The following is a 576716-nucleotide window of genomic DNA, read 5'->3' as shown; positions in this document are numbered from 1 at the left end:
ATTGCCTTCTTCTGGGCAGAGTCTTTACAAGACGGGTGACCCCAGCCATTATCGATACTCTTCAGAGATTGTCTGCCTGGTGTTAGTGGTTGCATAACCAGAATTTCTGAGATGCACCAGCTGCTCATACGGCCTTCCACCACCTGCTCCCATGGCTCATCAAGTCAAGTCAAGTTTATTGTCATCTTGACCATAAGCTGCTGGAACAGTACACAGTAAAAATGAAACAATGTTCCTCCAGGACCCTGGTGCTACATGAAACAACACAAAACTACACCAGACCATGTGAGACAGCACAAGGCTACACTAGACTACATAAAAACTGCACTAGACTACAGACCTGCGCAGGACTACATAAAATGCACAAAACAGTGCAGGGCAGTACAATACTTAATAAACAAGACAATAGGCACAGTAGAGGACAAATTACAATATAATAATAAATGATGTAGATGTCAGTCTAGACTCTGAGTATTGAGGAGTCTGATGGCTTGGGGGAAGAAACTGTTGCACAGTCTGGTCGTGAGAGCCCAAATGCTTTGGTACCTTTTGCCAGATGGCAGGAGGGAGAAGAGTTTGTGCGAGGGGTGCATGCATGTGACCCTAATTGGGGGGAGGGGCAAGCAAGTGCTACACCTTGCCCAAGGGTGACTTCCAGACCAGCGGAGGGCTCCACTCCGCCACCAACAAGCAAAAAAATAAGCCCCTTTCCTTCCTCCCAAGACACACCTCCAGCGGACTTGCCAACAATGGACTTCCAAACTGTCCTTGCTGTACAACACCCAAGTCCACTTTCCATATCTTGGCACCAACCTCACAATGAATGCAGATCAAATTCATCATTTCTAAACATTTGGCTAGCAAGACCTCAAACTAATAAAACCTGATGCTTTAAACAAGGGATTCCGCAGATGTGGGAAATCAGAGCAACACACACAAAATGCTGGGGGAACTCAGCAGGTCGGGCAGTGTCTATGGAGGGGAATAAACAGAATCAGGTTTAATATGACTGGCATATGTCATATGACATTTGCTGTTTTACGGCAATACATAATTAAAAACTAAATTCCAATAAGTATATATATAGAAACATAGAAAATAGGTGCAGGAGTAGGCCATTCGGCCCTTCGAGCCTGCACCGCCATTTATTATGATCATGGCTGATCATCCAACTCAGAACCCCACCCCAGCCTTCCCTCCATACCCCCTGACCCCCGTAGCCACAAGGGCCATATCTAACTCCCTCTTAAATATAGCCAATGAACTGGCCTCAACTGTTTCCTGTGGCAGAGAATTCCACAGATTCACCACTCTCTGTGTGAAGAAGTTTTTCCTCATCTCGGTCCTAAAAGGCTTCCCCTCTATCCTCAAACTGTGGCCCCTTGTTCTGGACTTCCCCAACATCGGGAACAATCTTCCTGCATCTAGCCTGTCCAATCCCTTTAGGATCTTATACGTTTCAATCAGATCCCCCCTCAATCTTCTAAATTCCAACGAGTACAAGCCCAGTTCATCCAGTCTTTCTTCATATGAAAGTCCTGCCATCCCAGGAATCAATCTGGTGAACCTTCTTTGTACTCCCTCTATGGCAAGGATGTCTTTCCTCAGATTAGGGGACCAAAACTGCACACAATACTCCAGGTGTGGTCTCACCAAGGCCTTGTACAACTGCAGTAGTACCTCCCTGCTCCTGTACTCGAATCCTCTTGCTATAAATGCCAGCATACCATTCGCCTTTTTCACCGCCTGCTGTACCTGCATGCCTACTTTCAATGACTGATGTATAATGACACCCAGGTCTCGTTGTACCTCCCCTTTTCCTAATCGGCCACCATTCAGATAATAATCCGTTTTCCTATTTTTGCCACCAAAGTGGATAACTTCACATTTATCCACATTAAATTGCATCTGCCATGAATTTGCCCACTCACCCAACCTATCCAAGTCACCCTGCATCCTCTTAGCATCCTCCTCACAGCTAACACTGCCACCCAGCTTCGTGTCATCCGCAAACTTGGAGATGCTGCATTTAATTCCCTCATCCAAGTCATTAATATATATTGTAAACAACTGGGGTCCCAGCACTGAGCCTTGCGGTACCCCACTAGTCACCGCCTGCCATTCTGAAAAGGTCCCGTTTATTCCCACTCTTTGCTTCCTGTCTGCTAACCAATTCTCCACCCACACCAATACCTTACCCCCAATACCGTGTGCTTTAAGTTTGCACACTAATCTCCTGTGTGGGACCTTGTCAAAAGCCTTTTGAAAATCCAAATATACCACATCCACTGGTTCTCCCCTATCCACTCTACTAGTTACATCCTCAAAAAATTCTATGAGATTCGTCAGACATGATTTTCCTTTCACAAATCCATGCTGACTTTGTCCGATGATTTCACCGCTTTCCAAATGTGCTGTTATCACATCCTTGATAACTGACTCCGGCAGTTTCCCCACCACCGACGTTAGGCTAACCGGCCTATAATTCCCCGGTTTCTCTCTCCCTCCTTTTTTAAAAAGTGGGGTTACATTAGCCACCCTCCAATCCTCAGGAACTAGTCCAGAATCTAACGAGTTTTGAAAAATTATCACTAATGCATCCACTATTTCTTGGGCTACTTCCTTAAGCACTCTAGGATGCAGACCATCTGGCCCTGGGGATTTATCTGCCTTCAATCCCTTCAATTTACCTAACACCACTTCCCTACTAACATGTATTTCGCTCAGTTCCTCCATCTCACTGGACCCTCTGTCCCCTACTATTTCTGGAAGATTATTTATGTCCTCCTTAGTGAAGACAGAACCAAAGTAATTATTCAATTGGTCTGCCATGTCCTTGCTCCCCATAATTTTCTGTCTGCAGGGGACTTACATTTGTCTTTACCAGTCTTTTCCTTTTTACATATCTATAAAAGCTTTTACAGTCCGTTTTTATGTTCCCTGCCAGTTCTCTCTCATAATCTTTTTTCCCCTTCCTAATTAAGCCCTTTGTCCTCCTCTGCTGAACTCTGAATTTCTCCCAGTCCTCAGGTGAGCCACTTTCTCTGGCTAATTTGTATGCTACTTCTTTGGAATTGATACTATCCCTAATTTCTCTTGTCAGCCACGGGTGCACTACCTTCCTTGATTTGTTCTTTTGCCAAACTGGGATGAACAATTGTTGTAGTTCATCCATGCAACCTTTAAATGCTTGCCATTGCATATCCACCGTCAATCCTTTAAGTGTCATTTGCCAGTCTATCTTAGCTAATTCACGTCTCATACCTTCAAAGTTACCCCTCTTTAAGTTCAGAACCTTTGTTTCTGAATTAACTACGTCACTCTCCATCTTAATGAAGAATTCCACCATATTATGGTCACTCTTACCCAAGGGGCCTCTCATGACAAGATCGCTAATTAACCCTTCCTCATTGCTCAAAACCCAGTCCAGAATAGCCTGCTCTCCAGTTGGTTCCTCGACATGTTGGTTCAAAAAACCATCCCGCATACATTCCAAGAAATCCTCTTTCTCAGCACCCTTACCAATTTGGTTCACCCAATCTACATGTAGATTGAAGTCACCCATTATAACTGCTGTTCCGTTATTGCACACATTTCTAATTTCCTGTTTAATGCCATCCCCGACCTCACTACTACTGTTAGGTGGCCTGTACACAACTCCCACCAGCATTTTCTGCCCCTTAGTGTTACGCAGCTCTACCCATATCGATTCCACATCTTCCCGGCTTATGTCCTTCCTTTCTATTGTGTTAATCTCATCTTTAACCAGCAACGCCACGCCACCTCCCCTTCCTTCATGTCTATCCCTCCTGAATATTGAATATGTATATATATATTGAATATATATATATAAATTAAATAACTGGTGCAAAAACAGTAAAAATAAAAGAATAGCGAGGTAGTGTGCACAGGTTCATTGTTCATTCAGAAATCTAATGGTGGACAGGAAGGAACTGTTCCAAAACGTTTTACCTTTTGATTCCTCTCCATTGATGCTGGCTGTCCTGCTGATATCTTGTAGCATTTTGTGTGAAAACCTGTGGTCTACAGGACTGCAGTGGTCCACACTCTTGGGCACTTGAGAAAGATTAAATACAAAATGCACTTCAAACACAGTGAGATACCACTGAGGCTGTCAGCATTACATCCTTCACAAGGGATTATTCCCTTATTGGAGAACATCTGTTTTAACTAGTTTGACTTTGCTTAATGTGGTGAGGCTGGTGTACGGGCAGCCACCACATCATGCTTAACAGATTGGGGTCAGTCAGGGTCCAGTGGAACAGAATGCAAGACCACTGGGGACCCTTCACTGCTGGATCCTTACTCCTCCTTCACTGCTGTTGTGATGTGTCATCATCTAATGCCGTTGAGGTCTTGGTTGGAACGCTCTTTGTCCAGAACCTCCCCCTGAACATTTCTGCTATGGGTCACCTTACCAGGAGCCGAGCTCCCAACAGCATCATTCTCGGGATCTCACGATCCCAGAAGCCTCTTCACCATAACAAGGTGACAATCCTCAGGGAAGAATGGCATCCCTACTCTTCTTTCAAGATATGGAATCTGAAGGCAAGGTGGAACGTAGAAGAGAATATCCTTACTGTGGGAAAAGACTGTGACCATCCATATAATCTATGTCCCTCGTGTTTATTAACCTTTCTATGGTCATTCCTCATCCTCCTACGCTGCAGGGAAAAATATCCAGCTTATGCAATCTCAGCTGGCATCAGATATCACCAGCCAGCTTGTACTCCATCCCTTCTCAGTCTGGCTTCTCCCCATTTCCTTTCCAGTCCTGACAAAGGGCTTTGGGTCCTCAATGCTGGGGAGTCCAGTGCCCATTATGGAGCCAGCTGAGTTTACAACCCTCTGCAGCTTCTCCTGATATTGTGCATTGGCCCCTCTGTATCGATAGGTGACGCAACCAGTCAGAATGATCTCTAAGGTATATCTGTAGAAATTTGCTATAGTCTTTGGTAACATATCAAATCTCCTCAGACTCCTAATGAAATATAGTCGTTGACGTGCCTTCCTCATAATTGCATCAATATGTTGAGCCTAGACAAATCTTCAGAGATGTTGACACCCAGGAACTTGAAGTTTGAAACATCTCTAAAATATACACAAAATACTGCACTCAGAGGGGACTGTCCACTTCCCTCCACAGATGATGTCTGACCTGCTGAGTTCCTCTGGCATTTTGTGTGCTGCTCTAGATTTACAGCATCAACAGATTCTCGTGTCAAACATATCTGCCTCCACCACCATGTCTGGCAGTATGTTCCAGGCACCCACCACTTACTGTATAAAAATCAAAAGTTCTTCATACAGATTTGCTTTAGCTCTATTTATCACATAGACTTCAAAGCATACAGTAAAATGCATCTTTTGGCTCAACAAAATGCTCTCTTCTCACTGCTGCTATCAGGAAGAAGGTACACGAGTCTCAGAACTCACACCACCAGGTTCAGGAATATTTATGACCCCTCAACCATCAGGCCCTTGAACCAGAGGGGAAAACCTCACTGCGATTCACTCATTCCAACCTGAACTGTTCTCACAACCAATTGACTCACTTTCAAGGACTCTTCATTCTCATTTTTAAAATATTTATTGCTTATTTATTTATTTATTTATTTATTATTATTTTGTTTTTCATTCTTTTTGTATTTTTACAGTTTGTTGTCTTTTGCACATTTTGGTCATTTGTCTTGTGTGTAGTCTTTTACTGATTCTATTGTGTTTCTTCGTATTTACTGTGAATGCGCACAAGAAAATGAATCTCGGGGTTGTAAATGGTGACATATATGTACTTTGATAATAAATTTACTTTGAACTTTGACCAGCAGTCCAAATACACTGTGCTGGGGGCAGCCGACACGTGTTGCCATGAGTTCAGCACTAACATAGCAGGTATACAACTTACTAACCTGAATATCCTTGGACTGTGGGAGGAAACTGTAGCAGCCTGAGGAAACCCACACAGCCATGGGGAGAATGTACAAACCCCTTACAGACAGAGGTGGGAATGGATCACTGATGACTGTGCCATAAATTACTATGTGAACTGCTACGCTACCATACTGCCCCGGAGGGAACTCTCTGGTAAACACTGATTAAGGATCTGTGGATGAGATACGGTGACAAATAGTGCAGAGACCGCAAAAATACAAAAGCATTCTTATAAATCTTGAAGTAAGTTATATACTGTTCCTTTACATTTGATTTCCCAAACTACAGTAGCTCACACTTGACTATGTTATGAAAACTAATGTCTTTTGGTAATTACAAAGCAGCACGTTCATTAGCAGTTTGAGAAGATTTAGTGTTGGTATTGATTTATTGGCCCTTCATGCTCTTTGAGCTGAGCAACCCCAGTTTAACCTTCACCTAATCACATGATAATTTACAATGAACACACATCAAAGTTGCTGGTGAACGCAGCAGGCCAGGCAGCATCTCTAGGAAGAGGTACAGTCGACGTTTCAGGCCGAGACCCTTCGTCAGGACTAACTAAAGGAAGAGTGAGTAAGGGATTTGAAAGCTGGAGGGGGAGGGGGAGATGCAAAATGATAGGAGAAGACAGGAGGGGGAGGGATGGAGCCAAGAGCTGGACAGGTGATTGGCAAAGGGGATATGAGAGGATCATGGGACAGGAGGTCTGGGGAGAAAGACAAGGTGGGGGGGGAAACCCAGAGGATGGGCAAGGGGTATAGTCAGAGGGACAGAGGGAGAAAGTGAGGGAAAGAATGTGTGTATAAAAATAAATAACAGATGGGGTACGAGGGGGTTCATGTACATCGACTTCTCTAACTTCTGCTAATGCCCCACCTCCCACTCGTACCCCATCCGTTATTTATTTTTATACACACATTCTTTCCCTCACTCTCCTTTTTCTCCTTCTGTCGCTCTGACTATACCCCTTGCCCATCCTCTGGGTTTACCCCTCCCTTGTCTTTCTTTCCAGGCCTTCTGTCCCATGATCCTCTCATATCCCTTTTGCCTATCACCTGTCCAGCTCTTGGCTCCATCCCTCCCCCTCCTGTCTTCTCCTATAATTTTGGATCTCCCCCTCCCCCTCCCACTTTCAAATCTCTTACTCACTCTTCCTTCAGTTAGTCCTGACGAAGGGTCTCGGCCTGAAACGTCGACTGTACCTCTTCCTAGAGATGCTGCCTGGCCTGTGTTGCTTGAATTTCCAGCATCTGCAGAATTCCTGTTGTTTGCATAATTTACAATGACTACATAACCTACCCGGTACATCTTCGAACTGTTGGAGGAAACAGGAGCATCCAGGGGAAAACCCATGCATTCCACAGGGAGGACATACAAACTCCTTACAGAGCACGTCGGGACTGAAATCCAAACTCCAGAGTCCCCAGCTGTAAAAGCATTGAGCTAACCACTACACTACCATAACGTGCAATTTCACGCATACCAAGAACCTAGAAAAGCTTATCTTGCATACAGTTCATATTTATCAAATCATTACACAGTGCATTGAGCTAGAATAAGATAAAACAATAGCAAAGCAGAACAAAGTGTAAAAGCTACCAAAAAAATCTGCAGTGCAGGTAAACGATAAATTGCAAGATTATATTGAGGTAGGTTGTGAGGCCAAGAGTCTATTGTATCGTTCATTCAAGATTCTGATAACAGAAGGATATAAACGATCCTTGAGCCTGGTGATATGTTCTTTCAGGCTTTTGTATCTCTGACCAATGGGATATTGGAGAAAAGAGAGTGTCCAGGATTATTGGGGTCTTTGATTACACTAGACAGCAAAAATTTTACTGAACACTTTTGGATATATCTTATAGATTTTGGGCTTGTGACGATATCCTTAATTATCCCTTATGGACTGTACCTTTAAAAAGAGAGAGAGGGTGCAACGAGCAGCTCGTGGGTCGCCATGGTGACCGAGGGCGGTGTTATGTGATGGACAGCTGGTGTTCAGCATGTCCGGATAAATACAAGGTCAGCTGGTTGTTAGCCAGACACACACAGATTCGGACACTGTTTGAGTTTTGTGTGCCCACAGAAAGGTGGGTTTTGGAGGATCGATCAGTTGCTCTTGCAGTGTGGAAAAGGGGTGACCGGCGGGAAGTTATCAGTGCGTCCAACCCTCGCCTGGGTTGATAACTCCACCACAGAAAACAGTCCCCTTGTTGTGGTCACATCTCCCCCTCCCCCTCCCACTTTCAAATCTCTTACTAGCTCTTCTTTCAGTTAGTCCTGACGAAGGGTCTCGGCCTGAAACGTCGACTGTACCTCTTCCTAGAGATGCTGCCTGGCCTGCTGCGTTCACTGGCAACTTTGATGTGTGTTGCTTGAATTTCCAGCATCTGCAGATTTCCTTGTGTGTGGTCACATTTGGTGACTTTAAAGGATTTTGGAGGACAACGGAGGATCAATGGCATTGGCTTACCTGGAGAACTGAACACCTCTCTCTCCCCTCAATTCTGCTCAACTAAATATCATGAAGTGAACTGACTTCGCTTACCTACCATCGTAATACTGTATCCAATTACCCCCTAAGCTTGAGGAAGTTTGGGTTCTATATTTACACACTTGTATATGCCAAAGTTTTGCTAACATGTTGGATTTCTCTGATATTTTTTATATTACTGTATTGTGGAGTTACTAATAAAATAGCTTTAGTTAACAGCAATACCAGACTCTAGGTGTTTTTCCATTTCTGCTGGTTCTTTAACCCGTGACGGGGTACGTAACGGGCTGAAGATCATGAAAATCACCATGAAATTTTCCTATCTCACACCATTTTATAAAAATTGCCTAGATTTGTTATTTCTATTCATAATTCAAGTCACAGTAATGGATGCCAAGATTAATGAAGGCTTTTCATTCCAGGATGAAGGAGACATCTTCCTTTTTTAAAGAAAGGGGCTTCCCTTCCTCCACCATCCCTCAAACGCATCTCCCCCATTTCACGCAAATCTGCTCTCACCCCATCCTCTAACCACCCTACTAGGAATAGGGTTCCTCTTGTCCTCACCTACCACCCCACCATCCTCCGTGTCGAACACGTAATTCTTCATAACTCCTGCCATCTCCAACAGGATCCCACCACCAAGCACATCTTTCCCTTTCCCCCACTTTCTGCTTTCTGCAAGGATCGCTCCCTACGTGACTCTCTTGTCCATTCGTCCCCCCCTTCCCTCCCCACCGATCTCCCTCCTGGCACTTATCCTTGTAAGCAGAACAAGTGCTACACATGCCCTTACACTTCCTCCCTTACCACCATTCAAGGCCCCAGACAGTCCTTCCAGGTGAGGCAACACTTCACCTGTGAGTCGGCTGGGGTGATATACTGTGTCCGGTGCTCCCGATATGGCCTTCTATATATTGGCAAGACCCGAAGCAGACTGGGAGATCGTTTCGCTGAATACCTACACTCTGTCCGCCAGAGAAAGCAGGATCTCCCAGTGGCCACACATTTTAATTCCACGTCCCATTCCCATTCTGACATGTCTATCCACGGCCTCCTCTACTGTGGAGATGAAGCCACACTCAGGTTGGAGGAACAACACCCTATATTCCGTCTGGGTAGCCTCCAACCTGATGGCATGAATGTTGATTTCTCTAACTTCCGTTAATGCCCTACTTCCCCTTTGTACCCCATCCTGTATTTATTTATTTATTCTCTCTCTCTCTCTTTCCCTCTCACAATCACTCATTGCCTGTTCTCCATCTTTCTCTGGTGTTCCCCTCCCCCTTTCTTTCTTCCAAGGCCTTCCATCCCATGATAGTCCCCCTTCTCCAGCCTTATATCCCTTTTGCCAATCAACTTCCCAGCTCTTAGCTTCATCCCTCCCCCTCCCACTTTCAAATCTCTTACTATCTCTTCTTTCAGTTAGTCCTGACGAAGGGTCCCGGCCTGAAACATCGACTGTACCTCCTCCTAGAGATGCTGCCTGGCCTGCTGCATTCCCCGGCATTTTGGGTGTGTTGTTTGAGGGCATTTTTGTTGGTCCACAAGTTGAACAGGTCATCAATGACAGGCAGTTTGAAGACCTTCTAGTGGGACTGGGGAAAATCACATGGAAGGCATTTGAGGACATTGTTGAAATTTTCTTGGCGACTATAGAGCACCTGACTATGTACAGCTGAATGACAATATGTTTCAAGCATACAAAACCATGGAGTACTACATGTCACTAAAGATTCATACCCTGCATGCCTCTTTAGACTTTTCCCTGCCAAGGTTGGCGCTGTCAGTGATGAGCATGGTGCAAGATTTCACTAGGGCATTGCTGTCATGGAGAAACAGTATCGGGGCAACTGGAATCCATCAATGCTGGCTGATTATTGCTGGACACTTAAGCGAGAAGCCTCAGACACTGAGTACAAACAAAAATCATCAACAAAATATTTTTAGCCTAGCTGAACTATTGCAAAGCATCAGCATGGTTATGCAGTTAAACACTAGATATTCAATAAAAGTTAATTTCTTTTTTCTCCAAATTCCAATGTGATACGAGTAGTCTGAAATTATATTTGTGTTCAGCTTCAAGCAAAAACATATTCTGAGGAAGCAACACTTTAAAAAAAATTGTGTTATGCTGACCGGTTAATTGCCAGAGTCGATGGAGGGCAGCTGGTTCCTGCATGTCTCTATAGACTCAGTAGATGTGGGGTGGGGAGCATTCTGTCTGGTGTGGAGGATCGCAAGAAGCAGCAGGAGGCTTGTAAACTCAGTGGAGGACTCGCTGGTGGGCTGCCGGGCGGCGCGGCTCGGTTCTGCGCTGGACCTCAGTAAATCAATAGGGAGGGACAGTACAGGAGTCTGAAGGCACACAGATTCTTCCCAGATTCCTATGCATTATTTATTTATTTTGTAATTTACATAAGTTTCATGTTTCAAACTTATTTGCCGCTTAAAACATTTGACGTCACCAACCCGGGTCCTGACGTCGAAGACACGTCACCGCGAATCAAAGAGAGCACGCGACTCAACGTTGTCACGGAGTGGGCGGGGCAGCCAAACGCCACGTGATCTTTATGTTCATGTGGCCAAAAGTTCCTCTGCCCACCTTAAAGCATCTCCAGAGCTCATTGGCCGGAATCTCTCGGCCAACAGGATGTGCTGTTCTTGGTTACCAGGCTAAAGATGGCGGCGGTGTTGGAAGTAGACGGGCCCGGGCCGCTCGGAGATCACAGACATGAGATGGAGGAGGAGCCGGTGAGGACAGCGCTGTCGTACGCTTAGTGAGCCGCTCTCGCCTTCCGCCGGGTCCCCAGCTCCTTCCTGGACTCAGACAGGCCACACAGTCCCTGGTCGGTTTCAAATGAGAACACGGCCAACCTGGCACCTCGTCCCCGCCCCGATCCCCGAGTCGGTCGCGCCCCTCACCGGGTCCCGGTCCCGATCCCTGTCCTACTCAGTTCCAGACCCTCCTCGTTGCCAAGGGGTCCTGGATCTCGTCTCCCCGCCCGACACCATGTCCCGTTCTCCTTCCCGCCCAGTCCCATACCCTTCCCGTCTGCCACGGTGTCCCGAATTCTGCCTCCGTCCTCGCATATCACCGTAAGGCATCGAGGTTTTCCGGTCGCCCGCCTAATGTTTGCTCGACGCCGGTTCCCGGTATCTGTGCCGTCCTAACTGCCGAGGCTTCGTATCTCCGCACGCGATCGGTCACATTCCCCGCCGTTGACCACCTTGGTCCCAATCCAAGTTCCATCGCCTTTGTGTACCTGATCCCTGTGCACGTCTCGCCCCCGCCCCAGCGGTGAGGGAACCTTACTTGTCCACATCCTTGAACTGTCCTCGTTCCCCTCCATCAAAAATTCCTAGCCATAATTGTGCGCAGAAAGGAATATCAGTGACCTCTGTTGTCCACCCCATTCCGTCCGGAGCATCCTCACTTTTACATTCAGTTAGCTCCAGAGCGAGTTTTTGCGGGTTTTCTGCTGAGCCCTGTGAGAGAGCAATCCATGCAGGACTTGAGGACATGAGTCACAGAGAAAGGTTAAATAGGATAGGACGTTATTCTCTGGTGTTTCGGAGAATGAAAGGAAATTTGATAGAGTTATACAAAATTGAGGAGTATAGATTGAGTGGATACACGCAGGCTTTTTCCACTGAGGTTGGATGAAATTAGAACTAAATGGGTTAAGGGTGAAAGGTGAAATGTTTAAGGTGAACCTGAGAGGAAATTTCTTCACTCAGGGGGTGGTGAGAGTGTGGAACGAGCTGTCAGTGTAAGTGGTGGATGTCGAATTGATTCTGACATTAAGAGAAATTTGGTTGAGTACATGGATGGGAGGGGTATGGAAGGCTTTGGTCCTGGTGCAGGTCGATGGGACTCGGCAGAATGACAGTTTAGCATGGACGAGGTGAGCTGAAGGACCTGTTTCTGTGCTGTAGTGTTCTATGACTTCCAGTCAACCGAGGACCGCCATTTAAATCGGTGTCATTCTATCCTTTTAATCCAATTTCCCCTGTCATGCTGTTATAAAATTGAAGCTAGATTAAGAATAGTGGAGAGAGATATTTTTTGCCATCCAAAGGATGACAATATTTGGAAGGAATGCACTGTTTGGGGTGGTGGTGGTGGAGGCAAGGGACTCATGACAGAAGTATCTACGGAATACATGAGGGACTCGGCAGGTCAGGCAACGTCAGACATTGCTGAGTTCCTCCAGCATTTTGTATGTCTGCACGTGTGGCTTTGGATCAGTTGCACCTGCTAACTTTTCATCAAAATCACCATTGCAATTCCATCTAACTGCTTTTTAATCCAATTTCCTCTACTGTGCTTTTCTAAAATAAAGCGTTTAAAGCTAGTTTAAGGGTAAGGGGTTTAGAGTGGATTGGCTTTTCCCCCCTTCGAAGCGTGATAAGATTTGGAATGCATTGCCTGTGGTGGTGGAGGCACGCAACTCAGAGCATTTAAGTATCTAGATGATCATTTCAGTCACCAAGGCTGGTAAACATCAAGTGCTGGTAAATGAGATTAGTGTGGACTGGTTCTTAAAGATTGGTATGGATCCTGAGGGGTTATAAGCCATTGGTGAGGCTGCACTTGGAGTACTGTGAGCAGTTTTAGGCCCCTCATCTAAGAAAAGATGTGCTGGCATCAGAGAGGTTCATGAGAAAGATTTTGGGACTGAAAGGGTTTATGAATGAGGATTATCTGATAGCTCTGGGTGTGTACTAGCTGGAGTTTAGAACAAAGAGGGGCAGATCTCACTGTAACCTAAAGAATGGATGTAGAGAAGATGGTTCCTATAGCAGGAGAGTCAAGGACCAGAGGCTCGGAATACAGTGATGTCCATTTAGAGAAGAGATGAAGAGGGATTTCTTTAGCTCAGAGGGTGGTGAATCTAGGGAAATGATTGCCACAACTGGCTGTAGAGGCCTAGTCATTGGGTGTATTTAAAGCGGAGTTTGATAGGTTCTCGATTAGTACGGGGAGAAGGCAGGAGAATGAGGCTGAGAGGGATAATAAATCAGCCATGGTGGAATGGTGGAGCACACTTGATGAGCCAAAGGGCCCAATTCTGCCCCCATGTCTCGGTGCACTTGACTCTGGTGTCAGGGATGAAGAGGAATTTATTTAGCCAGAGGGTGGTGAATCTCAACAACTGTGCCTGTCAGCTCTTCTCTCCATTGTTTTCTGTTTAATATGTGCAGCCTTGTTATAACAAGCTGTCTTCACTCACTGCACTGCTGCTCACCCGACGATTTTTGCACCAATCGCTGTGCGTGGGAAAAATCCCGGGAGAGTAGCAGTTTCGGATATACTCAAAGCATCCCTTCTGGCACCAACAATCATTCCACAGTCAATGTCACTTAGTTCGCGTTTCTTCCCCATTCTGATGTTTTGTCTGGACAACAGCTGAACCTCTTGACCATGTCTGCGTGCTTTTATGCATTGAGTTGCTGCCACATATGATTGGCTGATTAGACATTTGCATTAACAAGCAGGGGTACAGGTGTTGGTCTCTCTATCCATGTACTGGCAAAATGCTAAGAGAACGGCTGAAAATGTTACTTGCCAAGTTAAGGGCTGTGAACAATGAAGTCTGTCTGTATGTGATATCACAAGGTGTTTCCAGCTAAAATCAGCACACAGGCCAAACCACTATAACAATACAAGTAACTAAGCAGCAACCAACAGGAATTCTGCAGATGCTGGAAATTCAAGCAACATACATCAAAGTTGCTGGTGAACGCAGCAGGCCAAGCAGCATCTGTAGGAAGAGGTGCAGTCGACGTTTCAGGCCGAGATCCTTCGTCAGGACCTAAGCAGCAATACCTGTTAGACAACACTAATGCTGAGGGTGTTCCATAATCAAAAGACGTCACTTTTTTTGATCAGTTATTGAGGCCTGCCATCAACCAGGGATGTTGCATCAGAGTTTTCCTTCCATTAGATGAGCTGCCACCCACGGCTGATGAGCCCCATTACCCGAAGCAGCAACCTGCCTTTGCCCCTTCTCCTGTCAGAAACGGTTCTGCCGGGCTTAGTAACTAAGCCAGAGCACGCCGTGGTACTACGATGTACTTTCTCTGTAACGATAACATATTCTGCATTCTGTCAGTGTGTTTCCCTTGTACTGCCTCAGTGCACTGTTGTGGTGAAATGATTTCACTGGATTGCATGCAAAAGTTTTTCCACTGTAGATTCCCATTAGATGAGATTCAACTTCATTGTCATTGTGCCGAGTACAGATACAAAGCCAATGAAATGCAGTTAGCATCTGACCGGAAGTGCAGAAGATAACTGTGCCTTGGTGCATAGAAATTAGAGCATATTACAGGCCCTTTGGCTCACAAGGTTGTACCGAGCTTTTAAACTACTCTCCCATCAATCTAACCCTTCCTTCTCACAGAGCCCTTTATTTTTCTATCATCCATATATGCCTATCTAAAAGTCTGTTAAATGTCCCTAGTGGATCTGCCTGTACCACCACCCCTGGCAGCATGTTCCACATACCCACCACTCTCTCTGTGTGTATAAAAAAAACGACCTCTGACATTCCCCCTATACTTCCCTCCAATCACCTTAAAATTATGCATTCTTGTATTGGCCATTTCCACCCTGGGGGTTAAAGGTCTCTTTCCATTCTATAAATGAATCTTAACATCTTGTATAACTCAATCAAGTCTCCTCTCATTCTCACAAGGAATTCTGCAGATGCTGGAAATTCAAGCAACACACATCAAAGTTGCTGGTGAACGCAGCAGGCCAGGCAGCATCTCTAAGAGGTACAGTCGACGTTTTGGGTCGAGACTCTTCGTCAGGACACCTGACGAAGGGTCTTGGCCTGAAACGTCGACTGTACCTCTTCCTAGAGATGCTGCCTGGCCTGCTGCGTTCACCAGCAACTTTGATGTGTGTTGCTCCTCTCATTCTCCTTCACTCCAAAAAGCAAAGCCCTAACTTGCTCAACCTATCCTCATAAGACATTCTTTCCAATCCAGGCAGGGTTATAGAAACATAGAAAACCTACAGCACAATACAGGCCCTTCAGCCCACAAAGTTGTGCCAAACATATCCCTACCTTAGAAATTACTAGGCCCTCTATTTTTCTAAGTTCCACGTACCTATCCAAAAGTCTCTTAAAAGACCCTATCGTATCCGCCTCCACCACCGTCGCTGGCAGCCCATTCCACGCACTCACCACTCTCTGAGTGAAAAAACTTACCCCTGACATTTCCTCTGTACCTACTCCCAAGTACCTTAAAACTGTGCCCTCTTGTGGCAACCGTTTCAGCCCTGGGAAAAAGCCTCTGACTATCCACACAATCAATGCCTCTCATCATCTTATACACCTCTATCAGGTCCTGGTAAATCTCTCCAATCCAGACAGGCTCCTGGTAAATCTGCTCTCTATAGAAAGTTGTGGAAGCTTTCTATAAATGAGGTGACCAGGACTAAACATAATACTTCAATTGAGGTCTTACCCTGCTGCTCTTGAATTCAAGTCTGCTAATGTGCATTAGGTCCTGCTGAAGGATCTCAGCCCGAAACATCAACTGTTTATTCACCTCTGTAGATGCTGCCTGACCTGCTGAGCTCCGCCAGCATTTTGTGTGTGTGGCTCTGGGTTTCCAGCGTCTGCAGAAACTCTTGTGTTTATACATTACGGTAGACTAAGACTTGGTGCATCAGTTCGATTGAAGGTACTCTCTTCCCAGCTCTTTAGAACCCCTCAGCAGCTCATGACAATCTTAATCTAGGTAATAAGTTTCAGCCCACAGAAAAATTAAACTCCATATCCTTCAGACTCAGTGACAACTATGGCGATGAAGATTGTACATTCAATTATGTGGACGAGCAGCTTGCCTGAAGCAGGGGTGTAAATCACCAAACAGGATTAGCATAGCATCGATAGGAAGTGGAAACTATTTATACCCTTCCTTCAGTGAGATCATGGCTAACTAATATCTCCATACACCCATGCTTATTAATTATCCCAGGCCACTGACTGAACACAAATCTAACAATGTTGGAGACATAGGAGAGACAGCAGATGGTGGAGACTGAAGATTGCTTAATGTCATTTCCAGTGCACAGGTGTAAAGGAGAACAAAATAATTGTTACTCTGGATCCAATGCAGCCCAAAAACACACAGTAGGATAAAGAACACAATAGTAAAAAACACAATAAATATAATTACATACAAAAGCTTACATACATAATCTGGAGTAACACATGAAATGCTAGGGGTTATTTAGTGAAAGTGTTCAAGATGTGGAAGCTGTAGAAGGGTTGCAGAGGATGCTGTCTGCATTAGAGAATGTGTATCATGAGGATATGATGAGTAAGGTGGGGCTTTTCTCTTTGGAGTGAAGGAGGATGAGAGAAGACTTGTATAAGACCATAAGATATAGGAGTAGAATTATGCTATTTGGGCCCGTTGGGTCTGCTCCGCCATTTTGTCAGAGGTGATTTATTATTTCCCTCAACCCCGTTCTCCTGCTTTTGCCTCGTAACCTCTGATGAATTACTAATGAACAATCTATCTCCCTTCATTTTAAATATACCGCGAGGATAGGTTGACCCTCCACACCTGTCTGTGGCAATAACTTCCACAATTCACCATCCTCTGTCTAAAGAAATTCCTCCTCATCTCTGTTCTAAAGAGGTGTCTTTGTATTCTGAGGCTGTGCCCTCTGGTCCTAGACTCTCCCGCTATCGGAAACATCCTCTTCACGCCCACTCTATCTAGGTCTTTCATATGCAATAGGTTTCAATAAGGTTCTCCCTCATTCTAAACTCCAGTGAGTACAGGCCCAGAGCCATCAAGCATTCTTTATCCATTAACCCTTTCATTTCTGGTATAACTTGGGTGCCACACTGTTACAGCTCAGGGTGTAAGAGTTTGGAGTTCAATTCTGATGTCCTCTCTAAGCATGTTTGGATGTTCTTCCCCATGTGCCCACAGGTTTCCTTGCGCAGTCCAGAGATGTACTGGTTAGTAAGTTACTTGGTCGTTGTAATTGTCTGGTGACTAGGCTAGGGTTAAATAGGTGGGTTGCTGAGCAGCACAGCTTGAAAGGGTAGAGGGCCTGTTCTGTTCTGTATGTCTAAATAAATATATTCTCGTGAACATCGTCTGTATGCAGTTGAATGCCAGCACATTCTTTCTTAGAAAAATGGCCCATAACTGCTCACAATATTCCAATTGCAGCCTGACCACCAATGCCTTGTAAAGCCTCAGCTTTACATCCTTTATATCCTTATAAGATGATAAGACTCAGTAGATAACCAAAGGTTCATTTTATTGTCAAAGTATGAATGTATAATACAATTTTGAAATTTGTCTACTCTAGATGGCGATTAAATACCGAAAGACCATGGGTGTTGATGACAGAAAATACATCCCCTACCCCCCCCCCAACTCTGGCATGAGAAAGAAAAGAAACAAAACTTTTCCCAACATCACCCCCCCCCACCCACAGCAAAAAACAATCAACAATCCTCTACACGTAACAATCTCCGACCCCCCCATTCGCAGAGAAGAACAGCAACAGTAGCACCAAGCCCCCATCTCCCCCTATGACACACAAAATTAACAGATCACCCATCCGCCAATTGACCACAAGAAAAAACACCAATATAAAGTGCAGTTCAATAGTCACATAAATTTCAGGATCTAGGAAACGTCTTTTTGTCTGCATACGAGGAGAGCAGCTGCGTAAAGAGTCCTTTACATAAAGAGTGACTGCCCACCCGGGTCCTAATGCTATTGAGCAAGGGCTGAATGCCACCCACCTGGGGCCGAATGCACCAGTCCATGCCGAGCATTTGCTGACTCCCTCCTCATTCACGTCGATACTTCAATCTTCCTTGCTGCTTTGAGATGGAGTTATTCATGGCCCCGTGCCTCTTTTCCACAAGTCACCTCATGTTTTCGGACCTTTCCCCCCACCGTCCCCGTCTCTGGTCTGCATGAGGCAGCTGACCGGACACAACATAGCACTGGATCCTTCGATTGAGATTCAAACTGTATGTCACAAGCTGCAACAATTCCCGTAACACAAGACAAAAAGAACAAGCAGAAGGCATAGAAAATGTGGAATAATTGGAAACTTTTGCTATCTGGATGATGTCGCCAGTGGAATCGTTGTTTGCTGGTGACATCTTTTTCCCGGGGAGAAATGTCTGGTACAAAAGGGCCTAATTTTTAGCTATTTTGAGGGAAGTATGTGTGGTAGGGTTGTATTGATTGAACCCTGATCGGTAATCGCAGGCACTGTCGGTTATTGCTAACTTACCACCAACATGCCCCCTAAGTCAACCCTGTCTCGTGGTCCAAAAGGATATCCCAAGCAATTAATTGTGGATGGCATGGTAGTGGTAGAGGCTAGCGCTGCGCTTTACAGTATCAGCAATCGGGATTCAATTCCCACCGCTGACTGTCAGAAGTTTGTGTGTTCTCATGACTGCGTGTTTCCTCAGGGTGCTCCAGTTTCCTCCCACGTTCCAAAGATGTGTGGGTTAGGGTTAGCGAGTTTTGGGCATGCTATGTTGGCGCTGGAAGCATGGCCACACTTGTGCGCTGCCCAGCGTATCCTCAGACTGTGTTGGTCGTTGACGCAAAACGACACATTTCACTGTATATTTTGATGTCCATGTGACAAATAAACCTAATTTAACTTTAAAAGATATACAGGTGAGTAAGTTAACACACACAACTTGTAGGCTAGTGAGTTGTGGGCATGGTATGTTGGCACTGGAAGCATGACAAAACTTGCGAGCTGTCCCCCAGCACATCCTCGGAATGTGTTAATCGCTGACACAAAACAGCACATTTCACTTGTTTTCAATCTACGTGTGACAAAAACAATCAGCACAGTGCTATTGCAACTCAGGGCATCGGAGTTCAGGGTTTAATCCTGGCTTTCTCTGTGAGGAGTTTGTACATCCTCCACGTGGAATGTGTTGGGTTCCTCCCACAGTCCAAAGATGGACCAGTTAGTAGGTTAGTTTGTCATTGTAAATTGTCCTGTGGCTGGGCTGCTGTTAGATCGGTAGCTTGCTGGATGGTGTGGCTCGTTGACTGGAAAGGCCTGTTCAGTATCTCTAAATAAAAACTAATGATAATTAAATCATCTTGAATAAATTTGATAAACAGTGATTGTGCTTTGTAAGCAGAATGCCAATAATTTTCAGTTTGGTGCCATTAATAGAACTTAAGTAACTGGTTTGTTTATTTATGGCTTGTTTGAACTCTTTGCCTAGGACATGCTGCACTCTCTGTTGTTCGAATAATGTTTTGAAAGGTTTGCCATTGGACAGTAATGTGCCTAGAATGTCATCACTTGCATGTAGTGCATCCTACTGTACTGGGCTGTTGGCCTAAATCCTGACCAACGATGTTTGAATTGAAGATTAGAACTTTACTAGTAACATGCATGGAAACATACAGTGAAACTTGTCATTTGCATCAACAACCACATAGTCCAAGAATGTGCTGGGGGGCAGCCTGCAAGTGTCGCCATGCTTCTGGCGACAATGTAGTATGCCCACATCTTATTAGCCGTGACTCGTAAGTTATTAGAATGTGGGAGGAAACACACACAGTCATGGGGAGAGTGTGCAGACTCCTTATAGGCGGTGGTGAGATTGGAACCCTGATCAGAGAATGCTGGAGCTGTCGAGCTATTGTGCTAACCGCTACGCTACTGTGCACCAACCAACCCTCTTAAAAACAGGCAGAACTGTATATTTAAAGTTGTTAACTCTTTCTCAGTCTGAAAGAGCATCCCAAGCAATTAATTGTAAATGGCATTGGTAATGTAGCAGATAGTGCGATGCTTTACTGTGCCAGTGATCAGGGTTCAATTTCTGCCCACTGTCCATTGTTAATAGTTGGCCCATTATTTTGTTACCGATGCCTGATTCCAGAAACACCACATCTACCCTCAAGCTCTGTAAGAATTCTTTATGCTCCAACAATAACAAAAAGATTCCAGAAGATCTACCATTCTGAGTGACAAATCTGTGGTGCTGTCTACCCCAGAGTGAGCGCAGTCATTGAGTTTATTCAAACCGCTCAGTGGCCACTTTATTAGCTACAGGAATGGAACCTGGTATGGTCTTCTGCTGCTGAAGTCAATCCACTTCAAGGTTCGATGTGTTGTGCTTTTAGAGTTGTTTTTCTGCACACCGCTATTGTAATGAGTGCTTTATTCAGTTGTTGTTGCCTTCCCCTTAGCTTGAACCAGTCTGGCTATTTGCTGACCTCTCATTAACAAGGAATATTCACCCACAGTGCTACCACTCTCTGGTTTTCACACTATTCTCTGTAAACTCTAGAGACTGTTGTGTATGAAAATCGCAGGAGACCTGCAGTTTGAGATACTTAAACCACCCTGTCTGGCACCAACAATTATTCCACAGTCAAAGCCACTTTGATCATATTTCTTCCCCATTCTGGTGTTTGGTCTGAACAACCACTGAACCTCTTGACTGTCCCTGCGTGCTTTTATGCATTGAGTTGCTGCCACATGATTGGCTGATTAGATATTCACATTATCAAGTAGGTGTACAGGTGATCCTAATAAAGTGGCTACTGAGTGTTTGTACATGAGCTTTCATCTGTCTGTCCACGTACTGGCAAAATGCTAAGAGAACAGCAGAAATCATTACTTCCCAGGTTAGGGCAGTGAAACAATGAAGTAATTGTGACTCATAGAAGTACATCTGTGTGACATCACAAGATGTTTCCTGTTAACATCAGAAAACAAAGCTAAAGCACTATAACAACACAAGTAGCTAGTCAGCGATACCTGTTAGACAACTCTTGCCATCAAGCGCAGTGCTTCATGGTGTGTTACATTGTCAAAGACATCAATTTTTGCTCTTATGGCCACTGAATATATTCTCAATATTAGTGGAATCAGTAGATATGAGGGAAAATGGTGCTGAGCGGTACTCCTATCTCTTAGGTTATGAGAAGTGGAGAGAGTGAGCAATTTCCAGTTCCTGGGTGAAAGTATCTCTGAGGATCTAACCTGGACCCAACAAAGTGATGCAGCTACAAAGAAGGCACGGCAGAGGCTGTATTTCATTTGGGGTTTGAGAAGATTTGGTATGTCACCAAAAACACTCAAATTTCTACAGATGTTCTGCGGAGAGCATTCTGACTGGCTGTATCACTGTCTTACTGAAGGTTATTGGGTGATGAATTTAAAGCTGTGGATGTTGTCTGTGTGGATTTTAAGGCGTTTGACTGAGTCTGTCATGGGAGGCTCATCCAGAAGATTAAGATCCATGGGGGTCCATGGTGAATTGGCCATTTGGATTCAGAACTAGCTTGCCCACAGAAGATGGTGGTTAATGGGACTTATTCTGACTGGAGACCTGTGGTGTTCCACAAGAGCCCATACTGGGATCTGTGCAGGTTTTGATGCATGTATGTGACCTGGATGAAAGTGTGTGGATTTGTAAGTTTGCAAACAATACAAAGATTGTGGTGTGGACAGTGTAGAAGACTGGCAAAGGACACAGTGGGGCTTAGACCAGTTGCAGAGGTAGTCAGAGAAAAGCCTGACGGAGTTTAACCCTGCAAATATGAGGTGTTGTACTTTCGTATGTCAAACATTCAGAGATAGTATGCTATTAATGGTAAGATCCTTAACAGAGTTGATGAGCAGAGGGATCTTGGGGTCTAAGTTCATAGTTCCTTCAAACTGACAACTACGTAGGGTGGTTAGAAGGTGTAAGACATACTTGTCGTTATTAGTCATGGAATTGAATTCAAGAGTTGGGAAGTTATCTTGCAGTTGTGTAGAGATCTCCTTAGTCACATCTGGAGTATTGCATTCAGTTGTGGTTTCTCCATTACAGGAAGAATATTGAGGCTTTGGAGATGGTTTTACCAAGATGTTGACTGGATCAGGGCATGTGCTGTAGCGGCAGGTTGGACAGGTTGTCTACTGTGGAGCATCGGAGGCTGAGGGGAGTTTGAGATTGAGAGGTAGAGATAGAGTAGACAGTATCTTTTTCCCAGAGGACACACATTTAAGGAAAGGAGAGCAAGTTCAAAGGAGCAGTGTGGAGCAAATATTTTTAACACAAAATGTCAGCTGCCTGAGGTGCTGGTTGAGGCAAATAGGAAGGAGACTCTTAGTCATAGTCATAGTCATACTTTATTGATCCCGGGGGAAGTTGGGAAATAGGCACATAAATGTACAGGAACCGGAAGGATATGGACATTGTGCAAGCAGAAAGGATTAGTTTAGTTGGGCATTTAATCACTTGTTTAATTAGTTTGGCACAAGTTTGTAGGCTGAAAGGCCTGTTCCTGTCCTGATATGTTCTATGAGTGGTGGAGAAGGAGCAAGGGGACAGATGGCCTCCCCATCCCCACCACTACACAAAACACGAGTTAAAAGTTCTTAAGTGAGGTCAGATGACATTTCTTTCCAGTGAGGGATCGGTCTTGAAAGTCAGACTGTTCTTTTACAGTAGCTGATGGGAATAATTAATGACCATGGTTTGTAATGCTGCCTGATATGTCTGCTTGATTTGTTCTCACAATCCCTGTACTTGCTGAGTCCTTCCACAGATACGTGACCTTAACTGAATGCAGATAAACCCAAGCAATCTTTGCCTCTAATGATCTTTGTCTTTTCTTTCAGATCGACTTGACAGGCTTGTCACCAGAAGAAAGATGGAGGTGAGACACATGAACAGTAAGGTAGGAGATAGAGGCACTGGAGAAGGTGCTAAAGAAATTTACAAGGATGATTCCAGACCTGAACCTGATGAAGAAACTATTGAATCAACTCTTTCCTTTAAACTATCACTCGGAATTTATTTGTTAAAAAATGTCTTTGAAATTTATGGAGGACTTCAATAAAGTGGCCATCAAGATCGAGCATAGAACAGTACAGCCTAGGAACAGGGCCTTTGGCCCACAGTGTTGAGCCAAATCAAATAAATTAATATTCAGGTGGCCAACTAAAGTTGTGCCTACACAATGTCCATATTGTGGGATCTCTGTGATTTTTTTTCTGATCTCTGGATTCTTTTAAAGTCCAAGAATGAGTGGAAACTTGTTGCTTCACGATTGTTTATTTTAAAGTTTAAACAAAGGAGCAGATGCAGAGCACGTGAAGCTAATGGAAAGACAGAGAACAATGCCAAGGACAAGAACAAGATGATGCCTTTGCAAAAGCTAGTACTTTTGTTCTTCAGATAACACCACATTCTTGAGATTAAAAAGACCAATTAAGACAATAGCCGGAGCATGTGTGTCACGTGCTAATACACAGCAAATGAAACAGGTGATGAACTGTTATATAGCTGCTATACCACTTTTCCACCAGTAGGTAGAGGCAAAACACCACATAATGTGAAAATATACGAGTTTGTAGAAACACAAATTGTCGATAAGAATGACAATTTTAGACTTGCATTAATTCAACTAATATCTTATTAAAACATAAAAAACAATTGATAATAATATCCTTCCATATTCCTCATATACATGTGCCTATCTAAACATCTCTTAGAAGTGCCTGATGTATCTGCCTCTAGCCCCACCCCAGGCAGCGCATTGCAGACACCCACCACTCTCTGTGTAAATAAACTTGCTCCTCACATCTCCTTTGAAATTACCCCCTCTCACCTTAAATGCATACCCTCTGGTATTAGACATTTCAGTCTTGATAAAAAGATGCTGTCTGTCGACTCTTATCTGTGCCTCTCATAATCTTATAAACCTCTTATCGGATCTTTCAGCCTCTGCCTCTCCAGAGAAAACAACCCACCTTTCTCCAGCCTCTCCTCATAGCTCATACCCTTTAATCAGGCAGCATCCTGGTGAACCTCTTCTGCAGGAGAGCTGTGTCAGTTTCCAGGAGTCCAAATTCACTCGTAGAGCTGCTGCTAAATCAAATAAAGCTGAGATTATTCATCTGGAACAAAGTGAAACTACGGCTGAAGGCTGTGGTTACCTTATAAGGTAACTGGAGAATGCACCCTAACATTGAAATAGTCATGAACTTACTATTGAAATAGTCATGAACTTGTGATTCTAAGTTCAAAGTAAATTTATTATTAAAGTACACTACCCAAGATTCATTGTCTTGCAGGTATTCACAGTAGAACGAAGAGATACAATAGAATCAATGCAAAGTTGCACAGAAAGAAAAACCTGACAAACAATATGCAAAAGAAGACAAACTAATAATTATAATAATGATAATGAAGTATCTAAATGATAATTGCCGCTGTAAAAATAGATGGAGAAGGGAGTCAGTTTATGAAAATCAAGAGAGGCATTAGACAAGGGGTGTGTTTTGTAGACAATAGACAATAGGTACAGGAGTAGGCCATTCGGTCCTTCGAGCCAGCACCGCCATTCACTGTGATCATGGCTGATCATCCACAATCAGTATCCAGTTCCTGCCTTATCCCCATAACCTTTGATTCCGCTACCTTTAAGAGCTCTATCCATCTCTTTCTTGATCCATCTCTTTCTTGAAAGCATCCACAAAATTGGCCTCCACAGCCTTCTGGGACAGAGCATTCCATATATCCACCACTCTCTGGGTGAAAAAGTTTTTCCTCAACTCCGTTCTAAATGGCCTACCCCTTATTCGTAAACTGTGGCCCCTGGTTCTGGACTCACCCATCAGCAGGAACATGCTTCCTGCCTCCAGCGTGTCCAATCCCTTAATAATCATATGTTTCAATAAGATCCCCTCTCTGCCTTCTAAATTCCAGAGTATACAAGCCCAGTCGCTCCTATCTTTCAACGTATGACAGTCCCGCCATCTCGGGAATTAACCTTGTTAACCTACGCTGCACTCCCTCAATAGCAAGAATGTCCTTCCTCAAATTTTGAGACCAAAACTGCAAACAGTACTCCAGGTGTGGTCTTACCAGGGCCCTGTACAGCTGCAGAAGGACCTCTTTGCTCTTATACTCAATTCCCCTTGTTATGAAGGCCAGCATGCCATTAGCTTTCTTCACTGCCTGCTGTACCTGCATGCTTGTTTTCAGTGACTGATGTACAAGAACACCTAGATCTCGTTGTGCTTCCCCTTTTCCTAACTTGACTCCATTTAGATAATAATCTGTTCTTACCACCAAAGTGGATAACCTCACATTTATCCACATTAAACTGCATCTGCCAGTTTAGTGTGGACAGTTTTCTCCCCTGCTTTATTTAATGTGTACAGTGAAACAATATTACAAAAAATAAGAGACATCTTTGGAATCAAAGTTGGCGGTGAAAACATAAATAATTTCAGATATGCAGATGACACTTAATTGCAAGTATGGAGGAAGATCTACAAAAAGCTGATATAGTTGTTGAAGAAAGTGCAAAAATGGGTCTATCTATCAGTTGCAAAAAGACAGAATGTATGGTGATATCCAAAAAGAAAGAGAATCTGATCTGCAGGCTGGGAATAAACGGGTAAGACATAAAACAAGTACAGAACTTTTCCTGTTTAGGAAGCTGGGTGACATTAGATGGCAGGTGCGACATGGACATCAAAAGAAGAATAGGGATGGCAAAGGACACCTTTACGAGAATGAAGAGTATACTGACCAATACTAAACTAGGCATGGCAACCCGCCTCAGAGTACTGAAATGTTGCGTTTATCCAGTTGTGTTGTATGATTCTGAATGTTGGACAGTATCTAGTAACATGAGAAAACGAATTGAAGCAGCAGAGATGTGGCTTTTGAGGAGGATGCAAAGAATATCATGGATGAAACGAATATCTAATGAGGATGTCATGAACAGAGCAAACACAAAGAGAAATAATGTATGAGATCATGAAAAGGCAACATAACTTCATTGGACATATGATTAGGAAAGAGGAGTTAGAATGCATGGTAATTATAGGAAAGATTGAAAGGAAGAAAGCAAGAGGAAGACAAAGACCAATGATGATGAAGACAGCAGCCAGAGAACTTTAAAAGGGATGGAGAGGGCAGAAAAAGGGGAGGAGGGGTGGCATGACTGGCCAGGGATACCATTACAGCTACAGAAAGGGTGGGTAATGTAGCAGGATCCTCTTTTGAGTTAGTATGGGTGGAAGTCAGGAACAGGAAGGGAGCAGTTACTCTACTGGGGGTATTCTATAGGCCTCCTGGTAGCAGCAGAGATACCGAGGAGCAGATTGGGAGGCAGATTTTGGAAAGGTCCAAAATAACAGGGTTGTTATCATGGGTGACTTTAACTTCCCTAATATTGATTGGCACCTGATTATTTCCAAGGGTTTAGATAGGGCAGAGTTTGTTAAGTGTGTCCAGGACAGATTCCTGTCACAGTATGTGGACAGGCCGACTAGGGGGAATGCCATACTAGATCTAGTACTAGGTAATGAACCGGGTCAGGTCACAGATTTCTCAGTGGGTGAGCATCTGGGGGACAGTGACCACTGCTCCCTGGCCTTTAGCATTATCATGGAAAAGGATAGAATCAAAGAGGGCAGGAAAATTTTTAATTGGGGAAGGGCAAATTATGAGGCTATAAGGCTAGAACTTGTGGGTGTGAATTGGGATGATGTTTTTGCCGGGAAATGTACTGTGGACATGTGGTCGATGTTTAGAGATCTCTTGCAGGATGTTAGGGATAAATTTGTCCCAGTGAGGAAGATAAAGAATGGTAGGGTGAAGGAACCATGGGTGACAAGTGAGGTGGAAAATCTAGTCAGGTGGAAGAAGGCAGCATACATGAGGTTTAGGAAGCAGGGATCAGATGGGTCTATTGAAGAATAAAGGGAAGCAAGAAAGGAGTTTAAGAAGGGGCTGAGAAGAGCAAGAAGGGGGCATGAAGGCCTTGGCGAGTAGGGTAAAGGAAAACCCCAAGGCATTCTTCAATTATGTGAAGAAAAAAAGGATGACGGGAGTGAAGGTAGGACCGATTAGAGATAAAGGTGGGAAGATGTGCCTGGAGGCTGTGGAAGTGAGCGAGGTCCTCAATGAATACTTCTCTTCAGTATTCGCCAATGAGAGGGAACTTGATGATGGTGAGGACAATATGAGTGAGGTTGATGTTCTAGAGCATGTTGATATTAAGGGAGAGGAGGTGTTGGAGTTGTTAAAATGCATTAGGACGGATAAGTCCCCGGGGCCTGACGGAATATTCCCCAGGCTGCTCCACGAGGTGAGAGAAGAGATTGCTGAGCCTCTGGCTAGGATCTTTATGTTCTCGTTATCCACGGGAATGGTATCGGAGGATTGGAGGGAGGCAAATGTTGTCCCCTTGTTCAAAAAAGTTAGTAGGGATAGTCCAGGTAATTATAGACCAGTGAGCCTTGCGTCTTTTGGAAAAGTTTCTTAGAGATAGGATCTCTGGGCATTTAGAGAATCATGGTCTGATCAGGGACAGTCAGCATGGTTTTGTGAAGGGCAGTTCGTGTCTAACAAGCCTGATAGAGTTCTTTGAGGAGGTGACCAGGCATATAGATGAGGGTAGTGCAGTGGATGTGATCTATATGAATTTTAGTAAGGCATTTGACAAGGTTCCGCACGGTAGGCTTATTCAGAAAGTCAGAAGGCAAGGGATCCAGGGAAGTTTGGCCAGGTGGATTCAGAATTGGCTTGTCTGCAGAAGGCAGAGGGTCGTGGCGGAGGGAGCACATTCAGATTGGAGGATTGTGACTAGAGGTGTCCCACAAGGATCTGTTCTGGGACCTCTACTTTTCGTGATTTTTATTAATGACCTGGATGTGGGGGTAGAAGGGTGCGTTGGCAAGTTGCAGACAACACAAAAGCTGGTGGTGTTGTAGATGGTGTAGAGGATTGTCAAAGATTGCAGAGAGACATTGATAGGATGCAGAAGTGGGCTGAGAAGTGGCAGATGGAGTTCAACCTGGAGAAGTGTGAGGTGGTACACTTTGGAAGGATAAACTCCAAGGCAGAGTACAAAGTAAATGGCAGGATATTTGGTAGTGTGGAGGAGCAGAGGGATCTGGGGGTATATGTCCACAGATCCCTGAAAGTTGCCTCACAGATAGATAGGGTAGTTAAGAAAGCTTATGGGGTGTTAGCTTTCATAAGTCGAGGGATAGAGTTTAAGAGTCGCGATGTAATGATGCAGCTCTATAAAACTCTGGCTACTGTGGGAGGCGAGGGAGGAGATTGCTGAGCCTCTGGCGATGATCATTGCATCATCAATGGGGGCAGGGGAGGTTCTGGAGGATTGGAGGGTTGGAGGTGTTGTTCCCTTATTCAAGAAAGGGAGTAGAGATAGTCCAGGAAATTATAGACCAGTGAGTCTTACTTCAGTGGTTAGTAAGTTGATGGAAAAGATCCTGAGAGGCAGGATTTATGAACATTTGGAGAGGCATAATATGATTAGGAATAGTCAGCATGGCTTTGTCAAAGGCAGCTCGTGCCTTACGAGCCTGATTGAATTTTTTGAGAATGTGACTAAACACATTGATGAAGGTAAAGCAGTAGTGTAGTGTATGTGGATTTTAGCAAGGCATTTAATAAGGTACCCCATGCAAGGCTTATTGAGAAAGTAAGGAGGCATGGAATCCAAGGGGACATTGCTTTGTGGATCCAGAATTGTCCTGCCCACAGTAGGCAAAGAGTGGTTGTAGACAGGTCATATTCTGCCTGGAGGTCAGTGACCAGTGGTGTGCCTCAGGGATCTGTTCTGGGACTCCTTTGTGATTTTTATAAATGACCTGGATGAGGAAGTGGAGGGATGGGTTAGTAAATTTGCTCATGACACAAAGATTTGGTGGTGTTGTGGATAGTGTGGAGGGCTGTCAGGGGTTACAGTGGGACATTGATTGGATGCAAAACTGGGCTGAGAAGTGGCAGATGGAGTTCAACCCAGATAAGTGTGAGGTGGTTCATTTTGGTAGGTCAAATATGATGGCAGAATATAGTATTAATGGTAAGACTCTTGGCAGTGTGGAGGATCAGAGGGATCTTGGGGGTCTGTGTCCATAGGACACTCAAAGCTGCTACGCAAGTTGACTCTGTGGTTAAGAAGGTATACGGTACATTGGCCTTCATCAACCATGGGATTAAGTTTAAGAGCTGAGAGGTAGTGTTACAGCTATATAGGACCCTGGTCAGACCCCATTTGGAGTATTGTGCTCAGTTCTGGTCACCTCACTACAAGAAGGATGTGGAAACTATAGAAAGGGTGCAGAGGAGATTTACAAGGATGTTGCCCGGATTGAGCATGCCTTATGAGAATAGCTTGAGTGAACTTGGCCTTTTCCCCTTGGAGTGACGAAGGATGAGAGGGGACCTGATAGAGGTGTGTAAGATGATGAGAGGCATTGATCATGTGGATAGTCGGAGGCTTTTTCCCAGGGCTAAAGTGGCTATCATGAGAGGGCACAGTTTTAAGGTGCTTGGAAGTAGGTACAGAAGAGATGTCAGGGGTAAGTTTTTTTTTTACGCAGAGAGTGGTGAGTGCGTGGAATGGGCTGCTGGCGATGGCGGTTAAGGGGGATACGATAGGGTCTTTTAAGAGACTGCTGGATAGGTACATGGAGCTTGGAAAAATAGAGGGCTATTAGTAACCCTAGGTAATTTCTAAAGTAAGTACATGTTCAGCACAGCATTGTGGCTGAAGGGCCTATATTGTGGTTTTTCTATGTTTCTAAGTATTCACCCCACTTTAATATGACACACCAAATCATCACTGGTGTAGCCAATTGGTTTTAGAAGTCACATAATTAGTTAAAAGATCGATTTTGGAGGCCTGTGTGTGTTGCAGGCGTTGCAATAATCTGGAAGGTCCAGCTGCTGGTGAGTCAGTATCCTGGGGAAAAGCTGCACCATGAAGACAAGAGAACACTCCAAGCAACTCCATGAAAAAATTATTGAAAAGCACAAGTCAGGACATGGGTACAAGAAAACTTTGAAGTCACTGAATATCCCTTGGAGTACAGTTAAGTCAATCATCAAAAAATGGAATGAATATGGCAGAGCTGTAAATCTGCCTAGAGCAGGCCATCCTCAAAAGCTGAGTGACTGTGCGAGAAGGGAACTAGTGAGGGAGGCCACTAAAAGACCCATGACAACTCTGGAGGAGTTACAAACTTCAGTGGCTGAGATTGGGAGACTGCTGCCCAGGTGCTTCACCAGTTGTGGCTTTATGGGAAAGTGACAAAGAGAAAGGCACTGCTGAAATAAAACTCACATGAAATCTCCGCTAGAGTTTGCCTGAAGGCATGTGGGAGACTCTGAAGTCGGCTGGAAGAGGGTTCTATGGTGTGATGAAACCAAAATTGAGCTTTTTGGCCATCAGAATAAGTGGTATGTTTAGCGTAAGCCAAACACCGCACATCATCAAAAACACATCGCCCCGATCATGAAGCATGGTGGTGGCAGCATCGTGCTGTGGGGATGCTTCACTGCAGCAGGCCCTGGAAGGTAGAGGGTAAAATGAATGCAGGACAATACAGAGAAATCCTGGAGGAAAACCTGATACAGTCTGCAAGAGAACTGCAATTTGGGAGAAGGCTTGTTTTCCGGCAAGACAATCATCCCAAGCGTAAAGCCAAAGCTGCACAGGATTGGCTTAAAGGCAACAAAGTTAATGTCCTGAAGTGGCCAAGTCAGAAACCAGACCTCAACTGAATGGAGAATTTATGGCTGGACTGTTCACTCACAGTCCCCATGCAATCTGACAGAGCTTGAGCATTCTTTACAAGAAGAATGGGGAAAAATTACAGTGTCCAGATGTGCAAAGCTGATAGAGGCCGAGCCACACAGACTCGAGGCTGTATTTGCTGCCAAAGGTGCATCTACTAATTACTGACTTGAAGGGGGTGAATACTTATGCAATCAATTATTTTGCAACAGATGTGCAGAATTAGAAGAAAATGGAAAGAGAGGCAGCAACAACCAAAGCCCGATCTGCCATCTGGAACTACCTGTCCTGAATGCGGAAGAACTTTCAAAGCCAAGATTGGACTCATAAGCCACTTGAGAGCCCATAAGTAGATCAACAGAATGAAAACCATCATCCTCAACCTCGAGGGATAGCCACAATGACGACGATGTTTTATATTTGTAATTGATTTCGATCACTTTGTAGAGATCTGATTTCACTTTGACACCAAAGAGTCTTTTTCTGTTGATCAGTGTCAAAAAAGCCAAATTAAACCCACTGTGTTTCAATGTTGTAAAACAATAAAATATGAAAGCTTCCAAGGGGGTTGAATACTTTTATAAACACTGTAAGTCACCTGGACCAGAGGGTGTAGACCCGAGAGTTCTGAAAGGGGTGACTAAAGACATCGTAGAGGCACTAGTTAATGATCTTTCAAGAATAGCAGGTTCTGGAATGGTTCCAGAACACTGGAAAATTGCAAATGTCACTGCACTCTTCAAGAAGGGAGAGAGGCAGAAGAAAGGAAACTATAGGCCAGTTAGTCTGACCTCAGTGGTTGGGAAGATGTTGAAGTTGATTATTAAGAATGAGGTCTCGGGGTACTTGGAGGCACTGATAAAATAGGCCATAGTCAGCATGGTTTCCTCAAGGGGATATCTTGCCTGACAAATCTGTTGGAATTATTTGAAGAAATAACAAGCAGGATAGAAAAAGGAGAATCGGTTGATGTGTACTTGGATTTTCAGAAGGCCTTTGACAAGGTGCCACACGAGGCTGCTTAAAAAGCTACGAGCCCATGATATAGAAACATAGAAAACCTACAGCACAATACAGGCCCTTCGGCCCACAAAGCTGTGCTGAACATGTCCTTACTTTAGAACTACCTAGGCTTACCCATAGCCCCGAATTTTCTAAGCTCCATGTATCTATCCAGGAGTCTCTTAAAAGACCCTATCGTTACCGCCGCAGCCGGCAGCCCATTCCACGCACTCACCACTCTCTGTGTAAAAAAAACTTACCCCTGACATCTCCTCTGTACCTACTTCTAAGCACCTTAAAACTATGCCCTCTCACACTAGCCATTTCAACCCTGAGAAAAAGCCTCTGACTGTTCACACGATCAATGCCTCTCATGATCTTGTACACCTCTATCAGGTCACTTCTCATCCTCCATCGCTCCAAGGAGAAAGGGCTGGGTTCACTCAACCTATTCTCATAAGGCATGCTCCCCAATCCAGGCAACATCCTTGTAAATCTCCTCTGCACCCTTTCTATAGTTTCCACATCCTTCCTGTAGTGAGGCAACCAGAACTGAGCACAGTACTCCAAGTGGGGTCTGACCAGGGTCCTATATAGCTGCAACATTACCTCTCGGTATTAAGGAAAGATTCTGACATGGATAAAACAGTGGCTGATTGGCAGGAGGCAAAAGTGGGATGAAAGGAAACTTTTCTGATTGGCTGCTGTAGACGAGTGGTGTTCCACAGGGGTCTATGTTGGGATCAATTCTTTCTAAATTATTTGTCAATGATTTCAAAGGTGGAATTGATGGTTTGTTACGAAGCTTGCAAACAATATGAAGATAGGTGGAGGGGCAGCTAGTTTTGAGGAAGTAGGTTACAGACGGACTTGGACAGTTTAGGGGAATGGGCAAAGAAATGGCAGATGGAACATAGTGTCAGGCCCTTCGGTAGAAAGGGTTGACTATTTCCTAAGTGGAGAGAAAATACAAAAATCTGAGACACAGTGGGACTTGGGAGTCCTTGTGCAGGATTCCCTAAAGGTTAATTTGCAGGTTGAGACTGTTAGCATTCATTTCAAAAGCCAAGATGTAAAGTTGAAACTTTATAAAGCACTGGTGAGGCCTCAGTTGGAGTATTGTGAGCAGTTTTGGGCCCCTTAGAAAGGATGTGCTGAAACTGGAAAGGGTTCAAAGGAGATTCTTGAAAATGATTCCAGGATTGATTGGCTTGTCGCATGAAGAGCATTTGATGCTCTGGGCCTGTAATCACTAGAATTCAGAAGATGAGGGGTGACCTCATAGAAACATATAGAATGGTGATAGGCCTTGATAGAGTGGATGTGGGAAAGTCTAAAACCAGAGGATATGGCCTCAGAATAGAGGAGTGTCCTTTTAAAACAAAGGTGAGGAGGAATTTCTTTAGTCAGAGAGCTGTGAATCTGTGGAATTCTTTGCCACAGGCAGCTGTGGAGGCCAAATCTTTATGTATATTTAAGAGGTCGATAGATTCTTGATCGGTCAGGCATGAAGGGATATGGGTAGAAGGCAGGAGGTTGGCTCTGAGAGGAAAATTGGATTAGCTATGTTGAAATGACGGAGCAGACTGGATGGGTCAAATGCCTTAATTCTACTCCTGTTTGTTATGGTCTAAGTCAGGATGCACGGCGAGTGAATTAGATTGAGCAGTCTGAAGAGATAATGTCGATGAAACAGAACATGCGAAGAACTCTCAGCAGGTCAGGTAGCATTTGTGGAAAGAGAAGTGAGTAACATTTCAGATGTGAGCTCCTTCAGAGCTCAAAGTCGAGAAACGATTTAGTGCGGCTTAGAGAAAAGGTGTTGGAAGGCAGTGAGTAGAATAATGATAGTGTAGCAGTTAGCACAACACTATTACAGATCGGGGTGTCAGAGTTTGAAGGTCAGTTCTGGTGTCCTCTATAAGAACTTCCTGTGAGTGCAAGGGTTTCTTCCAGGCGCTCTGCTTTCCTCCACAATCCAAGGACATACTGGTTAGTAGGTTAATTGGTCATTGTAAATTGTCTTGTGATTAGGCTAGGGTTATACAGGTGGGTTATTGGGCAGTGCGGCTCAGCAGGCCAGAAGGGCTGGTTCCACATTTTATCTCGAATTCAATAAGTCAGAAACATTTCTCTGATGCAAGGAAATGATGCTGCTGGTGAGAGGTAGTAAAACTATGGAGTTGAGGTCATTGGCCCTTGCCCTTCAAGCCAGACTACACAAATGAAACGAAAGAGTGGGGCAAGCATAAATGACTGCAGTCATGTGAAGTTATGAAATTTGCTGATTTGTGGCAGAAGTAGAGGTGCAAGATGTAGACATTTCTAAGTTGCAAGAAAAAGTGCAAATAAGGAACAATGAGTTGGTGTTCATGGGTTCACAGACAGTTCAGAAATCTCGTGCCAGAGGGGAAGATGCTGTTTTTGAGTCACTGAGCGTGTCTTCAGGCTCCTGCATGTCGTAAGCAATTGTAGCAATGAGAAGACGTAGAACATTACATCACAATGTTGTGTGGACCTTTTAACCTGCTCTAAGATCAACCTAACCCTTCCCTCCCACATAGCCTTCAATTTTTATGATCATCCTATCTAAGAATCTGCCTCTATCACAAATAACAAGAACAATAAATGCTGGAAGCACCTGCAGGTCAGGTGGCATTGGACAGCAAGAGATACTGCCTCATTCTGTATCAGTTCTGTAATCTGGAACAGCAATATAAAATGTGCTGCAGGAATGCAGTGGGTGTGAGGGGGGCGTTGGTGGGGAGAGTAATTGTCGACGTTTTGAGTCAAGGCTTTATATCAGGCTGAGTGGAGAGGGAGTATGGATGGAGTAAAGAGGAGAGGTGATGGAGTGAAACCAAGGCCAGTAGGTGACTGGTGGACCAAGGAGGGGGTGAAGTATGATAGGCAGATGGAGGGGGAGGTGAGGGATGGAGTTGAGAGGAGGAGGAAGGATACTCAATGCAGTTCCCCAATCAATTCTAGATGCTCCGTTATAGAAAGGACGTGGAAACTTTGGAGAGAGTGCTGTTTAGGTTTACCAGATCAAAGGGCATCCTGGATCTAAGGTGGATGGAGAAATGGGTTGTTTTATCTACGGTGGCAGAGGCTGTGAGGAGGTAGGTATGAAAGTGACATTTGAGAGGCTCTTTGATGGGCAAATTAAAAAGCAAGAAATAGAAGGATGTGGACCATGTGCAGGCAGAGGAGATTAGTTAAATTAGAAGTCATTAGCTTAATTAGTACAGCACAACATTGTGGGCTAAAAGGCCTGTTCCTGTGTGATTCTAAACTGCTAGATGTGAATAAAAAAATCATCCCAGTCTCCCCCTCCCCTCTTCCCCTCCATTCATTGAATCTGAATCAGGTTTATTATCACTGACATTATCAAGTTCAAGTTTACTGTCAGTAAACCATTAATGAAACATCGTTCCTCTGGGGCCAAGGTACAAAGCACAGTACATCTGGTCATACACAGTTCATACAGTATAGTTATGTATGACTGTATGTCATGAAATCTGTTTGTGAAAGCAGTTCGGTGCAATACATTAAAAAAATACTTACCATAAGACTCTTTAAGCCCATCGCCCCTACTGGGGAATAGGCCTCCAACAGCAGCTTGCCAGGGTCCTTAGCCGTAGGCTGATAGAAGGTTGATTGGCCCTGAGGCTTCCACTTTCACCCCACAACTTCATACATCTTCTTGGTGAATCCTTCCTCTCCCAGGGATGAGGTTTTTGGAGCTTCTGTTGGTGTTTCTGGGTTTTTATGGGATGGGGTTGCTAACCCCATGTACAACCCTCCTCCTCTCACAGCCGGTCTTGGAAATCCATTGCGGAGTTACAGTAAGACTTGAATATAAAAAAAGAGTGAGATAGTATTCATGTGTTCATGAATCAGTCAGAAATCTAATGGCAGAGGGAAAGAAACTGTTGTGTGTTTTCAGGCTCCTTGGTGTTAAAGGACATGTAGTTTTCATCTCACTGAGATTCAAGGCAGTTTGGTGGGCTGGATAGACATTGATTGACCATGTTCTGCTTCATTTCAGGGTGGAACATGCACGGATGCATGCCAAGCACCGCGGGCATGAGGCGATGCATGCGGAGATGGTGCTCATCCTCATTGTTACTTTGGTGGTGGCACAGATTCTTCTGGTCCAGTGGAAACAAAGACATCCCAGATCCTACAATGTAAGGATAGATTTACTTCTGTTTCTCTGCTGTCTGCCTTCAGAAATAATCAGATTCAGAATTAAGTTTTTAGTACTGGCATATGTCGTGAAACTTGCTGCTTTGTGGCAGCAGTATATTGCATACGTAATTAAAAAACTAAATTACAATTGAAATGTGTATAAAAGCTTATATAAGTAATGCAAAAGGCGGCGGGGGGGGGGATACTGTGGTAGTGTTCATTGTTGATTGGTGGAGGGGAGGCAGCTGTTCCTGAAACGTTGATTGTGTGTGCTCGGGCTCCTGTACCTCCACCTTGATGGTAACACTGAGAAGTGGGCATGTCCTGGGCGATCAGCGTTCTTGGTGATGGATGCCACCTTCTTGAGGCATCACCTTCTGAAGGTGCCCTCAATGCTGGGGAGGCTAGTGCCCATGATGGTGGGTAATGACATTGGAGCAGAATTTGACCATTTACCCATCAAGACTGCTCTACTTTTCCATCATGGCTGATTCAATATACCCAATATGTGAATGCAAGCAGGCTTTTTCCACTGAGGCAAGGGGAGAAAAAAACCAGAGGACATGGGTTAAGGGTGAGGGGGGAAAAGTTTAAAGGGAACATTAGCGGGGGCTTCTTCACACAGAGAGTGGTGGGAGTATGGAATGAGCTGCCTGACAAGGTGGTAAATGCGGGTTCTTTTTTAACATTTAAGAATAAATTGGACAGATACATGGAAGGGAGGTGTATGGAGGGATATGGTTTGCGTGTAGGTCAGTGGGACTAGGCAGAAAATGGTTCGGCACAGCCAAGAAGGGCCAAAGGGCCTGTTTCTGTGCTGTAGTTTCTATGGTTCTATGGTTCTAATAACTTGGCCTCCACAACCATCTGTGGCAATGCATTCCACAGATTCACCATCCTCTCACTAAAAGAAAAAAATTCCTCATCTCTGCTCTAAATGGATGTTCCTCTATTCTGAGCTGTGTCCTCTGGTCCTAGTTTCCACCCACTATAAGAAACATCCACTCTCTAGGCCTCTCAATATTCAGTATGTTTCAATGAGTGTGGTCTGGATAATGCCTTATAAAATCTCTGTCATTTTCTTGCTTTTATATTCTAATCCTCTTGAAATGAACGCTAACAATGCATTTGCCTTTCTTATTACTGAACCTGCAAATTAATCTTTAGGGAAGCCTGCACAAAGATTCCCAAGTCCCTTTGCACCTCTGATTTCTGAATTTTTCCCTCTTTTTAAAAAAAATAGTCTACGCCTTTATTCCTTCTACCAAAGTGAATGACCATACACTTCCCCACACTATATTCCATCTGCCACTGTTTTGCCCAGTCTCCTAAGTCTTTCTGCAGACTCCCTGCATCTCAAACACCACCTGCCCCTCTACCTATCTTCGTAGTGTCCGCAGAATTAGCCACAAAGCTATCAATTTCTTCATCCAAATCGTTGACATGTAACGTGAAAAGAAGCAGTCCCAACACCAATCCCTGTGGCACACCACTAGTAACTGGCAGCCAACCAGAACAGGCCCCCTATATTCCCACTGCTTGCCTCCTGCCAATCAGCCAATTTTCTATCTATGATAGTATTCCCCGTAATACCGTGGGCTCTATCTTGTTAAGCAGCCTCGCGTGTGGTACCTTGTCTAGGACCTTCTTAAAATCCAAGTAAACAACATCTGCTGACTCCTTTGTCTATCCTGCCTGTATCATCTGCAGACTTGTCCATAAAGCCATCAATTCTGATTATTCACGTATAACATGAAAGGAAGTCCCAACACTGACTCCTGTGGAACACATTCTGGAAATATGGTTTTCTGCCACTACCTTTATAAATATGGCCACTGCTGCTAAGACACTTCTTTTGTTTAACTTGTACATGTCAGTGATAATATCAGTCTGTAGAGGGTTAAATCCCTCCAGGCACAAATTGAGGAAACAAGGCTCTGATGAAAATCTGCAGCAGATAGAGGGAGCAGATTTTTGCTTGGGAAACTGCTGAAAGTTTCTCTCAATCTCATGATATTTCCCCAGACTCTCACATAACAATGCTTTTCTTCACTGTAACACTTAAAAACCAAATTAGTCATCTTAGTCTTGATCCTGGACAAGTTAAATTTTTAGCCTTGTGAGGATAGGATGAGCAAGCTAGGGCTTTTCTCTTTGGAGTGAAGTAGAATGAGAGGTGTACAAGATGATAAGAGGCATAGATTGAGTGGATAACCAGAGACTTTTTCCGAGGACAGAAATGGCTAATATGAGGGGGCATAATTTTTAGGGAGGACGTCAGAGGTAAATTCTTTACACAGAGAGCAGTTAGTGCATGGAATGAGCTGCCATGGGTGGTGTACAGGAAAATACATTAGTGACATTCAACAGTTTCTTAGGTAGGCACATGGATGATAGCAAAATGGAGGGCTGTTTAGGAGGGAACATAGACCCAGGAGCAGAATTAGTCCCTGTGCTCTCTGAGTTTGCTCTGCAAGAAACATTTTCACGAAGGAGCATTTCAGCTCTAAAATTAAACTGAAGATTGCAGTGATCTGACTTCACATTGTCAATCAACACTGGCGCACATCAAGGATGCGTGCTCAGCCCACTACTCTATTCTTTCTACACCAACAATTGTGTAGCTAGGCACCGCTCAAATGGCGTCTGTAAATTTGCCAATAGCACAACTTCTGTTGGCAGAATTTCAAATGGTGACAAGAAGGCATGTAGGAGTGAGATATATCAGCTGGTTCAGGGGTATCACAACAACAACCTTGCACTCGACATCAGTAAGACCAAGGAATTGATAGTGGACTTCAGGAACGGGAAGTCGAGGGAATGCACACCAGTCCTCATCGAGGGATCAGCAGTGGAAAGAGAAAGCAGTTTCAAGTTCTTGGGTGTCAACAACTCTGAGCATCTATTCTGGGCCCTACATATTGATGCAGTTACAAAGAAGGCACAACAGTGGCTATATTTCATTAGAAATTTGAGAATCAGTATGTCACCAAAGACAATTGCAAATTTCTGTAGGTGTACCATGGAGAGAATTCTGACTGGTTGCATCGTCGTCTGGTACGGAGGCGCCAATACGCAGGACCAGAAGAAGCTGCAGAAAGTTGTAAACTCAGCCATCTCCATCATGGGCACTGGCCTCCCACCCCCCTCCCCCCACCAGATTGAGGACACTGTCAAAAGATGATGCCTCAAAAAGGCGACATCCATCATTAAGGATCATTAAGGACCCCCCTCACTCAGAACATGCCCTCTTCTCATTGCTACCATCAAAGAGGAGGTACAGGAGCATGAGGCCACGCACTCAACATTTCAGGAACCATTCCTTCCCCTCAGCCATCAGATTTCTGAAAGAAGATTTGTTTTCTTTTACACCCTATCTTTTTGCTCTACTTATTTAATTTAATTTGTATATTATTCTTTATATTATTATGTATTGCAACACACTGCTGCTGCAGAACAACAGATTTCACAACATATGCAGGTGATATTAAATCTGATTCTGATTCTTGAGGTGGCGAGTGATAGTGGCCGTGCTGGATCTGTAAATTTAGCATAACAAAGGTCCTGTACTGGTTTGTACTGTCCTATATTCTTTGTCAGTCTCTACTGTATAAAAGAAAACAACTACACTTCCTTGGGATTGCCTCTCAGCAATGTTCCCTCTAAGGTATGTGTGCGTGCGCGCGCGCGCACACACACACACACACACACACATCTTTTGCTACCAGCGCACAAAAGGTTGCCAGCCTCTACCTTGTTGGAATGTTATGTATATTTCACAATCTCTTACAATCAGATTTCCTTTTCTGGTTTCTGGTGCAGATGCTGTTGACAATGTGGAATTTGTCTGCAGATTTTAGAACTAGCTTACTTATATTGTTTTTCTTAAAGAAGTTATTCAGTGTGCATGTGTTGTCGTCTCTGGGCAAAAAATTGCACAGCACAAGATTTTTGCGCACACGTCATTACAAATTAGAGGGAACGTTGCCTTTCAATTGTCGTAGATTCTCTTGTTTGTATAACAGTTCTTCACAAGCAGGTGGATTAGAAATAATTGAGGAAAGAAGCGGCGTTGGTTAAGAAATCACTATTATCTGCACTGTTACTGTGATTTGAAGTTAGCTGCTAAAAGGGGGAAGGAAATGGATTTTCAAAAGGAAGTTGAAACTAGGAGGTCAAAATTCAAAGGCTTTTGGTGGGATAGGCTGAATGGCTACTGCAGTGTGAGGGTAATGCCTCATCAACACTTCTTATTTAATACTCTCACCCCAGAAACACAATCTTCAGCATCAACCTGGTTTAATAGGCTCCACTCATTCTGAATTTGTAATTGTTTTATCGGCAGATCATTGAAATTGAGAGGCGTTGGTAAAGTGGACATGGAGAGGCTGTTTCCTATAGTGGGGGAGGGGGATGTCCATTTAGTACAGAGATGAAGAGAAATTTCTTTAGCCAGAGGGTGACGAATCTGGAATTCATTGCCACCGACGGCTGTGGAGGTCAAATCATTGAGTATATTTAAAGCGGAGGTTGGTAGGTTCTTAATAAGTCAGGGCGTCAGAAGTTACAGAGAGAAGGCAGGAGAATGGGGTTGAGAGGGATAATAAATCAGTCATGATAGGATGGCAGAGCAGACACAAAGGGCCAAAAGGTCTAATTCTGCTCCTATGGGTGTTATGGTTTCATTGGCATGAGAATAGTTCGAGTTTCCTTGCTGTGCCTCTGGTTATTCTAATCTGCAGTTGTTGCTGGAGGGGGGTGCCTGCGTGTGACGGCCTCTCCTTCTCGCTCGCTGATCCCAGCGAAGTTCCGTGCCTTCGAATCACCTCTCTCTCCCTAGATGCTGTTGGAGCCAGGTTTAATCAACACAGTTTGTGGATTGTGGACTCTAATTCACGTTTATGATGTGTTCTTGTTTCTGGTTGCCCGTCTTTTTTTTTTGCTAGTTTTGCCGATTTTTGAATCGGGGTAGCCTGCAGATAACGAACTCTGAGCTGAACTGAAATATGCCTTTTGTTTTTGTGCTTTAGATCCCATTTTTTTTCTCATTCCTTTTTTGTTGCTGTTTGTGCAATTTGTTGTTTTTTTGTGTGTTAGGGAAAGGAGGGGGTTTAATGTGTTCTTCCAATGGGTTCCATGGTTGTTTGTTTCATGGCTGTCTGTGGGGAAGAGTTGTATACTGCATGCATACTTTGATAATAAATGTACTTTGAATCGGGGAGGGGAGGGAACGTCAACTTGGACCATGAGAGGCCTGCGTCGGGCATTTTCATGCCTTACAAGGCGCAGATTGGAAGTCCTACTTTGAATCCTTGTTACGTAAACAGGTGATTAGCAGCCCAAGTTATAAAAGTGTCCTTCATTGAGTCTGGGAACTGCTCAGGCTGGGGTGATGTGTCTCAACATGGATTCCTTATTGAGTATTGAGTTCAACAGATAAAGAAGGCTTATTACATTCGTGCCTTGATTGATCGAAGAAATGAGTTTAAGTCGGGAAGTTACGTTGCAGCTCTGTAAAACTCTCCTGGAGTATTGTATTCAGTTATGGGAAGGATGTAGAGGCTTTGGAGAGGGTGCAGAAGAGATTCACCAGGATGCTCCTGGATTGGTGTGCATGTGCTATGATGAGAGGTTGAACAAACTTGGGTTGTTTCTCTGGAGTGACAGAGGCTGAGCGGAGATCTGATAGAGGTTTGTAAGATTATGAGAGGTATAGATAGGGTAGACAGACAATACCTTTTTCCAAGGGTTGAAATGTCTAATACCAGAGGGCATGTATTTAGGTGAGAACAGGAGAGTTCACTGGAGATGTGTGGGGAAAGTTATATGACAGAGGAGTTCAAGAGGCTTTTGGATGAGGACATGAATGTGCAGGAGATGGAAGGATATGCACATTGTGTAAGCAGAAGGAATTAGTTAATTACTAATTTAATTGGTTGAGAACAACATTGTAGGCTATAGGGCCTGTTCCTGTGCTGTACCATATTGTATGAGATGACAAGAGGCATTGAACGAGTGGACAGCCAGAGACTTTTTCCCAGGGTGGAAATGACCAATATTAGGGGGCATAATTTTAAGGTGATTGGAGAAAAGAATAGGGAGGAATGTCAGAGGTAGTTTTTGTGTGGAATGCCCTGCTGGGATGGTAGAGGCAGATCGATTAGGGATATTTAAGAGGATCTTAGATAGGCACATGGATAAAAGGAAAATGGAGGGTTATGTGGCAGGCCAGGGTTAGATTGGTCTTGAAATAGGTTAAAAGGTCAGCACGATATTGTGCGCCAAAGGGTATGTACCATGCTGTACTGTTCTGTTCTATAATGCTAGAAGTGTGTATTTGATCTCCTGCAGCTAGTGACACTGTTCCAGATGTGGGTCGTGCCCCTCTACTTCACAGCGAAGCTACACTGGTGGAGGTTCCTAGTGATCTGGGTACTCTTCTCGGTTATCACCGCCTTCATTACTTTCCGAGCAACACGGAAGCCACTGGAGAGAACGACGCCCAGGTAATGTTTGGGTAACCTGCTGTTTCAGTCGTGTATCACTTGTCTGGGACCATCAAATGTCGATGAAGCACTAGTTGGCTGCAGATAAGGACTCCCAGGGCTCGAAGTACACATATGTCACCATATACAACCTTGAGATTAATTTTCTTGCAGACATTCACAGTAGATACAAAGAAACGAAAAAACAGCAATCAAAATAATAGTAGTAAATCAGCAATAAATGTTGAGGACATGGGTTTATAGGCAGTGGGAACAGTTCAGTGAAGGGGTGAGTGAAGTTATCCCCACTGGTTTAAAAGCCTGATGGTTGAGAGGTAGTAACTGCTCCTGAACCTGGTGGTGTGGGTCTTGAGGCTCCTCTTGGAGGGGCAGGTTGTGTTAAGGAATCAGGGAGTCTGCAGACGAGCTTAGACATTGGGAGAATAGGCTAAGAAGTGAAGATGGAATATAGTGTAGGGAAGTTATGGTCATGTACTTTGGTAGAAGGAATAAAGGCGAAGACTATTTTCTAATTGGGAGAAAATTCAGAAATCAGAGGTGCAAAGGAACCTGTGAGTCCTTGTGCAGGAATCCCTGAAGGTTAATTTGCAGGTTGAGTTGGTAAGGAGGGCAAATGCAATGTTTGTATTCATTTCAAAGATTCAAAGTATGTATATGGAATACAACTCTTTGAGATTTGTTCTCCTGCGGGCAACCACAAAACAAAGAAACAGCATGGAACCTGTTCAAAAAAACATCCAGCGCCCAATGCGGAAAAAAGAACAAATTGCGCAAATGACAGAAAGCAATTGAACAACACCTAGAATATCAAACATCAAACCATGAGTCCAGTAGTATTCACTTTAGTTCAGTTCAGCACTGCGCTGCTAGCCCACTGCAGGCTGCAAAGCCATTTATTGTGAAAGCACCCCAGTCCGCATTGATCGCCCCGATCAAACAGCTCAAAAAAGCAAAAAAAAAAGACCAGGATCCAGAAACACATGCAACATGAATCTCAAAGACTCCAACCTGACTTCACAGCTTTGCTGATCAATCCTTAGAACGTGGATCCTAATACTCCTGCAATTTCCTCTGACAGCAGCAAGCAAGAGGGAGAGGAAGACTGGTCAAACACGGGCAGAAGGTGCCGAACACCCGCCTGTTCTCTGCTCTCGTCCTAGTTGATTTCAACCTTGTTTGAAGCCTCAGTCGGAGACGAGAAAAGGAGTTGATCATGGGTTCGTGCCCTGTCTGCAGGCTTCCAGGCCTCCAAGCTGCACGATCCGCTCCAAACCTCACCGAAATCGCTCAGAGGTAGCAAAGCGCCAGATCCTTCAGTCAGCCCAAAAACACACCATCAAAATGTAAATCACATGTTCATTTCGAGAGAACTGAAATATAAAAGCAAGGATGTACAGATGAGGCTCTTGGAGTATTGAGCTGTTTTGTTCCCTTTATCTGAGGAAGGATGTGCTGCCACTGAAGTAGGTCTAGAGGAGGTTCACGAGAATCATCCCAGGAATGAAACGGTTAACAAAAGAGTAACGTTTGATGGTCCTGAGCCAGTACTCGCAAGAGTTTAGAATAATGGGGGAGGGACATCTAATTGAAACCTATCGGACCTAGATAGAGTGGACGTGGAGAGGATGTTTCCTATAGAGGTGAGTCTAGGACCAGGGGGTACAGCCTCAGAATAGAGAGACGCCCATTTAGAACAGAAACGGGGAGGAATTTCTTTAGCCCGAGGGTGTTGAATTTGTGGAATTCATTGTCACAGACAGCTGTGGAGGCCAAGTCATTTGATATATTTAAAGCAGATGTTGATAGGTTCAGGATAAGTCATGGTGTCAAATGTTACAGGGAGAGGGCAGGAGAATGGGGTTCAGAGCAGTAATAAATCAGTCATAGACTGGTGGAGCAGACTCAATGGGCTGAATATTCTGGTTCTATATCTCTTACACAGTCAGGTGGCTTTGTAGACCGACAGTTTAATCTGAGGTCCCATCTAACATCTTGACATCCTTGTTTTTTTTTAAAGTGTGTGTTATAAATTAAAAACACAAGATTCTGCAGATGCTGGAAATCCAAAGCAACACATGCAAAAAGAGTCTTCTGCCCACGTCTGCTAGAAAGCAGAATCTAGTTCATTTCACAATGAAAATTAGCTTTATTTGTCACATGTGCATCAAAACTTCAGTAAAATGCGTTGTGTTGTGTCAAATCAAATCAGCGAGGATTACGCTGGTTACCATACTTCCAGTGTCAACATAAGAGTGTACACAACTCAGTAACCCTAATTTGTACATCTTTGGAATGTGGGAGGAAAGCAGAGCACCAGGAGGAAACCCATGAGGTCACAAGGGGAACGCACAAACTTGCAGTGGCGGGAATCAGCTGGTTTTTCTGTGATTTTCCTGGGCATATTTTCATTGTTTGTTATTTGTCATTTGTTTCAGATTGGTTTATAAATGGTTTCTTCTACTTTACAAGCTGAGCTACACCACTGGAATTGTGGGATATATTGGCGTCATGCTAACCCTCTTTGGTATAAATTTATTATTTAGGTAAGTGCATTTACTTTAAAAATAATTTCACTTTTAAATCGTTTGGGATTGAACAGCAAGTATGGCTGAGGGATTTGTTCCTGTCAAAAGCGAGTATCAGATCACCAGAGGTACTGAGCCTAGAATGCTCGCTGCTGGTGACATCAAGGTGAGGTAAGACATGACCAACATCTGGCTGTTCAGCTCATCGAGTCTGCTGCACTGTCTGATCATGACTGATTTATAATTCCTCTCAGCTCCATTCAATAGTTAGTAGTTCCATTTAATAACAGAAAAATGTATGCTATATACATCCTGAAATTTTTGTTCTTCACAAGACGTTCACAAAAACAGAAGAGTGCCCCAAAGAATCAGTGGCAGTTAAAAAATGTCAGAAGCCCAAAGCACCGCGCCCCCCCCCACTCCTCCTTCCACGTACAGGCAGCAGCAAAGCAAGAACCCTCCCTCACCCCCACCCACTCGCAAAAAACATCAGCAAGCATGCAAAGGCAAAGCCCCCAGTAAGGACCATGATCTGCAGTACAACAAGGACCAATCATTCACCCAACAATTAGTCATTCCTCCTTTACTCTATTTTAAAAGGTCATCCCTCAATTACTGGAAATCCCCACCACAGGAAACATCCTCTCCACATCCACTCTGTCTAATCCTTTCAACATTCGGTAGGTTTCAATGAGATTCCCCCCCCCCGCCCCCCATTCTTCTAAATTCCAGTGAGTACAGGCCCAAAGCTGCCAAACGCTCCTCGTATATTAACCCCTGTATTCCCGGAATAATCCTTGTGAACCTCCTCTGGACTCTCTCCAATGACAACACACCCTTTCTGAGATATGGGGCCCAAAACTGTTGAAATATTCCAAGTAACCAACTTTAATCAATTTGTATTAGCTCCATATCTCGGAGTTCCCCAGTAAAGCTTTATTTTTAAGCACAGTTGGATTTCAAAGTTCAAAGTTAATTTATTATCAAAGTACATATATGTCACCATATTATGGCCCTGAGATTCATTTTCTTGCAGATATTCACAAAGAAGCACAATAGAACCGATGAAAAACCGCACACTACAAAGACAGACAAGCAAAAGACAAACTGTGCAAATACCAAATAAATAAATAAACAAGGAATAAGTAATTAGATGAATCCTTGAAAGTGAGTGCGTAGGTTGTGGAACAGTTCTGTATTGGGGTGAGTGAAGTTATCCCCTCAGGTTCAAAAGCTGGATTGTTGAAGGTTAATAATTGTTCCTGAAGCTACTCTACTACCTCCCTGATGGCAGCAGCGGAAAGAGAGCATTGCCTGGATGGTGATGGTCCTTGATGATGGATATTTTTTTTCCTGCAACAATACTCCATGTAGAAGTGCTCACTGGTTGATGGGGGGGGGGGGGCTTTACCTGTGACAGACTAGGCCGTATCCACTGCTTTTTGTAGGTTTTTATGTTCAAGGGCATTGGTGTTTCATACAGTCAATATACTGTCCACCATGCAGCTATAGAAGTTTTCCAAAGTTTTAAATGACTTGCCAAATGTGAGATTTGAACATGTATTAATCAGGATAAAAATTGTTTGCACCTAATTTTGGAGATTTAGAATAGCAATTATTTATAAATAGGACATTTACATGCCTACAGTGAAAGACTAAGCTGTTTATATGGATAATTACGGGTGCTGTGGTAGCGTAATAGCGCAGCGCTCCACCACTGGGAGTTCAGTTCCCATCACTGTCTACGGAACTTGTATGTGCCTCCGTGACAGCATGGGTTTCCTCTGGGTGCTCCAGTTTCCTCCCACATTCCAAAGGTGTTAGGGTTAGTGAGTTGTGGGTGTACTATGTTGGCGCTGGAAATGTGCTGGTGTTTGTGGGCTGCCCCAGCACATTCTCTGGCTGTTGGTCATTGACACAAATGATGCACCTTTCAATGTTTCGCTGCACATGTGACACAAAAATAATCTAATCCTATGAAGATTAGAAATAGCTAATCACAAGATCAGTAGTTTCCTAATGGGAAACCTGATTTAATTATTAAAAAGTCGATAGTTTAAGAAAAAGGATTAATTACAAGTTTAAACAAATCTAATTCTAAACTTTTGTGTTCAGTTAATCAGTTTTAAAGTTGCTTGTGATAGAAGGATTACAATCGAGTCACAGTAAGTCGCATTTAAATTTAGTCGTGATAAATAACTGTCAAACTAATCATTAGATTAAAGAGCAATACAAAATGGTACAAGAATGCAACAGGTCGGGGTCGTTGTTGAGCCATGAGCAAGTAGGACGCACCCTCCTGTAGCTCCGGCAGATTTGATATTCAAACTTCATTTACACAAAGTCAATCTGAGGTTTAGGGTGGCAAACGAAGGGAAGGTGCTCTTCAATACATACCAGAAGGCGTGCTCTACAAAATGCCGAGAAGAGGAACAGCTAAGGCAGGGATGAACGAAGAAACAGGCCTAATTGACACCGCGGAGCTCACGAGTGAGGACCACATGGAGCCACGTGCACAGAGTATGGACACCAATGCGGTATTGGTGGCCATAGAGTCGCTACATGCAGAACTAACTACGATGAAGTCAGACATCTGTAAGAAAATTGAAGAAAAAGTTGCAGAGGTAGCGGTCGCTTTGAGAAGTGAAATTGCTTCGTTGAAAGCGGAAAATGACACTGCGATTACCGCATTGAAAGCCCAGTTGAATACACGGATCAAACTCTGAAAGAGATAGCAGAGTCGGCTAATGGAGCTTCAGACATAGTTGTGGAGCTGGAAAGCAAGGTGAAACGACTTTGTGGGCAAGCTGAACAACTTTCTGAAAAATGCCTGGATTTAGAGGGCCGTTCGAAATGACAGAATCTGAGACTTGCGGGCCCACGAGAGGGGAAAATGGGCAGAAGACGAGATTTCGCGGTACAGATGCTAAAACAAGCTCTAAACCTGGGAGAAGCTCCAGTGATAGACCGAGCACATAGAGCTCAGAAGCGCCGGGGGACGACGAGCCGCCGCGACACCTGATCGTGAGGATGTATTGCCATGTATTTGAAGATACAATACGGAGGGCGATAGGTACCAAGAATCTACAATATCAAGAACAAAGGATTCAGATCGTCAGAGACCTTCTATCCACGGTGGCTAAACGACGTGCGGCTTTCACACCGGTCAGGAGGTTGCTGCAGGATAGAGCTGGAGTCAAGTTTGGCCTTCTCTATCCCGCGAAGCTACGAGTGACAATTAATGGAACCGAGGCGGTGTTTACAGATCCAGAAGAAGCTCGCCGGTATGCAGAACGTCATTTGGGAAATGCTGAGAAGTGACTGTGCACAGTGAGAAGGAACCCCTTACAGAATGAAGATGCCCCAAGTAAAACTCCGCGGTAGGAAATTGTGAACGTTTCGAACGTCAATGAGGCCCTGCCTCTAATCCCTGTAGAAAACAGGACTCTTTGAGTTATAGTTGGATTGTACTATGTTGGATTAAAGCCCTAGGAGTGCACAGATAGTAATAAGAGTTGGTCTAAACTGGTGTTGTATGAGGAATATCTTGTTAATGGTGCTAGACTTTCTGGTGCTAGAGTAAGTTATAGCTTTGAGAATCACACTTACTTTAACATCTCGATGATCTCTGCTAGTTTTTCTCGGTTTTTCATTCCAATGCCAGATTTGGCTTTGTGACTATCTGTATAACTGGGGAGCTACTAAATTGGTTCAGAGAAGTGTTAGAGATCAATAAGTTATTCCTAGAGTTTTGACTAAGTGTATTTGTGTATGGAGATATGGTTTTTTTTGTTGGTTATTTCGAGCTTTCAAGAGTGATGGGGGTTGTGGGGGGAGGGAGGGTCAGGGGTAAGGGAGTGCTGTTTAGGAGCCATTCATTTCTAATGACTGATAGATTTACAAGGTCCGTAACAGATCAAAAACATTACCATACAGATGTTAAATATTGAGATGGTAGGAGGTCAAGGGACAAGAAATCGTATTACTTTTTGTTCGTGGAATGTAAATGGGATTAATGAGCCATTGAAAAGGGGTAAAGTGCTGTCTCACCTAAAATCACTACAGGCCGATCTGATCTTCTTTCAGGAAACACATTTGAAGAATGAAGCTCACTGTAAGATTAGGGGCAAGTGGATAAGCCAAATATATTCCTCAAAGTCTAGGGGTGTGGCAATAATAATTCGCAGAAACGTTCCATTTCGACACCTAACAACAATAGCGGACAAGGATGGGAGATATGTTATAGTTACTGGGGAATTACAATCTATACCAGTTACCTTACTGAATATCTATGGACCAAACTGGGATGACCCGGAATTTTTTAGACATGTTCTAGGATTGATACCAGAGGTCTCCAGCACTAACCTGATTATTGGAGGAGATTTTAATTTTGTTCTGGATACATATTTAGACAGATCTTCCAACCAGAGGGCATTACAATCAAAGGCAAGTAACCTGCTGAGAACGTATATAGACAAGAAGGCAACAGGTCAAGCAGCATATATGGAGGAAAATAAACAGGCAATGTTTTGGGTTCAGACCCTTCATTTGGTCTGAAGGGTAGCGGGAGATGGCCAGTATGAAAAGGTGGAAGGAAGGGGTGGATCCAGATGAAGGTGGTTGATGAGTCAATGGAGGAGGCAAGAGAGGGAAAGGTAGCAGAAGCTAGGAGGAGATGGTGGAAGTGACAAAAGGCTTGTTCTGCAGCTCTGTAACAGTTGTCTTCCTATATCTCCATAAGATGCAGGGGAGATTTACTAGGATACAATCTGGATTAGAGAGCATGTCTAATGAGGAAAGGTTGAGCGAGCTGGGGCTTTTCTTTTTGGAGCAAAGGAGATGAGAAGTGTACAAGATGATAAGAGACATAGCTTGTTTGGATATTTGATGAATGCCAGAGACTTTTCCCTTGGGGTGGGAGGGGGGATGACTAATACAAGGGTGCATAATTGTTAAGTTGATTGGAGGAAAGTATAAGGGGGATTTCAGAGGTGGGTTTTTTTTTTACACAGGGTGGTGGGTGCAAGGCCTTTTGTCCATTACTTCTCTCCAGTGACTTTGTTCACTCACAACAGGCCCATGATGTGCCAACATTTTAAACTACTTTAAGATCAACCTAACCCTTCTGTCCCACATAGCCTTCTATATTTTTTTTATCATCCATATAGTTATCCAAGAGTTTCTTAAATGTATCTGTCTTTACCACCACACCTGGCAGTGTGCTTCCTGCACCCACCACTCTATATTGGACAAAATGAGATACAGCAGGCATCGTACTGTGACCCTTTCAGAGCAAAAGGTCTGCCTGACCCAACCTTACACAACATTTTATATAACGCAGACACGAGGAAATCTGCAGATGCTGGAAATTCAAGCAACACACACAAAAAATGCTGGTGAACACAGCATCTATAGGAAGAGGTACAGTCAATGTTTCGGGCCGAGACCCTTCATCAGGACTAAATGAAAGAAGAGATAGTAAGAGATTTGAGAGGGGGAGGGGGAGATCTGAAATAATAGAAGTCAGGAGGGGAGGGGTGGATCTAAGAGCTGGAGAAGGGAGAGGATCATGGGACGGGAAACTTGGAGAGAAAGAGAAGGGGGGAGGGGAGCCCAGAGGGTGGAGAGCAGGCAAGGAGTTATAGTGAGAGGGACAGAGGCAGAAAAAAGAGAGAAAAAAAGGGGGGAAAATAAAAAATATATAAAATAAATAAGGGATGGGGTACAAAGGGGAAGAGGGGCATTAACGGAAGTTAGAGAAGTCAGTATTCATGTCATCAGGTTGGAGGCTACCCAGACGGAATATAAGGTGTTGTTCCTCCAACCTGAGTGTGGCTTCATCTTGACAGTAGAGGAGGCCGTGGATAGACATATCAGAATGGGAATGGGACGCGGAATTAAAATGTGTGGCCGCTGGGAGATCTTGCTTTCTCTGGCGGACAGAGCGTAGGTGTTCAGTGAAACGGTCTCCCAGTCTGCGTCGGGTCTCGCCAATATATAGAAGGCCACATCGGGAGCACCGGACGCAGTATATCACTCCGGCTGACTCACAGGTGAAGTGTAGCCTCACCTGGAAGGACTGTCTGGGGCCCTGAATGGTGGTGAGGGAGGAAGTGTAAGGGCATGTGTAGCACTTTATATACTAAAGATCAAAGAAAATTTCAGAAACACAAAATAATCTGCAGATGCTGGGGTCAAAGCAACACTCACAACACACTGGAGGAACTCAGCAGGTCGGGCAGCATCCATGGAAAAGGTTACGGCCCGAAACGTCAACCAATCTTTTCCACGTTTGCTGCCCGACCTGCTGAGTTCCTCCAGCGTGTTGTGAGAAAATTTCAGGACAATTCCAGATTTACAATGGTTCCTTTGAACTACACACCACCTTCACACCTCCCTCTTCTCATTCACAGTACAGACACCCAAATACACACACACGATAAATTTAAATCAGCATTGTCTTGTCTTCCAATTAATTTGGTTCATGGTTCTTAGGAGCCCATTGTTCAGTGTTGCAGTTTGGATTTAATCCTCAATTGATATTCGAATCTGAAGACTGGTGACTGAAATCAGTTGCTGAAGTTATTTGCTATGTATGCTAAACCCAGAAGATTCTCAACAGCCCAAAGGCCTATACTGTGCTGTCCTTTGTTCTATTACTTGCAATTATTTGGAGGAGCAAAAATATTCTTGAGGTTAAGAAAGAATTTATTAGTTGTTGAGTTGTACAGCACAGAAACAGGCTCTTTGGCCCACCTTGTCTGTGCCAATTTTTACACCCAGCTACATGAATCCCATTTGCTCACATTAGAGTCATGTCCTTCTGTATCTTGTCTATTTAGTTGTCTGTCTAAGTGCCTCTTAGCAATTATTATCTGACTCCACCTCCTTTGGCAGCAAGTTCCAGTCATATCTATTTATCTATCCAAAAAAAACCCTCAAATCCTCTTTAAAACTCCTTAAAGGAGGAGGAGAACCAGGGTGAGGTGATGGGTGGCACGGTTAACCTATTAATGTTACAGTGCCACCGATCACAAGTTGTGGTTCATTTCCCCCCCACTGTCTGAGGAGTTTGTATGTTCTGATCGTGACTGCAGGGGGAAGGGGGTTTCCTCCCACATTCCAAAATGTGTTGTGGACGTGCTGTGTTGGCGTTGGAAGAATGGCAACACTTGTAGTCTGCCCAGCACAATCCTTGCTAATTTAATTTGACACAAACGACGCACTTCACTATGTTTCAATGTACATGTGACAAAGAAAGCTAATCCTTATCTTTAATTTTAATTTTACTTTAAATGTATGCCTCCCTGTCTTTTGATATCCCTTGTTTTTGATCATTTTTGTGATTTAAAAGCATTAGTTATAATTAGGTGGGTTACTGTAAATTGTCCTGTGTACAGTTAGTGATAGAATCAGTGAGAATGTGCAGAGCGTGAAATTGGTTTAGTATAAAAGTCTCGATCGCTCGTGTGAACATTGGGTTGAAGGACCTGTTTCCATGCCATGTGACTGACTATGATTAGATTTGTTATAATTAGTTACGCCAAAGACAAATCATCTGTGCTTAATTGAAGTTAAGTCTTAATTATGGAAGAAACATCTAATTATTATTAAGTCCAAGATGAGGGGATTGGATACAATTGCGATATTTAAAGATCATAGTTGAAAGCAAGATTTTCAATTAAGAGAAATTGTTTAATCATGAAATTTAAAATTCAGTTAAGTAAGTGAATTGTCATGAGATATTTGAAAGCAGAACTGTCAAATTAGGGTAAGGAATTGATGAGTTGAGATGTAATGACAGATATTTAAGGAGATGCCGCAGAATAGGCAGAATGGATTCATCTAATGAGGTAAAGATAGTTCCAAAGGGAGGACCCATTGCCTATGGTTCACTTTTTAAAAAAAAAATCAGTGGTATCAAACTTAAAGAAAAAGCATATTGCAAGATTCAAGGTAGATCACTGTTCCCTCTAAGCTGCTCAGGTGCACGGCCTCACAGTAACCAAAATGCTCCATGCACATAGTCTTTGTTGCTGCGCAGCTGGAATTAGATGCAGCAAGAAGTTTACGAAAGGTGATGGAAGGATTTTCTTTGCAACAGACACAAAATGCTGGATAAGATCAGCAGGCCAGGCAGCATCTATGGAAAAACAGTACAGTTGACGTTTCAGGCCGACGCCCTTCAGCAGGACTGGAGGGGAAAAAAATGAGGGTAGATTTAAAAGATGGGAGGGGAAGAGAGAAACACAGGGTGATAGATGAAACTGGGAGAGGGAGGATTGAAGTAAAGAGCTGGGAAGTTGATTGGTGAAAGAGGCACAGGGCTGGAGAAGGGGGGATCTGATAGGAGAGAACAGAAAGCCCTGGAAGAAAGAAAAGGGTGGAGGAGTACCAGAGGGAGGCGATGGGCAGACAAGATAACATGAGAGAGAAAAGGGGATGGAGAATGTTGGGGGGGAGGGGGTGAGGCATTACCAAAGATTTGGAAAATCGATGTTCCTCCAACCTGATGGCATGCTACCCAGATGGAATACAAGTTGCTGTTCCTTCAACCCCCACTTTTCCTTCCTGCACCCACGTGGAGCTCGTTGACTTCATCAACTTCGTCTCCAACTTCCACCACGTCCTCAAATTTATCTGGTCCATTTCCAACACCTCTCTCCCTTTTCTCAATCTCACTGCCTCTGTCTCTGGAGACAGCTTATTTGCTGATGTCTATTATAAACCCATGGACTCTCATAGCTACCTGCACTGTACCTGTTCCCACCCTGTTACTTGTAAAAATGGCATCCCCCTTCTCTCAATTCCTCCATCTTCACTGGATCTGCTTTCCGGTAATGCCCCCCCCCACCCCCTTTCCTTTACCATTCCCCATCCCCTTTTCCCTCTCTCACCTTATCGCCTGACCTGCCCATCGCCTCCCTCTGGTGCTCCTCCCTCTTTTCTCTCCTCCGTGGCCTGTCCTCTCCTATCAGACTCTCCCTCCCCCCTTCTCCAGCCCTGTATCTCTTTCACCAATCAACTTCCCAGCTCTTTATTTTACCCCTCCCCCACCTTTTAAATCTACTACTCATCTTTTTTTTCTCCAGTTCTGCTGAAGGATCTCAGCCCAAAATGTCGACTGTACTTTTTTCCATAGATGCTGCCTGGACTGTTGAGTTCCTCCAGCATTTTGCTTGGATTCCCAGCAGATTTTCTCTTGTTTGTGACAAGATTTTCTTTGGACTGAATTTCATTATACCCTTCAATTAATAAATGAAATTAAAAGTATGTGAGTTTTCAGTTTTTATTCTGAATATTCATAATATGTGTATTACAAAAAACCTTTTAAAATGCCGTGCAGTTTTCAGGCTGGGTAAAAATTTCCTGCTCTGATCAATGGTTGGTGTGTGTTGCTGAGGGAACTTTGACGCAGATCAAATTATTACATAGTGCATTAAGGGTATAATAGGGTAAAATAATAAGACAATGTAAAAATGAAAGAGTGCAGAAAAAATTTACAAGGATGTTGCTGGGACTTGAGGACCTGAGTTATAGGGAAAGTTTGAAGAGGTTAGGACTTTATTCCCTGGAGCGTAGGAGAATGAGGTGAGATTTGATAGAGTTATACAAAATTATGAAAGGTATAGATAGGGTAAAAAGATAAAAAGTAAGCTTTTTCCACTGAGGTTGTGTGAGACTACAACTAGAGGTCATGGTTAAAAGTGAAAGGTGAAATGTTTAAGGTAAATATGAGAGGGATCTTCTTCACTCCGAGGGTGATGAGAGTGTGGAACAAGCTCCCAGCAGAAGTGGTGAATGTGGGTTTAATTGCAGCATTTAAGAAAAGTTTGGACAGATATAAGCATAGAAGGGCTATAGTCCAGGTGCAGAATAGCAGTTTGGCATGGACTAAATAGGGCCTGTTTCTGTGCTGTAGTGTTCTCTAACTCAGTAACTAAAGTGTAAAAGCTTCTGAAATGATTAGTTCAAAGATCATAGCGTGGTAGATAATTAGGGTGAGGTAGCGGGAAGTGGTTTGTACAGAGGACAAACACCTGCACAGATGTGTTGAACTGAACGACTTGCATTCTTTTTGAGTGCTGAAGGCCATTTTTCAGAACAACACACACAATTCTGGAGGAACTCAGCAGATCAGGCAGCATCTTGGGAGAGGAATAAACAGTGGATGTTTTGGGCTGAGACCCTTATCCTTTTTTCCCACTGGAGTAGTAAAGATGCCACATTGCCTGCAGATGGAGCTGCTTGTGCTTTCTAAGAAAACCCTGGCTACGTGGCACAACTGTTTCACAGGCACCACTAATGGCTGCTAGGGAGCCAGCTGGGAGCTTTATTGCAGAACGTGGGGCAGTTGGCCTTCCAGTTCTACTTTTTCTAATCGATTCCACTGAAACTGCCGAAACCTGTGGAACTGCAGTCCCTGATACTTTACAGAGAGATGCAGAAACAAAGTACTAACTGTGTACTTGTACTCAAATTTCAAAGCACTTGCAAAAACATTTGCACCTCTGGTTGTTTTGGAATGACAACAGTTGAATTAAGATGCAAAAATTAACCTGAAAGTAGTTGGGTTTACATCTAAGGATTAGCTTTATTGGTCGTATGTATTTCAAAACATACAGTGAAATGCGTTGCTTACATCAGGGACAGCCTGCAAGTGTCACCACTTCCGGCACCAGCTTAGCATGCCCACTACTTACTAACCCTAACTTGTAGGTCTTTGGATTGTGGGAGGAAACTGGAGCATCCGGAGGAAATCCACACAGTCAAGGGGGAGAATGTGCAATGCTGTGCCGAGCATGTAACCTACTCTAGAAACTGCCTAGGATTTTCCTACCACATCACCATCTATTTTTTAAGCTCCACATACCTATCTAAGAGTCTCTTAAAAGACCCTACTTAATCTGCCTCATAATACTTTTTGCATTAAAATAGACCATTGGTCTGAGTGTGTCCCTTCTCTATCACCTGTCTATCCTCCCTCTCACACTGTCTCCAAGCTTTCTCTATTTGTGAGCCAACCAACTGCCTCTTCCTCCGTCTCTTCAGTTTCATTCCCACCCCCCAGCAATCCTAGTTTAAACTCTCCCAATAGCCTCAGCAAACCATCCTGCCAGGATATTAGTCCCCCTGGGATTCAAGCGCAACCTGTCCTTTTTGTACAGATCACTCCTTCCCCAAAGGAGGTCCCAATGTTGATTGTTTGTCAGTCTTTGATGATGTATATTTTCTCATAAATTCCATTGTAATTTCTCTATTTTTTCCTGTAAATTACGTGCATGAAAATGTATCTTGGGATTGTGTATGGTGACATATGAGTAATTTGTTAATAAATTTACTTTGAACTTTGAGCTATTGATCAGTTTAGCTCTGTGGAGAACTAGAGAAGCTGAGATAGAGGTCATTACAGGTGGACCGTGGGAAGATTTGCAAACTGTTCAAAATCTTGGAGGGTTTTGGTGAACAGCACAGGGGTCGGAAACCAGAAGATGGATTAAACATTGTTCAAAGTAAATTTATTATCAAGTACATATATGTCACCATATTTCATTTTCTTCATAGTCATAGTCATACTTTGTTGATCCCAGGGGAAATTGGTTGGAAAAAACTTGCAGGTGGTTGGAGCTGACCTGACGGTGAAGGGGGCAGTAGGCCGGTCACCCCGGCTACTGCCAGGTTTGATTTGTTTTGGGTGTCCGTTCTGACACGTGATGGCCGGGCTGAAGAACAGAATCCGGGTGGAGAGGATGGTGATGGTGAAGACAGAAGCTGTCTGTGACACTGAATGAGAGCAAAGCCGAGGAAGTGAAGCGGGAGCAGGAAAGGAATGACCATCTTCTGGCAGTCTGCCAGCGGAGCGCCTGTCCGAAACGTGCTTGCGCTTCTGCTTTCATTTTCTTGTGAGCAATCACAGGAAATACAAGAAAAACAATAGAATCAGTGAAAGGCGCACACAAGATGACAAACAGCCAATGTGCAAAAAACAACAAACTCTGCAAATACAAGAAGATAAAGGGGAAAAAAGAAATAAATAAAGTGATAAATATCAACAGCATGAGATGAAGAGTCCTTGAAAGTGAGTCCGTAGGTTATGGGGACAGTTCAGTGATTGGGTGAGTGAAGTTATCCACACTGGTTCAAGAGCCTGATGGTTGAGGGGTAATAACTGTTCCTGAACCTGGTGATGTGGGTTGTGAGGTTCCTGAAGCCCCTTCCTGATGGCAGCAGCGAGAAGAGAGCGTGGCCTGGGTGGTGGAGGTCCCTGCATTGCTTTCCTACGACAGTGCTCTGTGTAGAGCGCTGTCAGTGGTGGGAGGGCTATACTCGTGAGGGACTGCGCCATATCCACTACTTTTTGTAGGCTTTCCTGTACAAGAGTGTTGCTGTTTCCACATCAGTCTGTGATGTAACCAGTCAATATACTCTCCACCACACGTCTATAGAAGTTTGTCGAGGTTTAGATGATATGTCGAACCTTTGCAAACTTCTAAGAAAGTAGGGGTGCTGTCATACTTTCTTTGTAATTGCACTTTTGTGGTGGGCCCAGGAGAGATAAGATTGGGTAATTTAAAGTTGCTGATCCTCCTGTGTTCTCTTCCTCCTCGAAATCAATAGTCATCTGCTTGATCTTGCTGATAGTGAGTGAGAGGTTGTTGTTACGACAGCACTCAGCCAGATTTTCAGTCTTCCTCCAAATGCTGATTTGTCACCACCTTTGATTCAGAGGTGAGATGATAAACTTGAAGCAGTGAGTTCTGGAATGAGCAACCGGAAAGGATTGACTTTATTCGCCATATACATTTACATGTATTAGCAATTTGCTGCAGTTTGTTGGTCAGGGTGTAACATGCAACAAAAAATAATAATTATAAAAAATAATGAATTGTAAAAAAATTTAGTTTCAGTTCTATACAAAGTTATGAGTGGTCTATAAGAAGACTTTTGCACTGAGATTAAGTGAGATTAGAACTAAAAGTCATGGGTTAAGGGTGAAAGGTGAAATATTTATGCTGAACTTGAGGAGGACTTCTTTACTCAGAGGGTGTTGCAAGTGTGAAGTGAAGTGAGCTGCCAGCCGGCAGAAGGAGGTTCAGTTGCAACATTTAAGAGAAGTTTGGATGAGTACATGGATAGATTAGATTAGATTGGATTCAACTTTATTGTCATTGTGCCGAGTACAGATAAAAAGCCAATGAAATGCAGTTAAAATCTAACCAGAAATGCAAAGAATAGTGTTAATCACAAAATAACTGCAAATAAAAAGTAAGTGGCAAATATAAAAGTACTGAGACAGTACAATATGGGTGTAATACTGCTTAGTGCTGTGATGTGAGGTTCAGCAGGGTCACAGCCTCAGGGAAGAAGCTCTTCCTGTGCCTGCTGGTGCGGGAGCGGAGGCTCCTGTAGCGCCTACCGGATGGGAGGAGAGTAAAAAGTCCATGGTTAGGGTGAGATGCATCCTTGATAATGCTTTTCGCCCTGCCCAGGCAGCGTTTATGGTAGATGTTTTCGATGGTGGGCAACTGGGTGCTGATAATCCACTGGGCTGTTTTCACCACACGCTGGAGTGCTTTGCAGTCCGATACGGGACAATTGCCATACCACACTGAGATGTAGCTGGTGAGTATGTTCTCAATGGTACAGCGGTAAAAGTCCGTCAGTATCCTGGGACAGAGGCGAGCTTTCTTGATGCTCCGCAGGAAATAAAGGTGCTATTGTGCCTTTTTAATCAGGATGGAGGAGTTCAGGGACCAGGTGAGATCCTCGGAAATGTGGACACCAAGGAGTTTGAAGCTTGATACACGCTCCACGACAGCTCCGTTGATGTAGATGGGGATGTGAGTGTGGCTTCTAGCATGCCTGAAGTCCACAATGATCTCCTCGGTCTTCTGGGTGTTAAGAGCCAGGTTGTTGTCGGCACACCACATAGCCAGGGGCTGGACCTCATCCCTGTAGGCCGTCTCGTCATACCCATAGGAGGGGTATAGAGGGCTATGGTCCAGGTGTGGGTCAACGGGACTAGACAGAATAACGGTTCCACACAGACTAGATGGGCTGAAGGGCCTGGTAGTCGTGACTGGGTCCTTACTCATTTTCTGTCTGGTTGTATTGTAGATTTATTGATTACCATCCCGGCATGGTGGGGGGTGGGGGGGGGGGAACACTGCACAGAATCAGAAAAAGCTGCAGGAAGTTGTAAACTCAGTCACCTCCATCATGGCACTAGCTTTCTCAGCATTCAGAACCTCTTCAAGGAGCAATGCCTCAAAAAGGCACCATCCATCATTAAGGAACCCAGGACATTCCCTCTACTCATTGCTACCATCAAGGAGGAAGTACAGGAGCCTGAAGAAACACACTCAAGAATTCAGGAACTGATATTCCCCTCCACCATAAGATTTCTGAATGGATTATGAATCCATGAACACTACCTCGCTACTTTTTTCCTCTCTTGCACTATCTATTGAACTTTTCATATATATGCTTAATGCAATTTACATTGTGTATGTTTTATTGTTGTGTATCATACTGCTACCACATAACAACAAGTTTCATAATGTATGCCACCGATTCTGAAAGAGGAATAGACTTGTGTCTGATGTTACATATTAGTGTTTAAGGATGATATTTGGGCATAGTCACTAACCATAATGTTTGGGTTTATATTGTCCAGAATCATAACAAGTATTGCAAACATTCCAGTTTGTGGAAATTTTCAGGCTTTACCATTCTTGAGAAACTTCAACCAACTGAGAAATACTCATAGTAAGAGTTTCTGTTTGAGAGAGACAGAATGAGAATCTTCTTACTGAGGAACAAAACTCACTAAGTACAAACAATGGCCAGAATGCTGCCTGGATTAGAGAGCATCTTTTATTAGGATAAGTTGAGCAAGCTAGAGCTGTTCTCTTTGGAGTGGAGGGGGATGAGAGGCAACTTGATAGAGGTGTACGTTAATAAGATGCATAGATCAAATAGGCAGCCTAGACATTTTTCCCCAGGGCAGGAATGGCTAATATGAGAGAACATAACTTTAATGTGATTGAGGAAAGTATAGGAGTGAACATCAGAGGTTGGTTTTTTTTTGCACAGAGTGTTAACTACATGGAACACCCTACTAGAAGTTGGTAGAAGCAGATATGGTATTGGGTGCCTCAGAACCACAGAGCTACCACAGCTCGGGGGTTTCTAGAGTTCAGAGTTCAATTCTGACGTCATCTGTAAGGAGATTGTACATTTTCCCTTTAGACTATGTGGGTTTTCTGTGGGTGCTCCAGTCTCCTCCCACAGTCCAAGGACATAACAGTTAGTAGGTGAATTGGTCATTCTAAATTGTCCTGTGATTCGGCAGGTATTAAATAGTTGGCTTGCTGGGTGGCATGGCTGATTGGGACAGAACAGACTGTTCTGTGCCATAGATATAGCTGGGCATCCATTAGTCTCATGAGACCATGGATTTACGCCTTGGAAGGTTTCCGGAGTGCAGGCCTGGACAATGTTGTTTGGAAGACTGGCAGTTGCCATGCTGCAAGTCTCCCCTCTCCACGACACCGATGTTGTCCAAGGGAAGGGCATTAGGACCCATACAGCTTGGCACCGGTGTCGTCGCAGAGCAATGTGTGGTTAAGTGCTTTGCTCGAGGACACAACATGCTGCCTCAGCCAAGGCTCGAAGTAGTGACCTTCTGATCACTAGACGAACGCCTTAACCACTTGGCCACGCGCCAACACTGTGCCATATTGCTAAATAAAATTAATAAATAATCAATCCAAACCTTCTCTCCTTCATAACCCTCCATTTTACTTTCATCCTTATGCCTATCTAAGAGTCTATTAAATCTCCCAACTGTATCTGCCTCTACCACCATCCCTGGCAGTTCATTCCACTTATCTGAAACAAATGTCTTATTGTATTGGCCACTGCTGTCCTGAGAAAAAGGTGCTGGCTGTCCACTCTGTGCGTGTCATAATCTTTACATCTATCAAGAGGCCTCTCATCATCCTCCTCTCCAAAGAGGGAAAACCCTAGCTTCCTTAATCTTTCCAGCAATGGAATAAAGAAAATTACAGAGGCACGAGAGAGAAGCCTGTGCAGGTGCATTGGAGGGGGATACTGACAGGAATGACGGCAGATCACGTGGCTGATCAGAAATATATGGGAATAGTTCACAAGGCACAGGTTCTATGTCCCACAGAAGTTGTTCTCAAATGGCAGGACTGTGGCTAACAAGACAAGGATTGCTTAAAACCCAAGGAAAAGGCCTATAAGGTTGCAAAGGTGAGTGGGAAGTTGGATGATAGGGAAGCTTTTAACATCCAACAAAATGCAACTAAAAAAGCTATAAGAAGGGAAAAGATGAAATATGAGGGGAAACTAGCCAATAATATAAAGCAGGATACTAAAAGTTTTTTCAGTTATATAAAGAGTAAAATAATCCTGGGTATGACTCTAAACTGCAACCGGTGATGAGGCTCTGATTGGGGACTTTCAGAGCTTTGGGGAAAGTGGAGTTACCCCTTGGTCATTCATTGCTCCCAGGGCTGCTCTGACCCGGAACGGTAGCACCTGCAAGGGTTCCTGCTCAGGATACGAGCAAAGGCCAACGGCAGATCCGGCAGGTTCAGTAACTGAACTTACGACGGAGAAGGCGGATGAGCTAGGACCTCAAATGTCAATGGCTATAGCACAGGCGGATGAACATTTGGGAAGAGAAATGGCGATTTCTTTAGTTCTCCCAACGGCAGGCAACAGCAAACCACCGTTGCTAGATACTAGGTTTCCTAGAATCTATTTGCTAAGAAAACCATGGTCAAACTCACAAAATGTATCACACAACAACAGCGTCAAGAGGATCTTCAAGACAATTCTGAAGATGCTTTGCTCAGCAGGGTTGATTCTGGTCAGTGGGGGATCCCCGACCGTCATCAAGCTACTGCTCATAAAATTCAAGGAACACAAAAGAAAATTATTGCCATTTGGAATGTAAGAACTATATCAAGCAGGAAGATTGGACAATGTCATAAATGAAATTGAAAGACTAAAGATTAACATCATGGAAATTAGCGAAGTTCGTTGGATAGGTGCTGAAACATGTCAGAATAGAAATAAAACACCAATTTATTCTTGTACTAACGGAGTAGGAATGCTTATGGATGAAAACATGGCAAAAAGTGTTTTAGGACATTGGGCAATATCGGAAGGAGTTCTCCTTGTTAGATTCAGAGGACAACCATTTGATTTAGCAATTATACAGGTATATGCACCACCAACAGATGGAACAAATGAGGATATAGATAAATTCTATGAAGAGCTTGAACAAGCAAAGAATGGATGCAAATCTCAAGATATTGTTACTGTCATGGGAGATCTAAATGCTAAAGTAGGACAAGGTGCTGATGGAAATACCATAGGAAAATTTGGACTAGGGGAAAGAAATGAAAGAGGTGAGAAATGGGTAGAATGGTGCAAGATGAATAATCAGGTCATTATGAATACCTACTTTAAAAACCATCCAAGATACTTGTGGACCTGGAACAGTCCAGGTGATAACACTAGAAATCAAATTGACTTTATTACTATAAACCAAAGATTTAGAAACTCAGTGACTCAATGCAAAACATCCAGGTGCAGACTGTAATAGTGATTATAACCCAGTAGTATGTCATGTAAAAGTAAAACTTAAAAAACTAAAGCAGCAAAAAGCTGAACAATCCCTTGACTACTTGCAATTAATTACAGAAGAAAACATAAGACAAAAATTTACAATTGAAGTAAGGAATAGATTTCAAAGTCTAGAAATAGAATCTGTTGAAGATGATAGCAATCATGTAGAAATGAAGTTTAACTCTCTAAAGGATACCTTGGTAGAATCAGCAAAGTCAGTGATTCCTAAAACAAGAAAAAAGCACAAAGAATAAATGGATGAGGGCCAGCTGGTGGTGCAACGACATCGGCTCCGGACCCGGGAACCGAGGTTGCTGGGTTTGAAACTAGTCGGGTCCGCTCCCAAGTACGCTTTCCATCCGTGCTGGGCTGAGTATCGAAATCGCAACTCGACCTCGTAAAATAAAGGGAAAATACTGCAAAAATGTCTGTGTGAGGAATGGCTCGCCACACAGTCTCTCTCTCTCGTTCTGCGCCTTGTAAAAGCCATGAAAAACACATCATCACAGATGCATGCACGGACACACAGACACGCATGCACAGACTCGCGTGCACGCAGACACATGCCAACAAAAAAAGAATAAATAGATGATAGATGAAATCAAAAATCTAATGGAAGAAAGAAGAAGGAAGAAAGCAAATCCTATAGAATATAAGTCCTTAGATAAAAAAGTTAAAAGCTTATGTCAAAAAGCCAAAGAAGAATGATTAAACCAGGAATGTGAGCAAATAGAAAGAATCCCTTTAACTGATGCAAAAAGGTTACATCAACAAATCAAGAATATCACTGATAAAAAGTTCCTCTGTTCTTCAGTTGGATGTTTGAAAGCAAAAGACGGTACCATTATCATGGAAAAAGATGAGATTATGAACAGATGGATTGAGTATATTCAGGAATTGTTTGAAGACGATCGAGGTGAAAAACCAGAAATTAAGAAAAACATTGAAGATCCAAGTATTTTAAAATCTGAAGTTCGTAATGCAATAAATAAGATGAAGAAAGGAAAGGCAGCAGGTCCTGATGAATTAGTAATAGAACAAATTATCGCTCTTGAAGATTATGGATTTGGAAAAACTTGCTGATTTAATCAATGACATTTATGAGACTGGAATAATACCAGAAGAGATGAAAAAATCAGTATTTATCCCTCTTCCTAAGAAAGCTGGAGTGATGGAATGTGAATTACATAGGACCAAAAGTTTAATGAGTCATATCACCAAGATACTTCTAAGAATTTTGATGACAAGAGCTAAAAGTAAGATACAAGCTGAAATAGGTAAAGGACAATGTGGTTTTGTGAAAGACAAAGGTACAAGAAATGCAATGTTGATGTTAAGGATACTATCAGAACGAGCTATTCAAGTGCAAAAAGATTTGTTTGTTTTATCGACTACACCAAAGCATTTGATAAAGTGAAGCACAATAAGTTATTTGAAATATTACAAAAAACTCTAGATCTAGATTCGAAAGACCTCCGCCTAATCAGAAATCTGTACTGGGAACAAACTACCCCTGTAAGAATAGATGGAGAAGTGAGTTAGTTTATGAAAATCAAGAGAGATGTTAGGCAAGGGCTGATTTGTTTAATGTGTACAGTTAAACAATATTACAAAAAATAAGAGACATCTTGGGAATCAAAGTTGGTGGTGAAAACATCAATAATTTCAGATATGCTGATAACACTGTTAATTGCAAGTATGAAGAACTACAAAACTTAATTGATATAATTGTTGAAGAAAGTGCAAAAATGTCACAAGAAGGCAGCATCTATCAGCAAAGACCCTGATCATCCAGGCCATGCCTTTTCACTGCTGCCGTCAGGAGCATTAGGTCCCACAGCACCAGGCTTGGGAACAGTTATTACCCTACTACAGTCAGGCTCCTGAACCAGTGTGGAGGACTTCACTCATCACAACTTTGAACTTATAACACAACCTACAGATACACTTTTGAGGACTCTTTACAACTCATGTTCTCGGCTTTTATTTACACCACCTGTCTTCTTTTGCACATTTGTTGTTTGTTAGTTTTTGTTTATCTACAGTTTTTCATAAATTCTATTGCGTTTCTTTATTTTCCTGTGAATACCTGCAAGAAAGTGAATCTTGGGTACTGTATGGTGACATATAAGTATTTTGCTAATAAAAAATTACTTTGAGCTTTGATGTTCACTATAATGTGAGTGAAGTTGAAAACAATAGAATAAAATATCCTGGGATTACGTTTGATATGGGTTTTCTTTTCCCTGCAGGATAAAGCCTGAAGATGGAATGGATTTTGGAGTGTCGCTGCTGTTTTATGGGCTTTATTATGGAGTATTAAGCCGTGACTTTGCAGAGATGTGCGCGGACTACATGGCCTCTACAATAGGGGTAAAATGAGCCTAGAGGCACCTCCTGTTCCTACCATCTGTCTGACTGTAAAACTGTATGAATGATCTTTGACTCTCCTCTTTATAGTTAGGACGTGAAGTTGAATGCACTTATCTGAATTAAGTGCTATTTGCCATTCCTTGGCCGATAAAAAAATGTCTTTATAATTTTTGATAACCTTCTTCATTGTCCACTACACCACTATCCTAATGTCATCTACAAACTTATTAAACATGCCATCATTGTCAAACTATTGATATAGATGACAAGCCTCAATGGGCTCAGCTCCAACTGCAGGAGTGTCCCACAGGTCATGGCCTCCAATTGATGAAACAGCCTTCCACCATCGCCTTTTGCTTTCTATCATCTAGCCATCTGTATACCACCTGTTAGCCAATTGTCCCTAGATCGCATGTGATCTAACCTTCTAGAGCAGCCTACATGATCTCCTTGTCTACCCACTCTGCCATCATCGATTTTCTTGGTCCCCTCTTCAAAGAACTGTTTCGGGTCCATAAGTCATGATCTCCTTTGTGCAAAGCCATGCCGACTGCCTGTAACTGGAGTAGCAAGGTGGCGTAATGGTTAGCGCATCATTTTACAGCACCAACGATAACCGATCAGGGTTTGATTCCCGCCACTCTTTGTAAGGCGATTGCTCTGACTTCCTCCCATATTCCAAATACGTACAGTTAGAGGGTGGAGAGCACATTGGTGCTGGAAGTGTGGCAAAACCTGGGCTGCCCCCAGTACGACATTCAGACTGTGTTGGTCGTTGACGCAAAATGATGCATTTCACCACATGTTGCAAGTTTCAAAGGTACATTTAATGTCAGGGAAATATATACAATATACATCCTGAAATTCTTTTTCTTCACAAACATCCGTGAAAACAGAGAAGTGCCCTAAAGAATGAATGACGATTAAACGTTAGAACCCCAAAGCCCCCCCAGCTCCCCCCACCCATGCGTAAGCAGCAGCAAAGCAATGACCCACCAGCAAAAAAGCATCAGCGCCCCACCACCAAGCACTCAAGCATGCAACAAAGCATCAATAAAGACACAGAATTGCAGTACCCCAAAGACTACTCATTCACCCGGTATTCGACATACCATAGGCTCTGTCTCTCCCTAATAAGGGAAAAAGAAGTGTCCCTGTTTCACAGCGAGAGGGGAGACATAGCAAACAACTCACTGATTTATGATGTTAAGAGCCTGTTGTGTCATTTCTTCTGAGCTCTGTGCTCACAGAACTTAGGTTTCTGGCACACAGCCAACTTGCTGCTTTCAATCTTCCGTCTCCCATGACGCATCAGGTGGCGGCAGTACCAACCTCAAATCCTGAACCACGAAATCCCGGAACCCTCAAGGTGCGCTAGTCTTCTAGGCTGCATCCTTGGCATATCAAATAGCAGCCAGTCATGAGACCCCAAGGGTGGGTCCCATTCCCGCAAAGAACTGAAGTCAGCGTGTAACTCCAGGTGAGGGTCTTCAAAAGAACCTTGAAAGGGGAAAATAGAGATATTAAAGATGGAAATAGAGCTGTTTCCGAAGATGCGGGCAAAGGAGTTGCTGTTAGGCGCCGTCGTTCTCCTAAACTCAAGTGATAGAGATTGAGAAAAAGATTAGCTTAGTTTGTCCCGGGTACATCGAAGTATACAATGAAGTGTACCGTTTGTGCGAGGGTTGTGCTGGGCAGCCTGCAAGTGTCACCAAAGTTATAAGATCCAAACTCCTCATAGTGGCGGGAATCGTTGTGCTAACCACTACGTTACCATGCTGCCACATTTGGCACATTTTGATGTACGTGCAACAAATAAAGCTGATCTAATCTCAACCCCTGTCTTTTCAGATGTACTGTGCGTATATCTTATCCTTCAGAATCCTCTCCAGTAATTTACCTACCACACTTGGCCTGTGGTTCCCAAGTTTTTCTTTGCTACACTTCTTAAATATAGGCACACCACAATGCTCTTAAAAAGGGACCTTTATACTGTCTTGGAGGATTGGAAGGTGGGAGGGGAGGTAGAGGTGGGTGAGACTTTTGAGGGATTTGAGTAAGAGGAGGAACATTTTAAACTAGAGATACTGCTGGACTTGCAGCCAATATAGATCAACAAAGATAATGTTCAATACATTCAGAGCTATAAAGCACAGAAATTGCCCCTTTGCCCCAATTCCTCCATCTTGACCAAGGTGCCTTCCTGAGCTAACCTCAGTTGCTTGAAGGTGCAAAAGCCTGAAAACATGTACCACCATGTCCAAGGACAGTTTCTATCCCACTGTCATCAGACTATTAAGTGGTTCCCTAGTACATCAGGAACAACTCTTGAGCTCCCAATCTATATGTACCTCACCTGATCTTATAAGTCTCCATGAAGTCTCCCCTCACCCCGACACTCCAGAGAAAACAGCCCAAGTTTGACCAGCTTCTTATTCACCACCATCCTTATGTGCCGTGTCATATGAGGTGGGTGATCATGGTGACCGTGATTGTTCTTGGCAAAGTTTTCTACAGAAGTGGTTTGCCTTTGCCTTCTTCTGCGCAGTGTCTTTATAAGATGGGTGATGCCAGCCATTACCAATACTCTTCCGAGATTGTCTGCCTGGTGTCAGTGGTGGCATAATTGGGTCTTGTGATCAGCACCAGTTGTCATACAACCATCCACCACCTGCTCCCATGGCTTCAAGTGACCAGATTGGGGCAGGGGGTGGTGGGGGGGGGCTGCGAAGCAAGTTCTACACCTTCCTCAAGGGTGACCTGCAGGTTAGCAGAGGGAAGGAGTGCCTTACACTTCCTTTGGTAGAGTTATATCTCCACCCTGCCACCCAAGCTCGGAAGTCGCATTGCTCCTTGCAGAGTATATTTATCTTGGAGTCAAAATGGCGGGCAAGCATTTTAAGTGGTGGTGGGGGGAGAGGTTTAAAGAGGATGTGCAGGGCAGTCTCTTTTACACAGACAGAAGTGTTTGAGAAACTTTTAGACAAGTACATGAATTTGCAGGGAATGGAGGGGAATGGTTATTGTGTATGTATAAGGGATTAGTTTAGTTCGGCATGTAATTACTAGTTTATTGAGTTTAGCACAGCATTGTGGGCCAAAAGGCCTGTTCCTGTCCTGTTATTTATTATTTAGCGATACAGTGCAGAACAGACCCTTCCTGTCCACTGCCCAGCATCCCACCTATTTAACCCCAGCCCAACCACAGGACAATATACAGTGACCAATTAACCTACTAACTGCTACATCTTTGGACTTTGGGAGGAAACCCATGCGTTCATGGGGAGAAAATACAAAATCCTTACAGATTGTCAGAATTGAACTCTTAAAATGTTTGTGCTGTAAGAGCATCATGCTAACTGCTACACTACGCGATTGTGTTCTACCTTGTTATGATCTTGTACCTTACTGTTTACCTGCATTTTCCCTGTAGCTGTAACACTTGATTCTGCATCCTGTAACTGTTTTCCCTGTGTTACCTCAGTGCACAGTTGTGATGGAGTGATCTGTAGGAATGACGTGCAAAACAATTTGATCTTTGTACCTGTGACCAAAATCAAAATCAGGTTTATTATCACTGACATATGTTGGGAAATTTGTCATTTTGTGGCAGCAGTACAGTGCAAGATATTTAAAAAATCTGTAGGTTACAATAAGAAATATAAAAAACAGTAAAATAGTGAGCTATTGTTCATGGATCATTCAGAAATCTGAGGGCAGAGTTCCTGAAGTGTTGAGTGTGTATCTTCAGGCTCCTGTACCTCCTTCCAGATGGAGATTTGCAACTTGCAAGGACCTGTGTATGACCATAAGCTACAGAAGAAGAATTAGGGCATTTGGGCCATCGAGTCCACTTCGCCATTTCACCACGACTGATCCATTTTCCCCTCTCAGACTCAATTTTCTGCCTTCTCCCTGTATCCCTTCATGCCCTGACTAATCAAAAATCTATCAACCTCTGCCTTAAATATACCCAATGACTATGCCTCCAAATGCCTGAGGCAACAAATTCCACAGATTGCTTACTCTCTGGCTAAAGAAATTCTTCCTCATCTCCGTTCCTCATGGCCTTCCAACATTTGATAGGATTCAATGAGATCACCTCTCATTCTTCTGAATTCCAATGAGTAGAGGCCCAGAGCCATCACTTGGACCTCTAGGCTTCTCTGTTCTACAGCACTCTCCCTAGGGCCTTAAAATATTCATTAGTTTTCAATGAGAAGCACCCCCTCCCCATCACCACCGTTCTTCAAAACTCCAGTGAGTACAGGCCCAGAGCCATTAAATGCTCCTCATAGGTTAACCCTTTCTTTCCTGGGATCATTCTCTGGACCCTCTTCAATGTCAGCACATTCTTTCCGTGGATAAGGAGCCCAGAACAGCTCACAATACTCCAAGTGTGGTCTGACCAATGTCTTATAAAGCCTCAATATTAACACAGGGAAAATAGGGCTAGCTCAGTTCAGGAGCTTGATTAGTATGGAGCAACTGTTTCTTGTGCTGTACTATGATATTCTTTGTCTATATCAGCAGTATCTGTTGTTACTGCAATATTTTCAAATTATTTATTTACACTGCAGAAAACTGCCTTGACTTCAGGGCTTTCCCAACATTTTTCTTCTGCTTTCAGTTCTCTAAAACAGCTGTGTTCCTTTTTGCTTGCAATCTCTAACTAGAGACACGGTTTAGTCTGTAAACACTATTACAGCTCGGGGCATCGCACTTCAGGGTTTAGTTCGGGTGTCCTCTGTAAAATCGTTCATATGTCCTCCCCGTGAAGCACTCAGGACTCGGAGGGAAAAACTGATTCATTCTTCAATTACTTCTTTAAGAATCGCTCTAAACATACATCATACAGCAACCTTCTTTTAGAGAAAAAAAAAGATGAGTTTTCTTTGTCATCCGTACGTCGAAACGTACAGTGAAATGCATCACTTGCATCAGATCAAATCATCAAGGATTGTGCTGGGCAGACCGCAAGTCTTGCCATGCTTTGGGTGCCAACATAACATGCCCACAATTCACTAATCCTGACACATACGTCCTTGGATTCAAAGCTTCAAAGTACATTTATTATTGAAGTACGTATGCAGTATACAACCCACAGAAAGCCACAAAACAAAGAAACACCATGGAATCTATTCAAATAAAACATCATGCCCCCAAAGCATATATAAAAGGATAAATCATGCAAAAGGTAAAAAAAAATGAGCGAAAAACACACAGAATGTTAAACATAAAATCACAAGGTCCTTGAAACAGTTTAGGAATGTTCAGTGTAGTTCAGTTCAGTTGAATTTAGTGCTGCATCATTCATTGACTGCAGGCCATTGAGCCAATCCACGCTGAAGTGCCCCGATCAAAATCATGCAAAATAGCAATAAAAAAGGTGTAACCAGACAGACGTAACACACGAACCGCAGAGTCCTCTAAAAATGAGTCCAATCCAAAACCGCGCAAATCAAATGTAGCCAAAGAACCAAGTCTCCTGCACTTCCTCCGGCAGCATAGTGTGAGAGAAGGGTGGGGGGGGGGGGCTGGTGGGTGATAGACCGGTCAAGCACAGGCAGATGGTGCTCAGCACCCACTCACCTTCCACTCTCGACCTCAATTTCAATCTTGCACAACGCTTTGATCGGTAAAGTTGGTGAGTAATGGAGCTGATCAAGGGTTTGTGCTCCACCACTGGGCAGCACACTCCATTCTCAACCACGTCGAATACCCTCAGAGACAGCAAAAGTAGCAGATCCGTTCAGTCCGTCCAAAAACATATCAAAATGTAAATTACAGGCTCCAATCACTCACAGATTAGAAGTTGAAGTCTATTTAAAAGAAGAAGTAGTAGTAGTAATAGCAGTAGTTTCCTGAACTGTCTTCAGGACATTGCCATTAACCGCTTTGGTCAATGGCGCCATCTTGAACTGTAGGAGGAAACCAGAGCACCCAGAGGAAAACCACACAGTCACGGGGGTAACAGGCAATGGTGGGAACTGAACCCTGATCTTACAGGCTGGTGTAGTAAAGCCTTGCACTAACTGCCACTGTACCATGGTGCCTCAATGTGTCCCTCTATCTATCACTTGGCTCCCCATCGTGGGATGCCATGGTAGTGTAGTGACTTGCACAATGCTATTACATCGGAGTTTGGAGTTCGGAGTTCAGTTCCGGCGTCTTCTATCAGGAAGTTTGCACATCCTTCCTGTGAAGCATAAGAGTTTTCTCCGGGTGCCTTTGTTTCCTCCCACAGTCCAAAGGCATACCAGTTAGTCAGTTAATTGGTCATTGTAAATCATCCTGTGATTAGGCTGGGGTTAAATCAGTGGATTGCTGGGTGGTGCGGCCCAGTTGGAAGGACCTGTTCACACCACATCTCTGAATAAGTAAAACTAAATAACTGCCGTGCCAGCCCTGTACCAATGTGCTGCCTCTGTGATTAATATTCATTTATTATAATGTGGATGGCAAGGTAGCATAGTGGTTAACACAATCAGTTTACAGTGTTAGCGATCACCAGTTGGTGTTCAATTTCTGCCACTGTATGTAAGGATTTTGTACATTCTCACCGTGACCATGTGGGTTTTCTCCGGGTGCCCTGGTTTCCTCCCACACTCCAGAAACGTACAGGTTAAGGAAAGTAAGTTGTAGGCCTGCTGTGTTGGTACCAAAAATACAGCAACACCTGCAGGCTGTCTCCAGCACATCCTGGGATTGTGTTGGTTGTTACTTGGGATAGATAAAGCTAATCTCTTGCTTTCTATTAACCAGGCTACTTCCTGAACAGCGTATCAGTTTGGTAGCTTTGGCCTTGTCTTAACAGAAACATTCTCTTTATCCACTCCATCCCTGCTATCTCTGCAATTAGACTAGCTTAATTTTCACTTTTTTTACTTCACATGGAGGTTTGTTTGACCTGAAAAGCCAATTGTTTCTCTGTCTAATGTTGGATCTGATGATATCCAGAGGTTCTTCAGAAGTCAAGAATTATGCCTATATCTTGTAGTTATAACTATTTTATTAAGTGTTCATAACATTAGAAAAATAACAGCAACCATCTCACTTATTGCAAGGGGGGTGGGTGAGAGAGAGTAAAGGAGAAAGAAGAGGTTGTGATTGTCTCAGTTCAAGTTTAATTGTCATTCAACCACACATTTTCCTTCGTTATGTGCTGTTTCATATGACATGGACAATCATGGTCTTTCCATGACTGTGATTGTTCTTGGCAAATTTTTTTGCAAAAGTTGTTTGCTTTTGCCTTTTTCTGAGCAGTGTCTTTCCAAGACAGGTGACCCCAGCCATTCAGAGATTGTCTGCCTGGTGTCATTGGTCACATAACCAGGACTTGTCAGCTGCCCATATGGCCATCCACCACCTGCTCCTGTGGCTTCATGTGACCCTGATCAGGTGGCTGGGGGGGGCGGGGGCGGCGTGCTAAATAGATGCTGCACCTTGCCCAAGTGTGATCTGCAGGCTAGCAGAGGGAGGGACACTTTACACCTCCTTTGGTAGAGATGTATCTCCATCTATGAGCACATGTAATATATCCGTTAAATACAGTCACAAAAGTATGGTCCAAGATCCTGAGTCCATCATGTTGCAGCAGTCTGCAGTCAAACACGATGTAGCAAGGAGTCTGCTCTGCCTCTCCTTCACAGCTGATTCATTATCCCTCTCAACCCCACTTTCCTGCTTCTGAACCCTCTCCTATGCCAGCACATCTTTTCTTAGAAAAGGGCCCAAAACTGCTCTCAAACGTGTAGGACTTGTGTGCAAAATTTCAGATTGGACTTTCAATGCGATCCCCTTTATAACATAAAGTATATTCCAGTGATAAGATATGAGATAGGTTCAGTGGTGTGACACAGGCTGCAGAGAAACTTCTTAAACAAAATGCTGAATCAGCTATACTAAGAGAAAATTCACTGAATAATTACACACATACAGGTGATTGTATGAAATTCTAAACAAGGGCAAGAAAGTTAAACAAGAAAAATAACAATTCTGCACGCAACCTTGAAACCACATATCTAACTGCTGAGTGTTCACTACACTTTCAGTTCTCCTTTCAGCTTACCACATTTACAGAGTGTTTTTATTTTCAGAAAGTAAAGCAGTCCATGATCTGGACGAGCTCAGCTTGATGCGTAAACATGTTTGCCTGCATAACACTACTCTGACTCTTTCTGCCCCGAGCTACCGCTGTAAAACAACACATTTCACATCATCCAAGTCAGCGCTAACTATTCTTTGCTCTCTTTGCCTTGCTTATTTATTTTATATACTTATGATAATCAATAGTTTTTTTATTATTATGTATTGCAATGTAGCGCTGCCGCAAAATAACAAACTTCACAACATATGCCAGTGGTACAGCAGCGTAGTGGTTAGCACAACGCTTTCCAGCACCAGTGACGGGGATCAATTCCCACCACTGCCTGTAAGGAGTTTGTATGTTCTCCCTGGGACCAATATTCCCTCTAATTTGTAATGACCTGTGTGCACAAAAATCTTGTGCTGTGCAATTTTTTTGCCCAGTGACAATAACACGTGCTCACTGAATAATTTCTTCAATAAAAACAGCACAAATCTGTCCTAAATCAGTTCTAAAATCTGTAGACAGATCAATACAGTCTCCGCATTGTCAACACCGTTTGAATCAAAAACCAGAAAAGGAAATGTGATTATGTATAATTATGAAATATACTTAATATGCCAACGAGGTAGAGGGTGACAACCTTTTGTGTGCAGTTTAAATTCCTTTGGACCTGCTTCTCGGTTTTTTTGCACTACCTTACTTTCCATTTTCTATTTTCTATTTATGATTTATAATCTAAACTTTTAATATTTACTATCGATTTGTACTCCAGGGAGCGGGAAGCGCAGAATCAAATATCGCTGTGATGATTGTAGGTTCTAGCATCAATTGTTTGATGACAATATAAGTATAAAGTATACTCGTAGCAAAAGATGTGTGCGCACACAGCCATAGGTGAAATATTGCCAGTGACTGCGTGGGTTTCCTCCAGGTGTGCCAGTTTCCTCCCATTGTGTAATGATGTATTGTCCCGTGATTAGGTTAGGATTAAATCGGGGGATTGCAGGGCAGCTCAGCTCAAAGGGCCAGAAGGGCCTTTTCCAGGTTGTATCTCAATAAATAAATCATTCTGATTCCAGTGATCATTCAATGCCAATCAATGTAATTGTCTATCATTAAGAAGCTGTCTGTAAGGAGTTTTTATGTTCTTCCTGTGACCACATGGGTTTCCTCCCACAGTCTAAAGACATACAGTTTAGGTTAATTGGTCATGTGGGTGTAATTCGGTAGTGTGGGCTCATTGAGTCAGAAGGACCTATTAGATTATGAAGACACACAGTCCTCTTTTATTGTCATTTAGTAATGCATGCATTAAGAAATGATACAGTATTTCCTCCGGTGTGATATCACAAAACACAGGACAGACCAAGACTGAAAAAACTGACAAAACCACATAATTATAACATATAGTTACAACAGTGCAACAACACCATAACTTGATGAAGAAGTCCATGAGCACAGTAGAAGTTCAAAGTCTCTCAAATGTCCCACATCTCACGCAGACGGGAGAAGGAAGAAAAACTCTCCCTGCCATACCCGACCATGGTCCGACTCTGAGTCATCCGAAAACTTCGAGCTCTGATCAGCTCTCCAACACCGAGTACTGAGCGCCATCTCTATCTGAATGATTTGACCTCCATCTCGGTCGCCAACAGCAGGCAAAGCCGGGGGTTTTGAGGCCTTCCCTCCAAAAGATTCCCGACCACACAGTAACGACGGCAGCGAACGAGCGTTTCAGAAATTTTTCCAGATGTTCCTCTGTGCTTTCACGTCCGTCTCCATGAAATCAGAATTGTCCACGGCCCCTATTTAACGGATACGATATCATTTTTCACCGGAGGGCTGCGCACGCATGGTGCGCTGCTCTCTCTCCTCCCGCTGTATATACTGTATTAATATACTGTATCTCAAAATAAATAATAAAAGTTCTTGGTAAATTGGTTTATTATTGTAACATGTACCAAGCTACAGTGAAAACCTGTTTTGCATGCCATCCATACAGCTCATTTATTTGTCAAAGGTACATCGAAACATACACTGTGTACACAATACATTGTTTGCATCAACGCATCACGTCTGAGGATATGCTGGTAGCAGCCCGCAAGTGTTGCCGTATTTCTGATGATAGCATAGATGCCCACAATTTACTAACCCTAACCCATTCCCTCTAAGCTGCACAGGTTCGTGGCCACGCAGTAACTGAAATGCTCCCAAACACATAGCTTTTGTTGCCTCGCAGCTGGATTTTTCTTTTATATAACATGCTGGGCAGTTTTCAGGCCATGTAAAATTTTCCTCTTCAGAGCAATGGTTGGTCTGCGTAGCTGTAAAATAAATTAGAAGGAATGTTTGCAAGTGTCTTTGGAATGTAGGGGGACTAAGAATCCTTCTTTTAATCTTGTACTCTGCCTTCAAATTCGACCTTCCAAAGTGAATCATTTCACTTTTCTAGGTTGATCTTCATCTGCCACTTCTCATCCCAGCTCTGCATCACATCAGTGTCCCATAGCTACCTACGACAACGTTTTAAATTTTGGCCAAGTGTTACAGGATATTGACAGGATGGAGAGATGATTGGAGAAGTGGCAATGGAGTTCAACTGTTCTGTCTCTTTCAATATCGCTCTCTCTTTTTGACCTAGCTTTGCTCAAGCCCCAAATTTCTCAGCTCATCTCACTGTCAAATTTCATGTAATTACACTGGGCGACAAATGTTTTCAAAAGTGTTGCTTCCTCAGAATTTGTTTTGTTTATGACAGACTGCTTGAAGATGCACTCAAATATAATTTCAGACTACTTGTATCACGTAGGAATTTGGAGAAACAACAAATTAACTTACTGAATATAATGTGTTTAATTGCATAATGGTACTGATGCTTTGCAATAGTTCAACTAAGTTAAAAATATTTTATTAATGATTTTCATTTGTACTCCGTGTCTGAGGCTTCTCGCTTAAGTGTCCAACAATAATTCACCAGTAGTGATGGATTCCAGTTGCCCTGGTATCTTTTCTCCATAACCGCAATGCCCTGGTGAAACCTTTCACCATGCTCGTCACTAAGAACACCAAGATTTGCAGGGAAGAAGTCTAAATGGGGAATGAGAAAATGAATCTTTAGTGACATGTTGCATTTCATGGTTTTATATGTTTGAAGCATGCTTTCAACCAGCTGCATGTAGTTTGGTGCTTTGTAGATGCCGACAAAAATTTCAGCAACTTCCTTGAATGCCTTCCATGTGATTTTCTCCAGTCCCACTAGAAATTCTTCAAATTGCCTGTCATTGATGACCTGTTTGATTTGTGGACCAACAAAAATGCTTTTCTTAATCTTGGCATCAGTTATTCTGGGAAACATTTGTCTCAAATATCAAAATCCTTCATAGAAATTTTTGTGCCTGGTGATAGCAAATTCCATCCTTACAGTCCTGAACCCAGTAATTGTTACTAAAACCTGTCCTGCCATGCAGCAGCCATACTGCCTAAGCATGCCCAAGCTTAAATTGTAGGCAACATTTTAATTGACTTGAATTATGAATTGAAATAATAAACATAAGTGATTTTAAAAAATGGTGCGTGATAGGGAAATTTCATGGTGATTTTCATGATCAGTAGCCCAAAATTCATAAGATACACCTAAAGGTATTCAGGAAGCAAAACCTTTGTCCAGTGTTATTGTTACTATGAGATGTCTTGTAATATTTTGTTACATTATGAGATTAGCTTTTTGTTGCATCTACACCAAAACTTGAGTGAAATGCGTCATTTGCTTTGATGATCAAAACAGAGGACGTTCTGAGGGCAGCACGCAAGTGTCACTACGCTTCCAGTACCAACATAGCATGCCCACAACTTACTAACTCTAACATGTACATCTTTGAAATGCAAGAGGAAAGCAGAGGAAACCCAGGTGGTCACAGGAAGAAATAACAAACTCTTTACTGCAGCGGGAATTGAACCCTGATCACTGGTGCTGTAACACTTTACCCCAGCCACTATATCAATGCAAATTCTTTCTTCCGTACATAAATGTCTCCTAATACTTGTTTGTTAGTTGTTTTTAAGATTAAGAATGAAGTACAGCTGGTTTAGAAGTATTTTTTGTTCTTCCTGCCTTACAGTACTACAATGCATCAGGGATGCCAACCAAGCACCTCTCCAATGAGATCTGTGCAGTCTGTGGACAAAAGATCTTTGTGGATGTCAATGAGGAAGGCATCATAGAAAACACCTACAAGCTCTCCTGTAATCACGTGTATCCTTCTGGAGAGAGTCAGCGCAGGCTCCAAGTCTGACGCTGCACAAAGTAGTAACATCTGTCTTTCTTTGCACTGTCACAGGAACGCAGTACTGTTCCGTGGGTAAAAGGAGCTGCAGGTGACACAAACACGGGAGGTTCTGCAGATGCTGGAAGTCCAGAGGTTACACACGCAAAATGCTGGAGGAACTCAGCAGGTCCAGCAGCATCTATGGAGGGAAATAAACAACTGAGACCCTTCATCAGCCCGAACTGCTGAGTTCCTCCAGCATTTTGAGTGTGTTGCTCAGTAATTCAAGGCTAGTTTACTTTCTTACAACATTCCTCCAGATCAAGGTGTGCAACACAGTGTGTATAGCTCACACACAATGCATAAAGTGATATTACCATAAGTAAATTAACAGGTAACCAGATATATTCTTTGGTACATGGGAGGAAACAAGAGCATCCAGAGGAAATCCACACATTGACAAGGAGAGCATACAGTCCATCCTCCCTACAGGCAGCATGGGGATTAATCTCCGATTTACAGCATTGCACTAACCACTGCTCTACCATTATTTTTCCTTGATATTGAATCTGGGGTTTGTGGTCACTTTTAAGAGAACCGTAATCAGCTTTATTATCACTGACATGTGACATGAATTAGAATGCTTATTGCTGTCATGTGTACTGAGATACAGTGAAAAACTTGTCTTGCATTCTCTTAGAACCATAGAACACTACAGCACAGAAAACAGGCCATTCGGCCCTTCTGGTCTGCCTCCACTTCTCCGGGAACTTGGGGCTCACCTTGTAGGTGGTCACTGTTTCATACAGATATCTGTACAGGTTCTGGGGCGTTGAATTAATGATCCTGAGCTTGAAGAACCTACCATCCGGTAGCTTCTTGGGCGAGCAATGGTTCAGCTCCTCCAAGTTGCTGTTGGGGCTGGTTGACCAGTCCCACTTCACCAGCTCTGCCACCGAGGGAAGCATCAGCCGAGAGGCGCTTGTCGATGCTGAGCTGGGGCGGCTGTTTTCCGAGGAGGACAGGATGTTGAGCGCATTGGTGCCAAGGATCTGCGAAGGTCCCTGAAAGAAAAATGGTGAGAGAGGGAGATGTGAGAGGTCAGCCACAAATAAGTTCAAAGTCCCCCAGATCACTACAGAAATAATGGAATAATCTTCCTTCCAACCATCAACATGGGAAAGTGAAAAAAGGTAATAGTGATCATTACATGATAAAGTTGAGATTAGTAACAGAAGGAGAAAAGGAGCCATCTAAAGTTGGGCTTTGAAATTTGAATGGAGTGAACGACAGTGGAATGAATCCAAATCAGGTTTGATTTAATGTCATCTTCGACTTTAATGTCCTGAAGACAGAAGACAGCACAGTACGGGGTCCTTCAGCCCACATTTTAACCAACACCAAGATCAATCTAATCCTTCTCTTCAAGTTCAGTCTGTTGTCATTCAACTGTACACGTGTATACTGCCAAACGAGACATTTCTCGGACCAAGGTGCACAACAGGATAAGATGCACTCAGACATAGAGCACATAAAATAATATTACCACTAGTAAATTCACAAATAATAAGATGCATTTACAGTACAATTCCCAGAATTGGAAGGGTCTGAGAATACTGATCAATAATTTCTTGAAAGTGGCAGTACAGAAGGATAGGGTCATAAAGAGAGCTTTTTTGCACATTGACCTTCATAAATCAGAATAGAGAGTATACAGTTGGGATGTAATATTGAAGTTGTATAAGTAGTGAGGCAAAGTTTTGAATTATGGTGCATTAACTTATTTTGTGGTAATATTTGTTTTATGTGCTGTGTGATATCTGTTTTGTGAGTACACCATGGTCTGGAGGAAGCTTGTTTATATGTACAGTCAGAGGACTGTAACTTGGCTTGAGCTTCAAGGAAGGAGAGGTTAGATTGATCTTCAAGTACATTACAGGTTCAGCACAACACAGTGGGTCAAAGGGCTTGTAATGTTCTTGTGGTTTATTACATATTTTTCTATGATTTCTGGCTCATTGGCCTAAGTTGTGATTCTCAGCTGAGCTAGCCGCACTGATGTGGTTTTGTCTTTGTGTCTCGTGTAAAAGTGCAGACTCACTCTTGATCATGTTACACCACTTACTGACCTGCGACCTGCAGCCCTAGCTCTGTTCTCCTTAACCTCACTCCTGCAGATTCCACGAGTTCTGCATCCGAGGCTGGTGCATTGTGGGAAAGAAGCAGACATGTCCGTACTGTAAAGAGAAGGTGGATCTGAAGAGGATGTTCAGTAACCCGTATCCTTCCACAACACAGTGAGAAATGGTTAACACTTGTAACTCTGAAATATTTCGCTGCACATTGTTTGTTTTATTTAGCAGCTCAGCATGCCTTCCGGCCCAATCACCCAGCAACACACCTATTTAACCCCTAGCCTAATCTCATGACAATTTACAATCACCATTTAAAATAGCGGTCCCCAACCACCGGGCCGCAAAGCATGTGCTACGGGCCGTGGGAAATGATATGAGTCAGCTGCATCTTTCCTCATTCCTTGTCACGTACTGTTGAACTTGAACATAGGGTTGCAACTGTCCCGTATTTACTGGGACATCCCGTATATTGGGCTAAATTGGGTTTGTCCCGTATTTCCCCCGCTAAAGTAGAGCGTTCCTATGAAGCCTTTCATGCCGAAATGGCGTGAAGCGAAGTAGCAATTACCATTAATTTATATGGGAAAATTTTTTGAACGTTCCCAGACCCAAAAAATAACCTAACAAATCATACCGAATAACACATAAAACCGAAAATAAATAACACTAACATATAGTAAAAGCAGGAATGGTATGATAAATACACAGCCTATATAAAGTAGAAATAATGTATGTACAGTATAGTCGGGAAGATGAAGGTAAATCTGATTTGTGGGGGAAAAAATCGGCACGTACGCGCATGCACACGTCACGCATGCGCCCACGCAAGGCTTCATGGTCATGGTAGTCTTTCCTGGGGTAAAGTGTCCCAGGATTTGACTGCTACTTTTGTCCCTTATTTGGGAGTGAGAACGTTGGCAACCCTAACTGTAAAAGACATGTTGAGGTGAGTTCAACCCTACTTGAACAACACCAACCCCCCCCCCACCCCGGTCGGCTGGTCCGCAAGAATATTGTCAATATTAAACCAGTCTGCAGTGCAAAAAAGGTTTAGTCCCCTGATTTAAACTACTAGCTGGTACGACTTTGGACTATGGGAGGAAACTGGGGAATGCAGAAGAAAGTTGCACGGTTTACTGGTAGGACATACAAACTCCTTACAGGTGGCATTGGAATTGAATTCGAAACTCAGGAAAGCTAGGAGATGTAATAGTGTCATGCTAGCCACTGCACCACTGTGATGTCCATAGAAATATCTGATCTCTGTTGGTGAACCACAGCCCTATAAAACTCTAAATCTCTGGTTAGGCGGCATCTGGAATTTTGCATTCAGTTCTGTTCGCTTCATTACAGGAAGGAGGTTGAAGCTTTGGAGTTAACAAGGTAACGAGCCCACATTGCCCAATTACACCCACGTGACCAATTAACCTACTAACTCGTGCGTCTTTGGAGTGTGGGAGGAAACCAGAGCACCCGGAGGAAGCACGTGGTCACGGGGAGAACGTACAAATTCCTTACAGACAGGAGCGGGAGTTGAATCTGGGTTATGGGCACTAGAATGGCATTATGCTACTGTGCTGCCCAACTGCATTCGGGGCATTTAAGAGACTCTTAGGCACGTGGATGAAAGCAAAATGGAGGGCTATGCGGGAGAGAAGGGATAGATTTGCCCGAGAGAAGGTTAAAAGGTGGCACAACATTATGGACTGAAGTGTCCTGTGCCCTATAAAGCAATACAGTATGGTTCCCTCAGACACATTTCAAAAAGCAGCTCAAATACCTGAGAGCAGCTGATTTAACATCTCTGGCCACAAGAGGTACTGTAGATGCTGGAAGTCTGAAGGGAAACACACAATGTGCTGGAGAAACTTAGCAGGTCAGGCAGCATCTATGGATGGGAATAAGTGGTAACGTTTTGGGCTAAGCCTCTTCATCAGGACTGAAATTTGTTTTGCAGCAGCAGTACAATGCAATAAATTATAATTCAAAAAGCTATGTATTATATCAAAAAGCAAAAAAAAAACATGAGGTAGTTCATTGTCTGTTCATAAATCTGAGGGTGGAGGGGAAGAAGCTGTTGCTAAAACGTTGAGTGTGTGTCATCACACTCCTATACCTCCTCCTTGATGGTAGCAATGAGAAGAGGGCATGTCCTGGGTGATGGGGGTCCTGAATGATGGATGCCACCTTTCTGAGGCATCACCTTTTGAAGACGTCCTTGACAGTGGGAAGACTGATGCCAATGATGGAGCTGAATCTGCAACTTTCTGCAGCTTTATTGCAATCCTGTGCAGTTGCATCTCCACACCAGACAGTGATGCAACCAGTTAGAATGTGCTCCATGGTACATCTGTAGAGACTTGTGAGAAAGAAACCAAATCTCCCCAAGCTCCAAATGAATATAGCCACTGCAAATGTATCCATAAGACCATAAGACAAAGGAGCAGAAGTAGGCCATTCGGCCCATCGAGTCTGCTCCGCCATTTTATCATGAGCTGATCCATTCTCCTATTTAGTCCCACTCCCCCACCTTCTCACCATAACCTTTGATGCCCTGGCTACTCAGATACCTATCAATCTCTGCCTTAAATACACCCAATGAGTTGGCCTCCACTGCTGCCCTGTCAACAAATTCCATAGATTCACCACCCTCTGACTAAAAAAATTTCTTCGCATTTCTGTTCTGAATGGGCACCCTTCAATCTTTAAGTCATGCCCTCTCGTACTAGACTCCCCCATCATGGGAAACAACTTTGCCACATCCATTCTGTCCATGCCTTTTAACATTCAAAATGTTTCTATGAGGTCCCCCCTCATTCTTCTAAACTCCAAGGAATACAGTGCCTCAACATCACATCCCTGCTCCTATACTCTATTCCTCAAGAAATGAATGCCCAATACTTTGGGCCCAAAATAGATCTTCAGACATATTGACACTCAGGAACTTGAAACTTCATCCTTTCCTCTGTTGCTCCTTCAGTGAGGACAGCTGTGTGAGCGGTAACATCATCATGTCGGAATAATTTCATCGCCAATTAAATGATAAGCAGGTGAATAGTCAAAGGTTCAAGGATTTCACAAAAATCATATTATCCCTACCGAACGTGGTCAGAGGAAAGAGCTTGCAGATGGTGCTGAAATTACAACTCTCATGCAGAGAAAATTTACAAGGATGTTGCCAGGCCTTGAGGACCTGAGTTATAGACAAAGGTTGAATAGGTTCAGACTTCATTTCCCGATGTGTAAGAGAATGAGGGCAGATTTGATAGAGGTAGACAAAATTATGAAGGGGTATGGATAGCCTTTGAAACGGTGCTGCACATGAGGCTGCTAAACATGATGAGAGCCCAGGGTATTACAGGAAAGATGATAGCATGGATAGAGCATTGGATGATTGATAGGAGGAAAAGAGAGGGAATAAAGGGACCCTTTTCTGACTAGTGTTCTATAGGGGTCTGTGTTGGGACCGCTTCTTTTTACATTGTACGTCGACATTGTACGCGAGAGAGAGGGAGCGCCCGAGAGCAACCACGAGAGAGAGGGAGTGCCCGAGAGCAAGAGAGAGAGCGCGAGAGCAATCACAAGAGAGAGGGAGCGCCCGACAGAGAAGGAGCGCCCGAGAGCAACCACGAGAGAGAGGGAGTGCCCGAGAGCAACCACGAGAGAGAGGGAGTGCCCGAGAGCAAGAGAGAGAGCGCGAGAGCAATCACAAGAGAGAGGGAGCGCCCGACAGAGAAGGAGCGCCCGAGAGCAACCACGAGAGAGAGGGAGTGCCCGAGAGCAACCACGAGAGAGAGAGAGAGCACGCAAGAGAGAAGGAGCACCCGAGAGCAACCACGAGAGAGAGGGAGCGCCCGAGAGCAAGCGCGAGAGAGAGAGGGAGCGCCTGAGAGCAACCGCGCGAGAGAGAGGGAGCGCCCGAGAGCAAGAGCGCGAGAGAGAGAGCGCCCAAGAGCAAGCGCGCGATAGAGAGGGAGCGCCCGAGAGCAACCCGAGAGAGAGGGAGCGCCCGAGAGCAACCAGAGAGAGAGGGAGCGCCCGAGAGCAACCCGAGAGAGAGGGAGCGCCCGAGAGCAACCGCACGAGAGAGAGGGAGCGCCCGAGAGCAACCGCGAGAGAGAGTGGGAGCGCCCGAGAGCAACCGCGAGAGAGAGAGAGAGGGAGCGCGCGAGAGAGAGAGAGGGAGCGCCTGAGAGCAAGAGAGAGAGCGCGAGAGCAACCACGAGAGAGAGAGGGAGCGCCCGAGAGCAAGAGAGAGAGCGCAAGAGCAACCACGAGAGAGAGGGAGTGCCCGAGAGCAACCGCGCGAGAGAGAGGGAGCGCCCGAGAGCAACCGCGCGAGAGAGAGGGAGCGCCCGAGAGCAACCGCGCGAGAGAGAGGGAGCGCCCGAGAGCAACCGCGAGAGAGAGAGAGAGAGAGGGGAGCGCGCGAGAGAGAGAGAGGGAGCGCCTGAGAGCAAGAGAGAGAGCGCGAGAGCAACCACGAGAGAGAGGGAGCGCCCGAGAGCAACCACGAGAGAGAGAGAGGGAGCGCCCGAGAGCAAGAGAGAGAGCGCGATAGCAACCACGAGAGAGAGGGAGCGCCTGAGAGCAACCGCGCGAGAGAGAGGGAGCGCCCGAGAGCAACCGCGCGAGAGAGAGGGAGCGCCCGAGAGCAACCGCACGAGAGAGAGGGAGCACGCAAGAGAGAAGGAGCACCCGAGAGAGAGGGAGCGCCCGAGAGCAAGAGAGAGAGAGAGAGAGGGAGCGCCCGAGAGCAACCCGAGAAAGAGGGAGCGCCCGAGAGCAACCACGCGAGAGAGAGGGAGCACGCAAGAGAGAAGGAGCACCCGAGAGCAACCACGAGAGAGAGGGAGCGCCCGAGAGCAAGCGCGAGAGAGAGAGGGAGCGCCCGAGAGCAACCGTGAGAGAGAGAGGGAGCACGCAAGAGAGAAGGAGCGCCCGAGAGCAACCATGAGAGAGAGGGAGCACCCAAGAGCAAGCGTGTGCGCGCGAGAGAGGGAGCGCCCGAGAGCAAGAGAGAGAGAGAGCAACCACGAGAGAGAAGGAGCACCCGAGAGCAACCACGAGAGAGAGGGAGCGCCCGAGAGCAAGAGAGAGAGAGGGAGCGCCCGAGAGCAAGCACGAGAGAGAGAGAGGGAGCGCCCGAGAGCAAGCGCGAGAGAGAGAGGGAGCGCCCGAGAGCAAGCGAGAGAGTGAGAGAGAGAGAGAGCACGCAAGAGAGAAGGAGCACCCGAGAGCAACCACGAGAGAGAGGGAGCGCCTGAGAGCAAGTGCGCGAGAGAGAGGGAGTGCCCGAGAGCAACCCGAGAGAGAGGGAGCGCCCGAGAGCAACCGCGCGAGAGAGAGGGAGCGCCCGAGAGCAACCGCACGAGAGAGAGGGAGCGCCTGAGAGCAACCGCGCGAGAGAGAGGGAGCGCCTGAGAGCAACCGCGAGAGAGAGAGGGAGTGCCCGAGAGCAAGCGCGCGAGAGAGAGAGGGAGCGCCCAAGAGCAAGCGTGCGAGAGAGAGGGAGTGCCCGAGAGCAATCGCGCGAGAGAGAGGGAGCGCCCGAGAGCAATCGCGCGAGGGAGAGGGAGCGCCCGAGAGCAATCGCGCGAGAGAGAGGGAGCGCCCGAGAGCAAGCGCGCGAGAGAGAGGGAGCGCCCGAGAGCAACCCGAGAGAGAGGGAGCGCCCGAGAGCAAGCGTGTGCGTGAGAGAGAGAGCGCCCGAGAGCAAGAGAGAGAGTGAGGGAGCGCCTGAGAGCAAGAGAGAGAGCGCGAGAGCAACCACGAGAGGGAGCGCCCGAGAGCAAGTGCGCGAGAGAGAGGGAGCGCCTGAGAGCAAGCACGCGAGAGAGAGGGAGCACCCGAGAGCAACCGCGCGAGAGAGAGGGAGCGCCTGAGAGCAACCGCGCGCGAGAGAGGGAGCGCCCGAGAGCAACCACGAGAGAGAGGGAGCGCCCGAGAGCAAGCGCGCGAGAGAGAGCGACCAAGCGAAAGCGCCCCATGGGAGAGTGTTCCAAAAAAAAGAAAATATAAATCGTACGTCACCCCCGACTACACTAAAGTGTACCCCTGCCTAATAGGGGTTAAAAATAATGACAGTGTTACTCGCTGCACTGTTTGCAACAGTGACTTTTCTATTGCCCATGGTGGGTAAAGACTGTAAAAGACGTGTTGAGGTGAGTTTAACAGGCGTCATTTGTTCATTAGCATAGCTAACGTTATTTAAACTAGCTGGTTGCTACTAAGGAGCTACTCTATTGCAGACATCCCACCTCTTCCGGAAGTCTCTCACAAATTGATGGTGCTACCTCCCTGAAATGAGTTTTTCCAGGGTGGGATGTCTGGAATGGGCAAAGAGGTGGCAGATGGAAATCAGTGTTGGGAAGTGTATGGTCATGCATTGGTAAAAGACTATTCTCTAAACAGGGAGAAAATTCAAAAACATGAGGTGCAAAGGCACTTGGAAGTCCTTGTGCAGGATTCCCTAAAGGTTAATTTGCAGGTTGAGTCAGTGGCGAGGAAGGCAAATGCAATGTTAGCATTCATTTCAAGAGGACTAGAATATAGAAGTGTGGATGTAATGCCGAGGTTGATGAGGCCTCACCTGGAGTATTGTGAGCAGTTTCAGGCCTCTTATTTAAGAAAAGGTGCTGGCACCGGAGAGAGGCAGGAGGAGGTTCACGAGAGTTATTCTGGGAATGAAAGGGTTAACATGTACCAACTGAAACTGCTCAGCCCTTGCGGGAGCAGTCATTAGACCCTCCACATCAGACCACTCCTTCCACTCACTCCGCAGAAAGGAGAGCAACTTGTCTTTAAAGTCTACACCCCCAGCTATGGGAAACTTTACCTTCTGATTTGGCACACTTGCCTACACTCCTTTCCACCCGGAAAGTATGGACAGCCCACATCCCCCATTTCCCGGGTCCCCAATAGTACCAGACAGTTCTGCCACTATATCAGCACTAGTCTGAACTAGAACAAACTCTTTGCCCACCATTTTATCAAACCTCCATTCCACCCCTGCAGCATCCATAACCATGTATCGTAATCACTTATCGAACAATAGTTTAACACAGACTTAAACTGAACGATCAGGGCAATCACATAACCCACTGAATCAACACTCGGCAATCACACAGCATCCAATGAAATTGATCCCGGACGATACCCCCCGAATGAAACAGCCTGGTCTCCTCGGCTGCACAAGTCTAGGGAAGACAACTTCCAGCCCCCCCAAACTGGTGAGATCCCATCCCAAACCTCGGTGTGTGTGGATGCCATGAAATTACAGACGGTACACTGCATACAATTAAAGGAATTTATGAATCTTAACTGAAGGGCTAGTAAGGAATAACAAAAGGAAAAGGGCCCATTCTAATTAAACAGTCAAATGTGCACAATTTGGAACTCATCTTGAACTTCTTGGTCACTCACACACTGGGCCCTCGATCAACGTGAAAGCACGTACCACCTTCTGAATGTCACTCATAATCCATCTCGAACAAACGACTCTCCCACCTATCATATGCTATGACCAGTTCTCCCCAGCGTCTTCTCTCTTCATCTCCTCTTGAACAAAAAAAAAACCTGAAGCACAACCTTATTGTCCCTCACCAAGAAAACCTCCTGCTAATTGGATGGCGCCTCATTCCACATCATCCCTTATCTTCAACAATAACCCAAACAGGCTGAAAGCAGAACAGCAGCTCTTACAGAGCGGCTAAGGGAAATACCTATAGTGTAACAGTAAAGATGTGAGCCAGGGCATTACATATGGGAGCCCTAGATAGAGTGAATGTGAAGAAGATGTTTCCTATAGTGGAGGAGTCTAGGACCAGAGGACACAGCCTCAGAATTGAGGGGCACTCATTTACAACATAGATGAGGAGGAACTTTAGCCAGAATTATTCTGTGGAATTCATTGCCACAGACAGTGGTGGAGGCCAAGTCATTGAGTGAAATTTGATAGGTTCTTGATTAATAAGAAAGTCAAAGGTTATAGGGAGAAGGAAGGATAATGGGGATAAGAGGGAAATGGATCGACCATGATGAAATGGCAGAGCAGACTCAAAGGCCCAAGTGACATTATGCTTCTATGTTTTATGCTCTTATAGAAAGGGTAAATACAAGCAGGCTTTTTTCCACTGAGGGTGGCTGAGACTAGAACTAGTGGTTATGGGTTAAAGGTGAAAAGTGGAATGTTTAAGGGAACATGAGGGGAATTCCTTCAGTCAGAGGGTGGTGGGAGTGTGGAACGAGCTGCCAGCGGAAGTGGTGGTGTGGGGTCACCATTTCAACATTTAAGAGCAGTTTGGATGGGCAGGGCATGCAGGTGGATGAGACTATACCGATTAAAAGTTCAGCACAGACTAGGTGGGCTGAAGGATCTGTTTCTCTACAGAGGTCTTCTGCGACTCTCCGCATCAGCTGTGCATGCAAGTCATGCATTCATAAATGATGCAGCCCAAAGCATCGCCGACCGCTTGTTGCTCGCCTTATCAAACGTCACCTGCCTCATCTGTGGCAGTATCTGTGGGCTATAATTGATTTACTTATTTATTTATTTATTATTATTTTTCTTCTTTCTTCTATATAATGTATTGCATTGAACTGCTGCTGCTAATAAACCTGATTCTGATTCAGATCAGCACTGCAGAAGTGGAGTGGTTCACATAGGCTAAACTGTCTAAGAGATCAACTCCATTAGCACATTAGGAGTTTCAGCCAAGAACGTGCAGTGGGATTTGATCCCACTGACCCCAAACTCAGTTTGAATGGTACAGAGCACACAGCTTAGGTAACAGCTGAAAGTTACATCCAGTGTAGTCAAGATGGTGCCAGGCTGCGATGTCCATCATGGTCATGGTTGTTATGAGGGACCATTTTAGAAGACAGACCAATACAGCATATACACTGTCAGCTTAGTACCGTAATCAAATGGCTAACTAAACCAATCTCCTCTGCAGACACAATGTCCATATCCCGCAATTTTCCTCAAATTCATTTGCCTATCTAAATGTTTCTTAGAAGTCCCTAATGTATCTGCCTCTACCACCAACCCAGGCAGCACCATCCAATGACCCACCACTCTGTGTAAAAAAAAATTGCCCCTCTCATCTCCTTTGAAATTGCCTCCTCTCACCTTAAATACATGCCTTCTGGTTTTGGACGTTTTAACCCTATGAAAAATATAATCTCTCTACTCTATCTGTGTCTCTCATAATCATATAAAGAGCCATCAGATCTCCTTTTGGCCTCCGCTGCTCCAGAGAAATCAACCCCAGTTTGTCCACCCTTTTGTTATAACACATGCCCTCTAATCCACACTGCATCCTAGTAAACCTCCTTGGCACCCTCTCTAAAGCCTCAACATTCTTCCTGTAATGGGATGACCAGAACTAGGCAATACTTGGGGATTATCAGGACCTGAGTCAGGAGTTCGGTTAAGTTTTAAGGACAGGGATGTAGAGGAATTGAAATTTAGGCCAGAATCTAGGCCTCCACTACACAGTCGAAGGCCGGTGGCTCCCATGTACAGATATCAGGTTGGCAAGAGCCATGGACAAAGACCAGCGAGGATGAGAGCTGGTGACCACCAAGGGTGTATTCTCTCTTCTTCTTTTCCAGTCTTGGGCCAAAATATCGATTGTTTATTCCCCTCCATAGATGCTGCCTGACTTGCTGAGTTCCTCCAGTGTTTTGTGTGTGTTGCTCTGGCTTTCCAGCATGCAGAATCTTTTTTCTCTTTTTAAAATTTTTTTTTTAACCCCTAAATAAACCTCCCCTCACCCGCCCTCCCCGAACATACCATGGCAGCTAATGTATTTACAATACAAAAATTCACAAATACAAGTACAGACATTTCATAGCCATACCCCCACACTACTTCAAGACGAAGGCCCACACAAATCCACAGCATGTCAGATGATCCAAAATACACTCATATTACAATTCATCAACCACCCTGTGAGGTAAATTATAAGCGTGTTAAATGGGAGGCAACTTCCCAAGTACAATCAAATGCCCTCAACTAGTAGGTAATTTCTTAAGACTCCCAAAATATGATAAGAAAGGTCCCCATTTCGAATAAAACTTTTTCACAGACCCCCTCAAAGTGAATTTAATCTTTTCTAATTTCAGAAAAAACATTACGTCCTCTAACCAAGCAGCAGCAGATGGGGGAAGTGGCAGATTTCCAGACCAGCAAAATTCTCCTACAGGCCAATAGTGATGTAAATGCAATGATATCCGACTGGTTTTCATTTAAACCCAAAACAGCATCTGCCACACCAAATACAGCTATAAGCGGGCAAGGTCTCAGTGTCACCCCCAAAACCTCACTGATAATTTTAGAAACCAGTGCCCAATAGCCATCAGGCCGAGGGCATGACCAAAATTCATGTACTAAACCAGCTGGAGAGAAGGAACACCTGTCACAGCCAGTGTCTGTCCCAGGATATATGTCAGCAAGCCTGGCTTTACTTAGATATACCCTGTGTAAAACTTTAAATTGTATGAGCCCCAGTCTAGCACATGATGATGAGAAATGAACCCTATTCAATACTTTTGCCCAATATTCCTCAGCCAGATCCATACTGAGGTCATCCTCCCACCTAGTCTTAGTTTTGTTTAGATCTTGAACTCCCAAAGACATCAGCTGAGAGTATAGTAAAACTCACTCTTAGCTTTAATGATAAAGGGCTGATAGAGATCAGCCCTTTATCATTAAAGCTAAGAGTAAGTTTTTCCCACAACATAGGTGGTAGATCAGGAAAAGAGGGAAATTTTTCCTTGACAAAGTGGCGAATCTGCAGGTACTTAAAAAAAAAATGATTATGCGGAAGGCCATACTTACCGCGCAGGTTATCAAAACTGTCAAATGTGTTATCAGTGTACAAATCCTTAATGCGCATAAGACCGTTCAAACCCATTGTCTAAAAACTGAAGCTGATGTGAACTTACAGTGGCAGTGAAATTGATTAAAAATTTTGAGGGTGGAGAGCACGGCTGGGTTAGATGTGAATTGAGAGGATTTGAATGGTAAGGAAGGATACACTAAAGCTGGGAGAGACGAGGAGTGGCAAGACCGTGTCTCAAGCAGGCACCAGTTTCAGCATGCAGAGCCTTTTGTGTTAATATTAGTTTAGTGTGAGCAAGTGGTTGATGGTCAGTGCAGATAGGATACAACAGAGGATCTCTTTATCTCAACTCTGCCCATAATCTCATGACATCTGCTTTATGTAGAAGAGATCAGTGCCGTTTTGACCATGGACCCAATCCAAGTCCACAAGCCCTTCCTCTTTCTCCCACCCTCCTCTCCCTTCCAACAATTAACAGGACCAGACCATGGCGGAAGAAGAACACGTTTGGTCATCTCTTTGGTTCACTTATCAAAACACATATGTCACCGTGTACAACCCTAAGATTCATTTTCTTCAGACATTCACAGTAAATACAAAGAAACAGCATTTTAGATTTTCAGTATCTGTAGTTGTTTTTGTTTACTTTAATTTTACTGCAAAAAAAACCAAGCAAATTAATAATAATAAATAAATGAGAAACAACTATCGAGAACAGGAGATGAAGAGCCCTTAAAAGAGTCTGTAGGTTGTGTGAAAACAGTTCAGTGTTGGGGTGAGTGAAATTATCCCCTTTAGTTCATGAGCCTGATGGTTGAGGGGTAATAACTGTTCCAGAACCTGGTGGTGCAAGTCCTGAGGCTCCCATACCACCTTCTTGATGGCAGCAGCGAGAAGAGAGCCTGGCCTGGATGCCAGTGGTCTTTGAGGATGGATGCTGTTTTCCTGCGACAGTGTTCTGTGTTCATGTGCTCAGTGCTGTGGAGCGAGTTACCTTTGATGGACTAGACTGTTTCCACTATTTTTTGTAGGCTTTTCCATTCAGCGGCAGTGGCGTCTCTCTACCAGGCTGTGATGCAACCAATCAATATACTCCCCACTGCACATCTATAGAAGTTTATTAAAAGTTTTAGATGATATACTGAATCTTCACAAACTTCTAAGGTGGTGAGCCTAGGGTACAGCATTCTGGTCAATGGTTCCTTGGCTGGACTGAGAAAAGGTAGGTGGAAGGTTAATTCCCTATCTTTGTATCCCAGCAGTTATCACTTATCCTTACTGAAAAGCATGCTGCAGTTTACCCCTAATCCCAGTGCTTTAGTCATGCTCAAATGCCTCATTCGTGAGACTTGCCATTACATAGCAGTTTCACGTATGCTTCTCAGAACAGGACTGAAATTATGAGTAAATGCTTCTCTCCTTCAAGCATCTTGTTCCTGAAAGTCGCATGCAATATTCATGTGAAGGTCCAGAGTTTGTGGAATGTAACGCCCACATACAAGCCCACTAAACCTTTCCAATTCAACAGAGGAGTAAGGCTTCCTGGCCAAAAGACAGTCTCTCTCTCACTGCACAGACAAAGTAAGGAACCTATGAACTGAAACAGGAGCTAATATTTTAGACAAAAATTAAGCTGAAACCTTTTTTTTCATCCAGTAAAGAGGAACAAAGAACAAACAAGCAGGAAATTTTTAAATAAAGTTTCCCTTTAGTTGGAAGAGATTGACCAGACTCTGCAAACGAAGTTTTGCAGCAACATGCCTCACCAATCCTGTGTTGCTGCAGCTCACAATGTTGTGCTGATCTTTTAACATGGAGCATACACTCAGTGGCCATTTATTAAGAACACCTGTACGCCATAAGGCAAGCAGAATTAGGCCATTCAGCCCATCTAGTCTGTTCCACCATTCCAGCATGGTTGATCCCAGATCCCATTCAACCCCATACACCTGCCTTCTCGCCATAATCTTTGATGCCCTGACCAATCAGAAAACTATCAATTTTTGCTTTAAGTATACCCGGGGTCTCAACTTCCACACCCGTCTGCAGCAGACATTCCACAGATTCACTGCTCTTTGGCTAAAAAAGTTCCTTTTCAACTTTGTTCTAAAGGGTCTCCCCTCATTTTGAGGCTGTGCCCTCTAGTTCTGGACACCTTCACGATAGGAAACATCCTCTCCACATCCACCCTACGTAGTCCCTTCAACATTCCTCAAAGTTGCTGGTGAACGCAGCAAGCCAGGCAGCATCTCTAGGAAGGGGTACAGTCGAAGTTTCAGGCCGAGACCCTTCGTGACAAAGTATTTTTTTAAATTCCCGTGAGTATAGACCCAGACCTGCCAAACATTCCTCATATATTAAAGCCCTTCCCAAAATCACCCTCGTGACCCTTCTCTGGACCCTTTGCAATGACAACATATACTTTCTGAGATATGGGGCCCAAAACTGTTGACAATACTCCTTACTAATGGACTCTTAACACTTTCCCAACCACTGAGATTAGGCTAACTTGCTTATAATTTCCTTGCTTTTGCCTTCCTCCCTTCTTAAAGAGAGGAATGACATTTGCAACTTTCAAGTCTCTGGAACCATGCCAGAATCAAGTGATTCCGGAAAGACCATAACAAATGCATCTTCAATCTCTTCAGCATACTCTTACAGAACTGTGGGATGTAATCTATCTGGTCCAGGTAACTTATCCACCTTAAGACTTTTCGGTTTGCCTAGCACATTTTCCTTTGTAATAGCAATGGTGCTCACTCCTGCTCCCAGACATTCATAGACCTCTGGGACACTGTTAGTGTGGTCCACAGTGAAGATTGATGCAAAGTCCTTATTAAGTTAATTTGTCATTTCTTTGTCCCCCATTACTACCTCACCAGCAACATTTTCCAGTGGTCCAATATCAACTCTCACCTCCCTTTTAGAAACATAGAAAATAGGTTCAGGAGTAGGCCATTCGGCCCTTCAAGCCTGCACCGCCGTTCAGTATGATCATGGCTGATCATCCAACTCAGAACCCTGTACCTGCCTTCTCTCCATACCCCCTGATCCCTTTAGCCACAAGGGCCATATCTAACTCCCTCTTAAATATAGCCAATGAACTGGCCTCAACTGTTTCCTGTGGCAGAAAATTCCACAGATTCACCACTCTCTGTGTGAAGAAGTTTTTCCTCATCTCGGTCCTAAAAGGTTTCCCCTTTATCCTCAAACTGTGACCCCTCGTTCTGGACTTCCCCAACATCAGGAACAATCTTCCTGCATCTAGCCTGTCCAATCCCTTTAGAATTTTATACGTTTCAATCAGATGCCCCCTTAATCTTCTAAATTCCAGAGAGTATAAGCCTAGTCATTTGAAAGTCCTGCCAGCCCAGGAATCAATCTGGTGAACCTTCTTTGTACCCCCTCTATGGCAAGAATGTCTTTCCTCAGATTAGGGGACCAAAACTGCACACAAAACTCTAGGTGTGGTCTCACCAAGGCCTTGTACAACTGCAATAGTACCTCCCTGCTCCTGTACTCGAATCCTCTTGCTATGAATGCCTGCATACCATTCGCCTTTTTCACCGCCTACTGTACCTGCATGCCCACTTTCAATGACTGTTGTACAATGACACCCAGGTCTCGTTGCACCTCCCCTTTTCCTAATCAGCCACCGTTCAGATAATAATCTGTTTTCCTGTTCTTGCCACCAAAGTGGATAACCTCACATTTATCCACATTAAATTGCATCTGCCATGAATTTGCCCACTCACCTAACCTATCCAAGTCACCCTGCATCCTCTTAGCATCCTCCTCACAGCTAACACTGCCGCCCAGCTTCGTGTCATCCGCCAACTTAGAGATGCTGCATTTAATTCCCTCATCTAAGTCATTAATATATATTGTAAACAACTGGGGTCCCAGCACTGAGCCTTGCGGTACCCCACTAGTCACTGCCTGCCATTCTGAAAAGGTCCCGTTTATTCCCACTCTTTGCTTCCTGTCTGCCAACCAATTCTCTATCCACATCAATACCATACCCCCAATACCGTGTGCTTTAAGTTTGCACACTAATCTCCTGTGTGGGACCTTGTCAAAAGCCTTTTGAAAATCCAAATATACCACATCCACTGGTTCTCTTCTATCCACTCTACTAGTTACATCCTCAAAAAATGTCAGGCTTACCGGTCTATAATTCCCCCGTTTCTCTCTCCCTCCTTTTTTAAAAAGCGGGGATACATTGGCCACCCTCCAATCCTCAGGAACTAATCCAGAATCTAAAGAGTTTTGAAGAATTATCACTAATGCATCCACTATTTCTCAGGCTACTTCCTTAAGCACTCTGGGATGCAGACCATCTAGCCCTGGGGATTTATCTGCCTTCAATCCCTTCAATTTACCTAACACCACTTCCCTACTAACATGTATTTCTCGCAGTTCCTCCATCTCACTAGACCCTTGGTCTCCTACTATTTCCGGAAGATTGTTTATGTCCTCCTTAGTGAAGACAGAACCAAAGTAGTTATTCAATTGGTCTGCTATGTCCATGTTCCCCATGATCAATTCACCTGTTTCTGACTGTAAGGGACCTACATTTGTCTTAACCAATCTTTTTCTTTTCACATATCTATAAAAGCTTTTACAGTCAGTTTTTATGTTCCCTGCCAGCTTTCTGTCATAATCTTTTTTCCCTTTCCTAATTAAGCCCTTTGTCCTCCTCTGCTGGACTCTGAATTTCTCCCAGTCCTCAGGTGTGCTGCTTTTTCTGGCTAATTTGTATGTTTCTTCTTTGGAATTGATACTATCCCTAATTTCCCTTGTCAGCCACAGGTGCACTACCTTCCCTGGTTTGTTCTTTTGCCAAACTGGGATGAACAATTGTTGTAGTTCATCCATGTGAGCTTTAAATGTTTGCCATTGCATTCCCACCGTCAACCCTTTAAGTATCATTTGCCAGTCTATCTTAGCTAATTCACGTCTCATACCTTCAAAGTTACCCTTCTTTAAGTTCAGAACCTTTGTTTCTGAATTAACTATGTCACTCTCCATCTTAATGAAGAATTCCACCATATTATGGTCACTCTTACCCAAGGGGCCTCGCAGGACAAGATTGCTAACTAACCCTTCCTCATTGCTCAATACCCAGTCCAGAATGGCCTGCTCTCTAGTTTTACTCTTTATATAACTGAAAAACTTCTGGCTTTATATTATTGGCTAGTTTGCTCTCATCTTTCCCTTCTCTCAGCTCTCTTCGTTGCCTTTTGTTGGATTTTAAAAATTTCACAATCATCCAATTTCCCACTTACTTTTTTTTTACATTATATGCTCTTTCCTTGGATTTTATGCAGTCCTTAACTTCCCTTGTCAGCCACAGTTGCCTAGCCCTGCCATTAGAGAACAGCTTCTTCTGTGGGACATATCTATCCTGTGCCTTGTGAACTGTTCCCAGAAACTTCAGCCATCTCTGTTCTGCCATCATCCCTGCCAGTATCCTCCTCCAATCCACCTGGGCAAGCTCCTCTCTCATGCCTCTGTAATTCCCTTTATTCCATTGCTATACTAATACATCTGACTGAAAATTGCAGTATAAATTCAATCATATTATGATAACTGCCTCCTAAGGGTTCCTTTAGATTAAGCTCCCTAATAAAATCTGGATTATTACACAACACCTAATCTAAGATAGCCTTTCCCTGAGCAGGCTCAAGCACAAGTTGCTCTAAAAAGGCATCACTTAAAACCCGAAGGTCATTGAACTGCAGCTCCAGTTCCCTAACGCAGTCTCTAAGGAGCTGCATCTCAACACACCTGGTGCAGATGTGGCCATTAGGCAGGCTGGAAGTCTCCTGGAAATCCCACATCTGACACCCAGAACAGAATACTGACCCTGCAAACATACCCCCTATTGTTTCAAGAGTTAAATAGGAAAAAGAAATAAGCAGAAAGTATACCTTGCCTCTGCCTGTTCTTGCCGAAGCCTGTTGAGCCAAAGCCTTACCACTCTGACAATGACCATTCCACTCTGGACCTGCACGGGAATGTCTGCGCCGCAGTCCAATCCTGCTTGGTCATGCAAATATCTAATTAGCCAATCATGTGGCAACAACTCAATACATAAAAGCATGCAGACGTGGTGAAGAGGTTCAGTTGTTCAGACCAAACACCAGACTAGGGAGGAAATGTGATCTTAGTGACTTTGACTGTGAAATAATTGTTGGTGCCAGAGGGAGTGGTGTGAATGTCTCAGAAGCTGCTGATCTGGGATTTTCACGCACAACAATCTCTAGAGTTTACGGAGAATGGTGCAAAAACCCCAAAAAAAACATCCAGTGAGTGGCAGTTCTGTGAGTGAAAACACCTTGTTAATGAGAAGTCAGACTGGCTCAGGCTGTCTGTAGGTGACAGTAACTCACGTATTACAACAGTGGTGTGCAGAAGAGCATCTCTGAATGCACAGCACATCAAACCTTGACATGGATGGGCTACAAGCGTGCACACTCAGTGGCCATATAAGTACAGGGGGTACCTAATAAAGTGGCCACTGAGTGTGGAATGGCGCAGACCCTTTAGCTTTTTAACTTACTCCAAGATCAATCTTAACCCTTCCTTCCCACATGACCTTCCATTACACTTTCATCTATGTGCCTATCTAAGAGTTTCTTAAATGCTCTGCCTCTTGCACACCCCAGGCAGCACATTCCATGCACCCACCACTCTCTATGTAAAAAAAACTTACATTGCCACCAAAGGCTGTGGAGGCCAAGTCAGTGGGTATATGTAAAAGGGAGATTTGATGGAGTCTTGATTGGTCAGGGCGGGGGAGACTCAGTGGGTTGAATGGGCTAATTTTGCTCCTATGTCTTAGGTGCTTTCTAGGTTAATGACACCCTTTCTATACTTTTTTATTATTTAGAGATACAGTGTGAAACAGGCCTTCCCAGCCCACTGAGCCACACTGCCCAGCAACCCACCTATTTAACCTTAGCCTGCTTGCAGGACAACTTACAATGACCAGTTAACGTACTGACCAGTATGTCTTTGGAATGTGGGAGGAAATTGGAGTGCCCAGTGGAAACCCACTTGGTCACGGGGAGAGCATTCAAACTCCTACAGACAGCATTGGAAATGAACTCCAAACTCTGGACCTCCCCCCCACCCCCACCCCAAGCTGGTAGGGTCAGTGACATTGGAGAGGGTCCAGAGGAGGTTCGAGAGAATGATTCCAGGAGTGAAAGGATTAACATATGAGGAGTGTTTGATGGTTCTGAGCCTCTACTCACTGGAGTTAAGAAGAATGTAGAGGGTTCTCACTGAAACCTCTCATTATTGGGAGGCCTAGTTAGAGTGCATGTGGAGGATGTTTCCTATGGTGGGGGAGTCTAGGGCACAGCCTTAGAATAGAAGGACATCCCTTTAAAACAGAGGTGAGGAGGAATTTCCTTAGCTAGAAGAGTAGTGAACCTGTGGAATTCTTTGCCATAGTGGCTGTGGAGGCCAAGTCATTGGCATTGGGTATAGATTCTTCATTAGTCAGGTTGACAAGGGTTATGGGGAGAAGGCAGGAGAATGGGGTTGCGAAGGAAAATAAATCAGCCGTGATGGATGGACAGAGCAAAATGGCTTAATTCTGCTCCTAGGTCGTATGGCCTTTAGCATAATTCTGAATTCTTGCCCATTGCTTGAAGTTGTGTTCTACCTCTGTGGTTCCATAGAAATTTTAGAGTCAGCTGCAGCGGAAACCATGAGCTGTTCCACGCTGTATGTCGAATGAGCCATTTCACATGCATCACTGACCTTTACAACTGTGTGCCCTTTAAAATTCAGGAAGTTGGCTGTATCCCCTTCCTGTCGAATCTTGCTTGCTAATTTCCTTAACATCCCCCTTCCTCAGCTGGGAGCGACCTCATGTTATGTATGGCCAGTTGCTGGACTGGTTGCGTTACTTGGTTGCTTGGCAACCTGTGATCATCGGACTGGTACAGGGTATCAACTACAGTCTGGGACTGGAATAAGTGGCTACTTCTCCTGAGTTTTTAAACCCTCATCCACTCCCCCATCTCCTGAAACACCAATTCCATGGATTTGAACCAATCAGAATGTTTTGTTAAGTTGTGGGACGCCCCTGGCGGAGGAAGAGAAGGGAGTACTCACCTCCTGCCATTTGGACAAGAGGAGCAAGCAGGCTGGCTTTGCTGACCACCGTATCTCTCCCTCCTCCTCTCTCCTCCTAAAGGACGTGAAGATTTCCAACACCAACTTTGACATCTCCCATCTCCGAGTGGATCAGCCTGTGGGTCTGGACAACCTCCCAAGCCTGTGCTACATTTGTGGGGCCAGCAAGCCAGCTCTGTGTCTAACATCCTCAGCGGCCTCCTCCTCTTCCTGTTCCTGACCAGCAGTCTCAAGGGACTGGATGGCCTCTCCGGGCATGCAGGTTGTTGTGGTGACTAAATCCGAAATTGCAGGCCTGGATGCTGTTTCGTTTCTTCAGAAGATTCAACCTGCCTTCAGACTGGAAGTTGAGAATTTCTTTTTTAAAAAATGAATAAATGGGTTCCCAGCACTTTGCATGTTTCGGGTATCTACTGATTGGTTTGCGGGACCAGGCGTAACTTAAATCCTGGAATTGAGCAACAAACGTGGTGTTTCCCTCTTTGTGGTGTCAGGGTGTAAAATAGCAACATGAGGTAAGCAGTAATACTAGCTGCTGATGTAGGGTTAGGGCAGTCATCAGCTCTCTAGTAAATTCTGGGAATCCTGTGGTATCCACCGGCTCAGGGGTTGAATCATACTCACTCACACAATTCAGCAGGTCAGGCAGCATCAATGGAGGAGAATGAACAGTCCATGTTTCTGGCCAAGATTCTTCATTAGGACCAGAATGAGAAGGTGAGGGGTGGGGAAGAGGGAATACAAGCTGAAGTTGATAGTTGAGACCAGCTGGGTGGGGGAGGTGGGAGGTGGAAAAGGTAAAGGGCTGAGGAAGAACAAATCTGAGAGGAGAGGTCAGCGGTCCATGGGAGGAAGGGAAGGAAGTGAGAAGGGGTGAGGGAGGAATGGAAAAAGAGTGAAAGGGAATAGGGACAAGTTAGAGAAATCAATGTTCATGCTATCAGACTGAAGACTCCCCAGAAGGAATACAAGATACTGCTCCTGCAACCTGAGAGGGACCTCCTCATGGCAGTAGAGGAGGCCATCGACCAACGTCAGAATCAGAATGAGAAGTCGAATTGAAATGCGTGGCCACTGGAAGACTGGAGATTGAACAAAACTCTGCTGATTGGAGAGGGGAATAAGATCCCATTCACTGGCCTGCAAAAGAGAAGAGGAGGAGAGGACGGAGTGGGGGTAGGGAGGGTCAGGGTTCCAGTTACACAAGAAACAGAACATTCTCAAAAGGTTTAAACCCATCCTTTTTTACATCACAGATGTATATAGAGAAAAGGCTGTATTTTTACACTCTCTGATCTTTCGTATTGGATTACTTGGGCATTAATCATTGGGATTGCGTCCTCTCCTCTCCCTCCAGAGTCTACCTGCAGCCAGGTTTTCTCCAGGTGGAGGTGAACATAGGTGAAACAGGTAACTATCCGGTGTGCACTTCTTTACAGCCCGGTAACAGGTCCTTCCAGCCCAGTGAGTGCATGTCACCCAACTACACCCATATGGTCAGTTAACCCACAGATCTTTGGAATGTGCGAGGAAACCCACGTGGTTAAGGGGAGAACAGACTCATTACAGACAATGGCAGGAATTGAACCCGGGTCGCAGTGGCATGGTAGCATAGCACAGCACGATGCTTTACAGTACCAGCAACCCGGTTCAGTTCCTTCCACTGCCTGTAAGGAGTTTGTACTTTCTGCCTGTGACTGCGTGGGTTTCCTCCTATTGCCCAAAGATGGACCAGTTGGTAGGTTGTTATTTGCTCATTGTAAATTATCCCATGATTAGGATAGGATAAAGTCGGGTGGGGGGTTGCTGGAAGGTGCGGCTTGAAAGGCTGGAAGGACCTGTTCCGTGCTGAATTCCAGTAAATAAATAATAAATTTCTGACACTAATAGTGTTACACTGACCACTGAAATGGGAGCTTTTATGTGTGTGATGACAAGGATGTTTCTGAGGCAAGAGGGAGGATTGGACTTCACCGGAGGGAATATCTGCCAAGTGGTGTCAATTCAGCTGGATAAAGGAGAGACCAGGTTCCCCCACCTCATGTCTCCCCCTCAGTGAAGTAACTCCATGCCTTTGGGGTGGGCATGAACACACACGTGGGGAGGTAGATGCTCAAGATCATTCTGCAATCACTCACTGAGATGCCTGTTGTGACTGGCTGGATAGAAGCAACCAGACCAGTCAGCCCTTGGGGAACGCACGCAAAACACTGGAGGAACTCAGCAGGTTGGGTAGCATCTACGGAGGGAAATAACCAGTCAATGGTTTGGCCCTTATTTGAATAAACCCCACCGTGTGCTCTCTTTGGTATAGGGTTCACTTTCCTGTTACCTACTGATTTAGGCCAAACACCAACATCTAGTTTTTGTGCATTGACTGGACCTCCGCCAGAATCCTCAGGGTTGGTTGGATTAAAAAACATGCTTTTGGTCAATTAGAATATAGATTTCAACAATTTACTATAATTGTCCCCCTCCCTTCCCTTTTCTCCAATTCCCCACTCTGGACTTTCTTCCTCCTCGTGCCCTTCCTTTCCTTTCTGTACTCTCTCCTATTAGATTCCTTCTTCAGTCCTTTACCTTTTCCACCTATCACCTCCCAGCTTCTCACTTCATCCCCCTATCCACCTGTCTTCACCTTCTAACTTGTCTTCCCCTCCCTTCACCTTTTTATTCTGGCATCTCCCCACTTCCTTTCCAGTCCTGGTGAAAGGTCTTGGCCCGAAACATTGACTGTTTGCGTATTTCCCTCCACAGCTGCTGCCTGACCTGCTGAGTTCCTCCAGCATTTTGTGTGTGTTGCCCTGCTTTTGCTTTGTGCTGGCTCTGGTTTTTGTGATCACAATGTTTGCACCCGCTCTCCCAGAGGCAGGGAGGTCAGTACTGCCTCTGCTGAAACACACTGCACTGTTCTGGTCCTGTGAAAGAAGCTGATGCAATTCACATCAATAAACAACGTAGACGTTCTGTTGTATCTGTTGCATTCTGTCTGTGTCCATGAAACATAGAAAACCTACAGGACAATACAGGCCCTTTGGCCCACAAAGTTGAGCCAAACATGTCCCTACCTTAGAAATTACTAGGCTTTACCCATAACTCTCTATTTTACTAAGCTCCATGTACCTATCCAAAAGTCTCTTAAAAGACCCTATTGTATCCGCCTCCACCACCGTTGCCGGCAGCCCATTCCACACACCCACCACTCTCTGAGTAAAAAACTTACCCCTGACATCTCTGTACCTACTCCCCAGCACCTTAAACCTGTGTCCTCTTGTGGCAGCCATTTCAGCCCTGGGAAAAAGCCTCTGACTATCCACACGATCAATGCCTCTCATCATCTTATACACCTCTATCAGGTCACCTCTCATCCTCCGTCACTCCAAGGAGAAAAGGCCGAGTTCAGGACTAAAGGAACGAAATCCCCAGGCCAGGGAAACCCCAGAGTCTGACAGGCAGAGAGATGCATGGTTTCATCTTGCAGCGAGTCCTTTGCCAAGGCCATATAAATCCCTGAGAGTAGAGAGGCAAGGAGTTTTAAAACCTGGAACATTACTACACGGTTCAGGCCCTTCAGCCAATAATGTTGTGCTGACCCTTTAACCTACTCTTAAGATCAATCTAACCCTACCCTCCCGCATAGTCTTCCACTTTTCTATCATCTACATGCCTTTCTAAGAATATCTTAAATGTTCCTAATATATCTGCCTCAACCACTGCCCCTGGCCGTATGTTCCACACAGCCACCACTCTCCGCGTAAGAATCCTACCTCTGACATCCCCCTCTATAGTTTTCCCCAGTCACCTTAATATTATGCCCTTTCGTATTAGTCATTTCTGCCCTGGGATAAAGTCTCTGAACTGACCACTTCTTACATCTTTATCAAGTTACCTCCCGTTCTCCTATGCCTCAAAGAGAAAAGTCCTTGTTCGCTCAACTTATTCTCATAAGACATGCTCCCTAATCCAGGAAGCATCCTGGTAAATCTCTTCTACACCCTCTCGAAAGCTTCCACATCCTTTCTCTAATGAGGTGACCAGAACTGAACATAATACTCCAACCAAGGTCTAACCAGGATTTTGTAGAGCTGCAACATCACCTGGCGGTGCTGGAACTCAACCCTCCGACTAATGAAGGCTGACACACCAAGTACCGTACCTCCCTATCAACTGGCACAGCAACTTTGAGGGATGGTTAATCAAATTCCACCAGCCTTTAAAAATAAGACACAGGAGCAGAATTAGGCCATTCAGCACATGAAGTCTGTCCCTTCTTTCCATCGTGGCTGATTTATTATCCCTCTCAGCCCCATTTTCCTGTTTTCTCCCCATAACCTTTGACACCCTTACTAATCAAAAACTTATCAACCTTCAGTGCATCCGAATGTGATAAACTCTTTTACAAAGTGCAGACTGCAGAGGAGAACTAGTACCACAGGAGACTGTGGGGAGGGTGTGGTTGCTCTGATTGGAGTGACAGACAATTTGGTTCAAAGACAGGAAGTATTTCATCATGTAGTTTTGGATGTGACAAGTAGTACATCCCAAGGATCTGTACTTCGCCTTCAGTGACCTAGATAGAAAGCTGATCCGTGACTAAAGAAAATCATAAGGGACAGGGTTTAAAGATTGGCTTTACTTCTCACAGGTATTGAAACATACAGTGAAATGTATCACTTGCATCAGTGACCAACACGGTCCGAGGATGTGCTGGTGTTGTCAGACTTCTGGTGCCAACATAGCAGGGGATGTGGGAGGGACTTGGAGCTACCGCAGTAAACTCACGGGGGATATGTGCAAGCTCCTTACAGACAGAGGTGGGAATTGAACCCCAGTCGCTGGGACTGTGAAGCATTACGCTAACCACAATGCTCCGTGTGCTCTAACTTCACCTGCTTGACCATTGACCCACCTTCGACAGTGCGGTCAGAAAAAGGGATGTTCCCAAATTACACCATTCTGAATCATCTGTGGCTTCTAGGACAAGGAACCAGTCAACCTCAAAATGCAACTAAAAGAAGGTGATCTCCAGGACTTCACAGGGAGGTGGGAACTAACATTTGTACCGCATTGACAGTATCCAACAATGTAATCTATCTCTCACCCCCTGACAATCTATGGCCTCACTGTTGCTGGGTCACACACAGTCAGCACCCCAGGAGTTACCATTGACTAAGTCAATAGGTTGAGCGAGATAGAGCTTGTCTCTTTGGAGCAAGGGATGATTTGATAGAGATGTAGAAGGTAATAAGAGACAGAGACTCTTTCCCAAGGCAGAAATGGCTTATATGAGGGGGCACAATTTTAAGGTATTTGGAGGAAAGTACAGGAGGGGGTATCAGAGGTAGGTTTATCACACAGGGAGTGGTGGGTGCATGGAACACACCACCAGGGGTGGAGGTAGAGACAGTTACATTAGGGGCATTCAAGAGACTTTTAGATGGTTCCATGATGATAGAAAAATGGAGGGCTATGTGGGGCTAGATTATTCTTGGAGTAGGTTAAAAGGTCGGCACAACATCATTGGGCCGAAGGGCCTGTATGGTGCTGTGATATTCCACGTTCTATATACAAGTTCTAAAAGCATGGAGAACATCACTACCTGGAAGTTGCCCTCCAAGCCACATACCATTCTGATTTTGAAACATCACTGTTCCATCACTGGGTCAAAACCTTGGAACTTGCTCCCCAATGGCACCGTGGTTGTACCCAGCCCTCAGGACTGCAGTTGCCAGCTCACCACCATCGTCTCAAGGGCAATTCAGGATGGGCAAGGGCAATTAAATGCTGGTTCCACTGCAAAGCCCGCACCCTTCATGGGTAGGTACATGGATGAGAGAAAAATGGTTAGATTGATCTTCGAGCAGGTTGAAGGATCAGCATGACATTGTGGGCCAAAGGGTCTGTATTGTGCTGTACAGCTCTATGTCAGAATCAGAATCAGCTTCAACATCACTGGCATTTGTAGCAATACATAATAATAAAAACTGCCTAAATTACAATAAGAAGGATATATTAAAATTTAAATGTAGTGAGGGCATGTTTGTTCATGGGTTCATTATCCATTCTGAAATCTGATGGTGGAGGAAAAGAAGTTGTTCCTAAGATGTTCTGTGTTCTATGTTCTATACGCTAATGCGCTTTCTTGATCACTGGGTGAGATTACTGGTGATACTGATGCCTAAGAACTTGAACAGTTGACTATCCCTACAGCAACCCTCGATGAGGATGGGATAGTGTTCACTGCTCCCCCTTCCTCAGGTCAAAAACCATCCCATTCATCTTACTGACATTAAGGGATAAGACTCTCTCCTCCTTCCCATCTCATCATAGCTGTTCATCCAGCTGATAACTCTGCTGTCATCGGGGAACTCAAAGCTCGAGAAAATTTGGTGTGTCACTAAAGACTCTAGCAAATTTCTATAATGTACAGTGGGGAGCATTCTGTCTGGTATGGAGGCTCCAATGTGCAGGATTGGAAAAGGCTGCTGAGTGTTGCAGACACAGCCAGCTCCCTCATGGGCACAATCCTCCCAGCATCAAGGATGTTGTCTATTTAATATATCAGCAATATTGTAAATACATTGCTTGAATAAGCACTCTGTTGTTTACATAATTCATTATGGTTATATGTTAAAATGCACGGATTGCATAAGTTATGAAGCTACCACGTGATACGTGCATGCCTCGCTTCAAGTAAACATGGTTAGACTCACATTTCAGACTCCTGTGTCTTCTAATCAATTTAATATTTTGGAATTACAAAACATAACAGCAGACATCTTCAAAAGGAGACATCTCTCAGAAAGGCGGTGTCCAGCATTAAGGACCCTCACCGCCCAGGACATGCCCTCTTCTCGTTGCTACCATCAGGGAGGAGGTACAGGAGCCTGAAGACACACAGTCAGTGAGTCAGGAACAGCTTCTTCCCCTCCACCATTAAAATTCTGAATGGACAATGAACCCATGAACTTTCCTTTTGCTCCTTAGAAAAACATTTTCCATTATAATTTATAGTATATTTTTACGTATTGCGTCAAACTGCTTTCACAACCTATGTCAGTGGTAATAACTCTGATGCTGATGAGTTTATTAAATATTACGAAGGCTGAAACTGTAGTAAGTGACTAATCTCCAATCTCATTCTCCACTCCACACCTACTGTATGTCGAGGAGGATTCAGAGCTGAATACAGCACAAGAAGATCTTTGCAAAAGGATTCACTATTATGTAAGCCTTCATAGTTCCCACAGGTCCATCTCGCCCACGGTCAAATGTGCGCCATGGTCACCTCTCACAGATTGGAATCACTCAGCTTAATATAGAAGCCGTATATTTTTGTGCCAGCGTCAGAGAAAGCCCTCAGATTCTCCACATCCAGCTGTTGTTAAACAGGAAGTAAAAAACCCAAAAATAAATTTAGATATGAACATCAATTTTTCAACTTCTGGTAATTTTCCCTCTTCTTCAATTCCCCACACTGGCCCCCTCCTTACCTCTTCCTTTTTTTTCCTTTCCTGCCCATCACCTCCCACTGGTTGCCCTCTTCCTTCCCTTTTTCCCATGGTCCACTCTCCTTTCTTATGGGATTCCTTCTTCTCCAGTCCTTTTTGTTTTCCACCCATCACCTCCCAGCTTCTTACGTCATCCTCACACCACAGCAAATTCTTAATACACGTAAATGATTATGGCAAATGAGGACAATCCTTGATGCTGTCATCTTCATTTTATGGGGACTGGAAAATATTTTATCTTTACTTTCTTTTTAGGTTTTAGAGAAAAAGCTGCAGATCAGTCCAGTCCAGTCCAGTTTAGTCCAGTCCAATACATAATGATTTAGGGTAATTGTTAAGAAGCTGTGAATCAGTGACTCCAGTCCAGTCCGATCACAAACAAGAGAAAATCTGCAGATGCTGGAAATCCAGAGCAACACACTCAAAATGCTGGAGGAACTCAGCAGGCCAGGCAGCATCTATGGAAAAGAGTACAGTCAATGTTTCGGACTGAGAGTCTTGACCCGAAATGTCGACTGTACCTTTTTCCATAGATGCTGCCTGACCTGCTGAGCTCCTCCAGCATTTTGAGTGTGTTGTCCAGTGCAGTCCGATCCAGTCCAGTCCATACTGAGTTTGGGTGATTGGCAAGGAACTGTGAAACAGTAACTCCAGTCAAGTGTCATCTAGTCCAGTCCAGTCCAGTAAAATTCAGTTTGTTCTAAGTCTGGTTAACTATCATGAGTTATTGGTGAATGGTAAAAGGTTTAACTGTGAAACTCATGACCAACTGGGTCATACAAATATCTGAGTCAAAGAGGGAAAAAATCTCTCACATGACAATCATCATTCCAGATATTAAATCCCCAATATGTTTCATAATTTTTAACTTTCAAGGTTAATAGCCTTTGTGTTGAAAGGCAGGTGGTTCAGGGAAGTGAATACGCTGAAGTTACAGGATTCAAGCACATAGCCTTGGTGCCCAACTAGGCCAGTCCAATTTGGCCCATATCCCTCAAAACCATTCTTATCCTTGCACATATCTTTTAAGTCCTGTTATTGTACCTTCCTCAGCCACTTCCTTTGGCAGTTTGTTCTGGAAAGCCACCTCCCTCAGTCACTTCTCACTCCTCTAAGCATCAATTTGCTCTGCCTCTCCTCATAAGACACGCTCTCTAATCCAGGCAGCATCCTGGTAAATCTCCTCTGCATCCTCTCTAAAGCTTTCTCATCCTTCCTGTAGCGGGAGCAGGAGGAGGAGATAGCAACACGCCGCGCGTGCGCAGCCCTCCGGTGAAAATGATATCGTATCATTTAAATAGGGGCTGTGGACAATTCTGATTTGATGGAGTCAAATGTGAAAGCACAGAGGAACATCTGGAGAAATTTCTGAGATGTCAGTTCGCTGCCGTTGATCGAGAAATTTTCCGGAGGGAAGTCCCCAAAATCCCAGGCTTTGCCTGCTGCTGGCGACCGAGATTGAGGTCGAATCATTTGGATAGAGATGGTGCTCGGTACTCAGTGTCGGAGGGCTGGTCGGAGGCTCGAAGTTTTCGGACGACACAGAGTCCGACTGTGGTCAGGCATGGCAGGGAGAGTTTTCTTCCTTCTCTCGTCTGCATGAGATGTGGGACATTTGATAGACTTGAACTTTTTACTGTGCCATGGACTGTTCTTCATCAAGTTATAGTATTACATAGAAACATAGAAAATAGGTGCAGGAGTAGGCCATTCGGCCCTTCGAGCCTGCACTGCCATTCAGTATGATCATGGCTGATCATCCAACTCAGAACCCTGTACCAGCCTTCCCTCCATACCCCCTGATCCCTTTAGCCACAAGGGCCATATCTAACTCCCTCTTAAATATAGCCAATGAACTGGCCTCAACTGTTTCCAGTGGCAGAGAATTCCACAGATTCACCACTCTCTGTGTGAAGAAGTTTTTCCTAATCTCGGTCCTAAAAGGCTTCCCCTTTATCCTCAAACTGTGACCCCTCGTTCTGTTGCACTGTTGTAAGTATATGTTATAATTATGTGGTTTTTGTTCATTTTTTCAGTCTTGGTTTGTCCTGTGTTTTGTGATATCATCGGAGAAAATATTGTATCATTTCTTAATGCATGAATTACCAAATGACAATAAAAGAGGACTGTGTGTCCTCATAATCTAATGAGGTAACCAGAGTTGAACACAGCACTCCAAGTGTGGTCTAACCGGGGTTTCATTAGAAAATCATAGAGAGTTGTAAAAGAGCGCCTGAAGGCTTTGTGTGTCAATGCAAGGAGCATTCGTAATAAGGTGGATGAATTGAAAGTGCAGATTGTTATTAATGATTATGATATAGTTGGGATCACAGAGACATGGCTCCAGGGTGACCAGGGATGGGAGCTCAACGTTCAGGGATATTCAATATTCAGGAGGGATAGACATGAAGGAAGGGGAGGTGGGGTGGCGTTGCTGGTTAAAGAAGAGATTAACGCAATAGAAAGGAAGGACATAAGCCGGGAAGATGTGGAATCGATATGGGTAGAGCTGCGTAACACTAAGGGGCAGAAGACGCTGGTGGGAGTTGTATACAGGCCACCTAACAGTAGTAGTGAGGTCGGAGATGGTATTAAACAGGAAATTAGAAATGTGTGCAATAAAGGAACAGCAGTTATAATGGGTGACTTCAATCTACATGTAGATTGGGTGAACCAAATTGGTAAAGGTGCTGAGGAAGAGGATTTCTTGGAATGTATGCGGGATGGTTTTTTGAACCAACATGTCGAGGAACCAACTAGAGAGCAGGCTATTCTGGACTGGGTTTTGAGCAATGAGGAAGGGTTAATTAGCGATCTTGTCGTGAGAGGCCCCTTGGGTAAGAGTGACCATAATATGGTGGAATTCTTCATTAAGATGGAGAGTGACATAGTTAATTCAGAAACAAAGGTTCTGAACTTAAAGAGGGGTAACTTTGAAGGTATGAGATGTGAATTAGCTAAGATAGACTGGCAAATGACACTTAAAAGATTGACGGTGGATATGCAATGGCAAGCATTTAAAGGTTGCATGGATGAACTACAACAATCGTTCATCCCAGTTTGGCAAAAGAATAAATCAAGGAAGGTAGTGCACCCGTGGCTGACAAGAGAAATTAGGGATAGTATCAATTCCAAAGAAGAAGCATACAAATTAGCCAGAGAAAGTGGCTCACCTGAGGACTGGGAGAAATTCAGAGTTCAGCAGAGGAGGACAAAGGGCTTAATTAGGAAGGGGAAAAAAGATTATGAGAGAAAACTGGCAGGGAACATAAAAACGGACTGTAAAAGCTTTTATAGATATGTAAAAAGGAAAAGACTGGTAAAGACAAATGTAGGTCCCCTGCAGACAGAAACAGGTGAATTGATTATGGGGAGCAAGGACATGGCAGACCAATTGAATAATTACTTTGGTTCTGTCTTCACTAAGGAGGACATAAATAATCTTCCAGAAATAGTAGGGGACAGAGGGTCCAGTGAGATGGAGGAACTGAGCGAAATACATGTTAGTAGGGAAGTGGTGTTAGGTAAATTGAAGGGATTGAGGCAGATAAATCCCCAGGGCCAGATGGTCTGCATCCTAGAGTGCTTAAGGAAGTAGCCCAAGAAATAGTAGGTGCATTAGTGATAATTTTTCAAAACTCATTAGATTCTGGACTAGTTCCTGAGGATTGGAGGGTGGCTAATGTAACTCCACTTTTTAAAAAAGGAGGGAGAGAGAAACCGGGGAATTATAGACCGGTTAGACTAACGTCGGTGGTGGGGAAAATGCTGGAGTCAGTTATCAAGGATGTGATAACAGCACATTTGGAAAGCGGTGAAATGATCGGACAAAGTCAGCATGGATTTGTGAAAGGAAAATCATGTCTGACGAATCTCATAGAATTTTTTGAGAATGTAACTAGTAGAGTGGATGGGGAGAACCAGTGGATGTGGTATATTTGGATTTTCAAAAGGCTTTTGACAAGGTCCCACACAGGAGATTAGTGTGCAAACTTAAAGCACATGGTATTGGGGGTAAGGTATTGGTGTGGGTGGAGAATTGGTTAGCAGACAGGAAGCAAAGAGTGGGAATAAACGGGACCTTTTCAGAATGGCAGGCGGTGACTAGTGGGGTACCGCAAGGCTCAGTGCCGGGACCCCAGTTGTTTACAATATATATTAATGACTTGGATGAGGGAATTAAATGCAGCATCTCCAAGTTTGCGGATGACACGAAGCTGGGCGGCAGTGTTAGCTGTGAGGAGGATGCTAAGAGGATGCAGGGTAACTTGGATAGGTTGGGTGAGTGGGCAAATTCATGGCAGATGCAATTTAATGTGGATAAATGTGAAGTTATCCACTTTGGTGGCAAAAATAGGAAAACAGATTATTATTTGAATGGTGGCCGATTAGGAAAAGGGGAGGTGCAATGAGACCTGGGTGTCATTATACACCAGTCATTGAAAGTGGGCATGCAGGTACAGCAGGCGGTGAAAAAGGCGAATGGTATGCTGGCATTTATAGTGAGAGGATTCGAGTACAGGAGCAGGGAGGTACTACTGCAGTTGTACAAGGCCTTGGTGAGACCACACCTGGAGTATTGTGTGCAGTTTTGGTCCCCTAATCTGAGGAAAGACATCTTTGCCATAGAGGGAGTACAAAGAAGGTTCACCAGATTGATTCCTGGGATGGCAGGACTTTCATATGAAGAAAGACTGGATGAACTGGGCTTGTACTCGTTGGAATTTAGAAGATTGAGGGGATCTTATTGAAACGTATAAGATCCTAAAGGGATTGGACAGGCTAGATGCAGGAAGATTGTTCCCGATGTTGGGGAAGTCCAGAACGAGGGGCCACGGTTTGAGGATAGAGGGGAAGCCTTTTAGGACCGAGATGAGGAAAAACTTCTTCACACAGAGAGTGGTGAATCTGTGGAATTCTCTGCCACAGGAAACAGTTGAGGCCAGTTCATTGGCTATATTTAAGAGGGAGTTAGATATGGCCCTTGTGGCTACGGGGGTCAGGGGGTATGGAGGGAAGGCTGGGGCGGGGTTCTGAGTTGGATGATCAGCCATGATCATAATAAATGGCGGTGCAGGCTCGAAGGGCCGAATGGCCTACTCCTGCACCTATTTTCTATGTTTCTATGTTTCTATTACCTTGTGGATCTTGAACTCAGTTCTCCGACTCATGAAAACCAACATACCATACAGCTTCTTAACCACCCTATCAACCGTCAACTTCACCTATCACCCTACCAACTTCAGTGACAACATTGAGGAATCTGTAACGTGGACCCCTTTATTAGGTACCTCCTGACTGGTCCCCAGTCATCTTGCACCCCATGCCTCTGGACCCTGACCCCGACCTGGTGGTTGCCCACATGTCAGCCTCCCACTTTAAACAAAGTCACACACAGGCATTCTCTGTTAAGGGGGAGAAAGCCCTAAGAGAACATCATACCAGATCGAACTATTAATAGTGATGTGGGGTGGGGTGGGAATTGACCTACCGAGTTGGGCGGGTGGGGGGAACCACAGCAAACAGGTCTCTGGCATTGAGTCTGGTTCTGTGTCTCAGAAGGGAAGGGGGAAGAAGAAGGCTGCAGTAGTGATTAAGGCTCAATTTTCAGAGTAGACAGATACTCTGTGGATGTGGAAGAGACACGCAGATGGTAATTTGCCTCGCAGGTGCCAGGGTAAGGGACGTCTCAGATCAGGTCCACAGCGTTCTAAAAGGGGTGGGTGAACATCCAGAAGTTGTGATCCACGTTGGTACTGACGGTATACAGCAGGCAGGAAAAAGGATGATGTCCTGAAAAGAGAATATAGGATTTAGGTAGGAAGCTGAACAGCTGGACCTCAAGGGTAGTAGTCTCTGGACTGCTGACTGTGCCACGTACCAGTGAGGTTGATTTGGCAAGCAAATGTGTGGCTGATAATTTGGTGCAGGGGGCAGGGGTTCAGATTTGTGGATAATTGAGGTATCTTTTGGGGAAGATATGACCTGTACGGAATGGATAGTTCATCCTTTCCTTCGTTAGGAGTCTGAAGTAATTTGCTCTGTTGCTAGTGATACTAGCATATTTCTGCAGAGGTGTTGTGGAGAGCATTCTATCCGGCTGCATCACTGTCTGGTACGGAGGGGCCACTGCACAGGATCGGAAAAAGCTGTCGGGAGTTGTAAACTCAGCCAGCTCCATCACAACCACGAGCCCGCCCAGCATCGAGGCAAATGTCGTGAGATTTGTTGTTTGACAGGAGCAGTACATTACAATACATACTAGTAAAACTATAAATTACAATTATATATATATATACGGATTAAGTAGTGCTTTCTGACAGGCAAAGAAACAGTGAGGCAGTGATCATGGGTTCATTGTCCATTCAGAAATCTGATGGTGAAGTGGGAGAAGCTGTTCCTGAATCACTGAGTGTGTGTCTTCAGGCTCCTGTACCTCCTCCATGGTGATAGCAGTGAGAAAAGGGCCTGTCCTGGGTGATGGGGGTCCTTAATGCTGGATGCCGCCTTTTTGAGGTGTTTCCTTTTGAAGATGTCCTCAACGCTGGGGAGGCTGGTACTCATGATGGGGCTGGCTGAGGTTTCAACCCTCTGCAGCTTTTTCCAGACCTGTGCAGTGGCTCCTTCGTACCAGACAGTTACACAAAAGAAAATACCTCAGAAAGGCACCCATCACTAAGGACCCTCTTGGCATTATTACCACAATGGAGGCGGGACAGGAGCCTGAAGACACCCAATCAACATTTCAGGAACAGCTTCTCCCCCTCTACCATCAGATTTCTGAATGAACAATGAAGCCATGAACCATTTTGCTCACTTTTTGCACAATTTAGTTATTTTATATGTATATTTATTATATTTTATGGTAATTTATCTGTATTTATAAATATTTATTAATTTAGTATTGTTTTCTGTATTTCATTGTACTGCTGCTGCAAAACAACAAATTTCATGACATATGGCAGTGATAATAAACCTGATTTCAATTCTGGAAATGGACAAGTAACACCTGAACCCGAGTGAGACTGACACCTGAACCTCTGTGAGACTGACACTTGAACCTGTGAGACTGACACCTAAACTCGAGTGAGACTGACACATGATCCTGAGTGAGACTGACACCCGAACCTGTGAGACTGACACCTGAACCCGAAGGAGACTGACACATGATCCCGAGTGAGACTGACATCTGAACCTCAGTGAGACTGACACCTGAACTCGAGTTAGACTGACACCTGAACCTGAGACTGACACCTGAACCCGAGTGAGACTGACCCCTGAACCCCAGTGAGACTAACACCTGAACTCGAGTTAGACTGACACCTGAATCTGTGAGACTGACACCTAAACTCGAGTGAGACTGACACATGATCCCGAGTGAGACTGACACCAGAACCCCTGTGAGACTGACACCTGAACCTGTGAGACTGACACCTGAACCCCTGTGAGACTGACACCTGAACCCCTGTGAGACTGACATCTGAACCCGAATGAGACTGACACATGATCCCGAGTGAGACTGACATCTGAACCCCAGTGAGACTGACACCTGAACTCGAGTTAGACTGACACCTGAACCTGAGACTGACACCTGAACTCGAGTTAGACTGACACCTGAATCTGTGAGACTGACACCTGAACTCAAGTGAGACTGACACATGATCCCAAGTGAGACTGACATCTGAACCCCAGTGAGACTGACACCTGAACTCGAGTTAGACTGACACCTGAACCTGTGAGACTGATACCTGAACCCGAGTGAGACTGACACCTGAACTCGAGTGAGACTGACACCTGAACCTGTGAGACTGACACCCTTGTGGGAAAGTTTGCTCCAGTGGTTGGGGATGGATTAAACTGGATTGTCAGGGTATGGAAGCCAGAGGGATGGGTCAGAGGACGGGGCAGTTGGTGTGCAGGTGAATACAATGGCAGAGAGACTGTGAGGAAGGAGAGTCATAAATGCAGACAGTTTGATCCATTGAATGGGTTTTCTTTAATTTCAAGATTAAAGATTGTATCATGTCATTTTCTGTACACAAGTATAATGGAGAACAAGATAATTGTTACTCTGGAGCTAATGCAGCCCAAAAAAAAACCAGAATAAAATAAAGAACACAATAATAATAAAACCACACAATAAATATAAATACATAAGATCGCTTATATAAACAGATTGATTGTACGTCCATAAAGTGTCGTTGTGCACGGGAGTGTCTGTACATAAGGTGACTGACAGGAAATGATAAAGTAGTGGTGGTTGGGGGTGTGGAGGGCTGGGTTAGTGGGTGGAGGTGTTGATCAGCCTCACTGCTTGGGGAAAGGAACTGCTTTTGAGTCTGGTGGTCCTGGCGTGGGTCAAACAGTCCATGAGCAGAGTGGGTGGGATCCTTCATGACGTTACTGGCCTTTTCTGTATAGATGTCCTTGATGGGGGGGGTAGTCCGGTGCCAGTGATGCGTTGGGCAGTTTTGACGACCCGTTGTAGAGGCTTCCCGTCTGTCACAGAGCAGTTTCCATACCAGGCAGTGATGGGGTTTTTGTTAGGATGCTCTCTACTGTGCATCTGCACAAGGGCATGACTATGGATGTGCACAATGTGAGAAGTTTTAAGATTAAAGGTGATGAACTGAAAGCATGAGACAGTACATGGAACTACAATGTTGTGGCCATTACGTAGTCTTGGCTGTCACAAGGGCGGGAATGCTTAGTGGATGCTCTGCGGTTTAGATGTTTTAAAAGGAAAGGGAGGGAGATAAAAGAGGTGGGGGAATGACATTTTAAAAACGCAAACAACAGGAATTCTGCAGATGCTGGAAGTTCAAGCAACACAGTCGACGTTTCAGGCCCAGACCCTTCGTCCTGACGAGGGGTGTTGGCCTGAAACGTCGACTGTACCTCTTCCTAGAGATGCTGCCCGGCCTGCTGCGTTCACCAGCAACTTTGATGTGTGTTGTTGGGGGAATGACATTACTCATTTGGGATGGAGGCACAGTTGCCTAAACTAAGAACTGCATGTAGCAATTGTCCACTGTGACAGTGTGGGAGGAAGTCAGAAACCAGAAATGAGCAGTAACGTTATTTGGAGTATTCAATGGTGATCTCAGATAGCAACAGAGACACTGACAAACAGATCAAGAGGGAGATTTTGGAAACATCCAAAAATAACACAGTTGTTGTCCTGGCTGACTTCAACCTAAGACCATAAGATCATAAGATAGGAGCATAATTAGGTCGTTTGGCCCATCGAGTCTGCTCCACCATTCAATCATGACTGATCCTTTTTTCTGTCCTCAAACCCAGTCCCTGGCCTTCTCCCCGTTTCCTTCATGCTGTAGCCAATCAAGAACCTATCAATCTCTGCCTTAAGTACACCCAATGACCTGGCCTCCACAGTTGCATTGTGGCAACAAATTCCACAAATTCACCACCCTTTGGCTAAAGAAATTTCTCCGCATCTCTGTTTTAAATGGACGCCCCTCTAACCTGAGGCTGTGCCCTCTTGTCCTAGACTCCCCCACCATGGGAAACATCCTTTCCACATCTACTCTGCCTCAGTCTTTCAACATTCGAAAGGTTTCAATAAGATCTCCCCCCATCCTTCTAAATTCCAGCGAGTACAGACCCAGAGCCATCAAACGTTCCTCGTATGGTCACCCTTTCATTCCTGGAATCATCCTTGTGAACCTCCTCTGGACCCTCTCCAATGCCAACACATCTTTTCTAAGATGAGGAGCCTAAAACTGTTCACAATACTCAAGGTGAGACCTCACCAGTGCCTTATAAAGCCTCAACATCACATCCCTGCTCTTGTATTCTAGACCTCTTGAAATGAATGCTAACATGGCATTTGCCTTCCTCATCACTGACTCAATCTGCAAATTAACCTTTAGGGTGTTCTGCACAAGGTCTCCCAAGTCCCCTTGTATCTCAGATTTTTGGATTTTCTCCCCTTTAGAAAATAGTCCACACATTTATTTCTACTACTAAAGTGCATGACCATTATATTTCATTACATTATATTTCATTTGCCACTTTTTTGCCCATTCTCCTAACCTGTCTATATCCTTCTGCATGCAACCTGTTTCCTCAACACTACCTGTCCCTCCACCAATCTTCATATCATCTGCAAACTTGGCAACAAAGCCATCTATTTCATCATCTAAATCATTTATATACGGCATGAAAACACCGACCCCTGCGGAACACCACTAGTCACTGGCACTCAACCAGAAAAGGATCCTTTTATTCCCATACACTGCTTCCTTCCAATCAGCCAATGCTCTAACCATACCAGTAACTTTCCTGTAATACCATGGTAAGTAGCCTCACGTACAGCAGCTTGTCAAAGGCCTTCTGAAAGTCCAAATATACAACATCCACTGCATCCCCTTTATCTATCCTACTTGTAATCTCCTCAAGGAATTCCAACAGGTTTGTCAGGCAGGATTTTCCCTGAAGGAAACCATAATGACTTTAGCCTATCTTGTCCTCTGTCACCAAGTTCTCCATAACCTGATCCTTAACAATGGACTCTAACCAATCTTCCCAACCACTGAGGTCAGGCTAACTGGTCTATAATTTCTTTACTGCTGCCTCCTTCCTTTCTTAAAGAGTGGAGTGATATTTGCAATTTTCCAGTCCTCAGGAACCAGAGTCCAATGATTCTTGAAAGATCATTACTAAACACCCTTCAACATTTGGCACACTGCTAGTGTCTTCCACAGTGAAAACTGATACAAAATACCCATTCAGTTCATCTACCATCGCCTTGTCCCAGTTATGATTCTTCCGGCCTCATTTTCTAGCAGCTGTATATCTACTCTCATCTCTCTTTTATTTTTTATATACTTGAAAAAGTTTTTTCTATCCATCTTGATATTGTTTGTCAGTTTGCTTTCATATTTCATCTTTTCCCAACTACTGATTCTTTTAGTTGCTCTCTGCAGGTTTTTAAAAGCTTCCCAATCCACTATTTTCCAATCTTCTATCTTCTCGCTAATTTTTACTTTGTTGTATGCCCTCTCTTTTGCTTTTACGTCAGCTTTGACTTCGCTTGTCAGCCACAGTTGTACTATTTTGCCATTTGAGTATTTCTTTGTTTTTGGAGTGCATCTATCCTGCACCTTCCTCATTTTTTCCAGAAACTCACACCATTGCTACTCTGCTGACGTCCCTGCCAGCATCTCCTTCCAATTTACTTTGGCCAACTCCTCTTTCATACCACTGTAATCTCCCTTACTCCACTGAAATACTGCTATATCAGACTTTACTTTCTCCATATCAAATTGCAAGTTGAACTCAATCACATTGTGTTAATTGACTCCTAAGGGTTCCTTTACCTTCAGCTCCCTAGTTGCCACTGGTTCATTACATAACACCCAATCCAGTATAGCTGATCCCTTAGCAGGCTTAATGACAAACTGCTCTAAAAAGCCACCTCGTAGGCATTCAACAAGTTCACACTATTGGGATCCATTACAAACATAATTTTTCCAATCGACTACCCTGATTATCATAACATTGCCCTTTTGACTCACCTTTTCTATTGCCCATTGTAATCAGTGGTCCACATCCCAGCCACTGTTGGGAGGCCTGTATATAACTGCCATCGAGGTCATTTTACCCTTTCAGTTTCTTAACTCAACCCACAAGGATTCAACATCTTCTGATCCTATGTCACATCTTTCTACTAAGTTGATACCATTCCTTACCAGCAGAGCCACACCACCCCCTCTGCCTACCTTCCTATCCCTCCGATACCGTGTGTCACCTTGGAGATACAGCTTCCAACTACAACATCCTTCAGCCATAATTCAGTGATGACAACTGCCCTCATATTGATTGGCACCTCCTTTGTGCAAAATGTTTAGATGTGGTGGAATTTGCATGGTGTGTCCAGGAAGGTTGACCAGAGAAGAGGCCATACTGAATCTGGTACTCAGTAGTCAGCCTGCTCAAGCGACTGATACCTCGATGAGCGAACACTTCAGAGACAGTGATCACAACTCGCTTGCCATGGACAAGGATAGGAGCAGATGGCTGGAAGAAGTATCTTAACTGGGGAAGGGCTAATTATAATGGTCAGTATTAGCCATTTCCGTGCTGGGCAGATTGGAGGACAAAGTGCCCCCCTCTGTTACGCATCTGTTTCAGACTTTATCATGCAGGAAATGCGTTACAGCCTCACTGAGCTGATATCGCATTCCTAGAACTTCCTTCTGCATTACTCTGAACCTGGGTGGGAGCAGAATCAACTCAGAATCATATGGGGAGTTAAGTTCAGATGTTTCCATCAGGTTTGCTGTCAGTCCTGTTGAGTAACATTGAAATGTATACTTCTTTTAATGTCAAAGCGCTGCATGCACTGAGAAATCAACTTTTTTATCTTGAAGAGCTCAGTGATAAAACAGGTCTCAAACAACTCAGAATCATATGAGGGCTGACGATACAGCTACAGACAGGAATGTGCAAAGTCTTAAGGTTCATGGGTTAAGAGGGGGAAACATCTGCACCTGCCCCACTGAACTTGTGTCCACAAACCTCAACTCCATTTTATTGCCCTTGGTTCAGTCCCTTCCCACCCACATCTGCGAAACTTCACCTGCTCTCCAACTCATTTTCACGATGGATGCCCACTCTTCTTTATTTACCAGCTTATGAAAGGCATAGATAAATTAGACAGATACTATCTTTTTCCCAGGGTTGGAATATCTAATAGTCATAGTCATAGTCATACTTTATTGATCCTGGGGGAAATTGGTTAAAATTATTTGAATAATGAAGGACAGTTCTTGTCGGAACATTGCAGTCCACGCAGAAGTTGACGTAATCAGTGATGCACTCTGTGAGCCCATCAGTATCCTCTCCATGTGGCTCACAGAGTGCCTGCCAGTCTGTCACCTCAAAACAACCCTGGAGCGCCTCATAAGCCTCCTCCGACCATTTCCTCACTGTCCTCGAGGTTGCAGGTTTACTCTTCACCAGAGGCACGTAGCAGGGTTTTAGATGCACCAGGTTGTGATCTGACCTTCCCAGCGGGGGGAGGGGAGAGGAGCTGTATGCATCCTTAACGTTAGCGTACATCAAATCCAGAGTCCTCTCCCCTCTGGTTGTACAGCTCACATACTGCGTGAAGTTGGGCAGTGTTCTAGTCATGGTAACCTGGTTGAAGTCACCCGAGATGTTAATGAGGGCACTCGGGTGCTGGGTTTGTAGTCTGGCTATGACGGTGTAAATGATGTTACACGCCGACGTCGGGTTGGCAGAGGGAGGATGTACACAACAACCACAATTGCATGCGAGATTTCCCTTGGCAAATAATATGGCCGGAGTCCAACAGCAAAAAGTTCAATATCCGGGCTACAAACATGTTCCTTGATCGTAATACGCCCAGGATTGCACCATCTGTTATTTACCAGAACCACAAGCACCCCTCCTTTACGCTTACCGCTCTCAGTGCAATTCCGGTCAGCTCGAACGGTCTGGAAGCCAGAGGGCAGACATTTAAGGTGAGAGAGGGTAATTTCAAAGGAGATGTGAGGGGCATGTTTTTTCACACAGAGTGGTGGGTGTCTGGAGTGCTGTGCCTGGGGTGGAAAGCTCAAGGTGTGGCCTTGGGCACCCACATAGGCCCCAGCCCTGTCTGCCTTTTCATAGTCTGCCTGAAAAAGTCCATTTTCCAAGCCTACACCGGGTCTTGGTGAAGGGTCTCGTCCCAGAATGTTGACTAGATGCTGCCTGACCTGCTGAGTTTGTGATATTTTTAAGTGCCTTGGATGAGGAAGTGGAAGGGTGGGCTAGTAAATGTGTAGATGGCATGAAGGACATTGGCGTTAGAAACATAGAAAACCTACAGCACAACACAGGCCCTTTGGCCCACAAAGCTGTGCCAAACATGTCCCTACCTTCGAACTACCTAGGGTTACCCATGGCCCTCTATTTTTCTAAGCTCCATGTATCTATCCAGTAGTCTCTTAAAAGACCCTTTTGCTTCCGCCTCCACCACCGTCGCCGGCAGCCCATTCCACGCACTCACCACTCTCTGTGTAAAAAAACTTACCCCTGACATCTCCTCTGTATCTACTCCCAAGCACATTAAAACTGTGCCCTCTCGTGCTAGCTATTTCAGCCCTGGGGAAAAGCCTCTGACTTTCCACAGAGTTGTGGGTCGTAGGTTACATCGGGACATTGACAAGACGCAGAACTGGGCTGAGAAGTGGCAGATGGAGTTCAACACAGAAAAGTGTGAAGTGATTCACACTGGAGGTCGAACTTGAAGGGTTAATGACAGGAGTCTTAGGAGTGTGGAGGAACAGAGGGATCTATAAGTTGCTACAGGGGATAAATTACTAACAAAAAAAACAATAGAAAAACCAGTGGGAGAACTCATTATTGAATTGAATTGACTTTGTTACTTACTTCCTTCAAATACATGAGGAGTAAAAATCTTTACGTTACATCTCCGTTCAAATGTGCAATGTGCAATTATAGTAATTTATAATAAATATTATGTACAACAGGACAGTCAATATAACATAGAAATACAGTTGCATCACCATGAATTAAGCAATCTGGTGGTCTGGTGGAAGAAGCTGTCCCGGAGCCTGTCATTCCTGGCTTTTATGCTGTGGTACCGTTTCCCGGATGATAGCAGCTGGAACAGTTTGTGGTTGGGATGACTCAGTCCCCAGTGATTTTTCGGGACTTCTCATACCTGTCTTTGGAAATGTCCATGATGGTGAGATGTTCACATCATGCAGGGCTATGTGGGCGTGAAAACAGGAAGTTTAATGAACTATAAAAAGTCTCAGACACATCCAGCATAAACAGAGCAAGCGAGGCTCCGAAACAAAAGGTGACTGTAACCACCGATAACCAACTCCATCAAGGACTGGTGAGATTTCATTTTATCTTTGTTGTTTGAGTGAGAGAGAGAGAGTGTAAAGCAAGTAAACGTTTTAGTTTTATGAACTAAAATCTGAAATAACAAAGGACTTTGATAGATACAAAGGATAGGTTGAGTGAGCTAGGGCTTTTCACTTTGGAGCCAGCATTGGATGATAACAACACACACAAAGTGCTGGTGATGCTCAGCAGGTCAGGCAGCATCAATGGAGAAAAGCACAGTCGATGTTTCAGGCCAAAACCCTTTGCAGGGCTCAGCACCAGTATGGATTCTACCAAAAGTCATTTCTTCTACCAAAGTGCATAAAAGAGGTGACTATTTTCTAAACGGAGATAAAGTTCAAAAATCTGAGGCGCAAACAGATTTGGGAGTCTTTGTGCAGGGTTCCCTAAAGATTAACTTGCAGGTTGAGTGTGTGATGAGTAAGGCAAATGCAATGTTAGCATTCGTCTCGAGAGGACTGGAATATAAAAGCAAGGATGTAATGTTGAGGCTTTATAAAGTACTGGTGAGGCCTCACTTGGAGTATTGTGAGCAGTTTTCGGTCCCTTATCATGGAAAGGATGTGCTGAAACAGGGTTCAAAGGAGGCTCACAAAGATGATTCTGGGATTGAAAGGCTTGTCATATGAAGAGTGATGATGGATCTGGACCTGTATTCACTGGCATTTAGAAGAATGAGGGGCGACCTAATAGAAGACCTCGATAGAGTAGATATGAAGGAGGCGATTCCTATGGTGGGAGAGTCTAAGACCAGAGTACACAGCCACAGAATAGAGAAGCGTCCTTTTAGAACAGGAATTTCTTTAGCCAGAGAGGGGTGAATCTGTGGAATTCTTTGCCACAGGCAGCTGTGGAGGTCGAGTCTTTATGTATGCTTAAGGCAGAGGCTGACAGATTCTTGAATGGTCAGGGAATGACAGGATACGGGCAGAAGGCGGGAGATTGGGGCTGAGGGGGAAAATTGGATCAGCGTGATGGAGCACATTCGATGGGCCAAGTGGTCAAATAACAAAATGCAGAATAACGAGCCATGAGGGGCCAATAGGTTCAATAGGTTTCGGTGAGATTCCTCGCTCATTCTTCTAAACTCCAACAAGTACAGGCCCAGAGACAGCAAGCGCTCTTCTGATCTCTGGTGTGGTGATATCAATCACACTAATGTTGATAAGAGGCATAGATTGAGAGGACAGCCAGAGACTTTTTGCAACGGCAGAGAGAAATGGCTAATCGAGGAGGTATAATTTTATGGTGACTGGAGGAGAGTATAGGGGGATGTCTAGGTAGATATTCTACAGAGAGGGGCTGGGTGTGTGGAACACACTGCCAGGGATCGTGGCGGAGGAAATGTTGGATCTGGAGATATTGATCCAGAGTTTCTTCAGAAGTCAAGAATGAGGCTTAAAACTTGATGATTATGGCAAGAACAAAGAATGAACAAATAAAAAGCTGTTGTAATCATCTCATTCTCAAACTGGAGATAACAGCACTCCAGAAGTAACAATTAACCCATTAAATGGTGTGACACCTGCTGCAAGCTTCTAGAAAATACAGAATCAACTACAGTACAGTTACTGGAATATTTACAGAACAATTACACATATATCGATAATTGCAGAAAAATTATCAGCAAGCATAGTGACATTAAACTACAAGGAAAAGACTAGAAAAATAATAATTCTACTCATTATTTTTGAGTGAAGTTTCTTGAAGTAGTAGAAAGATGATCATTCTCCCTATTGCAACAGAACGTTGAAGAGACTCTTGCATAGGCACATGGATGCTTGAAAAATGGAGAATTATGTGGGAAGGAAGGATTAGATTGATGTTGGAGTAAGTTATATGGTTGGTACAACATTGTAGGCTGAAGAGTCTGTTCTGTGCTGTTCTGTATTCTGTTGTTGCCGCTAACAAAATAACTAAGATCACTGGGCCTAGAACATATGCATTCTTATGACTCAAGCATACCTTATCTTACTTGTGCGCAGGGATAATGGCATGGCCCCTGTCACCCATACTGTTTTGAACCCTGGGGAGAAAACAGTTATTTTTATACAGAAATGGCTTATCAGTTTGGGATATTGACCATTTGGAAAATTTTAACAACAGGGGTTTTAGAAGTCAATCAAAACCTCAAGATGACAACCGATGATATTTTGAAGTGAGGAAAGCAATTGTCCCTTAGTTGTTGGGTGTGTTTCACATCCTTCCGTTATTCTTATCTCATCCGTCTCCCGCATCCCCTATTGTGTAAAGGAAAGCTATGTTCTTCTAGGTTGATTACACACTGCCATAGTTGATCTGTCCTGTCAGTAAGCAAGATTGGCTCTGGCATCTTCAGTTCAAAAGTCTCCCTTGTCTGTGTTTAACTACTCACCGCCACCATTGCCTTCACCTGGATGTTGTCTTTAACCCTTGCCTAACCACAACTCCCACAATTCTGCGAATCTCCTCGGCACTCCTCCAGTATGGACCGCTCCCTCCTGCAGGGGTGGTGAGCAGTTCTCCAGCTGTGTCTGGAAAGCAGACTAGGCCATACCCTGTGTTCTGTGCTCTGAGAGTTTTAACTTCATGGAATGTTTAACGGGAGACACTTAGCATTGTAACTGACGGTGTATTTTTCCTGCTATCAGGTTTCAACATGCATTTCTGCATCAGCTTGACATTAATTTTGCTCCACTGCTTCACTGCGGTTCTGCCAAAGGACAGGAATAAAAACCAAGGTAGGAGCCGAATGAAGGAACCTTTGTGAGTTCAGGACAGCGCTGCAAACCCTCGACAGGTCAGGCAGAGGTTAACAGGGTTAGTGTTTCAGATCCATGACTGTTGAGTGGAACAGAAACCGTCCAAGAAGAGGATGCCACAGCAGTGTGATACTGTTATGGTTTCCTCCAGGCACTCCAGTTTCCTCCCACAGTCCAACAACATTCCAGTTAGTGGGAATTGGTCATTTTAAATTGTCCTGTGATTAGGCTGGGGTTAATTAGGTGGATGCTGGGATGTGCGGCTTGTTGGCCGGAAAAGGCCTGTTCCACACTAAACAAATGTGCTCCCTCATGCCCCTCCTGTCTCTCCGCAAGCCGATGGCGGACCCTGTGCCTCATTTTTCCCAATTATTGTGCTGCTAACTCACTGCTCCAGAGACTTGGGTTTAAATCTCACTTCCTGTGTTATCTGTGTGCAGTTTGCATGTTCTCCCTGAAAGTTCAAAGTAAACTTGTTATCAAAATACATGCATGTCACCATATACAACCCTGATATATGTCTTCCTGTGGGTCTCCATACTCAGTAAGTCCAAGAAACACAATAGAATCAATGAAAAATTGTACCCATCAGAACAAGCAGTTTGCAAAAGTCGACAAACTGTGCAAATACAAAAAATAAAGAAGGAAAAAAGAAATATATAAGCAATAAATATCAAGAATATAAAATAAAAAGTCCTTGAAAGTCAGTCCATATGTTGTGGGAACAGTTCAGTGATAGGGCGTGAGGTTAAGAGCCTGATGGTCGAGGGGTGATGACAGTTCCTGAACCTGCTGGTGTGGCTCTGGAGGCCCCTGTTCCTCCTTCCTGATGGCAGCAGTGAGAAGAGAGCATGGCCTGGGTGGTGGTGGCGGGTTTCCCTGGCCGATTTGTCCACTGAACCTGTTCCGTCTGCACCAGGTCACTCTCACTCTTCCCTGTCCATGCGTCTACGGCCAGGGTGGTATCTGAGGGGGACTTCTCCTTGGGCACCTCTAACCCAACTGCTTCTGTACCTGCAGGGTCTAAGAGGTTCTGCTCACCTATTATTGAGCCTTCGAAAGGAACGCTTACTGCCAAGATTGGTAAGTATGTCGGTCTGCAGCTCTTGTCTATGTCTGGCCACTAGTTGGAGCTTCCCTGTGTGTATCATTTGTACTGAAGGACTTTGCAGAGAGCGCTGCACTCCCTCCATACTGACCTGGTTCTGACTACCTGGATCAGCCTTAAAAATTCAGGACTGTTTAATGCCATTTCCAGTCATCGTCATTACGAGCTGAGTCATATGACGTGGGCAGTCACGGTCTTTCCATCACCATGATTGTTTTTGACACATTTTTCTACAGATGTGGTTTGCCTTCTTCTGGGCAGTGTCTTTACAAGACGGGTGACCCCAGCCGTTATCAACACTCTTCAGAGAGTGTCTGCCTGGTGTCAGTGGTCACATAACCAGGACTTGTGATCTGCACCGGCTGCTCGTACGACCATCCACCACCTGTCCCCATGGGTTCATGTGACCCTGATGGGGAGCTGGAGGGGTGGGGGAGCTAAGCAGGTGCTACACCTGCCCAAGGTGACAGCAGGCTGGCGGAGGGAAGGAGCTCCTTACACCTCCTTTGGTAGAGACACATCTCCACCCCACCACCCACATTTCCAGTACACAGGTGTAAAGCGGAACAAAGTAATTGTTACTCCGGATCTGATGCAACACAAAAAAACACAATAAGATAAAGTACACAATAATAAAAAAACACAATAAATAGAAATACATAAGTTAGCTTATATACACATGAGAAATGTCCATAAAGTGACACTGGGCACAGGAGTGTCTGTAGATACGGTGACTCTGACAGGAAATGATAAAGTAGTGGTGGTGGGGGTGTGGAGGGGTGGGTTAGTGGGTGGAGGTGTTGATCACCCTTGCTGCATGGGGAAAGTAATTGTTTTTGAGTCTGGTGGTCCTGGTGTGGATGCTACGTAGCCTCCTGATGGGAGTGGGACAAACAGTCCATGAGCAGGGTGGGTGGGATCCTTCTTGATGTTACTGGCCCTTTCCTGGCAGCTTTCTGTATAGGTGTCCTTGATGGTGGGTAGGCTGTTACCGGTGATGCTTTGGGCAGTTTTGACTGTCCATTGTAGAGGCTTCCCGTCTGTCACAGTGCAGTTTCCGTACCAGGCAGTGATGCAGCTTGTTCCGATGTTTTTCCTACTGTGCATCTGCAGAATGATGTGAGTACAGATGTGCACAGTCCAGCTCTCTTCATCCTCCTCAGAAAGTAAAGGCTTTGGTGAACATTCCCGATTGTGGTAGGATGCTTTCTGGGACCAGTTTTGTGCACTCCCAGGAATTTGAAACTGCTCAGTTTCCACTGCCGTGTCATCGACCAAAGGTCAGCATGAACAGTGTGAGTTCCTCTGAAGTTGATAACTGTGTTGACATCACCACCCTCTAGCTAAAGAAATTTCTCCCCATGTGAGACCATAAGAGGATGAGAGGTGACCTGATAGAGGTGTATAAGATGATGAGAGACATTGATCGTGTGGATAGTCAGAGGCTTTTTCCCAGGGCTGAAATGGTTGCCACAGGAGGACACAGGTTTAAGGTGCTCTCAACCCCAGGCAGGAGAATGGGCTTGACAGGGATGATAGATCAGGCATGAGGCCTGTTCTAAGTTGATGCTCCTCTATTCTGAAGCTGTGCCTTCTGGTCCTCATGGAGGAGTGTGGAACAGTGACTAATCTTCTTTCTTCATAGGGGAGCCTCTGGAGCTGACGTGTAAGGCCATCGTTGGAAGATTCAGGCACTACACCATCATGTACTGGCTGGCGAACGACCAGTTTATTGAGGAGAGGTACACAGATGGCAGAGTCTCAGAGGGAGAGGAAAGGTGAGTAACCGGTGCCAAACCCCAGAATAAGAATTCACAAACACAAGAGACGCTGGAGATCCAGAGCTGGGGGAACTCAGCTGGCCAGGCAGCATCTACGGAGAAGATGCTGAGACCCTTCATCAGGACTGGAAAGGAAGAGGGCAGAGGTGGTGGGGAATTAACCTGGCAGGTGATAGGTGAGACCAAGTGAGGGGGAAGGTAGGAATGAGCTAAGAGCTGGGAGATGATAGGTAAAGGGTTGGAGAAGAAGGAATCTGATAGGAAACAAGAGTGTACTCTGGGAGAAAGGGGAACCAAAGGGAGGTGATGGGCAGGTGAGGAGAAAGGAGGTGAGAAGGGAACCACAATGGAGAATGGAAAAAGAGAGGAGGGGGATTGGGTTGTAATTAGCAGAAGTTGCAGAAGTCAATGTTCAGGTTGGAGGCTACATGAAGTGTTGATCCTTCAACCGTAGAGGAGGCCTTGGACCAACATGTTGGAATGGGAACAGGAAGTTGAATTGAAGTAGGTGATCACTGCGAAATCCTGCCTTTTGTGGTGGACGTAGTGAAGGGGAGAGTTCAGCTGTTTTTGGTAGGACCACTCTGACTGTTCCCTATCACTGGCTCTGTGCTTCAAGTGTGCTGGGAAGACCGGCATTGTGGGATGGCTTCTTGGGACATAAGCGACATTCCTCAAGCCCCAAGATAGAATTCAGAAAATGTTGCAGCTCTATAAAACCACACTTGGAGTATCATGTTCCGTTTGGTCACCTCTTTATAAGAAGGATGTGCAAGCTTTAGAGAGGGCACAGAGAGATTTACCAAGATGCTGCCAAGATTAGAGAGGATAGCTTGAGCGAGCCAGAACTTTCCTCTTTGGAGTGAAGGAGGACGTGACACAACTTGATGAAGGTGTAAAAGATGATAAGAGGCATAGATTGAGTGGACAGCCAGAGACTTTTGAGACTAATTCAAGGGGGCATAATTTTAAGGTGATGGGAGGAAAGTATTGGGAGGAATGTCAGAGGGTGATTTTTATTCCTTGGATCATAGGAAAATCAAGGGCAACCATATAGAAATCTTTAACATTAAGTGAGACGTAGATAAGGTGGATGATAACAGTCTGTTCTCCAGGGTAGGGGAGTCCGAGGCTAGGAGACATAGATTTAGGTTGAAGGAGGTAAGATTAAGAGGGACCTGAGGGGAAATATTTTACCAACAGAGTGGTGAGTCTGTGGAACAAGCTGCTAGAGGAAGTAGTTGAGGCAGGTGAAATAGTATCATTTAAAAAGCACTTGGATAGGTACATGGAGAGGTCGGTCTTTGAGGAATGTGGGCCGAATGTGGGAAATTGGGACTAGGTGGGTGGGTACTGTGTTGGGCATTGACTGCTTGAGCTGTGATTTCTCTGTGATTCGAACTGTGGTCTCTGGGCACCTGGAGGAGGTATATCAAGTGAGAAGAGAGTCACTGTAGCAGCACAGAGGAGACCATTTGGCCCATCGTGTTCTGCCAGTCAAAGAGGTGGTGGGACAGAGATTGGAGGTGCTTTTGCTGTTGAAGCCCATGACCAGGAAAGGAGATTGTGATTTCAGCAGCAACACATACCAATACTCGCGGATCTCAGCAGATCAGGCAGTGTCTTATGGAGAGTAATAAACAGTCGACTTTCGGGGCCACGGACATTCATGCCTCTGCATGGATGCTCCCTGACCAGCTGAATTCCTCCAGCGTTTGTGTGTGTTGCTCTGGATTTCCAGCTTCTGCAGAATCCCTTGTGTTTTTGAGAATTCAAAGGCCCTAGTTGGGCACCATCCTCACACAGTAATGTTCTCTTTATCTGCAGCTGACGCCATGATGAGCTTTACTTGTCACTCGTTCATTGAAATATCGAAACGTACGGTGAAGTGTGTTGTTGGCGTCAACGACCAACATGGCCTGAGGATGCGCTGGGGGCACCATGCCTCCAGTGCCTCCAGTGCCAACATAGCACGGCCACAACTTACCGACCCTAACCGTACGTCCTTCCAATCTGGGAGGAAACTGGAGCTCCCAGAGAAATCCCTCACGGTCACATGGAGAGCGTACAGACCACAGAGGGTGTTGAACGCTGAGGTTCCTGACGAAGGGTCTCGGCCCAAAGCGCCAACTGTTTATTCATTTCCATAGATGCTCGCTGACCTGCTGAGTTCCTCCAGCGTTTGTGTGTGTTGCATTGAACACCAATTTTCTGATGTCTGACGCTGTAAAGCGCCACACTGACTGCTCTGGCATCATGCCACCCTTTGTCTGATGTTCAGGATTTCTGTTCCTTTACCCACAGTAGCCAGACTGAAAATGGAAGGAGAGTTATCAAGAAGGATCTGAAGTTCACACAGATGAAACAGGAAGATCTCAAAGTCAATTTCACGTGTGTGGTGCTGAATCCTGTTGGAACCAAAGTGAAAAGCATCACTTTAGGCAAGTCAGCTGATGGGGTAATCTTACTGTATAAAATAAACCAGATGCCTGGATTCATTCTGTGAACAGATAAACCAGACCTCAAAGACCCTCACTGTCCGGGTCATGCTCTCTCTTCATTACTACCATCGGGTAAGAGGTCCCACACCAGCAAGTTCAGGAACAGTTATTACCCCTCAACCATCAGGTCCCACACCACCAGGTTCAGGAACAGTTATTACCCCTCAACCATCAGGTCCCACACCACCAGGTTCAGGAACAGTTATTACCCCTCAACAATCAGGTCCCACACCACCAGGTTCAGGAACAGTTATTACCCCTCAACCGTCAGGTCCCACACCACCAGGTTCAGGAACAGTTATTACCCCTCAACCGTCAGGTCCCACACCACCAGGTTCAGGAACAGTTATTACCCCTCAACCGTCAGGTCCCACACCACCAGGTTCAGGAACAGTTATTACCCCTCAACCGTCAGGTCCCACACCACCAGGTTCAGGAACAGTTATTACCCCTCAACCATCAGGTCCCACACCACCAGGTTCAGGAACAGTTATTACCCCTCAACCATCAGGTCCCACACCACCAGGTTCAGGAACAGTTATTACCCTACAACCATCAGGTCCCACACCACCAGGTTCAGGAACAGTTATTACCCCTCAACCATCAGGTCCCACACCACCAGGTTCAGGAACAGTTATTACCCCTCAACCATCAGGTCCCACACCACCAGGTTCAGGAACAGTTATTACCACTCAACTATCAGGTCCCACACCACCAGGTTCAGGAACAGTTATTACCCTACAACCATCAGGTCCCACACCACCAGGTTCAGGAACAGTTATTACCCCTCAACCATCAGGTCCCACACCACCAGGTTCAGGAACAGTTATTACCCCTCAACCATCAGGTCCCACACCACCAGGTTCAGGAACAGTTATTACCCCTCAACTATCAGGTCCCACACCACCAGGTTCAGGAACAGTTATTACCCCTCAACCATCAGGTCCCACACCACCAGGTTCAGGAACAGTTATTACCCCTCAACCATCAGGTCCCACACCACCAGGTTCAGGAACAGTTATTACCCCTCAACCATCAGGTCCCACACCACCAGGCTCAGGAACAGTTATTACCCTTCAACCATCGGGTCTCACACCGAGGTTCAGGAACAGTAATTACCCCTCAACCATCAGGTCCCACACCACTAGGTGTTTACAACTTACTGCAACATTTTTTCAATCCTGTGCAGTCCTCCCCGTATCAGACCTACTTTCAAGGACTGTGTAGTGCCTCTATTCCCACATTACAGACAGTGATTGAGGGACCTAACGGACTCATTTTCAAGGACTCTGCAGAGTTAACCCCCCCCACCCCACCTCACCCCCCACAATACCAGACTCATTTTCAAGGACTCTACAAGTCAGATTCTCAGGATTATTATTTATTTATTTTTGTAATTGCACAATTTGTCTCATTTGTAATGGTTGTTTCATTTTTCATTGATTCTACTGTGTTTCTTGTATTTACTGTGAATGCCTGCAGGAAGGTGAATCACAGGGTTGTACATGGTGATATAAGAGTGTTTTGCAATTTATTTTGAACTTTGAAACAGGACATGCTGGGAACATTTCCCAGGTTGAGCAGCGTCTGTGGAGACACTGTTAATGTTTGAAGTTTATGTGGAGTTTTGGACTTCACACTACAGGAAGGATGTGGTAGCACTGGAGTGAGTGAAGAAGAGACTCACCAGGATGTTGCCTGGAAAGGCAGGCTGTGGTTATATGGAGAGGCAGCACGGCAGTGTAATGCTTTATAGCAGCAATGATCACCGATCAGGGTTCGATTCCCGGGGCTGCCTGTAGGGATCTTGTATGTTCTCCCCATGACTGCGTGGCTTCCTCCCACACACCAAAGATGTGGTTAGTGAGCTATGGGTGTGGTATCTTGACACAGGAAGTATGATGACACTTGCTGGCTGCCCCCATCACATCCTCAGCCCGTGTCGGTTGTTGACACAAGCAAAGTATTTCACTGCACAGTTCGATGTTACCTGTGACAAATAAAGCTCATCTTGATCCTTCTCACAGAAACATGGGAGTCTGCGGAGTGAGGTTACATGAAGGGCTGAGAAAGGATAGGTGGTCTTTTATCGAGAGCATTAGAGTCCAGAACGAGGGGGGCACAGGATGAGTGTGTGGGGGTGGGGGAAGAGGATCTGAGGGGTATGTTTTTCACACAGAGGATGGTAGGTGTGTGGATCCAGCCATCAGGGGAGGTGATACAATTACAATGTTATATTTGGACAGGTAAGGAGTAGAGGGCTTACTGCAGGCAAAGTAGGTTCATGTACGTAGACCTCATGGTCAGTGTGGGCCAGGTGGAGCAAAGGACATAGAACATTCCGGCACAGTACAGGCCCTCTTCGTAAGCAAGAACCTATCAACCGCCAACCTCCTTTAAATATACCCAGCGACTTGGCCTCCACAGCTGTCTGTGGCAATTCATTTCACAGATTCACTACCCTCTGGCTAAAGAAATTTCTCCTCATCTCTGTTCTAAATGGATGTCCCTCTATTCTGAGGCTCCCAGATTCTCCCACTATTGGAAACATCCTCTCCACATCCATTCTATATCTCAATACTCGATAGGTTTCAGTGAGATCCCCCCATTCTTTGAAACTCAGGCCCAGAGCTCCTCATACATTAACTCTTTCATTCCCAAAATAATTCTCATGAACCTCCTCCGGACCCTCTCCAATGCCAGTACATGCTTTCTTTGGGTAAGGGGCCTAAAACTGCTCACAATACTCCAAGTGTGGTCTGTCCAATGTTTTACAAAGCCTCAGCATTACATCCTTGCTCTTATATTCTAGTCCTCTCGAAATGAATGGTAACGTTGAATATACCTTCCTCACCACTGAATCAACCTGCAGATTCACCTTTAGGGAATTCTGAAAGAGTACTCCAAAGTCCCTTTGCAGGTCTGATTTTTGAATTTTCTCCATTTAGAAAATAATCCATGCTTTTATTCCTTCTACCAAAGTGCCTGACCACACCCCTCCTCACATTAAATACAATCACTACTCCTTTGCCCCCTCTCCCAATCTGTCCAAGACCTTCCTGAACAGTACCTGCTGCTGCCCCCACCTTCGTATCATCTGCAAACCTGGCCACTTAGTAATCGAGGTGAAGAGAATATGAAACACGCCCAGGTGGTACGAAGTGAGGTGGGAAAAAGAGGAACACGTAGGGGATTATGGACAGATTAAGCCAGTGAGACGGAATTAACCATGGACACCTACTGATTCCAAATTTTGTTTTCAAATCTAGTGGACGTGATGGAAGAAGTCACTGGTTCATCCACGTTGAAACCAGATGAATAACCCCATGAACGACACGATGATCCTGTGTCTCTTACCAACGCTATACTCACCTTCGGACGGCTGCACTCTGCAACCAAATACATGAAGAGCAATAGCTGAAGTTTCCGGAACTAGTAAACCTCAAGACACCCAACAACTGTTAATTGTCCTGTGATTGGGCGAGGGTTAAATCAGTGGGTTGCTGGACAGTATGGCTTGATAGGCCTGTCCATCGATTTAACCCTTGCCTAATCACAGGACATTTTACAATGACCAATTAACCTACCAGCTGGTATGTCTTTGGACTGTGGGAGGAAGCTGGAGCACCCGGAGGAAACCCACGCAGTCCCGTGCACAATGTACAAACTCGTTGCAGGTAGCGGAGGGATTTGAACCCGGGTCGCTGGTACTGTAAAGTGTTGCACTAACAACTACGCTACCATGCCTGCCCTGCTGAGCTCCTCCAGTGTTGTGAGTGTGTTGCTCTGATTTGCTCTCAGGTGGAAGGCTGCATTATTGTGTCAAGCTAACACTGGGCATCTTGGTTAACATTTCTCTCTCCACCATCTCGCTGCTTTGTGGACCTTGCTCTGTACCATTTGGCTCTTGCTTCCTACATTTCTGGTCAGATACTAAATATATTCCATTGGCTTTGTATCTGTACTCGGCATAATGACAATAAAGTTGAATCTAATCTAATTACAATGGCCTAAACACACCAGATTCTGCAGATGCTGGTAATCTGTTTCTCCCCCACCACAGATGCTGCTTGACCTGCTGAGTTCCTCCAAGCATGGTGTGTGTGTGTGTTACCATAATGTCTGTGCTGACTTCTTCAAGAGTACTTTGGGACAGCAGCCTTTATAGAGATGAAGTGTTTCAGGAAAATGAAACTTGTATATTATAAACACGTGTGATACATGCAGTCCTAACTGGAGCCTTTATCTTTATCAATTTCTTCCAATGCTCAAAAGGCATATGGTTTAGTAGGTTAATTGGTTACATGGGTTGTAATTGGTGCTACCTTGCTGTATCTCTAAAAAAAATATAAAATATTTATGCTATAATTCCAAATTGTCGATGTATAATACACACCTGGCGATATCAATGAAGATTCATTTGCTTCACCAAGAGATCCATTTCTTGCAGGCATTCACAATAGAATCAGTAAAAAGCACCACAGACTGACTAGTGTGCAAAAGACTACAAACTGATCAAATACAAAAAGGGAAAAAAAACCAACAAAAATAAATAAATCAGCAATAAATATTGAGAACATGAGATGAAGAGTCCTTGAAAGTGAATCCATAGGTTGTGGGAACAGTTCAGTGAAGTTATCCCTTTTGGGTCAAGAGCCTGACTGTTTCTGAACCTGGTGGTACAGGTCCTGAGGCTGCTATACCTTCTTAAGGGAGCATGACCTGGATGGTGGGTCCTTGGTGATGCATGCTGCTTTCCTGTGACACAGTGCTTCTTGCAGATGTGCTTAATGATGGGGAGGGCTTTACCTGTGATGGACTGGGCCTTTTTGATATTCTGCTCTGGAGATGGTTGCAGAAGATGATCCATCAAAAGTAGGCTGCAGTGGTCGAGTGGCTTGGCTGCACAGGAGGGCAGAGAAAACTAGCGGGGTCATTGTTGTCAGGAATTCCATCATACGGGGGATAGATTACCGGTTGGTGTGTTGCCTCCCAGGTGCAAGGCTCAGGGATGTCTCACAGTTGCTGCAGGACATTCTGGAAAGAGAGGGTGAACAGCCAGCTGTTGTGGTGTCCAGTGCCTCTGCTCCACCTGCAAAAAGCAGAATTTCCCACTGCCCAACCATTTTAATTCCAAATCCCATTCTCATTCTGACATGTCAGTCCACGGCCTCCTCTTTTGCCATGATGAGGCCACTCTTAGGGTGCAGGAGCAACACCTCATATTCCATCTGGGTGACCTTCAACCTGATGGCATGAACATTGAAATTCTCCAACTTCCAGTAACTTGTCCCTTCCCCTCTTCAATTCCCCACTCTGGCCCCTTACCTCCTCCACCTGGTGCTCCTCCTCTGTCCTCTCCTATCAGATTCCTTCTTCTTCAGCCCTTTATCTTTTCCACCCACCTAGCATGTCCTTCTTCCCTTCCCCTCACCTTTTTATTCTGGCATCTTCACCCTTCCTTTCCAGTCCTGATTAAGGGTCTCGGACCAAAACGTCAACTCTTTATGCATTTCCATAGATGCTGCCTGGCCTGCTGAGTTCCTCCAGCATTTTGTGTGTGTTGGTTTGGATTTCCAGCATCTGCAGAATCTCTTGTGTTATTGTGGTGCATGTAGGTACCGGTGATATAGGGGAAAAAGCAAGTGGAGGTCCTACTGCTGAATTTAGGGAGCCATCAGATAAATTTTAAAATGTAAGACTTCAAAGGCCACAATCTTAGGAAAGTCAGCCCTTTCATCAGGACAGACAACTTTCTTTTAGGTTTAGCTGAGATGGATCAAAGGGCGCATGCTACAGTGGGAGGTGTTGGACAAACTTGTTTTCTTTGAAGTGGCAGGGGCCGAGGGGAGATGTGATAGAGGTTTACAGTATCTGTTTCTCACGGTTGAAGTGTATAATACCAGAGGTGAGAGGGGGTAATTTCAAAGGAGATGTGAGGGGCAAGTTTTTTTTTCCACATAGAGTGGTGGGTGCCTGGAATGCACTGCCTGGGGTGGGGTACAGGCAGATATATTAGAGATTTTTAAGAGATATTTAGGTAGGCACATGGATATGAGTAAAATGGAGGGATATGGGCATTGTGTAGGCAGAAGGGATTAGTAAGCCATTTGATTACTAATTCATAATCATAAGACATAGGAGCAGAATTGGGCCATTCAGCCCATCGAGTCTGCTCTGCCATTCCATCATGGCTGATCCCGGATCCCATACACCTGCCCTCTCACCACATCCCTCGATGCCCAGACCAATCAGGAATATATCAACTTCCGCTTTAAATATACCCACAGACTTGGCCTCCACCACAGTCTGTAGCAGAGCATTCCACAGATTCACCTCTCTTTGGCTAAAAAAATTCCTTCTTACTTCTATCTTAAAAGGTTTCCACTTAATTTTGAGACAGTTCCCTCCAGCTCTGGACACCTCCACCATCCTCTCCACATCCTTATTTGGTCCTTTCAACATTCGGTAGGATTCAAGGAGATCCCCCCATTCTTCTAAATTCCAGTCAGTACAGACCCAAAGCTGCCAAACGCTCCTCATAGGTTAACCTCTTCATTTCCAGAATGATCCCCATGAACCTCCTCTAGACTCTCCTCAATGACCACACACCCTTTCTGAGATATAATGCCCAAAACTGTTGACAATCCTCCAAGTGTGGCCTGTCTAGTGTCCTGTAAAGCTCCAGCATTATCTCCTTGTTTCTATATTCTATTCCCCTTGAAATAAAATGCCAACATTGCATTTGCCTTCTTTACCACAGACTCAACTTGTGAATTAACCTTCTGGGAGCCTTGCACGAGGATTCCTAGGTCCCTCTGCACCTTTGATGTATGAATTTTCTCCTTATTTAGATAATAGTCCGCATTATTGTTCCTTTTACCTAAATGTATTATCATACATTTCCCAACACTATTCCATGTGCCACTGTTTTGCCCATTCTTCCAATTTGTCTAAGTCCTGCGACAATCGCATTGCTTCCTCAGCACTACCTACCCCTCCACCTATCTTCATATCATCCACAAACTTTGCCACAAAGCCATCAATTCCATTATCTAAATCATTGACAATGTAAAAAGTAGCGTCCCAATACTGACCCCTAAGGAACACACTAATCACTGTAGTCACAACCAGATTCATTGGGCCAAAGGGCCTGTTTCCTGCTGTACTGGCCTATGCTCTATGCAATAGTGGAAGGCATTTGCAGAAGAACATGGAGAGGGAAGGTTCCATTCCTTAAGGTTGTCAAAGGTGGGTGGAGGAGGAGGTGGTGGGGATAAGCTCCGACTACCTATAAATGCTCCCAGTGGCATGCATCTCAAATAGTCTCTGACAATCAGCTCCAGCTCCTGGCCTTCACACGGGGCTTAGCCGAACTGTTTCTACTGACAGAAGGTTACTGGGGCCTTAAAACCAGCCGCTTTGGACAGATGAGGCTCATCAGCTGTGGTTGGCAGCTCATCCAGAAGGAAAAATCTCTGATCTCAAACCTCCACTGCCTTGTGGCTATACCCACTCATGGGGAAGGCTTTGGGAGTAAACCCCGAGGGAAAAATCATGAGCTGGAGTCCCTACACTGAGTTCAACACTGACTGGCAACTCCTAGATCCACTCATTATCCAAAAGCTCTTTCCCTTCCCACAACCTGCTGAGTTCCTTCACCATTTTGTGTGTGCAACCCTGAACTTTTTAAACTGGCTACCTCCCCTCATCCTTTCCAGTGCTGACGAAGGGTTTCGACGTTGACTGTTAATTCATTTCCACAGTCACTGCCTGAGTTCCTGTAGCATTTGTGTGTGTTACTCTGGGTTTTCAGCACCTACACACCCTCTTGTTGTCTGAGTGTCTTCTATCTCTGCCACTTTGCCTCCCCAGCAGATTCACCAAGTCACAATTCAGAGCAAAGCAGTTCAACTAAAGGAAACTGATCCATATTTTATTAAGTTGAGAAAATATTAAAGATTACTGTGTACTCAGAAGGGCTGCATTAGAGACAGAGAAACAGTCCAGACATTTCGTATAAAAAGAAACTAATAGTTTTTAAAAGCCTGCTTCAGTCAGAAAACAGTACATCATTCCTGACAGTTCTGGAGCCAGTGATCAGACTCACTGGTGTCCCTGCAGCTAAATCCCCGGTGTTGCTTCCCACCTGCTGCTGATGGGAGGTTACCCGGTCAGCAGAACTTGGTGGGGTCAAGTGCTGGTGCTTCTGGCTGTGTTCGGGGTTTGAGAGGACACCAGTGAAGAATACCAACACCAGCGCTGAAAGGAAAGATGTCAAATGGCTGGGCATGGCTTCCCTCCATTCACCCCGCCCCTACCCTGCTTTCCCTTCCCAACCACAAGGAAAACTCTTTTCATTTCTACTGGTGGTCATTTGCAAGATTTGGGCAGAGTTAATTTGAGCTTTTTTTTACTGCCTTGGCAAGGTTACCATGACTGAACCCAGCGGAGAAGCAGTGGGTCAGACTCCGAACAAGCAACTGGAGAATACCCCCTCTCCATCCCATCCACCTGCTCAGCATCATGTAAATACACCTCTCACATATGAACAAAAACATCCTTACTCGAGTGTGGAGAAACACACATACACTCTCTCACAAACGCACACTCACACACGCATATGCAAACCTTCTCTCTCTCACACGCACTCACACTTTCCCTCTCAGACACACTCTTCCCTCTTTCACACACACACACACACTCTCTCCCACTCTCACACACAACTTCTTCACAGGCAGGCCAGGAACATGTACATTTCATTTCATTTCAGAAAGGAGCACATTTTGCAGATTTGCAAAAGGCAATGTAAAATAAAACTGACTGGGTCTTTGGCCACCCAGGCTCCGTCACAATTTTGCTGGCACAGGCCAGACCAAGACCAGCCATTTGACTTTAAACTCCAATCTTCACCTTCATATTACCGACGAGAGCATAAAACAGGCTTATAATATACGCACCATCACAGATTAATAAAAAGACTACATATACATATCACGGCTGTGAGACAGGAACCAACGCCTGCACGAAGTGGAGGTACTTGTAACCTGGGCAGACGGTGTTGGGTAACCCCAGCAGGAGAACACAATATCCGAGTAGCGATGGTCACCTTTGGAAAAACCAATGAATTTAATTCCTGCGAAAATCTTGTCATGGATGAATAACCAGCGGATGATTAGTGATTATGAAACTAACCGGACTTTGAGGTCAATCCAACACAGGTCTTCCTCGCTCATTATAGTCTCTTCTCTTCCCTTTCCCACCTCCAGCCAACACTGCCCAGCTCAGGGAAGTGCATACCAGCACTGGTGCTGAAGTGGGGACCCGATATGCTAGACTGAATCATGGCCTGTGTCAGCCTCTGGAGGACAGGGTGTGGACACGGTCTAAGCGGTGCTCGACGGGGACGGGCGTTTTGAGCAGGTGGTCAGAAAGCCACCGGGGAGGGAGGTGGGGAACAAGGGGCACAAATTGTGCAGTAGATGCTACAAGGTTAGAGTGTCACACAAACGGAGGGGAAGAGAGGTAGGGGAAAGGAAGGGGAGGAGGGGAGAGGAAGGAGGAGGGGGAGAGGGAAGGGGAGGGAGGGGGTAGAGGAGGAGGAGGGAGAGGGAGGGAGGATAGAAAGGAAAGGGGAGGGGAAGAGGTGAGCAGCAGGGGAGGGGACAGCAGGAGGCAAGGGGAGATGTGGAGAGGGGGAAACACACACACACACAGAGGTGGAGCTGCTGCAGCTGCTCAGAACGTGAATCTGCAAGTGACAGCAGACGTGGGGTTGTGTGCCATGGCCAGATGCTGGTTGGATCATCACACAGTTACGCACACAAAGTGGTAAATTTGTGCTATAGGATATTGAATCATGGGAGAACCCCCGTTGTTCTGAAGGGGTAGAACAGCACTGATGCAGTCAGGGCAGGGGCTTAACATGAGCAAGCCAACAAAGCATCTCTTTGCTACAGACACTGGCTAATTTAGCATGAGGTCAGAGCAAATATAAAATATGAAGAAGTGAGGAGAGATCTGCGTGGAGACATGGACACAGACATCTCCCACTGTGAGGCAGCTTCCCACTCCTAAACAGTCACAATGTAACAAACCATGGCTCAGCCAAGTGTCAACTAGGGATGGAGGATGGGTGGGGCTGGGGGGTGCACGAGCGTTTCACGTCAGCTAAAGGGGTGGGGAAGATAGGAACCAGCCAAGGCCATGTCACCTCTGTCCCCCTCCCCAACTGAGACACCCACCTACGAAGGCTGTGGGCTCTGTGGTGCCCTGTACACACGCAGTTTCTGCAGCCATCAAATGGCCATTCCCAATCAAGAGAAATTAGCTTCAAAAGCGTCAACTAGAAAATTTACAACAGCCGAGACTCGTGAGAGGAGGATGCAAAAAAAAATATTTGATAGTGAGTTTGAGCCGTGATTCTAACGCAAACAACCAGCATGAGTAACAGTGAGGAGGGGTAGGAGCTACAACCTCCTACACCCAGCGGTGTTCGGTCCAACTAGTTACTCGCGCTTAAGGCAAATTGTTTGTAAAAAGTAGAGTGAGCCAGCGCGTTGGCCGATTGTTTTGTGGGCGTGGTAGGTCTCAGCATAAATATCACCGGGGTCTTCTCTGTCACTCTGAGGCTGAGCTTACATCTTGTTCCTGGAGAATTTGCGTTTTCCAGCATCCTGGAAGAGAAAAGGAAACAAAGGTTAGTGTTGCATTAGGATGGAGAACTGTTATTTTCCTAGCACTTGTTTTCTTGGAGTTTAACGTTCCTATGCTTGAGTGAAGTTATGGCGCTAAACAGCGACTCCTTTGCCTGCATCCTTTGGAAACAGCTCGATTTCTATCTTCAATATCTCTTTTTCCTTTTCAAGGTTGTTTTGAAGGACCTGACCTGGAGTTACACCTCTGGGTTCGGTTCTTCGCAGGAATGGAACTGGCACCCAGGGCCGCCTTTCTGATATCCCGCGGATGGGCCCAGAAGACTAGCATGGCTTCAGGGTGCCAGGTTTTCGTGGCTCTGGAGACGGGCTGATTCTAGGCCGGTGCCCCTGAGGTGGCACAGGGGACCACGGAACATTGGGAGCAGTGGTTTGGCTGCTGGCTGTGTGTCCAGAGACCTGAGCCTTTCTGGGGCCGACTCTCTGGGTGCAGAGCTTGGAGAAAGCAACGCAGCAGACCTTTAACATCATAAATTAGCGAGTTATTTTTGTTGACTCCCCTCTTGCTGTGAAACGGGGACACCTCTTTTTCCCTTATTAGGGAGAGAGAGAGCATGTGGTATGTCGAATTACCGTGTGAACGAGTAGTCTTTGGGGTACAGCAAGTCTGTGTCTTTACTGTTGCTTTGCTGCACGCGTGAATGTTTGGTGGGGGGTGCGGATGCTTTTCTGTTGGTGCGGGGGGTTGGAGGGTCGTTGCCTTGCTGCTGCTTGTGTGTGGGAGGGTGGAGCTGGGGGGACTTTGGGGTTCTAATGTTTAACTGTCATTTATTCTTTGGGGCACTCCTCTGTTTTTGTGGACGTTTATGGAGAATAAGCATTTCAGGATGGATATTGTACGCATTTCTCTAACATTAAAAGTACCTATTGAAATTTTTACATTTACCAGATTCTGGTTAATTGGGGCAAGAGCCTGAAGAGGTGAGCTCAGGTAGGAGAACATTCTGGAAAGTGTAGAGCACTGACGTTGTCATTCTCCTTCACATTCACTTTGTAACATTGGCCACTTATTGCCATTACATACCCTATTGTATGACATCACCATTACGTGCCGTGTCATGTGACATCATCATTATGTGCCCTATCATATGATGGAGGTGAACATGCTCTTTCCATCACCATGATTGTTCTTGGCAAATTTTTCTACAGAAGTGGTTTACCATTGCCTTCTCCTGGGCATTGTCTTTACAAGATAGGTGACCCCAGCCATTATCAAAACTCTTCAGAGATTGTATGCCTGGCATCAGTGGTCAAATAATCAGGACTCGTGATGGCGGTGGACTTCAGGAAGGTGAAAACCCCCTGCATCCATCAAGGGAGCAGATGTGGAAGTCATCCGGGACTACAAATACCTGGTAACTCACCTCGACTGGATTAAAAGTACAGAGGCTCGGTACAAGAAGGGACAGAGCTGACTATACTTCCAGAGGAGGCTCTGGTCATTCAACATCTGTAGTGCTATGCTGCAGATGTTCTACGATTCGGTGGTGGCCAGCATTCTATTCTACGCTCTAGTCTGCCGGGGCAGCAGGGTGAGAGCAGCTGACACCAAGAAGATCGATAAGCTCCTCAGGAAGGCTAGTTCTGTTTAAGGTGGAGCAACACACATCAAAGTTGCTGGTGAACGCAGCAGGCCAGGCAGCATCTGTAGGAAGACAGCAAGTCCTGACGGAGGGTCTCGGCCTGAAGCGTCGACTGCACCTCTTCCTATAGATGCTGCCTGGCCTGCTGCGTTCACCAGCAACTTTGATGTGTGTTGCTTGAATTTCCAGCATCTGCAGAATTCCTGTTGTTTCTGTTTAAGGTGGAACTGGATTCCCTGGTGGTTGTGTCTGAGAGGAAGATGCTGCAGAAACTATGGAGCATTATGGACAACCCCTCCCACCCCCTCCATGGCATCCTGTAAACAGAGGAGCACCTTTAGTAACAGACTGATCCCTCCGAGGTTCACCACTGAACCCCACAGGGGATCCTTTCTCCCTGTGGCTACAAGACCCTACAACTCCTCCTCCTGAGTACATATTATATGGTTTCATTGCACATCTGTATTCTGCATTACTTTTTAATGCACATTTTATATTTTTTTTTGTATCTCAATGCCTACATATTGTATTTTAAAGTATATATTTCTGACTGAGCAACCTTACAACAATAATTTCTTTCTGGATAAATAAAGTTTGATCTGATCTTATTTAGGCTTTAACCACTTGTCTCACCTGGAGCACTGGACAGATCTGGTAGGGGTTCCCAATCTTTATGTCATCAACCCTTACCATCAACCAAGGGATCCCAGGTTGGGAACCCCTGATTTAAGGGGAGGGACATAGGAGATTCTGCAGATGCTGGAGGAACCCAGCAGGTCAGACAGCGTCAATGGAGAGGAATAAACAGTCAATATTTCAGGCAGAGACTCTTCATCAGGATTAGAATGGAAGGGAGAAGACGCTAGAATAAGAAGGTGGTGGGGAAAAGGTCAAACTAGAAGGTGATAGGAGATGCCAGGTAGATGTGGGAAGGGAGAATGAAGTAAGAAGCTGGGAGGTGATCGGTGGAAAAGGCATCGGGCTGAAGGAGGAGGAATCTAATAGGGGAGAAAGAGGAGGGGCGGGGACCCAGGGGGAGGTGATAGGCTGGTGAGGAGACACATGGTAGGCAGTTTGGAAAAGACTCACGAGGGAAATTCTTGGAAGAAGGGGTCCCTTATGACAAACTGTTGAGCAGGTTGGGTGCATACACCTTGGAGTTCAGAAAAATGATAGGTAACCTTATTAATGCGAGATTCTGAGGGACCTGAGAGTTAGGGAACATTTCTGGATGAATGTAGAAGTAGATGGTAAATCCAGAAGATCCCATCCAGCCCGGACACTCCCTCTTCTTCCCTGTCCCATTAGACTGAAGATACAGATGCTCGAAAGCACATACCACCAGGCTTAAGGACAGCTTCTATCCCACTGCTGACTCCTGAATAACCTCATAAACAGTAAAGATGAACTCTTGATCTCACAATCCACTCCATTATGATTTTGCACCTTATTGTCTACCAGTACTGCACTTTCTCTGTAGCTGTTACAAATACCAGACATCCCACCTCTCCCGGAAGTTCCGGGAGTCTCCTGCATGTGAATAGTGGCTCCCTCATGCCCGCAAATTATATACAATATCACGGAAATCAATTTTTTTAAGAGAGAGCGAGAGCAAGCAAGAGAGAGCACGCACGTGAGAAAGAGCGAGAGCAAGCGAGTGAGAGTGCGAGCGCGTGAGAAAGTGAGAGTGCATGAGCGAGAGCGAGACCAAGTGAGAGCGCGTGAGCGACGAGAGTGAGTGTGAGAGAGAGAGAGAGAGAGAGAGAGAGTGAGAGAGAGAGAGAGAGCGCGCGCGAGAGAGAGAGAGAGAGAGAGAGAGAGAGAGAGAGAGAGAGAGAGAGCGCGCGCGCCATGGCAGAGTGTTCTAAAAAATATATAAAACGTACGTCACCCCAGACTACACTAAAGTGTACCCCTGCCTAATAGGGGTCAAAAATAATGACAGTGTTGCTCGCTGCACTGTTTGCAACAGTGACTTTTCTATTGCCCATGGTGGGTTAAGATGTAAAAGACATGTTGAGGTGAGTTTAACAGGTGTCATTCGTTCATTAGCATAGCTAACGTTATTTAAACTAGCTGGCCAGCTGCTAAGGAGCTACTCTGTTGCAGACATCCCACCTCTCCCGGAAGTCTCCCGCAAATTGATGGTGCTACCTCCCTGAAATGAGTTTTTGCAGGGTGGGATGTCTGGAATATACTGCATTGTTTGGGGCAACACACACACAGTGCTGGAGGAACTCAGCAGGCCAGGGAGTATCAATGGAAAAGAGCAAACAGTCCATGCTTTGGGCCGAGACCCTTCATGAGTCCCGATGAAGGGTGTTGGCTTGAAACGTTGACTGTTTATTCCCCTCCATAGATGCTGCCTGACCTGCTGAGTTCCTCCAGCAGTTTGTGTGTGCTGCTTTGGATTTCCAGCATCTGCAGAATCTTTTGTGTCGTTCTGCTGTTAATGTTTTCCCTTGATGCACCATTGTAATGAAATGATCTGTTTAAGGTGAGAAGGGGTAATTTTAAAGGAGATGTGAGGGGCAGGTTGTGGTTATTTTTCACAGAGAGTGGTGGGAGCCTGGAGTGGTGGCAGAATCAGAAACATTAGTGACATTTAACAGACATTTAGACAGGCAGATGAATGTGAGGGAAATGGAGGGATATGGACATTGTGTAGGCAGAAGGGATTAGTTTAGTTGGATATTTGATTACTAATTTATTTGGCTTGGTACAACATTGTGGGACTTGGGGCATGTTCCTGCGCTGGACTGGTCTACGTTCTAAGTTTTAATTTACGAATTATACCAAATATGTGTCATGGTAGCAAGCTCTTAGCACAAGCTTTTCAGTGCCAGCTGTAAGATCGGTGGTTCAATTCTCGCTACTGCCTGTGAAGAATTTGTACATTCTCCTTGTGACCACATGGGTTTGCTCTGGGTGCTCTGGTTTCCTCCCACGTTCCAAATACACATGGGTTAAGGTTGTGGGCATGATATGTTGGTGCCAATTGCAGCTGCTCACTGCAATCCTTGCTGGTCTCATCAACGCCACCAGTGCATTTCGCTATATGTTTCAATGACCGTGAAATAGCCAGAGCAAGCTTGAAGGGCCACCACACCAAAATCTGTTTCAACCATCTCCAACTCCAACCAGATGACCCAACAACTCCATGTGAAGGAAGCCTAGTCTAAGCACAACAGGATTCTTGTCCCACAACCTGTCAACTTCCACCATTTCCTGGTTAACCAGGATGAATGAGACCATAAGACATAGGAGCAGAATCAGGCCAGTCAACCCATTGAGTCTGCTCTGACATTCCATCATGGCTGATCCATTTCCCTCTTACCCTCATTCTCTTGCCTTCTCCCCATAACCTTTGGCGAACCTATCAAACTCAGCTTTAGATATGCTGAATGACTTGGCCTCCACCACCGCCTGTGGCAAAGAATTCCACTCAGGTCCTCAAGTCCAGGCAACATGCTTGTAAATTTTCTCTGCATAGCAGTTGTAGTTTCAACACCACCTGAAAGCTCTTCCCTATAACCACATTCCTACGTGTCGGTAGGGGTAATATGATTTTTTAAGCAGATTTTTGAGAAATCCTCGAATCTTTGATTATTCACCTGGTTATCACTTCATTGGCGATGAAGCTGTGCCGACATGGTGATATTACCACTTACACCCCCAGAAGGGGCCCTAAACTGCTCTCAATACTCCGAGTGCGTCTGACCAATACCTTAGCATTACATCCTTGCTTTTACAGTCTAGTCCTCTCGAAATGAATGCTAACATTGCATTTGCCTTCCTCACCTCCGACTCAACCTGCAAACTGACCTTTGGGGAATCCTGTACAAGAGCTCCAAGTCCCTTCGCACCTCTGATTTTTGAATAGTCTGTGTAAACCGAAGCCTCCAGTTTACCCTGCAGCTTCCATGTTTCACCACCTGCCCCTGGTTGAATCATATATTTACCTTTTTAGAATTTGATCTGGGGGACTTCCTGGGTGACTTCTTTTGAGTTTTCTTGGGTGTTTTCCTGGGGGTTGCCCGCTTACTGATGCCACGCAGCAGGTTGCTGCCCAGCTTTCGAGGTGTGTTGAACACGGTGTAGGCGATGGTTTTCCGCCTATCATCCTGAGAGTGGCAGAGAGTGAGGGGGAGAGAGAGAAGCACGTTAACTACAGGATGTAGTAATAATGAAGAGTTCAACTTGGAAAAGTGTCAATTGATTCAAAGTATATTTATTATCATTTATTGTCACCATACACAACCCTGAAATTCATTTTCTTGCAGACATACTAGGTAAATCCAAGAACCATAAAAAAAATGAATGGAAGACCACACCCAGAAGAGACAAACAACCAATGAGCGAAAGACAAAAAAAAGAGTAAATACAAAAGAAACAAGAAATAATAATAAACAAACAATAAATATCAAGAACATCAGATATTGAGTCCATAGGTTGTGGGAACAGTTCAGTGACGGGCAAGTGAAGTTAACCCCTTTGGTTCAGGAGCCTGATGGTTGAGGTGCAGTAACTATTCCTGAACCTTGGGAGGTTGAATTTGAAGGCAGAATGCAGGGCTAATGGCAGGATTCTTAGCAGTGTTGAGGAACAAAGTATTTTGGGGTCCATGTCCACAGATTCCTCAAAGATGCTGCGCAGGTTGGCAAGACTTATGGTGTATTGGCCTTCATTATTCAGGGGGTTGAGTTCGAGAGTGCCGAGGTAATGTTACAGCTCTATGAAAGCCTGCTTAGACCAGTTCTGGTTGCCTCATTATGTAGAAGCTTTAAAGAGGGTGGAGAGTTGATTTATCAGGATGCTGCCTGGATTAAACAGCACATCATATGAGAACATGGTGTCTTCTCATCACTACCATCAGGGAGGAGGTACAGCAGCCTGAAGATCCATGCACGACAATTCTGGAACCATTTCTTTCCCTCCTTCACCACATTTCTGAACGGTCCATCAAAACTAGTTATTCCTTTTTGCAATTTACAGTAATTTTATGTCTTTGCACTGTACTGCTGCCACAAAACAACAAATTTGACGACATAGGGTTATGATCCAGGGCATGTTCGATAAGACTTGGCAGCATGGACTAGATGGGCCGACAGGCTAGTTTCTATGCGGTAGTGTTCCATGACACCACACTCAGTGACCTGGCCACTTCATCAGGAACACCTGCTCCTTAATGTAAATATCTGATCAGCCAATCATGTGGCAGCAACTCAATGCATAAAAACATGCCGACATGGTCAAGAGGTTCATTCAGTCCAAACATCAGAATGGGGAAGAAATGTGATCTAAGTGACTTTGACTGTGGAATGATTGTTGGTGCCAGACAGGGTGGTTTGAGTTTCTCAAACGGCTGATTTCCTGGGATTTTCACTCACAACTGTCTCTAGAATTAACAGAGAATGTTGCAAAAAAAAAATCCAGAGAGTGGTAGTTCTGTGAGCAAAAATGCCTTGTTAATGAGAGAGGGCAGAGGAGAATGGCCAGACAGGTTCAAACTGATAAGATGGTGACAATAACCATATGATACAACAGTGGTGTGCAGAAGTGTATCTGAGCGCACAGCACGTTGAACCTTGAAGTGGAAGGGCTACAACAGCAGAAGGCCAGGAAATACATTCAGTGGCCACTTTATTAGGTAGAGAAGATACCTCAAAGTGACCATTGGGAGCGTATATGAGTGATTCTGATAAACAGTGAATTCAGGACAGAGTTGAACCAGTTTCCCTGAGACAGTGATAGAACAACATAGAACATAGAACATGGAATAGTACAGCACAGTACAGGCCCTTCGGCCCACAATGTTGTGCCGACCCTCAAACCCTGCCTCCCATATAAGCCCCCATCTTAAATTCCTCCATATACCTGTCTAGTAGTCTCTCAAACTTCACTAGTGTATCTGCCTCCACCACTGACTCAGGCAGTGCATTCCACGCACGAACCACTCTCTGAGTAAAAAAACCTTCCTCTAATATCCCCCTTGAACTTCCCACCCCTTACCTTAAAGCCATGTCCTGTTGTATTGAGCAGTGGTGCCCTGGGGAAGAGGCGCTGGCTATCCACTCTATCTATTCCTCTTATTATCTTGTACACCTTTATCATTTCTCCTCTCATCCTCCTTCTCTCCAAAGAGTAAAGCCCTAGCTCCCTTAATCTCTGATCACAATGCATACTTTCTAAACCAGGCAGCATCCTGGTAAATCTCCTCTGTACCCCTTCCAATGCTTCCACATCCTTCCTATAGTGAGGCGACCAGAACTGGACACAGTACTCCAAGTGTGGCCTAACCAGAGTTTTACAGAACTGCATCATTACATCGCGACTCTTAAACTCTATCTCTCGACTTATGAAAGCTAACACCCCATAAGCTTTCTTAACTACCCTATCCACCTGTGAGGCAATTTTCAGGGATCTGTGGACATGTACCCCCAGATCCCTCTGCTCCTCCACACTACCAAGTATCCTGCCAGTTACTTTGTACTCTACCTTGGAGTTTGTCCTTCCAAAGTGTACCACCTCACACTTCCCCGGGTTGAACTCCATCTGCCACTTCTCAGCCCACTTCTGCATCCTAACAATGTCTCTCTGCAATCTTTGACAATCCTCTACACTATCTACAACACCACCAACCTTTGTGTCGTCTGCAAATTTGCCAACCCACCCTTCTACCCCCACATCCAGGTCGTTAATAAAAATCACGAAAAGTAGAGGTCCCAGAACAGATCCTTGTGGGACACCACTAGTCACAATCCTCCAATCTGAATGTACTCCCTCCACCACCACCCTCTGCCTTCTGCAGGCAAGCCAATTCTGAATCCACCTGGCCAAACTTCCCTGGATCCCATGCCTTCTAACTTTCTGAATAAGCCTACCGTGTGGAACCTTGTCAAATGCCTTACTAAAATTCATATAGATCACATCCACTGCACTACCCTCATCTATATGCCTGGTCACCTCCTCAAAGAACTCTATCAGGCTTGTTAGACACGATCACTTCCACAGCCTCCAGGCACATCTTCCCACCTTTATCTCTAATCGGTCCTACCTTCACTCCTGTCATCCTTTTGTTCTTCACATAATTGAAGAATGCCTTGGGGTTTTCCTTTACCCTACTCACCAAGGCCTTCTCATGCCCCCTTCTTGCTCTTCTCAGCCCCTTCTCAAGCTCCTTTCTTGCTTCCCTATATTCCTCAATAGACCCATGTGACCTTGCTTCCTAAACCTCATGTATGCTGCCTTCTTCCACCTGACTAGATTTTCCACCTCACTTGTCACTCATGGTTCCTTCACCCTACCATTCTTTATCTTCCTCAGCGGGACAAATTTATCCCTTACCTCCCGCAAGAGATCTCTAAACATTGACCACATGTCCATAGTACATTTCCCTGCAAAAACATCATCCCAATTCACACCCGCAAATTCTAGCCTTATAGCCTCATAATTTGCCTTTCCCCAATTAAAAATTTTCCTATCCTCTTTGATTCTATCCTTTTCCATGATAATTATAAAGGCCAGGGAGCGGTGGTCACTGTCCCCCAGATGCTCACCCACTGAGAGATCTGTGACCTGACCCGGTTCATTACCTAGTACTAGATCTAGTATGGCATTCCCCCTGGTCGACCTGTCCACATACTGTGACGGGAATCCATCCTGGACACACTTAACAAATTCTGCCCTATCTAAACCCTTGGAACTAATCAGGTGCCAATCAATATTAGGGAAGTTAAAGTCACCCATGATAACAACCCTATTATTTTTGCACCTTTCCAAAATCTGCCTCCCAATCTGCTCCTCTGTATCTCTGCTGCTACCAGGGGGCCTATAGAATACCCCCAGTAGAGTAACTGCTCCCTTCCTGTTCCTGACTTCCACCCTTTGACTCAAAAGAGGATCCTGCTACATTACCCACCCTTTCTGTAGCTGTAATAGTATCCCTGACCAGTAATGCCACCCCTCCTCCCCTTTTTCCGCCCTCTCTATCCCTTTTAAAGCACTGAAATCCAGGAATATTGATGGAGGAACCCACCTGATTGCGGCCCTTATTCTGAGCTGGGCGTTTGGATCGGCTGTCGTACTGAGAATGGTCTTGCTTGTCCTTTTCCTTTGGGCTTGAGGGGCGCGGAAAGCAGCTCAGTTGTTTCTTGGCCTGGGAAACAAGGGAAAAAAACAGTGGTGGTGAGATTGTAAAGAGTAATGCACCATGTGCGATCTGCAGTCATACCTGCAAGACTCGCTCACCGTCACTATACAAGTGGAGGAGTTAGCACCAGGTGCCTCAGACCTGTGCTGCCATCCTGCCTGATCCACTTTCTTGGCTGGCCAACAAATTATGAGGGGAAACTGGATTGTGCAGAGGGGCAGACAGGTCATCATGAATATGATAATACTGTGTTGGATAGCCCTGTTAACCTGCAGGTTCAGTCGGCAGTAAGGAAGGCAAATACAATGTTAGCACTCACTTCAAGGGAACTAGAAAATTAGAGCAAGCGGTGATGCTGAGGCTTTGTAGAGCACTGGTCAGATCACACTTGGGAATACTGTGAGCAGTTCAGAACAGTTTATCTACAAACCCCATTTCCAGAAAAGTTGGGATACTTTCCAAAATGCAATAAAAACAAAAATCTGTGATATGTTAATTCACGTGAACCTTTATTTAACTGACAAAAGTACAAAGAAAAGATTTTCAATAGTTTTACTGACCAACTTAATTGTATTTTGTAAACATACACAAATTTAGAATTTGATGGCTTCAACACACTCAACAAAAGTTGGGACAGAGGCATGTTTACCATTGTGTTACATCACCTTTCCTTTTAATAATACTTTTTAACCGTTTTGGAACTGAGGATACTAATTGTAGTAGATTTGCAATTGGAAATTTTGTCCATTCTTGCTCAACAGTCCGTGGTCTCCGTTGTCTGATTCTCCTCTTCATGATGCGCCATACATTTTCAATAGGAGATAGATCTGGACTGGCAGCAGGTCAGTCAAGCACACGCACTCTGTGTCTACAAAGCCATGCTGTTGTAGCCCGTGCAGAATGTGGTCTGGCATTGTCCTGCTGAAATAAGCATGGACGTCCCGGGAAGAGACGTTGCCTTGATGGCAACATGTCTCTCTAAAATCCTAATATACACCTCAGAGTCAATGGTACCTTCACATACATGCAACTCACCCATGCCGTGGGCACTGATGCACCCCCATATCATCACAGACGCTGGCTTTTGCACCTTTCGCTGATAACAATCTGGATGGTCGTTTTCATCTTTGGCACGGAGAACTCGACGCCCATTTTTTCCGAAAACTAGCTGAAATGTGGACTCATCCGACCACAGCACACGGTTCCACGGTCTTTTGGTCCATCTGAGATGAGCTTGGGCCCAGAGAACTCGCCAGCGTTTCTGCATAGAGTTGATGTATGGCTTCCTCCTTGCGTAATACAGTTTCAAGTTGCATTTCTGGATGCAGCGATGGACTGTGTTGAGTGACAATGGTTTTCCAAAGTACTCCCGAGCCCAGGTGGCTATAATTGTCACAGTAGCATGACGGTTTCTTAGGCAGTGCCGCCTGAGGGCTTGAAGATCACGCACATTCAACAGTGGTTTCCGACCTTGCCCTCTACGCACTGAGATGTCTCAGAATTCTCTGAATCTTTTCACAATATTATGTACTGTAGATGTTGAAAGACCTAAATTCTCTGCAATCTTGCATTGAGAAATGTTCCTTTTGAACTGACGAACAATTCTCTCATGAATTTTGGCACAAAGGGGTGAGCCACGACCCATCCTTGCTTGCAAAGACTGAGCCTTTGATGGACGCTACTTTTATACCCAGTCATGATACCTCACCTGCTACCAATTAGCCTGCTTAATGTGGAGTCTTCCAAACCGGTGTTACTTAAATATTCTGTGCACTTTTCAATCTCATTTTAACTCTGTCCCAACTTTTGTTGAGTGTGTTGCAGCCATCAAATTCTAAATTTGTGTATATTTACAAAATACAATTAAGTTGGTCAGTAAAACTATTGAAAATCTTTTCTTTGTACTTTTGTCAGTTAAATAAAGGTTCACGTGAATTAACGTATCACAGATTTTTGTTTTTATTGCATTTTGGAAAATATCCCAACTTTTCTGGAAATGGGGTTTGTAAGAAAAGATGTAGCAGCATTGGAGAAGGTCCAGAGGAGGTTCACGGGAATGAAAGAGTTAATGTACGAGGACTCTGGGGCTATATTACTGAAGCTTAGAAGAATGAGGGGACATTGCATTGAAAGCTATCAAGTGCTGAAAGGCCTAGACAGAGAGGATGTGGAGAGCATATAGTAGGAGTGTCAAGGACCAGAGGACACAACTTCAGAATAGAGGGATGTCCCTTTAGAACAGAGATGAGAAGGAATTTTGTATCTATGTACAGTCCGATGACAATAAATTTGAACTTGAAGTACATATGTTTGGAATGATCTGGTAAGCAAAACAAAGCTTTGCACTGTGTCTTGGTAGGCGGTGACTAGTGGGGTACCGCAAGGCTCAGTGCTGGGACCCCAGTTGTTTACAATATATATTAATGACTTGGATGAGGGAATTAAATGCAGCATCTCCAAGTTTGCGGATGACACGAAGCTGGGCGGCAGTGTTAGCTGTGAGAAGGATGCTAAGAGGATGCAGGGTGACTTGGATAGGTTGGGTGAGTGGGCAAATTCATGGCAGATGCAATTTAATGTGGATAAATGTGAACTTATCCACTTTGGTGGCAAAAATAGGAAAACAGATTATTATCTGAATGGTGGCCGATTAGGAAAAGGGGAGGTGCAACGAGACCTGGGTGTCATTATACACCAGTCATTGAAAGTGGGCATGCAGGTACAGCAGGCGGTGAAAAAGGCGAATGGTATGCTGGCATTTATAGCGAGAGGATTCGAGTACAGGAGCAGGGAGGTACTACTGCAGTTGTACAAGGCCTTGGTGAGACCACACCTGGAGTATTGTGTGCAGTTTTGGTCCCCTAATCTGAGGAAAGACATCCTTGCCATAGAGGGAGTACAAAGAAGGTTCACCAGATTGATTCCTGGGATGGCAGGACTTTCATATGAAGAAAGACTGGATGAACTGGGCTTGTACTCGTTGGAATTTAGAAGATTGAGGGGGGATCTGATTGAAACGTATAAAATCCTAAAGGGATTGGACAGGCTAGATGCAGGAAGATTGTTCCCGATGTTGGGGAAGTCCACAACGAGGGGTCACAGTTTGAGGATAAAGGGGAAGCCTTTTAGGACCGAGATTAGGAAAAACTTCTTCACACAGAGAGTGGTGAATCTGTGGAATTCTCTGCCACAGGAAACAGTTGAGGCCAGTTCATTGGCTATGTTTAAGAGGGAATTAGATATGGCCCTTGTGGCTACGGGGGTCAGGGGGTATGGAGAGAAGGCTGGTACAGGGTTCTGAGTTGGATGATCAGCCATGATCATAATAAATGGCGGTGCAGGCTCGAAGGGGCCGAATGGCCTACTCCTGCACCTATTTTCTATGTTTCTAGGTATAACAGTAATAAAAAACTAATTACTAATAATATTCAAAGTCTATGGTAGTGACACACTTCAAAAATAAATGACTAAATGAGATTTTAACAAAGATTTTAGCTTTACTTGTCACACGTACATTGAAACCTATGGTGAAATGCGCTACTTGTGCCAACACCCCCAAGGATGTGCTGGGGGCAGCCCGTAGGTGTTGCCATGCTTCTGGCGTCAACATTGCATGCCCACCACTTACTAACCCTAACCTGCATGTGCTTAGAAACCAGGGCACCTGGAGGAGACCTACACGGTCACTGGGAGAACATACAAACTCCTTGCAGACCACAGTGGGAATTGAACCCAGGCTGCTGGTGCGGTAAAGCATGCTCACCACTGAACATACTGAACCCATGAGGACAGGGGCGTGCATTTAGAACAGAGATGAGGAGGAATTTCTTCAGCCAGAGGGTGGTGAATCTGTGGAATTCATTGCCACAGACGGCTGTGGAGGGCAAGTCATTGAGCATATTTAAAACAGAGGCTGATAGATTCTTGATTAGACACTGTGTCAAAGATTATGGGAAGAAGGCAGGAGAGTGGGTTGAGAGGGATAATAAATCAGACACGATGGAATGGCGGAACAGACTCGATGCACTGAATGGTCTAATTCTGCTCCCATCTCTTACGATCTGAAGGTGTTATAAAACTGTAAGGTACAACCAGGAATTCAACTGGAGTTTACTGCAGGGAGCCAGCCACTTGCGACAGCAGTTTTACACTTCACAATAAGCCATGTCCAAACAGGAGAAGCAGGTGCGGCTACGCTCAACTATTCTTACCTCAGGGGTGCCCGATCCCTGGTGCGACTCCTCAGAGAGTCGCTTGCGTTGCCGGGTGGTGACTCCCTTCCAGTTGGGGTTGAGGGAGTCTGTGGCCAGGTTCCTTAGGCGGAGAGCACTGATCTCCTTGGGCAGCAGGGTGGCTCGGCGGAGGGTCTCGTTGGGGTCTCCGAGCTTCAGTTCGTCCTCGGTGATCACGGATTCAGTGATGGCAGTCTGATGGGGCGAGGTAGGGGTAAGAAACAAACCTTTAAATTACAATACAGGAGGCCTTGAGTACAACCACTGGATTCCTACCAAGTAGTCACTTACGTACAGGAGTGTTACCAATAATAGAAACATAGAAAACCTACAGCACAATACAGGCCCTTCGGCCCACAATGCTGTGCCGAACACATACTTACTTTAGAAATTATCTAGGAGTACTCACAGCCCTCTATTTCACTAAGCACCATGTATCTATCCAAGAGTCTGTTAAAAGACCCTATTGTATCCACCTCCACCACCGTCATTGGCAACCCATTCTACGCACTCACCACTCTCTGCGTAAAAAACATACCCCAGACATCTCCTCTGTACCTACTTCCAAGCACCTTAAAACTGTGCCCTCTCATATTAGCCATTTCAGCCTGGGAAAAATGCTCTATCCACACGATCAATGCCTCTCATCATCTTATACACCTCTATCAGGTCACCTCTCATCCTCCGTTGCTCCAAGGAGAAAAAGCCAAGTTCACTCAACCTATTCTCGTAAGGCATGCTCCCCAATCCAGGCAACATCCTTGTAAGTCTCCTCTGCACCCTTTCTATAGGTTCCACATCCTTCCTGTAGTGAGGTGACCAAAACTGAGCACAGTACTCCAAGTGGGGTCTAACCTGGGTCCTATACAGCTGTAACATTATCTTTCGGTTCTTAAACAATCCCACGGTTGATGAAGGCCAATGCACCGTATGCTTTCTTAATCACAGAGTCAACCTGTGTGGCAGCTTTGAGTGTCCTATGGACTCGGACCCCAAGGTCCCTCTGATCTTCCACACTGCCAAGAGTCTTACTATTAATGCTATATTCTGTCATATTTGACCTACCAAAATGAACCACCTCACACTTATCTGGGTTGAACTCCATCTGCCACTTCTCAGCCAGCTTTGCATTTTTTCAGTCGAAGCATGCAGCTGAGAAGAAGGGAGTGGCGAAATCGGGTGCAAAAAGTCTTTTTTTTTAAAACACAGCTCCGGGAGAAGGGTCTGCACTGCGCAGGTGCGTGACGTAGTGCACCAAGGTTTAAAAACAGACCACTATATACAGCGGCCATCATCGGAGTGGACTGAGTCAGAGTGGGACGGCTTTGGCTCAACAGGCTTCGGCAAGAACAGGCAGAGGCCAGGGTAGGTTTCGGTAAGTTTTTTTTTGTCCAGTTTGTTTAGAGTAGAGAGAATGCCAGGCAGGATGTTGGAATGCTCCTCTTGCAGGATGTGGGAAGTCAGGGAGCCCTCCGGTGTCCCTGACAACAACACCTGCAAGAAGTGCATCCAGCTGCAGCTCCTAACAAACCGCGTTAGGGAACTGGAGCAGGAGCTGGATGACCTCCGGATCATTCGGGAGAATGAGGAGATTATAGATAGCAGCTACAGGGAAGTGGTTACACCAAAGGAGCAGAGCACAGGAAATTGGGTCACTTTCAGGCCAGGGAAGGGGAAAGGGCAGGCAGAGCAGGGTTCCCCTGTGGCCATTCCCCTCAACAACAAGTATACCACATTGGATACTGTTGGGGGGGGATGACTTACCTGGGACAAGCTGCAGTAGCCGGATCTCTGGCACTGGGTCTGGCTCTGCAGTGCAGAAGGGAGGGTGGAAAAAGAGGAGAGCGGTAGTGATAGGGGACTCGATAGTTAGAGGTACAGATAGGAGCTTCTGTGGTCATGACGAGAGAATCCAGGATGGTTTGTTGCCTCCCGGGTGCCAGGGTCAAGGATGTCTCTGATCACTTGCATGACATTCTGAAGTGGGAGGGTGATCAGCCAGATGTCGTGGTGCACATCGGTACCAATGACATAGCAAGGAAGAGTGAGAAGGTCCTGGAGAGTGAGTATAAACAGCTTGGTAGGAAGTTGAAAAGCAGGACCTTGAGGGTGGTAATCTCAGGATTGCTACCTGTGCTAGGTGCCAGTGAGGGTAGGAATAGGATGCTCTGGAGGATGAACAAGTGGCTGAGGAACTGGTGTAGGGGGCAGGGTTTCAGATTTCAGGCTCACTGGGACCTCTTCTGGGGCAGGTGGGACCTGTACAAGAGAGACGGGTTACACTTGAACTACAACGGGACCAATATCCTTTCAGAGAGGTTTGTTAGTGCTATTGGGGAGGCTTTAAACCAGATTTGCAGGGGGTTGGGAACCAGAGTGCCAGAGCTGACAGTGGGGCTGGGGTGAAAATAAATGATGTTAAAAGTTCAAGCAAATTCGCTAATAGAAAGGTTGTGAGTGGTGGTAAAAATCTTCTGAGGTGTATATATTTCAATGCTAGGAGTATTGCGGGGAAGGCAGACGAGTTGAGGGCGTGGATTGACACGTGGAATTATGACGTTATAGCAATTAGTGAAACTTGGCTACAGGAGGGGCAGGACTGGCAGCTTAATATTGCAGGGTTCCGATGTTTCAGATGTGATCGGGGCAGAGGAATGAAAGGTGGGGGGTGGTGGCATTGCTAGACAGGGAAAATATTACAGCAGTGCTCAGGCAGGACAGATTAGAGGGCTTGTCTACTGGGTCCTTATGGGTGGAGCTGAGAAACAGGAAAGGTATGGCCACATTAGTGGGGTTGTATTATAGACCACCCAATAGTCAGCGAGAATTGGAGGAGCAAATCTGCAGAGAGATAGCAGGCAACTGCAGGAAACATAAAGTTGTGGTGGTAGGGGATTTTAATTTCCCACATATTGATTGGGACTCCCATACTGTTAGGGGTCTAGATGGTTTAGAGTTTGAAAAATGTGTTCAGGAAAGTTTTCTAAATCAATATATAGAGGTACCAACTAGAGGGGATGCAATATTGGATCTCCTGCTAGGTAACGGATTAGGGCAAGTGATGGAAGTCTGTGTAGGGGAGTACTTTGGTTCCAGTGATCATAACACCATTAGTTTCAACTTGATCATGGACAAGGATATATCTGGTCCTAGGGTTGAGGTTCTGAACTGGAAGAAGGCCAAATTTGAAGAAATGAGAAAGGATCTAAAAAGCGTGGATTGGGACCAGTTGTTCTCTGGCAAGTGGGAAGCCTTCAAAAGAGAAATTTTGAGAGTGCAGAGCTTGTACGTTCCTGTCAGGATTAAAGGCAAAGTGAATAGGAATAAGGAACCTTGGTTCTCAAGGGATATTGCAACTCTGATAAAGAAGAAGAGAGAGTTGTATGACGTGTATAGGAAACGGAGTAAATAAGGTGCTTGAGGAGCATAAAAAGTGCAAGAAAATACTTAGAAAGGAAATCAGGAGGACTAAAAGAAGACATGAGGTTGCCTTCGCAGTCAAATTGAAGGATAATCCAAAGAGCTTTTACAGGTATATTAAGAGTAAAAGGATTGTAAGGGATAAAATTGGTCCTCTTGAAGATAAGAGTGGTCAGCTATGTGCCGAACCAAAAGAAATGGGGGAGATCTTAAATGGGTTTTTTGCGTCTGTATTTACTAGTAAAACTGGCATGAAGTCTATGGAATTAAGGGAAACAAGTAGTGAGATCATGGAAACTGTACAGATCGAAAAGGAGGAGGTGCTTGCTATCTTGAGGCAAATTAAAGTGGATAAATCCCCAGGACCTGACAGGGTATTCCCTCAGACCTTGAAGGAGACTAGTGTTGAACTTGCAGGGGCCCTGGCAGATATATTTAAAATGTCGGTGTCTACGGGTGAGGTGCCGGAGGATTGGAGAGTGGCTCATGTTGTTCTGTTGTTTAAAAAAGGATCGAAAAGTAATCCGGGAAATTATAGGCCAGTAAGTTTGACATCGGTAGTGGGTAAGTTATTGGAGGGAGGACTGAGAGACAGAATCTACAAGCATAGACAGGGACTTATTAGGGAGAGTCAACATGGCTTTGTGCATGGTAGGTCATGTTTGACCAATCTATTGGGAGTTTTTCGAGGCGGTTACCAGGAAAGTGGATGAAGGGAAGGCAGTGGATGTTGTCCACATGGACTTCAGTAAGCCCTTGACAAGGTCCCGCATGGGAGGTTAGTTAGGAAAATTCAGTCGCTATGTATACGTGGAGAGATGGTAAACTGGATTAGACATTGGCTCAATGGAAGAAGCCAAAGAATGGTAGTAGAGAATTGCTTCTCAGAGTGGAGGCCTGTGACTACTGGTGTGCCACAGGGATCAGTGCTGGGTCCATTGTTATTTGTCATCTATATCAATGATCTGGATGATAATGTGGTAAATTGGATCAGCAAATTTGCTGATGATACAAAGATTGGAGGTGTAGTGGACAGTGAGGAAGTTTTTCAAAGCTTGCAGAGGGACTTGGACCAGCTGGAAAAATGGGCCGAAAAATGGCAAATGGAGTTTAATACAGACAAGTGTGAGGTATTGCACTTTGGAAGGATAAACCATGGTAGAACATACAGGGTAAATGGTAAGGCACTGAGGAGAGCAGTAGAACAGAGGGATCTGGGAATACAGATACAAAATTCCCTAAAAGTGGCGCCACAGGTAGATAGGGTCGTAAAGAGAGCTTTTGGTACATTGGCCTTTATTAATCAAAGTATTGAGTATAAGAGATGGAATGTTATGATGGGTTGTATAAGGCATTGGTGAGGCCGAATCTGGAGTATTGTGTTCAGTTTTGGTCACCAAATTACAGGAAGGATATAAATAAGACTGAAACGGTGCAGAGAAGGTTTACAAGGATGTCGCCGGGACTTGAGAAACTTAGTTACAGAGAAAGGTTGAATAGGTTAGGACTTTATTCCCTGGAGCGTAGAAGAATGAGGGGAGATTTGATAGAGGTATATAAAATTATGATGGGTATAGATAGAGTGAATGCAAGCAGGCTTTTTCTACTGAGGCAAGGGGAGGAAAAAACCAGAGGACATGGGTTAAGGGTGAGGGGGGAAAAGTTTAAAGGGAACATTAGTGGGGGCTTCTTCACACAGAGAGTGGTGGGAGTGTGGAATGAGCTGCCAGACAAGGTGGTAAATGTGGGTTCTTTTTTAACATTTAAGAATAAATTGGACAGATACATGGATGAGAGGTGTATGGAGGGATATGGTCCGTGTGCAGGTCAGTGGGACTAGGTAGAAAATGGTTCAGCACAGACAAGAAGGGCCAAAAGGCCTGATTCTGTGCTGTAGTTTTTCTATGGTTTCTAATGTCCCGCTGTAACCTCTGACAGCCCTCCACAACACCCCTAACCTTTGTGTCATCAGCAAATTTACTAACCCATCCCTCCACTTCCTCATCCAGGTCATTTATAAAAATCACACAGAGTAGGGGTCCCAGAACAGATCCCTGAGGCACACCACTGGTCACTGACCTCCATGCAGAATATGGTCGGTCTACAACCACTCTTTGCCTTCTGTGGGCAAGCCAGACAAAGCAATGTCCCCTTGGATCCCATGCCTCCTTACTTTCTCAATAAGCCTTGCATAGGGTACCTTATCAAGTGCCTTGCTGAAATCCATGTATATAAATCTACTGCTCTACCTTTGAAAGAGAGCAGAGAAAATTGACGAGGATGTTGCTGGGACCTGAGGACCTGAGTTACGGGGAAAGATTAAATAGGTTATGATTTCATTCCCTGGATAAGGGTGATATGATAGAGGTATACATAATTATGAGAGGTATAGATTTTTCCATTGAGGTTAGGTGAGACTAGAACTAAAGGTTAAGGGTGAGAGTGTGGAACAAGATGCTAGCACAAGTGGTAGGTGTGGGTTCGACTGCAACACGAAGAGAAATTTGGATAAGTACGTGGATGGGAGGGTTATGGAGGTCTATGACCCAGGTGTAGGTTCATAGGAATGGGCAGAATAACAGTTCGGCACAGACTAAATGGGCCAAGGGGCTTTTTCTGTGTTATCGTGCTCTATGACTGCAACTGATTAAATTGTACATTTATTACGGACCACAGCAGCATAGTGGTTAGTGTGACCTTATTACAGTTCGGGGTGCTGGAATTCAGGAATTCAATTCCAGTGCTGTGTGTGAGGCGCTTGTACATCCTTCCCGTCAGCACGTGGGTTTCTTCTCACAGTTAGTAGGTTAATTGGTGATTGTAAATCGTCCTGTGGTTAGGCTAGGGTCAGATAGGTGGGTTATGTGGCTTACTGAGCTAGAAAGGCCTGTTCTGCGCTGTGACCTCTAAATAAATAATTAAGAAAATACTCAAAACTGTTCTCCAGAGGAGGGAGAGGAAGCGATCCCCTTCACTTCTAAACGGACAGCTGGAAGAAAGAAAGGACAAGAGGCTCCCAGGGTAAAAATCTTTTCTTTTGTAAGGGTTGTTTGAACTATTTCTTCTCATAAGTGGAGGTCACACATTCAAAATCATTGGTATAAGATGAAGGAGAGACTCACTGTGGACTTCAGGAAGGGGAAGTGTGAAGAAGACATACACACACACACCAGTCCCCACCGAAAGGTCAATGGTGGAAAGGGTGATATGATAGAGTCAAGTCAAGTCAGTCTGTGCCTTATTCTCAGAGGGGAATGTACTAATACAAGGATGCATAACTTTAAAATGTTTAGAAGAATCGCCTGCATCTACATCAAAATGATTTTGGAGCAAAGATAGAAAGGATAGCTGGAGACGTTTTCCCAAGGTGGAAACGACTAATGAAAGGGGGCATAATTTTAAGGTGTTTAGAGGAAAGCATAGGGAGAGATGTCAGAGGGAAGTTTTTGTAGAGTGGTGGCTGCCTGGAACATGCTGCCGGCATGGTGGTACAGGCAGATACATTAGGGACTTTGAAGAGACTCAAACTGACGCAGGGATAATAAAAAAATGGAGAGCTATATAGGAGGTGCCTTAAGATTGTTATAGCTGGGGTGGTAATGGGGGCAACACCCACCACCTAATAAATGCTCCTAATGGTTTGTGCCTCAAATAGCCTCTGACAACCAAGTCCAGCTCCTGGCCTTCACGTGTGGCTCAGTTACTAAGCTCGGTGGAACCTTTATTGCTGATTGGAACTGGGCATATGTGTCTCTTTGAAAGAGGATTGGGAAAACAGATGGTCAGGGACCAGGTGCAGCCTGATCTGTAGTAAATTTCTACCACATTATGTATTATTAGAGTAAATACAGTTTTTGCTTTTTGGATATAAATTAATCAGCTGCTTTTTCACAGTAAGTTGAGCATACAAGAGATCACCCACAAAGCTCTGGTCAGAGAGCATCTGGTAAGATCGGATTTGACTATATTCACCAATTCAACTTGATTATATCCACCTGTACCTTTATTCATGTGGTAAAATTTGCAAGAAAGCCTAGCATAACAGAACAACAAACAGGAATAAAAATTAGTATGTGCAGTCTACAGAATCACATGTGTTGTTGGTTATCTTTATCACACTTGATGTATGCATTGGGCATCTGTATCCAGTTTCTGCAAGTTATCAGTTTAATTAATCTTAACATTTACATGAATGCTCCCTGCCAGCCTTGTACTCATCTGTAACAGATTGGTTACGTGCAGCTTCCTGTCAATCCCCCTCCTTCAACTCACTCTTTGGGTGAACGGAACCAATTTATTGATCTTCCATAGTTACCACAGTAAGTTTAGTTCTACCGGCTGGCTTCCTTGGCCACCTCACAGAGTATTTCAGAACTCAACACATGTTTGTAGGAAGTACGCCTAAACCAAAATCAGTATTTTTAGGTCACAACTAAATTGGTTGAGTTCTCACAATCCCACATCCTCAGTCACTTTAATGATTCCCATTTTTATTTATCTGACTTCATATTCTTAAAGTGAAATTCCAAATTGATAATTCAGTTAAAATTCACATCCAGTAAGATGAATCTCTTCATTACTGCTCTCACATATAGTTTTCTTCTGTGAACATTGTTTACAATTCATTGAAGGGGCAAAGGCAGGTTACTGGTGCCTTAAAACCAGTTGCTTTGGGCAGATGGGGCTTGTCAGCCGTGGTTGGCAGCTCATGTAGAAGGAAAACTGGAACCTCCACTGCCTTGCAGCTGTACCCCCTCATGGGGAAAGCTTCGGGAGTAAACTCTTAAGAGAAAATTCCAGACAGCTGGAGTCCCTAAGGCAATCCTACATTGAGTTCAATGCTGACTGGCGACTCCTGCGACACTGCTGGTACCAAACTGTATCGGTCTCTGCCATTCCTTTGGGTTCATCAGATGTATGGAGAGGGGGAGCTTGCTCTTCATATCGTACTGCTCAGGCTTGTGTATCTAGACAGCTAGGATGCAATATCCATGGTCGACTCTGACTGATAGAGGCCTCACACTCAGAGATGTAGGAGGGAAGGGTTAGATTAATCTTGGGGTAGGTTAAACAGTCAGCACAACATTGTGGGCTGAAAGGCCTGAAATGAGCTATAATGTTTTATGTTTTACGACAGAGGCATTCCGTTGGTCAGGGTTGACCATGGATGCTGCATCCCAGCTGTCATACGCAAGCCAGGGCCTCTGCAGCTGATGGATCCAAAGGAATAGCAGACACCAATACATTTCGGCACTGGCAACTTTGCAGGAGTTGCCAGACAGCATTGAACTCAACATAGGACTCCAGCACCGGAGTTTTCCTTGTGGTTTACTCCTGAAGCCTTCCCCATACACATGGCAGTGAAGATTTGAGATCAGAGTTTTCCTTCTCTTAGCTGAACTGCCAACCACAGCTGACGAGCCCCATCTGCCCGAAGCAACTGGTTTTAAGGCGCCAGTAACCTTCTGTCAGTAGAAGTGGTTCGGCCGGACGAAGTAGCTAAGGCACACATGAAAGCCAGGAGCTGGACTTAGTTGTCAGGGGCTATGAGACACATGTCCTCGTGAACATTTAATAGGTAATGGGAGCTTATTCCAACTACACCCCCCACCTCCCCACTGGCTATGACAACCTGAAGGAACTGTTCTGTGACAGAACGCTTAAACAAAACTGAGACCATGGAGAGGGCCACAAAGTGATACAGCTACTTACACGGGACTCCACAGGATAGGAGGTCTTCAAGTGCGGAGGACAGACTCCATTCCGACGTTGCAGCTCAGCAATCCGATTCCAGTCATCCATCTGGTCGGGCTCATCCTGGCAGCTTCCCGGGTACAATGCATTCGAACCTGACGAGAGAACAGGAGGGTGGTTGGGAAGAAGGCCGATGAACCCGTCAGGGAGCTTTTGAGATACACGGTTACATTTAGGTAGACAGACACTCTGGACAGGTTACACATCAATTCCCCAGAGAAAGCATCCTACTAGGATGCACCACGTCTTGACATCATCTGCTCTTCTCTGAATGCAAGAAACTGCAGAGATGTGGACAGCTCAGCACATCGTAGAAATCCGCCTCCCCTCCATGGACCCTGTCTACACTTCTCACTGTCTCAGTAAAGCAGCCAACGTAATCATACACCGCAACCACCCCAGACATTCTCTCTTCTCTCCCCTCCCATCAGACAGACGACACAAAAGCCTGAAATAACATTATCACCAGGCTTGAGGACAGCTTCTGCTCCACTGTTCTCAGACTATTGAATGGTTCCACATATGATACAAGAGGGACTCTTGATCTCACAATCTACCTTGATATGACACTGCATCTAATTGTCTGCCTGCTCTTACACTCGAACACTTTATCTCCATTCTTTTATCATTTTATTTTGCACTGTACTGCAACTTACTTGGTAAGAGCACTGTTCATGAAGGCAAAAATGATTTAGAGCAGAAGTTCTTACTTAAGACAAGGTGTGCTGGGAATTTGGGAATGAAAGGGTTAACGCATGAGGAGTGTTTAATAAGACCATAAGACGTAGGAGCAGAATTAGGTCACTCAGCCCATCAATTCTGCTCCGCCATTCCATAATGGCTGATTCATTATCCTTCTCAATTTTCCTGCCTTCTCCCAGTAACCTTTGATATCCTGATTAATCAAGAACCTATCAATCTCTACTTTAACTACACCCAATGACTTGGCCTACACAGCCACCTGTGGCAAAGAATTCCACAGATTCACCACCCTCTGGCTAAAGAAATTCCTCATCTCTGTTCTAAATGGACATCTCTCTATTCTGAGCTGTGCCCTCTGGTCCTAGGCTCTCTCACTACAGGAAACAACCTCTCCACATCCACTCTATCTAGGCCTTTCAATGTTTGATAGGTTTCAATGAGATCCCCTTTCATTCTTCTGAACCCCAGGGTGTACAGGCCCAGAGTCATCACACACTTCTCACATATTAACCTTTTCATACCTGGATTCATTCTTGTGAGCTTCCTGTGGACCCTCTCCAATGCCAGCACATCCTTGTTAGATAAAGGGCCCAGAATACCATGGAATCTTATCCTGGAGCACCTTCCCCATCGTCACCTAGTGTGCACCCACACCCCAAGCGCTATTGTGGTTTCACAAAGTAGCTCTTTGCCACCTTCTCAGTGACAATGAACTGCTAGCTCAGCCTGCAAAGCCCACCACCCCTGAAGCAACGAAGACTACCCCATTTCTGCTTCCCGTCAACGTACTTGACGCAGCAGTGCCAAACATGGACAGCCTGGAGGACCTTCGGGTAGTGGGCCGGAATCCCGGGAGGTTCTTCAAAGCAGCAGTACCCACGTCCTCTGAACTGCTGCTTGCGTCCAGCGCGTCTTGGGACGCGGAGCGGTCGACAGTTGCTAGCGAGGTGATGGAAGAGGCCCGGTTCCTCCAGCGGCTGCAGGGAAGCTGCCCCGAGACATCAGTCTGGGAGGCAGAGGGCTGGATGCTGAGGGTTGAAGCACTCGTGCTGGGTTCCTCGTACTCTACTGCCTGCTTCTGCAAAGAAGGCCAGAGAGCTTCGGTTAGTACAGTGACAGCACATGGAAACAGGCTCCTTGCCCCATCTCATTTACACAAACCAAAATGCCCGTCCAAGCGAGTCCATTTGGAGAAAAAAAATGTTTTATTTATCACATGTACATCAAAACATACAGTGAAATGTGTCACTTAAGTAAATGACGAACACAGTCCGACGTTGTGCCGGGGGTAGCCGGCAAGAGTTGCCATGCTTCCAGTGCCAACGTGGTATGCCCACTAGTCCTGATGAAGGATTTCAGCCCAAAACGTTGACTGTTTATTCCTCTCCATTGATGTGGCCTGACCTGCTGAGTTCCTCTAGGATCTTGTGTGTGTTGCTCTAGATTTCCAGCATCTGCAGAATCATTTGACTTGCTCCCCAACCCTTTAGACTACGGGAGGATACAGGAGCATTCAGAGGAAACCCCCATGGTCATGGGGAGAACATATAAACAGTGGCAGTAATTGAACCTGGGTCGCGGGCACTGTAAAACTATGCCCCCCTCATATTAGGGAATCCCACTCTGGGGAAGAAGTCTCTGGTGGTCGACTCATCTATTCCTCGTATCATCTGGAACAATGTCTGTCAGGTCCACAAGAACATAAGGCACAAGAGCAGAATTAGGCCGATCAGCCCATCGAGTCTGCTCCACTAGTTCGTCATGGCCGATCCTGGATCCCATTCAACCCCATACAAATGACTTCTCACCATATCCTTTGATGCCCTGACCGATCAACTTCAACTTTAAATATACCAATGCACCTGGCCTCCACCGCAAGGCTGTGTCTTTGCTGTTGCTCTGCTCACGCCTGAGTCCTGGTAGCGGTGTGCTTTATCTTTGCCGGTGGGGGGGGGAGGGATTGTTGCTCGCTTATGCTTACGTGTGGGAGGGAGGGGAACTGGAGGGGGGAACTTTGGGGTTCTAACATTTAATTGTCATTCATTCTTGGGGCACTCCTCTTTTCGTGGATGGTTGTGAAGAAAAGCATTTCAGAATGTATATTGTATACATTTCTCTGACATTAAATTGTACCTTTGACTGCTCTACTTTTAACAATTTGATTTGTCACTTTCTTCAAGAGTTTAATCATGCTTATCTGGCGTGACCTGCCCTCACAAAGCCATGCTGACAATCTCGAATCAGACTATGCTTCTCCAAATACAGTGGATTCCATTAATAGGGACATCAGGGCAGCCGCTATTTGGGACAATTCTTAAAGAACAAAAACTAATCGAGAAAACAGCTGGGATCTCGTTCGTTTATTTGGAACACTATGCTGCTTATTGGGGCTGGAGAATAGTTTCTAACTAGTCTCAGTCATGTGCACTTGCATGATTGTTACATATTGTACCATGCCTAATCTGAATAGTTTTTAAATAGTGTCAGTCGCATATGTTTATGTTCAAAAAGCAGAGATTTTTGTCACTGATAGTTGGCGAGAAACAAGGAGTAAGACAATTCAGAACTGCTTTGCTCACTATGATTGCAAGCATTCAAGCTTGGAGATGCCAGAACGATCGGGAGTGAAAATGTAATGATTTCAATACTTCAGTAAGTTAGGAACTACAAAGAACTTGAAAGTATCTTGAATGTTACAACGAAAATGAAGATCTGGAAAACATAATTGTTAAAGGCATTCTATTATCTGCACGAAGTGTGCGCTGATTTTTTTATTAGGCAGTCAATCAAAAGAATACGGCAGTGTACACTGGACGAATTCTTCTGTCAAAAGTTATTAGGAACTAATACAGTTTTATAGTACTGTAGTAGTATTGGTAGTGTACTAATTTGTTCTGTATTTCATTTAAATACATAATTTGTTACTCAGTTACATGGTAGCTTGTCTTTTTTAAAACTATTTTTAACTATTTCCAACTGGGGCAGCTGCTTAATCGGGCCAAAATATACTGGTCCCAACGTGTCCCAGTTAACCTGAGCCCCTGTACTGATAAATCCTGTCTCTTACCTTTGTCATGAGGATGTTGATGACCTGTGTGGTGCGTCTCCGGCCGGATCGGGTTTTCTTGGCCGAGTCCAGGCTGAGGTCCCCCAGTGAGCTGAGGCTGGTGTCCATCTTGGACTGGCCACGGTCTGGCAGCGGAGTGAAATACAGCGACTCCAGTGAGTCCAGCTTCCCACGCAGTTTCTGTGTCGCAAGTGATTGATTTCCTTCAGGAGCGGCATCAGGGGTCTTGAAACCTGTCCGGCCCCTCCTGCGGAGCAGAAGAATAACGTCAGCAGGGTCAGCCTGCATGCAGAAAGGGGAAATTTGGAGTTCCACTCAGACTAGATGGGCTGAAGGGCCTGTATCTATGCAGTAGCACTCTGGGACCCCGAAGTTTTGGAAATGAGCAGACCAGCGGAGTACAAGGATTATCAACAGGCCCAACCACCAATTTAGACATCAAAGACTACAGGAGCAGAATTAGGCCCACCAAGTCTGCTCTGACATTAAATCATGGCTGATTTATTTTCCCTCTCAACTCCATTCTCCTGCCTTCTCTCCGTAACCTCTGACACCCTTACGAATCAAGAAACAATCAAGAAACCTCTCCTTTAAATACACCCAATGACTGGGCCTCCACAGCCACCTATGGCAATGTATTCCACTGGTTCACCATCCTATGGCTAAATAAATTCGATGCATCTCTGTTCTAAATGGATGTCCTTTCGTTCTGAGGCTGTGTCTTCTGGCCTTAGGCTCCCCCACTACAGGAAACATTCTCTCCACATCTACTCTGTCTAGGTTTTTCACTGAGCCCCCTCTCCCCATTCTTCGTTCCTCTAAACTCTAGTGAGTACAGGCAAAGAGCCATTCAACGCTCCTCATATGTTAACCCTGTAATTCCCAGGATCATTTTCGTGAACTCTTCTGAACCCTCTGCAACGCCACCACATTCTTTCCTAGATAAGGGGCTCAAAATTGCTCACAATACTCCCAGCGTGGTTTGACCAATGTCTTATAAAGCATCAACATTACATCTTTGCTTTTATATTTTAATCTTCTCAAAATGAATGCTAACATTGCATTTGCCTTCCTTACCAATGACTCAAAGATACCATTAAAAGCCTGAGACCATCTCCCCGACGCCTCCAGACTGAAATATCAATAGGAAGCAAACCCACTGTGATGGTGGAGCCTAGAGTGCACCCTCTTAAGAAAGGGAAGCCTACTGAATATTGAAAGGCTGAGATAGAGTGGATGTGGAGAGGACATATCCTATAGCAACAAGTATACTTCTGGGATGGAGTGGAATGATCCACCTTGATACAGCAGCAGCCGCTAGGCCAGTGGCATCTTGGTTGTCTCTGAGGCTCAGCAAGGAAGGGGAAAGTCAGGAAGAGCAGTAGTGATAGGGGGATGAACAGGTGGCTCTGTGGTCTCGAAAGAGATGTCAGGATGGTGTGTGGTCTCGCAGGTGCTAAGGACCATGATGTCTCAGAGCGGCTGAAAATCTCTGAATTTGTTAAGTGCATCCAGGAGGGTTTCTCAAATCAGTATGTAGATAGTCCAACGAGAAGAGGGGCTGTACTGGACCTGGTGTTGGCTAATGAGCCTGACCAGGTGACTGAGTTTTCAGGGGTGAGCAGTTAGGGAACAGTGACTATAGAAAAGGGCAAGTATGGACCTTGCGGGACAGCATTAAATTGGAGCTGGGCAAATTACGAGAGCATGAGGCAGGAACTAAGGAGAGATAATTAGCAGCAGCTGTTTTTGGGCAAGTCCACATCTGACTTGCAGAGGGTCTTTAAAGACCAACTGGACAGAGTACAGGACAGGCACATTCCAGTCACAGGGAAGGACAAGGATGGCAAGGGAAGAGAACCTTGGACATCGAGAATTTTGTCAAGGAAAATAAAGATAAAGTAGGTAAAGCTAGAATCAAACAGAGCCCAGAGGATTGTAAAGAAGCTAGAAAAGAACTTCAAGAGAATTAGGGAAGATAGGAGTGGCCATGAAAAGTCCTTGGCAAGTAGGATTAAAGAGAATCCGAAGGCATTCCATACATATATCAAGAGCAAGAGGATATCTAGGAGAGGGTGGGACCACTCAAGGATAGGGGGGCCGGGGGAGAAGAACATTTGCTTGGATGTGGAGGATGTGGGTGAGGTCCTTAGTGAGTACATTACATCAGTATGTACCAAGGAAGCATTTGACAAGGTCCCTCATCCAGAAGATTAAGGTGCATGGGATCCACGGTGAACTGGCTTGTCCACAGAAGACAGAGGGTAGTGGTCGAAGAGCTGGAAGTCTGTCATTAGTAGCATTCAGCAGGAATCTGTACTGGGACCTCTGCTCTTTGTGATGTATATAAAAACCATGAATGAAAATGTAGATGAGTGGGTTAATAAGCTTGCAGACAGTATGAAGATTGGTGGTGTTGTAGATAACATAGAAGACTGGCGGAGAATACAACAGGACGTAGATCAGTGGCAGATATGGGCAGAGAAATGGCAGACAGAGTTTTTAATCCGACCATACATGACGTGTTGCACCTTGGTAGGTCAAATGTGAAGAGAAAGGACCCTGTTAAGGAGAAGATAGTTAACAGTGTTGATGAACAGAGGGATCTTGGGTTCCAAGTTCACAGCTCCCTGAAAGTGGCTGTACAAGTTGACAGGGCGGTCAAAAAGGTACATGGCATGCTTGCCTTTATTAGTTGAGGCAATGAGTTCAAAAGTCAGGAAGTTATGTTGCAGTTCTATAAAACTCCAGTTAGGTCACATCCGTAGTATTGCATACAGTTCTGAACGCCCCAGTATAGGATGGATGTCAAGGCTTTGGAGAGATCTGATAGAGATCTTTAAGAATATGAGAGGCATAAATAGAGTAGACAGATACCTTTTTTCCAGGATTGAAATGTCTAATACCAAAGTATTAGATGAAGGGGGTAATTTCAAAGGAGATGTGAGGGGTAAGATTTTTTTTTACACAAAGAACAGTGGGTGCCTGGATTGTGCTGCCTGGGGTAGTGGTAGAGGCAGATACATTAGAGACTTTTAAGGGACATTTAGATAAGATGCATGAATGAGAGGAAAATGTAAGGATATGGACATTGTGTAGGCAGAAGAGATTAGTTGAGTTGGCCATTTGATTACTAATTTGGGTCAGCACAACATTGTGGGCCGAAGGGCCTGTTCCTGCGCTGTACTGCTCTACATTCTATAGAGGGGGAAGTCTAGGACCAGAGGGCACAGCCTCAGAATACAAGAATGCCCCTTTAGAACAGAGATGAGAAGGAATTTCTTAAGCCAGAGGGTGGTGAATCTGTGGAATTTATTAACACAGACGGCTGAGGAGGCCAATTCCTTGGGTATGTTTAAAGTAGAGGTTGATAGGTTCTTGATTAGCAAGGGTGTCAAAGGTTATGGGGGGAAAGAGGAGAATAGGACTGAGAGGGATAACAAATATGCCATGATAGAATGGCAAGGGCAAACTTAATGGGTTGACTGGCCCAGTTCTGTTCACATGTCAAATGGTACGGAAGCCTAAGCCCCACACGACCAGGTTTAGGAGCAGCTACTTCCCTTCAACCTTTCAGTTCTTGAACCCACCTGGACAAACCTAATCCTACCTTTGCACCGGAATATTACAGACTACCACTTGATTAATTTTACACTGATGTTGTGTTTTCCTTCACCATCTTGTATAATTTGTGCATGATTTATACTCTCTTATAAAGCATTAGCGAGCAATGCAGCAAGCAGACCCTTCAGCCCATCCAGCCCATGCTGACCACAGTGCCCACCCAGCTAGTCCCAATTTCCTGAGTTCACACACAATAACTTCTTTGCAGAACAGAAGATTTATCTCTGCTGTCCCAAGATCAATAAGCTTTTGACAACCAACAACATTCCCTCTAAAATGGGTTAAAGAGGTTGTGGGTTGGGTGGCAGGGATCCTCAACAATGCTTTGGGCCCTTTGTCTGCAGCTCTCTCGGTAAATGTCACAAAGAGGGTGCAGGGAGACCCGGTGGTCCTCTCAGCAATGTACTGCACCGCAAACACTTCAAACCACATTTCAGTGGGAGTCTAAAACTAGGGCCAAGAGTTTCAAGGTGAGAAGGGAAAGATTTAAAAGGGAGCTGAGGGGCAGCGGGTGGCGAGTCTATGCAGCGATCTGCCAGATGAGGTTGAGGCAGGTATTACTGAGCACACATGCATGGAGTGCTGTCGCAGGAAAGCAGCACCTATCATCGGGGGCCCCCACTATCCAGACCATGTTCTCTTCTTGCTGCTGCCATCAGGAAAGAGGTACAGGGGCCTCAGGACCCAAACCATCAGGTTCAGGAACACTTATTGCCCCACGGCCATCAGGCTTTTGAACCAGAGGGGTAACTTCACTCACTCCAATACTGAATCATTCCCACAATCCATGGAGCCACTTTCAAGAGCTCTTCATATCTGTTCTCAGTATTTATTTATTGCTTGCCTGCTTGTTTGCTTCTTTGTTAGTTAATGAATACCATTGTTCATTTAATTTGTATTCGTACAGTTCGTTGTCATTGGTTATTTGTCCATCTTGTTGTTTGCGGTCTTTCATTGATTCTACCATGTTTCTTGCATTTACTGTGAATGCCCGGAAGAAAAGGGATCGGAGGGTTGTAAATGGTGACATACATGCCCTTTGCACGTTGAAGTGTTTCCTTTACCTGGCTCCTGTATTGTTCCACGCTGCTGCCGGCTCCTCCAGGTCACTCAGCTCGATGCTGTCTTGGCTGAAGTCTGCTTCGCTGTCTCCGGGCTGTGTGGCGGCTCTGCCCACGTTGCTACGGGATCTTCTTGTGCCAACAGGTAAGTGTGACTTGTTGAGCTCCCTCAGCTGTCGGTCAGCAAACTCCACCTGACCAAACATCAGGACAAATAACATTCAAGATTGTTCTGCATCACTTCCAGTACACAAGTGCAAAGGAGAATGAAATAATTGTTATTCCGGATTGCATGCAGCACAAAAAACACAATATAAATACATAAGATATCTTACAGATTGATTGTCTGTCCATAGAGTGACACTAGACAGAAAAGTGTCTCTACATAAGGTGACTGACAGGAAATGATAAAGAGGTGATGATTGGGGATATGGAGGGGTGGGTTAGTGAGTGGAGGCGTTGATCAACCTTACTGCCTGGGGACAGTTACTGTTTTAAAGTCTGGTATTTCTGGCGTGGATGCTACGTAGCCTCCTCCCTGATAGGAATGGGACAAACAGTCCATGAGCAGGGTGTGTGGGATCCTTTGTGACGTTACTAGTCCTTTACCAGCACTTTTCTGTATATGTGACCTTGATAGCGGGTAGGCTGGTGCCAGTGATGCACTGGGCAGTCTGACTACCCTTTGTAGAGCCTTCCTATCAGCCTCAGTGCAAATTCCTCATTAACAACAAACACATGGATGCTGCACGAGAAAGCAGCACCCATCATTAAAAACCTACTGCTCAGGAATGGAAGGTGGTGGATAGAGCCCACTCCATCACAGGAAAAGCCCCCCCCCCACCATTGAGCACATTTACACGGAACACCCAAGAAAGCAGCACCCTCAAAAAATTCCAACAGGTTCGTCAGGCAGGATTTTCCCTGAAGGAAACAATGCTGACTTTGTACTATCTTGTCCTGTGTCACCAAGTACTCCATCACCCTCATCCTTAGCAACTGACTCCAACCACTGAGGTCAGGCTAACTGGTCTACAACTTCCTTTCTGTTGCCTTCATTCTTTCTTAGACTGGAGTGACAATTGCAATTTTCCAGTCCTCTGGCACCATGCCAGAGTCCAATAATTTTTGAAAGTTCACTTCTAATGCCACCAAAATCTCTAACGCATGTGTACGTCTGAATGACAATAAACTGAACTTGATCACTGTAATTCTGAGAACCTGTGTCATCACAGTCAGTACAATCACTATTCTTGTGCAATATTTCGATGTTAAAATCCAACTTACTATCACTGACAAAATGGCAAATGTATTGCTGTTGTTCTACGTAATTAGCCAGGAAGTTACACTAATGCAATACTCTGTATCTACTGGTAATGCCAACCAACTGGTGGGAGTCTTCAACCTTTCATTGCTGTAGTCGGAGGTACCCACCTGCTTCAACAGGGTGACAATCATACCAGTGCCCAAGGAGAAAAGGGTGAGCTGCCTCAGTAACTATGGTCCAGGTATACTTATATCTACTCTGATTAAATGCTTTGCAGGTTGGTTAACTCCTGCTGAATCATGGACCTGGGTCCATTTTGCCTACCTCCACAACAGGTCTACAGCAGACACAATCTCACTGGTTCTCTACTCAAACAACAGAAACACTTACATCAGGCTGTGTTCATTGGTTACAGCTCCACATTCAACACAAAAGCTCCAAAATGCGGCCCTCTGCAACTGCATTGTTGACCTCTTCATCGGGAGATCAGTCAGTACAAATTGGTGAAAACATCTCCTCCTCACTGACAGTCAACACAGACACACCTCGATCATGTGTGCTTAGCCCAATGCTTTACAGTCATGATTGTGTGGTTAGGCAGAGCTCAAACGCCACTGGTAAATTTACCGACAACACCACTGTTGTTGGTAGAATCTCAGCTAACAATAAGGAGTGAGACAGATTGGCTGGTTGAGTGGTGTCGCAACCTTGCACTCAATGTCAGTAAAACCAAGGAACTGATTGTGGATTTCAGGAAGGGTAAGGTGAGGGAACACACACCAGTCCTCATCAATGAATCAGCAGTGAAAAACTTGAGCATCTTCAAGTTCCTGGGTGCCAACATCCCTGAAGATCTATCCTGGATTCAGCATCTTGAAGCAATTACAAAGAAGGCACGACAGCAGCTATATTTCATGAGGACTTTGAGGAGATTTGGTATGTCACCAAAAACTCTAGCAAATTTCTACAGATGTACTGTGGTGGACATTCTAACTGGTTTGTATCACTGTCTGGTATGGAGCTACCAATGCACAGGATCAAAACAAATTGCAGAGGGTTGTAATCTCAGCCAGCTCCATCAAGGGCACTAGCCTCTCCCCACCACGGAAGACATCTTCAATAGCAATGCCTCAAGAAGGCAGCATCCATTATGAAGAACCTTCACCACCTAGGATCAGCCCTCTTCTCATTGCTACCATCAGGGGAGTGGCACAGGAACCCGAAGATCCATATTCCCTGATACAAAAATAGTTTTCTCCCTTCCACCATCAGGTTTCCCCTCCACAGCCCATGAAATATCATCTTTTTATTCCTTTTTCTTCACACTATTTATTGATTTCGTAATCTATTGTGATTTTGTGTCTTTGCACTATACTGCTGCTGCAAACATGTCATGACAACAACCTTTCCCTCAATGTCAACAAAAGAGTTGGTCATTGACCTCAGAAAGAGGGACAGTGCACATGCTCCTGTTACCAATGGTGTTGAGATTGAGAGCTACAGATTCCAAGGAGTGGACATCACCAGATGCCTGTCCTGGGTCCAGCCACGTCGACGTCATGACCAAGAAAGCTCACCAACACCTCTGATTTCTCAGGAGGCTATAGAAAATAGGGAAGCCCCTGTTGATTGATTGAAAACGATGTATCAGAGAGCATCCGGTCAGATTGCATAGACCCAAGAGATTCTGCAGATATTGGAAATATTGAGCAATACACACAGAATACTGGAGGAACTTAACAGAGCAGGCTATAAAAATGAATAAGCAGTTGACGTCTGGGCCCGAGACCCTTCATCAAGTGATAACAGCTCGGTAAGACAATCACTCTGCACAAGACTGCAAGGAGCTGCAGAGTTGTGGACACAGCTCAGCACATCACAGAAACCAAACTCTCCTCCACGGACTCTGTCTACACTTCTCCCTGTCTCAGTAAAGCAGCCAGCATAATCAAAAACCCTACCCACCCCAGACATTCTCTCTTCCCCACTTTCCCATGGGGTAGAAGACACAAAAGCCTGAAATCACATACCACCAGGCTCAGGAACTTGAACTTGAAGGGATGTCGGAGGTAAGTTCTTTGCACAGAGAGTGGTAGGTGTGTGAACTGCTCTGCCAGTAGTGGTGGTAGAGGACTTTGAAGAGACTCTTAGATAGGCAGATGATAGAAAAATGGAGGATTATGTGGGAGGGAAGGGTTAGATTGATCTTGGAGTAGGTTAAAAGGTCGGCACAACACTCATGGGGCCAAAGGTCTGTTCTGTGCTGCACTGTATTGTGTTCTATGTTAATTAACACACATCCTTTTGCCTTTGCTTCACACCTTCCTGGGTCAGAGAAATTCAATATGCAGATTTAAAATGAACAATTGAGCTGGCAACTGCTGCTTTTTCTGGAAGAATTCCATACCTTTATCACCATTTAATCCACAGGGGTATCAACCTGGTGTTGTTACAGACAACAGAGGGCCATGCTGGAAGCGTGTTTTCCTGGCCAGAGCTGCTCTGCAAGGCTGGTTGTAATGTATACAAATGAAAATGTGGTTTGCAAACATGAAAATTGGTGGAGTTGAGGATAGAGGTTAGGGTACAGTACTGTAGGCACATATGCAGTTGCATAAAAAGGTTTGTGAAACCTTTGCAATTTTCTGCATTAATTACTCATAAAATGTGGTCTGGCTAACTGCTACGCTACTGCGTCACCTACTGCCAACCTGTGCAGAGAGAGTCTTGTTCTTTAGGTTGGCCTCCTTTGCTTCTCTCACTGCCTGCTGTGCCTCGTGGCGCAGCCTCTCCGACTCGGCCCGCAGCTCAGCGCCCTCCTCCTTCGCCACAGTCAGCTGCTGCTCCAGGGAGGAGATGCTCTTCTCTCGGGCCTCCAGCTTCTCGGCCAGCTCAAGGCTCAGCATCTTCTTACTGTCGTAGTGAGTCTTTGCCTTCTCCAGCTACAATAGCGTGGGTATTTATGGAAGGTAGAGAAGGGGAGCAAACAGAAAACATACTTGTCAGAGAAAAAGGTCTGATTCTAGATGGTTTAATGCCATTTCCAGTACGCCAAGTGTAAAGCAGAGCAAAATAATTGTTACTCCGGATCCCAGGCAGCAAAAAAAGAGTGCACAAAGATGAAGAACTCTAATAAAAACATGCAATAAATATAAATACATATAAGACAGCTTACATAAATAGGCTGGTGAGTCTGACATTACTTCCAGGTGAGCCAACACTTCAACCTAGAGACATAGAAAACCTGCAGTACAATACAGGCCCTTCGGCCCACAATGCTGTGCCATACATGTACTTTCTTTAGAAATGACCTAGGGTTACCCATAGCCCTGTATTTTCCTAAGCTCCATGTACCTATCCAGGAGTCTTTTAAAAGACCCTATCGTTTCCGCCTTCACCACTGCTGCCGGAGGCCATTCCACGCACTCACCACACTCTAGGTAAAAAACTTACCCCTGATATCTCCTCTGTACCCGTGAGACTTTCGGGGTCACCCACTGTATCTGGTGCTCCTGGTATGGCTTCCTGTACATCGGTGAGACCTTTCACCGAGCACCTTCTGTCTGCCAGAAAAAGCGGGATCTCCCGGTGGCCGCCCATTTCAATTCTACTTCCCATTCCAACATGTCAGTCCATAGCCTCCTCTAATGCCACAATGAGGCCACACTCAGGTGGGAGGCGCAACACCGTATGTTCCATCTGGGTAGCCTCCAACCCAATGGCATGAACATCGATTTCTCAAATTTCCAGTAATTGCCAACCTCCCCCCCACCCCCCTCACTTCACCATTCCCCATTTCCCCCTCTCACCTATCTCCTTACCTGCCCATCACCTCCTTCTGGTGCTCCTCCGCCTTCCCTTTCTTCCACAGCCTATCAGATTCTCCCTTCTCCAGCCATTTATCTCTTTTACCTATCCACTTCCCAGCTCTTTACTTGACTCATTCCCCTCTCCCAGTTTCACTTATCACTACCACCTTGTACTTCTTTCTGCCTTTCCCTACCCCCTTCTTAACCTGACACTTCATCTGTCTTCTCCAGTCCTGATCAAAGGTCCCAGCCTGAAACGTCGACTGATAATGTGGTTAACTGGATCAACAAATTTGTGGATGACATCAAGACTGGGGGTGTAGTGGACAGTGAGGAAGGTTAACATGGCTTGCAAGGGAATCTGCATCAACTGGAAAAATGGGCTGAAAAATAGCAGATGGAATTTAATGCATACAAGTGTGAGTTTTGCACTTTGGTCGGACCAACCAGGGTATGTCTTACACCGTGAATGGTAGGGCACTGAAGAGTGTGGTAGAACAAAGGGACCTATGAATACAAGTCCATAATCTGTTGAAAGTGGCATCATAGATAGATAGGGTTGTAAATAAAGCTTTTGAGACATTGGCCTTCATACTGTAAATCAAAGTATTGAGTATGGGAGATGGGATGTTATGTTGAAGTTTACAGTGAATTCATAAGAATAAACACTCCCTCACTATGTATGGTCCAACAGTATGGTAGATTTACAACAGGTCAAACCGAAATAAAGACAAAAGAGCATACAAAATAAGTCAGGGAAATGACAATAGATAAGCACAAATCTGGGGAAGGGTACAAAACCATCTTAAAGGCACTGAATATGAAAAAGTGGAAAAAAAATATGAAATGACAGCCACACTGCCAAGGTCAGGCCACTTCCCTAAATTTAATGGTCAGAGAAGAATGGCGGTGGTAAGAGAGGTTACTGTGATGCAAACAGTCACTGTGAGTCAGCTGCAGAAGTCAGTGGCTGTAACTGGAGATTAAGTTCATGGCTCCACAATCTCTAAGGCCTTGCTCAAAAAGGACACTTATGGAATAGTGACAAGGAAGAAGCCCTGGCTTAAAAAAAGCATATCCTTGACAGTAAAGACTTTACCAAGCATCACTTAGAAGCCACTGTAAAGATGTGGAAGGTGGTCTTGTGTTGGATGAGATTAAAGTGGAACTTTTGGTCTCAACACTAAGCGGTACATGTGGTATAAATCTAATACTGAGCTTCAGGCCGGTAACACCATCCCTTCTGTGAAGTATAGTGGAGGTAGCACCATGCTGTGGGAATGCTTCTCAGCAGCAGGGACTAGAAACCTGGTCAGGATTGGTGGGAAGATGAATGCTGCTAAATACAGAGAGATCCTGGATAAAAACCTGCTAGTCCCTAACAGAAATGTTAAACTGGGGAGGAAGGATGACCCAAAGCACACTGTCAGAGTGACTTCAGATGAAGAAAACTGATGTCCTTGAGTGGCCCAGTCAGAGTCCTGACCTCAGCACCTCTCGAAAGACCTCAAGATTGCTGTTCACTGCCACTCTCCAACTAACCTGACACAGCTTGAACAATTTTGCAAGGAAGAATGGGCAAATCTTGCTCTATCAAGTTGTGCAAAGCTAACAGAGACTTATCCAGAAAGACTGAGCTGCGAGAGGTGGCTCAACTAAGTCTAAGCAAAGGGGTGGGGTGAATAGTTTTGAACTGCTGACCTTTCAGTTTTTGCATTTTTAGTGTTTCAAGCTTTAACATTTTCCCTTTTTTTTGTGTTTACTGTGAAAAATGGAGCATGTGATTCACAAATAAAAATTCTCAGTTAAATTATTCAAAGTCCATGGTTGCAATATTCATTTATGTGAACAAAGGGTTGGGAGCCGAACACTTTTACAAGACACTGTAAGTCAGCCATGATGAAATGATACAGCAGACACAACGGTCTAATTCTGCTCCTCCATCTTGTAGTCTAATGGTCTAAACCTTCTTATCCATGTACCCAACTGTACCCTTGCTATGTCCCAACAAGGCATTCCCCCTTTCACCAATGCCAGCCATGGTTTCACCCTCTTCCTTTCCAGTCCTGGAGGGTCTTGGCCTGAAAAGCTTCAGGCCCATTATCTAATAAAGGATACACAATCATTGGAGAGAAGGCTCAGAAGAGGTTCGTGTGAATAATCCAAGAATGTAAGGGTTAACATACGAGAAGCATTTGATGGCTCTGGGACTGTACTGGCTGGAGTTTAGGAGGGAATCTCATTGAAACCTGTCGAGTATACAGAATACTGGCCTAGACAGCGTGGATGTTTCCTATTACGGGGGATTCTAAGACAAGAGGACACAACCTCAGAATGGAGGGATGTCTATTTAGAAAAGAGATCAGGGGGAATTTCGTTAGCCGTGGGCCAAATAGTCCAATTATGCTCCTACTTCTGATGGTTTAAACCCTCCTAACCATGTACCAAGTGTACCCTTGTCTCTCCCAACAAGTTTGAAGGCTTCTTCCTTCCCAGTTCAGATGAAGGATCTTGGACTGCAACGTCGACTGTTTATTAATTTCCACAGATGCTACCTGACCTGCTGAGTTCCTCCAGTATTTTGTATTTGGCCATGCCTTGGGCTGTCTAGCATCCAGCAATCTCAGTGAGTGTCCCATGATCTTGTGATGTGGAACCAATTAAATTAGTAATCAAATGACCAATTAAATGAATCTCCTCTGACTACACAGTGTCCATATCCCTCCATTTTCCTCACATTCATGTGCCTATCTAAACGTCTCTTAAAAGTCCCTAACGTGTCTGCCTCTACCACCACTGTCTGCGTAAAAAAATTTGCCCCTCAAAACTCCTTTTAACTTTTACCCCTTCTCGCCATAACTGCATGAACTCTGGTATTAGACATTTCAACCCTGGGAGAAAGATATTGACATATTGTCTGCCTACTCTATCTATGTCTCTCATAATCCTATAAACCTCTATCAGATCTCCCCTCAGCCCCTGCCAATCCAGAGGGACGAACCCAAGCCTGTCCAACCTCTTGTTAGAGCACACACTCTTGACTCCTGGTTCCAGTGAGGTTACAGACCTGGGCCTTGACGTGCTGCACTATCTCCTCCTTCTCCTTCAGCTGGGTTTTCAGCTCCATCACCTGCTGCTCCAACTTCTCCTGCGTCTCGTTATCCCGAGCCTGCAATGGTACAACAAACGTCACGCTCGGACAGAACGTTCACGTTAAGGCGGAGAATCGGTCAGCAGCTGGGATACATACAGTAACTCATAAGGCATGGGAGCAGAACTAGGCCATTTGGCCCATTGAGTAGCTCTGCCATTGTATCATATCACCATATAACAATTACAGCACGGAAACCGGCCATCTCAGCCCCTCTAGTCTGTGCCGAACTCCTACTCTCACCTAGTCCCACCAACCTGCACTCAGCCCATAACCCTCCATTCCTTTCCTGTCCATATAGCTGTCCAATTTAACTTTAAACAACAACATCAAACCTGCCTCAACCACTTCTGCTGGAAGCTCGTCCCACACAGCTACCACTCTCTGAGTAAAGAAGTTCCCCTCATGTTACCCCTAAACTTTTGCCCTTTAACTCTCATGTCCTCTTGTCTGAATCTCCCCCACTCTCAATGGAAAAAGCCTATCCACGTCAACTCTATCAATCCCTCTCATAATCTTAAACACCTCTATCAAGTCCCCTTTCAACCTTCTACGTTCCAAAGAATAAAGACCCAACTTGTTCAACCTTTCTCTGTAACTTAGGAGATGAAACCCAGGTAACATTCTAGTAAATATTCTCTGTACTCACTCTATTTTGTTGACATCTTTCCTATAATTCAGTGACCAAAACTGTACACAATACTCCAAATTTTGTGTACAGTTTTGGTCACCGAATTATAGGAAAGATGTCAACAAAATAGAGAGAGTACCGATTTATTCCTCTCAACCCTATTCTCTTGCTTTCTCCCCGTAATCTCTGACACCCTTACTAATCAAGAATCTATTGACCTCAGCTTTAAACATACCCAATGACTTGGTCTCCACATCTGCCTGTATCAACAAATGACATCTTGGCCCCCGAAGCATGGTGACATTTGTGGTACTTCCCCCATCCCGGGACAGTCCTCGCTGATTCGATGCAAACCACGTTATTTCAGTGTAAGTTTTGACGTACATGTGACAAATAAAACTAATCTTACTGCTGATCTCTGCTGGATTTAGGTTTTATAGGGGGAGCAGTGGTGAGGCTGGATCCTGTGCACAAGAGGCTTACCACAAGTTTCTGTAGTTTGGTTTTAGATGCCATGTCGTGCTGAGTTAGCTTCTCATTCAGATCCGAGACCTGGAACAAGCCAAATAAATCCCATTCATAAAGTGACATGAGTCAAAGGGCTTCCAGAGGTCAGACCCTACAAATACAACTTTATCTACGAAAGGGAGAGCAGAAACAACAGTTATTACCCCTCAACCATCATACCCTTGAACCAGAGGAGGTAACTTCACTCACCCCATCACTGAAGTATTCCCACATCCTATGGACTCACTTTCAAGGACTCTTCATTTCATGTTCTCAATATTTATTGCTTGCTCACTTATTTATCTATATACTAGTAAAACTCTCATGCTCTGTCTGTCTGTTTGCGACCTCAAATTAGCACAAACGGTGCATTACAGCTGCACTTTTTTTGGCTAAATAGAATTAAAATGCACTAACTTACAGAATGCAGGCAAAGTTCAGGGTTATATATTAGTATAAAATTGCTCATTCGCCAAAAATCAACAGGCTGCCTTTCATCCGAGACCCAATCGGCCATCATGGAAATTGGGACGCCACAGCCCAACGCATGCGCAGGGCCAGCCTCAGCAGCGACACCTACCGGAGCGAAAGGGCAGGTCAGCTCTATTTTGAGGGGTCACATTCTGCTGATCACCATCAGCATGTGCAGGATTGGGACAGATCTAACTGCCGGCCATCAATAAGAGATAATTAAATCTTATTGTAACGACATACTTCGAGACACCCATAAAACCCTTTGCTACAGTCAAAGGACAACAGTGACTATATCATGTCCATTTAGGAGAGCAAAAACCACATCATCAAGAATAATCAGCATCCCTTGGTGTTAGTGCTTCGTATTTTCTATCCAGCATTAGGGTAACAAAAAATTGGTCAGCCTAATTATGCCACATGGAAAGGGAAGGGGACATTATGGTCAAGAGATGATGCCAAACGTCGTCGGGAAGCAGCAAGGAGAGGAAGAGAACAAGAATCGGATGAGGCCAGAGCCGCAGGACTCTAGGATCAAAGAGTCAGGACAAAAAAAGATGAGAGAAGAAGAGACAGAGGCATGCACGCCAGGATCAGAGACAAACAACAAACAGCAGAAGAGATGAAGAGACAGGGGATGAAAGGACTGCACGTCTCCAGAATGACAAAAACAGGCACAGAAGGAGGAGAGAGGAAGAGACAAACGAGCTGAGAAATACACGTCTCCAGGATCAGAGACAAAGAATAAACAGAAGAGCAGAAGAGTTGGTGGATGAAAGGACTGCACGTCTCCAGAATGACAACGAGAGGCACAAGGGGGGCAGATAAACCAGAACTGATACCATCAAAAGTGTCCTTCGTTAAACGAGGAGGAGCTATATTTGCTTTGCTATGCGTCATTCTCCTTTAATAAACTGAAGTTTTCTACTTCAGTTTCCAAAGCAAAGCAATACCAATAGCATTCAGGAAAATTTAATGTTCATTCTGGTCACATCAGACTGCACTACCCTTCTCTCAAAGGGTGCCCCAACGGGTCACCCCGCTGTCTAGTTATTACTATTTTGGGGTTATTCTTATTATATTTGCACAGTTCATTGTCTTTTGCACTTTGGTTGAATCAGAATCAGGTTTAATATCATTGGACATATGTCATGAAATGTGTTGTTAAGCAGCAGTAGTACACTGCCCGTCTTGTCTATGGTCTTTCATTGATTCCATTGTGTTTCTTCATACCTACTATGAATACCAACATGAATCTTAGGGTTGTAATAGGTTGACAAATATGTACTTTGACGATAAAATTACTTTGAACTTTGGAGAGAATCTTCCCATTCTTCTCAAGAGCAGAAAGGTAATGTTGCAGTTCTATAAAACCCTGATTAGACCACATTTGGAGTACTGTGCTCAGTTCTGGTCACCTCATTATAGGAAGAATGTGGAAGATTTAGAGAGTGTAGAGAAGATTTACCCGGATGCTGCCTGGATAAGAGAGCAGGTCTTATATGAGGAGAGGCTGAGCAAGCTGGGGCTTTCTCTTTGGAGCAAAAGAGGATGAGAGGTAACTTACTAGGGATGTTAAAGGTGGTAAGAGGCATAGATCAAGTGGACAGTCAGAGACTTTTTCCTAGGCTGGAAATGGTTAATATGAGGTGATTGGATGACAGTATGGGGGAAGTCAGAGGTAGGCATATTTTTACACACAGAGTGGTGGGTGCATGGAGCCTCTGCCAGGGCAATACATTGGGGACATTTAAGAGACTCTATGGCACATAGATGATAAGAAAATGGAGGGTTATGTGGGTGGGGCGGGTTCAGATTGATCTGGAGTCGGTTAAAAATGTCAGCACATTATTGTGGGCTGAAGAGCTTGGACTGTGCTGTGCTATTCTGTTTTGTTTTCTTGTGTGTTTTAAGTCCTGCCCATTTTATCACTGACATTCATTACTTGTACATAGGACCGTACAGTGAAATGTGGTGTTTACATTAACAACAAACACAAGCTAAGGGTGAGCTGAGGGTAGCCCTTAAGTGTCAATATACATTTCGGCAACAATATAGCATGCCCACAATGTTCAGAACAAACACAAACAACTAAACTACACAAATATTTATAAAATTCCTGGCATGAATTAGATTTGAATATTCCGAGCAGTACACAGTTTCTTTTACAGTTACAATAGAATCTTACACAATCAAGGTGGACAGTCAGTCTTTCCCAGGAAGGGAGTCTAAAACTAGAAAGAACAAGTGGTCCATTTTGGAGCTGGTGCTGACCCCTAGTGTTCACTTGGCAGATCACAAGATGCGTTGTATTTGACTGCAGACTGCAACAACATTCATGGACTCGGGGACTTAGACAAGATTTTTTTTGTGTGACTATATGTTTACTGCTGCATTATATGTGCTATATGTGCCGTGTGCTGTGTATGACTCTTGGTACTGTGCTTTGTACCTTGGCCCCAGAGGAACACTGTTTTGTTTGGCTGTATTCATGGGTATTCCTATTTGGTTGAATGGCAATTAAACTTGAACTTGGAACTTGTTTTTAAGGTGAGAGAGGAAAGAATTAAAGAGGAACTGAGGGCTAAAATCCTCTCCCTCACCCACAGAGTGGTGGGTATAAGGAACGAGTAGCCAGGGAATATGATAAAGGCAGGTACAATTATTACACTTGTGGCATAGAGTGAAAACACAGTCTTTTTCCCTGGGAGTGGTGCTAAAAACTAGGTGTTATATAAGATCAGAGGCCATGCTTTTAAGGTAAGCGGAGTGAAGTTCAGATGGCTGAAGTAGGTTGGCGTGGATGAGCTGGGCCGAAGGGCTTGCTTCTAGGTCATGTAACACTATGACAAGCTCCCAACCTTGCACTTTATTGCTTACCTGCACTTTCTTTGCATCTGTTACACTTTATATTCCTTGTTATAAGACACAAGAACAGAATTAAACCATTCACCCCATCAAATATATTCTGCCATTCCATTATGGCCGATTTATTTTCCCTCTCGCATCCCTTCTCCTGTCTTCTCCCCATAACCTTTGACGCTCTTTCTAATCAAGAATCTATCAACCTCTGTTTTAAATATACTCAATGACTTGCCCTCCTCAGCTGTCTCTGGCAATGAATTCATAGATTCACTATCCTCTGGCTAAAGAAATTCCTCCTCATCTCTGTTCTAAATGGACGTTCCTCTATCCTGAGGTTGTGCCACTGGTCCTAGACTCCCCCACTATAGAAAACATTCTCTCCACATCCACTCTATCTAGCCTTTCAATATTCGGTAGGTTTCTATATAACCATATAAACCATATAACAATTACAGCATAGAAACAGGCCATCTCGGTCCTTCTAGTCCGTGCGAACTCTTACTCTCACCTAGTCCCACCAACCTGCACTCAGCCCATAACCCTCCATTCCTTTCCCGTCCATATAGCTGTCCAATTTAACTTTAAATGACAACATCGAACCTGCCTCAACCACTTCTGCTGGAAGCTCATTCCACACAGCTACCACTCTCTGAATAAAGAAGTTCCCCCTGATGTTACCCTTAAACTTTTGCCCTTTAACTCTCAACTCATGTCCTCTTGTTTGAATCTCCCCCACTCTCAATGGAAAAAGCCTATCCACGTCAACTCTATCTATCCCCCTCATAATTTTAAATACCTCTATCAAGTCCCCCCTCAACCTTCTACGTTCCAAAGAATAAAGACCCAACTTGTTCAACCTTTCTCTGTAACTTAGGTGATGAAACCCAGGTAACATTCTAGTAAATCTTCTCTGTACTCTCTCTATTTTGTTGACATCTTTCCTATAATTCGAAATAACATTGGACGCAGTACAGATCCCTGAGGCACACCACCAGTCACCGACCTCCAATCTGACAAACAGTTATCCACCACCACTCTCTGGCGTCTCCCATCCAGCCACTGCTGAATCCATTTTACTACTTCAATATTAATACCTAACGAGTGAACCTTCCTAACTAACCTTCCGTGTCGGACCTTGTCAAAGGCCTTACTGAAGTCCATATGGACAACATCCACTGCTTTACCCTCGACAACTTTCCTAGTAACCCCTTCAAAATATTCAGTAAGATTTGTCAAACATGACCTTCCATGCCCAAATCCATGTTGACTGTTCCTAATCAGACCCTGCCTATCTAGATAATTATATATACCATCCCTAAGAATACGTTCCATCAATTTACCCACCACTGACGTAAAACTCACAGGCCAATAATTGCTAGGTTTACTCTTAGATCTTCAATGAAATTCCTCCTCATTCTTCTAAACTCCTGCGAGTACACTTCTTATATGTTAACCCTTTCATTCACAGGGTAATTTTCATAAACTTTACCGTGTACTACCTCAATACACTGTGTAATAAACTGATATGTATGAAGAGCATGCAAGGCAGGCCTTTCACTGTATCTTGTGGAGTTATCTGAATATAGAAACATAGAAAACCTACAGCACAACACAGGCCCTTCGGCACACAAAGCTGTGCCGAACACGTACTTACTTCAGAAATTACATAGGGTTAACCATAGCCCTCTATTTTTCTAAGCTCCATGTACCTATCCAGGAGTCTCTTAAAAAGACCCTACAGGATCTGCCTCCACCACTGTCGTTGGCAGCCTATTCCATGCATTCACCACTTTCTGCGTAAAAAACATACCCCTAACATCTTCTCCGTATCTACTTCCAAGCACCTTAACTGTGCCCTCTCGTGCTAGCCATTTCAGCCCTGGAAAAAAACCTCTGACTATCCATGCGATCAATGCCTCTCATCATGCTGTCCAAGTTGCATGCCATCTTGGACAATGTCTCCCATCCACTACATAATGTACTGGTTGGGCACAGGAGTACATTCAGCCAGAGACTCATTCCACCGAGATGCAACACAGAGCGTCATAGGAAGTCATTCCTGCCTGTGGCCATCAAAATTTACAACTCCTCTCTTGGAGGGTCAGACACCCTGAGCCAATAGGCTGGTCCTGGACTTATTTCTTGGTACAATTTACATATTATTATTTAATTATTTATGGTTTTATATTGCTATATCTATACTCTATTCTTGGTTGGTGCAACTGTAACAAAACCCAATTTCCCTCGGGATCAATAAAGTACGGCTATGACTATCTCTATTGGGTCACCCCTCATCCTCCGTCGCTCCAACGAGAAACCCTATTCTCATAAGGCATATTCCCCAATCCAGGCAACAAACATCCTTGCAAATCTCCTCTGCACCCTTTCTATGGTTTCCACATCTTTCTTGTAGTGAGGCGACCAGAACTGAGCACAGTACTCCAAGAAGGGTCTGACCATGGTCCTATATAGCTGCAGCATTACCCCTCGGCTCCTAAACTCAATCCCACGGTTGATGAAGGCCAATGCACCGTATGCCTTCTTAACCACAGAGCCAACCTGTGCAGCTGCTTTGAGTGTCCTATGGACACGGACCCCAAGATCCCTCTGATCCTCCACACTGCCAAGAGTCTTAATACCATTAATACTATATTCTGCCATCATATTTGACCTACCAAAATGAACCACCTCACACTTATCTGGGTTGAACTCCATCTGCCACTTCTCAGCCCAGTTTTGCATCCTATCAATGTCCCACTGTAACCTCTGACAGCCCTCCACACTATCCACACACCCCCAACCTTTGTGTCATCACAGCAGATACTAATTCACAAAGGACCAATCTTCTATTCTTAATGTGGATTGTTAATGACAAGCAGTAAATTGAAGAGAAAAGCACACCTCTACACTAACCAAACATTTATTTTGGGCATCTGGGATCTCTCTCATCCAAAGTTTTTAAGAAATTTTTTGTCATGAGTTTGTCCTAGCACAGATGTTTGAACACACAGAGGTGTCTCCCACTGCATATACAATTCAAAGGATGCCTGTTATAAACAGACCTCCCAACAGGAGCTGGGAGGTGAACCACAGATTAGAACGGGAAATAGAAAAGGGGTATCAAAAGGGCAATGATATGATAGTCATGGGAGATTGCAACATGCGCAGGTCAATTGGGAAAATCAGGTTGGTAATGATCTCAAGAGAGTGAGTTTGTTGAATATCTACAAGATGGCTTTTTAGAGTAGTTTGTCATTGGGCTTACGAGGGGATGGGCTATACTGGATTGGGTGTTATCTAATGAACTGGAGGTTATTAGGGAGGTTAAGGTAAAAGAACCCTTGGGAGACAATTATCATAATATGATTGAGTTTAACTTGGAATTTCATAGGGAAAAAGTAAAGTCTGATGTAGCAGTATTTCAGTGAAGTAAAGGAAATTACAGTGGTATCAGAGAGAAGTTGGCCACAGTAAATCGGAAGGAGCTGCTGGCAGAGATGATAGCAGAGCAGCAATGGCGTGAGTTTCTGAGAAAAATGAGGAAGGTGCAGGATAGATGCACTCCAAAAACAAAGAAATACTCAAGTGGCAAAATAGTACAACCATGGCTGAAAAAGGCAGTCATAGCTAATGTAAAAGCAAAAGAGAGGGCATACAACAAAGCAAAAAATAGTGGTAAGTCAGAGGATCGGGAAGCTTTTAAAACCTACAGAGAGCAACTAAAAGAATCATTCGGAGGGAAAAGATGACATATGAAAGAAAGCTATATCAAAGTGGATAGTAATAGCTTTTTCAAGTATGTAAAAAATAAGAGAGAGATGAGAGTGGATATAGGACTACTAGAAAATGAAGCCAGAGAAATAATAACAGTGGACAAAGAGGTGACAGATGAACTAAATGAGTATTTTGTATCCGTTTTCACTGTGGAAGACACTAGCAGTGTGCCAGATATTGAAGGGTGTGAGGGAAGAAAAGTGAATGCAGTTACTATTACAAGGGAGAAGATGCTCAAAAAGTAGAAAGACCTAAGGATTCATAACCCAGATGAACTGCACCTAGGGTTCTGAAAGAGGTAGTGGAGATTGTGGTGGCATTAGAAATAATCTTTCAAAGATCATTGGACTCTGGCATGATGCCAGAGGACTGGAAAGCTGCAAATGTCACTCCACTCTTTAAGAAAGGAGGAAGTCAGCAGAAAGGAAATTATAGACCAGTTAGCCTGACCTCAGATGTTACAGTCAATTGGTAAGGATGAGGTTATGGAGTATTTGGTGACACAGGACAAAATAGGGCAAACTCAGTATGGTTTATGGTTTCCTAAAGGGAAAATCTTGCCTGACAAACCCGTTGGAATTCTTTGAGATTACAAGTAGGATAGATAAAAAGGATGCAGTGGATGTTGTATATTTGAACTTTCAGAAGGCTTTTGACAAGGTGATACACGAGGCTGCTTACAAGTTAAGAGCTAATGGTATTACTGGAAAGTTACTGGCATGGTTAGAGCATTAACTGATTTGTAGGAGGCAGTGAGTGGGAATAAAAAGATCCTTTTCTGGTTGGCTGCCAGCGACTAGTGGTGTTTCTCAGGGGTCAGTGTTGGGACTGCTTCTTTTTATGCTGTATATCAGTGATTAGGATGATAGAACAAGTTTGCAAATGATACAAAGATTGGTGGAGGGGCAGGTAATGTTGAGGTAACAGGTAGGCTGCAGAAGGACTTAAAACAGATTAGAAGAATGGGCAAGAAATACAATGTTGGAAAATGCACGTTCATGCACTTTGGTAGTAGAAATAAACATGCGGACTATTTTCTAAACTAGGAGAAAATCCTAAAATCTGAGATGCAAAGGGACTTGGGAGTCCTTGTGCAGAACATCCTAAAGGTTAACTTGCAGGTCGAGTCAGTGGTGAGGAAGGCAAATGCCATGTTAGCATTCACTTCAAGAGGTCTAGAAAGAGCAAGGATGTGATGCTGAGGCTTTATAAGGCACTGGTGAGGCTTCATCTTGAGTATTGTGAACAGTTTTGGACTCCTACCTAAGAAAAGATGTGCTGGCATTAGGAAGGGACCAGAGGAGGTTCACAAGGACGATTCCAGGAATGAAAGGGTTGTCATACGAGGAACGTTTCATGACTCTGTGTCTGTACTCACTGGATAAGGGGGGATCTCACTGAAACCTTTTGAACATTGAAAGGCCTAGACAGAGTAGATGTGAAAGGATGTTTCCCTTCATGGGGAGTCTAGGATAAGAGGGGACAGGTTCAGGATAGAGCACCATCCATTTAAAACAGAGATGCGGAGAAATTTCTTTAGCCAGAGGGTGATAAATTTGTGGAATTCATTACCACAGGAAGCTGTGGAGGCCAGGTCGCTGGGTGTATTTAAGGCAGCGACTGATAGGCTCAGAATTGGACAATGCATCAAAGGTTACAGAGAGAGGACTGGGGAATGGGGCTGAGGAGGTAAAAAAAAAAGGATCAACCATAATTAAATGGGGAAGCAGACTCAATGGGCCAAATAGCCTAGTTTGCTCATATGTCTTATGGTCTTAATTCAGATCTGATTGTGAAAGAACAATGTCATTTTAAGTCCTGAAATTCAACCATCTGCTGTTACCTTTGATCTCAAGGGGATAAAAATGTGACGTACCTTTGGGTTTGTGAGCGCCTACTGAGAGTACCTTGCTGAATAACGACTGATATATCGCCAGTGTCAGTGTCTCTTCGGTGACTTTGACCACAGTCACAACAGTACATGTACCATGATGAATCAGTTACTCACTTACCTGCGCAATTAGTTGCTCTTGTTCTTCCTGAAACTTGCGCTTGTCTTCCAAAACCTTGGCCTTCGCCTTCTCGTACTTGCTGGTCACCTCTTCTATTTTCCTCCGGCTTTCATCTTCTCTCTGCCGACTGGCGGCCTGCTCCTCCATGTGCTGGGTGGTGAGCTGGCTCAGCTGCTTGGCGTGAGCCTCGCGGGCCTCGGCCAGCTCAGCCTCCAGCTTCCCTCTCGTTGCGGCCAGCTGGCTGCTCGTCTGCTGGAGCTGCTGGATTTCCTGTTGCTGCTGCTGGCAACGCCCCTGCACGGTGCTTAGCTGTCCCGCGTCGGCCCTCAGCTCGCCCAGCTGCCTCTCCAGCCGCTCAACCGTGGCTCGCCGCTGGGACTCTGCCTCGCTCAGCTGGCACTGGGCCTTGGCCACTTCTCCACGGAGCTGGGCCAGCTTGGCCTCCTTCTGGGAACTGCTCTCCTGCTCTGCCCGAGCCTGCTGCTGTAGCTCCGCCACCAGCCGGTTCCCTGAAGCTACCTGCTCTTGCAGGGCCTGGATGGCCTGCCTCTGGGTGGCAGCCTCCTCATCCTGCAGTCTGGCAGCTGAGTCCCTCTGTCGTGCCTGCTCCTCTCGTAGGGCCTCCAGTTCTTTTCGCAACCTCCCTTCCGCCTCCGTCGCTACCGTCACCTCCTCCCTCAGCCTGGTGCTCTCCTTCTGCTCACCCGTGAGCTTGCCCCGCCAGGCTGAGACCTCCAGCTCGAGAGTGTGCACTTTCTTTCTCTCCTGCTCCAACTCCTCCCGCCGCAGGTCCAGCTCACGGTTCCGGGCCTGTTCCGTCGCCTCTTTCTCCTGCAGCACACCCTGGAGTTCTGCTTCCAAGCGGGCCAGCTCGCTCTGCTTCCCATCGCACTTGCCCTCCAGCTGGGCCACACGCGATCGCAAGGCCTCTAGGTCGGCCTCCCTCTCTTGGCGCAGGCTGAGGGAGGAGCGCAGCTCTTGCTCAGCTGCCTCGGCCCTCTGCCCAGCCCGGCGCCCTGCCTCCTCACTGGCTGCTATCTTGGACTTGAGCTCTGCCAACTCTCCTTCCCTCTCAGTGAAAGCCTGGGCATACCGGGCCAGCTCGCTCTCCTGGCTGGCTGCCTTCGCCTTCGCGGCCTCCAGCTGCTCGTGCTGCCTCTTGACAGTCTGCTGGAGCTCGGCTCTTCTCGCCCTCTCGGCCTCCAGTTCAGATATGGTTGCAGCACTCTCCCCCTGCCGCTCGTCCTCTGCCTTCCTCAGGTCCTGTAGCTCAGCACGCAGCGCCCCCAGCTCAGCCTCCAGCTGACCCCGGCATGCCTCCTCCTCGCTTTCCGCCCTCCGTGCTCCCTCCAGCTTAGCCTCCAGCTCGGAGAGTCGCCCCTTCTGCTCCTCCAGCCCAGCTCGCGCCTCTGCCAGCTCTCGGCACGCCTGCTCCAGCTCAGCACTGCTCTTACTGGCCTTCTCTTCTGCCTGTGACAGGCGCTCAGATGCCTCATTCTCGGCAGCTTCCAGCTTATGCCGCCAGCTGGCCGCTTCCGCCCTCGCCTCAGCCTCCAGTGCTGCGGCAGCTCTTAGCTGTGAGAATTCGCTCTCCGGCACTGAGACCTTCCCCTCTTGGCCGGCTTCCAGCTTAGCCAGGCGGCCCTCCAGCTGGCCATTCTTTGCCCTCTCTTCCGACAGCTCAGCCTCAGCCTTTTCCCTCGCCTCCTTCAGGTCCACGACTGCCCTGTCCAACTCGGCCTGCTGCTGCCGGGCAGCCTCAAACTTCTCCTTCCAGGAGGCGGCCTCTTTACGGAACTTCTCTCCCTCTTTTTCTCTCTCCTCGACCATCTTCAGAGCATTCGAAAGGTTACTCTGCAGCTCTGCTGACTTCTCGAGCTGCTCGTTCATCGACTGCTTGGCCGTGGCCTGAGCCAACTCCTGAAGCTTCAGTTGCTCAGATAACTGGGCCTTGACTCCATCTCGTTCTTCTCTCAGCTCCTTCAGCTCCTGAGTCAGCTGGCAACGCTGCTGGGCTTCAGAGGCCCGTGCCTCTTCCCACTGCCTCCTCTCTCCCTCCAGCCCTTCAACTGCACTCTGCAGGGAGGCAAGCTGCTCCCGGAGGGCCTCGTTATTTTGAGCTGCATCAGCAAGGTCCACCAGCCTGATCTTGTGATCCTCCAATTCCTCTCTGGTCTTCTGCAACTCCACTTTCAGGGCTGCAACCTCCTCGGAATGGCTCTGCTTGTGAGCACTGCAGGCCGTCTGAAGGTTCTGGTTTTCAGACGTCACCTCTGCCACCTGCGTGTCCAACATCTGCACCTTCTCCATTAACTCATTCCTCTCCTGCTCTAGGCTTTCGATGCCCACATGGTTACTTTCCAGCAACTGTATCTGTTTATTGAGCCTTTCCATTTCGCTCTCCTTCTCCGCCTTCAGAGTTTCATACTGTGTGACGACCGAAACCTTCTCGCTGCAAATCCTCTCAGACTCTTGCTTAAGGGCTGCCATTTGCTGCAGTGCGCTCTCCCGCTCGGCCTCCAGCCGCTGCTCGAAGGCCTGTAGTGTTTCTTCTTTAGCCTGCAGGGTCTCGCCGAGGCTCTCCAGCTTGGAGCGGAGATCAAGGACTGCCTGCTCCTTGCTCTGGGAGTCCTCGGCCAGCTGGTGACGCAGCCTCTTCTCCTCCTCCAACTCCAGCTCCTTTTGCATCAGGGAGTTGTTTGTTTTGAGAATCTCCACGTTTAGGGTGTCCAGCTGCCCCAACAGCTGCTCCTCCTGAACCCGTGCCTCCTGCTCAAGCACTTCCTTCTGGTCCATCAGCTCCGCGATGGACTGCTTGAGGCTGTCGACTGTCTCAGCGAGGTGGCTCTTCTCCTCCTTGTGAAGCGTGGTCTCTTGTTCGAGTTCCGCTGCTTTCGCTGTCAGCTGTGAGACCTCCAACTTCAAAGCTTCCAGCTGCAATGGGGGGAGGGGGGTGGGCAAAAACAAAATTTACACTTTGATCATAAGATTAGGATGTTGGAAATCTTGAGCAACATCAAGGATAAACTTTATTCACCATATACATTGACATATATTAGGAATTTGCTGTGCTGTGTTGGTCAGGGTATGACATGCAACCAAAAACATTATAAAGAATATTATTAAAAAAATGCTCTTTGTGCTCAGTTCTGATTGCCTCGTTATAGGAAGGATGTGGTAACTTTAAAGAAGGGGCAGAGGAAATTTAGCAGGATGCTGCCTGGATTAGAGAGCATATGTTATGAGGAAAAGTTGAGTGAGCTCGGGCTTTTCTCTCTGGAGCAGAGGAGGATGAAAGGTGACTTGGTAGAGGTGTCTAAGCTGATAAGTGGCATAGATAGTGTGGACAGCCAGAGGTTTTTCCTAGGGTGCAAATGGTTAATACGAGGGGGCATAAATTTAATGTGATTGGAAGAAAGTATAGGAGGGACATTTGCGTTCTTTTTTACACAGAGAATGCAGGGTACGTGGAATGGATTGCCAAGGGTGATGATAGAAACAGATACATCAGGGAAATTTAAGAAACTCTTAGAAAGGCTCATGGATGATAGAAAAATGGAACGCTTTGTAGTAGGGAAGGGATAGGTTCATCTTCGGTTAAAGTTGACATAACATTGTGGGCCAAAGGGCCTGTAATGCTGTAATGGTCTATGTTCAAAACGTTAAACCAAGGCAGCCTTTGTCCTCTCTGGATCACTAAAGAACGGTCCTGCTCTCAACCATATCACTACACAATATAGCGTCTAATTATCCAATTGCTTGTAGGACCTTGGTTTAACTGAAGCAATGAAAACACTTCAGAAATACTTCACGGGTAAATGCTATTAGCATTGGCCAAGCTTTGTAAACAGTGCTTCAGAAATGCCATTTCAATATGACTTCCCATTCTGATATGTTTGTCCACGGCCTCCTACACTGCCAGGTTGGAGGAGCAACACTTCATATTCCATCTGGGTAGCCTCCAACCTGATGGCATAATCATCCATTTCTCTGACTTCCAGTAATTTCCCCACCCCCCCTCTCTCTTTTCCAAACCCCAGTCCGGTTTTATTCGCAGCCCTTCTCTTCTCCTCACCCCCTCCGGTGTCCCTTCTCCCTTTCCCACACAATCCACTCTCCTCTCCTATCAGATTCCATCTTCTCAGCCCTTCTTACATCTACCATCTCCCAGTTTTAAACTTCCTTCTCCTCTCTCACTCATCCAACTACTGCCTCACCTGTCACCTGGTACTCCTTTCCCTCGCACCATATTCTTATTTTGGCTTCTACCCCTTTTCTTTCCAGTCCTCCTCCATAGACGCTGCCTGACCTGCTGAGTTTTATCTGTGTTGCTTTTGAAATGGAAGCCATTTTCCAGTTGACTATGGTCAGCCACTCACTACCTTCACAGACCAAACTAACCAGGCCCTCAAGATACAAAACTCTGTTCCTCCTGCACTCTGTGCGTTTCTCACAATATAACCCTGTTTAATGAGGAAAGTTCAAAAGAAAACTACATCAAAAAATTCCAGAGGGCCAGTGGTTCCAAGTCCTTACATGTTTGAATGTGACCTACCTGAAGAACATCACCGATCACCTCTCCTTTCACTTCACTTGAACTCTCCCCAGCTGCTGCCAGTTTATCTTCCATCAACGATATTTTCCCTTCCAATATCTGTATCCTTTCCTCCATCAGTTTCTGACACACACACAGGCACAGAGACAAAGAACCATAATTAGAAAGATGAATATTCACAACAGTCTCTCCCCCTCCCTCTCTCTCACACACACCCACACAGGACACAAAGCAAACATGCAATTTGAAGTCACTCCAGTCACACAGAATGTATTTTTGTTTCAAACCGGCCTATCCAATGTGCACATAGCAAGGACTATAAAACACAGGAACAGAATTTGGTCTTTTGGTCTATCGAGTCTGCTCCGCTATTCCATTATGGCAGATTTACCCTCTCCCTCCTTCACCCCATAACCTTTGACACCTTACTAACCAAGAACCTGTCAGTTTCTGCTTTAAATATATGACTTGTCTTCACAGCCTTCTCTGGCAATGAATTCCAGACTCTCCGTTCTCTGGCTAAAGAAATTCCCCTTCATCTCTGTTCTAAATGAATGTCCTTGTATTCTGAGGCTGTGTACTCTGATCCTAGACTCTCTTACTGAAGGAAACACCGTCTCCACATCCACCTATCTAGGCCTTTCAATATTGAATAGGTTTCAATAAGATCCCCCCCTTCATTCTTCTAAACTCTAGTGAGTGAAAGCCCAGAACCATCAAATGCTTCTCATATATTAACCCTTTCATTGCCATGAACACTAAGTGAGGTGATCGGTTGGGTAATTCTTCTTGCTGGCAATAGCTGCTGTCAAGCAGATCCTAGAGTTGTGCACACAGCATCTGATCAGGCAAACTCAGACTTATCTTCTCATCTATTTGGGTTTGGGTGAAGGATGTAGGACAGTATCAAACTCCACATTACACAAGGCCGTTGGGACCAAGTGCAGTGTACAGAACTGACCAGTTCCTCCATGTCTCTCATCCACAAAGTTCAAATAATCCTGGCCTGAAAGTTTCCACCTGGCCACCTCGCCCCAATGCCCAGCTCTCACAGAACCTACAGGAAAGTGTGAACAAGTGTTACCCAGCACCAGCTGACTCTAGTTAACAAGATAGCTGTACCCTTGGCCTCAACTTGTTCACATGTAAATAATGAATCATTTCATCCCAAGGGCGACACAATAGTGTACAGCTAGTGTAACAGTATTACGGTGCCAACAACACAGGTTCAATTCTGCCTATTAGGAGTTTGTACGTTCTACCTGCGGTATTCCTCCAGGTGCTCCTGTTTTCTCCCAAATTCTAAAGACGTTCCAATTAGTAGGTTAACAGGTCACATGGGTGCAACTGGGCCATGCTGTATTGATGCTCAATGAGCTGAACAGCTAATTCTGTTCCTATGTCTTATGGTATCTCTATACTAATAAACAGTGAACCTCTTCATTCTAAAGGAAATACAAACCTTGTTCATGCTGCCTTCTAAAGATTAAGAGATTTAAGATTAGCTTTATTTGTCACACGTGAGCCATCAACTATCAGCTGTTGAACCGGAAGGGATAATGTTACTCAGCTTCACACATCCCAACACTGAACTATTGACTGGGTCTCAAAGCCACAGATTTGCCTAGCAGGAACTGAGAGTTGGGGCAAGGGCTGGGCCTCACCAGCTTATGGGCTCACTTTCAAAGACTCTTCATCTCATCTCCTTGATATTAATTGCTTATTTATTATTACTATTTTGGGGTTTTTCTTTTAATATTTGCACACTTTGCTGTCTTTTGCAAATTGGTTGTTTGTCTGCCTTGTGTGCATTTTTCCCAACGAGTCTATTGTGTTTCTTGCATTTACAGAGCTAGTGTGCTTCTCTGGGGGTGGTAGCACAGTGTCCAGAATGGAGTCGGAGCTGCCCTCCCGAGGTTTCACTCAGCGCAAGGCCATCTCTGTTGTGGCTGCCTGCAGATTTTTTAGCGGCATTCAAAATGGACTTGGGCCTCAAGCCGCAGCTGCCAGAGGTGAGGGGGTCTGGACAATACAGTACACATACATATTTGTCTGGTTGTGTTTTTACTAATATTCAGCATGTGCTTGTATATGCAGACTGGGCCTCAAAGCCATGATTTGCCGAGCGGGAACTGAGTGTTGGAACAAGGACTGGGCCTCAAAACCATGGTGTCAGGGGCCAGTCAACACATGATATCAGTGGGCTAGGGGGTCTGTTACTGCATATACACATTTATATTTTGCATTGTTGTAATCTTACTGATATCCTAATTGGTTTATTGACTTCTATGCATCAAGCCAGGCATCACACGAGGAGGGGGCGATTGAAAGGTGGGCCTTGGGACTCTTATCACATGAGTGTGATCTTGTGTGTGCTTACTGAGTGTGACTGTTGGTGACGTGGCTTTGTACCTTGACCCCATTGTAACACCGTCTCATTTGGCTATATTCATCAGTATTCATACATGGTTAAATGACAATTAAAGCTGAGTTGAATTATTGTGAATGCTTACAAGAAAATAAATCTCAGGGTTGTATATGGTGACATATACAGTTGCAAGAAAAAGTTTGTGATCCCTTTGGAATTACCTAGTTTTCTGTATTAATTACTCATAAAATGTGACCTGATCTTCATCTAAGTTTCAGTAATAGACAAACACAATCTGCTTAAACTAATAACATACAAACAATTGTACTTTTCGTCAATACTGAGTACACCATTTAAATAATCACAGTCTAAGTTGAAAAAGTTGTGAACCTCTGGGGTAATGCCTTCCACTAAAGTTATTAAGAGTCAGGTGTTCCAATCAATGAGATGAGATTGGAGGTGTGGGTTGTAGAGCTGCCCTGCCCTATAAAAAAAGGACACAAAAAGTCAGGTTACTGACAGCGCCTGCTCTTCGCAAGAAAGATCTGTTTATGTGGACCATGCCTTGCTCAAAACAACTTTCAGAGGACCATACAAAAATTGTAGAGATGCGTGAAGCTGAAAAAGGCTACAAGAGCATTTCTAAAGACCTGTGTGCTCGTCATTCCACAGTAAGAGAAATTGTCTGCAAATGGAGTAAACTCATTATCGTTGCTACTCTCCCTCGGAGTGGACATCCTGCAAAAATCACACCAAGAGCACAACGTGCAATGCTGAAGGAGGTGAAGAAAAACCTGCAGAAGTCTCTGTTCATGTGTCCGCTATAAGAATGAACAGAAAAGGTGTTCATGGAAGGACACCACGGAGGAAAACACTGCTCTCCGACAAAACAACATTGCTGCACATCTCCAGATTGCAAAAGATCACCTGGATGTTCTACAATGCTTCAGAGACAATGTTTTGTGGACAGATGAGACAAAAGTTGAACTTTTTGGCAGAAATGCACACCGCTATGTTTGGAGGAAAAAGTGCACTGCACACCAACACCAAAACCTCATCCCAACTGTGAAGCATGGTGGAAGGAGCATCATGATTTGGGACTGCTTTGCTGCCTCAGGGCCTGGACAGCTTGCAATTGTTGAGGGAACAATGAATTCAAAATTGTATTAAGACATTTTACAGGAGAGTGTCAGGGTAGCAGTCCATCACCTGAAGCTTACTAGAAGCTGGATAATGCAACAAGACAATGATCCAAAAGACAAGAGTAAATCAACAACAGAATGGTTTAAAAAGAAGAAAAATTGTGTTTTGGAATGGCCAAGTCAGAGTCTAGACCTTAACCCAATTGAGAAGCTGTGACATGACCTGAAGTGGGCTGTTCATGCAAAGTATCCCAGAAATAATGAATTGAAACAGTTTTGTATGGAGGAATGGTCTAAAGTTCCTCCTCGCCATTGTGCAAGTGTGATCAGTAGCTACAGGAAACGTTTGGTGGAGGTTATTGCTGCTAAAGGGGGTTCTATCAGTTATTAAATACAAGGGTTCACATATACTGAGGGCAGTCCACAAATATTCTGTGCCTTCACACAACTCACTAATCCTAACCCGTATGCCTTTGGAATGTTGGAGGAAACCAAAGCTCCCGGAGGAATCCCACATGGTCAAGTGGATAATGCATCATCCTTAGTGATGGCAGTGGAAACTGAACCCTGATTGTTGGTACTGAGATGCGGTTATGCAGACCGCTACACTTCTGAGCGGCTTCATGGCTTGCGATCTGTGACCCTGTATTATCATACACGGCAATGTTTTAGTCGGGAGATTGAGTTCAAGAGCCATGAAGTAATGTTGCAGTTCTGTAAAACCCTTGGAATATTGTTCTCAGTTCTGGTCATCTCGTTACAGGAAGGATGTGGAAGCTTTAGAGAGGATGCAGAGGAGATTTACCAGGATGCTGCCTGAATTAGAGGCCTTTTCTCTTTGGAGTGAAGGAGGATGAAAGGTGACTTAGAGGTGTACAAGATGTGTGGACATGTGATCATGTGGACCAGCAGAGATTTTTTCCCAGGGTGGAAATGGCTAATATGAGGGAGTATAATTTTAAGGCGATGGGGGTAGGGTGGGAATGTCAGAGGTAAGTTTTTTTATACAGACAGGTGGGTGCATGGAAAGACCTGCCAGGGTGGTGGTAGAGGCAGATATGCTAGGGACGTTTAAGAGACTTTCAGATGGGAACATGGATGGTAGAAAAATGGGGGGCTATGTGGGAGACGTTAGACTGACCTTTGAGTAGATTGAAAGGTCAGCACAACATTGTGGACCGAAGGACCTTTTCTGCACTGTACTGATCTACGTTCTCTGAGCTTAAATGCAGGCCCCCTGTTTTATTTATTTTTATTTAGAGATACAGGTCCTTTTGGTCCAACGAGCTTGTGCCCCACAGTTCACCCATACGACCAATTAACTTGCTAAGATGCAAGACTTTGGCATGCAGGAGGAAATCGGAGCACCTGGAGGAAACCCATGTGGTTATGGGGAGAATGTATTAAATTCCTTACAGACATTGGCAGAACTGAACCCCTGGGTCATTGGTGCTGTAATGGTGTTATACTACTGTGCTATGCTACGGCACGGGCTGTCTGTAAGGAGTTACACACCGTACTTTATCTGACAGGTTCACAGGCAGATCACTCTCCAGTTGTGCTCTCTCTCTCTCACACACACACACACACACACACACCGTACTTTATCCGACAGGGCCACGAGCAGATCACTCTCCAGCTGCTTCTGTTTTCCCTCCCAAATTGGCATGGCTGACTCATGCTCATCTGCCAGCTCGTTCAGGGCCTTCTGCGATTGTGCCAGCCGATTTCCCAAGTCACGAACCTACAGCAAAAGATGGAAAGAGGATTGAAGATACCTGAGATCCAAGTGGGACGGTCAATGCCAGTGATGCTGGGTCCACAGGCCATAAGGTGAACAAATGATGACAGATAATTGACCCACTGAGTCTACAGGTGATGTCTGCTGACAGTAAAGGTTGTGAACAGCCTGTCTTAGCCCAACAGATTCTGTGCTTTCAAAGCAAAATATTCACTTTATTTTAGAGATCAGCTTTATTTGTCACATGTACATTGAAACATATTGAAATGTGTTATTTTTGTGTCAATAGCCAACACAGTCCAGGGATTGTAGTGGGGGCAAGCTCTTAAGTGTTGCCACACATCCATCACCAACATAGGATTCCCACAACTATCCTTAACTGTACATCGTTGAACTGTGCGAGGAAATTGGAGCACCCATATAACCACATGTGGTCACAGGGACAACATACAAACTCCTTTCAGACAGCGGTGCAAATCAAACGCCAGTTGGAGATCGCTGGTGAAACGAATGCCAGTCAGAGATCACGGGTACTATGAAGTGATTGCGCTAATTGCTACACTACTATGCCACCAAACGTTAATTGTAATGGAGATTAAAGTCCAGCCAGTTGACAGCATAATGGATCGACCGTAATTGTGAATGATGAGTTAGTAGTAGATCTGATTATTTCAGTACTCAATCAATTTAATCTTCATAATAGAAGTCTCTTTAACTGCTGAACCAATTAACTGAACAAATGGAGAGACTGTAATGGATGAGAAACACTCCTACTGAACAGCAGCTCATTGTATTTACCACTCACAGACAATGAAACATAATTCAAAGCCCAGAAACAGACTGACACGCATGTAGTTCATTAACTAACTGCTGATAAGCTTGTCTTTTTGTTATACAAGACCTAAGATATCGAAGCAGAATCAGGCCATTTGGCCCATTGAGTCTACTCCAACATTTAACTCCATTCTCCTGCCTTCTCCCCGTAACCTTTGACAACCTGACTAATCATGAACCTATCAACCTTCGCTTTAAGTATACTCAATGACATGACCTCCAAAGCAGTCTGTGGCAATTAATTTCACAGATTCACCACCCTATGGCTAAAGAAATCCCTCCTCACCTCTGTTCTATATGGATATCCACTATTCAAAGGCTGTGCCCTCTGCCCCTAGACTCCCCACTACAAGAAATATCCTTTCCACATACTCTCTATCTAGGCCTTTCAATATTCAATAGGTTTCACTAAGATCACCCCCTCATTCTTCTAAACTCCAGTGAGGACAGGCCCAGAGCCATCAAACACCCCTCATATATTAACCCTTTTATACCTGGAATCATTCATATGCACCTCCTCTGGACACACTCCTTAATATCGTTCCTTGAACAACACAAGGGTCATCATATACACGCCACCGTTTCACCCAGATGAGGGCTTCTATCAACTGAGGCAGATTACCTGGGCACCATGGTAGCACAGTGGTTGGCCTGACGGTATTACAGCTCAGGTGTCGGAGTTCAGTACAGGTCATTGTAAATTATTCTGTGATTAGGTAGGTTTAAATACTGGTCGGTCTGACTTGTGAGCTGGAAGGACCCATTCCGCACTATGTTGCTAAGTCATCTAATCACATCTATCGGGAACAGCCAGGACAACAGCCAGGATCTTAGGAGATGCAGACAAAGAGACAAAACAGTCAATGGAGCAAACAGCCTGAATCAAACCACACTGGGTTCCTAAAAACATTACAGGTTTCCCCCGCCATCCGAAGTTAGAGCATTCCTATGAAACGGTTCGTAGGCCGAAATGTCGTAAAGCGAAGAAGCAATTACCATTTATTTATATGGGGAAATTTTGTGAGCGTTCGCAGACCCAAAAATAACGTACCAAATCATGCCAAATAACACATAAAACCTAAAATAACAGTAACATATAGTAAAAGCAGGAATAATATGATAAATACACAGCCTATATAAAGTAGAAATACTTTTCCACAATCATTGCTGGCACTGTTCGCTGAAGCGAAAATCTCACGCAAGCGCTCTCGGTAGCAAAAATCTCACGCAAGCGCTGTTGGCAAAAACACTCTCTCCAGTAACCTTTAAGCTATGAAGCTGCCAAATCATACCAAATAACACGTAAAATACGCAGCCGATATAAAGTAGAAATAATGTATGTACAATGTAGTATCACCTACTGGAATTGGGACGACAGCGCCGAGTACACTGATGATGGTGTGTTAGACGGAATCGTCGCAGGTTGGGGTGGTGCAGTGGCCCCCACCCTCCAGGCTGCCGACCGATACATTGCCGCAAAGCATGCAGTGGTGCAGCGGTAGCCGGGAGGCATCCAGCACATCTTTAAGAAAAAAGCCAAAATAAACATGCTAATTAATCAGGTGCCGCCCGACACGTAATTGTCAGCCCAGATCAGTGCCGATTTCCGATTGCGTCGTCTCTGATCTGGGCCAACATTTACGTGTGGGGCGGCACCTAATTAATTAGCATGTTTATTTTGGCTTTTTTCTTAAAGATGTGCTGTGTGCCTCCTGGCTACCGCTGCATTCTCTGCAAATTGGTATCTGTCTGTGGCCTGGGTTTTGGGCTGGTGGGACACTGGGGTGTCATCTCGTCGTCTGTTTCCATTAGAGCAGGCAGCTCATCTTCTTCTATCTCTGCCCGCCTCGATGTCGAAGGTCGAGGTTCGTCGTCTGCTGTGGCTGATGTGGAAGGCTTGCTTGACTGCTGAGCCTCGCGCATTTTTCTATCATACAGTTCTTTGTAAGGACTCAAACCATCCTACAAATATCCCCTAAACCGACGTACCCTTTCAAAATTAAAGTCGTACTTTATCATTACTCATTCGGTTTCGATTGTTATCCTTTTTTCTTCCAATTGCATCAGCTCTTCATCCGTCAGTTCTTGGTCATGGGATGCCAAAACCTCTTCAACATCATCTTCGTCAGCTTCCACAAGCCAAACTCACTTTGTCCTTGCTTCGTTCACCACGATCGAAACGCTTAATTATGTCTAGTTTTACGCTAAGTGTAACACCCTTACGAGCTCTTTCAGGCTTTTCCGATACCTCAGAACTCATCTTGCAAACGGCTGCTCACAGGCACGTGTTAAAGCAATGCCGTTCTGAATCCGAGGGGAGAGCGGCTGCTCGGGGCGCGCGCTGCCTTTTATCGCGGGCTGATTTTTTTTGTAACAGTGAGGTTTCATAAAGCGAACGTTCGAAAAGTGGGGGACACCTGTACAATCTAGGTTTCAGGTACAGCAGCATGAAGGAGCCACACTTAACATTTTAGAACACCATCTTCTCCTCTGCCATCAGATTTTGGAAAGGTCCCAGAACACTATCTCGCTATTCTTCTTAGCCGTTAGTTAGTTAGTTAGCTATCTATATACTTATTCTAACTTGGAGTGATTTTTATGTTTTGTTCTGTATTGATACCACCAAACAATAAATTTCAGAGCCTATGTCATGATAATAAATCTGATTCTTGCATTGGGTTCACTCATAGTCACAGATTCATTGAACACTACAGTGCAGAAACAGGCCATTCAGCCCACCTAGTCTGTGCTGAACTGTAATTTTGCCCAGTACAATTGATCCACACCTGGACCACACCCCTCCCATGCATATACCTATCCAAATTTCTCTTAAATGTTGCAATCGAACCCACATCCACCACTTCCACTGACAGCTCGTTCCACACTCCCACCAGCCTCTAGGTGAAGGAGATCCCCCCTCAAGCTCCCCTTAAATATTTCAACTTTCACCCTTAACCTATGACCTCCAGTTCTAGATCAGGGCAAAATTTACATGGACTACGGATAACATGGACATTGTTTCATAACTCCGATTTAGGTGTTGCCCTAGCATTTAAAATTTATATATTTTTAAGCATTTTGATGACATTATAGAAAACACTAACTCTGCCATGAATGGCCCCAAATCCAACTGTGAAAGGAGGGTTTGGCATGGGGCTAGTAACCCTACCCTGTAAAAATTCAGAGCCACAGAAGCTCCAAAGACCTCATCCCCGGGAGAGGAAGGATCTTCACCTGGAAAACATACAGATTGGGCCACACTTGCATTTGAAAGACTGCCCTCGGGCACAGGACTCTGGTGAGCTGCTTTTGGCAGCCTAAGCCCAAGTAGGGGTGATGGATTTAAGAAGAATAAAAAATATTAATAAAATGTTTAAAATATCAACTTTAAACTTTTTGGAGTTTTGGTTTTAAGCTTCCTAACCAATGGGACCTTATTTTAAATACTTCACCACTGATGTATATCAGTGTACATGGGAATAAACGGGACCTTTTCAGAATGGCAGGCAGTGACTACTGGGGTACCGCAAGGCTCAGTGCTGGGACCCCAGTTGTTTACAATATATATAAATGACTTAGATGAGGGAATTAAATGCAGCATCTCCAAGTTTGCGGATGACACGAAGCTGGGCGGCAGTGTTAGCTGTGAGGAGGATGCTAAGAGGATGCAGGGTGGCTTGGATAGGTTAGGTGAGTGGGCAAATTCATGGCAGATGCAATTTAATGTGGATAAATGTGAGGTTATCCACTTTGGTGGCAAAAACAGGAAAACAGATTATTATTTGAATGGTGGCCGATTAGGAAAAGGGGAGGTGCAACGAGACCTGGGTGTCATTATACACCAGTCATTGAAAGTGGGCACGCAGGTACAGCAGGCGGTGAAAAAGGCGAATGGTATGCTGGCATTCATAGCAAGAGGATTTGAGTACAGGAGCAGGGAGGTACTACTGCAGTTGTACAAGGCCTTGGTGAGACCACAACTGGAGTATTGTGTGCAGTTTTGGTCCCCTAATCTGAGGAAAGACATCCTTACCATAGAGGGAGTACAAAGAAGGTTCACCAGATTGATTCCTGGGATGGCAGGACGTTCATATGATGAAAGGCTGGATCGACTAGGCTTATACTCGTTGAAATTTAGAAGACTGAGGGGGGATCTTATTGAAACGTATAAAATCCTAAAGGGATTGGACAGGCTAGATGCAGGAAGATTGTTCCCGATGTTGGGGAAGTCCAGAACGAGGGGTCACAGTTTGAGGATAAAGGGGAAGCCTTTTAGGACCGAGATTAGGAAAAACTTCTTCACACAGAGAGTGGCGAATCTGTGGAATTCTCTGCCACAGGAAACAGTTGAGGCCAGTTCATTGGCTATATTTAAGAGGGAGTTAGATATGGCCCTTGTGGCTAAAGGGATCGGGGGTATGGAGGGAAGGCTGGTACAGGGTTCTGAGTTGGATGATCAGCCATGATCATACTGAATGGCGGTGCAGGCTCGAAGGGCCGAATGGCCTACTCCTGCACGTATTTTCTATGTTTCTATATTGCATTATAATCACTCTCACTCCTGAACATTAGATTATAATGCAGTAGATATACTTCAGTGGTGAAGCATTTAAAAAGGTCCCACTGGTTAGGAAGTTTAAAACCAAACTCTAAAGCAACACAACCAATGCTGAGGGGTGTTGACTTACCAGGGTCCAAGGCCAGAGGCAGTGATATCAGCCACTTGTAAAGGAAAAACTTTAAGACCACAGTGACATCACAGAACAGCAGGAAGCTGATTGGTTGGTTAATGTCAAAGTCTTTGTTGACTCATTGTGGGTTGAATGAAGAAACCAAGAGCAGAGTTTCAAAATGAGGCAGTAATTTGTGGCTCTCCACAGTTGCCATTGAATCAGAATCAGGTTTAATATCACTGAACTACGTCATTAAATTTGCTGTTTGGTGGCAGTAGAGTACAATACATAAAAATAAAACAGAATTACAGTAAATATATATTCAAAAATTAAACAGAAAGTGCTAAAAGTGAGGAAGAAAAAAATATAGTGAGGTAGTGTGCATGGGTTGGTTGTCCATTCAGAAATCGGATGGCGGAGGGGAAGAGCTATTCCTAGGATTTTCACAAAAATGTCTCTAGCGTTCACAGAAAATGGTGTGAAAAGAAAACAACATCCAATAAACGGCAGTTCTGTGGGCAAAAATGCCTTGCTAATGAGCAAGGTCAGAGGGGAACAGCCAGACTGGTTCAAGCTGGCACAGGAGTACATTCAGCCAGAGACTCATTCCACCGAGATGCAACACAGAGCGTCATAGGAAGTCATTCCTGCCTGTGGCCATCAAACCTTACAACTCCTCCCTTGGAGGGTCAGACACCCTGAACCAATAGGCTGGTCCTGGACTTATTTCCTGGCATAATTTACATACTACTATTTAATTATGTATGGGTTTATTACTATTTAATTATTTATGGTGCAACTGTAACGAAAACCAATTTCGCCCAGGATCAATAAAGTATTACTATGACTATGACATTGACAGGAAGACGACAGTGACCCAAATAACCACAGTGGTGTGCAGAAGGGCATCTCTGAAAGCATAACACGTCAGACCTTGAAGGGGATGGGCTACAGCAGCAGCAGACCAAGAACATACACTCAGTGGCCACTGAGTTAGGTACAGGAGGTAGACAGTACAGTGGACACTGGATGTACATGTGACAAATAAAGCTAACTTTTACCTTTATCTGTTTTAGGAAAGCTGAGATGTGTTCAAGCCAGATGCCTTGCACCTTAGGGTTAGATTCATTCCCTGACAGGTGTGGGGATAGATCAAGATTCAAGATTCAGAATTATTTAATCTCATTTCCAGTACACAATTGTAAAGGAGAACTAAATATTCCCTACTCTGGATCCAATGCAGCACAAACAAAAGATCACAATACAAAAAAGAACACAATAATAATTTTAAAAAAACATTAAACATAAATAGGTAATATAGATTCTAAATAGGAGAAAGGCCAATTTTGATGGTACCAGAAAGCATCTGGCAAGTATGGTCTGGGACAAGTAGGCTTGGTAAGTGGGAGGTCTTCTAAAGTGAAAATTTGAGCGTACAGAGTTTGAATGGTCCTGTCAGAATAAAAGGCAAGGATATCAGGTTTAAGGAACCTTGATTTTTGAGAGATACTGGCTAGGAAAAAGAAGGAACTGCTTAGCAGGCAGGAACAAATAAGGTACGAGGAGTAGAAGAAAAACAAGAAAACACTTAAAGAAAGAAATCAGGAGGGCTAAAAGAAGGCATGAGGTTGCTCTGACAAACAAGGTGAAGGAGAATCCTGAGAGCTTCTATAATTATATTAAGAGCAAAAGGATAACCCGGGACAAAACTGGTCCTCTGGAAGATCAGCGTGGTAATCAATACATGAAGCCAAAAGAAATGTGGTAGATCTTAAACGGATTTTTTTGCATCTGTATTTACAGAGTCTATAAATTTGAGGCAATGCAGAAGCCAGGTCATGGACCCTGTACAGATTACAGAGGAGAAGGTGTTTGACTTCCTGAGGCAAATGAGGATGGATAAATTCCCAGGGCTTGACAATGTGTTCTCTTGGACCCAGTGGGAGACCAGTGCAGAAATTGCTGGGACGCTAGTGGAGATATTTAGAACATCCTTTGCGACAGATGAGATACTGCAGGATTAGAGGATAGTTAATGTTCCATTGTTTAAGAAAGGCTCAAAGAATAAGCCAGAAAATTATAGGCCGATGAGCCTGACATCAGTAGTGGGAAAGTTTCTGGAAGATATTCCAAGAAACCAGACGCATGAATATTTGGATAAACATGGACTGATTAAGGACAGTCAAATTGGCTTTGTGTGTGGTAAATTGTGTCTAACCATCTTATAGGGTTTTATGAGAAAGTTACCAGGAAAGTTAATGAAGCCAATATACCTTTATGGGAGGCTGGTCAGAAAGGCTCAGCGGCTTGGCATTCAAAATGAAGTAGTAAATTGGATTAAGCATTGGCTTTGCAGTAGAAACCAAACAGTGTTGTAGATGGCTACCTATCTGACTGGAGGTCTGTGACTAGTGGTGTGCTGCAGGGTTCAGTGCTGGGTCTGTTGTTTATCAACGATCTGGAAGATTGGGGGTATAATGGACATTGAGGAAGACAAGATTTGGAATTTTATATTGAAATTGTATAAAACTTTTGACAGGCCTAATTTGGAGTATTGTGTACAACTTTGGTCACCTACCTACAGGAAAGAGTGCAGAAAAAAATTACAAGAATGTTGCCAAGACTTGAGGACCTGAGTTATAGCAAACGCTGAATGGGTTAGTACTTTATTCTTTAGAACATAGAATATTGAAAGGAAACTTGATGGAGGTATCCAAAATCATTAAGGGTATAGATGGAGTAAATGCAAGCAGGCTTTTTCTGCTGAGGTTGGGTGAGACAACTAGAGGTTACAGGTTAAGGGTGAAAGGTGAAAGGTCTAAGGGGAACAAGAGGGGAAACGCCTTAACTCAGAGGAAAGAGTGGAATGAGGTGACAGCGCAAGTGGTAGATGCAGGTTTCATTTCAACATTTGAGAGATATTAGGATATATACATGGATGGGAGTGGTATGGTCCAGGTACAAGATAGATTAATGGCTTGGCGTGGGTTGAAGGCCTGTTTCTGTACTGCGGTGTTCTATAACTCTATAGCTTATATTCATAGATAGATTTGAGTGTCAATAAAGTGACACTAGGCACAGGAGTGTCTGTACAAAAGGTGACTGACAGGAAATGATAAAGTAGTGATGGTTGGGGGTGTGGAGGGGTGGGTTAGTGGGTGGAGGTGTTGATCAGCCTTACTGCTTGGGGAAAGTAACTGTTTTTGTCTCTGGTGGTCCTGGCATGGATGTTACATAGCCTCCTCCCTGATGGGAGTGGGACAAAAGCAGAGTGGGTGGGATCCTTCATGAAGTTACTGGCCCTTTTCAGGCAGTTTTCTGTATATTTGTCCTTGATGGTGAGTAGACTGGTGCCAGTGATGTGGATCAGTAGGGACAACTAATCATACGATTAGTGACCATTAGAGACGATCTAGTTACAGCTTAGATCTATTCCAACTGGCTGAAAGAGGCAAGGTAATCAAAGCCAGAAGTCTGGATGATGAGAGATCCAGTTAGATGACAAAGAAAAAGCATTAGCGATTAGCGTTATTTACATCTTATAGAGGTTTATAAAACCATGAGGAGCACAGATAGGGTAAATGCAAGCAGGCCTTTTCCACCGAGATTGGGTGAGACTACAACTAGAGGTCACAGATTACGTGTAAAAGGTGGATATTTAAGGGCAACTTCTTCACTTAGAGACGGTGTGGGTCTGGAATGAGCTGCAGTGGAAGAGGAGGATGTAGGCTTGGATAGGTTCAAACTTGTGAGATCTGATGAAGGGTCTCAGCCCAAAGCGTTAATTCTTTATTCCTCGCCACAGATGCTGCCTGACCTGCCGAGTTCCTCCAGCACTTTGTGTGTGTTGCTTTGGATGGATAGGGTCCAAGCACGGGACTAGACAGAAAACCAGTGTGGTGCGTAGCAGACTCGATGGGCTGAATAACCTTAATTCTACTCCTACATTTTCTGGCAGTGATACGAAAGGTCTGTTTCGGAGCTGTCGTGCTTTAATGACCCTATAAATAGTTGTTGAAGCAGGCAGATTAGCAACAGTTAAAAGCCATTTGGATAAGTATGTGTACAGGAGATATTTAGATACTTAATCACTACATGATACCAAGGTTGGGAAGGGTGTGATATGTTTCATTTTCACCCCAGACGCAGCATGTAACGTGGTGGGTAGCTTCAGCCCTGCAAGGGTCAGGTACAGTACAAGGTGTTACTGATGATTACCTTGTACGAGAGGTTTCCATTTTCCTCCTCAAGTTTATCGATCTTTCGCTCCATCTGACTTTTCTCGGTCTTCAGATCCTGACTCTGCTTCTGAGTATCACGCAGTCTGTTCAATAAACTGCAGAGAGCAAGTAAAAACTAATAAATACACAATGCCTCCGAGAGGAAAACTGCACAGTTAAACTAGTAACTGGAAAATATATTCCTCTAAATAACACTACAGATAGTTGCCAGAAGCCTTTCTTCCCCTGCTCCTGCAATCAAAAGTTTATTCCCTGAGGGATATAGATAGGACAAATGCAAGAAGGCTTTTCCCACTGAGGCTGGGTGAGACCAGATAGGTTAAGGGTGAAAGGCGGAATATTCAAGTGGAATAACTGTAGGATGACACTGAGTCCTCCTTATCTAATCAACACACACACAAAATGCTGGTGAACGCAGCAGGCCAGGCAGCATCTCTAGGAAGAGGTACAGTCGACGTTTCAGGCCGGGACCCTTCATCAGGACTAACTGAAAGAAGATAGTAAGAGATTTGAAAGTAGGAGGGGGAGGGGGGAGATCCGAAATGATAGAAGACAGGAGGGGAGGGATGGATCTAAGAGCTGGGAAGTTGATTGGCAAAAGAGATACGAGGCTGGAGAAGGGAGAGGATTATGGGACAGGAAGCCTGGGGAGAGAGAGAAGGGGGAGGAGAGCCCGGAGGGTGGAGAGAGCAGGCAAGGAGTTATAGTGAGAGGGACAGAGGGAGAAAAAAGAGAGAGAGAAAAGGGGGAAAATTAAAAATATATTAAATAAATAAATTAGGGATGGGGTATGAAGGGGAGGTGGGGCATTAGTGGAAGTTAGAGAATTCAATGTTCATGCCATCAGGTTGGAGGCTACCCAGACAGAATATAAGGTGTTGTTCCTCCAACCTGAGTGTGGCTTCATCTTGACAGTAGAGGAAGCCGTGGATAGTCATATCAGAATGGGAATGGGACGTGGAATTAAAATGTGTGGCCACTGGGAGATCTTGTTTTCTCTGGTGGACAGAGCGTAGGTGTTCAGCGAAAGTGTCTCCAAGCCTGCGTCGGGTCTCACCAATATAGAAGGCCGCACCGGGAGCACCAGACGCAGATATCTCCCCAGCTGACCCAGGTGAGGGAGGAAGTGTAAGGCATGTGTAGCACTTGTTCTGCTTACAAGGGTAAGTGCCAGGAGGGAGATCGGTGGGAAGGGATGGGGGGGGGAACGAACGGACAAGGGAGTCACATAGGGAGCGATCCCTGCGGAAAGCAGAAAGAGGTGGGGAGGGAAAGATGTGCTTGGTGGTGGGATCCCGTTGGAGGTGGTGAAAGTTACGGAGAATTATATGTTGGACCCAGAAGCTGGTGAGGTGGTAGGTAAGGACAAGGGGAACCCTATTCCTAGTGGGGTGGCGGGAGGATGGAGTGAGAGTAGATGTGTGTGAAATGGGGGAGATGCATTTGAGTGCAGAGTTGATGGTGGAGGAAGGGAAGCCTCTTTCTTTAAAAAAGAAAGACATCTCCTTTGTCCTGGAATGAAAAGCCTCATCCTGACAGCAGATGTGGCAGAGACGGAGGAATTGCGAGAAAGGGATGGCATTTTTGCAAGAGACAGGGTAGGAAGAGGAATAGTCCAGGTAGCTGTGAGAGTCCGTTGGTTTATAGTAGACATCAGTAGATAAGCTGTCTCCAGAGATAGAGACAGAAAGATCAAGAAAGGGGAGGGAAGTGTTGGAAATGGACCAGGTAAACTTGAGGGCAGAGTGAAAGTTGGAGGCAAAGTTAATGAAGTTAACGAGCTCAGCATGCATGCAGGAAGCAGCGCCAATGCAGTCGTCGACGTAGCGAAGGAAAAGAGGGGGACAGATACCACTATAGGCTTGGAACATGGATTGTTCCACAAAGCCAACAAAAAGGCAGGCATAGCTGGGACCCATGGTTACACCTTTAGTTTGGAGGAAGTGGGAGGAGCCAAAGGAGAAATTGTTAAGAGTAAGGACTAATTCTGCTAGATGGAAGAGAGTGGTGGTAGAGGGGAACTGGTTAGGTCTGGAATCCAAAAAGAAGTGGAGAGCTTTGAGACCTTCCTGGTGGCGGATGGAGGTATATTGGGACTGAACTGAACATCCATGGTGAAAATAAAGTGGTGGGGGCCAGGGAACTTAAAATCTAATCATCAGTTTAACAGTGCCCTTCAATAGTAGTCTAAAGCCCTCCAGTGATGTACCTTATCACAGCTGCAAAATGGTGGATGGAATTTAATATGAAGTGTTGCACCTTGGGAGGACCAATTAGGGTAGGACTTACACAGTGAATGGTTGGCCACTGAGGAGTGCTGGAGAACACAGGGACCTATGAATACAGGTCCATAATTCTTTGAAAGTAGCATCAGAGGTAGATAGGATCCAATTTTATCCCTCACTATCCTTTTCCCACTAACTGTAGAAACCCTTTGGATTTAAGGTGAACATGAGGGGGAACTTTTTCACTCAGAGGGTGGTGAGAGTGTGGAATGAGATGTGAACAGAAATGCTGGATGCAGATTCGATTTCAACATCTAGACCATAAGATATAGCAGAAATAGGCCATTTAGCCCATCAAGTCTGCTCTACCATTTCATCATGGCTGATCCAATTTTCCCCTCAGTCTCAATCTCTTGCCCTCTCCCCGTATACCCTCATGCCCTGACCAATCAAGAAACTATCAACCTCTGCCTTAGCTATACATAAAGACTTGGCCTCCACAGCTGCCTGTGGCAAAGAATTCCACAGATTCACCATTCTTTGGCTAAAGAATTTCCTCTTCATCTCCATTCTAAAAGGATGCCCCTCCCTTCTGAGGCCGTGTCCTCTGGTCTTAAGACTCTCCCACCATAGGAACATCCTCTCTATCAAGACCTTTCACCATTCAATAGGTTTCAAGGTCACCTCTCATTTGTCTGAATTCCAGTGAATACAGCCCAGAGCCATCAAACACAAAAATTCAAAAGAAATTTGGGCAGGTACATGGGACTACAGAGAACAACTGTTTGGCACAGCCTACATGGGTTGAAAGGCCTGTTTCTGATCCTATGTCCTATGGTTTTATAAGATGTACTCTTGACTTCACTCTTACACAACATGACCTTGGACCTTACTGTCCGCCTGCACTGCAGTTTCTCTGTAACTGTAACTCCTTATTCTGCATTCTGTGATTGTTTTCCCTTGTACTACCTCAGCACACGGTGCAATGAAACGATCTGTGTGGATGGCAGGCAAAACAAAAGTTTTTCACTGGACTTCGGTACCTGTAGCAATGACAAACAATTTGATAAAAATTTGCCAAATGAGGAAAATATACAAATCAAGAACTAAAAATGATGGGAGCACTCAGCAGGTCAAGCCTCATTTGTGGAAACAGGAATACAGATACTGCTTCATTTTGAAAACTCCGATTTTGATTTTCCAGAAAAATGTGGTGGAATAATTCCAAAAGAAGATATAAACATCAAGAAAGTCTGAAAAAGAAGGGACTTCACTCCAAAAATGAGACCATAAGACATGGGAGCAGAATTAGGCCATTCAGTCCATCGAGTCTGTTCCACCATGGCTGATTTATTATCCCTCTCAACCCCATTCTCCTGCGTCTTGCGGCAACCTTTGATGCCCTGACTAACCAAGAATTTATCAACCTCCACTTTAAATATACCCAATGAATTGGCCTCCACAGCCAGCCGTGGCAATAAATTCTGCAGATTCACCTGAACACTTGATCAGCAACAGTCCATTTCTCTGATTTAACTCCTCTCCTCTCCATTCAAATCAATCAGATTCAAGATTGTTTAATGTCATTTCCAACACACAAGTGTAAAGAAGAAAAAATTGTTATTCCGGATCCGGTAGGGCACAAACAAAAACACAAGATAAAGAACACACTATTAAAGAAGCACAACAAATACAAATACAAAAGATAGCTTATATACATAGAATGACTGTATGTCCATAAAGTGATGCTCGACATAGGACTGTGACTATGACAGGAAATGATAAAGTAGTGGTGCTTAGGGATGTGGAGGGATGGTTAGTGGTGGAGGTGTTGCTTGGGGAAGATAACTGTTTTTGAGTCCAGCAGTCCTGCTGTCGATGCTACATAGCCTCCTCCCTAATGGGAGTGGGACAAGGGTAGGGTGGGTGGGATCCTTCATGATACTGCTGGCTTTCCTCCAGCACCTTTCTGTATACCCGTCCTTGGTGGCAGGTAGGCTGGTGTCGGTTGGGCAGTTTTGACCCCTGGCTTTAATAGCCTTCCTGCCCACCGCAGTGCAGTTTCTGTACCATGCAGTGATGTAACTTGTTATACTGCACATCTGTAAAATGATGTGAACAGATACTGAGGACTCCACTGCCAGTGGCACCCCTGAATACCAGAAGAGTGACATGACAATGTCTTAAGAAATTATGTGTTTGGTTAGACAGAAAACATTTCCACTTGTGGGCAAGACTAGACACTGAAACCTCTAATAAGCAATAGTTACTAAGAAATTAAGTGGAATTCATGGAGAAATCCGATCACTATTGGGAATATTTGAGACAATGTGCATTATGTTTAAAAGGAGACAGGAGTGTAAGAAATATGTGTAAATGGGTGAGATGAAGCAGGATGGAAAAACACAGAGTACAGCGGTTGGGACGTTACGCTGCAGTTGTGCAAGATGTTGGTGAAGTTGCACCTGGAGTAGTGTGTACAGTTTTGGCCACCCTATTAAACAGGCAAGAGTGCAGAGAAGATATTGCCAGGACCAGGTCATCATTCCCTGGAATGCAGAATGAGGGGTGACCTTATAGAGGTGTTTAAAATTATGAGAGGCATAATTATGAGAGGTGAATGGTAAAAGTCTCTTCCCCAGCCAGGGTAGAAGAGTCCAAAACTAGAGGGTCTAGAGAGGGAAAAAATTTATAAGAGACCTGAGGCCCATCTTTTTCACACAGAGGGTGTTGAGTATATGGAACGAGCTGCCGGTGGAAGTGGTAGCGGCAGGTACAACAGTATCATTTAAGAAGCCCTTGGATAGTAAATGGAGGGGAGGGGCTCGGACTGACATGGGCCAAATGCAGGAAATCAGGACTAGCTGGATGGGCACCCTGATTGCCATGGGCTAGCTGGGCTGAAAGGCTGCTATCTATCGCTCTGTGACTCTATGAACTTGTGTGAAACAGCCCAATTCTATGACTTAACTCCTCAACTGCTCCTTAAGCATTGTTATAGTGTTATAGCTGGAGGGGTAGTGGGGATAAACTCCCAGTGTCCCACTGCCTATTAAATCCTCCCGATGGTGTGCATCTTAAACAGCCTTGGACTACCAAGTCCAGCTCCTGGTCTTCACATGTGGCTTAGCGACTAAGCCCAGCGAAACAATTTCTATCGACAGGAGAAGGGGCAAAGGCAGGTTACTGGCACCTTAAAACCAGTTACTTAAGCCAGATGGGTGAGGCTCATTAGCCGTGGCTGGCCGGTCAGCTAGAAGGAAAACACTGATCTTAAACCTCTTTAGCCTTGCAGGAAGTAAATCCTGAGGAAAAGTCCGGAGCTGGAGTCCCTAAGGCAATCCTACATCGAGTTCAATGCCAACTACCATGGCAACGATGTGCCAAACTCCATCAGTATCTGCCATTCCTTTTGTTTCATCAGCTGCATGGAGAGGTGAAGCCTGCTACATGGGCAACAACTTGCTCTCCATATTATGGTCCTGGCTTCTGTACCAACTTCGCCTTGCAGCACTGAGCCACAGACAGTGCTGCACCAATGATGTAGACATCTAGGACACTCTACGGTTGCTCCAACGAAGACGCACAGCTCCTCTCCATTCAACCCCGTCAGGCTAGTGAGGACTTCTCTGCTAATGGCCTCCAGGAAAGGGTAGCACCACTACACACGCAAAATGCTGGACGAACTCAGCAGGTCAGGAAGCATCTACAGAGGTGAATAAACAAGCAATGTTTCGGGCTGAGACACTACATCAGGACAACTCCTGGGTCAGAGAATTCCTCAGATATTGATGAAGGGTCTGGGCTCTGGGACTGTTTATTCCCTGCTGAGCTCCTCCAGCATTTTCCATGTTTCTCTGGAATCTCCGGCATCTGCAGAACCTTGAGCTTATGAATACCTTTCACACTTTTCCCTCAGGTTGCCGAGTTCATCAGGCTGCTCCTCAGTGGCCTGCCTCTCCGTTAATTTCACCAGACGATCAACCTTCTGATGCAAGATGGAGACTTCTGTTTCTGGTGAAGGGAAACAAAATCACGAGAGTGTTATGTTGCTCTGACATCCAACGTGCTGTTCTGAACGCATCAGCCCTCACCGTGTTTCAACGTGCATGCAATGCCAAGAGACCAGTACTGATGGCTCAACTCCGTCCGCACTGAGAACGAAAGGCACGTCAGGGCCAGCTGAGACCTGCTGCTCCAATCCCTGGGGTGGAACTTGGAGCAAGAAATTTCAAAACCAGAGGGGAGCGTGCCACTTACTGAGTACAGGGTAACACTCAGGAAGGAAAGCTGACATGCTTATCGAGTCTTGGCTACGACTTTAATCTCACACCGACGGGGACAAGGACAACTCTAATAAAGTAACTTCAATCTCACAGCAATTGGTTCAAATCTAAAAGCACACAAGGAAGGTCAACTCTAATCTCAAATTAATGAGGTCCATTCTAATCTGCCCTGTTGAGTAGAACAGGAAATCCGAGAGTCTCTGAGCAGCTACAGAGCCAGAATGCAACAACTGAATGGGGGGGGGGGGAGCGGGGGTTGAATCTACAATTGCCTTTTATTTTTTAAATTTAGAGATACAGCAGTGGGGCAATGGCATCAACACAGGTGATGCCAACAGGCTCAATAAACTGATTAGAAAGTCTGGGTCTGATATAAGAATCAAACTGGACACACTGGAGGCTGTAGCAGAACAAAGGACCCTACGGAAGATCCTGGCAACTCTGGACAATGTTTCTCACTCTCTGTGTGCCATCTTGACTAAACAGAGCAGCACTTTTAGTAATAGGCTAAGACAACTGTGCTGCTCCAAAGAGCATTATATGAGGTCATTCTTATCCTCGGGCCATTAAGCTCTATAATGAGTCAATCTATAGCCAGGGAAGTGATGTCCCCTCCTGTTAAGACTGTTTGTGGTAACTTGTTTTTATTCTTTCTCCTTCTCTTCTAATATTTATACCCGTGCACTTGTAATGCTACTGTGACACTGTAATTTTCTTCGGGATCAATAAAGTAGCTATCTAACCTACTACAATCTACTAAGCCGTACGTCTTTGGAATGTGGGAGGAAAGGAAACTGGAGCACCTGGAGAAAAGCAACAAGGTCACAGGGAAAATGTACGAATTCCTTACAGATAGTGGCAGGAAATGAACCCGGGTCATGGGGGTTCTGATAGCTACTGCGCCGCTCACAAATGCACGTTTTCTCAAACACACATGGAGGCAAAACATAGAATGGGACCACATCCCACACTGATAGTTTCCCAACTGTTACCTTTCTCGGTGATCAGCTTGCGAGCCTCGGTCAGCTCAATCTCCAGATCATTGCGGAGCATCCGTGCATCCGCCAGCTGCTTCTTCATACGGCGCACCTGCACCTGCGGGGTCTGCATGAAGTCCCGCATTGGTGATGTCGGGGACGAAGGTCCACAACTGCGAGAGAGAAGAACAAAGAACAGTACAGCATGGAGCATTTGAGAGCTAACACTGTACTGTCCATTACTTTAACCACTGCCAGAGACATGGCCACCTTAATACCTGTATAACCAAAGCCACTTGATAACTAACACTATGCTTTACCCACTGCCAGAGATGGAGCCACTCTAATGCCTGTATAAGCAAAGCATATGAGAAAGCAAGGATGTAATGCTGAGCTGTTATAAGGCATTGGTTAAACCGCACTTGGACTATTGTGAGCAAAGGATACACTGGCTTTGGAGAGGGTCCGGACTCCGGAGGAGATTCACGAGAAAGATCCCGGGAATGAAAGGGTTAATATAGGAGTGTTTGATTGCTCTGGGCCTGTACACGCTGGAATTCAGAAGAATGGGGGATCTCACTGAAACCTATTGAATGTTGAAAAGCCTATTTAGAGCGATTGCGGAGAGGATGTTTCCTATAGCGGGGGAAGTCTAGGATCAGAGGGCGTGGCCTCAGAAAAGAGGGATGTCTATTGAGACCTTGAGGAGGAATTCCTTTAGCCAGAGTGTAGTGAATCTGTGGAATTCATTGTCATGGACTGCTGCGAGGGCCACATCATAGGGTATACTTTAGAAGTTGGTAGGTTCTCGATTAGTTAGGGTGTCAAAGGTTACAGGGAGAGGTAGGAGAATGGGGTTGAGAGGGATAATAATCAGCCATGATGAAATAGAGGAGCAGACTTGACCAGACCAAATGGCCCAATTTTGCTCCTTTGTATTATCTACTCATCTTGAAATTCTTATGAGGCACCCGATCAAAATATCCAGTGCATTAAACAGGGACTGCACTTTAAATGTCCTTCACTGTGGAGAAGTGCTTGAGATGACTGGAAACCACGGTTACCTGTCCTTTATTCCTCTACCTTCTGTGAGGAGGCTGAAAAAAGGAAATTGTACCATTGTAGCAGGTTACAGATGTGGCTTGGGCTTCGCTATACTGACAGAAAATGAATCTCAAGGTAGAACATGGTAGCATACGCGCACTTCGATTATAAATTTACTTTGAACTTTAGAACTATATGGTACATATTTATGGCACGGTAACAGACTCCTCCAACCCAACAAGCAAGCACTGCCCAATTACACCCATGTGACCAACTGAGAAGCTAAACTGTGGGAGGAACCCCATGCAGTCACAGGAAAGCCTTACAGACAGCCCTGTGAACTGATCCCGGTTGCTGGCACTGTAATAGCGTAACGCAGCCACTATACTACATACACATACACCCACTTCGATAATAAATTTACTTTGACCATTGAAGTTCAACCTTTGAATTATGTTGATGATGGAAGTAGAAAAGAACTAAAGGCGTGTATTTCTGTGGAAGATCACAACGGCTAAGGACAATTACTGGTTGGGAGACTGCTGCTTACAACAGTGAGGAGGAGGTAGAGTGAGGAATAATCAGTACATTTAAACACTCCCCTAACCCTTGATCACAAATTTCTTCAAACCTCCCTTTAAAACATTCCTACAAACTTGCCGGGAGTATTGTGTTCAGTTCTGGTCATCTTATTACAGGAAGGATGTGGGAGTTTTAGAGAGGATGCAGAGGAGATTTACCAGGATGTTGCCTGGATTAGAGAGCATGTCTTTTGAGGGTAGGTTGAGTGAGCTCGGGCTTTTCTCTTTGAAGAGGAAGAGAATAAGAGGTGACTTGATAGAGGCGAACAAGATGCTAAGAGTGGAGAGCCAGCGACTTTCTCCAAGGGTAGAAATGGCTAATACAAGGGGGAATAATTTTAAGATGATTGAAGGGAAGTATGGGGGGGGAATGTCAGAGGTAGGATTTTGTTTACACAGAGAATGGGGGGTGCACAGATTACACTGCCAGGGGTGGTGGTAGAGGCAGATGCATTAGGGACATTTAAGAAGCTCTTAGCCAGGCACATGGATGATCGAAAACAGGAGGGCTATGAGAGGGGCAAGGGTTAGGTTGATCTAGCAGTAGATTAAAAGGTCGGCACAACATTGTTGGTTGAAGGGCCTGTACAGTTCGGTGTCCTTTAAAAATGGAGTTATGGGTTGAGTAGGAGGATAGGATTAGATCGATGGTGGAGTATATTTATATAGGTCAGTACAACATTATGGGCAAAGAGCCTGTACTATACAGTTCTACACTCTAAGCACGTCAACTAAATGTGGTCACCTCTCTCTAACTGCTTTCCCTTGGGTCTGATGCCAAGTATTGAACAATGCTTCATTGAAAAAGCCTAAAGTATTTGATATATGAAAGTCATTGTGTGAATAGACAAAATCCTCGAACTTGACAGGCAAAAATCTGCAGAAGAACCGTGCTTATGCTTCAGGTCACATGATGCATTATTTCTCAGTTTCAGTGTTTTACTTTAGTGTAAATAGAGCCTGAACTAGGAAAAAGAATGAAAGAAATCCTTATGAATTGTATCAGGCTCCCCGGCTGTAACTGTGACAAGATACAAAGTGTGTCTGATGAGCAGGAACATTTTACACTACTGACCTGTAAACTTTGGATGACAGAAACTGGGTTTTTTGCCCTCCAGCTTTCCCATAGAACATCGGTGAAATTACTTCATCTGAGCTCGGGCTGTGCAGATGGGCCACTGGCGAGGAGGCTGTGAAGGTGAACACGGAATTAAGGTATCTCCTTATAACATTGTCACAAATTCTTGAGGTGGCGATCAAAAGGTGAAACAAAACACAGCAACGAGGTAAAACAAAGTGGAGTGACAAGTATGACAATGTAAGCTGAAGAAAGGTTAGGAGGGTAACCCATTCTCCCTAGGGTCAGGTGGTAATAGGTTTTAAGACCCACTTCAGTCCAGAGACTTAATCCAGACTGAGATTCACTAATGCATTGAAGGGAAAGCAAACCAAATCATAATTATTTAGATGATCTTAGAGCAGGTTAAAAAGTCGGCACAACATTGTGGGCCAAAAGGCCTGTACTGTTCTATGCTCTAAATCTAAAGTCTCCAACGTTCACCCTTTCCTCGCCCCAATCTATCTGTTTATTCTCCCCTTTTCCTCTCTCTATCAGCTTTCATAACCTGCCACCCTCCCCTACCTGTCTGTCATCTTACACCCCTCCTCATCTTGGAATCCTTTCTCACCACTCCCTTCTCTCTCTTTCTACTGACCACCCTCTGGCTAGCTGGGTCAAGAAATCCCTGCTCAGCTCTGTTCCAAATGGACATCTCTTTATTCTGAGGCAGTGCCCTCTGGTCTTCAACTCCCCCACTGTAAGAAACAACCTCTCCCCATCCACTCCATATAGGCCTTTCAATATTCAATTGGTTTCAATGAGATCCCTCATTCTAAACTGCAGCAAGTACAGACCCGTAGCCATTAAGCGGTCCTCATACATTAACTCTTTAATTCCTGGAATCATCTCCCCTCACCATTCTCAGAGCTGATACAACGTGTTGACACTAAATACCCACAATTCCTGTTCTTCCACTGATGACACTCGAGCCGCTAAGTTCCTCCACCAGATTGTTTGTTGCTCCAATTTCCAGCATCTGCCTTCTCTTGTGTCTCCAGTAAACCTGCAGTATCTACTATTCAGATAGAGGAGAGAGTCCACAGCACTATTCTGAAAGACAGTGGTGTCAGACCTTCTGGGAACCTCATTTATCATGAGTACATTTACATGGAGTACTGCCACAAGAAAGCAGCATCCATCATCAAAGACCCCCAGCATCGAGGCCAGGGGTTCCCAACCTGGGGTCCGAGGACCCCTCAGCTAAAGGTAGGAGTTCGTGGCATAAAAGAAGCCTGGGAACCCTTGATCTAAGCCATGCCTTCTACTACAACCAAGTAGGTACCAGAGCCTTGGGTCCCACACCACCAGGTTCAGAAACAGTTATTACCTCTCAACCATCAGGCTCCTGATGCAATATGGATAACTTCACTCACCTCAACTCTAAACTGATCCTACAGCCTACAGACTCACTTCCAAGGACTCCACACCTCACGTTCGCAATATTATTTCTTTTTTATTTGCACAATTTATCATATGTCAATCTTTAATGATAAAACCATAAGACATGAGAATTGGCCATTCAGCCCATCGAGTCTGCTCTGCCATTCCATCACGTCTGATTTATTATCCTTCTCAACCTTATTCTCCTCCCTGTAACATCTAACACCCTGACTAATCAAGAATTTATCAACCTCTGCTTTAAATATACTCAGTAACATGGCCCCCATAGCTGTCCGTGGCATGAATTCCACAGATTTACCACCTGTTGGTTAAAGAAATTGCTCCACATCTCTGTTCTAAATAGACGCCCCTCAATTCTGATTCTGTGTCCTTGGGTCCTAAATTCACCTTTCTATCCTCTCCACATCCACTCTGGCAAAGGCTTTTATATTCCATAGGGTTCAATAAAATTCCCCCTCCATTCTTCTAAACCCCCGTGAGAACAGGCCTACAACCATGAAATGCTCCTTGCAGATTAATGCTTTCATTCTGGAATCATTCTTGTGAACCTCCTCTGGACCCTCTCCAATGCCAGCACATCTTTTCTTGGATCAAGACCCAAAACTGCACACAATATTCCCAACTGCGGTCTGACCAGTGCCTCAAAGCCACAGCATCAAAGCCTTGCTCTTATATTCTAGTCCTCTTGAAAAGAATGCTAACATTGCACTTATCTTCCTTACCACCAATTCATTCTGCAAGTTAACCTTTAGGGAATCCTGCACAAGGACTCCCAGGTACCTTTGCATCTCCAATTTCTGAATTTTCTCCCTGTCAGGAAAATAATCCACACTTCTATTCTGACTACCAAAGTGCAAGACCATGCATTTCCTTACAAATCTACTATTGCCACTTATTTGCCCATTATCTCATTCTGTCCAAATCCTCTGTAGACTCTCTGCTTCCTCAACACTATCTACCCCGCCCACCTACCTTTGTATCGTCTGCAAACTTGGCCACAAAGGCATCAATTCCATCATCCAAATCAGTGACATATAATATGAAAAGGAGTGGTCCCAATACCAACTCCGTGGAACAGCACTTGTCACCAGCAGCTAATCAGAACCAGCTCCCTTTATTCCTACTTTTTGCCTCATCGTTGATCTTCTGTCCATGCTAGTATCTTTCCTGTAATAACATGGGCTTTTCTCTTGTTAAAACAGCATGTGTGGCACCTTGTCAAAGACCTTCAGAAAATCCAAGGAAACAAGCGGCCAGTGAGTGAGTGGGCCAGTGAAGGACTGGAGCTTTGAGGCTTTGACTCAACAGATTCTGGCAGCTGGACTATGGAATCAAGTCAATCAAGATTTGAATAGCTCAGCAGAAAGCAGTTAATTAGACAAACAAGATTTGAATAGCTCAGACTCAGCAGAAAGCAGCTCATTGGGCAATCGAGGTCAGGTGACCAAGCAATTTGAACAGCTCAAACAAATAAATAAAAGGGGAAGCTCAAGCAGAGTGGCTAGTGAGTGAGCGGGCCCCTGGAGCTTTGAGGCTTTGACGAGAAGAGGTGGAGGATGAGCTTGTTCTCAGTTAGTCTTTACAATGCCTCCTGAGACGGTGATGTGCCTCTCACGTGAGATGTGGCAGTCTTGGGGAACTCCCCTCTCCCGCAGAGTCACATCTGCCAGAAGTGCATACGGTTGGGCAATATGGAGGACTGTGTAAGGAATCTAGAGCAGCAACTGGATGACCTTTGACTCGTAAGGGAGAATGAGGCAAGTCATAGATGAGAACTACAGGGAGGTAGTCACACCTAGGCTGCCGGAAGCAGGTCGTTGGGTGACAGTCAGAGGGGAAAGCGAAGGTGAGTAGACAGGTAGTGCAGAGCACCCCTGTAGCCATTCCCCTGAATAATAAGTTTACCGTCCTGGATACTGTTGGTGGGGACGACCGACCAGGTGTGAGCCACGGTGGCAGGGCCTCCGGCACTGAGTCTGACCCGGTGGTGCAGAAGGGTGGCACGGAGAAGAGGAGAGTTGTCGTCATTGAAGACTCTATAGTCAGGGGAGCAGACAGGAGATTTTGTGGACGTGAGAAGGACACCCACATGGTTTGTTGCCTCCCGGGTGCCAGGGTCCGGGATGTATCTGACTGGGTGCACGACATCCTGATACGAGAGGGAAAGCAACCAGAAGTCATGATACATGTTGGGACCAACAACATAGGCAGGAAGAGGGATGAGGTCCTGAAGTGTGAGTTTCGGGAACTAGGCAGAAGGCTGAAGAACAGGACCTCAAGGGTGGCGTTCTCAGGATTGCTGCCAGTGCTACGTGACAGTGATGGTAAGAATTGGAGGAGATGGCAGTTGAATGTGTGGCTGAGGAGTTGGTGCAGGGGGCAGGGATTTAGATTTTTGGATCATTGGGATCTCTTCTGGGGAAGGTGGGACCTGTACAGATTGGATGGGTTACACCTGAACTCAAGGGGGAGTAATATCCTTGCAGGTAGGTTTGCTAGCATGGTTCGGGAGGGTTTAAACTAATTTGCTAGGGGAATGGGACCCTGAGCGATAGAGCAGTGAAAGAGTGCATGGAGTAAAGCCAGATCTAACATATAGAGAGGCTTTGAGGAAAGAGAAGTAGAATAAAGGGTGTACAGGTAGAAGGTAGAAGGGCTAAAGTGCGTGTACTTCAATACAAGAAGCATCAGGAACAAAGGTGATGAACTGAGAGCTTGGATACATACATGGAATTATGATGTAGTGGCCATTACACAGACTTGGCACCAGGGCAGGAATGGATTCTCAATATTCCTGGATTTCAGTGCTTTAAAAGGGATAGCAGGGGGAGGGGAGGGGAGGGGAGGGGAGGGGAGGGGAGGAGGGGCGGCATTACTGGTCAGGGATACTATTACAGCTACAGAAAGGGTGGGTAATGTAGCAGGATCCTCTTTTGAGTCAGTATGGGTGCAAGTCAGGAACAGGAAGGGAGCAGATACTCTATTGGGGGTGTTCTATAGGCCCCATGGTAGCAGCAGAGATACCAAGGAGCAGATTGGGAGGCAGATTTTAGGAAGGTGCAAAAATAACAGGGTTGTTATCATGGATGACTTTAACTTCCCTAATATTGATTGGCACCTGATTAGTTCCAAGGGTTTAGATGGGGCAGAGTTTGTTAAGTGTGTCCAGTTCAGATTCCTGTCACAGTATGTTGACAGACTGACTGGGGGAATGCCATACTAGATCTAGTATAAGGTAACGAACCAGGTCAGGTCAAAGATCTCGCAGTGGGTGAGCATCTGGGGGGCAGTGACCACCACTCCCTGGCCTTCAGCATTATCATGGAAAAGGATAGAATCAGAGAGGACAGGAAAATTTTTAATTGGGGAAGGGCAAATTATGAGGCTATAAGGCTAGAACTTGCAGGTGTGAATCGGGATGATGTTTTTGCAGGGAAATGTACTATAGACATGTGGTCGATGTTTAGAGATCTCTTACAGGATGTTAGGGATAAATTCTTCCTGGTGAGGAAGATAAAGAATGGTAGGGTGAAGGAACCATGTGTGACAAGTAAGGTGGAAAATCTAGTCAGGTGGAAGAAGGCAGCATACATGAGGATTAGGAAGCAAGGATCAGATGGGTCTATTCAGAAATATAGGGTAGCAAGAAAGGAGCTTAAGAAGGGGCTGAGGAGAGCAAGAAGGGGGCATGAAAAGGCCTTGGCGAGTAGGGTAAAGGAAAACCCCAAGGCATTCTTCAATTATGTGAAGAACAAAAGGATGACAGGAGTGAAGGTGGGACCGATTAGAAATAAAGGTGGGAAGATGTGCATGGAGGCTGTGGAAGTGAGCGAGGTACTCAATGAATACTTCTCTTCAGTATTCACCAATGAGATGGCTTGATGACGGTGAGGACAATATGAGTGAGGTTGATGTTCTGGAGCATGTTGATATTAAGTCAGAGGAGGTGTTGGAGTTATTAAAATACATTAGGATGGATGTCCCCGGGGCCTGATGGAATATTCCCCAGGCTGCTCTACGAGGCGAGGGAAGAGATTGCTGAGCCTCTGGCTAGGATCTTTATGTCCTCGTTGTCTATGGGAATGATACCGGAGGATTAAAGGGAGACAAATGTTGTCCCCTTGTTCAAAAAAGGTAGTATGATAGTCCAGGTAATTATAGACCAGTGAGCCTTCCGTCTGTGGTGAGAAAACTGTTGGAAAAGATTATTAGAGATAGGATCTATGGGCATTTAGAGAATCATGGTCTGATCAGGGACAGTCAGCATGGCTTTGTGAAGGGCAGATCACGTCTAACAAGCCTGATAGAGTTCTTTGAGGAGGTGACCAGGCATATAGATGAGGGTAGTGCAGTGGATGTGATATATATGGATTTTAGTAAGGCACTTGACAAGGTTCCACATGGTAGGCTTATTCAGAAAGTCAGAAGGCATGGGATCCAGGAAGTTTGGCCAGGTGGATTCAGAATTGGCTTGCCTGCAGAAGGCAGAGGGTCGTGGCAGAGGGAGTACATTTGGATTGGAGGGTTGTGACTAGTGGTGTCCCACAAGGATCAGTTCTGGGACCTCTACTTTTCATAATTTTTATTAACGACCTGGATGTGGGGGTAGAAGGGTGGGTTGGCAAGTTTGCAGATGACACAAAGGTTGGTGGTGTTGTAGATAGTGTAGAGGATTGTCGAAGATTGCAGAGAGACATTGATAGGTTGCAGAAGTGGGCTGAGAAGTGGCAGATGGAGTTCAACCCAGAGAAGTGTGAGGTGGTACACTTTGGAAGGACAAACTCCAAGGCAGAGTACAAAGTAAATGGCAGGATATTTGGTAGTGTGGAGGAGCAGAGGGATCTGGGGATACATGTCCACAGATCCCTGAAAGTCGCCTCACAGGTAGATAGGGTAGTTAAGAAAGCTTATGGGGTGTTAGCTTTCATAAGTCGAGGGGTACAGTTTAAGTGTCGCGGGGTAAAAATGCAGCTCTATAAAACTCTGATTAGGCCACACTTGGAGTACTGTGTCCAGTTCTGGTCACCTCACTATACGAAGGATGTGGAAGCATTGGAAAGGGTACAAAGGAGATTTACCAGGATGCTGTCTGGTTTAGAGAGTATGGATTATGATCAGAGATTAAGGGAGCTAGGGCTTTACTCTTTGGAGAGGAGCAGGGTGAGAGGAGACATGATAGAGGTATACAAGATATTAAGAGGAATAGACAGAGTGGACAGCGAGCACCTCTTCCCCAAGGCACCACTGCTCAATACAAGAGGACACGGCTTTAAGGTAAGGGGTGGGAAGTTCAAGGGGGATATTAGAGGAAGGTTTTTTACTCAGTGGTTGGTGCGTGGAATTCACTGCCTGAGTCAGTGGTGGAGGCAGATACACTAGTGAAGTTTAAGAGACTTCTGGACAGGTATATGGAGGAATTTAAGGTGGGGGGGGTTACATGGGAGGCAGGGTTTGAGAGTCGGCACAACAATGTGGGCCAAAGGGCCTGTACTGTGCTGTACTACTCTATGTTCTAACATCCACTGACTCTCCTTTGTCTATCCTGCCTGTTATTTCCTCAAAGAATTCCAACAGACTTGTCAGGCAAGATTTTCGCTTCAGCAAACTTTGCTGACTTTGGCCAATTTTGTCATGTGCCTTTTCCTTAATAATGGATTCCAACGTCTTCTCAACCACTGAAGTCAGGCTAACTGGCCTATAAATTCCTTTTTTCTGTCTCCCTCCCTTCTTAAATTATGTACAGTTTTTTTTAGATTCTATTGTATTCCTTTATTTTTCCTGTAAATGCCCACAAGAAAATGAATCTCAAGGAGGTGTGCGGTAACATATGAACTTTGATAACAAATTTACTTTGAACTTTATCAACTGATGATCTGGAAGGTGTCAAATGAGCTCCAGACGGCAGGTAAGAGCAGATGAGGCACCACGGTAATGTAGCAGTTCGCACGACGCAATTACAGCTTGGGGCAATGGAGTTCAGAGTTCAACTCCAGTGCTGTTCTGTCAGGAGTCTCTGTATGCCCTCCCGTGACATGCGTGGGTTTTTTCCAGGTCCTCCCACAGTCAAAGACATACCGGGTAGATTAGTTCATCATTGTAAATTGTCCCATGATTAGGTTAGGGTTAAATCAAGGTAGCCAGGCATTCCTGGGGTGGCACAGCTTGAAGGGCTCGAAGGCCCAGCACTGTGCTATCTCACAAAGAAAAAGATAAATAATATCACACAGCACAAGTCTGTTACCCCTGGGGGGGGGGAGATGAAAGAGATTAGTCCTGATGTGAGGCCATTTCCAAACTGAAAACAGGATCACAGCAAGCTTCAGGCTTGATGCACAAAAAAAAACTGAGAAACAGTCCCTGTCATGTACATTTGATTGGTGTAGCAAATTTATTTAAACAGTATATTTAGTTACCTCGACTCTGCAAGAATGTGGCTAAGTTATTGTCCAGATGAATGGCGTCTTCATTGTCCATCATGTAACGGAGCATGCCCACCAGCTCTCCCTGGAATGTGGAGGTGGGGAAAAAGAATGTCAAGCACACACAAAACGCCGCAGGAACTCAGCAGGTCAGAAAGGTTCAGACAGAAACACTCCATAAAGTTTGGAAAGGAAGGAAGAAAAAGCTAGAATTTTTTTTTGGGGGGGTGGAGTACAAGTTGGCAGATGACAGGTGAGACCACGTGTGGTAGAAAGGTAGGTAGGTAGGTGGGTGGGGGAGGGAGATGAAGTAAAAAGCTGGGGGAAGGAGTAGGTGGAAGAGGTAAAGGGCTGAAGAAGAAGGAATCTGACAGGAGAGGAGAGTGGACCATGGGAGAAAGGGAAGGATGAGGGGCACCAGGGGATGAGGGCAACAGAAAGGGTGGTGGGAATGGGGAATGGGAAAAAAGAGGAGGGGGGCTGGAGAAATCACTGGAAGAGAAATCGATATTCATTCCAAGTCAAACACATGCTTTAGCACAGTTCAAATAAATATGTAAAATGTTATAAATCAGGGCCTGCGACTCCTCCAACTACTAATCCCAAGGGAGCCAAAAGCTGTTTGAAATAATTACAGGAAGTGCAGAGAGATCTAAATAAACCTGAGAAAAATGGCTATGCCAACAAGTAAATAAATGAAAGATCAGTTACAATTTTATTGTGGCACATCTGAATAAATATTTAAGGGAGTTAAGCTTCAGCAAGTTTTAAGTAAATCAAGAAGTTTGTTGGTTGCTTCAGCACCATGGTTCAGAGCTTGATACAGCTGACAAAGTCACTATGGATAGTGGCAGGGAGAACAGACTGAGGCCTCAGCAAGGGGCTATTCCAGGGCACAATTAACCTATTATAAATGTGGGAAATGTTCACAGCTCCCAGTTTGCCTGACTAATTAGGCCAGCGGCACCATTCACAACTCTAAGGCAGAATACCGTGAGCTCAATGGCTCTCTCAGAGATCTGACACGTTGAGTGCCCCACTGAAGGATAGCTGAGCAGCTGAATATTACTTTTCACAACACAGAAGACTGTTTGGCCCATTGAGTCTCTTCTCACTGCTGCCTTCAGGAAGGAGGTACAGAAGCCTTAGGACCCTCACCACCAGGTTCAGGAACAGTTCTTACCCCTCAACCATCAGGCTTCTGAACAGACAGGATAACTTCACTTACCTCAACAATGTACTGTTCCCACAACCTATGGACTCACTTTCAATGACTCTTCAGCTCATGTTCTCAATATTTGTTATTTTGTTTTCTTTTTATATTTACACAATGTTGTCCAAGTCATTACCCTGACATAGTGGTGTCAAGAAAACAACCTCTCCCTCAACGTTGTAAAAACAAAGGAGCTGATTGTGGACTACAGGAGGAATGAAGAACGGGGTAACCCCCATTAACATCACTGGATCTGGGGTTGACAGGGTGAACAGCTTTAAGTACCTTGGTATACACATCACCAAGGACCTCGTATGGTCTGCATATACCAGCTGTGTGGTGAAAAAAGCACAACAGCCTCTCCTTCACCTCAGACGGTTGAAGACGTTTGGCATGAGTCCCCAAATCCTAAGAACTTTCTACAGGGGCACAATTGAGAGCATCCTGACTGGCTGCATCACTGCCTGGTATGGGAACTGTACCTCCCTCAATCGCAGGACTCTGCAGAGAGTGGTGTGGACTGCCCAACGCTGTGCATGTGAACTTCCCACTATTCAGAGTATTTACAGAGACAGGTGTTTAAAAGGGGCCCAAAAGATCATTGGGGGCCTAGTCACCCCAACCACAAACTTTAATGCTGCAGCATTAAAGCCAGGAGCAACAGGCTCCGGGACAACTTCTTCCACCAGTCCATTGGACTGATTAATTCACACTGATACAACTGTATTTCTACGTTATATTGACCGTCCTGTTGTACGTACTATTTATTACCAATGACTATAAATTGCACATTTAGACGGAGATGTAACGTAAAGATTTTTACTCATGTACATAAAGGATGTAAGTATCAAAGCCAGTTCAATTCAATTTTGCATTGTCTTGTCGTGTGCGGTTTTTCATTGATTCTATTGTTCCTTTGTATTTACTGTGAATGCCCACAAGAAAATGAATCTCAGGGTAGTATATGGTGACATACATGTACTTTGATAATAAATTTACTTTAAACTTGGAAGTATGTACCAGTTCTGAGGAATGTCTTCCATTCACAACTGTGTCCTGCAGCTATCCACAGCAATTTACAGTGGAACCTGGATAACATGGAGGCTTCTGCAGCCAAATCATAAATGTGCAGAGAGATCAGCTTTATTTGTCACCTGTACATCCAAACATACAGTGAAATGTGTTGTTTGCATCAACGACCAACGCAGTCCGAGCATTGAGCTTGTAAGTGACCTGACTTATGGAAATCTGACTTTACGCAAATTCTTCCATACATTTTTTCAAGCTAGTAATGATACTCCATGGTAGTTACTAATGACTGGATATAGGTTTTACTTCACTCGTTGAACTATGGGCAGTGTAAGAGTGTTTATTCAATGAAATGATTGTATGTAGAGAGATGTATGGAAAACAGATTACTTCCTAGGAAAATGGCTTACAGACAATTCTTGGGAATTGAGCCCTTAGCTAACTGGGGGAATGCCTATAGAGTTAAATTATTGCTGGAAAATAGAGCCTCACCCCAGCTGAATGATTGTTTTAAAGAGATTAAATCTTGGTTTTATTTGTCACTTGTGCAGTGAAATGCCAAACACAGTCCGAGCATGTGCTGGGTGCAAGTATCACCATGCTTCTGGCACCAACGTAGCACACCCACAACTTACTGACCCTAACCCTTTCATCTCTGCAAGCTGTGAGGAAATGGAGGTGCCCAGAGGAAACCCACGCGGTCAAGGTGAGAATGTGATAGACAGCGGCATAAATTGAATTTCTGAACAGTCTATTAACCCATGAACTATGTAATTTATAGTAATTTTTCTATCTTTCACAAAACAACAAATTTCACGAGATATCTCAGTGATAATACACCTGATCCTCAGACTCCGACACTCTAATCAATACATGATCTGCTGTCACGTACCGCTCAGCTGGGTCTTCTAACAGTAACAGACTACAACAAATGCAGACTGGATCAAATTATAAGCACATTTACTACTTGCAAGTCCACCACCTTATGTTAAGTCATTGGTAGGTAGCTTCAACCTTACAGCTCAAAACTAACCAATTTTATACTTTTACAAAGTCCAGTAATTCATCAACTTCATGTCTTTGAGGTCATTCCATCCCATAACTGGAATAGACCACAAGACAAAGGAGCAGAAGTCGGCCATTCGGCCCATTGCGTCTGCTCCGCCATTTTATCATGAGCTGATCCATTCTCCCATTTAGTCCCACTCCCCCGCCTTCTCACCATAACCTTTGATGCCCTGGCTACTCAGACACCTATGAATCTCTGCCTTAAATACACCCAGTGACTTGGCCTCCACTGCTGCCCGAGGCAACAAGTTACATAGATTCACCACCTTCTGATTAAAAAAATTTCTTCACATTTCTGTTCTGAATGGGCGCCCTTCAATCCTTCAGTCATGCCCTCTCGTACTAGACTCCCCCATCATGGGAAACAACTTTGCCACATTCACTCTGTCCATGCCTTTCAACATTCGAAATGTTTCTATGAGGTCTCCTTATCCTTATCTGCATCCACTGCATCTGACTTTAATCAGTCCATTTGTCTTACATACATAAGAACATAAGAAATAGGAGCAGGAGTAGGCCATCCAGCCCATCGAGCCTGCCCCGCCATTCAATAAAATCATGGCTGATCTGTCCGTAAAACCCAACTCCATCTATCTGCCTTTTCCCCATAACCCTTAATTCCCTTACTATAAAAAAATCTATCTAACTGTATCTTAAATACATTTAGTGAAGAAGCCTCAACTGTTTCCCTGGGCAGAGAATTCCACAGATTCACCACTCTCTGGGAAAAGCAGTTTCTCCTCATCTCCATCCTAAATCTTCTCCCCTGAATCTTGAGGCAATGTCCCCTAGTTCTAGTCTCACCTACCAATGGAAACAACTTCCCTACTTCTATCTTATCTATCCCTTTCAAAATTTTGTATGTTTCTATAATCAACCTGGTGAACCTCCTCTGCAATGCCTCCAAAGCCAGTATATTCTTCCCCAAGTATGGAGACCAGAACTGCACACAGTAATGACCTCACCAGTACCTGGTATAGTTGCAGCGTGACCTCCCTGCTCTTGAATTCAATCCCTCTAGCAATGAAGGCCAACATTCCATTTGCCTTCTTAATAACCTGTTGTACCTACAAGCCAACTTTTTTGCGATTCATGCACAAGCACCCCCAAGTCCTTCTGCACAACAGCATGCTGCAATCTTTCACCATTTAAATAATAATCTGCTCTTCCATTATTCCTTCCAAAGTGGATGATCACACATTTACCAACGCTGTATCTACCAGACCTTGGCCCACTCACTTAACCTATCTATATCCCTCTGCAGACTCTCCACATCCTCTGTACAATTTGCTTTTCCACTCAGTTTAGTGTCATCAGCAAATTTTGCTACGCTACACTCAGTCCCCCTTCCAAATCATCAATGTCAATGGTAAACAGCTGCAGGCCCAGCACCGATCCCTGCGGCACCCCACTCACCACTGACTGCCAACTGGAGAAACACCTATTTATACCAACTCTCTGCCTTTTATTGGTTAACCAATCCACTATCCATGCCAATAACTTCCTCCCACTCCATGCATCCGTATCTTATTTATAAGTCTCTTGTGCAGCACCTTATCGAACGCCTTCTGGGAATCCAAGTATATGACATCCACCTGTTCCCTTCTATCCACTGCACTCATTACGTCCTCAAAGAACTCCAGTAAGTTTGTCAAACAGGACCTGCCCTTTCTGAATCCATGCTGCATCTGTCTAATGGAACCACTCCTTTCTAAATGTTTCGCTATTTCTTCCTTAATGATAGCTTCAAGCATTTTCCCAACTACAGATGTTAAGCTAACTGGCCTATAGTTGCCCATCTTTTGCCTACACCCTTTTTAAAAAAGTGCCGTGACATTTACTGTCTTCCAATCCGCCGGGACCTGCCCAGAGTCTAGAGAATTTTGGTAAATGATTACCAACACGTCTACTATAACCTCTGCCAATTCCCTCAGCACCCTGGGATGCATCCCATCAGGACCAGGGGACTTATCTACCTTCAGGCCCTCTAGTTTGCACATCACTATCTCTTTAGTGACAGTGATTTTATCGAGGTCCTCACCTCCCAGTTCGTCTTTTGAGGCTTCGTCCCCCCCCATGACAGCTATGTCCTGTTTTTTCTCAATTGTCAAAACATTCCCTGCCATAAACACACACTCCCATTATAAAACACACACAGACATCTTGTAAGCCCCCACCCAAACCAGCAAAACCCTGGGATCACACAGTTCTATTTTGTCACATTACATTTTACAAAAGTTACAAATTCATAACGACCAGAGTTATAAATATATTTCCATACTGCCCAACTGCACCCTATAACTCAGGCCCTCAAGCCCTGGAAAATTCCAGTAAACATTTATTTTGATTTCCAACAACTAAGAGTTTCATTAGTTTGTTATGTCATTGCCAGGTCCAATAGTTACCCCATTCATCGCCGGCACACAATGGCGGCACTTCACCTTAAGGTCACCTCATTTGCCCTGCAGCAATACACAAAATGTTTCATCAATGAAGGGTCCTGATGGAGGGTCTCGGCCTAAAATATCAACTGTTTATTCCTCTCCAGAGATGCTACCTGACCTCTATCCAAAGCAACACACTTCACTAATGCCACCAAGGGATCCGTGCCTTCAATCACACATCACCCTTCAACTCTCTATCCAGCACAAGGGTGGTAGTGGCAATCGCTACTATGGATGTGGACACCAAGGCAACTACAGGGCAACATTAAGACAAGATGGACTCTTAACCACAAAATCTATCCCATAGATGTGTTAACTACTGTTTCTCTGTAGCAGTTGCACTTTATTCTGTTGCCATTTTTCAGTGCAGTGATGTGGTGAAATGATCTGTATGGATGGCATACACAGTCAATATTCCTTCATTTCCTGCCTGTCCACATGTCTAACAATCTCTTAAACAGTTCTATCATATCTGCTGCCAGCACCACCTGCCATCAGGCAGAATATACAAATGCCAGCAGGCATGTAGCACCAGGCTCAACAACAGCTTCCATCCTATGGTTATCAGTCTCTTAAACTGATAAGATGGACTCTTGACCTCATAATTTACCTTGTTATGGCCTTGCACCTTACTGTCTGCCTGCAGTGCACTTTCTCTGTAGCTGTTACACGTAATTCTACATTCTATTATTGCTTGACCTTGTTCTAATCAAAGCACTGTATTGAATTGGGGTTTAGAGTGATAATAATCAGCCATGATGGATTGGCAGAGCAAACTCGATGGGCCAAATGGCCTAATTCAGCTCTTATGTCTGGTGGTCTTATTATCTGTATCAGCGGTATCCAAGACAGGTTCTTCCACTGTATCAAGTACACAAGACAAAGGTAAGCCAACACCAATCCCAGAGACAGCCTTGAATGTGTTACCCTCATTCCGTGACACAGCAGGATCTTTGCTTACCTGGGTTTCTGTATCAAGATCATCAAACTCATGTGGGTTATGTCTGCCCATGGTATGAAGGTGGAGGAGAAGCACAGCCATCTTTAAAGAAGGGAAAGAGATGATGATTAAAAGATACAAGGAGGTGCGTAACTGACACAGACATTTGTAAATTGAACACCAACCTAGCCAGCGATGTCAATGCCTACCAACAGAATACCGTAAGGAATTCATGCAGAAGCAGAACTGTATGAACAATACATAGATAATGCTGGAGGAACTCAGCAGGTCAGACATCATCAATGGAGAAGATAAAACGGTTCCCCTCTTCTTCTATTCCCTACTCTGGCCTCTTACCTCTTCTCACCTCCCCCAGTGCCCCTCCTCCTTCCCTTTCTCCCATGCTCCACTCTCATCTCCTATCAGATTCTTCCTCTCCAGCCCTTTACCTTTCCAAACTACCTGGCTTCACCTAACATGTTCCAGCTAATATCCTTTCCCTCACCCCACCTTTTTATTCTGGCATCTTCCCCCTTCCTTTTTAGTTCTGATGATGGGTCTCAGCCTGAATCATCAACTGTTTATTATTCACTTCCATAGATGCTGCCTAAGATGTGTAGATGAGTTCCCCCAGCTTGTGTGAGTTGCTTTGGATTTCCAGGATCTGCAGACTTTATCATGTTCAGGAATAAACATCTGGGGCTGAGACGCTTCACCAGGACTGGAAAAGGGGGCAGAAGCCAAAAAAAGGTTGGGATTGGTGAGACCAGGTGAAGGAAAAGGTGGATGGGTGGGGGAGGGGGAGATAGGTGGAAGAGGTAAAGGGTTGCAGAAGGAATCTAACAGGAGGGGAGACTGGGCTATGAAAGAAAGGGAAAGAGAAGGGACACCAGAGGGAGGTGAAGGGCAGGTAAGAAGAGAAAGGGTAAGATGGGTACCAAAATAGGAAATGGGAAGGGAGGAAATGGGGTGGGAGAACTCTTCCACCTCCCCTCTCCTTATTCTGGCTTCTCCCCCTTTCCCTCTCAGACCTGACGAAGGGCCTCAGTGTGAAACGTCAATTCTTTGTTCCCCTCCATACTGCCTGACCTGCTGAGTTCCTCCAGCACTTTATGTATGTTGCTTGAGAGTCCCAGTATCAGCAGAATCTCTTGTGCTTCATGAAGAGACACATTAAATACCTCCCTCCCTCAAAACACTCTGTGGCAGCCTTGAGCACTGCATCAGGTTCAGGCTACAAACTCACCTTTGCCATCTCAAGTTCAACTTCCTCACCGCGCAAAATCTTCTGCAGGGAGACCAGGTTTCCAGCAACAGGACTGTACCTGCTCCGATCTGTAAACATTGACGACAGAGTCAGGCTGATACCGCTCAAGAGATTCAACAGTGCTGCCACCCTCACTTTTTATCAGACCAAATACTGTCAGGTTGCAATCAAATGGTTGATTGGCCCATGTCAAATTCAGATTGACTTAATTATCACATGTACATTGACACCAACACATACAGTGACATGTGTCATTTGCGTTAACAACTAACATAACCTCAGATGTAAAGATGGGATAAGGATGCTCTATACTGACTGTAGCTCAGCATTCAAAACCATCATTCCCTGAAAGCTTATCAATAAGCTTCAAGGCCTCGGCCTCAACACTTCCTTAGCAATTGGTCCTTGATTGAGCACACCTACATGAAATGCTGTCGCAGGAAAGCAGCATCCATCATCAGGGACCCCCAGCACCCAGGTCATGCTCTCTTCTCACTGCTGCCATTGGGAAGAAGGTACAGGGACCTCAGGGCCCACACCACAGATTCAGGAACAGTTATTACTCCTCAACCATCGGGCTCTTGAACCAAAAGGGTTAACACCATTTACCCCATCATTGAAATGTTCCCACAAGCAATGGACTTACTTTCAGGGACTCTTCATCTCATGTTCTCAATATATATTGCTTATTTATTTAGAATCAGAATCAGAATCAGGTTTATTATCACCAGCATGTGACATGAAATTTGTTAACTTAGCAGCAGCAGTTCAATGCAATACATAATAGAGAGAAAAATAAATAAATAAATTACTGTATATGTATATTGCATAAATTTTTAAAAAGAGCAAAGAACAGAAATATTTAAAAAAGTGAGGTAGTGTCCAAGGGTTCAATGTCTATTTAGGAATCGGATGGCAGAGCGGAAGAAGTTGTTCCTGAATCACTGAGCGTGTGCCTTCAGGCTTCTGTATCTCCTGCCTGACGGTAACAGTGAGAAAAGGGCATGTCCTGGGTACTGGAGGTCCTTTATAATGGACGCTGCCTTTCTGAGACACTGCTCCCTGAAGGTGTCCTGGGTACTTTGTAGGCTAATACCCAAGATGGAGCTGACTGAATTTACAACCCCTGCAGCTTCTGTCGGTCCTGTGCAGTAGCTTGTCGGTCCTGTGCAGTAGCTCCCCCCACCTCACAATACCAGACAGTGATGCAGCCTGTCAGAATGCTCTCCACAGTACATCTACAGAAGTTTTTGAGTGTATTTGTTGATATTCCAAATCTTTTCAAACTCCTAATGAAGTATAGCCACTGTCTTGCCTTCTTTATAACTACATTGATATGTTGGGACCAAGTTCGGTCCTCAGAGATCTTGACACCTAGGAACTTGAAACTGCTCACTCTCTCCACTTCTGATCCCTCTCTGAGGATTGGTATGTGTTCCTTCATCTTACCCTTCCTGAAGTCCACAATCAGCTCTTTTGTCTTACTGACGTTGAGTGCCAGGTTGTTGCTGTGGCACCACTCCACTAGTTGGCATATCTCACTCCTGTATGCCCTCTCATCACCACCTGAGATTCTACCAACAATGGTTGTATCATCAGCAAATTTATAGATGGTATATAGAGAGTAGAACAGTGGGCTAAGCACACACCCCTGAGATGTGCCACTGTTGATTGTCAGCAAGGAGAATATGTTATCACCAATCCAGAGAGATTGTGATCTTCCAGTTAGGAAGTTGAGGATCCAATTGCAGAGGGAGGTACAGAGGCCCAGGTTATTTCTTTCTTTCTGTACTTGCACAAAAGAAAGTTGTCTTCAGCACCCCAGTTGAATACCCATGTTAGAGGTCCTTCATTTATTCTGTTATGGTTATTATGCTATTAAGGAATTACTGAGTATGCCTGCAAGAAAATGAATCTCAGGGTTGTATATGGTGACATATATATACACTTTGGTAATAAATTTGATTTTAACTTTGAGGAGAAGATGGCGGCGCGACATAGCGCGCAGCTGCCACTCCGGTGATGAATATTTGTTATCTGTCAAGTAGGGGGCCGTGCACAATCCGATGGATGGAGACAGATGTGAGAGCACGGAGGAACATCTGGTGAAACTTCTGAAATGCCTGCTTCACTGCCGCTGCTACTGTGTGATCCAGAATCTCCGGAGGGGAAGGCCCCGAGTCCTCGGCTTTGCTTGTTGCTCGGCAGCCGGGGTGGGGTTGAAGCGCTCGGCAGAGATGGTGCTCAGTGTCAGAGGGCTGGTCGGAGGCTCAAGGTTTTCGGAAGGCTTAGAGTCGGCTGAGGTCGGGTGCTTCCAGGGTGCTGCATCGGAAAGTTTGCAGCGCTAGAGGTTCATGGAGAGTTTCTCCCTTCTACCGTCTGCGTGAGATGATGGGCTATCGGGACTTTTGAGACTTTCTTTACCGTGTCCATGGTCTACTCTTTATCAAATTATGGTATTGCTTTGCACTGTTGTAACTATATGTTATAATTATGTGGTTTTTGTCAGTTTTAGTCTTGGTCTGTCCTGTTTCTGTGATATCATACTGGAGGAACATTGTATCATTTCTTAATGCATGCATTTCTAAATGACAATAAACGAGGACTGAGTGTCCTCATAATCTAATCTAATCTAACCCAAGGACGTGCTGGGGGCAGACACAAATGTCATCACACATTCCGACGCCAATATGGCATGTCCACACCATCCCAGTAAGTTTGCCGAGATCTGTAAACTATAATTTATCCACATCCCCATAACCTCCCTTCACAAAGCTTGTCTCTCCAATTCAAGTCTCTTGCTCACCCAAGTATTCCATGGTCCCTAATACTAAGAGATGGACTTACAATCTCACAATCTATCTCACGTTAGGTCCACTGAAGGCTGAAGACAACAGCCTGACCTGGGGTTAGAGGACTGTGCACGTGCGTGGATGGTTGTGTAGGCGGAAGGGAAGAACGGGGCTTGTCTTGCTGTTATCGCTTGTTATGTTCTGTTTTGTTGTACTCTGTGCCGTTCTGTCAAGCGTTGTGGGCATGCTACATCAGCACCGGAGTCTAAGCATGATGGTGCCAGCAAGACACAGTGATGTTTTGTAGGCAGCTAAAAAAACTGACTATTCTACTAAATATAATTTTTCTGGACTAGATCACTACAATCCACAGCCTGTAATTTCCCATTGGGAGTTGTGCTTTTTAACTGTCTGAACAACCTGGCGTTTTTGCGATACCCTGAAGGATTCGGCGAACTGATCTCTCGAGAATGCAGCTACGGTGTGGCGACCATTGCTGGAGTGAACTCAGGCCCAGAATGACGTGGCAGGGCCTGGGTGCAGGAGTGAAAAACAAACTGATATTTAGCTGATTTAAGCGCCGAGCCAGATTAAACAGATTATGGCATCAAGGCCAGGGGTGAAGGGCAAACTGGCTGACTACTGAGCGAAGCTTTACTCACATCAGCACTAAACTGACTCTGCAGCAGTGGTCTGCAGCGCAGAACTGGCGCCGTGGCTATAGACTCACTTACAGGGACTCTGTGGTTCATATCCTGTAATTGTTGGTTTACTTTTTTTTATTGTTTTATCTAATTGTTCTTGACAGCCATTGTGGTTTTTGGGTTTTTTGTGGATTCTACTGTGTTTCTTTGTTTTGCGGCTGTCTGCAGGAAGATGAATCTCAAGGTTGTACCGCAAATGGTATACAAAATTTGATAATAAATGTATTTTGAACTTGAACTTCAGGCCATCCCTAGCATATCCTTCGGTCTGTTGGCTGTTAAGACAAACAATGCATTTCAATGTATGCTTCGATGTACGGTGATGGATAGTTTCTGTCCAGGGCCAGGAGGCTTTCTTTAGTGCCAAAAGCTCAGCATTCTAAACACAGACACTGACACTTCTAGAGATCGAAGTGTTCCATTTAAGTAAGTTACACTTCCAACCGATATTCTTTGTTTAGCTTCTTATCATAAACAAGAGCCAGTCTTCAGTTCTTAATGTAAATGCCAAGCAGTCCACAGTTGGAAGTGTTATTTATTTGGAGATACAGAGACGAATAGCTATGGTAGTATAGTGGTTAGCGCGACATTATAACAGCTCAGGGCATTCCGAAGTTTGCAGTTCAATTCCTGGGCCATTCAGTAACAAGTCTCTGTACGTTCCCACCTCCCCCGACCACCCCCCCACCCCCACCGCCAAGGAATACATGGGTTTTCTCCCAGGAATCTGGTTTACTCCCACAGTCCAAAGACATACTAGGTATGGTCCTAGCTTAACTGGTCCATGATTAGGGTTACTCGGAGTTGTGGGTTTACTGGGTGTTGTGGCTTAAAGGGTCAGAAGGACTTACTCCTGCTGTATCACTAAATGAATATTAGGCACTCTCGGCCTTTCAAGCCACACCACCCAGCAACTCCCAACAGCCCCGATTTGAACCCTAACCTAATCACAGGATAATTTACAACAGTCAATTAACCTAACTGGTACGTCTTTGGACTGTGGGAGGGGCCTGGAGAAAATCCACACATTCCACAGGGAGGACGTACAGAGGACACTAGGTTTGATCTCCAAAATCTGACGCTCCAAGCTGTGATAGCGTCGCACTAACCACTACGCTATAGTGGCACCAAGCTTTAAAAATAAAGCTTTACAAACAAGCGCTGTCTATACAGCACAGACTGCTGACCCATAGCACGAGGCTCAAGAAATGCTGTGTAAGTCAATGGGGTATGTTAATAGGTCTGCATCAAACTAGACAACACTGGTTAATATATGTAGTTCAAGGAAGCTTGCAGACCAGATTGATAACACATCAAATAGCTGATCTAACAGTAGTTGGAAGATTTATGTACTTGGAAAGTTAGCTTCACACCGTTAACTGTGGGCATTTGGGAACTCTGTTGCCAGAAACACTTAGGCCAGCAGTGTGAAAAGAAGTCGGAAGAAAACATTACATGTGAAGTCACAAAGAAATGATATAAATGCAGAAAGCTGTCAGGCTTATTAGGAATGGTGAAGAGCATCAAGAAGAATGACGGAAAGATGGGTTGAATAAGCCTTTAGTTTCTGTGACTGACAGTTCATCTGCAACTCATGGGTGTGTCTTTTAGCTTATAGGATTTGTACCTGTGTTTCGGAAATCCTTTTTGTTTTACAAACGGTTTGTAATTTGAATTTTTTTAAATATAAGATAGAAGTCCTCTTTTAGTTTTAAATTTTAAGAATTTTGTTTAAAATTAAACACGTATTGCTGAAAATAAATGAATTGTGTTTAAACTACTTCATTAGCTGGAAGTATCTCCTCCTTGGTAGGAAAGGGGTGGGGGGTGGACCACTGCTTGAAAACTTGTTAATCTTTAATCACATATACACACACACACGCAGAGTTCAGTACTATGGGAAAGTTGTACCCAATTATTTCAACACTGGCAAAGGAGTTCCTGAAACCAATGAGCCTCAAGGACATTAAGATATTTCTACTTGAGCACCAAACAATCTGCTGAAGAAATTCAGTGGGTCAAGCAACATCTGTGGGAATAAAGAAATTGATGTTTCAGGTCAAAGCCCGGCTCGAAACCCTGCATCAGGATATTTGGACCCGGAATATCAGTAACTCCTTTCCTCCCACTGATATTGCTCAACTCATTGATTTTCCCCAGCAGATTGCAGCACCTACAGTCTCATGTCCACGCCCCATGCATACATTTTCACTCCAAATGACTTGGCAGACAGACTCTTACCTGGCTGATTCTCCTGAGCCTCTGCACCTACAAACATCGAACAGGAATGTTAGTCATTCAAACCACACAGTATGCAAAACAAAGACAATGTTTAGATAAAATAGTTTTAAGCTGTCCTGCTACTAAATGACATAATACACACTGTCAGTCAGAAAACAAAAGTAAAACACAAAGCAGACATGATCAGATTGCCTCTGGCTATGGTTTCCAGAGTTCAACAGACTCCCACCCGTCTCTCAACCACATTTCTCTGACTGTGTTGGTCATTGACACAAGCAACATATTTCACTGCATGCTTCAGCGTTTTGATGTATACTTGTAAGGCTGTTTTAGGCTGGGTGGCCCTTTTGGCACTAGACAGACACAATATCCCCTCTGAATCTGAATCAGAATCAGTGTTAATATCACTGGCATATGCTGTGAAACTATTTGTTTTGTGGCAGCAATATATTATATTACAAAATTAAAACACTATAAATTGCAATAAGAAATATACAGTATTTCTAAAAATTAAATTAAGTAGTGCAAAAAGAGCCAAAATATTTTTTTTTAAGTGGTGTACATGGGTACATTGTCCATTCAGAAATCTGATGGCAGAGGGGAAGAAGCTGTTTCTAAAATATTGTGTGGCTTCAGGCTCCTCTACCTTCGTCCCCATGGCAGCAGTAAGAATATTAGATTTATTTTTATATATACTGTATATTTTTTATTGTAATTTATAGTTTTTATCATTATGTACATACAGCTGCCATAAAACAACGTATTTCACGGCATACACTGGGATATTAAATCTGATTCTGATTCAGAGGGGAATAATAGTCGGTGATGGGAGTCCCTAATAATGGATGCCACCTTTTCAAGGCATCATCTTTTGAAAGTGCCCTTGATGGTGCGTAGGCTAGTGATCATGATGGAGCTGCGGAGTTGGAACCCCCTGCAGCATTTTCCAATCCTGTGCAGTGGTCCCTCCATACCAGACAGTGATGCAACCAGTTAGAATGCTCTCCATCATACATCTGTAGAAATTTGTGAGTCTTTGTTGACATAACAAATCTCTCAAACTCCAAATGAAATATTGCTGCTTCTGTGTCTTCAATATGCTGGGCCTAAGTCAAGTCAAGTCACTTTTATTGTCATTTCAACCATAAATGCTGGTACAGGACCATGGTGCTACATGAAACAACACAAAACTAGACTAGACTACGTGAAACAACACAAAACTACATTAGACCTCAGACTTACATGGGACTACATAAAGTGCACAAAACAGTGCAAGACAGTTCAATAATTAATAAACAAAACAATAGGCACAGTAAAGGACAAATTACAATATAATAATAAATGATGTAAATGTAAATGTAAACAATGTCAAAAAGTTTGTATGAGGGGTGCGTGGGGTCCTTCATAATGCTGTTAGCTTTACAGATGCAGCGTGTGGTGTAAATATCTGTAATGGTGGAGAGACCCCGATGATCTTCTCAGCTGACCTCACTATCCGCTGCAGGGTCTTGCGATCCGAGACGGTGCAATTTCCGAACCAGGCAGTGATGCAGCTGCTCAGGATGCTCTCGATACAACCTCTGCAGAATATGGTGAGGATGGGAGGTGGAAGATGGACTTTTCTCAGCCTTCGCAGAAAGTCGAGACGCTGCTGGGCTTTCTTTGCTATGGAGCTGGTGTTGAGGGACCAGGTGAGATTTTCTGCCAGGTGAACACCAAGAAATTTGGTGCTCTTAATGATCTCTACGGAGGAGTCGTCGATGTTCAGCAGAGAGTGGTTGCTCTGTGTCCTCCTGAAGTCTACAACCATCTCTTTGTCTTGTTCACATTCAGAGACAGGTTGTTGGCTCTGCACCAGTCCATTAGCCACAGCACCTCCTCTCTGTATGCTGACTCATCATTCTTGCAGATGAGACCCACCACGGTCATATCATCGGCGAACTTGATGATGTGGTTCGAGCTGTGTGTTGCACAGTCGTGGGTCAGCAGAGTGAACAGCAGTGGACTGAGCACACAGCCCTGGGGGGCCCCCGTGCTCAGTGTGATGGTGTTGGAGGTGCTGCTCCCGATCCAGACTGACTGAGGTCTCCCAGTCAGAAAGTCTAGGATCCAGTTGCAGAGGGAGGTGTTCAGGCCCAGCAGGCTCAGCTTTCCAATCAGGCGCTGGGGAATGATTGTGTTGAATGCTGAAATGAAATCTATGAACAGCATTCGAACATATGTGTCTTTTTTGTCCAAGTGGGTGAGGGCCAGGAGGAGGGTGGTGGCAATGGCATTGCCTGTTGAGCGGTTGGGACGGTACGCAAACTGCAGGGAGTCCAGTGAGATAGATCTTCAGACACGCTGGCACCTAGGAACTTTTCACCATGGATGTCCAGTCCCTATATACTTCCATCCCCCATCAGGAAGGTCTCAAAGCTCTACACTTTTTTTTGGATTCCAGACCTAATCAGTTCCCCACTACCACCACTCTGCTCCGTGTAGCGGAATTAGTCCGTACTCTTAATAATTTCTCCTTTGGCTCCTCCCACTTCCTCCAAACTAAAGGTGTAGCTATGGGCACCCGTATGGGTCCTAGCTATGCCTGTCTTTTTGTTGGCTTTGTGGAACAAGTTATGTTCTGTACCTATTCTGGTATCTGTCCCCCACTTTTCTTTCGCTACATCAACGACTGCATCGGCGCTGCTTCCTGCACGCATGCAGAACTCGTTGACTTTATTAACTTTGCCTCCACCTTTCACCCTGCCCTCAAGTTTGGATCTCCCCCTCCCCCTCCAACTTTCAAATCCCTTACTCACTCTTCCTTCAGTTAGTCCTGACAAAGGGTCTCGGCCTGAAACGTCGACTGCATCTCTTCCTATAGATGCTGCCTAGCCTGCTGCGTTCACCAGCAACTTTGATGTGTGTTACTTGAAACAGCTCACCCTTTCCACTGCTGACACCTTGATGAGGACAGGCATGCAGGAGACATTACCAGGATGCTGCCTGATTTGAGTGCATGTGATATAAGGAGAGGCTGGGAAAAACCTGGGTGCTCTCTCTGAAGTGGCAGAGGCTGACTGGAGATCTGATAGGTTTATTTATTTTATTTAAAGATACAACGTGGAACATGCCCTTTGAGCTACACCGCCTAGCAGCCCTCGAAAACCCTGGTTTAACCCCACCAAGGCCATGCTCCCTTCTCACTGCAGCCTCAGGATGCTCCTCCCGGCTTCAGGAACAGTTATTAGACTTCAACAGTCCAGCTCTGGGACCTGAGGGGCTACCTTGCATTCAACTTCATTTCAACTTTGCTCTTTTTTTTGTACACAGGGAGTGGTCAGTGGCTGGAATGGTTGGTGCTGGAAGCAATTATGAGGCACTGGGAAAGCAAATGAATATAAAGCTGAAATTTCAAAGTAAACTTATTATCAAAGTATATGTTTATCACCATATAGAACACTGAGATTAATTTTCTTGCAGGTATTCACAGTAAATACAAGTATCAATGAAAGACCTCACACAATGGGACAAACAGCTGGTATGCAAAAGACAACAAACTTCGTACAAAATTAAAATTAACTAATAATAAATAAAAAATCAATAAATATTAAGAACATGAGATGAAAAGTCCTTGAAAGTGAGTCTATAGGTTGTGGGAACAGGTCATTGTTGGGATGAGTGCAGTTATCCCCTCTGGTTCAAGAGCCTATTGGTTGAGAGCTATACACAGAATAGAGGTGTATGGATGTGAAGACATAAGGGACTAGATTAGTTCGATATTTAATCAATAGTTTAATTAGTTCAGCACCACATGAAGGGCCTGTTCTTGTGCTGTACTTTTATATGGTCTTATTTTTCTTTGCCCTCTCACCACATTCAGTGCGCTTTTGAGCAGAAACAGCTCCATATTCAATACACCACAGCTCCTTTACATATAGCAGTATGGCTCAGTCCAGGTCCTTCGCTCCACAACATTATGCTGACCATCTAACTGACTTCACGATCAATCTAACCCTTCCTTCCCACATAGCTTCCATTTTACTATGTGCCTATCTAAGAGTCTCTTAAATGTCCCTATCACCACCCCGGCACAAACCACTCTGTAAAAACACTATCTCTGACACCCCCCCCCCCAACAAAACCTTTCTCCAAACACCTTAAAACTATGCCCCTTATATTTGTCATTCCTGCCCTCGGGGAAGTCTCTGGCTGTCCATTAGATCTATGCCTCTTATCTTGTACACCTCCATCAATTCAGCTCTCACCTCCTCTCCAAAGAGAAGAGCCCTAGCTTACTCAACCATTCATAGAGTCATAGAAAAGTACAGCACAGAAACAGGCCCTTCTGCCCATGTAGCCCATGCCAAACCAATTGTTTGGCGACAATAAAGTATAAAGTAAGGTAAAGTAAAGTAAGCCATGGGCTAAATGACCAGCATCGGGACAATAGCCCTACCATCCACATACCTATCCAAGCTTCCCTTAAACGTTAGAAATCGAGCACCACCTGAACTGGCAGTTCATTCCACACTCGCACGACCCTCTGAGTAAATAAGTTTCTCCTGATGTTCCCCTAAACTTTTCACCTTTCACCCTTAACCCATGACCTCTGGTTGTAGTTCCACCCAACCTCAATAGAAAAAGCCTGCTTGTATTTACCCTATCTATACCTCTTATAATTTTGTACACCTCTATCAAATCTCCCCTCAATTTTCTATGTTCTAAGGAATAAAGTCCTACCCTATTCAATCTTCCCTTATAACTCAGGTCCTCCAGACCTGGCAACATTTTCTCTGTACTATTTCAACCTTATTAACATACCTCCTGTCGGTAGGTGACCAAAATGGCACAATATACTCCAAATTAGGTCTCACCGATGTCCCGATCTATCTGTGATGCTACTTGCAATGAATTATGGACCTGTATTCCCAGATCTCTTTGTTCTCCAGCACTCCTCAATGTCCTACCATTCACTGTGTAAGAGCTACCCTGGTTGGTTCTACTGAACAGCAACACCTCACACTTGTCTGCATTAAACTCCATCTGACATTTTTCAGCCCAGTTTTCCAGCTGGTCCAGGTCCCACGGCAAACTCATCTATATCAACGATCTGGATGATAATGTGGTTACATTTTCCGCTGACACCAAGATTGGGCTTGTTATGGACTACAAGGAAGACTGTCAGAGCTTGCCGTGGGACCTGGACCATCCAAGATTTTTCGGCACATTTAGCCAGTTTTTTCCTAAGTCAGCTTTGGTTCCTGTGTGCTCAGAGGACATTCTCAAAAAAGCTGTAATAACCCTGATTAGTCTGAGTTTCTGCGTGTGCCGTTTGGACTGTAAAACGCAGCACAGACTTTCTGACGGCTGATGGACTCTGTATTAAAAGACTTAGATTTCCTTTGTTTACCTGGATGACATACTTGTCACCAGTGCATCCAAATCCAAACACATATGTCATCTCCACACACATTAAGCACTTAGGCCACCACAGGTTGATTATTAACCCTGCTAAATGCCAGTTTGGGTTGTCAGCCACTGACTTTCTCAGCCAGTGCATCTGTGCAGAAGGTGCGAAACCCCTCCCATCAAAAGTAGCATTTATTATGGATTTCTCACCGCTCCGCACTATCAAAAAACTACAGGAGATTTTAGGTATGGTGAATTCCATGAGCTACTAAATTTATGCTCCTCTTGTATAGTGCACTTAAAGGCAATATCCCTAATCACGTGCTTGATTGGTCAGTGGACATGACCTGTGCATTTGATGACAACAAGCAAGCTCTTTTTAACGTGACCCTACTAGCACACCCACTTCCCAAAGCACTCATAACCACTGCTACTGACACTTCAGACTATGCTGTAGGTGCTGTGCACAAACAATTGCTTACAGGCATGTGGCAACCGCTCACATTCTTCAGCTGGCTGCTCCATCCCCCCGAAAGGAAGTACAGCATGTCTGACCATGAGCTTCTCGGTCTCTATCTGGCTGTCCGCCATTTTCATTTTCTTCTAGAGGGTCGCCATTTCTCAGCATTTGTTGACCACAAACCCTCGTGCACGTGATGGACAAAATATAAGACCCTTTGCCTGCATGGCAGCAACGCCACCTGTTCTACATATCTGAGTTCACAATGGATATACAACATATCAAGGGGAAAAATAATGCCGTGGTTGATTGCCTCTCATGGCCAGCCACTGAGGCTGTACACTTTGGGGCCGATTACGTCGGCCTGGCAGCCGACCAAACTACTAGCCCACAGCTCCAGGATTAGCAAACAGCAATTTCGCATCTGTGGTTGGCTGACATTAAGTTCGGGAAAGCTGGGGTTTCTCTCCTATAAGAAGTCTTAACTGGTCGCTCTCGCCCCACAGTGCCCACAAACTGGAGACATATTGTTTTCAACTCCATATGTAGCTTCTTGCATCCAGGCCGAAAGGCCTCACAGAAACTGGTTGCAGCAAAGTTTGTGTGACACAGCCTTAGTAAGGACGTGCATGATTGGACTGCAGCCTGTGTGGAGTGCCAGTGAGCAAAAATTAGCCGTCATATTCAGGCACCACTGGCACCTTTTGAGGTCCCTGCACAACAGACTGACCATGTCAAATGTGGATCTTGTTGGTCCTCTACCCTCCTCCCACAGTTTCACGCAGCTTCTTACCATGGTGGACCGTACCACCAGGCGGCCAGAGGCCATCCCTACATCTTCAATAACCACCGCTGATGTGGCTCAGGCATTCATCAGCACCTGGGATGCCCAATTTGGCACTCCATCTGATGTTCCCTCTGACCACTGCTATCCTCCCATCCTCCAGCATCCCATCCGTGGCTAAGGATGATTTAAATATCTCTGCTAGGGCCTCTACAATTTTTGCACTTGCCTCCCACAGGGCCCAAGGGAACACCGTGACAAGCCCTGGGGATTTATCCACCCCAATTTGCCTCAAGAAAACAAACACCTCCTCCTCTGTAATCTGTACAGGGTCCATGAAGTCAATGCCACTTTGCCCCACTTCTACAGATTCCGTGTCTGTCTCCCGCATAAATACAGATGCAAAAAAAAACTATTTAAGATCTCCCCCATCTGTTTTGGCTCCATACATGAATTACCATTCTGATCTTCCAGAGGACTAGTTTTATCCCTAGCAATCAATTACTCTTAACGTATCTGTAGAATCCCTTAGGATTCTCCTTCACCTTGTCTGCTAGGGAAACCTCGTGCCTTATTTAGTACTGATTTCTTGTATTCTCTTGCATTTCTTATACTCCATAAGCACCTCATTTGTTCCTGCCTGCCTATACCGGCTATGCACCTCCTTTTTGTTTCTTAACCAGGGCCTCATTATCTATTGAAAACCAAGATTCCCTGAACCTGTTATCTTTATGTTTTATTCTGACAGGCACATACAAGCTTTGTACTCTCAAATTTGATTTTTGAAGGCCTCCTACTTGTTAAGTACACATTTGCCAGAAAACAGCCCGTCCCAATCCACACTTGCCAGTTCCTTTCTGATAGCGTTAAAAATGGCCTTTCTCCAGTTTGGCGCCTCAACTCAAGGACCACACCTATCTTTCTGCATATTTACTTTGAAACTAATGGCACTGCAACTTGTCACCTGCCCTGTCTCATTCCCTAAAGACAGATCATGCCTTCTCACTGGGACTTCTAGGTACTGATTAAGGGAACTTTCCTGAACACATGATAATCCCTACCTCATCGAGTCCTCTTACAGTATGGAAATCCCAATCAATATGTGGAAGATTAAAACCACCTACTACAACAACCTTATGTTTCTTGCAGCATCTCTTCTGTGATATCTCTTTGACCAGCGACCAATTAGGAGGTCAGAAGCATGAGGAGGGAATTTCATTCAAGTTTGCTGACAAGAGTATAAAAGGAAGAAACTCGTGCCAGTTTTTTTTGGAGCTTTGACCTGCGACCAATTGGCATTTGGGATTATTTATCAAGAACAAATTAAAGGAAGCCAGGAGCAAATGAAGCAGCTAGCATTAGAGTGGACGGTGTCAGACTGGAGATTTTGAGGCTTTAGCTCTTCAAGGCTTCAGTCAGAGAAGGCAAAAAAGAAAAGTTTCAGGTAGTATCCCTCCCCCCCTCCCCCAACATAGGGAGTTCAGGAAGTTAGGTGCTAAGTTAAAGGGCAGAACCTCCAGAATTGTGATCTCAGGATTGCTACCCATGCCACCTGCTAATGAGGCCAGAAACAGGAAGATTTTACAGTTTAACATGTGACAAAGGAGTTGGTATAGCAGGGAGGCATAAGATTTTTGGATCATTGGGCTCTCTTCCAGAGAAGGTGGGACCTGTACAGAAGGGACAGTTTGCCCCTGAACTGGAGGGGGACTAATATCCTAGTGGGAAGGTATGCAAATGCTACCCAGTGAGACTTAAACTAGCATTGCAGGGTGATGGGAACCAAAGTGCTAGAACAGTTAGTGGAGAGGTTGTGCAGACAGATGTTGCTAAGACCTCACAGAAAGTCAGGAATCAAAGGGTTGAGCATAATGCAACTAACAACCTGAACTGCTTATATTACAATGCAAGAAGTATTGTAGGAAAGACAGATGAGCTCAGGACATAGATCAACAACTGGAATTATGACAATGTAACCATTAGTGAGACTTGGTTGCAGGAGGGACAAGACTGGCAGTTCAATATTGCATGATTCTGTTGTTTTAGATGTGACAGACTGGGAGGGCTTAAAAGAGGAGTGGTGTTACTAGTCAGGGAGAATGTCACAGCAGTGCTCTGTCAGGACATACTGAAGAACTCAACTTTGTGAGGCGTTATGGGTGAAACTGAGAAATAAGAAAGGTATGACCACGTTAATGGGACTATTTTGCAGACCAGTCAATAGTGTTAGAAATTAAGAGGAGCAAATTTGTAGAGAGATCACAGAATGTTGCAAGAAACATAAGGTTGTTACAATAGGTGTTTTTAAACTTTCCACATATTGACTGGGAATCCCAAACTGTAAAAGGACCAGATGGCAGAGTTTGTCAAATGTGTTCAGCAAAGTTTCCTTCATCAGTATGCAGAAGTCCCAATGAGAGAGCATGCAATACTGCATCTGCTGTGTAACCTTAAACTATATAATTTTCCTATTTCTGGCCATCCTGAGATCACAACCCTGGAGGTCCTGTCCTATAATTTAGCACCTAATTAATGCCTTTGAATGGAAACTCCTACAAATGATAGTGGATTCAGCCCAGTACACAACAGGCAGAGCCCTCTCAGCCATTGAGCACATCTACATGAACCGCAGCATCCATCATCAAAGATCCTCAGCACCCAGGCCACGCTCTTTTCTCACTGCTGCATCAGGCAGGAAGTACTGGAGGCTCAGGACTCACCACCACCAGGTTCAAGAACAGTCAGTACTCCGCAGTCATCAGGATCTTAGCTCACTTTAAGAACTCTTTATCATGTTAGTTCGCGCTCCTGTTATTTATTGCTATTTATTTATATTTGTATTTGCACAGTTTGTTGTTTTCTTTGCTTGCTCTTGAATTGATCCTGTTATAGTTCCTACTGTAATGATTTGCTGAGTATGCCCACAGGAAAAAGAATCTCAGGGTTGTACGTGGTGACATGTATGTACTCTAATAATAACTTTTGCTTTGAACTTGTAACTTTCTAAATCTCATCACTCTTCCTACCTACATTAATGGTGCCTACAGGGACCACGACCCATGGCCGTTCACCCTCCCACTTAAGAATGCTGAAGACACAATGCAAAATGTCTGGTCCCTGGCACCCAAGAAATATTATACCATCCAGGAATCTTGTTCTCATCCACAGAACCTCCTTTCTGTTCCCCTATTACCACAGTTCACCTCATTCCCCCTCCCACTTCCCTTCTGAGTCACAAAGGCAGACATTGTGCCAGAGACCTAACTGCTGTGACCTTCCTCTGCTAGTGGTATACCTGTTGTTGAGGGGGATGGCCACAGGGGTACTCTGCTCTGGTTGTTTAACCCCTAGGTGACTGTCACCCAGTTTCATGTGCCCTGCACCTTGGGTGTGACTACCTCTCTGTATGTCCTATCTATCACCCCTTCGCCTCCCAAATGATTCAGAGTTTATCCAGTTCCAGCTCCAACTCCTTAACACAGATTGTTAAAAGCTGCAGCTGGATGCACTTCTCACAAGTGTAGTTGTCAGGGTCACTGAAGATCTCTCTGCCTTCCCACAACCTGCAAGAGGAACATTCAACTGTCCTGCCTAACATCCTTATTGTTCAAACAGAGCAAATATTAAAAAAATAAATACAATGTGGGGGAAAAAAAATCTACCTACAGCTTTTCACTTTCTCTCACCCAAGCCTTTCCTCACTGAAGCCTCGAAGAGCTAAAGCCTCACGCTAACACTGCCCACTATGAATATGGCTACTCTATTTGCCTCGGCCTTATTTGAATTTGTTCTTGCCAATCAATCATGATCGCTGATTGACCACTGCTTAAAACTCCAAACTGGCGAGAGTTGATGCCTTATGTACTCAGTTGGAGAAACTGAGTGAGCTACATCTTCTCATGCTTTGGATCTCCGACTTGCCGCGCCTCAAAACACCAATTGCCGCAAGTCGCTGCCTTATGTACTCAATCGGTGAAGCTGAGTGTGCCACGTGCTCGCACGCCACTGCTTAAAAAAGGTATTCAAATGGGTCCATTCTGAAGGCACAGTCACAGAAAACATTTATCATGCTCGGAACTGAAGTGTGAGAAAGAAATGCAAACTCGTCCAAATCAGTTACTACCCTTCAACCATCAAACTCTCGAACAAAAGGGGATAACTACACTCATTTATGGACTCTTTTATCTTGTTATTCCATAATTGTTATTTATTGCCACATTTGTTATCCATTGGTCCTGTCTACAGTTACTGTTCTATAGATTTGCTAAGTATGCCCACAGAGAAAGAATCTCAGAGTTGTATGTGGTGACACGTGTGTATGATCATAAATTTTACTTGGAACTTTATCTGAGTCAGGTGGGGTCATGGGCAAGCTGCTGTTTGATAGAGAGCAGAAAATGTTTTTGTTTAGTGTTGGCTCATTAGAGGTGTAGAGACAGATCTTCAACACCAAACACCCTTTCCATATGGATTCGATCATCTTTGACCAGGCAAAATATGCCAAGCTTCCCACTTCAGTCAATTCCTTCAACAGTAATTTCAATAAAAGAACTTCAGTAAATTATCTTGTAATGAAATAAAGCTGACTGGAGCAAAAACACAAGGAGGCGCTCAGCCAAGATTAAAATAACTGCAAATCAAATACACAATCACCTTTGGGCACACAATTTCTGTAATGCTTACATTCTAAAAAGTCGCAGATGAACTGAAATCGCTCTTCAATGGACTTTGTCTCGAGTATCTGGGAAGCATTTTCTTTTCCACTTCTGCAATACGAACAAATCATTAATTATTAAAGAGTAAACACAAGAGATTCTGCAGATCAGCACACACAAAATGCTGGAGGAACTCAGCATTAACTGTCAATGAATAAGCAGTTAATGTTATTGGCTGAAATTCTTCACTGGGAGTCATGACTGGTCTCAGCCCGAAACATCGACTGTTTATTCCTCTCCATAGATGCTGCCTGACTTGCTGAGTTCCTCTAGCATTTTGTGTGTGTCACTCTAATTATTAAAGAGTTTACTTTACATAGATAGATAAAGCTTCAAAGACTGTACAGTGTTGCATGTGCAATACAATGGACTCCTGATCTCACAGTCTGCATTGTTATGGCCCTTATACTTTATTGTCTGCCTGCATTGCACTTCTTCTGTAACCGTGACACTTAATTCTGCACTCTGCTATTGCTTTTCCCTTACTGTTGTAATAAAGTGATCGGTTTGAATAGTGTGATTGCAGCGCGGGAGATTGTGGAGTGAGTTGGAGACAGTCCATTGTGGACTTTACCCAACAATTTTAAAAAGCAAGCGGAGCCTGCAGAACTTGCCTGTGGCATGTGAGATTGCTTGGGTTAACAGTGACTAGGGTTAATTAGCAAAGAAGCAAGGTAGAAAGGGGTTAGAGGTCCTGCACAGTGAATAAAGGGAGTTAGAGAAGAAGAACCTCCAGAACAGTAATCTCTGGATTACTCCCAAGTACCACGTGCTAGTCATGGCAGAAATAGGATGATAGTGTAGATGAATGAGTGGCTGAGGGAGTGAAGCAGGGAGCAAGGTTTTAGATCTCTCCATGACTAGGATCTCTTCTGGGGAACATATGACCTGTACAAAAAGGATGGGTTACACCTGAACACAAGGAGACCAACATCCCTGCAGGCAGGTTTGCTAGAGCTGTCGGGAAGGGTTTAAACTAATTTGGCAGGGGGATTGGACTGAGAATGAGGCAGTTGGTATACAACTAAATGCAGTGTGCAGTGAGACTGTCAGGAAGGACAGGCAAATGATAGGGGAAAATTGCAGTCAAGGGATGAGGTGACGTGTAACATGAGAGCAAAATCCAAAAGGGTAACGAATACAGGACTGAAGATGTTGTATTTGAATGCACACAGTACACAGAATAAGGAAGATGATCTTGTAGCGCAGTTAGATTAGCAGGTATAACATTGTGGGCCTCACTGAGATGTGGCTGATATATCATAGCTGGGACTTTAACATCCGATTTACACCATGTATTGAAAGGAAAGGCAGGTAGACAGAGGAGGTGGGATACTCTGTTGATAGAAAATGAAATTCAATCCTTAGAAAGAGGCAACAGGATTGTAAGATGTAGAATCCTTGGCATTGTGATATACACAGCTCAGCACACTAGACAGAGTGGATTGGGAGAGGCTGTTTCCTACAGCAGGTGAGTCTAGGACCAGAGGGCACAGCCTCAGAATAGAGGGATGTCAGTTTAGAATAGAGATGATGAGAAGGAATTTCTTGAGCCAAAGAGTGACGAATCTGTGGAATGCATTGTCGAACACAGCTGTGAAGGCCCAGTCATTGGGTACATTTAAAGCAGAGGCGGACAGGTTCTTGCTTAGTCAGGGCATCAGAGGTTACAAGCAGGAGAACAGGCTTAAGAATGATAATAATTCGCCATGATGAAATGGCAGAGCAGACTCAATGGGCCGAGTGGCCTAATTCTGCTCCTATGTTTTACGGTCTTATGGACTTAAAACAAGTTTTTCACAATCCCTCAGTACGTATGACAAGAATAAACTAATTCCTTTGTATTTGTAACAAAAGAAGTGGGAAAACAAAACAGAACAAAGGGAATGTCAATGATAGGATAGACACTGAAGTTTTCCAGGTGATACAATCCTTTCTAAGGAAGTTGAAGAAGCTGGACTATGCATATCAATACTTACAACCTTCTACACACATGCAGTGGAGCATCTAAATTTGCTGCATCACTGCATAGTACGGAAACCACAATGTGGGGAAAAGAACCTGCTATAGTGGGTAGTCAAAACTGCACAACGCATCACTAACACCAGCCACCCTGCCATCAGGGACATATATATAGAAAAGTGTCAGAAAAGGGCCAGTCACATCATGAAGGGTTCCCACCCAGAGGGAGGAGGCTACGTAGCATCTGTTAGATCCGACCGTTTAACTCTCAGAGGTAATGTTGCAACTGTATACAATCTCGGTTAGAACATACTTGGAGGATTGTGTTCAGTTCTGGACACATTATTATTGGTAGGATGTGGGAGGAGGACCTATCCGGGGTCCAGTACGCAAGTGCAATTACAGAGAAAGCACGGCAGCACCTACATCCTCAGTTGTTTGCTAAGGGTTCAACATGGCATCAAAAACTTTTTACAAGCTTATATAGATGTGATGCGCAGAGTAGATTGACTGACTGTATCACGGCCTGGTATGGAAACACCAATGGCCTTGAATGGAAAATCCTATAAAAAGCAGTGGATACAGCACAGTACATCATAGGTAAAGCATTCCCTGCCACTGAGCACATCTACAGAGAGCGTTATCGCAGGAAAGCAACATTCACCATCAGGGATCCCCGCCAACTAGGACACGCTCTCTTCTTGCTGCTGCCACCAGAAAGAAAGTACAGGAGCCTCAGTTCTCACACCACCAGGTTCAGGAACAGTTACTACCCCTCAACCTTCAGGCTCTTGAACTAAAAGGGATAATTTCAATTGCCCCTGCAGTGAAATGTTCGCACAATTTATGGGCTCACTTTCAAGTATTCTTCATCTCACGTTCTCGATATTTATTGCTTATTTATTTATTTATTTATTTATTAATTATTCTTTCTTTTTGTATTTTCAGTTTGTTGTCTTCTGCATTCGGGTTGCTTGTCCTGATGGTGCAGTCTTTCACTGATTCCATTATGGCTATTATTGCATTATGGATTTATTGACTATGCCTGTAAGAAAATGAATCTCAGGGTTGTATATGGTAACATAAATGCACTTTGAATCTTTAGAGAGGGTCCAGAGGAGATTTACCAGGATGCTACCTGGATTAGAAGGTATGTCTTATGAGGATAGGTTGAGTGAGCTAGGGTTTCTCTCTGAGGAAGAGGCTGAGAAGTGACTTGTTAGAAGTGTACAAGGTGGTAAGAGACATAGATCGAATGGATAGCCAGAATTTAAGGTGATTGGAGGAAAGTATAGGGGGAATGTTGGATGCAAGTGGTAAGAGAGACTGATATTTTAGGGACATTTAAGAGATTCTTAGGTACATGGACGACAGAAAAATGGAAGACTATATGGAAGGGAAGGACTAGATTGATCTTACGAGTAGGTTAAAAGGTCAGCACACCATCTATGTTCTATGTTTTGTATTGAAGGATGAAATTTTCTACATTAGTTCCTCTATTAAAAGACATAAATCGAGTGGACAGCCAGAGACTTTTACCCAGGGCGGAAATTAACAATATGAAGGGGCATAATATTAAGGTGACTGGAGGAAAGTATAGGGATAATGTCAGAGGTTTAAGTTTTTACCACACAGAGAGTGGCTGGTGCGTGGAACTGGGGTGGTGGTCAAGGCAGATACATTAGAGATGTTTAAGAGACATTTACATGGATGATAGAAAAATCAAATGAATAAGAGAAGCGAAGATACTTGTACGTACACCAAGTGTGTAAGGTGTACAAGATAATTGGCATATTTAAAGTGGACAGCCAGAAACTTTTCCCCAGGGCAGAATTAGCTAATATAAGAGGGCATAATTTTAAGATAATTGGTGGAAAATATAGAGGGAATGTCAGAGGTATGTATTTTTTTTACACACAGAGTAGTGTTAAAGGCAGATAGATACATTAGAGACATTTATTTGTCACATGTACTTTGGAACATACAGTGAAAAGCATATTTTGCACCAAGAACCAACTCAGTCTAAGTTTGCGCTGGAGCAGTGACAGCACACTTCCACCACCAACATAGCATGCCTACAACTCACTGACCCTAACCCGTACATCTTTGGAATGTGGGAGGAAATTGGAGCACCCAGAGGACACTCACAATGTCACAGAGAGAACATACAAACTCCTTACAGACAGTGGTGGGAATTGAACCTTCATCAGTCGCACAGTAATAGTGTTACCCTAACTATCACACTACTTTGAAGAGTCTAAACATTGGGAGTAGGACTTGAACCAAATGATTTCTACCAAGGCTAGACTGGTGTCCACAGAGCTGTGACACGATGTGGTCGAACAGGACACTTAATGCACTTGGGATACTTCCACTAATTACAATCTGTTGTAACTTCCCTACCACGACACAAACTTGGGCAGATTTCAATAATTATTGCTTAATCCTACCCAGAACTATAAAATATCATCTTTGGCAAAAAGCTCTTGAATAAAGTTGTGTTACTCACATCTTGCACACTATTTTGACGAATGCAGCACAGTCCTGGAGAGCTGCCAGACTTCCTACTTCCTCTGACAATTTAAGGCTGTTAATCTGTATAAAAAACAAAAAGGCAAAACCTTAAGTGAACAAGTTAAAATCTTGAAAGTTAATGATTTGCAACACAGGCAAAGGGTATTGCCACGTTCTCTGTAACTTAAAAATAAAAAAATATTTCCACATAGATTCCATGCTCGTTAGTCTTAATGCCAAAAATAAAGCAAATTCCCACTAATTTTTCACATTACCAAATAAGTTAGACATTGTTAGTTAGAAACGTGAAACATAGAACAGTTCAAGTCTTTTCATAAGACCATAAGACACAGAGCAGAGTAAGGCCATTTAGCCCATCGAGTCTGCTCCGCCATTCAACCATGGCTGATCCTTTTTCCCCCTCTTCAGCCCCACTCTCTGTAATCGTTGATGCCGTGTCCAATCAGGAACCTATCAATCTCTGCCTTAAATGCACCCAATAACCTGGCCTCCACAGCAGCCTGTCATAACAAATTCCACAAATTCACCACCCTCTGGCTCAAGAGATTTCTCCGCATCTGTTTTAAATGGACGACCCTCTATCCTGAGGCTGTGCCCTCTTGTCCCAGACTGACCCACCACGGGAAACATCCTTTCCACATCTACTCCATCTAAGCCTTTCAATATTCAAAAGGTTACAATGAGATTCCCCACCCCCCACCTCATCCTTCTAAATTCCAGTGAGTAAATACCCAGAGCCATCAAATGTTCCTTGTATGATAACCCTTGCATTGCTCCCTATAACTATTGATGGTGAGGACGTGGATGTGGGGAGAACCTACAAGTATCGGGGGGCGCACCTGGATGACAGACTTGAGTGGAGCGCCTACACAGAGGCTCTGTAGAAGGAAGGCCAGAAAGGCCACTACTTCCTGAGGAGACTGAGGTCCTTTGGAGTATGTAGGCCTCTCCTTCACATGCTCTACCTTTCTGTTGTCGCCAATACAACCTTCTATGCGGTGGTGTGCTGGGGCAATGGCATCAACACGGATGATGCCAAGAGGCTCAATAAACTGATTAGAGGTTGGCTCTAGGAGTCAAATTGGACTCACTGGAGGCTGTGGTAGAACAAAGGACCCTATGGAAAATCCTGGCAATTTTGGACAATGTTTCCCATGCTCTGCGTGCCACCTTGGCTAAACAGAGAAGCACTTTTAGTAACAGACTAAGACAACTGTGCTGCTCCAAAGAGCGCTATATGAAGTCATTCTTATATAGAATGACCATTAGGCTCTATAATGAGTCAACCTATAGCCAGGGAAGTGATGAACCCTCCTGTTAGACTGTTCGTAGAAATTATTTTTTATTCTTTCTACTTCTCTGCTAATACTTATATCTGTGCACTAGCAATGTTACTGTAATTTCTCTTGGGATCAATAATGTATCTATCCTTCATTCCCAGAAACATTCCTGTGAACCTTCTCTGAACCCTTTCCATTGCCAACACATCTTTTCTTAAAGAGCCCAAACCTGTTCACAATACTCAGGTGAGACCTCGCCAGTGCCTTATAAAGCCTCAGTACCACATCCCTGCTCTAGTATTCTAGACCTCTTAAGATGAATGCTAACATGGCATTTGCCTTCCTCACCACCGACTCTACCTGCAAGTTAACTTTTAAGGTGTTTTGCACAAGGATTCCCAAGACCCTTTGTATCTCAGATTTTTGAATTTTCTCCCCTTTTAGAAAATAGTCTGCACATTTATTTCTACTACCAAAGTGCACGACCATGCATTTTCCAACATTGTATTTCATTTGTCACTCCCTTGCCTATTCTCCTAATTTGTCTAAGTCCTTCTGCATGCTATCTGCTTCCTCAGCACTACCTGTCCCTCCACCAATATTCATATCATCTGCAAACTTGGTAACAAAGCCATCTATTCCATCATCTAAATCATTGATAAACAACATAAAAAGAAGTGGTCCCAACACCGACCCCTGTGAAACACCACTAGTCACTGGCAGCCAACCAGAAAAGGATCCTTTTATTCCCACTCACTGTCTCCTACCAATCAGCCAATGCTATAACCACGCCAGTAACTTGCCTGTAATACCACGAGCTCTTAACTTGGTAAGCAACCTCATGTATGGCACCTTGACAGAGGCCTTCTGAAAGTCCAAATATACAACATCCACTGCATCCCCTTTATCTATACTGCTTGTAATCTCCTCAAAGAATTCCAACAGGTTGGTCAGGCAAGATTTTCCCTCTAGGAAACCATGCTAACTTTGACTTATCTTGTCCTGTGTCACCAAGTACTTCATAACCTCATCCTTAACAATTAACTCCAACATCTTCCCAACCACTGAAGTCAAGCTAACTGGTCTATAACTTCCTTTCTACAGTCTTCCTCTTTCCTTAAAGAGTGGAGAGACATTTGCAATTCTCCAGTACTCTGGCACCATGTCAGAGTCTAATGATTTTTGAAATGCCTCTGCAATCTTTACCGCTACCTCTTTCAGAACCTTAGGATGCAGTTCATCTGGTCCAGGTGACTATGTACCCTTAAGTCTTTCAGGTTTTTGAGCATCTTCTCTCTTGTAAAAGTAACTACACTCATTTCTCTTCCCTTACACTCTTCAACATATCACACACTGCTAGTGTCTTCCACAGTGAAGACTGATGCAAAGACGTTCAGCACATGATGTTGTGCTGACCTTTAACTTACTTGAAAATCAATCTAATCCTTCCCTCCCACATAAACCTTTAGTTCTCCTTCAACCATGTGCCTATCTAAGTCTCTGAAATCTGCCTCTATCAACACCCCTGGCAGCACATTCCATACACCCACTTCTCTCTCTGTAAAAAGAAAACTTACCTCTAATACCTCCCCACCTATACTTCCCTCCAATCACCTTAAAATTATGCCCCTCGTATTAGCCATTTCTGGAAAATAATCTCTGGCTGTCCACTCTATCAATACAGATAAAAATGTATAGCAGAAGAACAGACCCTTCAGCCCATCAAACTAATGTGGTGCCAAACTAATTAAACTATTGATTAAAAGTCTAGTTAAACTAAACTAGTCCCTTATGTCTTTACATTTATATACCTCGATTCTCTACACAGTCCCCAACCAACAGGCTCTTCAACCAGAAGGGATAGCTTCACTCACCCCAACACTGAACTGCTCCTACAACCTATGGACTCAGTTTCAAGGACTCTTCAGCTCATGTTCTTGATTTTTATTGCTTGTTTATTTATTGTTATTTTATTTTTAGTTTTTTTCTCAGCTCAAGCTAGTAAAACCTGAGGTACAGGCATAGCCAAGCACATTAATTTCTTACTTGCTAGGAATTTTCAGACTATTCTTGTGGTGTTCAGTATTGTGGCTTTCTGGAGATTTGCATATATATTGTTGTGTCAGCCTAACTGTTTAATGCTGAGGATGTTCTACGAGTCTGTGGTGGCCAGTGCGATCATGTTTGCTGTTGTGTGCTGGGGCAGCAGACACCAACAGAATCAATAAACTCATTCGTAAGGCCAGTGATGTTGTGGGGATGGAACTGGACTCTCTCATGGTGGTGTTTGAAAAGAGGATGCTGTCCAAGTTGCATGCCATCTTGGACAATGTCTCCCATCCTCTACATAATGTACTGGGTGGGCACAGGAGTACATTCAGCCAGAGACTCATTCCACCGAGATGCAACACAGAGCGTCATAGGAAGTCATTCCTGCCTGTGGCCATCAAACTTTACAACTCCTCCCTTGGAGGGTCAGACACCCTGAGCCAATAGGCTGCTCCTGGACTTATTTCCTGGCATAATTTACATATTACTATTTAATTATTTATGGTGCAATTGTAATGAAAACCAATTTCCCCCGGGATCAATAAAGTATGACTATGACTATTTACACTGGTGAATACTGAAGCCAAGTATTCATTAAGTACCTCCACTACCTCCTGCAGCTCCATGTACGTTTTCACTCTTGCAACTGAGTGGTCCTATTCTCACACGGCTCATCCTCTTGCTCTTCACATACTTGTAGAATTCCTTGGGGATTTTCCTTAATCCTGCTCAGCAAGGCCTTCTCATGGTCCCTTCTAGCTCTCATAATTTCATTCTTGAGCTCCTTCCTGGCACCCGTGCAATTTTCTAGAGCTCTAACTGTACCTAGTTTCTTGAACCTTCCATAAGCCTTTATTTTATTTTTAACTAGATTTTCTACATCCTTTGTACACCATGGTTCTTTTACCCTATTATCCTCTGCCTATCTCAGTGGAACATACTAATGCAGGAAGCAGTGCAAATGTTCCCTGAATATTTGCCACATTTCTGCTGTGCATTTCGCTGAGAACATCTACTCCCAATTTATGCTCCCAAGTTTCTGCCTTCCCCAATTTCCCCCTACCCCAATTAAATGTTTTCCCAAATTATATGCTCCTATCCCTCTCCAATGCTATGGTAAAGGAGATAGATTTGTGGTCACTACCTCCAAAATGCTCTCCCACTGAGAGATCTGACACCTGACCTGGTTCATTTCCCAATACCAGATCAAGTACAGCCTCTCCTCTGGTTGGTTTATCTACATATTATGTAAGGAAACCTTCCTAAACACACTTTAACAAACTCCACCCCATCTAAACCCCTTGCTCTAAGGAGATGCAAGTGGCTGAGGGATTGGAGCAGGGGGCAGGGATTCAGATTTCTGGATCACTGGGACCTCTTTTGGGGCAGGTGTGACCTGTACAAAAAGGACGGGTTGCACTTGAATCCCAAGGGGACCAATATCCTGGCAGGGAGGTTTGCTAAGGCTACTGGGGAGAGTTTAAACTAGAATTGTTGGGGGGGTGAGAACCGAAGAGACTGGGGAAGAGAAGGTTGGTTCACAAATAGAGAAAGCTTGTAGACCGTGCGAGACAGAGGATAGGCAGGTGATAGAGCAGGGACGCGCTCAGACCAAAGGTTTGAGATGTGTTTATTTTAACGCAAAGAGTGTTGTCAACAAAGCAGATAAGCTTAGAGCGTGGATCAGTACTTGAGAGATATGATGTGGTGGCTATTACAGAGACTTGGATGGCTCAGGAACAGGAATGGTTACTTCAAGTGCTGGGTTTTAGATGTTTTAGAAAAGACAGGGAGGGAGGCAAAAGAGGTGGGGGCGTGGCACTGTTGATCAGAGATAGAGTCACGGCTGCAGAAAAGGTAGACGTCATGGAGGGATTGTCTACGGAGTCTCTGTGGGTGGAGGTTAGGAAAAGGAAGGGGTCAATAACTCTACTGGATGTTTTTTTACAGGCCACCCAATCGTAACAGGGATATCCAGGAGCAGATAGGGAAACAGATCCTGGAAAGGTATAATAATAACAGAGTTGTCGTGATGGGAGATTTTAATTTCCCAAATATCGATTGGCATCTCCTAGAGCAAGGGGTTTAGATGGCGTGGAGTTTGTTAGGTGTGTTCAGGAAGGTTCCTTGACACAATATGTAGATAAGCCTGCAAGGGGAGAGGCTGTACTTGATCTGGTATTGGAAATGAACCTGGTCAGGCGTCAGATCTCTCAGTGGGAGAGCATTTTGGAGATAGTGACCATAATTCTATCTCCTTTACAATAGCATTGGAGAGAGATAGGAACAGACAAGTTAGAAAAGCGTTTATTTGGAGTAAGGGGAATTATGAGGCTATCAGGCAGGAAATTGGAAGCTTAAATTGGGAACAGATGTTCTCAGGGAAAAGTACGGAAGAAATGAGGCAAATGTTCAGGGGATATTTGTGCAGAGTTCTGCATAGGCACGTTCCAATGAGACAGGGAAGTTATGGTAGGGTACAGGTACCATGGTGTACAAAGGCCATAATAAATCTAGTCAAGAAGAAAAGCTTACAAAAGGTTCAGAGAGCTAGGTAATTTTAGAAATCTAGTAGATCATACGGCTAATAAGAAGGAGCTTAAGAAGAAAATTAGGAGAGCCAGAAGGGGCCATAAGAAGGCCTTGGTGGGCAGAATGAAGGAAAACCCCAAAGCATTCCACAAGTACGTGAAGAACAAGAGAATAAGATGTGAAAGAATAGGACCGATCAAGTGTGACAGTGGGAAAGTATGTATAGAACGGGAGGAAATAGCAGAGGTACTTAACGAATACTTTACCTCAGTATTCACTATGGAAAAGGATCTTGGTGATTGTAGGGATGACTTGCAGCAGACTGAAAAGCTTGAGCATATAGATATTAAGAAAGAGGATGTGCTGGAGCTTTTGGAAAGCATCAAGTTGGATAAGTCGCCGGGACCAGATGAGATGTACCCCAGGCTACTGTGGGAGGCGAGGGAGGAGATTGCTGAGCCTCTGGTGACGATCTTTGCATTGTCAATGGGGACGGGAGAGGTTCCGGAGGATTGGAGGGTTGCGGATGTTGTTCCTTTATTCAAGAAAGGGAGTAGAGATAGCCCAGGAAATTATAAACCAGTGAGTCTTACCTCAGTGGTTGGTAAGTTGATGGAGAAGATCCCAAGAGGCAGGATTTATGAACATTTGGAGAGGTATAATATGGTTAGGAATAGTCAGCATGGCTTTGTCAAGGGCAGGTGATGCCTTATGAGCCTGATTGAATTTTTTCAGGATGTGACTAAACACATTGATGAAGGAAGAGCAGTAGATGTAGTGTATATGGATTTCAGCAAGGTATTTGATAAGGTACCCCATGCAAGGCTTATTGAGAAAGTAAGGAGGCATGGGATCCAAGGGGACATTGCTTTGTGGATCCAAAACTGGCTTGCCCACAGAAGGCAAAGAGTGGTTGTAGACGGGTCATATTCTGCATGGAGTTCAGTCACCAGTGGAGTGCCTCAGGGATCCGTTCTGGGACCCTTATTCTTCATGATTTTTATAAATGACCTGGATGAGGAAGTGGAGGGATGGGTTAGTAAGTTTGCTAATAACACAAAGGTTGGAGGTGTTGTGGATAGTGTGGAGGGCTGTCAGAGGTTACAGTGGGACACTGATAGGATGCAAAACTGGGCTGAGAAGTGGCAGATGGAGTTCAACCCAGATAAGTGTGAGGTGGTTCATTTTGGTAGGTCAAATATGACAGAATATAGTATTAATGGTAAGATTCTTGGCAGTGTGGAGGATCAGAGGGATCTTGGGGTCCGAGTCCATAGGACGCTCAATGCAGCTGCGCAGGTTGACTCTGTGGTTAAGAAGGCATACGGTGCATTGGCCTTCATCAATCGTGGGATTGAATTTAGGAGCCGAGAGGTAATGTTACAGCTATATAAGACCCTGGTCATACCCCACTTGGAGTACTGTGCTCAGTTCTGGTCACCTTACTACAGGAAGGATGTGGAAACCATAGAAAGGGTGCAGAGGAGATTTACAAAGATGTTGCCTGGATTGGGGAGCATGCCTTATGAGAATAGGTTGAGTGAACTTGGCCTTTTCTCCTTGGAGCGAAGGAGGATGACAGGTGACCTGATAGAGGTGTCTAAGATGATGAGAGGCATTGATCGTGTGGATAGTCAGAGGCTTTTTCCCAGGCCTGAAACGGTTGCCACAGGAGGACACAGCTTTAAGGTGCTGGGGAGTAAGTATAGAGGAGATGTCGGGGTAAGTTTTTTACTCAGAGAGTGGCGAGTGCGTGGAATGGGCTGCCAGCAACGGTGGTGAAGGCGGATACGATAGGGTCTTTTAAGAGGTAGGTACATGGAGCTTAGAAAAACAGAGGGCTATGGGTAAGTCCAGTAATTTCGATGGTAGGGCATGTTTGGCACAACTTTGTGGGCCGAAGGGCCTGTATTGTGCTGTAGGTTTTCTATGTTCTAATATTACTCTATTACTATTGCACTATTCCAGAATCTGCCTCTTTATCTGCTCCTCAATGTCTCTGTTACTACTGGGGGGGGGGGGGAGAGTGGGTCTATAAAAAACACCCAGTAGAGTTATTGCCTCCTTCCTGTTTCTGACATCTACCCACAATGACTCATGACTCCACGACTTCTTCCTTTTCTGCAGCCATGATACTATCCCTGATTAGCAGTGCCACTCCCCCACCTCTTTTACCTTCCTCCTTGTCCTTTTTGAAACATCTAAAGCCCGGCACACTCAGCAGCCATTCCTGCCCCTGAGTCATCCAAGTCTCTGTAATGGCCACAACGTCATTGTTCCAAGTATTGATCCACGCTCTAAGTATATCTGCCTTGCTTATGATACTCCTTGCATTAAAATAAGACACATCTCAAACCATCTGCCTATCCTTCCTCACAAACTCCCTACAAGGTGTTACTACTTGTGCGACAATTGCCCCATCCTCTGCCTCTTCACTTCGGTTCCCACTCCCCTGCAAATCTAGTCTAAACCCTCCCCAATAGCATGAGGAAACCTCCCTCCCAGGATATCAGTTCCCTCCAGTTCAGGTGCAACCCGTCCCATTTGTACAGGTCACCCCTTCCCCAGAAAACGTTCCAATAATCCAAGAACTTGAAACCCTGCCCCACGCACCATCTCCTCAGCCACTCGTTCATCTGCACCATCTTCCTGTTCTGACCTTCCCTGCTCATGGCACTGGGAGTAATCCGGAGATTACCACCTTGGAGGTCCTGCCCTTCAGCCCCCTTCCCAACTCCCTGAACCTACTGTGCACAGGCCCTCTACCTTCTCCAGCCTATGTCACTGGTACCAACATGTACCACGACCTCCAGCTGCTCACCCTCCCCTTCAAGAATATTCTGCAACCGCATCCTGGACCCTACCACCCGGGAGGCAACACATTATCCTGGTGCCTCTTTTGCTGCCACAGAATCTCCTATCTGTACTCCTAAATATCCAGTCCCCTACGAATATTGCTCTGCCTGACTTCACCCAACCCTTCTGAGGCTCAGAGCCAACCACAGTGCTATTGGTCTGGCTGCTGCTGCCTTGCCCAGATAGGTCATCCCCCTCAGCAGTATCCAAAGGGATATAGCTCTTGCTGAGGGGAATGGCCACATGCACTCACAACTTTCTCCCTTTACCTCTCTTGGTGTTCACCCATCTACTCCCGAATTCTGTACTCTGGGTATAACCACCTGCTCAAAAGTCATATCTATCAAATAAACGCTCTGCCACCCGGATGATCCCTAGTACATCCAGCTCCAGCTCCAGCTCCTTAATGCCGTCTTTCAAGAGTTGGAGATGGCTGCACTTCCCATGAATTCCCACATCCTACAAGAGGAGCATTCCACTGCCATTATCTGCCATCCTGCCTACACTGTACAATGGGCAACCAAGACCAAATCTTCTAATGTGTGTCTTTGGCCTCAGTCTCTTCTCGTTGAAGCCTCTTGAGTCAAAGCCTGACAGTCCTACCCTCGCCGCTGGCCTACTCCTGACAATGGCCACCCCGCTTGCCCCTTCTGTACTTCTGTTTAATTTTCAGTGCTCTGCTCCCGATGCTAATTGGACTCCTGGAATTCCAAATGCCCGTGAAGCTCTCCTTTCACACAAGCTTCGCCAAACTGCGAGTAAGCTCTTTGAAGTGCTCCGCTCCCAGCGCTGATTGGACCTCTGGAATGTTCATCCATTGCTTGTGTTGTATCCTGCTGCTCTGTTTTGTATTCTGTGAGCTCTATTGCACCTTCCTTTATCTTTAATGCTCTGCATTTACCCAGTCCAAAGGCCATGTTTAGATCTTCAAAAAATATTTCTATCTGATTTAATTATTTCAGCTTTACTGACGGAGGAACATATAATTTCAAACCATCCATGTGTAGAAGGTGTGTCAAGGTATGATTTGTTTGGTTGTTTCTGATTTGATATCCAATTCACTGGATATCAGTAAAACTAGACAGACCCATAGTGGGCTCAGAGAGTCGCCCTGAAAATGCCTCAGTTTATTCTTTTAATGGTGGTTGTTCATTTTTGGTTAATAGATAGGGTGATTATAGTACGCCAATAGTTCATCAGATGTTGTGGGAATTTCACAAGTATTGGGTATAGCTTATATATATTAAGAGCTTCTATTACCCATCAGTGTAGGACAGAATTAAATGCTTTTTGATATTCAATACAAGAACATGAAAGATTTTTGCTTTTCTTCTGGGCTAGATTTGGAATTACATAATCTGTTCTTTACATCCTTTCATACTCTTACAGCATCCTTTCTGCTCTTCTGCAAGTTATTTTCGTTATTATTATTTCTTTTTGTATTTGCAGAATTTGTTGTTTTTTGCATGCTGGTTGTCCACCCTGTTGGTGCAGTTTTACACTGACTCTATTATGGCATTGGATTCGTTGAGAAAATGAATCTCAGAGCTGTATATATACTTTGATAATAAGTTTACTTTGAACAATCTCTCCATATCCACTCTGTCCAGGCCTTCCACTATTTGACAGGTTTCAATGAGATTTCCCCCTCATTCTTCTAAACTCCAGCAGGCACAAGTCCAGAGCTATCGCTCTTCACATGTTAACCCTTTCATTCTCACGAGCCTCTGCTGAACACTCTCCAATTCCAGTACATCCTTTCTTAGATAAAATGCCCTGAACTGCTCACAATACTGACCCACGCCTTATAAAGCCTCAGCATCACACGCTTCATTACCCTCTTATTTCTGTGCAACCTCAGACCTAGTTACATGATTGGCTCTCAAACAGTTCTCAGCTCAGAAACAATGAGATGGACAATAAAACCTGGTTGGGTCCTCATCCCAAACAACGAATGACTGAAGGCAGATCTAAGTATTCACCTAATTCCATGCATAGCAGAGGACAGCCTGCCTGTGCTTTACAGAACACCAACTACCACACCCCACCCAGAGCATGGCTCATATACCAAGTCCATTTCCACTCAATCAGATCTTTGAGACGATGATGGTCTGGCAAAGAATCGGGAATTATCCCAGCATTAAAAAGCAGAAAGTGAAGAAAAAATATTGACTTAATTGTACACTCAGTCGCCACTTTATTAGGTTGACCTGTACATCTTGTTAATGCAAATATCTAATCAGCCAATCATGTGGCAGCAACTCAATGCATAAAAGCATGCAGACACGGTCAAGAGGATCAGTTGTCTGTGGAATGATTGTTGGTGCCAGATGGGATGATTTGAGTATCTCAGAAACTGCTGATCTCCTGGGATTTTCACTCACAACAGTCTCTAGAGTTTACAGAGAATGGGGCAAAAGAAAAAAAACAAAAAAAAAATCCAGTGAGTGGCAGTTCAGTGGGTGAAAACACCTTGTTAACGCGAGAGGTCAGAGGAGAATGGCCAGACTGGTTCAAACTGACAGGAAGGCAACAGTAACTCAAATGACCATGTGTTACAACAGAGGTGTGGAGAAGAGCACAACTGGTGAACCTTGAATTGGATGGGTTACAGTAGCACAAGACCACACCTCGTTCCACTCCTGTACCTAATAAAATGGCCACTCAGTGTATTGACTTTTTTAAAATAGTAATCAATAACTGGGGTCTGTATGGGCATAGTGTGCTTAAAGTCCCATTTCTGTCTCATACCCCACAGACAAACACTGAGCTCGATGCTCACCCATTTGACCAAGGCATCGGCCTTTGTCCTGTGCACTGCCATTGTGCTGTTGAGAGTGATCTGGAAAGAAAAGAAAAAGGCATTAATCGAGAAGACATCACACACAGGATGGAAATCTGGTCCGAACCACGACTGGGCAGTGCATTAAAACAAAATCTCAACAGCTTACTATCCCACAGACTGCTAAAATCCATTTTGAAATTGTGGATTTTGGGAATTCCGAGGTGAAAACCAGAACTAGGATCAAGTTTTGCCAACAGCTGAGCAGGCCAAGTCGTTGTGTTATATTTAAGGCAGACAATGAGAGGCTCCTGATTAATCAGGGTGTCAAAGGTTACAGGAAGAAGGCGGAAGAATGGGGTTGACAGGGATAATAAATTAGCCATGATGCAGTGACGGAGAAGACTCATAGGGCTGAATGGACTAATTCTATTCCTAGGTCTTAGGTTTATTTCCACTGACGTATGTCGTGAAATTTTTTTGAAAACTAGTTCAAATCTTGCGGCTGAAGTACGGTATGAAAAACAAAAATTTACTGTAAGTTACAATAATATACAACAAATAAATAAGTAGAACAAAAAAGAGCAAAAAAAGCAAAGTAATATTTAATGAATATACTGCTGGTGGCTGGTAAAAAGACTCTTACCAGGAAATGGTTATCACAGGAGAGCCCAACTTTAAACACATGGATGGAAATTACAATGGACAGTTACAAAATTGAGAAGATAACAGTATCTGTTAATCATAATTTGGAACAATTTGATTCATACTGGGAAAAATGGTTTAACTACATAACACCCCATAGGCCTGATCTTATTCTCACAAATCAATGATTATGTTGTTAAAAAAAAATCACTCCCTACTTGTACATAGTTTTCTTTTTGTTTGTTCTTTCCTTTCTATAAGTATATACCTCAGATAAATACTATGTGGAGATATGCGGCAAACATGAATATATGATATACACACACAGTATCCGAAATACATCTTATGAAAATGTTTGTATGATGATGAATTTGAAATAAAAAATAAATTACAAAAAAAAAGCAAAGTAGTGTCATGGCTTCATGGACCACTCAGAAACCTAACGTTGGAGGGGGAAGAAGCTGTTCTTAAAATGTTGAGTGTGTATCTTGAGGCTCCTGTACTCCTTCCCAATGTGGTAATGAGAAGAGGGTGTGTCCTGGACAGTGGGGGTCCTTAATAACGAATGTCACCATTTCACCTTTCGAAGATGTCCTCAACTGAAGGGAGGGGGGGAAATTCTCTTCCCCCAAAATTACAAGGCTTTCTGCTGGCAACCACTGCTAGGAAAAATTCCACACAATTCGGACAGCAGAAAAGCTTTGCATCAGTATTAGATTTATTATAGTTGGCTGTGACAGGCAGTATCAGTAGAGAAAGAGACTGTGGTAGCTAGTCCTTCCACAAACAGGAAAGGTTCGTATCAGAAATCTTTGAATTCAACATGATATCTTAAGGACTGCCAGGCACCTTCTGCTGACTTTGGGTTTATTATCACCGACATGTGATGTGAAATTTGTTAACTTAGCAGCAGCAGTTCAATGCAATACATAATCTAGCAGAGAAAAAATAATAACTAAAATGTAAAAAAAATAAGTAAATCAATTACAGTAGACATATATTGAATAGATTTTTTAAAAAGTGAGATAGTAACCAAAGATTCAATGTCCATTTAGGAATCGGATGGCAGATGGGAAGAAGCTGTTCCTGAATCGCCAAGTGTGTGCTTCAGGCTTCTGTACCTCCTACCTGATGGTAACAGTGAGAAAAGGGCATGCCCAGGGTGCTGGAGGTCCTTAATAATGGACGCTGCCTTTCTGAGACACCGCTCCCTGAAGATGTCCTGGGTACTTTGTAGGCTAGTACCCAAGATGGAGCTGACGAGATTTACAACCTTCTGCAGCTTCTTTCGGTCCTGTGCAGTAGCCCCTCCATACCAGACAGTGATGCAGCCTGTCAGAATGTTCTCCACAGTACATCTATTGAATTTTTTGAGTGTATTTGTTGACATGCCAAATCTCTTCAAAGTCCTAATGAAGTATAGCCGCTGTCTTGCCTTCTTTATAATTACATCAATATGTTGGGACCAGGTTAGATCCTCAGAGATCTTGACACCCAGGAACTTGGAACTGCTCACTCTCTCCACTTCTGATCCTTCTCTGAGGATTGGTATGTGTTCCTTCGTCTTACCCTTCCTGAAGTCCACAATCAGCTCTTTCGTCTTACTGACGTTGAGTGCCAGGTTGTTGCTGCGGCACCACTCCACTAGTTGGCATATCTCACTCCTGTTACTACGATAACAAAGGACACTGGAGTAACTTTATACTTTATTGTCGCCAAACAATTGATACTAGAACATACAATCATCACAGCGATATTTGATTCTGCGCTTCCCGCTCCCTGGATTACAACTCAATAGTAAATATTAAAAATTTAAATTATAAATCATAAATAGAAAACAGAAAAATGGAAAGTAAGGTAGTGCAAAAAAACCGAGAGGCAGATCCGGATATTTGGAGGGTACGGCCCAGATCCGGGTCAGGATCCATTCAGCAGTCTTATCACAGTTGGAAAGAAGCTGTTCCCAAATCTGGCCGTATGAGTCTTCAAGCTCCTGAGCCTTCTCCCAGAGGGAAGAGGGATGAAAAGTCTGTTGGCTGGGTAGGTCGTGTCCTTGATTATCCTGGCAGCACTGCTCCGACAGCGTGCGGTGTAAAGTGAGTCCAAGGACGGAAGACTGGTTTGTGTGATGTGCTGCGCCGTATTCACAATCTTCTGCAGCTTCTTCCAGGCTTGGACAGGACAACTTCCATACCAGGTTGTGATGCACACTAGAAGAATGCTTTCTACAGTGCATCTATAAAAATTAGAGGGTTTTATTGGACAGGCCAAATTTCTTTAGTTTTCTCAGGAAGTAAAGGCGCTGGTGGGCCTTCTTGGCAGTGGACTCTGCTTGGTTGGACCAAGTCAGGTCACTTGTGATATTGACCCCGAAGAACTTAAAGCTTTTGACCTGTTCCACTTGCGCACCACCGATGTAAATTGGGTCGTGCGGTCCGCTACTCCTTCTAAAGTCAACAACCAATTCCTTCGTCTTGCTGACATTGAGGGATAGGTTATTGTCTTCGCACCATGCCACCAGGTTCTTAATTTCCTCTCTGTACTCAAACTCATCATTACCCAAGATATGGCCTACAATTGTGGTGTCATCAGCAAACTTATGTATTGAGTTCAATGGAAACTTGACTACACAATCAAGGATGTACAGCGAGTACAGCCTTGTGGGGCACCGGTGCTCACAGTGATTGTAGAGGAGAGCTTGTCCCCTATTTTTACAGCCCAGGTCCTGTCTGTGAGGAAGTTGAAGATCCAGCTGCAGATCTGAGTGCTAAGGCCCAGGTTCCGGAGCTTAGGAATCAGTTTATTTGGAATGATGGTATTAAAGGCAGAGCTGTAGTCAATGATAAGGAGCCTTAGGTACGCGTCTTTATTCTCCAGGTGTTCTAAGGAGGAATGTAGGGCCAAAGAGATAGCATCTGCCATCTTGGCACTTGGAACACAGTAGATTTTGCAGATGCTGGAAATCCAAAACAGCACACACAAAACACTGGAGAAACTCAGCAGGTCAGGCAGTATCAATGGAAGTGATTAAGAAGTCGACACTTTGTAAACACAGGAGATTCCGTAGATCCTGGAAATCTGGAGTAACTCTCACAAAATGTTGGAGAAACTCAGCAGGTTAGGCAGCATCTATGGAGAGGAATGAACAGTCCACGTAACAGGGCCAAGGCCCTTCATCAGGATTGGAATGGAAGAGGAAGATGTCAGAATAAGATGGGGAGAGGGGGAAGAAGACCAGCTAGGTGATGGGGTGAAGCCAGGTGGGTGGTGGTGGTGGGGGGGGGGGAATGAAATGAGAAGCTGAGAAGTGCTATGTGTAAAAGGCAAAGAGCTAGAGAAGAAGGAAGCTGATAGGAAAGGAGAGCTGACCATGGGAGAGAAGGAAAGAGGGGGAATTTGGTTTATTATTGTCAGATGCACCTTGGTAAGGTGAAAAACCTGCTTCACATACCATCCATACATAATTCATCACAACAGTGCATCAAGGTAGTACAAAGGAAAACAAATAAGAATAAAGTGCTACAGTTACTGAGAAAGTGCAGTGCAGGCAGACAATAAGGTGCAAGGTCAAAACAAGGTAGGTTGTGAGGTCAAGAGTCCATCTTATCATATTAGGAAACCACTCAATATTCTTATAACAGTGGGATAAAAACTATTCTTGGGCCAAGTGGTATGTGCTTTCATCCCTTCTGCCTGATGGAAGGGGGAGAAGAGGGTGTCCAGGGATGCTGGTGTCTTTGGTGTCTGTTTTAATGAGACAGTGAGAAGTGTAGACGGAGTGGATGGAAGTGGGGGCTGATGTGCTGAGCTGGATTCACAACTCTCTGCAGTTTCTTGTGGTCATGTGAAGCACAGTTCCCATACCAAACTATGATGCAACCAGATCAAATGCTTTCTATACTGTACTGATAAATACTGGGAAGGGTCAATGGGCCAAATAGTGCAGGTCTGCTCCTCTGTTTTATAGTCTTTGCTGTGGTGCCACAGGGTGAGAGTAGGGCACTTTGATACAAGGCAAACTGACATTATCAATCAAGGATGGCGTGAAGATTGGGAGAATGAAGATTGACGAGGGTGTGGAAGGTAGTGATGGTGTAATGGTCTGAAAAATGGTAGATGGAGTTTACATGGGAGTCAATGCATTTTGTAAGCTTGAGAGTGCACACTGAATGGTAGGGGAGTATGGAGGAACAGAGCGACCTTGGAGAATAGGTGTACAAATCCTTGAAGAATACAACACAGGTAGATAATATGATACACGATTCTCAGCTTCAATGGACAGAGCACTTGAGAAGAGAAGAATCGAGGTTACACTCAGCTTTCTAAAGCCTTGGTCTGACCTCAGCTGAAGTAGGGTGGATAGTGATGGTCGCCATGCTACAGGAAGGACAGAGCATGGAGAACCTTTGCCAGAGATGGAACAGTTGTAAGAAGAGTGACCGGTAAAGTTGGGACTATTTTCCCTGGAGCAGAGGAGGTTAAGAGTGGACATGATTGACTGAAGTACATAAAATTGTGGTGGGTATAGACAGAGTATGTAAAACACTGAACAGTACCTCTTTAAGTATACCCATTGACTTGGCCCATCGAGTCTGCTCCACCATTGCATCATGGCTGATTTATTATCCCTCTCAACCCCATTCCCCTGCCTTCTCCCCATAACCTCTGACATCATTACTAATCAAGAATCTATCAATCTCTACTTTAAATCTACCCAATGACTTGGCCTCCACAGCCGTCCATGGCAATGAATTCCAGATTCCCCACCTCTGGCTATGAGTTCCTCCTCGTCTGTTCTGAAGGGACGTGACGTCCTCCTATTCTGTGGGATAAAATAGCCCTTCGGCCCAGGATGTATGCCAACTCTTCAATGTGCTCCAAGAATAATCTAACCCTTCCCTACTGCAGGGACCTCTATTTTTCTTTCATCCATGTGGCTATCTCAGAGGGCCTGCCTCTACCACCACCCATGGCAGAGCGTTCCCGTTATCCACCATTCTCTGTGTTTAAAACCTCCCCCTTTACTTTCCTGCAATCACCTGAAAATTGTACTCCCTTATATTAGCCAATTTCCACCCTGGGAAAATGTCTCTGGTTGTTCACTTGATCTATGCCTCTTGTCATCTTGTATACTTCTATCAAGTCACCTCTCATCCTCCTGCAATTATGATGGTGTAGATAGGGTGGACTGCAGTGAACTTTTCCCCATCTCCGAAGCAGATAAAGTTAGAACACACATATTTAGGAGAAGGGGGGAAAAAAAATCAGAGTGTATACAAGGGGGATCTTCTTCAGCCAAAAACTGAGAAGTACTTATAACACAATGCTTGTGAGAGTGGATGACGCCGAGCCGCTTTCAGAATTTCAGTGTCTAGACACATACAAATTGCCCAGTCATAGAACTCTATGGACCAACCTATTACAACAATAGCAACCCAGGTACAATTCCGCCACTGTGTACGTCCTCCATGACACAGCGTGAGCGTGGGTCTCATCCAATTTCCAAAGGTGTCCAGGTTAGGTTAATTGATCAGATGGATGTAATTGGGCATATAGGCTCATTGGGCTGGAAGGCTCTGTTTCCATAATATATCTCTAAAATAAATCATTCAAAAGGATGCGCAGTATCTGGCATGGACTAATTGGGCCGAATGGCCCGTTTCTCTGCTGTAACTCATGTGCATCAGAATTGGCCGGTACTGATGTAGGGTCAGGTTTCCCCCCCTTCCACAGACACTGCCTGGGTAATCCAGCAAGCGACAAGTGGGCTGTATCTCAGTCCCACACGTGCTTCTGTTTCTCAAACAGATTTAAAGATTGACTTTGTCACCCCGTACATCGAAACATACAGTGAAATGCATCGCTTGCATCAACAACCGACACAGCCCTAGGGCACGCTGGAAGCAGCCCACATAGGCCGCCATGCTGCCGGCACCAACATAACTGCAGCAGAACACTGGTCTTTGTTCTTTAACAGACACCTCCTCTTCAAAAATGTTTTCTCACTTTTTACAGATCTGTTAAAGGATCATTGTGCTGAAATTCTACCTTCCACAGATGCAGCCTGACATGATGGATTTTCATTCCAAAACTCCAGCATCTGCTCTTTTTATTGTGCCTCCAGATGCCAGAGACTTGTGCTAATTGAAAATGGAAGATCAAATCCCAACCAAGAGATTCTGCAGACTCTGGAAATCCAGAGTAACACACACAAAACAGGGAGGAGCTTAGGAGGATTAATGGCGCCCAATGGTAACTCCTCTGCTTGCATCTTCTGACACAGCTCTACTTCCATCTTTAATATCTTCATCTTTTCCTTTCAGGGTTCTTTTGAAGACCCTGACCTGGAGTTACACACTGACTACGTTTTTTTGCGGGAATGGGACTTGCTCTCTGGGTCTCACAAATGACCGTTATTCAGCACGCCAAGGGCTCGGACTAAGAGAGCTTCACTTGCTTTCGGGGGACTGAGTTTTTGTGGCTCTGGAGATTGGGGGGGGGGGGGAATCAGAGGTCGGTGTCCAAGCAGAAGATCGGTGTTTCGTGGGAGATGGAAGATCTAAGGCTGTGTGCTCAGAGACTCGAGTTCTTTGGGCACAGAGCTCAGAAAAAACGCAACGGACTTTTAACATCGTAACCCAGCAAAGAGTTGTTTGTAATGTCTCCCCTCTCGCTGTGAAACGGAGACACCTCTCTCTCCCTCATTAGGGAGAGAGACAGCCTGTGGTATGTCGAATACCAGGTGAACGCGTGATCTTTGGAGTACTGCAAGTCTGTGTCTTTGCTGTTGCTTTGCTCACGTTTGAGTGCTTAGTGGTGGATGCCGATGCTTTTTTTTGCCAGTGGGGGCAGGGGGTAATTGTTGCTTGCTGCTACTTACACGCAGGAGGGAGGGGAGCTGGGGGGGGTGACTCTGGAGTTCTAACATCCAACTGTCACTCATTCTTTGGGGCACTCCTCAGTTTTCGTGGATGTTTGTTAAGAAAAATTATTTCAGGATGTATATTGCATACATTTCTCTGACATTAAATGTACCTTTGAAAGAAAATGCTGGAGGAACATAGCAGGGTAGGCAGCATCCCCGCAAGAGGAATGGTGTTTTGTATTGTGAGAGCCTGGTTAGTTTGGTCTGTAGGGATAATTAATGGCTGATCACAGTCAACTAGAAAATGGCTTCCATTTCAAAAGCAACATGCACAAAATCCTGGAGGTCTACTCAGGTCAGGCCACTCTATGGAAATGAGCAAACAGTAAACGTTTCATACTGAGACCCTTCACCAGGACTGAATTAAATCCCAATAGGGTGCTATAACTTAATCCTGCTTCAAAATAAATAATTTTTTAAAAATGTTTTTAGGAAAGGTTAGCTCAGCAGGTCCAGCAGCATCTACAGAGGGGATGCTTTAGGTCGAGACCCTTCATGAGTCCCTGGCAATAAATATATAAAATATGTAACAAAGTGGTCTGTCTGTTAAGGATCAGCTAGCACCATGCACTCAGTCATCGATGACGGTTGACCCGAAACAACAGCTGTTCATCCACCTCTGTGGATGCTGCCCGACCTGCTGAGTTCCTCCAGCATTTTGTGTGAGTTGCTCTAGATTTCCAACATTGGCAGAATCTCGTGTTTTAGAAAAGGTTACTTTGAAGGTCTCAAGTTTTGTAAAAATGTCTAATTTAGTTATAGAAAAGGAAAATTTACCCAGTCTGAACACAGTAACGTCCAATGCCACACCAACATTATTAACTATCGTCTAGAAAGACAACCCTGGTGTACCACAATGGGATTTGTGACACTGTGGCTCTTTGAGGCCGCCATTCGTCCATTGACACTGTGCCAGTTTTCAGTCACAGCGCAATTTCTCCCCACCCCCTTCCTCCTCGCTACAGAGAACTCCCAGTGACCAAGAATGGGCAATTAACGCTAGACTTGGCCAGGTCCCCGGACTGTGGTGCGTTCGCTTTAACAGAGAAGCCAGCGAGGCTGTTCACAGTCGGAGCTGGCGAGCTCCTGACGTGCGTAGCGGGTTCAGAAGAACAGACGCTCGCCTTGCCTTGCGGGACGGGCCGGGGCTGGGAATGGGCCAAGGCCCCAATTTCTCTGGCACAGGAACGACAGCGGGCTCAAGATCGCCGCAGCCTCTTATTCCAAAGAGGGTGTGGTCACCGTTCCGCCCGATCTGAGCAACGAATACATTAATTAAATATGCAACAAAGCGGCCTGCGTGGTAAATAAAAGATCAGCTTGCACAAAGCACGCAAGGTCCCGCCTGCGGGTTGGTTTTGCATCGAAACGATCTTTTGCAACGCGATTTGGCAACAATTGCAGGAGTTTTTTTTGTGTGCGTGTTTTTTTTTGCAGAGGATCATGTTGCATTAGTGCAGGCGGGGAGAAAGCAGCGCCGCTGGGCCCAGAGTTGCATCCCAGAGCTGGAGATCCGGCTCCCGGACTTGCAGCCTCGCCCCCCTCGGTAACAGCGAGAATCACCCACCCACCCGCGCCTACCTGCGTGCCCGGAGCCGGCTGACCCCGCCGCCGCTGCCGCCAGCTCTCCTCCTTCCCCCCGGGGAGGGAGCGAACAAAAACAACAGCGTACTAACAGTATACACGGCGCTGGGCCCGGGCTGCCGCCTCTTCCTGTTACGTCGCTTCCCTCCCCTCGGGCTCGGGCTCGGGCTGCTCTGTCTACACACACAGACACAGAAAAACACTCACGTTCAGCCCAGAAAACCTGATCCGCAGCAACACACACAAAACTAATTCCTCAGCATTGTGTGTGTGTCACACAGACCAGGCCCGCGAAAATATCCCCGCTACTGAGATACTGGCCCTTCGAATTTTACATTAACACAAGTCTTCCCCCATCTCTTCTACTCCAGGGGAAATAATTATTTTTTATATATCATTCTCAGATACATGCACAAACTGCCGAAGGAACTCAGGACCTGCTGATTTCTGTGTGTTGCACTGCAGAATCAGCTGCAGAAATTATAGGAAAGACATGGAAGCTTTAGAGACGATGCTGCCTGGATTAGAGAGCATGTTTTATGAGTAAAGGTTGGACTTTTCTCTTTGGAATGAAGGAGGATGGGTGTTGACTTGATGGAGGTACACAAGATGATAAGAGGTACACATAGAGTGGACAGCCAGAGACTTTCCCAGGGTGGAAATGGCTAAAATGAGAGGACTGCATTTTAAGATGATGGAAGGAAAGTATAGGTGGCAGAATGTCAGAGGTAGGTGTTTCCATTTACACAGGAAGTGTTGGTGCACAGAATGCCCTGCTATGGGTGGTGGTATAGGCAGATAGATTAGGGACAATGACGGGACTTTTGTAGGGGCATGGATAGAAAACTGTAGGGCTATATGAGAGAGAAGGGTTAGTTTGATCTTGGAGTAGGTTAAAAGGTGGTACAACATTAGGAGCTGAAGGGCCTATGTTCCTGAGTATTTGATTTACTCTCAGTTAAACACTGCTTACCCATATTTTAATCTCAGAATTGTTATTTATTTACTGAGACATGCACAGCAATAAATGCACCTATTTAACCTTAGCCTAATCACAGGACAATTTATAATGACCAATCAGCCTGTGTCTTTGGACATGGGAGGAACCCCACATAATTAAGGGAGGACATACAAATCCTTTACAGATAATGCTGGAATTGCACTCTGAACTACGACGCTCCAAGCTGTAATAGCGTCACACTAAACACTATGCCACTGTGGCGCACGTATAAATGGGTTCCCAGTCCTGCCAACATCCTTGTAAATTTGCTCTCCACTCAACAGGAGACAAACTAACTACCTATCTCTGATCCTCATTGCCCAGAGCCCCACCCATCAGTACCCCCCCACCCCCACAGAGGGTAACTAGTGCCTGGGAGAAGTGGTGGCGGCAGATGCAATGGTAACTTTTGAGAGACATTCAGATAGTTCCACAGACAGACTGGGAAAGGTGGAATATCAACCAGATAAGAGCCTCCACAACCCTCCCATCCATGTACTTATCCAAACCTCACTTAAGTTTTTCAAACAAACCCTCACCTACCGCTTCAACTGGCAGCTTGTTCCACATTCTCACCACCCTCTGAGTGAAGAAGTTCCCTTTCGTGAACCTCAGTGGAAAAAGCCTTCTTACATTTGCCCCATCTATACCCCTCATCATTTTGTATACCTCTATCAAATCTCCCCTCATTCTCCTACACGTCAAAGAACAAATTCCTAACCTACTCAACCTTTCCTTACAACTCAGATCCTCCAGTCCCAGCAAAATTCTTGTAAATTTTCCCTGTATTCTTTCAGGCTAATTGATCTTTCCTGTAGGGATGGGACCAAAACTGCACACAATACTCCAAATTACGCCTCATCAACATTGTATACAACTGCAACAACCCGAGGTTGTGGTGGGTGCAACCTGCAAGTGTCACCATGTTTCAGGTGCCAACACAAGTTGCCCACAACTTACTAATTCTAACCTTTAATTCTTTGGAATATGGGAGGAAACTGGAGTACCTGGATGCCTCCCATATTCCATAGGAATATAAGAGGGCATCATTTTAAGGTGTTTGCAGGGAAGTATGGAAGGGCATAAATAGAGTGCTGGTTGTGTGGAACACGCTGTCAGGGGTGGTGATAGAAGTTAAGGACATTTAAGAGACTCTTAGAAAGGCACATGCTGAAAGAAAAATGGAGAGTTGTATAGGAGGGAAGGATTAGATTATTCTTGGATTCTTATTCTTTATAAGGTCAGCACAACATTGTGGGTTGAAGGGCCTGTACTGTGCTGCAGTGTTCTATGTTTTATGCAGACTACATCAAAGGCCCTGCCATCAAAGTGTGATGGTAAGCAGAGTTGATCGTGAGTCAGGCACGTCCTTCCCTGTATCTCTGGCAACCATTCTGATCATCCTGCACGTTTCCAAAAGGTTTCCACCACGCCTCAAAATGGATTCCAAAACACTTCTATCGCCCCTCAAAATGGATTCCCATAATTTGTCCGCCACTGAGATTAATCTGGCATATAAAGGTTCGTATTATGTTGACTTCCCTTTTTAAACAACAGTACAATGTTATCAGTCCTTCAATCCTCTGGCACCACTCCTATAACCAGAAAGAATGTAAAATCTGTAACCAGAGTCTCTGCAGTTTCCGCTACTTTTGAGAATCTGGGATGTCTGTATTTCATACAGTTCTAGCAATTAATCAATATTTAAAAAATATTATAAACCCTTTAATCTTCCCCTTACACTGTTCATCCCATCTGATATTTTAAATGCTTTTTTTCATTACACCATTAAACTCAATAGCAGTGCAAGCAGTTTCATACTCCTGGGAGTGCACATCACACTCAGCCTCTCATGATTCCAGAACATGTCCTACACAATCAGGAAAGCTCACCAATGCCTCAACTTCTGAGGAAGCTGAAAAAGATCTGGACTATGCACATTAATACTTGCATCCTTCTACAGATGTGTAGTAGAGAGCACCCTAACATGCTGCAGCACTGCAATGTGACAGACAGGAAGACTCGACAATGGGTAGTCAAAACTGCCCAAGGCATCACCAGCACCAGCCTACCCGTCATCAAGGACATCTATAAAGAAAGATGCTGGAAAAGGGCCAGTAACATCATGAAGGATCCCACCCACCCTGCTCGTGGACTGTTTGTTCCAATCCCATCAGGGCGGAGGCTACATAGCATTCTCACCAGGACCACCAGACTCAAAAACAGTTATTTTCCCCAAGCAGTAAGGCTGATCAACACCTCCACCCACTAACCCACCTCTCCACACTCCCAACCATCACTACTTTATCATTTCCTGTCAGAGTCCCCTTAAGTATAGATACTCCAGAGTCTAGCATCACTATATGGACATCAGAGCTTTTGGCAGGATGATATCAGCACAGGTCCAATAAAGAGAAGGGAGGTATAAGCAGAACAGCCATTGTTGGAGTGGGCCAGTGTTACAGTGGCCAGGCTTTGGTTCAACAGAGTTAGAAGAGAACAGGCTTGGTTAGTACATAATTAGTGTGCTTAGAATGGGTCTGGACAAAGTGATATGTTCTTTGTGTGAGATGTGGGAACTTCAGGAGACCTCCAGTCTCCCAGATAACTACATCTGCATGAGGTACATTGAGCTGCAACTCTTTAGAGACCATGTTAAGGAATTGGAGCTCCAGCTCGATGATTTTTGGCTCATCTATTTTCGGAAATAGATAGGAGCTACAGGAAGGTAGTCCCACCTGGGTTGCAGCAGGCAGGTACCTGGGTGACCATCAGGAAAGGGAAAGAGGATAGGCAGCCAGTGTGGAGTCCTCATGCAGCCTCTCCCCTCAATAATAAGTAAACCACTTTGGACACTGTTGGGGGGAGAATGAATACAGGGGGAAGCCACAGCTCTGTGGCTCAGAAACAAACCACACACACAGTGTACTATACAGTGCAGCTACTGTAACTATGTGGACAACCACCGCATAGTAAAATTTAAATTGTCCCATTCAGCCCAAAGATTAAGTCACTGTGGGGGATTTCTTACCCTAGTAGGATAACGTCTTTCCTGACAAGGGGGAGTCACTCCGCTTGGCAGGCGACACTTGCGGCTGTGAAACAATCTTAGATTCAGGGGCCTCCTCCGTGATGGTTAGAAACATGGAAAACCTACAGCACAATACAGACCCTTCAAGCCCACAAAGCTGTGCTGAACATGTCCTTACTTTAGAAATTACCTTCGGTTACCCATAGCCCTCTATTTTTCTTTTTTCTGTAATTTATTTTTTATTGAATTTCATCATCAAACAAACAGTTCCATAAGATGTATTTCAGATAATATGCATATATATCATATAATCATATTTGTCACAAGCCTCCACATAATATTTATCTGAGGTATACACTTATAGAAAGGAGAGGAAAGAAAGAACAATCGAAAGAAGAAAACTATGTACAGAGTAGGGAGTGATCTTTTTTTTTTAACCACATATTCATTGACTTGTGAGAATAAAATCAGGCCGATGAGGTGTTATGTAGCTAAACCATTTTTTCCAGTATGAATAAAATTGTTCCAACTTGTGATTAACAGATGCTCTTATCTTCTCCATTTTGTAAATGTCCATTGTAATTTCCGTCCACACATTTAAAGTTGGGCTCTCCCGTGATAACCATTTCCTGGTAAGGGTCTTTTTACCAGCCACCAGCAGTACATTCATTAAATATTTATCTCTTTTCAACCATTCTTGAGGTATATACCCAAAATATATGGTCTTACTCTCTAAGGGTATTTCACATTTAAAGATGTCTTGTAGGGCATTGTATATCCCACTCCAATAGTCTTTGATAACCGGGCATTCCCAGAAAATATGATAATGGTTTGCATTTTGATTTCCACAATTTCTCCAGCAAGCAGGGGTGTTACTATTATAATGGGATTTCTGAGAGGGTGTACTAAAATATCTTATCAAGTTTTTCCATCCTAACTCCCTCCATTTCTGTGAACTGGTACACTTCCATTGATACCTGCATATTATTGTCCAGTTTTCCTCAGATATTAAAATCTCTCCTTCCCCCACTTTGTTTTAACGTATGAAGTCGAATGTGTTTTAAGATTTGACAAACCCTTGTAAACGCTTGAAATTATTCTACTACCGTTGTCTGAATTATATGCTTTTCTAAATAGCTCTATCAGACATGTACTTGCCTTGACCGTCCTAGTAACATACTGTCGCATCTGTAAATACCGGTAAAAGTCTTGCTTTTCTAATAAGTGTTTCTCTTTGAGCATTTCAAAACTGAACAGTGTTCCTTCTTTCATTATGTTGCAAATAGCTGTTATTCCTTTTGCTGTCCAGTCCTTAATCTAGCATCCAGTTTATTCGGCGTAAAATCCGAGTCATATGCACACTATTTAAGAATTGCAATGTCTCTCTCTAGTTTATATTCTTTTATAATAGTTTTCCATATTTTAAGAGTCCATTTCACCCATGTGTTGTCAATATTATTTATGTAACTTTGTAGGTTGTCATCAGCCAAAATTGCCTGCATGGGGATGGAAAGTATCCTCTCCTCAGTGTCATATGATGGGTTGCACCAGCATATCACAGCTCTCAACTGTGCTGCAAAATAATAATCTCTAAGAGAAGGTAGGCCCCAACCCCCTTTTCCTTGGCTAATTGCAAAGTTTTGAGATGAACCCTAGGCCTTTTACCTTGCCATATACATCTTGATAGTATCTTGTTCCATTCATTGAATTGATTTTGGTTAATCTTTATTGGTAGGGTCTGAAAGAGATATAGTAGTCTGGGCAGTATATTCATTTTAATAGATTCAGTCCTTGAACTGAGACCAAGAAAAGGAATTAGGTTCCATCTTGTTATATCTTCCTTAATTTTTTTATATAGAGGCTGATAATTGCATTCTGATAATTTTGCCAAATCTTTTGGCATAATGATGCCCAAATATTTGACAGACTCTGTTTGCCATGTCCAAGGATATCTACTTTCAATTTCTCTTGGTGGGCTATAGTTATATGAAAGTAAACAACAGGAATTCTGCAGATGCTGGAAATTCAAGCAACACACATCAAAGATGCCGGTGAACGCAGCAGGCCAGGCAGCATCTCTAGGAAGAGGTACAGTCGACGTTTCAGGACGAGACCCTTCATCAAGACGAAGGGTCTCGGCCTGAAACGTCAACTGTACCTCTTCCTAGAGATGCTGCCTGGCCTGCTGCGTTCACCAGCAACTTTGATGTGTGTTATATGAAAGTAGTTGGGTTTTTATCTATGTTGATCTTGTATCCTGATAATTAGCCATAATGTTCAAAGGATTGCATCAATTTAGGTAAAGAGTATGTTGGTTGCCCTAGATAGATCAAAATGTCATCCGTGTAACAGGCCAATTTATGCTCTGTCCCTTAAATAGTAATTCCCCTGATATCTTCATTTTGTCTGATGTATTGAGCTAATGGTTCCAGATATAATGCAAAGAGTAGCGGTGACCATGCACAACCCTGTCTCGTGCCCCTTTCTAGGGTAAAACTATTAGATAAATATCCACTGATTTTAATCCTGGTAGTAGGATTGTCGTATAGTACCTGTATAGTTTTAATAATTGTGTCGTGTAGACTAAATCTATGTAAAACTCTGTAAAGAAAATTCCAATTAACCGAATCAAATGCCTTTTCAGCGTCTACGCTTATCACATTGCTTCATTTCATTTTTTTATCTGATCCATAATGTGAAGTGTCCTTCATATATTGTCCTGTGTTTGGCGTTGTTGTATAAAACCTGTCTGATCATTCTGTATCAGTGTGGGTAGAAACTCTTCTAATCGTTTGGACATGATGGACGTAAATACTCTATAATCCACATTAAGAACAGATATTGGTCTAAATGACCCACATTCCATTTTATCCCTACCACCTTTCGGTATAGCTGAGATTATCGCCTCCTTCCAGCTGGGGGGCATTTGCGCCTTTCTTAGAGCCCAGTTCAGTGTGGGGAGTAAAACAGGAATTAACTCACTTCTAAACTCTTTATATCACTCTGCCGTATATCCATCTGATCCTGGTGACTTGCTTAATTTAAGCCTACTAATTGCAGTTTTTAGTTCAGCTTCAGTTATGTCAGCAGTTATAGTTCTATTTCGTTCTTTGCTTAAAGTGGGTAACTCTAAAGCATTCAGGAAGGTGTCAATTTGGGTTATGCTTCCCCTTAGAACTTTGGAATATAGAGTTTTGTAAAACATTTCAAAAGCTTCTTGAATTTCACTTAGCTTATTTTTTTTTTATCACTTTTGTTCTTGGATCCCTAATTCTATGAATTGTATTTTCTGCTTTTTTTTTCCAGTTTCCATGCCAGTATTTTCATAGATTTAGATCCACTTTCATAGTGTCTCTGTTTCAGAAACATTTAATTTTTTTCTAATTTCTAGCGTAGCCAAACTATTAACTTCATTCCTAATTTTTTAAATTTCCTCTAGTGTATCCTGTGCCAAACTCAATTTGTGTTTTTTTAGTTTCTTCAGCTTATTTTGTAATTCCTCTAATGTTCTATTCCTTTTTTTTTCCTATATGAAGATATCGCTATAATTTTCCCTCTTAAGACAGCCTTCAGAGTATCCCATAGAATGGGAGGTGAAACCCCTCCATTATCATTGAATTCTAAGTAAAGACCAATTTCTTTTTTGATTTGTAGCCCTCTATTTTTCTAAGCTCCATGTACCTATCCAGGAGTCTCTTAAAAGACCCTATCGTATCCACCTCCACCACCGTCACTGGCAGCCCATTCCATGCACTCACCACTCTGCATAAAAAACTGACATCTCCTCTGTACCTACTTCCAAGCACCTTAAAACTGTGCCCTCTCGAGCTAAATATTTCAACCCTGGGAAAAAGCTTCTGACTATTCACACAATCAATGCCCCTCATCATCTTATACACCTCTATTTGGTCACCTCTCATCCTCCGTCGCTCCAAGGAGAAAAAGCCGAGTTCACTCAACCTGTTCTCATAAGGCATGCTCCCCAATCCAGGCAACATCCTTGTAAATCTCCACTGCACCCTTTCTCTGGTTGTAGGAGATAATTCTGGGACTGCAGGAAGTGGTTCTGGCATCCTGAACAGTGCATGGCAAGCTTCACTGAACGATGTGAGCACAGTGTCTGACGTCACCATTTCCTTTACCTTTTGGAAAGCCATCTCACACTGCTTTGTCCATTGCCATTTCTTCCTGATCTGCAGAAAGGGGTGGAGCACAGCAGCCAGGTTTGGTAGGAAACCTGTTATTTAGCCTTGGGGTTTCCATCAATGTTTGAATTTTCTCCTCACACTTGTGTAACCCTAGTGCATCACTAGTGTAACCACAGTGAGTGATGCTTAGTTTAAAGAACTCACACTTGTCGCATTGTGCTTTGAGCCCATAATCTTCTCATCTTTTTAACATGGACTTGAGATTTTGGAGGTGTTCCTTGTAATTGTCACCGCTAACAATGATGCCATCCAGGTAACACTGAGTGCCTGGGCAACCTTGCAACACCTGGTCTTTAGCTTTCTGCCAGAGTGCAGGTGCGGGTGCTACTCCAAAAATCAGCCTATTAGAGTGATAAAGCCCTTTCTGAGAGTTTATGGTGAGAATCTCTTCTTCTATCTCCATCTGCAGGTAGGCCTTAGCGAAGTCCACTTTGCTGATGTGTGTCCCTCCAGAAAGGTTTGCAAAGATTTCTTCTATCCTGGGCAGAACTTATTGATCTACTTTCAGTCCTCAGTTGATGGTGACCTTAAAATCACCACAGATCCTGACAGACCCATTCTTCTTGGCTACTGGGGCTACTGGTATAGTCCATGAGCTCCACTCAACCTTGGAAAGAATTCCTTTAGCCTCTATGACATCTAGCTCACTGGCTACTTTATCACGGATAACCAGACAGGCTTTGTAAAACTTGGGTGTGGCATTTCATTTAGCATGATTTTACTCTTGATAATTTTGAGTCTTCCAGTGCCTTCCCTGAACTGTGCTGTGGCATGATCCAGTACCTTTCTTAATTTGCTTTCATAGGAGTCTAATGTAGGGGATAGTTGATGGATATCCAAACAAGATGTAGTTGTTAACAGCCCACCCCAACCCCACCTACCCATCTTAACTGTGTTTTACAGGAGCACCATTGAGAGCGTCCTGACAAGTTGCATCTCCATCTGGTACGGGAGCAGTCAGGCATCGGACCGGAATTCCCTACAAAGGACTGTGAGAACAGCTGAGAGGATCATAGGGGTCTCCCTACCATCTATCGAGGACATTTATCAGGAGCACTGCATACTCATGGTCCTTAGTATTATTAAGGTTCCCACCCATACACCCAGCATCCTCTGACTTTCTACCATCAGGCAGGAGACCATAATGCATAAAGCAAGAATGGACGGGTTGAGAAATAGCTTTTCCCCCTTAGGCTTCTGAGCTCCCAGTCGCATATTTAAAGTGTTACTGGTTAATCTGTTCCATACTTTACAATATTTAATAAAAAATGCCCTTTAGTTTGTTATTCATGTGTGATTCATCTGTGGATTTTATCCTTACCTTCATAAGTTCTCATGTGTTATGAGTGTTATGTATGCTACTGTGTTTTACACCCTGATTCGGAGAAATGCCTTGTTTCTATATGCATTATGTGGTTATATACATGTCTATAGTTAAGTGACAATAAACTTGACTAGACTTGCCTCAGCAAATCACAACCCCACAATGCTGGTCACATACAAGCCCAATGTGGCTTATTGGTTGTTGTATTTCACTACCACACAAACTCATTTTGTGGAATGACAAAAACAGCCATTTTAATTAACTTGCCGTTCACTTCAGGTGTAAGAAATATTGCCTGTTTATTGTTAGTTTTCGCATTGTAAATCTCAAGGCTACCCACTCCTGTGTCACTCTTATCATATTAGATTTTTTTCGTCAACAGCAAGCAGATTAGTGCTCTTTTTGAAATTGCAACTTGAATTTTTAGCTTTTTCTCTTCCCTGTGCAATCCATATATTTTTGTCCGTCCGACATGCTATTTATATGCATCCTACTTTGTAGCGCATTCTGAAAGTTTTACTTTTAAACTTGCATTGGTCTAGAGTACATCAGCCTCTGCCACAACAGTAACATAATTTGTTCAGCCAGGCCAGTTTCAGTTCAGACATTGCAATTTGTTCATACTCACTTCCATTCCTGACTACAACTCAAATGCGTCTCTGTCTTTCAACTTCTTTCAAATGTGAGCTGTGCTTTAGCTAGGAGCCATTTCTGAATTCCACAAACTAAAAGATCTCCCAATGCATCATTAGCCCGTCACTGAACTGACAATGTTCAGACAATCATGGTATCAGCAAAGGTCATTTCAGCTAGTTTGGTTGGGGCAGTTAAACTTCAAAGCAATACACTTAGCAAGGACCTCTAATACTTATCTTTCATAGATGCTGTCTGTCCTGCCGAGTCTTCCCAGCACCTTCCCTTTCTTATTTTTCTCTGTCTGAACTGGCCAGTTTTGGTGAAAGGTTAACAACTTGTTTTGCCCTCTCCCTCTTTGGATAGCTTGGGTAGTTTTGGGAGAATGTTTCAGTTCAGAGAGCACTCTTCACCAGAGTATACTTGTGAAGGTCATTGTTCATTTGGGGAAAGAGGTATTTTTATTACAAAGAGGTGGGAGTAGGGTAGGGGGAGAAAGTAGTTCTAGTCCAAGTGGCTGAATATATGCAATTTTCCCATCTCAGCGTTGCTAATTCACAGTGCGGACTTGGTGGAAATTGCAAGAAAGCAGTATCCATCATCAGAGTCCTCCACCAGCCAGGTCATGCTCCTTTCTCGCTGCTGCCACCAGGAAGGTACAGGAGCCTCAGAACTCACACCACTAGGTTCAGGAACAGTTACTCAACCATCCCCTCAACCATCAGGCTCTTGAATCAAAGGGGATAACTTCACCTACCCCTATGGATTTATTGAGTATGCCCACAGGAAAATTAATCTCGGGGTTATATATGGTGACACTCCCACCGATTCCCCGAAGGTGTGTAAATGGTAATTGTGATATTTTATTTCTATTTTACTTTTAACATGCACTTCTTACAGAGAACTGATATGAATTTCTCTCCATGAGATAAAATTGAAGGGAGATCACCAACTGATTGCCACTCCCCTGGATATGCTTAGTATTCTATCAGATTCCAAATTTTAAAATATCATAACAACTGGAAGACTAAACATTTTAAAATCATAGGTAGTACAGTTGATATGGTTCTCAGTAGCTATGCTAAAGGCAACTGACACACTTGCTTTGAGTTGCTGGGACAGATTGCATTTTTAAAAAATTGTCACAGCTCATCCTTGCTCTAAATAAGCAACATATTTGTCTGTCTGAGTCTATGTGATCCAGTCACAGAGAACATTTAGTAATAGATTTTGATCTTGTGTTGAATCTGTTACTAATGCTGCAATTCCAGTTAATGATTTTTCACCGCAATGGGGAAAAGTTGAATTACTATAGGATGCAAAATAAATGGGTTGTGAAGAACAAATATGTCTGTAGGTAAAATCCTGAAGACTAAGTGAGGGAATAGTAGTGCAAGGAAAAGTTTAGGCCGTGCATGTCATTGGGTATATTTAAGGTGGAGCTTGACAAGTTCCTGATAACATCTCAGGGCAAATGCAGGAGAATGGATTTGACTGGGATTATAAATCAGGCACGATGGAATGGTAGAACAGACATGATGGATCGAATGGCACAATTCTGTTCCTATTTCTTATGCTGTGATGTTGTGGGCTGAAAGAAGATAATATCCCAGGATACACCTTGTATCAAATGGAAGGCAAGTAGGCAGAGGAGGTGGGGTGGCACAGATGGTAAAAAATTAAATTAAATCCTTAGAAAGAGGTGACAGATGTAGAATTTTTGTGGGTAACTGTAAGGGTAAAAAGATCCTGTTGAGAGTTATATGCACACCCCCAAACAGTGGCCAGATGTGGGCTACGAATTCGAACAGGAGATAGAAAAAGCTTGAAATAAGGACAATGTTGCGATCGTCATCAGGGATTTCAATATGCAGGTAGATTGGGATCAAGCACCAACTGGATTTTCCCAAGAGAGGGAATTTGTACAATGCTTATGAGATGGTTTTTTCAGAAGAGCTTGTGCTTGAGCCCTCTAGGGTAACAACAACTCTGGATTGAGTGTTATGTAATGACACAGATTTGGTTAGGAAGCTTAAGGAAAAGGAATCCTTAGGAGACAATGATCATAATATGATACAATTCACCTTGCAGTTTCAATAAAAGAAACAAGAAGCTAAAATTGGATGTATGAGTATTAAGTGGAGTAAAGTGTCACAAGAGTTCAAAGTTCAATGATCAAAGTTCATTGGAAGGGGACACTAGCGAACACGTCCTAAAGAAGTAGTATTTAAAGGGGAGGATGAGGCAACCATGCCTGACAAGGGAAGTCAAAAGCAGTATGAAAGCAAAAGAGAGGGCATATAACAAATCAAAAAATCCTGGAAAGGTAGAGGATTGGGAAGCTTTTAAAAACCAACGGAAGGCTCCATCTTGGGTACTAGCCTACAAAGTACTCAGGACATCTTCAAGGAGCAGTGTCTCAGAAAGGCAGCGTCCATTATTAAGGACCTCCAGCACCCAGGGCATGCCCTTTTCTCATTGTTACCATAAGGTAGGAGGTACAGAAGCCTGAAGACACACACTCAGCGATTCAGGAACAGCTTCTTCCCCTCTGCCATCCAATTCCTAAATGGACATTGAACCCTTAAACACTACCTTACTTTTTTAATATATATTATTTCTATTTTTTGCATGATTTTTAATCTATTCTATATATGTATACTGTTATTGATTTACTTATTTATTGCTATTATTATTTTTTTCCTCTCTGCTATATTATGTATTGCATTGAACGGCTGCTGCTAATTTAACAAATTTCACGACACATGCCGGTGATAATAAACCTGATTCTGATTCTAAATGTTACTCCACTAAGTAAGAAGGGAGAGAGGCAGAAGAAAGGAAATTATAAGCCAGTTAGCCTGACTTCTGTGGCTGGAAAGATGTTGGATTTTATTATTAATAATGAGGTTTGTTGTACTTGGAGGCACATGACAAAATAAGCCAAAGTCAGCATGGCTTTCTAAAGGAGAAATCTTGCCTGACAAGTCTGTTGGAATTCTTTGAGGAAATAACAGGCACGATAGGCAAAGGAGAGCCCTTGGATTTTCAGAAGGCCTTTAACAAGGTGCCACACAAGGCCGCTTAAGAAGAACCTATAGTTTCACAGGGAAAGTACAAGCATGGATAGATCAGCTGACTGGCAGGAGGCAAAGACTGGGAATAAAGGAAGCCTTTTCTGGTTGGCTGCTGGTGGCTAGTGTAGTGCCGCAGGGGTCGGTATTGTGACCACTTCTTTTCACGTTGTATATTAATAGTTTGGTGATGAAATTGATGGCTTTGTGGCCAAGTTTATGGATGATACAAACATAGGTGGAGGGCAGGTAGTGTTGAGGAAGCAGGGAGTCTACATAAGGACTTAAGACATTGGGAGAATGGGCAAAGAAGTGGCAAATGGAATATAGTGTAGGGAAGTGCATGATCGTGCACTTTGGAAGAATGAATAAAGGCATGGACTATTTTCTAATTGGGGAGAAAGTTCATTAATCAGAGGTGCAAAGGGACGAGGGAGCCCTTGTGCAGGATTCCCTAAAGCTTAACTTGCAGGTCGAGTCCGTGGTGAGGAAACAAATGCAATGTTAGCATTCATTTTGAAAGGACTAGAATATAAAAGCAAAGATGCAACTCTGAGGCTTCATAAGACATTGGTCAGACCACACTTGGAGTATTGCAAGCAGTTTTTGGCCCCTTACCCAAGTAAGACCAAGTAAGGCATTGGACAGGGTCCAGAGGATGTTCACGATAATAATCCCAGGAATGAAAAAGTTAACATATGAGAAGCATTTAATGGCTCGGGCAGTTATTAACTCTAAGGTGTGTACATGTGCATGTGCACACATCTTTTGCTATGAGCACACAAAGGAATTTAAACTGTGCACAAAAGTTGTCACCCTCTACCTTGTATAATTATGTACCTATAAGTATATTTCACGATCATTCACATTCCTTTTCCAGTTTTGGATGTGGACAGTGTTGACAATGTAGAGTTTGCAAAGATTTGTCTGCAGATTTTAGAACTGGCTTACTTATACTGAAATTATTCAGTGTGCACGTGTTGTTGTCACTGGGTAAAAAAATTGCACAGCATAAGATTTTTGTGTACACATCATTACAAATTAGAGTCTGTACTCAGTGGAGTTTAGAAGAAATGGGGGAGGGGGGGAATCTAATTGAAACCTATCAAGTATTGAAAGGTCTAGACAGAGTGGATGCGAAGAGGATGCTTCTTATAGTTGGGAAGACTAGGACCTTCGAGCACAGACTCATAATTGAGATATGTCTATTGAGAACAGAGTTAAGAAAAAATTTCTTTAGCCAGAGGATAGTGAATTCACTGCCACAGATGGCTGTATAGGCCAAGTGATGGGTGCATTTAAAGTAGAAGTTGATAGTTTCTCGATTAATTACTGTCAACGGTTATAGGGAAAAGGCAGGAGAATGGGGTTGATGGGGATAATAATCAGCTACAATGGAAAGGCAGAGCAGACTTGGTGGGCCAAATAGCCTAATTCTGCTCCTATATTTTATGGTCTTACAAAGAAATGTTCAGATACCAAAGGGTTCTATTTGGCACCAGCTCGGCTCCTGCACTTTTTCAGCAAGCAATGGACCAGATCCTGAATGGATCGACAGGGGTGCAACATTACTTGGATGAATTTCTCATTACTGGAAAAATGAGCTTGGCCTCAATACCTCCTTATGCAAATAGATCCTTGATTTCCCCACTTGTAGGCCTTAAGCAGTTCAGATTGCAATAACGTCTCCCCAATCTCTACCAGCACAGGTACACCACGAGGCTGTGCACTTAGCCTCCAACTCTACTCCCTTCACACTTATGACTGTGTGACCAAGCACAGCTCCAATTGTCATATTTAAGATTGCTGATGACACCACTATCTTAGACCAAATCAAAGGTGGTGGTGATATATCAGCATATAGGAGGGAGATTGAAACTCTGGCTGAGGGGTGCCATAACAACAACTTCTTACTCAATGTCAGCAAGACCAAGGAGCTGATTATTGACTTCAGGAGCAGGAAAACAGAAGTCCATGAGCCAGTCCTCATCATGGGATCAGGGGTGGAGAGGTTAGCAACTTCAGATTCCTTGATGTTATCGTTTCAGAGGTCCCATCCTGGACCCAGAACATAAATACAAATGTAAATACAATTATGAAGAAAACATGGTAGTGCCTCTACTTCCTTAGGAGTTTACAAGATTCTGCATGACATTTAAAAGTACCAATGCTCTAGAACCGGAAATTTCTACAACATTTCTGGATACGGCCCAGTCCATCATGGGTAAAGCCCTTCCTGCCATTGAACAGACCTATTTCAAGTGCTGTTGCAATCAAGCAGCACCCAGTATCAGAACATAGGAACATAAGAAACAGGAGCAGGAGGAGTCGGCCATCTGGCCCATCGAGCCTGCTCTGCCATTCAATAAGATCATGGACTCATCTCCACCTACCTGCCTTATCCCCATAACCCTTTATCCCCTTACTAAGCAAAAACCTACCCAACCTTGTCTACTATGCAAAAATGATCAGAGACCCTCACCACCCACGTCATGCTCTCTTCTCGCTGCTGCCATCAGGAAGGTGGTACAGGAGAGTCCGGATCCACACCAGCAGGTTCAGGAACAGTTATTACCCCTCAACCATCAGGCTCTTGAACCAAAGGGCCCCATCACTAAAACATTCCCACAACTATAGTCTGACTTTCAAGGACTCTTCATCTGATGTTGTTGATATTTATTGCTTATTTATTAAATATTATTATTAATTCCTTTTTGTGGCAAAGTTTACTGTGTTTTTCACTCTGGTTGAACACCCAGTGGTGTGGACTTCTGCTGATTTTATTACAGTTATTATTCTATGATGAATTTATTGTGTATGCCCATGAGAAAATAAATCTCAGGGTTGTATGTGGTGACATATTGTATATGTACTTTGATAATAAATTTACTTTTCAGAACCATGTCATCCAGCCACAGATGGCCTTACTGAGTGATTCGTACAAAGAATGAAACAAGTCCTCAAACTTCGGTGGGAAGAGCATCTTTGCATTTTCTTGCAACATCTCATGCCACCAGCAAAATGGCTCTAGCCACTGCACTAATGAAAAGACAGCTTCGCACCCAGCTTGCCCGGCTTAGACCCCAAACACAAAATAGATTGGGCTAAATGAACAGAAAACTCCCAAAGCAGAGAGACATGCCAAAGCAAAGTACAGATGTGTCACAGCAGGAGAGTACTTGCCTGGAACTACATTTCTGGAATAAAGTGGGTACCTGCGATGTGGTGGCACAAACTGGTCCAGTATCATACCCAGTGGAAACTAATAAGCACAACATCCGGAACAGGCAAGTTAGTCAGCTGTTTCCCACTTCTGAGGCTACTGAAAACCAACACTAACTGACCAAGCCAGATCCATTGTAGAAGTGGCACAGAAGACTGTAGAACCTCCATTAATATCAATGACATAGCCAGTGCTCCCCATCACCTGTACTTTCTGAGGTGCCCCCTACTGATAATGCAGTACCCAAGCCAAGATCTATACATACATACACCACCCAGAGATAAAATGACTTTGGCGTCATCACCAGGACATTGGTAACCTCACTGGAACAGGCGACCTCCAGACAGACCGAATCTCCAGTTTAGTGACTAACCCTTTGCACATTGGGCAGAATAATCGTCAGGGTTATGTCTGGGAATAGAGGCTATCTAACTGCTTTCCCTAGTTCAGAAAAAAAATTGTTTTTTGTAATTAGTTGAATTTGATGATTACTCCATTGAATGTTAACAGTTCAGCAGCCGGTCTGTGTTTAGGAAAGGGAAGAAACTTTTAACATAAAGAGGGAGAAAGATATTCATGTATATTTTGACCCTTCCTTATATGTTACATACTGAACGGGTGGATGATTTACAAGCAAATTAAGCAGCTACATCTGTGTTCCTCACCTCTCCGTCTCTCATTGTGTCAGCCACCTGCCTTCCCAGTATCACAAACACAACACTAATTATTTACTCCATTCTCACAGAATAATGCCCTAACACCACAAGGTATTTTAACAAAACTGAGTGCATGGAAATAAGCAATATAATCTACAGTGGATTCTCGTTAATTGGGCCATCAGTTAATTAGCAGCCACTTATTTGGGACAACTCAAAGAATAAGAATTAATCGAGGAAATAGCTAGGATTCCCTTCATTTTTTGAGATACTATGGCACTTAATTGGACAGGAGACTGCTGCCGAAGTTTCTAACTAGTGTCAATCGCATGCATTTGTGTGGCCGTTAAAACACTACATCAAGCTTAGAGTGGACAGTTTAAGTATGTTTATGTTCCAAAAGCAGAGATTTTTTCACTCATAGTTAGTGAGAAATAAGCAATAAGCCAATTTAAAACTGTTTTTACTCTCTGTGGTTTCAAGCATTCAAACTTGCAGATGCAAGAAATGGGCGGGAGTGACAAAGAAACAATTTCACAACTTCAACCAGCTAGGAAATATGAAGAATTTGATGGTATCAACCATCATCTTGAATGTTAAAATGAAAATAAAGACTTGGAAGATGCAATTGTCAAAAGCATTGTATGAAGGCAGTCTATTATCTACTCTAGGTATCTGCACTGATTTTGTTCATTTACAGTCCCTGAAAACCCTGAAAACAACATGACAGTGTACACGGGACAGATTCTTTCACTGATAACTATTAAGAACTAATACAATGTTTTTACTACTATAGCAGAATTGGTAGTGTTCTTATTTGTTTCGTATTTCATTTAAATGCATAATTTGTTAAATGGTAGTTTGTATTTTTTATATCTTTTTAATTATGTCCATGAAACTTCGGCCAATTGCAGCCACTGCTTAATTTGGCCAAAATGTACTGGACCTGATGTGTCCCATTTTACTGTATTTGCCTATCTAATACAAATATCTTTTAATTAATTCAGTGTCCTGAGTTAACCACAGGCAACCATTGATTCCATGCATGTCAAGTAAACCATCATGATTCCCGATATAGCCTTGGCAACCACTACTGCTCAACTTGTCACTGTCAATAAACACCTCCTGCCTCCAGGTTATGCGAACTGGAAAGATTTGTGGCTCAAAAGACTGAAAAGAAGAATGTGAACTCAATGTTTTCCCTTTAACATAGAAGACCACAGCACAGTACAGGCCCTTCAGCCTACAATGTTACAGCAACCTTTTAACCTACTCCAAGATCAATCTAGCCCTTCCCTCCCACACAGCCTCCATTTTTCTGTGATCCATGTGCTATCCAAGAGCCTCTTAAGTCAACCCTGTCAATCTGTCCTCCAGTGTTTGCTCAGTAGAAGACAAGGTGGGTTGAATTCATCTGCAGCTGCACTGGCATGTGATGAGAAACTGCTGCATCATGTTCTTGCAGAAACATGGCTCCAGGCCATCATCCCATGCGCCATCAATCTACAGGCCATGACATTCAGGGACTTGGGCTATATATACTTTGTGTGACTGTATGTTGTTTAGCCCTCATAGCTACATGTGTTGTGTGTTTTTCACCGTGGCCCCGGAGGAACACTGTTTCGTTTGGCTGTATTCAGGTGTATGAGTGAATGACAATTAAACTTGAACTTAAGTGTCCCTAATGAATCCCCTATCATAACACCGGTAGGGGATTCACGTAACCAGCACTCTACACTTTGAATTCTGTACCTGTCTCTGACAATCCCGCATATACTTTTCTCCAATTACCCGAAAGTAATGCTGCCTTATATTAGCCATCTCCACCCTGGGAGAACGCTGCTGAATGTCTACTCTAATAATATTAGATTTCGTAGACATGAGTATCTGTAAGTTGGGGACAAGCTGTATAATGGAGATGGGGAATTGAGACCACATGCAATTTGGACGTCTAAACCAAAAGCATTGTGAGCCACATACATCAAAGTTGCTGGTGAACACAGAAGGCCAGGCAGCATCTCTAGGAAGAGGTACAGTCGAGGTCTCGGCCTGAAACGTCGACTGTATCTCTTCCTAGAGATGCTGCCTGGCCTGCTGCGTTCACCAGCAACTTTGATGTGGGTTGCTTGAATTTCCAGCATCTGCAGAATTCCTGTTGTTTGCATTGTGAGCCCATGTTCTTCCATCACTTTATTTGAGCTCAACTACATTTCTGAAATAAATACAAAATATTAGAGGAATTCAGCAAGTCAGGCAGCATCTATGGAAAGGAAGAAACAGTTGACATTCTGGGCCGAGACCCTTCATTAGGTCTGTCAACTATTTATTCCTTTCCACAGATGCAGCTTGAGCTGCCAGGTTTGTTGGTTTAGTGATATGGTATAGAATACACCATTTTAACCCAACAAGCCGTGCTGACTGGCAACCCACCAATTTAACCCTAGCCTAATAACGGGACAACTTACAATGACTAATTAACTGACTAACCGGTACGTCTTTGGACTGAGAGAGGAAACTGGAGCACCCTGAGGAAACCCACGTGTTCACAGGAAGGAACGTACAAACCTGCTAACAGAGGCCGCTGGAATTGAACTCCAAACTCTGATGCCTTAAGTGTAATAGCGTTGCGCTAACTACTACACTAGCAGCTTCTTCAAGCAATTTGTGTCACTTTCCAGTGTCTGCAGAATCTCGTGTTTACAATTCTGAAATAGCATTAGTCCCTATTGAATTATGCACTGATTATCCTTCACTGCTGTAAGCAGCTCTCCCCTAACCAATTGTACTGAGCTGTGGTGGTAAACCAGAAAACATACACGCCTTTGAGCAGGGGTCCCCAACCTTTCTCGCACCACGGACTGGTTTAATATTGACAATATTCTTGCGAACCGGTCGACTGGGGGGCAGGTAGGGTTGCCAACTTTCTCACTGTGTTTACCCCGAGAAAGACTACCATGACCATGAAGCCTTGCATGGGCACCTGTGTGCGCATGTGTGCCGTGCGCATGCGTGTACATGCCAATTTTTCTCTACAAATTGGTTTTGGCGATTCTGCTCAGTGAAACTATACTGTACATACATTATTTCTACTTTATATAGGCTGTGTATTTATCATGTCATTCCTGCTTTTATTATATGTTAGTGCGATTTTCAGTTTTATGTGTAATTTGGTATGATTTGGTAGGTTATTTTTTGGGTCTGAGAATGCTCAAAAAATTTTCCCATATAAACTAATGGTAATTGCTTCTTCACTTTATGCCATTTCGATATGATAGGTTTCATAAGAATGCTCTACCTCAGCGGTGGAAATACGGGACAAGGGCAGTCCCGTATGGGACAAACCAATTTAGCCCAATATACGGGATGTCCCGGCTAATATGGGACAGTTGGCAACCCAATATCGCTGAATCAGTGGGAGCCCTGGGCTTGTTTCCCTGCAACAAGACGGTCCCATCTAGGGGTGATGGGAGACAGCGATACTCAAATGGGGGTTCCTTATGTCCAGTCTATTCCACAATTTAGTTTTCGTTGCATTCATTGCAGAAAATCCTGCTTCGCAGAAATGTGATGTTGGAAATGGAAGCAACGTTTTCAGTGCTTTCGTGGCTATCTCAGGATCTTCAGCCTTGACTTTGATTCAGAATGCCAGCAGAGATGTTATGTCAAACATACTTTTCAGCCCACTGTCATTTGCAAGCTCGAGGAATTGATCTTCTTCCCGTGCTGACATGGATGATTCACCGTGGACATTCACAAATGGGTCAAGGACCCATTCCTTTGCACGTCTTGGGTCATTTGCGGTTGGGAAGTAACGCTCGAATTCTGTCGACAGCGAAGATAGGTGATCGTGCACCAGCTGTGAGAAAGACGGTACAGCCTCAGTCTCTCACAAATTCCCAGCTAATGTTGGGAACATGTCAAATATGTCCCTGTCCACTCGCTGTCCCCACAGTTCCAGTTTGACTTTGAAAGCAGACACTATCTGCCAACTTGAAGACAGCTGTCATTCTCCCCTGAAGTGACAAATTGAGTTCACTGAGCAGGTTGAAGATGTCACACAGATAAGCGAGTTTTGCTATCCACTCCTCGTCACTGAAGTGTGCTGCCAGTGGTGACTTTTTTCCTGAAAGAAATTTCTGCAGCTGCTCTCTTAACTCAAAAACCTTGGCCAGGGCTCTCCCCCTTGATAGCCACCTGACCTCAGTGTGTAAGAGAAAGCGTTTGTACTCTGCATCCATTTCCTCACAAAGCTGCTCAAACAGACACGAGTTAAGGGCTTTTGCTTTGATGTGAGTGGTAACTTCAACAACGTCACTAAACACGCTGTTAAGATCAGGTGACATTTTTCAGCTAGCCAGCATTTCCCTGTGTGTGACACAGTGTGTAGACTGGCATTCAGGAGCAACCTCTTTGACTTGGGTAGTGAAACCAGACATAGCTGCAGCCCTGTCTGTGTATATTCCAACACAGAATGACCAGTCCAGTTTGCCTGACATGTAGTCATTCAAAGACTTGAATAGTTCTGCCCCAGTTGTGTTAGTTGGCAGCGGCAGTGCACACAACATATCCTCGTGCACACTGTCTTGAAATATATATCGCACATAAACCAGCAGCATTGCCTTGTTGACGACGTTGATAGACTCATCGACCTGGATAGCATACCATGGTGACTCGTTCAGCCGTTCCAACAGCTGTGCTTCGATGTCCTCCGCTATGTCATCGATTCTCCTTGAAACTGTGGTAGCTGAAAGAGAAACCTGTGCCATCTTGTTAGCTGCAGCTTCTCCCAACAGTTCACAGCACATGTCCTTGGCAGCAGGCAGAATCAATTCTTCACCAACAGTGAAAGGCTTCTTAGCCTTAGCAATACGTCTAGCCACTAAGTACGATGCTCTCAGAGCAGCAGCATTTGTGGAAGTGGTGGCTCTCAGCACTTCCTTCTGTCCTGCTTGCTCATGTTTTTTCCACTCAAAAAACTCAGCGGGTTTGTCTTTAAGTGCAGGGTGCTTGGACTCAAGGTGCTGAAGCAGTTTTGAGGGCTTCATTGCCTCGTTAGACAGCTTGTCTCCACATATCACACACAGGGGGCTTGGAGCGTACGAGTCATCGATCGCAATAAAGCCATATTTTATGTAAGACTCATGTATTTTCTGTTGAAGGAAGCTTTTTTTTTTGCAGTCTCTGCCTCAACTGTCTCTGCGTTATCATCGTTAGGCCTTTTACGTCCTCTTCCAAAAAAATTCTCAAGCGACGTTTGTTTCTTACTCATGCTGGCTGATGACCTCCAGCGTGGGTTATGTCTGGCATGGGTTATGACCTCACGTGCATTCAAGCTCAACAGTGGGCGTGACAGGGAATGAGGGAAGGTGCAGCTGACCCATATCGCTTCATATCGCCAAATTATATAGTTTCCTCGCGGCCCGGCAGCACATGCTTTGCGGCCTGGTACCGGTCTGCAGCCCGGTGGTTGGGGACCACTGCCTTTGAGGCTTTCCTATACAGGTGTCCCCCACTTTTCGAACGTTTGCTTTACGAAATCTCACTGCTACAAAAGACCTACATTAGTTCCATGTTTTCGCTAACAGAAGGTGTTTTCACTTACGAAAAAAACAGCGCGCGGGTAAAGGAGCACACGAAAAAAAATCAGCGCGTGCCCCAAGCAGCCGCTCTCCCCCGGATTCGGAACGGCATTCTTGCCGGCATTGCTTAAACACGTGCCTGTGAGCAGCTGTTAGCAAGATGAGTTCTAAGGTATCAGAAAAGCCTGAAAGAGCTCGTATGGGTGCTACACTTAGCGTAAAACTAGACATAATTAAGCGTTTCGATCGTGGTGAACGAAGTAAGGACAAGTGAGTTTGGCTTGTGGAAGTTGACGAAGATGATGTTTAAGAGGTTTTGGCATCTCATGCCAAGAACTGATAGATGAAGAGCTGATGCAATTGGAAGAGGAAAGGATAACAATCGAAACCAAATGCAGTAGCGAACGGACAGAAAGTTAAGTCGTCCAGGAACTGAACGTGAAGCAACTGCGTGAAATTTTCGCTGCAATGATAAAGTATGACTTTAATTTTGAAAGGGTGCGTAGGTTTAGGGCATATTTGCAAGCTGGTTTGAGTGCCCACGAAGAACTGTATGATAGAAAAATGCGCGAGGCTCAGCAGTCAAGCATACTGTTGTTTTCCAAGCCTTCCACATCAGCCACAGCAGACGACCAACCTCAACCTTCGACATCGAGGCAGGCAGACATAGAAGATGACCTGCCTGCCCTAATGGAAACAGACGATGAGATGACACTCCAGTGTCCCACCACCCCAACCCCCGGGCCACAGACAGATACCGATTCACGGAGAATGCAGTGGTAGCCGGGAGGCACACAGCACATCTTTAAGAAAAAAGCCGAAATAAACATGTTAATTAATTAGGTGCCGCACGGCACGTAATTGTCGGCCCAGATCAGAGGCGATTGCATCGTGGGGAATGCACCCCAGCCTCCGATGACTCAGCCTAACACACAATCATCAGTGTGCTCGATATCTTCCCGGTCCCGTAAGTGATACTACACTATACATACATTATTTCTACTTTATATCGGCTGTGTATTTTTACGTGTTATTTGGTATGATTTGGCAGCTTCATAGCTTAAAGGTTATTGGAGAGCGCTTGCGCCGTGTTTTTGCCGAGTGCGCTTGCGTGAGATTTTCACTACCGTGGACAGCGCGGCAATGATTGTGGAAAAGTATTTCTACTTTATATAGGCCGTGTATTTATCATATCATTCCTGCTTTTACTATATGTTACTGTTATTTTAGGTTTTATGAGTATTTGGCATGATTTGGTAGGTTATTTTTGGGTCTGCGAACGCTCACAATATAAATTAATGATTTAGATGAGGGAATTAAAAGTAACATTAGCAAATTTGCCGATGACACAAAGCTGGGTGCAGTGTGAAATGTGAGGAGGATGTTCTGAGAATGCAGGGTGACTTGGACAGGCTGGGTGAGTGGGCAGATGCAGTTTAATGTGGATAAATGTGAGGTTATCCACTTTGGTGGTAAGAACAGGAAGGCAGATTATTATCTAAATGGAGTCAAGTTAGGAAAAGGGGAAGTACAACGAGATCTAGGTGTTCTTGTACATCAGTCACTGAAAGCAAGCATGCAAGTACAGCAGGCAGTGAAGAAAGCTAATGGCATGCTGGCCTTCATAACAAGGGGAATTGAGTATAGGAGTAAAGAGGTCCTTCTGCAGTTGTACAGGACCCTGGTGAGACCACAGCTGGAGTATTGTGTACAGTTTTGGTCTCCAAATTTGAGGACATTCTAGCTATTGAGGGAGTGCAGTGTAGGTTCACGAGGTTAATTCCCGGGATGGCGGGACTGTCATATGTCGAAAGACTAGGCTTGTATACTTTGGAATTTAGAAGGCTACGTGGGGATCTTATTGAAACATATAAGATTATTAAGGGATTGGACACGCTGGAGGCAGGAAGCATGTTCCCGCTGATGGGCGAGTCCAGAACCAGAGGCCACAGTTTAAGAATAAGGGGTAGGCCATTTAGAACGGAGTTGAGGAAAAACTTTTTCACCCAGAGAGTGGTGGATGTATGGAATGCTCTGCCCCAGAAGGCTGTGGAGGCCAAGTCTCTGGATGCTTTCAAGAAAGAGATGGATAGAGCTCTTAAAGATAGCAGAATCAAAGGTTATGGGGATAAGGCAGGAACTGGATACTGATTGTGGATGATCAGCCATGATCACAGTGAATGGTGGTGCTGGCTCGAAGGGCCGAATGGCCTACTCCTGCACCTATTGTCTATTGTTTATTGTCTCACAAACTTTTCCCATATAAATTAATGGTAATTGCTTCTTCGCTTTACGACATTCCGGCTTACGAACCATTTCATAAGGAACACTCTACCTTCGGATGGCGGGGGAAACCTGTACCAATACACTTCAAAAGACTGAACTTAAATGTTCAAAGAATATTCTCAGAATACATACATGTTATGTACTGTATATACATAGTTATTTAGGTTTAAAGTGGAGGTTGATAGGTTCATGATTATTCAGGGTGATGGGGAGAAAGCAGGAGAATGGGGTTGAGAGGGATAATAAATCAGCCATGCTGGAATGGTAGAGCAGACTCGATGGGCCAAATGGCCTGGTTCTGCTTCGATGTTAACGATCCTATGTATAGATGTTAGGCAGTACAGTAGCATGACACTATTAGTGCTGGTGATCACCGATCAGGGTTCAATTGCTGTCACTCTTTGTACGTTCTTCCTGTGATCGTGAGGGTTTCCTCTAGGTGCTCCAGTTTCCTCCCCCAGTCCAAAGATGTACCAGTTTGTCTGTTCAATACTACCTTGAGATTCATTTTCCTGCTGCTCTACAGTCAAGAAAGGTCAGCAACGCCTCCACTTCCTCTGGAGGCCAAAGAAATTTGACATGTCCCCATCGACATGTGCAGGTCAGTGGGACTAGGCAGAAAATGGTTCGGCGCAGCCAAGAAGGGCCAAAAGGCCTGTTTCTGTGCTGCAGTTTCTCTATGGTTTCTATGATTTCTATGGACTCTTGCCAATCGAAATGCAACTCAGCTTGCTATGCTATGGTCTGGTCGGGTGCCACAGTAGCATAATGGTTGGCGCAATGCTATTACATGTCAGGGTGGGGAGGGTCAGAGTTCAGAGTTCAATTCCGGCATCATGTGTACGTGCTCCCCATGGAATGTGTAGCTTTTCCCTGGGTGCTCCGGTTTCCTCCTACATTCCAAGTACGTACGGGGTAGTCAAGACACATTCACTGTCACTTAACTAGATACTGTCAAATGAGACGTTTCTCCCAACCAGGATGTAAAGCACGGTAGTACACATAGCACACAATAAATTATGAAAGCAAGGATAAAATTTACTGATGAATCACGCATAAATAAAATAACAAACTAAAGTGCATAAATTAAATATTGTAAGGTACAGAGCACAGAGCCCAGAAGCCAAATAGCCTGGGAGAAGAAACAGTATCCCAACCCAACTATTCTAGTTTTTATGCATCGGAGTCTCCTGCCTGATGGTAGAAAGTCAGAGGACGATGGCTGGATGAGTGGATTGGATCCTTAATAGTACTAAGGGCCCTGCGTACACAGCGCTCCTGATAAAAGTCGGACATTCTCACAGTCCTTTGTCGGAACTTCTGGTCCGATGCTCTCCTGCTACCAGATGGAGATGCAATTTGTCAGTACACAGATACTGGGGTGCGGGGGGGCGGGGTGGGAGAGCCCTGCTTGCCTCAATTTCCTTAGGAAGTGGAGGCACTGTTGTGCCTTCTTGTTCAGGAAGGCGATATTAAGGGAGGACCAGGTGAGGTCATCCGTGATGTGAACTCCCAGGAACTTGGTGCACTTCAGTCTCTCTACAGAGCAGCCATGTATTCGCAGAGGGTATGGTTCATCTGCATCTTCCTGAAGTCCACAATGATTCTTTTTGTCTTCTCCATGTTCAGACTTGGGTGTTCTTCTCACTGCTGCAAGGCGATGGCATAGTCCCCTTTTCCCTTACTTTGACATTAGGGGAGACCACACAAAACAATGGGAGTGGGATTGCAAATTAAGGTGGCTCAAATAAGAAGCTCAGGGTCACTCCTGTAAATTTACAACATTTTTTTGTTTTTGAGACAGGTGGAATCAACAGCTAGAGAATAAACATCATGGTCAGAATGCAGGCATTATGGAGCATAGAAGGTTGAGGGGGGACTTGATAGAGGTGTTTAAAATTATGATGGGGATTGATAGAGTTGACGTGGTTAGAATTTTTCCATTGAGAGTGGGGAAGATTCAAACAAGAGGACATGGGTTGAGAGTTAGAGGACAAAAGTTTAGGGGTAACATGAGGGGGAACTTCTTTACTCAGAGAGTGGTAGCTGTGTGGAACGAGCTTCCAGCAGAAGTGGTTGAGGCAGGTTCGACGTTGTCGTTTAAAGTTAAATTGGATAGGTATATGGACAGGAAAGGAATGGAGGGTTATGGGCTGAGTGCAGTTCGGTGGGACTAGGATAGGGTAAGAGTTCAGCACGGACTAGAAGGGCCAAGATGGCCTGTTTCCATGCTGTAATTGTTATATGGTTTGTTTGTTATCAGTCCACCAGCCACTCCACTACCTCTCTGTACTCTGTCTCATCATTGTTGTTGATGAGGCCAACCACTGTTCTGTCAATTGGTCTTTGTAAATTGTGCCACGGTTAGATTGATGTTTCTGGAGGTTTCCTGGAGCAGCATGGCTCAAAGGGCCAGAAGCGCCTATTCCGCACTGTATCGCTAAATAAAATTAAAATTAAAAACTGCTCTGACTGTAGAAATTCACTTTCTTGTACAGTAGATGCAAGACCATCTACAATTGTAATGAAATATCTTGCAACATAAATACAATGCATTTTCAAATAAATGGGACATTGTAATTCATAGAACATAACAGGCCCTTCTACCCGTGAGGTGTACCGACCCTTTAAAATCAATCAAGCCCTCCATTTTTCTATCACCCAAGAGTCTCTTCAATGTCCGTAATGTATCTGTCTCTCCCAACATTCCTGGCAGTGTGTTCCATGCACCCACCACTCACTGGGTGTAAAAAAAAACTTACCTCTGACATCCCCTCAAGTTCAGTATATTGTCATTCATCTGTACACATGTATACCACCAAACGAAACAACGTCCCTCTGACCAAGGTGCACATAGTACATGCAACTCACACACAAAGTTACATTACCACAAATAAATTAACAGATAAAGTGCATATACAGGCAGTCCCGGGTTACGAACGAGATCTGTTTCTAAGTCTATCTTAAAGTTGAATTTGTAGAGAAGTCAGAACAGGTACATAAGGTTCTTATTTAGCGTCAGTTAGTCAAATTTTGTCTTAGTATATATTTTACCTTTCTGTGCATATAAAACACTTAAGTAACACTTCCAAATACAAAGCAGGGGCAAAATGGTTCAAGAACCAACCTTCAAAGATGGCAATTGTAACTCAAGCCTTTCATTTGCCTTCCAAATAACGGGAGGAGATGCCTTAATGATACGGCGAAGTGCCCTTGGATTTAGGGAGCAATACACAAGCAAAGGCTTGAGCTTGAAACCCCCGGATGCGTTACCCCCAAGCACTAACGTTAGCCTATCCTTTGATGCCCTATGCCTTGGTGCACTTCTTTCCTCTTTCAAAATGTAGGTCTTTTCAGGCATTTTTTCCCAAAATAAGCCAGTCTCGTCCACATTAAATATTTGGTCTGGCAAATAACCTTCCTCCTCCATAATTTTTTTCAACATTTCAGGAAAAATCACTCGCAGCACTTACATTTACTGGGTAACTGGATAATTTACTGGGTACATTTGCCCTCACTTTGAAACGATTGAACCAACCCCTACTCGCAACAAATTCTTCATCACAACCACCTTCATTTGCTGCACGTGCAGCTTTTAAATCACTGAAAAGGCTTCGAGCCTTTTCTTGCACTAAAGTAAGGCTAATAGGCAAATTATGCTGATTTTGATCATCTAACCAAATTATCAATCGCCTTTCCATTTCAATAATTAAACCACTGCGTTGCTTAGTAATAATTGTAGCTTTCATCGGGGCAGGGCCTTTCATATGATCCATTATTCTCACTTTATCCTTTAAAATTGTTCCAATCGTTGACCGACTGTAGCCTAACGCTTTTCCAATGACCAATGGTGTTTCACCGCTTTCCAATCGCTTTATTATTTCCACTTTATTTTCAATCGTGATTGTTTTCCTTTTCTTTGATGCATCACCAGCACTTGCATCGGATTTACGCTTATTAACTCAAATTTTTAATATAATAGACTTTATGGCAGTCCGTTTGTAAGTACAACTTTTCCGTAAATCGGATGTTCTTAACCCAGGGACTTGCTGTACGATACATTAAAAAATTAACAGTATAACAGTATCTGCCTCTTGCATCACCCCCAGCAGGGAGTTCCATACATCCACCACTCTCTGTGTAAAAATCCTACCTCTGACATCCCCCTAGACTTTCCTCCAATCACCTTAAAATCATGCTCCCTCGTATTAGGGTTCTTGCAGCCGGATCTTTAGCTGGATGGCCCATGGCCCAGATAAGTTTCTGGTTGGAGCATCATCACACGTACTGAAATACAGTGAAAAGCTTGTCTTGCATACTGTTCAGATCAGAGCATTGAGGTAGGACAAGGCAAAACAATAACAGAATGCAGAGTGAAGTGTGACAGTTACAGAGGAAGTGCAGCACAGGTGACTCCACAATGTAGCAGTTAGTGCGACGCTGTTACAGCTCGGGGAGTTAGGAATTCAATTCCAGAGCTGTTCCGTAAGGGGTCTCCGTGCGTCCTCCCAGTGGAATGTGTGGGTTTCCTCCAACAGTCCAAAGTCATACTGGTAGGTTAACTGGGCATTCTCAATAGTCCTGTGATTAGGCTGGGGTTAAATTCAGGGTGTCTGGGGTTGCTGGGGCAGTGGGGCTCCAAGAACCAGAAAGGCCTACTCTGCACTATATCACTAAATAAATAAATAAAACAGTAAGGTACAAGGGCCACAACAAGGTGGATTGTGAGGTCAGGAGTACATCTTATCGTACTAGGGAACCATTCAATAGTCTGATAACAGTGGGTAGAAGCTGTCCTTGAGCCTGGTGGCACATGCTTTTTTGTATCTTCTACCCAGTGGGACGAGAGGGAAGAGAAAATGTTTGTGGTGGGTGGGATCTTTGATTACGCGGATTGGCTTTACAGAATACCTGGAGGCACATGACAAGATAGCCCAAAGCCAGCATGGTTTCCTGAAAGGAAAATCCTGTCCGTCTAACCTATTGCAATTCTTTGAGGAAATTACTAGCAGTGTAGACAAAGGAGTTGCATTAGACATGGTGTACTTGGATTTTCAGAAGGCCTTTGACAAGGTGCCGCACATGAGGCTGCTTAGCAAGATAAGAGCCCATGGAATTACAGGGAAGTTACTTGCATGGGTGGAGCATTGGCTGGTCTGCACAAAACAAAGAGTGGGAATAAAGGGATCCTATTCTGGCTGGCTGCCAGTTACCAGTAGAGTTCCACAGGGGTCAGTGTTGGAACTGGTTCTTTTCACGATGTACGTCAATAATTTGGACTATGGGATTAATGGATTTGAGGCTAAATTTGCTGATGATACAAAGATAGGTGGAGGAGCGGGTAGTGTTGAGGAAACAGGGAGCCTGCAGAGAGACTTAGATAGTTTAGGGGAATGGGCAAAGAAGTGTCAAACGAAATACAATGTTGGAAAGTGTATGGTCATGCACTTTGGTGGAAGAAATAAACAGTCAGACTATTACTTAGACGGGGAGAGAATTCAAAATGCAGAGATGCAAAGGGACTTAAAGAGTCCTTGTGCAGGATACCCTAAAGGTTAACCTCCAGGTTGAGTCAGTGGTGAAGAAGGCGAACGCAATGTTGGCATTCATTTCTAGAGGTATAGAATATAAGAGCAGGGATGTGATGTTGAGGTTCTATAAGGCACTTGTGAGACCACACTTGGAGTATTGTGTGTGGTTTTGGGCTCCTTATTTTAGAAAGGATATACTAACTGTTAAGAGTGAGTTTTTTTTTGGGTAGATGATTTGTTTACACTTAAATGACTTTGGCCACCAGACTTCTATTTGACTATTTGAAGTACTGTGGATTGAGTCCACAACAATGTGCTTCCTAAAAAGGTGTGAATACCAGATGCTTCTGGTGCCGTAGTTTGACCAGATGCTGTAGTTTCGAAGACAGTATTATCTATACATTATAAATATTAATTGTCTTCTATGCTAGCACATAAAATGCCAAATAAATGTATTGTGGATTTAATTGCATTCCTAAAGGCTGTGGATACCAACCCAGACATGTTGGCGTCAGAAGGAAAGGACGAAGTTAGGTGGTGTGATATTTTGTATGTAGCTTCAATAGGAAGCATTCTCTATAACTTTTTAAAGTAGCGATTGCCTTTGTGTTTAGCACATAAATATCAAGCCCACATTGGGCTAGCAGAGCTTTCTAGCGAAAGCGTCTCCATCCGTATGATGCCTGCTGTACCTTGTTGTGTCGAAAAAGCAGCTGCTTTGTATCTACCAGTGACTCTGTCTCTCTGGTGATTTCATCCACGCTACAACACCAACCTTGGAGAGGGTTCAGAGAAGGCAGAGATAGACAGGTTCTTGATCAGCCAGGGCATCAAAGGGTATGTGGTGAAAGCAGAGGAGTGGGGATGACTGGAAGAATTGGATCAGCCCATGATTGAATGGTGGAGCAGACTCGATGGGCCAAATGGCCTGATTCTGCTCCAGTATCTTATGGTTTTAACTAAGGCCGCAAGCTGTAGAAAGTCCATGGACGGGAGACTGATTTCTGTAATGTGCTGAGCTGTGTCCACAACCCTCTGCAGTTTCTTGCAATCAGGGGCAGAGCAATGGCTATACAAGGCCTTTCTGTGATGTATCAATAAAAATTTGGTAAGAGTACTTGAAGCAACCAACGTCAACACCCTTAAATGTAGAATCAGCACCCGAATCAGATTTAATATCACTGGAATATGTCGGGAAATTTGTTGTTTTGCAGCAATACATAGTTATATTAAAAACTATAAATTACAATTAAGATATATACATATATACACACACAGACACACCTGTACCAGACGGTGATGCAACTGGTCACAACACTCTCCACAGTAGAGGGGAGCATGTGCATAACCACCCTCCCCTTCCCAAAGTCAATGACAAGCTCTTTGGTTTCCTGACGAAGAGAACAGGTGGCAGTTGGCACTAAACTTTTCTCTCATCCGCCAATGTCACACTCGTTAGCAACAGTCACGAGCAAAAGCTCTACAGTCACCATGTAATCTTTCATTGTCAATGGAAAGACCTCATTGTCTGAGAAAGCCTGACCTTCAAAAGTTTATCAGAGATAAACAATTATTAGTAACTGAGCATTATTTTAAGTTTTCCTTCTCTCCAGTGGCCATTTTTCTCATCATTCTATTGAGGTCCCAAAATAAAACTCAACTTAGGAAAAGCATCTTACCCCAAGGTGTACGTTTACAGAGAGCAGAGCAGGCACCACATTAGGAGATCGGCCATCTATAAATGTCCAGAAGCATTCTGTCACATCTTGTCAAAAGGCATGCCTGGACGAGAATAAGAACACAAGAAAAAGGACTCAGCCATCTGGCCCATGAGACCATAAAACACAGGTGCAGAATCAGCCCATTCAACCTACTCCACCATTCCAACATGGCTGATTTATTATCCCCCTCAACCCCATTCTCCTGCCGTCTCCCCATAACCTTTCACGCCCTGACTAATCGAGAAACTATCTACCAACGTCTGTTCAAGGTTCAAAGTTCCATTTATTATCATACATACATGTCAGCACATACAACCTTCAGAATCTTTTTCTGTGGGCATACTTAGCAAATCTATAGAATAATAACTGTAAACAGGATCAATGAACAAAAAACTGCAAATGCAAATATAAATAACAATAAGTAACGAGCAAGATAAAGAGTCCTTAAAAGAGACCAATCGGTTGTGGGAACATCAGAAGTAGAATGTGTGTAGTTATCCCCTTTTGTTCAAGAGCCTGATGGTCAAGGGTTAATAGCTGTTCTTGAAACTGGTGGTGCAAATCCTGAGGCTCTTGTACCTCTACCTGATAGAGTATATCAACGATTTGGCCTCCACAGCTGCCTGTGGCAATGAATTCCACAGATTCATCAAAAACATCTATCATCAGCATGACATCAAAAACTGCCTGGCTGAAGAAATTCCTCCTCATCTCTGTTCTATTCTGTCTGGCCTGTCAAGCCTGCTTTGCCATTCACTGAAATCTTGTCTGACTCTGATCTTTGTGAACATCTGTGGGTTCAGCTTCACTAACCTGCTTTTTCCCAATAACACTTAATTCCCCTGTTATCACTGATAATAGATCTTACTGTGTGTTAATGAGGTAGCCTCTACTACTTCCCTTCAACTTCTGACTTTAAAAGAGTCATTAATAGGCTGGACTGGCAGGTTCCTGCAACATAGAAGCAGCTTCAAGTTGAAGTTTGTTGTCATCGTCTGTACATATATACAACTAATTGAAACAACATTCCTCCGGGCCATGGTGCATCCATAAAACATATCACACACAGCACATCAAACAAAATATTACCATAAATAAAATACAAAATATAATTATAAGCATATGTAGTATGCTGCACAGGTAAATTATTAAATAGCTCGCTGTCCTAGTGACGAGACCTCAGTGGTGACAGGGTATTCATTAGTCACCCAGCCTGAGGGAAGAAGCTGTTACCCAGTCTGGCAGTCCTAGTCCTGATGCTCCTGTACCTCCTCCCTGACGGTAGTGGGTCAAAGAGATTGTGGAATGGGTCGTAGGGATCCTCGACAATAATTAGGGACCTTTGTCTGCAACAGTCCCTGTAAGTGGGGGGGGGGGGAAGAGGAGGAGGGAGACCCCAAAGAAAGTCTTGGCAGTTTTACTGTCCTCTGCACCGTCTATTCTTCATTAGGAGTTTGAAGCGATTTGGCATGTCAACAAATACACTCTAAAACTTCTATAGTTGTACAGTGGAGAGCATTCTGACAGGTTGCATCACTGTCTGGTATGGAGGGGCTACTGCACAGGACCGAAAGAAGCTGCAGAAGGTTGTAAATCTAGTCAGCTCCATCTTGGGTACCAGCCTACAAAGTACCCAGGACATCTTTAGGGAGCAGTGTCTCAGAAAGGCAGCGTCCATTATTAAGGATCTCCAGTACCCAGGACATGCCCTTTTCTCACTGTCATCATCAGGTAGGAGGTACAGAAGCCTGAAGGCACACACTCAGCGATTCAGGAACAGCTTCTTCCTCTCTGCCATCCAATTCCTGAATGGACATTGAAGCTTTGGACACTACCTCACTTTTTTTAAACATACAGTATTTCTGTTTTTGCATGTTTTTAATCATCTATTCAATATACATAATTGTTTATTTATTCTTATGTTTTTTTTTCTCTCTGCTATATTATGTATAGCATTGAACTGCTGCTGCTAAAGTTTCACGTCACATGCCGGTGATAATAAACCTGGTTCAGGTTCTGATTGTTGTGGTCCGACGGCTTGCAGCTTCCTAACCAGATAATGATGCATCTGTAGACGGGTCAGCCCCTCTGCTACATCTCATTCAAACGGCTGAAGGACAACTCAGAGCTTCAGTGGCAATCATTCTCAATGGCAGCTGCACTTTCATCCTGAAAGTACAAATCAGTAACTAATTATAAACTCCACAGCTGCAGTGGAGGTTTCTCAGAACGTTTACCATCACTGTGATTCGTTGTGAAATTTGTTTTGCAATAATACATTGCAATACATAAAAATTACATGAGATTGCAAAAAGAATATATAAATAGTGCAAAAAGAAAGCAGAATTGTGAGGACCATTCAAAAACGTTGAGTGTGGGTCCTTCATGCTCCTGTACCTCCGAGGGTAGCAACATGACGAGAGCATATTTTGATTGTGAGGGTCCTTAATGCCACCTTCTGGATGGCTTTGATGCTGGAGAGACTGATGCCCACGATGGAGCTGGATAAATCTACAAGCCTCTGCAGCCTTTGCAATCCTGTGCAGTGGCACCTAGCTACCAGCTGGTACGCTCTCCGTGGTACACTTGTGGAAATTCGCGAGAAACTTTGGTGACATACCAAAGTCCAGGTAAGCTTATTATCAAAGTACATACATGTCATCAGAGACTACCTCTTGCAGGAAAATACAGAAATACTATAGGTTTTATGAAAGCATATACATAATCTGACAAACAACCAATTTGCAAATGATAAATTGTGTAAGTAATTTAAAAAAATGTATATATACATACTAATAAAGAATACTGAGAACCTGGGTTTAGAGTCTTTGAACTTGAGTACATAGGTTGTGGAATCAGTACAGAGGTCAGGTGTTTGAAGTTATCCACACAGGTTCCGGAGCCTGATGGCTGACGGGTAATAACTGCTCCTGAACCTGGTGGTGTGGGATCTAAGACCTCTCTATCTCCTGCCTGATGGGAGTAGTGAGGAGAGAGCATGGCTTGGATGTAGGGTCCTTGCTGGCAGATGCTACTTTCTTGTGGCAGCAACACAGATGTGGGGAGAGTTCTGCCTGTGACGCACTGAGCTACATCCACCATTTTTTCGCCTTTTCTGTTCCTGGGGAAACGCCCGAATGAATATAGCCGCTGGCGTGCCTTCTTTGTAAATGCAGCAATACGCTGGACCCAGGATAGATCTGAACTCTGATCTCCGGATTTTCAGCCCAGGCTTCTATGTTATTGCCCAGTAATTTAACCAACATCACATATAAAAGTTGCTGGTGAACGCAGCAGGCCAGGCAGCATCTCTAGGAAGAGGTACAGTCGACGTTTCAGGCCAAGACCCTTTGTCAGGACTAAATGAAAGAAGAGCTAATAAGAGATAGCTCTTCTTTCAGTTAGTCCTGACGAAGGGTCTCGGCCTGAAACGTCGACTGTACCTCTTCCTAGAGATGCTGCCTGGCCTGCTGCGTTCACCAGCAACTTTTATATGTGTTGCTTGAAATTCCAGCATCTGCAGATTTCCTCGTCTTTGCGAATTGAACCAACGTGTTGCCACTTTATAGTGGCAAGGAACTGCCATTCCAAAGAGAGCACTACAGAGCCTCAGAGTTTGCGAAAATTCAGCACAACATCTAAAAAGTTGACAAACTTGTATCGATGTGCGGTGGGGAGTATATTGATTGGCTGCATCACAGCCAGGTATGGAAACACCAATGCCCTTGAACGGAAAAGGCTACCAAAAGAAGTAGATACGGCCCAGCCCATCATGGGTAAAGTCCTCTCCACCACTGAGCACATTTACACAGAGCGATGTGACGGGAAAGCAGCATCCATCATCAGGGACCCCACCACACAGCCCACGCTCTCTTCTCACTGCTACCATCAGGAAGATGATACAGGAGCCTCAGGGCTCGCATCACCAGGTTCAGGAACAGTTATTATCCCTCAACCAGAGGGAATAACTTCACTCACCCCAACACTGAACTGTTCCCACAACCCTTGACCTCACTTTCAAGCAGTCATCTTATGCTCTCGATACTTATTGCTTACTTACTTTTATTATCTTTTTCTTTTTTTATTTTTGCATTTGCATCGTTTATTGTTTTTTGCAATTGGTTGCTTGTCCATCTCTGTCATGTGTGGTTTTTCATTGATTCTATTGTGTTTTTTGTATTTACTGAGTATGCTTACAAGAAAATGAATCTCAGTGTCGGATATGAAGACACTTATCCAATTTGATAATAAATTTACTTTGAACCAGTTTACTCACCTGATGGACTTTGGAACAGGTGATCCTAGTGAGGGTTGTTGTGCCTGAAAATATTAGCGAATTCTCCGTTTCCGTACTCTACTCTAGATTATTTCCAAAATAAGTCTTTCTTCTGGTGAGATGGCAGAGCACTCGGACACAGCTGCTTCTACGGGGTCAACCAAAGGGGTTATTATCTTTTCTTAATACATGTTTTTGTAAATGCAATTGCAAAGAAAGCATGACAGCATCTCTACTTCCTTAGGAGTCTGCAGAGATTCAGTTTGACCTCAAAAACTTTGACAAACTTTTATAGATGTGCGGCGGAGAGTGTACTGACTGACTGCATCACAGCCTGATATGGAAACAACAATGCCTTTGAATGGAAAATCCTACGAATGGTAGTGGATTCAGCCTAGTACATCACAGGGAAAGCTCTCCCCACCATTGAGCAGGTCCACACGAAGTGCTGGTGCAGGAAAGCAGCATCCATCAGAAGTGTCTCTTCTCAGGTAGAAGGTACAAGGGCCTCAGGACTGACACCACCAAGATCAAAGACAATTACTACCCCTCAACCATCAGGCTCTCAAACAAAAGGGTATCTACTCTCACTTGCCCACAACCAATGATCTCACTTTAAGGACCCTTTACCTTGTTATTTCATGTTCTTATTATTATTGCTTTTTTTTTTAGGGTTGGATTACTCTGAACTTTATGATTACAAGATCCCACTGGACATTGGTAGTCTGGAATGCTGCAAGTCCGATTCACTGGTTTATTGTCAAACAGCGGGGGAGCAGCGTGGTCTCAGTCATAGCAAGACTAGGCCTCAAGGCACGATGTTGCCTGTTTTCAGCAGCGCAGGGGAGGTGCATGCTGGAGTCAGTGCTGGCCCCCAGTGTTCACTCAGCATAACACAAGCTGTATTGTGTTTGACTGCACACTTCTGCAACACTCATGGACTTCAACAATGTTTTTGTGGGACTGCATTTTACTGCTATCTTATGTGTGCTTTGTGCTGTGTACGACTGTTGGTGCTATGTTTTGCATGTTGGGCTCAGAGTAACGCTTTTCATTTCATATTGCAGATAGTGAGGTCAGCTGAGAAGATCATCGGGGTCTCCCTTCCCGTCATTACAGACATTTACACCACACGCTGTATCTGCAAAGCAAACAGCATTATGAAGGACCCTACGCACCCCCCATACAAACTCTTCTCCCTCCTGCCATCTGGCAAAAGGCACCGAAGCATTCAGGCTCTCACGACCAGACTATGTAACAGTTTCTTCCCCCAAGTCATCAGACTCCTCAATACCCAGAGCCTGGACTGACACCAGCCTACTGCCCTCTACTGTGCATATTGTCTTGTTTATTATTTATTGTAATGCCTGCACTGTTTTGTGCACTTTATACAGTCCTGGGTAGGTCTGTAGTCTAGTGTAGTTTTGTGTTATTTTATGTAGTTCAGTGTACTTTTTGCATTGTTTCATGTAGCACCATGGTCCTGAAAAACGTTGCCTCGTTTTTACTGTGTACTGTACCAGCAGTTATGGTCGAAATGACAATAAAAAGTGACTTGACTTGATATAAAGTGTATGGTTGAATGACAATTAAATGAACTTGAACCCCATTTGATGAATTTTTCTATAAGTCATGAAGCAAGTCACTAGGGTCTTGGCTATTCTGTGCAGTCCCTCAATAACTTCCAAAAAAAAATAACCAAACCTTGGGCACAAGTACGAATCAGAAAAAGCTTTAATATCACCTAAGAAACAATTAAAATTTAAACTAAATAAGTAGTGCAAAGAGCAAGCAAAAAAAATAATGATGAGGTAGCGTTCATGGGCTCATTGTCCATTCCGAGATCTGATGGCAGAGGGAAAGAAGCTAGAATGTTGAGTCTCTTTTCAGGGCCCTGTACTTTCTCCATGATGATAGCAAAGAGAAGAGGGCATGTCCTGGGTGAGGAGTCCTTAATGATGGGTACAGCCTTTCTGAGCCCCCGATGCTGGGCACACTGTTACCCATGATACTTCCCGTCTGCATAGTGTTCATGACAGATTTCTCAACCACCCTATGGAAACAGTGCACTACCTCACACCTGGAATTAAAGCACTCGGAGACACACTTCTTCTGCGACTTTGGACAAACATTCTTATCTTTTGTCATTAGTGAGCAACGTACAGTGGTGGTTGCCTGTCACGTCCGACAATGACGGGGAGAGTTTTTAAAGTGGAAAAGCCATTACACTGGGCAGTTCCACTCTCTCGACCTTGGAAATCCAGGTCCAGTGGTACGAGTAGTCACCACAAACTGGGGATCTTCCCTGGTTGCAGAGGGTCACATCGGCCCAGTCCACAGGAGCTGACTTCACACACTAGGACTGGCATTTCCCTATCTCACCAGCGCTACCCTAGCCTGATGTAGCCCGCTGGTCAAAGTGGTGTACCAGTAGACAGATTACAGAAAAATAATGGGTCATAAAAACCCGTCACTGTCATGATATAAAAGTTGCTGGTGAACGCAGCAGGCCAGGCAGCATCTCTAGGAAGAGGTACAGTCGACGTTTTGGGCCGAGACCTTTCGTCAGGACCCGTCGGATCTTGGCCCAAAACGTCAACTGTACCTCTTCCTAGAGATGCTGCCTGGCCTGCTGCGGTCACCAGCAACTTTTGTGTGTGTTGCTGGAAATTCCAGCATCTGCAGATTTCCTCGTGTTTACTGTCATGATAGCTGTTCTTGGTTTTGTACCAATTCCATTTAATGACACCAACATAGAAAACCATTCAGCCCATCGATCCCATACATACTTTTTAGAACACAGGCCCTTTGGCCCACAATGTAACCTGCTCCAGAAACAGCCTAGAATTTCCCTACCGCATAGCCCTCTATTTTTCTAAGCTCCATGTCTATCTAAAAGTCTCTTAAAAGACCCTATTGTATCCGCCTCTACCACTTTCGCTCCATGCACCCACCACTCTGTGTGAAAAACTTACCACTGACATCTCCTCCGTACCTACTTCCAACCACCTTAAAACTACGCCCTCTTGTGTTAACCATTTCAGCCTTGGGAAAAAGCCTCTGACTATTCACACAATCAATGCCTCATCATCTTATACACCTCTATCAGGTCACCTCTCATCCTCCGTCGCTCCAAGGAGAAAAGGCCGAGTTCACTCAACCTATTCTCATAAGGCATGCTCCCCAATCCAGGCAACATCCTTGTAAATCTCCTCTGCACCCTTTCTATGGTTTCTACATCCTTCCTGTAGAGCGGTGACCAGAACTGAGCACGGTATTCCAAGTGGGGTCTGACCAGGTTCCCATATAACTGTAACATTACCTCACGGCTCTTGAACTCAATCCCATGGTTGATGAATGCCAACACACCATATGCCTTCTTAACAACACTGTCAACCTGTGCAGCAGCTTTTGAGTGTCCTATGGACACAGACTCAATAGGTACATTTAATATCAGAGAAATGTATACAATATACATCCTGAAATTCTTTTTCTTCAAGATCCCTCTGATCCTCCACACTGCCAAGAGTCTTACCATTAATGCTATATTCTGCCATCATATTTGAGCTACCAAAATGAACCACCTCACAGTTACCTGGGTTGAACTCCATCTGCCACTTCTCAGCCCAATTTTGCATCCTAGTGATGTCCCGCTGTAACCTCTGACAGCCCTCCACACTATCCACAACACCTCCAACCTTGGTGTCATCAACAAACTTGCTAACCTGCCTGTCCTGACGAAGGGTCTCGGCCTGAAAAGTCGACTGCGCCTCTTCCTATAGATGCTGCTTGGCCTGCTGCGTTCACCAGCAACTTTGATGTGTGTTGCTTGAATTTCCAGCATCTGCAGAATTCCTGTTGTTTGCTAACCTGCCTTTCTATTTCTTCATCCAGGTCATTTATAAACATCACAAAGAGTAAGGGTCCCAGAACAGATCAGAGGCACTCCCCTGGTCACCGACCTCCATGCAGAATATGACCCATCTACAGCCACCCTTTGCCTTCTGTGGGCAAGCCAGTTCTGGGTGCACAAAGCAATGTCCCCTCGGATCCCATACCTCCTTGTTTTCTGAAGGAGCCTCGCACAGGGAGTTGGATGACAGTCCCCTCTCCTCACATCCCATCAAACACTCCCTTCCCCAGCAACACTTCATCTCTCCATAACCCTCTAACACACTCCAACTCAAACACCCTCCTCGCCCCAACAATCCCCTCCGTCTGACACTGGCTCCTTCTCCTCCTCTCCAGGATAAACTCTCCCTCTTGTTCTTCGTCCCACTTCGACACTTCTCCTTTAACCTGAGCCTTCACAAGTGCAAAACAGAAACCGTGCCTACCCCAGACGACGACGCCCCCCAGCAAGGCCTATACGGAGCCACCGATCCCCGGACTTTCCTCGGGAGTGGCCGATTCGCGGTTTATTTTCACACAGCCAGCGATGCCTCCTCATTCAAACACGGGCGCCTCTCGCGCATTGGTCGACGGTGCGGCACGTGATCCGCGACCGGCGTGACGCCGGCATCCGGGTATTCCATCCACACCCCGCCTTCTTAACATCCGGGTGATTGAGCGCAAACACTTCAGACAACGGGAATCGCTATAAAAACAGTGATTGCCAATACTTTTTTATGCCGCCGAACAATGCCTGCGGGTAAAGCAACAGAATTACTGGTGCAAGCGGATAGCCTGTCAACTAAATACGATCTCGGAACGTCGTGCTCTACATCCGGGTAACGTTTGTTCAATGTGTAACATCAGCGAAGGCAAATTAAGCTCCGCCCTTGGGAGGGCTGGGCAAGGACGTGACGCGATGACGTCGTGCGTGCGGTGGTGATGGCCTGTAAGCTGGAGGGCCGAGGGGAATGCTGACCGACACAACCGATTCCATCCGCTGGGCTTCCGTCCTCGAACTGAACGGCACCGAGGCTTCGACCACCAGAGTGCCCCACGCTCGGTGAGCGGCAGGCTGCTGATATCAGCCGCGCATTGTTCGCTTCCCGTGTTATGCCGGCCTTTAATTCAAATGACACATCAGGGCTGTGAGGAGCAAGGAACCCGGTGCCCATGTGGGAGTTGTAGTCTTATTGCCGGTTTTAGCGAATGCACGGCCTCTGAATTGGACTACATTTCCCAGCGGTCACATCGCGGTCCGTTTGTCCCGTTGTCCTTGACAACGCGTGGACGCCAAGAAGAAGTGTTGCTGCAGAATCAGAAACGAGTTTATTATCACCGGCATGTGACGTGAAATTAGTTAACTTAGCCGCAGCAGTTCTATGCAATACATAATCTAGAAGAAGAAAACAAATAAAAATAACAATAATAAATAAGTAGGTTTAAAAATCGTACAAAAATAGAAATAATATATTGTAAAAAAAAAAGTGAGGTAGTGTCCTGATGGAATGAACATTGACTTGTCTAACTTCCGCTAATGCTCCACCTCCCCCTCGTACCCCATCTGTTACTTATTTTTATACACACATTCTTTCTCTCTCTCTCCTTTTTCTCCCTCTGTCCCTCTGAATATACTCCTTGCCCATTCTCTGGGTTCCCCCCCTTGTCTTTCTTTCCGGACCTCCTGTCCCATGATCCTCTCATATCCCTTTTGCCTATCACCTGTCCAGCTCTTGGCTCCATTCCTCCCTCTCCTGTCTTCTCCTACCATTTTGGATCTCCCCCTCCCCCTCCAACTTTCAAATCTCTTACTAGCTCTTCCTTCAGTTAGTCCTGGTGAAGGGTCTCGGCCTGAAACGTCGACTGCGCCTCTTCCTACAGATGCTGCCTGGCCTGCTGCGTTCACCAGCAACTTTTATGTGTGTTGCTTGAATTTCCAGCATCTGCAGAATTCCTGTTGTTTGTCCAAGGAATGGGATGGCAGAGGGGAAGAAGCCGTTCCTGAATCGCTGAGTGTGTGCCTTCAGGCTTCTGTACCTCCGTCCTGATGGTAACAGTGAGAAAAGGACATATCCTGGGTGCGGGGGGGTCCTTAATAATGGACGCTGCCTTTCTGAAGGGTCTCGGCCAACTGTTTATTCTCTTACACAGATGTTGCCTGACCTGCTGAGTTCCTCCAGCATTTTGTTGCTCTGGATTTCCAGCATCTGCAGAATCTCTTGTGCTTGTGACACCAGTAGCTCTCTGGAAGGGATGATGGTCATCAAAGGATCGGGGCAACTCCAGTGGAGAGTTTTATCATCTCTCAGTAGTTCACTAAGAACAGTTGAGTTTTTGTAGGGAAGTACAAATCACCTCTAACAGCCTTCCCCTCCATCTCTTCCCATCCCCTTGACACACCCTCCTGTCCTCTGGGCAGTTAAACTTGTCCTGTTCAGATAGCGAGCTGGAGGTATGTTGTATATGGAAAATAAGTACAGGACAGGAAGATGCCAATTTAAACTGATCCTGTCTGCCTGCTTATGATCTATATCCTTCCAGTCCGTGCCTGTACACGTGTCTGTTTAAAGAGCTGAGATTGCTCTTGGACCTGCTTCCCCCAGCTCCCCCAGCAGCGCGTCCAGGCACCCAACAGTTCTTTTAATTGTCTTGTAAGCATGTGAACGTACATCTTTTGCCTTAAAAGCTATGTTCTCTAATATTTATCTTTTCCAACCTGAGTAGAAGTGTATCTATGCCAAAGAGGAGGTACAGGAGTCTGAAGACACACACTCAATGTTTCAGGAACAGCCTCTTCCCCTCCACCATCCGATTTCTGAATGGACGTTGAACCTATGTACACGACCTCACTTTTTTTTGCTATCTTTGCACTTCTTAATTTAAGTTTTTATATAAACTTACTGTAATTTATATTTTTATTATGTATTGTAATGAACTGTTGCCACAAAAAACAAATTTCACAACACATATTGATATTAAAACTGATTCCGATTCAAAATGTTATTTAAGTGCCACGCCCTTGAGCAGCTGGGAACAGACTCCTGCTCCGGCCAGTCCAAAGGAAGGGTCTCATTTATTCATTTCCATAGATGCTGCCTGGCCTGCTGAATTCCTCCAGTGTTTTGTGTGTGTTGTCCAGCTCCTGTTTTTCTGTATTGCATTAGGTGGAAAAGTGAATTTTTCAAGCTGAAACCAAGGGTTTTAAACTAAACAAAGCAATCATGGACGACCTGAGAGTCTGACAGTGCCGTGGGAGACAGGGAAATGACACTGTCGGGTCTGACAGTGCTGTGGGAGACAGAGGACACTGTAGACTTTCAGTGCAGTGGGAGACAGAGACGACACTGTCGGGTCTGACGGTGCTGTGGGAGACAGAGGACACTGTAGACTTTCAGTGCCGTGGGAGACAGCGACGACACTGTCGGGTCTGACGGTGCTGTGGGAGACAGAGACGACACTGTAGAGTCTGACAGTGCACAGACTATGTGTGGCATTGAGAGGAATGATGTAGCACTTGCTACAAGATACACATTCAAAACAAAGCTTGTATGACTGTTTCGTCACAAGTAAAGGTTCTCAATTCCAACTTTATCAGACAGAAAGACACAATCTACAATTAGCTAAGTAGAACTACATTGCCCTGTTTATTAGGGCAGAACAGAGAAAGCATTAAAGTACTCACCTCGCTATGCTCCTGCCCCTTTCACTGCAGCGCACCTCCCATTCTGCCAATCGGCAGTACCATTTTCAATCAGCCTGTAGTGGTATCGGAGAAAACTTCCCCCAAACTCCCTCCGAGCCCTCTGCGTTTATACCCTTGCCCCTGACATTGTTGCAATCAGTGCTCCAGCCCAAACCAGTAATCAAAGTTCAAAGTACATTTTTAAAATCTGAGTTTGTATACTATATACAAGCCTGAGATTCACCTCCTTACAGGGCAGCTTCAAAACCAAGAAAAACCAATAGACTCCGTTAAAAGAAGACAGTCAAACACCAAATGTCAAGGAAAAGATCACGCAAACAACAACAGTCAGCAAATAACTGAAGCTGACAGAAGTGTGAAGCCAGCCCTCACTGCGGCCGATCCAGGAGACCATTAGGCAGGCCACAGCCTCAGTTCAGTGCAGAGACGAGTAAACCCCATGGGGCAGTGAGCTGAACCGGCCCCAACACCCTGACCTTGTGAATCTGGCCCGCTGCTTAAATCGTCCAAACCTCCCGTTGTACTTTGCTCTCAGACCCTGACCCCACCGCTTCAATTGGGCCCATACCTGACCCTCCCATCATCACTTGTCACCACTCTTCACGAGTCCCACCCCTGTGTCCAACTAACCCTCATATTCCCCCGGTAGTATCACACTGTATGGGTGTACTCCCAGAGCAGTAATCAAAGTTCTGCCACATTCAAGGCCACAGTGGCGGTGAGACATTTGACAAGAAAAAGCTGAACCCTTTAGAATACCACGACATGCGGAATTAAAGTTAGTATTGAGAAACACAGACATCCCACCTCTCCCTGAAGTTCCGGGAGTCTCCCGCCTATTGATAGTGGCTCCCTGATGTCCGGAAATTATACACAATATCCCGCAAATCAATTTTTTTTGGGAGGGAGAGGGAGAGCGAGAGCAAGCGTCCTGATTGGTCTCTCTTCGTGCTAAGTAGGCTATCAGTTTTCTTTGTGGGCGGGCTTTACAGTCAACCTCAAAAATAATGACAGTGTTGCTCGCTGCACTGTTTGCAACAGTGACTTTTCTATTGCCCATGGTGGGTTAAAATGTAAAAGACATGTTGAGGTGAGTTTAACAGGTGTCATTCGTTCATTAGCGCAGCTAATGTTATTTAAACTAGCTGGCTAGCTGCTAAGGAGCTACTCTGTTGATGTCCTACGTGATGAGGCCAAACTCCCTGTAGACTTGCTTAAAGTTGTAATAGAATAAACATGATAATATAATACAATATATGTACATATTTTAATGTCACATTTTCTGCATATACCCAACTTGGTTTACAGATTAGACAAGATCACTAAACAAAGTATTACATACACCCTTGAAGGTTGACCGGGAGTGGGGGGGGTGCGGGAAGCGGGGCTGCTACCTCCCTGAAATGAGTTTTTGCAGGGTGGGATGTCTGAGAAACAGGCCTTTCAGCCCACCATGCCAATACTGAACCTTTACCCATCCACACTAAGCTCGTTTGCTTTCATTAAGACCATATCCTTTTATCACTGTCTATTCAGGTTCAAGTTCATTGCCATCTGACTGTACATATATACAACCAAACCAAACAACGTTCCTCCAGATCACAGTGCACCCACAAAACATACATCACACACAGCACAGAAAACAAAATATTACCATGAAAAAGTTAGTAAAATATAATTCATGTAATTGTGAAAGTGCATGTAGTGAGCGGCACAGAGAAACAGTACCATAAACAGATCATAAATATAATAATTAAATCTAATTCTACCCCCTCCCCCAGGCAGCACCTTCCACATACTAGCCAATCTCCTTAACCCATCGTCTGTCCTTTAAAACGCTGTTCTCTCAGCCTAAGCCAATGCCCTGTTGTTTTTTGATAGCCCTACTTTTGGGGAAAAGGATGTTGACTTTCTCCTTTATCTCTGCCCCTCATGATATGTACAGGTACTTCATACGCAGCCTCCTCCTCTGCAGGGGGGAGAAAATCATTCCGAACACGACCCAGCAAACTGCCTTTTCCAAAATCTCCTTTCTGGAAAGCACTGTTGGGCTATTAAGAGAAAAAAACCACACCACCTTAGAAGTTCTTCCCTCAGGCCGTTAATCTGATTGACCGTTTGAGTTAGTCACCTCCCCATCCAACCCTATCACTGAACTGTTTAAACCACTGTTCATAATGCTAATTACTTTGTAAATACATACTGGTGTTTATGCTCCTTTTATTCCGTATACATACTTCAACCTCTAACTTTATATAATTCTTTATCATTGTTGAATATTGTTCTTCTGTTGCATGCCATGCCCTTTCCAACAGCCAGTTCCTAATACATGTATATGGTGAATAAAGTTGATCCTCTCTCTGCATGTCGCACTGTAATCAATAGATTTTGTTTTGTTTCTGCAGGTCCATTAACACTAAAGAGTATGACTCTGTCTTGTACGGTCCAGTGGTGGATTTTTCCTACAGAAATCTGGATGCCCTACCTGGTATGATAATCTACAGATAATCCTGCAAGACGTATTTCCCAAACCTTGTGTTTATTTTATTCCTGACCCATGAATGCCTGTTTGTGTGTTTGTGAGAAATAGCTCACGTTTCAGGCCATCAGAATTAGGAAAGATGGGAAACATGCTAGTTTACAGAGGCAAGGAAACAAAATCTAGATGAAGGGTCTCAGCTCAAAACGTCAACTCTCCACTTCCCTATTTCCTGTAGGAAGAATTATCTGGAGAACCAGAGGAATAGTGGGAGTACTGAGTACAGGGAATTCCGTTTGGGTAACCTCCAACCTGATAACTATAACACGACCGTATCTAGGTGTAAACCTTCCCTGGAAGAGAGCTTAATGAGCCAAAAATTTGAAGTCCTCCCTACTGCACCATCACCTTAGCTTAGCCACGCATTAAACTGCATTATCTTCCTATTTCTGGCCTCACTAGCACATGGAAAGGGTAGCAATTCTGAGATCACAACCCTGGACACCTAGCATCCTGAAATCACTCTGTAGGACCTTATCACTCCTCCTACCCATGTCATTGGAACCTACATGGACCTCCCCACCCTCCCCACTTGATCTGAGATGTCTTTGACTCTCAACATACCATCCAGAAATCTTGTTCTCTCCCAAAGAACCTCCCTTCTATCCCCCAAACCAACAAATTCCCTGTCACCGCAGCTGACCTCTTCTCTCCCCTTCCCTTTTTCCCCTTTTTCAGTATTTTTATTATTATTATTAATTTCTACATAAAGAATACAGAGTACAAGAAGTATATAGTACAAGTCAAAATAAGATAATACCAATACATATTTGAATCACACTTGCAACCTCATTACTCTATATTCATGTAAATTAAATTAAATCATAATATTGAAATATGGTCATCTTATTACTACACAGAAAAAAAAATCTAAACCCACTACCAAGATCAAAGCTGCTTGGTAAAAAAAGAAAGAAGGAAAACAAATCCTTACCATTTAGTGAAATATGTTATCAGCCAACATCTGTGCTTTAACAACAAATCAAAGATTTTGAAAATAGTTCAAAAATGGTCCCCACAATGTGTGAAAGTCTTGGCTAGATTCAGAAATTGAACAACGGATCTTCTCTAAATTTAAGTATGACATAACATGACGTAACCATTGAGCGTGAGTAGGCAGAACGACATCCTTCCATTTAAACAAGAGCGTCCTCCTAGCTATAAGAGAAATAAAACCCAAAATGTGCAAATCAGACGTCTCCAGAATAATATCTTTTTCTCCAACAATAACGAATAAAGCAGACAAAGAGTTGGGCTTAAAATTTACTTTGAAAAGTACAGAGAAAGTTTGAAATACTTCCTTCCAGTATTTCCCAAGACTCGGACATGTCCAAAACATACGAATTAGTGAAGCTTCTCCATTATTACATCTGTCACAAAAGAGAGATATATCCGAATAAAAACAAGATTGCTTATCCTTGGTCATATAGGCCCTATGGACCACTTTAAATTGTAGGAGGGAGTGGTGGGCACATAACGATGAAGTGTTAACCAATTTTAAAATTTCATTCCAAGTTTCCTCAGAAATTGAAGTCTGTAAATCTTGTTCCCAAAGATTTTTAATTTTGTCTAAAGGAACATTTCTCATTCCCAGCAACACACCATAAATATTAGATGTTGAACCATTATGAAATGGTTTCAAATTAAAAATTACATCTAATAAGTTCTTATCGGGACTTTTAGGAAATGTATATAGTCATAGTCATACTTTATTGATCCCGGGGGAAATTGTTTTTTCATTACAGTTGCACCATAAATAATAAATAGTAATAAAACCATAAGTAGTTAAATAGTAATATGTAAATTATGCCAGGAAATAAGTCCAGGACCAACCTATTGGCTCAGGGTGTCTGACCCTCCAAGGGAGGAGTTGTAAAGTTTGATGGCCACAGGCAGGAATGATTTCCTATGACACTCTGAGTTGCATCTCGGTGGAATGAGTCTCTGGCTGAATGTACTCCTGTGCCCAACCAGTACATTATGTAGTGGATGGGAGACATATAATTGAGATCGCAGAAAGTCTCTAATTTGTAGATATCAAAAAAAGTGGGTTTTTGGTAAGCTATACTTAGCTGACAATTGCTCAAACAAAAAGAGACTTCCTCCAACAAACAAATCCTGGAAGCATTTAATACCCAATCTGTCCCATTCTTTAAAAACTAGATCTGTCATAGAGGGTTTAAAAGTGGGACTAGAAAGAGAAAATCTCAATAAATCAAAATATTTTCCAAATTGTACCCAGTTCCTCAAAGTATGTTTAACTACCAAATTGTCAGTTAGTTTACTTAAAGATAAAGGAAGTGAGGATCCAAGAAGAGAAATGATAGAAAATTTATTAACAGAGTTAGCTTCTAAAGAGACCCATACCAGACAGTCCTCACGGTTAATATAATATGACCAAAACGTAAGGTTTTATATATTGACTGCCCGGTAATAAAACCTAAAATTGGGTAAAGCTAAACCTCCATTCTTTTTAGCTTTTTGAAGATGGACTTTATTTAATCGAAAATGTTTATATTTCCATATATAAGAAGATAGAATAGAATCAAGAGAATCAAAAAAAGTTTCAGTCTATGCTGATGACCTGTTGCTTTTTATTTCTAATGTCGAGACTTCGTTACCTCCCTGTGCTTTCTCTGCTCTCCTGTTTTAGTCAATTCTCAGGATACAAACTGAATTTACATAAGAGTGAACTTTTTACTTGGAATAATTTGGTATCAATTATTCGTGTCCTGACGAAGGGTCTCAGCCTGAAACGTCGACTGCACCTCTTCCTACAGATGCTGCCTGGCCTGCTGCGTTCACCAGCAACTTTGATGTGTGTTGCTTGAATTTCCAGCATCTGCAGAATTCCTGTTGTTTGTATTTAATATTAACCTTCCTTTTAAAATTGTAAGAAATCAATTTACCTATTTGGGTGTAAGAATTTTAAACACCTACTTAAAGAAAATTTTCTTACCCTACTGAACTGTGTTAAAAGGGCACTATCAAACTGGTCGCCCCTTTCGTTATCGTTGGTTGGCCGAATTAATTCTATTGAAATGAATATCTTACCTAAATTTATGTACTTTTTCCAGGCCTTACCTGTTTTCATTCCCCCTGCCCCCTTCCCTTCTGAGCCACAGAGCTAGACTCAGTGCCAGAGACCTGACTGCTGTGGCTTTCTTCTGCTAAGTCATTCACCACCCACCTCCCACAGTATCCAGAGTGATATATCTGTTGTTGGGGGGCACTGGCTGCCTGCCCCCTTTCCTCTTCCTGACTGTCTCCCACTTAGCTGTGTCCTGCATCTTGAGTGTAACTACCAGTCCCATCTATCACCCCTCAGCCTCCCGAATAATCCGGAGTTCATCCAGTTCCAGCTCCAGCTCCTTAACGTGGAGTGTTAGAAACCGCAGCTGGATCTACTTCTCACACGTGTAGTCATCAGGGAGACTGGAAGTCTCCCTGCCTCCCCACATCCCGCAAGAGAAGATTCCACTCTCCTTCCTGCTGTTCTCACTGCTCTAAAATGTACAATAAGAAAAGAAAGAATAAATAATGAAAAAAAATCTACCCATGGTCGATGCCTCTCCTCACCGGAGCCTCAACTCCTCACTAACACTGGCCCACTCACACAATGGCCACTCTGCTTGACCCTAACTTTTTTATTGGTGCCTGCCAAGTACCTGATTATGTGCAACCCATTGTCTCCCTGGGAACTGTGGCACACACAGTAAGTGCCGACTGCCCCTACTCTCTTCGTTTAAACTCTCTCTCCCTCTATGCAATTCCAAACATAAATTACATGAAAATGTGACGTGGCAAAATAAACAAAAAAACAATATTAGTGCAGATTGATGGAAATATAAACTGAGATAGTTTTAGAGATTTTCAGGCCAATTCTAAAACCAGATGGCAGTGGAGCTGAAATTGTTTCAAGCAATGACATGGGGCTGTGGGGAGAGAGTGGGACAGTGGGATTAATTTGGGGACTGACACAGGGCTGTGAGGAGAGAGTGTGGGATGTGGGATTAGTGTGTGACTGACACAGGGCTGTGGGGAGACAGTGGGATTAGTGTGAGACTGGCGCAGGGCTGTGGGGACAGAGTAGGACAGTGTGATTAGTGTGGGACTGACATGGTGCTGTGGGGAGAGATCGGGACAGTGCGATTAATGTAGGGACTGACAGGGCTGTGGGGAGAGAGTGGGATGTGGGATTAGTGAGAGACTGACAGGGCTGTGGGGAGAGAGTGGGATGTGGGATTAGTGAGAGACTGACAGGGCTGTGGGGAGAGAGTGGGATGTGGGATTAGTGTGAAACTGACTCAGGGCTGTGGGGAGAGAGTGAGACAGTGGGATTAGTGTATGGACTGGCACAGGGCTGTGGGGGGAGAGTGGGACAGTGGGATTAGTGTGAGACTGACGCAGGGCTGTGGGTCTGTACCTATTTAATTGCTCCTGTTTCCCCGCTGCAGATGCCCTGAAGCTAACCCCACGGACGGGCCTGAGGCCGAATGAGTACACAGAGGATCAGAAATTGAAGAGCTGCTCACTTCGGCTGAGCCACAACAAGCTGACTGATCTGAGCGGGTTGGAGCAGCTGATCAGCACAGTGCTGGTGGAGCCCCAGCGACTGTTCTGGATCGACCTCTCCTTTAACAACTTCCTCAAAATCGACCCTGTAGGTGTCTGCATGCATGTGTTTGTGTGTCTCAGTGCCCGCCACGGGATTAGTTTGAGGGTGTGTGCAGCGGGGAAATAGAGGAGCAACTAAATAGACCAGGACAGACCCACTGTCCTGCCCTTTCACCATAGACCCATGTCAATCCCCAAATTAATCCCACAGTCCTGCTCTCCCCCCACAGTGTGTGCATCTAAGGTCACTCTAACCTTTCCCTCCCATGTAGCCTTCCGTTTTTCATTCATCCATCTGCCAAAACTGCAACAGTGTAAAAAGAGCAAAATAATGTTGTAGTATTAATGGATTCATGGACCGTTCATGCGAAGGTAGAGGGGGAGAAAGCTGTTGTAGATGGCTGAGTGTGTTTCTTCAAGCTCCTCTGTCTCCTCGTTGGTGAGAAGATAGCATGTCCCAGATGGTGAGGGTGCTGCCCGTCTTGAGGCGTCGTTGTTTGAAGATGTCCTGGGTTGTGCCCATGATGGAGCTGGCTGCAACCTTTGCAGCTTTTCCCCACTACATGTGCTGTGGAGCCTCCATTCCAGACAGTGATGCAACCAGTCAGCATGCTCTCCAAGGAAAAATAATGTTTCTACCATAAAGTATCCCACAGCAGCAGCTGTGCTCATCGTGTCTGCATCAAAGTACTATCCAACTCATCCCACTGGAAGCATTTCAGCAGAGCAGGCTCCCACCCTCTGCCGTGTGATAATGATGAGATTATCTTCCTTTCAGACACGTTGTTCAGGGTTAAATATTGAGCAGGATTATTCCTGCTGTTCCACAGAGCGTCTAACAATCATGTCTCTTAACCAGGAGCCTGTTGTCGTGTCTGTTCCAGAAGATAGCAGTGAGTTACTCCCTTGGTACTAACCCACCCATGGTGTGGTCCTTCCTCACTGCAGACTGGACGTTGTAGTCCACACTTTTGGGAGCAATTTGAACACACAGTGCAAAGTTAGCATTCACTCCGAAAGGACTACAATATTAAAAAAACTAAGATGTAATGCTGAGGCTTCATAAGGCATTGGTCAGACCACACTTGGAGTATTGTGAGCAGTTTTGGGCCCCTTATCTAAGAAAGGATATGTTGGTATTGGAGAGGATCCAAAGGAGGTTCACAAGAATGGTTCCGTGAATGGAAGTGTTAATGTACGATGTATGTTTGATGGGTCTGTGCCTGTACTCACTGGGGTTTAGAAGAATGAAGGGGGATCTCAGTGAAGCATATCGAATGTTGAAAGGCCTAGATAGAGTGAATGGGGGAGAGGATGTTTTCTATAGTGGGGGAGTCTAGGACCAGAGGCCACAACCTCAGAATAGAGGGATGTCCCTTTACAACAGAGATGAGGAGGAATTTCTATAGCCAGAGGGTGGCAAATCTGTGAAATTCATTGCCATGGACGGCTGTCAGTATATTTAAAGCGGAGGTTGATAGGTTCTTGATTAGTCAGGGAGTGAAAGGTGACAGGGAGAAGGCAGGGAATGGGGTTAAAAGGGATAATAATCAGCTATGATGGAATGGTGGAGCAGACTCGATGGGTCGTATGGCCTAATTCTGCTCCCGTGTCTACGGCATTAAGGACTCGGGGAAGGAACAGGAGTAAACTGAACAGACATTTCAGGGTGACTGCGTAGTGATTGGTGGACAACTCCAAAAGGGATTAAAGCCACAACCCGTTTGTGACCGCCAATTAACTGCACTCTGACCTCTCACACTCATTCCTCAACCACACTGTATCTACTCGTGCATGAGAACAGCCGGGCCCCTCTGACGTCTGAACAGAGAAATGCCGTTTTTATACAGTTTTGACTAGCTGGACACAGATGAAGATTAAAAACTCGGTTTATTTATTTATTTATTTATTTGATTTAGAGATTCAGTGCAGAACCGGCCCTTTCAACACAACGAGCCACACTGCCCAGCAACCCCTCTATTTAACCCTAGCTTAATCACAGGGCGATTTACAATGACCCGTTCACCTGGACTGTGGGAGGGCACTTGATGCGCAAGATGGCACTGGTAAACCACTGCGGAGCTTTGAAACCAGAGCCCCCAGAGGAGACCCGCACAGTCACGGGAAGGATGGAATTGAACCTTGAACTCTGACATCCCAGCTGTCATAGTGTTGCGCTAAACTCTGTGCTACCGTGGCACCTAGATGTTTGTCACATGTACATTGAAGCATGGTGGGCATGCGACGTTGGCACTGGAATATGTAGTGACTCTTGCGGGCTGCCCCCAGCACATCGTCAGGTTGTGTTGGTTGTTAATGCACACAACACGTTTCACTGTGCTTCAATGCACGTTATTTTGTCATCTATATCAATGATATGTGTTTAAGTGGATCAGCAAATTTGCAGATGACACCAAGATTTGGGGGGGGCTAGTGGGCAGTTATCTTGGCTTGCAGTGAGATCTGGACCAGCTGGAAAATAGGCTGAGAAATGTCAGATGGAATTTAATGCAGACAAGTGTGAGGTGTTGCATGAACTAGGGTAGGTCTTACACAATGAATGGTAGGGCACTGAGGAGTGGTGGAACAAAATGATCTGGGAATCCAGGTCCATAATTCATTGAAAATGGTGTCACAGGTGGATAGGATCATCATAAAGAAAGCTTTTGGCACATTGGCCTTCATACTGAGTACAGGAGACGGGATGTTATGTTGAAATTGTATAAGACGTCGGTGAGGTCTAATTTGGAGTATTGTGTGCAGTTTCGGTCACCTACCTACAGGAAAGATGTAAATAAGGTTGAAAGAGTACAGGGAAAATTTACAAAGATGTTGCTGGGTCTGGAGGACCTGAGTTATAAGGAAAGATTGAATATATTAGGACTTTGTTCCTTAGAACATAGAAGACTGAGAGGAGATTTGATAGAGGTATACAAAATTATGAGGGTAAATGCAATCAGGCTTTTTCCACTGAGGTTGGGTGGGACTATAACCAGAGGTCTTGTGTTAAGGGTGAAAGGTGAAAAGTTTATCAAGAAGTTTATCTTTTGAGATAATGTCCTTATCTCTTGAAGTAAATGTGCAATAATAATATTAAGTTGCTCTGGAATCCTTCATTTGCATCTGTATCTTGTTTTGGAATGCTTGGTGACCTTGAGTTCCGGTATTGAGCAGAAAAGCCGTACGAAGGGGAGCTCAGCTGTCAAGGGGAATAAACAGTTGACATTTTGGGCCGAGACCCTTCATTGGAATTGGGAAGGAAGGGGCAGAAGCCAGAAAGGATCAGGAATCCAGGTGCCCCCTTCTGTTCCAGTCCTGGTGAAGGGTCTCGGCCCTGAAACATCAACCTTTTATTCCCCTCCATAGATGCTGCCTGACCTGCTGAGTTCCTCCAGCATTTTCTGTGTGTTCCTCAAGATTTCCAGATTCTGCAGAATCTTTTATGTTTAGGCTTTCAAGAACCTAACTGGGTGACTGCACGAAGTCTGCACACTGTCTCTGTCAGTTTATCATCCTGACTCGCCTTACTGAATTTCCACGCTCCGAAAAGGCTGTACAAAAGGATGTCCAGTTCGCAAAGCTTTGGGTTAGCATTGCTGCAGCTTCCACACCTTCAGATCAGAGAATTTACTTCTTTTAATTTGCACAATTTCTGTTCTTTTGCACACTGGTGTTTGTCAGTCTTTGTTTATGTATAGTTTTTCATAAATTCTATTGTATTTCTCTATTTTCCTGTAAATACCTGGAGAAAATTAATCTCAGTATTATACGGGGATATATACATACTTTGAGAATGAATGGCAGAGTAGTATATGGTGATAAGACCATAAGACGTAGGAGCAGAATTAGGCCATTCAGCCCGTCAAGTCTGCTCTGCCATTTCATCATGGCTGATCACAGATCCCATTCAACTCCATACACCTGCCCTTTCACCATATCCCTTGATGCCCCAACCAATCAGGAATCTACCAACCTCCGCTTTAAATATACCCATGGACTTGGCTTCCACTGCAGTCTGCGGCAGAGCATTCCACAGTCTCACCTCTCTTTGGCTAAAAAAAATTCCTCCTTGCTTCAGTTCTAAAAGGTCACCCCTCAATTTTGAGGCTATGCACACTAGTTCTAGATACCCCTACCAGAGGAAACATCCTCTCCACATACACCTTATACATTTGGTAGGTTTCAAAGAGATCCCCACGCATCCTTCTAAATTCCAGTGAATACAGGTCCAAAGCTGCCAAACGCCCCTCATATCTTAACCCCTTCATTCCCAGAGTCATCCTCGTGAACCTCCTCTGGACTCTCTCCAATGACAATAAATCCTTTCACACAAAAATTTGAGAATGAATCTCTGAGTAGTATATGGTGATGTATACATCTTCTTCGGCTGTCCATCCATATTCGATGTTGACTGAGGCCTGGGCAAGGTTGTATGGAAGACCGGCAGTTGCCCATGCTGCAAGTCTCCCCTCTCCACGACACCGATGTTGTCCAAGGGAAGGGCATTAGGACCCATACAGCTTGGCACTGGTGTCGTCGCAGAGCAATGTGTGGTTAAGTGCCTTGCTCAAGGACACAACACACTGTCTCAGCTGAGGCTCAAACTAGCGACCCTCACTAGACTGACGCCTTAACCACTTGGCCACGCGCCACACATCTAAGTATACATACTTAGATAGTAAATGTACTTTTTCTTTATTCTTACAAGAACACCATAATCAGAACAACAGCACAAAAAAAGTCCCTTTTAGTTCAAGTTTGTGTTGGTGTTCCGGGTTTTGCCAGTTGTTTCCAGAACCGAATGGATGAAGGGAAGTTGTATACAGATGGAACAGAGACCAGTACAGCACAGGAGTGGGCCTTTTGGGCCACAATATTGTGCCAGACCAATTAAATTAACAATGAAATGTCCAACTAAACTAATCTCTTATGCCCACATAATGTCCATATCCCTCCATTTTCTTCACATTCATGTGGCTATCTAAGAGTCTCTTTAAAGTCTGTAATGTATCTACCTCTGCCACCACCCCAGGCAGCGCATTCCAGGCACCCACCACTCTATGTAAAAAAACATTGCCCCTCACATCCCCTTTGAAATTAACCCTCGGATATTAGACACTTCAACCCTGGGAAAAGATACTCTCTGCCCAATCTACCTGTGCCTCGCATGATCTTGTAAACCTCTATCAGCTCTTCCCTCAGCCTCTGCCACTCCAGAGAAAACAAGCCAAGTTTGTCCAGCCTCTTGATAACTCATGCCCTCAAATCCAGGCAGCAACCTCTTCTGTGCCTTCTCCAAAGCCTCAACATCCTTCCTATAACGTAAAGTTGAAGTTGGCAAGGGCGGCCTGGAGGGAGAGCTGATAGTGTGTTGGGGACATCTTATTTGAGAAGTGAACCAGGGAGCAGGCTACTTGAGATCTGGCACCATGTAACGTGACAGGCGTATTAATGATCGGTGATAATAAATTTACTTTGTTTGAGAGAAGAGGGTGTTTCATTGATGTCTCATAGTCGACTTCTCATGGTGCCAGAACACATTCTACACAATCAGGAAAGCCTCTTACTTTCTGAAGAGAGCTGGACAATGCACATCAACACTCATGATCTACAGATATGCAGTGGAGAGCATCCTAACAGGCTGCATCACTGCATGGCATGGGAACTGCACTGCAGTGGACAGGAAACCTCTAACGACAGTTAAACTTGAACCTCCACACAGGATACACGATGATTGAGATTAATAAATCTGGATACCCCACTCTCCCAACCACATCCAAAACTCCACTCAGGACACACGTGTGCAGTAGGGAGCATCCTAACAGGCTGCATCACTGCATGGCACGGAAACTGCACTGCAGTGGACAGGAAGCCTCTTAAGGCAGGTAATCAAAGCTGGCCAATACATCACTGGCACCAGCCTACCCACCATCAAGGACATATATACAGAAAGATATGGGCCAGTAACATCGTGAAGGATCCCACCCACCCTGCTCATGGACTGTTTGTCCCACTCCCATCAGGGAGGAGGCTACGTAGCATCCACACCAGGACCACCAGACTCAAAAACAGTTACTTTCCCCAAGCAGTAAAACTGATCACCACCTCCACTCACTAACCCACCCCTCCACACCCCCAACCACCACTACTTTATCATTTCCTGTCAGAGTCACCATATATACAGACATCCCTGTGTGTCCTGTCACTTTATGGACGTACAATCAATCTATGTATATGAACTATCTTATGTATTTATATTGATTGTGTTTTTATTGTTATTCTGTTTGTATTGGATCCAGAATAACAATTATTTTGTTCTCCTCTACACATGTGTACTGGAAATAACACATAATCTTGAATCTTTCCATTTCTCACCAGGTCCTGATTCTTTGCATCAACCTACAAGTGCTGAACTTCCATGGGAACCAGGTGGGCGAGCTGTTCGAGGCCGACAAACTGGCGTCACTGCCACACCTCCGCAGCCTGACCTTACACGGCAACCCCATGGAGATGCTGAAGGGATACAGGTAATGACCACTCTGCTGGCACTGATCCCTGAACAACCCCATGGGAGCTCCAACTCCCTCGACATCCATGTCCACCTTCCTCAAGCCTCTCACCATTCACCAGGGTCCGTGCCACAAGCAGTCCTTCCAAAGCAAACATACATTATTGTCCTGTACTGAGAGACAGTGAAAAGCTCGCTTGCATACAGTTCAGATCATTACACAGTGCAGTAAGGTAGAACAAGGGAAAACAATGGCTTCAGTGACAAATTCAAGGGTTTGAGATTGTTCAATGTCATTTCTATACACAAGTGTAAAGCAGAACGAACTAATTGTTACTCCGGATCTGATGCAGCGCAAAAAAAAACAAAATAAAGAACACAATAATAATTTAAAAACACAATAAATATAAGTACATAAGATAGCTTATATACATTGAGTGTACGTCCATAAAGTGACTGACAGGAAATGATAAAGTGTGGTGGTGGGGGGGGGGGGGTGGAAATGATAAAGTGTGGAGGTGGGTTCTTTGCACGATTCCCATGGTCTTTGTTTCGTGGCTACCTGGAGAAAAACCTCAGAGTTGTATACTGCATACATACTTTGAACCCTTTTTTTGCTTAAGGAAAGTAACTGTTTTTGAGACTGGTGGTCCTGGTGTGGATGCCTCCTCCCTGATGGGAGTGGGGCAAACAGTCCATGAACAGGAGCACTTCACTCAGTCTTCACCTCTCAATGACCTGACCTGGCCCAATTGTCTCATTTTCACTATGGATGTCCAATCTCTATACACTCTTATCCCCCATCAGGAGGCCTTACAGCTCTCCGCTTCTTTCTTGATAACAGACCCAACCAGTTTCCCTCTACCTCCTCTCTCCTCCGTCTGGCAGAACTGGTCCTCACGCTCAAAATTTCTCCTTCAGCTCCTCCCACTGCCTTCAAACAAAAGGTGTAGCCATGGGCACTCGTATGGGTCCCAGCTGTGCCTGCCTTTTTGTCAGCTACGTGGAACAGTCCGTGTTCCAAGCCTACACTGGTGTCACTCCCCAACTTTTCCGACTCTAACTACATAACAACTGCATTGGTACTGCTTCCTGCACCCATGCGGGGCTCATCGACTTTACCTCCGACTTCCACCCTGCCCTCGTATTTACTTGGACCATTTCCAGCACCTCCCTTCCCTTCCTCAATCTCTCTGGAGACAGTCTATCTACCACTATCTGTTATAACCTACTGATTCTCAAAGCTACATTGTCTATACCTCTTTCCGCCCCGTCATTTGTAAAAATGCCATCCACTTCTCTCAGTTCCTCTGGCTCTGCTGCATCTGTTTTCAGGATGAGGTTTTTCATTCCAGAACTAATGAGATGTCCACCTTCTTCAAAGAAAGGGACTTTCCTTCCTGCACCATCAACGCTGCCCTTACCTGCATCTCTTTAATTTCGCACAAGCCTGCCCTCACCCCATCTTCCTGCCATAATACCAGGGATTGAGTTTTCTTTTCCTCACCTACCACCCCATAGGCCTCTGCATCCAGCATATAATTCTCCGTAATCTCCCCCAACTCTAACAGGTCCTACCACACCTTTCCTTCTCCCCCATTTTCCACAGGAATTGCTCCCTACACGACTGAAACGGCAATCATATGAGGAACATCTGATGGCTGTGGTCTGTACTCGCCGGAATTCAGAAGGGTGAGGGGGGATCTCATTAAAACCTTTCGAATGTTGAAAGGCCTAGACGGAGTAGATGTGGAAAGGATGTTTCCCATGGTGGGAGAGTCTAGGACAAGAGGGCACAGCCTCAGGATAGAGGGTGCCCTTTCAAACAGAGATGTGGAGAAATTTCTTTAGCTAAAGGATGGTGAATTTGTTGAATTCGTTGCCACATGCAGCTGTGGAGGCCAGGTCATTGCGCGTATTTAAGGCAGAGATTGATAGGTTCTTGATTATGCATCAAAAGTTACGGGAAGAAGGCCAGGAACTGGGATTGAGGAAGAGTTAGAAAAAAAGAATCAGCCATAATTGAATGGTAGAGCAGACTCGATGAGCCAGCTGGCTTAATTCTGCTCCTATGTCTTATGGTCTCCCTTGTCCATTTGTCCCTCTCCACTGATCTCCCTCCTGGCACTTATCCTTCCAAGCAGAACAAGTGCTACACCTGCCCCTACACCTCCTCCCTCATCACCATTCAGGACCTAAACACTCCTTCCACGTGAGACCACACTTCATCTGTGAGTCTGTTGAGGTCATCTACTGTATCTGGTGCTCCTGGTGTGGCCTCCTGTATATCGTTGATACCTGACGTAAACTGGGAGACCGCTTCACCAAACTCCTATGCTCCATCCACCAGAAAAGGCGGGATCTCTCAGTGGCCACCCATTTCAGTTCTACGTCCCATTCCCATTCCGACATAGTCATAGTCATACTTTATTGATCCCGGGTGAAATTGGTTTTCGTCACAGTTGCACCATAAATAATAAATAGTAATAAAACCATAAATAATTAAATAGTAATATGTAAATTATGCCAGGAAATAAGTCCAGGACCGGCCTATTGGCTCAGGGTGTCTGACCCTCTAAGGGAGGAGTTGTAAAGTTTGATGGCCACAGGCAGGAATGACTTCCTATGATGCTCTGTGTTGAATCTCGGACATGTCAGTCCATGGCCTCCTCTACTGCCATAATGAGGTCACAGTCAGGTTGGATGAGCAACACCTTATATTCCATCTGGGTAGCCTCCAACCTGATGGCGTGATCTTCAATTGCTTGAACTTCCAGTAACTGCCCCCCTTCACCATTCCCCATTCCTGTTTCCCTCTCTCACCTTTTTTGTAACCTGCCCATCACCTTCCTCTGGTGCTCCTCCCCGCTTTACTTTCTCCCGTGGCCTTCCGTCCTCTCCTATCAGATTCCCCCTTCTCCAGCCCTTTGTCTCTTTCACCAATCACTCCCCCCCTCCATCACCTACTATAGTCATAGTCATAGTCATACTTTATTGATCCCGGGGGAAATTGGTTTTCGTTACAGTTGCACCATAAATAATAAATAGTAATAATGTAGCGGTGTGCTACACACAGCGCTAGAATAACCACACGGAGTCGGTGAGTTAGAGTTGCGATGAAAGAGATTTATTCAAACTTCGCAGCCTGCTTTAAAGCCTTCCCGTTCCCTCCCTCCCTGGGGCGGGACTACTGTGGGGAATGCATATTCCCAGACCCTTTCCGCGCGCGGGATTTTCCCCCTGCTGGTGAAGATGGCCTGACGCCCTTTTTGGGGCCGGCCCTCTGCTGCGCGCGCTGTTGTGAGCCGGTTCGTGTGTGCCAGAAAGTGGGTCACTACATAACCCCCCCCCCCCCAGAGCCAGCGATACCTCCCCCAATGTCCACAGTCTGGATCGGCCTCTGTTTGGGAGGTCTGCCCCTGCGCCGCGGTGCCTGAGCCCGGACCGGTTGCGCCAAGTCCACATGGGCCGGTTTGAGTCGGTCCACCGTGAAAACCTCCTCTCTCCCCCCAATGTCCAGCACGAACATGGACCCGTTGTTCCTGATTACCTTAAACGGCCCCTCGTAGGGCCGCTGTAGCGGTGCCCGGTGTCCGCCCTGTCGTACAAAAAGAAACTTACAGTTCTGCAGGTCTTTGGGTATGCAGGTCAGGCTCTGTCCATGCTGTGAAGTGGGGGTGGGGGCCAGGTTACCGAGCCTCTCCCGTAGTCTGTCCAGGACTGCTGTGGGTTCTTCCTCTTGCCCCCTTGGGGCTGGTATGAACTCTCCTGGGACGACCAGGGGCGTGCCGTACACCAGCTCGGCCGACGAGGTGTGTAGATCCTCCTTGGGCGCCTTGCGGATTCCGAGCAGGACCCAGGGAAGTTCGTCCACCCAGTTAGGCCCCTCCAGGCGGGCCACGAGAGCCGATTTCAGGTGACGGTGGAAGCGCTCCACTAGTCCGTTCGACTGTGGGTGGTAGGCAGTTGCGTGGTGTAGCTGTGTTCCTAAAAGGCTGGCCATAGCCGACCACAGGCTGGAGGTGAACTGGGCGCCCCTGTCGGAGGTAATGTGGGCCGGTACCCCAAAGCGAGCTACCCAGGTTGCGATCAGTGCTCGGGCACAGGATTCGGAGGTGGTGTCGCTGAGCGGGATTGCCTCTGGCCATCTGGTGAACTGGTCTATCATAGTTAGGAGGTACCACGCTCCTCGTGACACTGGCAGGGGCCCCACGATATCCACATGGATGTGGTCGAACCTCCGGCGGGTGGGTTCGAACCGCTGCGGTGGAGCCTTGGTGTGCCGCTGCACCTTGGCCGTTTGGCACTGCATACACGTTTTGGCCCATTCACTGACCTGTTTATACAGTCCATGCCACACGAACCTGTTGGAGACCAGCCGGACAGTTGTCCTGACAGAGGGGTGCGCTAAGTTGTGAATGGATTCGAACACCCGCCGGCGCCAGCCTGCTGGGATGACGGGGCGGGGTTGGCCAGTAGCTACGTCACATAGTAGGGTCCTCTCACCTGGGCCTGCGGGGAGGTCTTGGAGCTGTAAACCGGAGACTGCAATCCTGTAACTGGGGATCTCAGCGTCTGCCTGCTGTGCCTCTGCCAGCTCTGCATAGTCCACCCCCTGGGACAGGGCCTGTATGGTAGGTCTGGAAAGTGCGTCTGCCACGACATTGTTCTTTCCAGAGACATGCCGGATGTCCGTCGTGTACTCAGAGATGTAGGACAGATGTCGCTGCTGGCGGGACGACCAGGGGTCGGACACCTTAGTGAACGCAAAGGTAAGCGGTTTGTGGTCTGTGAACGCGGTGAAGGGCCTACCTTCTAAGAAGTACCTGAAATGCCGGATTGCCAGGTATGGTGCCAATAGCTCCCGGTCGAAAGCACTGTATTTGAGTTCGGGTGGTCGTAGGTGTTTGCTGAAGAACGCCAGGGGTTGCCAGCAACCCTCGATGAGTTGTTCCAGCACTCCACCGACCGCTGTATTGGATGCGTCCACCGTGAGGGCAGTAGGAACGTCCATTCTGGGGTGCACTAGCATTGCGGCGTTTGCCAAGGCTTCTTTGGTTTTAATGAAAGCGGTTGCGGCCTCTTCGTTCCAGGTAATGTCCTTGCCCTTACCCGACATTAGAGTGAACAAGGGGCACATGGTTCGGGCTGCTGAGGGGAGGAAACAATGGTAGAAATTCACCATACCCACGAATTCCTGCAGGCTTTTGATTGTGTTGGGTCGGGGGAAGTTGCGGACCGCATCTACCTTGGCGGGCAGCGGGGTTGCCCCGTCTTTAGTAATCCTGTGGCCCAGGAAGTTGATGGTATCAAGTCCGAACTGGCATTTGGCTGGGTTGATTGTAAGGCCGAATTCACTCAGGCGGGAGTAGAGCTGGCGGAGGTGGGACAGATGCTCCTGCCGACTACTGCTGGCTATGAGGATGTCGTCCAAATAGATGAATGCAAAGTCCAGGTCACGTCCCACCGCATCCATTAGCCGCTGGAAAGTCTGTGCGGCATTCTTTAGACCAAATGGCATTCGGAGGAATTCGAAAAGTCCGAACAGGGTGATAAGTGCTGTTTTGGGGATGTCCTCGGGATGTACAGGGATTTGATGGTATCCCCGGACGAGGTCTACCTTGGAAAAGATCCTTGCGCCGTGTAGGTTTGCTGCAAAGTCTTGAATGTGCGGCACAGGGTAGCGGTCTGGCGTTGTAGCCTCGTTCAGTCTGCGGTAGTCACCGCATGGTCTCCAGCCCCCCGTTGCCTTGGGCACCATGTGAAGGGGGGAGGCCCATGGGCTGTCGGACCGTCGTATGATCCCCAATTCCTCCATCTTCTTGAACTCCTCCTTCGCCAGTCGGAGCTTGTCCGGGGGAAGCCTTCGAGCACGGGCGTGGAGGGGTGGTCCCTGGGTCAGGATGTGGTGCTGTACTCCGTGTCTGGGCATGGCTGCCGTGAACTGTGGTGTCAGTACTGATGGGAAATCCGCCAGGACCCTGGTGAATTCATCGTCGGACAGTGTGATGGAGTCCAGGTGTGGAGCTGGCAACTGTGCTTCACCCAGGGAGAACGTTTGAAAAGTCTTGGCGTGGACGAGTCGCTTCCCTTGCAGGTCGACCAGCAGGCTGTGGGCTCGTAGAAAATCCGCCCCCAGGAGTGATTGGGCCACGGTGGCCAGTGCGAAGTCCCACGTGAACCGGCTGGAGCTGAACTGTAGCTGCACCGTGCGGGTGCCGTAGGTTCGTATTGTGCTGCCATTTACGGTCCTCAGGGTGGGTCCCGGCTCTCTGTTGCAGGTATCATCACTGGTTAGAGGTAAGACGCTGATCTCCGCTCTGGTGTCGACCAAAAAGCGGCGTCCCGACTGCTTGTCCCAGACATACAGGAGGCTGTCCTGATGGTCAGCCGCCGTAGCCATCAGCGGCGGCTGGCCTTGGCGTTTCCCGGGAATTTGCAGGGTGGTCTGCAGCGGCGGGCCTCTGTGCCCCACTGCTGGTGGTAGAAACACCATTGTTCGTTGGGCTCCTCACTCCCGTCGCCGGGTTTTGTAGGCTCTGCTGCCGGGCCCGGTCTGGTCTGTCATTGGGCACGCGGCTTGGTGATCTGTGCGACGGATGCCCCTCTCTCTTTCCTGGCATTCCACAGCACATCTGCTCGGGCCGCCACCTCCCGGGGGTTGCTGAAATCTGCGTCAGACAGCAGCAGGCATATGTCCTCAGGCAGTTGCTCTAGGAACGCCTGCTCAAACATGAGGCAGGGTTTGTGACCTTCAGCCAGGGCCAGCATCTCGTTCATTAATGCTGAAGGCGGCCTGTCTCCCAAACCATCCAGGTGCATTAAGCGGCGTGCTCGTTCGCGCCGTGAGAGTCCGAAAGTCCTTATGAGCAGGGCTTTGAATGCCGTGTATTTGCCGTTCTCCGGGGGCGACTGTATAAACTCCTCAACTTGTGCAGCAGTCTCCTGGTCGAGGGAGCTCAGCATGTAGTAGTAGCGAGTGGACTCCGAGGTTATCTGCCGAATGTGGAACTGTGCTTCTGCTTGTTCGAACCACAAATGGGGTCGCAGTGTCCAGAAGCCTGGCAGTTCCAACGAAACTGCGTGAACAGATGCGGCGTTGGTCATCTCTGGTCCAAATATCGTTTGGGCCGTCGGGGTCACCAATTGTAGCGATGTGCTACACACAGCGCTAGAATAACCACACGGAGTCAGTGAGTTAGAGTTGCGATGAAAGAGATTTATTCAAACTTTGCGGCCTGCTTTAAAGCCTTCCCGTTCCCGCCCTCCCTGGGGCGGGACTGCTGTGGGGAATGCATATTCCCAGACCCTTTCCGCGCGCGGGATATTCCCCCTGCTGGTGAAGATGGCCTGGCGCCCTTTTTGGGGCCGGCCTTCTGCCTGCACGCGCTGTTGTGAGCTGGTTCATGTGTGCCAGAAAGTGGGTCGCCACAATAAAATCATAAATAGTTAAATAGTAATATGTAATTTATGCCGGTAAATTATGAAATAAGTCCAGGACCAGCCTATTGGCTCAGGGTGTCTGACCCTCCAGGGGAGGAGTTGTAAAGTTTGATGGCCACAGGCAGGAATGACTTCCTATGACGCTCTGTGTTGCATCTCGGTGGAATGAGTCTCTGGCTGAATGTACTCCTGTGCCCACCCAGTCCATTATGTAATGGGTGGGAGACATTGTCCAAGATGGCATGCAACTTAGACAGCATCCTCTTTTCAGACACCACCATCAGAGAGTCCAGTTCCATCCCTACAACATCACTGGCCTTACGAATGAGTTTGTTGATTCTGCTGGTGTCTGCTACCCTCAGCCTGCTGCCCCAGCACACAACAGCAAACATGATAGCACTGGCCACCACAGACTCGTAGAACATCCTCAGCATCGTCCGGCTGAAATCTCGTATTTCTTCCTCCCCCCACCTTCTTACTCTGACTTCTCTCCTTTTTTTCCAGTCCTATTGAAGGGTCTCGGCCCAAATGTTGACTGTATACTATTTTCCATAGAATCTGCCTGACCTGCTGAGTTTCTCCAGCGTTTTGTCCAACCTCTCCAGCATCTGCAGATGTTCTCGTGTTTGTGAGTCCATGGGCAGGGTGGGTGAGATCCCTCACGATGTTCCTGGCCCTTTTCCGGCAACTTTCTGTGTAGATGTCCCTGATGGCGGGTAGGCTGGTACCAGTGATGTGTTGGTCAGTTTTGACGACCTGTTGTCGAGCCTTCCTGTTAAAGTCAATAATATCTTGAATGCAGAATCTGAATCAAGTTTACTATCACCGGCATATGTGGTGAGATTTGTTGTTGTGCAGCAGCAGTGCAGTGCAATACACTAAAAATTACTATAAATTACAACAAGAATATACTGTGTATAAAAATACAATGCATAAAGAGAACAAAACAGTGTACATGGACTGGTCAGAAATCTGATGGCAAAAGGGAGGAAGCTCTTCCTGAATCATTGTGTGTCTGTCTTCAGGCTCCTGTACCTCCTTGATAAGAGCTCTTTAATGCAGACATCCCACCCTGCAAAAACTCATTTCAGCGAGGTAGCACCACCCCACCCCCTGTAACCCCATATCCCCCCCCCACCCCCTAGTCGACCTCCAAGGGTGTATGTATGCAGGACATTTGATTATGAAAGAACAATTTATTTGATCACATATTGAAACTATTTACTTATACACACACACACACACACATATATATTCCTTGTTGAGTATTTTGTTGGCAGTATCAATGCTAATAGCTAAATGCTAATGCAAATAGCTTTTCTATTTCTTTTGCAAGCTTTCCTTGTACTGTGATCCTTATTATATTATGGAGAAAGTGACATTAAAATATGTACTTATATTATCATGGAGTCGTTTTTTTATTCTATCACAACTTTAAGCAAGTCTACAGGGAGTTTGGCCTCATCACGTAGGACATCAATAGAATAGCTCCTTAGCAGCCAGCCAGCTAGTTTAAATAACGTTAGCTATGCTAATGAACGAATGACACCTGTTAAACTCACCTCAACACGTCTTTTACAGTCTTAACCCACCATGGGCAATAGAAAAGTCACTGTCACAAACAGTGCAGCGAGCAACACTGTCATTATTTTGACCCCTATTAGGCAGGGGTACACTTTAGTGTAGTCTGGGGTGACGAACGTTTTATATTTTTTTGGGACACTCTGCCATGGCGCTGCAGGACACTAAACTGAACTGATGGACAATGAAAGAGAGACAGAGGTCGACTGTAAAGCCCGCCCACAGAGAAAACTGAGAGGTCTACTTAGCACAAAGAGAGACCAATCAGGATGCTCTCTCTGTCTCTCTCTCTTGCTCACTCTCAAAAAAATTGATTTCGGTATATTGTATATATTGTATATATTTGCAGGCATCAGGGAGCTGCAATCAATATGCAGGAAACTCCCGGAACATCCTGGAGAGGTGGGATGTCTGTTAATGATGGATGCTGCCTGATTGAAGCATCACGTTTTGAAGATGTCCTTGGTGATGTGGAGGCTAGTGCTCTGATGGAGTTGGCTGAATTTACAACTTCCTGTAGCTTTTTTCTAATCTGTGCAGTGGCCTCTACATTACCAGTGTCCATTATTAAGGACCTCCAGCACCCAGGGCATGTCCTTTTCTCACTGTTACCATCAGGTAGGATGAAGGCACACACTCAGTGCTTCAGGAACAGCTTCTTCCCCTCTGCCATCAGATTTCTGAATGGACATTGAACCCTTGAACACTACCTCGCTTTTTTTTAAAAATATACAGTATTTCTGTTTTTTTGCACATTGTTTTCACCTATTCAACATACGTATACTGTAATTGATTTACTTATTTATTTTTTTTTTAATTTCTTTTTAAAACTTTTTTCTATATTATGTATTGCATTGAACTGCTGCTGCTAAGTTAACAAATTTCATGTCACATGCCGGTGATAATAAACCTGATTCTGATTCTGATTCAGACGGTGATGCAACCAGTCGGAACACACTCCACCATACATCTGTAGAAATTTGTGAGTATTTTTGGTGACATACCAAATCTCCTAATGAAATATAGCCACAGTCTCTTTGTAATTGCAACAATAAGATGGTCCCAGGATAGTTCTTCACAGATGTTGATGCCCAGGAACTTGAAGCTGCTCAGCCTTTCCACTGCTGACCCCTCAATGAGGACTGGAGTGTGTTCCCTCAACTTCCCCCTCCTGAAGCCCACAACCGACTGGAGTTTGCCCCTCTGCTGGCTGTGTTCCCTCACTGTCCCCCGCACAACTACAAGCCCAGCTTCTCAAGCCTTTAACCGTTCACTGAGGGGCAGTTCAACAAGCAGCCCCTCCAAAGCAACCCTACCCTTGGTCTGTTATTGTCACAGGGACTGAGGTACAGTGAAGAGCTTGTCTTGCAGACTGTTCATACAGATCAGATCATTACACAGTCCATGAGGTAGAACAAGGTAAATCAATAACAATGCAGGATAAAGTGTAACAGTTACAGAGAAAGTGCAGTGCAGGCAGATAATAAGATGCAAAACCATAACAAGGTAGACTGTGAGGTCAAGAGTCCATCTTATTGAACTAGGGAACAGTTCAATAGCGGGGTAGAAACTGTCCTTGAACCTGGTGGGACGTGCTTTTAGGCTTTTGTATCTTCTGCCTGATAGGAGTGGGGTGAAGAGAGAATGTCTGGGATGGGTGGGGTCTTTGATTACACTGGCTGCTTTACTGAGGCAGAGAGAAGTGTAGACAGAGTCCAGGGAGGGAAGGCTGGTTCCTGTGATGTGCTGGGCTGTGTTCACAGCTCTCTCACAGGCAGAGCAGTGCCTGTACCAAGTGTGATGCATCCGGATAGGATGTGTTCTATGGTGTGTCGATAAAAACTGGTAAGGGATGACAGGAGTGTGTCAAATTTCTGTAGCCTATGTACAGGGAGAGCTTTCTGACTGGTTGCATCAGCGTCTGGCATGGAGGGTCCAGCAGTCGGCACAGCCCGGCAGCAGCGGCCTTTCGGATCTGGTGTTACTTTAATTTTAAGGCACAATTTTTGATTGGCACATGGATAACAGAGTGACTACCTACCATTGCCAGATACTGCATATAGTACAGAGATCACCCAAAAACAAACCTTCATGAAGATCTGCTGGTTAAATTACGTGACCTCGGCTTGCTGAGGGGATCGGGCCTACAGACCCGGAGTCGTCTGATGCCGGTGGCTGGAGGTGGGGACGTCGTTAAGCGATGTGCGAGGAAGCAGAAGCGAGGCCAGCGGGCAGGAGTCTGTGTCAGGAAAAAGGCAAACCCTAGCCGACCGGCTTTCCTGTCCATTCTGCTCTCCAGTGTCCGCTCCCTGGACAATAAGTTGGACTACATCAGACTCCAACGAAATACTCGGCGGGAGTACAGAGTCTGCTGTGCGTATGTTTTCACGGAAACGTGGCTGAATAACGCCGCCATTCAGCTGAATGGGTTTGTCTTGTTTCGAGCGGATAGGGATGCAGCTCTTTCCGGTAAGACTCGCGGTGGTGGCTTGTGTGTTTACATCAACACGAAATGGTGCAAGAACTCTGTGCTGGTTTCCAGATACTGCTCATCGCTAGTGGAGTTTGTGACTGTTAGATGCAGACCATTTTATTCACCACGAGAATTCACCACTGTCCTTATAGTTGGTGTCTACATTCCCCCCAGCGCTAATGCTAAGGAGGTGTTCTGTGGACTGCATGGGGCTATTAGTGAACTGCAGAACGCACACCCTGATGGACTGTTTATTGTCGCCGGAGATTTTAACCACGCGAGCCTTAAGTCAGTGCTCCCCAGATTCCATCAGAACGTGGACTTTGCAACGAGAGGGGCGAACGCGTTGGATCTTGTTAACACAAACATTCCCAACGCATACTGGGCGGAGCCCCACCTCCACCTAGGTTACTCAGACCACATCTCTGTTATGATAATCCCAGCATACGGACCGCTCGTCAGACGCTCCAGACCAGTTCTGAAGCAGGTGAAAACCTGGCCAGCAGGAGCCTTCTCTGCTCTCCAAGACTGCTTTGAGCACACTGACTGGCACATGTTCAGGGAGGCTGCAACCAATGGCGACTCTACCAACTTAGAGGAGTACAGGGCATCAGTGACTAGCTACATCAGCAAGTGCATCGATGATGTCACTGTGTCCAAGACCATCACTACACACGCTAACCAGAAGCCATGGATGACTGCGGAGGTGCGTGCACTGCTGAGGTCCCGTGATTCCACCTTCAGAGCAGGCAACAAGGCAGCCCTAACAACAGCGAGGGCCAGACTGTCCCGGGCCATCAGAGAGGCAAAGCACTCACATCCATCATCATGAAGTGTTTCGAGAGGCTCGTCATGAGGCACATCAAGACCCCCTGCAGTTCGCGTACCGTCCCAACCGTTCAACAGACGATGCCATTGCCATCACCCTCCACCTGGCCCTCACCCACCCGGACAAAAAAGACATGTACGTTCGAATGCTGTTCATAGGCTTCAGTTCAGGATTCAACACAATCATTCCTCAGAAACTGATTGGAAAGCTGAGCCTACTGGGCCTGAACACCTCCCTCTGCAACTGGATCCTAGACTTCCTGACTGGGAGACCTCAGTCAGTCCAGATTGGAAGCAGCATCTCCAACACCATCATACTGAGCACGGGGGCCCCCCAGGGTTGTGTGCTCAGTCCACTGCTGTTCACTCTGCTGACCCACGACTGTACTGCAACACACAGCTCGAACCACATCATCATCCTTGTGAAAGGAAAATCATGTCTGACGAATCTCATAGAGGTTTTTGAGGATGTAACTAGTAGAGTGGATAGGGGAGAACCAGTGGATGTGGTATATTTGGATTTTCAAAAAGCTTTTGACAAGGTCCCACACAGGAGATTAGTGTGCAAACTTAAAGCACACGGTATTGGGGGTAAGGTATTGGTGTGGGTGGAGAATTGGTTAGCAGACAGGAAGCAAAGAGTGGGAATAAACGGGACCTTTTCAGAATGGCAGGCGGTGACTAGTGGGGTACCGCAAGGCTCAGTGCTGGGACCCCAGTTGTTTACAATATATATTAATGACTTGGATGAGGGAATTAAATGCAGCATCTCCAAGTTTGCGGATGACACGAAGCTGGGTGGCAGTGTTAGCAGTGAGGAGGATGCTAAGAGGATGCAGGGTGACTTGGATAGGTTGGGTGAGTGGGCAAATTCATGGCAGATGCAATTTAATGTGGATAAATGTGAAGTTATCCACTTTGGTGGCAAAAATAGGAAAACAGATTATTATCTGAATGGTGGCCGATTAGGAAAAGGGGAGGTGCAACGAGACCTGGGTGTCATTATACACCAGTCATTGAAAGTGGGCATGCAGGTACAGCAGGTGGTGAAAAAGGCGAACGGTATGCGGGCATTTATAGCGAGAGGATTCGAGTACAGGAGCAGGGAGGTACTACTGCAGTTGTACAAGGCCTTGGTGAGACCACACCTGGAGTATTGTGTGCAGTTTTGGTCCCCTAATCTGAGGAAAGACATCCTTGCCATAGAGGGAGTACAAAGAAGGTTCACCAGATTGATTCCTGGGATGGCAGGACTTTCATATGAAGAAAGACTGGATGAACTGGGCTTGTACTCATTGGAATTTAGAAGATTGAGGGGGGGATCTGATTGAAACGTATAAGATCCTAAAGGGATTGGACGGGCTAGATGCAGGAAGATTGTTCCCGATGTTGGGGAAGTCCAGAACGAGGGGCCACAGTTTGAGGATAGAGGGGAAGCCTTTTAGGACCGAGATGAGGAAAAACTTCTTCACACAGAGAGTGGTGAATCTGTGGAATTCTCTGCCACAGGAAACAGTTGAGGCCAGTTCATTGGCTATATTTAAGAGGGAGTTAGATATGGCCCTTGTGGCTACGGGGGTCAGGGAGTATGGAGGGAAGGCTGGGGCGGGGTTCTGAGTTGGAGGATCAGCCATGATCATAATAAATGGCGGAGCAGGCTCGAAGGGCCGAATGGCCTACTCCTGCACCTATTTTCTATGTTTCTATGTTTCTATCAAGGTCGCCGATGACACCAACGTGGTGGGTCTCATCAGCAAGAACGATAAGTCAGCATACAGAGAGGCTAACAGACTGGTGCAGAGCCAACAACCTGTCTCTGAATGTGAACTAAACAAAAGAGATAGTTATTGACATCAGGAGAGCACGGAGTGACCACTCTCCTCTGAACATTGACAGCTCCTCCATAGAGATCGTTAAGAGCACCAAATTTCTTGGTGTTCATCTGGCGGAAAATCTCATCTGGTCCCTCAACACCAGCTCCATAGCAAAGAAAGCCCAGCAGCGTCTCTACTTTCTGCGAAGGCTGAGAAAAGTCCATCTCCCACCCCCATCCTCACCACATTCTACAGAGGTTGTATTGAGAGCATCCTGAGCAGCTGCATCACTGCCTGGTTCGGAAATTGCACCATCTCGGATCACAAGACCCTGCAGCGGATAGTGAGGTCAGCTGAGAAGATCATCGGGGTCTCTCTTCCCGCCATTACAGACATTTACACCACACGCTGCATCTGCAAAGCAAACAGCAAAACCCCACACACCCCTCATACAAACTCTTCTCCCTCCTGCCATCTGGCAAAAGGCACCGAAGCATTCGGGCTCTCACGACCAGACTATGTAACAATTTCTTCCCCCATGTCATCAGACTCCTCAATACCCAGAGCCTGGACTGACACCAACCTACTGCCCTCTACTGTGCCTATTGTCTTGTTTATTATTTATTGTAATGCCTGCACTGTTTTGTGCACTCTATACAGTCCTGGGTAGGTCTGTAGTCTGGTGTAGTTTTTGTGTTGTTTTACGTAGTTCAGTGTAGTTTTTGTATTGTTTCATATAGCACCATGGTCCTGAAAAACGTTTTGGTTTTCCTGTGTACTGTACCAGCAGTTACGTCGAAATGACAATAAAAAGTGACTTGACTTGACTTGAGGGGCCACCGCACAGGATCGGAAAAAGCTGCAGAAAGTTGTAAACTCAGTCAGCTCCATCGTGGACGTTAGCTTCCGCAGCAACCGAGGACATCTTCAAAAGGCGGTGCCTGAAAAAGGCAGCATCCATCATTAAGGATCCCCATCTCTCTTCTCACTGCTACCGTCAGGGAGGAGGTGAAGACGCACACTCAACATTTCAGGAAAAGTTTCTTCCCCTTGAGCAGCAGAGTTCTGAATGGACTATAAACCTATGAACACTACCTCACTATTTTTTCTCTCTTTTTGCATAACTTATTTAAAAACACATCCGTTAGTCTTGTGAGACCATGGATCTGCGCCTGGAAAGTCTTCACTCTCCGGGCGCAGGCCTGGGCAAGGTTGTATGGAAGACCAGCAGTTGCCCATGCTGCAGGTCTCCCCTCTCCACGACACTGATGTTGTCCAAGGGAAGGGCATTAGGACCCATACAGCTTGGCACCAGTGTCGTCGCAGAGCACTGTGTGATTAAGTGCCTCGCTCAAGGACACAACACATCGCCTCGGCTGGGGCTCGAACTCACGACCTTCAGATCGCTAGTCCAATGCCTTAACCACTTGGCCACATGCCCACGTAACTTATTTAACTTAAATTTATATATACTTATTGTAATTTATAGTTTTTTTCTTATGTTTGCACTGTACTGCTGCTGCAAAACAACGAATTTCATGATGTATGCCAGTGATTCTGATTTTCCTGAGGAAGGAAAGGCATTGGTAAGTTCAGGATGGTGGACATCCATTAGCCCTTTGACAGGGGGCTTCACGGTCAAGTCTTGCCCTTTTCCCTGGCCCATTGCACTTTTTAGCAGCAGTTGTGAGGAGACTCTTTTCCCCTGTAGCTTGGGTTGGGGGGGATTGCACTCTGGAGGGGGTTGGATTGTACAGATCCTTCCCGCTGTCTGTATAGAGAGCAGAGATGGTCTGTTCAGTTGCCCCCTTGCTCAACACCAAACCCCGTGTCCAATAAGACTGGCAAGCCCGGTACTGAGCGCCTGTTCCAAATCACCAAGGGCTTCAGAGGCTGACAAGTCAAAGTAAGACTGGAGTCACATTTCTGTAAGGTGGCGGATTTTCCTTCCTCTGATATTACAGAACCGGCCAGGAGTTCACACTTCAATGAACTTGCCTATGACCAAGGGTCTCAGCCCAACACGTCGACTCTTTATTCATTTCCATAGATGCTGCCTGACCTGCTAGGTTCCTCCAGCATTTTGTGTGTGTTCCCAAAATCAGTAGATTGGTTGAATTGAGATTCCGTAAGCCCATAAAGTCACAGGAGCAGAATTAGGTCACCCGGGCCATTGAGTTTGTTCACCATTCAATCATGGCTGAGTTATTATCCCTCTCTACCCCCATTCTCCTGGCTTCTCCCCGTAACCTTTGACACCCTGACTGATCAAGAACCGACCAACCTCCACTTTAAATATACCCAATGACTTGGCCTCCACAGCCGTCTGTGGCGATGAACTGGAGAATGCACATGCCTTCTTTACCACTGACTCAACCTGCAAGTTAACCTTTAGGGAATCCTACACAAGGATTCTCAAGTTTCCTGTAACCTGGTATTCCCTGTGAAGTGTTTGCTTATCAGTAAAGTAAATTAATTATCAAAGTGCATATATGTCACCACTGGAGAGGTGGTAATGGGGTAATGTGGTAAGATCGGGGTTCAGTTCCCACTGCTGACTGTAAGAAGTTTGTACGTTCTCCCCATGACAAGATGTGTTTTATCCAGTGCTCCAGTTTCCTTCCACATTCCAACAACGTACAGGGTGGGGTTGGCACCTTGTGGGCTGCCCAGCACAATCCTCACTGATTTGATTTGAAGTAAAATGACACATTTCACTGTGTTTCAATGTACATGTGACAAATAAAGTTAATCTTTAAATCTCTTCTTCTATCAGATTCTGTCATCTGCAGCCCTTTGTCACCTCCACCTATCACATCCCAACCCTTCCCTCACCTGGATCTACCCTTCACCTGCCATCTCTTCCTTCACCCCTTCCCTCCCCTTTTCAATCCTTTATTTTTCAGTCTAGTCTCATACATGAAACATCAACTGTTCATTTCCCTTCATAGAGTTGCTCCAGATTCCAGCATCTGTAGTCTCTTGTGTCTCTTGAGTTTTACAACCCAGTGGTTTTGTGACACAAACATTTTATTTAAAATGAAGAAAATCTCAATTTTTAAAATTTAAATTCCGCCGTTGTCAAGGTAGAATTTAAACATGTATGAACAGTATGTAAGACAAGCTTTTCAGTTGGGCTCGGTACTCATTGCAGTTATAAACCTTGATCAACATTGGGCCCAACAGTTTAACCAGAGCACAGGATACAGGAGCAGAATTAGGCCATTTGGCTTGTTGAGTCTGCTGTGCCATTTCATCACTGTTGAGTTATTTTCTCTCTCAGCCCCAAGCTCCTGTCTTCTTCCCCTAACCCTTCTTGCCCTGACCAATCAAGAATATTTCAACCTCTGCCTTAATATACGCAATAACTTGGCAACGAATTCCACAGGTTCACCGCCCTCTGACTAAAGAAATTCCTCCTCATCTCCATTCTAAAAGGACACCCCTCCATTCTATAACCATATAACAATTACAGCACGGAAACAGGCCATCTTGGCCCTTCTGGTCTGTACCGAACGCTTACTCTCACTTAATCCCACTGACCTGCACTCAGCCCATAACCCTCCATTCCTTTCCTGTTCATATACCTATCTAATTTTACTTTAAATGACAATAGTGAGCCTGCCTGTACTACTTCTACTGGAAGCTCGTTCCACACAGCTACCACTCTCTGAGTAAAGTTCCCCCTCGTGTTACCCCTAAACTGTTGCCCCCTAACTCTCAACTCATGTCCTCTTGTTTGAATCTCCCCCACTCTCAATGGAAAAAGCCTATCCACATCAACTCTATCTATCCCCCAACTACATTCTGTGATCTCTTGTCTTAGACTCCCCTACCCAAGGAAACATCCTCTCCACGTCCAGACTATCGAGTTCTTTCAACATTCAATGGGTTTCAATGAGATCCCACCCCATCATTCTTCTAAATTCCAGTGAGTACAGCCCCACAGCCATCAAATGCTCTTCATATGATAAACCTTTCAATCCCGGAATCATTTTCGTGAACTTCCTTTGAACCCTTTCCAATGTCAACTCTAAAACTGTAGGTGTTAGTGTTAGTGGAAGTGGAAGTAAGTGGCAGCTTTCTACAGTGGAGCTTTCTCAGCTGCTCTGAGATTCCATTAAACTCCAGCTGTTGGATTTAACTCTCTCCCTCCCTCCACTCCCCTCTCACAAGGAGCTACATCGTGGGGATTATCCCTCAGTTGAAGTCACTGGATTACAGCACCATCACCAAGCAGGACCGCTCCACTGCAGCCGTACTCAAGTCGTTCACCAAACAGAAGCGGCCTGCCCGGAGAAGATACCACGAGTAGATGCAGCAAGAGACGACTGGCCTTCCAACTGGGTTCCATCAGAACGTTCCCCAGTTCCCAGCCTGGGACCAGAAAAGGGAACGTTCTGGTTTGCCCAGAATTAATCTTAATTAAAAGTCAGGTTGATTGTTAACTAGGTTATTCATTTATTTGTTTCCAGTTTATGGAACTTGGTTTGTACCCTTCTCTTTCGCTATTTAAGTGTTTGTCTGACAACTTCTCAGTGTGTGTCCAAGCAGAAATGTAAGTGGTGTTTAAAGCTTTTTCGATAGACGTGGAATGGAGGGTATTGATCGTGGGGAAGCAGGTGGGGTTGAGCACTGTGTTAGTCACCGACATTGTGGGCCTCTGCTGTATCGCTCTGTTCTGTAATGTGCTGTCCTGTTCTATTTGCTGTGTTCCTGTGATTTATTGTTCTGTGTTTGCGTGTTTTACAGTTGTGTTCTATGCCTCTATCACTCCTAAAGACAATTTCCTGAGTTATCCTCAAAGTCCCTACCCCTCAGTGTGAATTCTGGCTACGAGCTGTTTTTTTCTGTTACATTCAGGATATAGACATTGCTGGTGAAGTCCGTGTGTACAACCCATCTGTAACTGTCCTCACGAAGACAGAGGTGAGTGCGCATCTGAGCAGGTGTGGTCCTGCTGGTGAAGGCCAGCCCGTCATATTGGCCTGTCACCACAAGGTGCATTGTGGTGGGGGCACACACAAGCGTGTTGTTACCTGTGCCAACTGCCCTTGTTCTTGGTGCTAGAGAAATTGAGATTCAGATCTATTTTGCTGGCCTTCGAGCATGGAGTGGAGCAGTGATGTCCGCCTGAAACAGCATTATGGTCTGGTGGTCGAGGGACTGAGTGTTTGAGGTGGTGGATGAAAAACTGATCAGAACATCGAACCTTTCGCCGAAAAATTACTCAAACTGGCAATTTCCTTTTCCTGAGCAACACGCACAAAATGCTGGGGGAACTCAGCAGGTCAGGCAGCATCTATGGAAATGAATAAACCATCGACATTTCAGGCTGACACCGAGAATTATTATTAGAATTATTCTGGCATCTTCCTTCCCAGTCCTGAAGAATGGTGTTGGCCAGAAACATCGACTGTTTATTCATTTCCATTGATGCTGAGTTCCTCCAGCATTTTGTGCTCGTTGCTCTGGATTTCCAGCATCTGCAGAGTCTTGAGTCTACAACTTCCTGTTCCTTCTCATAGGACAAATATTCAAGCCCTTCCTCGTTATATACTCCCACTTTCCAACACCCACTGGGACAGAGAATTCCACGGATCTGCCACCCTATCAGATGTTTCTACGAACCTCAGTTTGAAATACCTGTGGTCGTGTTCCCTGTGAAACTCTCCCATTCGTGAGGGCATAGATCACTACAGCACTGGGTGGGTCATTTGGCCAACAATATGTCAATCTTGAACTAATTTATACCAGAAGTCCTCCTCCTGTGAACAGGGACTCACTCTTCACGATGGCGACACAAGATGCTGGAAATCCAGAACAACACACACAATGTGCCAGAACAACTCAGCAGGTCAGGCAGCAACAATGGAGAGGAATGGACAGTTGACATTTTGGGTCAAGACCCCATCTACTCATTCAGCTCTGAGGAAGGGTCTCCACCTGATACATCAGCTGTCCATTACTCCCAGAGATACCACCAGTTTCTGAGCTCTCTCCAGAAAAAGAGTTTCTCCAGTATTTTGTTAGTTATTCCCCAGGCGGCGGAAGGTTTTGAGAGGGAACTGATTTGCTAATAGTTTGGAAAAAAGGTCATGAATCACATGGGCTGAATGGCCTGTTTAAGCTGTATTTGTTACAGAACTACAGTTTCAGGTCTTAGGCAATCACCTTCCCCCTTCCTCTTTCTCAATCCAACTGCAAACGTTCCTGCGACCCAGCCACCACTGCTCATTGGGTAAGCCTGGAGAGACTCCGCAAGTCAGGCAGCATCTTTCAAGGGAAGTGGACAACTCCTGTCTCAATGTGAAATCTTCACCGTTCATTTCCCTCTGCCGATGCTGGCTAAGCTGCTAAGTTCCTTCAGCTTCTTGCCTGTTATGATTTGGGCAAGACCAATGCTTGACAGATACAGCCTGACTCATCCATATACTGGATCGAGGAGGAAGGAAGATTATCCAAATGGTAGCTGATAGGAAAAGGCTGAGGCTTTATAAAGACCACACTTACAAGGAAGGGATGTGTTCGCATTGGACTGCTAGAGGAGATTCACGAGAATGAAAGGGTTAATGTATGAGGAGCGCTTGATGGCTCTGGGCTTGTCCTCACTGGAGTCTAGAGGAATGGGGGAAGGAATCTCATTGAAACCTGTCAAATTATTTAATAAGGCACAGGCCCTTCTGGCTGCACCACCCAGCAAACCCCCAATTTAATCCTCGCCTAATCACGGGACAATTTACAATGACTAACTTCGGGCTGTAGGAGCAAGCTCGTGGTCACAGAGGATGTACAGGAAGCAGCAGGAATTGGACCCAGGTTACTGGTACTGTAATAGAGTGGTGCTAATCGCTACACTGACATCCCACACCAGTTACAATTATCTGTTGAGTAAAATCAATTGAAATTTGAAAAAAAAAATTAAATACGCTCAGTGGCAACTTTATTAGGTACAGTAGTGGAGCTTAGTGTTGTCTTCTGTAGCCTATCCACTACAACGTTCAATGAGTTATGCCTTCAGGGATGCTCTTTTGCATATCACTGTTGTAACGCGTGGTTATTTGAGCTACTGTCAACTTGAACCAGTTTGGCCATTCTCCTCTGACCTCTAGATGTTTTCTCCCACAGAACAACTGCTCATTGGATTTTTTTTTTTGATTTTCATTGTAAACTAGAGACTTGTGCGTGAAAATGCCAGATGATCAGCAGTTTCTGAGATACTCAAACCGCTCTGTCTGGCACCAACAATCATTCCAAGGTCAAAGTCATTTATGTAGATCATATTTCTTCCCCATTCTGATGTTTGGTCTGAACAACTGAACCTCTTGACCATGTCTGGATGCTTTTATGTATTCAGTTGCTGCCACGTGATTGGCTGATTAGATATTTGCATTAAGGGGTACAGGTGTACCTAATACAGTGGCCACTGAGTATATGGTTTGATGTACCTGTGACAGGTAAAGCTACTCTCCATCTTATCTGGAACAAGTTAAATAGAGAGACTATCACATTTTGATCAAAGCACTTCCTAGCCAGAGACCTCCACAGACTCTCCCATCATGAAGTGTGAGCAGGCAGACCAAGCTGATGTATTTGTGAAGTTTATTTTTGATCCAGACAGGGTGAATTCAGCGCATCTTACTCAACTTGTGATTCCAAGTGATACCAGTTAAATGTTGTAACATCTGTCCCCACCTCCCACCCCCAAGGAAGCAGCCCCTTCCATTGCCCTGGTGATGTGCTGAGTGTCTAGTTGGTGTGCAAATGGATTGCCACCCTGTTATATAACTGTGAAGTCATCACAGTGTGTCCCCAAGTTGGTCACCGTCCAAGAGATGCAGGAAGGAGAATCACTGGAGGTGGACAGGTGACTTTGCCCCCTCAGACCTCAGGGACGGGGGGGGGGGGGCAAAGGTCTCTGCACTTCCGTGTGTAAAACAGCAGAGGTTTGAGCAGATGCTGCAGAAGAAATTAAAAACTTGATTCACTTGATTTAGAACATCCTTGACAACATTTAACTACTTCACACAGTCACTGCTGTGAGGAATGTATTTTCATACACAGCTGGACCCCCAAAAAAATACTCTGATCCACGCTTAAATGTCACTGATGGATAAATATGGGCCTCAACGTGATGCTCTACACTCAAATAGGGCTTTATTCAGGAACAGACAGGCTGCCCTTCACTGTCTCAATCCAGGAACAGACAGATTCCCCTTCACCGTCTCAATCCAGGAACAGACAGACTCCCCTCCACCGTCTCAATCCAGGAACAGACAGACTCCCCTCCACCGTCTCAATCCAGGAACAGACAGACTCCCCTTCACTGTCTCAATCCAGGAATCCAGGAACAGACAGATTCCCCTTCACCGTCTCAATCCAGGAACAGACAGACTCCCCTTCACCGTCTCAATCCAGGAACAGACAGGCTGCCCTCCACCGTCTCAATCCAGGAACAGACAGACTCCCTTTCACCGTCTCAATCCAGGAACAGACAGGCTGCCCTCCACCGTCTCAATCCAGGAACAGACAGACTCCCTTTCACCATCTCAGCCCAAAAGACAAGATGTTCAAAAAGAGCTGGGTTCCAGAACCAGTTGAGAACATTCACTCGCTGCCTGCTCTTCCCACCTCCGGTGCGGGGACTGAAGCTCATTGTCAAGGGACTGATACAGAAATGATTCTGTGGTACCTCTAGATCAAATGACATGACGGATGCCAATACTTCAAGAGGCAAGTGTTGGGAGTTAACAAGCCAAATGGAGGAAAGGTGCAACAGGGCCTTCCATCAACTCATCTTCAAATCCAATTTTATTTGGTTAAAACAAAAAAGAGAATGACATCACATCTCTCTGAGATCCATCAAAACAGCAAAGCTGCTCATGTCTGCCCTGCCGTGTTGCACACTAACATGACCCTCATTGTCTCAATTAGAATGCAGGTGCAGGAAAGGGAAAGATAATAACGGAAAAAATCTAAACTATAAAGTTTTCTCACCTGAGAAGAGTTGGGGGCGGGGGGGGGGGAGAGACGAAAAAACCAGAGAATAAATCGGCTAATCCAATTAAACGTTGGAAGCAGGCTGGTTTGTGGCCTTATTTTCTGACAGTTCTTTCAGCTCCAGGGACCTGTTATCCTTAACCGAGCAGGAAGATATCTCATTATTGAACGCAAAGCCATCAGAATGCAGAGTAAACACGTCAATAAACGCCAGGTGATTGGTCACTACACTGACCTCGTGCCCAGTTAGCTAGGTCAAATTTTTGCAGATTGCCTCACCCTGAGCCTTGAGAGTCACCAACACCCGTGAAAGAGTGAACAGTGCAAGTTGAACTTCACCCCCCTTCCTGGAGAAGCATCTCTCAAAGCTGTTGCAAATTGGATCCCATGTTAACAGCTGACTAAAATACTCAGTTTGTAGGGCAATCTGTGGAGATTAGATGGCAAGGAGAAAAATCGATTCAAACATTAAATTTAAAGTTGAAATATTAAGTTTAAACTAAACTCCTGGAAACAGTGGTCAGCTGTGGAAGGTGGAACATGATAAGATGAAGACCCAAGTCACTTTACTGTTGATCTCCTGGAACCAGGGCTGAAAACCTGTTGTCCTTTACAGTTATCTGTTGCCGCACTCCATTCTAACCTCTCCAATCCCAGAAAGGGCCCAGTGAAGTAACATCATCATATCTTCCCCTCGCTCAGAGCCCACTCCCAGGACTACAGCCTCTGTCAACAGTCCGACTGAATTAAGAGACTGCATTAAAACTACTCAGAATTGAGGGGGGGGCAGTGTTGACCACTGAGCCATCGAATGTGTAATGATGGAGGGGGAGTTTCAAAGAGCTTTTGAGGGAATGAGAGACTGTCATACAATTTCTGCCCCTTGGATCCAGCTCCACCTTTCAATCCTATCACTGCAGATAGAACAGGTGAACTGGGGCAACTGCAGGAACCCTCTCAGCTTCACGTTTTATGTATCTGTGGTTATCATCACCAGGACTTCAGAGAGGACTGAGTGACTTTTTAAAACGACTGACGTGGTAAGGTGTTCTCTGGTAGCCCTGAGTGCAGGAGCAACGGTCATACCAGTACGAGAAATTAGAACAGTGCATTCAACTGCAGAAGGCCCTGCCATTAATCGACATCTTCTTGCAACAATCCTGAAACAGGAATTTGGATCCCAATTCACAGCAGATTTCCTACACTCCATCCACAACAATGCAGCCCAGAAGCCAAGGCAAAACTCACCATCTGACTGAACACAGCCAGTGCAGAGTAGAGGAGATTCGCATCCGTACAGATGGCAAGTCCTCTCTCACACACACACACACACACACACACACACACACATGCAAAGCCACCAGGGAGAGGTGGTGACAGGGTCATTCACAGCAGCTCTGCACCAGCTACCGGTAACCTACGGCAATGTTCACACAACCCCTCTCCCCTACTCCCTCCCCACACCAGAGGCAAGGGCAAAAAGAAAACACAATCAACTCCAAATATATTCACAAGTTACATCTCTCAGATCTTCGGAAACAGCCATTGTTAGAATTCATCGAGAAAAACAAATCTGAAACAGTAATTATGAAACCAATACCTTGAGACAGAAAAAGCCTGTCACAAGGACTAAAGACGTGACGTGCTCATTCAGTCAGAATGATCTGCTGCTCCTCAGGGTGAACAGACACTTGATTGGTCATTGAATAGCAGGGGGTGGCAGAGGAATAAACAAAAACAGACAGCTATTTAAGAGCTGCAAAGTGTTTCATAAAGTCTGCCAATGTCGTAAATCACACTGACAAAAAAAAAAGGACTTCTAGAAAAATCAGGTAAACAGACTTAATTAAAAAGGCGTGATGTGTGGGTCTGACTCTGGCGCGGAAGGTCTATATCTCTAGTTAGTTAGTCCCAGTGTTAAAGTCTTGGCGGGAGGAGATCTGGAACAGCGAGGTCAGGGGATGGCGAACTGCACCACCAACTCTTCCTTGGCATCCACCTTGATCTGGGAAAGTGCACTTGACGCATATGCTGCGATTTTAGAGACCTGCCGAGAGAGGAAATCAAAACTCCAATCAGGATACACAATCATTAAGGTGAAGAAACCAGATACCCAACACCCCAACCACTTCTAAAACTCTGATCAGGATACTCGATCATTGAGATGAATCAATTAGCTACCCCATCACCCCAACCATGTCCAAAACTCCACTCAGGATACATGTGCACGGCAGAGAGCATCCGAACAAGCTGCATCACTGCATGGTACGGAAACTGCACTGCAGCAGACAGGGAGCCTCTACAACGGGTCGTCAAAACTGCCCAAAGCATCACCGGCACCATCAAGAACATCTATACAGAAAGGTGCTGGAAAAGGGCCAGTAACATTGTGCAGGATCCCACCCACCCTGCTCGTGGACTGTTTGCCCTGCTCCCATCAGGGAGAAGACTATGTAGTATCCAGACCAGGACCACCAGAGCCAAAAACAGTTACTTTCCCCAAGCAGTAAGGCTGATCAACACCTCCACCCACTAACCCACCCCTCCACACCCCTCACCACTTTTCATTTCCTGTCAGAGCCACCTTGTGTACAGACACTCCTGTGTCCAGTGTCACTTTATGGACATACAGTCAATGTATACAAGCTATTTTATGTATTTATATTTTTTTTAATTATTGTGTTCATTATCTTTTTTCTGGGATTATTGGTTCTGCATCAGATCTGCAGTAATGATTATTTCATTCTCCTTTACACTGGAAAAGACATTAAACAATCTAGAATCATGAACTCCACTCAGGATACATGATCATCGAGATTAATAAATAATTACCACAACCACATCCAGGGAGAGCAGGTAAACTAGCATATGGATCTGACAATTTAATCTTTATATTCAGAATTACAGTCACAGAACACTTCAGCCCATCTGGTCTGTTCCAACCTCTTACTGTGTAGTCCCATCGACCTGCAACCGGACCACAGCTCTCCATTCTCCCCTCAGTCATATATCTTTCCAAATTTCTCTTAAACCCCGCATCCACTGGCAACTACTCCATACTTTCATCATCCTGAGTGAATTAACCCCTCAAACATTTCACCTTTCACCCTTGAAACAAGACCTCTAATTCTAGTCTCACCCAACCCTAGTTGGGTGCATTTACCCTATCTATACCCCTCAATTAAATCTCCCCTCATTCTCCCACACTCCAGGGAATAAAGTCCAAACCTATTCAAAGTGTCCCTATAACTGAGGTCCTCAAGTCCCAGCAACATCCTTGTAAATTTTCTCTGCTCTTTCAACCTTATTTACATCCTTCCTGTAGGTAGGTGACCAAAACTGCACACAATACTCCAAGTTAGTCCTCATCAATGTCTTATACAATTTTAACATAACATCCCATCTCTCAGATTCATGACAACCAATGTGCCAAATAGCTATTAAACCTTTCCCTATAACTCGGGTACTCAAGTCCCAGCAACATCCTTGTAAATTTTCTCTGCACTCTTCAATAGTATTGATATCTCTCCTATAGGTAGGTGAGCAGAACTGCTTTGTTCCTGTTTTTTCACTCCTTCAGTTACAATGAAGGATCACAATCTCTGGGCACAGCCCTCCTCCTCATTTCTTTATTGAAGAATTTCTTTAGTCAGAGGGTGGTGAATCTGTGAATCCATTGCCACATACGGTTATGGAGGCAAAATCATTGGGTATGTTTAAAGAGGAGGTTGATAGGTTCTTGATTAGTCAGGGTGTCAAAGGTTACAGGGAGAAGGCAGGAGAATGGCGTTCAAAGGGATAATTAATCAGCCACAATTGAATGACAGAGCATATTTGACAGGCTGAATAGTCTAATTCTGCTTAGGGTCAAATAGCCACACCACCCACTGTCCACACACAGGCTCACTCATGCCCTGCCCCTAAGTATGCAGACAGGCCTGTCCCTGGTCCCAGCATGCAGTAACACCACCTACCTGCTGAATGTCTGAATAGGGTACGGGGTCACTAGCCAGAACCTGGTGCGGCTGGCTGGTTAGTGCAGGCAGTGTCGTCGCTCGCTTGCACTGTGTCGAGCCACTGATCATCGCTAACCTCGTGCTGGCAAAACAAGCAGAGTTAAAGCACGGCTTGACACAGGAGACAGACAAAGGCTCATCACAGCCCAACCAGCACTGACCCACACGAGTACAAATGAAGCGTGTCAAAACAGCACAGTATACATAGCGGTCAGTTTAACACTATACAGCACCAGCAAGCTGGGTTCAATTCCCACTGTTTTTACAGAGTTTGTACGTTCTCCCCGTGACTGCGAGGGTTTCCCCCGGGTGCTCCAGTTTCCTCCCACATCCCAAAGACCTACAGGTTAGCGTCAGTGAGTTGTGGGCATGCTGTGTTGGTGCCAGAAGCATGGCCACACTTGTGGGCTGCCCCCAGCACATCCTTGGACTGTGCTGACACAAACAACGCATTCATTGTGTGTTTCGATGTTCAGATCAGATACAGAGAAACCAACGCAACCCAAGGATGTGCTGGGGGCAGTCCGCAAGTGTTGCCACGCACTGCAGCGCCAGCATAGTGAGACTACAATGCCCAGCAGAACAACAATGGCAATATAACAAATGAAGCCCCTTTCCCACCCTCCCAGCCACTCTCACACACAGGTCTCCAACCATCACCAGTTAGGGTTCAAATCCTGCCACGGTCTCTACGGAGTTTGTACTTTTCCCCCGTGACCGCGTTCCCAAAGACATATGGAGATGGTAGGTTGACTGGTCACATGGGGCCTGTTACCACGCTGTATCTCTGCATACACAGACTGTCAGGGGCGCTTAGCGCAGGATCACACTTTGGGCCTCACCTGTACTGGCGCGCTCGGTCCATGTACTCGTGCTGTTCCATGCCCTGTGAATCTGCGGCTGACACGTCGATGATATTACTGGGGAGGGAAAAGAGCAGCTCATTAGTGATGCGCAGCACAGAGCATCATCCCCCCCACTTCCCCCGCCAATCAAATGACCATGCTGTCACCTCTCCCGGGGCAGTACGTCATGGCAGAAACACATAGGTGAAGGTTACCTGAGGGGAACTGGTCTCATCCACACATGGTGTACCTCAATTACCCCCTTTCTGAAAACACCAAGACAGCAATGAGAAAGCCCAAGGGCAACTTGGACATGGAAAGGACGTTTCCAATGGTGCAGAAGTCTAAGACCAGAGGACTCAGCCACAGAAATGAGGGACGACATTTTAGAACAGAGATGAGGAGGAATTTCTTTAGCCAGAGGGTGGTGAATCTGTGGAATTCATTGCCAAGTCATTGAGTAAATTTAAAGTGGAGTTTGATTGGTTAGAGGCTGAGGGGAAACGGCAAAGAATGGAGTTTAAGAGGGATCCAGGGAAGTTTGGCCAGGTGGATTCAGAATTGGCTTGTCCGCAGAAAGCAGAGGGTCGTGGTGGAGGGAGTACATTCGGATTGGAGGATTGTGACTAGTGGTGTCCCACATGGATCTGTTCTGTGACCTCTACTTTTCGTGATTTTTATTAACGACCTGGATGTGGGGGTAGAAGGGTGGGTGGTAAGTTTGCAGATGACACAAAGGTTGGTGGTGTTGTAGATAGTGTAGAGGATTGTCAAAGATTGCAGAGAGACATTGATAGGATGCAGAAGTGGGCTGAGAAGTGGCAGATGGAGTTCAACCTGGAGAAGTGTGAGGTGGTACACTTTGGAAGGGCAAACTCCAGGGCAGAGTACAAAGTAAATGGCAGGATATTTGGTAGTGTGGAGAAGCAGAGGGATCTGGGGGTACATGTCCACAGATCCCTGAAAGTTGCCGCATAGGTGGATAGGGTAGTTAAGAAAGCTTATGGGATGTTAGCTTTCATAAGTCGAGGAATAGAGTTTAAGAGTCGCGAGGTAATGATACAGCTCTATAAAATTCTGGTTAGGCCACACTTGGAGTACTGTGTCCAGTTCTGGTCGCCTCACTATAGGAAGGATGTGGAAGCATTGGAAAGGGTACAGAGGAGATTTACCAGGATGCTGCCTGGTTTAGAGAGTATGCATTATGATCAGAGATTAAGGGAGCTAGGGCTTTACTCTTTGGAGAGAAGGAGGATGAGAGGAGACATGATAGAGGTGTACAAGATAATAAGAGGAATAGATAGAATGGATAGCCAGCGCCTCTTCCCCAGGGCACCACTGCTCAATACAAGAGGACATGGCTTTAAGGTAAGGGGTGGGAAGTTCAAGGGGGATATTAGAGAAAGGTTTTTTACTCAGAGAGTGGTTGGTGCGTGGAATGCACTGTCTGAGTCAGTGGTGGAGGCAGATACACTAGTGAAGTTTAAGAGACTACTAGACAGGTATATGGAGGAATCTAAGGTGGGGGCTTATATGGGAGGCAGGGTTTGAGGGTCGGCACAACATTGTGGGCCGAAGGGCCTGTACTGTGCTGTACTATTTTATGTTCTATGATGGAAAGGTGGAACAGACTCAATGGGCTGAATGGCCTAATAGTGCTCTTATGTCTTATTTAAAACATCTCTGACCCACATGGAGAGAATCCATGTCATAGCACTATGACAACCTGCTGTCAATCCTCTTTCTCTTCTCACCTCTTTCCCCAACTTAGACAATAAGATAATAGAGTCAGATAGTGGTGCCGACTTGGTTAGTCCCAATTTCCTGTACGTGTCCCATTTCCCTCCACGGACCTCTCCAAGTGCTTCTCAAATGATACAAATGTACCTCCCTCAATCACTTCTACTGGCAACTCCGACCATCTGTGCTCTCAGCTTTAAGCACTTCTATAAGGTCACACCTCATTCTCCTACGTTCTAAGGAATAAAATACATAAATAGAATAAGGCCATTAGCACAAGTCTGTCCCATCATTCCATCATGGATGATTTTATTTTCCCTCTCAACCCCATTCTCCTGCTTCTCCCCTTAACCTTTAACGTCCTTAGTAATCAAGAATCTATCAATACCCAATGACATCCACAGCCGATTGTAACAATGAATTCCACAGATTCATCACCCTCTGGCGAAAGAAACTCATCTCTGTCCAATTGGACATCCTTCAATTCTGAGACTGTGCCCTCTGGTACTAGACTCCCCAGCTACAGGAAACATCTTCTCCACGTTCACTCTAACTAGACCTCTCAATATTTCTCAGGTTTCAGTGAGATCCTTCTTATTCTTCTAAACTCCAGCAAGTACAGGACCAGAGCCATCAAATGTTCCTCACAAGTTAACCCCTCCATTCCCGGAATCATTCTTGTGAACTTCCTCCGGACCCCCTCCAATGCCAGCACATCCTTTGAGATATGTGGCCCCAGAACTGCTCACAGTACTCCTGAGCAGAGAGATCACCCAGGCAGCCTGGCTGACAGCTACTCACTGTGCCGTCTTGGTGAGGATAGTGTTGAGCAGAGCTTGTTCATCCGGGAAGCGAGATGATGGAATACTGGAGTAGTTGTGATCAGCTCCTCCAGACGATTTACTTGGAGGGTTACTGACTGGGATGAGCAGCGGCTTTCCCTCCTCCCGCTCCTGGAGATCAAGGAGAAAACACCGTGAGCACATTCACTCTTTCCTTCTGCTCGGTCAAGCTTTCTGACGCATTGAGATCATGAAGGACCCCAACTACCCAGGTCATGCCATCAGGGAGGAGGTACAGGAGCCTCAAGACCCACACCACCAGGTTCAGGAAGTTATTACCCCAACCATCAGCCTCTTCAACCAGGAGGGATAAGTTCCCTTGTCCCAACGCTAAACTGTGCCCACAACCTATGGACTCACTTTCAGGTATTCTTCATCTAATATCCTCATTATTTATTGCTTATTTATTTATTACTTTCTGTTTTTTCTTTTTGTATTTTCACAGTTTGTCTTTTGTACAATGGTTGTTTGCCTTTGTTATGTGTTATCTTTCATTGATTTTATTGTTTATATGAAAGAAAATAAATCACAGGATTGCATTTGGTGACATATGTATTTTGACAATGAATTTACTTCGAATTTGACTTTGATTAGCGTGGTCATGGTACATTTTCAGACCTCTACGTCTTGCCCCTCTTGAACTAATCCTACAGAGCACAAAACAAAGGCACCTCATCTTCTGATTAGCCATGTTAGGGGGAGGTAGGATAAAGGCAAGCAGCCTCATTTGAAGTATTGTGTGCTGTTCTGGTCACCTATAAACAATAAAGATATCAATAAGACTGGAAGAGTACAGAGAAAATTTACAGGGATGTTGCCTTGACATGAGGACCCGGGTTACAGGGAAACATCGAATTGTATTTTTTTGGCGCATTGGCCTTCATAAATCAGAGTATTGAGTACAGGAGATGGGGTGTTATGTTGAAGTTGTACAAGATATTGGTGAGGCCTCATTTGGAGTATCGTGTACCATTCTGGTCAGTTATAGTGCTGTGCAGAATACTCATACTCAATCACTCTAGATTTTTGATATAAACTTTGTTTTAGATGTTTACTTTTGGCTTTCTGCATTCGTGTCAGTAGAAAAGAGAAATTTTAAATTTCCAAACATTTCTAAAAGATTAAATGTTGGAGAAATTTTTGTATTTCATTAAAGGAAGTAACATATGAAGTAATAGACCACTTTTCAAATAAAAACTTGATGACTTTGTAAGTATAAAGCCCAGTGCACGACATGGATACTCATGAATACAGCTTTTTCACCTAGAGGGTGGTGAGAGTGTGCAACGAGGTGCCAGTGGAAGTAGTGGATGTGGGTTCGATTTCAACTTTTAAGAGAAGATTGGATAAACACATGGAATGCAGTGGTCCAGGTGCAAGTCAACGGAATGAGGCAGATTAATAATTTGGCATGAACTGGATGAGTAAAGGGCCAAATTCTGTGCTGTAGTGTTCTGTGACTATTGCCTATCACTCAATGTTACACCCACATATATAACACACACAATACTGTCTCTGCTAGTAATTATCACCAGCCTCATCATAAAGACCATAAGAGGTAGAAGTAGAATTAGGCCATTCAGCCCATCAAAACTGTTCTACCATTCCACCATGGCTGATCCATTTTCCCTCTTGATCCCATTCCCTGTAACCTTTCACAACCTGACTAACCAAGAAGTTACCAACTTCCACCTCAAATATACCCAATGACTTGGCATCCACAGTCCTCTGTGGCAATGAATTCCACAGATTCACCATCCTCTGGCTAAAGAAATTCCTCATCTCCATTCTAATTGGATGCCACTCTATTCTGAGGCTGTGCCCTCAGGTCCTAGGCTCCCCCACTATAGGAAACACCCTCTCCACATCCACTCTTTATTGGCCTTTCAATATTCGATACACTTCAATGAGATCCCCCTCCCATTCTTCTAAATCCCAGTGAGTGCAAGCCCAGAGCCATCAAACCTTCCTCATAAAATAACCCTTTCATTCCCAGAACCATTTTCGTGAACCTCCTCTGAACCCTCTCCAATGTCAGCACGTCCTTTCCTAGATAAGGGACCCAAAACTGCTCAGAGTACTCTGAGGCCTCACCAGTGCTTTATAAAGCCTCAGCATTACATCCTTGCTTTTATATTCTAGTCCTCTCAAAATGAATGCTAACATTGCATTTACCTTCCACACCAACTCAAATTGCAATTAACCTTTAGGGAATTCTGCATGAGAACTCCCAAGTCCCCTTTCACATCGAATTTTTGAATCTTCAGCCCATTTAGAAAATAGTCTACACTTTTGTTCCTTCTACTAAAGCACATGACCATACACTATATTCCATTTGCCACTTCTTTGCCCATTCTCCTCATCCAAGTCTTTCAGCGGCCTGTTTCCTCAAAACTACCTCCACCCATCTTCACATCGTCCACAAACTTGACCACGGGCCATCAATTCCTACATCCGAATCAATGACATACCAAAAGCGGTCTCAATACCGAAACTTGCAGATCACTAGTCACCGGCAGCCAACCATTAAAAGCTTCCCTTATTCCCTGCCAGTCAGCCAATGCTCTATCCATGCTAAAATCTTTCCTGTAATATCATGGGTTCTAATCTTGTTAAGCAGCCTCATGTGCAGCACCTTGTCTGAAAATCCAAGTACGCAATAGCCACTGATTCTCCTTTGCCTGTCGGCCTGTTATTTCCTCAAATAGCTCCAATAGATTTGTCAAGCAAGATCTCCCCTTAAGGAAACAATGCTGAGCCTCCAGGTACCCAGAAACCACACCTTCACAATCAACTCCCACATCTTCCAAACCACTGAGGTCAGGGTAACTGGCCGATAATTACCTCTCTTCTCTTTACACTAACGCCCCACGCTGTAATGGTGCTGTGCTAACCGCCTGCACTACCCTAGCGCCCCATAAATCTACACAATTGAATGATTTGATAGTGAGAACCTTTTCTCTGGTTGTGGGTGTGGGGGGAATAGTACTTCACACACAGCTCAGACAGCCTCTACTCCTGAACTCCAGGCTCAAGTACTTCCAATATCTACTGCTGGCTTAGAAGTGTAAGAAGTGGCGGTGTTAATAGATTTCAGGAGGAAACAGGCAGATGTAACCGAACACCCGTGTGAAGTGACATAAACCAACAGCAACGATATTAAGGAGGGAGCAAGAACAGATCTACTGAACAAGTACAGCAAATTCAGACATTATGCATTGTTGACTTTATAAACCAATCATAAAAGCCAAGAGATCAGAACATAGAACAGTACAACACAGCCTGGCCCTTTGGCCCACAATGTTGTGCTGACCTTTTAACATCAATCTAACCCTGGAAAGCAAAGGAGGAGGAGAGGTGACTTGATAGAGGTGTGTATCTTCCTGAAGGAAAAAAGTCACCATCTGCCCGACCACTGAAGTGCTTTGAAGATTTAGTTATTGTATCTGTGCTGTGAATACGATCTCGGGACTCCAGGTCCAGAGGGGCACCATGGTAGTGTAGAGGTTAGCGCGATGCTGTTACAGCTCAGGGACTTCCAGAGTTCCAAGTTTAATTCCGAAAGGAGCCTCCGTACATCCTCCACCTGGAATCTGTGGGTTTTCCCTGGGTGCTCTCGTTTCCTCGCTCACTGTAAACTGCCCCATGATTAGGTTAGGGTTAAATGGGGCTGCTGAGGTCACGTGGCCCGGAGTGGAACGCACTGCCAGGGGCAGTGGCAGAGGCAAACGCATTAGGGCCATTTAAGAGACCTTTAGATAAGCACATAGGTGATAGAAAAATTGAGGCTATGTAGGAGGGAAGGGTTAGATAGACCTTGGAGCAGGTTGAGAAGCACAACACTGGGCCGAGGGTCTGTACTGTTCTATGTTTTGATCGCTTGGCTTTTATTAATTAAATCTGTGATGGTGAGTGCCTGGTGTGGTGGTAGAGACAGACACATTCGAGACTTAAGAGATATTTAGATAGGCATAGGAATGTGAGAGAAATGGAGGGATATGGACATTGTGTTGACAGAAGGGATTAGTTTATTTGGCCATTTGATTACTGATTTAATTACATCGACACTACATTATAGGCCAAACGGCCTGTTCCTGTTCTGGACTGGTCTATGTTGTATCATCTCATGAATCCCCTCAAGAAAATACCATAACATCGCCCCACAGAAAGATACAGCAATTCACCTCCAAATATACATTGAACCCTCAATCACAAACCAAAATTACCCCATTAATGTGAGTCACTGCATGCAAACTGGGTTCGCATTTCTAAAGAGACAAACAGCAATCATTGTAAATATTTCAACAGCTTGGATCTGCTTTGGAACATTCCTTACAGTGGCAACTGAATTTCGACCACTGGTGCTGAAAAGCATTACGGTAGTGTGCTGCCCTGACACTCCTTTCAGCCGATATCGCCAAGGGGCAGCAGTCTGACAGGAAAACGAGGTGCTCACTGAAACCTCCAGACGGAACCTCAGCTGCTGGCTATCTGGATGCACGTATATCCAGAGAGAGACCGTGGGTCAGTGACCACACCTGTAGTTCAAATCCCACAGTGACAACTGGGAGAATCAGGGACTAAAGTTAAGCAGAGTCATGATTATTCTAAAGGAAGAGAATTGTTCTAGGTTGACCACTGCAACTTTGGCAGCACAGTAGTGTAACACTATTACGGCACCTGTGATCACCGATAGGGGCCCTATTCTCACCACCCTCTGTAAAAAGTTCTCTCCACGACCCCATGGGTTTCCTCCAGTTTTCTCCCATGTGCCATGGCTCAGAGTTGGTAACTTGTGGGCGTGCTACGTTGCCACAGGAAGTGTGACGACTCTTGCAGGCTGCCCCCAGCACACCCTCGGACTGTGTTGGTCATTGACACAAGTTTCAATGCATCTATCACAAAGGTTCTCTCTCTCTTTTTTCCCCCGCTGACACTGAAATCTTGCAGAGGCTCCAGTTCTTCAAGATACCACAATCCAGCTCCAGCTCCCTGTACAAACAGAAACGTTCGCCTCCTCCCACAAGCAAACACAAGAAAGAAACTGTCACACCACCATGCCGATAGAATAGTGCAGCAGTGGACAGGGCATTTGACCCACATGTTGTGCTGATGCCAATTTCCACAAAACCACCTCCTCCTCTCTATTATCCAGATCCCTCCATTCCCTTCAAGTTCCGATTCAGGTTTACCGCACGCACGCAGACACAGGCAGTGAAATGCATCATTTGTGTTAATAATCAACACAATGTGAGGATGTGCAGCCCACAAGTGTTACCACACATCGCATTCCCACAACGTTCAGCAGAACAACACAGAGCACAGCAAGCAACAGAATAAGCCCCCATTCCTCCCTCCCTGACACCCACACGGTTCGCCCTCCAACTCAGACACAGTTAGTCATCCAACTCGAGGATGCAGCTCCAGGGCTCTAGTCTCCAGGCTTTGGTCATTGCAGATTGATTTTCCATCCACCAAATCTGTCATCTAAATCTCTATCTCTGAATCACCACATGCCTGTTTCCACGACCACCCTGGTACCCCATTCAACACACACTCAACGTTTCAGGAACAGCTTCTTCCCCTCCGCCATCACTATGAAACCAGGAACACTTACATCACCACTACTTTTTCCCTTTGCACTATTCGTTTAAGTTATATTTTATATATACCTGTATCACTCCACTGCCTTTACAAAACAACAATTTCACAACATAAAACAATGATAATAAACCTGATTCTGATCTTTCTAGCCTGGGGAAAAGATTCTGACTGCTTACTAACCTGTGCCTCTCAATTTTAAAAACCACAATTAGGTTTCCCCTCAGCCTCTGGCACTCCAGGGAAAACAACCCAGTTTGTACAATCGTTCCTTATAACTAATCCAGGCCTCTAGTCCAGATATGATTGACTGACGACCTCAGTGTCACGAGGCTCTCCGTGGGTCAGGGAGACCCAGCTGTCTACATCATACACAAGCCGGGGCAGTAACGATACGGAGAGCAAGCCGTTGCCCATACAGCGGGCTCCCCCTCTCCACACGGCTGATGAATCCAAAGGAACGGCGGAGACCGATAAAGTTTGGCACCCGCAGTGACGCAGGAGTTGCAGTCAGCACTGAACTCAATGTAGGACTTCCTGAGGGACTCCAGCTGTGGATTTTTCCTCGGGATTTACTCCCGAAGACCTCCCCATCAGTGAGTATGGCCACAAGACAGCTGAGGATTGAGGATTAAGATCAGTGCTTTCCTTCACACCTTCATCTTGAAGAGGGTGGGGTGGGGTGAGAAGGGGTGAAAGGGGAAGGGTGTGTGGATCAGTTTCGGGGGTCTGTACCGGGGAGGGTGGGGATTCCATACCAGGGAAGGGAGGTTGTGTGGACCAGGATGGGGAGGGAGGGAGGGTGGGTGGGTGGGTGTGTGGATCAGGTTCGGGGGTCTGTACCGGGGAGGGTGGGGATTCCATACCAGGGAAGGGAGGTTGTGTGGACCAGGATGGAAGGGGGGGGTGGGTGTGTGGATCGGGGGGGGGGGGGAGGATCTGTACTGCGGGAAGGAGGGTGTGCATACCGGGATCAGGGATCTGTACTTGGGGGGGGGGGGTAGTGTACGGACTGGGTTCGGGATTCTGTACAGGGGAGGGAGGGAGAGAGGGAGGGGGGTCCTGTACCGGGGTCGGGGATGGGGTGAAGGTGTGTAGACCGGGGGGAGGGTGAGGGAGGGGGGTGTGCAGACCAGTGTACCGGGGAGGGTGGGGATTCCATACCAGGGAAGGGAGGTTGTGTGGACCAGGATGGGGGGGGGTGGGTGTGTGGATCGGGGGGGGAGGATCTGTACTGCGGGAAGGAGGGTGTGCATACCGGGGTCAGGGATCTGTACTTGGGGGGGGGGTGGTAGTGTACGGACTGGGTTCGGGATTCTGTACAGGGGAGGGAGGGAGAGAGGGAGGGGGGTCCTGTACCGGGGTCGGGGATGGGGTGAAGGTGTGTGGACCGGGGGGAGGGTGAGGGAGGGGGGTGTGCAGACCAGTGTACCGGGGAGGGTGGGTGTGCGGAGCGGGGTCGGGGGTCTGTACCCTGTACCGGGGAGGGTGGGTCAGTCCTGGAGGCAGGAGAATTGATCCCAGAACCTGTCACGGAGGGGCGGGGAAGTGAGGGTGCTGAGCCCGAGGCCTTCCCGGGCCTCGGACACCCTGAGCCCGGACACCCGTTCCCCCCCCCCATCCCCGGCCGCGGACTCCCCATTCCCCCCAGAGGCCCCGGACCTGCTCGCTGCCGTCGCCCTCGCTGCTGTAACAACAGCCCATGTCGGTAACGCGAGCGGCGCCGCCGCGGCCTTCTCACTGCATCACCTGACCCGCATACGCCCCACTTCCGGGGCCTCTCGTCAATCAAAGGTTGAGTGCCGGGACCTCCCCTGTCAATCACTCTCGTTACCGCCCATCGCCTGTCCTCATTTCCGCTCCGCCCCCGTCAAAACTCTCCATTCCTCCCCGGCGCTCGGGGCGCAGGATTCCGGATGGTTCAGTGTCAGTTCCAGCACAGCACTCAGGTGTAACGGAGAGCGAAATAATTCTTCCTCCGGATCTGATGCAGCAGATAAAGCACAATAGACAACACAACAAATATGTAAGATAGCTTATGTTCATAGATTGCTTGGTGATAACATCTCCTCCTTGCTGACTATCAACACTGGTGAACCTCAGGGGTGTGTGCTTAGCCCACTGCTCTACTCTCTCTATACCCATGACTGTACGTCTAGACATAGCTCAAATACCATCTATAAATTTGCTGACGATACAACCATTGTTGGTAGAATCTCAGGTGGTGACGAGAGGGTGTACAGGAGTGAGATATGCCAACTAGTGAATGGTGCCACAGCAACAACCTGGCACTCAACGTCAGTAAGACGAAAGAGCTGATTGTGGACTTCAGGAAGGGTAAGACAAAGGAACACATACCAATCCTCATAGAGGGATCAGAAGTGGAGAGAGTGAGCAGTTTCAAGTTCCTGGGTGTCAAGGTCTCTGAGGATCTAACCTGGTCCCAACATATTGATGTAATTATAAAGAAGGCAAGACAGCCGCTATACTTCATTAGGAGTTTGAAGCGATTTGGCATGTCAACAAATACACTCAAAAACTTCTATAGTTGTACCGTGGAGAACATTCTAACAGGCTGCATCACTGTCTGGTATGGAGGGGCTACTGCACAGGACCGAAAGAAGCTGCAGAAGGTTGTAAATCTAGTCAGCTCCATCTTGGGTACAAGCCTACAAAGTACCCAGGACATCTTCAGGGAGCAGTGTCTCAGAAAGGCAGCGTCCATTATTAAGGACCTCCAGCACCCAGGGCATGCCCTTTTCTCACTGTTACCATCAGGTAGGAGGTACAGAAGCCTGAAGGCACACACTCAGTGATTCAAGTTCCCCCTCAGGTTCCCCGTAAACATTTCACCTTTCACCATAACCAATGACCTCTAGTTCTAGTCCCACCCAACCTCAGTGGAAAAAGCCTGCTTGCATTTACCCTATCTTTACCCTTCATAATTTTGTATACCTCTAAAAAATCTCCCCTCACTCCCCTACGCTCTACGAAATAAAGTCCTAACCTATTCAACTTTCCCTATAACACAATTCCTGGCAACGTCCTTGTAAATTTTCTCTGCACTCTTTCAATCTTGACATCTTTCCTGTAGGTAGGTGACCAAAACCGCACACAATACTCCAAATTAGACCTCACCAACATCTTATGCAATGGCAACTTCCTCAAAAAACTCCATAAGATTGGTTGGACATAACCTACAATATACAAAGCCATGTTGACGATCCCTAATCTGTCCCTGTCTATTCAAATACTCTATATATCTCTTCCTTTATACTGAGGCTGTCCCCTCCAGCCCGAGACTTCCCCCACTAAAGAAAACATCCTCCCCATGTCCACTCTATCTAAGCCTTTAATGTTTGATAGGTTTCAAGGAGATACCCCCAACCACCCTCATTCTTCTAAACTTGAATGTTCACCCAACAATCAGAATCAGAATCAGATTTATTATCACTGACACGTGATGTGAAATTTGTTAACTTAGCAGCAGCAGTTCAATGTAGTACATAATCTAGCAGAGAGAGAAAAAATAATAAATAAAATAGAACATAATAATAAATAAACAAGCAAATCAATTACGTATATTGAATAGGTTTTTAAAAATGTGTAAAAACAGAAATACCGTGTATTAAAAAAGTGAGGTAGTGTCCAAAGCTTCAATGTCCATTTAGGAATTGGATGGCAGAGAGGAAGAAGCTGTTCCTGAAACACTGAGTGTGTGCCTTCAGGCTTCTGTATCTCCAACCTGATGGTAACAGTGAGAAAAGGGCATGTCCTGGGTGCTGGAGGTCCTTAATAATGGACGCTGCCATTCTGAGACACTGCTCCTTAAAGATGTCCTGGGTACTTTGTAGGCTAGTGCCCAAGATGGAGCTGACTAGATTTACAACCTCCTGCAGCTTCTTTCGGTTCTGTGCAGCAGCCCACCCCTCCCCCCCCCCCCGCACATACCAGACAGTGATGCAGCCTGTCAGAATGCTCTCTACGGTACAACTATAGAAGTGTTTGAGTGTATTTGTTGACAGGCCAAATCTCTTCAAACTCCAAATAAAGTATAGCCGCTGTCTTGCCTTCTTTATGACTACATCAATATGTTGGGCAACACACACAAAAAATGCTGGTGAACGCAGCAGGCCAGGCAGCATCTATAGGAAGAGGGACAGTCGATGTTTCGGGCCGAGACCATTCATCAGGACTAAATGAAAGAAGAGATTGTAAGAGATTTGAAAGTGGGAGGGGGAAGGGGAGATCTGAAATGATTGGAGAAGACAGGAGGGGAGGGGTGGATCTAAGAGCTGGAAAGTTGTTGGCAAAAGGGATACCAGGCTGGAGAAGGGAGAAGATCATGGGACGGGAAGCCTGGGAGAAAGAAAGGGGGAGGGGAGCCCGGAGGGTGGAGAGCAGGCAAGGAGTTATAGTCAGAGGGACAGAGGGAGAAAAAAGAGAGAAAAAAAGGGGGAAGAAATTAAAAATATATAAAAAATATTGAGTAAATAAATAAGGGATGGGGTAAGAAGGGGAGGAGGGGCATTAACGGAAGTTAGAGAAGTCAATATTCACGCCATCAGGTTGGAGGCTACCCAGACGGAATACAAGATGGTGTTCCTCCAACCTGAGTGTGGCTTCATCTTGACAGTAGAGGAGGCCGTAGATAGACATATCAGAATGGGAATGGGACGTGGAATTAAAATGTGTGGCCACTGGGAGATCTAGCTTTCTCTGGCGGACAGAGCGTGGGTGTTCAGCGAAACGGTCTGATATTGACTTCTCTAACTTCTGTTAATGCCCCTCCTCCCCTTCACACCCCATCCCTTATTTATTTATTGAGTATATATTTTTTTCCCCCTTTTTTCTCTCTCTCTTTTTTCTCCCTCTGTCCCTCTCACTATAACTCCTTGCCTGCTTTCCACCCTCCGGGCTCCCCTCCCCACTTCTCTTTCTCCCCAGGCTTCCTGTCCCATGATCTTCTCCCTTCTCCAGCTTTCAGATCCATCCCTCCCCTCCTGTCTTCTCCTATCATTTCAGATCTCCCTCTCCCCCTCCCACTTTCAAATCTCTTACTATCTCTTCTTTCAGTTAGTCCAGGCGAAGGGTTTCAGCCCGAAATTTTGACTGTGCCTCTTCCTAGAGATGCTGCCTGGCCTGCTGCATTCACCAGCAACTTTGATGTGTGTTGCTTGAATTTCCAGCATCTGCAGATTTCCTCGTGTTTTCATCAATATGTTGGGACCAGGTTAGATCCTCATTGATTATTGACCTACAAAAAGTAGCGGATAACGCCCAGTCCATCACGGGTAAACCCCTGACCACCTGGAGTGTTGTCGCAATAAAGCAGCCTCCATCATTAGGGACCATGCTCTCATCATGCTGCTGTCGTCAGGAAGAAGGGACAGGAGCCTCAGGATTCACACCACCAGGTTCAAGAACAGTTATTACCTCTCAACCATCAAGTCGCACACCACCAGGTCCCACACCACCAGGCTCAGGAACAGTTATTACCCCTCAGCCACCAGGTCCCACACCACCAGGTTCAGGAACAGTTATTACCCCTCAACCATCAGGCCCCACGCCACCAGGTTCAGGAACAGTTATTATCCCTCAACCATCAGGTCCCACACCACCAGGTTGAGGAACAGTTATTATCCCTCAATCATCAGGTCCCACACCACCAGGTTCAGGAACAGTTATTACCCCTCAACCATCAGGTCACACACCACCAGGTTCAGGAACAGTTATTATCCCTCAGCCATCAGGTCCCACATCACCAGGTTCAGGAACAGTTATCACCCCTCAACCATCAGGCCCCACACCACCAGGTTCAGGAACAGTTATTACCCCTCAACCATCAGGTGCCACACCACCAGGTTCAGGAACAGTTATTACCCCTCAACCATCAGGTCACACACCACCAGGTTCAGGAACAGTTATTACCCCTCAACCATCAGGTCACACATCACCAGGTTCAGGAACAGTTATCACCCCTCAACCATCAGGCCCCACACCACCAGGTTCAGGAACAGTTATTACCCCTCAACCATCAGGTCCCACGCCACCAGGTTCAGGAACAGTTATTACCCCTCAACCATCAGGTCCCACACCACCAGGTTCAGGAACAATTATTACCCCTCAACCATCAGGTCCCACGCCACCAGGTTGAGGAACAGTTATTATCCCTCAACCATCAGGCCCACACCACCAGGTTCAGGAACAGTTATTACCCCTCAGCCATCAGGTCTCACACCACCAGGTTCAGGAACAGTTATTACCCCTCAACCATCAGGTCACACACCACCAGGTTCAGGAACAGTTATTACCCCTCAACAATCAGGTCCCACACCACCAGGTTCAGGAACAGTTATTACCACTCAACCATCAGGTCCCACACCACCAGGTTCAGGAACAGTTATTATCCCTCAGCCATCAGGTCCCACATCACCAGGTTCAGGAACAGTTATCACCCCTCAACCATCAGGCCCCACACCACCAGGTTCAGGAACAGTTATTACCCCTCAACCATCAGGTCCCACGCCACCAGGTTCAGGAACAGTTATTACCCCTCAACCATCAGGTCCCACACCACCAGGTTCAGGAACAATTATTACCCCTCAACCATCAGGTCCCACGCCACCAGGTTGAGGAACAGTTATTATCCCTCAACCATCAGGCCCACACCACCAGGTTCAGGAACAGTTATTACCCCTCAGCCATCAGGTCTCACACCACCAGGTTCAGGAACAGTTATTACCCCTCAACCATCAGGTCACACACCACCAGGTTCAGGAACAGTTATTACCCCTCAACAATCAGGTCCCACACCACCAGGTTCAGGAACAGTTATTACCACTCAACCATCAGGTCCCACACCACCAGGTTCAGGAACAGTTATTATCCCTCAGCCATCAGGTCCCACATCACCAGGTTCAGGAACAGTTATCACCCCTCAACCATCAGGCCCCACACCACCAGGTTCAGGAACAGTTATTACCCCTCAACCAACAGGTCCCACACCACCAGGTTCAGGAACAGTTATCACCCCTCAACCATCAGGTCCCACACCACCAGGTTCAGGAACAGTTATTACCCCTCAACCATCAGGTCCCACACCACCAGGTTCAGGAACAGTTATTACCCCTCAACCATCAGGTCCCACACCACCAGGTTCAGGAACAGTTATTACTCCTCAACCATCAGGTCCCACACCACCAGGTTCAGGAACAGTTATTACCCCTCAACCATCAGGTCACACACCACCAGGTTCAGGAACAGTTATTATCCCTCAGCCATCAGGTCCCACATCACCAGGTTCAGGAACAGTTATCACCCCTCAACCATCAGGCCCCACACCACCAGGTTCAGGAACTGTTATTACCCCTCAACTATCAGGTCCCATACCACCAGGTTCAGGAACAGTTATTACCCCTCAACCATCAGGTCCCACACCACCAGGTTGAGGAACAGTTATTATCCCTCAATCATCAGGTCCCACACCACCAGGTTCAGGAACAGTTATTCTCCCTCAACCATCAGGTCCCACACCACCAGGTTCAGGAACAGTTATTACCCCTCAACCATCAGGTCACACACCACCAGGTTCAGGAACAGTTATTATCCCTCAGCCATCAGGTCCCACATCACCAGGTTCAGGAACAGTTATCACCCCTCAACCATCAGGCCCCACACCACCAGGTTCAGGATCAGTTATTACTCCTCAACCATCAGGTCCCACACCACCAGGTTCAGGAACAGTTATTACCCCTCAACCATCAGGTCCCACACCACCAGGTTCAGGAACAGTTATTACCACTCAACCATCAGGTCCCACACCACCAGGTTCAGGAACAGTTATTACCACTCAACCATCAGGTCCCACACCAGCAGGTTCAGGAACAGTTATTACCCCTCAACCATCAGGTCCCACACCACCAGGTTCAGGAACAGTTATTACCCCTCAGCCATCAGGTCCCACATCACCAGGTTCAGGAACAGTTATCACCCCTCAACCATCAGGCCCCACACCACCAGGTTCAGGATCAGTTATTACTCCTCAACCATCAGGTCCCACACCACCAGGTTCAGGAACAGTTATTACCCCTCAACCATCAGGTCCCACACCACCAGGTTCAGGAACAGTTATTACCACTCAACCATCAGGTCCCACACCACCAGGTTCAGGAACAGTTATTACCACTCAACCATCAGGTCCCACACCAGCAGGTTCAGGAACAGTTATTACCCCTCAACCATCAGGTCCCACACCACCAGGTTCAGGAACAGTTATTATCCCTCAGCCATCAGGTCCCACATCACCAGGTTCAGGAACAGTTATCACCCCTCAACCATCAGGCCCCACACCACCAGGTTCAGGAACCGTTATTACCCCTCAACTATCAGGTTCCATACCACCAGGTTCAGGAACAGTTATTACCCCTCAACCATCAGGTCACACACCACCAGGTTCAGGAACAGTTATTATCCCTCAGCCATCAGGTCCCACATCACCAGGTTCAGGAACAGTTATCACCCCTCAACCATCAGGTCCCACGCCACCAGGTTGAGGAACAGTTATTATCCCTCAACCATCAGGCCCACACCACCAGGTTCAGTAACAGTTATTACCCCTCAGCCATCAGGTCTCACACCACCAGGTTCAGGAACAGTTATTACCCCTCAACCATCAGGTCACACACCACCAGGTTCAGGAACAGTTATCACCCCTCAACAATCAGGTCCCACACCTCCAGGTTCATGAACAGTTATTACCACTCAACCATCAGGTCCCACACCACCAGGTTCAGGAACAGTTATTCTCCCTCAACCATCAGGTCCCACACCACCAGGTTCAGGAACAGTTATTACCCCTCAACCATCAGGTCCCACACCACCAGGTTCAGGAACAGTTATTACCCCTCAACCATCAGGCCCCACACCACCAGGTTCAGGATCAGTTATTACTCCTCAACCATCAGGTCCCACACCACCAGGTTCAGGAACAGTTATCACCCCTCAACCATCAGGCCCCACACCACCAGGTTCAGGATCAGTTATTACTCCTCAACCATCAGGTCCCACACCACCAGGTTCAGGAACAGTTATTACCCCTCAACCATCAGGTCCCACACCACCAGGTTCAGGAACAGTTCTTACCCCTCAACCATCAGGTCCCATACCACCAGGTTCAGGAACAGTTATTACCCCTCAACCATCAGGTCACACACCACCAGGTTCAGGAACAGTTATTACCCCTCAGCCATCAGGTCCCACGCCACCAGGTTAAGGAACAGTTATTACCCCTCAGCCATCAGGTCTCACACCACCAGGTTCAGGAACAGTTATTACCCCTCAACCATCAGGTCCCACGCCACCAGGTTCAGGAACAGTTATTATCCCTCAACCATCAGGCCCACACCACCAGGTTCAGGAACAGTTATTAGCCCTCAGCCATCAGGTCTCACACCACCAGGTTCAGGAACAGTTATTACCCCTCAACCATCAGGTCTCACACCACCAGGTTCAGGAACAGTTATTAACCCTCAACCATCAGGTCACACACCACCAGGTTCAGGAACAGTTATTACCCCTCAGCCATCAGGTCCCACGCCACCAGGTTCAGGAACAGTTATTACCCCTCAACCAACAGGTCACACACCACCAGGTTCAGGAACAGTTATTACCCCTCAGCCATCAGGTCCCACGCCACCAGGTTCAGGAACAGTTATTACCCCTCAGCCATCAGGTCTCACACCACCAGGTTCAGGAACAATTATTACCCCTCAACCATCAGGTTTCACACCACCAGGTTCAGGAACAATTATTACCCCTCAACCATCAGGCCCCACGCCACCAGGTTCAGGAACAGTTATTACCCCTCAACCATCAGGTCCCACACCACCAGGTTCAGGAACAGTTATTACCCCTCAACCATCAGGCTCCTGAACCAAAGGGGATAACTTCACTTAGCTTCAATCGCCCCATCATTGAAGTGTACCCACAACCAATGGGCTCACTTTCAAGGACTCCATCTCATGTTCTCGATGTGTATTGCTGATTTACTTATTTATTATCATCAGTGCTTTTTGTTTGCATTTGCAGAGTTTATTGTCTTTTGCACTCCAGTTGAACATCCAAGTTGATGTGGTGTTTCATTGATTCTGTAATGGTTATTATGCTGTTAGGGAATTATTGAGTATGCCTGCAAGAAAATGAATCTCAGGGCTGTGTAGGGTGTACTTCGATAATGAACTTTGAGCTTCCTGATTAGTGTCAAGTTCCTGGATATCAGCATCTCGGAGGATCTATTCTGGGTCGAACAGTTTGATACAACCATGAGGAAGGTACTTTGTTAGGAGTTTGAGGAGACACTGGCAAATTTCTACAGATGTACTGTGGAGAGCATTCTGACTGGTTACATCACCGTCTGGTGTAGAGGGACCACTGCACAGGATCGGGAAAAGATGCAGAAAGCTGTAAGCTCAGCCAGCTCCATCATCATGTACTAACCTCCCCACCACTGACGTCATCTTCAAGATGCCTCGAGAAGGCGATATCCACCATTAAGGACCCTCACCATCCAGGACGTGTCCTATTCTCATTGCGATCATCAGTGAGGAGGTACGGGGTGATTCGGGAACAGCTTCTTCCCATCTGTCATTCAATTTCTGAACGGTCCAAGAACCCAGCAAAACCATCTCACCATTCCTTCCCAGTGTGCAAAGTGTTAATACCAGGGGGCAGAATTTTAAGGTGATTGGAGGAAAGTATAGGGGGATGTCAGAGGTAGGTTTTTTTGTTTACACAGAGGGTGGCAGGTGACAGGAACGCCCTGCCTGGGGTGGTGGTAGAGGCAGATACAATAGAGACATGGATGATAGGAAAATGGAGGGTTATGAGGGAGGGAAGGGTTGGATTGGTCTTGGAGTGGGTTGAAGGGTCAGCACAACATTGTGGGCCAAAGAGCCTGTACTGTTCTATGTTCTATGTTATTTTTGTGATTTATTGTAGTTCTACACATGGCACAAAACAACAAATTTCATGTCAGTGATAATAAACCCGATTCTGACTCTGAAATGGTCGATGCCATCTTGGTGGGTTGAAAGGCCTGTTCCTGTGTCTCCCCCTGTGGTCACTCGCCACTGTACCAGCCCACTGGGCAAAGATTGAGTTCATCTCTAAAAGTGGAGTGCGTGCTCCTTCTCCCCACCCACACTCTCCCCCCCAGGGTGGGTTGCTGAAAATGTATCACTGAAACTGTCATGCGCCTTTGCCTATCTGCACAAAGCAGGATTTCCCGGTAGCTAATCAGTTCAATTCCAATCCCCATTCCCATTCCAACATGTCCGTCCACGGCCTCCTCTCCTGCCACAATGAGGCCACTCTCAGGGTGGAGGAACAGCACCTCACATCCTGCCTGGGTAGCCTCCAACCTGATGGCATGAACATCGATTTCTCTAGCTTCCAGTAATTCCACCCCCTTCCCTTCTTCAATCCCCCACTCTGGCCTTTTACCTCTTTTCACCTGCCTATCACCTCCTTCTGGTGCCCTTCCTCCTTCCCTTTCTCCCACGGTCCACTCTCCCCTCCCATCAGATTCCTCCTTGTCCAGCCCTTTGCCTTTTCCACCTATCACCTCCCAGCTTCTTACTTCATCCCCACCCCACACCAACCTGATTTCACCCATCACCTTCCAACTCGACACACACAGTGCTGGAGGAACCCAGCAGGCCAGGCAGCATCGATGGAAAAGAGTACAGTTGACGTTTCGGGCCGAGACCCGTCATCAGGACTGGAGAAAGAAAGCTGAGTCAGAGATAGAGGATGTGGGGAGGGGAGGAAGAAACACAGGGTGAAACTAGGAAAGAGAGTCAATTGGTAAAGGGCCGGAGAAGGGGGAATCTGATAGGAGAGGACAGAAGGCCATGGGAGAAAGGGAAGGGAGAGGGGCACCAGAGGGAGGTGATGGGCAGGTTAGGAGATAAGATGAGAGAGAGGGAAATGGGAATGAGGAATGGTGAAGTGGGGGCAGTTCCTGGAAGTTCAAAAAATCGATGTTCATGCCATCAGGTTGGAGGCTGCCCAGATGCAATATAAGGTGTTGTCCCTCCAGCCTCATCCTGGCAGTGAAGGAGGCCGTGGGTAGACCTAATGGAATGGGAACGGGAACTAAAATGCGTGGCCACTGGGAGATCCTGCTTTTTCTGGCAGACGGAGTGTAGGTGCTTGGCGAAGTGGTCTCCCAGTCTACGTCAGTTCTCACCGATATACAGTACAGGAGGCCACACTGGGAGCACCAAACACAGTAGACGACCCCAACAGGCTCGCAGGTGAAGTGTTGCCTCAGTTGTTGAGGGCCCTGAATGGCAGTGAGGGAGGAGGTGCAGTTGAGGGCCCTGAATGGCAGTGAGGGAGGAGATGTAGTTGAGGACCCTGAATGGTCGTGAGGGAGGAGGTGCAGGGGCAGGTGAAGCACTTGTTCCGCTGGCAAGGGTAAGAGCCAGGAGGGAGGTCAGTGGGGAGGGATGAACGGACAAGGGAGTCACGTAGAGAGCGATCCCTGCGGAAAGCAGAAAGTGGGGGAGAGGGAAAGATGTGCCTGGTGGTGGACGTTACAGGAAATTGTGCTGGATGTGAAGGTTAGTGAAGCCCCAAGCTGAAATAGTATCACACTAACCGCTATGCGACTGTGGCCTCCCCCGCCCCCCCCCGATACTTTGGTTCCTTTTTGCATTACATACTTATTTTTTATTGTAACTTATGGTAATTTTTAAATGTGCTGTTGCCGCAAAACAACAAATTTCACACCACGTCAGTGATAACGGACCTATATCTGACTCCGACTCCCCCCCCCCCCGCCGCCAACACTTGGCCACAGTCCCTGCCCCTTTCCCTCCCCAGCGTGGTTCATTCGTACACATCGCTGTTCATAAATTTAAACCAGCCCTTCAAGGCAAGTTTGCAGAAGTCTGCTACACCCCCCATGAGACACAAACAACATCAGGGAGCTGAAGAGAAGTGTGGACTGGCAGTGATGGGCGGGGACAATGAGAGGCCCTAGTGGGAGATTTATTACATGCCAATTTTAACTTCTCACAGCTACCAGCTCTCCCTCGCAGAACACAAAACTGCTGGGGAACCTGCCTCTGTGTCTCCCTCACACAGCGTCCGGGCTTCATCGCAGACAGCAGGAAGCAGGAGAGACTGGAAACTCGAAGGGATTGAGAGGGAAAAGAGGGGAGAGACGGGTGGGCTGCACCGGAAAACAGGAATCCGACAGTGAAAGGAGGTGAATGGGCAGGTTGTACCACGCTGGTCATTCCAACACACTCTCTCTCTCTTTCTCTCTCTCTCTTTCAATCTTTCTCTCAATCTTTCCCTCTTTCTCTATCTCTTTCCCTCTTTTTCTCTCTCTTTCCTTCTCCCTCTCCCCCTCTCTGTCTGTCTGTTTCTCTCCCTCTTTCCCTCTCTCTCACGCTCTCTCTTTCACTCTTTCTCTGTTTTGGTCTCCCAATTCATCTCGACCTCTCTCTCTTCCTGTCTGTCTCATTCTCCCCCCTCAATCTTTCTCTTACCATTGTCTATCTGCCTATCTGTCTTCCTCACTCTCATTCCTGTCTCCTTTTGTCTGTCTCACTCTCTCTCTCTTATACACTATTTCTCTGTCTTTCTCTCTATCTATCTTCGCCTAAAACTATTTCCTCCTTGTTGTCCCTTCCCCTCTCTTTCTCCCCATCTTTCTCTCCCCATCTCTTCACCGTCTCTCCAACTGGGCATCATCCTCTTTCACCCCCCTCGCATCCTCATTCTCCCCCCTCTCTCCCTTCTCTCCCCTCCAACCATTCATTCTCTTTCTTCCCCTCTCTCTCCCTTCCTCCATCTACCACTCTCTCTCATTCTTCCCCCTCCCTCTCTCTAACCCTCTCCCTCTCTTCCCCCTCTCTCTTTTTTCCCTCCCTTTGTCCATCTCTAGTCTCTCCAACATATTTTCTCCTTACATGCTCAGTCTGTTTCCTGTCTCAATCTATCTCTCTCTGTCTCCTGTCTCAGTCCATCTCCCTCTGTCTCCTGTCTCAGTCTATATCCATCTGACTCCTGTCTCAGTCTATCTCTCTCTCTGTCTCCTGTCTCAGTCTATCTCCCTCCTCTGTCTCCTGTCTCACTATCTCCCTCTGTCTCCTGTCTCAGTCTATCACCCTCTGTCTAGAGTCTCAGTCTATCTCCCCCCTCTGTCTCCTGTTTAAGTCTATCTGCCTGTCTCCTGTCTCAGTCCATCTCCCTCTGTCTCCTGTCTGTCCATCTCTCTCTGCCTCCTGTCTCAGTCTATCTCCCTATGTCTCCTGTCTCAGTCCATCTCCCTCTGTCTCCTGTCTCAGTCCATCTCCCTCTGTCTCCTGTCTCAGTCCATCTCCTTCTGTCTCCTGTCTCAGTCCATCGCCTTCTGTCTCCTGTCTGTCCATTTCTCTCTGTCTCCTGTCTCAGTCCATCTCCTTCTGTCTCCTGTCTCAGTCCATCGCCTTCTGTCTCCTGTCTGTCCATTTCTCTCTGTCTCCTGTCTCAGTCTATCTCTCTCTGTTTCCTGTCTCAGTCCATCTCCCTCTGCCTCCTGTCTCAGTCCATCTCCTTCTGTCTCCTGTTTCAGTCCATCTCTCTCTGTCTCCTGTCTCAGTCTATCTCCCTCTGTCTCCTGTCTCAATCTATCTCCCTCTGTCTCCTGTCTCAGTCTATTTCTCTCTCTCTCCTGTCTCAGTCCATCTCCCTCTGTCTCCTGTCTCAGTCCATCTGCCTCTGTCTCTTGTCTCAGTCTATCTCCCTCTGTCTCCTGTCTCAGTCTATCTCTCTCTCTGACTCCTGTCTCATTCTATCTCCCTCCTGTCTCCTGTTTCAGTCCATCTGCCTCTGTCTCCTGTCTGTCCATCTCCCTCCTCTGTCTCCTTTCTCAGTCTATCTCCCTCCTCTGTCTCCTGTCTCAATCTATCTCCCTCTGTCTAGAGTCTCAGTCTATCTCCCTCCTCTGTCTCCTGTTTAAGTCTGCCTCTGTCTCCTGTCTCAGTCTATCTCCCTCTGTCTCCTGTCTCAGTCTATCTCTCTCTCTGACTCCTGTCTCATTCTATCTCCCTCCTCTGTCTCCTGTTTCAGTCCATCTGCCTCTGTCTCCTGTCTGTCCATCTCCCTCCTCTGTCTCCTTTCTCAGTCTATCTCCCTCCTCTGTCTCCTGTCTCAATCTATCTCCCTCTGTCTAGAGTCTCAGTCTATCTCCCTCCTCTGTCTCCTGTTTAAGTCTGCCTCTGTCTCCTGTCTCAGTCCATCTCCCTCTGTCTCCTGTCTCAGTCTATCTCCCTCTGTCTAGAGTCTCAGTCTATCTCCCTCCTCTGTCTCCTGTTTAAGTCTATCTGCCTCTGTCTCCTGTCTTAGTCTATCTCTCTCTGTCTCCTGTCTCAGTCCGTCTCCCTCTGTCTCCTGTCTCAGTCTATCTCCCTCTGTCTCCTGTCTCACTCTATCTCCCTCTGTCTCCTGTCTCAGTCTATCTCTCTCTGTCTCATCTCAGTCCATCCCTCTCTGTCTCCTGTCTCATTCCATCTCTCTCTCTCTCCTGTCTCAGTCCATCTCCCCATCTCCCTCTGTCTCTTGTCTCAGTCCATCTCCCTCTGTCTCCTTTCTCAGTCTATCTCCCTCCTCTGTCTCCTGTCTCAGTCTATCTCCGTCTGTCTAGAGTCTCAGTCTATCTCCCTCCTCTGTCTCCTGTTTAAGTCTGCCTCTGTCTCCTGTCTTAGTCTATCTCTCTCTGTCTCCTGTCTCAGTCCATCTCCCTCTGTCTCCTGTCTCAGTCTATCTCCCTCTGTCTCCTGTCTCAATCTATCTCCCTCTGTCTCCTGTCTCAGTCTATCTCTCTCTGTCTCGTCTCAGTCCATCTCTCTCTGTCTCCTGTCTCATTCCATCTCTCTCTCTCTCCTGTCTCAGTCCATCTCCCCATCTCCCTCTGTCTCTTGTCTCAGTCAATCTCCCTCTGTCTCCTGTCTCAGTCTCTCCCTCTGTCTCCTGTCTCAGTCTATCTCCTTCTGTCTCCTGTCTCAGTCTATCTCCCTCCTCTGTCTCCTGTCTCAGTCCATCTCCCTCTGTCTCCTGTCTCAGTCTATCTCTCCCTGTCTCCTGTCTCAGTCCATCTCTCTCTGTCTCCTGTCTCAGTCTATCTCTCTCTATCTCTCTCTGTCTCCTGTCTCAGTCCATCTCCCCATCTCCCTCTGTCTCCTGTCTCAGTCTATCTCTCTCTGTCTCCTGTCTCAGTCTATCTCTCTCTGTCTCCTGTCTCAGTCCATCTCTCTCTGTCTCCTGTCTCAGTCTATCTCTCTCTATCTCTCTCTGTCTCCTGTCTCAGTCCATCTCCCCATCTCCCTCTGTCTCCTGTCTCAGTCCATCTCCCTCTGTCTCCGGTCTCAGTTTATCTCCCTCTGTCTCCTGTCTCAGTCTATTTCTCTCTCTCTCCTGTCTCAGTCCATCTCCCTCTGTCTCCTGTCTCAGTCCATCTCCCTCCGTCTCTTGTCTCAGTCTATCTCTCTCTGTCTCCTGTCTCATTCTATCTCCCTCCTCTGTCTCCTTTCTCAGTCTATCTCCCTCCTCTGTCTCCTGTCTCAGTCTATCTCCCTCTGTCTAGAGTCTCAGTCTATCTCCCTCCTCTGTCTCCTGTTTAAGTCTATCTGCCTCTGTCTTCTGTCTTAGTCTATCTCTCTCTGTCTCCTGTTTAAGTCTATCTGCCTCTGTCTCCTGTCTTAGTCTATCTCTCTCTGTCTCCTGTCTCAGTCCATCTCCCTCTGTCTCCTGTCTCAGTCTATCTCCCTCTGTCTCCTGTCTCAGTCTATCTCCCTCCGTCTAGAGTCTCAGTCTATCTCCCAACTCTGTCTCCTATTTAAGTCTATCTGCCTCTGTCTCCTGTCTCAGTCTATCTCTATCTGTCTCCTGTCTGTCCATCTCTCTCTGCCTCCTGTCACAGTCCATCTCCCTCTGTCTCCTGTCTCAGTCTACCTCTCTGTCTCCTGTCTCAGTCCATCTCTCTCTGTCTCCTGTCTCAGTCCATCTCCCTCTGTCTGCTGTCTCTGTCTATCTCCCTCCACCCTCCATCAGACTCAGAATAAGAATCAGCTTATTATCACTGATATATATTACGAAATATGTCGAAGATTGCGAGACATCAAAATCTTTGATAGTTAGAACTAAATGAATAAATAATGTGAAAGTGGTATTAAGGCAGATTTCATTGTCTGTTATGAAATCCACTGTCAGAGGGGACGAAAATGTTTCTAAAATATAGAATGTGTTTCTTCAGGCTCCTGCACCTCCTCCCTGTTGTAGGAATGAGAAGAGAGATTATCCCAGATAGTGAAGGACTTGCTCTATCGCTCGGCTTTCTTTCTTACTCACGGTGTCCCTGATCCAATCTGTTTGAAGGGACAGTGTTGAGCATGATTTATTTGTGTCTGACCCCGGGAGTGTGTGATGGGATGGTGAGGAGGGAGTTTCACTCTGCGTCTGACGCTGGGAGTGTGTGATGGGAGGGTGAGGAGGGAGCTTCACTCTGTGTCTAACCCCGGGAGTGTGTGATGGGAGGGTGAGGAGGGAGCTTCACTCAATGTCTGACCCCGGGACGGAGCTTCACTCTGTGTCTGACCACGGGAGTGTGTGATGGGAGGGTGAGGAGGGAGCTTCACTCTGCGTCTAACCCCGGGAGTGTGTGATGGGAGGGTGAGGAGGGAGCTTCACTCAATGTCTGACCCCGGGACGGAGCTTCACTCTGTGTCTGACCCTGGGAATGAGTGATGGGAGGGTGAGGAGGGAGCTTCACTCTGTGTCTGACCACGGGAGTGTGTGATGGGAGGGTGAGGAGGGAGCTTCACTCTGTGTCTGACCCCGGGAGTGTGTGATGGGATGGTGAGGAGGGAGCTTCACTCTGTGCCTGACCCCGGGAGTGTGTGATGGGACGGTGAGGAGGGAATTTCACTCTGCGTCTGACGCTGGGAGTGTGTGATGGGAGGGTGAGGAGGGAGCTTCACTCTGTGTCTAACCCCGGGAGTGTGTGATGGGAGGGTGAGGAGGGAGCTTCACTCAATGTCTGACCCCGGGACGGAGCTTCACTCTGTGTCTGACCACGGGAGTGTGTGATGGGAGGGTGAGGAGGGAACTTCACTCTGTGTCTGACCCCGGGAGTGTGTGATGGGATGGTGAGGAGGGAGCTTCACTCTGTGCCTGACCCCGGGAGTGTGTGATGGGACGGTGAGGAGGGAGCTTCACTCAGTGTCTAACGCCAAGAGTGTCTGATGGGATGGTGAGGAGGGAGCTGCACTCTGTGCCTGACCCCGGGAGTGTGTGATGGGATGTTGTGGAGGGAGCTTCACTCTGTGTCTGACCCTGGGAGTGTTTTGATGGGACGGTGTGGAGGGAGCTTCACTCTGTGTCTGACCCTGGGAGTGTGTGATGGGAGGGTGAGGAGGGAGCTTCACTCAGTGTATAGCGCCAGGAGTGTCTGATGGGATGGTGTGGACGGAGCTTCACTCTGTGTCTGACCCCGAGAGTGTGTGATGGGAGGGTGAGGAGGGAGCTTCACTCTGTGTCTGACCCCGGGAGTGTGTGATGGGATGGTGAGGAGGGAGCTGCACTCTGTGCCTGACCCCGGGAGTGTGTGATGGGAGGGTGAGGAGGGAGCTTCACTCAGTGTCTAACTCCAGGAGTGTCTGATGGGATGGTGTGGAGGGAGCTTTACTCTGTGTCTGACCCCGGGAGTGTGTGATGGGATGGTGAGGAGGGAGCTTCATTCTGTGTCTGACCCTGGGAGTGTGTGATGGGACGGTGCGGAAGGAGATTCACTCTGTGTCTGACCCTGGGAGTGTGTGATGGGAGGGTGAGGAGGGAGCTTCACTCAGGGTCTAACGCCAGGAGTGTCTGATGGAATGGTGTGGAGGGAGCTTCACTCTGTGTCTGACCCCGGGAGTGTGTGATGGGACGGTGTGGAGGGAGCTTCACTCTGTGTCTGACCCTGGGAGTGTGTGATGGGAGGGTGAGGAGGGAGCTTCACTCTGTGTCTGACCGCGGGAGTGTGTGATCGGACAGTGTGGAGGGAGCTTCACCCTCTGTCTGACCCCGGGACGGAGCTTCACTCTGTGTCTGACCCTGGGAATGAGTGATGGGAGGGTGAGGAAGGAGCTTCACTCTGTGCCTCACCACGGGAGTGTATGATGGGACGGTGTGGAGGCAGCTTCAGTCTGTGTCTGACCCCGGGAGTGTGTGATGGGACAGTGTGGAGGGAGCTTCACTCTGTGTCTGACCCCAGGAGTGTGTGATGGGACAGTGTGGAGGGAGCTCCTCTGTGTGTCTGACCCCGGGAGTGTGTGATGGGACGGTGTGGAGGGAACTTCACTCTGTGTCTGACCCCGGGAGTGTGTGATGGGACAGTGTGGAGGGAGCTTCACTCTGTGTCTGACCCTGGGAATGAGTGATGGAAGGGTGAGGAGGGAGCATCACTCTGTGTCTGACCACGGGAGTGTGTGATGGGAGGGTGAGGAGGGAGCTTCACTCTGTGTCTGACCCCGGGAGTGTGTGATGGGAGGGTGAGGAGGGAGCTTCACTCTGTGTCTGACCCTAGGAGTGTTTTGATGGGACCGTGTGGAGGGAGCTTCACTCTGTGTCTGACCGTGGGAGTGTGTGATGGGAGGGTGAGGAGGGGGCTTCACTCAGTGTCTAACGCCAGGAGTGTCTGATGGGAGGGTGAGGAGGGAGCTTCACTCTGTGTCTGACCCTGGGAGTGTGTGATGGGATGGTGTGGAGGGAGCTTCACTCTGTGTCTCACCCCGGGAGTGTGTGATGGGAGGGTGTAGATGGAGCTTTACTCTGTGTCTGACCCCGGGAGTGTGTGATGGGATGGTGAGGAGGGAGCTTCACTCTGTGTCTGACCCTGGGAGTGTGTGATGGGACGGTGCGGAAGGAGATTCACTCTGTGTCTGACCCTGGGAGTGTGTGATGGGAGGGTGAGGAGGGAGCTTCACTCAGTGTCTAACGCCAGGAGTGTCTGATGGAATGGTGTGGAGGGAGCTTCACTCTGTGTCTGACCCCGGGTGTGTGTGATGGGAGGGTGAGGAGGGAGCTTCACTCTGTGTCTGACCCCGGGAGTGTGTGATGCTACGGTGCGGAAGGAGATTCACTCTGTGTCTGACCCCGGCTGTGTGTGATGGGAGGGTGAGGAGGGAGCTTCACTCTGTGTCTGACCCTGGGAGTGTGTGATGGGAGGGTGAGGAGGGAGCTTCACTCTGTGTCTGACCCCGGGAGTGTGTGATGGGATGGTGAGGAGGGAGCTTCATTCTGTGCCTGACCCCGGGAGTGTGTGATGGGATGGTGAGGAGGGAGCTGCACTCTGTGCCTGACCCTGGGAGTGTGTGATGGGAGGGTGAGGAGGGAGCTTCACTCTGTGTCTAACTCCAGGAGTGTCTGATGGGATGGTGTGGAGGGAGCTTTACTCTGTGTCTGTCCCCGGGAGTGTGTGATGGGATGGTGAGGAGGGAGCTTCATTCTGTGTCTGACCCTGGGAGTGTGTGATGGGACGGTGCGGAAGGAGATTCACTCTGTGTCTGACCCTGGGAGTGTGTGATGGGAGGGTGAGGAGGGAGCTTCACTCAGGGTCTAACGCCAGGAGTGTCTGATGGAATGGTGTGGAGGGAGCTTCACTCTGTGTCTGACCCCGGGTGTGTGTGATGGGAAGGTGGGGAGGGAGCTTCACTCTGTGTCTGAACCCGGGAGTGTGTGATGGGACGGTGTGGAGGGAGCTTCACTCTGTGTCTGACCCTGGGAGTGTGTGATCGGAGGGTGAGGAGGGAGCTTCACTCTGTGTCTGACCCCGGGAGTGTGTGATGGGACAGTGTGGAGGGAGCTTCACCCTCTGTCTGACCCCGGGACGGAGCTTCACTCTGTGTCTGACCCTGGGAATGAGTGATGGGAGGGTGAGGAGGGAGCTTCACTCTGTGCCTGACCACGGCAGTGTATGATGGGATGGTGTGGAGGGAGCTTCAGTCTCTGTCTGACCCCGGGAGTGTGTGATGGGACAGTGTGGAGGGAGCTTCACTCTGTGTCTGACCCCAGGAGTGTGTGATGGGACAGTGTGGAGGGAGCTCCTCTGTGTGTCTGACCCCGGGAGTGTGTGATGGGACGGTGTGGAGGGAGCTTCACTCTGTGTCTGACCCCGGGAGTGTGTGATGGGACGGTGAGGAGGGAGTTTCACTCTGCGTCTGACGCTAGGAGTGTGTGATGGGAGGGTGAGGAGGGAGCTTCACTCTGTGTCTAACCCCGGGAGTGTGTGATGGGAGGGTGAGGAGGGAGCTTCGCTCCGTGTCTGACCCCGGGAGTGTGTGATGGGACGGTGTGGAGGGAGCTTCACTCTGTGTCTGACCCCGGGAGTGTGTGATGGGAGGGTGAGGAGGGAGCTTCACTCAATGTCTGACCCCGGGACGGAGCTTCACTCTGTGTCTGACCCTGGGAATGAGTGATGGAAGGGTGAGGAGGGAGCATCACTCTGTGTCTGACCACGGGAGTGTGTGATGGGAGGGTGAGGAGGGAGCTTCACTCTGTGCCTGACCCCGGGAGTGTGTGATGGGATGGTGTGGAGGGAGCTTCACTCTGTGTCTGACCCTGGGAGTGTTTTGATGGGACCGTGTGGAGGGAGCTTCACTCTGTGTCTGACCCTCGGAGTGTGTGATGGGAGGGTGAGGAGGGAGCTTCACTCAGTGTCTAACGCCAGGAGTGTCTGATGGGATGGTGTGGACGGAACTTCACTCTGTGTCTGACCCCGGGAGTGTGTGATGGGATGGTGAGGAGGGAGCTGCACTCTGTGCCTGACCCCGGGAGTGTGTGATGGGAGGGTGAGGAGGGAGCTTTACTCTGTGTCTGACCCTGGGAGTGTGTGATGGGATGGTGTGGAGGGAGCTTCACTCTGTGTCTCACCCCGGGAGTGTGTGATGGGAGGGTGTAGATGGAGCTTTACTCTGTGTCTGACCCCGGGAGTGTGTGATGGGATGGTGAGGAGGGAGCTTCACTCTGTGTCTGACCCTGGGAGTGTGTGATGGGACGGTGCGGAAGGAGATTCACTCTGTGTCTGACCCTGGGAGTGTGTGATGGGAGGGTGAGGAGGGAGCTTCACTCAGTGTCTAACGCCAGGAGTGTCTGATGGAATGGTGTGGAGGGAGCTTCACTCTGTGTCTGACCCCGGGTGTGTGTGATGGGAGGGTGAGGAGGGAGCTTCACTCTGTGTCTGACCCCGGGAGTGTGTGATGCTACGGTGCGGAAGGAGATTCACTCTGTGTCTGACCCCGGGTGTGTGTGATGGGAGGGTGAGGAGGGAGCTTCACTCTGTGTCTGACCCCGGGAGTGTGTGATGGGATGGTGAGGAGGGAGCTTCACTCTGTGTCTGACCCTGGGAGTGTGTGATGGGACGGTGCGGAAGGAGATTCACTCTGTGTCTGACCCTGGGAGTGTGTGATGGGAGGGTGAGGAGGGAGCTTCACTCAGTGTCTAACGCCAGGAGTGTCTGATGGAATGGTGTGGAGGGAGCTTCACTCTGTGTCTGACCCCGGGTGTGTGTGATGGGAGGGTGAGGAGGGAGCTTCACTCTGTGTCTGACCCCGGGAGTGTGTGATGCTACGGTGCGGAAGGAGATTCACTCTGTGTCTGACCCCGGGTGTGTGTGATGGGAGGGTGAGGAGGGAGCTTCACTCTGTGTCTGACCCCGGGAGTGTGTGATGGGAGGGTGAGGAGGGAGCTTCACTCTGTGTCTAACTCCAGGAGTGTCTGATGGGATGGTGTGGAGGGAGCTTTACTCTGTGTCTGTCCCCGGGAGTGTGTGATGGGATGGTGAGGAGGGAGCTTCATTCTGTGTCTGACCCTGGGAGTGTGTGATGGGACGGTGCGGAAGGAGATTCACTCTGTGTCTGACCCTGGGAGTGTGTGATGGGAGGGTGAGGAGGGAGCTTCACTCAGGGTCTAACGCCAGGAGTGTCTGATGGAATGGTGTGGAGGGAGCTTCACTCTGTGTCTGACCCCGGGTGTGTGTGATGGGAAGGTGGGGAGGGAGCTTCACTCTGTGTCTGAACCCGGGAGTGTGTGATGGGACGGTGTGGAGGGAGCTTCACTCTGTGTCTGACCCTGGGAGTGTGTGATCGGAGGGTGAGGAGGGAGCTTCACTCTGTGTCTGACCCCGGGAGTGTGTGATGGGACAGTGTGGAGGGAGCTTCACCCTCTGTCTGACCCCGGGACGGAGCTTCACTCTGTGTCTGACCCTGGGAATGAGTGATGGGAGGGTGAGGAGGGAGCTTCACTCTGTGCCTGACCACGGGAGTGTATGATGGGACGGTGTGGAGGGAGCTTCAGTCTGTGTCTGACCCCGGGAGTGTGTGATGGGACAGTGTGGAGGGAGCTTCACTCTGTGTCTGACCCCAGGAGTGTGTGATGGGACAGTGTGGAGGGAGCTCCTCTGTGTGTCTGACCCCGGGAGTGTGTGATGGGACGGTGTGGAGGGAGCTTCACTCTGTGTCTGACCCCGGGAGTGTGTGATGGGACGGTGAGGAGGGAGTTTCACTCTGCGTCTGACGCTAGGAGTGTGTGATGGGAGGGTGAGGAGGGAGCTTCACTCTGTGTCTAACCCCGGGAGTGTGTGATGGGAGGGTGAGGAGGGAGCTTCACTCAATGTCTGACCCCGGGACGGAGCTTCACTCTGTGTCTGACCCTGGGAATGAGTGATGCAAGGGTGAGGAGGGAGCATCACTCTGTGTCTGACCACGGGAGTGTGTGATGGGAGGGTGAGGAGGGAGCTTCACTCAGTGTCTAACTCCAGGAGTGTCTGATGGGATGGTGTGGAGGGAGCTTCACTCTGTGTCTGACCCCGGGAGTGTGTGATGGGATGGTGAGGAGGGAGCTGCACTCTGTGCCTGACCCCGGGAGTGTGTGATGGGAGGGTGAGGAGGGAGCTTCACTCTGTGTCTGACCCTGGGAGTGTGTGATGGGATGGTGTGGAGGGAGCTTCGCTCCGTGTCTGACCCCGGGAGTGTGTGATGGGACGGTGTGGAGGGAGCTTCACTCTGTGTCTCACCCCGGGAGTGTGTGATGGGAGGGTGTAGATGGAGCTTTACTCTGTGTCTGACCCCGGGAGTGTGTGATGGGATGGTGAGGAGGGAGCTTCACTCTGTGTCTGACCCCTTAGTGTGTGATGGGAGGGTGAGGAGGGAGCTTCACTCAGTGTCTAACTCCAGGAGTGTCTGATGGGATGGTGTGGAGGGAGCTTCACTCTGTGTCTGACCCCGGGAGTGTGTGATGGGGCGGTGTGGAGGGAGCTTCACTCTGTGTCTGACCCTGGGAGTGTGTGATGGGAGGGTGAGGAGGGAGCTTCACTCTGTGTCTGACCGCGGGAGTGTGTGATGGGACAGTGTGGAGGGAGCTTCACCCTCTGTCTGACCCCGGGACGGAGCTTCACTCTGTGTCTGACCCTGGGAATGAGTGATGGGAGGGTGAGGAAGGAGCTTCACTCTGTGCCTCACCACGGGAGTGTATGATGGGACGGTGTGGAGGCAGCTTCAGTCTGTGTCTGACCCCGGGAGTGTGTGATGGGACGGTGTGGAGGGAGCTTCACTCTGTGTCTGACCCCGGGAGTGTGTGATGGGACGGTGTGGAGGGAACTTCACTCTGTGTCTGACCCCGGGAGTGTGTGATGGGACAGTGTGGAGGGAGCTTCACTCTGTGTCTGACCCCGGGAGTGTGTGATGGGAGGGTGAGGAGGGAGCTTCACTCAATGTCTGACCCCGGGACGGAGCTTCACTCTGTGCCTGACCCCGGGAGTGTGTGATGGGATGGTGTGGAGGGAGCTTCACTCTGTGTCTGACCCTGGGAGTGTTTTGATGGGACCGTGTGGAGGGAGCTTCACTCTGTGTCTGACCCTGGGAGTGTGTGATGGGAGGGTGAGGAGGGAGCTTCACTCAGTGTCTAACGCCAGGAGTGTCTGATGGGATGGTGTGGACGGAGCTTCACTCTGTGTCTGACCCCGGGAGTGTGTGATGGGATGGTGAGGAGGGAGCTGCACTCTGTGCCTGACCCCGGGAGTGTGTGATGGGAGGGTGAGGAGGGAGCTTCACTCTGTGTCTGACCCTGGGAGTGTGTGATGGGATGGTGTGGAGGGAGCTTCACTCTGTGTCTCACCCCGGGAGTGTGTGATGGGAGGGTGTAGATGGAGCTTTACTCTGTGTCTGACCCCGGGAGTGTGTGATGGGATGGTGAGGAGGGAGCTTCACTCTGTGTCTGACCCTGGGAGTGTGTGATGGGACGGTGCGGAAGGAGATTCACTCTGTGTCTGACCCTGGGAGTGTGTGATGGGAGGGTGAGGAGGGAGCTTCACTCAGTGTCTAACGCCAGGAGTGTCTGATGGAATGGTGTGGAGGGAGCTTCACTCTGTGTCTGACCCCGGGTGTGTGTGATGGGAGGGTGAGGAGGGAGCTTCACTCTGTGTCTGACCCCGGGAGTGTGTGATGCTACGGTGCGGAAGGAGATTCACTCTGTGTCTGACCCCGGGTGTGTGTGATGGGAGGGTGAGGAGGGAGCTTCACTCTGTGTCTGACCCCGGGAGTGTGTGATGGGATGGTGAGGAGGGAGCTTCATTCTGTGCCTGACCCCGGGAGTGTGTGATGGGATGGTGAGGAGGGAGCTTCACCCTCTGTCTGACCCCGGGACGGAGCTTCACTCTGTGTCTGACCCTGGGAATGAGTGATGGGAGGGTGAGGAGGGAGCTTCACTCTGTGCCTGACCACGGGAGTGTATGATGGGACGGTGTGGAGGGAGCTTCAGTCTGTGTCTGACCCCGGGAGTGTGTGATGGGACAGTGTGGAGGGAGCTTCACTCTGTGTCTGACCCCAGGAGTGTGTGATGGGACAGTGTGGAGGGAGCTCCTCTGTGTGTCTGACCCCGGGAGTGTGTGATGGGACGGTGTGGAGGGAGCTTCACTCTGTGTCTGACCCCGGGAGTGTGTGATGGGACGGTGAGGAGGGAGCTTCACTCTGTGTCTAACCCCGGGAGTGTGTGATGGGAGGGTGAGGAGGGAGCTTCACTCAATGTCTGACCCCGGGACGGAGCTTCACTCTGTGTCTGACCCTGGGAATGAGTGATGGAAGGGTGAGGAGGGAGCATCACTCTGTGTCTGACCACGGGAGTGTGTGATGGGAGGGTGAGGAGGGAGCTTCACTCAGTGTCTAACTCCAGGAGTGTCTGATGGGATGGTGTGGAGGGAGCTTCACTCTGTGCCTGACCCCGGGAGTGTGTGATGGGATGGTGAGGAGGGAGCTGCACTCTGTGCCTGACCCCGGGAGTGTGTGATGGGAGGGTGAGGAGGGAGCTTCACTCTGTGTCTGACCCTGGGAGTGTGTGATGGGATGGTGTGGAGGGAGCTTCGCTCCGTTTCTGACCCCGGGAGTCTGTGATGGGACGGTGTGGAGGGAGCTTCACTCAGTGTCTGACCCCGGGAGTGTGTGATGGGAGGGTGTAGATGGAGCTTTACTCTGTGTCTGACCCCGGGAGTGTGTGATGGGATGGTGAGGAGGTTGCTTCACTCTGTGTCTGACCCTGGGAGTGTGTGATGGGACGGTGCGGAAGGAGATTCACTCTGTGTCTGACCCTGGGAGTGTGTGATGGGAGGGTGAGGAGGGAGCTTCACTCAGTGTCTAACGCCAGGAGTGTTTGATGGAATGGTGTGGAGGGAGCTTCACTCTGTGTCTGACCCCGGGTGTGTGTGATGGGAGGGTGAGGAGGGAGCTTCACTCTGTGTCTGACCCCGGGAGTGTGTGATGCTACGGTGCGGAAGGAAATTCACTCTGTGTCTGACCCTGGGAATGAGTGATGGGAGGGTGAGGAGGGAGCTTCACTCTGTGTCTGACCATGCGAGTGTGTGATGGGACGGTGTGGAGGGAGCTTCAGTCTGTGTCTGACCCCGGGAGTGTGTGATGGGACAGTGTGGAGGGAGCTTCACTCTGTGTCTGACCCCGGGAGTGTGTGATGGGAGGGTGAGGAGGGAGCTTCACTCAGTGTCTAACGCCAGGAGTGTCTGATGGGATGGTGTGGACGGAGCTTCACTCTGTGTCTGACCCCGGGAGTGTGTGATGAGAGGGTGAGGAGGGAGCTTCACTCTGTGTCTGACCCCGGGAGTGTGTGATGGGATGGTGAGGAGGGAGCTTCATTCTGTGCCTGACCCCGGGAGTGTGTGATGGGATGGTGAGGAGGGAGCTTCACTCTGTGTCTGACCCTGGGAGTGTGTGATGGGAGGGTGAGGAGGGAGCTTCACTCAGTGTCTAACTCCAAGAGTGTCTGATGGGATGGTGTGGAGGGAGCTTTACTCTGTGTCTGACCCCGGGAGTGTGTGATGGGATGGTGAGGAGGGAGCTTCATTCTGTGTCTGACCCTGGGAGTGTGTGATGGGACGGTGCGGAAGGAGATTCACTCTGTGTCTGACCCTGGGAGTGTGTGATGGGAGGGTGAGGAGGGAGCTTCACTCAGGGTCTAACGCCAGGAGTGTCTGATGGAATGGTGTGGAGGGAGCTTCACTCTGTGTCTGACCCCAGTGTGTGTGATGGGAGGGTGGTGAGGGAGCTTCACTCTGTGTCTGACCCCGGGAGTGTGTGATGGGACGGTGTGGAGGGAGCTTCACTCTGTGTCTGACCCTGGGAGTGTGTGATGGGAGGGTGAGGAGGGAGCTTCACTCTGTGTCTGACCCCGGGAGTGTGTGATGGGACAGTGTGGAGGGAGCTTCACCCTCTGTCTGACCCCGGGACGGAGCTTCACTCTGTTTTTTGACCCTGGGAATGAGTGATGGGAGGGTGAGGAGGGAGCTTCACTCTGTGCCTGACCACGGGAGTGTATGATGGGACGGTGTGGAGGGAGCTTCAGTCTGTGTCTGACCCCGGGAGTGTGTGATGGGACAGTGTGGAGGGAGCTTAACTCTGTGTCTGACCCCAGGAGTGTGTGATGGGACAGTGTGGAGGGAGCTCCTCTGTGTGTCTGACCCCGGGAGTGTGTGATGGGACGGTGTGGAGGGAGCTTCACTCTGTGTCTGACCCCGGGAGTGTGTGATGGGACGGTGAGGAGGGAGTTTCACTCTGCGTCTGACGCTAGGAGTGTGTGATGGGAGGGTGAGGAGGGAGCTTCACTCTGTGTCTAACCCCGGGAGTGTGTGATGGGAGGGTGAGGAGGGAGCTTCACTCAATGTCTGACCCCGGGACGGAGCTTCACTCTGTGTCTGACCCTGGGAATGAGTGATGGAAGGGTGAGGAGGGAGCATCACTCTGTGTCTGACCACGGGAGTGTGTGATGGGAGGGTGAGGAGGGAGCTTCACTCAGTGTCTAACTCCAGGAGTGTCTGATGGGATGGTGTGGAGGGAGCTTCACTCTGTATCTGACCCCGGGAGTGTGTGATGGGATGGTGAGCAGGGTGCTGCACTCTGTGCCTGACCCCGGGAGTGTGTGATGGGAGGGTGAGGAGGGAGCTTCACTCTGTGTCTGACCCTGGGAGTGTGTGATGGGATGGTGTGGAGGGAGCTTCGCTCCGTGTCTGACCCCGGGAGTGTGTGATGGGACGGTGTGGAGGGAGCTTCACTCTGTGTCTCACCCCGGGAGTGTGTGATGGGAGGGTGTAGATGGAGCTTTACTCTGTGTCTAACGCCAGGAGTGTCTGATGGAATGGTGTGGAGGGAGCTTCACTCCGTGTCTGACCCCGGGAGTGTGTGATGGGACGGTGCGGAAGGAGATTCACTCTGTGTCTGACCATGGGAGTGTGTGATGGGAGGGTGAGGAGGGAGCTTCACTCAGTGTCTAACGCCAGGAGTGTCTGATGGAATGGTGTGGAGGGAGCTTCACTCTGTGTCTGACCCCGGGTGTGTGTGATGGGAGGGTGAGGAGGGAGCTTCACTCTGTGTCTGACCCCGGGAGTGTGTGATGCTACGGTGCGGAAGGAAATTCACTCTGTGTCTGACCCTGGGAATGAGTGATGGGAGGGTGAGGAGGGAGCTTCACTCTGTGTCTGACCACGCGAGTGTGTGATGGGACGGTGTGGAGGGAGCTTCAGTCTGTGTCTGACCCCGGGAGTGTGTGATGGGACAGTGTGGAGGGAGCTTCACTCCGTGTCTGACCCCGGGAGTGTGTGATGGGAGGGTGAGGAGGGAGCTTCACTCAGTGTCTAACGCCAGGAGTGTCTGATGGGTTGGTGTGGACGGAGCTTCACTCTGTGTCTGACCCCGGGAGTGTGTGATGAGAGGGTGAGGAGGGAGCTTCACTCTGTGTCTGACCCCGGGAGTGTGTGATGGGATGGTGAGGAGGGAGCTTCATTCTGTGCCTGACCCCGGGAGTGTGTGATGGGATGGTGAGGAGGGAGCTTCAGTCTGTGTCTGACCCTGGGAGTGTGTGATGGGAGGGTGAGGAGGGAGCTTCACTCAGTGTCTAACTCCAAGAGTGTCTGATGGGATGGTGTTGAGGGAGCTTTACTCTGTGTCTGACCCCGGGAGTGTGTGATGGGATGGTGAGGAGGGAGCTTCATTCTGTGTCTGACCCTGGGAGTGTGTGATGGGACGGTGCGGAAGGAGATTCACTCTGTGTCTGACCCTGGGAGTGTGTGATGGGAGGGTGAGGAGGGAGCTTCACTCAGGGTCTAACGCCAGGAGTGTCTGATGGAATGGTGTGGAGGGAGCTTCACTCTGTGTCTGACCCCAGTGTGTGTGATGGGAGGGTGGTGAGGGAGCTTCACTCTGTGTCTTACCCCGGGAGTGTGTGATGGGACGGTGTGGAGGGAGCTTCACTCTGTGTCTGACCCTGGGAGTGTGTGATGGGAGGGTGAGGAGGGAGCTTCACTCTGTGTCTGACCCCGGGAGTGTGTGATGGGACAGTGTGGAGGGAGCTTCACCCTCTGTCTGACCCCGGGACGGAGCTTCACTCTGTTTTTTGACCCTGGGAATGAGTGATGGGAGGGTGAGGAGGGAGGTTCACTCTGTGCCTGACCACGGGAGTGTGTGATGGGACGGTGTGGAGGGAGCTTCAGTCTGTGTCTGACCCCAGGAGTGTGTGATGGGACAGTGTGGAGGGAGCTCCTCTGTGTGTCTGACCCCGGGAGTGTGTGATGGGACGGTGTGGAGGGAACTTCACTCTGTGTCTGACCCCGAGAGTGTGTGATGGGAGGGTGAGGAGGGAGCTTCACTCTGTGCCTGACCCCGGGAGTGTGTGATGGGAGGGTGAGGAGGGAGCTTCACTCTGTGTCTGACCCCGGGAGTTTGTGATGGGACGGTGTGGAGGGAGCTTCACTCTGTGTCTGACCCCAGGCGTGTGTGAGGGGAGGGTGAGGAGGGAGCTTCACTCTGTGTCTGACCCCGCGAGTGTGTGATGGGACAGTGTGGAGGGAGCTTCACTCTGTGTCTGACCCCGGGAGTGTGTGATGGGACGGTGAGGAGGGAGCTTCACTCTGTGTCTGACCCTGGGAGTGTTTTGATGGGACGGTGTGGAGGGAGCTTCACTCTGTGTCTGACCCTGGGAGTGTGTGATGGGAGGGTGAGGAGGGAGCTTCACTCAGTGTCTGACCCCGGGAGTGTGTGATGGGATGCTGAGTAGGGAGCTTCACTCTGTGTCTGACCCTGGGAGTGTGTGATGGGACGGTGCGGATGGGGATTCACTCTGTGTCTGACCCTGGGAGTGTGTGATGGGAGGGTGAGGAGGGAGCTTCACTCAGTGTCTAACGCCAGGAGTGTCTGATGGAATGGTGTGGAGGGAGCTTCACTCTGTGTCTGACCCCGGGAGTGTGTGATGGGAGGGTGAGGAGGGCGTTTCACTCTGTGTCTGAACCCGGGAGTGTGAGATGGGACAGTGTGGAGGGAGCTTCACTCTGTGTCTGACCCCGGGAGTGTGTGATGGGACGGTGTGGAGGGAGCTTCACTCTGTGTCTGACCCTGGGAGTGTGTGATGGGAGGGTGAGGAGGGAGCTTCACTCTGTGTCTGACCCCGGGAGTGTGTGATGGGACAGTGTGGAGGGAGCTTCACCCTCTGTCTGACCCCGGGACGGAGCTTCACTCTGTTTTTTGACCCTGGGAATGAATGATGGGAGGGTGAGGAGGGAGCTTCACTCTGTGCCTGACCACGGGAGTGTGTGATGGGACGGTGTGGAGGGAGCTTCAGTCTGTGTCTGACCCCAGGAGTGTGTGATGGGACAGTGTGGAGGGAGCTCCTCTGTGTGTCTGACCCCGGGAGTGTGTGATGGGACGGTGTGGAGGGAACTTCACTCTGTGTCTGACCCCGAGAGTGTGTGATGGGAGGGTGAGGTGGGAGCTTAACTCTGTGTCTGACCCTGGGAGTGTGTGATGGGATGGTGCGGAAGGAGATTCACTCTGTGTCTGACCCCGGGAGTGTGTGATGGGATGGTGAGGATGGGAGCTTCACTCAGTGTCTAACGCCAGGAGTGTCTGATGGAATGGTGTGGAGGGAGCTTCACTCTGTGTCTGACCCCGGGTGTGTGTGATGGGAGGGTGAGGAGGGAGCTTCACTCTGTGTCTGACCCCGGGAGTGTGTGATGCTACGGTGCGGAAGGAGATTCACTCTGTGTCTGACCCCGGGTGTGTGTGATGGGAGGGTGAGGAGGGAGCTTCACTCTGTGTTTGACCCCGGGAGTGTGTGATGGGAGGGTGAGGAGGGAGCTTCACTCTGTGTCTGACCCCGGGAGTGTGTGATGGGATGGTGAGGAGGGAGCTTCATTCTGTGCCTGACCCTGGGAGTGTGTGATGGGATGGTGAGGAGGGAGCTGCACTCTGTGCCTGACCCCGGGAGTGTGTGATGGGAGGGTGAGGAGGGAGCTTCACTCAGTGTCTAACTCCAGGAGTGTCTGATGGGATGGTGTGGAGGGAGCTTTACTCTGTGTCTGACCCCGGGAGTGTGTGATGGGATGGTGAGGAGGGAGCTTCATTCTGTGTCTGACCCTGGGAGTGTGTGATGGGACGGTGCGGAAGGAGATTCACTCTGTGTCTGACCCTGGGAGTGTGTGATGGGAGGGTGAGGAGGGAGCTTCACTCAGGGTCTAACGCCAGGAGTGTCTGATGGAATGGTGTGGAGGGAGCTTCACTCTGTGTCTGACCCCGGGTGTGTGTGATGGGAAGGTGGGGAGGGAGCTTCACTCTGTGTCTGACCCCGGGAGTGTGTGATGGGACGGTGTGGAGGGAGCTTCACTCTGTGTCTGACCCTGGGAGTGTGTGATGGGAGGGTGAGGAGGGAGCTTCACTCTGTGTCTGACCCCGGGAGTGTGTGATGGGACGGTGTGGAGGGAGCTTCACTCTGTGTCTGACCCTGGGAATGAGTGATGGGAGGGTGAGGAGGGAGCTTCACTCTGTGCCTGACCACGGGAGTGTATGATGGGACGGTGTGGAGGGAGCTTCAGTCTGTGTCTGACCCCGGGAGTGTGTGATGGGACAGTGTGGAGGGAGCTTCACTCTTTGTCTGACCCCAGGAGTGTGTGATGGGACAGTGTGGAGGGAGCTCCTCTGTGTGTCTGACCCCGGGAGTGTGTGATGGGACGGTGTGGAGGGAGCTTCACTCTGTGTCTGACCCCAGGAGTGTGTGATGGGACAGTGTGGAGGGAGCTTCACCCTCTGTCTGACCCCGGGACGGAGCTTCACTCTGTTTTTTGACCCTGGGAATGAATGATGGGAGGGTGAGGAGGGAGCTTCACTCTGTGCCTGACCACGGGAGTGTGTGATGGGACGGTATGGAGGGAGCTTCAGTCTGTGTCTGACCCCAGGAGTGTGTGATGGGACAGTGTGGAGGGAGCTCCTCTGTGTGTCTGACCCCGGGAGTGTGTGATGGGACGGTGTGGAGGGAGCTTCAGTCTGTGTCTGACCCCGGGAGTGTGTGATGGGACAGTGTGGAGGGAGCTCCTCTGTGGTGTCTGACCCCGGGAGTGTGTGATGGGATGGTGTGGAGGGAACTTCACTCTGTGTCTGACCCCGGGAGTGTGTGATGGGACAGTGTGGAGGGAGCTTCACTCTGTGTCTGACCCCGGGAGTGTGTGATGGGAGGGTGAGGAGGGAGCTTCACTCAATGTCTGACCCCGGGACGGAGCTTCACTCTGTGTCTGACCCTGGGAATGAGTGATGGAAGTGTGAGGAGGGAGCATCACTCTGTGTCTGACCACGGGAGTGTGTGATGGGAGGGTGAGGAGGGAGCTTCACTCTGTGCCTGACCCCGGGACTGTGTGATGGGATGGTGTGGCGGGAGCTTCACTCTGTGTCTGACCCTGGGAGTGTTTTGATGGGACCGTGTGGAGGGAGCTTCACTCTGTGTCTGACCCTGGGAGTGTGTGATGGGAGGGTGAGGAGGGAGCTTCACTCAGTGTCTAACGCCAGGAGTGTCTGATGGGATGGTGTGGACGGAGCTTCACTCTGTGTCTGACCCCGGGAGTGTGTGATGGGATGGTGAGGAGGGAGCTGCACTCTGTGCCTGACCCCGGGAGTGTGTGATGGGAGGGTGAGGAGGGAGCTTCACTCTGTGTCTGACCCTGGGAGTGTGTGATGGGATGCTGTGGAGGGAGCTTCACTCTGTGTCTCACCCCGGGAGTGTGTGATGGGAGGGTGTAGATGGAGCTTTACTCTGTGTCTGACCCCGGGAGTGTGTGATGGGATGGTGAGGAGGGAGCTTCACTCTGTGTCTGACCCTGGGAGTGTGTGATGGGACGGTGCGGAAGGAGATTCACTCTGTGTCTGACCCTGGGAGTGTGTGATGGGAGGGTGAGGAGGGAGCTTCACTCAGTGTCTAACGCCAGGAGTGTCTGATGGAATGGTGTGGAGGGAGCTTCACTCTGTGTCTGACCCCGGGTGTGTGTGATGCTACGGTGCGGAAGGAGATTCACTCTGTGTCTGACCCCGGGTGTGTGTGATGGGAGGGTGAGGAGGGAGCTTCCTCTGTGTCTGACCCCGGGAGTGTGTGATGGGAGGGTGAGGAGGGAGCTTCACTCTGTGTCTGACCCCGGGAGTGTGTGATGGGATGGTGAGGAGGGAGCTTCATTCTGTGCCTGACCCCAGGAGTGTGTGATGGGATGGTGAGGAGGGAGCTGCACTCTGTGCCTGACCCCGGGAGTGTGTGATGGTAGGGTGAGGAGGGAGCTTCACTCTGTGTCTAACTCCAGGAGTGTCTGATGGGATGGTGTGGAGGGAGCTTTACTCTGTGTCTGACCCCGGGAGTGTGTGATGGGATGGTGAGGAGGGAGCTTCATTCTGTGTCTGACCCTGGGAGTGTGTGATGGGACGGTGCGGAAGGAGATTCACTCTGTGTCTGAACCTGGGAGTGTGTGATGGGAGGGTGAGGAGGGAGCTTCACTCAGGGTCTAACGCCAGGAGTGTCTGATGGAATGGTGTGGAGGGAGCTTCACTCTGTGTCTGACCCCGGGTGTGTGTGATGGGAAGGTGGGGAGGGAGCTTCACTCTGTGTCTGAACCCGGGAGTGTGTGATGGGACGGTGTGGAGGGAGCTTCACTCTGTGTCTGACCCTGGGAGTGTGTGATGGGAGGGTGAGGAGGGAGCTTCACTCTGTGTCTGACCCCGGGAGTGTGTGATGGGACAGTGTGGAGGGTGCTTCACCCTCTGTCTGACCCCGGGACGGAGCTTCACTCTGTGTCTGACCCTGGGAATGAGTGATGGGAGGGTGAGGAGGGAGCTTCACTCTGTGCCTGACCACGGGAGTGTATGATGGGACGGTGTGGAGGGAGCTTCAGTCTGTGTCTGACCCCGGGAGTGTGTGATGGGACAGTGTGGAGGGAGCTTCACTCTGTGTCTGACCCCAGGAGTGTGTGATGGGACAGTGTGGAGGGAGCTCCTCTGTGTGTCTGACCCCGGGAGTGTGTGATGGGACGGTGTGGAGGGAGCTTCACTCTGCGTCTGACGCTAGGAGTGTGTGATGGGAGGGTGAGGAGGGAGCTTCACTCTGTGTCTAACCCCGGGAGTGTGTGATGGGAGGGTGAGGAGGGAGCTTCACTCAATGTCTGACCCCGGGACGGAGCTTCACTCTGTGTCTGACCCTGGGAATGAGTGATGGAAGGGTGAGGAGGGAGCATCACTCTGTGTCTGACCACGGGAGTGTGTGATGGGAGGGTGAGGAGGGAGCTTCACTCAGTGTCTAACTCCAGGAGTGTCTGATGGGATGGTGTGGAGGGAGCTTCACTCTGTGTCTGACCCCGGGAGTGTGTGATGGGATGGTGAGGAGGGAGCTGCACTCTGTGCCTGACCCCGGGAGTGTGTGATGGGAGGGTGAGGAGGGAGCTTCACTCTGTGTCTGACCCTGGGAGTGTGTGATGGGATGGTGTGGAGGGAGCTTCGCTCCGTGTCTGACCCCGGGAGTGTGTGATGGGACGGTGTGGAGGGAGCTTCACTCTGTGTCTCACCCCGGGAGTGTGTGATGGGAGGGTGTAGATGGAGCTTTACTCTGTGTCTGACCCCGGGAGTGTGTGATGGGATGGTGAGGAGGGAGCTTCACTCTGTGTCTGACCCTGGGAGTGTGTGATGGGACGGTGCGGAAGGAGATTCACTCGGTGTCTGACCCTGGGAGTGTGTGATGGGAGGGTGAGGAGGGAGCTTCACTCAGTGTCTAACGCCAGGAGTGTCTGATGGAATGGTGTGGAGGGAGCTTCACTCTGTGTCTGACCCCGGGTGTGTGTGATGGGAGGGTGAGGAGGGAGCTTCACTCTGTGTCTGACCCCGGGAGTGTGTGATGCTACGGTGCGGAAGGAAATTCACTCTGTGTCTGACCCTGGGAATGAGTGATGGGAGGGTGAGAAGGGAGCTTCACTCTGTGTCTGACCACGCGAGTGTGTGATGGGACGGTGTGGAGGGAGCTTCGGTCTGTGTCTGACCCCGGGAGTGTGTGATGGGACAGTATGGAGGGAGCTTCACTCTGTGTCTGACCCCGGGAGTGTGTGATGGGAGGGTGAGGAGGGAGCTTCACTCAGTGTCTAACGCCAGGAGTGTCTGATGGGATGGTGTGGACGGAGCTTCACTCTGTGTCTGACCCCGGGAGTGTGTGATGAGAGGGTGAGGAGGGTGCTTCACTCTGTGTCTGACCCCGGGAGTGTGTGATGGGATGGTGAGGAGGGAGCTTCATTCTGTGCCTGACCCCGGGAGTGTGTGATGGGATGGTGAGGAGTGAGCTTCACTCTGTGTCTGACCCTGGGAGTGTGTGATGGGAGGGTGAGGAGGGAGCTTCACTCAGTGTCTAACTCCAAGAGTGTCTGATGGGATGGTGTGGAGGGAGCTTTACTCTGTGTCTGACCCCGGGAGTGTGTGATGGGATGGTGAGGAGGGAGCTTCATTCTGTGTCTGACCCTGGGAGTGTGTGATGGGACGGTGCGGAAGGAGATGCACTCTGTGTCTGACCCTGGGAGTGTGTGATGGGAGGGTGAGGAGGGAGCTTCACTCAGGGTCTAACGCCAGGAGTGTCTGATGGAATGGTGTGGAGGGAGCTTCACTCTCTGTCTGACCCCAGTGTGTGTGATGGGAGGGTGGTGAGGGACCTTCACTCTGTGTCTGACCCCGGGAGTGTGTGATGGGACGGTGTGGAGGGAGCTTCACTCTGTGTCTGACCCCGGGAGTGTGTGATGGGAGGGTGAGGAGGGAGCTTCACTCTGTGTCTGACCCCGGGAGTGTGTGATGGGACAGTGTGGAGGGAGCTTCACCCTCTGTCTGACCCCGGGACGGAGCTTCACTCTGTTTTTTGCCCTGGGAATGAGTGATGGGAGGGTGAGGAGGGAGCTTCACTCTGTGCCTGACCACGGGAGTGTGTGATGGGACGGTGTGGAGGGAGCTTTAGTCTGTGTCTGACCCCAGGAGTGTGTGATGGGACAGTGTGGAGGGAGCTCCTCTGTGTGTCTGACCCCGAGAGTGTGTGATGGGAGGGTGAGGAGGGAGCTTCACTCTGTGCCTGACCCCGGGAGTGTGTGATGGGAGGGTGAGGAGGGAGCTTCACTCAGTGTCTAACGCCTGGAGTGTCTGATGGGATGGTGTGGAGGGAGCTTCACTCTGTGTCTGACCCCGGGAGTGTGTGATGGGAGGGTGAGGAGGGAGCTTCACTCTGTGCCTGACCCCGGGAGTGTGTGATGGGATGGTGAGGAGGGAGCTTCACTCAGTGTCTAACTCCAAGAGTGTCTGATGGGATGGTGTGGAGGGAGCTTTACTCTGTGTCTGACCCCGGGAGTGTGTGATGGGATGGTGAGGAGGGAGCTTCATTCTGTGTCTGACCCTGGGAGTGTGTGATGGGACGGTGCGGAAGGAGATTCACTCTGTGTCTGACCCTGGGAGTGTGTGATGGGAGGGTGAGGAGGGAGCTTCACTCAGGGTCTAACGCCAGGAGTGTCTGATGGAATGGTGTGGAGGGAGCTTCACTCTGTGTCTGACCCCAGTGTGTGTGATGGGAGGGTGGTGAGGGAGCTTCACTCTGTGTCTGACCCAGGGAGTGTGTGATGGGACGGTGTGGAGGGAGCTTCACTCTGTGTCTGACCCTGGGAGTGTGTGATGGGAGGGTGAGGAGGGAGCTTCACTCTGTGTCTGACCCCGGGAGTGTGTGATGGGACAGTGTGGAGGGAGCTTCACCCTCTGTCTGACCCCGGGACTGAGCTTCACTCTGTTTTTTGACCCTGGGAATGAGTGATGGGAGGGTGAGGAGGGAGCTTCACTCTGTGCCTGACCACGGGAGTGTGTGATGGGACGGTGTGGAGGGAGCTTCAGTCTGTGTCTGACCCCAGGAGTGTGTGATGGGACAGTGTGGAGGGAGCTCCTCTGTGTGTCTGACCCCGGGAGTGTGTGATGGGACGGTGTGGAGGGAACTTCACTGTGTGTCTGACCCCGAGAGTGTGTGATGGGAGGGTGAGGAGGGAGCTTCACTCTGTGTCTGACCCCGGGAGTGTGTGATGCGATGGTGTGGACGGACTTCACTCTGTGTCTGACCCTGGGAGTGTGTGATGGGATGGTGTGGAGGGAGCTTCGCTCCGTGTCTGACCCCGGGAGTGTGTGATGGGACGGTGTGGAGGGAGCTTCACTCTGTGTCTCAGTCCGGGAGTGTGTGATGGGAGGGTGTAGATGGAGCTTTACTCTGTGTCTGACCCCGGGAGTGTGTGATGGGATGGTGAGGAGGGAGCTTCACTCTGTGTCTGACCCTGGGAGTGTGTGATGGGACGGTGCGGAAGGAGATTCACTCTGTGTCTGACCCTGGGAGTGTGTGATGGGAGGGTGAGGAGGGAGCTTCACTCAGTGTCTAACGCCAGGAGTGTCTGATGGAATGGTGTGGAGGGAGCTTCACTCTGTGTCTGACCCCGGGTGTGTGTGATGGGAGGGTGAGGAGGGAGCTTCACTCTGTGTCTGACCCCGGGAGTGTGTGATGCTACGGTGCGGAAGGAAATTCACTCTGTGTCTGACCCTGGGAATGAGTGATGGGAGGGTGAGGAGGGAGCTTCACTCTGTGTCTGACCACGCGAGTGTGTGATGGGACGGTGTGGAGGGAGCTTCGGTCTGTGTCTGACCCCGGGAGTGTGTGATGGGACAGTATGGAGGGAGCTTCACTCTGTGTCTGACCCCGGGAGTGTGTGATGGGAGGGTGAGGAGGGAGCTTCACTCAGTGTCTAACGCCAGGAGTGTCTGATGGGATGGTGTGGACGGAGCTTCACTCTGTGTCTGACCCCGGGAGTGTGTGATGAGAGGGTGAGGAGGGTGCTTCACTCTGTGTCTGACCCCGGGAGTGTGTGATGGGATGGTGAGGAGGGAGCTTCATTCTGTGCCTGACCCCGGGAGTGTGTGATGGGATGGTGAGGAGGGAGCTTCACTCTGTGTCTGACCCTGGGAGTGTGTGATGGGAGGGTGAGGAGGGAGCTTCACTCAGTGTCTAACTCCAAGAGTGTCTGATGGGATGGTGTGGAGGGAGCTTTACTCTGTGTCTGACCCCGGGAGTGTGTGATGGGATGGTGAGGAGGGAGCTTCATTCTGTGTCTGACCCTGGGAGTGTGTGATGGGACGGTGCGGAAGGAGATGCACTCTGTGTCTGACCCTGGGAGTGTGTGATGGGAGGGTGAGGAGGGAGCTTCACTCAGGGTCTAACGCCAGGAGTGTCTGATGGAATGGTGTGGAGGGAGCTTCACTCTCTGTCTGACCCCAGTGTGTGTGATGGGAGGGTGGTGAGGGACCTTCACTCTGTGTCTGACCCCGGGAGTGTGTGATGGGACGGTGTGGAGGGAGCTTCACTCTGTGTCTGACCCAGGGAGTGTGTGATGGGAGGGTGAGGAGGGAGCTTCACTCTGTGTCTGACCCCGGGAGTGTGTGATGGGACAGTGTGGAGGGAGCTTCACCCTCTGTCTGACCCCGGGACGGAGCTTCACTCTGTTTTTTGCCCTGGGAATGAGTGATGGGAGGGTGAGGAGGGAGCTTCACTCTGTGCCTGACCACGGGAGTGTGTGATGGGACGGTGTGGAGGGAGCTTCAGTCTGTGTCTGACCCCAGGAGTGTGTGATGGGACAGTGTGGAGGGAGCTCCTCTGTGTGTCTGACCCCGAGAGTGTGTGATGGGAGGGTGAGGAGGGAGCTTCACTCTGTGCCTGACCCCGGGAGTGTGTGATGGGAGGGTGAGGAGGGAGCTTCACTCAGTGTCTAACGCCTGGAGTGTCTGATGGGATGGTGTGGAGGGAGCTTCACTCTGTGTCTGACCCCGGGAGTGTGTGATGGGAGGGTGAGGAGGGAGCTTCACTCTGTGTCTGACCCCGGGAGTGTGTGATGGGATGGTGAGGAGGGAGCTTCATTCTGTGCCTGACCCCGGGAGTGTGTGATGGGATGGTGAGGAGGGAGCTTCACTCAGTGTCTAACTCCAAGAGTGTCTGATGGGATGGTGTGGAGGGAGCTTTACTCTGTGTCTGACCCCGGGAGTGTGTGATGGGATGGTGAGGAGGGAGCTTCATTCTGTGTCTGACCCTGGGAGTGTGTGATGGGACGGTGCGGAAGGAGATTCACTCTGTGTCTGACCCTGGGAGTGTGTGATGGGAGGGTGAGGAGGGAGCTTCACTCAGGGTCTAACGCCAGGAGTGTCTGATGGAATGGTGTGGAGGGAGCTTCACTCTGTGTCTGACCCCAGTGTGTGTGATGGGAGGGTGGTGAGGGAGCTTCACTCTGTGTCTGACCCAGGGAGTGTGTGATGGGACCGTGTGGAGGGAGCTTCACTCTGTGTCTGACCCTGGGAGTGTGTGATGGGAGGGTGAGGAGGGAGCTTCACTCTGTGTCTGACCCCGGGAGTGTGTGATGGGACAGTGTGGAGGGAGCTTCACCCTCTGTCTGATCCCGGGACTGAGCTTCACTCTGTTTTTTGACCCTGGGAATGAGTGATGGGAGGGTGAGGAGGGAGCTTCACTCTGTGCCTGACCACGGGAGTGTGTGATGGGACGGTGTGGAGGGAGCTTCAGTCTGTGTCTGACCCCAGGAGTGTGTGATGGGACAGTGTGGAGGGAGCTCCTCTGTGTGTCTGACCCCGGGAGTGTGTGATGGGACGGTGTGGAGGGAACTTCACTGTGTGTCTGACCCCGAGAGTGTGTGATGGGAGGGTGAGGAGGGAGCTTCACTCTGTGTCTGACCCCGGGAGTGTGTGATGCGATGGTGTGGACGGACTTCACTCTGTGTCTGACCCCGGGAGTGTGTGATGGGATGGTGAGGAGGGAGCTTCACTCTGTGTCTGACCCTGGGAATGAGTGATGGGAGAGTGAGGAGGGAGCTTCACTCTGTGTCTGACCACGCGAGTGTGTGATGGGACGGTGTGGAGGGAGCTTCAGTCTGTGTCTGACCCCGGGAGTGTGTGATGGGACAGTGTGGAGGGAGCTTCACTCTGTGTCTGACCCCGGGAGTGTGTGATGGGAGGGTGAGGAGGGAGCTTCACTCAGTGTCTAACGCCAGTAGTGTCTGATGGGATGGTGTGGACGGAGCTTCACTCTGTGTCTGACCCCGGGAGTGTGTGATGGGATGGTGAGGAGGGAGCTTCATTCTGTGCCTGACCCCGGGAGTGTGTGATGGGATGGTGAGGAGGGAGCTTCACTCAGTGTCTAACTCCAAGAGTGTCTGATGGGATGGTGTGGAGGGAGCTTTACTCTGTGTCTGACCCCGGGAGTGTGTGATGGGATGGTGAGGAGGGAGCTTCATTCTGTGTCTGACCCTGGGAGTGTGTGATGGGACGCTGCGGAAGGAGATTCACTCTGTGTCTGACCCTGGGAGTGTGTGATGGGAGTGTGAGGAGGGAGCTTCACTCTGTGTCTGACCCTGGGAGTGTTTTGATGGGACGGTGTGGAGGGAGCTTCACTCTGTGTCTGACCCTGGGAGTGTGTGATGGGAGGGTGAGGAGGCAGCTTCACTCAGTGTCTGACCCCGGGAGTGTGTGATGGGATGGTGAGTAGGGAGCTTCACTCTGTGTCTGACCCTGGGAGTGTGTGATGGGTCGGTGCGGAAGGGGATTCACTCTGTGTCTGACCCTGGGAGTGTGTGATGGGAGGGTGAGGAGGGAGCTTCACTCAGTGTCTAACGCCAGGAGTGTCTGATGGAATGGTGTGGAGGGAGCTTCAGTCTGTGTCTGACCCCGGGAGTGTGTGATGGGACAGTGTGGAGGGAGCTTCACTCTTTGTCTGACCCCAGGAGTGTGTGATGGGACAGTGTGGAGGGAGCTCCTCTGTGTGTCTGACCCCGGGAGTGTGTGATGGGACGGTGTGGAGGGAGCTTCACTCTGTGTCTGACCCTGGGAGTGTGTGATGGGAGGGTGAGGAGGGAGCTTCACTCTGTGTCTGACCCCGGGAGTGTGTGATGGGACAGTGTGGAGGGAGCTTCACCCTCTGTCTGACCCCGGGACGGAGCTTCACTCTGTTTTTTGACCCTGGGAATGAATGATGGGAGGGTGAGGAGGGAGCTTCACTCTGTGCCTGACCACGGGAGTGTGTGATGGGACGGTGTGGAGGGAGCTTCAGTCTGTGTCTGACCCCAGGAGTGTGTGATGGGACAGTGTGGAGGGAGCTCCTCTGTGTGTCTGACCCCGGGAGTGTGTGATGGGACAGTATGGAGGGAGCTTCACTCTGTGTCTGACCCCGGGAGTGTGTGATGGGAGGGTGAGGAGGGAGCTTCACTCAGTGTCTAACGCCAGGAGTGTCTGATGGGATGGTGTGGACGGAGCTTCACTCTGTGTCTGACCCCGGGAGTGTGTGATGAGAGGGTGAGGAGGGTGCTTCACTCTGTGTCTGACCCCGGGAGTGTGTGATGGGATGGTGAGGAGGGAGCTTCATTCTGTGCCTGACCCCGGGAGTGTGTGATGGGATGGTGAGGAGGGAGCTTCACTCTGTGTCTGACCCTGGGAGTGTGTGATGGCAGGGTGAGGAGGGAGCTTCACTCAGTGTCTAACTCCAAGAGTGTCTGATGGGATGGTGTGGAGGGAGCTTTACTCTGTGTCTGACCCCGGGAGTGTGTGATGGGATGGTGAGGAGGGAGCTTCATTCTGTGTCTGACCCTGGGAGTGTGTGATGGGACGGTGCGGAAGGAGATGCACTCTGTGTCTGACCCTGGGAGTGTGTGATGGGAGGGTGAGGAGGGAGCTTCACTCAGGGTCTAACGCCAGGAGTGTCTGATGGAATGGTGTGGAGGGAGCTTCACTCTCTGTCTGACCCCAGTGTGTGTGATGGGAGGGTGGTGAGGGAGCTTCACTCTGTGTCTGACCCCGGGAGTGTGTGATGGGACGGTGTGGAGGGAGCTTCACTCTGTGTCTGACCCTGGGAGTGTGTGATGGGACGGTGCGGAAGGAGATTCACTCTGTGTCTGACCCCGGGAGTGTGTGATGGGATGGTGAGGATGGGAGCTTCACTCAGTGTCTAACGCCAGGAGTGTCTGATGGAATGGTGTGGAGGGAGCTTCACTCTGTGTCTGACCCCGGGTGTGTGTGATGGGAGGGTGAGGAGGGAGCTTCACTCTGTGTCTGACCCCGGGAGTGTGTGATGCTACGGTGCGGAAGGAGATTCACTCTGTGTCTGACCCCGGGTGTGTGTGATGGGAGGGTGAGGAGGGAGATTCACTCTGTGTCTGACCCCGGGAGTGTGTGATGGGAGGGTGAGGAGGGATCTTCACTCTGTGTCTGACCCCGGGAGTGTGTGATGGGATGGTGAGGAGGGAGCTTCATTCTGTGCCTGACCCCGGGAGTGTGTGATGGGATGGTGAGGAGGGAGCTGCACTCTGTGCCTGACCCCGGGAGTGTGTGATGGGAGGGTGAGGAGGGAGCTTCACTCTGTGTCTAACCCCGGGAGTGTGTGATGGGATGGTGTGGACGGAGCTTCACTCAGTGTCTAACTCCAGGAGTGTCTGATGGGATGGTGTGGAGGGAGCTTTACTCTGTGTCTGACCCCGGGAGTGTGTGATGGGATGGTGAGGAGGGAGCTTCATTCTGTGTCTGACCCTGGGAGTGTGTGATGGGACGGTGCGGAAGGAGATTCACTCTGTGTCTGACCCTGGGAGTGTGTGATGGGAGGGTGAGGAGGGAGCTTCACTCAGGGTCTAACGCCAGGAGTGTCTGATGGAATGGTGTGGAGGGAGCTTCACTCTGTGTCTGACCCCGGGTGTGTGTGATGGGAAGGTGGGGAGGGAGCTTCACTCTGTGTCTGACCCCGGGAGTGTGTGATGGGACGGTGTGGAGGGAGCTTCACTCTGTGTCTGACCCTGGGAGTGTGTGATGGGAGGGTGAGGAGGGAGCTTCACTCTGTGTCTGACCCCGGGAGTGTGTGATGGGACAGTGTGGAGGGAGCTTCACCCTCTGTCTGACCCCGGGACGGAGCTTCACTCTGTGTCTGACCCTGGGAATGAGTGATGGGAGGGTGAGGAGGGAGCTTCACTCTGTGCCTGACCACGGGAGTGTATGATGGGACGGTGTGGAGGGAGCTTCAGTCTGTGTCTGACCCCGGGAGTGTGTGATGGGACAGTGTGGAGGGAGCTTCACTCTTTGTCTGACCCCAGGAGTGTGTGATGGGACAGTGTGGAGGGAGCTTCACTCTGTGCCTGACCACGGGAGTGTATGATGGGACGGTGTGGAGGGAGCTTCAGTCTGTGTCTGACCCCGGGAGTGTGTGATGGGACAGTGTGGAGGGAGCTTCACTCTTTGTCTGACCCCAGGAGTGTGTGATGGGACAGTGTGGAGGGAGCTCCTCTGTGTGTCTGACCCCGGGAGTGTGTGATGGGACGGTGTGGAGGGAGCTTCACTCTGTGTCTGACCCCGGGAGTGTGTGATGGGACGGTGAGGAGGGAGTTTCACTCTGCGTCTGACGCGAGGAGTGTGTGATGGGAGGGTGAGGAGGGAGCTTCACTCTGTGTCTAACCCCGGGAGTGTGTGATGGGAGGGTGAGGAGGGAGCTTCACTCAATGTCTGACCCCGGGACGGAGCTTCACTCTGTGTCTGACCCTGGGAATGAGTGATGGAAGGGTGAGGAGGGAGCATCACTCTGTGTCTGACCACGGGAGTGTTTGATGGGATGGTGTGGAGGGAGCTTCACTCTGTGTCTGACCCTGGGAGTGTTTTGATGGGACCGTGTGGAGGGAGCTTCACTCTGTGTCTGACCCTGGGAGTGTGTGATGGGAGGGTGAGGAGGGAGCTTCACTCAGTGTCTAACGCCAGGAGTGTCTGATGGGATGGTGTGGACGGAGCTTCACTCTGTGTCTGACCCCGGGAGTGTGTGATGGGATGGTAAGGAGGGAGCTGCACTCTGTGCCTGACCCCGAGAGTGTGTGATGGGAGGGTGAGGAGGGAGCTTCACTCAGTGTCTAACTCCAGGAGTGTCTGATGGGATGGTGTGGAGGGAGCTTCACTCTGTGTCTGACCCCGGGAGTGTGTGATGGGATGGTGAGGAGGGAGCTGCACTCTGTGCCTGACCCCGGGAGTGTGTGATGGGAGGGTGAGGAGGGAGCTTCACTCTGTGCCTGACCCCGGGAGTGTGTGATGGGAGGGTGAGGAGGGAGCTTCACTCTGTGTCTGACCCTGGGAGTGTGTGATGGGATGGTGTGGAGGGAGCTTCGCTCCGTGTCTGACCCCGGGAGTGTGTGATGGGACGGTGTGGAGGGAGCTTCACTCTGTGTCTCACCCCGGGAGTGTGTGATGGGAGGGTGTAGATGGAGCTTTACTCTGTGTCTGACCCCGGGAGTGTGTGATGGGATGGTGAGGAGGGAGCTTCACTCTGTGTCTGACCCTGGGAATGAGTGATGGGAGGGTGAGGAGGGAGCTTCACTCTGTGTCTGACCACGCGAGTGTGTGATGGGACGGTGTGGAGGGAGCTTCAGTCTGTGTCTGACCCCGGGAGTGTGTGATGGGACAGTCTGGAGGGAGCTTCACTCTGTGTCTGACCCCGGGAGTGTGTGATGGGAGGGTGAGGAGGGAGCTTCACTCAGTGTCTAACGCCAGGAGTGTCTGATGGGATGGTGTGGACGGAGCTTCACTCTGTGTCTGACCCCGGGAGTGTGTGATGGGAGGGTGAGGAGGGAGCTTCACTCTGTGTCTGACCCCGGGAGTGTGTGATGGGATGGTGAGGAGGGAGCTTCATTCTGTGCCTGACCCCGGGAGTGTGTGATGGGATGGTGAGGAGGGAGCTTCACTCAGTGTCTAACTCCAAGAGTGTCTGATGGGATGGTGTGGAGGGAGCTTTACTCTGTGTCTGACCCCGGGAGTGTGTGATGGGATGGTGAGGAGGGAGCTTCATTCTGTGTCTGACCCTGGGAGTGTGTGATGGGACGGTGCGGAAGGAGATTCACTCTGTGTCTGACCCTGGGAGTGTGTGATGGGAGGGTGAGGAGGGAGCTTCACTCAGGGTCTAACGCCAGGAGTGTCTGATGGAATGGTGTGGAGGGAGCTTCACTCTGTGTCTGACCCCAGTGTGTGTGATGGGAGGGTGGTGAGGGAGCTTCACTCTGTGTCTGACCCCGGGAGTGTGTGATGGGACGGTGTGGAGGGAGCTTCACTCTGTGTCTGACCCTGGGAGTGTGTGATGGGAGGGTGAGGAGGGAGCTTCACTCTGTGTCTGACCCCGGGAGTGTGTGATGGGACAGTGTGGAGGGAGCTTCACCCTCTGTCTGACCCCGGGACTGAGCTTCACTCTGTTTTTTGACCCTGGGAATGAGTGATGGGAGGGTGAGGAGGGAGGTTCACTCTGTGCCTGACCACGGGAGTGTGTGATGGGACGGTGTGGAGGGAGCTTCAGTCTGTGTCTGACCCCAGGAGTGTGTGATGGGACAGTGTGGAGGGAGCTCCTCTGTGTGTCTGACCCCGGGAGTGTGTGATGGGACGGTGTGGAGGGAACTTCACTCTGTGTCTGACCCCGAGAGTGTGTGATGGGAGGGTGAGGAGGGAGCTTCACTCTGTGTCTGACCCCGGGAGTGTGTGATGCGATGGTGTGGACGGACTTCACTCTGTGTCTGACCCCGGGAGTATGTGATGGGATGGTGAGGAGGGAGCTTCACTCTGTGTCTGACCCTGGGAATGAGTGATGGGAGGGTGAGGAGGGAGCTTCACTCTGTGTCTGACCACGCGAGTGTGTGATGGGACGGTGTGGAGGGAGCTTCAGTCTGTGTCTGACCCCGGGAGTGTGTGATGGGACAGTGTGGAGGGAGCTTCACTCTGTGTCTGACCCCGGGAGTGTGTGATGGGAGGGTGAGGAGGGAGCTTCACTCAGTGTCTAACGCCAGGAGTGTCTGATGGGATGGTGTGGACGGAGCTTCACTCTGTGTCTGACCCCGGGAGTGTGTGATGGGATGGTGAGGAGGGAGCTTCATTCTGTGCCTGACCCCGGGAGTGTGTGATGGGATGGTGAGGAGGGAGCTTCACTCAGTGTCTAACTCCAAGAGTGTCTGATGGGATGGTGTGGAGGGAGCTTCATTCTGTGTCTGACCCTGAGAGTGAGTGATGGGACGGTGCGGAAGGAGATTCACTCTGTGTCTGACCCTGGGAGTGTGTGATGGGAGGGTGAGGAGGGAGCTTCACTCAGGGTCTAACGCCAGGAGTGTCTGATGGAATGGTGTGGAGGGAGCTTCACTCTGTGTCTGACCCCAGTGTGTGTGATGGGAGGGTGGTGAGGGAGCTTCACTCTGTGTCTGACCCCGGGAGTGTGTGATGGGACAGTGTGGAGGGAGCTTCACCCTCTGTCTGACCCCGGGACGGAGCTTCACTCTGTTTTTTGACCCTGGGAATGAGTGATGGGAGGGTGAGGAGGGAGCTTCACTCTGTGCCTGACCACGGGAGTGTGAGATGGGACAGTGTGGAGGGAGCTTCACTCTGTGTCTGACCCCGGGAGTGTGTGATGGGACAGTGTGGAGGGAGCTTCACCCTCTGTCTGACCCCGGGACGGAGCTTCACTCTGTTTTTTGACCCTGGGAATGAGTGATGGGAGGGTGAGGAGGGAGCTTCACTCTGTGCCTGACCACGGGAGTGTGTGATGGGACGGTGTGGAGGGAGCTTCAGTCTGTGTCTGACCCCAGGAGTGTGTGATGGGACAGTGTGGAGGGAGCTCCTCTGTGTGTCTGACCCCGGGAGTGTGTGATGGGACGGTGTGGAGGGAACTTCACTCTGTGTCTGACCCCGAGAGTGTGTGATGGGAGGGTGAGGAGGGAGCTTCACTCTGTGCCTGACCCCGGGAGTGTGTGATGGGAGGGTGAGGAGGGAGCTTCACTCTGTGTCTGACCCCGGGAGTTTGTGATGGGACGGTGTGGAGGGAGCTTCACTCTGTGTCTGACCCCAGGCGTGTGTGAGGGGAGGGTGAGGAGGGAGCTTCACTCTGTGTCTGACCCCGCGAGTGTGTGATGGGACAGTGTGGAGGGAGCTTCACTCTGTGTCTGACCCCGGGAGTGTGTGATGGGACGGTGAGGAGGGAGCTTCACTCTGTGTCTGACCCTGGGAGTGTTTTGATGGGACGGTGTGGAGGGAGCTTCACTCTGTGTCTGACCCTGGGAGTGTGTGATGGGAGGGTGAGGAGGGAGCTTCACTCAGTGTCTGACCCCGGGAGTGTGTGATGGGATGGTGAGTAGGGAGCTTCACTCTGTGTCTGACCCTGGGAGTGTGTGATGGGACGGTGCGGAAGGGGATTCACTCTGTGTCTGACCCTGGGAGTGTGTGATGGGAGGGTGAGGAGGGAGCTTCACTCAGTGTCTAACGCCAGGAGTGTCTGATGGAATGGTGTGGAGGGAGCTTCACTCTGTGTCTGACCCCGGGTGTGTGTGATGGGAGGGTGAGGAGGGCGTTTCACTCTGTGTCTGAACCCGGGACTGTGAGATGGGACAGTGTGGAGGGAGCTTCACTCTGTGTCTGACCCTGGGTGTGTGTGATGGGAGGGTGAGGTGGGAGCTTCACTCTGTGTCTGACCCTGGGTGTGTGTGATGGGAGGGTGAGGAGGGAGCTTCACTCTGTGTCTGACCCCGGGAGTGTGTGATGGGATGGTGAGGAGGGAGCTTCACTCTGTGTCTGAACCCGGGAGTGTGAGATGGGACAGTGTGGAGGGAGCCTCACTCTGTGTCTGACCCTGGAGTGTGTGATGGGACGGTGTGGAGGGAGCTTCACTCTGTGTCTGACCCCAGGAGTGTGTGATGGGACGGTGAGGAGGGAGTTTCACTCTGCGTCTGACGCTCGGAGTGTGTGATGGGAGGGTGAGGAGGGAGCTTCACTCTGTGTCTAACCCCGGGAGTGTGTGATGGGAGGGTGAGGAGGGAGCTTCACTCAATGTCTGACCCCGGGACGGAGCTTCACTCTGTGTCTGACCCTGGGAATGAGTGATGGAAGGGTGAGGAGGGAGCATCACTCTGTGTCTGACCACGGGAGTGTGTGATGGGAGGGTGAGGAGGGAGCTTCACTCTGTGCCTGACCCCGGGAGTGTGTGATGGGATGGTGTGGAGGGAGCTTCACTCTGTGTCTGACCCTGGGAGTGTTTTGATGGGACCGTGTGGAGGGAGCTTCACTCTGTGTCTGACCCTGGGAGTGTGTGATGGGAGGGTGAGGAGGGAGCTTCACTCAGTGTCTAACGCCAGGAGTGTCTGATGGGATGGTGTGGACGGAGCTTCACTCTGTGTCTGACCCCGGGAGTGTGTGATGGGATGGTAAGGAGGGAGCTGCACTCTGTGCCTGACCCCGAGAGTGTGTGATGGGAGGGTGAGGAGGGAGCTTCACTCAGTGTCTAACTCCAGGAGTGTCTGATGGGATGGTGTGGAGGGAACTTCACTCTGTGTCTGACCCCGGGAGTGTGTGATGGGATGGTGAGGAGGGAGCTGCACTCTGTGCCTGACCCCGGGAGTGTGTGATGGGAGGGTGAGGAGGGAGCTTCACTCTGTGTCTGACCCTGGGAGTGTGTGATGGGATGGTGTGGAGGGAGCTTCGCTCCGTGTCTGACCCCGGGAGTGTGTGATGGGACGGTGTGGAGGGAGCTTCACTCTGTGTCTCACCCCGGGTGTGTCTGATGGGATGGTGTGGAGGGAGCTTCACTCTGTGTCTGACCCCGGGAGTGTGTGATGGGATGGTGAGGAGGGAGCTGCACTCTGTGCCTGACCCCGGGAGTGTGTGATGGGAGGGTGCGGAGGGAGCTTCACTCTGTGTCTGACCCTGGGAGTGTGTGATGGGATGGTGTGGAGGGAGCTTCGCTCCGTGTCTAACCCCGGGAGTGTGTGATGGGACGGTGTGGAGGGAGCTTCACTCTGTGTCTCACCCCGGGAGTGTGTGATGGGAGGGTGTAGATGGAGCTTTACTCTGTGCCTGACCCCGGGAGTGTGTGATGGGATGGTGAGGAGGGAGCTTTACTCTGTGTCTGACCCCGGGAGTGTGTGATGGGATGGTGAGGAGGGAGCTTCATTCTGTGTCTGACCCTGGGAGTGTGTGATGGGACGGTGCGGAAGGAGATTCACTCTGTGTCTGACCCTGGGAGTGTGTGATGGGAGGGTGAGGAGGGAGCTTCACTCAGGGTCTAACGCCAGGAGTGTCTGATGGAATGGTGTGGAGGGAGCTTCATTCTGTGTCTGACCCTGGGAGTGTGTGATGGGACGGTGCGGAAGGAGATTCACTCTGTGTCTGACCCCAGTGTGTGTGATGGGAGGGTGGTGAGGGAGCTTTACTCTGTGTCTGACCCCGGGAGTGTGTGATGGGACGGTGTGGAGGGAGCTTCACTCTGTGTCTGACCCTGGGAGTGTGTGATGGGAGGGTGAGGAGGGAGCTTCACTCTGTGTCTGACCCCGGGAGTGTGTGATGGGACAGTGTGGAGGGAGCTTCACCCTCTGTCTGACCCCGGGACGGAGCTTCACTCTGTTTTTTGACCCTGGGAATGAGTGATGGGAGGGTGAGGAGGGAGGTTCACTCTGTGCCTGACCACGGGAGTGTGTGATGGGATGGTGTGGAGGGAGCTTCAGTCTGTGTCTGACCCCAGGAGTGTGTGATGGGACAGTGTGGAGGGAGCTCCTCTGTGTGTCTGACCCCGGGAGTGTGTGATGGGACGGTGTGGAGGGAACTTCACTCTGTGTCTGACCCCGAGAGTGTGTGATGGGAGGGTGAGGAGGGAGCTTCACTCTGTGCCTGACCCCGGGAGTGTGTGATGGGAGGGTGAGGAGGGAGCTTCACTCTGTGTCTGACCCCGCGAGTGTGTGATGGGACAGTGTGGAGGGAGCTTCACTCTGTGTCTGACCCCGGGAGTGTGTGATGGGACGGTGAGGAGGGAGCTTCACTCTGTGTCTGACCCTGGGAGTGTTTTGATGGGACGGTGTGGAGGGAGCTTCACTCTGTCTCTGACCCTGGGAGTGTGTGATGGGAGGGTGAGGAGGGAGCTTCACTCAGTGTCTGACCCCGGGAGTGTGTGATGGGATGGTGAGTAGGGAGCTTCACTCTGTGTCTGACCCTGGGAGTGTGTGATGGGACGATGCGGAAGGGGATTCACTCTGTGTCTGACCCTGGGAGTGTGTGATGGGAGGGTGAGGAGGGAGCTTCACTCAGTGTCTAACGCCAGGAGTGTCTGATGGAATGGTGTGGAGGGAGCTTCACTCTGTGTCTGACCCCGGGTGTGTGTGATGGGAGGGTGAGGAGGGCATTTCACTCTGTGTCTGAACCCGGGAGTGTGAGATGGGACAGTGTGGAGGGAGCTTCACTCTGTGTCTGACCCTGGGTGTGTGTGATGGGAGGGTGAGGTGGGAGCTTCACTCTGTGTCTGACCCTGGGTGTGTGTGATGGGAGGGTGAGGAGGGAGCTTCACTCTGTGTCTGACCCCGGGAGTATGTGATGGGATGGTGAGGAGGGAGCTTCACTCTGTGTCTGAACCCGGGAGTGTGAGATGGGACAGTGTGGAGGGAGCCTCACTCTGTGTCTGACCCTGGAGTGTGTGATGGGAGGGTGAGGAGGGAGCTTCACTCTGTGTCTGACCCCGGGAGTGTGTGATGCGATGGTGTGGACGGAGCTTCACTCTGTGTCTGACCCCGGGAGTGTGTGATGGGATGATGAGGAGGGAGCTTCACTCTGTGTCTAACGCCAGGAGTGTCTGATGGGATGGTGTGGAGGGAGATTCACTCTGTGCCTGACCCCGGGAGTGTGTGATGGGATGGTGTGGAGGGAGCTTCACTCTGTGTCTGACCCCAGGAGTGTGTGATGGGACAGTGTGGAGGGATCTCCTCTGTGTGTCTGACCCCGGGAGTGTGTGATGGGACGGTGTGGAGGGAACTTCACTCTGTGTCTGACCCCGAGAGTGTGTGATGGGAGGGTGAGGAGGGAGCTTCACTCTGTGTCTGACCCCGGGAGTGTGTGATGGGACGGTGTGGAGGGAGCTTCACTCTGTGTCTGACCCCGGGAGTGTGTGATGGGACGGTGTGGAGGGAGCTTCACTCTCTGTCTGACCCCAGGAGTGTGTGATGTGACAGTGTGGAGGGAGCTTCACTCTGTGTCTGACCCTGGGACTGTGTGATGGGACGGTGTGGAGGGAGCTTCACTCTGTGTCTGACCCTGGGAGTGTGTGATGGGACGGTGTGGAGGGAGCTTCACTCTGTGTCTGACCCCGGGAGTGTGTGATGGGACGGTGTGGAGGGAGCTTCACTCTGTGTCTGACCCCGGGAGTGTGTGATGGGACGGTGTGGAGGGAGCTTCACTCTGTGTCTGACCCCGGGAGTGTATGATGGGACGGTGTGGAGGGAGATTCACTCTGTGTCTGACCCTGGGACTGTGTGATGGGACGGTGTGGAGGGAGCTTCACTCTGTGTCTGACCCCGGGAGTGTGTGATGGGATGGTGTGGAGGGAGCTTCACTCTGTGTCTGACCCCGGGAGTGTGTGATGGAATGGTGAGGAGGGAGCTTCACTCTGTGTCTAACGCCAGGAGTGTCTGATGGGATGCTGTGGAGGGAGATTTACTCTGTGTCTGACCCCGGGAGTGTGTGATGGGACGGTGTGGAGGGAACTTCACTCTGTGTCTGACCCCGGGAGTGTGTGATGGGATGGTGAGGAGGGAGCTTCACTCTGTGTCTAACGCCAGGAGTGTCTGATGGGATGGTGTGGAGGGAGATTTACTCTGTGTCTGACCCCAGGAGTGTGTGATGGGACGGTGTGGAGGGAACTTCACTCTGTGTCTGACCCCGGGAGTGTGTGATGGGACGGTGTGGAGGGAGCTTCACTCTGTGTCTGACCCCGGGAGTGTGTGATGGGATGGTGTGGAGGGAGCTTCACTCTGTGCCTGACCCCGGGAGTGTGTGATGGGATGGTGAGGAGGGAGCTTCACTCTGTGTCTAACGCCAGGAGTGTCTGATGGGATGGTGTGGAGGGAGATTTACTCTGTGTCTGACCCCGGGAGTGTGTGATGGGACGGTGTGGAGGGAGCTTCACTCTGTGTCTGACCCCGGGAGTGTGTGATGGGACGGTGTGGAGGGAGCTTCACTGGCTCAGAGCAATGCTGTGAAGTTCCAGATGGATAGCAACCAAGAAAGGTGTGAAGTTGTTCAGTTTGGAAGGTGAATTTGAAGGCGGAATACAGGACTCTCAGCAGTGTGGAGGAACAGAGGGATCTTGGGGTCCACGTCCACAGATCCCTCACTGAGCAAGTTGATGGGGGTGAAGAATGTTCACCGTGTGCTGGTCTTCATTATTTGGGGCATTGAGTTCAAGAACCACGCGGTTATGTTGCAGCTCTATAAAACCCTGGTTAGACCACACTTAGAATACTGTGTTCAGTTCTGGTCACATCATTACAGGAAGGATGTGGAAGCTTTAGAGAGGGTGCAGAGGAGATTCACCAGGATGCTGCCTGGATTAAAGAGCAGGTCTTATGTGGATACGTTGAGTGGACTAGGGCTTTTCTCTGTGGACTGGAGGAAGGATGAGAGGAGATTTGATCGAGGTGTACAAGATGATACGGGGTGTAGATCGAGAGGACAGGCAGAGTCATTTTCACAGGATGGAAATGGCTAACAAGAGGAGGCATAAAGCATTTTGCATGTGTTGCTTTGAATTTCCAGCATCTGCAGACCTTCTCATGTTTAGAAACGTTGAGGTAAAATTCAGAGTCTTAGCCCAAAATGTTGTCAATTTATTCATTTCCATTGATACTGCCTGACCTGCTGAGTTCCTCCACCATTTTATGTGTGTAATTTCAAAGTGTTTGGAGGAAAGTTCGGGAAGGCGGGGTGGATGTCAGAGGTAGGGTTTTTTTGCACGGAGAGTGGTGAGTCTGTGGAACACACAGTGGTTGAGGCAGATACATTAGGGACATTTAAGAGATTCTTAAATAGGATGATAGAAAAATGGAAGTCATTTTGGGAGGGAAGGGTTTGAGTAGGCTAAAGAGTTGGCACAAACTGGTGGGCTGAAGGGTGTACTGTCCTGTGGTGTTCTATGTTCTATGAATTTTGTGACTGAGTGACAGGTGGGCAGAGACAATCACTCTTTCCTCTCTTTTCACTCGTAGGCTGAATTCAGAGTAACCTTCATTCTTGGCTGTGAATCCACCACTGAAGACAATCAACGGATATTTGTGGAATAAATATCCTAGGCTTTCTCCTACCAGACGGAATCCCTGAAGAACCAGACCTTTGGGCTGGACGTTGACCTTTAACCTTGTTGGAGATACGGGGAGACCTGATTGGAAGGTTTTGACTGTGGCAACAAGTCATTTTCTCGCCAGAGGCCACCTTTGGCTCAACGAATCGTCTCAAACCCCAGCGTCAACCAGCTTTCCTGTCCTTGTCGTCAGGGTTGTCCGAGCAGGAAGGCAAGGGTTGGCCATGTCTTGGCAGGCTTGCTCTCTCTGGAGTTGGGTGGGAGCAAGGGCCCTGGCGTGTCTCCTCCTGGCCTTCTGCTCAGGCCTAGCCGCTGCTGCCGAGCTGCCAGGCTTCCCCCTCGGATTCTCAGTCCCGGGCAAGAGCAATTGTAAGCCCATCCCGCATACCATGACGCTGTGCCACGGCGTGGGATACAGCGAGATGAGGCTCCCCAACCTCCTGGGGCACGACACCATGAAGGAGGTGGTGCAGCAGGCCGCCTCCTGGGTGCCCCTCCTCAGCAAACACTGCCACCCGGACACCCGTAAGTTCCTCTGCTCGCTCTTCGCCCCGGTGTGCCTCAGCGAGCTCCAGGAGGCCGTCCGGCCGTGTCACTCGCTCTGCCGCGACGTGAGGGACAGCTGTGCCCCCGTCATGTTGGCGTTCGGCTTCCCCTGGCCCGAGATGCTGGACTGTCACCGCTTCCCAGTGGGTAACGATCTCTGCATCCCGTCCGCCGACTCGGAGGAGGAGAGCGTCCAGCAGGAAGGTCAGGCTGATGTTACTTAGAGTCATAGAGCACAGATCAGGCCCTTTGGTCCGTCTAGTCTGTGCTAACTGTTATTCTGTGTCTTTCCATCCACCACACCCAGACCAGAGCCCTGCCTACCCGCCCCCCTGCCCCATACAGCTACTTATCCAAATTTCGATTAAATCCAACACTTGTGCTGGCAACTCGATCCACACTCACAACTTTGAGTGATGAAGTTCGCCCTCATGTCCCCCTGAAGCATTTCACCTTTCACTGGCATTTCCCCTATCCACACCCCTCATAATTTTGTATACCTCTATCAAATCTCGTCTCATTCTCCTGTGCTCCAGGGAATAATGTCCTATTCTTTTCAACCTTTCCCCGAAACTCAGGTCCTCAAGCCCCAGCAACACCTTTGTAAATTTCTCTGTACTTCCACTCGGCAACCCCACGGAGCCAAAACACCAGCTGTATCTCTCTCTCTCTCCCAACCATCACTTATTCCCTGAAATTCTAGTTTCTAGTTTCTGTTCAGGTTTAAATTTTATATCCTAACTCCCTCGCCGCCTTCTTCCAGTCCTGATGAAGGGTCTCAGCCCAAAATGCTGACTGTTTAACTCCCTTCCATAATAGTTGCTGCCTGATCTGCTCAGTTCCTCCAGCATTTTGTGTGTGCCCCTAGTCCCCCCCCTGCCAACCCCACATTTTCTTTTCCCTTATCCTTCTGGGCCCAGTATCCCTTTCCCCTCCCCTCCCCCGCACTCACGACCTTGCCCATCGACCATATCACCTCCCTCTGCTTCCCCTCCATCTTCCTGTTCTCCCACAGGCCACTCTCCTTTCCTATCAGATTCCTTCTTCTTCAGCCCTTTGCCTCTTCCACCAATCACCTCCCAGCTTCTTACATTGCTCCCACTCTCTCCCTCCCTCGCCCACGTTTCCTCCTCGCCTGCATTCACCCATCACTCAGCAGCTAGTTCTCCCCTTCTCCATCCTTTCATTCTGGCCCCTGACCGCTTCCTTTCCAGTCCTGATGAAGGGTGTCAGCCCGAAACTTCAACTGTTTATTCCCCTCCGTAGATGCTGCCTGACCTGCGGAATTCCTCCAGTATTTCTGTGTGTTGTTCAGAAGGTATACAGAACACTGAACAGAGAACAGTACAGGCCCTTCGGCCCGCAATGTTGTGCCGACCTTTTAACCCTCTCTCAGCTCACTCTAACCCTTTCCTCCCACATAGCCCTCCATGTTCCTATCATTCATTGGCCTATCTAAGAGTTTCTTAATTGTCCCTGATGTATCTGCCTCAAATATTTTTTTTGAAGCTGTTGCATTGGGAGACTAATCCATCAAATCTGCTAGCTTGCCTCTGATTGCTGGATTGGTGGTCGAGCTGTCCAATTATTCTGCACAAGAGTAGTTGAAAGTTGGGTTCCGTTTGTGAGTTTAACGGAGGATTTGGCTAGTCTCCACTCCTGGAGGCCCGACTAGGATAGGATAGGATAGGACGTTGGGTCCCGGCCCGAGCTGCTCAGGGGAGACGCGGTAGTGTCGCGGTTAGCATAACGCTGTCACAGCACCAGCTGTAAGATTGGGCGTTCGATTGCTACGGCGGCCTGGGAGGATCTGCACATTCTCCCCGTGACCGGGTGGATCTCCTCCCACGCTCGAAAGCCGCACTGGTTAGGGTTAGCGAGCTGTAGACTTGTTACGTGGAAGCATGGCAGCACTTCAGGGCTGCCCTCAGCACGTTGGCACTGTGTTGGTCGTTTCACTGTATGCTTCGATGTGCATGTGACAAGTAAAGCTAATCTTTGAATCCTGAAAAACAAGCAGCTAGACAGGGCTCTGGGCAGTGCTGTGAGCAAATTCGCACTGCAGCTGAACGCAATCCGCAAATGATGACGTTGCACAGCGCCACTAATTGGCGGTGAAACCCTTCAGGGACACCCTGAGACTGAAACACAGCATTGCTTCAAATTCCAGCGACGCCAGTCGCTGAGGCTCCGTTTAGCTGCTGGCAAAAGGCAGGGCTTAGATTACAAGGCAAGAAAGCCAGAGGATGAAAAATCAATTCCGAAAACCCAAGTGAATTTAGGATTTTTAAAAAAAGCTAAAAATACAGTCTCAATAAAACTGTGCTCTGAGCTGCCAAATTTTTGTAAAATCCCCAGGAGCCCTTCAGAGAAGGAAACTTGTGGTTGTTGCCTGGAATGGCCCCACACAGCTTCCCTGTAGTTTAAATTCAATTTTAACTGTAACCATGAGTACAGTCAAATGAAACAGCTTTCCTCTGGGACCGAGGTGCAAAGCACAGAGTCTCAGAGATGTCCCTGTGACCCAGTGCAACACCACGTACGTGACCCAGGCTGTCAGTGGGTCGGTGGGGTGGGGAATGAGGGCACCGGCATTTACAACACATCCCCAACTGTCCTCAGGAAGTTGGGGGTGAGGCGCTGGGGACAGGGCTCCAGGAATGAGGCCCACTGATGTTTCACCTCAGTAGCATAGTGGTTAGCACAACACTATCAGAGCTCAGGGCGCCAGAGTTCAGAGTTCAATCCCAACATCATCTGTAAGGAGTTGGTATGTGTGCGTGGGTCCCTCTGGGTGCTCCACATTCCAAGGACCGACCATTCAGTGGGTTAATTGGTTATTGTAAATTGCCCTGTGGTTAGGCTGGGGTTAAATCAATGGGTTACTCGGCGGCTGGGCTTGGTGGGCCGGGGGTGGGGGGGGGGTGCCTGTTCCACACTCTAAATAAAATCAAATTAGGGGCTGGGAGGGGAACCTGCGGGTGTTGGTGTTCCCCTAGGCCAGGGGTCCCCAACCTTTTTTGCACTGCGGACCGGTTTAATATTGACAATATTCTTGCGGACCAGCCGACCGGGGTGGGGGGGGGGTGGTGTTGTTCAAGTAGGGTTGAACTCACCTCAACATGTCTTTTACAGTTAGGGTTGCCAACGTTCTCACTCCCAAATAAGGGACAAAAGTAGCAGTCAAATCCCAGGACACTTTACCCCAGGAAAGACTACCATGACCATGAAGCCTCGTGTGGGCACCTGTGTGCGCATGTGATGTGCACTGCGCGTACGTGTCGATTCCCTCTCCCCACACAAATCGGTTTTGCCTTCATCTTCCTGACTATACTGTACATACATTATTTCTACTTTATACAGGCTGTGTATTTATCATACCATTCCTGCTTTTACTATATGTTAGTGTTATTTTCAGTTTTATGTGTTATTCAGTATGATTTGTTAGGTTAGTTTTTGGGTCTGGGAACGCTCAAAATTTTTCCCATATAAATTAATGGTAATTGCTTCTTCACTTCACGCCATTTTGGCCCGAAAGGTTTCATAGGAATGCTCTACATTAGCGGGGGAAATACGGGACAAACCAATTTAGCCCAATATACGGGATGTCCGGGCTAATACGGGACAGTTGGCAACCCTATGTTCAAGTTCAACAGTGTGTGACAGGGAATGAGGAAAGGTGCAGCTGACTCATATCGTTTCCTCGCGGCCCAGTAGCACATGCTTTGCAGCCCGATACCGGTCCACGGCCCGGTGGTTGGGGACCACTGCCCTAGCCCACTATCCTCCTCCTCCTTCCTTCAGTAGGGTGACCAGTGAAAGGCCAAGACAGAGTGGATATGGAGAAGATGTTTCCTATAGTCGGGGAGTCTAGGAACAGAGGGCACAACCTCAGACTAGAGGGGCGTCCAGTTAGAACAGAGACGGGAGGAATTTGTTTAGCCAGAGGGTGATGTATCTGTGGATTTCTTTACCAGAGAAGGCAGTGGAGACCAAGTCATTGGGCACATTTAAAGTGAAGGTTGATAGATTCTTGATTTGTCAGGGTGTCAAAGATTACAGGGAGAATGTGGTTGAGAGGGATAATATTTATTTATTTGTTATTTTGAATTACAGCACAGTACGGGCCCTTTCTGCCTAATCAGCTCTGCTGCTGAATTATAGCCACGTGACCCATAATGTACCATGAAACTCTGGTTAAACCACACATGGAGAACTGTGTTCAGTTCTGATTGCCTCATTATAGGAAGCATGTCGAAGCTTCAGAGAGGGTGCAGAGGAGATTTGCCAGGATGCTGCCTGAATTGGAGAGTGTGTCCTACGAGGATAGGTTATACAAGTGGGGGCTTTTCTCTCTGGAGTGAAGGAGGATGAGAGGTGACTTGATAGAGCTATACAAGATGATAAAAGACATGGATTAAGAGGACAGCCAGAAATTTTTTTCCAGGGCAAAAATGGCTAATCTGAGGATGCATAATTTTAAGGTGATTGGAAGAAAGTATCAGGAGGATATCAGAGGTAGCTTTTTTTTTGCACAGAAAGTGGTGGGTGCATAGAATAGACTGCCAGGGCTGGTGGTGGAGGGAGATACATAAAGAACATTTAAGAAACTCTTAGATAGGCTCGTGGATGAAAGAAAAATGGAGGGTTATGTGGGAGGGAAGGGTTAGGTTGATCTTAGAGTAGGCTAATGGGTCAGCACAACATTGTGGGCCGAAGGGCCTGTACTGTACTGTGCTGCTCTATGTTGCCAAAGATTCCTTGCTGTTTGACCACACGGACAGGATTTTTAAATGACTGTGGACTTGGGTGATTCCTAATTGATTACATTGTTGGTAATCTTTTACATTTCAGAATCAAAGATCTGCGATCCCTGTAAATCAGAGGGAGAGGTCGAGGGAGACATTCTAGCGAATTACTGCAAAACTGACTTTGGTAAGATTCAGAAACGTATTGTTGGGGATTTCCATGTGGGAACTGCTGTGGAAAGCTACCAATGTAAGCTAAACTTTATGAAGTTAAATCAGCGTGGTTTCTAAGGAGATATATCAGATAGATGCAAACAACAGGAATTCTGCAGATGCTGGAAATTCATGCAACACACATCAAAGTTACTCTTCCTTCAGTTAGTCCTGACAAAGGGTCTCGGCCTGAAACGTCGACTGTACCTCTTCCTAGTGATGCTGCCTGGCCTGCTGCGTTCACCAGCAACTTTGATGTGTGTTGCTTGTATCAAATAGATGTTAGGCAGGCTAGTCCATCACAGGTAAAACCTCCCCTCCATTGAGCACATCTACATGGAGCACTCAACAAGAAAACAGCATCCATCATCAAGTATGGATCCAGGCCATGCTCTCTTCTCACTGCTGCCATTGGGCAGGAGGTACAGGAGCCCCAGGACCCACACCATCAGGTTCAGGAATAGTTATTATCCCTCAACCATCAGGTCCCATGCCACCAGGTTCAGGTACAGTTATTACCCTCAACCATCAGGTCCCACACCACCAGGTTCAGGAACAGTTATTACCCCTCAACCATCAGGTCCCACACCACCAGGTTCAGGAACAGTTATTACCACTCAACCATCAGGTCCCACACCACCAGGTTCAGGAACAGTTATTACCCGTCAACCATCAGGTCCCACACCACCAGGTTCAGGAACAGTTATTACCCCTCAACTATCAGGTCCCACACCACCAGGTTCAGGAACAGTTATTACCCCTCAACCATCAGGCCCCTGAATCCGTGTGGATAACTTCACTCACCCCAACACTGAACTGATTCCACAACCCATGGATTCACTTTCAAGGACTGTACAGCTCGCGATCTGAGTTTTTATTTAATTATCTATCTGGCTATGGTTTTTTTGTTTGTTTTTTCAGATTTTTATTTCACATTTACACATTTTTTTCTTCTTTTGCGCGTTGGTTGTTTGTGAATAGTTTCCCACTGTATTTTTTTGTCCTAGTGTGAATGCCTGAGAGAAAATGAATGTGAGGGGAGTCCATGGTGACATAGATGTGCTTTGATAACAAATCTGCTTTCAACCTGCAGCACTCTGAGTGGCTTCCAAGAGGAAGCAGTGGGGGGTTAACAGAGGGAACTCCGGACCTTAGAGTTCAGGTCCTCGGGGCAATACATTGGTGACATAATCCTGCAGCCTCACATCTCCAGAGACCCAGGCTCGATCCGGCCCTCCGGTACTGTCTGTGTGGAGTCTGCACGTTTGCTCTGTGACCATGTGGGTTCGCTCCAGTGCACCAGTTCCCTCCCGTATCCCAAAGACCTGCAGGTCAGTGGGTTAAATAACTGCCAGAAATTGCTCCCCCCCGCCACCCCAGTGGATGGGTGGAGGACAGGAGAGTAACAAGCGTTTCGTATAGAATGGATCATAGTTAGTGAACAGAGAAACAGGCCCTCCTGTCCATCTCATCCATCCCTGCCTTTGTGCCTTCTTGAGCTCGCCCCTGCATTGGGCCCACATCCCCCTGAACCAGGGGTTCCCAACCTTCGTATGTCACGGACAAATGTCATTAACCGACGGGTCTGTGAACTCCAGACTGGGAACCCCTGCCCTTTCCTATCAATGTACCTGTCCAAGTGTTTATAAAATGGTGTAATCATACCCACATCGGGCAGCTCGTTCCACACACCCACCACACTCCATGTGGAAAAGCTTGCCCCTTTCAAATCTTTCCCCTCTGCCCTCTGGTTTTAGACCCCCCCTACCCTGGGGAAAAGACTGTTACCATCCAACTTATCTATGCCTGTCACAATTAAACCACTTCCACAAGATCACCCCTCATTCTCCTACGCTCCGAGGAATGACGACCCTGCCTCTCCAGCCTGTCCCTACCACTCAGGCCCTCGAGTCCTGGCAACGTCCTTGGGTGCACAGTACTGCAGTGGTCAGCACAACACGTTACAGTACCAGTGACCCGGGTTTGATTCCCATCATACGGTAGTGTAGTGGTCAGCACAACACGTTACAGTACCAGTGACCTGGGTTCAATTCCCATCGCACGGTAGTGTAGTGGTTAGCACAACACTTTTACAGTACCAGTGACCCGGGTTTGATTCCCATCGCACAGTAGTGTAGTGGTTAGCACAACACGTTACAGTACCAGTGACCCAGGTTCAATTCCCATCGCACGGTGGTGTAGTGGTCAGCACAACACGTTACAGTACCAGTGACCTGGGTTCAATTCCCATCGCACGGTAGTGTAGTGGTTAGCACAACGTTTTACAGTACCAGTGACCCGGGTTCGATTCCCATTATACGGTAGCATAGTGGTCAGCACAACACGTTACAGTACCAGTGACCCGGGTTCAATTCCCATCGCACGGTAGTGTAGTGGTCAGCACAACACGTTACAGTACCAGTGACCTGGGTTCAATTCCCATCGCACGGTAGTGTAGTGGTTAGCACAACGTTTTACAGTACTGGCGACGCGGGTTCGATTCCTGTTGCTGTCTGTGAGGGGTTTGTACGTCCTCCCGATGACCCCGTGGGTTTCCTCTGGGCACTCTGGGTTTCTCCCACAGTCCAAAGGCATTCCGGTGCGAGGTAAATTGGTCATTGTGAACTGTCTTGTGATTAGGCGAGGGTTAAATTGGGGGTTGCTGGAGAGTGCGGCAGGAAAAGCCGGAGGAGGCCTGTTCCACGCTGTATCTCAATAAATCAATAAATATTTTCCCCATTTTTTTCAGTTTAACCATGACTTTTGTATAACATGGTGACCAAAGCTATGCATAGTACTCTGTGCTTCCTACAGATGACTGATACACTGTAACATAATGTCCCAACTCTTATACCCAATGTCCCGGCAGATGAAGGCCAACAAGCTGAAAACCTTGTTGATGCCCCTTTCAACAAACTCCGTATTTGTACCCCCCAGTGCCTCTGTTCCATTACACACCTCTAGTGCCCTACCAGAGATATGATGTCCCATGCTGGCTTGACTTTCCCAACTGCCTGACCTCACACTTATCAGTAATTGAAATCCATTTGCCTATTTCCCTAACTAATCAAGATCCTTCTCCATAGATGCTGCCTGACCTGCTGAGTTCCTCCTGCATTTTGTGTGTTGCTTTTGGATTTTCAGCTACTTCTGCAGTGTTTCACAAGATTTGGCCCAGTCCGTCATGGGTAAAGCCCTCCCAACCATTGAGCACATCTACATGAAACGCTATCATAGGAAAGCAACATCCATCATTAGAGATCCTCACCACCCAGGCCATGCTCTCTGTTGGCTGCTGCCATCACGTAGAAGGAGCCTCAGGACTCGCACCACCAGGTTCAAGAACCGTTACTACCCCTCAACCATCAGGCTCTTCAGCAAAAGAGGATAATTACACTCGTCTATTGAGATGTTGCCACAACCAATGATCTCACTTGAAGGACTTTTTATCCTGTTATTTCATGCCCTCCACATTTATTGCTATTTACTCAGATCTGCACTTGCACGGTTTTTTGTTCATTGATTCTGTTACAGTCACTATTTGCTGAAAAGAATCTCAGGGTTGTATGTGGTGACATGTATGTACTCTGGTAATTAATTTTTTCCTTTATTTTACAGCACCACACATCAAAGTTGCTGGTGAACTCAGGTTGAAGGAACAACACCTTATATTCTGTCTGGGTAGCCTCCAACCTGATGGCATGAACATTGACTTCTCTAACTTCCGCTAATGCCCCACCTCCCCCTCGTACCCCATCCGTTATTTATTTTTATACACACATTCTTTCTCTCTCTCTCCTTTTTCTCCCTCTGTCCCTCTGACTACACCCCTTGCCCATCCTCTGGGTTCACCCCTCCCTTGTCTTTCTCCCCAGGCCTCCTGTCCCATGATCCTCTCATATCCCCTTTGCCTATCACCTGTCCAGCTCTTGGCTCCATCCCTCCCCCTCCTGTCTTCTCCTATCATTTTGGATCTCCCCCTCCCCCTCCCACTTTCAAATCTCTTACTAGCTCTTCTTTCAGTTAGTCCTGACGAAGGGTCTCGGCCTGAAACGTCGACTGCACCTCTTCCTAGAGATGCTGCCTGGCCTGCTGCGTTCACCAGCAACTTTGATGTATGGTCCTGAGAAATTTGTTCTTTTGCGACAGCAGTGCAGTGTAATACATGAAATTACAGTAAGTTACAATAAAAATATAGGGAAAAAACAAGTAAGTTGTGCAAAGACTAAAAAATTAGTGAGGTAGTGTTCATGGATTCACGGTCTGTTCAGAAATCTGATGGCGGTTTCTAAAACAGTGAGTGTGTGTCTTCAGGCTCCCGTACCTCCTCCCTGATGGTAGGAATGAGAAGAGGGCATGTCCTGGGTGATGGGGGTCCATAGTGACAGATGCCGCCTTTCTGAGGCATTGCCTTTGGGACATCTCCTCAATTCTAGGGAGGCCGGTACCCACGATGGAGTTGTCCGAGTTTACAACTTCCTGCAGCTTTTTCCACACCCCCATCCCACTCCCAACACCAGACGGTAACACAACCACTTAGAATGCTCTGCACAGTACAGCTACAGAAATTTGCGAGTGTCTTTGGTGTCATCAAATCATCACAAACTCCCAATGAAGTATAGTTGTTGTGCCTTCTTTGTAATTACATCGATATGTTGGACCCAGGAACTTGAAGCTGTTCATCCTTTCTACTCCTGAAGTAAATTCAAAGGCGCAGGGGAGAGGGAAATGTTTAACTGGCCTTTGCTCTGTTTCTCCCTTCCTTTCCCCTCCCGGTCAACCCTGTGACCCATCCCAGTGCTGAAGGTGAAAATCAAGGACGTCATCTACCTCAATGGAGACGCCAGGATTGTCCTGGAGCCCCGGAGCAGAGCGCTGGTGGCTCCCGAGTCCATGGATCTGAGCGAGGAGCTGTGGCTGGCGGGGGGCTCGGCTTGTACCTGTGACGTCCTGCGGGATCGCACCGCTTCCTACCTGGTGATGGGGCAGATGCAGGGGGAGGGCAGGCGGATGGTCACTCTGGTCCGGCACTGGCAGGGCAGCAAGCGGGACCTGCGGAGGATGGCGAGGGGCTTCAAGAAAGTCCGCTGCTACCCGGGCGACAGGAACTAAGGAAGGAAACCCCTGTCTGCGTCTGTTATCAGTCAGCCATGGCTTTGAGAGTTCACACTCTGAACCGCCAACCCAGCCTCCCCTTACCTCCATCAAATACACCGAGAGTTCCATCCCCAACAACTCCGGCCCAGTCCAGAACATCCAAACCTGTACCCCTCCCACAGTGTGACTCACCCTCGATACCACCCCTCCCACAGAGTGACCCTCCCTCAGTACCGCCCCTCCCACAGTGTGACCCTCCCTCAGTACCACCCCCCCACAGTGTGACCCTCCCTCAGTATCACCCCTCCCACAGTGTGACCCTCCCTCAGTACCTCCCTCCCACAGTGTGACCCTTCCTCAGTACCGCCCCTCCCACAGTGTGACCCTCCCAGTACCACCCCTCCCACAGTGTGACCCTCCCTCAGTACCACCCCTCCCCACAGTGTGACCCTCCTAGTACCACCCCTCCCACAGTGTGACCCTCCCTCAGTACCACCCCCCCACAATGTGACCCTCCCTCATTACCTCCCTTTCCACAGTGTGACCCTCTCTCAGTACCACCCCTCCAACAGTGTGACCCTCCCTCAGTACCTCCCTCCCACAGTGTGACCCTCCCTCAGTATCTCCCTCCCTCAGTACCTCCCTCCCACAGTGTGACCCTCCCTCAGTACCACCCCTCCCACGGTGTGACCCTCCCCTGGTGACCAGTTGGAGATACTGTCCAGCTTGGGGTTTTTTTGCATTTCAACACTTAACCAGTGTTGTCAGTGACTGTACACTCCTCTGAGAGCTGGTGTCGTGAAACCCTTGCTCTGCCCTAACTTTGCGGACGTATCCGCTGGGAATCCCGTCTGTAACCCCCCCAAGATCAAGTTCAGCTTTGTTGGCATCTGACTGTACGTATCTAGAACCAAACGAAACACATTCCTCCAGACCATGGTGCACCCACAAAACATTTATCACGCGCAACACATAAAACAAAATATTTCCATCAATAATAAAATATAATTCAAAATGTATGTAGTTTGCAGCATAGGTAAAGAGTGACGCTGTCCTAGGAGGGCGTTGACAAGACCTCTGTTGTGGCAGGGTATTCTTTCTTCTCATAGTCTAGGGACAGGTGTTAACCCCTATTGCTGAGATCTCCGAGACTGTCTGTACCCACAGTGCCTGAACGTACGGCTCGCAAGAGTCTGATCTGAGGTTTACAGTGATGGGAGAGTAAAACCAGGGTGAATCATTCTCACCGGAAGCTCCTGTGGTATCCAAATAAGTCTTTGTAAATTAGACTGTACCAGCGAAATATAAAAAAATAGCTGTAGATTCCTGTTGCATTGTGACATGTACCACGAATCAGCAAATTGTAAATTTATCCAAAAATAAACTCTCTTTTCGTAGCCTGTTGTATGTTATGCAATATGGTTGGTAAAGACATCGTGATATGCGACATAGAGTATGGGACATTTACCAGGCCATCTCCAGTATTAGTATTTGGGCGTTACAATTGCACCGCAGTTTGTGTTATACGTTACAGCCCCCGCGACCACGGTTCAATTTCCGCTGCTGGCTGTAAGGAGTTTGTACGTTCTCCCCGTGACTGCGTGGGTTTCCTCCGGGTGCTCTGGTTTCCTCCCACAGTGCAAAGGCGTACGGGTCAGTAGGTAATTGATCACGGGGTGTAATTGGGCGGTGCGGGCTCGTTGGAACAACATTGTGTGTCAAGGGGCCTGTTACCGAAATGTATCTCTAAATAAAAACCATTGAGTACAGAACCAAGCACAGCACAGGCTCTTTGGCCCTCAGAGTTGTTCCTACCTTCTAACCTAGTCTAAAATCAATCTAACCCTTTCCTCCTACATAGCCCTCCACGTTTATTTCATCCACGTGTCTCTCTACAAATCTCTGAAAAGTCCCTAATATATCTGCCTCGACCACCATCACTGTCAGAATGTTCCAAGCAATCACCACTCTCTGTGTAAAAAAACTCCCACTGACATCCCCCACAATCTTTCCTCCATTCACTTTAGAGTTATAGCCCCTCGTATTAGCCATTTATACTCTGGAAAAAGTCTCTGACTGTCCACACTATCTATGCCTCTATCATCTTGCACACCTCAATTTAGTCACCTTTCATTCTCCTTCACTCCACAGAGAAAAAAAACCCTAGCTAGCTCCTCCTCTCCTCATAAAACATGCCCTCTAATCCAGGCAGCATCCTGGTAAATCTCCTCTGCACCCTCTCTAATCCAGGCAGCATCCTGGTAAATCTCTGCACCCTCTCTAATCCAGGCAGCACCCTGGTAAATCTCCTCTGCACCCTCTCTAATCCAGGCAGCACCCTGGTAAATCTCCTCTGCACCCTCTCTAATCCAGGCAGCATCCTGGTAGATCTCCTCTGCACCCTCTCTAATCCAGGCAGCATCCTGGTAAATCTCCTCTGCACCCTCTCTAATCCAGACAGCATCCTGGTAGATCTCCTCTGCACCCTCTCTAATCCAGGCAGCATCCTGGTAAATCTCCTCTGCACCCTCTCAAAAATTTATCCTGCACTTTAGTATAATTGTAATAAATCTAAATGGAGTTTGCAAGAGGCAGCTCGTGCTATCTGCTCACCATTCTCTGTGTGAAAAATTCAGATCCCTTCTCACCCTCAACCTACAACACGTCCGAGTTTTAGTCTCCCCTACCTTACCATTCATCTTAACGACAATACTGTGCAAAAGTCTTAGACACCCCAGCTATATACATGTGCCTTAGACTTTTGCACAGTACTGTATGACTCATAATTTAAAATATTTCTGTTACATTTTATTCTCTTACATTGCAAGGTTACATTCCTACCTTGTCCATCCTCTCCCTGTATGAAAGGTCTGGATAGAGTGGATGCAGGGAAGGTGTTTCCTATAGCAGGGGAGTTTAGGACCGGAGGGCACAGCCTCAGAATAGAAGGACGTCCCTTTGGAACAGACATGAGGAGGAATTTCTTTAGCCAGAGGGTAGTGAATCTGTGGAATTCATGGCCACAGATAGCAGTGGAGTCAAGTCAGTGGGTATATTTAAAGTGGAGGTTGATAGGTTCTTGATTAATCAGGGCATCAATGGTTATGGGGAGAAGGCCAGAAAATGGGGTTGAGGGGGATAATAAAGCAGCCATGATGGAATGGCAGGGCAGACTTGATGGGCCGAATGTCTTATGGTCCTGATGCCATCCTTGAAGATCTTCTCTACACTCTTTCCAGTTTAAGCATGACCTTCCTATAACAGGGAAAGCAAAGCTGTACACGGTACTCCACGTATGACCTCACCAGCGACTTGTCAGTGTTGGAGTCTCTAGCTCGGTGACAATCTCTCAGTGTCCGGGCCCTTCTCTGGTACACTCTGCATTGTCAAATTTACCTCAGAACTACCCCAGAGTCAAGTTATAAAAAAAACCACATTCCCCAGTTCTGTCGGCTGGGAACGAGGCCAAAGTCACACAGAGTGTTGACAGCATTAAATACTCTGGCTCTGGCACACTGACATTCCCCACACGGAGAATTCTGTGGCCCCTTCGGACAGATGACGTGTCTGCATTTGTGGTTTACTACGATGTGTCTTAAAAAGACCCTCGGGGTGTAACTCAGCTCAACGCACTAGGGTTGTTAAATTTAATCACGTTAAGATTAATTGTGGATCTAATTATCCCTGAACATTCTGTTCCCTCGCTACATTTCTGCACAGCCTTGTCGACTTCATTATATTTTTATTAAGCATGCGCGAACACCTCGAGGATTTCAATCTGCTGGTTTAGTGTTTACAGAGGATTTGGTCTGGTGTGAATTCCATTCCCAGTTCAGATCATTCGCTTTTGGAAGCAAAGCTTGTAATCCCAGAGGCAATGTAAGCTACACGTTGAACTGAGACATAGATGCAGCCCACACCAGGTTTCATACATAGCCTCTGTTAGCCTAAACGACACCAAATTGGGAAGGGGAGCGGAGAGTCACTTTGACATAGAAAGAGGAAAGAACTCTGTCCTTTTACTTCCCCTCACCTGCCCGTCATTTTCCCCTGGGTCCCCTCCTCCTTTCTCACCTGCTCCACTCTCCTCTCCTATCAGATTCTTTCTTCTCCAGCCCTTGACCTTTCCCACCCACCTGGCTTCACCCAAAACCTCCTTGCTATCCTCCTTCCCCTCCCCTCACCTTCCCCCTTCCTTCTCAGTCCTGAAGAAAGGTCTCAGCCCGAAACGTCGACTGTAGATGCTACCTGGCCTGCTGAGTTCCTCCGGCATTTTGTGTGTGTTGCTCGGATTTCCAACATCCGCAGGTTTTCTGTATGGAAAGAAGTTAGTTTGCTAACCCCATCACCTCTTAGTGGGGCATAGGCCTTGGACAGCAGCTCGCTAGAGTCGTCTCTCCTGGACTCCTGGGCCAATGTTTCAAGTTGACCACAGATGTGGCCCATCTTGGAATTCTTTCCTCTCCCAGGGATGAGGTCTTTGGAGCTTCTGTGGCTTTGGATTTTTATGGGATGGGGTTGCTAGCCCCGTGCTCAACTCTCCTCCTCTCACAGCCGGGCTTGAGACCGTCCATCGCGGAGTTAAAGAGGAAAGCAACACACACAATGCTGGAGGAACACAGCAGGCCAGGCAGCATCTATGGAGAGGAGAAACAGTCAACATTTCAGGCTGAGACTCTTCACCAGGACTGGAAAGGTAGGCGGGGGCAATTGAATTCTTTTAGATAGATAGATAGATAGATATACTTTATTGATCCCGAGGGAAATTGGGTAAAATTTTAATTGTTGAATTAATTTAAATTGTTTTTTATATTTCTTATTTATATAAAAACATAAACGACATAGATTATAAACGCGAGAAAATCTGCAGAAGCTGGAAATCCAAACAGCACACATAAGGTGCTGGAGGAAATGATTAACCAGGTCCTGACGAAGGGTCTCGGCCCGAAACATTGACTGTTTATTTCTTTCCATGGATACTGCCTGGCCTGCTGAGTTCCTCCAGCATTTTGTGTGTGTCAGCGGCAGAGCCGGTTTGGGTACAGAGCAGCCTGCCGATGTGTCAGAGGAGCTGGTTTGGGTATGGGGGACATTGGGTTTGGGTCTCGGATATTGCACTTGCGATCGCCAGACGCTGTTCGACAGCGATAACTCAAGTTGCCACAGGCCTGTTACCCTTGTCTGGTGGAGAGACAGTCAACATGGGGGCTGTGTAGCTTCAGTTGCAGCAAGAACTAGGCCTCAAGCCTTGGGCTTGCCTGCTGCTGCAGACCAGGTAAGAGATGTGGAAGTGCTACAGCGTGGTTGAGCTAGGCCGGGGCCTGGCCTCTCCCGTCAGTGCTGCCCTCCCGTGTTTGAGTGGTGGAATTACAGGCTGGAATGCATGCCCCTGTACACTGCTAGGAGATTGTATGTTGTCGCTCTGGGTATTGGACCATATATGTAAGTGAATACGCTTCTTTGCTTGATATTTTGAATTACGTTACTCACTATTTTTGAATGTTGGCTTGCTATTTTGAATGTTTTGCACCTTGGCCCTACAGGAACACTGTCTTGTTCAGTTGTGTCTATATATGGTTTGATTGATAATTAAACTTGATTTGATTTGATTTAAGTTCCTCCAGCAATTTGTGTGTGATTCACTAATCTGTATCTGAAAGTAACTGAGAGAATGGAGAAATGACGGGGAAAGGTGGCACCTCAAAAAGGCAGCATTCATCATTAAGGACCCTCACTAGCCAGGACATGATCTCTTCAGATTACTGCAGGGGTCCCTGTTCTGAAAAAGCAAGTGCTGACATTCGAGAGGGTTCAAATGAGGCTCACAAAAATGATTTCAGGATTGAAAGGTTTATCATATGAGGAGCGTTTGATGGCTCTGGGCCTGTACTCACTGGAATTCAGGAAAATGAGAGGGGATCTCATTGAAACCTGTAGAATGGTGAAAGGCCTTGTTAGAGTGGATGTGGAGAGGATGTTTCCTATGGTGGGGGAGAGTCTAAGACCAGAGGACACAGCCTCAGAATGGTGGGACGTCCATTTAGAATGGAGATGAGGAGGAATTTCTGCAGCCAGATGGTGATAAATCTGTGGAATTTGTTGCCACAGGCGGCTGTGGAGGCCAAGACATTGGATATAGTTAAGGCAGAGGTTTATAGATTCCTGTTTGGTCAGGGCATGAAAGGATACGGGGGGAAGGCAGCAGAGGGAAAATGGATCAGCCATGTTGAAATGCTGGAGCAGACTCAAAGGGCCAAATGGCCTAATTCTGCTCCTATATCTTATGGTCTTATGGACATTGCTACCATCAAGGAGGAGGGGCAGGAGCCCGAACACACACACACACACACACATTTCTGGAACAGCTTCTTGCCCTCTACCATCGGATTTCCGAGCAGACAGTGAGCCCATGGACACTGCCTCACTATTGTGCTCGCTTCTTGCATTACGTATATATCTTTTATATATATTTCTTATTATAATTTATCGTCAATTTTCAATCTATTGCACTGTACTGCAAAAGAAGGGCCAAAGTACATTGATTATCAAAGTACGTTTACCACATGCAACCTTGAATTCATTTGCTTGCAGACAGGCACAAAACAAAGACACAAGAAACTCGACACAACAGAGACCGACGGATATCCGACGTGCAAAAAAAGAACAAGCTGTGCAAACAATTAAACAAACAAACAAACAACCCTTAGAACACGAACTGCAGAGTTCCACGCCACAGACAGTTAGGCACTGCAGCAACTACAATCTTTTAACCTGACCCTGTGCTTAAATCAGCTAAAGAATGAACTGTACACTGTCTATCAGTGGTAATAATCCTGATTCTGAGAGAGAAAACAGCCATGGAGGGGATGAGGATTGTTCGGTTTCCAAGCATTACGATTACTTATAACTTGTGTTGGCTGCCATTAGGCCAGGGCCTGGGCTCTATTACATTATAATGAGCTTCATTGTTCTACAACAAGAACTCATAACCAATCAGCTGAGAAATAAGATACCCAAACATCTGGCTTGGCAAACCTGATCCCCGTGGCTTCCAGAATGTTCTCCGGGGCCCTGGAGGCAATCAATTATAGAGAAAGTCCAGGAGAGACCTGGTGCCAGGGAGGATTGAGCTGTGTTGCTCTGCACTGTCTGGAACGGGGAGCTCCCGGGCGTTGGAAAGGTAAGGCAGGCAATTTACACACTCAGTGCATTTTGGAACACCTTCAGGTCAATGGGATTACCAATCGATTTTTCCACACACAGTAATATGATTACCCATTCCTCGTCTGTATGCATGTTGGTCAGGGTACCGGGGAAATTCACTGCGTCAAAGTTGTCCCAGAGTATCTTGACATCATCTGTGTAAAGTAACTTACCAAAGCTTACTTCAACAGCTTATGTTAAAAGGGCTGTCCCTCAGTATCACCCGTTCCACAGTGTGACCCTCCCTCAGTACCACCTCTCCCACAGTGTGACCCTCCCTCAGTATCACCCGTTCCACAGTGTGACCCTCCCTCAGTACCACCCCTCCCACAGTGTGACCCTCCCTCAGTATCACCCGTTCCACAGTGTGACCCTCCCTCAGTACCACCTCTCCCACAGTGTGACCCTCCCTCAGTACCACCCCTCCCACAGTGTGACCCTCCCTCAGTACCATCCCTCCCATTGTGTGACCTTCCCTCAGTATCACCACTCCCACAGTGTAACCCTCCCTCAGTACCACCCCTCCCCACAGTGTGACTCTCCCTCAGTATCACCCCTCCCACAGTGTGACCTTCCCTCAGCACCAGCCCTCCCCACAGTGTGACCCTCCCTCAGCACCAGCCCTCCCCACAGTGTGACCCTCCCTCAGTACCACCCCTCCCATAGTGTGACCCTCCCTCAGTACCTCCCCCCCACAGTGTGACCCTCCCTCAGTACCACCCCTCCCACAGTGTGACCCTCCCACAGTACCACCCTCCCACAGTGCGACCCTCCCTCAGTACCACCCCTCACACAGTGTGACCCTCCCTCAGTATCACCCACTCCCACAGTGTGACCCTCCCTCAGTACCACTCCCTCCAAGAATGTGACACTCCCTCAGTATTACCCCTCCCACAGTGTGACCCTCCCTCAATACCTCCCTCCCACAGTGTGACCCTCCCTCAGTACCACTCCCTCCAAGAATGTGACACTCCCTCAGTATTACCCCTCCCACAGTGTGACCCTCCCTCAATACCTCCCTCCCACAGTGTGACTCTCCCTCAGTACCATCCCTCCCACAGTGTGACCCTCCCTCAGTACCACCCCTCCACAGTGTGACCCTCCCTCAGTACCACCCTCCCACAGTGTGACCCTCCCTCAGTACCACCTCTCCCACAGTGTGACCCTCCCTCAGTACCACCCCCTCCAAGAATGTGACACTCCCTCAGTATTACCCCTCCCACAGTGTGACCCTCCCTCAATACCTCCCTCCCACAGTGTGACTCTCCCTCAGTACCATCCCTCCCACAGTGTGACCCTCCCACAGTACGTCCCCTCCCACAGTGTGACCCTCCCTCAGCACTGCCCCTCCCAGTGTGACTCTCCCTCAGAGCCACCCCTCCCACAGTACGACCCTCCCTCAGTACCACCCTCCCACAGTGTGACCCTCCCTCAGTATCACCCACTCCCACAGTGTGACCCTCCCTCAGTACCACCTCTCCCACAGTGTGACCCTCCCTCAGTACCACCCCCTCCAAGAATGTGACACTCCCTCAGTACTACCCCTCCCACAGTGTGACCCTCCCTCAATACCTCCCTCCCACAGTGTGACTCTCCCTCAGTACCATCCCTCCCACAGTGTGACCCTCCCACAGTACGTCCCCTCCCACAGTGTGACCCTCCCTCAGCACCGCCCCTCCCAGTGTGACTCTCCCTCAGAGCCACCCCTCCCACAGTACGACCCTCCCTCAGTACCATCCCTCCCGCAGTGTGACCCTCCCTCAGTACCACCCCTCCCACAGTGTGACCCTCCCTCAGTACCACCCCCCCCACAGTGTGACCCTTCCTCAGTACCACCCGTCCCACAGTGTGACCCTCCCTCAGTACCACCCCTCACACAGTGTGATCCTCCCTCAGTACTACCCCTCCCACAGTGTGACTCTCCCTCAGTACCAACCCCCCACAGTGTGACTCTCCCTCAAACTGAATCTCCCAGTTCAATGCCCTCAGACTGTGTACTCTTTCCTCAGAAGTGTCGGTCTGAAACAGCGGTTTTTCCTTACAATTGTTCCTCTGACAATCCCAAAGCCCAAAGATCTCTTAACGTGACCCCTCGTTCGGGGCTTTTCTCTTTCAAGCAAAGGAGGATGGGAGGTGACTTGGTAGAGGTGGACAAACTGACAAGAGGCCTGGACAGACTGGACAGCCAGAGTCGTTTTCCCAGGGTGGAAATGGCTCATACAAGGGGGCATCATTTTGTGGTGATTGGAGGAAGGTATGGGGGGGAGGGAGGGAGGGAATGTCAGGAGTAGTTTTTTACAGAGAGTGGTGAGTGTGTGGAATGCTTTGCCGGGGTTATGTCAGAAGAAACGTTAGATTGATCCTGGAGTAGATTAAAAAGTCGACACAACATTGTGGACCAAGGGGCCTGAATGTGTCGAACCCTTCAATGTTCCATATTCTAAATTTTCTCTGTACTCGTTCAATATTATTGATATTGTTCCTGTGGGTAAGTGACCAGAGCTGTACACAATGTTCCAAATTTGGCCTCACCAACATCTACAATTTCAACATGACGTCCATTTCCTGTACTCAGTACTCTGATTCATGAAAGCCATCGGTAGAAATTTGTCAGAGAAGACATCCGCATCCACACATCCCTCAAGGTTGATAGGGTGATTAAGAAAGCATTTGATATGTTGGTCTTCGTTACTTAGGGGATTGAGTTAAAGAGCCGCGAAGCAATGTTGCAGCTCTATAAAACCCTGGTTAGACCATTCTGGGAGTATTGTACAAAATGCTGATGGAACGCAGCAGGCCGGGCAGCATCTATAGGAAGAGGTACAGTCGACGTTTCGGGCCGAGACCCTTCATCAGGACTAATGGAAAATAGAGATAGAAAGAGATTTGAAAGTGGGAGGGGGAGGGGGAGATCTGAAATGATAGGAGAAAACAGGAGGGGGAGGGATGGAGCCAAGAGCTGGACAGGTGATTGGCAAAAGGGATACGAGAGGATCATGGGACAGGAGGCCCAGGGAGAAAGAAAGGGGGAGGGGAGCACCAGAGGAAGATGGAGAACAGGCAAGGAGTGATTGTGAGAGGGAAAGAGAGAAAAAACAATAATAAATAATAAATAAGGGATGGGGTAAGAAGGGGAGGAGGGGAGTTAACGGAAGTTAGAGAAATCAATGTTCATGCCATCAGGTTGGAGGAACAACAGCTTATTTTCTGTCTGGGTAGCCTCCAACCTGATGGCATGAACATTGACTTCTCTAACTTCCGCTAACGACCCTCCTCCCTTTCTTACCCCATCCCTAATTTATTATTTATTATTTCTCTCTCTCTGTCCTTCTCACAATGACTCCTTGCCTGTTCTCCATCTTCCTCTGGGCTCCCCTCCCCCTTTCTTTCTCCCCAGGCCTCCTGTCCCATGACACTCCCCCTTCTCTAGCCTCACATCCCTTTTGCCAATCACCTGTCCAGCTCTTGGCTCCATCCCTCCCCCTCCTGTCTTCTATCATTTCAGATCTCCCCCTCCCCCTCCCACTTTCAAATCCCTTACTAGCTCTTCCTTCAGTTAGTCCTAACGAAGGGTCTTGGCCCAAAATATCGACTGTACCTCTTCCTATAGATGCTGCCCGGCCTGCTGTGTTCACCAGCATTTTTTGAGTGTTTTGCTTGAATTTCCAGCATCTGCAGATTTCCTCGTGTCTTGGAGTATCGTGTTCAGTTCTGGTCACCTCATTATGGGAAGAATGTGGAAGCTGCAGGTACGATGATTTGACTACAACAGCTTCCATGGGGTCAACCAAAAGTGTCACTGTCTTTTTTTAAGTGTGTATTTTTTTTTACAATCGCAAGACCCTGCTGGACATTAAAGTACTTCAGGTCTACCCCATCTGTGAGTGGCTTGTTGGTGGAGAAACTGAAGGAGCTGGACTTGGTGCGGATCGTGCTGCTGCCTGTGTCAGAGTTGGTGTGCAAAGGATGCGTGCGGTCTAACTTAGTGGCTTTCCCTGTGATCAAAGCACCCTGTTGGACATTGTTAGTGTGGAATGGTGCAATCCAGTTCACTGCTTTATTGGTGGATGGTGGGTAAGCTATGTGGCCTTGTTGTAGCATGGACTAGGCCCAGGTCACGGTTTCACCCTGTTCACAGCTGTCCAGGGGAGAGACGTCAGAGGCTGCGTGGCTGGAGTCAGTGCTGCCCCCCAGTGTTCACTCAACAAGCTGCATTGTGTTCGCCTGCAGACTGCTGCAACGTTCATGGACTCGGGGATTTGGAATGTTTTTATGTGACTGGATTTTACTGATGTCTTATATATGCCTTGTGCTGTGTGTGACTGTTAGTACTGTGGTCCCGAAGTAATGCTATTTTGTTAGACTGTATTCATGGGTTTTCATGTTTGGTTGAATGACAATTAAACTTGAATTTGAATTTGAGCCTGAGGATTTACCAGGATGCTGCCTGGATTAGAGAGCATGGCTTATGAAGAGAGGCTGAGTGAGAAAAAGCTTTTCTGATTGGAGTGAAGGAGGGTGAGAGGTGACTTGATGGAGGTGTACAAGATGATGAGGCGTAGAATGAGTGGACAACCAGAGACCTTTTCCCAGGTTGAAACGGCTAAAACCAGGGAGCACAACGTGAAGGTGATTGGAAGAAAGTATAGGGGAATGTCAGAGGCAGGTTTTGTTTTACACAGAGAGTGGTGGGTGTGTGGAACATGCTGCCAGGGGTGGTGGTAAAGACAGATACATTAGGGGCTTTTAAGAGACTCTTAGATAGTCGCAGGGATTATAGGAAAACAGAGGGTTATGTTGAAGGGAAGGGTTAGTTTGATCTTGGAATAGGTTAAAGTGTTCACACAACATCGTGGGCTGAAGAGCCTGTGCTTGATGAGTTTCTGAAGTCAGTGGACCTTTGCTATTCATTGTCATTCACTCCTGTTAATATATAGGCGTCCATTAGTCTCATGAGACCATGGATTTGCGCCTTGGAAGGTATGAAAGACCAGCAGTTGCCCATGCTGCAAGTCTCCCTTCTCCACACCACTGATGTTGTCCAAGGGAAGGGCATTAGGACCCATGTAGCTTGGCACCGGTGTCGTCGTTGAGCAATGTGTGGTTAAGTGCCTTGCTCAAGGACACAACACGCTGCCTCAGCTGAGGCTCGAACTAGTGACCTTCAGATCACCAGACGAACGCCTTAACCACTTGGCCACACGCCAACACTCCTGTTAATACAGCATAGAATATAGAGCAGTACAGATCAGGAATAGGCCCTTCGGCCCACAATGTCGTGCTGACCCAATTCAATTAGTAATCAAATGGCCAACTAGACTAATCCCTTCTGCCTACACAGCGTCCATATCCCTCCATTTCCCTCACATCCACGTGCCTGTCTAACCGTCTGTGAAAAGCCTCGACTGTGTCTGCCTCTGTTGTCAGATGGTGTCCCCGGCCATCGCTTTCGCCTTCATCCCCTTCCTGATGACGCTGATCATTCGATACCGTTACTACTTCCTGCTGTTCTGGCGGGCCGTCGTTCTCCGGAAGGTTCAGGATTACGCCACCGGCCTGTCCAGGGAGGAGCGGGCGTTCCGGTACGTGATGTCAAACTGCATCCCCGGGGATCCCGAGAACATCCTCAGCACCTTCGACAAGTGGTGCTTCCACTCGGAATACCTGAGCAACTTGGGCCCGGAGAAAGGTAAGCGGCGTCACGGGGAGAGGCCGGCTCTTGTTCCGGAGCAGGAGCCCTTCCGAGGGGCCGTACCCGGTCTGAATCAGCACTGACGTATGTCCTGAGATCTTGTGTTTCGTGGCAACAACCTGTACATACGAGGGCTCCGTTGCTCAGGGTCGACCGTGGGCATGGCGCCCCCGCTGTCTACGTAGTATGCAGGCCAGGGCAGTACGATATGGAGAGCGAGCTGTTGCCCAGGCAGCAGGCTCCCCCTCTCCAAGCAGCTGATGAACCCAAAGGAACGGCAGAGACAATAGACAATAGGTGCAGGAGTAGGCCATTCAGCCCTTCGAGCCAGCACCACAGACCGATACAGTTCAGCACCAGCAGCATCGCAGGAGCTGCCAGTCAGCATTGACCTCAACGTAGGACTTCCTCAGGGACCCCAGCTCCAGACTCCTTCCTCAGGGTTTACTCCCGAAGCCTTCCCCATGAGTGGGTACAGCCTCAAGGCAGCAGAGGCTTGAGGTCCGAGTTTTTCTTCTAGATGAGCTGCCAGCCACAGCTGATGAGCTCCATCTGCCTGAAGTGACTGGTTTTAAAGCGGCAATAATCCAACTTCGCCCCTTCTCCTGTCAGTAGAAATGGTTCCGCTGGGCTTAGTCGCTAAGCCACATGTGAAGGCCGGGAGCTGTACTTGGTTGTCAGAATATTTGAGATGCACGCCGTTGGGAGCACTTAACAGGCAGTGGGAGCTCACCCACTACCACCCCGGCTGTAACAACCTTAAGGAACCATGCATGCGTACATATAATCACACATATAGACTCAGTGGCCAGTTCAGGAGGTAGTTCCTGTACCTGATAAAGTGGCCATGAAGTGTATGCTCGTGGTCTTCTGCTGCTGTACCCCAGCCACTTCAAGGTTTGATGTGTTGTTCATTCAGAGATGCTCTTCTGCACACCACTGTTGTAACATGTGGTTATTTGAGTTACTGTCACCTTCCTGTCAACGTGAACCAGTCCGGCCATCCTCCTCTGACCTCTCTCGTTAACGAGGCGTTTTCACCCACAGAATTACAACTCATTGTTTTTTTTTTGTTTTTGCACCATTCCCTGTAAACTCTAGAGACAGGAGATCAGCAGTTTCTGAAATACTCAATCCACCCTGTCTGGCACCAACAATCATTCCCTGGTTAAAGTCACTTAGATCACATTTCTTCCCCATTCTGATGTTTGGTCTGAACAACAACTGAACCTCTTGACCACGTCTGCATACTTTTATGCATGGAGTTGCTGCCACCTGATTGGCTGATTAGATATTTGCATTAATGAATTAAATGAAGTGGCCACGAAGTGTTTGCCTGATTCTGACTCTGAGCACCTTCCTATTCTCCAGCTGGGATCAAGCCACTTTAGAAACAGACTCAAGGACAGCCCACAAGTAGTCATCACGTTTCCAGCACCCACGTGGCACGCCCACAGCTTCCTACCCTAACCCACAGGTCTTTGGAGTGTGGGAGGACAGCGGAGCACCCGGGGGAAACCCATGTGCACTCAGGGAGAACGTACAAACTCCATACAGACAGCTGTGGGAATTGAACCCATTGCATTGGCTAACACTAACTGCTGTGCTATTGTCACAAGGAAAGGCTGCTGTGCCTATTTGTAGTCCATGTAGTCCATTCGGCCCATCGAGTCTGCTCTGCCATTCCATCACGGCTGATTTATTTTCCCTCCTCAACCCCGTTCTCCTGCCTTCTTGATGCCCCGACTAATCAAGATCCTATCAACCTCTGCTTTAAAAATACCCCGCTGTAAGATCTGAGTTTCATTCCTGCCGCTGTCTACGTCCTCCCCGTGACTGTGTGGGTTTCCTCCCAGTGCTCCAGTTTCCTCCCACATTCCAAAGGCGTACGGGTCAGGGTTATTGAATTGTCGGCATGGTATGTTGGTGTCAGATGCATAGTGACACTTGCGGGCTGCCCCAGCACATCATCGGACTGTGTTGGTTGTTGATACAAACGATGCATTTCACTGTGTGTTTTGATGTTTCGATGTACATGTGACAAGTAAAACTAATCTAATCCAATCTATATTTTCATTTTAAATCAGCCAGGATCGAATGATGTAGCAGAGTTGATGGGCTGAATGGCCTAATTCTGCTCCTATGCTTTTCATAGACACAGCAGCCTCTGTAACCTCTCCTTCACCTTCCCGCCCAAATGCAGGTCGTATTCTAGAGCGGCTGATTCTGGAGAGTGCGCCGCAGACTGTCCTGGAGCTGGGAACGTACTGCGGGTATGCCACCCTGCGCATGGCCCGCGGCCTGGGTCTGGGCGGCAGGCTCTACACCGTGGAGATGGACCAGAGAAACGCTGCCGTGGCTGAGAAGATCATCCGCATGGCAGGATTTGACGAGGACACGGTGAGCACGAGGAGGGCAGGCAGGCCTCAGCTTTCCATTCGGGTTTATTTATCACAGGTACTCCGAAACATACAGTGAAATGCGTTAACAACCAGCACAGCCAAGGATGTGCCTGAGTGTCACCCTGCATTCTGACTCAACATGGCATACCCACAATGCTCAGCAGAACAACACAACAACCGCAGCAAAACAAATCCCTCTCCCACCCTCCAACACACCCTCTCACCCCCCCTCACACACAGATAGTCCTCCAGCCCAAAGACAGGCTGCCCCAACTCCCAGACTCAGGGACATCAGGCCTCCAGCTTCACACCAGGACTTGCCGATCACAGGTTTCACCTTTGGGTCTTGACTTTCAGACTGGCACAGACCTCTGACCCTAGCAACCCGGGCTCTCGTGACTCTTCTAGGCCTCTACCTTTGGTCTTCAACCTTCAGGCCTAATCCAGCTCAGCTGGGCCTCAGTTCCCTTCACCCCTCTCCAGCCCTGGCACTATAGCCCCTGAGGCGTGGCACTGGGTTTATAAGAGAGTCGTGGAGGGATACGGTACAGAAACAGGCCCTTCAGCCCAACTCATCCATGCTGACTCAATAACTTACTTATGGCCCTTTAAATAGATCTAGATTCGAAAGACCTCCACCTAATCAGACATCTGTACTGGGAACAAACTGCCGCTGTAAGAATAGATGGGGAAGTGAGTCAGTTTACGAAAATCAAGAGAGGCGTTAGACAAGGGTGTGTTTTCTCCCCTGATTTATTTAATGTGTACAGTGAAACAATATTACAAAAAATAAGGGACATCTTGGGAATCAAAGTTGGCGGTGAAAACATCAATAATTTCAGATATGCAGATGACAGGAGGAAGAACTACAAAACTTAATTGATATAATTGTTGAAGAAAGTGCAAAAATGGGTCGATCTATCAATTGCAAAAAGACAGAATGTGTGGTGATATTCAAAAAGAAGGAGAATCTGATCTGCAGGCTGAGAATAAACAGAGAAGACATAAAACAAGTACAGAACTTTTGCTGCTTAGCAAGCTGGGTGACATCAGATGGCAGGTGCGACATGGACATCAAAAGAAGACTAGGGATGGCAAAAGACACCTTTACGAGAATGAAGAGTATACTGACCAATACTAAACTAGGCATGACAACCTGCCTCAGAGCACTGAAATGTTACATTTATCCAGTTATGTTATATGGCTCAGAATTGACAATATCTAGTAACATGAGGAAATGAATTGAAGCAGCAGAGATGTGGTTTTTGAGGAGGATGCAAAGAATATCATGGATGAAATGAATATCTAACGAGGATGTCATGAACAGAGCAAACACAAAAAGAGAAATAATGTATGAGATCATGAAAAGGCAACGTAACTTCACTGGACATGTGATTAGGAAAGAGGAGTTAGAATGCACGGTAATTATGGGAAAGATTGAAGGGAAGAAAGCAAGAGGAAGACAAAGACAAATGATGATGGAGACAGCAGCCAGAGAACTGGAAATGAATACCAATGAATTGATCCACTTGACCCGAAACAGGAGTGTGTGGGCCATGGCAGTCAAAGCTCAAACTGGGCACGGCACCTGATGATGATGATGATGGCCCTTTATGTCATTTAGGGCAGCAATGAAGATCCTCCGTCTCTGGCTGTGTTCAGGGCTTCCTTCATCGTGTCAGTAGCTTCCTCTTGGTTTTCACTACCGTCAGTCATTTAAGTCCAAGGTGGAGCCTCAGGAATACCGTCACACTCAGATGTAGAAGGATTTTTCATTGCTGTGTTCATATCAGTTTTGTTCGACCATTCAGGGCTGTTAGCCCTGGAGGAGTGAGGAATCACTCTTATTCTGACCTCTACCCTTTGACCTATTTGGCATGGATGACCCTACCAAAAGCCAAAGCATAAAGCCCTGACTCCAGCCGACATAGGTCTCTGGGTCACTGAGACACGCAAGCCTCCAAACCTACGACAAAGTTGTGGTCTTCTTGGAGGACAGACTCTGTGTGCCTCTGTGTGTGAGTGTGCGTGTGTGTATGTGTGTGTATGTGCATTTGAGTGTGCATGTGCGTGAGTGTGTCTGTGTATTTGTGTGTGTGTGTCTGTGAGTGTGTGAGTGTGCGTGAGTGTGTCTGTGTATTTGTGTGTGTGTCTGAGTGTGTGAGTGTGCGTGAGTGTGTGTGTGCATGTGTGTGTCGGTGTGTGTGTGTGTGTGTGTGTGTGTGTGTGTGTGCGCGTGCATGTTTGTGTGTGTTATGACACCACTCAACCAGCTGGTATATCTCACTCCTGTACGCCCTCTCATCTCCATCTGAGATTCTACCATCAATGGTTGTACCATCAGCAAATTTATAGATGGCATTTGAGCTGTGCCCAGCCACACAGTCATGGGTGTAGAGAGTAGAGCAGTGGGCTAAGCACACTCCCCTGAGGTGCGCCAGTGTCGATTGTCAGCGAGGAGGAGATGTTATCACCAATCTGCACAGATTGTGGTCTTCTGGTCAGGAAGCTGAGGATCCATTTGCAGAGGGAGGTACAGAGGCCCAGGTTCTGTAGCTTTTTGATCAGGACGAGGAATGACAGTGTTAAACGACTGAGCTATAGTCACCGAACAGTATCCTGTCATAGGTGTTTATATTGCCCAGGTAATCCAAGTAATGGACTGCCTTCATACAATGCTTTTGATGATTGCATCCTCCAAATCTTCATTTTCACTGTAACATTCAAGATGATTGTTGATACCTTCAAATTCTTCATAGTGCCTAACTTGTTGAAGTAGTGAAATTGTTTTATTTTCACTCCTGACAGTTTCTGGTGTCTCAAAGCCTGTGTGTTTGAAACCGTAGTGAACAACACAGTTCTGAATTCTCTTACTGCTTATTCCTTACCAACTATCAGTGACAAAAATCACTGAATTTTTAACACAAACCCATGCAACTGACACTACTTTAAAAATTTTGGTTTAAGCACGATGCAGTGTCTAACAGCCACACAAGTGCACACAACTGACGCTAGTTAGAAACTGTTTGGCAACAGTCTCCTGACCCAATTAGGTAGCACAGTGTCCCAAATAAACGAAGGGAATCCCGGCTATTTTCTCAATTAGTTTTTGTTCTTTAAGAGTTGTCCCAAGTAAACAACTGCCCCGATTAGCTGATGGTGCAGTGAACCGGAATCCACTGTAGGTGGTGAATAAAATTGATACTTGACCCTTGACAAATAAAGCGCACAGGCCACGACAAGTGAGATGGAGAGATGAAGACGGAGTGTATGGGACTCTGATGACAGTCAGAAGAAACTGTCTTCAGCCTCGTACTACATGCTTTCAGGCTTTTCTCTGTGCCTGGCCCTCGTAGGAAGGTGATAGAGAATCAAATGTTTGAAAACTTTCCTTTGCCAAAGTCTACAGAAGTCAAAGTTTCTGTCATGTCTAACATTCATACAGCCAATGCTTCTCCTCTCCCCTCCTTCTTGTTCTGGCTTTTGCTTCTTTCCCCTCTCCCCCTCAAGAAGGGTCTCGGCCTGAAACGTTGACTGTTTACTCATGTTCATAGATGAGTTCCCCCAGCATTGTGCGTGTTGCTCTGGATTTCCAGCGTCTGCAGAATCTCGTGTTTCTGATTTGTGTTCTGTCAAACTGATGTGGGAATGTTGCCTCTACCCAGGTGGAACAGATTGTCCGACCCTCCAATGAGGTGATCCCTCATCTTCGGGAGAAGTTTGCAGTGGACAAGGTGGACTTTGTCTTCATGAACCACTGGAAACGCAGTTACCTGCGAGACCTGAAGCTGTTGGAGGACTACAACTTGCTGCGGGAGGGCAGCGTGATCCTGGCGGACAACGTCATCTTCGCCGGCGCACCGCACTTCATGCAGTACGCCAAGAGCAGCGGCAATTACGCCTGGAAGCTCCACCGCACGCACCTCGACTACTTCCGCCACATCCGGGATGGTATGGCAGAGCTCACCTACACAGGGCTCAAATAGGGACCCTCAGTCGCAGCCTGGGGCCCTCACTGGGTGAGGAGAGAACTCGCACTCTGCAACAGCCGAGTGACCAAACCCGGACACGTTCAAACGGGATCCAAAAACCCCACGACTCCACACTTCCTCCCATCCCTACACTTTCCATCTTCTGTCCCAGTCCAACCGTTCCTCCACCATCTCCCCACCTCCCTTGGTCCAACCACTTCCTTACCTTCAGCCTACAGCAGGGGTTCCCAACCTGAAGTCCAAGGACCTCTTGCTTAGTGGCATTGATCCGTGGCCAGAAAAGGGGTTGGGAGCCCCTGCCCCAGAGTCATAAAGGCAAAGACCACACAGCACAGGAACAGGCCATTCGGCCCCTAATGCTGTGCTGAACCAATTAAATTAGTGTCCTACCTTCCTCTCCATTCCCTCCACTTCCTGCCCTGGTACTCCGGTTCCCGTCCCCCTGCCGAACTGGATTAACTCTTCTGAGTAGTACCAGTGAACGTCCCAGCCAGGATATTGGTTCCCCCCTCCCAAGTTTCGGTGCAGCCCCTCCCTCTTGTACAGGTCCCCCCTGCCCTAGAAGAGGTTCCAATGATCCAAAATCCCGAAACCCTGGCCCCTGCACTGGTTCCTCAGCCACTCATTCATCTATACCATCATCCTGTTCCTGTCCTGAGTAGCAGGTGGCTCTGGGAGTAATCCCGAGGTTACTACATTGGAGGACCTGCTCCTCAGTCTCTTCCTGCTCTCCTATACTGACTGCCCAGGACCTCTTCCCTCTTTCTACCTACGTCACTGGTGCCCATGAGCACCACGACCTGTGTCTGTGACCTCCCTCTTGAGAATCTTCTGAGACATCCCGGACCCTGGGACCTGGTGTCTCTTTCACCAGTCCTATTAATCTGTCTAGACCTGTCTAGACAGCTTGCACCCAGACCATAACCCCCAACACTGCTCCCATCCACGTACCTATCCAAACTTCTCTCAAATGTTGAAATCAAACCCACGTCCATCACTTCCGCTGGCAGCTCATTCCACACTCTCACCACCACTGAGTGAAGAAGATTCCTCCCCTCAGATTCCCCTGAAACATTCCACCTTTCACCCTTAACCTGTGACATCTAGTTGTAGTCTCACCCAACCTCAGTGGAAAAAAACTTGCTTGCACTTACCTTATCTGTACCTCTCATAATTTTGTATACCTCTGTCAAATCTCCTCACCTTCTTCTAACACGAAGCCCTAACCTATCCAATTGTTCCCTATAACTCAGGTCTTCAAGTCCTGGCAACATGCTTGTAAATTTTCTCTGTACTCTTTCAATCTTATTCACATCTTTCCTGTAAGTAGGTGATCAAAACTGCACACAATACTCCACATTAGTCCTCACCACCATCTTATACAACTTCAACAGAACATCCCATCTCCTGTACTCCTGTACTCGTTGACTGTACCTCTTCTGCCTGGCCTGCTGCGTTCACCAGCAACTTTTATATGTGTTGCTTGAAATTCTAGCATCTGCAGATTTCCTCATGTTTCCTGTACTCAATATTTTGATTTATGAAGGCCAATGTGCCAAAAGCTTTCTTTATGACCCTATCTACCTGTGACGCCACTTTCAAGGAATTATGGACCTGTATTCCCAGATTCCTCTGTCCTACCACTCATTGTGTAAGACCCTCCCAGTCCGCAGCACCTCACACTTCAGTTCCCATCAGCCAACGTTCAGCCATCTTTTTCCATCACCGCCACAGCTGGGGTGATCTGGAGTCCGGAGTTCAATTCTGGTGCCGTTCTGTAAGGGAGTCTCTGTATGTCCTGCCCGTGGAATGCGTGGGTTTTCTCCGGGTGCCCTGGTTTCCTCCCACAGTCCAAGGAGGCTCTGGGTAGGTTAGCAGGTCATTGTGAATTGACAGGGTTATCGGTTTACCAGGAATTGCTGGGGTGGTGTGGCTCGAAGAGCTGGAAGGGCCTACTTGCGCCGTATCGCTAAAATAAATGAAGTTTCCCCAGGCTCACTCTCACCCAAAGTCCCCAACTCACTGGTTAACCTCAATTCTCATGCACCCACCATCTTCCCAAGTCCCAACGTCACCTCTGCAAGCCTGCCATTGGCCTGGTTCCCTCATGTTCCACACCTTCAATGTAATTATCAAAGTAATTACCACATGTTACTCTGAGATCCATTTCCTTTTTATTTTATTTTATCCAGCGTTACAGCATGGAGTAGTCCATCGGACATAGGAGCTGAATTAGGCCATTCAGCCCATCACTTCTGCCCCACCATTTCCTTCTCAACCCCATTCTTCTGTCTTCTCCCTGTAACCTTTCACATCCTGACTAATCAAGCCTATCAAACTCCACTTTAAATATACCCAAAGACCTGGCCTCCACAGCTGCCTGTGACAATGAATTCCACAAATTCATCATCCTCTGGCTAAAGAAATTCCTCCTCATCTCCATTCTAAATGGACACCCCTCTATTCTGAGGCTGTGCCCTCTGGTCCTAAACTCCCCCACCAACGGAAACATCCTCTTCACATCCACTCTATCTAGGCATTTTAATATTCAATGGGTTTCAGTGACATCCCCCTCATTCTTCTAAATCCCAGCGAATACAGGCCCAGAGACATCAAATGATGCTCTTAAGATAACCCTTTCAATCTCGTGAACCTCCTCTGAATCCTCTCCAGTGTCAGTACACCCTCTCCTCTGTAACCTTCTCACCGGGGTTCGTATACAGACCTGGCTTGTTGGCTGACTCTGCTGTCAGCCACGGGACTCAGCTGTGGGAAGGCCCCCTTTCACAAACAATATACATCTAGGGTTGGTACGACTTGGGGTTCAACCGAACAGGAACGTCGTGATGTTCCGATTAAAGAAACCTCGATTTGAGTGAATGTTGTGTAAATACTGCCCACACACAATTATCCGTTGACAAGAAATAACAGATCGTACACCGCATAAAATTATAAAGAAAGTGTATTACCAATTGCAGCTTTATCAAACAATTCCTAAGAGGAGAGAATAAAAGGGCCCATTATAGTTAAACCAGTTAAATGTACAAGTGACCATTGGAGCTCATATTGTGTAAAAGCTGAGTATAACTATTACTCACATCGCTGAATTCTCATCACTAGTTGTGGTAAACCATTTATATATATGTTGTAACTGGGTTACCTGTCTGGACGTGCCCCTCTGCTGACTGCCCCGTGGCTCCTCCCACAGACCCATGAATAAAGGCGATTTCACCCTGCTCCTCCCCCTCAGACCAAGGGCAGACACTCAGCACGGAGGTCACGTCTTACTGCGAATAAAAGCCTTTCAGTATTTACCCTACTTCAGTTTTTTGGAATTATTGAAGGTGCTTCACTAATCACCGGTAGAGCTTCCCATCTTGGACTCCTTCAACTCGCAAAGCAATCATGTCTTCCTGTCGGATCGAATCCTACGGGTGTCTCTCCCGATCTTCTCTTTACTGCATCTCCTGCCGAAAGACCCCAAACCAGACTTCTGTCCTTCAGAAAACCCTTCCCCACGGCTTTCTGGAGCCTTCTCTCACATCCCACAATCCCGACTGGCTGACTCACATTCCGAAGCCATTCCAACATGGCTCCTTAGCTTAGCCAGAGCCAAAACACACTTTCCAGCACAGCTCACCGCTTTAACAGAAAGCTGCTAATATGAACAACCTCACAGCTCTGCAGTGGAAATCTTCACCAGGGCATTACACTTAAATAAGGGGCCCAAACCTGCTCACAATGTTCCAAGTGAGGCCCCATCAGTACCTCATAAAGCTTCAGCTGTTACGTTCTTGGCCTCTCGGAATGAATGTTGACTCTGCATTTGCCTTCCTCACCACAGGCTCAACCTGCAAGTTAACTTTTAGGTCCCTTTGCACCTCAGATTTCTTAATTTTCTCCCTGTTTCGAAAACAGTCTACACTTCTATTCCTTCTACCAAAGTGCATGACCATACACTTCCCGACACTGTATTCCATCTGCTACCTCTTTGCCCGTTCTCCTAATCTGTCGAAGTCCTTCTCTAGCCTCTCTGCTTCCTCAAAGCTACCGGCCCCTCCACCTATCTTCGTATTGTTCTCAAACGTGGCCACAAAGCCACTAATTCTGTCATCCAAATGATTGACGTGTAATGTAAAGGGAAGTTGGCCCAGCATAGACACCACTAGTCACCAGCAGCCAGTCAGAAAAGACTCACTTTATTGCCACTCATAGTTAATCAGCCCTTCCAGCCACGCCATCCCAGAAACCCCTGTCAACCCCGGTTTAACACCTGGCCACGTAGAGGCAGAAATGAGGATCCTGAACACTCCTGGGGTGCAGTAGAGAAGGTGACCGAGGTCACGCAGAGGTGGGGGGTCCTTCATTGTTGCCCTAAATGCCAGCAGCGATGGAGGCTCTTCATCTCCGTCTGAGCTGGGCCTTCTCATTTACATAAGGAAGCAGTAATCGCAAGAAGACTTACAGTGACCAAGAAACCCAGCTGGTACGTCTTTGGACTTCAGGAGGAACCCGGAGCAGCTGTACATTCCATGGAGAGGAAGACGGAGACTCCCTTCTGAGCAGCACCGGAATTGAGCTTGGAACTCCGGAACGCCCTGAGCCGTAATCGTGTTGAGTCAGCCGCTAGGCCCCCATGGCCTCCATGCTCTTGCAGGAATTCAGAAAGATACAAAGAGACAAAGAAAACCCACATGGAAACAAAGACGGACAAACAAGCAACGTGCAAAAGGCAACGAATTGTGCAAATGCAAAAAACAAACGAAATTATAATAAATGATAAATAAATAATGAATACACGAGTTGCAGAGTTCTTGAAAGTGAGCCCGTAGGTCGTGAAGTCAGTTCGGTCCTGGCTGTTTGTATTTTTATGAGTTGTCCCACAGAAACAGCTGCTCTGATTAACCGGAATCCACTGTCTCTATTGTAAATGCTGAAGCTGGTATTGATGAGCACAAATAACAAAACTGATTCCAGGTGAGGCAACGCTTTGCCGGCAAGTTTGTTGGAGTCGTTGACTGTTTCCAGTGCTCGCAATGTAGTCTCCGCTACGGCGGCGAGACCCGATGTAAGATCAGGGGCTGTTTTGTTGAGCGCCTCTGCCCCATCCACCAAAAGCGGAACTTCCTAGTCGCCAATCATTTTAATTCCTGTCCCCATTCCTGTTCCAACATGACAGTCCCCCTCTTTTTTGATGATGAGGCCACTCTCAGGTTGGAGGAGCAACACTTCATATTCGGTCTGGATAGTCTCCAACCTGATGGCATGAACATCAGATAACTCTTACAGTAAAATTCAGTAGCCCTTCCCTTTTTTTCCATTCCCCGCTCTGGATTCTCACCTCTTCTTCTCACCTGCCTATCTGATCAACTCCCCCTGGTGCCTCTCCTGTTTCCCTTTCTCCCGTGGTGCATTCTCCTCTCCTTTCAGATTTATTCCTCCCCAGCCCTCTACCTCTCCCACCCACCAGGCTTCATAGATCCCGGGGGAAATTGGTTTTCGTTACAGTTGCTCCATAAATAATAAATAGTAATAGAACCATAAATAGTTAAATAGTAATATGTAAATTATGCCAGTAAATTATGAAATAAGTCCAGGACCAGCCTATCGGCTCAGGGTGTCTGACCCTCCAAGGGAGGAGTTGTAAAGTTTGATGGCCACAGGCAGGAATGACTTCCTATGACGCTCTGTGCTGCATCTCGGTGGAATGAGTCTCTGGCTGAATGTACTCCTGTGCCCACCCAGTACATTATGTAGTGGATGGGAGACATTGTCCAAGATGGCATGCAACTTGGACAGCAACCTCTTTTCAGACACCACCGTCAGAGAGTCCAGTTCCATCCCCACAACATCACTGGCCTTACGAATGAGTTTGTTGATTCTGATGGTGTCTGCTACCCAACAGACTTCACCTATCTGCTATCAACTGCTTCACCTATCACTGTCCAGCTAGCCTCCTTCTCCTCCCCCAATCTTCTTATTCTGACATCTTCCCAGTACTGATGAAGTGTCTCAGACTGAAACATTGACTGTTTATTCCCCCTTCATGGATGCTGCCTGACCTGCTGAGTTCCTCCAGTAGTTTGTGCGTGTTGTTCCTCTGTCATTATTTTGCTCATCATGTTACCAGGGCCCGTACCACTGTAAATTGGTTTACTATTGGTGCAGTGAAAACCTTGACTTGTCTGAAAAACTTGGGACTACAACAACACACACACACACACAGTTGATGAATTGGTGGGGACGATTGATGAAAGTGTGGGGAGAATTGATGAAATGGTGGGGAGAATTAATGAGAGCCTAAGGAATATTGATAAAATGGCAGGGAGCGTTGATGAAATGGTGGAGAGACTGACAAAATGGTAGGGAAATTTAATGAGATGGGGAAAGTTGTTGAAATGGTGTGGGAGATTAATGCAGTGCTGAGGAGAATTGATGAAAATGTGTGGAGAATTTTGTGGTGTGCAGAGTTGATGAATTAGTTGGGGAGAATTGATGAGATGGCAAAGAAAGTTGATAAGATGGAGGGGAGAATTGATGCGATGGTGAGAAAAGTTGATGAAAAGGTGGGAGAAATTGATGCAATGCTGTGGAGAATTGTGTGGTGTGGAGTGTTGATGAAATGGTGGGGAGAACTGAGGTGGTGCAGAGTTGATGGGAGGTTGGGGAGAATTGATGAGTTGGTGGGCAGGATTGATGAGATTGTGGGGAGTGTTGATGATATGGTGGGGAGAAACGGAGAGGTGGTAGGGAGCGAATTGATGAGAGTTTGGGGAGAATAAGTTGGGATTGGATACTGATGGCTGGCATAATATTTTGGGCAGAAGGGCCTGTTTCCCTGCTGTTATAATTCTACACAACGAAATGAATTATAGTGTGGATTAATGTGAGGTTTTCTGACCAGTAATTTTTAATTGGTGAGAGAATGTGGACTGTTCATATTTATGAGAATCCAGTGAACAGGTTATTGAATGTAATGTGTAGGTACAGCAGACATTTTGGAGAAAAGATTACAAAGAGGAATTAAATACAAAACACATCTCATTACAATATCATAAGACTTTGGTGAGGATGTTTTCTATAGTTTGGGGCGGGGGGGGGTGCCTAGGACCAGAGGACACAGACTCAGAAAGTAAGAATATTCCTTTTGTACAGAGATGAGGATGAATTTCTTTAACTAGAAGGAGGTGAATCTGTGGAATTCATTTCCACAGACAGCTGTGGAGGCCAAGTCATTGGGTGTATTCAAAGTGGCGGTTGATAGATTTTTGAGTCTTTTATGTATGAAAGGTTACGGGGAGAAGGCAGGAGAATGGGGTTGAGAGGGATAATAAATCAGCTGTGATGGAAATTAAATTAAAGAAACCAAAAAGATCAGAACCACTGGACTATCAACAACTACAAAACAACTTTCATCTGAAAAACAGAATACACAATCAAGGTGAAAAACCGTTTTCAATTGCTGTAGGATGAAGGAGGCAAATCTTCCTGGGACATACTGAAGGAATCCATGGTTGTAGCTGCAAAAGAAATTATTCCAAGAAAAGAATGGAAAAGTAAGAAGAAATGGATAACTGAAGATATAATACAATTGATGCAACAAAAACAGACCATCAAACTGAGAGACAGTGAAGAATACAAACGACTTGATAAGACAATAAAAAGAAAATGCAGAGAAGCTAAAGACAGATGGGTAAATGAGAAATGCTCAGAGATGGAAATGCTATAAACCCATAACCCTGGAACAAAGTTGATGCACAGTAAGATTAAAGAACTAATAGGGAAATTACCTTGCTCAGTAAGTGGATGCATCAAGGCAAAAGGTGGCAGCTTAATTATAAACAAAGAGGAAATCCTAAACAGATGGACAAAACATATAAAGGAACTTTTTGAAGACCAAGGAAGAGAAAAACCGAACATAAAGAAGAATCTTGAAGGACCTAGCATTTAAAATCAGAAACTTGAGCAGCCGTAAATGAAACAAAACACAACAGAGCAGCTGGTCCAGACAACATCGCTGTTGAAATGATACTGGCCTTAGAAGATTTTGGAATAGAGAAAATAACAGAAATAGCAAATGAAATCTCTGATCATGGGGAGATACCTGATGATTTAAGTAAATCAGTGTTCATCACACTTCCAAAGAAAGAGGGAGCAACAGATTTGAGTTACATCGTACAATAAGTCTGATGAGCCACGTGGCAAAAATTATTCTCAGAGTAATCATGATGAGAGCAAGACGCTGTATAAAACCAGAAATCAGTAAAGAACAACGCGACTTTGTGGAAAACACTGGAACCAGAAATGCAATTTTCATGCTACGGATGATCTGCGGTCAAGCCATCCAGGTACAAAAAGACTGTTTCATTGACTATACAAAAGCTTTTGACGCTGTCAGACAGCAAGATCTTCTGGAAATGCTTCAAGATCTTCACATAGATGGGAAAGATATACGTTTCTTAAGAAACTTATACTGGGACCAGAGAGCATCCATCAGAATAGGAGAAGTGAGTGAGTATGTGAATATCATAAGAGGAGTCAGGCAAGGCTGTGTCTTTTCACCAGACTTATTTAACCTGTATAGTGAAAATATCTTGAGAATTATCAAAGACATCAAAGGATTCATAATTGGAGGCCATAATATAAATAACATCAGATATGCTGATGGCATCATACTAATAGCTGACTCAGAAACAAAACTTCAAGAACTACTCACTATAGTGGCAGCAGAAAGTAATCGCAGAGGCCTCTCCATCAACACCAAGACAGAAAGCATGGTCATCTCCAGAAAGACAAACATCCCACAATGTGTGATCAAGATCGGAAATACAAGCATCAAACAAGTCAACAAATTCAGATACCTTGGCAGCCTAATAACAAGTAACGGCAGGTGCGACACAGATATCAAATACAGAATAGCAATGGCGAAAGAAGCTTTCCAAAAAATGAAGACCATATTAACAGACAGAAAGATGAGCACTTACACTAAAAACAGAATACTGCAGTGCTACATTTATTCTATCCTGACTTATGGAAGTGAATACTGGACCATTTCTCCAGCAATGGAAAAGAGACTGGAAGCAGCTGAATTATGGTTCTACAGGAGAATGTTAAAAATATCATGGACCACACACACATCAAATGGAGAAGTTCTCAGAAGAGCCCAAGCAGTTCGATCGCTCATACCAACAATTAGAGAAAGACAAGCAACACACATCAAAGTTGCTGGTGAACGCAGCAGGCCAGGCAGCATCTCTAGGAAGAGGTACAGTCGACGTTTCGGGCCGAGACCCTTTGTCAGGATAACAGAAAGACAACTCAGATTCCTCGGACACATCATGCAGAAAGATGAACTAGAAAAACTCATACTCTCTGGAAAGCTCAAGGGGAGCAAACCTAGAGGAAGACCTCGGTTTATGTGCATCAAAAGCATAGCCAGGTGGCTACACATCGAGGAAATGGAAGTCATCCAAAAAACGAAGGATAGATCTGTATGGAAAACCATGGTCACCAAAGTCTGCATTGGATACGGTACCTAGACAGACAGACATGATGGAATGGCAGAGCAGACTCAATGAGCCAAATGGTTTGATTCTGCTCCTATGTCTTATTACACTTGAAACACCAGATCAAAAATATTCCCCATAGAAGGAAGGTTAATCAGACTAACACACACAAACTGCTGGAGGAACTCAGCAGGTCAGGCAGCATCAATGGAGAGGAATAAACAGTCGACGTTTTGGGCTGAAACCCTTCATCAGGACCTGTCGACTGCTTATTCATTTTCATTTATGCCTCCTGACCTGCTGAGTTACTCCAGAATTTTGTGCGTGCTGTTCTGGATTTCAAGCATCTGCAGAATCTCTTGTGTTTAAAGTTCATCAGACGAGATGTTCAGAAGACGGGGGATGGTTTTTCAGGAGAAGTCCGACCGTCCGGACCGGAAGCGGTAGACGGAACCTTCGTGACGCTCTCTGGTGGCCCGAGGGGAGGGAGGCTCGGCGACGGACCAACTTCCGGTGCGGGCGGGCGGCGTGAGGGTCGGTGTCCGGTGTGGGGCGGCGGTTACCGGGAGGTCATGACCTTTAACCCTCCCCTCCTTCACCCCGAATGACCCTCCGTGTGTTTCCAGCTCGACTCTGGTTCATCCCCTTTCCCCACCATCTCCCCTCCTCCCCCTTTCCCCGCCATCTCCCCCCTCCCCCTTTCCCCACCATCTCCCCTCCTCCCCCTTTCCCCACCATCTCCCCCCTCCCCCTTTCCCCACCATCTCCTCCCCTCCCCTTTCCCCACCATCTCCCCTCCTCCCCCTTTCCCCACCATCTCCCCTCCTCCCCCTTTCCCCACCATCTCCCCTCCTCCCCCTTTCCCCACCATCTCCCCCCTCCCCCTTTCCCCACCATCTCCTCCCTCCCCCTTTCCCCACCATCTCCCCTCCTCCCCCTTTCCCCGCCATCTCCCCTCCTCCCCCTTTCCCCACCATCTCCCCTCCTCCCCCTTTCCCCACCATCTCCCCTCCTCCCCCTTTCCCCGCCATCTCCCCTCCTCCCCCTTTCCCCGCCATCTCTCCCCTCCTCCCCCTTTCCCCACCATCTCCCCTCCTCCCCCTTTCCCCACCATCTCCTCCCCTCCCCTTTCCCCGCCATCTCCCTCCTCCCTTTCCCCGCCATCTCCTCCTCCCCTCCCCGCCATCTCCTCCTCCCCTTCCCCACCATCTCCCTCCTCCCCTTCCCACCATCTCCTCCCCTCCCCTTCCCCGCCATCTCCTCCCTCCCCCTTTCCCCACCATCTCCCCCTCCCCTTCCCCGCCATCTCTCCCTCCCCTTCCCCGCCATCTCCTCCCTCCCCCACCATCTCCCCTCCTCCCCTTCCCCACCATCCCCCTCCTCCCCCTTCCCCCCATCTCCTCCCTCCCCTTCCCCGCCATCTCCTCCCTCCCCTTCCCCATCTCCTCCCTCCCCTTCCCACCATCTCCCCTCCTCCCCCTTTCCCCACCATCTCCCCTCCTCCCCCTTTCCCCGCCATCTCCCCTCCTCCCCCTTTCCCCGCCATCTCCCCTCCTCCCCCTTTCCCCGCCATCTCCCCTCCTCCCCTTTCCCCACCATTTCCCCGCCATCTCCCCTCCTCCCCTTTCCCCGCCATCTCCCCTCCCCCTTTCCCCGCCATCTCCCCTCCTCCCCCTTTCCCCGCCATCTCCCCTCCTCCCCCTTTCCCCGCCATCTCCCCTCCTCCCCCTTTCCCCGCCATCTCCCCTCCTCCCCCTTTCCCCGCCATCTCCCCTCCTCCCCCTTTCCCCGCCATCTCCCCTCCTCCCCCTTTCCCCGCCATCTCCCCTCCTCCCCCTTTCCCCCCATCTCCCCTCCTCCCCTTCTCTCTCCCCTCCCCTCCCGCCATCTCCCCCCTCCCCCTTTCCCCGCCATCTCCCCTCCCCCTTCCCCGCCATCTCCTCCCTCCCCCTTTCCCCGCCCTCTCCCCTCCTCCCCCTTTCCCCGCCATCTCCCCTCCTCCCCCTTTCCCCGCCATCTCCCCTCCTCCCCCTTTCCCCGCCATCTCCCCTCCTCCCCCTTTCCCCGCCATCTCCTCCCCTCCCCTTTCCCCGCCATCTCCTCCCCTCCCCCTTTCCCCGCCATCTCCCCCCTCCCCCTTTCCCCGCCATCTCCCCCTCCCCCTTTCCCCGCCATCTCCCCTCCTCCCCCTTTCCCCGCCATCTCCCCTCCTCCCCCTTTCCCCGCCATCTCCTCCCCTCCCCTTTCCCCGCCATCTCCTCCCCTCCCCCTTTCCCCGCCATCTCCCCCCTCCCCCTTTCCCCGCCATCTCCCCCTCCCCCTTTCCCCGCCATCTCCTCCCCTCCCCTTTCCCCGCCATCTCCTCCCCTCCCCTTTCCCCGCCATCTCCCCTCCTCCCCCTTTCCCCGCCATCTCCCCCCTCCCCCTTTCCCCACCATCTCCTCCCCTCCCCTTTCCCCGCCATCTCCTCCCTCCCCCTTTCCCCGCCATCTCCTCCCTCCCCCTTTCCCCGCCATCTCCCCTCCTCCCCCTTTCCCCGCCATCTCCCCTCCTCCCCCTTTCCCCGCCATCTCCCCTCCTCCCCCTTTCCCCGCCATCTCCCTTCCTCCCCCTTTCCCCGCCATCTCCCCTCCTCCCCTTTCCCCGCCATCTCCCCTCCTCCCCCTTTCCCCGCCATCTCCCCTCCTCCCCCTTTCCCCGCCATCTCCTCCCCTCCCCTTTCCCCGCCATCTCCCCCCTCCCCTTTCCCCGCCATCTTCCCCCTCCTTCCCCTTTCCCCGCCATCTCCCCCCTCCCCCTTTCCCGCCATCTCCCCCCCTCCCCCTTTCCCGCCATCTCCCCCCCTCCCCCTTTCCCCGCCATCTCCCCCTTTCCCCGCCATCTCCCCCTTTCCCCGCCATCTCCCCTTCCTCCCCCTTTCCCCACCATCTCCCTCCCCCTTTCCCCACCATCTCTCCCTCCCTCCCCTTCCCCACCATCTCCCTCCCCCTTTCCCCACCATCTCCCTCCCTCCCCCTTTCCCCACCATCTTCCCCCTCCTTCCCCTTTCCCCCACCATCTCCCCTCCTCCCCCTTTCCCCACCATCTTCCCCCACCATCTTCCCCCTCCTTCCCCTTTCCCCACCATCTCCCCTCCTCCCCCTTTCCCCACCATCTTCCCCTTCCCTACCCCTTTCCCCACCATCTCCCTCCCCCTTTCCCCACCATCTCCCTCCCTCCCCCTTTCCCCACCATCTCCCTCCCTCCCCCTTTCCCCACCATCTTCCCCCTCCTTCCCCTTTCCCCACCATCTCCCCTCCTCCCCCTTTCCCCACCATCTTCCCCCACCATCTTCCCCCTCCTTCCCCTTTCCCCACCATCTCCCCTCCTCCCCCTTTCCCCACCATCTTCCCCCTCCTCCCCCTTTCCCCACCATCTCCCTCCCCCTCCCCCTTTCCCCACCATCTCCCTCCCCCCCTCCCCCCCCCTCCCCCTTTCCCCACCATCTTCCCCTCCTTCCCTTTCCCCACCATCTTCCCCCTCCCCCTTTCCCCACCATCTCCCTCCCTCCCCTTTCCCCACCATCTTCCCCCTCCTTCCCCTTTCCCCACCATCTCCCCTCCTCCCCCTTTCCCCACCATCTTCCCCCTCCCTCCCCCTTTCCCCACCATCTCCCTCCCTCCCCCTTTCCCCACCATCTCCCTCCCTCCCCCTTTCCCCACCATCTCCCTCCCTCCCCTTTCCCCACCATCTTCCCCCTCCTTCCCCTTTCCCCACCATCTCCCCTCCTCCCCCTTTCCCCGCCATCTCCCCTCCTCCCCCTTTCCCCGCCATCTCCCCCCCTCCCCCTTTCCCCGCCATCTCCCCCCTTTCCCCGCCATCTCCCCTCCCCCCATCTCCCCCTTTCCCCGCCATCTCCCCTCCTCCCCCTTTCCCCGCCATCTCCCCTCCTCCCCTTTCCCCGCCATCTCCCCTCCTCCCCCTTTCCCCGCCATCTCCCCTCCTCCCCCTTTCCCCGCCATCTCCCCTCCTCCCCCTTTCCCCGCCATCTCCCCTCCTCCCCTTTCCCCGCCATCTCCCCTCCTTCCCCTTTCCCCGCCATCTCCCCTCCTCCCCCTTTCCCCACCATCTCCCTCCCTCCCCCTTTCCCCACCATCTCCCCTCCTCCCCCTTTCCCCACCTTCCCCCCTCCTCCCCCTTTCCCCACCATCTCCCTCCCCCTTTCCCCACCATCTCCCTCCCTCCCCCTTTCCCCACCATCTCCCTCCCTCCCCCTTTCCCCACCATCTCCCTCCCTCCCCCTTTCCCCACCATCTCCCTCCCTCCCCCTTTCCCCACCATCTTCCCCCTCCTTCCCCTTTCCCCACCATCTCCCCTCCTCCCCTTTCCCCACCATCTTCCCCCTCCCTCCCCTTTTCCCCACCATCTTCCCCCTCCCTCCCCCTTTCCCCACCATCTCCCCCTCCCTCCCCTTTCCCCACCATCTTCCCCCTCCTTCCCCTTTCCCCGCCATCTTCCCCCCTCCTCCCCCTTTCCTCACCATCTTCCCCCTCCCTCCCCACCGCCTCACCCTTTTCCCCTGCCCCTCCCCACTTCTGCCCTTCTTCGCCCCTTCCACCTCTACCATTGCCCTCCCTCCCCTCTCCTCCATCTCCCACCTACTCTGCCACTTCACCCTCCACTACCCCTCCCCTCCCTCTCTGTCTCACCTTCTGCCACACTTAAGGGAGGATGTGCTGACATTGGAGGGTCCAGACGAGGTTCATGAGAGAGATCCCAGGGTTGATGTTTGAGGAGTGTTTGTTGGCTCCGGACCTGTACTCGCTGCAGTTTAGAAGAATGAGGTTGGGGGGAAATCTCACTGAAACCTATTGAATATTGAAAGGCCCAGATAGAGTCAATGTGGACAGGATGTTTCAGAATAGCCTCAGAATAGAGGGACGTCCAGTTAGAACAGAGATGAGGAGGAATTTCTTTGGCCAGAGGGTGGTGAATCTGTGGAATTCATTGCCACAGATGGCTGTGGAGGCGAAGTCATTGGGTATATTTAAATGGGAGGTTGACAGGTTCTTGATTAGTTGGGTGTCAAAGGTTACAGGGAGAAGGCAGGAGGTTGGGGTTGAGGGGGATAATAATTCCGCATGATGAAATGGTGGAGCAGACTTGACGGGGAGAAGGCAGGGGAGTGGGGATGACTGGAAGAATTGGATTAGCCCATGATTAAATGGCGGAACAGACTGGATGGGCTGAATGAACTACTTCTGCTCCTATATCTGATGGTCTTATCTCCAATGTCTTATGGTCCTCCCTCTCCCTTCTTTCCCCTTGCCCTTCCCTCCCCTTCTCCACTGTCCTTCCACTCCCACTTTCTCCTCTACTCCCCAGCTGCCCCACCTCCCCTCTTTCTCCCCATCCTCTTCCCCTACCACAACCCTTCCTTGGCTGAGAACTGCGACCTTTTTGTTCTTCCCCACTGGGTTACGTTTCTGTTCACTGCTTCCTTCTCAGAGGAGGATCCCACAGAGCATGCACCCTACCATCCCCCCACACCTTTTCTACCTGATTTCCATGTGGGGGGGGGGGTGTCAGGCGCGGGACTGGGCCAGAGCTGTGAATTCAAACCCACACCTGTTTGATGGCCCAAATGGCATCGCTGTGCCATGATCCCATGGCCGGGGGAATGGCACTGGTGATTCTGAGCAATGCAGAGTGTCTCAGTCAGTGGCTGTGTGTGCGTTCAGACTGGATGAGACTGAGGGCTGACTGATTAGAGTACATAGTGAGAGAGCTTGCCTCAGAGAAGATGCATCTACATCGTGCATGCCCTACAACTGAGGGGCATAGAGCTATACGGAAAGGCTGAGTAGGTTCGGACTTTATTCCCTGGACAAGGGGAGATTTGATAGGGGTTTACAAAATTATGAGGGGTGTAGATAGGGTAAATATAAGGCTTTTTCCAGTGAGGTTGGGTGAGACTAGAACTTGAAGTGATGGGTTAAGGGTGAAAGGTGAAATGTTTAACGGGAATCTGGAGGGTGATGAGAGTGTACTGTTTATGTTGTGAAATTTGTTTTCGAATGTTCATGGCTTCATGGACAGTTTAGAAACCTGATGGCAGAGGGGAAGAGGCTGTTCCTTAAACTTTGAGTGTGTGTCTTCAGGCTTGTCCCTGATGGTAGGAATGAGAAGAGGAGGGAGTGCAGAACATTTACCAGGATACTACCTGCATTAGAGGGTATAGAAGGAGAGGTTGGACAAAATTGGAATACTTGGAGTGTTGGCAGCTGATAGAAGTTTGTAAAATTCTGAGGGGCAGAGACAGCATAGACAATTAAGAGTCTCTTTCCCGGGGTTGTCGTCGTCATTACGTGCGGTGTCGTATGACATGGGTGAACATGGTCTTTCCATGACCGTCATTGTTCTTGGCAAATTTTTCTACAGAAGTGGTTTGCTGTTGCCTTCTGAGCAGTGTCTTTACAAGATGGGTGAGCCCAGCCATTATTAATACTCTTTGGAGATTGCCTGCAGGACTCGTGATGTGCAGCAGCTGCTCCTGTGGCTTCACGTGACCCTGATCGAGGGGCTAAGCAGGTGCTACACCTTGACCAAGGTGACCTGCAGGCTGTACCTTACACCTTCTTTGGTAGAGAGATATCTCCAACTGCCACCCAAGCACAAGTACTAAAGGGCATAACTTTAAGGTGGGGGGAGTGCAGGATGTTTTTCACACAGGATGGTAGGGGCCAGGGATATTGGCAGGAGCATTCAAGAGGCTTTCAGACAGACACCTGAGGGACGTAGGTCATGTGCTGGAAGGAAGGTTCAGTTTAATTCAGCGTTGCGATCAGCACCGACCTTGGACTGCAGGACCTGTTCAAGCAGAGAATGCTTGCTGGTAACTGGCCAAATAGATGAAAGATAAAACTACATTCTTGGCAGACGTCTAAATTCACTTTAATTTTCTGTCTGTCTCAAGGATGTCGATTCTGTTTCCCTCCCTCTTCCCTCGAGTGACGGAGTCACTGTGGTTTAACTTGGATCGACCATGTGTGGACGAAAACGAGCTCCAACAGCAAGAGAACCAGCACCAGGCATGGGTCAGTGATTCTGAATGCTTCAAAGCCGGATTACTGACGGTAGAAATTGTTGGGGTGGGGAGGGGGGACAAACACTGATGCTGGAAGCTGATCAGAAAAGAAACGCTGGAAAAGTAACACCACAAAATGCTGGAGGAACTCCGCAGGCTAGGCGGTATCTATGGAGAGGATAAACAGTCAACGTTGTGGCGGGAGACCCTTCATGTTGAAGTGATGTAGTTCGGGGGGGGGGAGGATCTGATAGAACATTAGAACACAATACTGTACAGATTCTCCTACATTTTGTGTGTGTTTAGAAGGTATATAGAATATCGATCATAAAACATAGATTGTGGGCACTACAGAATGGTATGAACAAAAATACAAAAGCACTACTTAGAACCCATTTAGCCCACAACCTGCTCCAAGATCAATCTAACCCTTCCTTCCTACATGGCTCTTCAGTTTTCTATCATCCATCTGCCCATCTAAGAGCTTCTTAAATGTCTGTGAGGTATCTGCCTCTCCCACCAGCACGTTCCACGTGTTCAGCACTGTCTGTGTGAGGAACCTACCTCTGACTTCCTCCCCCCCCCCACCCCTCCAGACTTTATCCCAGTCACCTTAAAATTATGCACCTTTCATATCAGCCGCTTCCGCCCTGGGTTTCTGTCTCTGGCTTTCCACTCGATCTATGCATCTTACAATCTCGCACACCTCTTTCATGTCACCTCTCATCCTCCTTCTCTCCAGCCTAGCATGTTCTCTAATCCAGGCAGCATGTTGGTAAATCTCCCCTGCGCCCTCTTTTAAAAAGAAAGAGAGAAAATAAATTGAGCACAGATAGGGTAGATAGTTAAGAGCCTTTCTACCAGCGTAGAGATGTCAAGTGTTAGGGATATCCTGATGAAGGTTCTCTGCCTGAATTCCCCTCCATAGATGCTGCCTGGCCTGCTGAGTTCCTCCGGCATCTTATGGCAGTCATATCAAACTGGGCACCACCATAGTGTAGCTGTTAGCATGACACAGTGACAACTTGGAGCCCGGCATCCTCTGTGAGGAGTTTGTGTGTCCTCCCCTCAGAATGCGTGCTGTTCCTCTGGGTACCCAGGGTACCTCCCCAGTACAAAGGCACACAGGGTAATCGGTTAATTGGTCATTGTAAATTGTCCTATGATTAGGCTGGTGTTAGGTTGATGGTTACTGGGTGGCACTGCTCGTTGGGCTGTGTCTCTAAATAAATGAAATCATTCTGAGTCTGGAGTCTGGAACAACAAACAATCTTCTGGAGGAGCTCAGTAGGTCAAGCTGTGTCCGTGGGGAAAGGGTGTTGGGGGGTGGTGGTGAAGGAATTGTCCATTCCAGGTTGAGACACATGAAGGATTTTGACCCAAAACGTCAACCATTTCTTCCCGACCACAACAGTTTGCAATCACAATCATGTTTATTAGCACTGAGATATGTCATGAAGGATCTCGGCCACGAAAGTCAACTGTCCATAGATGCTGCCAGACCTGCTGAGTTCCTCCAGCATTTTGTGTGTGTTACTGTGGATTTCTAGCATCTGCGGGGTCTCTTGTGTGGTGAGATTTGTTGTTTTGCGGCAGTGGTCCAGTGCAATACATAATAATTACTGCAATAAGAAATATAGCAATAATAAATTGTGTAAAATGAGAGCGAATCTCAACCTCCTAATGAAATATCATCGCTGTCGAGCCTTCTTGGTAATTACGTCAATATGTTGGGCCCAGGATAGAACATCAGAGATGTTGACACTCAGAAACTTGAAACTGCATGACGTTGTGTAGCCTGGGCGACTGAAATACTCTGAGCAGCCCAGAATATACAAAGTGATTAGATTACAAGTGTTGCTCAGGATTTCCAGCATCCGCAGAATCTCTTGTGTGAGTGATTAGATTAGTTTGTTATATCACAAACACCAGGGTGAATATGACAGTATGAAGATCATGGGGTAAACACTGTATGTGATGTTGTTTATTTCTCTATTGAGAGATACAGGTCCTTCTGGCCCAGTGAGACCGATTAACCGGGCCTGTGGGAGGGAATCGGAGCACCCAGAGGAAACCCACACAATCACGGGGAGAATGTACAAACTCCTTATAGACTGCACTATAATTGCACCCGGCTGCCAGCACTATAAAGCAATGTGTAACCGCGCCGCACGGACTTGCTGCGCTCATCTGGGATTCGAACCCGGGACCTTCGCCCCCTCAGCGAGAATCATACCCCTAGACCAACGAGCCAATGTATTGTAATCAAACAATGACTGCAAAACAACAGAATGGTGCAGACTGAGGGAACGCAAAAAGAAATGCTTGAGATAGAGTTAATGGCTTGAAAAGCCGGCAGTCCAAACGGGAAGCAGGTGTGAGAAGTGGATGCCAGAGGTCGGTTTTTTATACGGAGTGGTGGGTGCATGGAACACGCTGCCTGAGGTGGTGGTCCAGGCCGATACATTAGGGACATTTGCCCGAAACATCGACTGTTTATTCCTCTCCATAGATGCTGCCCGACTCGCTGAGTTCCCCCATTGTTTTGTGAGTTTTAGTTGGGGCTGAAGGGCCTGTTTATGCACCCTCTGATCTGTGACTCAGGATAAGCCAAAGTTCAAAGTAAATTTATCATCTATGTACATACATGTCACCACGTACTACCCTGAGATTCGTTTCCTTACGGGAAAGTAAAGAAATAGGAGACTGATAAAACACAGAAAATGAGTTGAGGAGTCATTGGAAGTGAGTGTGTAGGTTGTGGAATCGGTTCAGAGCTGTGCAGAGGGTCACTGCAGTGGCGTAGGGGTTAGCACCACACGGTTACAGCTCAGGGCATTAGAGCTCTGTTCTCCCCGTGGAATGCATGAGGTCTCTCCAGGTCCCCTGGTTTCCTCCCGCAGTCCAAAGCCGTGTGGGAGGAAAGATGTTTGTAAGCTGCCCTGTGATTAGGTGACGGATAAACCTGGGTGGCCGAGTGTGCTGGACAGGCCTACTCTGCGCCGGATCGCTAAATAAACAAGCAAGTTACCCGCGGCTGTTCACGAGCCGGAGGGTTTCAGCAACGAGCTGCAGAGGACACAGTCAGAACAGGTACATTTCCACTGTTTGAAGATCGTTTGAATAGGTTCATGGATTGCAAAGGTTTGCAGGGATATGGGCCAAATAGAACTCGCTCGGGAAGGCGTGGCATGGATTGGCATGGACAAGTTAGGACAAAGAGTCTGTTCTTCTGGAGTATAACTCTATAAACGGGTAAAGTGGTTCATTAGTGTCATGTGTACAGAGGCACATTAGGCAACTTTGTTTTGCATGCCATTCATACAGACCATCTCAAAGTTCATAGAACTTAGAATAGTACAGCCCAGTACAGGCCCTTCAGCCCACAATGTTGTGCTAACCCTTAAACCCTGCCTCCCATATAACCCCCCACCTTAAATTCCTCCATATACCTGTCTAGTAGTCTCTTAAATTTCACTAGTGTATCTGCCTCCACCACTGGCTCAGGCAGTGCATTCCTCGCACCAACCACTCTCTGAGTAAAAAACCTTCCTCTAATATCCCCCTTGAACTTCCCACCCCTTACCTTAAAGCCATGTCCTCTTGTATTGAGCAGTGGTGCCCTGGGGAAGAGGCGCTGGCTGTCCACTCTATCTATTCCTCTTATTATCTTGTACACCTCTATCATGTCACCCCTCATCCTCCTCCTCTCCAAAGAGTAATCTCTGATCATAATGCATACTCTCTAAACCAGGCAGCATCCTGGTAAATCTCCTCTGTACCCTTTCCAATGCTTCCACATCCTTCCTATAGTGAGGTGACCAGAACTGGACACAGTACTCCAAGTGTGGCCTAACCAGAGTTTTATAGAGCTGCATCATTACATCGCGACTCTTAAACTCTATCCCTCGACTTATGAAAGCTAACACCCCATAAGCTTTCTTAACTACCCTATCTACCTGTGAGGCAACTTTCAGGGATCTGTGGTAAGTTCAAGATAAATTCAAAAGTAAATTTATTATCAAAGTTCATGTATGTCACCATATACAACCCTGAGTTTCATTTTCTGGTGGGCATACTCAATACATCAAATCACCATAATACAATTAATGGAAGACCACACCAACCAAGCATTCAACTAGTGTGCAAAAGACAACAAGCTCTGCGAATACAAAAAGAAATAATAATCGTAAATAAATAAGCAATAAATATCAATAACATGAGATGAATGTCCTTGAAAATGAGTCCATAGGTTCTGGGAACAGTTCAGTGTTGGGGTGAGTGAAGTTATCCCATTTGGTTCAAGAACCTGGTGATTGACGGGTTCCTGAACCTGGTCACATTAATAATTGTAACATTCAAGAGAAGTTTGGATAGGGTATGGAGGGCTATGTTGTGGTACAAGTAGATGGGATTAGACAGAAGATCAGGCAGCATGGACTAGATGGACCAAAGGGCCTATTTCTGTGCGGACTCTGACATCAATGCATTGAGGTAGAACAAGGTAAAGCAGTAACAGAATGCAGAATAAAGTGTGACATTTACAGAGGAAGTACAGTGCAGACAGACCATTGTTATCAACTCTTAGAGCTACAGTATTTATGTTTAAAGAGTGGAATTGTTATCAAGATTGAATTAAATTAAGATGGTGCCAGCAATCGAAGGCGATGTCCTGCAGACAGTCCACAAAACTACTGTTACTACTTTCAAATTTGCGATTTCTATTGAACTGTGTGCGATTGGAGCCTGTAGTTTATGTTTGGTGCTGTATTTTTGGGCTGTCTGATGCTTGTGCTGTCCCGGGGAAAGTTCGGCGAGTTTGAGAGGGGAGTGCGTGGCCTAGCTGCAGAACAGAAACTCAGAATCCGCTCCATTACTCATCACTGACTAAAGTGTCGAGCAAGATTGAAATCGACAGGGACGAGAGTGAATGTTTGCCATGTCTGCCTCTGTTTGACGCGAATTCCTCTCCTCGCTCACTGTTGTTAAGAAGAAAGTACAGGAGTCTAGGGTCCACACTGCAAGAATTGATCGCTGTGGCACATAGAAACATAGAAAACCTACAGCATAATACAGGCCCTTCAGCCCACAATGCTGTGCCGAACATGTAGTTTAGAAATTACCTAGGGTTACCCATAGCTCTCTATTTTACTAAGCTCCATGTACCTATCCAGGAGTCTCTTAAAAGACCCTATCGTATCCACCTCCACCACCGTCACTGGCAGCCCATTCCACACACTCACCACTCTCTGCGTAAAAAACTTACCCCTGACATCTCCTCTGTACCTACTTCCAAGCACCTTAAAACTGGGCCCTCTTGTGCTAGCCATTTCAGCCCTGGGAAAAAGCCTCTGACTATCCACACGATCCACATGTTCATGCCTGTGGGACTGTTGTTTTGGAAAACCCTTCAGTTTGATGTTGAGTGTCTATGGCTTTGGACTCATTTGGGAGGACTGAGGTTTGCATTGCTTGTGTTTCTCGTTGCTCTGCACAATTTGATCGGTGTGCCTTGGCAAAGACTGACTCTGCTGCTGAGAGTCAATGAACAACATAATAGTACTGAACTAAACACTTCTAGACCGTTTTGATACTGACATGCTTGATATTCTGTGTGTTATTCATTCGTTTTTTTACCATTTGCACAATTTGTTCTTTTTTTTGCACACTTGGTGTTTGATGTTTTCTTTGAACGGTTTCCATGGTGTTTCTTTGTTTCGTGGCTGCCTGCAATAAGCTAAATCTCGGTTGTGTACTGTATACATACTTTGATAGTAAATGTACCTTAAATTTTTGAATAGAAATAACAAGTAGATTTGCAGATAGCAGTTTGCATTTATCTTCTGCAACCCATGCAAAGTGCTGGAGGTATTCAGCAGGCCATGCAGCATCTATGGAGAGGAATAACAGTCGACATTTCAGTCCGAGCCCCTTCATCGGGACTGGAAAAAGCGTCCACCGTTAATTCCTCTCCATAGATGCAGCCTGACCTGCTGAGTTCCTCCAGTATTTTGTTTGTGTTGCTATAGATTTCCAGCATCTGCGGAATGTCTTGTGTTTAAAACTATTTTTTGATTTCTCTCTTTGCTGTTTCCGGCCAGTTACAGAGTATAGCCGAGAAGAACAACACCCTGGTCCCCATCGGAAAGCCAGCCTCTGAGGTGAGTGTCTGACTGCAACCCTTCCCCCTCACCCCTGGTGCTGCACCGTGAGTTGTGGAACCTGAGTAAGTAAGAATTCGAGATTCACTATTATTTAATGCCATTGCTGTGCTCGAGTGCAAAAGAGAATGAAATAATTGTTACTCCGGTTCTGATGTAGTGCAAACAAACTCAATAAGATGAAGAAGACTATAATATAAAAACATAAGAGAGCTTATATACACAGATTGATTGTATGTCCATAAGTTGACTCTAGACACAGGAGTGTCTGTACATGAGGTGATTCTGACAGGAAATGATAAGTTAGGTGTTGTTGGGGGGTGTGGAGGAAATGGAATTTGCTGGAAATTTGAGCAATTTTTTTCAGGATCTGAAATTCACTGTTTCAGAAACAACTTTCGTAGAATCATGCAGCAGAGGATAGGCTCTAAGTGCACACCTTGTCAGTGCTGACCTTGGTGCCTGTGTGCACTAATCCCTTTCCCTCTGTTAGCCCTGTATTCCTTTACACCAGTCTTCTTTTTAAGCCCGTCTTCTCTTCTGGGGCATAGACCACCGACAGCAGCTCACCAGAGTCCTCTGTCCTGGGCAAGTCTTTCAAGTTGTCCCAGAGTAGCCCATCTTCTTGGTGTATCCTTCTCAGGAATGAGATCTTTGAGAGCTTCAGTAAGTGTTTCTGTAGCTCTGGGTTCTTACGGGATGGAGTTGCTCGCCCTATGCCAAACACTCCTCCTTTCACAGCTGGGCTTGGGACCATCTACGGTGGAGTTTTTACACCTGTAATGATTGATTTATTATTGTCACATCCTATAGAAGCATAAAATTACAAAAGGGATAGATAAGGTAGAGGCAGGAAAGACTAGAACTAGGAGACATTCAAGATTCGGGGGAGTAGATTTAGGATGGAGATGAAGAGGAACTGCTTTTCCCAGAGAGTGGTGAATCTGTGGAATTCTCTGCCCAATGAAGCAGTGGAGACTACCTCAGTAAATATATTTAAGACAAGGTTGGATAGATTTTTGCATAGTAGGGGAATTATGGGTTATGGGGAAAAGGCAGGTAGGTGGAGATGAGTCCATGGCCAGAGCAGCCATGATCTTATTGAATGGTGGGGCAGGCTCGACAGGCCAGATGGCCACTCCTGGATGGGCCAGATGGCCGACTCCTGCTCCTATTTCTTACGTCCACATGTACCAAGATCCATGTTCACCGGACAGAGTGGACGTGGAGAAGATGTTGGAGAGTCCAGCACCGGGGTTCCTGACCTTTTTTATGCCATTAACTGAGGCGTCTGTGGACCCCAGGGTGAGATTCCATAGTCCAGCCTCAGAATAAAAGATAACCCTTTAAGACTGAGATGTAGAATGTCTCGTCATTTTGTGAGGCGCCAGCACAACCTATGAACTAATTTTCAAGGAGCTTACGATTCATGTTCTCAGTATTATTTATTTAGTATTATTATTATATTTTTAATATTAGCACAGTTTGTCCTCTTCTGCACATTGGTTGGTTGTCAGTCTTTATGTGTAGTTTTTAATTGATTTTATTGTATTTCTTTGTTCTACTGTGAATGCCTGCAAGAAAACGAATCTCAAGGTAGTGTATGTGACATGTATGTACTTTGATAGTAAACTTACTTTGAACTTTGAGATGAGAAGGAATTTATTCAGCTGGACGGTGGTGAATCTTAAGAAGGCCCACCCGTGGAATATTGTGCACAGTTCTGGTCACCTCAGTATAGGAAGGATGTGGAAGCTTTAGAGAGGGGGCAACGAAGATTTGCCAGGATGCTGCCTGGATTAGAGAGCATGACTTATGAGCATAGGTTGAGTGAGGGCTATTTTTTTTGGAGCGAAGGAAGATGAGAGGTGACTTGATAGAGGTGTACCAGATGATAAGAACTTAGATCAAGAGGACAGCCAGAGACTTTTTCCAGGGTGGAAATAGCCAATACAAGGGGGCATAATTTAAGGTGATTGGAAGAAAGTATCGGGAGGATGTCAGAGGTAGCTTTTTTTTTGCACAGAAAGTGGTGGGTGCGTAGAATAGACTGTCAGGGCTGGTGGTGGAGGGAGATACATAAGGAACATTTAAGAGACTTAGATAGGCTTGTGGATGAAAGAAGAACAGAGGGCTATGTGGGAGCAACACATCAAAGTTGCTGGTGAACGCAGCAGGTTATGTGGGAGGGAAGGGTTAGATTGATCTTAGAGTAGGCTAACGATCAGCACAACATTGTGGCTGAAGGAGCTGTACTGTACTGTGCTGCTCTATGAAAGCAGGAAAATAAGGTTTAAAAAAAACTACCATGATTTAATGGTGGAGCAGACTTGAAGGGCTGAATGGCCTAATTCTGCTCCTATATTTGTTGGTCTTACGGTATCGAGACAGAATAGAAAGCTTTTGTTTGTGTGCCTTCTGACAGATCATTCCAACATCAGTGCATTGGGGTAATAAACAGAAAAATCCACTCAGAAAACAGTGTCAGACACCGAGGACCAACTTTATTTGCCATATACATTTACGTATTAGGAAGTTTCAGTGGTGTGTTGGTCAGGGGTTGAATGAATTTTCTGGTGCAGGGGTGGAAATGGCCATAACACATAGGGATTTACCCTCACGTTGTGTCTCTATGTTCAATGGTGTGTTGGGTTTGCATACAGCAGAATTATGATGATGAGGAGGAGGAGGATGATGAAGATGATGAGGACAGCGAAGAAGATTCAGAGGAGGACGAAGACATGCAGGACATGGACGAGATGAACGATTACAATGAGTCACCTGATGATGGAGAAATAAATGAGGTGGGTGGTGTAACAGCCTGTCACTGCACAGATAAGACTTCAAATTATATAAAAATTTAACATCTTCCTCCATACAGTACTGTGTAAAAGTCTTGTGTTTTTTTTATATATATATATATAGAGAGAGAGAGAGAGAAAGTGAGCTAAGACTTTTGCACAGTACTGTATTTGTCAATGTGAAGTGAGTTAGTAAATCTGGCAGGAGCAAAGGATGTTGGGAATGGCGAGGGTGGAGTGCCGCGGCAGGGGTGTAGGACAGGTGGCAGAGAAGGAGTGCCGGGGGTCGGGGTGGTGTGCCTGTAGACACACCCAGCCCTGAGACACAAGGCAAGGTCATTTGATTCCAAACAATTGGTTTATTGATCATTACAGAACGTCTCTCTGGTGCTTCCCACTCCCTCCCCTCTCCCTGCCCCCTTCCCACTCTCAGCCCAAGATAGAGACCTGCTGACTTTCTCCAATGCGTTGCTCTGGATTTCCAGCATCTGTAGAATCCCTTGTGTTTATAATGAGGTAGTGTTCATGGGTTCGTGAACCATTCAGAGATCTGACGGCAAAGCTGTTCCTGAAATATTGAGTGTGTCTTCAGGCTCCTGTATCTCCTCCTGATGGTAGTAATAAATTGAGGGCTGTCCTGGTGTTAAGGTTCCTTACGGGTGGATGAAATACTGAGTGTGTTTTCAGGCTCCTGTATCTCCTCCCGATGGCAGTAATGAATTGAGGGCTGTCCTGGTGTTAAGGTTCCTTACGGGTGGATGCCGCCTTCTTGAGGCTTCTCCTTTTGAGGATATCCTCAATGGTGGGGAGGGTTGTGGAAGGGCAATGAAAAAAAATCACTGGAAGGCAAAATCAATCTTCCCGCCATCAGGTTGGACATTTTCTGTCTAGGTAGCCTCCAGCCTGATGGCCTGAACTTTGATTTCTCCTTCTGGTAATTCTTCTCCCTCCCACTTTCTCCTCCTATTTCCCACTCTGGCCTCTCACCTCTTCTCCTCACTTGCCTAACAGCTCCCCCTGGGTCCCCTCCTTCTTCCCTTTTTCCCATGGTCCTCTTTCCTCTCCTATCAGATTCCTTCCTCTCCAGCTCTTTACCTTTCCCACCCACCTGGCTTCACCTATCACCTTCTAGCTCGTCGTCCTTCCACTTCTCTCACCTTTTCATTCTGGCATCTTCCCCACTTTCCAGTCCTGAAGAAAAGTCTCAGCCCAAAATGTCGACTGTTAATTTATTTCCATTGGAGCCTTTGCCTCGAGGTGCCTCTTTGCGAAGAGTGATTTTAACTTAGGATTTTTCTTCGACGTGTCGACTAGAAGACAACTGACCACCTTTTGGAGAGGGTGTAGAAGAGGTTTACAAGGATGCTGACCAGATTAGAGGACGTGAGCTACAACGAGAGGTTGAACAAACTTGGGTGGTTTTCTCTGTAGTGGTAGAGGCTGGGAGGAGATCTGCTGGAAGAATAAACTCTTCTTGGGCTTCCAGCCGGGTTCAGGTGTCGATTTTAACCGATGTTTGGATTGATACCGGTACCTGGCTGGAAGCTCGAGAAGAGTTTATTTGTCATAAATGTCAGGAAAGCACTGGATGCTTTTTCATCTGATAGAGGTTTATAAGATCATGAGAGGCATAGACAGGCAGTATCTTTTTCTCAGGATTGAAAAGTCTAATACCAGAGGGCATGCATTGAAGGTGAGGGGAGGTAATTTCAAAGGAGAAGTGAGGGCAAGTTTTTTTTACACAGTGAGTGATGGGTGCCTGGAATGTACTGTCTGGGGTGGTGGTAGAGACAGATACATTAGAGACTTTTAAAAGACGTTTAGATAGGCACATGAATGTGAGAAAAATGGAAGGTAGGGCCATTGTTCAGGCAGATGGGATTGGTTTAGTTGGATATTTGATTACTCATTTAATTGGTTCAACATAACTTTGTAGGCCGAAGGGCCTGTTCCTGTGTTGTACTCTTCTATGTTCTAACCTTAAGGTGATTAGATTTAAAGATTAGCTTTATTTGTCACATATTCATTGAGACCTGCAATGAAATATGTTGTTTTTGTCAAATCAAATCAGCAAGGATTATGCCGGGCCAGGCTCACTAACTCACTAACCCTTCCCGCCCGCCTGGAATGTAGGAGGATACCAGAACAGCCCGAGGAAATCCACGTGGTCATGGGGAGAACATACAAGCTTGGCACAGACAGCGGCAGGAATTGACTGGTGATCTTTGCCTCTGATACATTGACAGCTGTGCTACTGTGAATCTAACTGCTTGGTAGGATTTTGTTTCACGAACTCACTGAACCTCTGTTCCCCCCGTAGATCGACATGGAGGGTGCAGAACAGGACCAGGACCAGTGGATGATCTGACAGGCACAGGACACCCCCTGCACCTTGGAAGTGAGGGGCTGTCATCAGCTCGCTCTCTGCACAGATGGCGGTGCAGCAGTGTCCGTGTCCTTCCTCTGATACCGCTGCTACACGACAGTGATGTTGTCCACGTGATAAGAAACCATCGAGCTGCAGGTGAAACTCGGTGGCTCGATGAGCGTCTGTGGGGTGGGGAGCCTGGCATAGCATCGACAATTTCTCCCCTCTCACAGACACTACTCTCCCTGCTGAGTTCGTCTAGAAGCTTGTGTGTTACTTTCTCTTGCCTCCGTGATAACAAGCCTTCCTTGGCCATTCAGGGCTTTGATAACATTCCTATTGGCTGACCTGAACTTCCACTTTCCTAACCCCTATAACGTCCTTTCCCAATAAAAAAAATTCCATTTGCAGTTTGGGCTTTGTTTACCTCACACTATAGGAAGGTGGAAAGGTATTTTGCCTGGTGGAAAGCTGCAGATTCTGGGCCAGGTTTGCCTTGTGGCCATATTACACCACAATGAGCTGTCGTCGTTCAAGAGGCGCTGCAGTAGCATAGAGGTTCGCGTGACACGTTTATAGCTGGGGATTTCAATTCCAGCGTCCTCTGTGAGGAGATTGTACATTGTTCCCATGTACACGTGGGTTTCCTCTGGGTGCTCTGGTTTCCTCCCACATTCCAGGATGTACGGGTTAGTCATTGTAAACTGTCCTGCGATTAGGCTAGGGTTAAATAGATGGGTTGCTGGATGTCGTAGCTCGTCAGGCCGGGAGAGCCATCTCATCCTTATCTCTATAACTCCTCTCCCTGAAGTGAATTTTGACATTGTGTGTTCCCCCTGTATGCAAATTCTAGATTCTTGCTGGAGGGTTGATTCTCATTAGAACGGTTAAACCAGAATCACTCACTGTGTCAGGTGTTCAGTTTAATTTAATTATTTAATAAAGATCCATCACAGAACAGGAGCACCGAGCAGTGCCACGCAGCAACTCACCTATTTAACCCTGGCCTAATCACAGGACAATTAACAGACTGACAGTAGGGGGGAAACTGGAGAAAGCCCATGCGGTCATGGAGATTGTACAAACTTTGCAACAGAGGACACCTGACACTGAACTGGGAACTCCTGGCGCGCCGAGCTGCGATAGTGTTGCTCCAACCACTACACTCCCATGGCATCCTGGTGCTATCTGTTGAGTTTTGTAATAAAATGTTTTTCTTAACAGTTCTACTGGTGTTCATTTGTATTTATCTTTTAAAGTTACTATTTGGAATTATGTAGAACATGAAGCGGTACAACACAGGGACAGACCCTTCGGCCCATGATGCTGTGCCCAACTAGTTAGATTAGTAATCAAATAGCTAACTAGACTGATCTGTTAGTTTATTATTGGCACATAGAAACAGGTCCTTCAATGCCAAGCCGACCAAGAGTCCATTTGCCAGTGATTGTCCCGTATCCCTCTAAACTTTCCTATCCATGTACCTTTTCAATGTTGTTAAGTGTAAGACCATAAGACACAGAAGCAGAATTAACCCAGCGGGCTCCAGTATGGCTGATTTATATTCCCTTTCAACTCCGTTCTCCTGCCTTCTCCCCTCAACCTTTGATGCTCTTACTAATGAAGAGCCTGTCAGCCTCAGCTTCGTACACCCAATGACTTGGCCTGTACAGCCATCAGTGGCAATGAATTGCACAGATTTAGTGCCTCCTGGATAAAGAAATTCCACCCCATTTTGTGACCCGCCTTGTAGATACTCTCTGTACTCTCTCTAGTCTTCCCTGTGACCAAAAGTGCAGCCTCACCAATGACTTGTAGAACTGTAACGTAACATCCCAACTCTTGTACTCAGTGCCCTGACTGAGGAAGGCCTGTGGGCTGAAACGGTCTCAAATTTCAAAGTAAATTTATTATCAAAATACATACAATGCCTATAAAAAGTATTCACCCCCCAAGAAGTTTTCAAGTTTTATTATTTTACAACATTGAATCACAGTGGATTTAATTTAGCTTTTTTGACACCGATCAGCAAAAAAGACACTTTGATACCAAAACATCTCTACAGTGATCTAAATTAATTACAAACATAAACCACAAAATAATTGATTGCTAAGTATTCAGCCCCTTCAAGTCAGTAGTAGATGCACCTTTGGCAGCAATTACAGCTTTGAGTCTGTGTGGCTAGGTCGTGATCAGCTTTGCACATCTGGATACTGCAATTCTTTACAAAACTGCTCAAGCTCTGCCAGATTGCAAGGGGACTGTGAGTGAACAGTCCTTTTCAAGTTCAGCCACAAATTCTCAATTGGATTGAGGTCTGGACTGACTTGGTCATTCCAGGACATTAACGTTGTTGCTTTGAGGCCATTCCTGTGTTGGTTTGGCTTTATGCTCAGGGACATTGTCTTGGTGGAAAACAAATCTTCTCCCAAGTCACAGTTCTCTTGCAGACTGCATCAGGTTTTCCTCCAGGATTTCCCTGTATTTTGCTGCATTCATTTTACCCTCTACCTTCACAAGCCTTCCAGGGTCTGCTGCAGTGAAGCATCCCCACAGCATGATGCAGCCACCACCATGCTTCACGGTAGGGATGGTGTGTTTTTGATGATGTGCAGTGCTTGTGTTACGCTAAACATAGTGTTTAGTCTAATGGCCAAAAAGCTCTTGGTTTTATCAGACCATAGAACCTTCCGGCTGACTTCAGAGTCTCTCTTCTGGCACACTCTAGCCGAGATTTCATGTGAGAATTTTCAACAGTGCCTTTCTGTTTGCCACTTTCCCATAAAGCTGCAACTGGTGAAGCACCCGGGCAACAGTTGTATTCCAAGTCTCTCCCATCTCAGTCACTGAAGCTTATAACTCCTTCAGAGTTGTCATGGGTCTCTTGGTGGCCTCCCTCACTAGTCCCCTTCTCACACAGTCACTCAGTTTTTGAGGACAGCCTGCTCTAGGCAGATTTACAGCTGTGCCATATTCTTTCCAATTCTTGATGATTGACTTAACTGTACTCCAAGGGATAGTGACTTGGAAATTTTCTTGTGTCCACCTCTTCACTTGTGCTTTTCAATAACCTTTTCACGGAGTGGCTTGGAGTGTTCTTTTGTCTTCATGGTGTTTTTGCCAGGATACTGATTCACCAGCAGTTGGACCTTCCAGATACAGGCGAATTTTTACTACAATTAATTGAAACACCTTGACTGCACACAGGTCATCTCCGTTTAACTAGTTATGTGACGTCTAAAACCAATTGGCTGCACCGGTGATGATTTGGTGTGTCATATTAAAGGGAAAGGGTTGAATATTTATGCAATTAATTACTTTGTGTTTTATATTTGTCATTAAGATTACTTTGCATTGATCTGTTTTCACTTTGACACAAAAGGGTCTTTTTCTGTTGAGCAGTGTCAAAAAAGCCAAATTAAATCCACTGTGATGCAATGTTGTAAAACAAGAAAACATGAAAACTTCCCAGGGCGGGGTGAATACTTTTTATAAGCACTGTATATGCCACCATATACAACCCTGAGATTCATTTTCTTACAGGCATACTCAACAAATTGAATAATAGAATCAATGAAAGACTGCACCAACGGTGGTCAACCAGTGTGCAAAGGACAACAAACTGCAAATGCAAAAAGAAAGAAAAAAGTGAAATAATAGTAATAAGTAAGTCACAGTAAATATTGATAGCATCAGATGAAGAGTCCTTGAAAGTGAGTCCAGAGGTTGTGGGAATAGTTCAGAGTTGAGGCCAGTGAAGTTATCCCTTCTGGTTCAAGAGCCTGATGTTTGAGGGGTAATAACTGTTCCTGAAGCTAGTGGTGTGAGTTCCGAGGCTCCTGATGGCAACAGCGAGAAGAGAGCATGACCTGGGTGGTGGGAATCTCTGATGATGGATGCTGCTTTCCCGCAACAACTCTCCATGATGGACCAGGCCGTATTCACTACTTTTTGTAGGGAATTTACATTCAAGGGCATTGGTGTTACCATAACAGGCTGTGATGCAACCAGTCAATATGCTCTCCACCACATATCTATAGACGTTTGTCAATGTTTTAGGTGTTGTGCTGAATCTTCTAAGGATGCAGAGGTGCTGCCGTGCTGTCATTGTAATTACACTTTTATGGTTGTTGTCCATGTAATCTTACTGTCTACGCTGAGTATTAGGGGAAGGGAATGAACTGTAACTGTGGGGAGAACACCCCAGGGCATGGAGAGACTCGCGGGTCAGGCAGCATCCATTTCCCTCCATTAAGGCTGCTTGAACTGCTGGGTTCCTCCAAAGTCTCATATGGCTGTTTCATTTGTCCCACTCCCATCAGGAAACACCAAAGTCTTTGATGGAAAATCCTATAAAAGGTAGTGGATTCAGCCCAGTACATTACGGGTAAAGACCTCCCAACCATTGAGCACCTCTGCACGAAACACTGTCACAGGAAAGCTGAATCCATAATCAGAGACACCCTCCCTCTTCTCACCACTACCATCAGTTTCAGGAACAGTTACCACCCCTCAACCATCAGGCTCTTGAACAAAGGGGATAACTATACTCACTTGTCCATCCATTGAGATGTTCCCAATTATCTCACTTTAAGGACTCATTACTTGTTATCTCATGCGCTCGTTATTTATTGCTATTTATTTATATTTGCATTTGCACAGTTTGTAGTCTTCTGCACTCTGGTTGATCTTTCACTGATGCTGTTGTAATTACTATTCTATAGCAGCACTGGGGCTCCACAGGGGACTGCCTTGTCTCCCTTTCTCTTCACCATTTACACCTCGGACTTCAACTACTGCACAGAGTCTTGTCATCTTCAGAAGTTTTCTGATGACTCTGCCATAGTTGGATGCATCAGCAAGGGAGATGAGGCTGAGTACAGGGCTACGGTAGGAAACTTTGTCACATGGTGTGAGCAGAATTATCTGCAGCTTAATGTGAAAAAGACTAAGGAGCTGGTGGTAGACCTGAGGAGAGCTAAGGTACCGGTGACCCCTGTTTCCATCCAGGGGGTCAGGGTGGACATGGTGGAGGATTACAAATACCTGGGGATACGAATTGACAATAAACTGGACTGGTCTAAGAACACTGAGGCTGTCTACAAGAAGGGTCAGAGCTGTCTCTATTTCCTGAGGAGACTGAGGTCCTTTAACATCTGCCGGATGATGCTGAGGATGTTCTACGAGTCTGTGGTGGCCAGTGCGATCATGTTTGCTGTTGTGTGCTGCGGCAGCAGACTGAGGGTAGCAGACACCAACAGAATCAACAAACTCATTTGTAAGGCCAGTGATGTTGTGGGGATGGAACTGGACTCTCTGATGGTGGTGTCTGAAAAGAGGATGCTGTCCAAGTTGCATGCCATCTTGGACAATGTCTCCCATCCACTACATAATGTACTGGTTGGGCACAGGAGTACATTCAGCCAGAGACTCATTCCACCGAGATGCAGCACAGAGCGTCATAGGAAGTCATTCCTGCCTGTGGCCATCAAACTTTACAACTCCTCCCTTGGAGGGTCAGACACCCTGAGCCAATAGGCTGGTCCTGGACTTATTTCCTGGCATAATTTACATATTACTATTTAATTATTTATGGTTTTATTACTATTTAATTATTTAAGGTGCAACTGTAATGAAAACCAGTTTCCCTCGAGATCAATAAAGTATGACTATGACTAGATTTGCTGAGAATGCCCGCAGGAAGCTGAATCTCCGTGTTGTATGAGGTTACATTTATGTGCTGCACTCTGATAATAAAATTTACTTTAAAATTTGAACATGAAACAATCTTGGGTCTGCGGGCAGCGCCAGGACGGCCCGAATGGCCGTACCCACCATGTGACAGTTGAGCGCACCTGCGCATACTGCACGCGCTGTAGCAGAGAGTAGCTCCGCGCATGCGCTCTGGTGAATAGGGAGCGCGTGTCCTTCCTGCGGAGTAGCGGCCGGCGTGAGTGTAGCTGGAACCGGACAGCCCGCCCAGGACCGGGAGACCACAGCTGGAACCGGACAGCCCGCCCAGGACCGGGAGACCACAGCTGGAACCGGACAGCCCGCCCAGGACCGGGAGACCACAGCTGGAACCGGACAGCCCGCCCAGGACCGGGAGACCACAGCTGGAACCGGACAGTACGCCCAGGACCGGGAGACCACAGCTGGAACCGGACAGCCCGCCCAGGACCGGGAGACCACAGCTGGAACCGGACAGCCCGCCCAGGACCGGGAGACCACAGCTGGAACCGGACAGCCCGCCCAGGACCGGGAGACCACAGCTGGAACCGGACAGCCCGCCCAGGACCGGGAGACCACAGCTGGAACCGGACAGCCCGCCCAGGACCGGGAGACCACAGCTGGAACCGGACAGCCCGCCCAGGACCGGGAGACCACAGCTGGAACCGGACAGCCCGCCCAGGACCGGGAGACCACAGCTGGAACCGGACAGCCCGCCCAGGACCGGGAGACCACAGCTGGAACCGGACAGCCCGCCCAGGACCGGGAGACCACAGCTGGAACCGGACAGCCCGCCCAGGACCGGGAGACCACAGCTGGAACCGGACAGCCCGCCCAGGACCGGGAGACCACAGCTGGAACCGGACAGCCCGCCCAGGACCGGGAGACCACAGCTGGAACCGGACAGCCCGCCCAGGACCGGGAGACCACAGCTGGAACCGGACAGCCCGCCCAGGACCGGGAGACCACAGCTGGAACCGGACAGCCCGCCCAGGACCGGGAGACCACAGCTGGAACCGGACAGTCCGCCCAGGACCGGGAGACCACAGCTGGAACCGGACAGCCCGCCCAGGACCGGGAGACCACAGCTGGAACCGGACAGCCCGCCCAGGACCGGGAGACCACAGCTGGAACCGGACAGCCCGCCCAGGACCGGGAGACCACAGCTGGAACCGGACAGCCCGCCCAGGACCGGGAGACCACAGCTGGAACCGGACAGCCCGCCCAGGACCGGGAGACCACAGCTGGAACCGGACAGTACGCTCAGGACCGGGAGATTTCACCTGGGGCCGGACAGTGTGCACCTGAGACCGGGAGATTTCACCTGGGGCCGGACAGTGTGCACCTGATCTCAGCTGGGGCCGGACGAGCACAGCTGGGGACGGACATCATACCTGGAGCCGGGGCAGCACATCTGGACTGAGGTACGGGGTTGGGGTTCGCGGCAGAAACCCGGTCAGGAGCTGCAGGCGTTGAGTCGGCAGGGACGGACAGTTTTGGGAGGATGCATGTTTGAGTGTGTGCTTTAAGTCAATACAGTGTGTGAGAGCGCGGGACAGGGTGGCAGGTCCGAAAAGGGTCCGCGGGAGGATAGTTGAAATGTCACCCGATTTAATAGTGTCTAAAAAATGGGCCGACAGGATGTCGGTGGGCAGATAGACAGTGTTGGTGCGTGCCCAACTCGCTCCTTGCGTGACCGTGTGTGTGTGTGAGAGAGTCTGTACCTGCCTCTGTGTGTGTGAGAGAGAGTGAGTCAGTACTTGCCTCTGTGTGTGTGTGTGTGTGTGTCTGTACTTGCCTGTGTGTGTGTGTGAGAGAGAGAGTCAGTACCTGCCTCTGTGTGTGTGTGTGTGTCCGTACCTGCCTGTGTGTGTGTGAGAGAGTCAGTACCTGCCTGTGTGTGTGTGTGTGTCTGTACCTGCCTCTGTGTGTGTGTGTGAGAGAGTCTGTACTTGCCTGTGTGTGTGTGTGTGTGTGAGTCAGTACCTGCCTGTGTGTGTGTGTGAGAGAGAGAGTCAGTACCTGCCTGTGTGTGTGAGAGAGAGAGTCAGTACTTGCCTGTGTGTGTGTGTGTGTGTCCGTACCTGCCTGTGTGTGTGTGAGAGAGTCAGTACCTGCCTGTGTGTGTGTGTGTGTCTGTACCTGCCTCTGTGTGTGTGTGTGAGAGAGTCTGTACTTGCCTGTGTGTGTGTGTGTGTGTGTGAGTCAGTACCTGCCTGTGTGTGTGTGTGAGAGAGAGAGTCAGTACCTGCCTGTGTGTGTGAGAGAGAGAGTCAGTACTTGCCTGTGTGTGTGTGTGTGTGTGTGTGTGAGTCAGTACCTGCCTGTGTGTGTGTGTGTGTGTGTGTGTGAGTCAGTACCTGCCTGTGTGTGTGAGAGAGAGAGAGTCAGTACCTGCCTGTGTGTGTGTGAGAGAGTCAGTACCTGCCTGTGTGTGTGAGAGAGTCAGTACCTGCCTCTGTGTGTGTGTGTGTGTGTGTGAGAGAGAGTCAGTACCTGCCTCTGTGTGTGTGTGTGTGTGTGTGAGAGAGTCAGTACCTGCCTGTGTGTGTGTGTGTGAGAGAGAGTCAGTACCTGCCTGTGTGTGTGTGTGTGTGAGTCAGTACCTGCCTGTGTGTGTGTGTGTGTGTCAGTACCTGCCTGTGTGTGTGAGAGAGAGAGAGTCAGTACTTGCCTGTGTGTGTGTGTGTGAGAGTCAGTACCTGCCTGTGTGTGTGTGAGAGAGTCAGTACCTGCCTGTGTGTGTGTGTGTGTGTGTGTGAGAGTCAGTACCTGCCTCTGTGTGTGTGTGTGTGTGTGTGAGAGTCAGTACCTGCCTCTGTGTGTGTGAGAGTCAGTACCTGCCTCTGTGTGTGTGTCTCTCTCTCCCCCTGGAGAATTGATAAGATTAGGTTTGAGTCTCCCTTCTCTCCTCCCTACTTTCTAACTCCAATCTTTCTAACAGTCTGTTGGAGGAAGCAACACTGGAAGAACTCATGGGGTCGGACAGCATCTGTGGAAAGGAATGGTTAAAGAGTCTGGACCCAAAGCCCCGGGTGTTTTGTTGTGTTTTATCCTGGTAGATGCTGCCTGACCGGTTGAGTTCCTGCAGTTTTGTGCTTTGCTGCAGATTTCCAGCGTCTGCCGAATGTGGGAGGGATCTTGGAGGCAGTTGAAAGGTTGGCACTGTATTGTGGCCGGAGGGACTGCACTGTGCTGTGCCAGGTTTTAATCTCTTTACAATAATAACTTATTCATAAAGCACTTTTCATAGATGATGTGGTTTAAAGTGCTTTACAATGGGACAAAGTACAAACATGAAAGTAAAAGACCAAATGATGTCAGTTAGATAAAAGCAAGGTTAAATAGGTTTTGAGCTGGCTTTTTAAAGAGTGTTAACTGAGTCTGCCTCCCTTATAGCTTTAGGTGCTGAAGTATCTTGTGTGTCGCTAGTGCTTCAAGATGCTTCAGATTAGTGGGGGCAGGGGTGGGGGTGCATCCACTCCAGAACTGATGTTGCCAGTTCAGGGGTCCCGTGAGGACCACATCATTCACGTGGCCAGGGTCAGAGTGATAACTGACTCTGCACAGAATTCAAATTTGAAAGTAAATTTACATAGAAACATAGAAAATAGGTGCGGGAGTAGGCCATTTGGCCCTTCGAGCCTGCATCACCATTCTGTACGATCATGGCTGATCATCCAACTCAGAACCCTGTACCAGCCTTCCCTCCATACCCCCGATCCCTTTAGCCACAAGGGCCATACCTAACTCCCTCTTAAATATAGCCAATGAACTTGCCTCAACTGTTTCCTGTGGCAGAGAATTCCACAGATTCACCACTCTCTGTGTGAAGAAGTTTTTCCTCATCTCGGTCCTAAAAGGCTTCCCCTTTATCCTCAAACTGTGACCCCTCGTTCTGGACTTCCCCAACATCGGGAACAATCTTCCTGCATCTAACCTGTCCAATCCCTTTAGGATTTTATATGTTTCAATAAGATCCCCTCTCAATCTTCTAAATTCCAACGAGTATAAGCCTAGTCGATCCAGTCTTTCATCATATGAAAGTCCTGCCATCCCAAGAATCAATTTGGTGAACCTTCTTTGTACTCCCTCTATGGCAAGGATGTCTTTCCTCAGATTAGGGGACCAAAATTTATTAGCAAAGTACCTATATGTCACCGTTTACAACCCTGAGGTTCGTTTTTCTTTTCCGCGGGCATTCACATTAAATCCAATAACCATAATGGAATCAGTGAAAGACTGCACCAACAGGCCGGACAACTGTGTGCAAAGGACAATGAACTCGGCAAAAACAAAAGGGAAATAATAATAACAATAATAATAAATATCCAGGACATGAGATGAAGAGTCCCAGGAAGTGATCCCACTTCGGTGTTGGGGCGAGTGAAGTTGTCCCTTCTGCTTCAGGAGCCTGACGGTCGAGGGGTAATAACTGCCCCTGAACCTGGTGGTGTGAGCCCTGAGGCTCCTGAACCACCTTCCTGATGGCAGCAGCGAGATGAGAGCATGGCCTGGGGGGTGAGGTCCTGCAACAGTGCTCCTTGTAGATGTGCTCAATGGTGGGGAGGGCTTTACCCGTGATGGACTAGGTCATATCCAATCGTTTTTGTAGGATTTTCCTTTCAAGAGCGCTGGTAAATGATACCAGGCCGTGATGCAGCCAGTCATTATCCCCTCCACCACACAACTACAAAAGTTTGTCAAAGTTTTAAATATCTCCTTACATTCTAAAGGAAGTGGAGGCACTGCTGTGCTTTCTTTGTGATTGTGCTTACGTGCTGGGCCCAACACAGGTCCTCAGAAATGATAACACCCAGGAATTTAAAGTTGCTGACCCTCTCCACTTCTGATCCTCTGATGAGGACTGGTTCATGGACCTCCGGTTTCATCCTCTAACTGGTCAATAATCAGCTGCTTGGTCTTGCTGACGTTGAATGAGAGGTGGTTGTTGTGACACCACTCAGCCAGATTTTCAATCTCCACCACCCACCTTCGTGTTGGCCAACTACAGTGGTGTCGTCAGCAAACTTAAATATGGCATTTGGAGCTGTGCTTAGCCACACAGTCAGAATTCTACGCTGAGATGAGATTCCTTGTGAACAGGGAAAGAAGTCGTGGATGTTCTCAAAGTCAAAGAACAAAGAAACATTACAATATGTTCTATGTTTTACGATATCACAGCACTAGCCACCCGGGTTCAATTCCACTCCTGTCTGCAAGGAGTCTGTAATTTCTCCCTGTCGCTGTGTAGGTTTCCTGCAGGAGCTCTGGTTTCCTCCCACGTTCCAAGATGAACAGGTTGGGGTTAGTAATTTGTGGGCATGCTCTGTTGGCGTCAAAAGCGTGGCGACACTTGCAGGCTGCCCCCAGCACCTCCTCGGACTGTGGTTGTTGATGCAAATGACACATTTCACTGCATTTTTCATGGTATGTGTGACAACTCTGATCTAATAATCTTTCCCTGGCTGCGCATTCTATATGTGCAGCATCCTCTGGGCGCAAAAGTTGCCCCTCAGATCCCCCTTGCATCTCTGCCCTCTCACCTTAAACCTTTGCCCTCTGGTTCTTGATTCCCCACCCCTGGGGGAAAAAACATTATGTGCATTCACCCCATCCAAACCCCTCATGATTTTGGTTACCTCTATATAGTTCAAGTTGTCATTCAACCATACACGAACACAGCCAAATGAAACAGCGTGACTCCGGGGCCAAGGTGTAAAACACAGCACCAACAGTCACACACAGCACAAAGCACATATACCACATATAAGACAGCAGTAAGGTAAAGCCACACACAAAAAAAAGTCAAAGTCCCTGAGTCCATGAATATTGCAGCAGTCTGCACACAAACGTAATATGGCTTGTTTTCTGCTGAGCAAACACTGGGGGGCAGCACTGACTCCAGTGGAGTGCACCGACTCTATAAAATCACCCCTCATTCTCCAAGGCTTCAATGTAAAAAGTCCCAACCTCCATCACATCACATTCTCACAGGATGATAGAAGTATGGAGGGCTATGTTGGAGGGAAGGTTTAGTTTGATTTTAGAGTAGGTAAAAGTGCGACACAACATAGTGGGCTGTAGGGACTGTACTGTGCTGTAATGTTCTATGTTCTCTCTCCATAACTCAGTCTCTCGTGTCCTTGTAAGTCTCATCTGCACTTTTTCCCGCTTAATAACATCTTTCCCGCAGCAAACTACCCAAAAATGGACACAATATTCCAAATGCAGTCTCATCCAAGTCTTGTGTAACAGTTCTGTAGAATCAGGAGACTGGTGCAGTGATTAACTAATGAGTTAATGAATTTGCAGCCGTGGAAACCACAGCAGGCTGAAAGACTTCGACAGTTTACAGACGTAGTGGAGTTTCCAACCCTGAATGGCCCCACCCCTGACCTCTGTTTCACCCGAAGAATTCTCCTCACTAGACGGTAGGGTGCCTAGGCTGAGGGCCGGGTGAACTTGTGACACTAGATCAGTTCAGAATCATGTCATTATGATGTGAAATTTGTTGTTTTGCGGCAGCAGTACACTGCAAAGATGTAAAATCACTATAACTACAAAATAAATTGTGCAAAACAATAAGAATAACAAGGAGACACTTCTCTTGCTAGTCTACAGTTTTGGTCTCCAAATTTGAGGAAGGACATTCTTGCTATTGAGGGAGTGCAGTGGAGGTTCACGAGGTTAATTCCCGGGATGGCGGGACCATCATATGTTGAAAGATTGGAGCGACTGGACTTGTATACACTGGAATTTAGAAGGCTGAGAGGGGATCTTATTGAAACATATAAGATTATTAAGGGATTGGACACGCTGGAGGCAGGAAATATGTTCCCGATGTTGGGGGAGTCCAGAACCAGAGGCCACAGTTTAAGAATAAGGGGTAGACAATCTAGAACGGAGTTGAGGAAAAACTTTTTCACACAGAGAGTGGTGGATATATGGAATGCTCTGCCTCAGAAGGCAGTGGAGGCTAATTCTCTGGATTCTTTCAAGAAAGAGTTAGAGCTCTTAATGATAGCGGAGTCAAGGGATATGGGGATAAGGCAGGAACGGGGTACTGATTATGGATGATCAGCCATGATCACAGTGAATGCGGTGCTGGCTCGAATGGCCGAATGGCCTACTCCTGCACCTATTGTCTATTGTCTATATGGAGTATCTACTGTATCCAGTGCTGCTGATGTGAACTTCTCTACACCGGTGAGACTCGACATAACTTGGGGACACTGAGCACCTTCACTCTGTCTGTTGTAGAAGGCAGGATCTCCCGCTGGCTTCCCATTCCCATTTCTGACTCCCCGTTCCCATTTTCACATGTTTGTCCGTGGCCGCCCCGACTGCGACAATCAGGCCACACAGACTGGAGGAACAACACCTCTTATTCCTGCTGGTTAGCCTCCAACCTGACGGCATGAACATCAATTTCTCTGACTTCCGGTAATATTTCCAACTCCCTCTGCACTCTTTTCTTCATTCCCATTTCAGTTTCCCCTCTCACCCCTCCTCTCTCCTCACTTACCCATCACCTCCCTCTGGTTCCCTTTCTCCTATAGTCCACTCCCCTCTCCGATCCGATTCCTTCTTCATCAGCCCCTTATCAGTTCCACATATCACCTCCCAGCATCTCACTTATTCCCCCCCCCCCCACCAACTTCCCCTTATCGGCCTTTTTCCTCCTTTCTTTCCAGTCTTGATGAAGGGTTTCGGCCTGAAACTTCAACTGTTTACCCCTCTTCATAGTTCCAAAAGTGGATGAGCCATGATGGAATGGTGGAGCAGACTCGATGGGCCAAATGGCCTTATTCTGCTCCTGTATCTTAAGGTCTTTATGGTACTCCCTGTGGAATGCGTGGGTTTCCTCTGAGTTCTCTGATGTCCTCCCACTGTCCAAAGACATAGCATGTGGGTTAATTGATCATTGTACATTGGCCTGTGATTAGGTTAGGGTTAATCGGCTTAGTTAGGCATTGTTGAGGCAGAGTGGCTCAAAGGGCCGGAAGGACCTTCTCCACACTGTATTCCTAAATAAATAAATGAAATAATTTAGTCAATATTCCCACTATCCGCATGTCTTTACAGGGTCAATATTCCCACTCTCCGCGTGTCTTTACAGTCAATAATCCCACTATCCACGTGTCTCTACAGGGTCAATAATCCCACTCTCCGCGTGTGTTTACGGCAGATAGAGAAATGAATACAGGAAGGGATACAAGGTACAGAGGGGGAGAGAGAGGAGGGTGGCGGAGAGAGGGAGAGAAAGAGAAAAATAGAAAGAAAAATTCTAGGGACATCACACCTCTAGCTCTACTTGGTGTCTGTGAGCAGAGAAAACTGGATTAATTAACTAGATAATAATGTGGTTAACTGGATCAGCAAATTTGTGGATGACACCAAGATTGGGGTGTAGTGGACAGTGAGGAAGACTATCATGGCTTGTAGAGGGATCTGCATCAGCTGGAAAAATGGGCTGAAAAATGGCAGATGAATTGAATGGACACAATTGCAGAGTGTTGGACTTCGGTAGGACCAAGCAGAGCAGGTCTTACACAGTGAATTGTTATATACAAGGTCTGAAAAGTAGTAGAACGAAGGAACACAGGAACATAATTCACTGAAAGTGGACGGATAGCAGATAGGATCATAAAGAAAGCTTTTGACACATTGGCCTTCATAAATCAAAGTATTCTGTACAGGAGATAGGATATTATGTTGAAATTGTATAAGACATTGGTGAGGCCTAATTTGGAGTATTGTGTGCAGTTTTGGTCACCTACCTACAGGAAAGATGTAAACAAGGTTGAAAGAGTACAGAGAAAATTTACAAGGATGTTGCCAGGTCTGGAGGACCTGAGTTATAAGGAAAGATTGTATAGATCCTTGGAATATAGAAAATTGAGAGGAGATTTGATCAAAGTATACAACATGAGGGGTATAGACAAGCTTTTTCCACTGAGGTTGGGTGGGACTACAACTAGAGGTCATGGTTTAAGGGTGAAAGGTGGAAAGTTTAATGGAAACATGAGGGGAAACCTGTTCACTCAGAGGGTCTTGAGAGTGTGGAATGAGCTGCCAGTGAAAGTGGTGCATGCGAGCTCAATTTCAAAATTTAAGGGAAATTTGGATAGGTGTGAATAAGTGTGAAGTGGTTCATTTTGGTCGGTCAAATATGACGGCAGAATATAGTATTAATGGTAAGACTCTTGGCAGTGTTGAGGATCAGAGTGATCTTGGGGTCTGTGTCCATAGGATACTCAAAGCTGCTGCGCAGGTTGACTCTGTGGTTAAGAAGGCATACGGTGTATTGGCCTTTGTCAATCGTGGGATTGAGTTTAGGAACCAAGAGGTAATGTTACAGCTATATAAGACCCTGGTCAGACCACAATTGGAGTACTGTGCTCAGTTCTGGTCGCCTCACAACAGGAAGGATGTGGAAGCCATAGAAAGGGTGCAGAGGAGATTTACAAGGATGTTGCCTGGATTGGGGAGCATGCCTTATGAGAATAGGTTGAGTGAACTCGGCCTTTTCTCCTTGGAGTGACAGAGGATGAGAGGTGACCTGATAGAGGTGTATAAGATGATGAGAGGCATTGATCGTGTGGATAGTCAGAGGCTTTTTCCCGGGGCTGAAATGGCTAACACAAGAGGACACAGGTTTAAGGTGCTGGGGAGTAGGTGCAGAGGAGATGTCAGGGGTAAGTTTTTTACTCAGAGAGTGGTGAGTGTGTGGAATGGGCTGCCGGCAATGGTGGTGGAGGTGGATACGATAGGGTCTTTTAAGAGACTCCTTGACAGGTACATGGAGCTTAGAAAAATAGAGGGCTATGGGTAACCCTAGTAATTTCTACAGTAGGGACATATTCGGTTCAACTTTGTGGGCCGAAGGGCCTGTATTGTGCTGTAGGTTTTCTATGTTTCTATATACAGGGATGACTGGTATGGAGGGCTATGGTCCTGATGTAGGTCGATGGGAGTGGGTAGTTTAAATGGTTTGGCACTGGCTAGATGGGCTGAAGGGCCTGTTGGTGTGCTGTACTTTTCTATGATTCCAATTGTCATTCAAGATTGTTTAATGTTATTTCCGGTGCACAAGTGTAAAGGAGAACGAAATAACTGTTACTCCAGATCTGATGCAGAGCAAGAAACTTTACGACAAAGAAGATCAATAATTAAAAAGCACAATAAATATAAATACATAAAGTAGCTCATATACACAGTACGATTGGATCTCTGTCGTTCAGTCTGCGATGACTTACTGGAATGTAGTTCAGTGAAACTGTGTAGATCTGCACAAGGACATCACTAACCAGCCTTTTCTGGTTGGCTGCCGGTGACTTGTGGTGTTCCACAGCAGTCAGTTTTGGGACCAATTCTTTTTAAGTTACATGTTAATGATTTGGAAGATGGAATTGATGGTTTTGTTGCAAAGTTTGCAGACGCTATGAAGACAGGTAGAGGGGCAGGTAGTTTTGAAGAAGTAGAGAGGCTACTGAAGGCATTAGACAGATTAGGAGATTGGGCAAAGAAGTGGCTGATGGAATACAGTGTCGAGAAGTGTATGGTCATGCATTTTGATAGAAGAAATCAAAGCGTGGGACTATTTGCTAAATGGAGACCAAATTCAAAACTCAGAGGTGCAACGGGATTTGGGATAACGGTTATAGACATCCATAAGCCCATAAGGAGCAGAGTTAGGCCATTTTCCCATCGAGTCTGCTCTGCTATTCAATCATGGCTGATCCTTTTCTCCCCCCCCCCCACCTCAGCCCCACTCCCTGGCCTTCTCCCCGTAACCTTTCATGCTGTATTCAATCAAGAACCTATCAAGCTCTGCCTTAAATACACCCAATGACCTGGTCTCCACAGTTCCTGTGGTAATAAATTCCACAAATTCGGCTCCCCCGGCTAAAGAAATTTCTCCGCATCTGTTTTAAATGGATGGCCCTCTATGCTAAACCCGTGCCTCCTTGTCCTAGACTCCCCCACCATAGAAAAAATCCTTTCCACATCTACTCTGTCTGGGCCTTTCAACATTCATAAAGTTTTAATGAGATCCCCTCCTCATCCTTCTAAACTCCAGCAAGTACAGACCCAAACCCATCAAATGTTCCTTGTATGATAACACTTTCATTCCTGGAATCATCCTTGTGAACCTCCTCTGGACCCTCTCCATTGCCAGCACATCTTTTCTTAGATGAGGAGCCCAGAACTGTTCACAATACTCAAGGTGAGGCCTCACCAGTGCCTTATAAAGCCTCAGCATCACATCTTTGCTCTTGTATTCTAGACCTCTTGAAATGAATGCTAACATGACATTTGCCTTCCTCACCAATGACTCAACCTGCAAGTTAACCTTTAAGGTGTTCTGCACAAGGACTTCCAAGTCCCCTTGCATTTCAGAATTTTGGATTTCTTCCCCATTTAGAAAATAGTCTACACTTTTATTTCTTCTACCAAAGCGCATGACCATACATTTTCTAACATTGTATTCCATTTGCCAATTTCTTGCCCATTATCCTAATCTGTCTGTCCTTCTGCAGCCTATCTGTTTCCTCAACACTACCTGCCCCTCCACCAAACTTTGTATCATCTGCAAACTTGGCAACAAAGCCATCTATTCCATCATCCAAATCATTTATATACAGCCTAAAAAGAAGCTGTCCCAACACTGACCCCTGTGGTACACCATGAGTCACTGGCAGTCAACCAGAAAAGGATCCTTTTATTCCCACTCACTGCCTCCTACCAATTAGCCAATGCTCTAACCATGCCAGTAACTTTCCTGTAATGCCATGGACTCTTAACTTTGTAAGGAGCCTCATGTATGACACCTTGTCAAAGGCCTTCTGAAAATCCAAATATACAACTTCCACTGCATCCCCTTTATCTATCCTATTTGTAATCTCCTCAAAGAATTCCAACAGGTTTGCTAGGCAGGATTTTCCCTGAAGGAAACCATGTTGACTATGTCCTATCTTGTCCTGTGTCACCAAGTACTCCATAACCTGAGCCTTAACAATTGACTCTAACATCTTCCCAACCACTGGGGTCGGGCTAACTGGTTTATAATTTCCTTTGGGCTGCCTTCCTCCTTAAAGAGTGGAGTGACATTTGCAGTTTTGCAGTCCTCTGGCACCATGCCAGAGTCCAATGATTTGAAAGATCATTGCTAGTGCTTCCACAAATCTCTAACGCTACCTCTTCCAGAACACTGGGGTGCAATTCATCTGGTCTGGGTGACTTACGTATCCTTGGGTCTTTCAGCTTTGAGCGCCTTCTCCCTTGTAATCGTAACTGCGTTCACTTCTCTTCCCTCACACCCTTCAACATCTGGCACACTGCTAATGTCTTCCACAGTGAAGACTGATGCAAAATGCTCGTTTAGTTCATCTGCCATCTCCTTGTCCCCTGTTATTTCTCCGGCCTCATTTTCTAGTGGTCCTATATCCAGTCTCATCTCTCTTTTACTTTTTTATACACTTGAAAAAGCCTTTATTATCCGTTTTGATATTGTCTGCTAGCTTGCTTTCATATTCCATCTTTTCCTTTCTTCGATTCGAAGAAGGAGTCTGAGAGTCTGAGTGGGAGTGCCGAAAAAGAGATTTTTGAAATTTTCGTTATTTTTTTTTCTCCAACGGCTTTCTGAGAGGCGGGACTGCGCAGGCGTGTGACGTCGGGCAGTGCAGCGCGGCAGATTTAAAAGGAACAGAGCCTCAGAGAGCGGGCAGCGTAGTTTGCGGGCTGCGGAGTGAGCCGGGAGCAGAGTGAAGACTTAAGGGCTTCGGCTCACCGGGCTTAGGCGGAAGCGGGCGAGGCGAGGAAGGTTTGACATTCATTTTCTGTTGCTATTTGAGGAGAGGGGCATTATGACTGTGAGGGCAGTTTGCTGTTCTCGGTGTCGGATGTGGGAGGCCCTGGAGTCTCCAAGCCTCCCGGACGTCTACATCTGCGCCAAGTGCATCGAGATGCAGCTCCTAAGGGACCGCGTTACGGAACTGGAGCTGCAGCTCGATGACCTTCGTCTGGTCAGGGAGAGCGAGGAGGTGATAGAGAGGAGTGGAAGGCAGGTGGTCACGCCGGGGCCACGGGAGGCAGACAAGTGGGTCACGGTTAGGAGGGGGAAGGGGAAAAGGAAGGTGATGGGGAGTACCCCGGCGGCTGTGCCCCTTAACAACAGGTACTCCTGTTTGAGTACTGTTGGGGGGGACAGCTTACCCGGGGGAAGCGACAGTGGCCCTGCCTCCGGCACAGAGTCTGGCCCTGTAGCTCAGAAGGGTAGGGCAAGGAAGAGGAGGGCAGTTGTGATAGGGAACTCGATAGTAAGGGGGTCAGATAGGCGATTCTGTGGACGCAGTCCAGAGACTCGGATGGTAGTTTGCCTCCCTGGTGCCAGGGTCCGGGATATTTCTGATCGTGTCCAAGATATCCTGAAGTGGGAGGGTGAAGAGCCAGAGGTCCTGGTACATATAGGTACCAATGACATAGGTAGGAAAAGGGATGAGGTCCTGAAAGAAGAATATAGGGAGCTAGGAAGGGAGTTGAGAAAAAGGACCGCAAAGGTAGTAATCTCGGGATTACTGCCTGTGCCACGCGACAGTGAGAGTAGGAATGCGATGAGGTGGAGGATAAATGCGTGGCTGAGGGATTGGAGCAGGGGGCAGGGATTCAAGTTTTTGGATCATTGGGACCTCTTTTGGCGCAGGTGTGACCTGTACAAAAAGGACGGGTTACACTTAAATCCTCGGGGGACCAATATCCTGGCAGGGAGATTAGCGGGGGCTACTGAGGTGACTTTAAACTAGAATGGTTGGGGGGTGGGAATCAAATTAAAGCGGCTAGGTGTGAGGAGGTTAGTTCACAACAGAGGGATGGGAACCAGTGCAGAGAGACAGAGGGGTGTAAAGTGAGCGTAGAAGCAAAAAGTACAAAGGGGAAAAGTAAAAGTGGCAGGCCGACAAATCCAGGGCAAGCATTAAAAAGGGCTAAGAGAGTTGTAAAAGAGTGCCTGAAGGCTTTATGTGTCAATGCAAGGAGCATTCGTAATAAGGTGGATGAATTGAAAGTGCAGATTGTTATTAATGATTATGATATAGTTGGGATCACAGAGACATGGCTCCAGGGTGACCAGGGATGGGAGCTCAACGTTCAGGGATATTCAATATTCAGGAGGGATAGACACGAAGGAAGGGGAGGTGGGGTGGCGTTGCTGGTTAAAAAAGAGATTAACGCAATAGAAAGGAAGGACATAAGCCGGGAAGATGTGGAATCGATATGGGTAGAGCTGCGTAACACTAAGGGGCAGAAGACGCTGGTGGGAGTTGTGTACAGGCCACCTAACAGTAGTAGTGAGGTCGGAGATGGTATTAAACAGGAAATTAGAAATGTGTGCAATAAAGGAACAGCAGTTATAATGGGTGACTTCAATCTACATGTAGACTGGGTGAACCAAATTGGTAAAGGTGCTGAGGAAGAGGATTTCTTGGAATGTATGCGGGATGGTTTTTTGAACCAACATGTCGAGGAACCGACTAGAGAGCAGGCTATTCTGGACTGGGTTTTGAGCAATGAGGAAGGGTTAATTAGCGATCTTGTCGTGAGAGGCCCCTTGGGTAAGAGTGACCATAATATGGTGGAATTCTTCATTAACATGGAGAGTGACGTAGTTAATTCAGAAACAAAGGTTCTGAACTTAAAGAGGGGTAACTTTGAAGGTATGAGACATGAATTAGCTAAGATAGACTGGCAAATGACACTTCAAGGATTGACGATGGATATGCAATGGCAGGCATTTAAAGGTTGCATGGATGAACTACAACAATTGTTCATCCCAGTTTGGCAAAAGAATAAATCAAGGAAGGTAGTGCACCCGTGGCTGACAAGAGAAATTAGGGATAGTATCAATTCCAAAGAAGTAGCATACAAATTAGCCAGAGAAAGTGGCTCACCTGAGGACTGGGAGAAATTCAGAGTTCAGCAGAGGAGGACAAAGGGCTTAATTAGGAAGGGGAAAAAAGATTATGAGAGAAAACTGGCAGAGAACATAAAAACGGACTGTAAAAGCTTTTATAGATATGTAAAAAGGAAAAGACTGATAAAGACAAATGTAGGTCCCCTGCAAACAGAAACAGGTGAATTGATTATGGGGAGCAAGGACATGGCAGACCAATTGAATAATTACTTTGGTTCTGTCTTCACTAAGGAGGACATAAATAATCTTCCAGAAATAGTAAGGGACAGAGGGTCCAGTGAGATGGAGGAACTGAGCGAAATACATGTTAGTAGGGAAGTGGTGTTAGGTAAATTGAAGGGATTGAAGGCAGATAAATCCCCAGGGCCAGATGGTCTGCATCCCAGAGTGCTTAAGGAAGTGGCCCAAGAAATAGTGGATGCATTAGTGATAATTTTTCAAAACTCGTTAGATTCTGGACTAGTTCCTGAGGATTGGAGGGTGGCTAATGTAACCCCACTTTTTAAAAAAGGAGGGAGAGAGAAACCGGGGAATTATAGGCCGGTTAGCCTAACGTCGGTGGTGGGGAAACTGCTGGAGTCAGTTATCAAGGATGTGATAACAGCACATTTGGAAAGCGGTGAAATGATCGGACAAAGTCAGCATGGATTTGTGAAAGGAAAATCATGTCTGACGAATCTCATAGAATTTTTTGAGGATGTAACTAGTAGAGTGGATAGGGGAGAACCAGTGGATGTGGTATATTTGGATTTTCAAAAGGCTTTTGACAAGGTCCCACATAGGAGATTAGTGTGCAAACTTAAAGCACACGGTATTGGGGGTAAGGTATTGGTGTGGGTGGAGAATTGGTTAGCAGACAGGAAGCAAAGAGTGGGAATAAACGGGACCTTTTCAGAATGGCAGGCGGTGACTAGTGGGGTACCGCAAGGCTCAGTGCTGGGACCCCAGTTGTTTACAATATATATTAATGACTTGGATGAGGGAATTAAATGCGGCATCTCCAAGTTTGCGGATGACACGAAGCTGGTTGGCAGTGTTAGCAGTGAGGAGGATGCTAAGAGGATGCAGGGTGACTTGGATAGGTTGGGTGAGTGGGCAAACTCATGGCAGATGCAATTTAATGTGGATAAATGTGAAGTTATCCACTTTGGTGGCAAAAATAGGAAAACAGATTATTATCTGAATGGTGGCCGATTAGGAAAAGGGGAGGTGCAACGAGACCTGGGTGTCATTATACACCAGTCATTGAAAGTGGGCATGCAGGTACAGCAGGCGGTGAAAAAGGCGAACGGTATGCTGGCATTTATAGCGAGAGGATTCGAGTACAGGAGCAGGGAGGTACTACTGCAGTTGTACAAGGCCTTGGTGAGACCACACCTGGAGTATTGTGTGCAGTTTTGGTCCCCTAATCTGAGGAAAGACATCTTTACCATAGAGGGAGTACAAAGAAGGTTCACCAGATTGATTCCTGGGATGGCAGGTCTTTCATATGAAGAAAGACTGGATGAACTGGGCTTGTACTCGTTGGAATTTAGAAGATTGAGGGGGGATCTGATTGAAACGTATAAGATCCTAAAGGGATTGGACAGGCTAGATGCAGGAAGATTGTTCCCGATGTTGGGGAGGTCTAGAACGAGGGGTCACAGTTTGAGGATAGAGGGGAAGCCTTTTAGGACCGAGGTTAGGAAAAACTTCTTCACACAGAGAGTGGTGAATCTGTGGAATTCTCTGCCACAGCAAACTGTTGAGGCCAGTTCATTAGCTATGTTTAAAAGGAAGTTAGATATGGCCCTTGTGGCTACAGGGGTCAGGGGGTATGGAGGGAAGGCTGGGTTCTGAGTTGGATGATCAGCCATGATCATAATAAATGGCGGTGCAGGCTCGAAGGGCCGAATGGCCTACTCCTGCACCTATTTTCTATGTTTCTATGTTTCTATGATTCTTTTAGTTGTTTTCTGTAAGTTTTTAAAATCTTCCCAATCCTCTATCTTCCCACTAATTTTTGTTTTGTTGTATGCTCTCTTCTTCTTTTACATTAGTTTTGACTTGTCAGCCACAGTTGTACTATTTTGCCGTTTGCATATTTCTTTGTTTTTGGAGTACATCTATCCTGCATCTTCCTCATTTTCCCCAGAAACTCACACCATTGCTGCTCTGCTGACATCTCTTCCAATTTACTTTGGCCTGTCTCGTACCACAGTAGTTTCATTTACTCCACTAAAATAGTGCTAAGTCAGACCTTACTTCTTCCCTATCAAATTTCAAGTTGAACTCAATCATGTTGTGATAATTGCCTTCTGAAGATTCCTTTACTTTAAGCTCCCTAATCACCTCCAGTTCATTACATAACACCCAGTCCAGTATAGCTGATCTACTTGTAGGCTCAATGACAAACTACTCAAAAAAGCCAGCTTGTAGGCATTCAACAAATTCACTCTCTTGAGATCTATTACCAACCTGATTTTCCCAATCTAGCTGTTGGAGCCCAAGGGCTCCACTCAACCTTGGAAAGAATTCCTTCAGCCTCCATGCGATCTGGCTCACTGGCTGCTTTATCATAGTCATACTTTATTGATCCCGGGGGAAATTGGTTTTCGTTACAGTTGCACCATAAATAATAAATAATTATGAAATGTCCAGGACCAGCCTATCGGTTCAGGGGCAGGAATGACTTCCTATGACGCTCAGTGTTGCATCTCAGTGGAAGTTCAAGTGGTTACTGTTGTCCCTTCCAAAACCTAAAGAAACGTTGATTATCCTCTTTCCTCACATGAGTTTCTTGCGCAAAAATAATGTCCCTAATATATCTGCATCTAGCATCACCCCCTGGCAGCACATTCCACACACCCACCACTGTCTGTTTAAAAAAAAGAAGTTCCTCTGACGTCCCCTGTGCTTCCCTCCAATCACTCTGAAGAAAGAGCATTAGTTTCATTTCCAGTCACTTCCTCAGTGACTATGATCACTTTGCACTACGGTCGACTTGTTTCGTTGTAATCGTGTTCTTTCTTCTGAAGCAAAGAATGTATAATTCATGTTTAGTTTTGCTTTTCTTGTGCACACGGTTATCTGATGCTCTGTGCCTGTGATGTTTTTCTGTATACCTGAGCACATGGACTTGTGCAGATGACAATGACCCCAGTGTGACTCTCTGTGCAGGGAGATGCTGGCGTTGCTGGTCTTGGTTCTGCCACTGACTCTGGCAGCAGACAGGGACGTCCTCAACATCTGCATGGACGGAAAACACCACAAGACAAAGCCGGGCTTCGAGGGGAAACTCTATCGTCAGGTAAACAGGGGACGGGGGAGGGGGACATGCAGAGATTGTTTTATTGATTGATTGATTTATTTAGAAATTCAGCATGGAACAGGCTGTGAGCATTCACCCTATCCATGCATCTGTGTGTTCGGCACATTTACTGCAGCAAGTGCATAAAAAGGGCCCAGAGGATCATCAAGGACCCCAGCCACCCCAACCACAAACTGTTTCGGCTGCTTCCGTCTGGCCAACAGTACCACAGCATTAAGGCCAGGACCAACAGGCTCCGGGACGGCTTCTATCACCAGGCCATCAGACTGATCAATACTGTTATGTACCCCGTAACTGGGTTGCCAAACCAGCAGAAATGGATCACTCAGTTGGAGTCTGGATTACTAGAACTAAGAAAGTTTTATTAAAGAAACAAGCAACACAGTACTCTAATTAAAAGGATAATGAATGCAACAGTTCAGCAATGATAAACATACATGTACACAGAATTAAGATAACAGGATCAATCAAGCTCTATCGTTGTCTAGGGGTAAATGACCAGTTTCGAAATGACACAAATTTCAGTTCAGTTCGCAGTAATCGCTGCCGTGGGAGATGGACAGTGTGGGGGGAGGAGAGAGAGCAAAACGAATGAATATTCAAAACAGCTTCCACACACAGACCTTCGCAGTCAGCTTCCGGGCGAGTCCTTTGTGATGTCATCTGAGGTCACTGACTGTGACCCCTCCGTTTCCAGATACGACCGTTTCTCTGCGCTGAACCTGGCACCCAGGCAAGGGTGGACACACACCAGGTTCCCGCCGATCGAGCCTTTCCACCCTGTGCGTTTATGGCCCGGCACTTCCCACCGACTTGTGAGAAGCGCACCGCTTCCAGGGTCTCGTTACCTCGGGTGTCGTGTGTCCTGCCTTAGCGAACCTGTCCCTTTTTATCCCCCTGCTTTAGTATCACCTGTCCATCACTTCAAACAGTTCAGGGTTCAAAGGGGGAGCCGCTCTAGACAGCTCTCTCTCCCGTCCCTTCATTACACATCTCCAAATCGCCTGTCCATCACTTCAAACAGTTCAGGGTTCAAAGGGGGAGCCGATCTTGACAATACCCAGACTGATGGCTCCTTCATTAACACCTCCAAATGCTGCTTCATTGTGTGCCTTATCTCTCCCTCCCCTGAGGACAGGTGGCAGACCAACTGCTGATGCCACTGGTGCAAGCCCAGGCCAGCAAACATCTTAATTTATGTGTATTCTCGTCACAATACACACTGATCTGATTGTGTATCTGACTGTACGTACATTAGGTATACATACAATTATCTATACAGCCTCAGTGTTTGGGCAATATCCTCCCACGTTTCCCTTCCTTATTGCTGTACATAGCGATGGAGACACGACATAAAGATTTTTACTCCTTCATGTTGTGAGACGGATGTAAGGAATTACATTCTGATTCTATGATCCTCAGTTTTAGACACCTCTGTCAGGTCACTCCTCTTTCTCCTGCACCCCACTGAATAACACCCCAACCTGCTCAACCTCTCTCCACGACTCAGTGTCCTGAGTGCTGGCAATATTCTTGTAACTCTGCCCTACATTCTTTCGAGCTTAATGGTATCTTTCTTAAAGCAGGGAGACCAAAAATGAATACAGTAGGTCAGGCGGCATCTATGGAGAGGAATTCGGCCGAGACCCTTCTTCAAGACTGGAAAGGAAGGGGGCAGAGATAGTCTGAGAAAGTGGGGGAGGCGAAAAGGTGCAGGCTCGAAGGTGGTAGGTGAAGCGAGGTGGGTGGAGTCGGGATGAAGTGAGAAGCTGGAAGGTGCTGGGTGGAAAAGGTGAAGAGGAAGGAATCTGATAGGAGAGGAGAGTGGACCATGGCAGAAAGGGGAGATGATGGGCAGTTGAAGAGGGGACCAGAGGGCTGAATTGAAGAAGGAGGGAAGAGGATGGGGTGGGAATGACTGGAAGTTGGAGAAATTAATGTTCATGCTATCCGGTTGGAGAATATGAGGTGTTGCTTCTGCAACCTGAGTAGAGGAGACTATGGACCAACATATCAGAATGGGAATTTTTTTTTTAGATTAGATTATGAAGACATGTAGTTCCCTTTTATTGTCATTTAGTAATGCATACATTAAGAAATGATACAATATTTCCTCCGGTGTGATATCACAAAAACACAGGACAAACCAAGACTGAAAAAACTGACAAAACCGCATAATTATACATATAGTTACAACAGTGCAACAATACCATAACTTGATGAAGAAGTCCATGAGCACAGTAAAAGTTCAAAGTCTCTCAAATGTCCCACATCTCACGCAGACGGGAGAAGGAAGAAAAACTCTCCCTGCCATGCCGACCACAGTCCGACTCTGAGTCATCCGAAAACTTCGAGCTCTGATCAGCTCTCCGACACCGAGTACTGAGCGCCATCTCTGTCCGAACGATTCAACCTCCTTCTCGGTCGCCAAAAGCAGGCAAGGCCGGGGATTTTGAGGCCTACCCTCCGAAAGATTCCCGACCACACAGTAACGACAGCAGCGGACGGGCGTTTCGGAAATTTCTCCAGATGTTCCTCTGTGCTCCATCAAATCAGAAATTGTCCACAGCCCCCATTTAACAGATACGATATCATTTTTCACCGGAGAGCTGCGCACGCGCGGTGCGCTGCCATCTTCTCCTCCCGCCCCTGGGGTTGGAATTGGAATTAAAACGGTTGGCAATATTCTAAGTGCAGCCCTGCCTGTGTCCTTTGCAACTGCACTATGACCTCCCAATATGAAGCCCTGACTGATGCAGGTCAACGTTCCAAAAGCCTTCTCTGCCCTGTCTACCTGTAAATGGTTATCCCTACAGATGATTTAAGGTTAAATATTGTCCGACCGTGGCGTCAGTTTCTGTTAAAGGTGCTTCCTCCTGCAATGACCTTGGGTATCTGCATCTGCAGCACGGTAGCTTAGAGGTTAGTGTAACACCTTACAGTAACCAGCTCTAAGGTCAGGGTTCAATTTCCACTGCTGTCTGTAAGGAGTTTGTATGTTCTCCCTGTGGTCGTGTGGGTTTCCTCTGGGAGCTCTGGTTTCCTCCCACAGTCCGAAGACATACGGGTGAGGGTTGGTGAGTTGTGGGGGTGCTGTGTTGGCACTGGATTGTGGCGACACTTGCAGCTGCCCCCAGCACAATCCTCACTGATTTGATTTGGCGCAAAACAATATATTTCGTTGTTCTGATATAATCTTTGCTTGTAACCTTATGGATGATTAAAGATCAAATATTGTTCACCCTGAGAGAATTTTCTGCTCTTCAGAGTAGAGCAGTTGGTAAAATTTCACCTTCCCCAGAACATACTGGTGGAATTCTACACTGCCATCAGAGAGGGCATCCTCACTTCAGCTATTCCTGTCTGGTTTGATGCAGTGTCCTCGTGTCGGCCATTCCTGCCGTGTCGTCACACAAGATACGGAAACTACAGCAAACTGCAGGGATCACTGGCTGCAGTCTCCCATTACTGCAGAACTTGTATCTGCCGGCAGAAATGATTGTAGACACAGTCCACCCTGCGAACTGTCTTTTCCAAAAGCTCCTGGAAAGCAATATTAGGTTATTGAAACAAAAATTTCACACCATCTTAAGCTGTGGAGGCCAAGTCATTGGGTATATTTAAAGCAGAGGTTGATGGGTTCTTGATTAGTCAGTGTGTCAAAGGTTGTGGGAGAAGGCAGGAGAATGGGGTTGATATGTGGAGATTTGTGGCAAACATGAATATATGATATATGCATACAGTATCTGAAATACATCATATGGAAATGTTTATATGATGCTGAATTTCAATAAAAAATAAAAATAGAGAGGGTAATAACTCAGCCATGATGGAACGGTGGAACAGACTCAATGGGCCAAATGGTCTAATTCTGCTATTATGTCTGATGGTCTTAAAAGTTTCTACCTCCAGTCAGTTAATCTGATCAACCATTCTAGTTAACCCCCCATCTATTAATCCCATTCTGCACTGTAAGCACCTGAAACCATTTTTTATAATACTGTTTACATTGTAAATACACGTTGGTATTGATGTATTTATGCACGTTTTATTCCATATTCATACTTTATACCTCCAACTTTATCTTTTATACAAGGCTTTATTTCTCTAATTGTTGAATGTTGCTGTTTGTTTCATGACACACCCTGACCAGCACAGCACAGCAAATTCCTAATACAGTGGGTTCTGATTTATCGGGGCGGCTGCTTATTTGGAACAAGTCTTAAAGAACAAAAACTAATCTAGAATGTAGCTGGATTCCCTTCATTTATTTGGGCCCTTGTGTCTTTTAATTCGGACAGGACAATGTTGTTGAACAGTTTCTTCACGTGCACTTGGTGTGGCCGTTGGACACTACTCTGTTTACAGCAAACAGTTTCAGTTGTGTGTGCTTCTTGTTATCAATTTAGGACCAACGGACACCGATTCAAATGTCAGTGGTTTTTGATAATTTTGTTTTTATTTTGACTTTTTAAAAAAAAAAAAATCAGATCCTTGCCAAGATGCTGTAAAAAGATTTGACACAAGCCGGAAAAAAATTACATGGGTACACTGGATGAGTTCCTCCGACGATAATTATTAGGAACTAATACTTGTTTTATAGTACTGAACTGGTATTGATAGTGTTCGGTTTTTCATTTAAATACATAATTTGTTACTCAGTTAAATGGAAGTTTGTCTTTCTTATTCCTTTTTAACTATTTCCATGAGACTTCAGCTAAATGAGGCAGCTGCTTAATTGGGCCAAAATGCACTGGTCCCCATGTGTCCCAATTAAGCAGAATCACTGTACATGTAAATACATATGGAGAATAAAGCTGATCCTATAGTCTGGGTGTCCACCTGTGATGCCTCGCCCTGCCGAATATCCAGTGACCTTGCTGTCTTGTATCTGTGTGCCTGCAGTGTGAGCCATGGAGAGAGAACGCCTGTTGTACAGCCAACACCAGCATAGAGGCACACGATGACCAGTCCTACCTCTACAACTTCAACTGGAATCACTGTGGCATCATGACAGAGAGATGCAAGAGGCACTTCATCCAGGACACCTGTCTTTACGAGTGCTCCCCCAACCTCGGCCCCTGGATTCAGCCGGTGAGATGCCTGTGATGGTCCTCAGAATTAGACCAGGTTTACTGCACGGATTCCTTGTGGACTTGATGAGCCAGTTTTAAAATGCGAATGGTGCCTGTCAGGACTTGTCTGCGGAGTCAGTTGGAGACAGTTCCTAGTGGACTTTACGGCTCAGTTTTAAAAAGCAAACAGGGCCTGTCAGGGCATGTCTGTGGCGTGAGAGATTGCGCGGTGAGTTGGAGACAATTCCAAGTGGACTTGATGTGCCAGTTTTAAAAAGCGAGCAGGGCTTGTCAAGACTTGTCAGCGGTGTGGGAGAATGCTTGGATGAACAGTAACAAGGGTTAATTAGCAAGGGACAATAAAAGAGGAGCGGGGTTTACCGGAGCGGCCATTGTTGGAGTTGTGAGTGGACAGTGTTAGAGTGGTCACACTCGGGCAGAAACAGGTACAGGCTAGAACTTAAGTTTGAGAAGTTAGAGGCATAGCCAGTGTAGTTGGGCAGTGGAGGGCTCCTCCTGTGAGATGTGGGATTTCAGAGTACCTCACAGTCTCCCTGAGGACTAAATGTGCAGGAAGTGAATTCAACTTCAGCTCCAGACTGACAAGGTCAAGAAATTGGAGCTGGATGTGTTCTGGGTCACCTGGGAGGCTGAAAACTTCAGAGATGAGTTTGTTACTGAGGTGATCACAGCCAGAGCGCAGGCTTCAGGGAGTAGATGGGAGACCACCAGGAGAAATAAGGGGAGTAAGGAAGCACAAAATAATCTGCAGATGCTAGGATCAAAGCAACACGCACAGCATGCTGGAGGAACTCAGCAGGTCGGGCAGCATCAGCGTGCTGTAAGGGGAATAAGGAAGCAGTCAGTGCAGAGTTCCTCTGTGGCTGTATCCCTCCGCAGCAATTATACACGTTTGGATGCTGCTGGGAGGGGATGAGGGGATAGGGGGATTGGGGTGGGCGGATAGGGAATGGGGGATTGGGTATTAGGGATTAGGGGGATGGGGATGTGGGGATTGGAGATTGGGGGTGGGGATAGGGGGATTGGGGGGTGGGGATGACCTACCAGGGCAGAGCGGCAGCAGCCAGGCCAGTGGAAATGTGACCGTCCCTGAGGCTCAGCGAGGAAGGGTAAAGTCAGGCAGAGCGGGAGTGGTAGGAGACTCGATAGTGAGGGTGACAGACAGGAGATTCTGTGGCCATGAAAGAGAAGCCAGGATGGCGTGTTGCCTCCCAGGTGCTCAGGTCCAGGATGTCTCAGGGCAGCTACAGAAGATTCTCAAGAGGGAGGTCACAGACACAGGTCGTGGTGCTCATGGGCACCAGTGACGTAGGTAGGATGTGGGGAGGGGTCCTGGGCAGTCAGTATAGGAGAGCAGGAAGAGACTGAGGAGCAGATCCTCCAACGTAGTAATCTCTGGATTACTCCCAGCGCCACGTGCTAGTCAGGGCATGAACAGGATGATGGTACAGACGAATGAGTGGCTGAGGAAATGGTGCAATGATTTCTGGATCATTGGGATCTCTTCTGGGGAAGATACAGCCTGTACAAAAGGGATGGGTTACACCTGAACCCGAGGGGGACCAATATCCTTACAGGCAGATTTGCTAGAACTGTTGGGGAGGGTTTAGACTAATTTGGTAGGGGGTCGGAAACCAGAGTGATAGGGCTGAGGATGGGGCAGTTAGTATGCAACTCAATGCGGTGTGTAGGGAGACTGTGAGGAAGGACAGGCAGATGAGAGGGCAGAATTGCAGTCAGTGGGATGAGGTGAAGAGCAACTGGGGATAAAATAAAAAAAAGGGTAATGAAAATAGACCGAAAATGTTATATTCGAAAACACACAGTATATGGAATAAGGTAGGCGATCCTGTGCCACAGTTAGGGATTGGCAGGTATCATGTTGTGGGCATCACTGAGACGTGACTGAAAGAAAATTATAGTCGGGAACTCAACATCCAAGGATGCAACTTGTATCAAAAGGACAGACAGGTAGGCAGAGGGGGTGGGGTTGCTCTTGATTAAAAATTGAAATCAAATCCTTAGAAAGAGATGACTTAGGATGGGAAGGTATAGAATCCTTGTGGGTAGTGTTAGGAAACTGCAAGGGTACAAAGACCCTAATGGGAGTTATATACAGGCCCCCAAAGAGTAGCCAGGATGTGGGATATAAATTTTAATGGGAAATAAAAAAAAGGCAAGTAATAAGGGTGATGTTACAATAGATATGCAGGTAGATTGGGAAAATCAGATTGGTGCTGGATCCGAAGAGAAGGAGTTTGTAGAACACCTGTGAGATGGCTATAGAGCAGCTTGTGGCTGAGCCCACTGGGAAATGGTAATCCTGAACTGGGTGTTGTGTAATGAACCCAATTTGATTGGGGAGCTTAAGGTACAGGAGGCAGTGATCATAATATGGTAGACATCCTAAATTTGAGAAGGAGAAGATAAAGTCAGATGTATCAGTATGACAATGGAATAAAGGGAATTACAGAGGCATGAGGGAGGAGCTGGCCAGAATTGATTGAAAGGGGACAGCAGCAGGTATGATGGCAGATCAATGGCTGCTGTTTCTGGAAGCAATTTGGAAGGTGCAGGATAGATACATCCCAAAGAAAAAGTATTCTAAAGGGAGGATGAGGCAACTGTGGCTGACAAGGGAAGTGAAAAAGCAGAAGTTAGTGGGAAGTTAGAGGATTGGGAAGGTTTTAAAAACCAACAAATGGAAACTTAAAAAAAAAGATAAGGAGGGAAAAGATGAAATATGAAGGTAGGCAACGATACCAAAAGTTTTTTCAGATATGTAAAGAGTGAAAGAGAGGCAAGAGTAGATATTGGACTGCTGGAAATAATGCTGGAGAGGTGGTAATGGAGCTTTATAAGGCACTGGTCAGACCACACTTGGAGTATTGTGAGCAGTTTTGGGGAACTTTATCTAGGAAAGGATGTCCTGGTATTGGAGAGGGTCCAGAGGAAGTTCACAAGAATGATTCTGAGAATGAAAGGGTTAATGCGTGAAGAACATTTGATGGCTCTGGGCCTGTACTCACTGGAGTTTAGAAGAATGAGGGGTGGTGAGATTTCACTGAAATCTGTCGAATATTGAAGGGCTGAGATAGAGTGGATGTGGAGAGGATGTTTCCGTTGGTGGGGGAGTCTAGGACCAGAGGGCACAACCTCAGAATAGAGGAACATCCATTTAGAACCGAGATGAGGAGGAATTTCTTTGGCTGGAGGATGGTGAATCTGTGGAATTCATTGCCAGAGGTGGCTGTGGAGGCAAAGTTATTGGGTGTGTTTAAAGTGGAGGCTGATAGATTCTTGATTAATCAGGGCGTCAAAGGTTACAGGTAGAAGGCAGGAGAATGGGGTTGAGAGGGATAATAAATCAGCCATTTTATGGCAGAGCAGATTCGTTGGGACAAGTGGCCTAATTTTGTTCTTATGTCTTATGGTCTTATGGATAAATTCCACACTGTCCCCGCTCTGAGCATGTGTGACGGAATGGTGTGGAGAGAGCTTCACTCAGTGTCTGACCCTGGGAGTGTGTGATGGGACAGTATAGAGGGAGCTTCACTCTGTGTATGACCCCGAGAGTGTGTGATGGGAGGGTGAGGAGGGAGCTTCACTCAGTGTCTGACCCTGGGAGTGTGTGATGGGACAGTATAGAGGGAGCTTCACTCTGTGTCTGACCCCGGGAGTGTGTGATGGGACGGTGTGGAGGGAGTTTCACTCTGTGTCTGACCCTGGGAGTGTGTGATAAGGAGCATCACTCTGTGTCTGACCCTGGGAGTGTGTGATGGGACAGTATAGAGGGAGCTTCACTCAGTGTCTGACCCTGGGAGTGTGTGATGGGACAGTATAGAGGGAGCTTCACTCAGTGTCTGACCCGGGGAGTGTGTGATGGGACAGTATAGAGGGAGCTTCACTCTGTGTATGACCCCGAGAGTGTGTGATGGGAGGGTGAGGAGGGAGCTTCACTCAGTGTCTGACCCTGGGAGTGTGTGATGGGACAGTATAGAGGGAGCTTCTCTCTGTGTCTGACCCCGGGAGTGTGTGATGGGACAGTGTAGAGGGAGCTTCTCTCTGTGTCTGACCCCGGGAGTGTGTGATGGGACGGTGTGGAGGGAGTTTCACTCTGTGTCTGACCCCGGGAGTGTGTGATGGGACGGTGTGGAGGGAGATTCAGTCTGTGTCTGACCCCGGGAGTGTCTGATGGGACGGTGTGGAGAGAGCTTCACTCTGTGTCTGACCCCGGGAGTGTGTGAGGGGACAGTGTGGAGGGAGCTTCACTCTGTGTCTGACCCTGGGACTGTGTGATGGGACAGTGTGGAGGGAGCTTCACTCTGTGTCTGACCCTGGGAGTGTGTGATGGGACAGTGTGGAGGGAGCTTCACTCTGTGTCTGACCCCGGGAGTGTGTGATGGGGACAGTGTGGAGGGAGTTTCACTCTGTGTCTGACCCTGGGAGTGTGTGAGGGGACAGTGTGGAGGGAGTTTCACTCTGTGTCTGACCCTGGGAGTGTGTGAGGGGACAGTGTGGAGGGAGCTTCACTCTGTGTCTGACCCTGGGAGTGTGTGATGGGACGGTGCGGAGGGAGCTTCACTCTGTGTCTGACCCCGGGAGTGTGTGATGGGAGGGTGAGGAGGGAGCTTCACTCTGTGTCTGACCCCGGGAGTGTGTGAGGGGACAGTGAGGAGGGAGCTTCACTCTGTGTCTGACCCCGGGAGTGTGTGATGGGACAGTGTGGAGGGAGCTTCACTCTGTGTCTGACCCCGGGAGTGTGTGATGGGAGGGTGAGGAGGGAGCTTCACTCTGTGTCGTTTGAAGATGTCCTGGATGCCTGGGAGGCTGGTGCCCATGATGGATCTGGCTGAGTTTGTTACTTTCTGCAACTTTTCCCGGTCCCGTGCAGTCACCCCTCCACAGTACATCTGTAGAAATTTGCCAGTGTCTTTGGTGCCATACCAAATCTCCTCAAACCCCCAATGAGATACAGCCACTCTCTCTCGGGAAGAGTGGTGTTTGCGAGGGGTAGTGTGTCACTCCTCTGTGTCCGTGACAGGTCGATCAGTCTTGGAGGAAAGAGCGAATCCTGGATGTTCCGATCTGTAAGAGTGACTGCGAAGAGTGGTGGAACGACTGTGGACAGGACTACACCTGCAAATCCAACTGGCACAAGGGATGGGACTGGTCCTCTGGTGAGTATCCCGGACCGGATTCCAGTGGGTGGTCCCGGCCCGGATTCCGGTGAGTACCTTGGCTTCGGATGCGGTATCAGTCCTCTGGTGAGCTATCCGTAACCGGTGGTCTGCTGAGTACCGTGTCAGAGCTCTGGAGAGTATCCCAGACCGGGAGCCCTGGTGACTCCGGCTAGATGGTGGGGGACTTGATAATGGATGCTGCTTTCCTGCAACAGTGCTCCTTGTGAATGTGCTTTGCCTGTGATGGACTGGGCCCTATCCACTCCTTACTGTAGCCTTTTCCATCACTGGGCATTGATGTTTCCATAACAGGTCGTGATGCAAACTAAGGAGAATCTGCAGATGCTGGAAATCTGAGCAACACACACAAAATGCTGGAGGAACTCAGCAGGCCAGGCAGCATCTATGGAGAAAAGTACAGCCGGCCCTTTGGCCCAAAACATGACTGTACTTTTCTCTATAGATGCTGCCTGGCCTGCTGAGTTCTTCCAGCATTTTGTGCGTGATGCAGTCAGTCAGGATACTTTCCACTGTACATCTATGGAAGTTTGTCAAAGTCTTTGGTGACTTGCCGAACCTGCAGAAAGTTTCTGACAGAATAGAGGTGGCCAAGCTTCCCATCTGAACCAGTCCCATTCCAAATCCCCACAGACCTTCCGTTACACGTACCTGTCCAAGTATCTTTTAAACATTGGAATTGTATCAACCTTAACCACTTCCATGTTCTTGTGAACCTCCTCTGGACCCTCTGGATGCACTAGTGAAGTTTAAGAGACTACTAGACAGGTATATGGAGGAATTTAAGGTGGGGGATTATATGAGAGGCAGGGTTTGAGGGTCGGCACAACATTGTGGGCCAAAGGGCCTGTACTGTGCTGTACTTATTCTATGTTCTATGTTCTATGACCCTCTCCACATCCTTTGTGAGATATGGAGCCCAAACCTGCCGGAACAACTTGCCCCTCAGGCCCCTTTCATTCTTTCTCCTCGTAACGTAAACCTTTGCCTCTACTTTGGACTCACCTAACCTTTGACAGAGACTACCTATCCTACCTGTACCCATCATAATTTAAAAAATCTCAATGGGTCACCCCTCAGTCTCGACTCCAGGGAAAACAGTCCCACCCTGTCCAGTCTTGGCAAATCCCGGTGAATCTTTTCTGCAGCCTCTCCAGATTACTTCTTGTGTGCATTACCGTACAGGGAAGTGTATGGTCATGCAATTTAGCAAAAGCAAAAGGCATGTTCTAGTTTATAAATGGGGAGAAAATTCAGAAATTAAAGATTCAGAGGATCTTGGGAGTCCTCGTGCATGATTCTCTGAATGTTAACTTTACGGTTTGAGTCTGTGGTGAGGAAGGCAAATGCAATGTTAGCATTCATTTCGAGATGACTAGAATATAAAAGCAAGGATGTAATGCAATAAATAAGATGAAGAAAGGAAAGGCAGCAGGTCCCGATTAATTAGTAATAGAACAAATTATCGCCCTTGAAGATTATGGAATTGAAAAACTTACTGATTTAATCAATGACATTTATGAGACTGGAATAATACCAGAAGAGATGAAAAAATCAGTATTAATCACTCTTCCTAAGAAACCTGGAGCAATAGAATGTGAATTACATAGGACCATAAGTTTAATGGGTCATATCACCAAGATACTTCTTAGCGTTTCGATGACAAGAGCTAAAAGTAAGATACAAGCTGAAATAGGTAAAGAACAATGTGGTTTTGTGAAAGACAAAGGTACAAGAAACACGATATTGATGTTAAGGATACTATCAGAACGAGCTATTCAAGTGCAAAAAGATTTGTTTGTTTTATCGATTACACAAAAGCATTTGATAAAATGAAGCACAATAAGTTAATTGAAATATTACAGGAAACTCTAGATTTAGATTTGAAAGACTTCCACTTAATCAGAAATCTGTACTGGGAACAAACTGCCGCTGTAAGAATAGATGGAGAAGTGAGTCAGTTTACGAAAATCAAGAGAGGAGTTAGACAAGGGTGTGTTTTCCCAAACAACAGGAATTCTGCAGATGCTGGAAATTCAGGCAACACACATAAAAGTTGCTGGTGAACGCAGCAGGCCAGGCAGCATCTCTAGGAAGAGGTACAGTTGACGTTTCAGGCCGAGACCCTTCGTCAGGACTAACTGAAGGAAGAGTGAGTAAGGGATTTGAAAGTGGGAGGGGGAAGGGGAGATCCAAAATGATAGGAGAAGACAGGAGGGGGATGGATGGAGCCAAGAGCTGGACAGGTGATTGGCAAAAGGGATATGAGGGGATCATGGGACAGGAGGTCCGGGAAGAAAGACAAGGTGGGGGGGAACCCAGAGGATGGGCAAAGGGTATATTCAGAGGGACAGAGGGAGAAAAAGGAGAGTGAGAGAAAGAATGTGTGTATAAAAATAAGTAACAGATGGGGTATGAGGGGGAGGTGGGGCATTAGCGGAAATTAGAGAAGTCAATGTTCATTCCATCAGGTTGGAGGCTACCCAGATGGAATATAAGGTGTTGTTTCTCCAACCTGAGTGTGGCTTCATCTTTACAGTAGAGGAGGCCCTGGATAGACATGTCAGAATGGGAATGGAATGTGGAATTAAAATGTGTGGCCACTGGGAGATCCTGCTTTCTCTGGCGGACAGAGCGTAGGTGTTCAGCAAAGCGGTCTCCCAGTCTGCATTGGGTCTCGCCAATATATAAAAGGCCACATCGGGAGCACCGGACGCAGTATATCACCCCAGCCGATTCACAGGTGAAGTGTCGCCTCACCTGGAAGGACTGTTTGGGGCCCTGAATGGTGGTAAGGGAGGAAGTGTAAGGGCATGTGTAGCACTTGTTCCGCTTACACGGATAAGTGCCAGGAGGGAGATCAGTGGGGAGGGATGGGGGGGATGAATGGACAAGGGAGTTGCGTAGGGAGCGATCCCTGCAGAATGCAGAGAGTGGGGGGAGGGAAAGATGTGCTTAGTGGTGGGATCCCATTGGAGGTGGCAGAAGTTACGGAGAATAATATGTTGGACCCGGAGGCTGGTGGGGTGGTAGGTGAGAACCAGGGGAATCCTATTCCTAATGGGGTGGCGGGGAGGATGGAGTGAGAGCAGATGTACGTGAAATGGGGGAGATGTGTTTAAGAGCAGAGTTGATAGTGGAGGAAGGATAGTGGTGTGTTTTCTCCCCGATTTGTTTAATGTGTACAGTGAAACAATATTACAAAAAATAAGAGACATCTTGGGAATCAAAGTTGGCGGTGAAAACATCAATGGTTTCAGATATGCAGATGACACTGTGTTAATTGCAAGTACGGAGGAAGAACTACAAAACTTAATTGATATAGTTGTTGAAGAAAATGCAAAAATGGGTCTATTAATTGCAAAAAGACAATGTATGGTGATATCCAAAAAGAAGGAGAATCCTATCTGCAGGCTGAGAATAAATGGGGAAGACATAAAACAAGTACAGAACTTTTGCTACTTAGGAAGCTGGGTGACATCAGACGGCAGGTGCGACATGGACATCAAAAGAAGAATAGGGATGGCAAAAGACACCTTTTTGAGAATGAAGAGTATACTGACCAATACTAAACTAGGCATGACAACCTGCCTCAGAATACTGAAATGTTACGTTTATCCAGTTATGTTATATGGCTCAGAATTGACAGTATCTAGTAACATGAGGAAATGAATTGAAGCAGCAGAGATGTGGCTTTTGAGGAGGATGCAAAGAATATCATGGACGAAACGAACATCTAACGAGGATGTCATGAACAGAGCAAACACAAAAAGAGAAATAATGTATGAGATCATGAAAAGTCAACGTAACTTCATTGGACATGTGATTAGGAAAGAGGAGTTAGAATGCACAGTAATTATGGGAAAGATTGAAGGGAAGAAAGCAAAAGGAGGACAAAGACAAATGATGATGGAGACAGCAGCCAGAGAACTGGAAATGAATACCAATGAATTGATCCACTTGACCCAAAACAGGAGTGTGTGGGCCATGGCAGTCAAAGCTCAAACTGGGCACGGCACCTGATGATGATGATGATAGTGATGCTGAGGCTTTATAGGGCATTGGTCAGAAATTGGAGTATTGTGAGCAGTTTTGGGCCTCATTTCGAAGGAAGGATGTACTGGCATTGAGAGGGTCCAGAAAAGATGCACAACACTGAGCCCAGGAATAAAAGTATGAGGAGTGTTTGATGGCTCTGAGCATGTACTCAGTGGAGTTTAGAAGAATGAGGGGGATCTCAGTGAAACCTACTGAATATTGAAAGGCTTGGAGAGAGTGGACTTGGAGAAGATGTTTCTTTTAGTGGGGAAGTCTAGGACCAGAGGGCACAGTTTCATAATAGAGGGATGCCCCTCTAGAACAGAGATGAGGAGGAGTTTCTCGAGCCAGAGGATGATGAATCTGTGGAATTCATTGCCACAGGCAGTTGTGGAGGCCAAGTCATTGGGTTTATTTGAAGTGGAGGTTGATAGGTTCTTGAATTGTCAGGGTGTCAAAGTTTAAGGGGAGAAGGCAGGAGAATGGGGGTTGAGGGGGAAAATAAATCAGTCATGATAGAATAGTGGAGCAGACTCGATGGACCGAAGGGCCTGAATCTGTTCCTATGTAACATGGCGTCCTACTGTTGTAATCGATGCCTCGTCCAATGAAAGCAAGCGAGACGAGCTCCTTCACCATACTGTCGGTGTTGTCAGATCTGTTGCGCCTCCTGGTTTTTGATTGTATGGCCAGTGGGGGTAATGGGTTTACCATATGCCCCACTGGGTGCTCGTAACAATCTTACAATCTTGTATTGTCTGGCCAGAGTCTCCGTGTGCCCCACCAGGCACCAGGCACTCATACATTCACCTTGGTAATTGGTTCTCCAGCTCTGTGTGGTTGCACGTACGTGTGTGTGTGTACGTGTGTGTGTGTGTGTGTATGTGTGTGTGTGTGTATGGTGTGTGTGTGTGTGTGTGTATGGTGTGTGTGTGTGTATGGTGTGTGTGTATGGTGTGTGTGTGTATGTACGTGTGTATGGTGTGTGTGTATGGTGTGTGTGTATGTGTGTGTGTGTGTGTATGGTGTGTGTGTATGGTGTGTGTGTATGGTGTGTGTGTATGGTGTGTGTGTATGTGTGTGTGTGTGTGTATGGTGTGTGTGTGTATGGTGTGTGTGTGTGTGTGTGTGTATGGTGTGTGTGTATGGTGTGTGTGTGTATGTACGTGTGTATGGTGTGTGTGTATGGTGTGTGTGTGTGTATGTGTGTGTGTGTGTATGTGTGTGTGTGTGTGTATGTACGTGTGTATGGTGTGTGTGTATGGTGTGTGTGTGTGTGTATGTACGTGTGTATGGTGTGTGTGTATGGTGTGTGCGTGTGCGTGAGTTTTTGTCTCAGTCTCCTCATTCATCTTTGTTGACTCTCTCGTCAGGCACCAACATCTGTCCGGAAGACTCCAAGTGTGTGAAGTTTTCAGATATGTTCCCGACTCCCCGGGACCTCTGTGAGAATGTGTGGAGCAAATCCTACAAGTACACCTCGCACGATCGGGGGAGCGGGAAGTGTATCGTCCTGTGGTTCGACGCGGGTGTGAAGCCAAACCCCAACGAGGAGGTGGCGCGGTACTACGCTATTCAGAAGGGGCTGATATCGGCTTCGAGATCTGTCTCCCCGTGTCATCTGGTCTTGCTGCCACTCCTCCTTGCTCGAGCCTTGTCCTAGATCCCAGAACGAACCGCAGGGAGGGACTGTGGACGGGCTGTCCCCCTGAGGACTTGCTTTTGCACACCTGAGCCCCAGTGCGCACACGATTCAACCAGCTTCGGTCTCCAGTCAGCGGCTTCAGGCGGACAGCGTCCGAGCAGACGGTCGTGGACTCACAAACCCGACAGCGCCACTTCCACCTCCTCCGGAAAGTCCTGAGGAACTTCACCGTGGCTGGAGGGTCTTCACAGAGTGACCACCAGTCAAATGTAGACAACACAACGGCCAATCGGTGCACAGTGAGATCCCACAGATAGACGCTATTGACCGTACAGTGTTGATGGGGGGTGGTGAGTATTCTGGATGTTAGGGAGTATCCCACTCTTTGTTTTTCCAGATGGTGTCTGTGGGATTGGTTCCAGAGGGTTGATGTTCCTCGGTGTAAGGATCTGTTAAGGAAGAGTCACAGAACAGTAAAGGCCCTTCAGCCCACAGTGTTGTGCCAACCCTTTAAACTACTTTAAATCACTCTAACCATTCCCTCTTAAAGAGTTGTCTGTTCTTCTGTCACCCATGTGCCTCTCTAAGAGTCTCTTAAATGCCCCTAATGTATCTGCCTCTTCCACCACCCCGGCAGGGAGTTCTCCGCACCCACCCAGCGATCTGGGGCCTATTCTCGCCACTGTCGATAAGGAATTTGTAAGGTCTCCCTGTGACTCTGTCAGTTTTCTCCGGGTGCCCCAGTTTCCTCCCCTATTCCAAAGAGGTACGGGTCAGCAGGTTAACTGATCACATGGCTGTGATGTGGACTATAGACACGAGAGCAGATATAGGCCATTCAGCCCATTGAGTTTGCTCTGCCATTCCACCATGGCTGATCCTGGATCCCACTCAACCCCATTTCCTGCCTTCTCGCCATGTCCCTAAATGTCCTGACTGATCAGGAAACTTATCAACTTACAGCTTCAATATACCCGTGTACTTGGCTTCCACCACAGTCTGTGGCAGAGCATTCCACAGATTCACTACTCTCTGGCTGGAAAAAAAAGAATTCCTCCTTACCTCCGTTCTGAAGGGTTGCCCTTCTAGGTCTGGATACCGCCACCATAGGAGTATCCTGTCCACGTTCACCCTATCCAATCCTTTCAACGTTCAGTGCGTTGGGCAGCGTGGGCTCGTTGGAATGACATTGTGTGTCAAGGGGCCTGTTACCGAAATGTATCTCTAAATAAAAACCATTGAGCACAGAACAAAGCACAGCACAGGCTCTTTGGCCCTCAGTGTTGTCTGACCTTTCAATCTACTCCAAGATAAATCTACCCCTTCCCTCCCACATAACCCTCCATTTCTCTTTCATCCATGTACCTATCTATTGAATGTCCCTAATGTATCTGCCTTGGCCACCACCCCGGCTGTATGTTCCAGACACCCGCCACCCTCTGTGTAAAAACAAACAATCTCTGACACCCCCCGTGTACATTCCTTCATCACCTTAAAACTAAACCCCTCCGTATTAGCCATTTCCACCCTAGAAAAATGCCTGACTGTCCACTCAATCTCTGCCTCATCATCGTATTTCTCTTGGTCAAGTCACTCTCATCCTTCTTTGCTCCAAAGACAGAGGTCTGAGCTTGCTCAGCCTATTCTCCAAAGACATGCTTTCTAATGCAGGCAGCATTTTCTGCACCCTCTCTAAAGATTTCGATCTCCTGCTCCAGCTGTGCCCCTCTCCCTCAGCACTACCCCTCCAGTGTTCTCCCCTGTGCCAGGGACCCTCGTCACAGGTCGGGTAACAACCTTTCAGAGTATCTGCGTTCACTGTACAGAAGTAACCTTCAGCTCCGTTCCCCCACTGAGCTATGGCTGCCTCCCACATCGTACCAATGAAGCCCAACATGGGCACGAGGATCAGCTGTGGCCTGGGTGCCCTACAGCCCTCGCGACTCAATAAATGAAGTCAATGGTGCATCAGCAGTGGCGATCTCCGGTTGAAGAGCAGGTGAGGCTGGTGTGCTTCCTGGGTTGTGCCGTCACTCTGGAAGCGGGTGGAGATGGAATCTGTGTTTCGTGACCTTTCATAGAGGCTGGGGTATCGTCAACCTGGGATTAGGTCCTGTTTCTCTCCATAGTTGCTACCTAATCTGCTGGATGTTTCTGGATTTTGTTTCAGATTTTTTAGCTTCTGCAGGTTCCTCACCCAATCCCAGTTCTGGTAAAACTCCATAAGACGTAGGAGTAGATTTGTATCTGGTTCCACCATTCCATCATGTCTGATTTATTATTCCTCTCAGTCCCATTCTCCTGCCTTCTCCCTGTACCCTTTGATGCCCTGACTAATCAAGAACCTATCAATCTTTGCTTTAAATATACTCAATGACTTGGTCTCCACAGCCATCTGTGTCAATAAATTCCATTTGTACTTCCATAAAGTACAAATCTTATTAAGAAGTGGTTTCCAACAACAGTTCAGGATTGGCGGGGAAGGGGGCAGAAGCCAGAATAAGATGGAAGTGGGAAAGTACAAGCTGCCAGGTGAGAGGGAAGCTGGATGGGTGGGGGAGGGGATGAAGTAAGAAGCTGGGAGGTGATAGGTGGAAGAGGTAAAGAGCTGAAGAAGAATGAATCTGATAGGAGAGGAGAGAGGGCAGAGGGAGATGATGGGCAGGTGAAGAGAAGGGATGAGAGGAGAATCAGAAAGTGGAATGGAACAGGATAGAATGGGGAGCGAAGAATACATTCTCTGAAGTTAGAGATGGTGTGGCCAGGATGGTGGTAGGGGCAGATACATTAGGGGCACGTAGGCGACTCCTGGATAGACACGTGGATGATAGGAAAATGGAGGCTATGTGGGAGGGAAGGGTTAGATTGATCTTGCAGTAGGTTAAAATGTTGGCACAACATTGTTGGCCAAAGGGCCTGTACTATTCTTTGTTCTAATTCTCCAACTAGAGAGACTAGCTCCTTTCTTCACAGATGCTGCCTAACCCAGTGAGTTTTTTTTTTAGTGATACAGTGAAGAGTAGGCCCCAAATCAGAAACAAGAGAAAATCTGCAGATGCTGTAAATCCCAGCAACACTCATGAAATGCTGGAGGAACTCAGCAGGCCAGGCAGCATCTATGGAAAGGAGTGCAGTCGACATTTTGGGCCAAGACTCTTCGAGCTACGCTGACCCCACAACCCCTGACAAACATGATTAACCCTAACCTAACCACTGGACAACCTACAATGACCAGTTACCCTACCTGGCACGACTTTGGACTGTGGGAGGAAACCGGAGCACCCTGAGGAAACCCACACATTCACGGGGAGCACTGGGAGAGGCTCCTTACGGGACGGAGCTGCAACTGAGCTCCAAACTGTGCCCTCTCTGAATTGAACTCCAGATTCTGGGATGCCCCGAGCTTTAATAGTGTCGCGCCAACTGCGAGCTTGCATGGCACCCAGCTGTCAGCATTCTGTTTCTATTTTGCATGAAATATTGCCATTTTGCCGTTTGTGGGATCTTGCTGTGTACAAATTGGCTGGGGTATTCCCTGTATTACCGCCACAATTACGTTTCGCAGGCCTCCCCGTGACCGCGTGGGTTTCCTCCCACGCTCCAAAAACGTACGGCTTAGAGTCAGTAGGTTGCGGGCTGCCCCCAGTGCATCCTCGGACTGTGTTGGTCGAAGATGGAAGCCTCACATCTGGAATCGAATCAAATCAAATTCAAGTTTAATTACCATTCAACCATACGTGAATACAGCCGCACGAAACAGCGTGGAGCCATGGTGCAAAACATAGAACAGCGCATTCAAAATAGCGAGCAAAAAACAAACAAAGGTATTGTCCTGAGCAAGATGTCCTGCAAATTGATTGCACAGATTACCCGCGGTGTGCCTGTCATTCTGCTGCTTGAGCGCTAGGGGGCAGTACCGGGCCGAGCAGGGGCGCCGCGCTGCAGCGCTGGCCGGTTCGTTTCACCGAGCAGGTGACGAACAAACTGAGCTTTAATCTTTAGGTAGCGGACGGGCTATTCCGATGTTCGTTCCGTTAAAATGCTGCATAATATGATAACATTTGATGGGAGTATTTTAATATTTTGAGACCATTTAATGCAACCTCTAACATATTAACGCTCTCATCCATCGCCAGTAAGTGCCGAAGCTCCTTACTGTGATGCACAATGTGTCTACATTTCACTTCCCACCTGTCGCTTTTGCTCTCGAACGCAACTGAAATAAATGGTTTCTTGAAAAGCAGCGTCTGCCCGGTGCAAGATTGTCCGCCGATGTTAATGAACGAAAGGCTCAAAGTAGATTGATTATTAATGCCACCATATATAACCCTGAGGTTCATTTTAATGCGGACATGCTCAGCAAATACAAACAACACAACAGAATCAATGAAAAAACGCACACAACGGGACAGACAACCAATGTGTAAAAGATAACAAAATATGCAAGTACTAAAAAAAACACAAAACAATAAATTAACAAATATCGAGAACACGAGCCATTGAAACTGAGTGCATTGGTGGTGGGAACAGTTCAGTGATAGGCTGACTGAAGTTATCTCCTCGGGTTGAAAAGACTGATGGCTGTGGGGTAATAACTGTTCCTGAACCCGCTGCCCGATGGTTGTGGTGCGAAGAGGCTGCCACCGTATGTGGCCTCCGTCGCTCCGTTCAGTCAGGGGCATGGACAGGAGAGGCTGTTGGAAGCGTTCCCCACACCCCAGGGCCAAGGTGTCTGAAAACTGAGGGGTCAGGTTCAGAGAATCGCCTACCCAAAAAGAGGCCCTTTGGCCCGTCGTGTCCGGGCTACTCATCGTACTATCCACGCTAACCCCACGGGCCAGGACGCAGTCTGCAGGCTTCGATACTTTGGTGGCTGATGTGTGTGCCCAGGTAAATATGTTTATAGACACACGTACCGAGATTCAGCGAAAAGCTTGTCTTACTCCTTACACGGTGCATTGAGGTAGATTTAAGGTTGCTTAATGTCAATTCCTGTACACACGTGTAAAAGAGAATGAAGTAGTTGTTACTCCGGATCTGATGCGGCACAAACAAAACCCACAATGAGAACGTATCAGAATCTGGTTTAATATCACCAGCAAGTGTGAAATGTGTTAATTTAGCGGCACCAGCGCGGGAAATGCACTGCATGAAAATATCGGGAAAAGGTAAATAGTGAATCAATTACAGTGAGCACATATGTGTAACACAGTTAAATTAAAAATAGTGCAAAGACAAATAACAGTGAGGTATTGTTCACAGGTTGAATGTCCATTTAGGAATCGGATGGCAGAGGGGAAGAAGCTGTTCCTGAATCGCTGAGTGTGTGTCTTCAGGCTTCTGTACCTCCTACCTGATGGAAACAGTGAGAAAAGGGCATGTCCTGGGTGCTGGAGGTCTTTAATAATGGACGCTGTCGTTCTTCAGCACCCGTTCCTTGAAGATCTTTTGGATACTATGGAGGCTGATGCCCAAGATGGAGCTGACTAATTTTACAAATTTCTGCAGCTTCTTTCGTTCCTGTGCAGTAGCCCCTCCACACCAGACAGTGATGCAGCCTGTCAGAATGCTCTCCACGGTACAAGTATAGAAGTTTTTGAGTGTTTTATGTGACTAACCAAATCTCAAACTCGTAATGAAGTATAGTCACTGTCTCGCCTTCTTTGTAACTGCATCGATACGTTGGGAGCAGGTTAGATCCTCAGAGATGCTGACACTCAGAAGCTTGAAATTGTTCGCCCTCTCTACTCCTGATCCCTCTATGAGGATTGGTTCGTGTTCCCTCCACTTGCCCTTTCTGAAGAACACAATAAATATAAATATATTGGACAACTTTTTGGGCAGAGACTTCTCGATCCTATTGAAGAGTCCGAAACGTGGACTGTTTATTCCATACCCTCCATAGATGCTGCCTGACCTGCTGAGTTCCTCCAGCAGTTTGTGGGACTGTCAATAAGTGTAATAAGAGTTTCAATCACCCTTTGGGTAAAAAAACATATTCCTCAGATCCTCTCTTCCGCCTCTCTCTGGCACCCAGGGAAAGTTGGCAAATTGGATCCAAGATTAGTAAATTGGTAACTATCGTCACAGTGAAAAAGGCATCTTGCAGACTCCATACAGATCAAATCATTACACAGTGCATTGAGTAGAACGAGGGAAAACGTTAACAATGCAAAATAATAGAACATAGAATAGTACAGCACAGTACAGGCCCTTCGGCCCACAATGTTGTGCCGACCCTTAAACCCTGCCTCCCATATAACCCTCCACCTTAAATTCCTCCATATACCTGTCTAGTAGTCTCCTAAATTTCACTAGGGTATCTGCCTCCACCACTGACTCAGGCAGTTCATTCCACGCACCAACCACTCTCTGAGTTAAAAACCTTCCTCTAATATCCCCCTTGAACTTCCCACCACTTACCTTAAAGCCATGTCCTCTTGTATTGAGCAGTGGTGCCCCTGGGGAAGAAGCGCTGGCTATCCACTCTATCTATTCCTCTTATTATCTTGTACACCTCTATCATGTCTCCTCTCATCCTCCTTCTCTCCAAAGAGTAAAGCCCTATCTCCCTTAATCTCTGATCATAATGCATACTCTCTAAACCAGGCAGAATCCTGGTAAATCTCCTCTGTACCCTTTCCAATGCTTCCACATCCTTCCTATAGTGAGGCGACCAGAACTGGACACAGTACTCCAAGTGTGGCCTAACCAGAGTTTTATAGAGCTGCATCATTACATCGCAACTCTTAAACTCTATCCCTCGACTTATGAAGGCTAACACCCCATAAGCTTTTTTAACTACCCTATCCACCTGTGAGGCAACTTTCAGGGATCTGTGGACATTTACCCCCAGATCCCTCTACTCCTCCACACTACCAAGTATCCTGCCATTTACTTTGTACTCTGCCTTGGAGTTTGTCCTTCCAAAGTGTACCACCTCACACTTCTCCGGGTTGAACTCCATCTGCCACTTCTCAGCCCACTTCTGCATCTTATCAATGTCTCTCTGCAATCTTTGACAATCCTCTACACTATCTACAACACCACCAACCTTTGTGTCGTCTGCAAACTTGCCAGCCCACCCTTGTACCCCCACATCCAGGTCTTTAATAAAAATCACAAAAAGTAGAGGTCCCAGAACAGATCCTTGTGGGACACCACTAGTCACAATCCTCCAATCTGAATGTACTCCCTCCACCACCACCCTCTGCCTTCTGCAGGCAAGCCAATTCTGAATCCACCTGGCCAAACTTCCCTGGAGAACTCTCAAAAGATTCTACGGATGCTGGAAACCCGAACAAAATGCTGGAGGAACTTCCTTCGGATTCATCAGCTGCGTGCGCATGCACGCGTGTGTGTGTTGTCACGTACCCCGTGACGGGGATAAAGAAACCAGCCGAAATAGAGAACACTTTGGAGTCTCGTATTGCTACAAACTACTAATATTTATTAGTAACTACACAATACAGTAATATAAATGTAGATAAATCAAACAGGTTAGCAATGATTATATATAAAAGTAAGTGTGGAAATATATGTATGAAAACCAAGCTTCTTTAAGTCTAGGGGTAAAAAGATACAGTCTTACGATGTTGAGTAAAGTTCAGTTCAGTTCCTGGTATTTAGTTGAGTAGTGATGGGGGGAGAGCAGTCAACCGCTTCAACAGTTGCTGGAATAGCAATTTGGGTCGATCCACCTGATCGATCCTCCAAAACCCACTTCCTCTGCGGGCACAACAATGCTCATTCAGTGTCCAGATCATGTGTCTGAGGTCTGTATCATCTGACCTCCTATTTATCTCACCGTGCTGAGCATCACCTGTCATTCAAAGAGTCCCTCCTTCCTTTGTCTGTAAAGGAGTGCAAGCAGGCAACAAGTCCTTGGAAGTAACATCAATAATGTCCTGTTAATCACCATAGCAACCTTGGAGCTGCTCAGATTTTAACTCCAAAGTAAAAATCCAAAGTTAACTCCTGTGTCAGTCCAACCGTCAATCTTCATCTCTCTCTCCTTTCCAAACAAACCATCAATGATAAATGTCTCTCTCTGTCTCTCTTCAAACAGTTAATAGGGGCACTCCTGGATCCCCTCACACTCCCCTTCCTCAGGGGAAAAAAAAATTGCCGATGACGATTTTTTAAAAAAGGTCCTTCACAGGGTTTTAAACAATACAGGGAAAAAACATCAGATGACAAAGCAAAAATGCTAACAGTTTCCAACTTCAAACACTTGCTCCCTCGCTCTCTTATCAAACCACTGTTCCATTTTAATCCTTCACAGGGTTTTAAACAATACAGGGAAAAAACATCAGATGACAAAGCAAAAATGCTAACAGTTTCCAACTTCAAACACTTGCTCCCTCGCTCTCTTATCAAACCACTGTTCCATTTTAATTTGGGAGTGCCGCAGATTCTTCCTGGCAAGATCGCAGGCCTTGTTAAGCCTTTCTCGGAATTTTAAAACATAGTCTAACACGTCTGGGTGAGACCATTGCTCCCTGAGCAGGGTCAAAGGTCCTTTGGGCCTATGGCCAAAAATGAGCTCAAACGGGCTGAACCCCAAAGGCTCTTGAACGGTGTCGCTCACAGCAAAAAGTAGTAAGTGTATTCCCTCATCCCAGTCCTTGTCATTCTCATGGCAGTCGGTCTTAATCATGGTTTTTAAAGTGGAATGAAACCTCTCCAAAGCCCCTTGAAACTCTGTGTGGTAGGCAGATGACACAATCTGTTGAGCTCCCAGCTCAGACACTACTTGCTGGAATATTTTGGAAGTGAAGTTGCTACCCTGGTCAGATTGAATTTCTTTAGGTAAACCTACCAGTGCGAAAAACTTGCTGAGGGCTTTTAGCACAGTCTTGGCCTGGATGTTTCTGAGGGGCACAGCTTCAGGGGACCTAGATGCAGCGGACATTATTGTTAACAAGTACTGATGACCAGCTGCAGTCTTTGGCAACGGGCCTACACAATCCACTATGACCCTGGAAAAAGGTTCACCAAATGCAGGTATTGGCCGAAGTGGGGCTTTTGGAATGGCCTGGTTAGGTTTTCCCACTACCTGACACATATGACACCCTCTACAGTAATTGACAATATCTCTCCTCACATTAGGCCAATAAACTCCCTCAGGATCCTGTGCACCATCTTTTTTATTCCAAAATGTCCCCCTAAAGGCATCTTGTGGGCCAGGTTTAAAATTTCAACCCTGTCAACCATTGGAACCACTACCTGATGCACAACAGCCCAATCCTCACTGGCAGGCACAGTGGCTGGTCTCCACTTCCACTACTAATACTTATTAGTATCTACGCAATACAGTAATATAAATGTAAGTAAATCAAACAGGTTAGCAATGATTATATATAAAAGTAAGTGTGGAAATATATGTATGAAAACCAAGCTTCTTTAAGTCTAGGGGTAAAAAGGTACAGTCTTACGATGTTGAGTAAAGTTCAGTTCAGTTCATGGTATGTAGTTGAGTAGTGATGGAGAGAGAGAGAGTGAGTTGAGTCTTCAGGTGAGCTGATGCCGTTGATCTTCTCGTCGTCCTCCGAAATCCTTTACAACTCACCGACTGTGACTTTAACCAGGGAGACCGGTTTTCCTGTGGTGGAGCTATCACCCCGGCAAGGGTGGACACATAGACAACTCCCCACCAGTCAACCCCTTCTCCTTCACTGGAATAGCAATTTGGATCGATCCGCCTGATCGATCCTCCGAAATCCACTTTCTGTGCGGGCACAACAATGCTCATTCAGTGTCTAGATCCTGTGTCTGAGGTCTGTATCATCTGACCTCCCATTTATCTCACTGTGCTGAGCATCACCTGTCATTCAAAGAGTCCCTCCGTCCTTTGTCTGTAAAGGAATGCGAGCGGGCAACAAGTCCTTGGAAGTAACATCAATTATGTCCAACATAGCAACCTTGGAGCTGCTCAGATTTTATCTCCAAAGTAAAACTCCAAAGTTAACTCCTGTGTCAGTCCAACCGTCAATCTTGGTCTCTCTCTCCTTTCCAAACAAACCATCAATGATAAATGTCTCTCTCTGTCTCTCTTCAAACAGTTAATAGGGGCACTCCTGGATCCCCTCACAGTGTGTGTGTGTGTGTGTGTGTGTGTGTGTGTGTCTGTGTGTGTGTGTGGGGGGGGGGCATGGGAATGCTGGCTGCCATATGGGCATCAGCTTATTCTCCATATCTCCTATCATGGAGATGCAACAACCATGGTTGACCCTGACCAGCAGAGGTCCTCAATTACACGAGAGATTTTGCAGATGCTGGAAATGCAGAGCAACACACACACAAAATGCTGGAGGAACTCAGCAGGTCCGGTGCATCAATGGAGGAGAATAAAAGAGTGGACATTTTGGGCAGAGACACTTCTTAAGGTATCGATGTAGAAAAAAGTGTTACAAATACGGAGAAAGTGCAGACAATAAGGTGTAGTATTTTAAGACCATAAAGCACAGGAGCAGAATTAGCCCATTCAGCCCATCGAGTCTGCTCCACCCATTCCATCATGGCTGATCCCAGATCCCACTCAACCCCATACACCTGTCTTCTCGCCAGATCCTCTGATGCCCTGACTGATTAGGAATCTATCGACTTCTGCCTTAAATATACCCACAGACTTGCCCTCCACCGCAGACTGTGGCAGAGCATTCCACAGATTCACCACTCCCTGGCTAAACAAAAATCCTCCTTATTTCTGTTCTAAAGGGTTGCCCCTCAATTCTGAGGCTGTGCCCTCTAGTTCTGGACACCCCCACCATGGGAAACATCCTCTCCACATCCACCCTATCTAATCCTTTCAACATTCGGTAGGTTTCAATGAAATCCCCCCGCATTCTTCTAAATTCCAGTGTGTACAGGCCCAAAGTTGCCAAATGCTCCTCTTATGTTAACCCCTTCATTCCTGGAATCATCCTCATGAACCTCCTCTGGACTCTCTCCAATGACAACACATCCTTTCTAAGATCTGGGGCCCAAACCTGTTGACAATACTTCAAATGCGGCCTGACTAGTGTCTTATAAAGCTTCAGCATTATCTCCTTGTTTTTTACATTCTATTCCCCTTGAAATAAATGCCAACATTGCATTTGCCTTCTTTACCACTAACTCAACCTGTAAATTAAACTTTTGGGAGTCTTGCACAAGGACTCCTAAGTCCCTCTGCACCTCTGATGTTTGAGCTTTCTCCCCATTTAGAAAATATTCCACACTATTGTTTCTTTTACCAAAATGCATTATCATACATTTCCCAACACTATTCTATCTGCCTCTTTTTTGCCCATTCTTCCAATTTGTCTAAGTCCTGCTGCAATCGCATTGTTTCCTCAGCACTACCTACCCCTCCACCTATCTTCGTATCATCCGCAAACTTTGCCACAAAACCAAAAATTCCATTATCTAAATCGCTGACGAAGTGAAAAGTAGCGGTCCCAGTACTGAACGACACCAGCAGTCACCGGCAGTCAACCAGAAGCGGCCCCTTTTATTCCCACTGGCAGCCTAATGCCCATCAGCCATTGCTCCACCATGCCAGTATCATATGGAGGTTGTTTGTGAGATCAAGAGTCCTTACAGGTAATTGACCTTCGACCTTCCACTTTGCCCTCTGGACTTCACCATTCTCTAGGTATCGACCCTAGGACATGGTGATCACAGATTTGACCTTCAGAGTGGAGAGTCCCTGCTCATCCAACAGAAGCAGAAAGAAGAAAGCCCTTAACTCCGAATGGAGTCATTGGGACGCTGTCGTGATGGTGGGTTTTTGTTAGCAGGCTTTCTTATTTTTATGAGGCCGAGTTGCTAGCTCGATGCGCCACCCAGCACGGATGGAAAGTGTGCAAGGGAGCCGGCTGGATTCGAACTCGGGAGCCTTCACTCCGAAGTCTGGCCCTGATGTTGTTATGTCACCAGCCGGCAGGCTGCACCTTAATCTCCCATTCAGCCTAATCAACCATTATCTCCACTTCTCCCCCATCTCTGAAGAACTAAGAAGGCATGACAGCAGCTTCTCCCGTCTTCATCCCTCCTCTTCCTGGAGACCCCGCCCTGGTTATCTGCCTACTCTGGACATTTTCATTGCCAACTACTGACGGGACATCAGCCATCTTGAGTTCAACACTGCTCTCTCCAATTGCAACCTCACTCCTTCCGAACACTAGGCTCTCCACTCTCTCCACACTAATCCTAACCTCACCACCAAGCCTGCAGATGGGGAGGGGGGGTGCTGGTCTGACCCCTACCTGGCTGAGGCCCAGGGACAACTCTCAGACACCTCCTCGTACCTACCCTTCAAACAGGATCCCACTGAGGAGCACCAGGCTACTGTCTCCCACACCATCACTGACCTTATTAGGTCTGGGGAGCTCCCATCCACTGCCACCAACCTCATAGTTCCCACACCCCCGCACCTCCCGTTTCTACCTCCCACCCAAAATCCACAAACCTGCTTATCCAGGTAGACCCATTGTTTCAGCTTGTTCCTGCCCCACTGAACTCATATCCACAAACCCTGACTCAGTTTTATCCCCCGGTTTAGTCCCTTCCCACCTACATCCATGACACTTCACACACTCTGGATCTTCTCAATGATTTCAGGTTCCCTGGCCCCCATCATCTTATTTTCACTATGGATGTTGAGTCCCTATACACCTCCATCCCCACCAGGAAGGCCTCAAAGCTCTCCGTTTCTTTCTGGACACCAGACCCGACCAGGTGCCCTCCACCACCATTCTCCTCCACCTAGTGGAACTTGTTCTCACTCTCAATAATTTCTCCTTTGGCTCTTCCCACATCCTTCAAACAAAAGGTGCAGCCATGGGCACTCGCATAAGTCCCAGCTATGCCTGCCTGTTTGTCGGCTACGTGGAACAGTCTATGTTCCAAGCCTGCACTGGTCACTGTTCCGCACTTTTCCTACACTACATCGATGACTGCATTGGCGCTGCTTCCTGCACCGATGCTGAACTCGTCGACTTCATCAGCTTTGCCTCCAACTTCCACCCTTCCCTCAAATTTACTGGTCCATTTCTGATACCTCCCTCCCCTTCCTCAATCTCACTGTCTCTATCTCTGGAGATAGCTTTATCTATTGATGTCTATTATAAACCCACGGACTCTCAGAGCTACCTGGATGATAACTTACCACTCTGTTACTTGTAAAAATGCTATCCCTTTTCCTCAATTCCTCCGTCTGTGCTGCATCTGCTCTCAGGATGAGGCTTTTCACTCCAGAACGAAGGAAATCTCCTCCTCCTTCACAGAAAGGGGCTTCCCTTCCTCCAGCATCAACGCTGCCCTCAACCGCATCTCCCCCATTTCACACACGTCTGCCCTCACCCCATCCTCCCGCCACCCTAGCAGAGATAGGGTGCCTCTCCTCCTTGCAGATTGGGAGACTTCTCTGCTGAGCTCCTATGCTCCGTCTGCTGGAAGAAGTGGGATATCCCAGTGGCCATCCATTTTAATTCCACTTCCCATTTCCATTCCACAGCCTCCTCCACTGTCAAGATGAAGCCACACTCAGGTTGGCGGAACAACACCTTATATTCCGTCTGGGTAGCCTCCAACCAGATGGTATAAAAATCGATTTCTCGAACTTCCAGTAATGCCCGTCACCCCCTTCACCATTCCCCATCCCCCTTTTCCTCTCTCACCTTTTCTCCTTACCTATCGATCACCTTCCTCTGGTGCTCCTCCCCCTTTTCTTTCTTCCATGGCCTTCTGTCCTCTCTTACTAGATTTCCCCTTCTCCAGCCCTGTATCACCTTCACTAATCAACTCCCCAGCTCTTTACTTCACCCCTCCCTCCCGGTTTCACCCGTCACCTTGTGTTTCTCCCTCCCTCCCCCACCTTTAAAATCTACTCCACATCTTTTTTTCTCCAGCCCTGCTGAAGGGTCTCGGCCCGAAACGTCGACTGTACTCTTTTCCATAGATGCTGCCTGGCCTGCTGAGTTCCTCCAGCATGTTGTGTGAGTTGTTAAGACAGCCGCTCTACTTCATTAGGAGTTTGAGGAGGTTTGGAATGTCACCAAAGACTCTTGTACATTTCTACAGATGCACCATGGAGAGCATTCTGACTGGTTGCATCACCGTCTGGTGTGGAGGGGCCACTGTAGAGGACTGGGAAACGCTGCAGAACGTTGTAAACTCTGCCAGCTCCATCACCATGCACTTTGACCTCTTAACCCACAGACCGCAATCAGCAAGGAGAGGCAGCAATATCTCAAACCCCCGTTTACCCTGAACATTGGCACTTGCTGAGGTTACATCCTCAGTCCCCTGCCCTACTACCTGAATACTCATGGCCATGTGGCCACGTTCAGCTCTAATCCCATCTACAGGTTTGCAGATGATGCCACTGTAGAAGAGCATACCTCAGGAAATGATGAGTTGGGGTACAGGGAGGAGCTGGAGAGACAAGTTACATGTTGTCATGACAACAACCTCTCCTTCAAAGGCAGCAAACCTGAAGAGCTGGTCACTGACTTCAGGAAGGGGGAGGGTGGTGCACACGTTCCCGTCTACTTCAACGGTGTTGAGGACAAGAGAGCTGAGAGCTTCAAGTTCCAAGGTGTGACCCTAAAACCTCCGACCAACTACGTTGATGCCTCGGCCAAGAGATTTCACCGAGGATGAGACCAAGCAGACAGCAGGGGCACTGCAAGCAGTCCAAATGCATCTCTAATTACTCAATGTCCAGGGAACTCTTTACACGTCACTTCTGAGGGGAATACCCCCATGCCACATCAGGGATCATTCTCTGCTCCCCGGGGTCTCTGAGCAGAACTGACACGAAGCCTACGTCACCAGGCATTGCTGTTTACAGGCCAAACCATTCGACATATACGTCATATCAGTTACAATGTTGGAGTGGCTTGGGTGAGGTAAGCTTCTCCCAAGTGTTTTTCCCTTTATTCTTCATTCCTCGTCTGTTAGGGCACAGTGAATGGCTCTGGGGGCTGGGTTGTGTTCTGTGTGTGAGATGTGGGAACTCTGGGAGAACCTCCAGGCTCTCAGTAGCTACATCTGCACTGAGCTGCCGCTCCTCAGAGAAGGTGTTAAGAAACTGGAGCTGCAGCTCGGTGACCTTCGGCTCATACGGGAGGCTGAAGAAGTGATAGACAGGATCTGCAGGGCGGTAGTCACCCCTGGGTTGCAGGATGCAGGGTGACTGTCAGGAGAAGGAAGGGAATGGGCTGCCAGTACAGAGTACCCCTGTGACTATTCCCCTCAATAATAAGTATACCATTTTGGATACTGTTGAGGGGGACGACCTACTGGGGGGGGGGTGCACATCGACCGGGTCTGGCACCGAGTCTGGTGCTGTGCCTCGGAAGAGAAGAGAGGTGAAGGGGACTGCAGTGGTGATAAGAGATTCCATAGTCAGAGGAATAGGGACGAGATTCTGTGGATGCGATACAGACACCCGGATGATATGTTGCCTCCCAGGTGCCAGGGTCAGGAGTGTCTCGGATCGGGTCCACAACGTTCTACTGGTGGGCGGCGGGGAGCAGCCAGAAATCTTGGTACATATTAGCATTAATGACAGAGGTAGGAAAGATGAGGAGGTCCTGAAGAAAGATTTTAGGGAGCTAGGTAGAAAGCTGAAAAACGGGACCTCCATGGTAGTAATCTCTGGATTGCTGCCTGTGACACAAACCAGTGAGGGTGAGAATAGGAGCACTTGGCAGATAAATGTGTGGCTGAGGAACTGGTGCAGGGGACAGGGGTTCAGATTTATGGATCATTGGGATCTCTTCTGGGGAAGGTATGACCTGCACAAAAGGGGCGGGTTACACCTGACCCCGAGGGGGACCAGGATCATTCTGGGCAGATTTTATAGAGTTGTTTGGGAGGGTTTAAACTAATTTGGCAGGGGGATGGGAATGGGAATGATCGGGCTGAGGGTAGGGTGATTGGTTTACAAACAGAGGCCGTGTGTTGTGAGACTGCTAGCAAGGAGGGGCTGAAGGTCAGGCAAAATTACAGTCAACAGGATGAGTTTCAGTGTAAAAGGGGGAAGGTGTTATATCTGAATGCACGCAGTGTACGGAACTTGTAGCACAGTTACAGATTGGCAGGTATGATGTGGGCATCACTGAGTCATGGCTGAAAGCGGATTACAGCTGGGAGTTTAACGTCCAAGGATACATGTTGTATCAAAAGGACAAGCAGGAAGGCAGAGGGGGTGGCATTGCCATTGATAAAAAATGAAATCATATCATTAGAAAGAGGTGACATAGGATCAGAAGGTGTTGATTCATTGTGGATACAGTAGTAAAGATGTGGTCTACAAATTACAACAGGAGATGGAAAATGCTTATCAAAAGGGAAATGTTATGATAGTTTCAATATGTAGGGGATAGATTGGGTAAATCAGGTTGATGCTGGATCCCAAGAGGGGGAATTTGTAGATTGCCTACGAGATGGCTTTTTAGAGCAGCTCGTGGTTGAGCCCACTAGGGGATCAGCCATTCTGGATTGGGTGTTGTGCAATGAACCAGAATTGATTAGAGAGCTTAAGGTAAAGGAATCCTTGGGGACCAGTGATCATAATATGACAGAATTTGAGAAGGAGAAGCTAAAGTCGGATATATCAGTATTATAGTGGAGAAAAGAGAATTACATAGGCATGAAAGAGGAGCTGGACAAAGCTGATTGGAAGAGGACAACAGCAGGGTTGACAGCAGAGCAACAATGGCTGGAACTTCTGGGAGCAACTTGGAAGGTGCAGGATAGATACATCCAAAAGAAGAAGAAGAAGAAGTGTTCTAAAGGCAGGAGAATGCAACCTCGGCTAACGAAGGAAGTCAAAGCCAACATGAAAACCAAAGAGAGGCAGATAATACAGGAAAAATTAGTGGGAAGTTAGAGGATTGGAAATATATGAAAAACCAACAGAAGGCAACTAAAAAAAGTCATAAAGAAGTAAAAGATGGAATACAAAAGTAAGCTTGGCAACAATATTAAAGAGGATACCAAGAGTTCTTTCAGATACATAAAGTGTAGAAGAGAGGCAAGAGTGGATATTGGACTGCTGGAAAATGATGCTGGAGAGCTAGTAATGGGGGGACAATGAAATAGCGGACAAACTGATAAGTATTTTGTATTAGTCTTCACTGTGGAAGACACGAGCAGTATGCTGGAATTTTGAGAGTATCAGGGGTCATGAAGAGTATGAAGTTACCATTACTAGGGAGAAGTTTCTTGAGAAACTGAAAGGTCTTAAGGTATATAAGTCACACACGAGGAACTCTGCAGATGCTGGAAATTCAAGCAACACACATCAAAGTTCCTGGTGAACGCAGCAGGCCTGACGAAGGGTCTTGGCCCAAAACGTCGACTGTACCTCTTCCTAGAGATGTTGCCTGGCCTGCTGCATTCACCAGCAACTTTGATGTGTGTTGCTTGAAGGTATATAAGTCACTTGGACCAGATGGTGTACACCCCAGGGTTCTGAAAGAGGTGGCTGAAGAGATTGTGGAGGCACTAGTAATGATCTTTCAAGAATCACTGGATTATGGAGGACTGGAAAATTGCAAATGTCACACCACTCTTCAAGAAGGGAGAGAGGCAGAAGAAAGGAAATTACAAACCAATTAGATTGATCATAGTGATTGGGAAGATGTTGGAGATGATTGTTAAGACCATAAGACATAAGAGCAGATTTAGGCCATTTGGCCCATCGAGTATTCCTTGCCACTCAATCATGGCTGATCCTTTTTTCCCTCCTCAACTCCACTCCCTGGCCTTCTCCCCGTAACCTTTGATGCCTTGTCCAATCAAGAACTGATCAAGCTCTGCCTTAAATACACCCAACGATGTGGTCTCCACACCTACCTGTGGTAATAAGTTACACAAATTCACCATTGGAGGGGAGGAGAAGATGGCAGCGTGACGCAGCGCGCGCGGTCGCTCCGAAATGATATCGTATTTGTTAAGTAGGGGCCGTGCACAATCCTGATTTGATGGAGATAGCCGTGAGAAGTGCAGAGGAACATCTGGAGAAACTTCTGAAATGCCCGCTTCGCTGCCGTTGCTACTGTGCGATCGAGAATCTCCGGAGGGGAAGGCCCTAAATCCTCGGCTTTGCCAATTGCCTGTTTCCGGGGCAGGGGTCAAAGCGCTCGGCAGAGATGGTGTTCGGTGCTCGGTGTCAGAGGGCTGGTCAGAGGCTCGAAGTTTTCGGACGGACTCAAGAGTTGGCTGTGGTCGGGTGCTTCCAGGGTGCTGCATTGGCAAGTTTGCGGCGCTGGAGGTTCATGGCAGGGAGAGTTTTCTTCCTTCTACCGTCTGCGTGAGATGATGGGACTTTCGAGAGACTTTGAGACTTTTTTTTACCGTGCCCATGGTCCGTTCTTTATCAAATTACGGTATTGCTTTGGACTGTTGTAACTATATGTTATAATTATGTGGTTTTTGTCAGGTTTTTTAGTCTTGGTTTGTCTTGTGTTTCTGTGATATCATTCTGGAGGAACATTGTATCATTTCTTAATGCATGCATTACTAAATGACAATAAAAGAGGACTACGTGTCCTCATAATCTAATCTAATCTAATCCTTCGGTTGAAGAAATTTCTCTGCATCTCTGTTTTAAATGGATGCCCCTCTATCCTGAGGCTGTGCCCTCTTGTCCTAGACTCCCCCACCATGGGAAACATCCTTTCCACATCTACTCATTCTAGGCCTTTCAACATTTGAAAAATTTCAATGAGATCCCTTCTCATCCTTCTAAATTCCAGTGAGTACAGACCCAAACCTATCAAACATTCCTCGAATGATAACCCTTTCATTCCTGGAATCATCCTTGTGAACCCCCTCCAAACCCTCTCCAACGCCAGCACATCTTCTATGAGATGAAGAGCCCAAAACTGTTCACAATACTCAAGGTGAGGCCTCACCAGTGCTTTATAAAGCCTCAGCATCACATCCCTGCTTTTGTATTCTAGACCTCTTGAAATGAATGCTAACATTACATTTGCCTTCCTCATTACTGACTCTACCTGCAAGTTAATCTTTAAGGTGTTCTGCATGAGGACTCCCAAGTCAGATTTTTGGATTTTCTTCCCATTTAGAAAATAGTCTGCACATTTATTTCTACTACCAAAGTGCATGACCATGCATTTTCCAACAAGAGAGTAGAATAGAAAAACATCCGTTTAGAACAGAGATGAGGAGGAATTTCTTTAGCCAGAGGTTGGTGAATCTGTGGAATTCTTTGTCACAGGCAGCTGTGGAGGCCAGGTCTTTGGGTACATTTAAGGCAGAGGTTGATCGATTCTTATTTGTTCAGGGCATGAAGGGATACAGGGAGAAGACAAGAGACTGGGGCTGAGAGAGAAAATGATCAGCCATGATGAAATGGCGGAGCAGACTCAATGGGCCAAATGACCTAATTCTGCTCCTATATCTTATGGTCTTGTGGTCATCTCTTTCTCAGTGGAGCTCCTGGTGTCCACAGGATGACTGTAGTGGGGAAGATAGTAGCTCACCTCTTTGTGGACTGTGGGCTGGTGACAAGGGTGTGGTGACAGTTGCAAGGGCCTGTGTCATGATTCACCCCAGGTAGCTGCACGCATCCCTCATACAAACTCTTCTCCCTCCTGCCATCTGGCAAAAGGTACCAAAGCATTCGGGCTCTCACGATCAGACTGTGCAACAGTTTCTTCCCCCAGCCATCAGACTCCTCAATACCCAGAGCCTGGACTGACATCTACATCATTTATTATTATATTGTAATTTGTCCTCTACTGTGCCTATTGTCTTGTTTATTAATTATTGTACTGCCCTGCACTGTTTTGTGCACTTTATGTAGTCCTGTGCAGGTCTGTAGTCTAATGTAGTTTTTATGTTGTTTTACATAGTCCAGTGTAGCCTTGTGCTGTCTCACATGGTCTAGTGTAGTTTTGTGTTGTTTCATGTAGCACCAGGGTCCTGGACGAACGTTGTTTCGTTTTTACTGTGTACTGTACCAGCAGCTTATGGTCAAGATGACAATAAAAAGCGACTTGACTCTCTGAACTATGGGCTGTTTCTAGGGTGAGACACACGGCGATGGACATCAAGTGCTGCTGGCAGACCATCAGCTCGATGAAAGACTCCCTTTGGTCAGCCCAAAACGTGTTGGTCTGACCACGCATCGAGACGTCTGTGGAAGAATGTTGCCGACTTACAAGTTCTGGGCTGCAGGAGTGCTGAGGGACGTGCTCGGTGCAGCCACTGCAAAGGTGAGTGGGGTCCTTCACGATGATACTGGCCACTTTCCGTCACCTTTTCTGTATAGATGTCCTTGTTGGCGGGCAGGCTGGTGCCGGAGATGGGTTGGTCAGTTTGCGCCTTCCATACCGTGCAGTGATTCATCTTGTCAGGACCCTCTCAACCTGAAACCTCGACCACTCCTTCCCCACCCCCCAAGCCCCCCCACCCCACAGATGCTGCTCAACCTGCTGAGTTCCTCCAGCAGATTATCTGAAGCAACACATACAAGCATCTGCAAATGTTCTCGTGTTTGCTGATGATCTGAAGTTGGGTTTGATCATTAAGGGGTTAAGGTGAGTGGCTTTTGCACTTTGGACGCAGCCTGGTGTCGGCTAAGTCTTCGCCGTGGAAGGCTGCCAGGAACTGCTGATGCAGACAGTGAGAGAGAGAGAGGTGGGGTTAAGTGCAGGGACATCACATCTCCAGCTTCAGCTCGTTCTTCTCGGTGTGCGGGAGCGGAGGCTGGGGAAGGAGAGCTCAGAGTGTGCGTGACGTTTGTCCACAAACCGGAGACACTGACAGGTATGTGCACGCATCGCACTCCCTCCTTTTCAAACTTACTTACCGAAGCCCCTCTCCTCCAGGGCAGAGGCCACTGACAGCAGCTCACCAGAGACCCCCGTCCTGGGATCGTATTTCAAGTTGTCCCCAGGTGGAGCCCATCGTTGAAGATCCTTCCTCTTCCAGGGATGAAGTCTTTGGAGCTTCTGCTGGTGTTCCCGTGGCTCTGACTGTTTCACAGAATGAGGCTGCTAGCCCTCCTCCTTTCACAGGCGGGCGTGGGACCGTCCATGGCGAGGTTTCCTTACCAAAGGCTTTTCAGAATGATGGTCACTCCTGCTTTCTGTCTCTCTGAGTGATGGCACTGCTCTCTCTCCTTTTTAAACCTTGCCTTTCCCCTCTGTCCAGGGAGCAACACACACACACACACACACAAAATGCTGGAGGAACTCAGCAGGTCAGGCAGGAGCTAGGGAAGGGAATAAAACAGTTGATGTTTTGGACCGGGACCCTTTATCGGGACCAGAGAGGAAGAGGAAAGAAGTCAGAATAAGAGGGTGGGGGGTGGTTCTGGGGGAGAGTACAAGCTGACAGGGGATAGGTGAGACCAGGTGAGGGGGAAGGAGGGTGGAGGGGTGATAGGTGAGGGGGAAGGAGGGTGGAGGGGTGATAGGTGAGGGGGCAAGGAGGGTGGAGGGGTGATAGGTGAGGGGGAAGGAGGGTGGAGGGGTGATAGGTGAGGGGGAAGGAGGGTGGAGGGGTGATAGGTGAGGGGGAAGGAGGGTGGAGGGGTGATAGGTGAGGGGGCAAGGAGGGTGGAGGGGTGATAGGTGAGGGGGAAGGAGGGTGGAGGGATGATAGGTGAGGTAGGAAAGGAGGGCGAAGGGGTGATAGGTGAGGGGGAAGGAGGGTGGAGGGGTGATAGGTGAGGGAGAAGGAGGGTGGAGGGGTGATAGGTGAGGGGGAAAGATGGAGGGGTGATAGGTGAGGAGGAAAGGAGGGTGGAGGGGTGATAGGTCAGGGGAAGAGGGTGAAGGGGTGATAGGTCAGGGGAAGAGGGTGAAGGGGTGATAGGTCAGGGGGAGGAGGGTGGAGGGGTGATAGGTGTGGGGAGAAGGAGGGTGGAGGGGTGATAGGTGAGGAGAGAAGGAGGGTGGAGGGGTGATAGGTGAGGGGGAGGAGGGTGGAGGGGTGATAGGTGAAGGGAGAAGGAGGGTGGAGGGGTGATAGGTGAGGCGGAGGAGGGTGGAGGGGTGATAGGTGAGGGGGCAAGGAGGGTGGAGGGGTGATAGGTGAGGGGGAAGGAGGGTGGAGGGGTGATAGGTGAAGGGAGAAGGAGGGTGGAGGGGTGATAGGTGAGGCGGAGGAGGGTGGAGGGGTGATAGGTGAGGGGGCAAGGAGGGTGGAGGGGTGATAGGTGAGGGGGAAGGAGGGTGGAGGGGTGATAGGTGAGGGGAGAAGGAGGGTGGAGGGGTGATAGGTGAGGGGAGAAGGAGGGTGGAGGGGTGATAGGTGAGGGGGAAAGGAGGGTGGAAGGGTGATAGGTGAGGGGGAAGGAGGGTGGAGGGGTGATAGGTGAGGGGAGAAGGAGGGTGGAGGGGTGATAGGTGAGGGGGAAAGGAGGGTGGAGGGGTGATAGGTGAGGGGAGAAGGAGGGTGGAGGGGTGATAGGTGAGGGGGCAAGGAGGGTGGAGGGGTGATAGGTGAGGGGGAAGGAGGGTGGAGGGGTGATAGGTGAAGGGAGAAGGAGGGTGGAGGGGTGATAGGTGAGGCGGAGGAGGGTGGAGGGGTGATAGGTGAGGGGGCAAGGAGGGTGGAGGGGTGATAGGTGAGGGGGAAGGAGGGTGGAGGGGTGATAGGTGAGGGGAGAAGGAGGGTGGAGGGGTGATAGGTGAGGGGAGAAGGAGGGTGGAGGGGTGATAGGTGAGGGGGAAAGGAGGGTGGAAGGGTGATAGGTGAGGGGGAAGGAGGGTGGAGGGGTGATAGGTGAGGGGAGAAGGAGGGTGGAGGGGTGATAGGTGAGGGGGAAAGGAGGGTGGAGGGGTGATAGGTGAGGGGAGAAGGAGGGTGGAGGGGTGATAGGTGAGGGGGCAAGGAGGGTGGAGGGGTGATAGGTGAGGGGGAAGGAGGGTGGAGGGGTGATAGGTGAAGGGAGAAGGAGGGTGGAGGGGTGATAGGTGAGGCGGAGGAGGGTGGAGGGGTGATAGGTGAGGGGGCAAGGAGGGTGGAGGGGTGATAGGTGAGGGGGAAGGAGGGTGGAGGGGTGATAGGTGAGGGGAGAAGGAGGGTGGAGGGGTGATAGGTGAGGGGAGAAGGAGGGTGGAGGGGTGATAGGTGAGGGGGAAGGAGGGTGGAGGGGTGATAGGTGAAGGGAGAAGGAGGGTGGAGGGGTGATAGGTGAGGCGGAGGAGGGTGGAGGGGTGATAGGTGAGGGGGCAAGGAGGGTGGAGGGGTGATAGGTGAGGGGGAAGGAGGGTGGAGGGGTGATAGGTGAGGGGAGAAGGAGGGTGGAGGGGTGATAGGTGAGGGGAGAAGGAGGGTGGAGGGGTGATAGGTGAGGGGGAAAGGAGGGTGGAAGGGTGATAGGTGAGGGGGAAAGGAGGTTGGAGGGGTGATAGGTGAGGGGGAAGGAAGGTGGAGGGGTGATAGGTGAGGGGGAAGGAGGGTGGAGGGGTGATAGGTGAGGGGGAAGGAAGGTGGAGGGGTGATAGGTGAGTGGGAAGGAGGGTGGATGGGTGATAGGTGAGGGGGAAAGGAGGGTGGAAGGGTGATAGGTGAGGGGGAAGGAGGGTGGAGGGGTGATAGGTGAGGGGAGAAGGAGGGTGGAGGGGTGATAGGTGAGGGGGAAAGGAGGGTGGAAGGGTGATAGGTGAGGGGGAAGGAGGGTGGAGGGGTGATAGGTGAGGGGAGAAGGAGGGTGGAGGGGTGATAGGTGAGGGGAGAAGGAGGGTGGAGGGGTGATAGGTGAGGGGAGAAGGAGGGTGGAGGGGTGATAGGTGAGGGGGAAAGGAGGTTGGAGGGGTGATAGGTGAGGGGGAAGGAGGGTGGAGGGGTGATAGGTGAGGGGGAAGGAAGGTGGAGGGGTGATAGGTGAGACCAGGTGAGGGGTGGATTGAAGTGAGGAGTAGGGAGGTGATAAGTGGAACCAGTGGAGGACTGAAGAAGAACAAATCTGATAGGAAGGGAAATAGACCATGGAAGAAAGGGAAGGTGGAGAGGAACCAGAGGGAGGTGAGCAGGAGGGTTAAGAGCCAGAGACATTTTCCCAGGGAAGGTATGGCTAATACGAGGGGCATGATTTTAAGGTGTTTGGAGGAAGTGTAGGGGGATGTCAGAGGTAGGTTTGTTTACACAGAGAGTGGTGTGTGTGTGTGTGTCTGGAACGCGCTGTCGGGGTTTAGGAACAGTAGCGGCAGGTACGTGAGGGGAGCTACACAAAATGCTGGAGGAACTCAGCAGCTCAGACAGCATCAATGGAGGGGAAAACATTCTGGGCTGAGGCCCTTCATCGCTCACGAGTGCTGATGAGCTCTGAATGTCGACCGTTTACTCCCCTCCATAAATGTGCTGAGTTCCTCCAGCATTTTGTGTGCATTGCTCTGGATTTCCAGCGTCGGCAGCGTCTCTTGAGTTGACATTCGGGACATTTCAGTAACTCGGAGGCAGGCACACGGATGATGGAAAAATGGAGGGTTGCGTGGGAGGGAGGGGTTAGATTGATTTTGGGGTAGGTTAACAATACAGCAGAACACCGTGTCCTGGGAGTATCAAGGCAAAGGGAACTTCAACTAATCTCTGCTGTACTTGGGACTGAAGATTGAACCTGATCAATCCACTGATGATTGTCACCTTGATCAGAATAGTTACTGAACACTGACGGTGCAGTAATTGTCATTCAAGGTTGTTTAAGCCATTTCCATCACGCAGGTGTAAAGGAGAATGAAATAATTGTCTCTCCGGATCTGATGCAGCACAAAAAAAATCACAATAAGATGAAGAACACAATATTGAAAATAACACAATAAATATGAATACATAAGATAGCTCGTACACACGTTTTGATTAGATCTCTGTCGTTCGGTCTGCGATGACTTACTGTAATGTAGTTCAGTGAAACTGTGTAGATCTGCACAAGGACATCACTAACCAGACATCACAATGATAAGCTGAGAGACAGGAGTTCTCATCTCTGTACTGCACAAGGTCTCTTCATCTCATGTTCATGATATTTATTGCTCAGTTGTTTATTATTATTAGTTCTTTCTTTTTGTATTTGCACAGTTTGTTGTCTTCTGCACTCTGTTTGAACGCCCATTGATCCTGTAATGGTTGTTACTCTATATATTTATTGAGTATGCCCGCAAGGAAATGAATCTTGGGATTGTATATGGTGACATACAGTGCCTGTAAAAAGTATTTACCCCTCCCTGCCCCAGAAGTTCTCATTTTTTATTGTCTTACAGCATTGAAACACAGTGAATTTAATTTGGCTTTTTTTGACACTGATCAACAGAAAAATACTCTTGTGTCAAGTGAAAACAGATCTCTACAAAGTGATCTAAATTAATTACAGATATCAAACACAAAATAATTGATTGCATAAGTGTTCAGCACCTTAATTCAGTATTTAGTGGATGCACCTTTGGCAGTAATTACAGCCTTGAGTCTATGTGGTTAGGTCTCTATCAGCTTTGCACATCTGGGCACTGCAGGTTTTCCCCATTCTTCTTTACAAAACTGCTCAAACTCTGTCAGATTGCATGGGGATCGTGAGTGAACAGCCCTTTTTCATACCCAGCCACAAATTCTCAGTTGGGTTGAGGTCTGGACTCTGACTTGGCCACTCCAGGACATTAACTTTGTTGTTTTTAGGCCATTTCTGTGTAGCTTTGGCTTTATGCTTGGGGTCATTGTCTTGCTGGAAAACAAATCTTCTCCCAAATTGCAGTTCTCTTGCAGACTGCATCCAGGATTTCCCTGTACTTTCCTGCATTCATTTTACCCTCTACCTTCACAAGCTTTCCAGAGTCTGCACGGTGAAACATCCCCACAGCATGATGCAGCCGCCACCATGCTTCATGGTAGGGATGGTGTGTTTTTGATGATGTGTTCAGTCTGATGGCCAAAAAGCTTAATTTTGGTTTCATCAAACCATAGAACCTTCTTCAGCTGACTTCAGAGTCTCCGACATGCCTTCTGGCAAATTCTAGCTGAGATTTCATGTGAGTTTTTTGAAACAGTGACTTTCTCTTTGCCACTCTCCCATAAAGCTGTGACTGGTGAAGCACCCGGGCAACAGTTGGTGTACGCACAGTCTCTCCCATCTCAGCCACTGAAGCTTGACTCCTCCAGAGTTGTCATGGGTCTCTTGATGGCTTCCTTCACTAGTCCCCTTCTTGCACAGTCACTTAGGTTTTGAGGTCGGTCTGCTCTAGGCAGATTTACAGCTGTACCATATTCTTCCTGTTTCTTGATGATTGACTTAACTGTACTCCAAGGGATATTCAGTGCCTTGGAAATTTCCTTGTATCCATCTCCTGCTTTTCAATAACTTTTTTGTGGAGTTGCTTGGAGTGTTCTTTTGTCTTCATGGTGTAGTTTTTGCCAGGATACTGACTCACCAGCAGTTGGACCTTCTAGATACAGGTGTATTTTTACTACAATCAGTTGAAACACCTTGACTTGCATCTCCATTTAACTCATGATGTGATTTCTAAAACCAGTTGGCTGCACCAGTGATGATTTGGTGTGTCACATTAAGGGGGGGGGGGGAATACTTATGCAATCAATTATTTAGAGTTTTATATTTGTAATTAATTTAGATCACTTTGTAGAGATCCATTTTCACTTTGACAGAAGTCTTTTTCTGTTGATCAGTTTCAAAAAAGCCAAATTAAATCTGCTGTGATTCAATGTTGTAAAACAATAAAACATGAAAATTTCCCAGGACGGGGTGAATACTTTCTACAGGCACTGCACATATACTTTGACAATAAATTCACTTGAAACTTTGTTCTCTGTATATCGGAGTAATGAGAAAGATGGGAATTGCTTGTGGTTCAGAGGAATGAGTGTTTCTTTTTGTATCTCCAAACCATTAAACTAATTGCAAGGAAAGATGGAGCACAGAGAACGGGTCTTAATTTCATTTTTCACTTTAAGCAAGGCATACGCATATGACGTGGTGCCGTGCTGACGTTTGCCATTTACCTACTTCATACATATAACCATAATGAATTATTTCAACAACAAAGAATGCTTAATCAAACGATGTATTTACAATATTACTCAAATATTAAATACACAAAGCCGGCTGGTGACATAGCGGCATCAGCACCGGACTTCGGAGCGAAGGCTTCCGAGTTCGAATCCAGCTGGCTCCCTTGCACGCTTTCCATCCATGCTGGGTTGAGCATCGAGTTTTCAACTCGGCCTCGTAAAAATAAGAAAGCCTGCTAAAAAATGCCATCATGATGGCATCCTGATGACCCCACTCGGAGTTAAGGGCTTTCTTCTTCTTCTATTAAATACACGACACTCCTCCCTGCTTAGCTGTAAACCCCAACTCAATAGAGAATACACAGTATACACACTATACTACATAATACAACTACTATATAGACATCCACAGAAAAGTACATTTTAAACTGTTCCATTCAGGCCTCGAGATTTAATCACTATGAAGTATTTCTTACTTTTGTGGGATAACGTCTTTCCTGACAAGGGGGATCACTCTGCTTGGCAGGAGAGACTTGTGGCTGTGAACAATCTCAGGTTCTGGGGCCTCCTCCACAGTGGTTGTAGGTGTTGACCCTGGGACTGCAGACAGTGGTTCTGCTGGCTTGGGATACCATTTTTCTGGACGTGTTGGCATCCTGAACGGTGCACGGCAAGCTTCACTGGACGATGTGGATCATAATGTGTGAGTCTGACGTCACCATTTCCTTTACCTTTTGGAAAGCCACCTCACCCTGCGTTGTCCATTGCCATTTCTTCCTGATGTGTAGTAATGAGTTCCAGGGGTAGAGTTCAAGTTTGGCAGGCACCTGTTATTGTAATGGACAAATCCTAAAAGGACTGTAACTGTGACATGCGCTTTGGCCTTGCGGCATCCACCACTGCTTGTATTTTCTCAACACACTTGTGTAATCCTTGTGTGTCAATGGTGTGACCACAGTAAGTGGTGCTTGGTTTAAAGAGCCCATATCTTCTGATCTTTTTAACATGGACTTGAGATTTTGGAGATGTTCCTTGTAATTGTCACCGGTAACAATGATGCCATCCAGGTAACACTGAGTGCCTGGGCAACCTTGCAACACCTGGTCTTTAGCTTTCTGCCAGAGTGCAGGTGCGGGTGCTACTCCAAAAATCAGCCTATTATACCGATAAAGCTCTTTCTGAGAGTTTATGCTGAGAATCTCTTCTTCCATCTCCATCTGCAGGTAGTCCTCAGCTAGGTCCAATTTGCTGAAGTGTTTTCTTCCAGAAAGGTTTGCAAAGGTGTCCTCTATTCTGGGCAGAGGGTATTGATCTACTTTCAGTACTGGGTAGATGGTGAGCTTAAAGTCACCACAGATGCTGACAGACCCATTCTTTTTGGTTACTTGAGTCACTGACATTGTCCAAGGGCTCCACTCAACCTTGGAAAGAATTCCTTCAGTCTCCATGCGATCGAGCTCACTGGCTACTTTATCACAGGTGGTATAAGGACCCAGATGGGCTTTGGAAAATTTGTATGCTGCATTTTCATTTAACACTATTTTACCCCTGATATGTTTAGTTTTCCAATGCCACCCTACACCACTGCTGTGGCATCATCCAGTACCTTTCTTAATTCACTTCCAGTTGTTTCTATTGGAGGGTATGTGATAGTCATAGTCATAGTCAGACCACGGTACGTGTGCTTGCAACACTGTGTGTCCGACAGAGTGATCAGCAGCACTGGGGCTCCACAGGGGACTGTCTTGTCTCCCTTTCTCTTCACCATTTACACCTCGGACTTCAACTACTGCACAGAGTCTTGTCATCTTCAGAAGTTTTCAGATGACTCTGCCATAGTTGGATGCATCAGCAAGGGAGATGAGGCTGAGTACAGGGCTACGGTAGGAAACTTTGTCACATGGTGTAAGCAGAATTATCTGCAGCTTAATGTGAAAAAGACTAAGAAGCTGGTGGTAGATCTGAGGAGAGCTAAGGCACCGGTGACCCCTGTTTCCATCCAGGGGGTCAGTATGGACATGATGGAGGATTACAAATACCTGGGGATACGAATTGACAATAAACTGGAGTGGTCAAAGAACACTGAGGTTGTCTACAAGAAGGGTCAGAGCCGTCTCTGTTTCCTGAGGAGACTGAGGTCCTTTAACATCTGCCGGACGATGCTGAGGATGTCTACGAGTCTGTGGTGGCCAGTGCGATCATGTTTGCTGTTGTGTGCTGGGGCAGCAGGCTGAGGGTAGCAGACACCAACAGAGTCAACAAACTCATCCGTAAGGCCAGTGATGTTGTGGGGATGGAACTGGACTCTCTGATGGTGGTGTCTGAAAAGAGGATGCTGTCTAAATTGCATGCCATCTTGGACAATGTCTCCCATCCACTACATAATGTACTGGGTGGGCACAGGAGTACATTCAGCCAGAGACTCATTCCACCGAGATGCAGCACTGAGCGTCATAGGAAGTCATTCCTGCCTGTGGCCATCAAACTTTACAATTCCTCCCTTGGAGGGTCAGACACCCTGAGCCGATAGGCTGGTCCTGGACTTATTTCATAATTTACTGGCATAATTTACATATTACTATTTAACTATTTATGGTTCTATTACTATTTATTATTTATGGTGCAACTGTAACAAAAACCAATTTCCCCTGGGATCAATAAAGTATGACTATGACTACCTTTTCATCAGGATAAGTACTTAGTTAAATATCTGCAGACTTCAGTTCAGTATCTTTGAAATGCTGCTCAAATTCATTTTGTGGAATGACGGAAACAGTGTCCAATTCCATTTTAATGAATTTGCCATTCACTTCCGATGTGAGTCGTATTGCTTGTCTATTGTTAGTTTTCACTTAGTAAATCTTGAGGCTACCTAGTCATGTCACTATCATCATTATCAGATTTCTCATCAACAGCATGCAGATTAGTGCTTGACTGCAACTTGACTTTATATGTTTTTCTCTTCCCTGTGCAGTCCATTTATTTTTGTCTGCCCAACATGCTCTTTGTATGTGTCCTACTTTGTTGCATTTTCTGCAAGTTTCACCTTTAAACCTGTATTGGTCTGGTGTATGTGGGCCTTGCCATAATGGTAACACAATTTATTGAGCCAAGCAGGTTTCTGTTTAGACGTTGCAATTTTGTTCACATCCATTCCTGACTGCAACTCCTCAACTGCATCTCTGAGTGCTGTTTCCATTGATACAGTGATTTCAACTGCTCTTTTAAATGTCAGTTGTGCTTCATTTAGGAGCCCTGTTTGAATGCTTCCTTGTCAGATTCCACAAAATGAATGATCTTTAAGTGTATCATTAAACCCATCACTGACCTGAAAATCAACACACATCAAAGTTGCTGGTGAACGCAGCAGGCCAGGCAGCATCTCTAGGAAGAGGTACAGTTGACGTTTTGGGCTGAGACCCTTCGTCAGGACTGACTGAAAGAAGAGCTATGAAGGGTCTCGGCCCGAAACGTCAACTGTACCTCTTCCTAGAGATGCTGCCTGGCCTGCTGCGTTCAGCAGCAACTTTGATGTGTGTTGTTTGAATTTCCAGCGTCTGCAGAATTCCTCGTGTTTACTGACCTGACGATGCTCAATTTCTACAATTCAGCCACGTGAGCTGAAATGGGCTTCCCTTCCTTTTGATTCTGCTTATGAAACCTAAAGTAATCTGCAATTAGCAGTGTTTTTGGTTTCAAGTGTTCCTGTGTTACTTTCACTATGTCAGCAAAGCTAATTTTGGCTGGTTTAGTTGGGGCAAACTGAATGCACTCAGCAAAACTGGTACTTGTTTCTCATTGGGTAATTCATTTGCCGTAAAATATTGCTCAATCCGTTGAGTGTACATAGTCCAGTTATCTCTTGTGCAATGGGACGTGTGCATCTTCTGATGTAATCAACCATTTCTGCTTTTTTAAACATTTATGATTATTATCACCTGGTATTCACTGTTCCTGAACCCATGAAACTGGCCATTTCCTGCCCTCTTTCAAACTCGAACATCTCCTCTGGAAAAACATAAGCTGCTCTGCCTTTTTTTTTGCTCGACCATTTCTCACTGCGTATTTTTAAAATTCGAACATCTCGCTGCATTTCAACAGGTAGGTAGTCGTCTCGGGTTCGTTTAAAAAAAAATCTCGTTGTCACTGTTGCATTCTGCGACTCCAAAACATTAGACTAATTGGACAATTAAACAGCCCAAGAGAACGGGTCTTAGTTTTATTTTTTTTTACGTTAAGCGAGCGTGGTGACGTATGCCATTCACGTACTTTGTAGATACAACTTTAATGAATTATTCAAACAAGGAATGCTGAATCAAACAAAAGATTTCAAAAGGTCAAAGTACTTTTATTATCAGAGTATGCACTTATTATACATCTTTGAGATTTGTCTGCTTACAGGCAGTCACAAAACAAAAAATCCGAAAGAAGCCATTAAAAAAAGACCAACATACACCTCATGTGCAGAGAGAGAGAGAGAGAGAGAGAAAAAAAACAAATTGTGCAAACGATAAAAGTAAGGAAACAGCTTTTAGAATGAAAGTGAATCCTCGGAGGTGAAGCATGGAGCAGCCACAGCAGGCCTGTAGTCTCGGCCTCAGCTCATCACGTAGCGGAGTGAACATCACAGGGCCCAAAGTCATTCACATATCAGTAATTTTACTCAGATATTACTGATATATTAAACACACAACAATGGAACAACCTCGTTGAAATGCCACAGAATTTTTATTCAAGATTGTTTAATGTCATTTCCATTAGATAAGACACAAAAAAACACAATAAGATAAAGAACACAATAAAAAAAACACAATAAATATAAATAGGTGAGATAGCTTATATGCATCGAGTGATTGTGTGTCCATAAAGTGACGCTGGGCACAGGAGTGTCTGTACTCAAGGTGACTCTGACAATAAATGTTAGTCATGAGGAGATCTGCAGATGCTGGAAATTTAAGCAAGACACACAAAATGCTGGTGGAATGCAGCAGACCGGGCAGCAACAGTTCAGGTCTACCTGACCTGCCGCGTTCCACCAGCATTTTGTGAATGTTAAAGTAGTGGTGGTTGGGGGTGTGGAGGGGTGGGTTAGTGGGTGGAGGTGTTGATCAGCCTTACTGCTTGGGGAGAGCTACTGTTTTTGAGTCTGGTGGTCCTGGTGTGGATGCTACGTGGCCTCCTCCCTGATGGGAGTGGGACAAACAGTCCGTGAGCAGGGTGGGTGGGATCCTTTGCGAGATTACTGGCCCTTTTCCAGCACCTTTTGGTTTGTTTGTCCTTGATGGTGGGTAGTTTGGTGCCAGCGATGTGTTGGGCAGTTTTGACTACCGTTTGTAGATTGTTCCTGTCTGCTGCAGTGCGGTTTCTGTACCAGGCAGTGATGCAGCCTGTTAGGATGCTCTGTCCTGCGCATGTGTAGAACGACACTGAATTCTTAGCGCACTCAGCGGTGTGGATGATGTCTGCCCGCCTGAGGAACCGCGTACTTCGGAAGCCAGAGTCTCAGTTTTGAGGACTGAGCATTCAAATGGGGGGATATTTCACAGACAATACATTTTTGGTGTGGAAGATGTAGAAGGTTGCCAAATCAGTTGCAGGTATGTGGGGAGAAATAGCAGATGGAGTTTTATCTGCAAATGTGAGGTGTTACTCTTTGGGAGCTCAGCTATAAGAGGAATAGATAGAGTGGATAGCCAGTGCCTCTTCCCCAGGGCACCACTGCTCAGTGAATACTTCTCTTCGGTATTCACCAATGAGAGGGAACTTGATGATGGTGAGGACAATATGAGTGAGGTTGATGTTCTGGAGCATGTTGATATTAAGGGAGAGGAGGTGTTGGAGTTGTTAAAATACATTAGGACAGATAAGTCCCCGGGGCCTGACGGAATATTCCCCAGGCTGCTCCATGAGGTGAGGGAAGAGATTGCTGAGCCTCTGGCTAGGATCTTTATGTCCTCATTGTCCACGGGAATGGTACCAGAGGATTGGAGGGAGGCGAATGTTGTCCCCTTGTTCAAAAAAGGTAGTAGGGTTAGTCCGGGTAATTATAGACCAGTGAGCCTTACATCTGTGGTGGGAAAGCTGTTGGAAAAGATTCTTAGAGATAGGATCTCTGGGCATTTAGAGAATCATGGTCTGATCAGGGACAGTCAGCATGGCTTTGTGAAGGGCAGATCATGTCTAACAAGCCTGATAGAGTTCTTTGAGGAGGTGACCAGGCATATAGATGAGGGTAGTGCAGTGGATGTGATCTATATGGATTTTAGTAAGGCATTTACAAGGTTCCACACGGTAGGCTTATTCAGAAAGTCAGAAGGCATGGGATCCAGGGAAGTTTGGCCAGGTGGATTCAGAATTAGCTTGCCTGCAGAAGGCAGAGGGTCGTGGTGGAGGGAGTACATTCGGATTGGAGGATTGTGACTAGTGGTGTTCCACAAGGATCTGTTCTGGGACCTCTACTTTTCATGATTTTTATTAACGACCTGGATGTGGGGGTAGAGTGGTGGGTTGGCAAGTTTGCAGATGACACAAAGGTTGGTGGTGTTGTAGATAGTGTAGAGGATTGTCGAAGATTGCAGAGAGACATTGATAGGATGCAGAAGTGGGCTGAGAAGTGGCAGATGGAGTTCAACCCGGAGAAGTGTGAGGTGGTACATTTTGGAAGGACAAACTCCAAGGCAGAGTACAAAGTAAATGGCAGGATACTTGGTAGTGTGGAGGAGCAGAGGGATCTGGGAGTACATGTCCACAGATCCCTGAAAGTTGCCTCACAGGTAGATAGGGTAGTTAAGAAAGCTTATGGGGTGTTAGCTTTCATAAGTTGAGGGATAGAGTTTAAGAGTCCCAATGTAATGATGCAGCTCTATAAAGCTCTGGTTAGGTCATACTTGGAGTACTGTGTCCAGTTCTGGTCACCTCACTATAGGAAGGATGTGGAAGCATTGGAAAGGGTACAGAGGAGATTTACCAGGATGCTGCCTGGTTTAGAGAGTATGCATTATGATCAGAGATTAAGGGAGCTAGGGCTTTACTCTCTGTAGAGAAGGAGGATGAGAGGAGACATGATAGAGGTGTACAAGATAGTAAGAGGAATAGATAGAGTGGATAGCCAGTGCCTCTTCCCCAGGGCACCACTGCTCAATACAAGAGGACATGGCTTTAAGGTAAGGGGTGGGAAGTTCAAGGGGGATATTAGAGGAAGGTTTTTACTCAGAGAGTGGTTGGTGCGTGGAATGCACTGCCTGAGTCAGTGGTGGAGGCAGATACACTCGTGAAGTTTAAGAGACTTCTAGACAGGTTATATGGAGGAATTTAAGGTGGGGGCTTATATGGGAGGCAGGGTTTGAGGGTCGGCAGAACATTGTGGGCCAAAGGGCCTGTAATGTGCTGTATTGTTCTATGTTCTATGTTCTGAAGCAAAGTGTGTATAATTCATGTTTAGTTTTGCTTTTCTTGTGCACACGGTTATCTGATGCTCTGTGCCTGTGATGTTTTTCCGTATACCTGAGCACATGGACTTGTGCAGATGACAATGACCCCAGTGTGACTCTCTGTGCAGGGAGATGCTGGCATTGCTGGTCTTGGTTCTGCCACTAACTCTGGCAGCAGACAGGGACGTCCTCAACATCTGCATGGATGGAAAACACCACAAGACAAAGCCGGGCTTCGAGGGGAAACTCTATCGTCAGGTAAACAGGGGACGGGGGAGGGGGACATGCAGAGATTGTTTTATTGATTGATTGATTTATTTAGAAATTCAGCATGGAACAGGCTCTTTAAGCCGTGCTGCCAGCGACCCCTGATTGAACCCTCCCCTAATCAGAGGATGATTTTTACAATGGCCAATTAATCTACTAGCCAGCACACCTTTGGACTGTGGGAGGAGACTGGAACGCCCAGGGGAAAACCCATGCATTCCACGGGGAGGATGTACAAATGCCTTACAGAGGGCGCTGGGATTGAACCCTGAACTCCAGTGCCCCGCGGTGTAATGGTGCCCAAGCAGCAACGTTGCCTGTTGCATCACTGGCATTTAGGGCAGCAATGGAAGTCCATCAGACCATGAGCCATTGGAGCAGAAGTAGGCCATTCAGCCCATCGAGTCTGCTCCATCATTTCATCATGGCTGATCCTGGATCCCACTTAACCCCATACACCCGCCTTCTCGCCATATCCTTTGATGCCCTGATCGATCAGGAATCGATCAACTTCTACCTTAAATATACAGTCTGTGGCGGAGCACTCCACAGATTTACTACTCTTTGGCTAAAAAAATTCCTTATTACATCTGTTCTAAAGGGTCACCTCTCAATTTTGAGGCTATGCTCTCTCATTCTGGACACTCCCACCATGGGAAACAACCTCTCCACATCCGCCCTATCTAGTCCTTTCAACATTTGGTAGGTTTCAATGAAATCCCCCCGCACTCTTCTAAATTCCAGTGAGTACAGGCCCAAGGCTGCCAAAAGCTCCTCATAGGTTAACCCCTTCATTTGCAGAATCATCCTCATGAACCTCCTGTGGACTCTCTCCAATGACAACACATCCATTCTGAGATATGGGGCCCAAAGCTGTTGACAATACTCCAAGTGCGGCCTGACTAGTGTCTTATAAAGGCTCAGCATCATCTCCTTGCATTTATATTCTATTCCTCTTGAAATAAATGCAAACATTGCATTTGCTTTCTTTACCACGGACTCAACCTGTAAATTAACCTTCTGGGAGTCTTGCACGAGGACTCCCAAGTCCCTCTGCACCCTCCTTTCCATTTAAGTAATAGTCAACACTATTGTTCCTTTCACCAAAATGCATTATCATCCATCTGCCACTCTTTTGCCCATTCTTCTAATTTGTCTAAGTCCTGCTGTAATCGCATTGCCTCCTCAGAACCACCTACCCCTCCTGTTGCGGGTAAATCTCAGGAGCGGCAGACAAAACAAATCAGGCCGACTCAGAGAACTGGTTCAGACTAAAGGACTTTATTATACATGGTATCACGGTGGAGAGCCTCCGCACTTAACAGCCGTGTTTAGAGGCTCTGCTTTGCTTGCAGACACACTTCATTAAATAGACACAGCATACGTAACTAAAAGCACTTAACAAGAACGTTGCTTGACTTTGAACTTAGAACTAGATTGCAACAAACAAGAACATTACAAGACTTTGAACTTTGAACTAAATCATAACATTTTGGTCGCATTTCAGCCAGCGCTGCAACCTCCTTCTTGCTGATTTTGGATAAATCTTAGGAACATTCACGAGCGATTAGGTTAACCCCTACATATCCAAAGAGACTTAAATTCTTCCACCATTCCCTCCTTGTTGATCCTTTCAGATCAACACTCCTCATGAGGTATTTCCTCCTCTTCCCCATGGGGGGGGGGGTGCATATCCCTCCAGAAAGGGTCTTTCTTTTCCAGGGTGTACCTTCTCTCCCCACCTACTGCTCATTTCTTTCACCGTCTGGGGTACCATGGGGACATTTTCAGGTCAGAGTAAGGCTCTTTTCATTAACTGGTAACAACACAGTCGTAATGCTCCACATACATAGCACCCTAGGACACATATCATTACCTCTATAATTATCCCATGGGTAATCCGGCTTCCCCAGCCAGAAAACCATTCCTCTATTATCTCCCACCATTTTGTTCCTGAACCAAAATTCTTAAACTGTTCCCCTATCTTCCTAATCTCCTCAATCTTTCCCCTTATGTGTTGACTGAGGTCAGTTATGCTTTCTGAGGCATCGGGAATATAAGTACAACATTCCTGCCCTACCACGGCGCATGTCCCTCCTTTGCCGGCTAGGAGCAGGGCCAGGGCCATTCTATTTTGCAAGGCTACCATCCTAAGGGCAACTACCTCTGTTGTTAGGTCTTTCACTTGCGTCTGCACGTCAGTTAGGGCATCAGCAGTGTCATTGGCCAATTTCCCTACAGCGGCTGCCATATTAATAATTTCTGGCGAATTTCGGGCCACGCCTTATGCGGGAAATGCTATCATCCAAAACAATCCACTTTCCATTATCCCTCGCTTACTTCACCTTAAATAAGGGTGTTGCGATATATCTTTTATAGGATGCATGGAGGGCACTATATGGGCCAGGTAACGGCAGCCCATCTAATTTCCTGAGGACACATTCCCATTTTTGCCTGGCGGCCCTGGAAGCCAGAGATAAGCTCTTTCCCCACATACCCAGTAAGTCCCATTAGGGGTATGTCGAAGAGGACCCGCCCTCTGTTCAGTACGCAAACACGAGGAAATCTGCAGATGCTGGGATTTCAAGCAACACACATAAAAGTTGCTGGTGAACACAGCAGGCCAGGCAGCATCTATTGGAAGCGTCGACTGTACCTCTTCCAATAGATGCTGCCTGGCCTGCTGCGTTCACCAGCAACTTTTATGTGTGCTGCTCTGTCCAGTACAAGAAGTATTAGTCAAAAATGTTCCATTTCCCCCCACCGCATTACAATAACAAATTCCATTTACAGTTTTCTGTGCATTTACTAACTCAAAGGAGGGCATCCTTTTTCCCTCTGTCGGGGTACGGAGGTACCATCCTTTGAAACAGGTACATCCACAATCCCCTTTGCTGACATTACAGTCCTTTATCAGCTTCTGCCGATCTCTTGGTCTAAGGTTGTTTGAGAATTTGTTGTTTTGGTTCATAAAGTACATGGACAGCATTTCCATCCATTCTGGGGGACCCCCTCCAGGGACATTACCTGGGCGGCATGCTGAGGTATCTTTACACACACCCAACAAGAGTTCAACTCTTCACTTTGGTGCTTGGCATAAGTGCGACACAAAACAAAAAGGTATGTTTGGACGAGGCCACACTAACTCCCCCGAATATCAGTGCCCATAAAAGCATCCGGCTTGTCAGCTTCATGCTTTCTTTTCTTCCCACTCCTGGTGCAGTTTTCACCTAGTAGCGTGAATCCATTCTCCTTTTCTTTCAACCTTCACTGCGGTTTGGGTGGTTAGCAGCACTGGGTAAGGGCCCTTCCACCTAGGAGAAAGAGAGTCCATCACCGGGTTGGAAAGGATGCATATTCTCGCTTCCCACGGGGCCTGCGCCTGTCTCACTCATGCAGCTCGGCGGCCGTTTTGCACAATGCTTGGTCATACGCTAAGGTCTGTTCATCATTCCAGATCGGGGCCAGTCTCTCAGTGGTGACAGGGGGTCGAATCCCAGTAGTCATGGGGCACCCCATAAGGATTTCATGAGGGGTCAGACCAGTGGCCCTATTTTTCCCTGTTCCACACAGAATATAACGCTATAGGGAGAGGCTCTGGCCAGGCTAGCATATTGCCCTGGCATACTTTAGACAGGGCTACTTTCAATTCCCCATTCGTCCTCTCTACTATCTCTGAGGACTGATGCTGATCAGGGGTATGTAATTTCTATTGGAACCCCATGGCCTGCACCAAATCTGTCACGATTCGACCCGTGAAGTGTGTTTCCCTATCACTGTTTATTCCCATGGGTATCCCGTACCGGGGTATTATTTCCCTCCAGAATATTTTTACCACTGTTCGAGCATCATCCTTTCATGTGGGATGGGCCTCCACCCATCGAGTGAACATGTCAACTATCACTAGCTTGTATTTATACCCCGATGCTGGCATTTTCATCTGCAGCATTGGTGTGTGCCTGACATTTGATCATTCCCAGCTGCCCAGGCAGTTGAATAGCTTCGAGAAGATTCAATACTAGTCGTGAATGTTTTATGGACTTTCCCGCTGAGGTAACGAAACCCCTATTTTTCCATATTTGGACAAAATCATGCACCACCCCAAAGGCGTAACGAGAGTCCGTATATATATTGGCCACCTGATTCCCGGCCAATATACAAGCTCGGGTGAGTGCAAAAAGCTCAAGTTCCTGGGGATAGTGCACAGGCTTCCACTGTCTGATATAGATCTATGGCATAACCTGCTGAGAGTGAGTCGTCTCTTGGCCTGTGTGATGACCCGTCCGTGAAGAGGATCAAATCCCGGATTCGGAAGAGGGTCTGTTGGTAAATCCACTCGTGGGGAAGTGGAATGTTGTACTACTGCAAGGCACTCATGTCAGTCTCCGCGCAGTAGTGACGGGGTTTACAACAGGTGATCGGTGGTAAGTATAGTTGGGGTGCGATAACAGGATTACCTCGTATCCTGTATGTCGAGAGGCAGGGAAATGTTGTGTTGCGGCTGAATTTAAAAGCAGCGTAACAGCGTGAGGCGCCTATACTTCACGGGGATGATCGAGAACTAGAGGAAGGGAATTCTCGACCACGATGGCCTTTGCTGCGACAGTGTGGAGATAAGCAGGCAACCAACACAACCGCGGGGAGGGCCGTGGATTAGTAGGCAACAGGTCTCCCTCCCCCTCCGTGGTCTGTGTAAGCACCCGGTAGCAAACTCTCCCTTCTCACAGACATGTAACTGAAAGGGGCGCGCGTAATTGGGGAGGCCCAATGCTGGGGCAGTCATCATCGCCATTTTGAGAGCTTGAAATGTATCGTTTCACTTGGGGGTTTATTCCACTTGCCCGGGTGCGTTCCTGGTAGCTGCGGCGTGGAGGGTGGCATCATGTAGACGGTAATCGTGGATCCACTGACGGCAGTAGCCGAACGTTCCCAGGAAGGAAAGGACTTCCTTCTTTGTCTAAGGCGGTGGCATTCGCAAGATGGCCTGTATACGGTCCGGCCCGATCTCCCGAACTCCAGCCTTCAAGCGGACACCAAGGTATTGCACCCATGACTGGCAGAATTGTAGCTTCGATCTTGACACGCAATGTCCGCGAGCGGCTGGAAACTGGAGCAAAGTTATCGAGTCTTCTAAGCAGACTGATAGAGTAGAAGATGCTGCCAAGAGATCATCAGCACATTGTAGCAAAGTGGATTCTCTTCCTAGTTGACACTTGTCCAAATCATGCTTAACCGCTGCTGCATACATGGCTGGACTTTCGGTGTACCCCTGGGGGAATCGAGTCCCAGTATATTGCTGTCCTTTATAAGTAAAGGCAAACAGATATTGACCGTCTGGATGGAGAAAAAGGTGGAACACAGGTCAACCACTGTATATACTTTAGCATTGGCGGGAATGGACGAGAGAATCATATTGACATCAGGTACTACTGGAATCACAATATTATTGACGGCTCTAAGTCTTGCACAAAACGCCACTCATTGGGTCGTCCGACTTTAGGTATGGGCAGTATGGGTGTGTTACAGGGGCTAACAGTAGGTTTCACAGCCCCTTGTTGGAGCAGTGAACCTATCACAGGGGCAATGTCCTCTTCTGCCTCAGGGGCCGGTCGGTATTGACTGATACATGGTAAGACTGCATTCTTCTTCAGTGTGATACAATGGTCTCTTGCAGTGAGCACCCTGCCCATATGCGTCTTGTGTGGAGCCCATAGTTTTGCGTCTATTACTTTTAGTGCCAGAGGGGCTGCTGGACTTGGTGTTTCGGGTGGCTACAGCCTTTGGAACTTTGCCGAAAAGGAAGGCGGGGCTCCCGACAAGTGGGAAATACCAGACAGATATACTCGTCTCTCTTCAGGCCCAAACAAGTCTAAGTCCTTAGTTCGGTCTCCTTTGTCACCCTGCTTGTAACTTCCTTGAAGAACTCTAACAGATTTGTCAGGCAAGATTTCCCTTGATAGAAACCATGTTGACTCTGACGTATTTTATCATTAGTCTCCGAGCACCTTGAAACCCCATCCTTAATAATAGATTCCAACACCTTCCCAACCACTGAGGTTTGGCTAACTGTCTATAATTTCCTTTCTTTTGCCTTCCTCCCTTCTGAAAGAGTGGAGTGACATTTGCAATCTTCCAGTCCTCCGGGCCCATGCCAGAATCAAGTGAGTCTTGAAAGATCATGACCAATACATCCATTATCTCTTCAGCAACCTCTTTCAGGACTCTGGGATGTAGTCCATCTGGTCCAGGTGACTTATCCACCTTAAGACCTTTGAGTTTGCCTAGCACTTTTTCCTTTGTAATAGCAATGACACTCACTCCTGCTCCCAGACACTCAGACCTCAGGCACACTGCTCGTGTCTACCACAGTGAAGACAGATGCAATGTACCCATTAAGTTCATCTGTCATTTCTTTGCCCCTATTACTACCTCACCAGCATCAATTTCCAGTGGTCTGATATAAACTCTCACCTCCCTTTTACTCTTTACATAACTGAAAAAACTTTTGGTATCTTGCTTTATATTATTGGCTAGTCTGCCCTCATATTTCATCTTTTCCCTTCTTATAGCTTATTTTCATTGCCTTTTATTGTATTTGAAAAGCTTCCCAATCATTCAACTTCCCATTGACTTTTGCTATCTTATACGCCCCTTCCTTGGCTTTTACACAGTCCTTAACTTCCTTTGTCAGCATGGTTGCCGACCCCTGCCATTTGAGAACTTCTTCCTCTTGGGACATATCTCTCCTGCGTCTTGTGAACTATTTCCAGAAACTTCAGCCATCTCTGCTCTGCTGTCATCCCTGCCAGTATCCTCCTCCAATCCACCTAGGCAAGCTCCTCTCTCATGCCTCTGCAATTCCCATTATTCCATTGCAATATTGATACATGTGATTTATGTTCCTTCCTCTCAAACCGCAGTATGAATTGAATCATATTATGATCACTGCCTCCTAAGGGTTCCTTTATGTTAAGCTCCCTGATAAGATCTGGGTTATTACACAACACTCAATCTAAGATAGCCTTTCCCCGAGTAGACTCAAGCACAAGCTGCTCTAAAAAGCCATCTCATAGGCATTCAACAAATTCCCTCTCTTGCGATCCAACACCAACCTGATTTTCCCTAATCCCCTTGCATTTTGAAGTCCCCCATTACAATTATGACATTACTCTTATTACAGGCCTTTTCCAGCTCCCTTTGCAATCTCAACCCCACATCTTGGCTACTATTTGGAGGCCTATATACAATACCGATAATGGTTTTTTTACCCTTGCAGTTTCTTAACTCCACCCACAAAGATTTAATATTCTCAGACCCTAGAACCATAGAACACTACAGCACAGAAAACAGGCCATTTGGCCCTTCTAGTCTGTGCTGAAACTTTATTCCGGCTAGTCCCATTGACCTGCATCCAGTCCATAACCCTCCAGACCGCTCCCATCCATGTACCTATCCAATTTATTCTCAAAACTTAAGAGTGAGCCCACATTTACCACGTCAGATGGCCGCTCGTTCCACACTCCCACCACTCTCTCAGTGAAGAAGTTCCCCCTAAACTCTTCCCCTTTCACCCTAAAGCCATACCCTCTCGTATTTTTCTCTCCTAATCTAAGTGGAAAGAGCATACTCGCATTTATTCTCTCAATGCCCCTCATAATTTTGTAAACCTCTATCAAATCTCCCTTCATTCTTCTATGCTCCAAGGAATAAAGTCCTAACCTGTTCAATCTTTCCCTGTAACTCAACTCCTGAAGACCTAGCAACATCCTAGTAAATCTCCTCTGCACTCTTTCAATCTTACTGATATTCTTCCTATAGTTAGGTGACCAGAACTGTACACGATACTCCAAATTTGGCCTCACCAATGTCATATACAACCTCACCATAACATCCCAACTCCTATACTCAATACTTTGATTTATGAATGCCAGGATGCCAAAAGCCTTCTTTACAACCCTGTCTACCTGTGACGCCACTTTCAGGGAATTATGCATCTGAACTCCCAGATCTCTTTGTTCCCCACACTCCTCAGTGCCCTACCATTTACTGTGTGTGTCCTACCTTCATTTGTCTTTCCAAAATGCAACACCTCACACTTGTCTGCATTAAATTTCATCTGCCATTTTCTGGCCCATTTTTCCATTTGGTCCAGATCCCTCTGCAAGCTTTGAAAGCCTTCCTCGCTGTTCACAACGCCTCCAATCTTAGCGTCATCAGCAAACTTGCTGATCTAATTTACCACACTATCATCTAGATCATTGATATAGACAACAAACAACAATGGTCCCAGCACAGTCTCCGAAGCACACCACTAGTCACAGGTCTCCAGTCTGAGAAGCAATCATCCATTACCACTCTCTTTCTTCTCCCACACAGCCAATTTCGAATCCCGTTTACAACGTCTCCATGGATACCAAGTGTCTGAACCTTCTGAACTAACCTTCCTTGTGGGACCTTGTCAAAGGCCTTACTAACGTCCATGTAGACAACATCCACAGCCTTTCCCTCATCTACTTTCTTGGGAACCTCCTCAAAAAACTCCACAAGATTCGTTAAACACGATCTACCACGCACAAAGCCATGCTGACTATCCTTAATCAGCCCTTGGCTGTCCAAATACTTGTATATCTGATCTCTCAGAACACCTTCCAATAGTTTACCTACTACTGATGTAAGGCACACCGGCCTGTAATTACCTGGTTTACTTTTGGAGCCTTTTTTAAACAGAACAACATGAGCTACCCTCCAATCCTCCGGCACTGCACCCGCAGCTAAGGACATTTTAAATATTTCTGCCAGGGCCCCTGCAATTTCTACACTAGTCTCTCTCAAGGTCCGAGGAAATATCATGTCAGGCCCAAGGCAACAGACCATCCAGGATACTCGATCTCTCTCACAGAACCTCTGATCTGGCCCCCTAACTATCAAATCCCCTATCATAACTGCTCTCCTCTTTTCCCTCTTTCCTTTCTGAGCTGAGGGTCCGGTCTCGGTGCCAGAGACGCGACCACTACAACTTGTCCCTGGTAGATCGTCCCCACCAACAGTATCCAAAACGGTATACTTATTGTTGATGGGAACGGCCACAGGGGTGCTCTGCTCTTTCTGTCTATTCCCCCTCCCTCTCCTGACAGTCACACAGCTTCCTGCCTCCCGACTTTTAGGGGTGACTATCTCCCTGAAACCCCTGTCTATTTCTGCCTCTGCCTCCCGAATGATCCGAAGTTCATCTATCTCCAGCTCCAGTTCCCTAACTCGGTTTGTCAGGAGCTGCAGCTGGATGCACCTTTTACAGGTGTCGTCATCAGGGACAATTGTGCTGTCTCTGACTTCCCACATACTGCATACAGAGCATTCAACTGCCCTAACTGCTGCCTCCATTACTTACTCCTAAGTTAATTAATTAAAGGAACTTACCCGGCCTTACCTCACTGGGAGCAGGCTCGTCCTCAGCCTCTGCTCGCTGAAGCCTCTCGAGCCAAAGCCACAAGGCTCCACTCCTACCCTGAGCCACTCACACACTGGCCACTCCTCTTCAGTTACCCCTCCTTTTATTTGTCCCTGCCAATTATCTCAAGTACTCACTCCCTCTAATCAACTAATCAACACTCTGTTTAACCCTTCAGTTGCCCTCCGTGCTCCTTTTAAAGCACACTCACCTCAGCTCCTCAGCTGCTTCCCAGCAGTCAGCGCTCTCCTGAGCCCCTTGTTCCTCCTCCTGCTGCGACGGTCCCGCGATCACACTGTCCCGAGTCCCCGCTCCGCGCTCCTTTTAAAGCACACCCACCTTCCCAGCACTCCAATGTCACCTCTTTCTGAAGATGCAATTACCAACAAAGCCACATCACTGCCTATGGCTTAGAACAGGGGTGGCCAACCTTTGACATTCCATTTTTTCGGATGCGCCATACAACTCTTGTACCCCCATTCAATTCTTGTAAAAATATGTTGATATAGACATATTTAGCATTTTTACATGATATATTGATTTAATATAAAAACAAGATAAACATTACCTACCTTAATGAGACTTTTAACAAATATATTTTGTCTTCTTTTGATTTCTTCCTTTTTCTTAATCACATATTCTTTCCGTAACTCAGACCCAAGCACTAGCTTCAGTTTTCTTTCTATTTCAGTCTGATGTTGTGTTTTATAGTGTCCATTAAGATCATGTCTTCTATTATTTGAGAAAGTGTTTTCACAAACAATGCACAACGGTTTTCCTGACGGACCCGCTATAAGTAAGAACTCATTTTCCCACTGTTCATTGAATTCACGCTTACTACCACTTTCTGCTTTCCTTTTGCACTGTGATGGGTAACTAATGTAAAAACAATTTTCGAAAAAGTACAAAACTGCAAGTGTTCACAAAGGACGAACAAAGCACAACTCCGTAGCGCACGAGTGTCAATTGTAAACTGACTGGCAAAAACCTGGTGCAGACGCCCGGCGCCTCAGGATCAAACAAGTATCAAACGTCTATTGAACAGTTATGGAACGACTGCAGAACAAAAGTCTTTCTTTCCTGGTTTGACTCATTGAACATTTTTTAAAAAATTGAAAACAGATTAATGTGAAAGAAACGCAAACAACAGGAATTCTGCAGATGCTGGAAATTAAAGCGTTCACCAGCAACTTTGATGTGTGTTGCTTTAATGTGAAAGAAGATAACATTCGCCAAAAGATGTGCACGAAATAATAAATCGCTAAAAATAATTGCTAAGTTTTAGATTTATTCTCAGTAAAACCCATTTCTAGCTCTAAACTACTTGGATTCCTGTTATAGATTTTTTTTCTACAAATCGGTTTTTGGTTAATACTTTTTGCATGAGTAGGCTTACTTTTTTATTATCATCACTGGGGTGCAATGCGCCAGTTCTAATCATCCAATGTGCCAGTTTTGGTGCATGCGTCGTAGGCTGGCCGTCCCTGCCTTAGGTCCTCCATCTCTAGCAGTTCGGGGCTTCCATCATCATCTCAGGAGCTTCCTCTGGGTTTTCACTACTGTCAGCCATGCAAGTCCCGGGTGGAGACTCAGGAATACCGTCACACTCAGATGAAGGATTCTTCATTGCTGTTACCAGTCAGGGTTATTAGCCCTGAGCTGAACCCCCGAACCTGGAGGACCAGTGATCCACTCTTGATCCGGCCTCTACCCCTTGACCTGTTTGGCATGGGTAACCCTACCAAGAGCTAAAGCACAAAGCCCAGACTCCAGCCAGCATCGCTCTCCAGGTCATTGTCCAAGTTCAAGTTTGATTGCCATTCAACATTACACATGAACACAGCCAAACGAAAGAGTGTTCCTCCAGAGCCAATGCGCAGCACACAGCACACACAGCACGCATAGTACACCTAGTTACTATAGCGATCACGTACACAGTGCAGGTCCCTGAGTGTCATGGCAGAAGATTGATGGTGCAAACACTGAGTGAGCAGCACCGATGGATGGGGTCAGTCCCCAACCCAGCAAGGAATCCAACGCACCCACAGCACCTCCGGCGTTCTCCTCCCCTGGGCAGCTGCGTCCGTTGAGGTAGCTGATACTTGTGGCAGGTGCTTCCTCCACAGATGCTGCCAGACCTCCTGAGCACTTTGATGTAGATCTTATTCTTTATTTTCTCTCTTTCTCTGAACTGCATTGCTGACATATCCCAGGTGGTCAGTATCTACGAAAGGAGGTGTTGGAATTGGAGAGGGTCCAGAGGAGGTTCACAGGAATGACAGGGTTAATATAGATTAGATTATTAGATTATGATGACACACAGTCCTCTTTTATTGTCATTTAGTAATGCATGCATTAAGAAATGATATAATATTCCTCCGTTGTGATATCACAGAAACACAGGACAGACCAAGACTGAAAAACTAACAAAAACCACATAATTATAACATATAGTTACAACAGTGCAACAGTACCATAACTTGATGAAGAACAGGCCATGGCACAGTAAAAAAGTTCGAAGTCTCTCGAATGTTCCACATCTCACGCAGACGGGAGAAGGAAGAAAACTCTCCCTGCCATGCCCGACCACAGTCCGACTCTGAGTCATCCGAAAACTTCGAGCCTCCGACCAGCCCTCCGACACCGTGTACTGAGCACCATCTCTATCCGAGCGCTTTGACCTCAGTCTCGGTCACCAGCAGCAGGCAAAGCCGGGGATTTTGGGGCCTTCCCTCCAGAGATTCTCGATCACACAGTAGCAGTGGCAGCGAACCGGGCGTTTCAGAAATTTCTCCAGATGTTCCTCCGTGTTTTCACGTCTGTCTCCATCAAATCAGAATTGTCCACAGCCCCTATTTAACAGATACAATATCATTTCACCGGAGAGCTGCGCGCACTGCCATCTTCTCCTCCTGCCGAAAATATATGAGGAGTGTTTGATGACTCTGGGCCTGTACTTGCTGGAGTTTAGAAGAATGAGGGGGGTGATTTCATTGAAATCTATTGAATATCGAAAGGCCTAGATAGACTGGACATGGAGAGAATGTTTCCTCTAGTGAGGGAGTCTAGGACCAGAGGGCACAGCCTCAGAATAGAGGGATGTCCATTTAGAAGAGAGATGAGGAGGAATTGCTTTAGCCAGACTCCTTTGCCACAGACGGTTGTGGAGACAGTCATTGGGTATACTTATAGAGTCATCGAACACTACAGCACAGAAACAGGCCTTTCGGCCCATCCAATTCATGCTAAACTGTTACTCTGCCTAGTCCCATTGACCTGCACCCAGACTGTAGCTGCTCGGTACCCTCCCGTCCACGTACTAATTCAAACTTCTTTTAAATGTTGTAAACAAATCCGTATCCACTGCTTCCTCTGACGTTTCATTCCACACCAGCAGTTCCCCCTGAGCGAAGACGATCCCCCCCACAGTTCACCATAAATATTTCACCTTTCACCCTTAACCCATGACTTCTAGTTCTAGTCTCACCCAACGTCAGTGGAATAAGCTTGCTTCTATTTACCCTATCTATACCCCTCATAATTTTGTATACCTCTATCAAATCTCCCCTTGTTCTCTTGCACTCCAGGGGATAAAGTCCTGACCCATTCAACCTTTCTCTATTACCCTATGCTTTTCAATAGTAGACTCATCTTCTTAGAGCAGGGGTTCCCAACCTGGGGTGCATGGACCCCTCACTTATTGGCATTGGTCCATGGCATAAAAAAATGTTGGAAACCCCTGCCATAGGGGAAAGGATTCCCACTATTTACTCTATCTACATCCAATCAGTCAGCCCTCAGCCTCGTCCAGTCTGAATACAAACCCAGCCAATGTGTACGGTAGAAGAAATATAAACAATAAATAAGTAGCACAAAGGGAGAGGAGAAGCGAGGTCGTGTTCCTGGGACCGTTCAGAAATCTGATGTCGGAGGGAAAACTGAGCCGATTTGGCTGCCACTCCCTGAAATGACGCTAGCTGATTAGATGGTTCGTTTGGTCTGGTTGTAAAGTTGTATTGATAGTCACATGGTTAATCTGTCCAGATTGAAATCACAGCACTGATTGCTTGCTAAGCATGTTGTACTCAGAAGGTTAATGTTCATGATTTCAGCACGTAATGGGTTAATGTTAAACTAACACGGACATACTTTGTCCACTGAGAACTGAGGATTTTGTCCCTTACGATCTTTTTGCTCTTAACATACTGTATCTGCAGAATCCCCTAGGATCCTCCTCGATGTTATTTGCTAGGGTACTTCATGCCTTTTTTTAGCCTTCCTGATTTCTTTAAGTGTTCTCTTATACTCCATAAGCACCTCATTTGTTCCGGCCTGTGTAAATCTGCTATCCACCTCCTTTTTTTCTTAACCAGGGCCTCGATGTCTCTTGAAAACCAGGATTCCCTACACTTGTTATCCTTGCCTTTTATTCTGACGGGCACGTACAAGCTTCAAACTCTCAAGATGTCATTTTTGAAGGACTCCCACTTACCAAATACTCCTTTGCCAGAAAACAGCCTATCCCAATCCACCGGCTAGATCCTTCCCGATAGTCCGATAATATCAAAAATGGCCTTTCTCCAAATTAGAATCTCAACCTGCAGACCAGTCCCATCTTTTTCCATATTTACTTTTAAACTAATGGCATTGTGATCACTGGATGCAAAGAGTTTACCTACAGATCTCTGTCACCTGCCCTGACGCATTTCCCAACAGCAGACCCAGTATCGCACATTCTCTTGTTGAGAGTTCTGTGTGCTGATTGAGGAAAATTTCCTGAACACATTTGACAAACTCTATCCCATCTAATCCTTTTACAGTATGGGAGTCCCTGTCAATACGTGGAAAGTTAAAATCACCTACTATAACCACCTTATACTTCTTGCAATAGTCTGCGATCTCTTTACAGATTTGTTCCTCTAAATCCCCAGAGCTGTTGGGTGGTCTGTAATGTAGCCCCATTAATGGTTACTTCTCAGTTCCAGCCGTAACGCTTCATCAGACGAGTTCTCCAGTCCGTTCTGAGGGAGCACTGCCGTGATATTTTCCCTGACTAGTAACGCCACCCCTCCTCCTTCAACCCCTCCCGCACTGCCACGTCTAAAACAATGGAATCTCGGAATATTGACTTGCCAGTCTTGTTCCTCCTGCAACCAACTCTCACTAATGGCCACAACGTCACAGTTCCAATTGTTGATCAGGCCCTGAGCTCATCCTGCTTTCCTGCGACACTTCTTGCATTGAAATATACGCAGCTCAGAACACTAGTCGCACCTTTTGATTCCTGACTCTGTCTGAGGTCTTACCAATATCTGCCTCCACAACCTCTCCACCAACTGTTCTGGCGCTCTGGTTCCCACCCCCCTGCGACTCTAGTTTCAACCCGCACCCCCCCCCCCCGCCCGTGCAGCAAACCTCCCCACTAGGGTATTAGCCCCCCTCCAGTTCAGCTGCGAACCGTCCCTTCTGTACAGGTCCCACCTTCCCTAAAAGAGAGGCCAATGATCCAAAAGTCTAAAGCCCTCCCTCCCACACCCACACCTTAGCCACGTGTTAAACTGTATAATCTTCCCAGTGCTGGCCTCATTAGCACGTAGCTAGGGTAGCAGGAGATAAAACCACAGCAGAATGTAGAATATTTATTAATTTATTGAGATACAGCACGGAACAGGCCCTTTCACCCCAATGACCGGCACCGCCCAGCAACCCATGGATTTAACCCTAACCTAATCACAGGACAATTTACAATGACCCAGTAACCTACCTACTAACTGGTACGTCTTTGGACTGTGGGAGGAAACTGGAGCACCCTGAGGAAACACACACACACACGGGATGGAATGTAGAGACTTGCTTACAGAGGACACCGGAATTGAACTCTGAACTCTGACGCCCCAAGCTGTAACAGCGCCACGCTAACTGCTGCCCCATCATTCCGCTCCACAAGTCTGAAAGGAGCTCTGTGCAACACCAGGTAATATCCTGCGGGTGCTTGAAGGTTAAATACTACTTAGTCCTGGGAGAATATTCTATTCTTCAAAGTACAGACTGAATCATAGAGGAGAGAAACAGGCCCTTCAGCCCATCTACTTAATGCTGACCAAATGCCCATCTAAGTTAGTCCCACTTGTCTGCATTTGGGCCACATCGTTCTAACCCATTGGTATCCCTTTTCCCCTACTCTTTCCCTATTCTTCTATTCCCCACTCTGACCGCTTACCTCTTCTTCTCACCTGCCTTCCATTTTCCTCTGGTGCCCCTCCTTCTTCTCTTTCTTCCATGGTCTACTGTCCTCTCCTACCAGATTCCTCCTTCTTCAGCCCGTTACCTCCTTCACCTATCACCTTCTTACTTCATCCCCCCCCCCACCCACCCACCTGGCTTCACCTGTCACCTTCTAACTTGTCCTCTTTCCCCTCCACCCACCTCCTTCTTCTTCTGGTGTCTTCCTCCTTCCTTTCCAGTCCCGATGAAGGGTTTCCGCCTGAAATGTTGACTATTTATTCCCCTCCATAGATGCTGCCTGACCTGCAGAGTTCCTCCAGCATTTTGTGTGTGTGTTGCTTGGATTTCCAGCATCTGCAGAATCTCATCTCCATCCATGTACCTATCGAATGTCTTCTAAATGTTAATGTATCTGCCTCAGCCACTTCCTCTGGCAGCTCATTCCATTTATTCACCACCTTCTGAGTGGATAGTTCCTGGTAAATCCCTTTCTCACCTTGAACCACTGTTCCCTGTAAGATGCATGGCTGTGCAATAACTGAAATGCTCCCACGCACATAGCCTTCGTTGCCATGCAGTTGGAATTTTCTATACAATTTTTGAATTTATGTTACTAATCAGAAAAAAAGTATCAATTGTGCAGGATGTAGAAACAGGACGATGAACGGTATATACAATGTTCAGCAGGTCTTTCATTAAAGAAGAAAAGCTAGAAGAATTAGCGAATGTGGTGTTGTGTCATTTATACCAGTAAGCAAAGTAAGATGGGTGTCAGGACTTTCTGCTGCTACTGTTTTAATGAAGATTTACGAAGTTTTGATCCAGTGTTGCAAGGAGCAAGTTAATGAATTTAATGCAACGCACACAAAATGCTGGAGGAACTCAGCAGGCCAGGCAGCATCTATGGGAAAAAAAAAGTACTATCGACGTTTTGGACCGAAACCCTTTGGCAGGATTGCAGAAAAAAAGCTGAGGAGTAGATTTAAAAGGTGGGGGGAGGGGAGAGAAAATCACCAGGTGACAATTGAAACTTGGAGCGGGAGGGATGAAGTAAAGAGCTGGAAAGTTGATTGGTGAGATGAGGTGAGCGGGATGGGAGATGGAGGGGGGGTGGTGCTGGGGGGCAGTACTGGAAGTTTGAGAAATTGATGTTCATACCATCAGGTTGGCATCCGTTAGTCTTGCCAGACCATGGATCTGCGCCTGGAAAGTCTTCACTCTCCAGGTCGCAGGCCTGGGCAAGGTTGTATGGAAGACCGGCAGTTGCCCATGCTGCAAGTCTCCCCTCTCCACAACACCAATGTTGTCCAAGGGAAGGGCATTAGGACCCATACAGCTTGGCAGCGGTGTCGTCGCAGAGCACTGTGTGGTTAAGTGCCTTGCTCAAGGACACAACACACTGCCTCGGCTGGGGCTCGAACTCATGACCTTCGGATCACTAGTCGAACGCCTTAACCACTTGGCCACGTGCCCACCCATCAGGTTGGAGGCTACCCAAATTGAATATGTAGTGTTGTTCCACCAACCTGGCTGTGGCCTCATCACGACAGTGGAGGAGGCCATGGTGTGACATATCGGACTGGGAATGGGAAGTGGAATTAAAATGGGAAATCCGGATGGAGTGTAGATGCTCAGCAAAGTGGTGTCCCAGTCTATGTCAGGTCCCACCAATATACAGGAGGCCACACCGGGAGCACCGAACACAGTAAGTGACCCCAACAGACTCACAGGAGAAGTGTCACCTCACCTGAAAGGACTGTTTGGGGTCCTGAATGGTATTGAGGGAGAACATGTAGGGGCAGGTGTGGCACTTGTTTCACTTGCAAGGATAGGTGCCTGGAGGGGAGGGACAAACATAGAAATATAGAAAATCTACAGCACAACACAGGTCTTTCGGCCCACAATGCTGTGCCAAACTTGTACTTAATTTAAAAATTACCTGGGGTTACCCATAGCCCTCTATTTCTCTAAGCTCCATGTACCTGTCCAGGAGTCTCTTAAAAAGACCCTATCATATCCACCTCCACCACTGTCACTGGCAGCCCATTACATGCGCTCACCACTCTGCATAAAAAAACTTACCCCTGACATCTCCTCTTTATCCACTTCCAAGCACCTTTAAACTGTGCCCTCTTGTGGCAGCCATTTCAACCCTGGGGAAAAGCCTCTGACTATCCACATGATCAATGCCTGTCATTATCTTGTACACCTCTATCAGGTTACCCCTCATCCTCTGTTGCCCCCAGGAGAAAAGGCCAAGTTCACTCAACCTATTCTCATAAGGCATGCTCCCCAATCCAGACAACATCCTTGTAAATCTCCTCTGCACCTTTTCTATAGTTTCCACATCCTTCCTGTAGTGAGGTGACCAGAACTGAGCACAGTACTCCAAGTGGGGTCTGACCAGGGTCCTATATAGCTGCAACATTACCTCTTGGCTCTTAAACTCAATCCCACAATTGATGAAGGCCAATACACCGTATGCCTTCTTAACCACACAGCCAACCTGCGCAGTTGCTTTGAGT

The 576716-nt window shown here is 46.6% G+C and overlaps 11 protein-coding genes across 33 annotated transcripts in view; 8 read left to right on the top strand and 3 right to left on the bottom strand.

Moving 5' to 3' along the window:
- The first annotated feature begins 11087 nt into the window (after positions 1 to 11087).
- On the top strand, positions 11088 to 99535 carry LOC134349822 (E3 ubiquitin ligase RNF121). Of its 2 annotated transcripts, none has more exons than XM_063054740.1 (9): positions 11088 to 11203; positions 23124 to 23161; positions 36129 to 36270; positions 42623 to 42777; positions 45213 to 45320; positions 65222 to 65342; positions 77553 to 77686; positions 79877 to 79978; positions 98558 to 99534. In XM_063054740.1, the coding sequence occupies exons 1-9, from the start codon at positions 11132 to 11134 to the stop codon at positions 98676 to 98678; spliced, it is 993 nt and encodes a 330-aa protein (XP_062910810.1). In that variant the 5' UTR covers positions 11088 to 11131; the 3' UTR covers positions 98679 to 99534. The 2 variants fall into 2 exon arrangements, with proteins under 2 accessions (XP_062910810.1, XP_062910811.1); XM_063054741.1 differs by having other exon boundaries at positions 11140 to 11203; positions 23124 to 23182; positions 98558 to 99535.
- A 20190-nt stretch (positions 99536 to 119725) lies between these two features.
- LOC134349821 (interleukin-1 receptor type 2-like) lies at positions 119726 to 133960 on the top strand. Of its 2 annotated transcripts, none has more exons than XM_063054739.1 (6): positions 119726 to 119860; positions 123890 to 123979; positions 125021 to 125083; positions 126754 to 126886; positions 129194 to 129330; positions 132660 to 133960. In XM_063054739.1, the coding sequence occupies exons 2-6, from the start codon at positions 123898 to 123900 to the stop codon at positions 132710 to 132712; spliced, it is 468 nt and encodes a 155-aa protein (XP_062910809.1). In that variant the 5' UTR covers positions 119726 to 119860; positions 123890 to 123897; the 3' UTR covers positions 132713 to 133960. The 2 variants fall into 2 exon arrangements, with proteins under 2 accessions (XP_062910809.1, XP_062910807.1); XM_063054737.1 differs by lacking the exon at positions 119726 to 119860 and adding an exon at positions 121088 to 121245 and having other exon boundaries at positions 132660 to 133959.
- Positions 133961 to 137310: 3350 nt separating this feature from the next.
- Positions 137311 to 319005, bottom strand: numa1 (nuclear mitotic apparatus protein 1). 5 transcript variants are annotated; one of them, XM_063054722.1, is made up of 29 exons: positions 318872 to 319005; positions 314535 to 314682; positions 312312 to 312427; positions 310217 to 310319; positions 268839 to 268898; positions 257314 to 257399; positions 252811 to 252893; positions 241493 to 241519; positions 235735 to 235823; positions 234510 to 234590; positions 227789 to 227879; positions 219930 to 220044; positions 217245 to 217402; positions 215866 to 215980; positions 209719 to 209836; positions 199856 to 199996; positions 194743 to 194865; positions 190188 to 193121; positions 181042 to 181110; positions 179844 to 179945; positions 175679 to 175909; positions 171704 to 171894; positions 167016 to 167262; positions 164738 to 165026; positions 163205 to 163341; positions 154052 to 154267; positions 149727 to 149846; positions 145651 to 145812; positions 137311 to 140066 (listed from the first exon to the last, which is right to left on the bottom strand). In XM_063054722.1, the coding sequence occupies exons 5-29, from the start codon at positions 268878 to 268880 to the stop codon at positions 140028 to 140030; spliced, it is 6006 nt and encodes a 2001-aa protein (XP_062910792.1). In that variant the 5' UTR covers positions 268881 to 268898; positions 310217 to 310319; positions 312312 to 312427; positions 314535 to 314682; positions 318872 to 319005; the 3' UTR covers positions 137311 to 140027. The 5 variants fall into 5 exon arrangements, with proteins under 5 accessions (XP_062910792.1, XP_062910791.1, XP_062910793.1 ...); XM_063054721.1 differs by lacking the exon at positions 312312 to 312427; XM_063054723.1 differs by lacking the exons at positions 312312 to 312427; positions 314535 to 314682 and having other exon boundaries at positions 318872 to 318988.
- Positions 319006 to 319132: 127 nt separating this feature from the next.
- On the top strand, positions 319133 to 360747 carry lrrc51 (leucine rich repeat containing 51). 2 transcript variants are annotated; one of them, XM_063054735.1, is made up of 5 exons: positions 319133 to 319264; positions 324534 to 324616; positions 329125 to 329330; positions 335663 to 335811; positions 354108 to 360747. In XM_063054735.1, exons 1-5 carry the CDS (start codon positions 319176 to 319178, stop codon positions 354244 to 354246), a joined length of 666 nt encoding a protein of 221 aa, XP_062910805.1. In that variant the 5' UTR covers positions 319133 to 319175; the 3' UTR covers positions 354247 to 360747. The 2 variants fall into 2 exon arrangements, with proteins under 2 accessions (XP_062910805.1, XP_062910804.1); XM_063054734.1 differs by lacking the exon at positions 319133 to 319264 and adding an exon at positions 319277 to 319488.
- Positions 360419 to 373765, bottom strand: lamtor1 (late endosomal/lysosomal adaptor, MAPK and MTOR activator 1). The gene is made up of 5 exons (XM_063054736.1): positions 373638 to 373765; positions 366334 to 366485; positions 363790 to 363867; positions 362906 to 363029; positions 360419 to 360978 (listed from the first exon to the last, which is right to left on the bottom strand). The coding sequence occupies exons 1-5, from the start codon at positions 373677 to 373679 to the stop codon at positions 360886 to 360888; spliced, it is 489 nt and encodes a 162-aa protein (XP_062910806.1). The 5' UTR covers positions 373680 to 373765; the 3' UTR covers positions 360419 to 360885.
- LOC134349817 (secreted frizzled-related protein 2-like) lies at positions 366500 to 438024 on the top strand. 7 transcript variants are annotated; one of them, XM_063054728.1, is made up of 5 exons: positions 366500 to 372571; positions 382351 to 382583; positions 425950 to 426791; positions 431442 to 431522; positions 436347 to 438024. In XM_063054728.1, the coding sequence occupies exons 3-5, from the start codon at positions 426266 to 426268 to the stop codon at positions 436658 to 436660; spliced, it is 921 nt and encodes a 306-aa protein (XP_062910798.1). In that variant the 5' UTR covers positions 366500 to 372571; positions 382351 to 382583; positions 425950 to 426265; the 3' UTR covers positions 436661 to 438024. The 7 variants fall into 7 exon arrangements, with proteins under 7 accessions (XP_062910798.1, XP_062910801.1, XP_062910799.1 ...); XM_063054729.1 differs by lacking the exon at positions 366500 to 372571 and adding an exon at positions 373875 to 374001 and having other exon boundaries at positions 382399 to 382583; XM_063054731.1 differs by lacking the exon at positions 382351 to 382583.
- A 2408-nt stretch (positions 438025 to 440432) lies between these two features.
- Positions 440433 to 460652, top strand: tomt (transmembrane O-methyltransferase). 4 transcript variants are annotated; one of them, XM_063052986.1, is made up of 4 exons: positions 440433 to 440524; positions 449276 to 449537; positions 451744 to 451940; positions 455608 to 460652. In XM_063052986.1, exons 2-4 carry the CDS (start codon positions 449276 to 449278, stop codon positions 455926 to 455928), a joined length of 780 nt encoding a protein of 259 aa, XP_062909056.1. In that variant the 5' UTR covers positions 440433 to 440524; the 3' UTR covers positions 455929 to 460652. The 4 variants fall into 4 exon arrangements, with proteins under 4 accessions (XP_062909056.1, XP_062909057.1, XP_062909054.1 ...); XM_063052984.1 differs by lacking the exon at positions 440433 to 440524 and adding an exon at positions 443688 to 443825; XM_063052985.1 differs by lacking the exon at positions 440433 to 440524 and adding an exon at positions 443735 to 443825 and having other exon boundaries at positions 449190 to 449537.
- A 5262-nt stretch (positions 460653 to 465914) lies between these two features.
- On the top strand, positions 465915 to 485062 carry anapc15 (anaphase promoting complex subunit 15). Of its 4 annotated transcripts, none has more exons than XM_063052981.1 (5): positions 465915 to 465953; positions 472396 to 472516; positions 478608 to 478667; positions 481331 to 481471; positions 483789 to 485062. In XM_063052981.1, exons 2-5 carry the CDS (start codon positions 472397 to 472399, stop codon positions 483834 to 483836), a joined length of 369 nt encoding a protein of 122 aa, XP_062909051.1. In that variant the 5' UTR covers positions 465915 to 465953; position 472396; the 3' UTR covers positions 483837 to 485062. The 4 variants fall into 4 exon arrangements, with proteins under 4 accessions (XP_062909051.1, XP_062909053.1, XP_062909050.1 ...); XM_063052983.1 differs by having other exon boundaries at positions 465927 to 465974; positions 481334 to 481471; XM_063052980.1 differs by having other exon boundaries at positions 465927 to 465974.
- Positions 485063 to 490633: 5571 nt separating this feature from the next.
- folr (folate receptor) lies at positions 490634 to 530478 on the top strand. 2 transcript variants are annotated; one of them, XM_063054718.1, is made up of 6 exons: positions 490634 to 490990; positions 507700 to 507829; positions 512756 to 512944; positions 517991 to 518126; positions 523559 to 528720; positions 529093 to 530478. In XM_063054718.1, the coding sequence occupies exons 2-5, from the start codon at positions 507704 to 507706 to the stop codon at positions 523846 to 523848; spliced, it is 741 nt and encodes a 246-aa protein (XP_062910788.1). In that variant the 5' UTR covers positions 490634 to 490990; positions 507700 to 507703; the 3' UTR covers positions 523849 to 528720; positions 529093 to 530478. The 2 variants fall into 2 exon arrangements, with proteins under 2 accessions (XP_062910788.1, XP_062910789.1); XM_063054719.1 differs by having other exon boundaries at positions 523559 to 524180; positions 529093 to 529670.
- Positions 530479 to 544466: 13988 nt separating this feature from the next.
- The window catches only part of LOC134349812 (folate receptor beta-like), a 48074-nt gene continuing 15824 nt past the window's right edge, over positions 544467 to 576716 (top strand). Inside the window, exons 1-2 of the mRNA XM_063054717.1 lie at positions 544467 to 544623; positions 558380 to 558509. Of these exons, the coding sequence (XP_062910787.1) occupies positions 558384 to 558509 (126 nt within the window). The 5' untranslated portion in view covers positions 544467 to 544623; positions 558380 to 558383. The remainder of the gene's footprint in view (positions 544624 to 558379; positions 558510 to 576716) is intronic.
- Positions 561214 to 576716, bottom strand: part of LOC134349811 (uncharacterized) — a 21580-nt gene continuing 6077 nt past the window's right edge. For all 3 annotated transcript variants that reach the window (XM_063054715.1, XM_063054714.1, XM_063054716.1), the window contains one exon: positions 561214 to 570818. In XM_063054715.1, coding sequence (XP_062910785.1) covers positions 566769 to 567899 — 1131 coding nt within the window. In that variant the 5' untranslated portion in view covers positions 567900 to 570818 and the 3' untranslated portion in view covers positions 561214 to 566768. The remainder of the gene's footprint in view (positions 570819 to 576716) is intronic.

The sequence above is a fragment of the Mobula hypostoma genome, chromosome 7 (genome assembly GCF_963921235.1).
Source record: "Mobula hypostoma chromosome 7, sMobHyp1.1, whole genome shotgun sequence".
Taxonomy (NCBI): Eukaryota; Metazoa; Chordata; class Chondrichthyes; order Myliobatiformes; family Myliobatidae; genus Mobula; species Mobula hypostoma.
Note: the sequence above shows the minus strand (reverse complement) of the source record. Positions and strands in the feature narration are given on the sequence as shown.

Coding starts and splice junctions, on each gene's coding strand:
- anapc15 (XM_063052981.1), top strand. CDS start 472,397: ATGTCGATTCTGTTTCCCTCCCTCTTCCCTCGAGTGACGGAGTCACTG. Junction 472,517..478,607: donor AGAACCAGCACCAGGCATGG/GTCAGTGATTCT, acceptor GTTTCCGGCCAG/TTACAGAGTATAGCCGAGAA. Junction 478,668..481,330: donor TCGGAAAGCCAGCCTCTGAG/GTGAGTGTCTGA, acceptor GTTTGCATACAG/CAGAATTATGATGATGAGGA.
- LOC134349822 (XM_063054740.1), top strand. CDS start 11,132: ATGGCGGCGGTGTTGGAAGTAGACGGGCCCGGGCCGCTCGGAGATCAC. Junction 42,778..45,212: donor CTGGAGAGAACGACGCCCAG/GTAATGTTTGGG, acceptor CATTTGTTTCAG/ATTGGTTTATAAATGGTTTC. Junction 77,687..79,876: donor AAGCTCTCCTGTAATCACGT/GTATCCTTCTGG, acceptor TCACTCCTGCAG/ATTCCACGAGTTCTGCATCC.
- tomt (XM_063052986.1), top strand. CDS start 449,276: ATGGTGTCCCCGGCCATCGCTTTCGCCTTCATCCCCTTCCTGATGACG. Junction 449,538..451,743: donor CAACTTGGGCCCGGAGAAAG/GTAAGCGGCGTC, acceptor GCCCAAATGCAG/GTCGTATTCTAGAGCGGCTG. Junction 451,941..455,607: donor CAGGATTTGACGAGGACACG/GTGAGCACGAGG, acceptor GCCTCTACCCAG/GTGGAACAGATTGTCCGACC.
- lrrc51 (XM_063054734.1), top strand. CDS start 319,397: ATGCTGACCGACACAACCGATTCCATCCGCTGGGCTTCCGTCCTCGAA. Junction 324,617..329,124: donor AAATCTGGATGCCCTACCTG/GTATGATAATCT, acceptor TCCCCGCTGCAG/ATGCCCTGAAGCTAACCCCA. Junction 329,331..335,662: donor ACTTCCTCAAAATCGACCCT/GTAGGTGTCTGC, acceptor ATTTCTCACCAG/GTCCTGATTCTTTGCATCAA.
- folr (XM_063054718.1), top strand. CDS start 507,704: ATGCTGGCGTTGCTGGTCTTGGTTCTGCCACTGACTCTGGCAGCAGAC. Junction 507,830..512,755: donor AGGGGAAACTCTATCGTCAG/GTAAACAGGGGA, acceptor GTGTGCCTGCAG/TGTGAGCCATGGAGAGAGAA. Junction 518,127..523,558: donor GGGATGGGACTGGTCCTCTG/GTGAGTATCCCG, acceptor CTCTCTCGTCAG/GCACCAACATCTGTCCGGAA.
- LOC134349821 (XM_063054739.1), top strand. CDS start 123,898: ATGCATTTCTGCATCAGCTTGACATTAATTTTGCTCCACTGCTTCACT. Junction 126,887..129,193: donor GTCTCAGAGGGAGAGGAAAG/GTGAGTAACCGG, acceptor CTTTACCCACAG/TAGCCAGACTGAAAATGGAA. Junction 129,331..132,659: donor AGTGAAAAGCATCACTTTAG/GCAAGTCAGCTG, acceptor TTTCAAATCTAG/TGGACGTGATGGAAGAAGTC.
- LOC134349817 (XM_063054731.1), top strand. CDS start 426,266: ATGTCTTGGCAGGCTTGCTCTCTCTGGAGTTGGGTGGGAGCAAGGGCC. Junction 426,792..431,441: donor GGAGAGCGTCCAGCAGGAAG/GTCAGGCTGATG, acceptor TTTACATTTCAG/AATCAAAGATCTGCGATCCC. Junction 431,523..436,346: donor TTACTGCAAAACTGACTTTG/GTAAGATTCAGA, acceptor GACCCATCCCAG/TGCTGAAGGTGAAAATCAAG.
- numa1 (XM_063054722.1), bottom strand. CDS start 268,880: ATGGCAGTGCACAGGACAAAGGCCGATGCCTTGGTCAAATGG. Junction 181,111..190,187: donor AAGAGCAACTAATTGCGCAG/GTAAGTGAGTAA, acceptor GGCTTGTTCCAG/GTCTCGGATCTGAATGAGAA. Junction 171,895..175,678: donor ACAAGACTCTCTCTGCACAG/GTTGGCAGTAGG, acceptor ATGTTTGGTCAG/GTGGAGTTTGCTGACCGACA.
- lamtor1 (XM_063054736.1), bottom strand. CDS start 373,679: ATGGGCTGTTGTTACAGCAGCGAGGGCGACGGCAGCGAGCAG. Junction 366,486..373,637: donor AGGGCGACGGCAGCGAGCAG/GTCCGGGGCCTC, acceptor CTTGATCTCCAG/GAGCGGGAGGAGGGAAAGCC. Junction 360,979..362,905: donor CCTATTCAGACATTCAGCAG/GTAGGTGGTGTT, acceptor CTCTCTCGGCAG/GTCTCTAAAATCGCAGCATA.